Source organism: Somniosus microcephalus, chromosome 17, assembly GCF_052327205.1.
Source record: "Somniosus microcephalus isolate GS21.2 chromosome 17, FLI_Smic_1.0, whole genome shotgun sequence".
NCBI classification, from domain to species: Eukaryota; Metazoa; Chordata; class Chondrichthyes; order Squaliformes; family Somniosidae; genus Somniosus; species Somniosus microcephalus.
The window spans coordinates 76,877,532-77,454,247 of NC_141003.1; the positions used below are offsets into that span (position 1 = coordinate 76,877,532).

General features: G+C 45.1%; 2 protein-coding genes across 25 annotated transcripts in view; one reads left to right on the forward strand and one right to left on the reverse strand.

The window, feature by feature from the left end:
• The first annotated feature begins 16,544 nt into the window (after positions 1–16,544).
• Positions 16,545–274,704, forward strand: usp6nl (USP6 N-terminal like). 2 transcript variants are annotated; one of them, XM_086010705.1, is made up of 15 exons: positions 16,545–16,733; positions 20,163–20,243; positions 138,099–138,172; positions 164,143–164,225; positions 167,458–167,497; positions 172,867–172,947; positions 193,347–193,454; positions 196,731–196,840; positions 216,012–216,060; positions 219,319–219,439; positions 229,809–229,903; positions 234,355–234,420; positions 248,855–248,954; positions 257,121–257,273; positions 271,322–274,704. In XM_086010705.1, the coding sequence occupies exons 2-15, from the start codon at positions 20,240–20,242 to the stop codon at positions 272,830–272,832; spliced, it is 2,595 nt and encodes an 864-aa protein (XP_085866831.1). In that variant the 5' UTR covers positions 16,545–16,733; positions 20,163–20,239; the 3' UTR covers positions 272,833–274,704. The 2 variants fall into 2 exon arrangements, with proteins under 2 accessions (XP_085866831.1, XP_085866830.1); XM_086010704.1 differs by lacking the exon at positions 16,545–16,733 and adding an exon at positions 16,777–17,081.
• Positions 274,705–347,488: 72,784 nt separating this feature from the next.
• celf2 (cugbp, Elav-like family member 2) overlaps positions 347,489–576,716 on the reverse strand; it is an 897,865-nt gene continuing 668,637 nt past the window's right edge. For 8 of the 23 annotated variants that reach the window (XM_086010717.1, XM_086010706.1, XM_086010708.1 and 5 more), the window contains 16 exons: positions 546,067–546,263; positions 489,998–490,080; positions 432,318–432,366; positions 417,630–417,764; positions 410,010–410,089; positions 399,099–399,335; positions 393,179–393,242; positions 378,857–378,988; positions 365,733–365,768; positions 362,716–362,799; positions 361,656–361,772; positions 359,940–360,119; positions 358,273–358,344; positions 354,088–354,231; positions 351,664–351,834; positions 347,489–350,288 (listed from right to left, as the gene is read on the reverse strand). In XM_086010717.1, coding sequence (XP_085866843.1) covers positions 351,707–351,834; positions 354,088–354,231; positions 358,273–358,344; positions 359,940–360,119; positions 361,656–361,772; positions 362,716–362,799; positions 365,733–365,768; positions 378,857–378,988; positions 393,179–393,242; positions 399,099–399,335; positions 410,010–410,089; positions 417,630–417,764; positions 432,318–432,366; positions 489,998–490,080; positions 546,067–546,244 — 1,719 coding nt within the window. In that variant the 5' untranslated portion in view covers positions 546,245–546,263 and the 3' untranslated portion in view covers positions 347,489–350,288; positions 351,664–351,706. The remainder of the gene's footprint in view (positions 350,289–351,663; positions 351,835–354,087; positions 354,232–358,272; positions 358,345–359,939; positions 360,120–361,655; positions 361,773–362,715; positions 362,800–365,732; positions 365,769–378,856; positions 378,989–393,178; positions 393,243–399,098; positions 399,336–410,009; positions 410,090–417,629; positions 417,765–432,317; positions 432,367–489,997; positions 490,081–546,066; positions 546,264–576,716) is intronic. The other 15 variants (XM_086010712.1, XM_086010730.1, XM_086010707.1 and 12 more) reach the window with 14 other exon arrangements.

The window sequence follows — 576,716 nt, forward strand, 5'->3', positions numbered from 1 at the left end:
GCGGTGAATTGAAATGACAGGCGACCGGAAGCTCGGGGTCACCCTTACGGACTGAACGGAGGTGTTCCGCAAAGCGGTCACCCAATCTGCGTTTGGTCTCCCCAATGTAGAGGAGACCGCATCGTGAGCAGCGAATACAGTATACTAGATTGCGAGAAGTACAAGTAAATCGCTGTTTCACCTGGAAGGGGTGTTTGGGGCCCTGGACAGTGGGGAGGGGGGAGGTATAGGGGCAGGTGTTACATCTCCTCCGCTTGCACGGGAAGGTGCCAGGCGAAGGGGAAGGGCTGTTTGGGGTGATAGAGGAGTGGACTAGGGTGTCTCGGAGAGAGCGGTCCCTGCGGAATGCTGAAAGGGGAGGGGAGGGGAAGATACGTTTGGTGGTGGGATCACTTTGGAGGTAGCGGAAATGCCGGAGGATGATCCGTTGAATGTGGAGGCTGGTGGGGTGAAAGGTGAGGACAAGGGGAACCCTATCGTGGTTCCGGGAGGGAGGGGCAGGGGTGAGGGCAGAGGTGCGGGAGATAGAACTGACACGGTCGAGGGCAGTGTCAACCACGGTAGAGGGGAATCCTCGGTTGCGGAAAAAGGAAGACATGTCTGAAGCACTGGTGTGGAAGGTGGCATCGTCGGAGCAGATACGGCGGAGGCGGAGAAACTGGGAGAATGGAATAGAGTCCTTACAGGAAGCGGGGTGGGAGGAAGTGTAGTCCAGGTAGCTGTGGGAGTCAGTGGGCTTGTAGTAAATATTGGTCGATAACCTATCCCCAGAGATGGAGACGGAGAAGTCGAGGAAGGGAAGGGAAGAGTCAGAGATGGACCATGTGAAGGTGAGGGAAGGGTGGAAATTGGAGGCAAAGTGAATGAAATTGTCAAGTTCGGGGCGAGAGCAGGAAACGGCACCGATACAGTCATCAATGTATCGGAAAAAGAGGTGAGGGAGGGGACCCGAGTAGGACTGGAACAAAGATTGTTCCACATAGCCCACAAAAAGGCAGGCATAGCTAGGACCCATGCGGGTACCCATGGCAACACCTTTGATTTGGAGGAAATGAGTGGAGTTAAAGGAGAAGTTGTTCAATGTGAGAACAAGTTCAGCCAGGCGGAGGAGGGTCGTGGTGGATGGGGACTGGTCGGGCCTCTGTTCGAGGAAGAAGCGGAGCGCCCTCAGGCCATCCGGGTGGGGGATGGAGGTGTAGAGGGATTGTACGTCCATGGTGAAAAGGAAGCGGTTGGGGCCAGGAAACTGGAAACTGTTAAAGTGGCGGAGGGCGTCCGAAGAGTCGCGGATGTAGGTGGGAAGAGACTGGACAAGGGGAGAAAAGATAGAGTCAAGATAGGAAGAGATAAGTTCCGTAGGGCAAGAACAGGCTGAAACGATGGGTCTACCAGGGCAGTCCTGTTTGTGGATCTTGGGAAGGAGGTAGAAGCGGGCTGTGCGGGGTTGGGGAACTATGAGGTTGGTGGCACCGGGGGGAAGATCTCCAGAGGAGATGAGGTCAGTGACAGTCTTGGAAACGGTGGTTTGATGTTCGGTAGTGGGGTCATGGTCCAGGTGGAGGTAGGAGCAGGTGTCGGAGAGTTGGCGTTCAGCTTCCGCTAGGTAGCGGTCAGTACGCCAAACAACAACAGCACCACCCTTGTCAGCGGGTTTAATGACAATGTCAGGGTTGGATCTAAGAGAATGGAGTGCTGCAAGTTCAGAGGGAGGTAGGTTGGAGTGAGTGAGGGGAGCAGAGAAATGGAGACGGCCGATGTCACGGCAGCAGTTAGCGATGAAAAGATCTAGAGAGGGTAAGAGGCCAGGGGGAGGGGTCCAGGTAGAATGGGAATTCTGCAAGCGGGAGAAAGGGTCAGTTGTGCGGGGGGAGGACTCCTGGCCAAAGAAGTGGGCACGGAGACGAAGGCGGCGGAAAAAGAGCTCAGCATCGTGCCGAGCTTGAAATTCATTGAGGTGGGGGCGTAAGGGGATGAAGCTCAGGCCTTTGCTGAGGACTGATCGTTCAGGGTCAGAGAGTGGAAGGTCAGAGGGGATAGTGAACACACGGCAGGGGGTGAGGTTGGGAGAAGGGGGGTCAGAGGAAAGTGAAGGGGAAGAAGGTTCTGGAGGGGCGTTGGTGTCCAAGAGTTGATGAAGCTTGCGATCCTTGACATCGGAAAGGAAGAAGAAAAGTTTTTTGTTGAAGCGTCGGATGAGTCGAAGGATGAAGTGGAACCGAGGACCCGGACAGCTTTGAGATAGAGTGCGCCGGTGTTGCTGAAGAGAGAAGTCGAGTGTGTTAACTGAAGTATCTACTGGAAGTCAGCACCAGTGTTTCACAAACCATGAGTCATTTTCAATCTAGCAAGTGTAAACAAGTCAAGCACAACCATTAACTTGTAAAAGGAAGGCACTGCGCTCACAGCAGCTGGAGAGGAACTTGGTAAGGGAGGGGGTAAATCCAGTTGTCGTGGTCCATGTTGGAACAAACGACAGAGGTAGGAACAGGGAGGAGATCCTGCTGAAAGAGTATCAGGAGTTAGGATCTAAATTTAAAAGCAGGACCTTGAGGGTAATAATCTCTGGATTATTGCCCGAGCCATGTGCAAATTGGCATAGAAGCAGACAGATCAGGAGAATTAACATGTGGCTAAAGGGCTCGTGTGGGAAAGGGGTTCCTTTTCATGGGACACTGGCACCAATTCTGGGACAGGAAGGAGCTGTATCGATGGGACAGGTTCCACCTGAACTGGGATGGGACCCGTGTCCTAGCGGAAAGGGTAAATGGGGAGGTGGCAAAGGCTTTAATCTAGTAAGATGGGGGGAGGGATCTGATGTGCCTCAATAATTCCGAGACTCGAAGTTAGCAGAACAAAAACAAGGCTTTTATTAACTTAGAAAGTAACATGTAAGAGAGAGAGATGTCTTCCTTCTGGAGACTGAGGCCAGACTGAAGCTAGCTTACAAACGGGGCCAGGTATGGGCGGAGCCCTACACACAGCACATTCCAGTATACAATACAGCACATTCCAGTACACAATACAATGAGGTCTGGGGGAAGGGAAATGACACTGAAACCGATCTCAGTCACAGGCAGTGGTGAATGGAATATTTCATCACATTCACCCCTTCTATAGATTTAGTCTGTTCGGGGGTTTGATAGTCCTCTGCGACCGACGTGGCTGTTGCGGTGCCGCGGGTGTCGGCTGGGTGTCCCCGGTAGCCTCCTGGGTCTCTGCCAGGGGTGCCGCCAGGGTTGTTGGAGGGGGTGCTGTTGGTCGGTGTTCTTCCGGGGGTGATGAAAGAGTAGTGGGTGGGTAAGAGTTGCTGTGATCGTCGTTGCCGCTATTGCCGTGGTTGTTGTCGATGCCGGCTGGGGCGACGTCTTTTATGGACATGGTGTCCTCCCTTCCGTCGGCGTGCCGGACATATGCGTATTGGGGGTTGGCGTGGAGTAGGTGTACTGGCTCCACGAGAGGGTCCGTCTTGTGGCCCCTCACATGCCTTCGCACGAGTAACGGACCTGGGGTGGAGAGCCATGACGGCATGGATACGCCCGAGGTGGATTTCCGGGGAAAGACAAACATTCGTTCATGAGGCGTGGTATTGGTGGCCGTACACAATAGCGACCGTATCGAATGAAGCACATCCGAGAGGACTTCCTGCCAGCGGGAGATAGGGAGGCCCTTGGTCCTTAGAGCTAGAGTGACTGCTTTCCATACTGTCCCGTTCTCTCGCTCCACTTGGCCGTTACCCCGGGGGTTGTAGCTGGTGGTACGGCTCGTGGCGATCCCCTTGGACAGCATGTACTGGCGTAGCTCTTCACTCATGAAGGACGCCCCCCTATCCGTATGGATGTAGCTCGGCATACCGGAACAGGCAGTTGAGGCATTTAATGACCGTGGCGCTGGTCATGTCTGGGCAGGGGAAAGCGAATGGGAACCGGGAGTATTCGTCCACAATGTTCAGGAAGTAAACATTGCGGTCGACGGACGGGAGGGGGCCCTTGAAATCTAAGCTGAGCCGCTCAAAGGGCCGTGTAGCTTTGATTAAGTGGGCTCTATCTGGGCGGTAGAACCGAGGCTTGCACTCGGCGCAAGTGCGGTAGTTCCTGGTCAGGGACCGAACTTCCTCAATCGAGTAGGGTAAGTTACGGGACTTTATGAAGTGGAACAGCCGCGTGACCCCTGGGTGGCAGAGGTCGTTGTGGAGGGTCTGTAGCCGATCCCCGGTGGCGCTGGCACACATCCCTCGTGAGAGGGCGTCAGGGGATTCGTTAAGGGCCCCTGGCCGGTAAATGATGTCGTACTCGAAGGTGGAGAGCTCGATCCGCCACCTAAGAATCTTATCATTTTTAATCTTCCCCCTCTGTTTATTATTGAACATAAACGCTACCGACCGCTGGTCGGTAAGTAGGGTGAAGCGTTTGCCGGCTAGGTAGTGGCGCCAGTGGCGCACTGCCTCCACGATGGCTTGGGCCTCCTTTTCCACGGAGGTGTGTCTGATCTCGGGCCCTTGGAGGGTCCTCGAGAAGAAAGCTACGGGCCGCCCCGCCTGGTTGAGGGTGGCCAAGGCGAAGTCAGACGCATCACTTTCCACTTGAAATGGAGTGTTCTCGTCCACTGCCTGTAGCGTGGCCCGCTCAATATCCTGCTTAATGCTTTTGAAGGCGGCGTGGGCCTCAGCAGAGAGCGGGAAAGAGGATGCTTTCAAGAGGGGGCGGGCTTTGTCGGAGTAGTTGGGGACCCATTGGGAATAATAAGAAAATAACCCCAGGCACCTTTTCAGGGCTTTGGGAGTGTTGGGCAGGGGCAGCTCCCGTAGGGGGCGCAATCGGTCGGGGTCTGGCCCGATTTCCCCATTCTCCACCACGCTGCCTAGTATGCAGAGGCGCGTGGTGTTGTAAACGCACTTGTCCTCGTTGTAGGTGAGGTTGAGTTTTTGTGCAGTTTTCAGGAACCTCTCGAGGTTCGAGTCGTGATCCTGCTGGTTGTGACCGCAGATGGTGACGTTGTCGAGGTAGGGGAAGGTTGCCTGCAAGCGGTGGTCATCGACCATGCGGTCCATCTCCCTCTGGAAGACCGAGACCCCATTCGTCACCCCAAAGGGGACTCTGAAGAATTGGTAGAGGCGTCCGTTCGCCTCGAAGGCGGTGTACGGGCGGTCCTCTGGTCTGATAGGGAGCTGGTGGTACGCTGACTTGAGGTCGATGGTGGAGAACACCCGGTATTGGGCGATTTGGTTCACCATTTCTGATATGCGGGGTAGCGGGTAGGCGTCTAGTAGGGTGTACCTGTTGATCGTTTGACTATAGTCGATCACCATCCATTTCTTCTCGCTACCCCTTACCACTACCACTTGGGCGCGCCACGGGCTGTTGCTGCGTTCAATAATGCGCTCTTTCAGGAGCCTGTCTACCTCGGTCGCGATAAACCGCCTGTCCTCCCAGCTGTACCTCCTGCTTTTGGTCGCTATTGGCCGGCAGTTAGGGGTAAGGTTCGCGAATAGCGAAGGCGGCTTTACCTTCAGGGTAGCCAGACCGCACACTGTGAGGGGCGGCTGGGACCCACCATACTTGAGCGTGATGCTTTGGTGGTTGCACTGGAAATCCAGGCCCAAGATCACGCTCGCACATAGGTTCTTCATGATTAATACTTTAAAATTATCATATACAGTTCCGTTAACGCACAATTGTACCGTGCAGTAACCCAGAATGGTCGATGTCTGGGTTTTATCAGCCATAGAGATGGTACCCTGAGTAGGGACCACCTTTAGGGAGAGTTGTTGTGCTAGTTCTGGGTGGATAAAGCTCTCCGTGCTTCCACTGTCAATTAAGCATTTAACCCGGCACCCGTTTACCTCGATGTCCACCATTGATCTGGATAGCGGGTGCGGCCTGGTCTGGTCCACTGTGACCGATGCCACTGTAGGGCCCTGATCGATACAAGATGGCGTCCACGCTGTCTGCTCACAAGATGGCGGACCCCACGAGGTCGGGCAAGATGGCGTCCAAGATGGCCGCTCCCACGGCGCACACGCGGCGGTGGCGGGTTTTCCGGCGCTTGGTTTTCCGGCGGGGTTCCCTCTGCACACCTTCCCAAAGTGCCCCTTCTTACTGCACTTAAAGCAGGTGGTGCCTTTCGCCCGGCACAGGTTTCTGGTGTGCTTTGGCTGCCCGCAGAAGTAGCAGTTGGGTCCCTGACGCGTCGCGGCTGTCGTAGGGCTTCTGGGGGGAGAGCGGGGCCCAGCCGGTGTCGGGCGGGGAAGATGCCTTCCAAGATGGCGGCGCCCTCGGTGCACACGTGGCGGCGTGGGCTGAAGAGTAGGCGTCCGAGTTTCTCTGGGCCACATCCAGGGATCGCGCGGTGTCCGCAGCCTGTTTCAGGTCCAACCCCGTTTTTTCCAAGCAGTCTTTGCCGGATGTAAGTGGAGCTGAGGCCTGTGATGAAGGCATCGTGAACAAGCTCGTCAGTGTACACTGCGGCTTTTACATCTCGGCACTTGCAGTCTTTGCCAAGCATTTTCAGGGTGCTTAGGAACTCCTCCACCGATTCCCCAGGTCGCTGTGCGCGGGTAGCGAGCAGGTGCCTAGCATACACCTCATTCGTAGGCTGCTGGTAATGCGCCTTTAAGATGTCGCAGGCGGCCAGGTACGTCTCGGCGTCTTGGATGAGGGGGTAAACCCGGTGGCTTACCCAATTCCGCAGAATTCCGAGTCTCATCCTCGCAGCGTCCGTAGCGTCTTTGACGGCTGTGGAATTGTCCAGGAAGAATTCCATACACTCAAACCAGTGTCCGAAGCGTGCTGATGCGTCTGGAGCATGTTGATCCAAATCCAAACGTTCGGGTTTCAGGAGTTGATCCATAGTGTTGAAAAATAAGTTAATAAAATTGATGTGCCTCAATAATTCCGAGACTCGAAGTTAGCAGAACAAAAACAAGGCTTTTATTAACTTAGAAAGTAACATGTAAGAGAGAGAGATGTCTTCCTTCTGGAGACTGAGGCCAGACTGAAGCTAGCTTACAAACGGGGCCAGGTATGGGCGGAGCCCTACACACAGCACATTCCAGCACATTCCAGTATACAATACAGCACATTCCAGTACACAATACAATGAGGTCTGGGGGAAGGGAAATGACACTGAAACCGATCTCAGTCACAGGCAGTGGTGAATGGAATATTTCATCACAGGATCCACAAGAAACGTAACCAGCCTAAATATAAACAAAACAGGAAAAGAGAGCATAGGAAAGAATAAAGTAAGGGAGGACATTGATGGCAAGGCAATAAATAGAATTATAAACAGGAAGACTAAAAAGATGGTTAAACATAAAAAGTGAGAGGAAATCCTATTAAACAAGAGTGAAACTGTACAGCAATGCACAGTGTCAGTCATAAAACAGGGGAGCTGGAGGCAATTATGCGTTGTGAGGAGCCATACATAGTAAGGATTACTGAGACATGGGTACAGAAAAATCAGGACTGGGAATTAAACATTGCAGGGTATAACCTATTTTCAAAAGATAGGGAGGAAAAAAGGGGAGGTGGAGTAACTGTACTTATTAGGGATAACATAATGGCAGCAGAAAAAAGTGACGCAGATATCAGCAAGACAAAAATAGAATCCATATGGAAAGAGATAAAAGATAATAAAGGATCAATCACACTAATAGGCATAGTCTACAGACCACCTGATAGTAGAAGGGAGGTGGAGGAAGAAATATGCAGACAAATTAGGGAAATGAGTAAAAAATAGAATAATAATCAACTACCCTAATATTAATTGGACAGAAGAGGTAGGTAAAGGGGATAAGGGAATGGAGTTCCTCCAATGCGTACAGGACTCCTTTCTAACCCAATATGCAAAAAGCCCAATAAGGGAAGATTCGCTGTTGGATCTAGTAATAATGGGGAATAAACCAGAGTAGATAAGAGAAGTAAAAGTAGGGGAACATATAGGCAATAGTGACCATCATATAATACACTTTAAGATGATAATTGAGAAGGACATAAATATGATAAAAAACCAGGTTAATAGATTGGCGAAAAGCTGATTTTGAGGGGCTGAGAATAGAACTTGGGGGGAAAAAATGGGCAACAATATTGGCAAACAACTGTTGGTAGAACAGCAATGGGCAACATTTAAAATGGTGTTCAACAGAGTGCAGGAATAATATATTCCGCTAAAAAGGAAAGAACAAACTAAACAATAATGAGACTCTATGGATGAATAAAGCCATAAAGGAACAATTGAGGGTTAGGAAAGAGGCATACATTAAGTACATGGACAGCAGGGGAGTGCATGATAAGGGAGAATATGAAAAGATTAGGAGAGAAGTCAAAAAAACAATTTGGGAGGCAAAGAAGAACTATGAAATTAAATTATCAAGGAACATAAAACAAAATAGTAAAATATTTTATAGGCACACACATGAAAAAAGGCTGGGATGGTAATAGGGCCATTAAGGGATAGACAGATTAATACCACAGGTAACGATAGAGAGATGGCAGAAATATTAAATAATTCTTTTGCTTCAGTATTTACCAGGGAGATAGAACAGGTGGACATGACATTGGATGATGAGATTAGTAATCAGATAAGTGCATTTAAAATAAAAAAGGAGCTATATTAAATAAACTAATCAAACTCAAAGAGGATAAACACCTTGGTCCGGATGGATTGCATCCATGCATTTTAAAAGAATCTAGGGAAGAGATAGCAGTGGCATTACTACACATTATTAATAATTTATTAGAAAAAGGTGTAGTGCCAGAGGACTGGCGGATAACTAACGTAATACCTATATTTAAGAAGGGGGACAGAACATGTCCAGGGAATTATAGACCAGTCAGCTTAACATCGGTGGCAGGAAAAATAATGGAATCCCTACTACAAGAGAAAATAGAAGAACATCTAAAAACCAAAAGTATAATAATGAATAGTCAGCATGGATTTCAAAAGCGAAAGTCTTGATTGACCAACCTTATTGACTTTTTTGAAGAGGCAACAGAGAGAATAGACAATGTTAATGCAGTAGATGTAATTTATCTAGATTTTCAAAAGGCCTTCAATAAGATACCTCATAATAGACTGATGAACAAGGTCAGAGAATGCAGAGTCAGGGGACAAGTAGCAGAATGGATTGTTAGCTGGCTTCAAGACAGAAAGCAGAGAGTAGGAGTAAAGGGTAGCTATTCACAGTGGCAGAAGGTGGGTAGTGGTGTTCCACAAGGATCAGTGTTGGGACCACTGTTGTTCACAATTTACATTAACGATTTAGACTTTGGAATCAAAAACAATTTCTAAATTTGTAGATGACACCAAATTTGCGGGGGGGGGGGCGGGTAGAGTCAATACTGAGGAGGACTGCAACAAATTACAGGAGGACATTAATAAACTAGCAGAATGGGCATATAATTGACAAATGAATTTCAACACAGATAAATGTGAGGTATTACATTTTGGTGGGCAGAATCGGGAGGTCATTTATTACTTGGAGGGTGCAAGTCTAGGTGGGGTAGAGGAGCAAAGGGATCTCAGAGTACAAATACACAAATCACAAGTTACGACACAGGTTTGCAAGGCCATAAAAAAGCAAACCAAGCATTAGGGTTTATTTCTAGAGGTATAGAATTGAAAAGTAGGGAAGTTATGCTAAACCTGTATCGAACCTTGGTTAGACCACACTTGGAGTATTGCGTACAGTTCTGGTCGCCATATTATAAAAAGGATATAGATGCACTGGAGAGGGTGCAGAGAAGATTTACAAGGATGATACCAGAAATGTGAGGGTATACCTATCAGGAAAAGATGAACAGGCTGGGTCTCTTTTCTCTTGAAAAAGGGCTGAGGGGTGACCTAATAGAGGTCTTTAAAATTATGAAAGGTTTTGATAGAGTGGATACAGAAAGAATGTTTCCACTTGTGGGGAAGAGCATAACTAGAGGCCATCAATATAAGATAGCCACCAAGAAATCAAATCGGGAATTCAGAAGAAACTTCTTTACCCAGAGAGTGGTGAGAATGTGGAACTCGCTACCGCAGGGAGTGGTTGAAGCGAATAGTATAGAAGCATTTAAGGGGAGGCTAGATAAGCATATGAGGGAGCAGTGAATAGAGGGTTATGTTGATAGATTTAGATGAGGAAAGACGGGAGGAGGCTCGAGTGGAGCATAAACGCCGGCATGGACTGGTTGGGCCGAATGGCCTGTTTCTGTGCCGTATATCCCATGTAATCCATTCACATTTAAAACGGCCCAGAATATCATGGTGGTAATTTTTTTGTCAGAGGCAATTTGAATCTTAACAGTTATTTATAATAACCAATTAAAGCAATTATTTAGTTCTGCTAACATCCCATTATCCTTACCAACCTAACTGCTGTTTGTAGCTTGAAATTACTTTGTGACCTCCTGAACTATGTGCTATTGACAATCAAATGGTGAAGTTTCAGCTTGGCTCCATTTGCAGCATTCTTGCTTCTGAATCAGAAGGTTGTCACCCCAATGCAGGACTTGAAACATGTGATTTGGGCTGATAGTTCAGTTCTGTTATGTCCGTGTATCTTAATGTTGTGTCCTTCAATAATCAGACAACAGACTGCAGGGAACGATTCAACAGGTGTTTACTGAATGAGGGTTACTCTAGAACTAACTGTACAGATCACTACTCAGGGTTTATATACAGGTGTGGTCACTGCCGGCACTACAGTATACAGGAGCTGTAAAATGTAGTTCTCTCCCTTAAGGTATATATACACATTACATACATTACAATTCCTCCCCTTTTAGATTAACAGTACCATAATACTCATTTAACAATTAACATTTTTAATATACAATGTTATATGAAAATAGTCCATTCGTATATTCAGTCTCTGGGGAGGCTTCCGGATTCTTTCTGGATAACACCTTTCCCGAGTGTCTCGCTCTTGGTGCGGAGGCGATTCTAGCACCCGGTCGTCAGTTGATTCATCAGCTTCCAATGCTATTGTTTCTGAGGTAGTTGCGACCTGTACGTCGGGTTCCTCACCAGGTACGTATGGCCGAGACATGGGGTTGACTCGTTCCTGTGACTCTAGGATCTGGTCAGCATGGTGTCTCACAATGTTCTCCCCAACATCCACTGTGTACATTAGTGGCCCCTGCCGTGTGCATATCGTTCCTGGTTGCCATTTCTCTGTTCGGTAGTCGCGGGCCAAGACTGGTTGCCCTACATTAATGAGAAGCCGACAAGGAGCTTCAATGTGCTGGAATTGCTTACTCTCAACATCTCTTCGTACATTTGGTGTGAGCAAATCCAGACGAGATCTCAACCTTCGGTTAAAGAACATCATGGCCGGGGCCTGGTTGGTGACTGCATGTGTCGCATTTCTGTAGGCTAACAGGAAATTGTCCACCTTATGCTGCAGTGGAATGTCGTCATCGCACATGGCCTTGACTGCTTTTTTAAAGGTTTGTACGAACCTCTCAGCCAATCCATTTGTGGCTGGATGATACGGGGCGGATGTGTAATGCCTTACCCCATTCCTTTTCATAAATCTTCGAAACTCTTCGGACACAAACTGTGGTCCGTTATCAGAGCAAATCTGCTCTGGCAAGCCGTTCCTGGCAAAAATGGTCTGTAGGACTGCAATAGTTTTCTCCGTGGTGGTGGAGGACATTTTGATCACCTCAGGCCATTTCGAGTGCGCATCCACGGCTATTAAAAACTTTGAGTCCATGAATGGACCAGCAAAATCAATATGCACCCGTTGCCATGGAGATGAGGGCCACTCCCATGGGTGTAGAGGGGCATGTGGTGGTGCATTTTGGACCTTCTGGCATCCTGAGCAGCTCTTTGTCAGGTCCTCGATTTGCTGATCGATCCCCGGCCACCACACATAAGCCCTAGCAAGGCTTTTCATTTTCACCCCTCCCAGATGACCTTCGTGAAGCTCATTGAGCACTCTCTCCCTTAACTTGATGTGTGGATCCCGAGTGGTAATTCCACCCAAGGTCCCCTGGCATACTGACAGCTGTTCTCTTCTGGATGAGAATGCTGGCAACAGTGAGTCGCCATGTGCTGGCCATCCCTTCACCGTCAAATCATATACCCGAGACAGTGTCGGGTCATTTTGGGTCTCCTTCTCTATACCAGCGTTAGTTACTGGCAACTGGCAAGCATTCAATTATAGTCGATTGAAATATTTCGACAGGATCCACTGCTGGCGCTTCCTCCGCAGTAGGCAGTGGCAGGCGCGATAGCCCATCAGTGTTTCCATGCTGTTTCGTGCCCTTATACTCGATATCATATTGGTGCGCCCCTAGAAAAAGGGACCATCTTTGTAGCCGTTGCGCAGTCACCACCAGAACGCCCTTCTTTGGATTAAAGATGGAGACAAGTGGTTGGTGGTCAGTCAGCAAGGTGAACTTCTGCCCGTGCAGATAGTGATTGAACTTTTTCACTCCCCACACTAGGCTGAGGGCCTCCCTGTCAATCTGGGCATAGTTACGCTCGGCTGAGGTTAGTGATCGTGACGCAAAGGTTATTGGCCTCTCTGAGCCATCAGAGAATTTGTGCGACAGCGCCGCTCCAATGCCGTAGGGTGACGCATCACATGCCAACCGAATTGGTAATGCCGGGTTGTAATGGGCCAATACCTCTTTCGATGTGATTAGTGTTTTGCTCTTCTGGAAAGCTCGTCTACATTCGTCACTCCACTTCCATGGCACCCCAGTTTGCAGTAGGGTGTTCAGTGGGTGTAGTATTGTAGACAAATTTGGCAAGAACTTATGGTAGTAGTTTACCAGCCCGAGGAACGACCTCAGTTGTGACACATTTTCCGGTGCTGGAGCCTTGACTACTGCCTCAATCTTCTCTGGGGACTTATGTAACCCCTCTTTATCGATAACGTGGCCACAATAAGAGATCTGTTTTCTAAAAAACTCGCATTTGGGGCGGTTAGCTCGGAGCCCATATTCCTGCAATCTAGTGAGCACCTGCTCCAGGTTGGCAAGGTGATCACTGTCATTTTCGCCCGTGACCAGGATGTCGTCCAAATAACACTGGGTCCCTGGGATCCCTTGCAGGACTTGTTCCATTGCCCTCTGCCAAATAGCCGGAGCCGATGCTACCCCGAATACCAGCCGGTTGTATTGGTAGAGACCTTTATGGGTGTTGATTGAGGTATTTTTTTGATGCTTCTTCTACCTCCATTTGCAGATACGCCTGGGCCAGATCAATCTTAGTGAAGCGTTTCCCTCCAGATAGCGAGGCGAAAATATCTTCAATCTGCGGAAGTGGATATTGTACGGTGTGAAGGACCGGGTTCACTGTTACCTTAAAGTCCCCACAGATGCGAACCTTCCTTGGTTCCCCAGGCATGCTGCTCAACGGCTTTTTCATCACAGGGACGATGGGTGTAGCCCACTCGCTCCAGTCTACCTTGGACAGTACACCTGAACGTTCCAGACTCTCCAGCGCTGCTTCGACGGCTGGGCGGATCGCATAAGGTACCGGTCTGGCCTTAAAAAATTTTGGGCTTGCATTTTCTTCAATTTTAATCATCGCTGTCATGCCTTTTAGTGTTCCGAGTCCTTGCTGGAACACTTCTTTCGCGTCAGTTAGGATCTTTGACAGTCGCCCAGGTGTGACGTCGTCATCCTTTTTGTCAGCCACAGTCAGTGCCTGTATGGAATGCCAATCTAGCTGTATCTTCCGGATCCATTCACGTCCTAGTAGTGGTGGTCCTCCATCTGGCAATACATATAGGTCCATTTTTGGTGTTTCCATATATATATATATATATATATATACATACACACACACACACACACGTTCACCCTTATTTTTCCTTTGGGGTAGACATTTTGCCCTGTGTACGTCTTCAAGACAATCTTTGTATCTCTCAAGGGTATATGTGAGAATAGCCGCTTGTAGTCCCTAACGGTCATAAACCGAAGGGCTGATCCTGTGTCCAATTCCATTTTCACTTGGACTCCTGCTATCTTGAGCGTGACCCAGATAGTTTGGTGATCCTCCATTTTGATCACATTATGTAGTTTCAGACAACCCAGCTCCTTGCTTCCGGAGTCTGTATCACTCTTCTGTTCGTCTGAACTACTCTCCGTCACCTTATGTACCTTCTTGTACTTCTCCTGTGGAGATTTCTTGCTGCTGGTTTTCTTTCCCGACCTGCAGACTCTTGCTATGTGTCCTACTTTTCCACACTGTCTGCACACTTTGTCCTTGAACCAGCAATCATTATGGTCATGTGTTGTTCTGCCGCAGCGATAGCACTTCACTGTTCCGTATGACATTTCATTTGTGCCATATTCTTGCGGTCTCCGTTGTATCTCTGCAGCGTCCCGTGCTGCTGCTTCGTGTGATACTGCAATGCTGAAAGCCTTGTCCAGCGTAAGATCCTTTTCTGATAGAAGCCGTTTCTGGGTTCCTTCACTTTGAAGCTCACACACAAACTTGTCCCTTAAAGTATCTGCTAGTCCCGTTCCAAACTGGCAGTGTTTCGATAGCTTGCGCAGTTCCGTTAAATACTCAGCCTTACTTTCATCTTTATGCTGGTTCTTTTTGTGAAATGTAAATCTTTCTGCTATCAGCAGCGGTGTGGGGTTTAAGTGGTCCTGTAGGATTGACACTATGTTTTCAAAATCCTTTTCTACTGGCTTCTCTGGGGTTACTAGGTTTCGTAGTAAGCCATACGTTTTTGCACCCATTGAATTCAACAATACCAGCGCTTTCTTGTCATCTGGCACTTCATTCGCCTTGCAGTATACTTCTATGCGTTCGACATATGTCGTCCAATCTTCGACTTCATTGTCGAACGCTGTGATACTGCCACTCTTCGGCATTTTTGGGTGTGGTTAGACTGGCTTAAAATGGCGTCTCCTGGGAGGTGATGCAGAGTTGCAGGTAGGTTTGAATCTGCGTCATCGCCAATGTTGTGTCCTTCAATAATCAGACAACAGACTGCAGGGAACGATTCAACAGGTGTTTACTGAATGAGGGTTACTCTAGAACTAAATGTACAGATCACTACTCAGGGTTTATATACAGGTGTGGTCACTGCCGGTACTACAGTATACAGGAGCTGTAAAAAGTAGTTCTCTCCCTTAAGGTATATATACACATTACAAGTTCAGTGCAGTATTGTCTGATTCACATCTACCTGAAAGTAGACAGTGTAAGTTCCATCAGAAAAAGTCCCAACCACCAACACTAAGAGCAACTGAATATTCATCTGATTAACTATTGGTGGGATTTTGCAGTGTGTCAACTAGTTGCCAGATTAAGCAATTCAAAAGTAATTTATTGTATGTGAAACTGCTTGGGCTGCCCTGTGAAGATAATGAGGTGTTATGTAAATGCAATGTGTGTGTGCAATTGATCAGGAATTGAAAACAATAAATCAGTGCAATAAACAATGTGGCGGGAGGAGTATTTAAAAAAAAATAACTACCCCATCCAAGTTGTTTTATCCTGTCTCTTGCAACCACCTCAATTTGCTTCATACAATTATATAAGTTATGGGAATGAGGAAGGTGCCAACCCTTCATTCCTAGACTTTAAGGGGAAGCTACAGAGAAGCACATAAAGGAGAAAAGGATGGGGAGAGATGAAGAGGAAATAAAAACAGAAAGTGCTGGGAAATACTCAGCAGGTCAGGCAGCATCTGTGGAGCAAGAAAGAGAGTAAAGGTTTAACCCTCTTTCTCCATAGATGCTGCCTGACCGGCTGGGTATTTCCACCACTTTCTCTTTTTACTTAAGATTTCCAGCAGTAGCAAGTATTTCGGCTTTTGTGTACTCTTTTCAGCAACCCATCAACAAATAAACTGTAACTTAAGAAAAAATACATTTTAAATGAAACTTAACAAAATCAACTTAAAATTTGGTTGGCCGGGGTGATGATGCACTCCAGTCCCCGTGGTGCCCACTCGGCTTTTTGTGGGGAGATGAAGAGGTGTGGGGTATTAAGGGGCTGGCACGGAGTAGTTGGGCCGAATGGCAGTAATGACATATGAGGAGAGATTGGGTCGATTGGGCTTATACTCGCTGGAGTTTAGAAGAATGAGAGGGGATCTCATTGAAACTTATAAAATTCTAATAGGTCTAGACAGATTAGATGCAGGAAGGATGTTCCCAATGGTCGGGGAGTCCAGAACCAGGGTTCACAGTCTAAGGATAAGGGGACAGAAATGAGGAGGAATTTCTTCACCCAGAGAGTGGTGAACCTGTGGAATTCTCTACCACAGAAGGCAGTTGAGGCCAGTTCATTAAATATATTCAAGAAGGAGTTAGATATATTTCTTCAGGTTAAAGGGATCAAGGGATATGGGGAGAAAGCAGGGACAGGGTACTGAATTTGGATGATCAGCCATGATCGCATTGAATGGCGGAGCGGGCTCGAGGGGCTGAATGTCCTACTCCTATCTCCTGTGTCTGTGAATGGCCAGCAGCAGCACCAGTCCAGGTGTTGTCCGTCAGTGTCCCAGGTGGGGATGTGGCAGTGCCCAGTGGACCGGAAGTGATTCCCGGGCCGGCGCAGCGCGAGCGAGCGCCGTTTCCATAGTTCCCGCTGTTTGAAAAGCCGGCCTGGCGCTTGCTGCGGCCGCACCCCGTCAAAATCGAGCGCGGGCCGGGCCGAACCGAACCGAACCGAGCAGGAGGGAGGACGACCGAGAAAAAAAAACCCACCAGAATTAACATGAGGAAAAAAATGTAGCGTCGAATGTATGAGGGGGGAAAAATTAGGTAATTCAATGTGGGGGGAAAAGGTTTTGTTTTCTTTCCGATTGTTAAAATAACTTATTTCGCGGTGCTATTTTTTGTTTACAATGAGCGAGCGATAGTTGTATTTTGTGCGCGGCCTCTCGCTGCCGCGGGAGTGCGGATTTAACCCAGAGCACCGCAACCTACCGTGCTGCTGTTCCGCCTCACCTCCCATCCACCATTAGCTGTCAGTCTGCGTCCCGCTCTTCCGATTGGTTGCTGGCTCACGTCAATCAGCGCGGGTCGCCGCTTCCGTTCTCGCCCTCCTGCCTGCCTGCAACAAAGCTTGGTTGGCTGGCGGCATTAATGCCAGTGAAAGAGAGACAATTGGTTAGTGAGAGCTGCGTCTGATTTATTTACTGATTGTTTGTTTGTGTTGCGAGGATTTAAACTGACAGTGATTTTTCTTCCACTTTTTTTTTGGTCGGGGTGGGTAACAGTTTCGCGTGTTTTAAGGGACGAGCACAGTGGTATTTTGCTTCAAATATTTGGTATTTTTGCTTCAGGAGTTGTGCAAACGATGCTTTCTTTTTATTTGTGTTCTCCTTCCCACTCCCGATTAATTCACGCCAGTATAGAAATTTAGCTTCTAAAGAAACTTGTGGGAAGGTAGAAGTGGTTGTTGAAACGATAGGTTTTTCCTGCTTCGCTGGTCCCACAATATATATTTTTTGTAATTTCACCCCCCCCCCCCCCCGAAAGTTGAGCTGCTCTGCTGGGAGTTTTCCATCTCTCGCACTGCAGGGAACGGTGAGGCTGAGGCACTGATCTTTTGCCACTCCTGCCCGGGTAAACCTGCTTTGTGAGACTTCTGAAGAAACCAGGAAGAAACAAAACACGAGTCTCTTTAAACGCCTTGTTTCTGTCTGGGTTAAAAATGGTCGCAAACCTTTTGAAGACTCTTGCGCAAATTTGAGAACTTAACATGTGGGATCAAGGAATTTTAGTGGCTTCATCGACAATTGAATTAACAAACACAAAAGTATTTGGTAGCAGAAGGTACATAACCATAAAACGTAAGGTTATTTTGGCATTAAATGGAAGTATGTTTGCCTCAAATATTTTGGATAATGGGTGAAATTTGTGTGTGACCACACTTTATTTGATTTATATATAAGAAATCAATTGGTTAACTTTGATTAAGCATCAGCAAAAACCAAGAAAATTATATTTATGAACTTTGTTTTGAACATTTTTTCTGACATATTTTGCAAAATCAGAATTTAAGTGTTTAGAAGATTTAATTTATGACCTAGGACATTCAATCCCAAATGCTTGACAAAAGTAATTTATAGTGAGTCGTCGTCTTAGGCAGTCCCTCGGGGTACGCCAGTGTAGAAATTTAGCTTCGAAAGAAACTTGTGGGAAGGTAGAAGGAGTACTGGAGTAGCATTAAGAAAATCAAAATTATTCTTTACATTGTTAACGTAAACATCAAAGAACAATCTTTAGAAGTAATGTTAATTGAATTTCTGTAAAATAAATCAATTGCCACCTGTGTCGTCTTTTTAAAAAAAAAACTTGCATTTATATAGCACCTTTTGATGTACTGAACGTCCCAAGATGTTTCACAGGAGTGTTATAAAATAAAATTTGACAGAGCCAGGAAAGGAGATTTTTCAGGAGTGTCTTAATAGAGAAGAGAGCGGTAGAAATGCGGAGAGGTTTAGGGAAGGAGAGGCCAGAATTGGAGGAGCGTAGAGATCCCGGCGGGTTGTAGGGCTGGAGGAGGTTACAGAGATAGGGAGGGGCGAGGCCATGGAGGAATTTGTAAACGAGGATGAATATTTAAAAATCGAAGCGTTGCTGGATCGAGAGCCAGTGTAGGTCAGCGAGCACAGCGGTGATGGGTGAACAGGACTTGGCGCAAGTTAGGATGCGGGCAGCAGAGTTTTGGATGGGTGCAAGGTGGGAGGCCGATCTGGAAAGCATTGAAATAGTCAAGTGTAGAGGCAACAAAGGCATGGATGAGGGTTTCAGCAGCAGATGAGCTGAGGTAGGGACAGAGACGGATGATACGGAGGTGGGAGTAGGCAGCCATAGTGTTGGGAGGAGGTACGTAATTGGAAGCTCAGCTCAGTCAAATAGGACGCCAAGGTTGCAAACAGTCTGGTTCACAAATATAAATTAAAATTGCATTTTTCGAACAAAATACTTTCAGATGCTATCACCAGTTTGATCATTTTACTAGCCTGTTGTCAAGAATTTACTTGATTTTAAAACCGTATTGAAGTCCAGTCGTAGTTATTGTAAGCTAAAGTACTTCAATTATTCTAAACCTATTGATGAGTTTGGAGCAGGAGCATGGTTTCTAATATTTGACATGTATGCTTCATCTTAGTTGAGTTAACAAAGTTGCTTCTGACTGTCCCACATCTGTGCTCGGTTCCATCTGTCATAAGCACGATCACCGGTTTCCATCAAGCTTTGAATGCGAAGAAAAAATATTAAAAAAAACAAAAGTTGCATTTTGAACTGTTCAAATATTTCTTCAGTGTGTGTGGTGGATTTCTGTAGCTGTGTGTGATGGAGCAGCAGATACACTAATTTTGGAAATGCTGGTGTCCTTACATTGGGGTCAGGGCATGCAGCACTTGAGCCAAGGAAATAAAATTAAGTTCAATTTAAAATAAGTTTCAGTATCTTAAGAGTTCTACTTACCAATCCCTGAGGATGATGGAGCAGTTTAAGGGGCTGAATTTAGGTCGACCAAGATTGCAAAAACTGAATAAAATGTTGAAACTTAATCAAGACAACTCTTTAATCGGATGTGTGAGGCTACAAAGACCAGAGGAATGGATTGGGGAGGTGGATTTTGAATGAGAAATTACTAGAAATACAAGTAAAGGTAAATAAAATATGCAGTGTTCAATTTAAAACAAAAATTGGTCATGTTAGGAAAATCCCACCGTTTCTGAATTGCAGAAAAAGGTTGACCTAGATTGCTCACCAGTATTGAGATGGCTTGTGACCTTTTGGCAGAGTTGGCAAAGCTATAAGCACCTAATTGGAGGAATTGGTAAGATGGCTATCAGCAACCAATCTGGTTTGATAGACAATGGTGGCTCTCCGATAGCTCAGCCATTCTATTCATGTGAGCCAAACCCATTCTAATCGTGTGAGTCAAAAGCTATTTAAATATGGGTGGTATGACGGTCAAACCCAATCCTGTTCTTGTTCTACGTTTCAGCAGGAGAACGAGCTAGCAACCAGGGGTGGGTACCCTGGCTGATTTCCTCCCCCACCCCCGCCCCCCTGCCTCTTATCCTGAGCCCAGAGACAGTAAGGCCAGTCATGGGGTTCTTGCCCTGCAGAATATATTTCTACAAGTGCAAATTGAATTAGAGACACAGATGTTAAATATATTTGCATAAATACAATCATCTCTATGAACCTTATATTTTAATATAGGGCATGAGCTCCACTCACAAGATAAATAATTGCAGATCAGGACCATATCTCGATCACATGCAGAGGAACACACCATTATGAGTGAGTAAATGTTTTTATGCTTGAAAGTGAGTTGATATTGTGGTATGTAAAGTTAGTTATTTCAGAGCTATTTGAATCGCAACCTATGTAGAATGTGGAAACATCGCAAATTTAACGTATATCAACTTGAATTACTGAAGTAAAATGCATTATAATAAAACCAGTTAGTGTTTAAAATTACAATATTACTGAAGGATGAAAGAAATATATGTTTTCCTTTTTAGTTCAAGTGATTTGGGTTTTGTTAAAATGACTTGTTTACTGACATTACAGTCCAACATCTGAATAGGTCCAATTATTTTGCGATCTGCGTTTGGTTAATATTGAATGTTAATTGATCTGGAACTGACCAGTCGATGATTGACGAGATGGAACAGATTTGAAGTACAATTTGTTTGTGACCACACTGTACATTTAGTATTTGTAGTGGCATAGTGTGAAATGAGGACAGTGCAAATATTTCTGCAGGACCATGTCTAAGTTATTAATTTCAGATTGACACGTGGCTGTTTTCAAGGACGTGGCAAAGCTGCTTTTTAAATTAAATGTGATCAAAGGAGATTATTACTTTCAGCATTCACTTTCTTGTTCTGTATACGTTTTAAGGTGTGGCATTTGGGAATTTCGTCCGTTCCCCAGCCACTGACTCCATCCCACTCTGGCAACTGTCTGAGGCTGAATCAGACCGTTCGCAACCTTGGTGTCGTCCCGAGATGAACTTCCGACCATATATCCACTCCATCACTAAGACCGCCTACTTCCACCTCGGTAACATCACCCTACTCCGCCCCTGCCTCAGCTCATCTGCTTCTGAAACCATCATCCCTGCCTTTGTTAATTCTCGACCTGACGATTCCATCCTCTGCTGGCCGCCTCCCATCTTCCACCCTCCATAAACGTGAGCTCATCTAAAACTCTGCTGCCTGTGTCGTACCTCGCACCAAATCCCATTCCCCCATCACCCCTGTGCTCGCTGACCTGCATTGGCTCCTGGTCTGGCAGCGCCTCAGTTTTAAAATTCCCATTTTTTATTTGATTCCCTCCATGGCCTCGCCCCACCTTATCTCTGTAGCCTTCTCCAGCCCTACAAGCCTTTGTGATCTACGCGCTCTTCCAATTCTGGCCTCTTGTGCATCCTTGGTTTTAATAGCTCCACCATTGGTGGCCGTGCCTTCAGCTTCCTAAACCCTAAGCTCTGGAATTCCCTCCCTAAACCTCTCCGCCTCTCTCTTCTTTAAGACGCTGCTTAAAACTTACCTCTTTGTCCAAGCTTTTGGTCACCTGCCCTGATATCGCCTCATGTGGCTGGGTGTTTGATAACGCTCCTGTGAAGTGCCTTGGGGTGTTTTACTACATTAAAGGCGCTATATAAATGCAAGTTGTTATTGTATTACTACTACTAAAATTAGTGAAGATATTCTGGACTCTGTTTCCCAAGGCTGATATTTATCACTCTGTATTCAATAGATAGTTTCAATTTTAAATATATAATATATTCAACTTTTGCCAGTTTAACATTCTCGCTGTACTGGTTGCCAACCTACTCGCATTACTGTTCCACTGGCAGGTCGGAAAAATGTAGGGCAGACTTCCCCCACTCCCCACAATTGTTTTCACTCTATACTTGGCCAATAGGCCAGCTTATTGCAGGGAAAGATGGACAAAGAGCCTATTTCTTCCCTATGTAGTAGTGAGCTCCACTTATGTGGTACATCTTATTTAGCAAATGTCAGAGACCAACAAACCTCCTTCATGTTTGTGTTTGGCAAATTGGAGTATTAATCATTGCTGGGACTTGAGCTTCCAACCGTCACAACTAGACTACTCCTGTGCATTCAAAATCATATTTTGTGCTTAAAGAATTCAAATCATACAAACCATAGTCATTTGAATTAATTGATAAAACAGTAGAGGAAGATTTTTGTGCACAAAATAAATTGAATGCAGTGACTTTGGATTAATTGTAGACTGTACACTGCTGAAAGACAGATATAGTAGGACTATTGTCATTATGATTACCCTGGCTGTTACAACCCATTAAATTGAGTTGGAAGATTTGATTTATACCTTAAAACAAAAAAGCTAAATTAACTGGTCACAGAATGTCATTTTGATTCACTTGTATGAGGTGAATTTGAAATAGAAAATAAATAATTAACTTGCATTTATATAGCATCTTTCACAACCTCAGGATGTCCAAAGCACTTCATAACCAATGATGTACTTCTGTAGTACAGTCACTGTTGTAATGTAGGCAAATAGAGCATGACGTGTGATTTCAGCAATAATGTTTTATCTTGATGCAAACACCCTGTGTTTGTTTTTATATTTTAGCTGTCAGATTTTAGGGACCTGCAACACTTAATCCTTTGTGTAGTTTTATCTTGTTATCTTCAGTGAACCTTCAAACATAGATTCCGATTCTGTGCAATCTCTAATAATCTTTAAGTGTAAAAGGCTAAATTTACTGCTTCAGTTTTAGTTTGGATTTAGTGAAAGAAAAATATTATTGAAAAATACTGGAGTAATTAAAAGTTTTTAATCACATCTCTTGCTTAGGAGCTGTGGTGATGTTTTTGATATCACCATCTGAGTTTGTAATTACAACAGTTAATTGTTTTGTTGTAAACATTCACTTCAAAGCAGGAACAGAAGAAATTGGTTCAGAACTCCAGGTTAAAAAAATGGGAGTATTGTAGAGATTAAGCTTCAGAGTAAAAGGAAAATGACTTTGAATGTGGATATTAAAAAAGTAATTTAATTGTCATTTGTATTAGAACTCCAATCCTTTTGAATTCCACCACCCCCCCTGTTTTCCTGTGAATCAAATTTGAGATGGTTTTGTAGGGAACAGATTGTTCCTCTCCCTGAGTTTGTGTTCTATTGTAATTAGAAAAAAAATTTGAGCCGGTGTCTGTGAAACTTGGAGGATTGCAGTACTGTTCAGAGGAGGTAGCAAATCGAAACCAAGTGCATTCTTGATGCGCGATGAAGAAAATGCTAATGTGCATGGATACATTTTAAGATTTGGTGCTTAAGCGATACTGCAAAGTGTGTTTTTACAGACAGCTTTATACCAGCTGATGATTTTCCAAGGTCATGGGTTCAAGCCCCACTTTCGAGACTTGAGCATGCAATCTAGGCTGATGAACAGTGGAACTGGGGAAATAATGATTTTTGGTTATGCTGTCTTTTGGATGAGATGTTAAATGTCTCCCTGTTCAGGTGGACGTAAAGGATCCCATGGCACTGTTGATGAACAGCAAGGTAGTTCTCCCGGTGTCCTGACCAACATTTATCCCTCAACTAACACCACCAAAACAGATTAACTGGCCATTTATCTCACTTCTGTTCGTAATGACAACAGGTGAGCATAGCTGCCCTTGACGTCAAGGAAGCCATCGACCTTATATATGGTATAAAGGAGACCTAGCGAAATTGGGATCAAATGGAAAACCCTTCAAGGGCTGGTGTCATACATGGCACAAAGGAAGATGGTTGTGATTGCTGGATCAATTGTATCCCAGGACAGGCAAGAATTCCTCAGTGCAGTATTCTCAACCCAGCCATCTTAAGCTGCTTCGTCAATGACACCCCTCCTTCATGAGATCATAAGTGAGGTTATTTGCTGATCATTCCACAGTGTTCAATGCCAACACCATCAAAATCTTAGGGTTCACCATTGACCAGAAGCTGAACAAGAACAGCCGTATCAACACCGTGACGACTAGACTAGAGTAGGGCAGAGGCAGGGTACTCTGACAAGTGGCTTACCTCGTGACCCCTCAAAGCCTCCATTATCTACAAGGCTTGTCAGGAACCTGATACTCGTTGCAACAACACTGAAGTAACTCGGCACCATCCAGGAAAGAGCAGACTGTTTGATCGGTGCTCCTGCCACTGAACTCATTATTCACCCACTCGACCGTTACACTGTTGTGCAATATATACTATCTCCATGATCCACTACAGCAACTCACCACGCTTACTTGGAAAGCACCTCTCACTCCTATGACTCCTACCAGTAAGGACAAGAGCAGCAAGGTCGTGGGAACACCCATCACTTTGAAATTTCCCTTCAAGTGACGCAGCACCCTTACTTGAACGTATATTGCAGTTTCTTCATTGACACTGGGTCAGGATCCTGAAACTTCCTACCTAAGACCATTTTAGGAGCATTATCATCACATGGACTGCAGCAGTTCCAGGAGAAGGACCTGCACCATCTTGACTGCTGGGGATGGGCAAAATTCTTTTGCCTTGCCTGTGTCATCGCATCCCGAGGACAAAGAAAGTGCTTAAGGTGTGGGGTTTGAAGCTAAGCTATGGGTCAACAGGGCACAAAGATTCTGCACAGTCGGTGTCGGCCTGAATGAGCAGCTGGGGAAGGGCATTATTGATCGACTCGGTGGAATATAATTTCCCGATTCGTGTGTTTTATTTTCTTGAATATTGGTGTAAGATATCTTGCATTTGTGGAACTCCTAAAAGCATTACCCAAAGCTGCTCTTGAGTTTGATTTTTTTCCCCCCTTAAAGATTCTGCTTCTAGTGATTTCATTCTGCGGTGAGTCTGCTGCTGCTCAGGAATTCAATCCAGACATAAATTTAAGAGCACCAATGGCACCACAAATAACTGTGCCCACGCAAGATTGTATGTGTGCAGCGGTTCAAAACATTATAGATGTGTTTCTGGCCATACACCTTTCTCAATGTCAGGAGCAGATCCTCCCATAGAGGCCAAATATATTATTAAAGCAACGTTGAGCATAAAGGTCCGCCTGCTTGCAGCCAACACAAACTTGGCCAGGAGCCGCTTGCACTGCCACAGGTGCCCATTTCAATTTGTATTTGGGGCATTGGAAGTTTGTCATCCTATTGCCCGAGGCAGTAAGGTGCCTCTCGTGGCTGAGCTGTAATTTTAAATACAACATCTGATGTGTCTTATCTTATTAAAAGTACTGCCCGAAAGGAAACTGAGCCTTCGGACCAAGAAGGTCCCAGCTTTTCTGCAGTTAGCTGCAGCACCCCTGGATTTACAAAAGATAAATCGTGCTTGACTAATCTACTGGAATTTTTTGAGGATGTAACTGGTAAAATAGATAAGGGAGAACCAGTGGATGTGGTGTATTTGGACTTTCAGAAGACTTTCGATAAGGTCCCGCATAAGAGATTAGCGTGTAAAGTTAAGGCGCATGGGATTGGGGGCAAGGTATTGACTTGGATAGAGAACTGGTTGGCAGACAGAAAGCAAAGAGTTAGAATAAACGGGTCTTTTTCCCGAGTGGTAGGCAGTGACTCGTGGGGTACCGCAGGGATTGGTCCTTGGACCCCAGCTATTCACAATATCTATTAATGATCTAGACAAGGGAACTAGATGTAATATCTCCAAATTTGCAGACGACACAAAGCTGGGTGGGCGTGTGTGCTGTGAGGAGGATGCCGAGAAACTACAGGATGATTTGGACAGGTTGGGTGATTGGGCAGAAGCATGGCAGATGCAAAATAACGTGGATAAATGTGAGGTTATCCACTTTGGTGGTAAAAACAGGAAGGCAGATTATTATCTGAATGGCAATAGATTGGGAAAAGGGGAAGTGCAACGAGACCTGGGTGTCCTTGTGCACCAGTCGCTGAAGGTAAGCATGCAGGTGCAGCAGGCGGTTAAGAAGGCAAATGGCATATTGGCTTTTGTAGCGAGAGGATTTGAGTACAGGAACAAGGATGTCTTGCTGCAGTTGTACAGGGCCTTGGTGAGACCACACCTTGAGTATTGTGTGCAGTTTTGGTCGCCTTATCTGAGGAAGGACGTTCTTGCCATGGAAGGAGTTCAGCGAAGATTCACCAGGCTGATACCTGGGATGGCAGGAATGACGTATGAGGAGAGATTGGGACCGATGGGCTTGTACTTGCTGGAGTTTAGAAGAATGAGAGGGGATATCATTGAAACTTTTAAAATTCTGACAGGACTGGACAGACTAGATGCAGGAAGGATGTTCCCGATGGTCGGGGAGTCCAGAACCAGGGGTCACAGTCTAAGGATAAGGGGTAGGCCATTTAGGACAGAAATGAGGAGGAATTTCTTCACCCAGAGAGTGGTGAACCTGTGGAATTCTCTACCACAGAAGGCAGTTGAGGCCAATTCATTAAATATATTCAAGAAAGAGTTGGATATATTTCTTAAGGCTAAAGGGATCAATGGGCATGGGGAGAAAGCAGGGACCGGGTACTGAATTTGGATGATCAGCCATGATCGCATTGAATGGCGGAGCAGGCTTGAGGGGCCGAATGGCCTACTCCTGCTCCTGTATTCTATGTTTCTATCACAGAAATCAGCCAGGATTCCTATGCCTGCTTGTTGCTCAGTAACTCTGTTGGAAATGTGTATATTTGGATGCCTCATGATAGTATTGGGGTTGGCTGTAATCTTGTCCATACTGGCACTTGTTGTTCAGTTTCATGTGAATAATGGTCAATTGAGTGAGGTACAGGAAGGATGCCGACTGCTCAGGAACTTTACTCCCGCTTGAGTCAGCACTTGGTGCTTCCACAATGCTGTCAGATGGGGAAGGGGAGCATGTTTAAAATGTGGTCCACATGCCCTTAAGACATTTAATGCATTTTTTCCCCTTCGTTATACCTGATGCAATGTATTATTTATAGGGAGAAAGAAAGACTTGCATTTATATAGCGCCTTTCACGACCACTGGACGTCTGAAAGCGCTTTACAGCCAATAAAGTACTTTTGAAGTAACAACAGAAAATGCTGGAAAAGCTCAGCAGGTCACGCAACATCCGTGGAGAGAAATTTGAGTTGACGTTTCGGGTCGAACCCTTCAAAACTGGAAAGAAAAGAAAATAGATCGAAGGCAGGGCTGCGATCGGACAAAAGAAGTGAAAGAGACAAAAGAAGTAGAAGAAACAATAAAAGGTGTTCGAAGCCAGACGAGATGGTAATAGGCTGAGATTAGGTGTGAAGTGTACTGGCAGGGCAAGAGATAGCTGCCAGGTGGGAGAGTGAAACAAAAGGAAAGGGAGGGTGGGGGGGGGGGGGGGGGGAAAGGAGTGGAAAAATTACAGGTAAAAAATTAATGGGGGCCGAGGTTATGATCTGAAATTGTTCAACTCGATATTGAGTCCGGAAGGCTGCAGAGTGCCTAATCGGAAGATGAGGTGCTGTTCCTCGAGTTTACGTTCAGCTTCCGTGGAACAATACAAGAGGCCAAGGACGGTGAGGTCCGAGTGGGAATGGAGCGGTGAATTAAAATGACAGGCGACCGGAAGCTCAGGGTCACCCTTACGGACTGAACGGAGGTGTTCCGCAAAGCGGTCACCCAATCTTCGTTTGGTCTCCCCAATGTAGAGACCGCATCGTGAGCAGCGAATACAGTATACTAGGTTGCGAGAAGTACAAGTAAATCGCTGTTTCACCTGGAAGGGGTGTTTGGGGCCCTGGACAGTGGGAAGGGGGGAGGTATGGGGCAGGTGTTACATCTCCTCCGCTTGCACGGGAAGGTGCCAGGCGAAGGGGACGGGCTGTTTGGGGTGATAGAGGAGTGGACTAGGGTGTCATTTTGTACTTTTGAAGTGTAGTCACTGTTGTAATGTAGGAAACGCGGCAGCCAACTTGTGCTCAGCAAGCTCCCACAAACAGCAATGTGATAATGACCAGATAATCTGTTTTAGTGATGTTGATTGAGGGATAAATATTGGCCAGGACACTGGGGATAACTCCCCTGCTCCTCTTCGAAATAGTGCCGTGGGATCTTTTACGTCCACCTGAGAGAGCAGACGGGGCCTCGGTTTAACGTCTCATCCGAAAGAGGGAGAAGGTACAGTAAATATAATCCAGCGTCCCAGTTTATTGTATGTGTAACTTAATGTAATGGAAATTCTTGTAAGATGACGTCCCACCACAGAGCATATTGCAGCGTATCAGTTTCAGTAATACATTTAAATTTAGAAAGGTTTTGTTAAATTGACAAATGTATCAAGTATATCCTTTTTGGGTTTTAGAAAGGCCATTATGTTTGAGCCTTGTGACCAGGAACTTTTTCCAAGAACCAGCTTCTTTGAGCTTCTGTTTCAATAACAGTAGTAATTTGTAACCAATTTTAGTGTTGTACAAAATCTCCTTATAACAGAATATATAATTAAATTGAATTGTTTCGGGGTATTTGTATTATTGTCTCCAGTGAAAGAGTGAAATAATATTGGATATCCCCAACTAGTTCATGTGCAAATTGGTTGCTGCATTTCCTATATTACAACAGTGACTACACTTCAAAAGTACTTAATTGGTTGTAAAGCACTTTGGGACGTCCTGAGGCCGAGAAAGGCACGATATAAATGCAAGTCTTTCTTTCTTTACCCCCATGCACTTGCTTCATCGTCTCTCACCTGACTTGGAAATATTTCACCGTTCCTTCATCACTGCTGGGTGAGCTCCCTACCTAACAGCACTGTGGGGGTCCTTTCACTTGCCAGCGATGCCCACATCCCATGATTGAATAAAAAAATTATCTCACCGACTTCTACCATATCTATCACGAGTAATGCTGCAGAAGATCCACTTTTTTTTTTCCAGATGCCAAGACCTTTTTCGATACTGAGTGACTTAATGTATATTGCAGCATTTTCTGCTGTTGTGGAAATAATCTGTAGTTTGAGTTGGAAGTGTTATAAGTGAATTTATTTTCGCTGAAGATAAAATTGGGAAATAAAAGATTAGTGTTTCAGAATGGTGAAAGGCTGGTTAATATAGATCTAAACAGTAATGTACCTTGGATTGAAACTGAGGACACCATTCAAATTTAAGAGGCCTCAAGCCATACTGAATATTGCAAGAAACCTTTCCACTTGTCACAGAGCAGTCGATTTGTGGATTTCCAGAACTCCCAGCATTTGCAGTTAATGTAGTAATTTAACTCCCTTGAAGAGCTGGATGGTTTTCTGGTTACCAAGAGAATTGAAGATTTATGTACGATAGCAAAATACTGCAGATGTTGGAAATCCGAAATAACAACAGAAAATGCTGGAAAAACTCAGCAAGTCAGGCAACATCCGTGGAGAGAAATTTGAGTTGACGTTTCGGGTTTGACCCTTCTTCAAAACTGGAGAGAAAAGGAACTAGATCGAAGGCAGGGCTGCGATCGGACAAAAGAATAAAAGAACCAAAAGAAGTAAAAGAGATTAGAAGCTAGACGAGATGGTAATAGGCTGTGATTAGGTGTAAAGTGTACTGGCAGGGCAAAAGACAGCTGCCAGGTGTGAGAGAGAAACAAAAGGAAAAAAAAACAAAAACAAAACAGCACCTCATCTTCCGATTAGGTAGTCTGCAGCCTTCCGGTCTCAATATCGAGTTCAACAATTTCAGATCATAACCTCGGCCCCTATTTCATTTTCACTTATATTTTTCCACTCCTTTCCTTTCCCCCCCCCCCCCCCCCTTTCCTTTTGTTTCTCTCTCACACCTGGCAGCTATCTTTTGCCCTGCCAGTACACTTTACACCTAATCACAGCCTATTACCATCTCGTCTAGCTTCTAATCTCTTTTACTTCTTTTGGTTCTTTTGTTCTTTTGTCCGATCGCAGCCCTGCCTTCGATCTAGTTCCTTTTCTCTCCAGTTTTGAAGAAGGGTCAAACCCGAAACGTCAACTCAAATTTCTCTCCACGGATGTTGCCTGACTTGCTGAGTTTTTCCAGCATTTTCTGTTGTTATATTGAAGATTTATGTAGACTTGGATAGATGATCATATACTTCATGGAACACTGTGGTTATTGTGCTGTTGGGACCATAGAAAAGTCATTTGTGGAATGCACTTGTTCATTGTTGAACACTGTAGATCGTAATGTTACAGCGTGTTTGTACTGCAACACTGCTTCAGTCAGCAGTTCTATTTTTTCTGAAGCTCTTTGTCCTTTGGAAACTGCGGTATTTATGTTAAACTGGTCCACAGAACTGAAACAATATTAAACTACGACGCATGTGCAAAATTGTGCATGCACAATTTTAAAATCATTTGGTCATAATTCAGTTTCAGGCTGCTGTACTCTACCCTGTGGGCGAGAAAGCTCTGTACAGGCCATTGAGAAAATAAACACATTACAGACCTATATGGATGTACTGATCCACTTAGCTTGTGTATAACTGAGGAAAAAAAGTAACCTCTGCCACCAGTGGCAATACCTATATTGGTGCCAGAACGATACTGCCTCTGGAGCCCTAGCAAGAAATAAAACCTTGTATTTATATAGGTCCTTTTGACTTTTCTCAAATGTGTTGAAGTGCTTCACACACAGTGAGTTACTTTGAAGTACAGGTAGACTACCCTTTATCCGAACTTCCGAAAACCGAAACCCTCTAAAAACCGAAGGTTTTTTCGTTCAGCGTAAGTCGTGCGCACGACCCCCCGCCGACCCCGACCCCCGCCGACTTACGCTGAGCGTCAGCGTAAGTCGTGCGCGCGGAGCCCCGACCCCCGCCGACCCCGACTGTAAGTCGGCGGGGGGGGTGGTCGGGGCTGGCGGGGGTCCGCGGGGGGGGGGGGGTCGGGGGTCCGCGGGGGGGTCGGGGCCGGCGGGGGGTTGTGCGCACGACCCGCGGACCCCCGCCGACCCACCTTCCGAAATCCGAAATTCTCCGAAAACCGAAACACGGCTGGTCCCGAGGTTTTCGGATAAAGGATAATCTACCTGTATGGTGATTATGTAGACAAATATAGTAGCCTTTTTGTGCACAAGTTCCCCAAAAAAGCAGAGGTGAATGACTGAAATAAAAACAGAAAACGCTGGAAATACTCAGCAGGTCAGGCAGCATCTGTGGAGAGAGAAACCGAGTTAACGTTTCAGGTCGATGACCCTTCATCAGAACTGGTGAAGGGTCATCGACCTGAAACGTTAACTCTGTTTTTCTCTTCGCAGATGCTGCCCGACCTGCTGAGTATTTCCAGCGTTTTCTGTTTTTATTTCAGATTTCCAGCATCCGCAGTATTTTGCTTTTGTTGTAGAGGTGAATGACAGACTAGTTCATTTGTTTTTGTGGTGATAGTTGAGGGAATGTTTGTCATAACGTTAGCTCGATCATCACCACCAATGTTCCCGTTAAGCTGCACGGCCACACAGTGGTCTGGAGGTCTCACGAAAGCCGCGCAACAGCTTTTAAATGGAAAAAACCACACATGCATGGAGATTTGATTGGGCTGCGCAGCCAGTTAAAGGGGCCGCATGCCCCCCCCCCCCCCCCCCCCCCAAAAACAATTTTTTTTTTTTAGACGGCACATTGATCACCACTTTTTGCTTTTCAAAACCGATCTTTTCAAGAGACCCTTTGAAGAGAGATTATATGCAGTTACTTTTCTGTGTCTCGCTTGTTGTCGATGCCACTTCACTTCTGTGTTGCAGTAATGCTGCTACTTTCACTGATGTTCCCACTCTTATAACATTCCCAACAAAGGACCACCCCAGAATCTTGATGAGACTCATGTTTTGTTGTTTCAAATTGAGATCATCTCCCATTTTTAATTGAAAGTTATCGGTCAAATTTATAGATGTAGTGACAGTGCTGCAGTGGTAAAGGTATTGAAATGAAATATTGAAATGGAGTAAATGGAAAGGCTATGAATTAGAAAAGTGAAGTAAATAACTGTCGGGAAAAAAACCCAAAGAGGCCAATATTTTTTGCTGTAGACTGAATAATTTAGCAGTTTCTGGTGCTGTTATTTTATTTCAAGCTGTTGATGTTGTTCCACCTAATATACTTAAAACACTGGAGTGATAAAACATGAATTGATGATGCTGTTTGCTTCTGAGATATTGATTGCTCTGATCCAATGCCAACAATTCAAAAAAAAAAATCTGCAAACTAAAACCAGTTCAAACAAAATTTGGTTCTATAAATGGAATACTTCTTGTTGCAGTGCTCTTCTCACCAATGGACTCTGGTAGAATTCATTTACTGCTGTCATTTGTGAGTTGTGTGGTCAGCCTTGCCTGTGGAACAAAATTGCATCAAACTGTTCAGCATGAAGTATATGCTGCAATTACATGATTTATCATGGTTCAAGACAACTGCTGGCACCACTTTGGCAGATGGCCCTTCAACTATTAAAATTTACTCTTGGGAGATTTTGTAACTGACGTAATAAAACTCACTACGCACTTGGTTCGAGTATAAAGCAAGGCTTTAATCAACTTGTTTCAGAACATGGAGGTCTAGTTGTACTTCACTAGTTCCTGTCTTACAAAATGTCCCTGGGCAATTTGGGCCCACGCCCGAGTATTTACAGGAAACTTTTTTTATCCGGCACCGACGGGACCAGCGTGGTGCCGGTTTATCAAAAAGTCCGGGTTACAGAGAGTTATAATTAAAAAGTACGAGAGCTCCATACACAGCAACAAATCCAAGCTTCCCTGTTGCTTAGCAACAGCTGCAAGAAGCCCGACCACAGACCAAGCTTCTCTGTTGCTTAGCAACAAGTGCAGGAACCCCCGATTACACAGCCAAGAATCAAGAAACGGCCACTAATATGAAGAAAAACTTAACTGAACCTACTCCTGAATTTTGCCGGTTAACCGAGATTTCCGGTTGTTTGGGTGCCGGTAAATCGAGAGTTTCCTGTATACTCCTTTGACGGTGCCACCAGCTGGCTGTCCAGTGTTATTTCATGAGTAGTTTCTCTCTGATATTTATAACAGTAACGAGAGCTTCTGGCACTCTGTCCGAGTCTGTGAACGGTTTGTCATCGGGCTGTGAAAACTTTGAGAAACTTTAATTTGTTCTTGAGAATTTGGGCAAAAACTCTTCAGTTTCTGTGATTTTTCTTTTAGATGGCCAGAACTACTTATGAAATGTTGCTAGAATAACACACACCATCTTGAAATCAAACTGATATACATTCACGCCTCTGGAGTTTAGTCCTCAAGACGTGAGAAACTTTTTTCAGACATTTTTTGTGCATACAGAATGTCTTGTATTCTGCTGATATTTTAGCTGCTGTTCGCACTTGGATTTATTTTCAGAAGACTTGAGCTTTAATGACTTGGGTGCAAATCTGCACAAAACAGCAGGGTACCAGTTGATTTTTCAACAACAAACTTGCATTTATATAGCCCTTTTAACGTAGAAGAACATTTCAAGGATGATATTAAAACTGAGAGGTTATACTTATCAGGAAATGCTGAACAGGCTGGGGCTCTTTTTACTAGACAAGAGAAGGCTGAAGGGTGACCTAATAGAGGTCTTCAAAATTATGAAGGAGTTTGACAGGGTAGATGTAGAAAAGACATGTCCACTTGTGGGGAGACCAAAACTAAGGGACATAATTATAAATCCAATAGGGAATTCAGGAGAAACTACTTTACCTCGAGTGATAAGAATGTGAAACTTGTTACCACAAGGAGATGTTGAGGCAAATAGCATAAATGCATTTAAGGGCAAGACTTGAGCACATTATTTAGATTCATACTTGATTGCAGTAACGAGAGAGTGCTGCACTGTCAGAGACTGTCTTTTGGATGACACCATAAACCAAGGCCCCTCGGGTGGAAGTAAAATTCCATGACACAATTCAAAGAAGAACAGGGGAGTTCACCTAGTTGAACATTTATCCCACAACCAACGCCAGTAAAATAGATTATCTGGTCATTTATCTCATTGCTATGTGTGCAAATTGGCTGTTGTATTTGTCTACATTACGACAGTGACTACACTTCAAAAGCACTTATTGTCTGCAAGGTGTTTTGGGATGTCTGAGGTTGTGAAAGGTGCTATGCAAATCCAGGTGTCGTGTCCGTGTGTAGATAAAGACACTGAAGACAGGAGTTGGTTCATAGGTATTTACTAAGCAAGTCTGGGGGGGTGGGGGGGGGTTTCTAAAGGATATACACAATACACAGGCTTATATAGCCCAAGTGGCAATTACCGGCATTACGCACACCTGGGGCTCTTAAAGGCACATACACCATAATTGCTCTTAAAGGCACATACACCACAATTCCTCCCCTTCTAGCTAACTAGTACATCATATTTTAAGTAATTATTAATTACATGTTATATGCAAAATAATATACATTGCTGTATTAATTAATTATAAGTTAGCCTCTCAGGAGGCTTCCTGACTCGGTCCGGATAACGCCTCGGGGGTGTAGTAGTTTCTGGTGGTGTAGTAGGTTCTTCTGGCAAGGCTGATTCGGCTTGGAGGCCAGTGTCGGGTTCATCGGGCTCCAGTATCACCGGATCGGAGGTAGATATGGGTATCTCTACTTCATCGTTAGATGTATAGAGTGGTGGTGTAGGTTGTCCCTTTTCGGATGACTTGATGATTTGGTCAGCATGGCGCCTTATTATGCTGTCTCCGATGTCCACGGTATACGTCAGTGGTCCTAATCGTGTGCAGATAGTTCCAGGCTGCCATTTCTCGGTACGGTAGTCCCGGGCCAAAACCGGTTGGCCTATCTGGAAGGCCCTAGTTGGCCTTTCATTCATGCCCTGAAACTGCCGGTTCTCCACGTCCCTTCGGATGTTGGGCTTGACCAAATCCAGCCGGCATCTTAGGTTTCTATTATAGAACATCATGGCGGGAGTTTGGTTAGTAACCATATGCGTTGCATTCCTATATGCAAATAAGAAGTTATCCACCTTGTGCTGAAGTTTTATGTCTTCATTACCCATGGCCTTGATGGCCTTCTTGAAGGTCTGGACAAACCTTTCAGCCAATCCATTGGTGGCGGGATGGTATGGGGCGGACGTGTAGTGCTTTACCCCATTGTTCTTTAAGAACTTTCTGAATTCTTCGGACACAAATTGCGGTCCATTATCAGAACATATCTGCTCCGGCAGCCCATTCCTGGCAAATATGGTCCTTAATACTGTGATGGTTTTTTCCGTGGTGGTGGAGGACATCTTTATTACCTCCGGCCACTTGGAGTGTGCATCAACTGCGATTAAGAACATTGAGTCCATAAATGGACCAGCAAAGTCGATGTGCACCCTTTGCCAGGGAGATGAGGGCCACTCCCATGGATGTAGAGGGGCCTGTGGCGGAGCATTTTGGACCTTCTGGCATCCTAGGCAGCTCTTGGTCATGTCTTCGATGTCTCCATCGATACCTGGCCACCATACAAACGCCCTAGCTAGGTTCTTCATTTTCACTCCACCCAGATGCCCCTCGTGAAGCTCCTTTAGCACTTTATCCTGGAGTTTGGGTGGAATCACCACTCTGGATCCACACATCAAGGTTCCTCGGCACACTGACAGCTGTTCTCTTCTTTGCGAGAATGCTGGCAACAGTGGTTCGCCATGTGCTGGCCATCCCTTCACTGTTAAATCGTAGACCCGTGAGAGAGTATGGTCATTTCTTGTCTCCCTTTCAATGGCAGAATTTGTCACCGGTAGACATTCCACTATGGTAGAGTGGAATATCTCTACTGGGTCTACTGTAGGTGCCTCTTCTATTGTTGGCAACGGTAGGCGTGATAAACCGTCAGCATTCCCATGCTGTTTTGACCCTTTGTATTCAATGTTGTATTGGTGTGCCCCTAGAAAAGGGGACCACCTCTGTAGTCTTTGTGCCGTCATAATGGGGACACCTTTTTTAGCGTTGAATATGGAGATGAGGGGTTGATGGTCAGTCAGCAAGGTAAATTTTTGTCCGTGTAGGTAATGGTTGAATTTCTTCACTCCCCATACCAGGCTGAGTGCTTCCCTGTCTATCTGGGCATAGTTACGCTCAGCTGAGTTCAATGAGCGTGACGCAAAAGCTATCGGCCGTTCCGAGCCATCAGGGAATCTATGGGACAATACCGCTCCTATGCCGTAAGGGGATGCATCGCACGCCAGTCTGATTGGTAGTGATGGGTTGTAATGAGCCAAAATTTTCTCGGATGTGATTAAGTCTTTACATTTATGGAAGGCACGTTTACAGTCTTCGTTCCATTTCCAAATCACTCCTGTGTGTAGAAGATCATTAAGAGGGTGTAGAATAGTTGATAAGTTCGGTAAAAATTTATGATAGTAATTTATTAATCCCAGGAATGACCTTAATTGTGAAACATTTTCAGGTGCTGGGGCTTTTATAACTGCTTCAATTTTTTCAGGTGACTTATGCAACCCTTCCTTATTAATTATGTGGCCACAATATGATATCTGATTTTGGAAAAATTCGCACTTGGGGCGATTTGCTCGTAGGCCCCGTTCTTTCAGCCTAGTGAGCACCTGCTCCAAATTGGCAAGGTGCTCGTTGTCGTTTTCTCCTGTTATAAGGATGTCGTCTAGGTAGCATTGAGTCCCCGGAATCCCTTGCAGGACTTGCTCCATAGCTCTTTGCCAGATAGCTGGAGCTGATGCTATTCCAAAAACCAGTCGATTGTACTGGTACAGGCCTTTGTGTGTGTTTATTGTGAGATACTTTTTAGAGGTCTCCTCAACCTCCATCTGTAGATATGCCTGTGCCAAGTCAATTTTTGTGAAACGTTTCCCTCCGGATAGTGAGGCGAAAATATCTTCTATCCTCGGAAGAGGATACTGTACCGTGTGAAGGACCGGGTTTACAGTCACCTTAAAGTCCCCACAGATGCGAATTTTTTTCTGTTCCTCAGAGTTATTTTTCAATGTTTTTTTCATGACTGGAACGATGGGTGTTGCCCATTTGCTCCAATCTATTTTGGATAATACGCCTGCCTTTTCCAAATTCTTCAGCTCTGCCTCGACTGCCGGACGTATTGTGTATGGCACCGGTCTTGCCTTAAAAAATTTTGGAATTGCTGTATCTTCCACTTTTATTGAGGCGGTGATGCCTTTCAAGGTTCCTAGTTTCTCTTGAAACACTTCTTTGGCGTTGGCCAAGATGTCTTTTAATCGTTCAGGTATGATGTCATCATTGTTTTTTTCCTTACTGGTCACCGTCAGTGCCTGAATGGAGTGCCAGTCTAAACGTATCTTCCTTATCCATTCACGTCCCAACAACGGTGGACCACCATCTTGTAGAATGTATAAATACAACTTTTGTATTTCTTTGCCGTTGTATACCACAGGCACCCTTATTTTTCCTTTGGGGTAGACTTTCTGCCCCGTATATGTTTTTAAGATAATGAATGTGTCTTTTAGAGGTATATGCGAAAATAGCCTCTCGTAATCTCGTCGATTTATTACGGTTAGAGCTGATCCTGTATCTAGCTCCATTTTAACTGGGGACCCTGCTATTGTGAGGGTAACCCAAATGGTTTGGTAATCCTCTTTGGCAAGTACATTATGTAATTTGAGACAGCTTAGTCTCTTGTTTCCGGAGTCGCTATCGCTATTCTGGTCTTCGGAGCTATTGTCCGTCATCATTTGTACCTTCCTGTACTTTTCTTTATTGATTTTTTGTTTTCTGTCAGTGGATTTATTTTGTCCAGATTGGCATACCCGTGCAATGTGTCCAATCTTACCACATTGCCTGCATGCTTTGCCCTTGAACCAGCAGTCTCTCTGGTTATGGGTGGATCTGCCGCAGCGATAACATCTTCCGAACTCCTGTGTCATTTTATGGGTGCCGAAGTCCTGTGTCTCTTGTTGTATCTCTGCAGCTCCTTTTGCTGCTGCTTCGTATGATACAGCCATACTGAAAGCTTTGTCCAATGTTAAATCTTTTTCAGAAAGCAGTCTTTTTTGTGTTCCTTCACTTCAGAGACCGCAAACAAATTTGTCTCGAAGATAATCCGATAGTCCTGCTCCGAATTGGCAGTACTTTGATAGCTTTCTTAATTCGGTTAGGTAATCAGCGTTACTTTCATTCTTGTGTTGATTTCTCTTGAAGAACTTGAATCGTTCCGCTATCCGCAGCGGTGTTGGGTTTAAATGCTCCTGCAGGGTATCAACAATTTCTTTAAAAGTCTTGTCCTTTGGTTTGGCTGGAGTGATTAAATTTCGTAACAGCCCGTATGTCTTTGCGCCCATTAAGTTCAGAAGTACTGAAGCTTTTTTTTCATCTGTTATTCCATTTGCAGTGCAATAAACCTCTACTCTTTCCACGTATGTGGTCCAATCTTCTATTTCGCCATCAAAAGCCTCAATATTACCAGATTTAGGCATTTAGAAAAGATATGGCGCTTCCCGCGCTTTTTTTTTTCTCTCTGTTGCAACGATATGGCGCTTCCCGCGCTTTCCCGCCGCTGCTACCGATAACAACGCTGTTTTACTGTGGTTTCCATTTATTCACTGTTGGAGACTCGTTCCCGACGGAGGTCTAAACGCTGACCTGCTTGCCGCGCCGGCCGTCTCTCGAGTGCACCCTCCCAGTCCGTTATTGCTTGCCTCTGATTTCGCTGCCTGTCTCAGCTGTAGAGCCCGCCGCTGGAGCTCCAGCCTGACGTCCAGGAAGGATTAGCGCAGTACCTGTCACCAGCTTGGCCAGCTGGTGAAACCACAGTTTCTCTTACTTCCTTGAGTCTTCTGGACGCTGGAGGAATCGATGTGCTTGAGGTGCTGCCGAATTGCAGGTAAGTCCGTTTCCACCTCGTCGCCACTGTAGTGTCCGTGTGTAGATAAAGACACTGAAGACAGGAGTTGGTTCATAGGTATTTACTAAGCAAGTCGGGGGGGGGGGGGGTTTCTAAAGGATATACACAATACACAGGCTTATATAGCCCAAGTGGCAATTACCGGCATTACGCACACCTGGGGCTCTTAAAGGCACATACACCATAATTGCTCTTAAAGGCACATACACCACACCAGGGTTGTTTCTTTTTTCATTTATTCTAATATTTTCAGTTTTAAGTTTGCAGTAATTTTTGACTTCCTTTTATAGGGGGCTGAGTTGGGTTTTCTTTGTGAATATCCAAGAAACTCAGCAAAACCTTTTGAACACCAAGTATCTGCCCCCCTTCTTTGAACAGAGGCCCAACCAGTCCCCATCCAGCACCCTTCGCCTGGCTGAACTTGTTCTCACATTGAGCAACTTCTCCTTTGACTCCACTCACTTCCTTCAAATTAAAGGTGTTACTGTGGAAACACACATGGGTCCTAGCTATGCCTGCCATTTTGTGGGATATGTGGAACATTCTTTGTTCCAGTCCTACTCAAGTTCCCTTCCTCATCTCTTTTTTCTGGTACATTGATGACTGGCATCGGTGTCGTTTCCTGCTCTTGCTTGGAACTAGAACATTTCATTCACCGCTTCCAATTTCTACCCTTCCCTCACCTTCACATGGTCCATCTCTGACCCGTCCCTTCCTCGACTTCTCCGTCTCCATCTCTGGGGATAGGCTATTGACAAACATTCACTATAAGCCCACTGACTCCCACAGCTATCTGGACTACACTTCCTCCCACCACGCTTCCAGTAAGGACTCTATTCCATTCTCCCAGTTTCTCCCTCTCCGCCTCATCTGCTCTGACGATGCCACCTTCCATACTAGTGCTTCCAACATGTCGTCTTTTTTCCTCAGCCGAAGATTCCCCTCTACCGTGGTTGACACGGCCCTTGACCGTGTCCGTCCAATTTACCGCACTTCTGCTCTCACCCCTTCCCTCCCTCCCGGAACCATGATAGGGTTCCCCTTTCACCCCACCAGCCTCCACATTCAACGGATCATCCTCCGCCATTTCCGCCACCTCCAGCGTGATCCCAGCACCAAACACCTCTTTCCCTCACCTCCCCTTTTAGCATTCCGAAGGGACTGCTCCCTCCGCAACACCCTGGTCCACTCCTCTATCACCCCCAATACCCCTTCCCCTTCACCCGGCACCTTCCTGTGCAAGCGCAGTAGATGCAACACCTGCCCTTTTACCTCCTCCCTTCCCACTGTCCAGGGCTCCAAACACTCCTTCCAGGTGAAACAGCGATTTACTTGTACTTCTTGCAATTTAGTATACTGTATTCGCTGCTCACGATGTGGTCTCCTCTACATTGGGGAGACCAAACGCAGATTGGGTGACCGCTTTGCGGAACACCTCCGTTCAGTCCGTAAGGGTGACCCTGAGCTTCCAGTCGCTTGTCACTTCAATTCTCCGTTCTGCTCCACTCCCACTCTGACCTCTCCGTCGTCGGCCTCTTACACTGTTCCAGTGAAGCTCAACGTAAGCCCGAGGAACAGCACCTCCTCTTTCGATTAGGCACTTCACAGCCTTCTGGACTCAACATCGAGTTCAACAATTTCAGACCATAACCTCTGCTTATCTTTTTTTCTTTCTCTCTCTCACACGGCAGCTGTTGATCATCCTGCCAGCGCCAGTTACACTTCATCTAGACTCATGTTTTGTTTCTTAACTTGTCCCATTATCATCTCCTTTCACCTCGCACCATCATCCCTTTTGTCTCTTAATCTCTCCTGCCTTCCATCCTATCACAGACCTTCCCTCCCCCCCGCCACCCCTACACTTGCTTAAAAACCTGTTCCTTCTCCAACTTTTTCCAGTTCTGACGATGGGTCATCGACCTGAAACGTTAACTCTGTTTCTCTCTCCACAGATGCTGCCTGACCTGCTGAGTATTTCCAGCATTTTCTGTTTTTATTTCTGCCCTCCTTTACTGGACAAAATTAAAACTGCTTAACCAATATTTTTTACTGGGTGAATGGATCACTCTTAAACATTTTACTTGTAATAAACATCCTCAAATGATGAACTGGACAGATTGTCATACATGCAGCAGAGAAGTCTAGATTGGAAAATTAAATTTTCACCACCTGTTTGACTTGACTTCTTGTCGAGTCGACAGGAGGCGAGAGAAAAAGCTACTAACCATTTCCGACATCTCTCGCTGCAGCTGGTAAAGGAGCTGTCACAATTTTTGCTGTTCTATTTTAATCTGTTCATACATATAAAAATCTTGCATTTCATTTCCATCTTTCACACCAGTCATCTCTCTGCCTTTTTGTGTGAGATTGTCAGTTGATGAATTCGGGGCAGTTATGTGTTGTGGGTTTATGGTTAGAAGGAACTTGTTTAAGCTTGTTTTACATGAGGACCGAGAGTCTGGCAGAGAGGTGAGACCAGCATTCCATCAGTTCAGGCTGGATGCTAATCCAGGACCTGATGGTGGGAGGACAGTGAGCTATCTCGCTATGGTACCCAGCCCCAACCTGCCAATTTGACCCACCGTTTCCATTGAATTTTAAAAAAAAAAAATTTTTATTACCTCCTCTCCCCTTCCAATATGCACATCAAATCTCCATTGCTGCCGTACCATCTCATCCTTTTAGTTTGGCTAAACATTTTGGGCTGGGATGGGTCAGAGAGTTCCAGATTTCCGCTACCCTTCGTGTGAAAAAGTTCCCTCCTGATTGCATTCCTAAATGACCCAGCTTGAATCTTCAGATTATTCCCCCTTGTTTCCCCACCAGAGGAAAGAGTTTCTCTCGATCTACTTTGTTAAATTCATTAGCATTTCAAAGACCTTGATTAGATCACTCCTCAAACTTCAGGACTCAAGGGAATACAAACCAAATTTATGCAATCAGCCCTCAGAATTTACTTCAAAAGTCGCAGTATCATTCTGGCGTACCTGCGCTTTACAACAATGTCCCATAAACAGCATTAAGGTACATGACCAGAGGATCTGGTTTAGTGATGTTGAGAGTTAAATATTGGCCAAGCCTTTGGGACAGCCTTGCTCCTCTGCAAACAGTGCCATGGATCTTTTGTGTCCACCTGAAAGTTAACTTGTGTACTTGCAGCAGAGTAGGAAGCAATTTTTATTTATACATTTTTTTGAAATTTTCTTAAAATCTGGATTCAATAAAATCTTGTCAAAACAAATGTTTAGATAACCTACCAATGGCTCAATTGGATAATTGCATAGTAGCCATTCCGGAGAGGAACTGTCAGGCTGCTGGACTCCGGTGCCGCAGCTCAGCATCAATTGCTACCTGCAGGAGGAGGCTGGTAAGTAACTATTTGTCATGTGAGCCAAGAAAGTGAATGATGGGAGGCAATTTGACAGGACTTTGGGAGACAGGAGGAGGCATCACAGTCCTGATGTTGCCAGATGCCCACACATACATAGGGTCTGTTGATGACAGGGCAATGTAATTTGTATTTGTGATTTAAAGGGGTTCTTTCAAAGACTGTTGAAGGCTGGAATTGAATGTGTGGAGAAAGAAATTTTATGCAGCCAAGAAATTTGAAGCAGAAACTGACACTGGATTGGAAAAAGCGAATTCTGATCTGTTTAATCCATATCTACGGCTAATGAGACTTTTTAAATCTTAATGACGAAGTCCACGAGGTCATGGAACTTGTTGGGTGGAGGGGGCAGGAGAGAGGGGTCTGATGGCAGTAGAGAAAAGAAGCTGGGAATCCTCTTTACTTTCCAGGGGTGGAAGAGAGCGATAGTTATAATGGGGACAGTGGCATGAAAGGTGGTGAGGGAGTGGTTGAGCAGATTGACCGCTGCAGAAGTATTGTGGCGAATGGAGGGCCAAAGGCTAGGTAGTTTGGTGTTTGTAAGTGACTCGGGGAGAGTTTTTTTTGTGGGGCTTGGGGATAGTGGAGAACAAGGATTTCAAAGGAGTAGTGAGAAGGGTGGAACAAGGTAAGATGCATCATGTGACTGATCATCAGTTATGATAATTTGCAGTTGTACTTTTAAAATGCTTCAGGAGAATATTGGTACTTGTCGTGTATTGATTGCGAGTTTGACACCAGTCAATATGGTAATGTAATGTGCATTGCATTATGGGAATTACCCGGGAAAACAGCAGTCGGCCATTTTACACAATAAAGTGAAGATGATCACAGTTATAAGCCTCTCTGTCTGATTCTATGCTTTAATGCGTTCATACAACAGTACTGTTCTAATTTTTTTTCTGGAAGTGCTTGAAAATTGCATGATTAAACTGAACAGAATGGAAATTTGTGTTTGAAATTCATGAGCTTGGAGTTGACTTTTTTAATGTAACCCTTTTGTTCAGTGTTTATCTTCTCCCAGTTCTTCCTTTCTCATGAAGGCACCAACTTCAGCAAGGGTCCCGGGTCCTGTCTGATCTCCAGTACTTTGCTCAAGTAGCCAATCTTCATTTGCGAGATGGTGAATGGAAAGTGCTTGCAGGCTGTTAAACTGTTGGCGGTAGCACTCCAACGCTACACTAACTCCGTGCATACAGGGGTTCAAACTTGGCCTCTGCTGGCTGGTATAGCCCTCGTTCTGTTCTGAAAGTTGCATTTTACAGTTACAATTTACTAGTCTTTAGTACCTTATTTATTTGCTGGTAGAATTGTTGCAATTCTGTTGCCATAGATGCATTATTCAGTTCAACTATGCTTATTGTGCACCAATTATAAAATAATGGATACCTGGGAGAAATTGGAAAGCAGTGAACTGAATGGTTTAGATAATTCTAACCAAATTTAAATTGGGAGCAACAGTTCATCTTTGTGTGGACAGGTATAGGTGCACTAGTGGTGTTGATGCCCCCAGACACATTGTGATGATTTGCATTGCTTGTATCACAATTGAAAGGTAACTACTTTTTTAAACAAGAATCTGATTCACAAATGGACACACAAAATTGTACCTTTTTAAAAAAAATCTAATCTGAAATAATTTCTCTCAGTTTTAAAATGTGCATATGTAGGAACGGAGGTTCCTAACTAAATAATTCAGCTCAACTCGATGGATTAAAAGACTGGAATTTAATAACAACGAAGTTTGCTGGATGTTACAAGGAGGAAATCAAAACACGTTCGTTCAAGGTGCCAGGTAGTCGAAGACTGCTGGAAAGTTCTCTAAGCTAACGTCATGGCGTCCCCACGTTCTCCGCACCACTGGCGGTCACGTGATCGGCGTCATGACATCACCACGCAGGATAAAGGCAAACACACACTGTAAAGGTAACAATCAGTTTAAAGGTGCAGTCCCCGGCTGCACCATAATACAATTAAGGGGATTATACTAAAAGTACACTGAGTCTCTTGTGGCTCCTCCACACATAAATATAATATCTAGTAATTTGTACAATGCACCATTGAACTTGTCATTTTTAGTCTCCTTAAAAGTGATAGTCAGTGCATTGGCTAGTCTGGTTTAGTTGAAGAACCAAACCTAAACATAGAATAATATCATTGATTCAAAAAGTTAGGTAAGCACTTCTGACTGACCTATTCATGCTATCTGAAACAATTCTTTATTTCAGTTTGCATTCTGGAATGTGTTACAGGATTTCCTGTGAGTTGCTTAGCAGCCACCATTAACTCAATATTTTTGTAGACCTAATAATGTAGATCATTGCTTTGATCAGAAGGAAAACTTGCCCACTTTGTCACTGCCATATGTTTTCATTACCGAAACGTGTGCTAACAAAACCAGATTTTTTTAAACATTCCATTCACTTATTTTTAAAAAAAGTTTCTGTTAGTTAGAAAATGCTATATTGTTCTTTCTGAGAGGCATTTCTTCTCGGCCTATATTAACTTTCACCTGCATATATCATTGTTGTGACAATAGAGCTTTAATGAGGATTTGTTTTGCTTGGTGTTTTAAAGGCAGAATAGGAGTGTCAATGCAGTGATTTCTTACTGTTCATTGACGCCTATTAGCAAAAGCTTGACATTTATTCATTTGTTTGAGTTTCATTAGGTGCTGTGAGCTACTGATGATTTCATTAAGAACAGATGCATTCATCAAGGCACCCCTTGTTATATCCATAAGTGTTTCTTTCATAATGCATGTCAAATTCCATCTTGACCCGTTAAAGTTTGTTAAAGGGGTACTGGCATCAGGAATTTGCACCAGGTGAGCCACAAATTGATGACAATCAGGACTGAAGTGAACTGCCACTCTGCAATCTTCAACAAAGCTGTTTCTGAAGAACTGGAATTGTTCATATATAATGTTCTACTGCATGAAACATGAGACTGTTTTAAGAGATTTGCGGCAAGCTGAGCCAGAGATTGCGGGCTTGCCACATGTTAAAAGTTTGATCTCGACAGTGCAACTGTGGGGAAACGCTGAGTGGAAGTCAGCTGCTTCTCATGGAAGGGAGAAGATTGAGGGGGCTGCATTCCAAAACTCCTTTGCTATTACTCGAGTGCACAGTAACATGTGCTCGTTCCTGTTGTGCTGAATCTACCTAATTTGTTCAACGGGGTGGAGCTGACAACAGTGGGGAGCTGGGCATGCAGTTTCTCCTTAGTTACTGATGTGACCCAACACTACTGCACATGTGTAATCGTGAAAGGCAGCCCAAAACAGTGCAGGCAATGTGTGTGCTTCTGGTGTTTGGTGTATATATTTGTCAGAGGCAGCCGCATACAAACCCTGTTGCTGGAGCTTGTATTTGGCTCTGAAGGCAAGACTGTCAGGCCACTTGTACTTGAGGGTTGCAACAGATAACGTTCTTGCCATCAGAAGTAGCCTAGTAATAGAAAAGGGCCTTTGGGAACAATGATGAGAGGCCTGGTTGTACATCTCCAGCTCTGTCACTACAGATGGGAAATATTTGGGAGATGAAGTTGTGGGGTGGAGGAAGGAAAGCGAAATAAACTAATTTCCAAAAATTAATTGAAAATTGTTTGAATGAAGGGAGATTATTATTGTTCAAAGTTGCTGTCACTTTCATCCCCCATTCCATCAAAATTAAAATGATTGGGTTTATATTTTTCACAGGGTTTTTAGAATAAGTGCAAAGTACTGTAATAAAGGATGTGATAACAGGACACTTAGAAAATATCAATGGGATTAGACAAAGTCTACATGAATTTATGAAAGGGAAATCGTGTTTGACAAACCTACTGGAGTTTTTTGAGGATGTAATTGGTAGAATAGATAAGGGAGAACCAGTGGATGTGGTGTATTTGGATTTTTAGAAGGCCGTTGAAAAGTCCTACATAAGAGGTTAGTGTGCAAAATTGAAGCACACGGGATTGGGGGTAATATACTGGCATGGATTGAAAATTGGTTAACAGACAGAAAACAGAGTAGGAATAAATGGGTCTTTTTCGGGGTGACAGGCAGTGACTAGTGGGGTACCGCAGGGATCAGTGCTTGGGCCCCAGCTATTCACAATATATATCAATGATTTGGATGAGGGAACCAAATGTAATATTTCCAAGTTTGCTGACGACACGAAACTAGGTGGGATTGTGAGCTGTGAGGAGGATGCAAAGAGGCTTCAAGGTGATTTAGACAAGTTGAGTGAGTGGGCAAATACATGGCAGATGCAGTATAACGTGGATAAATGTGAAGGTATCCACTTTGGTAGGAAAAACAGAAAGGTAGAGTATTATTTAAATGGAGATAGATTGGGAAATGTTGCTGTAAAAAGGGACCTGGGTGGCCTTGTACACCAGTCACTGAAAGCAAACATACAGGTGCAGCAAGCAGTTAGGAAGGCAAATGGTATGTTGGCCTTCATTGCAACAGGATTTGAGTACAGGAGCAAGGATGTCTTACGACAGTTATACAGGGCCTTGGTGAGATCACACCTGGAGTAATGTGTGCAGTTTTGGTCTCCTTACCTAAGAAAGGATATACTTGCCATAGAGGGAGTGCAGCGAAGGTTCACCAGACTGATTCCTGGGATGGCAGGACTGTCGTATGAGGAGAGATTGGGTTGACTAGGCCTGTATTCACTAGAGTTTAGAAGAATGAGAGGGGATCTCATTGAAACGTATAAAATTCTGACTGGGCTAAACAGACTGGATGCAGGGAGGATGTTTCCCCTGGCTGGGGGGGTCTAGAACGAGGGGTCACAGTCTCAGGATACGGGGTAGGACATTTAGGACTGAGCTGAGGAGAAATTTCTTCACTCGGGGGTGGTGAACCTGTGGAATTCTCTACCACAGAAGGCTGTGGAGGCCAAGTCACTGAATATATTTAAGAAGGCAATAGATCGATTTCTAGACACAAGGCCTCTAGGGGTATGGGGAGAGAGCGGGAATATGGTATTGAGATAGAGGATCAGCCATGATCATATTGAATGACAGAGCAGGCTCGAAGGGCTGAATGGCCTACTCCTGCTCCTATTTTTCTATGTTCTATAATTGCAGCAAATTGTGCACAGCAAGCATTATAATGAATGAAAAGCATGATCATCAGACAGATATTCAGATCATCATGTAAAATTGCTTGCTTTTTTTTAAGAATAGGAACACGTTCCACAAGCAGCTGTGTTTCATTTTTCCTTTTACAGTGGACATGAGCTTACATTTATTCAGATCAAAATTCATTAGTTGCTTCTTAACTCATCTACTAAATTTGACGAAATGCCGTTGAATTTTATCAGTCTCTCGTTTTATCAGTCACTTAGGCAAAATCATATACCACGACTCTTCTGTGGGCATACTGTGTTTCAAACCTTGAGTTGTGCTTTTTAAGTAACATGATTTTAAAATTGTTAAATGTAATGTAGTTTGTGGTCTTATACAAGGGCCCGGAATTTGCAGTCAGCGGCGAAGCAAAGGCACTCTCTGCTGGCCCCAAAAAAAGCTGCCAACAGAGATCTCGCAATCTCTGTGGTGAGAAGTTTGCCTTTTTTGACGTTAAGTGATCTCCGTGCTCTGTAGTGGGAATCAATGGGGGTGCGTTGGGGGCGGGACTGCTGGTTGTCAGGTTTCAGTCCCGCCCCCAACGATGTCTGGCCAACCCACGCTATTTTCCCTTGACTGACCTAAGCCGGTGACAGAGGACATCAGCGTATGACGTTTCGTCTGTCAAATTTTTGACAAATGAATTGTCAGCGTTTGATGGCTTTGAGAAGCTGTCAAACACTGACCATCTCTGTTCTAAGGTGAGCCCTTGCACTGAGGGCTCACCAAACCTCTTTCCTCAGCAGAAATCAGATGGCTGCTTCATCTGAGAATGCCGCGGCCATTCTGTCATCTCTGCCGTTGAGATGAGGCACCTCCGGGTTCCCAAGGGTTGAAGCCTGCAGGAAGAAGCAAAAGTAATTAAACTTTTTCTAACACTACACTCACCTCATCCTTGCCTCTCCACACTTAGACCCATAGCGGACTTTTTGACCCCTCTCACCCCCACTGCTCGCCTCGCTGACCCAGGCGAGGTTCGCAGTCGTCTGGAAGCCTGCACTTGCAGGGGTAAAATAGGGATAAGCCTTTTAACTGCCTGTTAACTACCTGTTAACGGGCAGTTAATTGGCTGTAATCCCCTTCCCGCCTCGAGGAGACGGGTCCCTGCGCGAGTCGGGGACCTGCCTCCCGGGAAAATTGCACGGAGGCTGGTTGGGAGCGGGGTCGGTACCCGCTCCCAGTTTCTGCCATTTTCCTGGCAGTCCTGCCTCCATACCCGCCTCCCCAGGGCTGGCAAAACTCCCCCTAATATTCCCGAGAAAATTTGAATGGGCCATTTAAAGGGACCGCGCATGAAAAAAAAATTAAAGGGTCCATTGGTGGGAATCCTGAGTGCAATGCTTCTGTGACAGCTTAAGCTGTCTAAGCAGCCAGTCACATTGCAGAATTCTCAGACAGGAAACCAGGAAATGAGAATCTGCTTTTACCCGAACGTTTTAAAAATGTTAGAGCGAATCAAACATTGGGACTCTCGCAGGAGGATAAGGTCGAACCTGAAAAATCACAAACTAACTTTAAAAAAAAAAGCTTTTAAAAAATTGTACTTTTTATCATAATAGAGAAATTTGACACCCCACAAATATAAAAGTAATTTTTTCAGGGCCATAATGTTGTTTAGCAGTCAATACACTGTTAAAACCCCAGTTACACCTATTCCAACAAGGCTTAACATTTAATGGGGAATATAAAAGTGATATTACAGGTACTGTGGAAAAGCCATGGGTGCCAGCAGGCCAGGCAGCATCTGTGGAGTGAGAAACAAAGTTAATGTTTCAGGTCGATGACATGTCGTCAGAACCATGTCCGGTTTAGTTATGGGCCAGTTACAAGGTAATTATCCCCATAACTCTCTCTATTAACAACACTCATTTCCTTCGAGCAGAGAATTTTGCTGCACCTGAATGAGTTGTTTGCATTTTTCACACCAGCAATCTTTATGGCCTCTAAATATAAGTGCTCGTTTAATTCTGAATTGTTGGCCAGCTTTGTGTTGTAGGGTTGTGACCACGGGGAACTGGATTGAGAGTACCCAAGTTCATTTTATGTAGGACTTCTGAAGCAGAGATGGACTTCATGCCATCAGCTAGGACAGGGTTTGGCCTTGGATATAGTGCTAATGCACAACACCACTCGGTATTATACAACATCATACTTTTCATGGGCTGATTGTAACTTTACAACAGTCTTGATTGAGGCAGGAAAAAGTTCCAGTTAATGTTTTTTTGCCAGTTATATTCCCTTTTCTCCTGAAGGTTTTGACCTCATTCTGATTGCACGCCATTTCCTTGCCTAAGTGACCGTTCTTTATGTTGGAACCTAGGATAGTGTCAGGAGGGTGTTGCTGTTGCTGTGAGGGTGTGGCTCTCGCACATCATGTGAACTTTCTACAGATGTCACTGGATCATGATCAGGAGTGGGAGACGGTTGGCATGTTACACTACTTTTGCTATACATTGAGAAATAATACAATTGTAGCTCAGTAACAACAGTGATTAATCAATTAAGTACGTTTTTTTAAAAGAGAAATTATTGCAGGAAGGGGAGAATTCGCAAGCTTCTGCAGCAAAATAACGTGCATGAGCTATTTTAGTGTTAAGATTTATATAGGTTCACTGTTGAAGTACTCCATTCCCCATTTGTTGGGAAAACAGTTACAAATAAGTATGCTATTTAGATCCACAGGGAGGAACTGTAAGATCATATTCACATCCATCTGGCCAATAATATTTCAGTGAAACAATTAGTATTCACTTATCGTCTCCTAGCAAACCTGCTGTTCTGTGAATAGATTCGAGTTTAGGGGGCAAAGGCTCAGGAACAGAATGTTCTGTTTTTGTCCCTTGGTGTTGAATGTCCTGAGAAGTTGGGCCAAACAACCTGTGGTAATTTCACAGAATCACAGAAACCTCACAGTGCAGATAGAGGCCATTTCGGCCCATCGAGCCTGCACCGACACATATCCCACCCGATCCCCGTAACCCCTACCCCACCCTATCCCCGTAACCCCACGTATTTAATCCCCCTAACACTAAGGGTCAATTTTATCATAGCCAATCAACCTAACCCGCACATCTTTGGACTGTGGGAGGAAACCGGAGCACCCGGAGGAAACCCACGCAAACACGGGGAGAATGTGCAAACTCCACACAGACAGTCACCCGAGGCCGGATTCGAACCCGGGTTCCTGGCGCTGTGAGGCAACAGTGCTAACCACTATGCCACCGTGCTGCCCAGAATTTATATAAAAAGTCTCAGTTGTTTTGTTAGTCGAGTGCTTAATGATGCATCTGTGGGTGATTGCAGTGTCTTGTGCTGCACTACTACACCGAACAGATCAGGAAGGTTCCCAGGTCGAATTAGGTCATGGGACAGCGATACAGGCAGTGCAGTCAGTCCCTGTTTTTGGGGTTTAGGGAGGAGCAAATTCAGCAGATTTCTCATCCCGGATTATTATCCTGTGATGCCTATTGGACAGTGCAGGCATGTGCATTTTGGCTGAGATACCAGCAAACACATGTTTGTGATGTATGTAATATTTTGTTTAGCATGTGGTGCCTCAATTGAAAATATTACACATGCAGAGTATTTGTGTTAGTTGTACCTGATTGGCAGGCTCTCTACATGTTCTGTTAATGATATTTGAGCCAATGAGCAAGTAGTAAGCAGGTACGAAAGCTATCCACCAAGAATCTAAAACCAGCAAGCAACTGCCAATAAAACAGTTAGCCATAAGGAAAAGGAGAACCAGTGAAATGAGTTACTTTTTAGAAAATCTTATTGGCTGCCATATCGTTTCCTCAACCAGCTGACTACACAGGTAAAAAATACACCCTTTGCCAGAATAGAATCTGCCCACAAAACTGGCCACGCCCCCAGGTTGGGAAGGAGAGATTCCGCTAATTTTGCACATTTGGGGTGTTTATCGCATTGCGCCCAGATCCTTAAGTGCACAGGCACCGTGGCCACGTTAATCCATCGTCAATGACCTGCAACTGCAGTGACGAGCAGTCAATTGAAGCCTCACTTGGGTTTGTTTATCATACTGTTGCGACAATTACTTTAAAAAACTTCACATTCAGTCAGTTGATCTGCCTTTGGTTCATAGGACCGGTGACCAGCAGTCAAGTGAAACCACTGATTTTCCTGTTCAGCTGCAGCAATTACTTGAACAAATTTGCAGCTTAAATTTAGTCATCTTGAGGCCCCATTGGCCATGTTCCAGGAAATAATCGATTCCGACCAAGAATGCTGCTTGATTGCACTGATTGATGGGCGATTTTACATTCGGGCATGAGCTAATAAGTTTGAGCAGAAACTTGGGCATAATTCCGCCTCGGCAAAGCCGGCGCAGTATCCAAAGTATTTTGGGCGCATTTTACTGATTTGCCCCCCCCCCCCCCCCCCCCAGCGGAAACTCCAGGCCACAATTTTTAACAAGTATATAAAAACTTAAATGATTTGTCAATTATGAGCCTATTCTCGTATATGTTTTAATCGCTAGACCCCTCACCATTCTAGTAGCTGTACTTCGTGATTTTTCCCAGCTTATCTATGACCTTGCTGGAATATTGGTTCCAGGCCTGCACACAATATTCCACATGCAGCCTCTGCTCTATATGGCAACAGGATAACCTTCAGTTGACACTTTTCTTTTTTATACAAATTAATACATCATTTGCTTTTGTGTTATTCGCTTGATGTTTTGAGAGATATGTACTATGACTCCCAGATCCCTTTCCTGATTGTCTTTCAGTATTTTCCCATTCACCTTTAATTTCCTTCTACATCCAATTGTTGCTGAATACTGCTGCTCTTATACTGAAATACAAAATATTCCCTGAGATTAGTTGTTGGGTGTTTAACCGCTGGTGATATCCCTGAACTGATTAGTTAAATCACAAGTAATAGTGTGTTCAGAGGTCCCATGTTTCACTTGTGGATAATGACGATTGTCGGTGACCTTTTAGTGAGCAGATGTGTAACCGCCTCTTATTGGTTAGATTAAAAGTCGACACACAGATGTCTCACTTAGGACAATATCAAAAGCTTCTTACAACAATACATAGTGACGGGGATTTGTGTTCTGAGCTGCAAATTACCAATTGAGACGTGCCTGTAAGGTAGTACTGCTGTGCAGATCTCATACACTAGACTTTTTAAATATATTTTAAACTTACTTGTATTATTAACTTTTGAGAAGTTGTTGAATTATGAAGTATATGTAGGAATTATAGCCTGAATACCTTCCTAATGGACAAACTGTAAAAATTGCTTAAAATTCATAACAATGTACAGGAAACTCTTTTTTGATCCGGCACCGACGGGACTGGCGTGGTGCCAGTTTATCAAAGTCGGGATTACAGAGAGGTATAGTTAAAAGGTACGAGAGCTCCGTACACAGCAACAAATCCAGGCTTCCCTGTTGCTTAGTAACAGGTGCAGGAACCCCGGCCACAGACCAAGCATCCCTGTTGCTTAGCAACAGGTGCAGTAACCCCGTTACACGGCCACAGATCCAGGAACGGCCACTAATATGAAGTAAAACTTACATGAACCTACTCCTGAATTTTGCCGGTTAAGAGATTTCCGGTTTTTTGGTGATATTTAGAAATCTTTTGCACAAGCTTTCTTTCAAATGTTTCCCACACACCCAAAGACACTTAAAGATGCTGTAAACTGAATAGTAATAAAAATGAGAAACCGTATTAACATTTTCCTTAAATGAATGATTAAATAACTTTAGTACTCAGCTGCTCTTGTATTCTCTGTCACTGTCTCTCTCTTTTTCTGCCGCCAATTTTCTCTGACGTATGGTTAAATGGAGGTTGGCAACCCTTCAGCACTTGCACTGCATTTGGCAGTGCCTCAGTGAGTAAAGTCAATAAGATGGCAAAATTACTCGGGTCATTTTATTTAACCCATGCACACATTGAGCATTAATGTGAAGTAATTTTATCCTGTTTGTACCAAATGAAGCTTTCGTTTGATTCCAGCACTACCCTTACAATTCCTCGCTTGAGTAAGTTAGTATAACTAACAATAATGTGGAAGTAGTAGGTAGCTCAGGGGATTAGAGGGCTATCCCGTTTGGGGATTTCTAGTTCACCGTAGAAGGATCTTGTTCGGATCTGTTAAAAAGTTGGTATTAAGTTAAACTTTGCTCTTGCTGGGTTAAATGCTCTGAAGAACAGCTGTGTTTTTGAAGCCAGATAAATCTATCTAGATTAATTCAACAACAACAACTTGCATTTATATAGCACCTTTAACATAGTAAAGCGTCCCAAGGCACTTCACAGGAGCGTCATCAAACAAAATTTGACACCGAGCCACAAGAGGAGATATTAGGGCAGATGGTCAAAGAGGTAGGTTTTAAGGCACAGCTGCCAATGGTGGAGCGATTCAAATCGGAGATGCTCGAGGCCAGAATTGGAGGAGTGCAGATATCTCAGTTGGGAGGGTGGGGTGGTTGTGGAGGCAGAGGAGATTACAGAGTTAGGGAGGAGCGATGCCATGGAGGGATTTGAAAACAAGGACGAGAATTTTAAAATCAAGGCATTGCTTAACTGGGAACCAATGGCGTGAGTTAGGATACGGGCAGCATAATTTTGGATGAAGGAAATTAATTTAACAACTGGGATGGCCCTGTTCATTTGAGCTCATAAGGGGTTAGTTGCCAGCGAACGTCGATCTCTGGAAGATAGTAACCAATTTAATTGGCAGCTCAAGCAGCAGTCCCTAGAAAGGGACAGAGTCAGCGGTCAAATTCCTGACTTCTGTCAAGCTAGAGGACAGTGGACAGAGATAGAAACATAGAAACTAGGAGCAGGAGTAGGCCATTCGGCCCTTCGAGCCTGCTCCGCCATTCAACGAGATCATGGCTGATCATCCAAACCCTCAGCACCCGGTCCCTACACCGACAGCCATCCCACCCAAGCCCTATCCCCGTAACCCCGTGGTCATTGGGAGCATCTACTGAGAGAGGCAGGCAAAGACCAAGGCTGCATTGAGATAGAATTAGTCAGGTTCAGAATAGGCTGCCGAGACAAAATGAGTATTTAGCCTGCTGGCAGGGACACGGTGGTGTATTTTATGGTTTTCTTTCATACAAGGAGTGATCCCAAATTAAGTTGGTGCAACGGAAGTTACTGCAAATGTTTTTGTTTGTTCATTTAACTGTTTGAATGCAAATCAGATTGCTGATTTGCATTCAGCCTCAATTTAATAAATAACAACTTGAATTTATAGCACCGTTAGCGTGGAAAAGTGTCCCAAGGTGTTCCACAGAAGTGCAGTTGCCAAAAATCAATGCAAGCCCAAGAGGGAAATATTATGAGGTGTGACCAAAAACTTGGTCAAAGAGATGGGTTTTAAGGGGCTTCCTTTGAGGCGAAGGAGGTGGAAAGGCAGAGGGATTTCGGGAATTTTGCAGTGCAAGACGTAGACAGCTGACGGTACTGATACTGATGGTGAGAACAAGGGAGGGAAGATGCACCAGAGGTCAGACAGAGGAATGGAGAGTTTTGTGGAGTTTGTAGGGCTAGAGGAGGTTACAGAGATGGGGAGGGCCAAGGCCATGAATGGAATTAAACACGAGGATGAGAATTTTAAATTCCCTCCCCCATCTCGCACTTAATCTCACATTATACCTTTATGTCCTACTATACCTTTATGTCCTACCAAACCCCATGTTCCTTCTGCAGCATTTGCTACTCTCGGAACCACCCCGAATACTACCCAAGCAGAAACCCCCACACAAGCGCTGTTAAACCACGCTGTCCACTACTGCTCAACTGGTTATATCTTATCGCCAGTCTGTTTGGTTACCGCCATCATCTTGTGTATTTTCAGGTTAAAAAAAGTAAGTGCGTAAGTAAAGGCACGCATCATTTTAAAAGCCATTAATTTACAGTTTTCACACAAAAAGGGCCACTTTATTTTGGCCTTGGAATGTGGACAACGCTGGTACACCACATTTATTTCCCATCTGTAGTTGGCCTTAACAGATGGTGGGCTGCTTTCTTGAACCGCTGCACCCCTTGTAAGGGTCATGGTGTTAGGTAATTTCAGGCCATTGATGGCCAGTTCAGAGAGCTTTAAGAGTGAACCACACAGTGTGGAGTAGTCTCGTTTATGCCAGACTGGATAAAGTTGGCAGTTTTTCTTTCCCTGACGAGCATTTATGACAATCTGGCAGCTTCCATGGTTACTTTTCCTGGCCCCAGCCTACAAATTACTCGCTTTATTGAACAACTTGCCATGCTAGGCTTTGAACACCTCTGTATTGTAACTCCAGTACAATAACCATTACAGGATTATACCCAATGATAAGTTGCTGTATTTCATCCCAAAGCATTGGTAAAAATTCCAGAATGCCATGAATCCTTTCAGGTGCCATCTTGAATTCACTAGCTGAGAAACAAGTAATTGAAATAATGGCAAAAATGATGAAACATAGCTGTACAGCAGCATTTTGTGTGTTTAAACTTCCAAACAATCTGTTCTATTGAAGGCTTGTACCTCTCTGAGAAGAGATCTGCTTGAATTCACAGAGCCTCTCCGCCATCACTCTGACATTGATGTGTACTTGCAGAAAGGTTGACAGCTAAGACTGGCCATTCACAAGAGTGTGCTAGTGATTGACCTGAGGATGTTGAGGCATTTGTGGCATTAGAGATTCACCAAGTTGCACTTAGTAGCAAAATAATATCTGGTGCAAACGTGGCTTGCTCCTGTCCTTACTACAAAGCATGTCCCCCAACCTACCATTAACAACACCATGGGACATCTGCCAGCTAGTGTATTAAAATTGAGTGGTTAGTATTCTGAAGTGAATGAGGTCGAAAGTATCATTGGGGTAGAAGTCACAACTCATTTTATAAAGGCTTCCTGTTTTTTGAAATATTAAATCTTTCAGGTAGACGACCAAAACTAACACAACGTGGGAAGTGACCAAAGAAGAGTTTTATTCCAATGATAATTTCCTTCAAGATATATTAGTACAGAGCCATTTATTGCAGTAAAATATTTCTGTAACAGGAACTGCTAGTTGCACTGCTTTTTAAATTGCAGAGCTGGTTCTACTCTAAGCTTTTCTACCAAATGCTCGTGCTCCTGGTCCTTTGTCATTTGCATTATTTGTGGGATGGATTCCACAGCACAGGCAGTAACAGGATAAAAAAGTTGGTCAGCCGCAATCTTCTGTAATAACAAAACTTCGAATTTGCTTGTAAGTTTCGTTATTACTGGGAAGTTTTTCAAATGCTTACCACTTCATGCGAGAAGTTTTTACTGCAGCTTTGTGTTTAAATTGCCCACATGAAGTGCAAATGTTTTTTTTTAACTTGTTCAAATCATGAGATTTGCAAGCACTTTTTTTGAGTATTGGCACTGCTGCTCAAAGTAGTTGATGGAAGTTGGAATGAAGAATTTTATTTTCTGGCTGTGGACCTTTGTCATGGGGCAGGCGGTGAGGTGGTAAGAGGAGCAAGACCCATACAGACCAACAATGTAAAAACAGCAAAATAACAACCGAAAACGCTGGAAAAACTCAGCAGACCAGGCAACATCCGTGGAGAGAGAAATAGTCAACGTTTCAGGTCGATGACCCTTCATCAGAACTGAGAAAAAAAGGCAGGAAATGAAACCGATTAAAAGGCCAGTTTGGGGGCTGGGAAATGGGGATGAGAGAACAAAAGAGAAGTGAAGAGACATTAAGAGGTATTCAAAACCAGACGAGATGGTAATAGGACAAGTAAAGAGACAAAGGACGGCTCTAGATGAAGTGTGAAATGCACTGGCAGAATGAGAGACAGCTGCCATGTGGGAGAGGAAAAAAAGGGAAAAGGCACAAACCAAAAGTGTGGATAAAAAATATATAAAAATATAATAGGGGCCGAGGTTATGATCTGAAATTGTTGAACTCTATGTTGAGTCCAGAAGGCTGTAAAGTGCCTAATCGGAAGATGAGGTGCTGTTCCTCGAGCTTATGCTGAGCTTCCGTGGAACAATGCAAGAGGCCGAGGACAGTGAGGTCTGATTGGGAGTGGGGCGGTGAATTAAAATGACAGGCGACCGGAAGCTCGGGGTCCCCCTTACGGACTGAACGGAGGTGTTCCGCAAAGCGGTCACCCAATCTGCGTTTGGTCTCCCCAATGTAGAGGAGACCACATCGTGAGCAGCGAATACAGTATACTAGATTGCAAGAAGTACAAGTAAATCGCTGTTTCACCTGGAAGGGGTGTTTGGGGCCCTGGACAGTGGGAAGGGGGGAGGTATAAGGGCAGGTGTTGCATCTCCTGCGCTTGCATGGGAAGGTGCTAGGGGAAGGGGTGCTGGAGGTGATAGAGGAGTGGACTAGGTTGTCTCTGAGGGAGCGGTCCCTACGGAATGCTGAAAGGGGAGGGGAAGATGCGTTTGGTGGTGGGATCACGTTGGAAATGGCAGAGGATAATCCGTTGAGTGTGGAGGCTGGTGGGGTGAAAGGTGAGGACAAGGGGAACCCTATCGTGGTTCTGGGAAGGAGGGGCAGGGGTGAGGGCAGAAGTGCGGCAGATAGAATGGACGCGGTCGAGGGCTGTGTCAACCACGGTAGAGGGGAATCCTCGGTTGAGGAAAAAGGAAGACATGTCGGAAGCACTGGTGTGGAAGGTGGCATCGTCGGAGGAGATGTGGCAGAGACGGAGAAACTGGGAGAATGGAATAGAGTTCTTACAGAAGGCGGAGTGGGAGGAAGTGTAGTCCAGGTAGCTGTGGGAGTCAGTGGGCTTGTAGTGAATGTTGGTCAATAACCTATCCCCAGAGATGGAGATGGAGAAGTCGAGGAAGGGACGAGTTGGAGATGGACCATGTGAAGGTGAGGGAAGGGTGGAAATTGGAAGCAAAGTGCATGAACTTATCTAGTTCTGGGCAAGAGCAGGAAACTGCACAGATACAGCCATCAATGTACCGGAAAAAGAGGTGAGGGAGGGGACCTGAGTAGGACTGGAACAAAGAGTGTTCCACATATCCCACGAAAAGGCAGGCATAGCTAGGACCCATGCGGGTACCCATAGCAACACCTTTAATTTGGAGGAAATGAGTGGAGTTAAAGGAGAAGTTGTTCAATGTGAGAACAAGTTCAGCCAGGCGGAGGAGGGTGGTGGTGGATGGGGACTGGTTGGGCCTCTGTTCAAGGAAGAAGCGGAGCGCCCTCAGGCCATCCTGGTGGGGGATGGAGGTGTCGAGGGATTGTACGTCCATGGTGAAAAGGAGGCGGTTGGGGCCAGGAAACTGGAAACTGTTAAAGTGGCGGAGGGCGTCGGAAGAGTCGCGGATGTAGCTGGGAAGAGACTGGACAAGGGGAGCAAAGATAGAGTCGAGATAGGAAGAGATAAGTTCCGTGGGGCAAGAACAGGCTGAAACGATGGGTCGACCAGGGCAGTCCTGTTTGTGGATCTTGGGAAGGAGGTAGAAGCGGGCTGTGCGGGGTTGGGGAACTATGAGGTTGGTGGTCGTGGGGGGAAGATCTCCAGAGGAGATGAGGTCAGTGACAGTCTTGGAAACGGTGGTTTGATGTTCGGTAGTTGGGTCATGGTCCAGGTGGAGGTAGGAGGAGGTGTCGGAGAGTTGGCGTTCAGCTTCCGTTAGGTAGAGGTCGGTTCGCCAAACAACAACAGCACCACCCTTGTCAGCAGGTTTAATGACAATGTCGGGGTTGGATCTGCGGGAGGTAAAAACAGCATAGCATTTAGTCAATGTATGAGCTCTCCGTTGGATGTCTTGATTGTGCTGCTACAGCCCTGCAGCATTTTGATTTACTGACTCTTCCAGAGTCTAGTCATATTCCATTGCAGCACTAGCTTTTAGGATTTACTTTAATGTCGCTCAGGTGCTCATTAGTAGGCTTTCTGCTTTAGAGCCAGCAAAATTCAAGTATAGAAGTACATGGGTGGCAATGTTTCCATGGCAATAAGATTTCTGTTGCAGTAAGCTAGTGTGCAGGTCTCGATTGGCCTGTAGGGAAGAGTGAATCCTTTTAACTGCACTAACATTAAAAAAAAATGTAGATTCATCTACATAAAAGATGATTTGTAGAAAATGACTACAAAAAGACATTAAATCTACTGAACAGGGATGTAAAGACTAACAGAATGCAGTGATTAAGGAACTTGCCATCACTGTTTTTTACGATCAGCTGTCTGTTAAACCATTCACCCCTGCAACCTTTTGCCTCCCTCCAAAAAGTACAAGGAGCTAGTGGATGGCTCGGTCATTAAGATTGAGATCATCTGATCAGCAGCTTCCTCCACTTCCCCTTACTGGCCAAGCCAAGCCAGCTCCCCTTGCCCTAGCCCTGAACTTCTGTCTTTAGTTTCGCTCCTATCTCCCCTCATACCCTCTCTGTGCTCAGCTTGTTCAAGCGATCCACCTCCTGCTCCCTTGACCCCATTCTCACTAAGTTGGCCTCCCAACTTCCCTGTGTCAGCTGTGGCTCAGTGGGTAGCACGCTTGCCTCTGAGTCAGAAGGCCCTGTCTGCGCTCTCAGCCGGACGTAAAAGATCCCACGGCACTATTTCGACGAAGAGCAGGGGCGTTCTCCCCGGTGTCCTGGCCAATATTTATCCCTCAATCGACACCACAAAAAAAACATTATCTGGTCATTACCACATTGCTGTTTGTGGGAGCTTGCTGTGCACAAATTGGCTGCCGTGTTTCCCACATAACAACAGTGACAACACTCCAAAAATACTTAATTGGCTGTAAAGCGCTTTGAGACGTCCGGTGGTCGTGAAAGGTGCTATATAAATGCATGTCTTTCTTGCCCCATGCTGGCTGACATTGTAAATGGTTCTCTCTCATTAAGTACGGTCCCCCATCATTTCAAAATGGCCATCACCCTGTGACAAATCCACTCTCAGCTCCTTTGCTTCACCTCAGAAAACCCACCCTCGGTTCCTCTGTCCTAGCAAACTACTGTCCCATTTCCAATCTCCCTTTCCTCTCTCGTTGTGGAACTCCAAATTTCTGCCCATCTTTCCTGCAACTCCACGTTTGAACTTCTCTAATCGGGTTTCCGCCATGCAGCAACTCCGAAATGGCCCTAATTAAAGTTACAAATGTGTGAGTGTGGCGGTGGTGCCTTATTCCTCCCCATCCCGCTTCCACCTTTCTGTAGCCTTGGTCACAACATCCTCCTCTAGCGATTCTCCTCTGTTGCCCCATTCAGTGGGATTGCGCTTGCTTGGTCCCACTCAGCTATCTAATCATAGTCAGAGTATCTCCAGCAATGGCTTCTCTTTCTATCCCTGTACCATTTTATCTGGAGTCCTCCAAGGATCTATCCTTGGCCCCCTTCTTTTCCTTATCTACATCCTGCCCCTTGGTAACATAATTTGCAAAAATGGGGTATGTTTCCATATGTACGCTGACCTCTGCGCTCTACCCTTCTTTCAACGCCTCTGCTGCCTCTGTGTTGTCAGACTGCTTGTTTGACATCCGGTCTTGGATGGCCCACGTAGACTTTAGCGCAACCCCCTGCCTCAAATTCCATATCCTTACCATTGATTGCATCCCCTTCCCTGGCTGCTGTTTCAGGCTGAAGCAGACGGTTTACATCCTTGATGTCCTATTTGACCCCGAGCTGAGCTCCTGACCAAATAGCCTTTCATCACAGCGTCCCTACTGTAAACTCCGCTGCCCATATCCTATTCTGTACCAAGTTTTATTTGCTCAGCACCCCATTCTCGCTGACCTACATTGGCTTCCAATCCCCTAAGTTCCTCATGTTTAAATCCCTTCCTGGCCTTGCTCCTCCCTGTACCTTCTCCAACCCTACAACCACCCATAGATCTCTAACTCAGACGCTGTCCTTGGGTGTCTTTAGATTCCTAGGCTCTACAATTATCTCCCTAATCTCTGCCTTCACCTCTCTCTCCTCCTATACCCCCACCTCTTTGACAATGCTTTTGGCCATGCCCCCTAATTTGTCCTTTGGCTTGGTGTCCATTTTTTTGGTAACTCCTCTGTGAAGTGTATTAGGACATTTTTTTTAAACTACAGCTGCCAAATAAGTGCAAGCTATCCCTGTTTAAGAGAAACAAAATAAAATATTGGCCTGCATTTTGGGGTCGACAGCGCTCGCCATTGATCATGCTTAGAGTTGCCCACAGACTTTTTGCAGGCTTTTGAGCGGTAACTTACTGTTCCAAGACATCATTTCCATCGCGGCACCCTCTACAGGGGACCTGTGGTGTGTGTGAGCAGTACAAGCGACAGCGTGGCTCTTCAACCAATCGGATTGAAGAATCCTCAGTCGAAATTAGAAAAATAAATGAATTGTAAAATCATTTACAGAAAGCAAAATAGAGGGAAAGAAAGATGGGTTTGACAGAAAGAAAAAGTAAAAACCAAATTTTTTATTTTAATTTTTTAAAAATCTCCAACAATAAAAAGAATGAGACTCCACACTTGTAAAATTTAATTTTCAGTGCCAGAGAGGTTATTTGGCAGTAACTAAGACTTCGCACACTGTTTAAAAAAAAATTTACTTACATCCGAATGCACCAGCCCTAACTTTTTTTCTGGCGTGTTTAATGGATAACTAGTGGGTAAGTATAGCAGTTTCACGCATGTATTTCAATGCCGTATCTGTCGGCGAGGTACCGGTGTAGCGAAGCTTGTGGAGGAGCAGAATTTCTATAGCCACCTCTTTCAAAACCCTAGGATGTAGGCCATCAGGTCCAGGGGATTTATCGGCTTTCAGTCCAGTACTATTTTTTTTGCTAATACTAATTTATTTCAGTTCCTCATTCTCGCTAGAAGACAGACACAAAGTATTTGTTTAATTTCTCTGCCATTTCCTTATTCCCCATTATAATTTCTCCTGCCTCAGCCTGTGAGGAACCCACATTTACTTTTGCTAATCTTTTCCTTTTTACATACCTATCGAAGCTTTTACAGTCTGTTTTTATGTCTCTCGCTAGTTTACTCATTCTGTTTTCCCTTTCTTTATCAATTTCTTGGTCCTCCTTTGCTGAATTCTAAATTCCTCCCAATCCTCGAGCTTACTATTTTTGGCAACATTATAAGCCTCTTCCTTTGATCTAATATCATCTTTAACTTCTCTTGTTAGCCACGGTTGGACCACTTTTTCTGTGGGATTGTTGTGCCTTAAAGGAATGTATATTTGTTGTAAATGATGTATCAATTAATTAAATGCTAGCCATTGCTTGTCTACTGTCATACCTTTTTAAGGTAGTTTCCCAATCTACCGTAGCCAACTCGCCCCTCATACCTACGTAGTTTGCTTTGTTAGATTTAAGACCCTAGTTTTAGATTTAACTAAATCACTTTCAAACTCAACATAAAATTCTATCATATTATGGTCACTCTTCCCTAAGTGCCCCTTTACTACAAGGTTATTAATTAACCCTTTCTTATTGCACAATACTAGATCAAAAATAGCCTGTTACCTAGTTGGTTCCTCAACATACTGATCTAGAAAACTATCTTGCGTACATGCCATGAATTTATCCTCCACACTATTACTGCAAATTTGGTTTGCCCAGGTCTATATGTAGATTAAAGTACCCCATGACCACTGTAATACCCTTGTTACATGCGCCTCTAATTTCTTGATTTATACTCTGCCCTACATTACAACTGCTGTTTGGGGGCCTATAAACAACTCCCACCAATGTTTTCTGCCACGTGCTGTTTCTTAGCTCGACCCAAACTGATTCTACTAATTGATTTTCGGAGCTAAGATCCTTTCTCTCTGCTGTCTTTATCCCATCCTTTATTATCAGGACTACCCCTTCTCCTTTTCCATTTTGCCTATCTCTTATAAAGGTTATGTATCCAGCAATATTTAGTTCCCAACCGTGGGCACTTTGCAACCATGTCCCCGTTATGGCTACTAGATCAAACTTGTTAATTTCTATCTGCGCAATTAATTCATCTATTTTGTTGTGAATGCTTCATGCATTCAGGTATAGTGCCTTTAGCTTTGACTTATTTCTATTTTTTCCCTGATATCACCTTAGCCACTGATGCCTTATTACATTTGTTACTCTCTCTGTCCCTTCCTGACCCACTCTGCTTATTTTTACCCAAAACTCTACTCTGCTCTAGAGTTTCTCTCACATCTCCCCTCCCCAAGCTCATCTCGTCCATGAAACCTACCTCCTGCGCCCTCAACCCGTTCCCACTAAAACCGTCGCTTTTCTAGCCCGCATGCTACTTTTTTATTGTCAATATTTCCCTCTCCTCAGTCATACCTCTTCCCTCTTAAAACTGTCATCATCCCTCTTCAAACAAAACCCCTCAAATCTTTTGTCCTCCTTACCTATTGTCCCATCTCCAACCTCCCTTTTCTCTCCTAAGTGCTTGAAAGTATCGTCGCCTCTACACCCATCTCTCCTGCAGCTTCCTGTTTGAATCCCTCCAATTAAATTTCCACCCCTCCCACACCATCGAAACAGCCCCAGCCAAAGTATTGCAAGATGTAAATTGTGTAATATTAAAAAATAAATTAAATCCAATTTCTAGCTGCATTAAACTAGCAATTTCAATGGAATTTTCAAAGCTACTTGGGCAGATTTGGAGTGAGATCCAAATAACTTGGGCTTTGAGATTGTGCCTGACAGATGATGGAGAGCGCATCTCACAGAAAATCCAGTTGGTAAGCACTGTGGGTGAGGGGGGATTAACACAATTAATTGCAGAGACTTTTGTTGCAACAGTAACAAACCCAACTTTTCCTTATAAATGCTTTTGAGCTTCTTCCCTTTCAGAAGGTTATAATGCTTTCACCCATTGGTTAAATAGGAAACCCAATGTTAGCTCAGCTTGCCATGCATTTCAGACTGGGTTATGAAAATTCCTTATTGTACTTCAAATCTTTCCTCCTAAGGACAGCTAATTTTCTAAATATTTGTAATCAGTGTAATACTGTTCTGTCTATTTATATTCACTTACATTACTCTGGTTAACAGCACACTGTTGTTTTTGTTGCATGATCTCCTACTCCCCATTTACCTTCTCAGTGAAGGCGTGATGGGCAAGGGGGACTTAGTGCGAGATGGGATTTGAGCAGCACAGTTTTGGAGTTTATGAATAGAGGAGGCTGAGTGAAGAGCTGAAATGACAGGTCTCCATCGAAGGGAAGTTATTCACTTGATTTTAAAAATCTCAATTGGAGCAAAAGTGGTTGGACATTTTGTGTTTAAGTAGCAATTCTAACACACTGATGGTTTGGCAGGTAACAACTTGGCCTGGTGTAACAATAAGCCACACAGACTAGAAACTTCCAAATTCATTTTATGATTTGTGCTATGAAGTTTGATGTCTGCTGGGATAGCAGTTGGGGGTGCTGCAATTGATCTCTGTTTACTTAAGCTGGTGGTGATTTGCGACAGTGGAGAGAAGGGAAATAGGTCAGCCTTCTTATTCCTAAGTACTGTCTGTTAAAATGGGAAAAGTGATCCAACCGTGGCTAACTAAAGAAGTTAAGGATACCATTAGATTGAAAGAAGAAGCTTATAATGTTGCAAAGAATAATAGTAAACCGGAGGATTGGGAGAGTTTCAGAAACCAGCAAAGGATGACCAAAAAATTGATGAAAAGGGAATAAATAGAATATGGGAGAAAACTAGCAAGAAATATAAGAACAGATTGTAAGAGCTTCTCCAAGTATGTAAAAAGGAAGAGAGTAGTAAAAGTAAACGTTGGTCCCTCAGAGGCTGAGACAGGAGCAATTATTATGGGGAATAAGGAAATGGCAGAAACGTTAAACAAATATTTTGTATCTGTCTTCACAGTAGAAGACACAAAAAGCATACCAAAAATGGTGGGGAACCAAGGGTCTAATGAGGGTGAGGAATTTAACGTAATTGATATAAGTAGAGAAAAAGTACTAGAGAAACGAATGGGACTAAAAGCCAACAAACCCCCTGAACCTGACGGCCTACATCCTAGGGTTCTAATAGAGGGTGGCTGCAGAGATAGTGGATGCATTGGTTTTGATCTTCGAAAATTCCCTAGATTCTAGAACAGTCCCAGCAGATTGGAAGGCTGCAAATGTAACACCACTATTCAAGAAAGGAGGGAGAGAAAAAACAGGGAACTGCAGGCCAATTAGCCTCACATCAGTCGTCGGGGAAAATGCCGGAATCAATTGTTAAGGAAATGGCATCAGGGCACTTAGAAAATCATAACATGACTAGGCAGAGTCAACATGGTTTTATGAAAGGGAAATCCTGTTTGACAAATTTGAGTTTTTTGTGGATGTAACTAGCAGGATAGATAAAGGGGAACCAGTGGTTGTAGTATATTTGGACTTCCAAAAGACATTTGATGAGGTGCCACATAAAAGGTTATTACACAAGATAAGGGCTCATGGGGTTGGGGGTAATATAGTTGCACGGATAGAGGATTGGTTAACGGACAGAAAACAGAGGGTAAGGATAAACGGATCTTTTTCAGTTTGGCGGGCTGTAATTAGTTGGGTGCTGCAAGGATCAGCATTGTGGCCTCAGCTATTTACAATCTATATTAATGACCTAGATGAAGGGACCAAGTATAATGTATCCAAATTTGCTGCTGATACAAAGCTAGATGGGATGGTAAGCTGTGAGGAGAACACAGAGTCTGCAAAGGGATATAGATAGACTAAGTGAGTGGGCAGTAAGGTGGCAGATGGAGTATAATTTTTTTTAAATTCGTTTATGGGATGTAGGTGTTGCCGGTGGTGGAGGGAGTGGATGTTTAAGGTGGTTGGTGGGGTGCCAATCAAGCAGGCTGCTTTGTCCTGGATGGTGTCGAGCTTCTTGAGTGTTGTTGGAGCTGCACTCACCCAGGCAAGTGGAGAGTATTCCATCACACTCCTTACTTGTGATTTGTAGATGGTGGAAAGGCTTTGGGGAGTCAGGAGGCGAGACACTCGCCGCAGAATACCTAGCCTCTGACCTCTTGTTGCCACAGTATTTATGTGGCTGGTCCAGTTAAGTTTCTGGTCAGTGGTGACCCCCCTGGATGTTGACGACGGGGGTTTCGGTGATGGTAATGCCGTTGAATGTCAAGGGGAGGTAGTTAGACTCTCGCTTGTTGGAGATAGCCATTGCCTGGCACTTGTGTGGCGCGAATGTTACCTGCCACTTATCAGCCCAAGCCTGAATGTCGTCCAGGTCTTGTTGCATGCGGATATGGACTGCTTCATTATCTGAGGAGTTGTGAATGGCGCTGAACACTGTGCAGTCATCAGCGAACATCCCCATGTCTGACCTTATGTTGGAGGGAAGGTCATTGATGAAGCAGCTGAAGATGGTTGGGCCTCGGACATAATGTAGGGAAATGTGAGGTTATTCACTTTGGTAGGAAGAATACAAAAACAGGATATTTTTTAAATGGTGAGAAACTTTCAAATGTTGGTGTTCAGAGAGATTTGGGTGTCCTTGTTCAAGAAACTTAGAAAGCTAGCATGCAGATACAGCAAGCAATAAGGAAGGTAAATGGCATGTTGGCCTTTATTGCAAGGGGGTTGGAGTATAAGAGTGAGGAAGTCTTACTGCAATTGTACAGGGCCTTGGTGAGACCACACCTGGAGTACTGTGCACAGTTTTGGTCTCCTTATCTAAGGAAGGATATACTTGCCTTGGAGGCGGTGCAATGAAGGTTCACTAGATTGATTCCTGGGATGAGAGGGCTGTCCTATGAGGAGAGATTGTGTAGAATGGGCCTATACTCTCTGGAGTTTAGAAGAATGAGAGGTGATCTCATTGAAACATACAAGATTCTGAAGGGGATTGACCGGGTAGATGCTGTTTCCCCTGGCTGGAGTGTCTAGAACTAGGGGGCATAGTCTCAGGATAAGGGTTGACCATTTAAGACTGAGATGAGGAGAAATTTCCTGAGGGTTGTGAATCTTTGGAATTCTCTGCCCCAGAGGGCTGTGAATGCTGAGTCGTTGCGGATATTCAAGGCTGAGATCGATAGATTTTTGGATTCTAGGGGAATCAAGTGATATGGAGATCAGGCAGGAAAGTGGAGTTGAGGTCGATGATCAGCCATGATCTTATTGAATGGCGGAGCAGACTAGAGGGGCCATGTGGCCTGCTCCTATTCCTTATGTTCTTACAACAACAACTTGCATTTATATAGTGCCTTTTAATGTAGTAGAACTCTTCACGGGCATTATCAAACAAAATTTGAAACCGAGCCACGTAGGGGATATTTAGGACAGGTGACTAAAAGCATGGTCAAAGAGGTAGGTTTTAAGGAGGAGGAGAGAGAGGTAGAGAGGCTTAGGGAGGGAATTCCAGAGCTTAGGATCAAGCAGCTGAAGGCGTGGCCGCCAATGGTGCAGTGATTAAAATCGGGGATGCAGAAGAGGCCAAAATTAGAGGAGTCCAGAGGGTTGTAGGGCTGGAGGAGGTTACAGAGATGGGGAGCGGCGAGGCCATGGAGGGATTTGAAAACCAGGATGAGAATTTAAAAATCGAGGTGTTGCCGGACTGGGAGCCAATGTCGGTCAACGAGTGCAGGAGTAATGGCTGAACGGGACTTGGTGCGAGTTAGGGTACGGGTTGCCGAGATGTGGATGAGTTCAAGTTTATGGAGGGTGGAAGATGGGAGGCCAGGAGAGCATTAGAAAGGCATGGCTGAGGGTTTCAGCAACAGATGGGCTGAGGGTTTCAGCAACAGATGGGCTGAGGCAGTGGCAGAGACGGGTGAGTTACGGAGATGAAGTAGGCAGCCTTGACGATGGAGTGAATATGTGGCCGGAACTCATCTCTGAGTCAAATAGGATGGCAAGGTTGCAAACGGTCTGGTCCGGCTTCTGCAGTGACCAAGGAGAGAGGGATGGAGCCGGTGTCTAGGGAGTTTGTGGCGGGGACCGAAGACAGTGGCTTTGGCCTTCCGAATATTTAGTTGGAGGAAACTTGTTGGACAAGCAGCGTGACAAATCGGAGACTGGAGGGGTCAACAGAAGTGGTGGTGAAGCAGAGCTGGGTGTCATCAGCACATAGAAACATAGAAACCTAGAAGATGGGAGCAGGAGTAGGCCATTCGGCCCTTCGAGCCTGCTCTGCCATTCAATGAGATCATGGCTGATCATCCAAATTCAGTACCTGGTCCCTGCCTTCTCCCCATATCCCTTTAGCCTTAAGAAATATATCCAACTATTTCTTCAATATATTTAATGAACTGGCCTCCACCGCCCTCTGTGGCAGAGAATTCCACAGGTTCACCACTCTCTGGGTGAAGAAATTCCTCCTCATTTCAGTCCTAAATGGCTTACCCCTTATCCACACATGTGGAACCTGACGTGTTTTTGAATGATGTTACTGAGGGACAGCACATAGATGAGAAATAAGAGGGGCCAAGGATAGATCCTTGGGGGACTCCAGAAGTAACAGTGACCCCTGTCGATAAGTCGGTGTATATGGATATCGGTCGAGGACAGGGTAAAGCTCTGCCGTGATGCACCCTGATTGTTTAATAGACTGCAGACGTTCAACCATCTAAACTCATTCGTGCAGAGTGGCCACTTGCGTGGGATACCAGAGGGTGGCTAGGAACCTAGGAGGAACAACTGAGGGATAAAGTTGCATGGTGTGGAAGGTGAATACAAATTCTGGAAGAGGAGTTAATACAAAATGATTTAGTCTGTCGTCAAGATATTTAAGTTTTTTTATGTTGTCATCTTCAATGCAGTGATCAAACTGCCTTCAAGCAGGTGTTAATTTTGCAATTCATTAAGAATGGATGGAGCTGTGAAATTGTAGCACAGCACTCTAAGAATGTTTTAACATGTTTGAACCCTGAGCTTGTTTAATATTTACATAACCATGTGATGTATTAGCTTTTACTATTCTTCTGCTTAATTGTTTCAAGTCTAAAATAATTGTGTGGTATAATTGACTTCAGTTTTGGTGGCCCGTTTCTTTCTGCTGCAGTCAGCTATTTTAAGGTGACCCTTTTGTCACTGATTGTAATGTTCACCGAGACAAATTGTGTTGCTGCAAGAAGCGAATTGATCCGGCACTGTTGAACAGTTCTCATCAATTAATTTCCAATCTCATGCTTGTGCTGTTCATTGGGCTTGAGCACACCTATTGGATATGCTGTATTGCTTCTATTAACAAGTTGTTGACCTTTTGGACTTGTGCAGAATTGGAGCGTAATTTTCAGTTGACTGGCATTACTTGCATTGAACAATTGACTCTTGTGAAACTTTCACTTTTTTAGGAGTTTCCTTATGATGACAGTTTTGGGCTCTCTTGATTTTTCTGGCTTGGTACATCAATTCTTCCTTTGTTGTATCCATAATTAAACTCTCATTCTAGCAAACTTTAATGCGTTATCTGCTCATGTACAGTGTAACGCCTTCCTGACTGTCTGTCTTTTTCTTCCAATTATTGAGCCACTATCCTGCAAAGCAATTATTCAGTAGAGACTTGGGCTGGAACCCGACCTGGATTATTCCCAGTTCAGTAGCATGCCATGCAATGCAGTTACCCATTGATGGTGGGTCTACACTGGAAATGGTAACTTCTTTTGCATGTTCCCAGCTTTTTCTGTTTTCTTTCCATCGCCCCCCCCCACCCAGTATTTTCAGTTCCTATTTTGATTCATCGAGCTCTGTGTTTTAAAAAATTTGTGCTCCGTATGTGGGTGATGTTGGCAAGCCCACAGAAACAAATTTTTTGCAAGAAAATGATCTTGTGTGTTAATTGCTAGAGTCCAATAACTAAAGAAAAATGTGAATATTTTCTTAGCGTTTGAGTTGTTGGATGGACAGTGAATAATCTATTTTAGAATTGATGTATATAATAGAATATTGTTACAAGCGATGCAAGGGAAGTATTGGCTAAGCATATGGTCGGTGCTATGAGATGGAGAGAGTGCAAAATTTAGAAAATATGAAAGGGAAAGAAAAACTGAGCCTTGCATGTTCATAAGTGTGTCAACACCCAACCAAAGGTGTCTGAAATATTGAAATGTGTATTGCTGCACAAACTTCAGTATATTTATTAAAGCACCTCAATTAGTCATATTTGCATTTGAAATAATTCGCAAAGTTTATTCAAAGTTGTTAGAGATCAACATCTTGAGCCTCGTGTTTTATTAAACCCACACATGCTCACAGTGAGTCACTGCTCGTTCAGAACAGTACAGTGTTACGCCTTGTAACTAACAAGTGCATTATCTGGGCCACTGCTTTATGGTAACTAAGAAAGCCACATTTTCTTTTTTGGCATTGCTACGGGTGTTTTGGGTTTGAATTCTGCAACTGTCCATCATTCTGTGAATTCCATAAATGAGTGGCTTTCATTGCGTTTGTATGTTCCTTTATTTGTGCGTTCATTTGTTTTGTTTTTTAAAGCCCAGAATACCTGGGAAGGTGCCAGACAATAAGCTGTACACTGGACGTCGTTATGTTGGATTTGAGAGTAGTTGGAAGAATGTGGTTGTGAGAATATGGACCAAGGACATGGTAGCATTGGGGGAGGGGGAAATCCTTGGGTCTTGGAGCACTGGAGTAGTGGCCTGGGATTGAGGAGCGCTGGTGGGTGGGGATTGGAGAGAACGAACCTGGAAGCACTGAGGGGTGGAGGAGGAGGATTGTCAGGACTTATCGCCAGTATGTTCTCTGCTGTTAGGCGCCCTGCCAGCCGGTTCCTGGCCTTAACCCAGTTTTCATTTGCTGTGTCCGATACTGTATTCGTGGATAGCTGACAATTATAGTAGCAGTGCATATAGTACCGAAAACTGACTTTTTGTGTGTTGAAGGGGTTGGCAGACTGGGAATCCATGAAGAAGGGAATGCCTGCTGGCTGGAAACAAGCTGCGTACAGTTCCGAGGTGGGGCAAGTTAGAGTAGCCTGGGAGAATCATGGGGCAGCAAAAGGTGTATGAATGGGTCAGGGCTGGTAGGTGGGTGCCAGAAACATGTTGCAGCAGGTTGAGGCAGGCCATGCAGGCTGGAACTTGGTGTGGAAATGGGCTTTCTCATGGCATAGATCAAGTTCGTACCAGCAGCTCAGACACTGGCCGTGGAGCCAAAACTGAGCCCCAAGCTCTTGTGAGACATATGGCAACGACGACGTCTTAAGACGCATTTGTGACGGGAGTTGACTGGGTAAATCAAAACATTTGTTCAGAACTTTTTACACTTGTTATCTCTGAATTTGTACTTTTATAACTTGTGTGTCATCAGAAAACATGGGCTATTAATTATTCAAGAAATATTTTGAGTGATCGGATTTTGCTACCTCCTTGCTAAAAATAAATTACAAATGAGTTAAATGACAATAAATAAACTTATAATATAGCTAGATGAGCGATGGAACTCTGAATGGCTTTTCTCATGGTGAGTAGAGGGTTATATTGGGCCGGATATTCCGATCCCTACGGGTGGGTACGCGCTGCGTACTCACCCGTAGGGACATTGGAAATGCTGGTTTCAGGCATGCACAGCGCATAAGCTGGAAACCGGCATTTCCGATCTGTCAAGAATGGTCTTGACAGATCCTCCGACTGCCCTGGAGAAGGACCTCTGTGGGCGGATAGTTCCGCTTTTTGGAGACCCTCCGCCCGCAGAAAACCCTTACAATTCTTACGCCTGGTAAAAGCAGGCGTGGATAAGAGTTGAAAAAAGGAAAACAAAAAATTTTGTTTCACTGATATATCATTTAAAAATACTTTTTAAAAAAAAAGGTAAATTTACTTTTAGCCCCGTAAAAAAAACTTTATTTTTTCAAAAGTTTAAATTTTGTTTAAAATAGTTAATTTATTGTAGTTTCAAGTCATTTTAAAAATGTGATTTTTTTAAAATTTATTTAAATTTACTATGTTTTGGGGGTGATCTCCATTCATATATTTGACAGATCTTCCTGTCAAATGTATGAAGGGAGATTCCCTTCTGTGATTGGCTCACGTGATCCCAGGGACGCTGCGAACTACCTGCGCCTCTGGGATACGTGGGCCCTGCGCACCGGCAGTTTGGAGAGGCCCAGCACCGTAATTGTGCGCGTCCCGGGAGTCCTCGGGTAAGAGCGCAGATTTTTCCAGACCGAGTCCTCCGCCCGCGGGAGGCCTGCGATCGGAATATCTGGGCCATTGTTGGAAGAGATGGGTGTTGGGGATGGGTGCATATCCCTCCCTTAGGGAGTTATGATGATCAGGAATGCACTGCCTAAAAGGGTGTTTGAAGCAGATTCAGTAGCAACTTTCAAAAGGGAATTGTATCTCTACACTAAAAAAGGAAGCATTTGCAGGGCTATGGGGGGAGAGCAGGAGAGTGGACTAATTGGATAGATCTTTCAAAGACCTTTTATGGGTGCAATGGGCTGACGAGTGGCCTCCTTTTGTGCTGTATGATACTATGAACTTTCCCAGATGTGATGTAATGAAGTTGAGCTCCAGTGATGTGAATGAGAATGATGGGTTACTGGCAGATGTTTTGTTTAGAACGCCATCTTGACCAACAACGTAAAGGAAATTGCATTTTGCAAGGGGTGACAGAAACAAAGGTACTCCTTTTGGTGTGGAATGCTTGCTGAGCACCAACATGCATGCTGGGTCACTAGAGATGTTGAAAGATGGAATATAATTTAATAAAAAGAAGTTGAATATGTATTATGTCATCCCAGACCTCTTGCTAAGTTACATGGCAGTGATTGCATCAAGCAGTTTCCTTTATTTACGGAATACATAGTCTGTGCTGCTCTGACAGTGTGCTGAAATAATGATGCTGCTGAGCTTTTAGATGTGTAGTATTGCACATTCAACCTGCTTATATAAATTACATAACATGTCATCTGTTAAAATTGTGACTTTTGTAGTCTGAATATGGAACAATACCGATTCACTTGCACTTAGACGAGAGTCCTACATTTAATCCAGTGCTACTGTTGAAATATAGGTTTTACAGTTTAAGCCTCTAACACTCGCACACCATTTAAATTCGCTGTATAGCAGCTCTTAAAATGTTGATAACGAACTACTTCATTATCTACAGCTGACAAATGTAACACCTTTTCTGTGTCTACCAATGATGTCAGTGAACGGTGTTCTCAACAGCTGGTGTATAATGTCTATGTGTAATAAACATGTTCTATGGAGAGGCAACATTTGCCTCTTTCACCCACCACCGCACCCCCACCCCCCCGCCCTTCTCTATATGCTTATAGCTGAGTTCACTAAGAATTCTTCTCGTGTTACGGAATGAGGGAAGGCACCGTAAGCTTCAGTTGGTACTGTAGTATGGTCTGAGCTGATTGTGCTTTATCTCGAAGTTGTATTCAGCATTGGGAGCAGGATTTTACCAAATGCTGGTCTGGTTAGACGTGCTTTTCTTTGTGATTCTTTCTGAGGCTGTATCTCGGCCAAACATTGTGCCCTGTGCAGAGTTCAGTACAATCCGGCTACCTGCTGTGTTTGCCTTTCGTGTCGTCGGCACAGCGATCAAAATGTTGCTGTCAGGCTGCTCAGTCTGGGATTTTGATTTCCATTTCAGAATTGTATCTTTTATTGAGAGGCTTGATGAGCACTTATGATGAAAATTGGCAGAGTTTGCTTGTTCTGTGCTGTGTCCTTGGTGTATTCGACGTTACAAAGCATTGGCGAAGAATATTCTGAAGTGTTTTAGAGATGAGACCTGTTGGAATTCGAAGAGGAAGGCTGACACCCGCTGCCCTGGCAATCAGCCATGATGCAAATTTTACAGATTATGAAGGAACTGGTGTCACCTTCAAAAAGAAGTGTTGAAAAGAAAGGTACGAATACAGCTCCATAAAATAGTAAAACATAATCACATTCTGTGCCTGTGTTGAGTAGTATTCAACCTGTGAAGTCTCATTCAAATTCACTGTTCTGTTGCATTTAGTTATGATGGTGTGTTTGGAGTTTTTAACTGTTCATGACTAGAATTGATGAGGGTCTTTTAATGGTTACAACAGAAAAGCAATATAAAAGCCTCCCGACTAAACATATCGTATTATTTTCAAGGAGCGTTCTGTGCTTGTTATTTAAATCTAGATGTTACTACTGTAAGTTTACATTTGAATTTTGCTGTATGAGCAAATATTATTCGTCAAGATATCTCTGTCACTTACAACTTTCCCTACTAACTGGCAGAAGGCTGCCGAGCCAGCCTGTTACCTGGGGACATAAATTCAGGGAGGTCTAAAGAGTGGAAAAAAATCAAATCAAATTGGTGTTCAGTTTTGCAATCATCATTTGGTATATAATGAGCTTCTGAAAGGTTACATTTTGATTAAGGTGTATTTATTTGATACGATAAAAGTAATTTCTACATTCTTTTTCTTGAACCTCCACGTCGACAAGCTGGAGACTTGCTCCCGAGCCTCCCCGTATGCTGCAGAGCTTCCTGGCAGGAGGTGCACAAGACTGATTCCCTTTCCTAAAGGAAAGCTCCTGACCTTTGGTGGTTATGTTAAAATGGCACAGATTGAGAGCTCAGCATGGGCTCAGCTCACTGTGACACAGAAAGCTGGAGGCCAAACGCACACGGTTCCTTGGAGGCAAACGTGCACTTTTGAAATGACCAGAATCAAAGTGAAACTACTAACTCATCCGATCAAATTCCTGGTGGGATGGAGTGCAGGCGAGTTCAATTCCCCCCCCCCCCCCCCTAATTTGCATAGCTTTTATTTTTAAAAGGAATCTGATTGTGTTTATAAAACCTTTTTGTCCAGAGGGGATGTTGATACTGACCCTGATCTTTGGCTTTATTCCAGGGAATTTTGAAGAAGGTATTAAATTGTAAGAATAATGACCGGTGTTTAGGAAATCACAGTATAAGAAATCATTCTGTAATTACAGAAGATTTGCTTTAGTAGTTTTTGTGGGAAAAGCAATTATTTCTTGCCAGACCGCATCTTTATTGTTGAAAATGTCTGTGAATGTAAGGTAAATGTTTGTAATCTGATTAGATTAGTATAATTGCTGTAAATTTATATGGAGAAAACAGACAGATTTTTCAATCCTGAAAATTGGTACTCTGCTACTAATCATTTCAAAATCTGAGTATTTGCTGCCCTTATCTGTTCATGTATATACTGGCTGTTGTGCAGAGCAGACTGATTCATCCTCTTAGACAGTGATGAACTACTCTGTTTTGTGATGGGAAGAATTTTATCTTCACAATATTGAAGGTCAGTGTTTGTCTTGTGTGAAAAAGAATCCTTTTATTGTACAATTTCAAATAACAGTGAATACAGGCAGTTGAGGAATCTTTAACTTTACATCATTTTTGACCTTACATCATTGTCTTGACTTGAGTGGTTGTGAATCAGTTTGGGTTACTATTGTGGTTTATAGTAACTTCTTCCCTGACTGGTTCATTGTCATATTGCGAATAAATGATTCGTTTTCTAAAAGCAGAATACTAATCAACAATATAGTGACATGATAAACTTGTTGGCTCTCCTGATGATTCACTAAGTTCATGTGATGAATTCCTGAGCCATGCATATTTGAGCACTGCTCATGGTGATCTCTGCCAGGCCAGTGATCGGGGTCTCCTCGCACTTGCGTTCGTCAAGGAAAAATTGATCAGTGTCCTTGCTCCTGATTGCTGACCAGAGACCCTTGCTGCAATTGTGCACGTGAACAGGATTTGGGTCAGTTATGGTGCTCTCTACAATTAGATCGATTTCTGACCCTCATTGCCAAGGCTCAGATGCGAATAGTCAGCACTTGGAAGAGATACTGGAGAGTGCTTGATGTCCGTGAAATTGTATTCCAGCCAGGTTCAAACTCTTCACAGGAGAGGAAAGACAAATTTACATGCTAAAATTGCATATCGAGGTGACTACTTACTTTCTGGAAAAAAGCAATAAAAAATGACATTTAAGCCAATGGTTAAGTTTTGGGATTTTTATGCTAAATATTTTCTCCGATTCAACCTTACCAGCCAGCGCTATAAACAAACGTCATGTCCTCTGTGATCTTTTTCTGTCCACTGTCTAAAAACAGTAGTGAGATCCAAGGACCGTAACAGGGATCCCTTGCTCTACATTGGCGACTGGAATGTATCAAGCAGTGGCATGTCTTGTTGTCAAAAGCTGACTAAATATTAACCAGACCGAGGCTCAGGCTCTGAACCAACAGGTAGGTTTATTTACGCAGGACAGATGAATAAACCGTAAACAACAGTGTAAAAGCCATCTTTCTGTCCTTGATAAATAACAACTTGCATTTATATCGTGCCTGTAACATGGATTAACGTCCCAAGGTGCTTCGCAGATGCGTGATCAGACAAAAATGTACACTAAGACAAAGGAGGAGATGTGAGAATGGCTAGCCGAAAGCTTGGTCCAAGAGGTGGATTTTAAGGAAGGTCTGAAAAGGAGGAGAGAGAGGTGGAGGAGCAGAGGGGTTTACAAAGGGAATTCCAGAGCATAGACAAAGGGAGGGGAGAGGATGAGCAGAAGGCCAGAGTCTGAGGAAGGGAGAATTCAGAGGTGGAAGTGGGGGGCGTTGTAGGGCGGGAGGAAGTTACAGAGACACGGATGGGTGACCATGACGCGCTTTAAACATGAGGATGAGGATTTTAAATTGTGGACTTCAGGCAACCGCAATACAACATAGGGCACCGAAGACCTGGATGATGGGTGAACTGGCCTTGGTGCGGGATAGGATACGGGAAGCAGAGTTTGGATAAGTTAAAGTTTAGAGAGTCGAGCATGGGAATTTATAGAAGTACAGTCTGCTTCACTTCTCCTAAATGCAATTATACAAGATAATTGTGTACCCTTGCTAAGATTGTGGAGACCCAAGCCATGGAAAGAGTTCATTGGTAAATCTGTTGCTTATAATGAGCATTTAATGCCGTTGTAATGAATTTGATTTACTATGAAACTCCACACTGGGATTCACAGTTTAATTTAGAATTATACTTGTGTGCTGGGATCAGCTGTTGCATGCCTGGAAGATCAGCTATAGACCACTGTGGCTATGCTTGATGCAGCACATCCGACAGTTTATCCCAGGAAGCAAGCATACAAGTACCTGTACTTGGAATAGTAACGTCCTGAATGAATACATCAAAGAGCCACTTATAACAAACACAATTCCACTGGGCCAACCGATCCTCACTAAACAGCTCGTGCTGGAATTTTGTTTAACCTAAATAATTTAATTTCAACTCCTTTTTAATATTTTTTATACAATGCATTGAAGTGGCCTCTGACTATTGATACAATCAAAAGAATTTTAACATTTGAATTGCCAAGGAGCAGTGATGGATTGTTTATAAAAATAGCCACAATTTATTCAAGAAAGCTAATTTTTTAATAAACTCTATCTGGATATTTGGTATTGTAATGCATTTCATTTTGTATAAATGTAAAAATGAGTCTGCAAATTTCATAATGGAGTGTTGGGCAAAATTTATGCTGATGGAGCAGCAGCAAGCTGCTTTGGTCGGATTCCTTGAAAATACTGTTAATTCATTAAAGGAGTATTGATGTTTGGGAACCAACATCCTTAGTAGTGCTGCATTGTGTCAAAAACTTAAAATTTCAAATGACAAGTAGAAATATATTTTAGAAGTTATGTTTGTGGCTCTGTCGTGATCCAAATAAACTAGAGGTCTTCCTTTTCAGTAATGTGGTTGTTTCCAAAGCAGTGAACAATCAATCATGTCTGACTTTGGACAACAGCCAAAAAGGTGAAAAACCTTCATGAAAAATGTAACCAAGATTGAGCTTAATATCTTTAGTTAGTGCTCATCTTGTCCTTGAAAGATGTTACATAAGCATTTTTAAAAAATAAACTTGAAATCATGAAATGCTTAGGTTAGCTTTGCACCAAAAAAATCCTTTTTTCTAAATCGGTTGTGCAAGATGCTGTTTTTCCATAGTTTTATTTACAGACTGTATTTCAAAACAAAAAGGGACAATAGTAACTGTATCTACTGCAGTGACGTAAGCCGTGTCTGATGTGACTACGTAGGTTAGTTGCAATATTATGCGATAAAATACCCAGCTAAGTTGATGAAATGCAATTTCATGGAATAAGCCCACTTTGAAGCAGTGGACCCGCCCCATAGCAACTGGTTATTGAATTGACTTCGGGCAAAACTCTTTTTTGGTTCAAATGGAACCAAATGTACATGTTCTTCAAGTGTTAAAGTAAGCAGAATATTTCTCCCGCTGCACAAAACTCACTAAAAAGAATCCCCTGTCCCCATAACTCGTCACTGAGAGGTGTTGCTAGTGTTTAGCTTTGTAAATTGAACTTTTATCGTTAAATGCCATTTATAAATTGTATACTTTTTTCTGAATGTTTATTAACTCACCAGTACAAACATGTATGTAGGAATGAAACGATGGACCAAATGGTCTCAATTTCTATGGTCTAACATTGCACTGTAAAGTAGATTTAGTCTTTCCAGAGCTGAGATGGGCCATGGTTCAGCAATTCAGTAAAACCAACCATTTCTATCCTGGACTCTGCTTAGCATTTGATTTGCATTAAGATTATGATTGTTTGTTTATATCTCTCAATTGATTTGTGCCAAGTACCAAAGGTGCCTTCTTTCTTGAGGTTACCAGATCAAGGCTTGTTTGGACAGACAATGGACATTCTCAGTACATGGCCATAGAAATGGCAATAATAGACTATCATCTTTATTATTGATATAGTCGTCTACTTCGTGCTTTCTCTTGAGTCATTCTTTGTTGTAATTGGATCTTCAAAATTCTTGTATAATTGCTTTTGAACCTCTTGGAATTTCATCCAAACTCCTTTCCGACATGCACACTGCACCATGCTGAAGAATATTAATCACAGTGCAGTTGAAGATTCTGAACTTTGTCTTAACTGTCAACCCTTCAGAACTGCATTTCTTGCTGAGCTTCTTTGTCGTTTGGTCCTTTTTGCAGGTGAGACCGGACCTCATTACTTACATCTCTTTCAGTTGTATTTTATTTCCCTGAAAGGTTAAACTAGCTGCATCTTATAATTTTAAATTTGTGTTGGTGTCTTCTTTGGCATTTTGTTTCATAACTATAGTCCCTCTATGAAAATTCAATTTTTTTTCCCCACCCTATTTAAAAAATCAGTTCTTGTGGTTCTACTACATCCTCCAGTAAAGAGGCAGAGATGGTTTGTGTAGTAAATAAGCCCTCTGCATTTATGTTGGTACTTATTCTGGTCAATAACAAAATTGAATAAGATGGAGGGAAAGTACATTTTCTTGATGTATCACACTTGTAGTTGGGAAGTAGTCTGTAAGCTCGCCATTGACCTTCACGCAGCTCGCTACCATTATAGCGCATTCTTAGAGTTGATTCTCTTCATAAGATTTTTAGACCAAATGTTATGATTTCCCAAAGTGAGGAGCTGTATATTGAGAGTCAAAGGCTTTTCAAAGTCAATACATTTAGGAAAGCTGGCTTCTGTTATTTATTGCACTATGGAGTGCCATTTTGGAGAATGGAATTGGTGTATTCTATGCCAAGAATTTGCTTGTTCCTCTTGCAGTCCATCACTCAAGTGTTTTGTCTCTCTGCCGAGGTAATCACTGACTTCTTTTGTAGGGGGCGAAAGGTAACATTTTTCTCCAGTTTTAGTTTTCACACCTGCTCGATTTTCCTTTTGAATCGTGATTACACATTCTTAGCCTACAAGTGGAAAAACATTGCTTTATTTTTATATTGTTACACAATGTAGTGATATATGTTTGTTCTCGTCCCACTCGAGCTTCTGTATAAATTGTGATTTTCAGTGGTACTGTACTAATTATTGTTTACTCATGGTAAATTACCTATGCAAACCAGGGTAATTCAATGGGTTACATTGCTCTGGTTTGTATAGATAATTCACTAGTATAATTGCATAGAATTAGATCGAATCTATATATATAAAGCGATGCTTCTGTCTGTCTGTCCTTCTGTCTGTCTATCCTCGCGTGTGCGTCTGGGCGGCTATGCGCTCGAAAGTTATAGGGCGTACCTACGCGTGCGTTACGTCGAAAGAAAGCTTACCTTTCCAAAACGGTCTTAAGCGTATTTACGTTTCGGCCGGGCTAAAATCGCGCCCGCGGTATCCGAAAAACCTTCAAAATTCCGCTCATTACCATCTCATTATCCGCTCATAGCGACAGAGTGACCTCGAGGTCGACCAATCGTACGCCGGCTTGCTGCCGCGTGCGGCCGGGCCCTCCTACAGTCGAGTGACGGGACGATTGACCAATCCTACGCTTTGGTCACCTGACGGCCGACCAATCGGTGCGTGTGTGGGCGGGCCTTATCGTTCTGAACCGAGGTGAGTAGCCGCCATCTTGCTTCCATTCTTTTTCCTGCTTTCTGCGTCTTTCTTTTCAAATATACATTTCCAGCAAAATAAAATTGAATTTATTAAATTGTTTTAAAAAAAATCACTCATTTGTAAATATTTTCTCTAACCTGAAGATTCTTTTTCCTACCTTTCCCCGTTTTTTTCTTAGGCCTGAAAGCCTGGGCCTTTCTTGCCCAGCCAGGCCCGAGCTAGGTAATTGGGCTTCTGCTAAGCTCCTCACCTCCCCCCCACCCCCCCCCCCCCCACCCCCTCCCCACGGTGTCACTTTACCCGGGGCAACGGCGTCAGCCACGAGGGTCAGGGTGCGCGCGCAGCAGGAGCAGGTGAGACGCGGCGTCTCTCTCTGTTCCGCGCTTGGCTCGGGCGGGCTGGGGACGGGGCTCTCGAGAGTGCGGATCTCGGCCTTGGTGAGCGGGAAGGGTTACCCCGGCAACCGGGCCCGCCGGCCATCTCTCAGAGCCGCAATCGGCGGACTTCAAGCCGGTTCGGCCGGGGGGGGCGGGGCTCGGAGAGCGGGGCTCTCGGGAGTGCGGGGCGGCTGGGGCTTGGAGAGCGGGGCTCTCGGGAGTGCGGGGCGGGCTCGGAGAGCGGGGCTCTCGGGAGTGCGGGGTGGGGCGGCTGGAGCTTCGAGAGCGGGGCTCTCGGGAGTGCGGGGCTCAGAGCGGGGCTCTCGGGAGGGTGGGGCGGCGCGGCAGGGTTACCCCGGCAACCGGGCGTGGCCGTCTCTCAGCCTCAAGCCCTCCCTTCCTCCCCCCCCCGCCCTCCTTCCCTTCCCCCCCGCCCCTCCCTTCCCGCCCCCCCGCCCCTCCTATCCATTTTTTCTCGCTATTGCTTGATGATTGGGCAGCACCAGTATATGTGAACTATAATCCCCTGACATTTCAAAAAGTTTCTCAAAAATGTTGGTCGGGCTGCTGGGTTCCAGGCGTGAAATTAAACAACCCAAGCACCCCACCCACCCGCCCCTTCAACCACCGTCTGCCCCACCTGTGACAGAGACTGTAGGTCCCGCATTGGACTAATCAGTCACCTGCGAACTCATTTTTAATGTGGAAGCAAGTCATCCTTGGTTCCGAGGGACTGCCTAAGAAGATTCTGTTCAGAAAATTTTGCAGACCATTTAGTTAACAGATGGTAAAACTTGTTTTCTTTTATAGTATGCGTAGGACATGTGTTGCATCTCTGCAGTTGCGCCCATTAATAAACCATGGACATTGTTTGTAATGCACTAGCCCATCTCTGCTGGGGTGGCAGGTGGGGTACTACAATTGGGTTCAATATTCATTGCTTCAGCAGGGTCACCAGCTTGATGGCCACTGGAGAGATACGTGTGTGGATATTGAGCGAGGATAGAATTGTGAGGCCCATGTGGTTGAACAGCCTGCTGATAGTTGAGGCTCTCAATACCTGGGTGAGGAGCTGTAGGGGAGGCTGAGGTGTTGCAGGGTACCCTTGGAATCCTATCTCGGTAAGGTACGCCTTCAGGAGAGGAGGTTCAGATACTTCTCGTATGGAGCTGCCAACTGATGCTGAGCTCTGGCAATTTATTTTCCCCTGAAGGCAGTGACTTGTTTGAATATGATTCTGCCGTATCGCAGCAATTATTCCTTCACACCTTGCCTAAGTGCAGTTTCCTTCAGAGGTTGCTGGATTGCAATCCGGAGCAGGAAACTGGCTCTTTTTTTCCCCTCCCACTCCCCACCCCTTTTCATGGCCCAGGCCAGTTGTGGTGTCCCCAATCCTGCTGTGGTAGAGGTCATCTAAGTCAGCTCAAACTAGGGATTGGACTTTGGTTTTTATGCTTCATTATGTTTCCTAGTTTGAGTATTGGTGTTAACTTATGTGTTATGCTCCAGAGACCCAGAATTGTAAGCCGAGTATCAGCTGGCTGCTTTGTACGACAGTACACAGATTGATGCCCAAGAATGCAAGTTCGCAAGTGTTTGACCGGCTATGCAGGAGATTATTTTTCCAATTTATACTGGGGATGGCAAGGTGTACATCAGATTGAAAAATGCTCTCTTCCCTAACGGCAGTTTCTGTAGCTAAAGGGCAATCAAGATCATGAAATAGACAAAAGAAATGTTTTCTGGCACTTTATCGTGATAGTGATGTTTCACCAGGTTTTATTGGGTGACTAAAGCAAAACTCTTTTGAACTCAAAGCAATTGCATTGTTGTAAATGCAGGTGTCTTGTGGCAGGTAAGCGTAAAATAGTATGTGTAAGAATTCCTATTTTTTTAACCAGAAGACATTGGGCCAGAAATTCCAGAACGGGGCTTGCAGCGCGTGCAAGCCCCGTATTTGCACTTACCCCGCGCTCCTGCCGATCAGCTTCTGGGACGCCTGAACTTGGAGAAATTGAAAGCACATTCCCGGGCAGCGTATGACGTCACGCCGCCCAGGAGTGCAGCCAGCGCGGACCCAGGAGCGTGCAGTGTAAGTGAGACACGCCCCTTGAGGTCTCAGTTTCACTGGACACGCCCCCAATGTTTCTGTCAAGCTGCTTTGCTTTTTTACATGCAAAGCAGCAGTTTAAATAGGTTTTTGGAAGTTTTTTGAAGATTTTGGTAACTTTTATAAACTTTTTAAAATGTTTACATTATTTTGAGTAATCTGAAGTAGTTTTAAAGAGAATTAAAGCAATTTAAAGACTTTTAAAAGCCCTTTAATTCCATTTACTTATTTAGCAATGTCGTCGTCATACGTGTCTTCACACTGTTCCCTTTGGGGAACTGTATGAAGTGGTGGAAGGATTTATGGCCGTGATTAACGCTCATTCCGTGACCGTAACCATCTTTGAACCAGCCATTAGGGCGGTTAGTCCTATGGCGGGAGGGTTTTACGGGCTCCCACAAGCTATACAAGGAGGGGGGGCCACCCACACCCACGGACGCAAATATCCCACTGGATGTCAACCCAGAATTTAGAGCTGGAGCTCCGACTCCACTTGCCGGGACTGTCTGGAGCGGGATTCGAAACCCTACCCTGATCTGGCCCAGCGGCGGGGATCCTACCGCTATGACAAACGCCCAATCCGATTAGCTACGTGAAATGGCAGCATAGGGCTCCAGTCACGGGGAGGGAAAAGGCGCAGGAAACGTATGGGTGTCACCTTTTGTGCGGAGTGGGCCTTTTGCGTAGCAGTAAGCATCCCCGCCGCTGGGCCAGAAGGAGTAGGGTTTTGAACCCCACTCCAGACAGTCCCGGCAAGTGGAGTCGGAGCTCCAACTTTAAATTCTGGGTGGATATCCAGCGGGATACTTGCGTCCGTGGGTGTTGGTGGCCCCCCCCCCCCCTCAGATGGGTTGTGGGAGCCCGTAAAACCCTCCCGCCATAGGACTAACCACCCTAATGGCTGGTTCAAAGATGGTTACGGTCACGGAATGAGCGTTAATCACGGCCATAAATCCTTCCACCACTTCATACAGTTCCCCAAAGGGAACAGCGTGAGGATACGTGCGATGATGACCTCTTGCGCAATGCACCTCCTTGGACCCTCAGTCGCAGATGCGAGGGGGCAAGTCGTGCAAGTGTTAAATTTTTTATTTTATTGACATGTAAAATGTTGGCCCAATAATTCCCTTCCAAATGCGCTAGTATGGTCGGGGTACTTACGCATCTGGCCGGATGAAATGCCGGTTTTCAGCATGCACAGTGCATGTGGGGAAAACCGGCATTTCCTGTCCTCTGAACGAAGGGGTTCAGAGGCAGAACGCGTGCGACTGCACAGGCAGCACGTGCGCAGTATAATTCGCCGCTTTCATTAATGATTTCAGTGAGGTCCAGTCATTACAACTTACACATGAAAAAAGCATGGGTACAGTTGCTACAGAGGCTGCGGAGGAAGATATTTCTTATCGTGGAGCTTCTGAAAGTATGTATGTCTGTATATATTCCTTTGCGTGTTATGTATATATTCCTTTACTTATGTGTATGAATGTATTATTTAATTAGGACTTTCAGAGAAAGTAACTTATTGGAAAATCATAATTAAAAACATACATTCATAGTAAAGGAATATAAAACATACATACATATACGTAAAGGAATATATGTGGACATACATACATACATAACTCATTCTCACATTCCATTCACACAGCCACAATTGCTCCTTCTACCTACCGTTCTGAAAACCCTTTTTAAAAAAAAAAAAAAAAAAAAATTTTAACTTTAAAACTTACTTAAAATTTCTTAAAATATCTTCCCTCCCTTTCCCAAACAAAAATATTGCATTTCAAAAGCTCCACGATAAAATATATCTTCCTCCGCAGCCAATGAACCACTTTACATTTGCTTTTTTTCAGTGTAACTTCTAAGGACTTAACCTCACGGATTTCATGAATGAAATCCACGAAGTTCACTGCGCAAGCGCTGCCTGTGCAGTCGCACGCGCTCGAGGTCTGGAAATGCCGGCGTTCCCCGCATGCGCTGTTCATGCTGAACGCCGGCATTTCCAACGGCCAGAAGCGTGAGTAAGCCGACCGCACTCACGCTTCTGGCCTGGAATTTCTGGCCCATTAGTTATAACTACTTCATTATAAATGCATTGGTACAAATACTTCAACCTGTGTGTCATTTTCTTCCTTTTATGTTACAACATGTTTACTTATATTTTTCCCTATTCTTTCCTTCTGTTGACAAATAGACTGCTACTGTTAACTCTGAAGCTGACAGTAGAATGAAAACTGAGTGCAAATGGGCTGAACATTGTAATAAGGTTGTAGATTACTGCAGGATATGAAGATGAGCAAGCATGGTGTGCTAAAACAAAAAAGGGTAATACTGAAGAACTGGGCTTTTTTATTTCCTGATGCGCATTATCTTGTGAATAAAATAATTGCTATGTTAGTTCTGCATAGGCTTGTATTTAATTATTTTGTGTCTTACTGTTGGCTGCTTTGTGGGAGTGTCTGCTGATCTTTGACATTTGCATACCAATCCTGTTTACTATGTGGGAGGACACTGGGTCAGCAATTCAAGTTGTTTAACCACAGCCGTCTGCTCTAAACGTACATGTTGTCTGTCCCTTCCACACATCAGCTCCCTCAGCTGAAAGCAGCATTATGGAATCCTATGACCAAGGAGTAATGAAGGGATTCAGAAGGAAATGCCAACTTGATTTTTGACTAGCACCAGCTGTTGTTCTTGTGCAATGGTAGATGGTAACAGTGAACAGGATAATGTAAGCTCATCGCTGATGGTGAAGGAACAATCTGGGATTTGTACTGCAAATAAATTGATCTAAAGTTCATAATACAATGTAGAGATGGAAGAAAAATATGTTTCTCATTTAAAATCAGAAAAATCATTGGATCTGTATCGCATGGTAGAACTTCATATTATCCTAGTTGATGTGATGCTTTGTGTGTACAGTATTCCAAGCAAAAATTTCTTCACTGTGTTCTTCATAGTTTCAGCATATTGTGTACTGATGTGCTTTGCATGTATGGTAATGATACTGAACCCTTTGATGGTGTTTAATCCCAAAATTTGCAATAACAAGATAATCTGTAAAGAAACCACCAGTACTGCGCTATTCAGCTATATCATACATGCAAAGCATATCAGTACACACAATATGTTGAAACTATGAAGAACAGCTTCGTGAAGACATTTTTGCTTGTAATACTGTACACACATTCAGCTACACTCATTTAAAATAAAGGGAATTGATAGTATAACTGTTAATTGAAATACTCCTCTGGTTCCAGGAAGTCTCCTTGCTTTGAATAGTTCGAAGTAGAGAATTTACAGGACCATGTACATGAGATGTGCAAGCCATTATACTTCAAGTTCTTCTTTGATTGCCCTCACCCCCCCTGCCCAACCAACTGGATGATTTTTATTTTTGTTGTTGCACTCTCTTAAATTTTAAGACACAGGATGGTCTACTAAGTTGGAATATATTTGATGGTATAATGGCATTTGTAAAAAAAAATAAAAAAATTCTATCCATCTTTTGAGACCCGAATCCTAGCTCATCAGATGTTAGAATACGGGGAAGGACTTGCCAGGCAATTGTACAACAGCAACAACTTGTATTTATATAGTGCCTTTAACGTCATAAAACGTCCCAAGGTGCTGCACAGGAGTATTTTAAGACAAAAAATTTGACACCGATCCACATAAGGATAAATTAGGGCAGGTGAGCAAAAGCTTGGTCAAAGAGGTAGGTTTTAAGGAGCGTCTTAAAGGAGGAAAGAGAGGTAGCGAGGTGGAGAGGTTTAGGGAGGGAATTCCAGAGCTTAGGGCCCAGGCAACAGAAGGCACGGCCACCAATAGTGGAGCGATTATAATCAGAGATGCTCGACGGCAGAATTAGAGGAGCGCAGATTTCTCGGGGGTGGGGTGAGGTTGTGGGGCTGAAGGAGATTAGAGATAGGAATGGGCCAATGGGACTTGGCGCGGATTAGGACATGGGAAGCTGAGTTTTGGATGACCTCAAGTTTACGTAGGGTGGAATGTGGGAGGCCGGCCAGGAGTGCGTTTGAGTAGTCAAGTCTAGAGGATCACAGATAAACTTTGAGTAAACATTGGGATATTTATGTCCAGTCAGTACCTTAGTGCAAAGACTCTGAGCAACACTCCAACGTTAGCTTGCATAAAATGAGGAACAAGGACAGAGTAAAGAGCTGTTTTGTTTTGAGGCTTCCTCTAAATGTCAAGAACCAGTTACTAAAATAGGGAAACTAAACCAGACCAAATAGTGACAAATTGAAACTGAGGACATTCACAGCATTGAATGCTCCTTAAAGGACCAACACACAATTTTCTTATTTGATCGATTCTTGTCACCATAAAAAAAGGTCAAGGATGTCACTGAGCAGCTGCAAAACATTGGCCCAGAACTTGGTGTCGGGGGCTTGCCGCGCGTGCAAGCCCCCGATGTGCACTTACCGGCGCGCCGACATCTGAAACCTGGCCCGCAGTGGATTTTCTGTCAGTGGCCCGGTTCTGATGTCGGCGCACTGTGCTAACCTGACCCAGCGGCGTAGTTAGTGCGATGTGCCGGCTGGGATCAGGTGAGCACTGTTCAGCCAATCGGGGGAGGGGAAACTTCATTCATAAATTTGAGAGTAAGAACTGTCAAACTCATGAAAAGTACTGCACCCCAAAACACTACTTAAACTTTAAATAACATTTTAAAAAAATCCCAATCGTTAAATTATTTTTTAAAACTTATTTATACTTAATTTAAGCAATTTTTTTTTTTGAAAAAAATTAATTTTTAATAAAAAGTGTCTGAAACTAAACGTACCTTATTGTAGATTCTTTAAAATAATAAACCTGTGGGGGAAAAAAAATTCTAAATTGCACTAAAACACCACTTACCTGTAAAAATAAATACTTGTGTGCTTTTTACAAGCGTAAAGACCGGAGGCCTTTACACATGCGCAAATCCCCCAAAACAGAGGAAATCCAAGACGCACGCGCTGCCCCCTACAGCGCACGCGCTAGCCTCTTCACCTCTTGGGTTAGAGGAGAGGAAATGCCGGTTTTCAGCGCATGCGCTGTGCATGCTGAAAACCGGCATTTCCTCCGGCCAGACGCGTGAGTACCCCTTCCGTACTCACGCGCTTGGGGAGGAATTACTGCCCTACTGAGGCGTGATGGTGAACAGCCAGAGGTCGTGGTCCATATCAGTACCAACGACATGGGTAGAAAGAGGGATGCGGTCCTGCAGGCAGATTTCAGGGAGTTAGGAAAGAGATTAAGAAGCAGGGCCTCCAAGGTAGTAATCTCCGGATTAAACCCGGTGCCATGCGCTCGTGAGTATAGAAATAGGAGGATAGCACAGATGAATGAGTGGTTGGAGAGCTGGTGCAGGAGGGAGAGCTTTAGATTTCTGGGATATTGGGGCCAGTTCTGGGAGAGGTGGAACCTGTACAGGCCAGACAGGTTGCTGGATGACAAGAGATAGAGAATATGATAAAGTAGAAAAAGAGCGCGTATGACAGATAGCAGTTTGCAAATTCATCTCAGAATCAGGCTATATATGGAAAGGTCAGAGGAGAAGTGAAAAAGTAAGAGGGGCAAAGAGAGTGGGAGAAGGGGAAGTACAACGAGACCGGGATGTCCTTGTGCACCAGTCGCTGAAGGTAAGCATGCAGGTGCAGCAGGCGGTTAAGAAGACAAATGGTATGTTGGCCTTCGTAGCGAGAGGATTCGAGTACAAGAGCAAGGATGCCTTGCTGCAGTTGTACAGGGCCTTGGTGAGACCACACCTTGAGCATTGTGTGCAGTTTTGGTCGCCTTATCTGAGGAAGGATGTTCTTGCCATGGAGGGAGTGCAGCGAAGATTCACCAGGCTGATACCTGGGATGGCAGGAATGATGTATGAGGAGAGATTGGGTCGATTGGGCTTATACTCGCTGGAGTTTAGAAGAATGAGAGGGGATCTCATTGAAACTTATAAAATTCTAACAGGACTGGACAGACTTGATGCAAGAAGGATGTTCCTGATGGCAGGGGAGCCCAGAACCAGGGTCACAGTCTAAGGATAAGGGGCAACCCATTTAGGATAGAGATGAGGAGGAATTTCTTCACCCAGAGAGTGGTGAACCTGTGGAATTCTCCACCACAGAAGGCAGTTGAGGCCAATTCATTAAATATATTCAAGGAGTTAGATATATTTCTTAAGGCTAAAGGAATCAAGGGATATGGAGAGAAGGCAGGGACAGGGTACTGAATTTGGATGATCAGCCATGATCTCATTAAATGGCAGAACAGGCTCGAGGGGCCGAATGGCCTGCTCCTATCTTCTATGTTTCTATGTATGAGAATAGAATGGCAGCCAACATAAAAGGTAATCCAAAAGTCTCCTTTCGGCATATAAATAGCAAAAGGTTAGTGGAGAAGGGGGTGGGGCGGTTTGGGGACCAAAAAGGAGACCGATGCATGGAGGCAGAGGGTATGGTTGAGGTATAAAACGAGGACTTTGCATCTGTCTTCACCAAGGAAGAAGACGCTGCCATAGACATAGTAAAGGAGGAGGTAATGGAGATACTTGATGGGATAAAAATTGATAGAGGAGGTATTAGAAAGGCTGGCTGTATTTAAAGTAAATAAATCACCAGGAGCGGATGGAATGTATCCTAGGATGCTGAGGGAATTGAGGGTGGAAATCGTGGAGGTACTGGTCATAATATTCCAATCCTCCTTTGACTAATCTAATTGAATTTTTTGATGAAGTAACAGGGAGGATTGATGAAGGGAATGCAATGGATGTTGTCTACATGGATTTTAGGAAGCCGTTTGACAAAGTACCACATAGAAGGCTGGTTAACAAAATTGAGGCTCATGGAATAGATGGGCCAGTGGCAGCTTGGATAAGGAGTTGACTTAAGGACAGAAAACAGCGAGTTGTGGTAAATGGCTGTTTTTCAGACTGGGGGATGGTAGACAGTGGTGTTCCCCAAGGGTCAATGCTGGGGCCACTGCTTTTTTTGATATATATATAAATGACCTGGATATTGGAATACAGAGTAAAATTTCTAAATTTGCCGATGACACCAAACTTGGGGGTAGGGCAAACAGTGAGGATGATACCAATCGACTGCAACTGGACAGAGAAAGGCTAGCAGAATGGGCAGACAAGTGGCAGATGGAACTTAATACAGAGAAGTGTGAGGTGATTCATTTTGGCAGAAGGAACAGGGAGAGGCAATATACACTTAATGGCACAGTTTTAAAGAGTGTGCAGGGACAGAGGGACCTGGAAGTTAATCTGCATAGGTCCCTGAAGGTGGCAGGACATATTGAGAGAGTGGTTAGCAAAGCATATGGGATCTTGGGCTTCATAAATAGAGGTATTGAGTACAAAAGTAGAGAAGTTATGCTGAACCTTTATAAAGCGCTGGTTAGGCCACAACTGGAGTATTGCGTCCAGTTCTGGTCACCACACTTTAGGAAGGATGTGAAGGCCCTTGAGAGGGTGCAGAGGAGATTTACCAGAATGATTCCGGGGATGGGGGATCTTGGCTACAAGGACAGGTTGGAGAAGCTGGATTTGTTTTCATTAGAGCAAAGGAGGTTGAGGGATGATTTGAAAGAGGTGTACAAGATTATGACGGGTTTGGATAGGCTAGACGGGGAAAGGCTGTTCCCACTAGTTGATGGTACAAGGACTAGGGGACACAGATTTAAGGTTTTGGGCAAGAGATACAGGGGGGATGTGAGAGAACTTTTACGCAACGAGTGGTGAGGACCTGGAACTCCGAGCCGACAGAAGTGGTGGAAGCGGAGACACTCAATGTTTTCAAGGCACTTGAGGGAAATAAACTTGCAGGGTTACGTGGATAGAGCGGGGGAATGGGACTGACTGGATTGCTCGACAGAGCCGGCACGGACTAGATGGGCCGACTGGCGGCCTCCTGTGCTGTTATGACTCTATGACTCCATAGATACAGGGGTGGTGCCAGAGGACTGAAGAATTGCAAACGTTACACCATTGTTCAAAAAAGGGTGTAAAGATAAACCCAGCAACGACAGACCAATCAGTTTGACCTTGGTAGTGGGGAAGCTATTAGAAACAGTAATCAGGGATAAAATTAACAGTAACTTGGACAAGTGTGGATTAATTAAGGAAAGCCAGCACGGATTTGTTAAAGACAAATCATGTTTAACTAACTTTATTGAGTTCTTTGATGAGGTAACAGAGGGTTGATGAGGGCAATGCAGTTGATGTAGTGTACATAGATTTCCAAAAGGCGTTTGACAAAGTACCACATATGTAGGGGGTGGCGCGTGCGCCCAGTCAGTTATGCCCCTGACTGCCTGTGAGCGGTTCGAATCGCTCCCACGCCCCTGGGTTCTGGACACCGGACTTGGGTACAGGCAGCGATACAGAAAAACGCGAGTAGACAGGTGGTTTGGTGTAAGAAAAACCAAGATTTTATTAAAACAGAAACGAAAACACAGTCTTATGAGAAATTACTGGTAGAAAATTTACAGGCATATAACAATGATTACACTTATACAGGGAATGGGGAACACACGGCACATCGAGGGAAAAACAACTACTTTAACAATCCCCTTATCCTTATCCCACCCCTATACCTAACTAGATTAAGCTATGAGGGACCAGGAATTCATGCTCACCAATCCAAAGCAAAGCCTGTTGTTTTAGCAATTGCGAGTTTTGAGGTCTGGTCTCCTGTCCTTTGGGATACTCCGTCGCCACGTGGTCTCAGGGCGCGGTGCTGGAGCTGTTGCTGCGACACACATTTCTTCTCAGCTACCGTTGTCGTCTCGTCGCAATGGGTTCTCCTCTTCTTCCCCCTCGGGCGGTCGTCGGCGGTAATGTTGCGTCAGCGAGATGGTTGGCAGTCTTCACTGTTTAGATTTTACTACCCAAGCATCAAACGCCGGTATATTTGTTATGGCGTGGACACCTGCGTTTAACGCCAGCTCATTCGCAGTGTTTAACTAGCCAACTTAGTCTCACTGTCCATATATTTTCTTCCCCCAAGTGCCAGCTTATAACTAGGCGCTTGGTCTTAATGCGTCTTCTGCTGCCCTTCTCTGCTCTTGTCGGGTCTTTACCTTCTTCGTCTCGTCCCATTTCGTCTGCCCCTTTTGGTGGCCCGTGTATCCTGTATAACTTTGGACTCGGGTCTCGTTCCCCTCTCCGTGCTTGGTATGGATGTCCTTGGTTGCAACTTAATACGGGGAGCGAGAAGAGAACCCGCCACGAGGCCAGGGCACGAGTACGAGCAGCAGCAGCCCAAGAGGCCGGAGCCACGAGAGCAGAGCAGGAGTAAGGGGCAAGAGAGAGATTGCTACTGAGGGCCTATAATTATACCCGTTCCTTCATCTCCTATCTGCGCGCCAAATCAGGTCAGTCCATTGTTTAACTTTTGGCGGGCTGTGTTAAATGATTGTATCAATCTAAACTAACTAGTTTTAGATGGCCGTTTATCGCACCTAATGGCCTGATGTCCGGGCTGTTTTGTCATTAATGCATTTTAATCGGCCTGTCCAGCCTTGATGGCTTCCTTAAGCTGTTTCCGATTAGTTATGCGGACAAACTAATGGCCTCATGGTTAGGCCTAACTGGGTTGATCTGTTCCAATTTGGCGAAATGCACATTCAATGTTTGCTTAGCTGTCTGGCCCTTCAAACACAAAAGTCCTTTTTACAGACATGCATTTTAAGTTTCGATTTCCCAAAGCTGCTTGTTCTCTGCTGCAGAGTCCAAGCTTGTAAAATCTTACAGGCTTTTGGTCACGAGGTGCGGACGCCATCTTTGGGTACCCTTTTTAAATTGTCCATGGGGTCCCTTTTATTAATAACCTTGGGGGAATGTGGAAATTTTGCGAATCCTACACATAATAGGCTTGCCAGCAAAGTTGAAGCCCATGGAAGAAAAGGGACAGTGGCAGCATGGATACGGAATTGGCTAAGTGATAGGAAACGGGGAGTAGTGGTGAACGGTTGTTTTTCGGACTGGAGTAAGGTATACAGTGTGTTCCCCCAGGGGTTGGTTCTAGGACCACTGCTTTTCTTGATGTATATTAATGACTTGGATGTGGGTAAACAGGGCACAGTTCCAAAATTTGCAGATGACACAAAACTTTAAAGTATAGTGAACAGTGAGGAGGAGAGTGATAGACTTCAGTAAGACATAGACAGGCTGGTGAAATGGACGGACTTGTGGCAGATAAAATTTAATGCCGAAAAGTGTGAAGTGATACATTTTGGCCGAAAGAATTTGGCGAGGACTTATAAACTAAATGGTACAATCCTGAAGTGGATGCACGAACAGAGAGACCTTGGGGTATGTGTGCACAAATCGTTGAAGGTGGCAGGGTAGTTTGAGAAAGCAGTTTAAAAGCCTTAAGGGATCCTGGGCTTCATAAATAGAGGTAAATAGTACAAAAGTGTGGAAATTATGATGAATCTGTATAAAACATTGGTTCGGCCCCAACTGGAGTATTGTGTCCAATTCTGGGCACCGCACTTTAGGAAGGATGTGAAGACCTTCCAGAGGGTGCACAGAAGATTTATGAGAGTAATTCCAGGAATGAGAGACTTCAGTTGCATGGAGAAGTTGGAGTTGTTCTCCTTGGAGCAGAGAAGATTGAGAGGAGATTTGATAAAGGACTTCAAAATCATGAGGGGTCTAGACAGAGTAGATCGTGAGACACTATTCCCATTGGCAGAAGGGTCGAGAACCAGAGGTCACTGATTTTAAGGTGATTGGCAAAAGAACCAAAGGCGACGTAAGAAAAAACTTTTTTGCACAGCGGGTGGTTAAGATCTGGAATGCACTGCCTGAAAGGTTGGTGGAGGGAGATTCAATCACGCCTTTCAAAAGAGAGTTGGATAAGTATCTGAAGGAAAGAAATTTGCAGGGCTACGGGGAAAGGGCGGGGGAGTGGGACGAGTTGAAGTGCTCTTGCAGAGAGCCGGCACGGGCTCGATGGGCCGAATGGCCTCCTTCTGTGCTTTAACCAATCTATGATTGTATGAAACCTTTCATTTATCGTTCACTTTTTTTCTATATTTATTTAAATGACAGTTTAAAGACTAAGTGCTGATGATGGTGGGGTGGTGTGGCGAGGTTGGGTGGCTCTTGAGTGACCAAACTTTGGTTGGGAGGTGAATCCACATTACATGATTAAAGTGAAATGTTTGGTTAAAGAGCCATAATTTATGATGTTCACTGACATAGCATACTCCGTAATTCCAACTTGCTAAACCATGTATTAGAATTCACTGATTTTAAACAGAATTGTAAAGTTGAACTTGCTCCTTGCCTGTTTCAATTCAGCATGTTTGCTAAAACTTAATTAACGTTGGAAGAGCTTGGAGTGGGGTACAGGAAGCCCGAAGTCAGTTTTACAGAAGGTAGCAGTGATTTTTATCAGTTGACCATAAGAAATTGTATTTGGTTTGTATTATTGCAACATAATTGATTCACCATTTATGAAAACCATTAGTCATTGCAGGAAGGAGTGAATAACTGTCCATATATAATAATTATAGAGGAAACCTACAGAAGTTAAGGCTTTACAATGCGCTGATCAGGCCGCCTTATAGTTGCTACTGTATAAAATGTTAAACTTTATAGATAAGCTAAGTATTAAAGATAAGCCAATTTAAGTACAGCAAGAAAGTCGGACCAAAAGACATGAATAGAAATTAGTGGATAAGTACATTTAGTATTGAAATGGGGAGAAAAGTATTATGTTCAGATTAATGTAAATGTTTTGAATAATCTGCCAAGCAAGCTAGTCGAGCCAAGTTGTCCAATTTTTCATGGGTCACTTGGTGAGTACTATGGAGTCTTTGGGCCACCGACAAAGTTTAAATCAATGTTTCTACTAATTTGCATAAATTTCAAGGTGCTGATACTAACCGATGTTAATGTTCTAATGTTAGATTTGTCCACTAATGAGGAAAATCCTATCTAAACCTCCAGGTCCATGAAATTCAAACAAGTAGTTGGTGAGAAATATAAGTGGAACGGAATTGCCTGGTCTTCAACGGTCATATCGCTAGAGCACGGGGCCACACGTGGTCTGTGGACTGTAATTTGGACACCCTTTAACAGAGGCAAAACTATTGGGATTATTCATGAATTTAGATGCTGTAAAGAGAAAGCTGATGCACTAGTGGAATGAGCTTTGATGGGACAAATGGCATTTCTTATCTTTGACTTACTTGGGTTCTATTTCATATTTCGTATTCCAGGGGAGAGGCGAGTGTGGCTGCCCTCAACATCAAAGCAGCATCCAACTGAGCATGACCCCAAGAACCATTAACAAAACTGAAGTCAATGGAGGTTAAAGGGAAAACCCTCCCTCCGATGGCTGGAGTCATACCTGGCACAAATGATGATGGCTGTGGCTGTTGGAGGCCTCTCATCCCAGCCCCAGGGCATTACTGCACAAGTTCTTCAAGAAAGCGGCCTTGGCCCAACCATCTTCACATGCTTAAGCAATGACCTTCGATAACGAAGCAGTCCCTGCCAGTTTACAATAAGATTTGAATATAATCCAGACTTTGGCTGACAAATGGAAGTTTACATTTGTGCTCCATTTATTGAGGTCAAGAGAAAAACTGTCCAGTGTCTGGAGTCTTAACTGATGCAAACAAAGATGACCACAGTTGTTTGGATGCCAATCATCACAGCTGTAGGACATTTTTGTAGGAGTCTCTCTAGCCAGCGACCTCGACTTGACCAACTTCAGCTGCTTCATCGGTGACCTCCCCTCTAACAAGGTCAGGAGTGAGAGTGTTCAGTTTCATTCATAATTCCTCAATTAATGAGACAGCCCATGCTAGCCTACAGCAGGACTGGTTAACATCAAAACTTGGGCTGACAAGTGGTCGGTATCTCAAATAAGAGAAAGCCCAGCCCGCCTCCCTTTGACCTTTGGTGACCACCATCGCCGAGTCCCCCATCATCAACATCCTGGGGGGGTTACAATTGACTGATGGCATAACTGGGCCACCTGTATTAACACCATGGCTGCAAGAGCAGGACAGAGGCTGGGTATCTGTGAGGAGTGGCTCACCTGCTGAGCCTTCAGAGCCTCGCTACCATCTTAGCAAATTCAAGTCAGGCGTGTGATGAAACTCACTGCTCATCTGTGTACAATCGCAACAAAACTGGAAGTTTGAAACCGTCCAGGAGAGAACAGTTTTGTTGATTGGCGCCCCCACCACTCTACCACCGGCGCACTGCAACTACAGTATGTTCAATCTACAGGATGCACTGTCAACTCACGAGAGTTACTTCGATAATACTTCCGGCCCCTGTGACATCTACCACCAAGAGTAACGATCAGCAATGTTGTGGGAACACTACCACCTCCAAGTCACACATACGTTGCTGGATTAAAATCATGGAATTCTCTACCTGACACCATTGTGGGAGTATTATTACCACAAGGACTGTAGCAGTTGAAGGAGAAGGCCCACCACTACTATCCCAGGGCAACGAGGATGGGCAATAAATGTATCCCTGCTTGCATCTCCCATATCCCAAGAACAAATATAAAAAAAATTGAAGTCTTAACCACAATAGTACATTTACATATTTTTTCCAGTCAGAAATATTGTTGAGGAATAAAAGAATTTGATCTTTATGCATCATATTATTTTGAAAATCAATAAACTTAATTCCTCATTCTTCAACTCTTCCTAAATTCTAACCTATATAACTTTTATGCCTTAAAGTAACTTATAATGGACATTTCCAACAAAACCTGTCTTGCACATATATCATTCTTTTCATTTTACTTCTAAAATTATTCTTGTATTTAGGCGTTTGGAAGGAGGGGCTTTTCTTTGTACATGCAAATAGCAATTTGCATTACAATTCCAGCCCACTGAAAGAGCTCTTTGGATTGAATATTTGCACTTTTTTCAAATCAAACGCCAAATCAGTTTATCTATCTATCTGTCTGTCTGTCATTCCGCCTGTCTGTCATTCCGCCTGTCTGTCATTCCGCCTGTCTGTCATTCCGCCTGTCTGTCATTCCGCCTGTCTGTCATTCCGCCTGTCTGTCATTCCGCCTGTCTTGAATTAACTCGAAAGTTATAGAGCGTACCTACACGTGCGTTACATCGAAAGAAAGCTGACGATTCCAGAACCGTCCTAAGCGTATTTACGTTTCGGCCGGACAAAAATTGTTCGCGCGTTATGCAAAAAACCCTCAAAATTAAACTCATTATCTGCTAAGTAGCATTGATTGACTGACGTCAAGGTCGACCAATCCTGTGCTGGCACGATTGACCAATCCTACAGTTCAGTCGCCTGATGGTTGGCCAATCGCTGCGTCTGTGGGCGGGACTAATGCTTTTCAACTCCGGCATCGGGCAGCCATTGCTTCACTACTTCCAGCTCAAACTCTGCTAATCCAGCTTCGAAAAAGTTAGTATCTCTTTTAAAAATTACATAACATTTACCAAAAACGTTTTATAAGTACTTTCACTTTCATCTTTGAAGCTATTAAAAGGTAGCAATGTTGCCCGGCAGCAGATTCACACAGGGACAGACAGACAGGCCCCAAAGCCTGGGACTCGATTTAAACCGCCCGGCCCAAAACAGCCCTGGCAAAGCCGGGCTCCCCCAGCTAGTATATAAATATATAAGTTGTGAAATGAAGATATGGCTTGCAGATGTAAACATTTTTGTTTTAGATTTAAGACAGCCAAGACATAGGTTACCAATTGAGACAGAAATCCGAGGGTAGAATATTGAAACAATTTTATTTAATGGAAGCATGAATTTTCCCTCCACTTCCTTTGCTGGTCCTTCCAGTTATTAAACCCCATAGATCCAGTATGGTAGAGTAACCAGCTTTCTTCCAGGGTACTGTTAATTCTTCTCTTGGACGGCTGTCTGGAGAGTTTTGTTTGCTTGGTGTCTTAACATATTGGAGTCCATTACCATCTCCTTACGGGTTTTGAAAACAAGCCAGTTAACCCAAGTCCCTAAAGTTTAGTTGCAGGTTGGCAAGAGCCAAGATGAGGGATCCACAAGTGCCTTACAAAAGTGAAACTCTACTTTAAAAAGAGAAATGCTGGAAATCTACAGCCAGCTTTTTCTGAATGTCTTCCTTTGGTTGATGTAATTGGTATTCTGTGCCCATTTTGCCATGAATAGGAGCGAGATATGAGCTGTCTTAAAAATGCTTTTTGAGCTGCAGCTTGCACGAAGCGGGTTGCTTCATGCTTGGTTGGCAATTCCTATGAATACAAGAGGTGATTTAAATGCGGGTGGGTAGTTGTTTTGCACAGACCCCAAACAGAATTTGTTGGCAGTGTCTGGCCACTCAAACACAGCTAGCACCTTGATGTTGACAAATGTTTGATCTCTTGGAGAGAAGCTTTCTGGGAATCAATACAGTCATCAGCAGTTAGTCAAGAAAGCAGCAGAAAGGCTGCGAAAGGAGCGAAGGCAGTCAGTGGCTGTGAAGGAGAATAAGCTCTGTACTCGGCAGAACAGACAGCAGAGCGATTATATCTTTCTACGTTGAGGAAGAATCCCCCCCCCCGCCACCACTTAAACTGGGATAGTGTACATGTGTTCTTTTTGTATAGTACGCAAAAAGAAATTTAACTGAAGTGACATTCAGAATACGCAGTTTACTAGCTGTTTTGTCTTCCGCAGCTTACAAACCAAGCCAAACAATGCCTCATCTTGTGTTAACTTGGCCAAGCAAGCTCCAAGAAACCCTGGTTATCCGTGATGCATCGCTAGACATATTTAACTAAACTCCCCAATGTATTTGAATCTCCTTTGGAAGATAGGGCTGTACAGGGTCAGAAAAAGCCATTTCTGTCCATTTTGTCTAAAGGTCACAGACTTCTTACCAACTTTATCTCTTGTCCATGTCTGGCAACATTTATAACCTCCACTGCCTCCCTCCTGCCCTGTGCCTTTCTATTGCGGTTGAGGCCTGTACTTCCTCCATTATCCTCCTGTCCCCTTTTATCAATTGTTATCATATTCACCTTTTAGCAGAACTCTTATTCAGCAATTCGTTTAAAATACTTGCCAACGTGTGACCATTTTAATTTGCCGCCTCCATTAATACCTGAATATGAAGCCCTTTAGGGCCAAGTACCTTGCTTTCTTTTGGTGTCCATCATCTTTGGCCCTTTTGTCTGTCTGTCCCCTCTTTTTAGGTAATTTCTACATCAGTTTTTCTTGCATTTGCACTTCAAAGCATTGGGATGACGGTTGTAAACACCGATCAAATGGAAGGCAGCAGGTCTTTGTTTTATTTTCTTCCAATTTTGAGGGTAATACTTTTGTTCACTGCCTTTTGTCAGCCTTCCAAACTCTGCACCAACTGTTGCTGAGGGTGGGCAACCTGTTCTCAGGCTACCACTGATGCCACTTGAAACTGGTTGTTTGAAAGTGTGCGAGAACAGTCTGTTGATGACACTCCCACCTATGTTTCCTCCTTCCCTCCGTGGATATCACCCTTTGACTTCTTTATAGTGCCACACTGAGATTGGGAGCTCAGTGGTGTAGGATATGGTGGAATTGAATCTGTGTCCTATGACTCTGGTACTGATATTAAAACTTCAGGGTGCAGTGGTACCAGCTGCCAAAAATGACCATCGTTTGAACTGTTCCATTTTGGAGGAGAGCTCATCGATGTGACTGTGATGTCTCTACTTTTGTGCTGTATTCCTGTTTGCAATCTGGCTGTTTTAGTTTCATATTGGGAGTCACTTGTTGCTTTATTTCCTGGACGAGAGCTGATCTTTCATGTTAGATGGGGAGTCTTTTGTATCAAGTAAAAATTACTTAATCAAGGCACAACTTTGAGCAGTAAAACTCTTACTGGTATTTTATTCTCCGGTAGCACACATTCATCTAGAATGTTGACAATTGTGTAGTGAGCCGAGCGACTTGATTCATCTTGTATTTTGTTACATGCTGGTTTAATCTCTAGGTTTATATATGTATTACGGTGTGTGTATTTCCAGCATGTGTCTAAACAAAAATGTCTGAAGTGTATTTTTCTTTAAAAAGAATGCTGTTTCTTCTGACCTTGATACCTTCCACAAGGGTAGAAGCTATGAATTTACAAGGAGCTGCAAATCTACCAAAGCTTCCCTCAGCAATTTTCCTGAGTATATAGTAATTTTAACATGGAAAATTCATCTTGAATCTTTGTCATGTGGTTCAACAAGTTGCATTTTTATAATGCCTTTAATGTAGAATAGAAGTCCCAAGGAGGGTCTTGAAGGAGGAGTGGGAGGTGGAGAGGTTTAGAGGGGGAATTCCAGAAGGTAGGGCTGAGGTGACTGAAGGCACAGCCAACATTGGTGGGGGGCCAAGGGAGGGAGTGATACATGAGGCCAAATTGGGAGGAATAGAACATTTTGGTTGAGTTGTCGGGCCGGAGGAGATTTTACATATATAGATGGAATATAGGTGACGCTATGACTGGTCACAAGGTCGAGAATTTTAACGTGAAGGCAGTGGGGAACTGGGAACCAATGTCGGTCAGCAAGGACAGGTGATAGGTGAGCGGGACAGTGCAAGATAGGATACAGACAGCAGAGTTTTGGATGAGCTGTGGCTCAGTGTGTAGCACTCTTGCCTCTAAATCAGAAGGTTGCGGCTCAAGCCCTACTCCAGAGACTTGAGCACTTTAGTGCAGTGCTGCACTGTCAAAATTGCTTTATTTCGGATGAGACGTTAAACCAAGGCCGCATCTGCACTCTCAGGTGGACAAAAATGACCCCATGGCACTATTTGAAGAGGAGCAGGAGAGTTCTCACTAGTGTCCTGGCCAATATCTATCCCTAAATCAATACCTGATCTGGTCATTATCACATTGCTGTTTGTGGGAGCTTGCTGTGCGCAAATTGGCTACCACATTTCCTTGCAACAGTGACTACACTGCAGAAGTACTTAATTGGCTGTAAAGCGCTTTGGGACATCCTGAGGTTGTGAAAGGTGCTGTGTGGCACTACCACCATGCTAAATGGGATAGATTCAGAACAGATCGAGCAGCTCAAAACTGCCCATCCATGAGGCGCTGTGGGCCATCAGCAGCAGAATTGTATTCCACCACAATCTGTAACCTCATGGCCTGGCATATCCCTCACTCTACCATTACCATCAACCCAGGGGACCAAACCTGGTTCAATGAAGAGTGCAGAAGAGTATGCCAGGAGCAGCACCAAGTGTACCTAAAAATGAGGTGCCAACCTGGGGAAGCTGCAACACAGGACGACATGCATGCTAAAAAGCGGAAGCAGCATGCTATAGATAGGGCTAAGCGTTGCCACAATCAACGGATCAGATCAAAGCTCTCCGTCCTGCCACATCCAGTCGTGAATGGTGGTGGACCATTAAACAACTAACTGAAGGAGGAGGCTCCATGAATATCCCCATCCTCAATGATGATGGAGCTTAGCATGTGAGTGCAAAAGACCAGACTGAAGAATTTGCAACCATCTTCAGTCAGAAGTGCTGAGTGGATGATCCATATTGGCCTCCTCCTAAGGTCCCCACAATCACAGAAGCCAGTCTTCAGCCAATTCGATTCACTCCACGTGATATCGAGCAACGGATGAGCGTATTGGATACAGCAAAGGCTATGGGCCCTGACAACATCCCGGCTATTGTGCTGAAGATTTGTGCTCCAGAACTTGCCGCACCTCTAGCCAAGCTGTTCCAGTACAGCTACAGCACTGGCATCTATCCGATAATGTGGAAAATTGCCCAGGTATGTCCTGTCCACAAAACGCAGGACAAATCCAATCCGACTAATTACCGCCCCATCGGACTACTCTCAATCATCAGCAGAGTGATGGAAGGTGTCATCGACAGTGCTATCAAGCAACACTTACTCACCAATAACCTGCTCACTGATGCCCAGCTTGGGTTCCGCCAAGACCATTCGGCTCCTGACCTCATTACAGCCTTGGTCCAAACATGGACAAAGGAGCTGAATTCCAGAGGAGAAGCAAGAGTGACTGCCCTTGACATCAAGGCAGCATTTGACCGAGTGTGGCATGAAGGAACCCTATAAAACTGAAGTCAATGGGAATCGGGGGGGGGGGGGGGGGGGGGGGAACTTCCACTGGCTGGAGTCATACCTAGCACAAAGGAAGATGGTTGTGGTGGTTGAAGGTCAGTCATCACGGCCCCAGGACATCGCTGCAGGAGTTCCTCAGGGCAGTGTCCTATGCCCAACCATCTTCAGCTGCTTCATCAATGACCTTCCTTCCAGCATGAGGTCAGAAATGGGGATGTTCACTGATGACTGCGCAGTGTTAATTGCCATTCGCAACTCCTCAGATAATGAAGCAGTCCATGCCTGCATGCAACAACACCTGAACAACGTTTAGGCTTGGGCCGATAAGTGGCAGGTAACATTTGTGCCACAGAAGTGCCAGGCAATGACTATCTCCAACAAGCGAGAGTCTAACCACTGCCCCTTGACTTTCAACGGCATTACCATCGCCGAATCCACCACCATCAACATCCTGGGAGTCACCAATGACCAGAAACTTAACTGGACCAGCCACATAAATACTATGGCAACAAGAGCAGGTCAGAGGCTAGCTATTCTGCAGCGGGTGTCACACCTCCTGACTCCCCAAAGCCTTTCTACCATCTACAAGGCACAAGTAAGGAGTGTGATGAAATACTCTCACTTGCCTGGATGAGTGCAGCTCCAACAACATTCAAGAAGCTCAACACCATTCAGGACAAAGCAGCCCGCTTGATTGGCACCCCATCCACCACCTTAAACATTCACTCCCTCCACCACCGGCGCACCGTGGCTGCAGTGTGTGCCATCTACAAGATGCACTGCAGCAACTCACCAAGACTTCTTCGGCAGCACCTCCCAAACCCGCGACCTCTACCACCTAGAAGGACAAGGGCAGCAGGCGCATGGGAACACCACCACCTCCAAGTTCCCCTCCAAGTCACACACCATCCTGACTTAAAAGCATATCGCCGACCCTTCATCGTCGCTGGGTCAAAATCCTGGAACTCCCTCCCTAACAGCACTGTGGGAGCACCTTCACCACACGGACTGCAGCGGTTCAAGAAGGTGGCTCACCACCACCTCGAGGGCAATTAGGGATGGGCAATAAATGCTGACCTTGCCAGCGACGCCCACATCCCAGAAATGAATTTTTAAAAAAGTTCAAATACAAGTCTGTTTCTGTCTTTTGTTCTGTCTGTCTTTTGTTGTGTATGTGCCTTTCTATATATATTTTTCTTGCGGAGGATGGGAAGGCTGCCTATTATAGAGCTATTAAATAGTCGATTCTCGAGGTGACATACATGGATGAGGGTTTCAGCGGCAAGTGGGCTGCGGTTGGGGCAGAGATGGGTGATATTTTTGAAGTGGAAGTCTTTTATAATGAAGAGGATATGGGGTTGGAAACTCAGCTTTGTGTGGAATAGGCCACTGAGGTTTTGAATCGTCTGGTTCAGCCCGAGACAGCGGCTGAGGAGGGGCATGGAATTGGTGGCAAGGGTATAGAAATATGACCCAATCAAAAATTAATTGAACACTTAACTGTCCCAAGCCTATACTTCTCAAAATTCTTTGCAATTACAAGCTCAGCTTGCAATTAGGCGTGCGTGTGTGTGTCTTTCGCTTTAACATCTTGCATGCCACTGAGCAATATCATGGGAGAGTATATTGTAATAGATTCAATCGTTGGCATGTGCAACGGTTTTTAATTTCTGTAATGATGAAAAGTTACGAAATAAGATTCTAATTATACTTTAAAACCTTACAATATAATTAAGAATTTTTTATACCTGAATCTGATCAGTACTTTAAACAACAGGTTGTAAAGGGTATTTGCAACCAGTATGGCAGTGATGATGTCAGAGTTTTGTCAACGAAACCTGGAAGTTCTCTTGAGGTTCTGTGCTGCTTAAAACCTTTTCAATGTGAGTTTAATACTTGAGTGTTGAATGACCGGAAAAGCAATGCGAAGAAAACCAGGCAGGAAATGGCTGTATGGGAGTTTTAAAAGGCCGATGGAAAGTAATTAGAACTGAAGTGAAAAAGGAACTGACTGGATGGCTAAGTAACCTGTTCGGTGGTGTGACTTGGTGACTGTATGGCTGTGAGAAGACAGTGGTTCGTTCACAAGATGGGGGACTGCAGTGAGGGTCCAAGGTTTGTATTTGATTCTTTCTGTGATGAACTGTTCATTTCACTTTCACTGGTCGGCTACAAAACAGCTGGCCACTAGTTGGATGTGCACTTGAAGAGCCGTAACCTCTAGGGTAACGGACCTAGTGCTGGAAGTTGGGATTAGGCTGGGTAGCTCTTTACTGACCAGCACGGATACGATGGACCAAATGGCCTCCTTCTGTGTCGTAATTTTTCTATGGTTAGTGTTGCATTGGTTCAGTCAGTTTGAAGGATTTTTTTCAGTTGGAGAAAATTGATTTTTTTCCTTTTGTACATAATTTTATCAGCTACAAGTATTGGTATGATTTTTAATGTATGTTGAAAATGTGCCAATATAAAACTTCCGTAATATTTCCATACCTTGAATGGTATGGTAGGCAACACTTTTGCACTTAAATTCAATGTGAAATATTTATTTGCTCCTTCCCCTATCTCCTGAAGATACTGACGGCCCTCCAGTACCTTGCCCAAGCGGTCATTCTTCATGCATGTCCTTAAACTGTGACTGCCGATCATGAGGAGCTGTACTTCTTGATACACAGAAGGTTGAAGGCCCTAAGTCTGCTGGTGCTGTAACATTTTTTTTTTTTTTTTTACAACTTTGGAGTTACAAATACCTAATTTTTAATTGGTTTTGAAAATGGGAAGTCGGCAGATAATATGGAATAGTTCAGAATGCGAGATTTAGTTGATTTGAAGTGAAAGCTAGCTGTGCAGCGATGCTGGACTGTATGCAGTGATTATTGCATTTTAAATGGAATCGAAGAGCTGAATGTTGTGCACATACACGGAGCATTAAAGATGGCAGTGCAAGCAAAAAAGACGACGAATCCTTGGTTTTCTATCTGGAGGTGATGTTGAACTTGTGCACAACCTTAGGCTGTATTTTGAGCTTTGGGTGTCCCATTCCGAGAAGGACAAAAAAGCAATGGAAAAGGTGCAGGATAGATTGACTTGGATGAGGGGAAAATTGACCGACTCCTGCTCCTAGTTCTTATGATGAGAAATGGAAGAAGTTTGAGATTTTTTTCAACAGAGCTGAGCAAGTTAAGAGGTGATCTGATCGAAGTCCTGAAAATGACTAAAGGTTATGATGAGATTGTAATGATATCAGCAAATAGTGATGGTATTTGCCTGTTTGATTATGATGCCTTACCAGCATAGTTGCCTGATTGATTACTTATGCCTGACCAGCAGAGGGCATGTGACAGAGACAAGCAGTTTAGTTTGAGTTTTGCTTTTAGATGGATCCTTAGCATGGTGTCTCCTGTTAATGCTGTTAAAAAGAGTTGAACAGACTTTAGATTAAAAGACATTCTCTTTCATAAATGTCTCGTCATTGAACCCACATACAAATCAATACATGGTGTCAGAAGTGATTGAAAGAGATGAAGAGGAAAAATCTGAAGTTAAATCAGCTCTCCACATCTTAGCAAGCCAAAAGAGAACATCGTTATTTACCATTGGAGAATAGCTAACGAAGAGAAAAAATAGAAGGTTTACACCCACCGGCGAAGCTTCAGTTGACAGGTAATGTGGCTGAAAATTGGAGGAGGTTCAAACAACGTGTGGGGTTGTATTTAGCGGCAATCGGAGCTGATGAGAAAAGTGATAAAATGAAAGCGTCAGTGTTCTTACATGTCGTGGGTGATGAAGCGCTGGAGGTGTATAATAACTTCACATTCGCTGCTGATGGAGACAAAATGAAGCTAGATAAAATAATGGAACAGTTTGAGGCCTACTGCATACCTAAACGTAACGTGACGTTTGAGAGGCACAGATTTTTAACGTGTACAGAAAACGGGTGAGACTATTGATCAGTATGTGACTGAACTGAGAAACCGAAGCAAAACATGTGAATTTGGGGGACTGACAGACTCACTGATAAAAGACAGACTGGTGTGTGATATTTCAGATAATGGTCTAAGGGAAAGACTGCTAAGAGAGCAAGATCTAGACCTGGGAAAAGCCACAGCACTGTGTAGGGCTACAGAGACTGTGAAGTCGCAGGCAAAGGAGCTGTTCAGTGATAATAGCTGCAACGTGGATGCAGTGAGAAAGAACGGATACAAACCGTTTAACAAAGAGCGCCAATGTGAAAAAAGAGGCGTGGCCAGCGAACGAAAATGAAAGGGACAATCGAAAGTCATGTAGTCGATGCGGTACACAGCATCCACCAAGAAAGTGTCCAGCATATGGTAAAACATGCAATAGTTGCAACAAAAACAACCATTATGCCCGTTGCTGCAAGAACCAAGCGCAACAAAGCAAGGTCCATGCAGTGGATGAAAGCGAGATAGAGGAGTTCAATGTAGATGTTGTGTCTGAAAACAAAAAAGAAGAAAGAGACTGGATGTTGACACTAAAAGTGAATGACATACATATTCCATTTAAATTGGATACTGGAGCACAAGTTAATGTGATATCAGAGACTGATTTTAAGAAAATTAGGCCCAGACCAAAGATACATGGAATAAAAGTGAAAGTGACAGGATACTCCGGTACTGATATACCGGTGAAAGGAAGATGCATTGTCAAAGTAACACACAAGGACAGAGAGCACACGCTAGCATTAATCGTGGTGCCAAAGGATGTGCAGGCCATATTAGGTTTAAAAGCCTGTGAGAGACTGAACCTGGTAAAGAGAGTCCTCGTTGTGGAAAGCGAAGGAGAGACAGTCTATGATGAACTCATGAAAGAGTACAAAGACCTATTTCAGGGTCTAGGCTGCCTTCCAGGAGAACACACGATCAGAGTAGATAAAAGTATGCCAACGGTCATACATCCATGCAGAAAAGTTCCGTTTGCTCTTCAAAAGCAACTGAAGGCGGAGTTGGACAGGATGGAAAGCCTGAACGTGATTCAAAAGATAGATGAGCCAACTGAGTGGGTGAGTTCCCTCGTCGTTGTGGACAAAAAGAATGGAAAGCTCAGAATTTGTCTGGATCCAAGAGATCTAAACAGAGCAATAAAGAGAGAGCACTTCAAGCTTCCTACACGTGAGGAAATCATGGCACAGTTTGCAAATGCAAAGTATTTCAGCAAGTTAGATGCATCATCAGGATTTTGGCAGATGAAGCTGGACGAGGCAAGTTCAAGACTGTGCACGTTCAACAGTCCATTTGGCAGATACAGATTCCTAAGGTTACCATTTGGCATTGCCTCAGCTCCTGAAGTGTATCACAAAACTATCCATATGATCTATGAGCACCTGGAGGGAGTTGATACATCAATGGATGACATCATAGTATGGGGAACCACGAGAACTGAGCATGACGAGAGACTGAAAAAAGTGCTAAAAGCAACAAGGAAAACAAACCTGAAGCTGAATAGAGAGAAATGCCAGCTCGGGGTGACAGAACTGACATTCGTGGGAGATATCCTTAGCAGTGAGGGCATCAGACCAGATCCCAGAAAGGTGTCCGCCATTGAGAATATGCCAAGGCCACAATGCAAAAAGGACGTGCAGAGGTTTAATGGAATGATCAACTACAGCGCGGTGGCATAGTGGTTAGCACTGTTGCCTCACAGCGCCAGGGACCCGGGTTTGAATCCGGCCTGGGTTACTGTCTGTGTGGAGTTTGCACATTCTCCCCGTGTTTGCGTGGGTTTCCTCCGGGTGCTCCGGTTTCCTCCCACAGTCCAAAGATGTGCGGGTTAGGAAAATTGGCTATGATAAATTGACCCTTAGTGTTAGTGGGATTAAATACGTGGGGTTACGGGGATCGGGTGGGATATGTGTCAGTGCAGGCTCGATGGGCCGAAATGGCCTCTATCTGCACTGTGGGGTTTCTGTGATTTCTGTGATGGGTAAATTCATATCCAACCTCTCAGGAAAAAATGGCGCCACTGAGAAGACTAACTGAAAAGAACATAGAATGGGAATGGAATCATGAGCATGAGTAGTCATGGAGCGATCTAAAGAAACTGCTCACAGAGGAACCAGCTCTGAGGTTTTATGACCCAGCGAGACCCATCAAGATATCATCAGATGCATCACAGAGTGGGCTCGGTGCCGTTCTTCTGCAACAATATGACTACTGGCAACCTATTGCATATGCATCGCGCTCAATGACAGACGCGGAGACACGATATGCTCAAATAGAAAAGGAGCTGCTCAGCATCACATACGCCTGTGAAAGATTTCACCAGTTTGTGGCAGGACAAGCAATCAGTGTAGAGACTGACCATAAGCCCTTGATTGCATTGTTCCAAAAGCCACGAAATAGCTGTCCGCTTAGAATACAAAGAATGATGATCAGGCTGCAACGCTATACACTGAATGTTGCGTACACACCGGGTAAGCTGATGTATACAGCAGACACGTTGTCCAGAGCTGTTGACCCAAGTGAGCCCGCAAACACCAAAATGGATGAAAAAGTAAACGCCTACGTGGACATGATCACAAGTGCACTGCCCATAGCAGATGCAAAAATGGAGCTCATAAAGACTGAGACAAACAAAGATGAAACAATGAGACGACTGAGGAAAAGCACCTTGGATGGATGGCTCAACATGAAGCAAGACTGCTCACCTGACATGGCAGAGTACTGGAACTGCAGGGCGGAACTATCAGTGGTCGAAGACATCATCTACAAAGGAAGTAAAATAGTAACCCCAAAGAGCCTGAGAAAAGAGATGCTAAAAAGGATCCATGGAGGACATCTGGGAATCGAAAAGTGTAAGAAAAGAGCATGAGAGGTGATGTACTGGCCACGAATCAACCAAGATGTGACAAATGAGGTGTCAAACTGCACAATATGCCTGAAATATCGAGCAAGCAATCCGGTAGAACCACTAAAGCCACACCCAGCACCAGACAGACCTTACCAGAAGGTAGGCGCTGACCTATTCGTATGTCAAGGGAAGGACTATCTTGTAGTCACAGACTATTACTCCCTGTATCCAGAGGTTTGTAGACTGTACACCACCACTGCAGATGCTGTGATAACATGTATGGAAAGCCATATTCTCCAGACATGGCGTGGCAAGCGAGGTCTTCACAGACAACGGACCCCAGTTTTACAATGCAAGTTTCCGACACTTTGCCAAAGAGTGGGACTTTGTCCACACAACGTCAAGTCCTCACTTTCCACAGTCCAATGGACTAGTGGAAAAATCGGTCCAGACAGTGAAAAGACTGATGTACAAGGCAAAAGACAGTGGAACTGACTTCTACCAGAGCATGCTTGTATACCGCACAACGCCGCTCGAGTGTGGTATGTCACCAGCCCAACTCCTTATGGGACGTCTGCTAAGGTCAAACCTACCCATCCCGGAGAACCTCCTGAAAACAAAAGAGGGGGAGAAAGTGAGAAAGAAAAGCAAAAGTACTACTATGACAGAGGAACACAAAACCTACCTGAACTCCACACTGGTGACCAAGTAAGGTTCAAAGACAAAACAAACACATGGACTCAGAAGGGAACTGTCCTGAGTGAAGTTCAACCAAGATCATACACCATACAGACAGATGAGGGTGCTGTTCTGAGAAGAAATCGTCGAGATCTTCTCATGGGACCAGCCACAGCAGGTCAAGAGACCGATACTGTTGAACAACCTGATCACACAGCTGAGAACCAATCAGAAAATCCTCAAGACATGTGAAGCCTCCTGAGAGACTCATTGAGCAAATTTAAGGACTATTGCTATAGAAGGAAGTAATGTTATCTTATTCTTTCTTCAAGTTCTAGTGTATTGACATATTTCATGTGAACACACAAAGCAAGGTTAAAAAACCTTGATCATGATAATGATAATGTAAGTTCATTAAGTGTTACAGTTAAAATGCAGATTAATACAAAGAAAACATGTTGTTAGTTAAAAATAAAATACTTTTGTTTTAAGAAAGGGAGATGTAATGATATCAGCAAATAGTGATGGTATTTGCCTGTTTGATTATGATGCCTTACCAGCATAGTTGCCTGATTGATTACTTATGCCTGACCAGCAGAGGGCATGTGACAGAGACAAGCAGTTTAGTTTGAGTTTCGCTTTTAGATGGATCCCTAGCATGGTGTCTCCTGTAATGCTGTTAAAAAGAGTTGAACAGACTTTAGATTAAAAGACATTCTCTTTCATAAATGTCTCGTCATTGAACCCACATACAAATCAATACAGAGATAAATAGTGAAAAGTGGATTATTTCCATTTTCTGGGTAGATGGTGATGAGCGGGCACAGATTTAAGATCGCAAACAATTGAGTGGTTCGATGCAGTTTCTTTGCATTATACGATGTAAAATTCTTTGCCACAAGTTTGTTGAAGCAAAGACCATCAATTTTTCACTGAAAAAGAATACTAAAGGCTATGGGAAGCAAACAGGAACGTGATAATAGACTGGGTGATATATACATGGTGAAAGACACCTGCACAGACTTGATGGGCCACATAGCTCATTTCTGTGCTGGAACATTCAGTGAACAGGCAGAGCATACTACAATAGCAAAATACTGCTGATGCTGGCAATCTGAAATAACAACAGAAAATGCTGGAAATACTCAGCAGGCCAGGCAGCATCTGTAGAGAGAGAAACCGAGTTAACGTTTCAGGTCTGGGACCCTTCATCAGAACATTAGGCAGAGCATACTGCTTTAGTCGGCCAATAGGAAATTTGTTCGCATTCAGTTTTCAGTTGTGATCTTGCTAAACTAAATCAGGTGGCACAGTGACTGCATTTTTGTTTAAAATAATCGCACACTGTCCACATTGTTTTTTACCAAGTCCCCCATCGAGTATAAATAATTAACTATATTTTGATTTGATCTCTGCAAGCTGTATAATTTAATTAGCTCTAAAAAGGACCTTTTTATGCTGTGGAAAGCAATGTGTATGCTTGAAATTGGCTTATGTGTTCTACAAAGGAACTTCTGTGCTCCACTGGTTTTTTTGTGCTTGCGAAGTGTCTTGAGTGATATCGATTGACTTAAATATGTTATTACTGTACCTCCCTTGCATTTTTTTTGTTGGTAAAGCATCTGCCTAATTTTGTTCTGATGGCAAAACAAAATGGTCATTTTTGTTGAAATGCTTAATTTCTGTTGCAAGATACTGCTTGTGAGTAATATTATTGATGTGATCCAAAAACTGGTATTGAAATATTATAGGGGAACTCAGCTACTGACTGGAGCACAGGTGCAGCAACTCCACCTGGTAAAAGCTTTCATAACCTCTCGCCCACTCAGCTTTCCATTTCATGGATGGATAGTTCTATACCAGTCTTGCTGCAGGAAATTTGTACTCAAACCAGCATCGGCGGCCCTTTATTTGTGACATCCAACTCAACTGCTGCTCATGTTAGTTGCCTTTGGCTCAATCTTTCAGTTGTTGTAGTCATTTTCAGACACCTTCTAACCTCAGGAAAAAGTTGAGGGTGAGGCATTTATTGGCGCGCAGTGTAACCAAATGGCTGGGGGTTTGATGAACACTTCAGGTGGCTGAAAGCTTGGTGGTTCCACAAAAGTGTCTCTGATCTATTATACATTTATGTAAAAGTAGGAACAAAACTGATGCAAAAAGAGGAGTCAGGCATGCAATTTCTAAAGATTTAAATATTTAACTATTTAACTGTTTCGTGAAGTTGGTAGCATTTTTGTTTGACGTGTTACAAGATTGGTTGTAAGATTAATAAGAGCAGCAGACATCAGTGATTTGCATCAATTTGAAGTAGAGGTAGTAATTTGCAATCTTTGAAATCAAATGCATTGCATTTTCTATGTTATTACAGAAATGCTCACTAAGTATTTCAACCGAAGCTGGATTATTTATTAAAAACAAAAGTTGGAAACTAACATGAAGCGAGAGCAGAGTGAAATGGGGTAAAACGCTAGACTGCTTGGTACTGCTTCTAAAAAAAATGAAGCTGGAATGGAGCCAGGGCAAAACGATATCTGTAACTGTATCTAAACACAATAAAAGTTAAGGAGAGTGGAGCCAGAGCTGAAGAATGCAAAACACGCTCTGGGGAATAGCCTTTGACCAAAAAGGTGGGGCAGTATTCAGTTAGTGCACAAAGTTACAAATAAAGAAATAATAACATAGTTTAAAAGCTGAATTAAAGGAGGCCAGGAGCTGAATAAAGAAAAAACAAACTATTAGATTACTCCGTGTACAATCTCTGAAAGAACAACTTGTGGTATGATAGCGCCCTTAATATAGAAAAATATCCCAAGGCTGTTCGCATTCATTTATTCTTGATGTTTTCTTGGATTCAGTGTCAATTGCTACTCCTGTAAGTATACCTCCCATCCCCAATGATCCAGCGCATGCCTGTGCAATATCCAGGTAAATGATAGTGAGACCCAGGGATTGAAACAGGCAACTCTTACTCTGTACACCGATGTTACAGGTGTTGCAGGTCTGCTGTAGATATTCTCCTGGGTCTAGTGGTGCTAATCACCTCTAAGTATTCTAAGCATTTTGCATTCAGAAGCGTGCCTGCACTGCTCAACACCAGCGTTGCCTGGAGGTGTAACAGTATAACCCCTTGTGATCTGAACTGAATGTCAAGTCTTTCACATGTGGCCTCACGTGTGTTCTCCAATTCAGAGGTGGACTGAAAAATGCTTTACTAAGATGAGGCCTGATGCAAATTTTTAAGCTACTGAATTTTATAAACAACAATAAGCATGCAGAGCAACAGTTGTGAACAAACCTCACTTATGTCGCTCAAATTTCAATTCTCTGCTCAAAAACAAGTAAAAATAATGAACCACACATCCTGTCTCTTTTGGGCTGACTTGTTTTGACATTACCTTTCTTTCCACAAAATTTCTAACCGCAAAAATTGGCTTCCAGCTTCAAACTCAGGCATGCACCTTGCAGTCCCCTGTTTTCATAGAAACACAGAAGATAGGAGCAGGAGTAGGCCATTTGGCCCCTCAAGCCTGTTCCGCCATTTAATGAGATCATGGCTGATCATCCAAATTCAGTACCCTGTCCCTGCCTTCTTCCCATATCCCTTGATCCCTTTAGCCTTAAGAAATATGTCTAACTCCTTCTTGAATATATTTAATGAATTGGCCTCAACTGCCTTCTGTGGTAGAGAATTCCACAGGTTCACCACTCTCTGGGTGAAGAAATTCCTCCTTATCTCTGTCCTAAATGGCTTACCCCTTATCCTTAGACTGCGACCCCTGGTTCTGGACTCCCCGACCATCAGGAACATCCTTCCTGCCTCTAGTCTGTCTAGTCCTGTTAGAATTTTATACTGACTGCCTTTCTGTCTCTTTTTCTCCTTGTGGGCTCAAGCCCCACTCCAGGGACTCGAGTACAAAGACCTAGGCTGACACTCCACTGGAGTACTGAGGGAGTGCCGCACTGTCGGAGGTGCCGTTTTTTGGATGAGACGTTAAACCGAAGCCCTGTCGACCCTCTCCGGTGGATGTAAAAGATCCATGGCACTATTTTGAAGAGCAGGGGAGTTATCCCCGGTGTCCTGGCCAATATTTATCCCTCAATCAACATCACAAAAGCAGACTAACTGATCACATTGCTGTTTGTGGGAGCTTGCTGTGCGCAAATTGGCTGTCGCGTTTCCAACATGGCAAAAGTGACTCCACTTCAAAAAATATTTCATTGGCTGTAAAGCGCTTTGGGACGTCCTGAGGTCATGAAAGGCACTATATAAATGCAAGTCTTTTTTTCCTATTATCTGTACTCCCAGGAAGTCCCTTTGGCGGTGCCCCTCCAATTTATTTCCCGTTCAGTGATTCACCACTGGGTCTTGAAATAAAATAAGTCTGTCTCCCCCAGACCAAGAGTGGATCCTCAGCAGAAATTTCTAGGTCCACAGTAAGGTTTTAAACAAAAAATATCAAAGAATTACACATTTCATAACATTATTTAAATGTATCCGCTGCATTGTCTTTTATGTCTTTTAATGCCTTCATTAAAGTTTTTACTTGAAGGCTTCAGCTTCTTTCCAAAAGTCTGAGCTTGGACTTGATATATTTGCCCAAGCTGAATTAGGTCTTAGCATGCCGTGTCGCTAATTTCCTGGCTGCATCGGTGCTGTTCAGTCAGTTGTTCTCATGAAATATTTTTCTTTCGCTTGAACTTTCTATTCAAATTTTGAAAAATTTATAGACAAATGTCAAGAACTTTGAGGTAATATTTCTATTGATGTCATTTTTAAACAAGGGGATGTGTGTGTTTTGTTGATAATTATAAAAGTTAATTGCTAATTATTGATTACACCTGTGAGAGTGAGATAGAAATACATAGACAAACTGGGATGAGAGAGGGTGAGCGTATGAATGAGCATATCTTTATTTATGCAGTGTTATTTCAAATTTAAAAAAAGACGCCATTTGAATTTTTAAACCAATGTATTACATCACCTGTGTTTTAGTTAGAAAAGGTCAATACTAATGGCTTACACCTGTGAGACAAAGAGCGAGAGATGGAAGAGGACCTAAACGGAGGGAATATAGGGACATGGTAACATAGGAACAGGAGTAAGCCATTCAACCCCTCAAGCCTGCTGACATTCACTTAGATCATGGCTACTCTGCACCTCAACTTTGCTCCATATTCTGTGATAACCTTGCCTAACAAGAAAGGCAGATGGGCAGTTTCTTTCCTCATCCTAGTTTGATTATTATTCTAAAGTCTCTTTGAAGGGAAACAGATAAGGGAAGGTAAGAGGGGCATATGAGGGGAGTCTTTTTCTTCTTTCGTAGGGTAAATCAAATGTCAATATCTAAGTCAAATTTGAGGGGAGTAGGAAAAGTGGATGAGGGTTTAGGGGCATCTGACCTCTTAGCAGAGTGGCAATCGGGGGTGAGGGGGCGCAGAGTAGATGGATGGATGGTTAAGGTTGAGGTGAGTGACGGTGCAAGGGAAGGATATAGGGGTTGAGTCACTATTTCAAAGGGGAAGAGGGGTAGTTAGGAGATGGTAGGAAGGGGAATAGGTAGTGCCCTTGCTTTTCATGGTAATATATCTGTCAGGTTTCCACTACTTATAGCTGTTGAGTAGTTTCCTTCTGGAAGTGTGTGTTGGTTGACAATAGGCTTGGCTGTATGTTCTCCTGTTGCTGATGCTAGCATATGAAGAATGGCTGTGTGGGTCACACTGGCCATTAAATCATACTTCAGTTTGAGGTGCATGGGAGAAGAGCAAGAAAAGAAAATCAAAAGGAAAATAAAATTGGAATGAATGATGCATTCGGGAGTGAATACAGGATGCAGTGATACAGCCAGCATCATGCTATTCATCAGGTATCCTGTGTCACATGCAGAACTTTATCCAGTCATAAAGGAGGTAACTTGAGTTAGAATGTTTTTGTAAAAGTTGGTGAGAAATTAATTTAGTATGTGGTATGATTAGTCTGAAATGAAGAATACATTGTTGTTTTCTCATCAGATGAGTTGGGTTGAGAATTGAAATCGGAAAGCCAGCAACATTTGGTGACCAGGTTTTGTAGGTAGAGATTGAGCAGCTCAAAGTTGGATGTAGCATGCTTTCTAGACTTGTACATACCTCTACTTTTCCCCAGGGTTTCTTTCATGGCACCCCACTTGAAAAGAGCTCGCAGTAGAGCAGTTGAAGGACCGCCTACAACAGTGCAGTTACCAGCAGAATAATGCCGCTGCTTATCCACAGTTTCCTCCATATTCCCTTGCTAATATTTATCAGACGGTCAGGCAACCACCAAACTCATCCCACAGGAGAAGCAAAGTGCAGAGGGAAGGGGTGGTGTAATGGAGGCGAATGTAAGTTACAAAGTTGTAGGTTCCAGAGTGGTTTCACTCCTGCTGAGCTCTGTCTCCATGAGTATAAAACCTGTTTCTTTATTATCATGTAGCAATGGGAGAAAGATTGTAGCCCAGTGCAATGTGATAAGAAAGGAAAATATTCCATTTGTACAGCGCCTTTCACAACCCCAGGACGTCCCAAAGCACTTTACAGCCAGTGAATTACTGTTGGAGTGTAGTCACTGATATAATGTAGGAAACGCAGCAGCCAATTTCTGCACAGCAAGGTCCCGCAAACAGCCATGTGTTGATGAGTAAAACGAAGTTGTTTAATCACCAGTTTCAGCCGTGGCTTAGTTGGTAGCAGTCTCCTCCTGAGTCAGAAGGTTGTGGGTCCCACTCCAGAGACTTGAGCTCAAAAGTCTAGGCTGACACTCGAGTGCAGTACAGAGGGAGTGCAGCACTGTCAGAGATGCTGTCTTTCAGATGAAACGTTTAATCCGAGGCCCCACCCGTGCGCTTAGGTGAAGGTGAAGGATCCAATGGCACTACTTTGAAGAGGAGCTGGGGAATTCTCTCCGGTGTCCTGGCCAATATTTATCCCTTGATCAACATCAAAAAAACAGATGATCTGGTCACTATCACATTGCTGTTTGTCGGAGCTTGATGTGTTTCCTACATTACAACAATGATTACACTTCAAAAGTGCTTCATTGGCTGTAAAGTGCTTTGGCATGTCCTGAGGTCGTGAAAGGCACTTTATAGATGCAATTTCTTTTCCCAAAGCCCATTCATCAGACTTTTGCACCACGTGGAATCTCTTCGGTGCTTTTTCTGAAACTGTTTACCCTTCATGATGGATTCCATTTCCACTATAGCTATGCACTGTCTCCACACTTCAAAAAGTTGGTGTTACAGCAATATAATAATGGTTTGTCAGAATGCCTACTTGTTTTGAAATTCTAATGGCATTGCAGGCTGCCTTTCAATTTCTTTGAATCAAGAAGAGCTGACTGTGTTGTCAGTTTTCATTTGATTGCCTAAGAGGCACCAACTGCCAGGGAGAGGTAATGTTCTGTACATATGCTTGTGCATATTTTTCTGCAGCTTTTCTCTTCAACTGATGGCTAGCAGTGTTACTATGGTATTGCGCCATAAACCCTACTGCATTAGTAGGTATTCTGCAGAAATAGTGCACAAATAAAGCTACAGTAAAGCATTATATGCATTACATTATCCAACAAAATGAGAGTACTGAAAAATAAGGGTGTGGGAAGACAGCCATCAGATGTAAACAGCATATGATCTATTACTATAACTAGTACTGTAATAACCTACCTGTTTATACTTTGATCCATTAAGGGAGCCCGAGCGCACACGTCTACCACCTGCATGGATGTGGCACGGGGTGGCTCAGTAATACTGTGGCTGACAACACAGGCTGCTTAGTTGGAAGAGGCCATGGCCTCAAACTGAATAATGCTGATGAACGTTTCAGTGTGTGTTTCATGCATAATTTCTTCCTTTAAAAACACACATTTGGGAAACTATATATTCCATTTATATGCAAGCATAGTCTCAGCAAAAGTCACATTTTCAGTTTTATCATTCTGGCTGTTGACCTTCCCAAATCTTCAGAAAGGGTCAACAATGTCAGACCCAGCGGCCAACAGTGCTGGTTTTGTTCCCAGCCTCTGGCGGCACCACTGTAATGAAGATCGAATATTTGGAAACCAAAGCCATATGTACAAGAACAACAACTTCTATTTATATACCAACCTTGAAAACTAGCAAAAGCTGAACAACCGCACTCCCTCCGTACTGCACTGGAGTGTCAGCCGAGATTTTTGTGCTCAAGTCCTGAAGTGGGACTTGAACCCACAACCGTCTGACTCAGAGGCGAGGGCGCTACCCACTGAGCCACGGCTGACACATGGTGCTAGGTTGTAATATGAACTGCTGTGCTATTGAACAATAATCTGTAGAAAGGTACAGATGTTAAGCCTAGGGGGCAAGCATTTGGATGAAGTGGGCGCATTGGAAATTCTTTGTAGATTTTACATATACATGTTAGTGTTGGTTTCTACATAGTTGTGCTGTATACATTTCAAAGGGTGGGTACAGTAGTATTGTGGTTGCGTTACTGGACTAGTAATCCAGAAAGGGTTCCCCTTGTCCTCACCTTTCACCCCACCAGCCTCCACATTCAACGGATCATTTTCCGCCACCTCCAAAGTGATCCCACCACCAAACGCATCTTCCCCTCACCTCCCCTTTCAACATTCCGTAGGGACCGCTCCCTCTGCAACATCCTGGTCCACTCCTCTATCACCCCCAGCACCCCTTCCCCTTCGCCTGGCACCTTCCCGTGCAAGCGCAGGAGATGCAACACCTGCCCTTATACCTCCCCCCTTCCCACTGTCCAGGGCCCCAAACACCCCTTCCAGGTGAAACAGCGATTTACTTGTACTTCTTGCAATCTAGTATACTGTATTCGCTGCTCACGATGTGGTCTCCTCCACATTGGGGAGACCAAACGCAGATTGGGTGACCGCTTTGCGGAACACCTCCGTTCAGTCCGTAAGGGTGACCCCGAGCTTCCGGTCGCCTGTCATTTTAATTCACCGCCCCATTCCCACTCGGACCTCACCGCCCTCAGCCTCTTGCATTGTTTCATGGAAGCTCACCGTAAACTCGAGGAACAGCACCTCATCATCCGATTTAGGCACTTTACAGCCTTCCGGACTCTTATCGAGTTCAATAATTTCAGATCATAACCTCGGCCCCTATTACATTTTTACTTATATTTTTTATCCACACCTTTGTTTTGGCCCTTCCCCCTTTTCCTTTTTCTCTCTCCCACATGGCAGCTGTCTCTCATTCTGCCAGCGCATTTCACACCTAATCTGAGCCATCTTTTGTCTCCACCAGTCCTATCACCATCTCGTCTCGTTTTGAATACCTCTTAATGTCTCTTCACTTCTCTTTTTTGTTCTCTCCCAGCCTGGCCTTCAGTCTTGACAAAGGGTTTGATCCAAAACGTTGACTCTATTTTCTCTCCACGGATGTTGCCTGGCCTGCTGAGTTTTTCCAGCATTTTCTGTTATTTAGTAATCCAGAGGCTTGGACAAACGAGCTGGAGACGTGTGTTCAAATCCCACCTTGGCAGTTAGTGAATTTGAATTTAGTTCATTAAAGAAATAAATCGGATTGTCATAAAAATCCAACTGGTTCACTAATGTCCTTTACCGGTCTGGCCTACATGTGTCTCCAGACCCACAACAATGTGGTTGACTCTTAACTACCCTCTGAAATGGCCTAGCTAGCCACTCAGTTGTATCAAACCGCTACAAAAAAATAAAGAATAAAACCGGACAGACCACTGGCATCGACCTAGGCATTGGATTCGGACTCGACAAAGGCACACCCAGCCCAGTAATCCAGCAAACTCCTCCTCACTAACATCTGGGGACTTCTGCCAAAATTGGGAGAGCTGTCCCACAGACATCATCATACGAACTGTAGTGTATGTGCCTTTAAGAGCCCCCTGTGTACTGTAATGCCGGTAATGGCCACTCGGCTATATAAGCCTGTATATTGTGTTGTATCAGTTAGTTCCCCTCCAGACTTTGTTCAGTAAACACCTGTGAAACCAACTCCTGTCTTCAGTGTCTCTATTAACACACGGACACAACACGAACAGCTCCCAATTCCCCCATTTTACTGGTGCCGTCTCCCCCAATTCCCCCAGTTACTGGTGCTCTTCCCCAATTCCCCCATTTACTGGTGCCGTCTCCCCCAATTCCCCCAGTTACTGGTGCTCTTCCCCCAATTCCCTCATTTACTGGTGCCGTCTCCCCCAATTCCCCCATTTACTGGTGCTCTTCCCTCAATTCCCCCATTTACTGGTGCTCTTCCCTCAATTCCCCCATTTACTGGTGCCGTCTCCCCCAATTCCCCCAGTTACTGGTGCTCTTCCCCCAATTCCCCCATTTACTGGTGCTCTTCCCTCAATTCCCCCATTTACTGGTGCCGTCTCCCCCAATTCCTCCATTTACTGGTGCTCTTCCCTCAATTCCCCCATTTACTGGTGCCGTCTCCCCCAATTCCCCCATTTACTGGTGCCGTCTCCCCAATTCCCCCATTTACTGGTGCCTTCTCCCCCAATTCCCCCATTTAAAAAGAAAAAAAAAGAAAGAACTTGCATTCCCACAGCACGCTTTACGTCCTCGGAATGTCCCATAGTGCTCCACAGCCAACGAAGCACTCCCGATGGTAGGAAAAACAGCAGCCAACTCTCTGCGGGTGAGTGTGGGGATCAGAGCGCTGGGTGGGCGGGGATGGTGCGGGTGAGTGGGGATCAGAGCGCCGGGCGGGCGGAGATTGTGCGGGTGAGTGTGGGGATCAGAGCGCTGGGCGGGCGAGTGGGGATGGTGCGGGTGAGTGTGGGGATCAGAGCGCTGGGCGGGCGAGTGGGGATGGTGCGGGTGAGTGTGGGGATCAGAGCGCTGGGCAGGCAGGCGGGGATGGTGCGGGTGAGTGTGGGGATCAGAGCGCTGGGTGAGCGTGTGGGGATGGTGCGGGTGAGTGGGGATCAGCGCGCCGGGCGGGCGGAGATGGTGCGGGTGAGTGTGGGGATCAGAGCGCTGGGCGGGCGGAGATGGTGCGGGTGAGTGTGGGGATCAGAGCGCTGGGTGGGGATGGTGCGGGTGAGTGTAGGGATCCGAGCGCTGGGCAGGCAGGCGGGGATGGTGCGGGTGAGTGTGGGGATCAGAGCGCTGGGCGGGCGAGTGGGGATGGTGCGGGTGAGTGTGGGGATCAGAGCGCTGGGCGGGCGAGTGGGGATGGTGTGGGTGAGTGTGGGGATCAGAGCGCTGGGCGGGCGGGGATGGTGCGGGTGAGTGTGGGGATCAGAGCGCCGGGTGGGGATGGTGCGGGTGAGTGTAGGGATCCGAGCGCTGGGCAGGCAGGCGGGGATGGTGCGGGTGAGTGTGGGGATCAGAGCGCTGGGCAGGCGGGGATGGTGCGGGTGAGTGTGGGGATCAGAGCGCTGGGTGGGGTCCTGCATTAGACTCATCAGTCACCTGCGAACTCATTTTTAATGTGGAAGCAAGTCATCCTTGGTTCCGAGGGACTGCCTAAGAAGAAGAGTAGATGTAATTTATCCAGATTTTCAAAAGGCCTTCGATAAAGTACCTCATAATAGACTGATGAACAAGGTCAGAGAATGCGGAGTCGGGGGACAAGTAGCAGAATGTATATTTAGCTGGCTTCAAAACAGAAGGCAGAGAGTAGGGTAAAAGGTACTTATTCACGGTGGCAGAAGGTGGGTAGTGGTGTTCCACAAGGATCAGTGCTGGGACCACTGTTGTTAACAAATTATAAATGATTTAGACTTGGGAATCAAAAACACAATTGCTAAATTTGCAGATGACGCCAAATTGGGAGGGATAGCCAATACTGAGGAGGACTGCAACTAATTACAGGAGGACATCAATAAACTAGCAGAATAGTCATATAATTGGCAAATGAAGTTCAACAAAGATAAGTGTGAAATATTACATTTTGGTAGGAAGAATAGGGAGGGCACTTATTACTTGGAGGGTGCTCGGTTAGGTGGGGTAGAGGAGCAAAGGGATCTCAGAGTACAAATACACAAATCACAAAGTTACGACACAGGTTAGCAAGGCCATAAAAAAGCAAACCAAGCACTATGGTTTATTTCTAGAGGTATAGAATTGAAAAGTAGGGAAGTTATGCTAAACCTTGGAGTACTGCGTACAGTTCTGGCCACCATATTATAAAAAGGATATAGAGGTACTGGAGAGGATGTAGAGAAGATTTACAAGGATGATACCAGAAATGCGAGGGTATACATATCATAGAAACATAGAAGATAGGAGCAGGAGTAGGCCATTCGGCCCCTCGAACCTGCTCCGCCATTCAGTGAGATCGTGGCTGATCATCCAATTTCAGTACCCTGTCCCTGCTTACTCCCCATATCCCTTGATCCCTTTAGCCTTAAGAAATATATCTAACTCCTTCTTGAATATATTTAATGAATTGGCCTCGACTGCCTTCTGTGGTAGAGAATTCCACAGGTTCACCACTCTCTGGGTGAAGAAATTCCTCCTCATCTCTGTCCTAAATGGCTTACCCCTTATCTTTAGACTGTGACCCCTGGTTCTGGACTCCCCCTGCCATCGGGAACATCCCTCCTGCATCTAGTCTGTCTAGTCCTGTTAGAATTTTATAAGTTTCAATGAGATCCCCTCCCATTCTTCTAAACTCCAGCGAGTATAAGCCCAATCGACCCAATCTCTCCTCATACATCATTCCTGCCATCCCAGTTATCAGTGAATCTTCGCTGCACTCACTCCATGGCAAGAACATCCTTTCTCAAATAGGGCGACCAAAACTGCACACAATACTGAAGGTGTGGTCTCACCAATGCCCTGTGCAACTGCAGCAAGACATCCTTGTTCCTGTACTCGAATCCTCTCGCTACGAAGGCCAACATACCATTTGCCTTCTTAACTGCCTGCTGCACCTGCATGCTTACCTTCAGCGACTGGTGCACAAGGACACCCAGGTCTCGTTGCACTTCCCCTTCTCCCAATCTATTGCCGTTCAGATAATCTGCCTTCCTGTTTTTGCCACCAAAGTGGATAACTTCGCATTTATCCACATATGGCAGATGCAGTATAATCACCCAACCTGTCCAAATCGTACTGCAGTTTCTCGGCATCCTCCTCACAGCACACACGCCCACCCAGCTTTGTGTCGTCTGCAAACTTGGAGATATTACATCTAGTTCCCTCGTCTAAATCATTAATATATATATTGTGAATAGCTGGGGTCCAAGCACCGATCCCTGCGGTACCCCACTAGTCACTGCCTGCCACTCGGAAAAAGACCCGTTTATTCCAACTCTTTGCTTCAGGAAAGGATGAACAGGCTGGGTCTCTTTTCTCTTGAAAAAAGAAGGCTGAGGGGTGACCTAATAGAGGTCTTTAACATTGTGAAAGGTTTTGATAGAATGGATACAGAAAGAATGTTTCCACTTGTGGGGAAGAACGTAACTAGAGGCCATCAATATAAGATAGTGACCAAGAAATCCAATGAGGAATTTAGAAGAAACTTGTTTACCAAAAGAGTAGTGAGAATGTGGAACTTGCTACCACAGGGAGTGGCTGATGTAAAAAGTTATAGATGCATTTAAAGGGAGGCTAGACAAGCACATGAGGGAGAAGGTAATAGAGGGTTATGCTGATAGATTTCGATGAGGAAAGACTGGAGGAGACGCGAGGGGAGCATAAACGCCGGCATGGACTGGTTGGACCGAATGGCCTGTTTCTATGTGCCGTATGTGCTATGTAATGTAATCTTATGAATCATGCCTATCAGCCAAAGTCGTAGACTCTTCCATCACCATCCTTGGGAATGTGCTGTCCCACCACAAGGCAGACCCACCAGAGGTGGCGGCACAGTGGTTTACAGTCGGGAGGGTCTGGCTTTGGGGGTCGTCAACATTGACTGCGGATTCTGTGAAATTTCATGGCATCCGGTCAAACATGGGCATGGAAACCTCCTGCTGATTACCACTTACCGCCCTCCCTCAGCTGATGTATCAGTACTCCTCCATGTTGAACACCACTTGGAAGAACCACTGAGGTTACAAGGGCAGAAAATTTACTCTGGGTGGGGGACTTCACTGTCCATCACCTAGAGTGGCTCGATCGTACCACTACTGACCGAGCCGGCTGAGTCCTGAAGGACATAGTTGCCAGATTAGGCTTGTGGCAGGTGGCGAAAGAACCAACACAAGGGAAAACTACCTCGTCCTTGCCAATCTACCTGTCGCAGGCGCATCTGTCCATGACCGTATTGGTAGGAGTGACCACCGCACAGTCCTTGTGGAGGCGAAGTCCCGTCTTCACACTGAGGCCACCCTCCATCGTTTGTGGCACTACCACCGTGCCAAATGGGATAGATTAATAACAGATCTAGCAGTTCAAAATTGGGCATCCATTGTATACCATTACAATCTGTAACCTCATGGTCCGGCATATCCCTCACTCTGCCATTGCCATCAAGGCTAACCCTGGTTCAATGAGGAGTGCAGAGGAATATGCCAGGAGCAGCACCAGGCGTACCTGAAAATGAAGTGCCATCCTGATGAAGCTACAACACAGGAATACGTGCATGCGAAACAGAGCTAAGCAATCCCACAACCAACAGGTCAGATCAGAGCTGTGCAGTCCTGCCACATCCAGTTGTGAATGATGGTGGACAATTAAACAATTAACTGGAGAAGGTTCCATGAGCATCCCCATCCTCAACGAGGGCGGAGACCAGCACTTGTGTGCAAAAGACAAGGCTGAAGTGTTCGCAACCATCTTGAGCCAGAAGTGCCGAATGGGTGATCCATCTGTGCCTCCTCCTGAGGTCACCTCAGCCAATTTGATTCACTCCACATGTTATGAAGAAACAACGGAGCGCACTGGATACAGCGAAGGGGCTAAGATGCACCGACCACATCCCTGCCACAGTGCTGAAGACTTGTGCTCCAGAACGAGCCGTGCCTCTAGCCAAGCTGTTCCAGTACAGCTACAACACTCTCATCTACCTGACAAAGTTGAAAATTTTCCAGGTATGTCCTGTCCACGAAAGCAGGACAAATCCAATCGGACTAATTACTGCACCATCAGCCTACAGTCAATCCTCAGCAAAGAGATGGAAGGTGTCATTGATGGTGCTATCAAGCAGCACTTACTTAGCAATAATCTGCTCACTGATGTTCAGTTTGGGTTCTGCCAGGACCACTCGGCTCCAGACCTCATTACAGCCTTGGTCCAAACATGGACAAAAGAGCTCAACTCCCGAGGTGAGGTGAGAGTGACTGCCCTTGACCTCAAGGCAGTATTTGACCGAGTGTGGCACCAAGGAGCCCTAGTAAAATTGAAGTCAATGGCGATCAGGGGGAAATCTCTCCACTGGCTGGAGTCATACCAAGCAAAAAGACAGATGGTTGTGGTAGATGCAGGCCAATCATCTCAGCCCCTGGACAGCACTGCAGGAGTTCTTCAGGGCAGTGTCCTAGGCCCAATCATCTTCAGCTGCTTCATCAATGACCTTCCCACCTTCAGAAGTGGGGATGTTTGCTTATGATCACACACCTCTCTTGACCCCTGCACTGTTTCTAAATTGTCAGACTACTTGTCCAACATCCAGCACTGGATGAGTAGAAATTTCCTCCGACTAAATATTAAGACGACCAAAGCCATTGTCTTCTGTCCCCACCACAAACTCTGTTCCCTAGCCACCGATTTGATCCCTCTACCTGGCAACTGTTTGAGGCTGAACAGACGATTTGCAATCTTGGTGACAGACTGGACCACGAGGTGAGCTTCCAACCACATATCCGCACAATCACTAAGACCTCCTATTTCCACCTCGGTAGCGTTGCCCGACTCCGCCCCTGCCTCAGTTCATCTGCTCCTGAAACCCTCATCTGTGCCTTTGTTAACTCTAGACTTGACTGTTCCAACGGACTTCTGGCTGGCCTCCCATGTTCTACCCTCCATAAACAAGGTCATCTGAAACTTTGCTGCCCGTATCCTAACTTGCACCAAGTCCTGTTCACCCATCCTCACTGACCTACATTGGCTCTCTAAATTTCTGTTCAACCTCCATCGCCTCCAGTCCAGATCCAAGGTCGTCCCATCCTCTGTCGTCGAATTACAGTATGCAGACGGCGCTTGCGTCTGCGCTCACTCGGAGGTTGAACTCCAAACCATCGTCAACACCTTCACCGAAGCGTACGAGAGCATAGGCCTTACATTAAACATTCCTAAGACAAAGGTCCTCTACCAACCTGCCCCCGCCACACAGTACTGCCCCCCAATTATCAAAATCCACGACAAGGCCTTGGACAACGTGGACCACTTTCCATACCTCGGGAACCTACAGTCAACAAGGGTAGACGTTGATGACGAAGTCCAACTGCGCCTTCAGTGTGCCAGTGCAGCCTTCGGTTGCCTGAGGAAGAGAGTGTTTGAAGACCAGGACCTCAAACCCGACGCTAAGCTCATGGTCTACAGAGCAGCAGTGATACCCACCCTGCTGTATGCCTCAGAGACATGGACCATGTACAGCAGGCACCTCAAAGCACTGGAGAGGTACCACCAACGCTGCCTCCGCAAGATCCTGCAAATCCATTGGCAGGATAGGCGCACCGTCGGTGTTCTCGCTCAGGCTAACATCCCCAGCATCGAAGCTTTGACCACGCTCGATCAGCTCCGATGGACGGGTCACATTGTCCGCATGCCCGATACGAGACTCCCAAAACTAGCACTCTACTCGGAGCTCCGGCATGGCCAGAGAGCCCCAGGTGGGCAGAGGAAACGCTTCAAGGACACCCTCTCAAAGTCGCCTTGGAAAAAGTGTAACATCCCCACCGACACCTGGGAATCCCTGGCCCAAGACCGCACAAACTGGTTGGAGAAGCATCCGGGAAGGTGCTGAACACCTAGAGTCTCTTCGCCCGGAGCAAGCGGAAGCCAAGCGCAGGCAGCGCAAGGAGCGCACGTCAACCCAAGCACCCCACCCACCCGCCCCTTCAACCACCATCTGCCCCACCTGTGACAGAGACTGTAGGTCCCGCATTGGACTCATCAGTCACCTGAGAACTCATTTTTAATGTGGAAGCAAGTCATCCTTGGTTCCGAGGGACTGCCTAAGAAGACGTCATTGGCTCTCGGTTAAGCAACACCTCGATTTTTTTAAAGTCTAATCCTTGTTTTCAGATCCCTACATAGCCTCGAACCACCCTGTCTCTGTCACTTCCTGCAGCCCTACAACCTTCCGAGGTATCTGCTCCTCCAATTCTGGCCTCTTGCCTTAATCGCTCCACCATTGGCGGCTGTGCCTTAAACTGTTGAGGCCCTAAGCTCTGGAATTCCCTCCCTAAACATCTCCGCCTCTCTACTTCTCTTTTCTCCTTTTTAGAAGCTCCTTAAAACCTACCTATTTCTGTCCTAATATCTCCTTTATGTGGCTAGGTGTCAAACTTTGTTTGATAACACTCCTCTGAAGGGGCATGAGACGTTTTACTACGTTAAAGGCGCTATTTAAATACAAGTTATTATTCTTTGTCAGACTTAAGCTACTTTTATATACCGACCAAAACAAACTAGGGGAGTAAAGAACAAATCAAATATGCCAAACCGGTGTACAAAGCATATTACTGTGCCTCATGTTGCAGTACAAGAGCACATGCACACTAATGTGTAAGTAAAAGAAACAAGTTCTCAAGGCGAGATTACAAGAGTTGACGATTTCGAGCATTTGCTCACTAACCTTTGACGAGGATTACAATTCCAAACAGCGAGTGGCACAAGATTTACTTTTGCAAGACCTTCCTTCATCAAACTCATCCATTCACTGTTTTCCTTCCCCCTTCTTCATCCAAACGTCACCACACACTTGATTTTAAAAACTGCCACTTTATCTTAACGAGTAAGAATCATTTAATTAGGGTAGTAGTTACATGATGAAGACTTTGCTTTCCCTTAGGAGACATGACCAAGCTGCTGCTCCAACCCACAATCTAGTTTCTTGGGATAAAGGGATATGGGAAGAGGATGAGCACATGGGATTATGATTTGTTCACGTGGAGGATAAACATCAACACGGACTGGTTGGGCTGATGGGCCTGTTTACACGTTGTAATTTCTATGTAATTCCATTCCAGTGTGAACCACAGACAAATATAATGGGATCCAGAAACACTTTCCACCTTATGAGACAGAATCAGGTAGTAAATCAGGCAGTAAAATATTATAATGAGGTGCTGACAGTTCCTTGGGCTAAATTTAGCTCCTATAAATCCCACACACTGTCGGCCAAGGAAAGATTAAGTGTTTAGTGATCATGGAAGCTGCTAAGAACTGCTCAAAGAGCACATTGACATGCTGGTTATGTTGAGTGTCGTGTCTACTAAGACTCCTCAGTCTCTTTGAAATTAATCTGTGGCTATTTCAACATCAATCATGAAGTATGCATGTTGCCCATTTTTAATTCCGATGTGCAATATTTTAAACATGTTTGCATTAAATTTCATCTGCCATTGTTCGGTCCATTCACACACATTTGTTTAGCTACCTCAGTCTGTAGTTTCTGGCATGCCTTCTTTGATTCCACTGCCTCTCGCAGCTTAGTATCTACAGGAAACTTTGTGATATACGGGACCGGCGTGTTGCCGATCTATCAAAACTGCCGGACATACAAAGTTAATGTTGAAGCATATGGAGGTTTTCATCTCCGTATCTGACAACAAACACTGTTGCTTAGCAACAGCTTCTAAAGAGTCGGCTGCAGCTGCAAGCTGAAGCTGTTGCTATAGCTACAGACCTTGCAGTGCCTGACTGGGGGAAAAGAAAAAGAACGCGATCTAAAAAAAACTTACAGAAAACGGCTCCTGATTTTTGCCGTTAGATCGAGTATTCCGGACATACAACCTCCGGATAAACCAAAGTTTTCCTGTACTGTGAATGTAACCAAATTGCATTGAGTTTCAGAACCCAAGTCAGTGATCTCAATTAGAAACACTGGTCATGGCCCCAAGACTGGTTCTTTGGACATTCACGACCACCGGACGTCTCAAAGCACTTTACAGCCAATGAAACTTTTTGAATTGGAGCCACTGTTGTAATGTGGGAAACGCGGCAGCCAATTTGTACACAGCAAGCTGATAATGACCAGATAATCTGTTTTTATTATGTTGGTTGAGGAATAACTATTGGCCAGGACACCGGGGATGACTCCCCTGCTTTTCTTTGAAATAGTGCCATAGGATCTTTTACGTCCACCTGAGAGAGCAGACGGGGCCTCGGTTTAACGTCTCATCCGAAAGACGTCACTGCACTGGAGTGTCAGCCCAGCTTTATGTGCTCAGGTCCCTGGAGTGGGACTTGAACCCACAACCTTCTGACTCGGAGGCGAGTGTGCTACCAACTGAGCCATGGCCGACACCATGTTCCTCAAAGATATCAAGCAAGTTGGTCAGGCAGGACCTACCCTTCCTGAAGCTGAGTTGACTGTTGTTTACCAAGTTAGAAACATAGAAAAATAGGAGCATTGGCCATTCAAATAGGAGTGGACCATTGGCCATTCAATATGATCATGGCTGATCCTGGATCCCCATACCCCTTGATGCCTTTTGTGTCTAGAAATCTTATCTACTTAAATATATTCAGTGACTTGGCCTCCACAGCCTTCTGTGGTAGAGAATTCCACAGGTTCACCACCCCCGAGTGAAGAAATTTCTCCTCATCTTAGTCCTAAATATCCTACCCCGTATCCTGAGACACTGACCCCTCGTTCTAGACCCCCCAGCCAGGGGAAACATCCTCCCTGCATCCAGTCTGTCTAGCCCTGTCAGAATTTTATACGTTTCAATGAGATCCCCTCTCATTCTTCTAAACTCTAGTGAATACAGGCCTAGTCGACCTAATCTCTCCTCATAAGAAAGTCCTGCCATCCCAGGAATCAGTCTGGTGAACCTTCGCTGCACTCCCTCTATGGCAAGTATATCCTTTCTTAGGTTCTGAGGTAAGGAGACCAAAACTGCACACACTACTCCAGGTGTGGTCTCACCAAGGCCTTGTACAACTGCAATAAGACATCTTTGCTCCTGTACTCAAATCCTCTTGCAATGAAGGCCAAGTTGTAGTATAGATAATTGTCAATTTTTTCCTAATAGTTGATTCCGTTATTTTACATTTAAATTGAAGTAAGACTAATGGGCCTGTCGTTCCCTGTGTGTTTTGTATATGGGTACCACGTTGCCTGTTTCCAATCTGCTGGTACCTCTCCACAGTCCATTGACTCCCTCCTAATGATTGTCAGTCACTCGCAAATCTTCTCTCGTCTTTGTCAGCACTCTCGGGGTAAATATATTTAACTCCAGGGATCTATTAGTTTTAATCCCTATCAGGTTGACTAGGATTCCAATCTAATTTATATTGAAGTCGTGAATTATACCATGGTATGTTTTTGCGGGGGAGGCCATGTCCTTCCCATGTGAATAGTTTGAGGAAGTAATCATTGAGAATGCTTTACACTCGTGCTCATTGTCAGTTTCAAGCCTATTTGAATCATCCTGCCTTGTACACTTGAATTTATAACGGTAAAGTGACAGACATTTCCTCAATCAGTAAAGGAACATGTGTGAGAGTCACAGAGAAAACTTGGAGAGAGATTCCAACATCACAATGAGAAAATTGAGAGCTACTGACAAAAGGGAAAAAAAGACTAAAACCTACAGAAATGTGAAAAGTGACACACCGATTACTAACTGATCATTTTCAAAAAGCTACATGCACATATATTCATACATCACCATTGACTGTGCAATGCTAAGCCTAGTTTCAGTATGAATATAACATTCACACAAATCTAATCTGAACTGAAACTTCTGTCTACCTGAAGTGAAATCTTCAGTATTAAAACATCAACCATATAGGAAGTAGTGGCTAGAAACTAGAGAAGAACAGCCAATCCTAGATGAATCAGACAATATTGTAGATTTACAAATCCATGCACAGTTCTCATTTTATATCTCCCACAATATTCCATCCACTAAGTGTTGCATGTATTTTTTTTAATGAAATCAGTAAGTGCAACCTGGCCCCAAGATTGGTGTACAGGTAAATGAGATATTAATTGAAACATTAGATGATACATAGAAACATAGAAGATAGGAGCAGGAGTAGGCCATTCGGCCCCTCGAGCCTGCTCCGCCATTTAATGAGATCATGGCTGATCATCCAAACTCATTACTGTACCCTGTCCCTGCTTTCTCCCCATATCTCTTGATCCATTTAGCCTTAAGAAATATATCTAACTCCTTCTTGAATATGTTTAATGAATTGACCTCAACTGCCTTCTGTGGTAGAGAATTCCACAGGTTCACCACTCTCTGGGTGAAGAAATCCCTCCTCATCTCTGTCCTAAATGGCTTACCCTTATCTTTAGGCTGTGACCCCTGGTTCTGGACTCCCCTGCCACCGGGAACATCCTTCCTGCATCTAGCCTGTCTAGTCCTGTTAGAATTTTATAAGCTTCAATGAGATCCCCTCTCATTCATCTAAACTCCAGCGAATATAAGCCCAGTCGACCCAATCTCTCCTCATATGTCATTCCTGTCATTCCAGGTCTGGTGAATCTTCGCTGCACTCCCTCCATGGCAAGAACATCCTTCCTCAGATAAGGCGACCAAAACTGCACACAATACTCAAGGTCTAACCAAGGCCCTGTACAACTGCAGCAAGATATCCTTGCTCCTGTACACGAATCCTCTCGCTGCGAAGGCCAACATACCATTTGCCGCCTTAACCGCTGTAAGGGATATGTGTGTTTGGGCATCTCTGAAAGAAATGCAATGGTCAATTTTGTGCAAGATATATGTTGACTCACCTGCGGATCTAATAGATTTCTGTGGCTTGGTTGGAGATTTTCAAACAGTGATGGGGGTTTGCATGCCAGCCACCTGGTTGGGGAAAAAAAAAATGAAATTCACGTGGCTGACTCCACAGTTGCTAACAAAAATGAGGAATGTTGACTTTTTAAACTGATGCCCATGAAATAGTGAATGTGCAGAATATTTTTGAGCTGAGTCACAGACATTTCAATACCTCTTAATCTTTGGTTGCAGAAGTTTTAATTTTGTTATCTTTGCTTGAAGCTTCCATTTTCTGTGAATAAGGAAACTTCAGTTAGTCTCTTGGAAATTGAATGGGAGGGACAGGGCTTGGCATCTTCTGTGAATGGCCAGTCTTGCTCCCAATCTCAAACAATTCCAGAATTTATTTTAGGATAGATTATTTGCTTGAGTTGAGAGTCCAGAATTTTGTTGATTTCAAAACCTGATGACATAATTGATCAGGTTATTTTTCCACAAAAATAAACTACCATGCATGCTTCTCGGCTTTTCCATTCAACATAAAAATAACTTTTATTTCCCTTACCCACTGCAGCTGGATAAATTATTTTTATTTAAACAGTGGTTTGTTTCAGATTTACAATTCCAAACTATAGAGAGGACAGGTATTTGGTGTTTATCTCTTTTAAACATGAGCTTAAACCTTAAATTCAGCGTTCAGATTCTATCTAAAACATTAAAAAAAAAAATAACAAACTGGAATAATGCTTACCCAGTTAAGACACGTCTTGACTTGTCACTGAAAAAAAATGTTTTGAAATTAAAAGGTAAACTCAAGCATGGATGTCTGATCAATGCTCTGTTATATCTCAAGCGATCTCTAGCGGTGTCTCTCTCACTCACTTACAGTAGTTAAAGCTGAATAAAGTTCCTGAATTTTGTCATCTTTGTCTAATAATTGTCCAACAGCCAAACAGATACCAAAAGAGGGAAAAGATAAACCTCCTTCGAGTTGGGTTCACAATATCCCTCTTGTATCCTGGGAAACTGAAGACGTTGCACACTGACGGCAGAATCTGCCTTCAGACAATAGAATTGTAGCTCGGGGCAAAGGCCTGATGGCTAGTTTCAGGCTTTTGAGTGCCCGAGACCTTCAGGTCAATATGAATGAAAATATTCAAAAGGCCCAAGATAATTTAATGGTTAGATTTAATCATGTTATTCTGATTTTTTTTTTTTTTTTAATGTTTCTATTATGTTACACACCTAATTTTAAGTCAAATTAGTTGGCTGAAGTCATGTTCACCCATCACCCTTGTGTTTGCTGACCTACATTGGCTCCTGGTCCGGCAGCGCCTCAATTTTAATTTTTTTTTCTTGTTTTCAAATCCCTGCATGGCCTCGCCTCTCCCTATCTCTGCAATTTCCTCCAGCCCAACAAGCCTTTGAGATCTCTGCGCTCCTCCAATTCTGGCATCTTACGCATCCCTGATTTTAATTGCTCCACCATTGGCGGCCATGTTTGATGTGCCTATACCCCAAACTCTGGAATTCCCTCACTAAACCTCTCCGCCTTTCTACTTCTCTCTCCTCCATTAAGTTGCTCCTTAAAACCTACCTTTTTGACCAAGCTTTTGGTCATCTGTCCTGATATTTCATTCTTTGGCTTGGTGTCAAATTTTGATTGGTATTGCTTTTATGCAGTGCCTTGGGACATTTTGTTACGTTAAAGGTGCTATATAAATATCAGCTGTTGTTGGTTGAGAGGGAAAATTACAGTACAAATTCTCAGTATTTGGAGCAAGTTGCTTTGCCTTCTCTTTTCTAAGAAAGTTGCATATGACTGGTTTGTTTACAATTAAAACCAGCTGGAATAAATTTGCATTGAGCTTGAATAAATTAGCTGCAAGAATGTGAATAATTGAAATGCATTTGCATACACGTAAAATTAGTGTTAGAGGAAGGATGACACAGGAAGTGTGACAAAATCGAGTGCTACATGTACTCTTTTAATAATAGCTGATCTGTTCTGTTGATGCTCCCAGTGGGTGAGAGAATATGTAGTTTCCTAAGAACAGGAATGTTGTACTGGAGTGTCTGTGGCGGGGTGGCAGTACTGGGATGAAGGCCCAGGATCTGATTGCAGTTAGAGTGGATCCTGGGGTCAAGGAAACGGATGATGAGTCCTCTATTTAACATTTCATCTAAGGATGGCACCCCCATTAATGCAGCCATGTCGGCCTAAATTGTGAGCTGAGGTCCTGGGGTAGGGTTTAATGCCACAATGTAGGCTTGAATATGACACTAAATAAATACACAACTGCACAGACTGCAGTCTATATGGCAGTTTCAAAAATAAATACCTGCACTCACCCACTCCCTCCAAATATTTATCCAGTTCTCCATTTAATATTTTTCAAAACTATCTGATTCCACCACTTCCCTGGGTAGTCTGTTCACCAGCCTATGCATAAAGCACTCAAATCTAAACTCTCTGTGCACGTACCCTCTTCAGCCTGAACCTGTGTCTCCTGGTTTTAGAGTTAGTGGCAATCTCATACATATTGGGGTTTAATTTATTCCATGCAGAATTGTGAATACTTGAATAATAACTCACCTGATTCCTTTTCACCCAAGTAAACAATCTAAGGCTTGTCAACCTGCTCCATTACCTCTGGAGTCTCCCAAGAATCTGTCAGTGACCCCATCCTATTTCTCATCAGTGTGCGGCGTCAACGTGCGAAGACATGGCATCAGGTTCCACATGCCAAAGAGAGACAGCTCTACCTTACCACCACATCATTAAAACCCTCCACTGTGTCTAAGTTCTGGAAAAACAGAAATTTGCTCCAATTAAACAGTGGGAAGACCAAAGCCATTGACTTCGGTCCCTACCACAAACTCCAGCGACCAGTTCCATCCTCCTCCCAGTCCACTGTCTCAAGCTGAACCAGACTGTCTACTTCCAGCGACATAATATCACCCATCTCTGTCCCTGCCTCCGCCCATCTACTGCTGAAACCCTCATGTATGCTTTTGTTACTTCCAATGCTCGCCTGGCCAGCCTCTCGCCTTCCACCCTCCATAAAATTGAGCTCATCAAAACTCTGCTGCCCATATCATAACTCGCACCAAATCCTGTTCATCCATCACCCCTGTGCTCGTTGACCGACATTGGCTCCCAGTCCACTAACACCTCCATTTTAAAATTTTCATCCTCGTGCTCAAATCTCTCTATGGCCTCGCCCCTCCCTATCTCTGTCAACTCCTCCAGCCCTATAACTCTCGGAGAACTCTGTTGCTTGAAGTCTGGCCTTTATTTTAATCCCCCACTTCCTTCGCCCCACTATTGGCGGCCATGTAGGCCCTACGCTCTGGCATTCCCTCCCTAAACCTCTCGACCGCTCCTTTAAAACAATCCTTAAAACCTACCACCTCAACCAAGCTTTTAGTCATCTGTCCTAATATCTCCTCCTTTGGCTCGATGTCAGTTGCGCTCCTTTGGACTGCCTTGGGATGTTTTACTATGTTAAAGGCACTATATAAATGCAAGTTGTTACCCATATAGCCCAGATGCTTGAAGTGTGGGCATCCATTTGATTGCCATTTACTGCACTGCTATCAATGGTGACATCTCCTTGCTGTATTCCAGCAATCAGAATTCTGTGCAGTACTCTCGCTGTCGCAGTACTGATGACTCCTGTAGACTTGTAATCGCCTCCTAGGAATTGTGCTGTACATCTCTAGCAGTACATCCCAAAAGCAGGTTAGCTTCCTGTGCTGCTGCCACACACTGCCCTCTTGCTTTCATTGTGCTATCCACCATTGCCCCCAGATCCCCACCCTTTGTTGTGTTGTGTCTTGCAGTGTCGAACTATATTCACACTGTTCCTTTCCTTTCTCTTCCCTAGTCTCTCATTACTTTATTAAATGTCATAATTTATCAGGTCGCTATCTCAACCTCGCCAGATTTTAAAAATATAATTAGTGTGACAACAACTTATTGCGTGACCCCATTCCCCCCTATCCATTTGATGTCATCTGCAAACTTACGTAGCTTTGATTTTCTTTCCAGCTTCAAATTGTTTTTATACACTAAGCAGTAATAGTCCCAATGTTGATCCCTGCGATACCTGCTAGTGACTCAAGCCATCTCCGTGTAGCTCCATTCACATTTTCCCTTTGCTTTCTATGGGTTACCTAAAAACCAGCCCACTTCAGAAGCTTGCCTCATGCTCCATGCCTTCCTACCTTGTGGGCTAATTGCTTGTGTGACATGGATTGAAAAGGATTGCCAAAATCTAAATATATTCACATTCAAAGAAGTTCCATTGTTAACCAGGCCTGTTATTTCCTAAAAAAAAAACTGTAGTGAACTTGTAAGTCAAGACCTATAGTACTGTACATCTATCTAGGTATTTCAGGATGCCTTCTATCCATATTAAATGTTAGTTCACTGGTCTATAGTCTCCTACAGGAGCTTCGTTTGATTTTTGGATTAATTCAAGTAATTGTTGGGAAGAGATGAATAACATGCCCTTCCTAAGTAGCGATAACCCAAATAGAATTAATGACTGATGTAATTAAGATAGACATCCCAGACAGGCTAAAAGGGTTCAAGACGAATGAATTCCCAAGAATAGGTGGTATTTAACCCTAAGTACCACGGAGGAGAGTTATGAGGCATCGAATATCATTAAGAAGTCATCAGGCATGCGAAGCTCAACAGTAGTTAAGTTACCATGGTGCTCATCTTCAAAAAGGGTGAGAAGCAGATACAGGCCGCTACAAATCCAGTAGCCTTTATTCAGTACAGTGTAAAATAATGGAGTAATTTTATCAGGAGTACATTTGAGGATTATAAATGCAATAATAATCTAATCAATAGCATTCCACATAAAATAGATTTAGAGCAGGAAAGTTGTGCCTGACCAACTTCCTCAGCTTGTATTTTGAGGTAGTCACAACCCATGTGTGGAGTGGAAAGCCCAACAACATGGTGTGCCTAGACTTCTAAAATGGATTTAACACCACTCCATGTGCAAGATTATTAGTTAAGTTCAAACTCGTCAACGGTAAATGTAAGACTGACATGAAGTTCTTTGTACAAAGAATGATCAATACATGAATGGACCCTGAGATAGAGTTGCTCCTGTTAAATGATTTGGAGCAGTGTTGATATGCACTACGAAAATGGTGCAGATGATCTTTCCTTCAATTTGAACAATTTAATCCAAAAGATAATATTGCAACAGATTTTATCTTTCACTTTTTAAAATTTCGACATTGATATTTACAAATGTCCAGTGGACAATATTGCTCGTTGAAACCAGGGCTGACACCATTTGCATTTCGGATGAGACGTGAAACCGAGGCCCCGCCTGGTCTCTCAGGCGGACATAAAAGATCCCATGGCACTATTTCAAAGAAAAGCAGGGGAGTTCTCCCCGGTGTCCTGGCCAATATTTATCCCTCAACCAACATTACAAAAACAGATTATCTGGTTATTATCACATTGCTGTTTGGGAACTTGCTGTGCGCAAATTGGCTGCCGCATTTCCCACATTACAACAGTGATTACACTCCAAAAAGTACTTCATTGGTAGTAAAGTGCTTTGAGACGTCCGGTGGTCGTGAAAGGCGCTACATAAATGCAAGTCTTTTTTGATGAAGCATTTCTTTTGTTCAGACAGTGAATACCCTTGCGCTGCCATGCCAATTGATGCCATTTCTCAAAACTTGCCTCCAGTAGTAATTGACATTCCTGCTTTGTGTTTTAGCTTCTTGCGTTAATGTGAATGTACAATGTGATGTGATATAGAGCATTTGATCTATATTAATATTAAATTGAATACACATACCATAAAAAATGAACAAAAAGTGGTAGCTGAGTCTGCAGTGAGAGTTCAAATGTGCTGCATGTTGGAATGATTGAAATTAGTTTTGTGCCTACAGAGTGAAGTAACAACCAGAGATATACAGTAACTTGGCAAAAACTTCCTAATTGTAACACCCATGTGTTGAGGAAAATTTCCCTCTTCTATCATTATTGTAAGCAAACTGCAGAATGCTGTTTCAGAAAATGATTTCTTTTAAATTGTTTAATTTTGAAAGGATATGGGTTAACTGGCTGATACTGAAGTATTAAATCCCCTGTTTAATCAATAAAATACCTTGATGTATAATCTCATTCAGTTCAAAATTAACTACACTCATTATATTTTAGTGTTTTGGTGTGTTATTATTTGCATAGACCTTTGCTTAGTCTCGAGCAAATGTGACGGGGAATGTTTTGATATGGCACGTAACAAAAGGGCTTTTATATTCGTTTCTTGCATGTTGGTGTGACCTCCTCCGATTGCACAGGTCTCGTGCAACCTACAGTAATCCCAAAGTTAATGTGCTGCACTCTGAGGCCTGCTGCCAAGAAGATGCAGTTAAATAAGTGGTGGGTAGCCTTAAGAAATCCAGGAAGTTTATTTTGGAGTTACCTTCGGTTACACGCCACCAACTTGTCAGGAGCTGGTGGTACAAGCGTGGCATAAAATTAATATTCGAGAGCTTTAGTTAGTCTGCAATAGATGTGACTCAGGGTCTGCTGCACCCAGTTTCATTATGTCATGCTATCGGAGAGGAAGCAGCTATTTTAAAATCATTTTATTTAATAGTTTCATTACACCCGAGGAAAAGTTGTAATGCTGGCCCATTTCTTTTCTGGCTTGCCTGCAGATCCAGATGCAGAACAGGATGCGGCTGCGAAACTTGCCCAGGAACGAGCTGAGATAGTATCGAAGTATGACAAGGTGAAGTATTTTCAACCTGTACTGTATGTGAGACACTATTTTCTCTCTTTTTAAAGCACTGTTGATTGTCTTGGAGTCGATGACTTTTTCAGACCTTCTGTCGCATTAGATTGCTAAGGAATGCAGGCTAAAGGAATAAATACTTCCTTTTAAACTATGCCAATCCAATACAAAACTAGATGGTCATTTCCTCTTCGTTAAGCCTTGCTTTTATACAATTTTCTTTTGGAAGCTTTCAATCAAATGTCAAAACAATTTAATTAATCAGTGATGTTACAACAAAATCAACAATTTGCATTTATATAGCGCCTTTAACGTAGTAACACGTCCCAAAGCACTTCACAGGAGCGTTATCAAACAAAATTTGACACCGAGCCACATGAGATATTATGGCAGGTGACCAAAAGCTTGGTTAAAGAGGTAGGTTTTAAGCAGTGTCTTAAAGGAGGAAAGAGAGGTAGAGAGGCGGAGAGGTTTAGGGAGGGAATTCCAGAGTTTAGGGTCTTGGCAGCTGAAGGAATGTCCGCCAATGGTGGAGCGATTAAAATCAGGGATGCTCAAGAGGCCAGAATTGGAGGAGCGCAGAGATCTCGGAGGGTTGTAGGACTGGAGGAGATTACAGAGATAGAGAGGGACGAGGCCATGGAGGGATTTGAAAACGAGGATAATAATTTTAAAATCAAGGCGTTGCTTATCCGGAAGCCAGTGTAGGTCAGTGAGCACAGGGGTGATGGGTGAACGGGACTTGGTGCGAGTTAGTACACAGTCAGCAGAGGTTTGGATGACCTCAAGTTAACTGAGGGTAGAACATGGGAGGCTGGCCAGAGGTGCATTGAAATAGTCAAGTCAAGGAGTAACAAAGACATGGATGAGGGTTTCAGCAGCAGATGAGCTGAGGCAGGGGCGGAGTCGTGCGATGTTAGAGGTTGAAATAGGCGATCTTCGTGATGGTGTGGATATGTAGTCACAAGCTCACCTCGGGGTCAAATAATGACACCAAGGTTACGAACAGTCTGGGTCAGCCTCAGACAGTTACCAGGGAGAGGGATTTAATTATTACATTTAATTATTAGATAGCATGGACCATTAATGAAGAATATGGCACACCTTACCCAGCATCTTGCAAGTTTTTCCACCTTTATTCCTTATCAGATTATCCCAGACAATGACCATCTTTTTAGAGACAGTAATGTCTAAAATAAAATGTGCAAGTGTGCATGTAGTGTTGTATTCTACTTTTCCTGCTCTTGTGTACATGTGAAACACAAGTAGCAACTGCCAAGAGAAGCTGAGTACTTCAGCAGTCTAACATATTGGAACTCGGTGCCTTTAATATTAGAAGTGGTGAGCAGGTTGGATAAAGGAAACAGTCTTATTGAACAAGTACATACAGGTGGGTATTTCATTGCATTAGTAAGCATTACTATTTAAACATCTATTTCCATTCATAAAGCATCCTTTAACTATTGGTCAATTAAATTCATTTATTGATCATTAAAGGAATGAGTTGTTTATAAATGAAGTTATTGGAACTTTGTAAAAACTATTTAGCTATAGTTAAGTCTTGCTCTTGTCCAACAGGTTCAAGGCTCTTACGTCCTGTGGGGACGGGAACGGGGACTGCAGGGAGGATGAGCAACCTGGCCACAGCACCGTGGAACGAGGGGCCATTCAAGTGGGGGGAGTAACAAGAAATGTTGTAGTGGTAGGGGATAGTATCATAAGGGGGATAGATAGGGTTCTTTGCAGCCGAGAGCGAGAGTCCCGAAGGTTGTGTTGCCTGCCCGGTGCCAGGGTTAAGGACACCTCCTCTGGGCTGGAGAGAAACTTGGAGTGGGAGGGGGAGGATCCAGTTGTCGTGGTCCATGTTGGTGCCAACGACATAGATAGGACAAGGAAAGAGGTTCTGCTGAGGGAGTATGAGCAGCTAGGGGCCAAATTAAAAAGCAGAACCACAAGGGTAATAATCTCTGGATTACTACCTGAGCCACGAGCAAATTTGGCTAGGGTAAATAAAATCAGAGAGTTAAATGCGTGGCTCAAAGACTGGTGTGAGAGAAATGGGTTTTGCTTCTTGGGACACTGGCACCAGTACTGGGACAGGAGAGAGCTGTTCCATTGGGACGGACTTCACTTGGCCAGTGCTGGGACTAGAATCCTGGCGAATCGAATAACTAGGGCTGTAGAGAGGGCTTTAAACTAATTAGTAGGGGGGAGGTTTCAAGAGAGCAAAAAATAAAAATGTCAGCGGAGAAGGCAATAGAGCAAGGTAGCAGTGGGGGAATTAAAAACCAGAGCGTGTCAGGAAGGGACAGAATGTATAAAGGTAAAGTAGTAAAGGGGGTAAAAGCAGGAATAAATTGTCACAAAACATTTAAAAGTTCTTTATCTGAATGCACGCAGCATTCGTAACAAAATAGACGAGTTGACGGTACAAATAACTACACAGGAGTATGATCTGGTGGCCATTACAGAAACATGACTGCAAGGTGACCATGACTGGGAACTAAACATCCAGGGGTATTTGACAATTAGGAAGGACAGACAGGAAGGAAAGGGAGGTGGGGTGGCTATGTTAATAAAGGATGGAATCACTGCAATAGTGAGAAATGATATTGGGCCAAAGGATCAGGATAGTGAAACAGTTTGGGTGGAGATAAGGAATAATAAGGGGAAAAAGTCACTAGTGGGCGTAGTCTATAGGCCTCCTAACAGTTGCAACCCTGTTGGTTGGAGTATAAATCAGGAAATAGTTGGGGCTTGTAATAAGGGAACAGCTATAATCATGGGGGATTTTAACTTTCATATTGACTGGACGAATCAAATTGGGCAGGGCAGCCTTGAGGAAGAGTTCATAGAGTGCATTAGGGAAGGGTTCCTTGAGCAGTATGTTACTGAACCAACCCGGGGGCAGGCAATCTTAGATCTGGTCCTGTGTAATGAGACAGGATTAATAAAAAATGTCCTAATAAAGGATCCCCTTGGAATGAGTGACCATAACATGGTTGAATTCCAAATTCAGTTGGAGGGTGAGAGAGTTGGATCTCAAACCAGCGTACTTAGCTTAAATAAAGGAGACTATGAAGGTATGAGAGCAGAGTTGACTAAAGTGGACTGGGAAAATAGATTAAAGTGTAAGACGGGACATGAGCAGTGGTGTGCATTCAAGGAGATATTTCACAAGTTTCGAGAAAAATATATTCCACTGAGTAAAAAGGGGCGTAAAAGAAAAGACAGCCATCCGTGGCTAAGTAAAGTAATAAAGGATAGTATCCGACTGAAAACAAGGGCATATAAAGTAGCCAAATCTAGTGGGAGGATAGAAGATTGGGAAGCATTTAAAAGCCAGCAAAGAATAACTAAAAGATTAATTAAGAAAGGGAAGATAGATTATGAAAGTAAACTAGCAAAAAATATAAAAACAGATAGCAAGAGTTTCTACAGTTATATAAAAAGAAAAAGGGTGGCTAAAGTGAATGTTGGTCCCTTAGAGGACGAGACCGGGAAATTAGTGCTGGGGAACATGGAGATGGCAAAAACGCTGAACAAACATTTTGTATCAGTCTTTACAGTAGAGGACACTAATAATATCCCAACACTGGACAAACAGCGGGCTATAGGGGGGGAGGAGCTAAACACTATTAAAATCACTAAGGAGGTGGTACTCGGTAAGATAATGGGACTAAAGGCGGATAAATCCCCTGGACCTGATGGCTTACATCCTAGGGTCTTGAGCGAAGTAGCAGTAGGGATTGTGGATGCATTAGTGGTCATTTTCCAAAACTCCCTGGATTCAGGAAAGGTCCCAGCGGATTGGAAAACTGCTAATGTAACGCCCTTATTTAAAAAGGGAAGTAGACAAAAGGCTGGAAACTATAGACCAGTTAGCTTAACATCTGTGGTTGGTAAAATGTTGGAGTCCATTATTAAGGAAGCAGTAACAGGACATTTGGATAAGCATAATTTAATCGGACAGAGTCAGCATGGTTTTATGAAGGGGAAGTCATGTTTGACAAATTTGCTCGAATTCTTTGAGGACGTAACAAACAGGGTGGATAAAGGGGAACCAGTAGATGTGGTGTATTTGGACTTCCAAAAGGCATTTGACAAGGTGCCACACAAGATTACTGCACAAGATTAAAAAATCACGGGATAGGGGGTAATATACTGGCATGGGTGGAAGATTGGCTATCTAACAGAGAGTTGGGATAAATGGTTCATTCTCGGGTTGGCAATCAGTGACTAGTGGTGTTCCGTAGGGGTCAGTGCTGGGACCCCAACTCTTTACAATCTATATTGAACGATTTGGAGGAAGGGACAGAATGCAACGTATCCAAGTTTGCCGACGATACAAAGATGGGAGGGAAAGCAGTGAGTGAGGGGGACATAAAAAAAACCCTGCAAAAGGACATAGACAGGCTAAGTGAGTGGGCAGAAATTTGGCAGATGGAATATAATGTTGGAAAGTGTGAGGTTATGCACTTGGGCAGAATAAAATCAAAGAGCAGGTTATAATCTAAAATGGCGCAAAACTGCAAAGTGCTACAGTACAAAGGGATCTGGGGGTCCTGGTGCATGAAACACAGAAGGTTAGTATGCAGGTACAGCAGGTGATCAGGAAGGCCAATGGAATCTTGGCTTTTATTGCAAGGGGGATGGAGTATTAAAGCAGGGAAGTCTTGCTTCAGTTATACAGGGTACTGGTGAGGCCACACCTGGAATACTGCGTACAGTTTTGGTTTCCATATTTAAGAAAAGATATACTTGCTCTCGAGGCAGTTCAGAGAAGGTTCACTCGGTTGATTCCGGAGATGAGGGGGTTGACTTCTGAGGAAAGGTTGAGTAGGTTGGGCCTCTACTCATTGGAATTCAGAAGAATGAGAGGCGATCTTATCGAAACATATAAGATTGTGAGGGGGCTTGATCGGGTGGATGCGATGAGGATGTTTCCACTGATGGGTGAGACTAGAACTAGGGGGCATAATCTTAGAATAAGGGGCTGCCCTTTCAAAACTGAGATGAGGAGAAACTTCTTCACTCAGGGTAGTAAATCTATGGAATTTGCTACCCCAGAGAGCTGTGGAAGCTGCAACATTAAATAAATTTAAAACGGAGATAGACAGTTTCCTAGCTGATAAGGAAATTGGGGGTTACGGGGAGAGGGCAGGGAAGTGGAGGTGAATCTAGGTTCGGATCAGCCATGATCCTATTGAATGGCGGAGCAGGCCCGAGGGGCCGTATGGCCTACTCCTGCTCCAATTCTTATGTTCTTATATTTGTTACAAAATCAAAAAAAAAACAGGTAATGTTTTCAGCTACATTACATTTTCATAAAAAGGCACCTGAAATTATTTTTTAACCATCACTTATTTGTAATTTTACATGGTCTACTTTAGATGTTGGGGGCAAGTAAATTATGACTGGATATCAATGACTGTACTTGTACAATTTATAATGGCCCAGCAAGCCACTTCATTGTACCAAACCGCTGCAAAGAAGTATAATGAAAATAAAACCGGACAGACCACTCAGCTTTGGCCCAGGCATCGGATTCGGACACGACAAAGGCACACCCAGTCGACCATGCAAAGTCCTTCTCACTAACATCTGGGGGCTTGCCAAAGTTGGGAGAACTGTCCCACAGACTAGTCAAGCAACAGCCTGCACTAGCCACACTCTCAGAATCATACCTTTCAGCCACTGTCCCAGGTTTCTCCATCACCATCCCTGGGTATATCCTGTCCCACCGGTAGGACAGACCCACCAGAGGTGCCGGCACGGTGGTATACAGTCTGGAGGGAGTGGCCTTGTGAGACCTCAACATTGACTCTGGACCCTATGAAGTCTCATGGCATCAGGTCAAACACGGGCAAGGAAACCTCCTGCTGATTACCACCTACCACTTTCCCTCCGCTATTGAATCAGTACCCCTCCATGTGGAACACCATTTGGAAGAAGCACTGAGGATAGCAAGGGCACAGAATTTACTCTGGGTGAGGAACTTCAATGTCCATTCCAGAGTGGCTCAGTAGTACCACCACTGACCGAGCTGGCTGAGTCCTGAAGGACATAGCTGCCAGAATGGGCTTGCGGCAGGTGGTGAGAGAACCAACATGATGGGAAAACCTACTTAACCTCGTCCTCACCAATCTACCTGTCGCAGATGCACCTGTCCATAACCGTATTGATAGGAGTGACCACCGCATAGTCCTTGTGGAGATGAAGTCCCGTCTTCACACTGAGGACTCCCTCCATTGTGTTGTGCGGCACTACTTTCATGCTAAATGAAATAGATTAATAACAGATCTAGCAGCTGATAACTGGGCATCCCCCATGAGGCACCATGACCACCAGCAGCTGCAGAATTGTATTCCACCGCAATCTGTAGCCTCATGGCCTGGCATATCCCTCATTCTCCCATTACCATCAAGGCAGGCGACCAACCCTAATTGAATGAGGAGTGTAGAAGAGCATGCTAGGAGCAGCACCAGGTGTAGCTGAAAGAGGTGCCAACCTGGTGAAGCTACAACACAGGACTACATGCATGCTAATCCGTGTACGCAGCATGCTAAGTTATCCCACAACCAACAGATACGATCAAAGCTCTGCTGTCCTGCCACATCCAGTCGTGAATGGTGGTAGACAATTAAACAATTAATGGGAGGAGGAGGCTCCATGAACATCCCGTTCTCACGATTGTGGAGCCCAGAACATGTGTGCAAAAGACAAGGCTGAAATGTTCGCAACCATCTTTACCTAGAAGTGCTGAGTGGTTGATCCACTTCTGTGTCCTCCTGAGGTCCCCACGATCACAGATGCCCGTCTTCAGCCAATTTGATTCACTCCACATGATAGGAAGAAACGTCTGAGCGCACTGGATAAAAGAAAGGCTATGGGCCCCGACAACATCCCGACTAGTGCTAAAGACGCGTTCCCCCAAAACTAGCCACGCCTCTAGCCAAGCTATTCCAGTACAGCTACAACACTGGCATCTACCCGACAAAGTGGAAAATTGCCCAGCTATGTCATGTCCACAAAAAGCAGCACAAATCCAATCCGGCCAGTTATCACCCCATCAGCCTTCACTCATCTTCCAGCACTTTGCTGATGACTATCATTGACAAGTGCAAGCAGCACTTGCTCGCCAATAACCTGCTCACCGACACTCAGTTTGGGTTCCCCCAGGACCACTTGGCTCCAGATCTCATTACAACCTTGGTCCACACATGAACAAACGAGCTGAATTCCAGAGGTGAGGCGAGAGGGACTGCCCTTGCCACACTTGGTCAAATGTCACCTTGATGTCATCAAGGAGTCGCAGTAAAACTGCAGTCAGTGGGAATCGGGGCGGGGGTGAGGTGGGGCGAGTGTGGTTATTGGAGGCTAATCATCTCCGTCCCTGGACATTGCTGCAGGAGTTCCTCGGGGCAGTGTCATAGGCCCAAACATCTTCAGCTGCTTCATCAATGACCTTCCCTCCATCATAAGGTCAGAAGTGGGGATGTTCGCTGATGATTGCGCAGTGTTCAGTTCCATTTGCAATTCCTCAGATAACGTAGCAATCCGTGCCCGCATGCAAGAAGATTGGACAACATACAGGCTTGGGCTGATGAGCGGCAAGTAACATTCAAGCCACCCAAGTGCCTGGCAATAACTACCTCCAACAAGAGAGAGTATAACCACCTCCCCTTGACGTACAGTCGCATTACCATCGTCAAATCCCCCACCATCAACTTCGTCGGGGTCTCCAATGACCAGAACCTAACTGGACCGGCCACATAAATATTGTGGCTACAAGAACAAGTCAAAGGCTGGATATTCTGTGGTGAGTGACTCCCCAAAGCCTTTCCACCACCTGCAAGGCACAAGTCAGGAGTGCAATGGAATACTCTCCACTTGAATGGATGAGTGCAGCTCCAGAGAAGCTCAGTAATCCATCCACCTCCTTAAACATTCACTCCCTGCACCACCGGCGCACCATGGCTGCAGTGTGCGCCATCTGCAAGATGCACTGCAGCAACTCACCAAGGCTTCTTCGGCAGCACCTCCCAAAGCTGTGACCTCTACCACCCAGAAGGACAAAGGCAGCAGGTGCATGGGAACAGCAGCACCTCCAAGTTCCCCTCCAAATCACACACCATCCAGACTTGGACATATATCGCCGTTCCTTCTTCGCCGCTGGGTTTTTGTTAGGTTACGGGTTGTGGGCATCGCTGGCAAGGCCATCACTTATTGCCCATCCCTAATTGCCCTTGAGAAGGTGGTGGTGAGCCGCCGCCTTGAACCACTGCAGTCAGTGTGGTGAAGGTGCTCCCACAGTGCTGTTAGGTAGGGAGTTCCAGGATTTTGACCCAGCAACGATGAAGGATCGGCGATATACTTGTACATCAGGATGGCGTGTGACTTGGAGGGGAACTTGGAGGTGGTGGTGTTCCCATGCGCTTGCTGCCCTTCTCCTTCTAGGTGGAAGAGGTCGCGGGTTTGGGATGTGCTGCCAAAGAAGCCTCAGCGAGTTGCTGCAGTGCATCTTGTAGATGGTACTAACTGCAACCACAGTATGCCAGTGGTGGAGGGAGTGAATGTTTAATGTGGTGGATGGGGTGCCAATCAAGCGGGCTGCTTTGTCCTGGATCGTGTCAAGCTTCTTGAGTGTTGTTGGAGCTGCACTCATCCAGGCAAGTGGAGAGTATTCCATCACACTCCTTTCTTGTGCCTTGTAGATAGTGGAAAGGCGTCAGGAGGTGAGACACTCGCCGCAGAATAGCTAGCCTCTGACCTGCTCTTGTTGCCACAGTATTTATGTGGCTGGTCCAGTTAAGTTTCTGGTCAATGGTGACCCCCAGGATGTTGATGGTGGGGGATTCGGTGAGGGTTATGATGTTGAATGTCATGGGGAGGTGGTTAGACTCTCGCTTGTTGGAGATAGTCATTGCCTGGCACTTCGGTGGCGCGAATGTTACCAGCCACTTATCAGCCCAAGCCTGAACGTCATCCAGGTCTTGTTGCATGCGGACATGAACTGCTTCATTATCTGAGGAGTTGTGAATGGCAATGAATACTGTGCAGTCATCAGCGAACATCCTCATTTCTGACCTTAAGTTGGAGGGAAGGTCATTGATGAAGCAGCTGGAGATGGTTGGGCCTAGGACACTGCCCTGAGGAACTCCTGCAGCAATGTCTTGGGGCCGTGATGATTGACCTTCAACCACCACAACCATCTTCCTTTGTGCTTGGTATGACTCCAGCCAGTGGAGTGTTTTCCCCCCGATTCCCATTGACTTCAGCTTTACTAGGGTTCCTTGATGACACACTTGGTCAAATGCTGCCTTGATGTCAAGGGCAGTCACTCTCACCTCAGCTGGAATTGAGTTCCTTTGTCCATGTTTGGACCAAGGCTGTAATGAGGTCGGGAGCCGAGTGGTCTTGGCGGAACCCAAACTGGGCATCAGTGAGCAGGTTATTGGTGAGTAAGTGCCGCTTGATAGCACTGTCGATGACACCTTCCATCACTTTGCTGATGATTGAGAGCAGACTGATGGGGCGGTAATTGGCCGGATTGGATATGTCCTGCTTTTTGTGGACAGGACATGGCAGTTTTCCACATTGTCTGATAGATACCAGTGTTGTAGCTGTACTGGAACAGCTTAGCTAGAGACACGGCTAGTTCTGGAGCACAAGTCGACAGCACGATAGCCGGGATGTTGTCAGGGCCCATTGCCTTTGCTGTAGCCAGTGCGCTCAGCCGTTTCCTGATATCACGTGGAGTGAATTGAATTGGCTGAAGACTGGCTTCTGTGATGGTGGGGTCCTCGGGAGTCAGCTGATATGTATCAATTCACTGCACTTCTGGCTGAAGATGGTTGCAAACGCTTCAGCCTTGCTTTTGCACTAACATGCTGGGCTCCACCATCATTGAGGATGGGGATATTCATGGAGCCTCCTCCTCCCGTTAGTTGTTTAATGACACACCACCATTCACGACTGGATGTGGCAGGACTGCAGAGATTTGATCTGATCAGTTGATTGTGGGATCGCTTAGCCCTGTCTATAGCATGCTGCTTCCGGTTTTTAGCATGCATGTAATCCTGCGTTGCAGCTTCCTCAGGTTGGCACTGCATTTTTAGGTACGCCTGGTGCTGCTCCTGGCATGCTCTTCTACACTCCTTATTGAACCAGGGTTGGTGATAATGGTAGAGGGAGGGATATGCCGGGCCATGAGGTTACAGATTGTGGTGGAATACAATTCTGCTGCTGCTGATGGCCCACAGCGCCTCATGGATGCCCAGTTTTGAGTTGCTAGATCTGTTCTGAATCTATCCCTTTTAGCACGGTGGTCACTGCTACCAATACTGTCATGGACAGCTGCATCTGCGACAGGTAGATTGGGGAGGACAAGGTCAAGTAGGCTTTTCCCTCGTGTTGGTTTTCTCACCAGCTATCGCAGGCCTAGACTGCAGTTAATTCCTTCAGGACTCAGCCAGCTCGGTCAGTAGTGGTGCTACCGAACCGCTCTTGGTGATGGACATTGAAGTCCCCCACCCAGAGTACATTCTGTGCCCTTGCTACCCTGTGCTTCTTCCAAGTGGTGTTCAAGATGGAGGAGTACTGATTCATCAGCTGAGGGAGGGCAGTAGGTGGTAATCAGCAGGAGGTTTCCTTGGCCATGCTTGACCTGAAGACATGAGACTTCATGGTGTCCGGAGTCAATGTTGAGGACTCCCAGGGCCACTCCTTCCCGACTATGCCACTGTGTCGCCACCCCTGGTGGGTCTGCTCTGCTGGTGGGACAGAACATACCCAGGGATGGTGATGGAGGAGTTTGGGACATTGGCTGAAAGGTATGATTCTGTGTGTATGACTATGGCAGACTGTTGCTTGACTAGTCTGTGGGACAGCTCTCCCAATTTTGGCACGAGTGCAAGTACCTTCACCACACCACTGTAGGTGGCTCGCCACTCCTTTAAAATCAACAGGGATGGGCAATAAATGCTGGCCTTGGCAGAGATGCCCACATTCCATGAATGAATAAATAAAAATAAATTTGGAAAAGTGTTTGGCCTTTGTGTGGATGGTGTTGCTTTTGTGTGTTTGGGGGGTCTCTCTTGTGTACGGGTGTGTCTCGAATTTTGTGTGCATGGGAGATCTTGATTGTTGTGTGAATCTATATATAAGGATCGTGCTGTCTGTTTGTGTGTATGTTATGTCTGGGCATCACTCAAAAGTTATAGAGCGTACCTACACATATGTTATATCAAAAGAAAGCTTATGATTAGGGGAGTGTCATAGGCGTATTTACTTTTTGGTCAGACAAAAATTGTTCGGACAGTATACAAAAAACGGACAAAATCCGCTCATTAGTGGTTGACCAATCATACCGCTCATTAGCGTTGAGTGACGTGATGGTTGACCAATCCTACGGGGGGTTGTTTCATGGCATTTGTGGGCGGGGCCTAATCCTTCAAACTGCCGTTAGTGCGGGAGCTGAGCTGAGGTGAGTGGCGGCCATTAAAGACCGGCTGGGCCTGAAGCTAAAAAAAATGGTAATGGAGGTGAGGAAATTGTTGATTCATTAGTATTGATTCAGGAATTTCTCTCTCTCTCTCTCCCCTTCCCCCTCTCTCTCTCCTTCCCCCACACAGACAGATGGACAGACTCATTGATATATATAGATAAAAATTATTTTTTTCTTTTTTCATAACAGCATGCCCTCAAGAAAACGGGTTCTTGAGTTCCCTCGGCACCGCCAGGCACTGCAGCTAGTGCTTTAATGTACGGGTAGTTTTTTGTCGGCGGGAGGAGGGCATCTCAACTTTTGTGCACGGGCATTTGAAATTTTGTGCGTGGGATGTTTCAATCTTCTTTGTATCTCTGCTTGCATTTTTGCAAAATCATGCAGCCCAGTCACCGGTTTTGATACCTGTATCCCAGCGCCCAGCTCCAAAAAGTTGGACTTCCTCGCTCTATGGCTCCAAAAGCCAAGTCGTTCTTAAAAATTTGATACCAGCAAAATCCCATAGTTGGGCAATCTGTGAATGGGGACACAGAAGGGCATAGGTCTGTTGAGGCCACATTAATATGAATAGTTGTGGTAGCCAGTCTCAAATTGCAATACAATTGCTGCAATACCAGGTCAAAAGGTAGGAGCGAGCAAAGGAGAATTAGAGATGGCTGCTGATTCTAATTGGTAAAGTGCTAAATATAATGGTGAGGTTTTTATCAGTAGGGAATTGGGTTACATTCCATCTTGAAGGCCTTTACAGTACCAGATGGTAGAGTTGGAGTCCAAGTGCTTTATTGCCATCCTGACAGTTCTTCTGAAGTATAAAAGTTCACCAGTGCTAAATTTTGCAGTTGATCTTCAGAAATGGTTGATGCCTTTTTATCTCAAGATTTGAATTTGCCTTAGTTGTCGAGATTTGAGCGGAGAGCGGCAGAGTTTACATCTAACCTGTCCAGCTTACATCGTGCCTCAACTGCTTTCAGATTAAATTCTGTGGGCATTTGTTTTCCTTTTTTACGATTGTTTCCTCATACCTTTCTCTCTGTTTGTTCCCTGTGGTGAAATATGTAAGCTGAAGCAGTCCAAGCTTGAGAATGCAATCAGTCGATGGTGCTCGCAGTCTATTCCAAAGTTGCAATTTTTTATTTTTAATTGGTTAGAATATCAGATATAATGGTGAAAGATTACAAAACAGTGATAGTCTGTAAAAGTGACCTTGCGAATAGAAATAAAGGCAACTCCACAACAGAAGCATGATGTGAATGCATTGCATCACTACTTCATTATAGCACTCACCTTTACCCTGACCTTCGAAGCACACGTTGTTCTTTCAGGGAAGATGTCAAAAAATATCTCAAACACTGTCAGTTGTGTGACTGTCAGTAAATTGTGTTTTTTGTTGTTTACCCAACCAGTGTAATATGTTCTGACTGCTGTGTGCTTGGTTCTTAGAGTGGAAGTTTTGCTATCAGGCAAGTAAATAGAAATCCTCACGGAGATAATTTGTCGCAGCCAGCATTTCAGGGTTGAACAAGACGTTTGTCTACCAAATTATGCACCGTGTAGCTTTGTTTTGTCGGCTTTGGAGAAAGTTGTTTTTCTATGTGAAGGTGTTATATACATGTGTTGACGGTGAAGGCCAGATGAAAGGAACTCACTGGCCAAATCTGACCCGTGGGCTGCCTGTGGACATTGCCACCATATAGTGCTGTGGCCTGGAACACATTGCCTTGTATGCAGTTCAAAAGTGGAGTTAACTGTCATTTGCTTACTTTGGGTTAACGGATCATCCATTCGGCTATAAGAAACGTCTGACTGGATTGTTGGCCTCCCAGTACAATTTCTCCCAGCAATAATATGGCTTGATCTGGTGCAATGTGTTGAGCAATGCAGTCTTTAAAAACCTGGAACCCCTGAAGTGGGCTACTATTCATGGCACACAGCTATTTTGTATTCCTTTTTAATCTGAGTGCTGGAAGGGTTGATGTCTGGTGGGGCTACTACTGCTAATGATTTAAATAGTTCTGCATCCTGTTCCAGAGTCCTTAAATCAATTCTTTATTTGATTTGTTTTGAGATTAGATGCTGTTGGAATTTCCTGTTGATGGTGTTTATGGGAGCAGACTTGTGTTATTTGTCATATTCTAATCAGATAATGTCGCTCTGGTTCAGCGGTTCAGCTTAAATTTTTCTTGAACTTTCTTCTCTTCCCCCACCACCCCCCCAAAAAAAAGTGTCATTATGATAGTAGTTCTCTTCCATATTTGTACTCTGCCCTGGGGCTGGATCTGGAAGAACAAAACATTTTGGATCGGGTTCCTCAGTTTTCATTGGGCACAATTATTTCAGTATTGACTTATTCTGAAAGTTCAATTTCATTGTCTCAGTGTAACATTTGTTCTTTTATAATTAAGTGGTTTGATCATTCGTGTTGAGGATATACAGCTGGAGTGTTCTTTTAAACAGGAAAGCTAGCTCAAGTGGCACTGGTCTTTATAATGGATGGTATGAGTGCAATGTTTAATCGTGAGAGGTTTCCCAGGATAAATAGCCTCGTGACTGAGCTTGTAGGGCAGCTGTTCTGTTTGTATCCTGCGCTTGGATTTGGGTGTGTTTGTCAAACTGTAACTCAAAAACCGCAACTCGGACTGGAGCTCCCCCTGTCCCCAGCCCAGCCTTCCTTCTTGCAGCACAATACTTGGAGGTAAACAATGTGGACTAACCCAACTTTGACTTCTCCAAATGGAGTTAGACAACCATACTGTCTTGCAGTACAGGGTGTTTGACACCAAGCCACGTAAGTGTCTCATGGTGGCAATTGGAGGCTTAGGGGATAAGTTAGTGCAGTGGCTACGTTAGTCGTCAAGCAACCCAAAGGTTCAGGGTTCAAATCGCACCATGGTAAGTTGTGCAATGGAATTCAATAAATCTGGTCATTGATGGGTGGGCATCAGAACTGCCATATTATTGTAAAAACCCAACTGGTACATTAATGCCCAGCCTTCATTTGACTCAGTCCCGCACTGAGGTTGACTCATAATTCCCTTAGGGCAACTAGGGTTGAGCAGTAAATGCTGCCTCGTCCGCATTGCCCACATCCCAAGAACAAATGTAACTGGTCTAAGTTGCAATCTCCATTCTCTTGTGGGGGGGCAGTGGATTGCTTGGATCAAAATTACTGATTTTTAAAATTCATTTTGTTAGCATGTCTTACTCGCCACTGCTGCATCAAAAGTCCAGATTGTGCAGGTACCACATTTTGAGAAACAAGCCTAACATTTGAGATATTTGCTAATGGTATCCTTGAAAATCCTAACCATCTCCCTCTAACCTTGAATGGTACCATTGCCAAGTACCCCACCATGAATCGTGGGGATCACCATTGATCAGGAGCTTAATTGAATCAGAAAGAGCATGGGACAGAGGCTGGATACTCTGGGATGAGGCTCACCTGATCTCTCCCATCATCGGCAAGGCTCAAGTCTGGAGTGTGGTGGAATACTTGCTACTCGCCTGGATGGAAGCAGCCGCAACAACACAAGAAGCTTGACACTGTGCTGGACAGAGCCGTCACTTCGTCGATGCCCTACACTGGACTTGATATGTACCCACTCCACCACTGTGGTTGCAATATGTACTATCTACAGGATGCCCTACAGCAACTCAAAATGTATTATCCCATAGCACCTCCCAACCCTACAACCGTAAGCACTGAAAGGGACAAGAGCTGTAGGATCATAGGAACACCATCAAGTCAGATTTTGCTTTCAAAATAATGGTGAGGCTAATGGTGCTCGTTATTAATGCACAAATGGCACAGTGACTTAAGGCGAGGGGCAGATGCACGGTTAAACATGGATATCCAAAAGTCTGAATTGTGCCACTCCACTGATAGCTTTGCAAAAATGGCATCTCGCTGTCTGTTTCACCATTGATAGGCATTGAATGGCGGGAAGTTGCTGTATTTGTGAGGTAGATACGAACTAAACTCGCCACAGAAAGTTAAGTCATTTCAAGTCTAAGTAAACTTTTAATAATATGATGTGTGTTCATTACTGCCAATCAACCTTGCTGGCACTGAAAATTATCTATTATAAGTGTGGAGTCTCATTCCTTCGGCTTTTAATTGTTGGAGATTTAAAAAATGTAAAATTTTTAAGTGTTTTAATTTTTAAAAAGTTCTATTCTGTCCCTTTTTTCACCTCTTAATCCAATCTTTGTTTCCCTCTATTTCTCTTTCAGTGCATGATTTGACATTGAATTTACCCCCTCTAATTTACACTTCCCCATCCTTGCGCTGTTTATTTCACAATCCTTCAGTCTGATTGGTTAAAGAGTTACACAGTCACTTTCCCTGTTCACTCAGGTCCCAGATGCCCTGTTTTCCTTGCTGCGATGTCATCAGCTCGCACTTTCAGCAACTTACCATGCAAAAAATTAAAAGACCTAAACCTGTAAGAGCAAGTCTAGTTCATGACACGCCATTAGGTGCCCTGTTAAAGCAAAATTTGGCCCATTACCTCTCCATTCCTCTCCCAAGTCACATATCATTCTGTCTTCGACAGATGTCTCTGTCATTCCTTCACTGGCATTGGGTTAAATTTCTGCATTTCCCTACCTAACACCATTGTGGGAGTGCCATCAACACAAGGACTGCAGCAGTTCAAGAAGAAAGCCCACCATCATTTTTTCAGAATAACTAGTGATGGATAATAAATGTGGCCTTGCCAGCACCACCCACATTGAGGGCCAATTAAAAAGAATGTGTTCTCACCGCATAGACTACAGATGAATATGCGAATAGACAGTGAAATAGGATTCATAATTACATCATTGCTGGCACTGCAACCATCCGCAGCATTTCAAAGAAGGTATGGTTAAGCATTTTAACAATTGTGCCTTTCCTTCCCCCTCCAGTAGTATCCTCCATCCACTAGGGAGAAGCCTCGTGATGCATGTTCTTCAAATTTTCCCTTCCTTCCCATGGGGAGGTACTTTGCTTTATTGCATCACTAAGTGAGATAAAAACATTTAATAAATATACAGCACGCCTTGCATAAAAGAATGTCTGAATGCCTTACAAAGAGGAGAGATGGACACTGAGTAAGAAATACCAAGGAGGAGCCTCAACTTCAAAAGTAATTAATTGGCTGAGAAGCAATTTGAGATATTTATCAAATGGTGAAGGCACTATATAAATGCAATTTGTTTCCATTCATTGTCTAGCATGTTTTTTGTAGGGATCCATTATTACATTATATATAGTTGTCTTGTTCTGGAGCACACTGCTCTGTTTTCAGCCCATGGCAGGAGATTTCATAGTGTGGGAAGGGAGGGAGCGTGATGTGGATGTCATCCTAATGTCAAAAATATCTCTGGGAATTTTTGGTTTTCAAGATTTTGCTGTATATTGATGGTGCTTTATTCAACAAATGAGGCGAAATCTGTAAGAGTGCCTCTTGAGTGAGCACAATGAGCTTTAGAAGGACTTTGATATTCATTGGTGTCCTGCATGACTCAGCAGGTGCTAGCATTGTATGGCTTAAAGACCACTGATCAGGATTGTGAAGCATAACTGCTATTCCAACAGCAGCTAACTTCCTCAGTAATGAGATCAACTCTATTCTTTTTGTAATCTTACACGGAACAAATTGTTATCCTCCTAATGTTTGAAAGAAAACCTGATGGTGTTTCACTGCAAAGGCATGTTGCAAGTTAATGTGACCTCATCTGATTCATAAGAGGCCATTAATAGCAGTCCTATGAAAATGGCTCTAATGCAGGAAATATCTTTGTTTACAATCTAAATGCTGAAGTGCTACATGCACCAGTACAAAAGGTCTCTTGCCAAACTGTGGAAGGAGGCTTCTGAATTACGTGCTTCTAATGTAGGATTTGAAAAAGCGTACTTAAATATTTGACCATTGATAGGATTACTAAAATCAAAACAGAAAATGCTGGAAACACTCAGCAGGTCAGGCAGCATCTGTGGCGAGAGAAACAGAGTCAACGTTTCAGGTCGATGACCTTTCGTCAGAACTGAGTTCTGACGAAGGGGCATCGACCTGAAACGTTAACTCTTTCTCTCTCTCTCCACAGATGCTGCCTGACCTGCTGAGTATTTACAGCATTTTCTGTTTTTATTTCAGATTTCCAGCATCCGCAGTATTTTGCTTTTACAAAAATTACTAGTGACTCTCCTGTTGTGTTTGTGGGGCTTTCTTGCTGCAGTTATACAGGGTACTGGTGAGGCCACACCTGGAATACTGCGTGCAGTTTTGGTTTCCATATTTAAGAAAAGATATACTTGCTCTCGAGGCAGTACGGAGAAGGTTCACTCGGTTGATTCCGGAGATGAGGGGCTTGACGTATGAGGAAAGGTTGAGTAGGTTGGGCCTCTACTCATTGGAATTCAGAAGAATGAGAGGCGATCTTATTGAAACATATAAGATTGTGAGGGGGCTTGATCGGGTGGATGCGGTAAGGATGTTTCCACTGATGGGTGAGACTAGAACTAGGGGGCATAATCTTAGAATAAGGGGCTGCCCTTTCAAAACTGAGATGAGGAGAAACTTCTTCACTCAGGGTAGTAAATCTATGGAATTTGCTACCCCAGAGAGCTGTGGAAGCTGCAACATTAAATAAATTTAAAATGGAGATGGACAGTTTCCTAGCAGATAAGGGAATTAGGGGTTACGGGGAGAGGGCAGGGAAGTGGACGTGAGTCTAGATTCGGATCAGCCATGATCCTATTGAATGGCGGAGCAGGCCCGAGGGGCCGTATGGCCTACTCCTGCTCCTACTTATGTTCTTAATACACTGCTTACTCCTGACTCACCACACTTCAATCTGGTGCCGGAGTGGCCATGCCTGAGTTCCAGAGTATTGAAGGTGGCCTGCCTCAGCAGGCAAAGCGGGAGACCAGTGCTCAGAGTCACTCTGAGAAAGCTGGCTGGGCTGAGAGGGTGCCAGTTGGGAACAAAGGCAGGCCATGTTACTGCTTATTGACGGCTCGCATTGGGTAGCTAAATACTAAATAGCGGGCAGTGAGACAGGGGTGGTCCAAGGAGCCAAGAAACACATCAGATACCAGTGGCCTATGCCAGGGAGACTGAACAGGTGTCATTCGTGAAAAAAAGAACAAGAATCCAGCAGGTCCTTGCACATGCAGGTTCTCAAATACCAATCAAAATGCAACAGTGATTCAGTGGACAATCAGGTGGGCAGAAGAGGACTCCAACATTTTTTAATAAGATCGATAGATAAATAGAACCAGTCAGTCTGACTCTGAGCTGTGGTATACTTTAAGGCCACACTACTGTTATTTCAGGTTAAACCACTACTGGAATAAGGCCATCTGCCTTTGAGATTTTTATTTTCATTTCTTAAAAGACCCAGTAATGTATTTAATTATTTTTACATTAGGCAACAACTAATGTATTTGATTAAAAGTAGCCAATATGTACAGGGCATAATTTCAAAGTTCACAGATGAAACAAAACATGGAAATGTAGTAAACAGTGTGGAGGAGAGTAGGAGGACATAGACAGACTGGTGAAATGGGCAGATACATGGCAGATGAAATTTAAAGTAGAGAAGTGTGAAATGATCTATTTTAGTAGGAAGAATGATTGGCAATAAATGGTACAATTTGAAAGGGGGTGCAAGGACAGAGACCTGGGGGTGTACCGACACAAATCTTTGGTGGCAGGTCAAGCTGGAAGGCTGTTCTAAAAACATAAGGGTCTTTGTTTTTATTAATAGAGGTATAGAGTACAAAAGGAAGGTATGCTAAACCTTTATAAAACACTGGCTAGACCTCCGCTGGAATATTGTGTTCAGTTCTGGGCACCATACTTTAGGAAGGAAGTCAAGATCTTGGAGAGGGTGCAGAGGAGATTTACTAGAATGGTACCAGGGATGAGGGACTTCAGTTATGTGGTGAGACTAGAGAAGCTGGGGTCATTCTCCTTGGAGCAAAGAGGTGAAGAGGAGATTTGATAAAGGTGTTCAAAATCATGAAAGGTTTTGAGTAAATAAGGAGAAACTGTTTCCAGTGGCAGAATCTGAAACAATCAGATCTGTGTACAATTTGTGAAGATGTTTCATGGGAAGTTAAATTACACTTTATAGCAGTTTAGTCGCTAATGGGTTGTCATAGTTCCCATCTAAGCGAACGTGTGACTGCAACATGTTGTGTCACTGACAAGAAATTAATCTCAAACTGTGATTGGATTCTCTTGAGTAAGTATGAACTTAAAGGGTATTAAAAGAAGATAGATTGACTCATGGGTGAGACTGCAATCTTGTGAATCTTGAAGTGAAATAACTGTTGGCTCATAAAAATGATTACATTGATCTCTTGAAATAACCCAGTTTATTTTAACTACAAATTTGTGAAATTGTATGGATCTAAATTTGTCGATGGTTTTTGTCAGACTAAATTGACACTGTATCTGCTACACCCTCCTCCTTTGTAACCACAGGTATCTTTGAAATACAGTTGAGAGATATACCAGATTAATAATGAGTAGAAGGAAAGCGTATGTGCGACCTTATTTTGCAGCGCAATAAGTTGAAACAATGTCTGATTCATATAAGCATCTGTTGCTGCTTTCCGTCGCATTTCTAAGAATTTTTTTTTACCTCCAAATTTGTTTTGGTTTTCTTCCCTTACACTTGCCTTGTCTTGGGATGCAGTTCCATGGCTCCCAGCAGTCACCTATTTTTCACGCTTTGTCTGTGCCTCGACTGGGAGTCCAGAAAGGGTGGAGGAACTTCTGGAAAAGGAAGGAGAGCCCCCAAAGCTCATCACCCCTGTTGAAATCATTGACACAGATAGAAGTATCTTTTAATTATTGCAGAGGGAGTTTAAGGAACTAGGCACTAAACAAGGGTGGTAATCTCCAAATTGCTTCCTGTGGCCATGTGCTGGACAGGTCAAGGGAAAGGAGGTTAGGGAGGCCAAGGCATTGCTGCAGAGCTGGTACAGGAGGGTAGGGTTCACATTCTTAGGGCATTGGAGAGTTTTCTGGATGTGGGACAACACTTAACCTGAACCAAAACAGCACCACTGTCCTTGTGGAGGAGGATTTAAATGAACATGACAGGGGTTGGGGAAAGTGTAGGTTTGAGACTAGAGATGGAGAACAGGGTTAATAAAGTATTAGAATAGGAGCAGAAGGCTAAGATTAAATGAATATTGAGGAAATACTGCCTGAGAAGAAAGGAAAGTAAAAGGCTGAGATAGTGAACAATAAAAACACTATTATAGAAAGGGCAAAGGACGTCAAAAAATTTAATGAAAAAAACAGGAAAAAGAATTAGGCTCCATGTTGCAAAAATTGGAATCGGGATTGATTGGTTATGTTCTTTTGTCCTTAGACAGGCAAAATATCTAATTTTCTGCATTGAGTTTTTTGGTGACTCATGAGACAGTGTTTTGCTAGGAATGAGCGCCCACAGATGCCTTGATGGAGAAGTGAAATCCCTGTTCTATGCGGACGACCTGGTTCTGCTGTCTCCCACAGAACAGGGATTACAGCAACAACTAGACCTACTCGACAAATACTGCCAAAATTGGGCTCTAACAGTAAATCTAAAGAAAACCAACATCATGATTTTTCAAAAAAGGCCCAGATGTCAGGAAAACAAATGCCAGTTTACCCTCAGTGATACCACTATAGGACACACTATGAGCTACACCTACCTTGGTCTAACTATTACAGCATCAGGGAGCTTCAGCATAGCAGTGAATGCACTAAAAGAAAAAGCCCGAAGAGCCCTATATGCAATAAAAAGAAAATTCTACAACATCCAAATCCCAATCAAAATCTGGCTCAAAATATTTGACAGCATAATCCTGCCCATTGCACTGTACGGTAGTGAAGTATGGGGCCCGCTAAATCACCAAAGCTACACTAAATGGGAAAAACACACAATAGAAGCCCTACATGCAGAATTCTGCCGAAGCATCCTTCGCACCCAAAGAAAAACACCAACAAATGCATGCAGAGCCGAACTAGGCAGATACCCACTAATAATAAACATCCAAAAACGAGCACTAAACTTCCTAAATCACCTCAAATCTAGCTCCCCAGACACCCTTCATTTCAAAGCCTTTCAGACCCAAGAGCTAAACCCAGAAAAGAGTCCCCTGAGTCAGCTGCTACTGAAACTAAGTACTCAGCCGGACCCTGACCAGCCCCAGACCAACACAGCCGTCCAAACACCAATCCGAGTGAACCAAATCATTAAACAATGCAAAGAAACCTACCTGGAACATTGGAACAAAATAACCGAAAGCCAAAGCAGATTAGAATGTTACCGGGCCCTAAAAAGAGAATATAAACTGGCAGACTACCTCACGACCATCAGAGACACAAAACAGAGACAGACCCTCACCAGGTACAGACTAAGCGACCACCAACTGGAAATTGAAAAAGGCAGATACAAGAAATCCTGGCAGCCTAGAGAGAATAGAATATGCGATCAATGTCTGGCCGGCGAGGTTGAAACAGAAATGCATTTTCTCCTAAAATGCGAAAAATTCAACACATCAAGAAACGTATTATTCAACAAGCTAAGCCAAACAACCCCAGATTTCAAGGAATTGGATGACCTGTCAAAATTGAGATTAGTCCTGGGAGAAGGAGACAGACCATACCTTGGGGCCAAATATGTAACAACATGTCACAACCTGAGGACAGTTTAAAAGTAAGACTGTTTAAAATTAATATTGAATGTACCAAATGAAGTAGAAAGGCTGTTTAAAATTAATATTGTTTAAAAGTAATATTGTATGTACCCAACAAATGTCAAATCGATTGACACCTACAGAATGTTGGAAAACTGTACCTTTTTGCTATGTAAGCTTTGGCAATATGGTTCTCTGTAAACTTTCATGCCAATAAAGCATTTGAATTGGAATTGGAATTGGAATTGTGAACGGATCCTGGATACACCAGGTTGGGAATCTTGATTTTTTTCAGGCATAACTTCCTCAGCTGGAGTTTGCATTTAACATCATCAATCCGACAGACCTCATGGTAATTTCCAATGCAGTGTTTGCCAATGATGCCCTGCCAGGTTTGATGGTCTGACCAGGCAGACTGTTTGAAGTCACCCAGGACGATGAGTTTGTCATTCTTGTGTACCTGAGAGATAGCGTGATCGAGATCTTCATAGAACTTGTTCTTGATCTCGTCTGGGTTGGTCATGGTGCATAGACGCTGATGATGGTGGCATGACGTTTCCCAGTGGGTGACAATCTTAGTATCATGTGGTCATTGGTACCTTTGCCGAAGTTCTCAAGTTTGTTTGCAATACTGGACTTGATAACAAAGCCAACATCGGCCTCACAACTTTCCTCTTTGGGATGGCCACTCCAGAAGAAGGTAAAGCCAGCACCACTTTCCTTAAGTTGGCCAACTTTGGCGAGACAAATTTCACTTGGTGCTTAACTGTCTCTATTTTATGTGTGTAGTTCTCTGGCAATCAGCACAGTTCTGCATTCAGGTCTGTCAGTGGAATCACCATTCATGAGTGTTCTAACATTTCAGGCAGCAATACCGAGAGGGAAAGATTTAGTTTTTGATTTTTGATATTTCCGACCTCAAAAATGGGTTGCCTAGCAGCTGCAGCATGCTGACCAGAGATTAGAGAAGCGGGCAATTTCTGGGCACCTTCTGCATGCCATGGAGGTGAGCGACAGCTGCTCAGTTGCCCAGGGGGCTCATGAACGCCACTGTCGCTTCATTCAGTGAGGAGAAAACCCTGTGCTTTAACTTCCTGTCCGCAAGACTGAAACTACAGATTCCATTGTTACCTCGCCTGCTGCTTCGCTGCTTGCCCATCACTGCAGGGCTTGTGGAATGAAGATATTGAAGGCAATGATACAAAGAAGAGCTATGAGATGTGCATGAGATTGATTTAAGTGAGGAAAATTTGCAGTTTGCCACACTTTCGGCCGCCTCCCCTGCCAACGCCTGAATCCATGGTAGGGCTTTGCAGGAACAACAAGGCAATATCAAAATACTGCAGATGCTGGAAATCTGAAATAACAACAGAAAATGCTGGAAACACTCAGCAGGCCAGGCAGCATCCATGGAGAGAGAAACAGAGTTAACGTTTCAAGTCTGGGACCCTTCATCAGAACTGGGAAAAAGCTGGAAATTTAACATATTAAGCAGGTGCAGAGACGGGGGCGGGGGTGGGGGGTGGCATTTAGGATGGGAGGAAGGAATTGAAAGAACTTACTGTGAAAATGTTGCAAATGGGAATGGCGAAATCATACAGCATGAAAAATGGGGGCTGGGATTCTTATCTGAAATTGTTGAACTCGATATTGAGTCCGGCAGGCTGTAAAGTGCCTAATCGAAAGATGAGGTGCTGTTCCTCGAGCTTACGTTGAGCTTCATTGGAACAATGTAACAGGCCGAGGACAGAGAGATCAGAGTGGGAGTGAAGCGGAGAATTAAAGTGACAGGCGACCGGAAGCTCAGGGTCACCCGTACGGACTGAACGGAGGTGTTCTGCAAAGCGATCACCCAATCTGCATTGGGTCTCCCCAGTGTAGAGGAGACCGCATCGTGAGCAGCGAATACAGTATACTAAATTGCAAGAAGTACAAGTAAATCGCTGCTTCACCTGGAAGGGGTGTTTGGGGCCCTGGACAGTGGGCAGGGAGGAGGTAAAAGGGCATGTGTTGCATCTCCTGCGCTTGCACGGGAAGGTGCCAGGTGAAGGAGAAAGGCTGTTAGGGGTGATTGAGGAGTGGACCAGAGTGTCGCGGAGGGAGCGGTCCCTTCGGAATGCTGAAAGGGGAGGTGAGGGGAAGATGTGTTTGGTGTTGGGATCACGTTGGAGGTGGCGGAAATGGCGGAGGATGATCCGTTGAATGTGGAGGCTGGTGGGGTGAAAGGTGAGGACAAGGGGAACCCTATCGTGGTTCTGGGAGGGAGAGGAAGGGGTGAGAGCAGAAGTGCGGGAAATGGAACGGACACGGTCAAGGGCCGTGTCAACCACAGTCGAGGGAATCCTCAGTTGAGGAGAAAGGAAGATATGTCGGAAGCACTGGTATGGAAGGTGGCATCGTCAGAACAGGCGCGACGGAGACAGAGAAACTGGGAGAATGGAATAGAGTCCTTACAGGAAGCGGGGTGGGGAGGAAGTGTAGTCCAAGTAGCTGTGGGAGTCGGTGGGCTTGTAGTGGATGTTTGTTGAAAGCCGATCGCCTGAAATGGAGATGGAGAAGTCAAGGAAGAGTCGGAGATGGACCATGTGAAGGTGAGGGAAGGGTGGAAATTGGAAGTAAAGTGAATGAACTTATCTAGTTCAGGGCGAGGGCAGGAAACGGCACCGATACAGTTATCGATGTACTGGAAAAAGAGGTGAGGGAGGGGACCTAAGTAGGACTGGAACAAAGAGAGTTCCACATATCCCATGAACAGGCAGGCATAGCAAGGGCCCATGCGGGTTCCCATAGCAACACCTTTAATTTGGAGGAAGTGAATGGAGTCAAAGGAGAAGTTGTTCAATGTGAGAACAAGTTCAGCCAGGCGGAGGAGGGTGGTGGTGGATGGGGACTGGTTGGGCCTCTGTTCAAGGAAGAAACGGAACGCCCTCAGGCCATCCTGGTGGGGGATGGAGGTCTAGAGGGATTGGACGTCCGTCGTGAAAATGAGACGGCTGGGGCCAGGAAACTGGAAACTGTTAGTGACTGAGGGCGTCGGAAGAGTCGCGCATGTAGGTGGGAAGAGACTGGACAAGGAGAAAAAATAGAGTTGAGATAGGAAGAGATAAGTTCCGTGGGGCAAGAACAGGCTGAAACGATGGGTCTACCAGGGCAGTCCTGTTTGTGGATCTTGGGAAGGAGGTAGAAGCGGGGTTGGGTGACTGAGGTTGGCGGCCATGGAGGGAAGATCTCCAGAGGAGATGAGGTCAGCGACAGTCTTGGAAACAATGGCTTGATGTTTGCTAGTGGGGTCATGGTCCAGGCGGGGGTAGGAGGAGTTGTTGGAGAGCAAAAAAAAGGGCGCAGATACAATGAGCTGAATGGCCCCTTGTGCTCTAAAGTTCTGTAGTTCTATGATACTGAGCATTGTAATGCTATTTGACCATAGCTGCCATCTTTGTGTCAACACATGCATACTTCTGGCAGAGGTCACTGACCCACAATTGGGAATGGGAAGCCTGGAAAATGTTACTTGGCATGAGAGCCTTCATATACAAAATGGTCAAAACTGGAACATTTCTGGTCTGTGTGGCTCATTTTACCTTCTGGACCATGAGGGAGCTTGAAGATGTAAAATACATTACTGTTTTTCTTCCCATATTTTTGGCACTAAATGGTATTTGGAATAAATTAATAGATAAATTTGAAGTAGCAGCTGGCTTTATTATCAACTTAAAATTGAATGCATCAAAACTAGACCGCTTTATTGATGGCCATGTCTGTTGTTTATTTCAGGGACGGGAAGGAGCAAAGATTGATCCGTGGGAAGATGCAGACTTCCATATTTATAAAATCACTGATCGATTTGGTTTTCTACAGTAAGGCTCGGTATTTCTTTTTAAACCTGTGTTTTCAAGTTGGTGATAGTTCTGTACTAATCTGTGTTATAGAAAAAAGGAATACATTGCCAAAGAAATTATTTGATTGTTTTAAGAGCTGAACGTGGTTTAGTTCAGTATATTGCTCACTAAAAATGCTGGTTTATTTGCAGATGAGGTCAATCATGTAGCATGAATTCTCGGTCAAATCATTGATTTATTTTCAAAAAAAATTAATTTTACAAAACTTCACGGCCCAGAAATTAGGTTCGGGGGCTTGCTGCGCGTGCAAGCCCCTGATGAGCACTTATCCGGCGCGCCTGCCGTTCGGCTTCCGGGACGCTCGCAATTCCTGTTTTCAGTTGATTACTCCCGGGCAGCGTCTGACGTCACGCCGTCCAGGAGTGCAGCCAGCGCGAAGCCTCGAGCGCGGAGTCTAAGTTAGACACGCCCCTTGAGGTCTCCTTAACATAGGCCACGCCCCCAATTTTTAACACAAGCTGCAAAGCAATTCTACGTGCAGAGCAGCATTTTAAAGACTTTTTGTATTTTTATTAATCTTTAGGTAACTTTTATAAAGTTTTAAACACTTTTAAATTATTTTGAAGAATGTAAAGTAGTTTTAAACAGAATTAAAGCGTCGTTATTTTGATGAGCCGGCTGGGATCACGTGGGCACTGGGCAACCAATGGGAGGCTGCAAAAGTTCATTCATGAGTTTGATAGTAAGAACTGTCAAACTCATGAAAACTCAGGGTGCCCAAAACAGCACTTAAACTACAAATAAAAGTTTTTAAAAAACACCCCACTAAATAAATGAACTATGAATAACTGTAAAAAAAAAAAAAACTATTTTAAACAATTAATCAAATATTAAAAAAAATAAAAAAAATTTTTAACAAATAGGGTCTAAAAATACACTTGCCTTACTGTAAATTCTTTAAAAATAATAAACCTGTGGAAAAAATTTCTAAATTGTATTAATAGACCACTTACCTGTAAAACTAAGTACTTACGTCTGGTATTGTCAAGCATAAAAACCGGAGGCCTTTACGCACGGGCAACTCTTTACAAAAAAAGGAAATTCAGCGCGCACGCGCTGCCTGATACGTCGTACGCGTTCCGCCTCTTAACCCCTTGGTTCAGAGGACAGGAAATGCCGGTTTTCAGCGCATGCGCTGTGCATCCTGAAAACCGGCACTTCCATCGGGCCCACGCGTGAGTACACCGTCCGTACTCACGCATTGGGACCGGAATTACTGGCCCCATGTTTCCAGTTGAGCAGGTTTTCTATTCCAATTAACCATTGTCGAAACTTCCAGATTTAATTGCATTAATGTGCTTCATTCATTTCCGTCAACACCTGGGCCAGCTTCAACAAATCTTAAAGGGGTAGGTAGGTCTGTCTAGTGAACAATATGCCTCCCCAAGTCCCACCCAACCCCCCTCCCCCCACCCTCTCAAATGTCCTCCATTTATTTTTACTGAAAGGTGGAATGCTCACAAAGTCCCATTTCACATTCTTTTTCTTTTAAAGTACGTTTTCTGAGCTGCTGGGTTGTGCATGACATAGGGCCTCATTCCTACAAGCTACACTATGACCGCACCGATTCAAACCATCCTTTTGTCACCTGGAGCAGCGACATTGGAACCAGTGAAATACATGGCAGCAGATGAGCTTGAATGGGAGTTGGATGACGGTGGAAATCCACACTGACCAGCAAGGGATGCCGAGTATCATACTAGTAGCATGGCTTTTCAGGAGATTGGGCACCTCTGGTCGTCTTTCAGACTGCCCTGCAGTACCGCCTCCTGTGTTTTACAGTGAATTTCTGTAAATGATGTAGTTTTGAGTGTAAACTGGGGTAGTATTTGAATAAAACAGAATCTGCTTGATTTACCTTACTCTTTAATGAAGAAATAGGGACTTAATTATTTTCTGATGACAATTAATTAATTGAAGGGTTTCTAATCCATATAGAATTAGACACATGTTTTACATATGCTGGAATTGATGTCTGTTTCTTTACCGGTGAAATGAAAACTAATTTTTTTTCTGAGGAAGATGGAAAAAAAATCTTTAAAACCCAGTAATTTATCATTTTAAATATATTGAAAAGAACTGGAATGACACACCGTCATCTCTCAAATGTGAGTCTTTCACTTCCTTGCTCTCAAACCTATTTTCCCACAAGTTTTCTGCTGCTGCTCCCCTCTCTTACCTCTGGCACCTTCTGAATATGGCTACAGAATGGGCAAAAAAAATCCTGTGCAGAAAGCAGTGAATAACAAGCTGTAGCTATGAAAAAAACCACATGCGCAATGCCATACAGTGGGGGGAAAAAAAAATCTTCATCTGTTCTGATGAAATCGTGTATTTCACAGCAAAAGTGTGGTACTCAACCACCAAATCTGACAGCTATAACACTTGTGAAAATGGAACAGCCACTATATAAGTTGAGCAGAGGATGGGCTGTGTTCTGAGGCAGCAACACATTTCAGGGTGAGATGAGGTCGATGTGTTACTTCCTTGTCAATGTGGTGTTTAGATATGCCTTTATATGTATTGTGGTTTAAATCTGTTCTCTTGTTATGTTATCAAAAATAAAAATGGAATAAAGGTAACTTGCTATCTCTGAAAACCAGACACAGATCAAAAAATGCTGAATTCACCTACTGTGTAAGATGTTGACCTTGACTTTTACTAGGAATATTTTAACTCCTCGTTTCCAAATGTTTTCCATTTGAAACTTTGCCATACATAACTGGTTTCTATCTCTTCATTTTCCGAAGTGTTACTGATGGACCAGATTTAGTGAATAGAAGTGTGAATTGTACAGATTTTGATGCTTGGACCATTTCTATATGTTAACTTAATAAATTAATTTTAATTCAAGGTGTGGAAGTCTTGCATTTGGGTTGAATTGTCATATATTTGAAAAGTGATTAGATAGCTCAACTTTGCCTTGTAACCTTATTCCTAGCATTCAATCGTTGAGGTGACACAACAAAATAAAATGACAGTAATACATTTTGTGCGCTGCATAGGATGCTTGAGATGCATCTTCACAGCTCAGTGAGCCTTCAATAATTGTGCTTGATTTCTGAAAGTAAAGATTCAGATTTTTTTTGAAGCATTAGTGCAGTGAAAACTGTGCAGATGATTTTGTTCACTGTAATGAAACATGTATTGCGGACATGATTATTGAAGCCTGTTTTGCTTTTGTAAATAGTGCGAAGGAACTACCAATGCCTGATGCTCTAGAAGAAAGAGTAAGTAAAAATTAAATCTAATTGCTGTCTGAATTTCCTTTCTTGAAAAGCTGTCACCCCATTTATCTGACCGAGTACAGTAACAATTTTGCTGTTGTAACAGTTTTTTAAATCCGTTAAATAATGAAGTGGCCGAGGGTAGTTTACACTATTTAGTTGGCAAAATCTGAAAATGATCAGCAAATTCCAAACACTAATCCATAATGGTTGTTCAGAATTCTGAACAGTAAATGGCTCCTAAGAACATAAGAAGTAGGAGCAGGAGCAGGCCATACGGCCCCTCGGGCCTGCTCCGCCATTCAATAGGATCATGGCTGATCCGAACTTAGACTCACGTCCACTTCCCTGCCCTCTCCCCGTAACCCCTTATTCCCTTATCAGCTAGGAAACTGTCTATCTCCGTTTTAAATTTATTTAATGTCGCAGCTTCCACAGCTCTCTGAGGTAGCAAATTCCATAGATTTACTACCCTGTGAGTGAAGAAGTTTCTGCTCATCTCAGTTTTGAAAGGGCAGCCCCTTATTCTAAGATTATGCCCCCTAGTTCTAGCCTCACCCATCAGTGGAAACATCCTCACCGCATCCACCCGATCAAGCCCCCTCACAATCTTATATGTTTCGATAAGATCGCCTCTCATTCTTCTGAATTCTAATGAGTAGAGGCCCAACCTACTCAACCTTTCCTCATAAGTCAACCCCCTCATCTCCGGAATCAACCGAGTGAACCTTCTCTGAACTGCCTCGAGAGCAAGTATATCTTTTCATAAATATGGAAACCAAAACTGTACACAGTATTCCAGATGTGGCCTCACCAGTACCCTGTATAACTGCAGCAAGACTTCCCTGCTTTTATACTCCATTAAAAGCCAAGATTCCATTGGCCTTCCTGATCACCTACTGTACCTGCATACTAACCTTCTGTGTTTCATGCACCAGGACCCCCAGATCCCTTTGTACTGTAGCACTTTGCAGTTTCTCTCCATTTAGATAATAACTTGCTCTTTGATTTTTTTCTGCCAAAGTGCATAACCTCACACTTTCCAACATTATATTCCATCTGCCAAATTTCTGCCCACTCACTAAGCCTGTCTATGTCCTTTTGCAGGTTTTTTATGTCCTCCTCACTCGCTGCTTTCCCTCCCATCTTTGTATCGTCGGCAAACTTGGATACGTTGCACTTGGTCCCCTCCTCCAAATCGTTAATATAGATTGTAAAGAGTTGGGGTCCCAGCACTGACCCCTGCGGAACACCACCAGTTACTGATTGCCAACCCGAGAATGAACCATTTATCCCAACTCTCTGTTTTCTGTTAGATAGCCAATCTTCCACCCATGCCAGTATATTGCCCCCAATCCTGTGATTTTTTATCTTGTGCAGTAATCTTTTGTGTGACACCTTGTCAAATGCCTTTTGGAAGTCCAAATACACCACATCCATTGGTTCCCCTTTATCCACCCTGTTTGTTACGTCCTCAAAGAATTCGAGCAAATTTGTCAAACATGACTTACCCTTCGTAAAACCATGCTGATTCTGTCCGATTAAATTATGCTTATCCAAATGTCCTGTTACTGCTTCCTTAATAATGGACTCCAACATTTTACCAACCACAGATGTTAGGCTAACTGGTCTATAGTTTCCAGCTTTTTGTCTGTCTCCCTTTTTAAATAAGGGCGTTACATTAGCCGTTTTCCAATCTGCTGGGACCTTTCCTGAATCCAGGGAGTTTTGGAAAATTGCCACCAATGCATCCACAATCCCTACCGCTACTTCTCTCAAGACCCTAGGATGTAAGCCATCAGGTCCAGGGGATTTTTCCGCCTTTAGTCCCATTATCTTACTGAGTACCACCTCCTTAGTGATTTTAATCGTGTTTAGCTCCTCCCCCCCCCCCCCCCCCCCCCATAACCCCCTGTTTGTCCAGTGTTGGGATATTTTTAGTGTCCTCTACTGTAAAGACTGATACAAAATATTTGTTCAGCGTTTTTGCCATCTCCATGTTGCCCACCACTAATTTCCCGGTCTCGTCCTCTAAGGGACCAACATTCACTTTAGCCACCCTTTTTCTTTTTATATAACTGTAGAAACTCTTGCTATCTGTTTTTATATTTTTTGCTAGTTTACTTTCATAATCTATCTTCACTTTCTTAATTAATCTTTTAGTTTTTCTTTGCTGGCTTTTAAATGCTTCCCAATCTTCTATCCTCCCACTAGATTTGGCTACTTTATATGCCCTTGTTTTCAGTCGGATACTATCCTTTATTACTTTACTTAGCCACGGATGGCTGTCTTTTCTTTTACGCCCCTTTTTCCTCACTGGAATATATTTTTCTTGAAAGTTGTGAAATATCTCCTTGAATTTACACCAGTGCTCATGTCCCGTCTTACACTTTAATCTATTTTCCCAGTCCACTTTAGTCAACTCTGCTCTCATACCTTCATAGTCTCCTTTATTTAAGCTTAGTACGCTGGTTTGAGATCCAACTCTCTCACCCTCCAACTGAATTTGGAATTCAACCATGTTATGGTCACTCATTCCAAGGGGATCCTTTACTGGGACATTTTTTATTAATCCTGTCTCATTACACAGGACCAGATCTAAGATTGTCTGCCCCCTGGTTGGTTCAGTTACATACTGCTCAAGGAACTCGTCCCTAATGCACTCTATGAACTCTTCCTCAATGCTGCCATGCCCAATTTGATTACTCCAGTCAATATGAAAGTTAAAATCCCCCATGATTATAGCTGTTCCCTTATTACAAGCCCCAACTATTTCCTGATTTATACTCCGACCAACAGAGTTGCAACTGTTAGGAGGCCTATAGACTACGCCCACTCGTGACTTTTTCCCCCTTATTATTCCTTATTTCCACCCAAACTGTTTCACTATCCTGCTCCTTTGACCCATTATCATTTCTCACTATTGCAGTGATTCCATCCTTTATTAACACAGCCACCCCACCTCCCTTTCCTTCCTGTCTGTCCTTCCTAATTGTCAAATACCCCTGGATGTTTAGTTCCCAGTCATGGTCACCTTGCAGTCATGTTTCTGTAATGGCCACCAGATCATACTCCTGTGTAGTTATTTGTACCGTCAACTCGTCTATTTTGTTACGAATGCTGCGTGCATTCAGATAAAGAACTTTTAAATGTTTTGTGACAATTTATTCCTGCTTTTACCCCCTTTACTACTCTACCTATATCTTTATACATTCTGTCCCTTCCTGACACGCTCTGGTTTTTAATTCCCCCACTGCTACCTTGCTCTATTGCCTTCTCCGCTGACATTTTTATTTTTCGCTCTCTTGAAACCTCCCCCCCACTAATTAGTTTAAAGCCCTCTCGACAGCCCTAGTTATTCGATTCGCCAGGATTCTAGTCCCAGCACTGGCCAAGTGAAGTCCGTCCCAACGGAACAGCTCTCTCCCGTCCCAGTACTGATGCCAGTGTCCCAAGAAGCAAAACCCATTTCTCCCACCAGTTTTTGAGCCACGCATTTAACTCTGATTTTATTTACCCTAGCCAAATTTGCTCGTGGTTCAGGTAGTAATCCAGAGATTATTACCCTTGTGGTTCTGCTTTTTAATTTGGCCCCTGGCTGCTCATACTCCCTCAGCAGAACCTCTTTCCTAGGGCTCTTTATTGATTGATTGTATTGTTGACAGAACAGTCACTAGACAAATCATATTTTGTTTGCAGATACTTGTGCTGTCTGGAATTCTGTTTATGCCACATGTTAAATCTGACGAGCTTATCATTAAGTTGTTTTGATATTAAAATAGTTGACAAAATGTCAGTAGAGCAAAATTGGCTTAATTAGATTCCGACTAGTTGGCAAAAAATGTTGAGAGGAATTCCTGCATTTAGTATTTTCCTTTTTCATTCATAGGTTTCTCACAGTTGCACAAATTCTTTGGTTGTGCAGGCTTAAATTCAGGTTAGGAAGTTCGGGGGCTCTCTTGTAATCTGAAGATTTCATTTTTTTACCAGTGATGTGGAATCTTAAAAACACTAAATCTTTTTGTGATTTTAAAAAAATGATCAGCAGCCACCCCCACCCCCTCCCACAGTGGCTCAGTGCACTTATCCAGTGAGTAGCTGGACCGTATAGGCCAAGAAGGTCCCGTGCTGTTTTTTGATCTCAGCAGGGGTGCTGTGGTGCTACCGTTGGCCACATCATTCTTGAGTTATGAAGGAGAAAAATGGCCAGGTTTTCCAGTCCTGATCATTAACCACTGGACGCTGCACCAAAGAAGGTGGTATTGGGGGAGGTAACCACAACCTTGGTCAAAGAGGTGGGTTTTGAAGAAGATCTTAAAGGAGAGGAGGTGGAGAGGTAAAGTAGTTTAGGGAGAGCATTCCAGAACATCGGGCTTAGGTGGCTAAAGGTGCAGCTGTCAAAGGTGGGGCACAGGGAGGTGGGGCTACGTAGAAGACAAGAGTCAGAAAAACAGAGGGCATTTTAGGGTTGAAGAAAGTTGGAGATTAGGAGGGGCGAGGCCATGAAGGAACTTGAACACAAGGATGAGACTGCAAGCCAAGGTAGGTCAGCAAAGGGGTGATAGGTGAGTGGGAATTGATGTGGGATAGGATAAGGGCAGCAAAGTTTTGGATGAGCCGGCCAGGACAACATAGGTGTAGTCACATCTAGAGTTGAAAAGACATGGCTGAGGGGTTTCAGTGGCAGATGGGCTGAGGCAGGAGTGGAGTTGTGAAGTTATCGAAGCGATTGTTGATATGCTAGCAGATTCTAGGGGGAGGCCGGCGGGGGACACTGGTGGATGGGGTGAGCAGGACGGGAAGAGGTTAGCCCCAAACCTGCGTGCTGGGTGGGAAGGTTGTACTAGTCTTACATAGGCAAACAGTATAAAACCATGGTGATTTTAAGAAAATTCGCTGTCGGTAATAGTCTATTGTAACCTAGGATTGTGAAACTAGAGGTTAGAATTTACAAGGTTCTGCACCTTCCGTTGAGATTTGCTGGTAGTTGTTCAAAGTAGGAAATTGCAGGCAATTTGCTTCTGATTTTCCCCTCCATTGATTTTCATTTCAATTTCCCCTGATATGAATTCAGACTCCTGTGCCCAATTTTTAGCAATCCAGTATTCAATACAGAAAATCAAAGGGTTGAAGAACTTGTGAAAAATTACCTCAATTTTATTTAGCATGTTTGAAAGACTTTTTAATAGACTTTCAGCAGTTGCATTGGAAATCACCTTTTTAAGAAATGTATTAAGCAACTAGATGAATGTTGATGTGGTGTTGTCTGTATCATTTTGGCAGCATGCAACTTGTGTTTAATTCGAAGCAATTATGCCTTGACATCCACTTTTAAATATGCTTAGTAACGAATTGTTGACTTGCGTTTACAGCTAAAACAAATTGAGATTGAAAGAACAGGAAAATGGCTAAAAATGTTGAAAAGCTGGGACAAATACAAGAACAGTGAAAAGGTAAATCTTCTTTGTGAATTAGTTTTACATGTTTGTAACCCTTGTATAGAAATTAAATTTTCACATTTATGCTGAATACATAATTGGACATTTTAATAGTAAACAATATGCACATGCAGTTAATATTTGGAAAGGTGCATCTGCACTATTAAGTTACTAATTGATCCTAGAAGGTTCGACTCCATATTCACATTTCTTTGTTCTTATTTCTCAAAATGCTGCAGTGTTTTCCTTTGACAGTACATCTCGTAGTACTTTTACGATTGCATTTTACTTGGGTGGCATGGTAGTACTGCATATTGGAACATGTATGTGCAGAAGTCTCAGGCTTAAGCCCTGACTACAGAATTCCCAATCTCAGCCATGATGTAGTGAGAGGGGCTGGAAGAAGCTGGGTACTTCCCTGACTGGCAGTGGGAAGATTCAAATGGCTGCCTTGGTCAGACCCCACCTGGAGTACTGCGATCGGTTATGGACACCGATACTGCTTCTATGGGGCTGCTATTGTGCACAGTAATTGGGACCAGCCCGAGATTGCAGGATGTGCGGTCTAAGGGGGAGAACGTTTTGGAATAGAGAATAAGAGGTTGTATGTCCTTCAGGGAAGGTAACAAAAAATAAAATCCAAAGGCAAGTTTGTACAAGAAGCTCACTCGACTTGCTTCCTCTTTTTTTCCCATTGATAAAGCGGTTAGTTTTTAAGATTTCCTGTTTTGTCTCAATTATAAGACATTTTTCTGTGATTATCTTCCTGTTGTTGTTGCATGTTATTTTTGTAGTGGATGCATTGAGCAGGATGTTTCACCAACAAATGACTAGTTTGAATGGGTCTACTCCAGTATGTATTGTGAATTCAACTTCTCTGTGTGATCTTTAAACTTGAGTACTTGGTTTTTGATACGTGTTTAGTGCAATTTATTTCAGAACAAAATCACCTCCCAGTGTAACAGAAGGGTTGAGGTTGGGTTTTTTTGAAGTGAGGGGTTATGATGATGCCAGTTGTGAAAGGTAGGGGTGCAGTGCTTGAGGAGCAGGAACTATTTACTGTCTCCGTTAAAATGGGGGTCAGGAAGCGAAGTTGGTTTATCAAGATTTTAATGGTATGGAGGGAGCGGGAGGTAGGTCTTATGACTGAGATGAGCTTGGAGAGGGTAAAGGGGTGATGGAAGAGTAACTGGATACAGATGCGGGTTTCGGGTAGGGTGGGGACAGGATTGGGGGTATGTTTGGCTTCGTGGGCAAAGGGAAAAGTAGCAGAGGCCATTGAATGGATGGTCTCTCTATTGGAGATGAAGACATTCATGAGCTCCTTGCACAATGGTCGTGGTGAGGGAGGCAGAGGAGAGGGGTTCAAGGAGGTTCGTAGTAAAGAAAAGGAACCTGGGGCTACTTTTGCCTTCCAGGAATAACCTAGAATAGTGAGCAGTTCTAACAGAGACCCAGCCAAGCCTGATCTGTTTATGGATATTTTAGCCATTGATGGCAGAAACGCTCAATTTGTACCCTTCGGATTTGAGGGAGTGAAGATGATGATCCTTTCGGGGAAACAATCAGCATAGGCGATGGTGGAGGTTTTGTTGAGGACCAAGGCAGCAAAGGTGGAGGTAAGGAAGTGTTTGAGCAAATCAACAGGTGCCAGAGGAGTAGGGAGAAATAGTCAAGTATGACTTGCTGCTGGGAGTTATGATGGTTCTGCAGAAATTTTAGGCAAATGGAGAGGCTATGATAACAGTGTCACCATTAGTAAGCCAAGTTTCAGTCAAAGCTAGGTTGTCAATACAATCATTCACACTGAGGCCTCGGATGGCAAGGTCCTTGCACAGAAGTGAGCGGACCTTCTGGAGGGAAGTGCGATGTTGGTTGATCCTCCAGCAGAGCTGAGGTGAGCAGAACGGAAAGCAGGTTGGTGAGCCTAGCCCTAACAGTTCTGATGGGTGGGAAAGTCAAGAGAGGAGGATGGGGCTCTTGGGCTTAGGCCGTGACTGGTTCCACGATGGGCCCGTTGGAAAATACTGAATGACGCGCTAAGGGTTTCTTCAACAGTGATTCAAATTTGGGGCAGTACCAGGAGAGAAGGAAGGCTGAGGCTTGGTGATGGGTTGGGGTTGGGATCGGGGTGGGGGAAGGGTGTGAAATACCTGCGAGGTAAGTTTGTAAGGTGACATATTCAGCTCTGGGGAAAGGAGGGAGACAGGGGCCGGGGGGTGTGGCAAATATAAATAAGAGAGATGGACGTAATGGGCTCAAGCAGCACAGTGATCTCACATGTTGCAACTCCAGTGCCGTGTGCCACAGAGTTGTCAAGTGTCAGTTTTTGTGTGCAGTTCATCACTCGAGAAGCTTCAATCTCCTCGAGGATAAAATTAAAAAGGCACTGATTGAAGTCAAGCAGTTCTCCAGATAGGGAAAAAAATCTGACTGCAAATCACTGAGTTGCCTCGCGTTGACCAGTTTGGGGAGCAGCATTTGTATGTGTCTCACAGCAGGTCACCGTCTGTGCCTTGGTGCTCAGTGAAGAGAGGATTTTGCAAAATGTTCTGTAAAAACTGTCTGGAAAAGGACCGCTAGTCAGTGGCAGTGTAAGAACAGATGTTTTGTGCAGAGTTCTGCCTGCAGTGATAGTGCAAGGTTTGGATTCGGTGGTGACGTAAACTTCATCATATCACTGCCAGGGAAGTTTTACATAAAATGTTGGTTATCCATGTACAGTCAGGAAATATTTGTGGTAATTCAGATTGGGAAGAGGTGGAAACTGAATTTTTTCATTCGAAATGTTAAAGGTTCATATTTTAGGCTTTGTTTTTGAATTCAAGGTCATTTAAACCTTGGTCCATCCACCAAAGGCATGATTCTGCCAATGACAACAGAATATAAATTTCCAGCTCGACAATGAAAGAATTGCATTGACCTGGATCGCATGATGTATGCTGCAGCCATTGACTTCAGTCTAAAGGTATGCTGCATTGCATCATCTTGTCCTGTCATGAGACCTTTCACGGTGAAGGTTTCACAGTAGACAACATCGTGCTTATGCTGTATAAGCACTTCGAATTGTCTAATCATGAAATTTTGGCAGCTTGATCTGAAGCACAAACTTTCTTGTTCTGACATGACTGTAGCTGATTTGTTTTGCCTAAGTGAGGGCTTTAAGTTTAATCAAATAGCAATGATCTTGAATCTCATTATGCATCTTTGCTTTGTGTGGGATCATTTTTCCAGTAAAATGTACTGTAAATATGATTAATGTTGAAGTAGAATGAAAACATAGTAATGAAGATGCAAAAGCACAATTTTAATATGTTCAGTTCTTCATGCTTGATATTCGGTGTTAAGCATTTATTTATCCCTGTGGCTTGCCTTCAGTACTGTATAAACTGAGGCAAAAGGCAAGTTTGTTCCTGGACAGGTATACGTGCCGTCCTGATCAAAGATAATCATGTGTTTTTCTTCACAATGGGCATTCTGCAAGAATCATCGGTGCAAATTGTGTGTAAACACTTGCACTCAAAATGCAAACTGTAATTTATAATTGTCATGCCAATTGTTTTTTAATCCAACTTGGAGACAGTAACAAAGTCTGCAGACAGTCACTATTGGGTGAGAGGGTAACCACCCCAACAAAAGTTAATTCACCCATGAACAGTGACGTGCATTTACTAAGGTAAAGCCCTATTGGATAAGCCCCGCCTTAGCTCCATATCCCTTGATCCCCGTACCTAATAATATCAATCCAATTGTACCAGCACCCACAGCCTTTTGGGGGAAAGAATTCCAGATTTCTACCACCCTTTGTGTGGGGAAATATGTTTCTTGTTTTCCATTCTAAATGGCCTCGCTCTAATTTTAAGATCATGTCCCTTCATTCTTGATTCCCCACCAGAGGAAATAGTTTCTCTGTATCTACCCTATCGGATCTTTTTTAAAAATTTTAAACACCTCGATCATATCGTCCTTCAATCTTCTATACTCAAGGGAACATAAGCCAAGTTTATGCAACCTGTCCTCATAATTTAACCCTCTAAGCCATGCTATCATTCTAATGACTCTGCGTTGCACCCCGCCCAAGGCCAAGATAGCATTCCTGAAGCGGTGCCCAAAACTGAACGCAATACTCCAGATGGGGTCTGACCGAGGTTTATTACTTAACCTGTTGTATTACATAATTAGCTTCCCAAATTCTATAAAACTCAATGTGTAAATAAACTTGGGAAATTCCCTTCGTGCCAAGTGTATGGCAATCAAAAACCATATTTTTAAAATTGATTTATGATTTAATTACACATGCGGCACAGACAAATCACTCCCTTGGATCTCCAGGGTTCATGAAAACCATTAACTTGGTCATAGTGTGCAGTTATAGAAATACCATAAGCTTTTTATGCTCACATTAAAAAATTCAAATATGAACCTTTTTTAGATTACGGTATAATTTATATGCTTACGCACTTTAAATGGCATGTGTATAAATTACATATCATCTGCATCAGCATGTCGTACAGGCCATTGCTCATTTTTTATTTAAGAAATTATATATGGAGGAAAATGTGTCATTTCAAACAACACCTAAGGGGTTAACTTAGTACTTTGAGCTTGATTTTTTTTTGTAATCAGTGCTGGAATATGTTCTGGAGGATGACAATTATTGAGGGTATGATTTTTGCCAGTAAGCTCTATCAGTTGACTTAAGCATTCATTGCCTAAAGCTTCTAGAGGATCATATTGAGCTGTTTTCTTCCATTTTTTATTAATTTAATCTCCTTTACCTTTTTCATTCATGAACTTTCTTGTTGCAATTCTGAAAATCCTTGCTCCACAAGAGGTTGCTTGTGGCTGTTCAGCTGTTTCACCATTTACGGCCCAGCTTTCTTCTCATGTGGCCTTAGTGCTGCGACATCTGTTCCTCCTCGCCCAAGTCAAAAGTACTTGCCAATATACAGAAATGTGACAATTGACAGTGCTGAGGCCTTGTGGAAGAGCTGGCTTTGCGTTGCTAGCACTTCCGCATCAGCTGCTGCAGCTAGTACAGTTTGCTTCATAAACTTCAAAACAAATATAACCTGAAGATGCCTGTCGTACACATAATCAATTCCTAATGGTTAAAAGGAGTTGGGGAGGAGCATCGAGAATGGCAGGGCCCACAACGTGAAATTGTTCACGATACTAAAATTGGAAATTTGACTCGCTCTCCAGCGCACACTATGGACAAGTGCCAAACAAAAGGCAAATCGGTCCAGACTTAGCCTGGTTTCAGAGTAACTTTGGGATCAGGTATGCTGCCTCTACTCTATTACAAGCTATGTGGAGACTAAGTCTGGTCCTAATTGCCTTTTGTTTGCCACTTCTCCATAGCAACTGCTGGAACATTGGAGTAAATTTTGTGCTGTGGGCCCATGGACACGAGGAACTGAGAGACTTAATTCACACAGGACATTTACAGCCAGCAGACAGGATATTTTCATCCCCTAAGTCTGGGCTGGAGTTGAACTCCGGACCCAAAAGTGAAAGGCAAATGTGCTATAACCACTATGTCGTCCAGCCATTCGCGATAAAATATACCTATAGTTAATCTATATTATGGAAGTAATTTTCATTAAGATCAGGTTTATAATTGATGGAACAATAATGAGAATAAATGCACTGTAGTTGCATACTCTATGCAATATACAGGAAACTTTGTGCTATCCGGCACCGACGGGACCGAGCTGTTGCCGTTCCCTTAAAACTGCTGGACACACCAGCGTTAATGTTGAAGCATACGGAGCTTTTCATCTCCGTATCTGACAACAAACACTGTTGCTTAGCAACAGCTTCTAAACAGTCGGCCCATACCTTGGAAGCGTCTCTCTGAAGCTGTTGCTAAGCTACAGAGACTTTGCAGAGCCTGACTGTTGGGGGGAAAAAAAGCCACGAGAAGAAAAAAAACCTAACAAAACGGCTCCTGATTTTTGCCGGTGGCTCGAGCTTGCCGGACATTTAGCCTCCGGATAACACAAAGTTTCCTGTATACAGATTCCTTAATTATGCATTAATGTAATGGATCCTTTGATGGCCTGGTAGGTGCAGACAATGGCAGATGTACTAAGCCATACAGACTGGTAAGTCCAAGGTTGAATTCCTGATGGGTGCTGACTTAGCTGATCTCGGCCAAGGCAGCAGCTGGAATGCTGCAGTTGCCTTCAGCCCCAGACTAAGCAGGGGGTGCAAATCAGTCAAGAGTTCCTGCTCCTTTATAACTATCCAGCGATTCCTGATGAAAATAGTTCATGTATGGACTTTGATAATCGGGCCTGCTGGCATCCATAGGCCTGTATCGAGCAAGAGTTTCTGCTTTTAGTGGTGGGAGGAGAAAATTGGCCAAGAAAGAAAACTTTACAACATGAAATAGAGATGCCCATTCATTCAAACCAGCTTCACTTATCATTTTGGTCCGACTGGATCCGCATCGCCCTTCTATCTTTTGAATCTTTTCGTTCATGTTGCCGTTTCGGACTCTGGCTGTCTGTGAAAACCATGAATTCCAACAGTTGTACCAGATACGAGAAATAAAATTATACTGCTTTGTTGCTATAAGCCTTCCCTATAGTTTAAATCATGTCTTCGTCAGCTAAATATTAAACTGTATTGCAAAATTGATATTAAACTTAGTATTCATTGAATATTAAATATGAAAAAAATAGTTGCGTTTAATGCGGCACTCAGTTTTTTTAAACCTAGCATTATAACTATTGACAGCTGGAATCTGATGAATGGGATTTTAAAAAGCCGTGCAATTTGAAAATTTTGAGAGTACAGGTACATGGCAACATTTACATGTAGTTTCCATTTAATTTTTGAAAAATTGAACATGAGCTTTAACAACCAAATATGTACATTGTCAGCTGTTCTGGAGTTTCTAATCACTTGATATGCTTCTTTACTGAAGTGAAAACCTGTTGCAATGTGGATGGGGGTCAGTAACAAGTTTCATGTACACTTTAAAAAAAATAAAAATACTGAAACTGTGAAGTTTTTACTTCGATTAAAATTGCTTTTTTCTGGCAAAGGTCACTGGCTAGCTTTGCCCTCTTTGCATTCTTGGTAGTAGAGAGTTGCTTTGTTTAAATGTTTGCATTTTCAATATTATCATCTCTAATTGACACTTTGTTGCAGATCATACAATTAATAGATTTCAGTGACTTAAATTTCAGTAGTTTCTGGTGTCCACCCAGAATGCAGGATCTATCAGAAGTTGTCGTTATTCTGCCAAATTAGAATAGCAGTATATCTGTAAGAAACTTAAAAAATTCAGTTCCGGAAACCAGACTGGAATTTTTGATCACAAATTAGCCTAAACGACAAACTTTTTTTCTTTACGGAAAATATTTTATCACGTGAATTTCATCATTTATGTATATATAATTACATTTGAAATATTATGGAAATATTTTTCACAGGTTTAACAGCAGACTGCTTGTTCATTCAATGTGCCGGCACCAGGCAGCTATTTCTGTAAAATCTAAATCACTATCAAAGATGAAACAAATTGTATATGATTTGTCAATGCATTGTTTAAAATGATTGCATTGTCAGTTTTCACCAGTAAAAACATAATATCTGAACTTTATGAAACTTTAGAAAATTTAAAAAAATCTTCAAGGATTTTTTGTTCCTTCAAACCAATTAGTGGGTATGTTGTTGCATCGTGGGTGAGACTGGTAACTTCCTGCGTAGTTTGTAATGATTGTAAACAACAAACTCGTGTATCTGTGGAGTACCATCTGCAAGATGTTTCCTTGGGGAAGTTGGGCCATGGAGTCACCCATCAACAGAGTATAAACACAGGCTCCGAATGCAGCCAATCTCGCCAAAATCAGATCGGTGAGGCTGAACTGTTGCCGGGAGGCGAGGTGACAATAAGGTGTCAGAAAGGGGATGAAGTTCCTAAAATTTTCTGAACCAGAAATAGTAGGTCGATGAGCTGGAACCTGTGGGGAGGTCACAGGCTGTGTTTTTTTGTGCTCAGTGTTCGGCATCAGGAGATAAATCAAGTTGACCCATTTCAAAATGAAGGGGATCTCGGCAGACTCCCAAGAGGCCGAGAAGTTGATTGAAATAGATGCTGGTTGAGAATTTAATCCTCACAACCTCCCACTATGGTCAGGCCAGGGTACAGATCCTGAAAACAACAGAGGCTTCTTGTTCCCGTGCAGTTGCTCCAACATCAGTAAGTTCCACAATGTGTCTCAAATATCGTGGCCCCACGATCTTAGCTCAATAAAATTAAATAAGAACTATGAAATAGGAGCAGGAGTAAGCCATTTGGCCCTTTGAGCCTGCTCCGCCATTCATGGTTGATCTTCTACCTCCACTCCACCTCCTTGCACTATCCCCATATCCCTTGGTTCCCTTAGTGTTCAACTGAAAATTGAAGGTAAATCAGAATGAAACTGAGAAACTAACTTTTTTTTTCCTGATTCAAGTCCTCCAATGTCTTGGTGTGTATTAGTACAGCAACATCAGACAGGATATTAGTCATTTGCATATATCTGAAGAAATCACTGCCATATGGTGCAATGCATTGTTGCAGCAAACAAAAGACCAAACTGCTTTCTCTTTAAGAAGCTGTGCAAGGTGCCGCAGCTCTTTAATAACAGTACCAGAATGTATAATTTTGCCTCCCCCGCCCCCCACAATGTATGTTTGCTTCAAATGGTGAATTAGGACATTATTTCACAGACTATGTTAAGCAACAAATGTCTCGCCAAACCCATAAATTTCCTTTGCAGCTTTTAATTATATTTGTGCTCAAGTCTGCATTCAATAGGTTATTTGGCATATCTTGGTTCTGGGGTCATGTGGTTGCAAGATTTTGGCTGTTCTGTCATCTCTGATACTGTTTCTGGTAATTAATTCAAGTGTGTGAGTTGTCAAAAAGAGTAATGGAGTGGTTCTAAAGTATAATCAACCTGGTTTGCCTCACTTAAAATAGTTTTTGCTGGTGATAAAATGCAAAAGCCAATTGCTCTGAAAGAGCCATTGATCCTCTTATAATTAATTTCCAGGGGCTCAAGATGCCTTCTTCCTCCTCCTGTTAGATAACAAAATAACAAATCCGATTGATGCTTACACGATGATTACAAACCGTGTGTAAAGACCAAAATATGCGTATATCTAACTAGATCACATAGATATGTTTGTATTAATCATTGGTTATCTACAAAAAGCAATTCAATTATATTGCTGTTGTATGGTTCCTGGATATTTTTCTTTTGGTTGAAACATTTCAGTTTCTTGGGGTGGGGGATGGATGAATAATTAAGCAGCAGCGTCACTGCCAATTTGATGTCATGCAACCTCCTGTTCCCTGTACTGAAAATAGTAGATCTGGCATTCAAGTAGCTGAAAGGAAAAACACAGACACATTGAACAGCATTGCTATAAAATCTAGAAATGCTGCAAATACATAACCGCTCCGTCCAGAAAAGTTAATTTGCGTGAATCGAGTAGTTGACTTTGGTAGTCTATCATATCCCAAAATCCGTATGCCAGAAGTACTAGCTGTAGGTGTTGGAAAGACCCTAACATGCAACGTACAGGTGCTGTACATGGAAGGACTTGGCAGGTTTGTCTTCTGCTGAAGAAGGTGGTGCTGAGCAAAAGAGGTGCTAGGAAGTGCACACTGCAGCCTAATGGACAACCATGAGAAGCTGGAGACACAATGTAGGAATGGATGGGTAGGAGAGAATAGTTTATACCAGTAATAGTTCCTGCAGTGCCTCAATTATGAGTTGACAGTGCGGTCCCCAAGCTTGCCATGCCTGATGTGGGCATTGAATATTTTACAGCACTGCACCCACATCCTCTGAACAGTGTTGCTGGGATTGGCCAAGCTCATGTTTGCTGACCCATTGGCCACCTTGGGCAAACGGGATCTTTCTCTTGAACTGCACTTGATTCAGTAAAATTTCTACTGCTTCTTCAGCAAAGCTGCCTGCCCTGCTCTTTTCAAGACAGCTCAGCCTCTTTCTGCAGCCATCAGTCAAAAAAGTGATTTACCCTTTATGGCTTAGAGCAGTACACAAATTCCTTCCTGCTATTGGACCAACACTGATTCGGAGGCGCAAGTTCTGCTCTGTGCTTGTACTGCATATTACAATTAACTGAACCTAAAAACAAGGACAGATTCACTGATGTTCATGTCCGTTGCATGGAGAGAATTCCAGCTACATGTAAAAACAGTTTAATAGAGGTGTGAAAAATCATCGTGTGGATTGCTGATCATTTATTTTATATCATCTGCAAACTTGGGAGATCTCACTTGTTGTACCCTTGCTCCAAGTCATTAATTTATACATAAAGAATAGCAGGGCACTTAAGACCCAATTACGTAAGATTACACAGGATATACGGCACAGAGACAGGCCATTCGGCCCAACCAGTCCATGCCGGCGTTTATGCTCCACTCGAGCCTCCTCCCGTCTTTCCTCATCTAACTCTATCAGCATTACCCTCTATTCCCTTCCCCCTCATACCTTATACCTTCTATTTGAAATCACACTTATTGATCTCCCTTTGACCTTTCGCTGACCCTTAATTTTAATTTTTAGAAAAATAGATGAATGAGACACTCCACAAAATTAACATTAGTTATTCAGGGCCATAACGGTTGTTTAGCAGTCAATAGGCTGTTAAAACCCCAGTTACACCTAATCCAAAAGGGTCTGACTTTTAATGGGGTATTTAACAGCAATATTGCCGCGGAAGAGCCACAGTTTTCGCCCGTTTCCATGATTTGACAGATTACACTGATTGCCGGGGATGGGGGGAGGGCACAGCTCAGCCAGTGTCAGAGCAGTGAATGACTGACCGCAATTTCAGGATTTCCGCGTTCGGATGCGCTGCACAACATCCTGAGGTTACAATCAGTTTCAAAGGGGTAATAACGGTGCGTTGGCTGTTATTACCCACTGCAAATTCCGGGCCATTAGCATTGATTGTTTTTCTGCTTTTGATCAAATTCAAGACAAAAACTTTGTAGCAATATGATGACCATTAAATAGGGGCATCATTTAAATAATGCAATGCCATGCATGTGTGATGGTTAGAGGGTCAGCGAAAAGTCAAAGGGAGATCAATAAGTGTGATTTCAAATAGAAGGTATAAAAAAAAAAGCTGGGAGGGTTAAATTTGTGAGAAGCCAGCTGTTTTAAAGTGACATTTACTCCTAAAGAACTGGTTCATTTGAGACATACAAACACACAACACAATGGCCAGAATTTGCTGGGAAAATAATGGCAAGTTAAATGCATACGCCGTTATTAGTGTGCATTAACAAAGCTAAACCAAGACTGGTTCGATGAGAACGACCGGGAGTTCCAGGAGCTAATAAGCCGCAAGCACAAGGCATTCCTGATATGGAAACGGCAACAGAACTCGAGAGCAAGAAAGCAGCTCTACAGAGGCCTGAAGGCCGAGGTCCAACAAAAAACTCGCGACCTAAAGAACAGATGGTCCAGTCCAGATCCAAGGTCGTCCCATCCTCTGTCGTCGAGTTACAGTATGTAGTTGACGCTTGCATCTGTGCACACTCGGAGGTCAAACTCCAAACCATCGGCAACACCTTCACCGAAGCGTATGAGAGCACGGGCCTTACATTAAACATCCGTAAGACAAAGATCCTCTACCAACCTGCCCCTGCCACACAGTACTGCCCCCCGATTATCAAAATCCACGACAAGAACTTGGACAACGTGGACCACTTTCCATACCTCGGGAGCCTACTGTCAACAAGGGCAGACGTCGATGACTAAGTCCAACACCGCCTTCAGTGTGCCAGTGCAGCCTTCGGTCGCCTGAGGAAGAGAGTGTTTGAAGACCAGGACCTCAAACCCAGCACCAAGCTCATGGTCTACAGAGCAGTAGTGATACCCGCCCTCCTGTATGCCTCCGAGACATGGGCCATGTACAGCAGGCACCTCAAAGCACTGAAGAGGTACCACCAACGTTGCCTCCGCTAGATCCTGCAAATCCATTGGCAGGATAGGCGCACCAACGTCGGTGTTCTCGCTCAGGCCAACATCCCCAGCATCGAAGCTTTGACCATGCTCGATCAGCTGTGATGGATGGGTCACATCATCCGCATGCCCGATACGAGAGTCCCAAAACGAGCGCTCTACTCGGAGCTCCGGCACGGCAAGAGAGCCCCAGGTGGGCAGAGGAAACACTTCACGGACACCTTCAAAGCCTCCTTGAAAAAATGTAACATCCCCACCGACACCTGGGAATCCCTGGCCCAAAACCGCACAAAGTGGAGGAGAAGCCCGCATTGTAGGTCCTGCATTGGACTCATCAGTCACCTGAGAACTCATTTTTAATGCAGAAGCAAGTCATCCTCGGTTCCGAGGGACTGCCTAAGATGATTTGTGGGCAGGAAGAGAAATGCTGCGAATTGCCACAAATTGCTCGATGAGGCAGTTCGACTTGGAGAAAAAAATCAGAACTTGTCGTCAACCTCTCCGGGAGTTTCAAGAAATTGCCGGATTTGTGCTGTTAAAGCAAATTAAAGTTGCTGCAGAAAGTAAGGACTGGTATTTAACAATGCAAGGACCCTTTTAATGACCAGGTTTATATTCCTGCACTGCCACTCAATCTCGGAGGCCCAGAAAGGGAACAATTGAAACTGGAATCTCACTCCTGCAGGTTGTAAATTGTCACTAGAGGTTTTTAAATGTAATTTTTTTTTCTTGTTTTGCCTTTCTGTCTCTTTTCTCTCTCTCTCTCTCTCTCTCTTAATCCAATCTTTCTTTCACTCTCTATTTCTCTTTCTGTATCTATTTTGACTCTAATTCGCCCTATTTCCTTCTCCCTTGCATCTTCAACAGTGTCATGAGCTCTTTTTATATCCCCCTGAGCTGGCAGATATGGCCATTGTTTAATACCTCTTCTGAAAGACAGTATCTGTGACCATGCTTTAGTGCTGCACATAGTTGTTCGCCTAGATTAAGTCCATAAGGTGAGGAGACGAAATTTATTTCCATGGCAGCTTCAGTAAACACTGGAAAGGTGGCGATATTAGCTGCTACTTAGAGAGTTTTATTTCTATTTTTAAATTTTGCATAGGATCCATACAGTTTGCGGAGAGAGGGAACTATTGGGTCTTCAATCTGGGCCACATCCTTTTTTGGATTCCCCCCCGCCGCCACACCCCTTCTCCAAATTGAAGTTGCGATTCATATTTGGTGTGGTTCCATAGGCATCATCACGTCTTTGGTACCTTGTCCACACAGCTATGCTTCATGTATCAGTTTCACTAGTAAGTATTCAATCGTGGAGGAGGCATCAGAGCCAAGCCCAATGCTGTTCCCTTCTGACATTGGACATTCAACACGCAAGCACTTTTTCAGCAGGAGCAGGAACTTTTGCTGCTGGTTTATTTTTCTAGCCTGGACCAATTGCAGTGTCTTCTGTTGAGGTCGGCTGACTCGCTGTAAACCAGGGATTGAACCTGCAATGCAGTAATTATTGCCATATCGCATTGGCTGAAGAGATGGGAAGGGAGTAACCACTACAGATATTGTTAACCCTACAGATAGTGTTAGACTATTGTAAAGAAACTGAATTGACTTTTTCATAAAGTTAAAAATACAGGTATAGGTTCTGTCCTGACTTTGTACAAATAAGATTGGAATTTTATAATCAGTGGTAATAAGGTCTGTCCCTGAATAAAGTAAAACACAGAAGTCCATGTAATGGAGAAAAGGCTGTTTGGCTCATTAATGTTAGCTGGTTCAGTAGGTTTGTGTTGCAATCACCAACCATGGTTATCCTTACTTATTTTTTTGCTCATCCATCATCGACTTTATTGCAGTTCTTTCTGCACTCCTGCAGCAGAATTAAATCGAGTTCCCATTTAGAAAAATAATATCTCAAGCTCTGTGTTGAAGAGGTGTTGGTTTATTCCAAATGTTAACAACCCCATTTTGCCAACAGTTAATCCTAAAATTTGCTTAGGTTTTTTTACATGTTCCCAATTCTGATAATGCACTGCCTTATTTTACATTCCGTGTTTTAATAATGTTTTATTTTTCATTTCAAAAACCATGCTCATTTTCATTTTATTTACTGTGATTCTTTTTAAAAGCCTAATTTCTTTCCATTCGCGCAATCTTGGCTTTTTTGACTTTTTTTGCAGCACACTCAAATCAGGAATTAATTGCCATTGTTCTTGACGATGTTGCCTTCGTATCCTGAATATACATTTTCATTTGTAACACAACAAATATCGAACTGTTTTTCATTTTTACATTGTTGCTGTTCTCTATAGTCCGTTTGTGCTTGACTATAAAAACTGGACATTAGACAAATGCTTACTCCTTGAATCATTAAGGGAAAAATTATGATTTAATATTACCATTAAGTCTTGGAGGGAGTCTCCGCATCAGGACTCTTTATAAAGCTCTCAGTTGCCCTTCCCTCAGTGGTTTATTGAATAAATACATCATGCAGTGTGTCACTGAACCATTCAAACCAAGTAGATCCCAGATTTGGTCCCTGATCTATACTGAGTTCGGTGATCTCAGCATATGGTTGGGGTGCTACAATTGGCCTCTGGATCATTGGGCTATGAAGGAACATAGGGTTCTTTCTGGTCTGTATACGGCATCTGGCAATAAGGTCCAGGATATTCTGGTCTGTATATTGGCCTAGGCAATTGGGAAAGCTGTACTTTAGATACTTAACCAAAGTAATGCTCATCGATCTGAAACGTTAACTCTGTTTCTCGCTCCACAGATGCTGCCTGACTGGCTGAGCATTTCCAGCATTTTCTGTTTTTATTTCAGACTTCCAGCATCCGCAGTATTTTGCTTTTGTCTCAACACTTTCTCTATTCACGGAGTACAGAGCATCCTTCCACGAGCTGCTTTCTTGCACTTCATGTAATTTTTGAGTCCTTTCACGCTTTTGGTCAGGATATAGAAATAAGTTAATGAATATAGTTCATTAATTTTATTTGCAGAGAACAGTGGTTTTTAAAAGAAGCCATATGATACAAGTATGGTCTGACTCAGGCCTTTGTTATTTTTGAGGAATTTGAACCCGTAGCCTTTTCCAACAGCTAAATTTGTGAGTTAAAGGTCACTTAGATTTTCCAGCCATGATCAGTGGGCAGAAAATCTAGCTGTTGTGTGTAAGAATAGTTCAGTACAGCGCTACAACAAAGTGCATGGTGAAATAGTATAGTTTCTTAAAATCCTGGTTCCAAAATGGTCGTCATGGAAAAGTTAGGCAGATATCAGGTCAACAAGTCACTTATTTGTGTTCAAACAGTGCGTGTACAAGTGATTTTAATTGTGCCATATATCTACAGCAACCACTTACCTTTAAATAATGTTTTTCAGGTAGCACAAAGCACTTTACAGCGAAATGATGGACATTGCTTTTAAATGTTGCATGACGGTATAGTCCAGTACATTTGAGCTCCCATGGGCTTTCACCCCTGTTTGGTTGGGGATCATTCAGTACACAGAGGACTTGATCTGAATTTCATAGCCATGGGAGAGACCAAGCCAAGGCTAGGCTCAGAATGGAAAATTGAAGAGCTATTCATCCTAAGCTGCTCTTGCAGACATCTTTGCAGGTGGCTGTGAATTGGCAAACACAGGATGTCAGCTTACATCTCCAGTTGGAAAAATTATTTGGAATTGATCGACTTCATAGAGTCATAGGGCTGGATTTTCATTCAGCAGTCGGGAAGGAGGCTGGACTACAACTTTGGGGTTTTAGTCGCGCCTCCATCAACGTCCGGCCAATCCACGCGATTTTTCCTTGATTGACCTTGTTGAGCCCGCCCAGTGGGCTCAGCAGGCCAATTAAGGGCCACCCGGCAACAGGTGACGTCACAGACTGAAATTTCATCTGTCAAGACGTGTTGACAGATGAAATATCAGCGTTTCACAGCTGTTTGAAGCTGTCAAACACTGACAGTCTGACTTCTAACCTGAGTCCTTCTACGCAGACTCAGTTAGAACTCTCACCGGCGCTGAAGGCTGTCACTTTTGACAGTTCGCAGCCATTCAGCTTTCAGTGCCGGCTGAGTGATGGACGCCCGACGCCTAGAGGAAGTAAGGCTGTTATGGTAAGTACAGGTAATTTAAACTTCTTTACACACACCAAACACACTTACCTTTGCACTCATGCACCCATCACTCACCTGAACACCGACATCGCGACCCCTCCAAGTCCTTCAACCTGACGGCCCGCCTGCTCTAACCTGGCGTGGTTTGGAGCCATCGGGAATCCCACACGACACCCGTCAAAATAGGGATTAGGCTAAAAACTACCTGTTAACAGGCAGTTAATTGGCACTAATCCCTTCACTCCTCGGGTCGTCGGGTCCCAGTGCGGGACAGGTACCCGCCTCCTTTGAAACACACGGAGGCGGGTTTTGGGCGGGATGGTGTCAGGACCCCCGAATTCGGGATTTTAGCCCCCCCCCCCCCCCCCCCCGCACGCCTAAAAGCCCGCCTCACAACACACTGAAAATCTAGGCCATAGAGTTATACAACACAGAAAGAGGCCCTTCGGCCATCGTATCCACGCCGGCCATCAAGCCCTGTCTATTCTAATCCCATTTTCCAGCACTTGGTCCGTAGCCTTGTTTGCTATGGCGTTTCAAGTGCTCATCTAAATGCTTCTTGAATGTTGAGGGTTCCTGCCTCTACCACCCTTTCAGGCAGTGAGTTCCAGATTCCAACCACCCTCTGGGTGAAAAAGTTTTTCCTCAAATCCCCTCTAAACCTCCTGCCCCTTACCGTGAAACTATGCCCCCTGGTTATTGACTCCTCTACTAAGGTGAAAAATTCCTTTCTATCTACCCTATCTATGCCCCTCATAATTTTGTACACCTCAATCAGGTCCCCCCTCAGCCTTCTCTGCTCTAAGGAAAACAACCCCAGCCTGTCCAATCTCTTCATCGCTGAAGCGCTCCAGCCCAGGTAACACCCTGGTGAATCTCCTCTGCACCCTCTCCAATGCAATCACATCCCTCCTATAGTGTGGCGACCAGAACTGCACACAGTGTTCCAGCTGTGGCCTAACTAATGTTTTGTACAGCTCCATCATAACCTCCCTGCTCTTGCCTTCATTAGCCGAGGCATAGAAAATAAGTATCCCATATGCCTTTTTAACCACCTTATCTACCTGTCCTGCTGCCTTCAGGGATCTATGTACATGCACACCAAGGTTCCTCTGTCCTTCCTAGGATCCTACCATTCATTGTGTATTCCCTTGCCTTGTTTGTCCTCCCAAAATGCATCACCTCACTCTTTTCAGGATTAAATTCCATTTGCCACTGTTCTGCCCATCTAACCATCCCGTCTATATCGTCCTGTAGCCTGAGGCTTCCCTCCTCACTATTTACCACTCCACCAATTTTCATGTCATCTGCGAACTTACTGATCATACCTCCTACATTCATATCTAAATCATTCATGTACACTACAAACAGCAAAGGACCCAGCACCGATCCCTGCAGTACACCACTGGACGCCGGCTTCCAGTCACACAAACAACCTTCGACCATCACCCTCTGCCTCCTGCCACTAAGCCAATTTTGGATCCAATGTGCCAAATTGCCCTGGATCCCATGGGCTCTTACCTTCTTGACCAGTCTCCCATGTGGGACTTTGTTAAAAGCCTTACTGAAGTCCATGTAGACTACATCAACTGCACTAACCTCACCCACACACCTAGTCACCCCCTCGAAAAATTCAATCAAATTGTTCAGACATGATCTCCCCCTGACAAAGCCGCACTGACTATCCTTGATTAATCCCTGCCTCTCCAAGTGGAGACTAATTCTGTCCCTCAGAATTTTTTACAATAATTTCCCTACCACTGATGTTAGGCTCACTGGCCTGTAATTCCCTGGTTTATCCCTACTACCCTTCTTGAATAATGGTACTACGTTAGCTGTTCTCTAGTCCTCTGGCACCTCCCCTGTGGCCAGAGAGGTTCTGAAAAATTGTGTCGGAGCCCCTGCAATCTCCTCCCTTGCCTCACACAGCAGCTTGGGATACATCTCGTCTCGGCCTGGGGATTTATCCACTTGTAAGCCTGCTAAAACCACTAGTACCTCCTCCCCCTCAATACTAATTTGTTCAAGTATATCACCCTGCTTGATTTCTATGCCTACATCACCCTTCTCCATAGTGAACACAGATGCGAAATATTCATTTAAAACCTCACCTACATCTTCCGGCTCTACACACAGATTGCCACTTTGGTCCCTAATGGGCCCTACTCTTTCCCTGGTTATCCTCTTGCCCTTAATATACTTATAAAACACCGTGGGATTTTCCTTTATTTTGCCCGCCAGTGTTTTTTCGTGCCCCCTCTTCGCTCTCCTAATTTCTTTTTTAAGTACCCCCCTGCCCTTTCTATACTCCTCTCGGGCTTCCACTGTTTTTAGTCCTTTGTATCTGCCAAAAGCCTCCCTTTTTTCGTAATCCATTCTTGTATATCCCTTGACATCCAGTGTTCCCTGGGCTTGTTGGTCCCACCCTTGATCTTTACGGGAACATGTTGGCGTTGTACTCTCTCTCTTTCCTTTCTAAAAGACTCCCATTGCTCTGATGTGGATTTTCCTACAAGTAGCTGATCCCAGTCCATTTTGGCCAGATCCTGCCTTATATTAAAATCGACCTTCCCCCCAATTTAGAACCTTTATTTCCAGTCCATCTTCAGAAGTGGAAAAAAAATGATGAAATTATTCATGAGGTTCATACTAATAAAAGGTGGTTCATATTGCAGCATTACAAGATAGGAAGGAGCAGTATTGTAGCAATATTTTTTGAGGCAAGTTATCTCAGTATTGTAAAGTTGAGATTAATATTTTCTAAGATGCTGTTATTGGGTCAGTGGGGCCTCTGCTATTTAACATTACATAGGATTACATAGGATATACGGCACAGAAACAGGCCATTCGGCCCAACCAGTCCATGCCGGCGTTTATGCTCCACTCGAGCCTCCTCCTGTTTTTCCTCATCTAAATCTATCAGCCTAACCCTCTATTCCCCTCTCCCTCATATGCTTGTCTAGCCTCTCCATAAATGCATCTATACCATTCGCTTCAACCACTCCCTGTGGTAGTGAGTTCCACATTCTCACCACTCTTTGTGTAAAGAAGTTTGTTCTGAATTCCCTATTGCATTTCTTGGTGACTATCTTATATTTATGACCTCTAGTTTTGCTCTTCTCCACAAGTGGAAACATTCTCTCTGTATCCACTCTATCAAAACCTTTCATAATTTTAAAGACCTCTATTAGGTCACCCCTCAGTCTTCTTTTCTCAAGAGAAAAGAGACTCAGCCTGTTCATCCTTTCCTAATATGTATACCCTCGCATTTCTGGTATCATCCTTGTAAATTTTCTCTGCACTCTCTCCAGTGCCTCTATATCCTTTTCATAACATGGCGAACAGAACTGTACGCAGTACTCCAAGTGTGGTCTAACCAAGGTTCGATACAGGTTCAGCATAACTTCCCTACTTTTCAATTCTATACCTCTAGAAATAAACCTCAGTGCTTGGTTTGCTTTTTTATGGCCTTGCTAACCTGTGTCGCAACTTTGTAATTTGTGTATTGGTACTCCGAGATCCCTTTGCTCCTCTACCCCATCGAGACTCGCACCCTCCAAGTAATAAGTAACCTCCCTATTCTTCCTACCAAAATGTAATACCCCACATTTATTTGTGTTGAACTTCATTTGCCAATTATATGCCCATTCTGCAAGTTTATTAATGTCCTCCTGTAATTTGTTGCAGTCCTCCTCAGTATTGACTCCCCCCTAATTTGGAGTCATCCGCAAATTTAGAATGTGTGTTTTTGATTCCAAAGTCTCAATTGTTAATGTAAATTTTGAACAACAGTGGTCCCGGCACTGATCATTATGGAACACCACTACCCACCTTCTGCCACTGTGAATAACTACCCTTTAACCCTACTCTCTGCTTTCTGTCTTGAAGCCAGCTAGCGATTCATTCTGCTACTTGTCCCCTGACTCTGCATTCTCTGACCTTGTTCGTCAGTCTATTATGGGGTACCTTTATTGAAGGCCTTTTGAAAATCTAGATACCTGTAAATTACAGCTACTGCATTACCATTGTCTACGCTCTGTTAACTATTCAAAAAAATTCAATGAGTTTGGTCAAGCAAGACTTTCCCTTTTGAAATCCATGCTGACTAATCCTTATTATATTTTTGGTTTCTAGATGTGGCTCCACTGATCAATTTAGCTAGTTCCCAAATAGCATATGCATCTGTTGCAGTTTTGACCATTTTGACCTTGCATCGTTGTAGATTTTAGTAACTTACTGTACAATGTAGCTAAGGAAAACGATTATTTTTCACTTTGATCCTAAGGTGGTGCGGAGAATTTATAAGGGAATCCCACTGCAGCTGAGAGGAGAGGTCTGGTCTCTGCTTCTGGAAATACAAAAAGTAAAGTTGGAGAAAAAAGACTTGTATGATGTAAGTTTTTTGCTATTTCTGATACTTTTAATTTAACTTTAACTAGGGCCATACTTGCATGATTTTTAGTTTACCCACATTATTGAAAACACAGGGAGGAGCAAAATGATGTTCATGTGCAATGCATTTATGTACCTGTAAATATAAGCACATTGATAACCAGTCTTAATTGGTAAATTTAAAATGTAGCTTTGGAATTTTGCCAAACTTGATTCTACCAGACCGCATATTTTTTTTAAAACAAAAATAATGCATAGTTCGATTTGTGTTTAAACACTTGACATCCCAGCATTGTCAAACAATCTACCAGCAGACTCTTGTTCCTTGCTGCAATACATTCCGGGTAAATGTACATCATTGTGAACTGCTTATGATTGGCAGCTATACTGTTTTACTTTTCATGGTATTTTTGCTCAAATTGAAGAGTAGGTTCTGTGTACAAATTGTTCCCTGTAGCATTATTTCCCTAATTTAAATAGTTCTTTGTGTGTAAGGTAAAATCACTGTTGGCAGTGGAATACTTACCATATGGATATCCAGTATCAGCCATCATGTATATTTACCTGAGGCTTAGCACATCGTTACATTTAGCTCCATCATGTCTTAACCCCAGGCATAGAAGAGCAACTCCACTACATCAGTGTGACTTCTTTCATTTACAATGTCATTCATCCTTGTGGTGTTGGTGAAGGCAATGGCTGTCTGTGCTGAATTGTGGGGCAGTATTGTGCTTTGGGCCTGCATCCACTGGGAACTGTCTTGTACTGCTCAAACACAATTCAGTCGACATATGAGACTTGAGTTGATCTCGAGTGAACCCAGTTCCCAGAGATTAAAGGATAGTGTATTAAAACACTGCACTATCCAATCCCCTATAAAAATAGGCAATTCTTTCAGACAAAATTGTGATTGGTGACATTGAAAAAATATTTATATTTGCAGCATGTTTTCTTCCAAGTCTATGCCCATGCTGTTCTTAAACGGGTTAAAGCAGATGCTGAAGAGCGGCCCTGCCCTCTGAGCTTTGCCTTTTTCACTACTTGTGGGAAGTACCTAGTCTCTCCTTGGTGATTGTTTCTGACAAGCCTGGTTGAGCTCAGACTCTTGTAGGGTGACCGGATCAGGTGAGCAAGTCCCTGTCCTAAATGTTTTTATTAATAAACCAAAATGCTATGGAAAGTTACTTATCATCGAATAGTACAGCACAGAAGGAGGCCTTTCGGCCCATCGAGTCTGTGCTGGCTCTTTCAAAGAGCAATCCAGTTAGTCCCACTCCCTGGCTCTTTCCCCATATCCCTGCAATTTTTTCTCCTTCAAGTATTTATCCAATTCCCTTTCAAAGGCTGCTATTGAATCTGCATCCACCACCCTATCGGGCTGTGCTTTCCAAATCCAACTAATTTGCATTAAAAGTTTTCCCTCCTGCTACCTCTGGTTCTTTTGTCAATCTCCTGAAATCTGTGCCCTCTGGTTATCGACCCTTCAGCCATTGGGAACAGTTTCTCTTTATTTACTCTATCTAAACCCTTCATGATTTTAAACACCTCTATCAAATCTCCTCTCGGCCTTCTGTGCTCCAAGGAGAACATTCCAGCTTCTCTAGTCTATCCACATAACTAATCCCTCATCCCATTCTAGTAAATCTCTTCTGTACACACTCCAAAGCCTTCACGTCCTTCCTAAGACGTGGTGCCCAGAATTAGACACAATACTCCAGCTGGGGCCAAACTAGTGTTTTCTATAGGTTTAGCATGACTTCCTGGCTTTTGTACTCTGCCTCTATTTATAAAGCCCAGGAATCCCATATGCTTTATTAGCTGCTTTGTTAACCTGTCTGGCCACCTTCAAAGATTTGTGCACTTGCACCCCCCTTTAAAACTGTACCATTTAGATGATCAAAAGTACTAATTTTTTTGTCAACAATTAGAACTGATGGCCTCCCTCCAAACAACATCAAATATTTGGAGATTTTTGTTATCTCATCATATATTTACGTTTCCCCAAGACTTATGAGGTAGGAATGAGAAAAGTATTCAACCCTCTTATTCATGCATTTAGGACCATGCACTGGACATGAGAGGATTTTCATCTCTGCCCTGCTTGGTGTTGAGCATGTATCCCTGTACAGTCTGCTCACTTGTAATGTTGTTTTACATCTGTCCTCCTGAAGATGCTTTTTTCGGCTTGGCTATAATTGCTGTAGGTTCCTAATTCCTGCCACTGGCGGGCATTGTAATGGCAGTCTATATTGAAATGCTGCATTGTGCTTCATTCCCCCTACTTGGTGCTTTTGTACAAATATGCTTTTACAATTCAGCATAATATGATCAAGTGGCTAAAATTTGGTACTGTTCAAGACAATTTATTTCAACTAGAAGTTCATTACAGTGCCATCCAGTTGCAAGATTGAAGTACTACAGCAATAAGAAATCCTGTGTTATAAGAAGGATTTTCTGTCCATGTGGGCCACCAGTCCCAGACTTTGGGAAGAATTATTTTTGACCAAGGTACCTGATTGATATTGAAATAACATCTGTTGTTTGATTGTGAGGTAATCTGATACTTTCGCGTGCAGAATCACTCAAAGAGCAAACGAACAACATGGTGTGATACTAGGCAATACAGACCATGAACGCCAGGTTTGACCCCTGACCCATTTAGCTCACCTCAACCAGGACCATGTTTAGGCCTGTACTGTTTGGTTTAGTATTCCCCCCCTTCCCTGGGCTGGGAAATCAACCAGAGCTCATGCTTCTGATTTCTGTCAAATGACCCATGTTGATAAGTGCATATTTGTGGACGTTGAATGAAGACCAGTTTTGGTTGCACTTCCCTTCTTTTCTCTCTCTCGTTCCCATCTCCCACCCACTACCCCCTTGCCCAAACATACATTCTGCCAGCAATTGCTGGCTCGTGAGGAAAGGGATGGGATACTGATGCTCACGGACCTGTAACCAAGCGTCAGTCACTGCTGGGAAGAAAATTGGGTCAAGAATGCCAATTGGTTTGGATAAAAATTGCATTTTGATTCTGCCATATCTTTCCATAAAATGTGAATGCTTCAACGCTGAAAAAATAGGCCTGAACTGTAGGTGAGCATTGTATGAAAGTGTGTTAGATGCAAAATGTTTTGCAGACGCTGGCAAAATGTGAATTTAAATTTTTTTTTAACAATTGAGTATTTAAGCATTATGTTTATTTTTGATTTGAGAATATTGCTGACAATCCCCAAATGTCTTATTTTCTTGTCTCTTTTGCATTTAAAAAAATGTTAAGAAACTTAAAAACAGAGCACGAACAATATCTCCAGACATCAGGCAGATTGACCTCGATGTGAACCGTACTTACAGGGACCATATCATGTTCAGGGAAAGATATGGAGTCAAGTAAGTACATTTTTGCTTACCTCTGAAATGTTTCTACATACTACTTGAATTTGCTTGGCACAGTCAGTGTAATCCTTTTGTAAGTTCCCACCTCTTTATATTTCACCTATAGAGTTTTCCCACAACTCTGCCCTACTCTTCTAATACCAAGCGGTGCTTAAGATTGGCCTATAGTGACTGACATTATATTTCTCCTCCTCCGTGTGGAACTGACTAGCTATGCAGCTCTTCACAGCCTTATAGCTGAAGTCGGACATCCTGATCCTACAGGGAATTGTGTCTTGCTGCTCTGCAGAGTGGTGCCTCGAAATTCGAATGCGCTGCCCTTTCTGTCATTTCAATTTCTTAAAAATCAAATGATTACATAGAATGGGGTGTTGAAGTTAACAGTAATTCAATTTCAAAAAGAAAATACTGCAGATGCTGGAAATCTTCTATTTATTCTTTTCCATGTTTAATTTTGTGTGTTTTTGAAATATTTTTGTTTGAACAGTGATTACCAATGACCTCATGGTGGGGTGGGGTAGTCTATCTCTGCAAGGAAGCTGAATTAACATCAGCAAGTGCACTCATGAACCCTGGTGTGCGTTTGCTTCGACTATGCTTAATTTAGTTCCCCCTCCATGTTGGGCTCAGTGCTTCCAAGCGTATAACCATGATGTTGTCAACACCCAGCATCTAAATTATTTAAAATTAACAAAGAAAGACTAAACAGATTTTAATGACAATTCTTTGTGATGGTACTTTTTTTTTTAAAGTATGAATGATGATACAGTAATAGCTCTTTAAATATCATGGATATGCATCTTGGTTGAAGGTTGCACCTGTAAGAATTAATATGCAGTTAATTGGAATTACAATCTGACTAGGAGGTGGTATGGCAGTATTGATTAAGGATAATGTTAGTGCTGGAGAGAGAGGATGTCCTGGATGGGTCACGGACAGAATCTATATGGCTAGAGTTAAGAAAAAATAGAGCTGCCATTACAATAGTAGGTGTATTCTATAGACCACCAACTAGTGGGGAAAATATGGAGGAGCAAATTTGCTGAGAAATTAGAGAGATGCAAGAACTATAGAGTAGTGATAATGGGAGACTTCAACTATCCTAATATAGACTGGGAGAGTAATAGTGTAAAGGGCAGAGAGGGGGAAGAACTTCTGAAGTGTGTTCAGGAGAACTTTCTTGATCAGTATGTGTCCGGCCCAGCGAGGAAGGAGGCAATGCTGGATCTGGTTCTACGGAAAGAGGTAGGTCAAGTGGAGAAAGTGTCAGTAGGTGAACATTTAGGGAACAGTGATCAGAGTATCATTAGGTTTAGACTAGCTATGAAAAAGGACAGGGAACAATCTAGAGTAAAAATACTTAATTGGAGGAAGGTCAATTTCAGTGGAATGGTAATGGATCTGGCCCGGGTAAATTGGAATAAAGATTGGTAGGCAAAACTGTAATGGAACAATGGGCTGCCTTTTAAAGAGGAAATAGTTTGCGTACAGCTGAGGTACATTCTCACTAGGGGGAAAGGTAGGGCAACTAAAGTCAGAGCTCCCTGGATGACGAAAGAGATAGAGAGTAAGCCGAAGCAGAAAAAGAGCACATGACAGACGTCAGGTCGAGAATACATCTGAGAATCAGGCTAAATATAGAAAGTTCAGAGGAGAAGTGAAAAAGAAAATAAGAGGGGCAAAGAGAGGGTATGAGAATAGAATGGCAGCCAACATAAAAGGTAATCCAAAAGTCTTCTATAGGCATATAAATAGTAAACGGGTAGTAAGAGGAGGGGTGGGGCCTATTCGGGACCAAAAGAAGACCTACGCATGGAGGCAGAGGGTATGGCTGAGATGCTAAATGAGTACTTTGACTCTGTCTTCACCAAGAAAGAAAATGCTGCTGTAGACTTAGTGAAGGAGGAGGTTGAGGAGATACTGGATGGGATCAAAATTGATATAGACGAGGTACTAGAAAGGCTGGCTGTACTTAAAGTAGATAAGTCACCAGGACCAGATGGAATGCATCCTAGGATGCTGAGGGAAGTGAAGGAAGGAATCGCAGAGGTACTGGCCATAATCTTCCAATCCTCCTTAGAAACGGGGGTGGTGCCAGAGGACTGGAGAACTGCAAATGACACACCCTTGTTCAAAAAAGGGTGTAAAGATAAACCTAGCAACTACAAGCCAGTCAGTTTAACCTCAGCAGTGGGAAAGCTTTTAGAAACAATAATTAGGGACAAAATTAACAGTCACTTGGACAAGTGTGGATTAATTAAGGAAAGCCAGCACAGAATTGTTAAAGGCAAATCATGTTTAACCAACTTGATAGCCTTTTTTGATGAGGTAACGGAGAGGGTTGATGAGGGCCATGTGGTTGACGTGGTGTACATGGATTTCCAAAAGGCGTTCAACAAAGTGCCACATAATAATAGGCTTGCCAGAAAAATTGAATCCCATGGAATAAAAGGGATAGTGGCAGCATGGATACAGAATTGGCTAAGTGACAGGAAACAGAGAGTAGTGGTGAACGGTTGTTTTTCGGACTGGAGGAAGGTATACAGTGGTGTTCCACAGGGGTTGGTTCTGGGACCACTGCTTTTCTTGATATATATTAATGACTTGGATGTGAGTGTACAGGGCACAATTTCAAAATTTGCAGATGACACAAAACTTGGAAGTATAGTGAACAGCCCCAGGATATCTCTGCAGGAGTTTCTCAGAGCAGTGTCCTAGGCCCAACCAACTTCAGCTGCTTCTTCAATAACCTTCCCTCCAACATAAGGTCAGAAATGGGTATGTTCGCTGATGACGGCAGTGTTCAGTGCCATTCGCGATGACTCAGATAATGAAGCAGTCCATGCCCGCATACAACAAGACCTGGATGACATTCAGGCTTGGGCTGATAATCGGCAGGTAACATTCACGCCACATAAGTGCCAGGCAATGACTATCTCCAACAAGCGAGAGTCCAACCACCTCTGCTTGATATTCAACGGCATTACCATCGTCGAATCCCCCACCATCAACATCCTGGGGGTCACCATTGATCAGAAACTTAACTGGACCAGCCACACACATACTGTGGCAACAAGAGCAGGTCAGAAGCTAGGTATTCTGCGGCGAGTGTCTCGCCTCCTAACTCCCCAAAGCCTTTCCACCATCTACAAGCCACAAGTAAGGAGTGTGATGGAGTACTCTCCACTTGCCTGGATGAGTGCAGCTCCAACAACACTCAAGAAGCTCGACACCATCCAGGACAGCAGCCCGCTTAATTGGCACCCCATCCACCACCTTAAACATTTACTCCCTCCACCACCAGCGTACCGTGGCTGCAGTGTGTACCATCTGCAAGATGCACTGCAGCAACTCGCCAAGGCTTCTTCGGCAGCACCTCCCAAACCCGTGACCTCGACCACCTAGAAGGACAAGGGCAGCAGGCACATGGGAACACCACCACCTCCAGGCTCCCCATCAAGTCACACACTTTCCTGACTTGGAAATATATTATGTTCTTATGTCATTCCTTCATCGTCGCTGGGTCAAAATCCTGGAAAAACTCTCCCTAACAGCACTGTGGGAGTACCTTCACCACATGGACTGCAGTGGTTCAAGAAGGTGGCTCACCACCACCTTTTCAAGGGCAATTAGGGATGGGCAATAAATGCTGGCCTTGCCAGCGATGCCCAGATCCCATGAACGAATAATTTTTTTTAAATTTTTTTTTTTAAGAAGAGGATAGTGATGGACTTCAAGAGGACAGAGACAGGCTGGTGGAATGGGCGGACCTGTGGCAGATTAAATTTAACCAAGAAAAGTGCAATGTGAAACATTTTGGTAGAAAGCATGAAGAGAGGAAATATAAACTAAAGGGTACAATCCTAAAGGGGGTGCATGAACAGAAAGACCTTTCGGGTATATGTGCACAAATCATTGAAGGTGGCAGGGCAGGTTGAGAAAGCAGTTAAAAAAGCTGATGGGATCCTGGGCTTCATGTACAGAGGTATAGAGTATAAAAGTGTGGAAATTATGATGAACCTGTATAAAACACTGGTTCGGTCTCAACTGGAGTATTGTGTCCAATTCTAGGCACCGCACTTTCGGAAGGATGTGAGGGTGCAGAAAAGATTTTCGAGAATGATTCCAGGGATGAGGGACTTCAATAACATGGATAGACTGGAGAAGGTTGTTCTCCTTTGAGCAGAGAAGATTGAGAGGTGTTCTAAAGCATGAGGGATCTGGACAGAGTAGATAACGAAACTGTTCCCATTGGCAGAAGGCTCAAGAACCAGAGAACACAGATTTAAGGTGACTGGCAGAAGAATCAAAGGCGACATGAGGAAAAACTTTTTTCGCAGCGAGTGGTTAGGATCGGGAATGCACTGCCTGAAAGGGTGGTGGAGGCAGATTCAATCGGGGCTTTCAAAAGGGAATTGGATAAGTACCTGAAGGAAAAAAAATTGCAGGGCTACGGGGAAAGGGCGAGGGAGTGGAACTAGCTGAAGTACTCTTGTAGAGAGCTGGCACAGGCTCGACGGGCCAAATGGCCTTCCGTGCTGGTAACCATTCCATGATTCTGTTTGAACTTTTGTATTTTTTTTTGGTATTGCTTTGCCTGTAATAATAAACACAACCCACTTCATCTTCAGTATTGCAATTAATTACTTTCATGCTGTGCATGCATTTTCTCTCTGCTGAAAAATAGACTTCAATTTATTTTAAATTTTCATGAAATTGCCATGGTTTGATTGATTACCGGTATTGAAAAGGGTGTCAGTAAGTTGGATATAATTGGGGTTAGCTTCTTTTGACTTTTACTACAATAGGAACATAAAATTATGATGGTTGACGGTAAAAACCATTAATTTAAATTTTTGATGCTTGTCAGAGTTGAGCATAGCCACGTTGAAGAATGAATTTGTTTTTCATCATGTAATTATATTGAAGTCCGTGGCAGAAAAGGTGCCTGCAAGCATTGTTTTAACAATGCAACTTCAACACCAAACTTCGGAGAAAAACTATATAGATTGCTGCATAATATGTTATGTTGTGTTCACCCCACACATATCCCTGCCACCTTGAGCTGTGCAAATTAGTTAATATAAGCCAGTCACAGTCAAATATTAGGACTGCCAGTGAGAACATGACGCTTAAGGTCATTCCTTATGTTGTGTGCAAACTTGAGTTACACAATAATAAATGTGATGAGCAATGCCCTGCTGCAGGGTAATTACCCCTTCAAACACCTCCTGAAATCCTGAGCAGCATTTTTGCAAATAACTTGGTAACTAGTTGAGCAAATTCTGTCTTACTTCAGCCTCTCGTAATCCCTTGTGGCATTAGTGTTGATTGGGAGATCAGTCATGATGTGCACAATGCCAACTCTTGCATCGTGGAGCATTTCCTTCTGAAATAGTCTCAGAATTTTCTTAAAAGTTAACTGAAATGCTGAAGTAAATGATCAGTTTTTAACCTAATATTTACAGAAAAGATGTGATGGAGTACAGAGAACCATTTGACTTAAAGCAATGGGGAATATCCCTCTAAATATTACACTTGATGAAGTTAAATATAATAGCCTGGAATTTGTAGCCAGCAGTGAAGCGAACGTTGACTCTATTTCTCTCTCCATGGATGTTGCCTGGCCTGCTGAGTTTTTCCAGCATTCGCTGCTGGCCCTGAATTACACTTCGCACAAGGATCTTGCGATCCCTGTGTTTTCCGACCTTCAGTTCAAATCAATGGAAATTAAACGGGATTCCCTTGTGCAAACTTCTGTGATGTCAACAGGCTGTCTAAGCAGCCAATCAATTGAAGGCAGAATTCTCACAGACAGCGAACAAGGAAGTGAGTAAGCTCTTAATTTTAACTTTTTAAAGTAGTTAGAGAGAGCAAAAGAAAGATTGTGGCTTTCACATGGGGGAAAAGGCAAAACTGGAATAAAAATGGACAAACTTAAATGTTGACTTTTTTTAAAGTTTCTTTAAAATGTTATTTTTTATTAAAATGGACAAATTTCTCACTGCACAAAATTAAAATTCATTTTCCAGACCCTTAACATTTGTTTAGCAGTAATAACGCTGTTAAAACCCCAGTTGCACCTAATCCCTTTGGGTCTAATTTTTAGTGGGGAATTTAACAGCTTACTGCGGAAGAGCTGAAATTTTCGTCCGTTTCAATGATTTGGCGGATTACACAGATTTCCGGTTCTGTGGGGGTGCGGGTGGTGTGAGAGAGGGCACAGCGCAGCCTGTTTCAGAGCTGTCAATGACTGACCGCAACTTCGGGAATTCTGCATATGCCAAATCCTGAAGTTGCGATCAGTTTCAAAGGCGGAATGGCGGCGAATGCTGCCATCCCAACTGCAAATTCCGGGCCTAGAGGCGAATATCAAAAAGCAAGAACATATGTTTAGTAGCCCACTCGGACAATATTTCTAGACACATACATTTATCAGCCACTTGTCACAGTAGATGCATTATGGTCAGTAAACAGTTCTTTTGAATTCCTGAAACTTATGTTCTTATAGGTACAAGATACTGGTTCTGAATTGTGAAAGGCAAGTTTTGACAGAGGCCATGAAGTATTTTACACAAAATTATCAACAGCTACAACAAGTCAACAGGAATGGCTGAAGCTAATACACTATTTAACAAACAGCTAGATTCTATAATGGGAAGGCAGTAAGACTGGTGCTCTGAAAAGATGAGATCAAATGGGCCTTCATTAAGTGTCAGCTTGGCTCAGTTGGTAGTGTTATAGCCTCTTATTCAGAAGGTTGTGGATTCAAACCCCACTAGGATTTCAGTGCATAATCTAGGGTGGTTGATATTTCAGTGCAGTAATGAGACTGTGTTACATTGTTGGGAGTGTCAACTTTCAGATGAAATGTTCAAATAAGGCGCTGTTTGCCGAAACCAGTGGTTCATTTGGCCTTAAGTTCCTATGGCACTATTCGAAGAAGAGAAGGAAGTTCTCTCTTTTTAAGGGTGTCAACCAACACCATAAAGACAGATAACTGATAATTTGTCATACTTCTGTTTGTGGGATCTTGCTGTATCGAAATTAGCTGGTGTTTGTACTTAGAGAGCTTTTCTTGTGATTTAGAATTTCAAACTATTTGATTTAAACAGGAGATCAAAGAAAGTCCCCTTTGGTTTCCCAGCTCTGCTAAAATGTTGGAGTTGGAACTATGACGACACATATTTTACTCATTTGTTACAGTTGCCTTATTCTTCACACACACACACAGCTGTAGAACTACAAAGCAGTTTCAAAAAGCACACCAGAGATCTTTGATATTGAAAGAACATAAGAAATAGGAGCAGGAATAGGCCACTTGGCCCCTCGAGCCTGCTCCGCCATTCAATAAGGTCATGGCTGATCTTGGGCTCAAAGCCACTTCACTCCCTTATCTTGCAAAAATTTGTCTCTCTTCACCTTAAATGTATTTAATGACCCAGCCTGCACAGCTCTCTGGGGCAGAGAATTCCACATATTTATGACCCTCAGAGAAGAAATTCCTCTTCATCTCAGTTCTAAAAGGGCGACCCTTTATTCTGAGACTGTGCCCCCGAGTTCTAGGTTCCCCCACGAGGGGAAACATCCTCTCTGCATCTACCCTGTCGAGCCCCCTCAGTATCGTATATGTTTCAATAAGATTACCTCTCATTCTTTTAAATTCAAATGAGTATAGGCCCAACCTGCTCAACCTTTCTTCATAAGTCAAACCCCTCATCTCTGGAATTAACCTAGTGAATCGTCTCTGAACTGCCTCTAATGCAAGTATATCCTTCCTTAAATAAGGAGACCAAAACTGTATGCAGTACTCCAGGTGTGATCTCACCAATACCTTGTACAGTTGTAGCAGGACTTCCCTGCTTTTATACTCCAACCCCTTTGAAATAAAGGCCAACATTCCATTTGCCTTTTTGATTACTTGCTGTATCTGCATGTTAACTTTTTGTGTTAAATACACAAAGACCCCCAGGTCCCTCAGAACTGTAGCATTTTGTAATCTCTTTCCGTTTAAATAATTTGCTTTTTTATTTTTCCTGCCAAAGTGTATAACCTCGCACTTTCCCATATTATACTCCATCTGCCAAATGTTTGCCCACTCACTTAGCCTGTCTATATCCCTTTGCAGGTTCTTTGAGTCCTCTGCACAACTTGCTTTCCCACCCATCTTGGTATCATCTGCAAACCTGGCTACATTACACTCGGTCCCTTCATCCAAGTCATTAATGTAGATTGTAAATAATTGAGGCCCCAGCACTGATCCCTGTGGCACCCTACTAGTTACCGTTTGCCAACCGGAAAATGACCCATTTGTCCCGACCTCTGCTTTCTGTTAGTTAGCCAATTCTCTATCTGTGCTAATATATTACAATTTCCTGAGCTCTTATTTTATGTGGTAACCTTTATGTGGCACCTTATCGAATGCCTTCTGGAAATCCAAATACACCACATCCACTGGTTCACCTTTGTCCACCCTGCTCGTTACCTCCTCAAAGAACTCCAGCAAGTTTGTTAAACATGATTTCCCTTTCATAAAACCATGCTGACTCTGCCTGACTGCATTCTGATTTTCCAAATGCCCTGCTACTGCTTCATAAATGAAGGACTCCAGCATTTTCCCAACGACAGATGTTCGGCTAACTGGTCTATAGTTTCCTGCTTTCTGTCTCCCTCCTTTCTTAAATAGGGGCGTTACATTTGCGGTTTTCCAATCCGCTGAGACCGCTCCAGAGTCCAGGGAATTTTGGTATATTGCAACCAATGCATCCATTATCTCTGCAGCCACTTCTTTTAAGACCCTGGGATGCAGGCCATCTGGTCCAGGGGACTTGTCATCTTTTAGTCCCATTATTTTACTAAGTACTATTTCCTTAGTGATAGTGATTGTCTTTGGTTCCCCCCCTCCCTGTGGCCTCTTGATTATCCATTATTGGAATGTTGTTAGTGTCTTCTACTGTGAAGACAGATACAAAATGTTTGTTCAGAGTCTCTGCCATTTCCCCATTCCCCATTATTAACTCCCTAGTCTCATCCTCTAAGGGAGCAATGTTTACTTTAGCTACCCTCTTCCTTTTTATGTACCTGTAGAAGCTCTTACTATCTGTTTTAATGCTTCTTGCCAGTTTACTCTCATAATTCATCTCTTTTTTTAGACATCCTTTGCTGGTTTTTAAAAATTTCCCAATCGTCTGGTCTCCCACCAATCTTGGTGACATTGTATGCCTTCGTTTTCAATTTGATACCATCCTTTACTTCCTTAGTTAGCCACGGATGGTGTTCCCTTCTCTTAAAATCGTTCTTTCTCACTGGAATATATTTTTGTTGAGAGTTATGGATTATCTCCTTTAAATGTCCGCCACTGCATTTCAACTGTCTTACCCTTTAATTTATTTTTCCACTCCACTTTAGCCAGTTCTGCCCTCATGCCACTGTGATTGCCTTTGGTTAAGATCAGGACACTGGTTTGAGATACAACTTTCTCACGCTCCAACTGAATTTGAAATTCAACCATGCGATGATCACTCTTTCCTAGAGGATCCTTTACTATGAGATCATTTATTAATTCTGTCTCATTACATAGTACAAGATCCAAGATAGCCTGCTTCCTGCTTGGTTCCATTACATACTGTTCTGGGAAACCATCCCGGATGCACTCTATGAACTCCTCCTCAAGGCTACCATGGCCAATTTGATTTGTCCAATCAATATGGAGACTAAAATCACCCATTATTATTACCGTATCTTTTTTACAGGCCTCCATTATTTGTTGATTTATACTCTGTCCAACAGTATTGCTACTGTTCAGGGGCATGTAGACTACGCCCTCCAGAGACTTTTTCCCTTTATTATTTTTTATCTCCACCCAAACCGATTCTACATCTTGATCTTCTGAGCCAATATCACTTCTCACCACTGCACTGATCCCATCCTTTACCAACAAATCCACCCCACCTCCTTTTCTTTTCTGGCTATCCTTCCGAATTGTCAAATACCCTGGAATATTCAGTTCCCAGCCATGATCACCTTGCAACCACGTCTCTCTAATGGCGATCAGATCATACCCATTTGTATCTATTTGTGCCGTCAACTCATCTTTCTTGTTACGAATGCTGCGTGCATTCAGATATAGAGCTTTTAACTTTGTCTTTTTACCATTCTTCCTTGTTTTGGCCCCATTTTCTGTTGCACTCTTATTTTTAAATGTTCTGTCCCTTCCTGTCACACTCTGGTTATTATTTCCCCCATCTCTATCCTGCTCTATTGCTTTCTCATTTCTCATTGACTTTTTATTTTCCCGCTCACCTGGATCCTCCCCCCCACTATTTAGTTTAAAGCCCTCTCTACAGCCCTAGTTATTCAATTTGCCAGGACTCAAGCCCCAGCATGGTTCAAGTGAAGCCCGCCCAAACAGAACAGCTCCCTCTTATCCCAATACTGGCGCCAGTGCCCCCCAAATCGAAACCCATTTCTCCCACACCAGTCTTTGAGCCACTCGTTCATTTCTCTGATCTTTTTTTTCCCCTATGCAAATTCGCTCGTGGCTCAGGTAGTAATCCAGAGATTATTACCTTTGTGGTTCTGCTTTTTAATTTAGCCCCTAGCTGCTCATACTCTCTCAGCAGAACCTCTTTCTTTGTCCTACCTATGTCATTGGTGCCTACGTGGACCATGGCAACTAGATCCGCCCCCTCCCACTCCAAGTTTCTCTCCAGCCCAGAGGAGATGCCCTTAACCCTGGCACCTGGCAGTCAATACAGCCTTCGGGACTCACGCTCTCGGTTGCAGAGAACAGTATCTATCCCTCAGAGCTCAAAACTTTCAATAAAGCTCAAAACCTAAGTTGTAAGGACATCTTCCTGTAAGCCTTCCTTCTATGGGGCATTGCGCACAATAACCGAGAGCAGGACAGAACTGGCATGGACCAGTTGGGCAGAATGTCCTGTTTCTGTGCTATAAACACTTTGTAAGAACTTCCCTCTAAATGTAAGATGGCTTCATATCACTATCTACTCTTAGGGCCACACCGTGACCAGATAATGTTTTGTTTCTTTGTTATATAGTTTGTTTTAGAGATGTTAAGTTCTGTGAAGGGAATGACGTGGAAGTGCTAAATTCATTCTTTGCATTCAAGAGGAGTTCAGCTTGTTCCAGTTACTTCACAGAAAAGAGGTTCTCTTCTCGTCAGGTCAACTCCAATAAAAAGATCAGTGGGATTTCAGTCCATTCTGAACAAATTTATCTGAAGGAAGCTTTCATTATAGTGCCTCTGATTGTCCTTTAGCCAATGATACTAGGTGATTGATGTGAATCCATATTTTAAAGGTTGTGAATTTACATATTTTGAAATTTTCTTCTGACTTTGCAATTGGCAATAAGCAATCCCAAAAAAGCCTTTTCTACAGCTTAGTAATTATATTTGGTGACAACCTGACTCTGGTTCCAAGAAATTTGTATCTGACACTATTTTGATAATTGGTTACTCCAAGTAAACTTGACAAATAACTCAGCAAGTAAAATATTGATGTCACTTCCCAACAAATTGGGTATATAGTTTTTCAAAGCTTCCTCCAAATCTTTCCAAGCAATTCATTTATATTGTGTGCAGATGTGAGATAAATGGCGTTAGGTTATAGATCGAGGTAAAGGTAATTTATTCTGACACAATTCTCTTCTAGGCTAGAGCCTTATTAGAAACTCAGGTGGAACAGGGGAGTTCGTTTGGCTGTTTGTGCAGTCTTTTCAGGTATTTCATCCAGAGCTGCTGTTTGGCTTCTGACGAAGGGTCATCGACCTAAAACGTTAACTCTGTTTCTCTACAGATGCTGCCTGACCTGCTGAGTATTTCCAGCATTTTCTGATTTTATTTCTGTTGATTGGCTCGTTGGCCACAAAATCTTATTGATATAAAAAGATGAATGTCACACTATAAATCTTTTCTCCTGAAATATTAATCTTGCCCAGCCACTATATTAAACCTTTGCAAGCTACTCTTATCTTTTTACATCTTCCTGATGAGAAGATGCATCAGTCTAGACTGTTGACATCTCTCATGATTGGCATCTCAAAAGGCACCATTCAAGTGAAATAAGCAGTGCCGTGTCCATTATGTCTCCTGAAGTGGTGATTTGCTACATCTCCTATATGGATTTTCACTTATCAGCTTGATTTTGAACTACTGAAATATGTATGACAGAGGAAGAAGGCAGCACTTAGGATCAAGCACAATACAGTACATTGTTTTGAACCAATTAATAGAGCTATTCATCTGAACACAGTTGTAATTTTTTTGGCAAAAACACATCCTGGAGTGGTGAGTCTAGGCATTATTCTCTAATACCCATTTACTATACAGGGTTGGTTCTGTCAAGTAGGGTGCCATTGGGGACAATCCTATCGGAAGCAGCAAGCCTTCCCTTACAAGGACATTTTTCTAGTAGTTCTTCCAACTGCTGGGAGCTGGCAGCGGCATTTAGGTCACTTCACCATTCCCTGTTGTTGGCCTGCATCAGGAAGATTCCAGCTGGGCTGCCATTGTCACAAATGTGACCACACCAACTCACACATAAACAGCCATCCATTGTTGCCAGATCCAACCTGCAGAATAAGCTGGGCAGATGTGTCAGCAAGAGGGCCAGGTTACATTCTGTTGAAGTGATTGTGTAATTTTAAGGTGACTTTTGGCTGACGTGATGCATGCCTCCTGAAAAACATTTCCGAAATTCACTGATACTTATGTGATTTAGGGTGCCTTTACAACCTTAGCATCAGTGTGAAGTGGTTTCACTTTGCTTTGATGCTAAGAAGAAGCAGTAGTACAAATCTGGAGTCACTGAAGCTCTGACTTTGGATTTATATGACAGCTTTAGCATCGATGCAAAGTATAATTGCAGATTTAGCAACTTTGAAACCAGAAACAACTGCATGATCTGTTACTCTGAATCACTGGTAATATTTATTTTTTTCATTGCCTGAGAGGGATACAATTTTTCAATATAGACATTAAAATGGTCCCTACAAAAGATTGTCGCAAACTAACCCAAACTATTTTGCATGAGCTAGGAAACTTGCACTTACTTGTCAAATGGAAGTCAACAGAGTCGTTGAATTTTCTTGTAACTTTCCATTGAGTCTGAGTGGTGTCTGTGTTGAGGTTTCTTACTCGTCCAAACAGAAGAATAGGAGTTCCCTAGTTAGTTTTTCTCCTTTTAGCTAGGATATAAATATGATATCCCTATGTTATGATTTATTTTATATATATATATATATTTTATATATATATATATATATATATATATATATATGCGAATGCTATTTCTAAGTATTTTACTATTTAATTTATAATCGGCAGGTGCAAAGATATCGTCAAAGTCCTTTAAGCTGCATCAGTAAAAACTTAATAAATTAGAATCATTAAATTATTCCATTTAAGTGTAGACTAAGAGAGAAATTAATTAGGTATTAAATCCAACATCCAAAGTTTAAGTGAAGGGAGAGAAAACATCAGCTTGCGTTAAAATAACTCCTTTAACATAGTAAAATGTCCCAAGGCGCTTCACAGGAGCGCGAAGAAACAAAATTTGACACTGGGCCACATACGGAGATATTAAGGTAGATGACCAAAAGCTTGGTCAAAGAAGTCGGTTTTAAGGAGTGTCTTAAAGGAGGAGTGGTAGAGAGGCGGAGAAGTTGAGGGAGGGAATTCCAGAGGTTAGGGCCTAGCAGCTGAAGGCACGGCCGCCCATGGTGGAGCAATTAAAATTGTGGATGCGCAAGAGGCCAGAATTGGAGAAGTGCAGAGATCTTGGAGAGGGTTGTACGGCTGGCGAGGCCATGGAAGAATTTGAAAACCAGGATGAGAATTTTAAAATCGAACCATTGCTTAACCGAGAGCCAGTGTAGGTCAGTGAGCACAGGGGTGCTGGGTGAAAGGGACTTGGTGCGAGTTAGGATACGAGCAGCAAAGTTTTGGATGAGCTCAAGTTTACGCAGGGTGGAATGTGGGAGGCTAGCCAGGAGAGCATTGGAATAGTCGAGTCTAGAGGTAACAAAGGCATGGCTGAGGGTTTCAGAAACCGGTGAGCTGAGCCAAGGGCGGAGTCAGGCGATGTTATAAGAGGTGGAAGTAGGCGGTCTTGGTGATGGAGAGGATATATGGTTGGATGCTCATCTTGGGGTCAAATACAACACCAAGGTTGTGAACAGTCTGGTTCAGCCTTAGACAGTTGCCAGGAAGATGGATGGAGTTGGTGTCTAGGGAAGGTAGTTTGAGGCGGGGACTGAAGACTATGGTCCAGATATTCCAATCCCTACGGCTGGGTACGCGCTGTGTACCCAACCGTAGGGACATCGGAAATGCCGGTTTCAGGCATGTGCTGAAAACCGGCATTTCCAATCTGTCAAGAATGGCCTTGACAGATCCTCCGGCTGCCCTGGAGAAGGGCCTCTGCAGGCGGATAGTTCTGCTTTTTGGAGACCCTCCGCCCGCAGAAAACCCTTACAATTCTTACGCCTGGTAAAAGCAGGTGTACGGCCTGCTTTTACCAGGATAAGAGTGGAAAAAAGTAAAACAAATTTTAAAAATTTTCACTGATTTATCAAAGGTAAGTTTATTTTTAGCCCTGTAAAAAAACTTCAATTTTTTTCAAAAAATTAGATTTTTGTTTAAAATAATTAATTTATTGTAATTCCAAGTCATTTAAAAAAATGTGATTTTTAAAAAATTTATTTAAAGTTTTACTGTTTTTGGAGTGACCTCCATTCATATATTTGACAGGTCTTCCTGTCAAGTGTATGAAGGGAGATTCCCTTCTTTGATATGGCCCATGTGAACCCAGGGACGCTGTGAACTGCCTGCACCTCTGGGATACGTGGGCCCTGCACATTTGGAGTTTGGAGAGGCCCAGGAGCAGAAGCGTGTGCGTCCTGGGTGCCCTCAGGTGAGGGCGTAGATTTTTCCAGATCGCAGGCCTCCGTCCGCAGGGGGCCTGCGATCAGAAAATACGGGCCAATGGCTTCGGTGTTCTCAATATTTAGTTGGAGGAAATTTCTGCTCATCCAGTACTGGAGGTCGGACAAGCAGCTTGACAAATTAGAGGCCAGTGGAGGGGTCGAGAGAGGTGGTGGTGAGGTCAAGCTGAGTGTTGTCGGCATACATGTGGAATCTGATATGTTTTCGGATTATGTTGCCACGGGGCAGCATGTAGATGAGAAATAGGAGGCGGCCAAGGATAGATCCTTGTGGGACTCTAGAGGTAACAGTGCTGGAGCAGGAGGAGAAGCCATAGCAGGTGATTCTGTGGCTACCACTTGATAGTTAAGAATGGAATCAGACGAGGGCAGTCCCACCCAAATGAACGACGGAGGAGAGGTGTTGGAAGAGAATGGTGTGGTCAGTCATGTTAATTGGTGCAGACAGGTTGAGAAGGATGCATGGATATGCTGCAATTTGTCCTCAGAAATTATTTCTTTAAAACTATTCCATTCCAAGAATTGTGTATGTCTAATTAAAGTGAATGCACTTCACTAACCGTCTATGCCTGTTCATATGCTATGGCTGAATGGGTTTTGTGAAACGTGTGCTTCATTCAGATTTTGGACTCTTTAAAATCTTCATTTGTTGAATCCATCAATTTTTATTAAAATTTAACTGTTTCTGGACAAAATAACTTTAACTTTAAAAAGTAATTTTAAATTACGTTGCCACTTTAAAAAAAACTGGCCTTTGTTTTTAATGAAAAGATTGACATTTAGCTTTTGCAGCTCATACAGATTTGTTCCATTGTTAAAATGCTGATAGGAAAATTGGAACTAGTTACACTATCACTTTTGTAATTTGGCAAATGCTGAATATAATAACATTTTGTCTTGAACCTAGATAAGGGTTGACTCATTTAACTCGATAAACTTTGGGGCTGGCATTTGAAGAACTTGGTTTTAGATTAAAGTGACATTATAGATTTGTGCTTTGTTGTAAAGCAATAGATTTGCAAAGTTGTAATTGTATTTTTAAACTGTTTCTTACAATTGAATTTGAATTTAGAAAATGTTACTCCGTGTATTTCTTGAAGATGCTACCTAAAAAGTTAAATTTTTTATTTTAGTTACTATGTTAGGAAATAAAATTGAGGTTTTTTTTAATGACATCGTGTTCTATTTAATTTCTTTTCTTCAGTACTTAAGTCTTGATACAATGACTTTGTTAATTTTTAACGTCATTGATGCACTTCATGATTTTGCCTGTGAAAAATGTATTTAAATTTGGTATTTTTTATTTTATTTTGATTGTTTTACTTCTTAATAAATGGTTTATATTAAGTTTTATTTCTTAATAAATGGTTTATATGAAGTAAATTAAAGGCATTGATATGGAGAATAGAAACTATAATGACAATAAACTTCCTTTAGTTGAAATCTTTACAATAGCTGTCAATTTGAAGGCTAGAAATAGCACTAATCCAATAAAACTTTTATTTAAGATCATATTGTTTAAAGACTTCAAATCTAAGCCTCTTGAGATTAAAGCAGTCTAGTCCACCATTGTGAATAAAGGCATCTGCAGTTGATTGCAGTCTGGAGCTGTGTGGATTTTTGTTTATTCGTTCATGGGATGTGGGCGTTGCTGGCAAGGCCAGCATTTATTGCCCATCCCTAATTGCCCTTGAGAGGGTGGTGGTGAGCCACCTTATACAACTGAGTGGCTTGCTAGGCCATTTCAGAGGGCAGTTAAGAGTCAACCGCATTGCTGTGGGTCTGGAGTCACATATAGGCCAGACCGCATAAGGGCGGCAGATTATTTGTAATTGTGTTTTTCTCTCAAATTATAGCATTGGTAAAAAGTCTGCTCATTGAACAGTGCTTCAGCAGCATTAAAAAGAAAAACTGTTCATCCTGCAGCATTTGGGGGGAGGGGCATGGAAGAGGTGGGGATCATATCTCAACACAAGCTGCAGCTCAAGTCTGTAATTATTATTAAATGCAATTGGCAAATGACTTCGACTTGTCTAAATGCAGTGACTTTTAAACTAGTGTCTAATTATCTTTTTTTACCTTTCATGATTCTAAGGCTATGTTTTATTCTGACCTCAATATTTACAAAGTGATGCTTCAGTACTTTACATAGTCAAGTGCATGAAATTTATTTTAACTATTTAACCTGTTAAGATTTTCTGTGCAATTCACTGTCCTCCCACAAAGCAATTGTAGACTATGTGCGCTGATCTTTCATATTGCTCCCCTATGTAATGTCTTATTGTCCTTTCTAATGTGTTCCTGGCTTGACACTACAGATGTTCACAAGCACTTATAACTTGGAAAGGTTACTTTCAAGTGTCCCTGTGGAGGTACTATCAGTCATTTGGGAATACTTTGCTTGTAAGTTCAATGGAGATGTTGCTAATGATGACGCATTCAAAGTTTGGGAAATAGTAATAGAATGCATTAACATTTCTGAAATTTAAGTTTCTAGTATTGAGGTTCAATAAGTTTTCAAAATAGATTGTTTTCAAAGGCAAAATGCAGCAATTAAATGATGCAAATTTACTTTGATTAATGGTACCTGAGTAAAATCTCAGTAATAACCATAAAAATGGCTAAAAAGTGCAACGTATTCAGAACAACTGATTGATTTTGGCTTCTTCTGTGCCCATATCATTAGGTGGATTGTTTTTTTTTAAAAGATATTTATTCTCTGGATACGGGCATTGCTAGCAAGGCCAAGGCCAGCATTTATTGCCCATCCCAAGTTACTCTTGAGAAGGTGGTGGTGGACCTTCTTCTTGAACTACTTATGATTTAATACTTTTGTGGACAGAGATGTATAGTGCAGATGTAACACACATTGAGCTGAGGATGGATTAATACAATCCAAGAGTATTATGGCTATGAAATAGTGTGGTATTTTTCAGTAAAACTTTCTATTCCACTCAGTCGATATTCCCTTTCCTCCTTCCCCCTTTTTCCAAATTACATTGTTGGCCTCATGTAAAAATTTATGAAACAAGAGGCTAAATGAGGCTTTAATGGCAAGATTAATCTTGGATGGAAAGTTCCAAAAAGGTTGAGCATGTGTACGTTCTGTAAAACAAAACTGATCTTAGTACTGTATTCAAAGCTGCTGCGTTCTCTTGTGATGCTAGTTGTTGTGCTGAATCAGCGTTGTTCTTGCTGTTGCTCATGAGTGTGTTGCAACTTAGTGACTCACTTGGAGTTATTGGTTTTCTTTACAAATGTACTGTGTATGAAGTACCCCCTGAAAGTTTTCTTCCTGAAGTAAATATGTCCTGAAATGTTTTGAGTACACTGCCCTAAGCAACTTTTTTTTTGCTTCACTGAGACACTAGAGTGGCGATCTACACGAATCTGACTGAAGTCCGAGTAAAACACAAATATTCCAATTGAAATTTGATACGCTAAATATATTGTCTACCAAATAAACTATCTGCTATTCTATAGTGGTTGCATACATGAATTCAGATGCTCGGAGTTTGTTTAATATGTCAGGTAGGTGGTTAATATTGTTATACTCCAAATCAGTGATTTTCTGGAATCTCTGCACAATTGGGGATCTGCAAGGGGTTACCAGGGGTCTGTGCTGTAATAATCACTTCCTGAATATGGGAGTGAAGCTGAGTGGTAGTAGACCCAAAGATGGAGCAGTATGGCAAGGAGCTAATGAGAGCCATACCTTTAAATATGTTGTCCAAGACTGAACTGAGGAATGAGAAGGATGATTTGGTAGGTGAGACGCCATGAAGCTGGCGATGAAGTTTAAGAAATGTCTGCAAGACTTTCTTCAGTGTTGACTGTTTGTCCTTTACAATGCATATCCATGGCTTAGGTTCAGGGAACAGGCCTCTCTCAGGACAGGAGCCTTCAGTTGCGAGACACAATCCTCCCTTTGTGATCCCCGTGTTAGATACAGTTCAGATGGCAAAATTTGCTTGTTCTTTAGGAACCATCCATAAATGTCTCATTTTGCAAGTGTCCATTTTGCTTAACTTTTCAGCCACTGCCACATGTGTACAAATGGAGCATTTACACACCTGAAAACACCCTGAATTCTAGGTGATGCCTTCAGACTTAAGTAATGTGTCCTGAATCAGTATGTATGTATTCAATATGGCGCAGGACGAAATTGATAAATAATTTCTTTCCATCTCTCCTACAGGCAGCAAGCTTTGTTCCATGTTTTAGCTGCTTATTCCATGTATAACACGGTATGTCTTTTGTATTCAATATTGTAGACATCGTTTTCAAAACTGGTCATTATCTTTCTGGTTCACATTGCCTTTAAGATTACTGATAGCTTTCATTTTGAAAACTTTTCCTATTATTTAGCCTTGATTTCACAGTGCACAATTCTAGCAGTCACACTTTTTCTGTAAAATGATTGTTGAAACTCTTGATTTTGGAAGGCAGGGTGGTGGCAGGAAGGGGACAATTCAATGCAGAGGATACTTGAAGGAAAATCTAGGGGAATTTTTTTTTTGCTTGGTGTTTCCCATTTTTTGAAAAATATAATACTGGCAGAAGAATATTAATTGTGTGACTAAAATTCATGAATTGCACTGCAGAAACCATACCTTAAAGCATGTCAATGTTAATAATTAGATCTTTGCTTTGTGGAGTGAAGATGAGATGGAATCTTTTGGAGTTTGATCTACCTCGCCCAATAACTTCGCTGAAGTTCACTTGCTAAGTATTTATAGCACAGAAACAAGCCATTCAGCCCTACAGGTCCATGCCGTTGTTGATGCTGCACACAAGCCTCCTCCTGCCCCTCCTCATCTAATCCCACCCCATCAACATATCCTTCTGTTCCTTTCTCCCTCACTTGTTTATCTAGCTTCCTCTTCAGTGCATCTGTGATATTTGCCTCAACTACTCTGTTGGGGGGGGGGGGGTGGTGGTTCACATTCTAACCTTTCTGAGTAAAGCAGTTTCTCCTGAATTTCCTATTGAATTTATTAGTGACTATTTTATAATCATGGCCCAAGTTCTGGTCTTGCCTGCAAGTGGAAACATTTTCTCTAGGTCTACCTTATCAAACCCTTTAATAATCTTAAATACCTCTATCAGGTCACCCCTCGGTCTTTTTTATAGAGAAAAGGGCCCCAACCAGTCAATCTTTCCTGATGGGTATAGCCTCTCAGCTCTGGTATCATTGAAGTAAATCTTTTTTGTACCATCTCCACTGCCTCTATATCCTTTTTATAATATGGAGACCAGAACTGTTCACAGTACTCCAAGTGTGATCCAACCAAGGTTCTATTTAAGTTTAACATTACTTCTCTGCTTTTCAATTCTGCCCCTCTAGAAATGAACCCTCGTGCTTTGTTTGCTTTTTTTATGGCCTTATTACCCTACAGGAAACTTTGTGATATCCGGCACCGACAGGACCGAGCTGTTGCCGTCACATCAAAACCGCCGGACAAACCAGCGCTAATGTTAAAACATACGGAAGCTTTTGAGCTCCGTATCTAGCAACAAACCCTGTTGCTTCTAAACAGTCGGCCGTAGCTTGCAAGCATCTCTGTAGCTAAGCAACAGCTTTAGCTAGACCTTGCAGAGCCTGACTGGTGGAAAAAAAAGCAACGAAAAGAAAAAAAACTTAGTGAACCGACTCCTGAATTTTGCCGGTAGGAAACCAAAGTTTCCTGTACGTTGCTACTTTTAGTGATTTGTGTATCTGTACCCCCAGATCCCCCTCTTCCTCTACCCCATTTAGACACTTCTTTTCCAAGGAGTATGTGGTCTCCTTATATTTCCTACCAAAATGTTTTACCTCTCACTTATTTATATTGAAGTACATTTGCAAATTATACAGCCATTCTGCAAGTTTATTCATGGCTTCCTGTTTTTTGTCGCAGTCCTCCTCTGTATTAACTACACCCCCAAATTTGGTGTCATCTGCAAATTTTGAGATTGTGCTTCTGATTGCCAAGTCCAAGTCGTTTATGTAAATGGTGAACAACAGTGGTCCCAGCACCGATCCCTGTGGCGCACCATTTGCCAATTTGACCTTTAACCCCTATTGTGTTTTATGGCCAGCTTGCTAGCCATTCTGCTACTTGTTCCTTGACTCCACATATTCAGATCTTAGTCATGAGTCTGTTATGCAGTACCTTATCGAAGGCTTTTTAGAAATCCAAATATATTATGTCTACTACAATACCCATATCTATCAATTCTGTCACTTCAAAGAATTCAATAAGGTTGGTTATTCATGACCTTCCCTTTTGGAATCTGTGCTGACTACTCTTCATTATATTTTCAGTTTCTAGATGTTTTTCTATTACATCTTTGATTAAGGATTCCATTACCTTTCCTACCACCGATGTTAAACTAATTGGTCTATAGTTCCCTAGACTTGTTCTATCTCCATTTTTATATATTGGAATCACATTAGCTGTCCGCTAGTCATCTGGCACTATTCCCTTTTCTAATGAATTTTTATATATATGTAATAGTGCCTCTGCTATCTCTTCCCTAACTGCTTTTAATATGTGCGGATGCAATCCATCCGAACCCGGGATTTTATCCTCTCTCAATTTGATTTTTTAAATTATTCGTTCCTGGGCGCCTCTGGCAAGGCCAGCATTTATTGCCCATCCCTAGTTGCCCTTGTGAAGATGGTGGTGAGCTGCCGTCTTGAACCGCTAGTCTGTGTGGTGAAGGTACTCCCACAGCGCTGTTAGGAAGGGAGTTTCAGGATTTTGACCCCTTTTTCTATCTTAAATGTCTTTATATCCTTTTTGATCTCTTCCTCTAATGTCATGTCCACCATGTTTCCCTGGTAAATACTGAGGCAAAGTAATTATTTCATATTTCTGCCATTTCGCTGTCATTTCCTGTGAGTTTATCGTGTGTATCCCTTAGTGGCCATATCCTGATTTTTCTTTTGCTGTTTGTGACTGTAGAATGCTTTACTATTGCTTTTTATATTCCTTGATTTTGTAGTTTCTCATTACCTTCCTAATTATTTTTTTGACTTGTGGTAGCAATTTGATATCTCAATAGTTGAAATATCACACTGTTTGTAAATTAAGTGCTAGGGAAAAGTGCATCAATTTCATTCGACAATACATGTCCAACTGTGCTTTTCATGTTTGTTGCAAAATGCATGTATTTGCACCGCTACCTTTTTACAGATCTTCACATTTTGACAGCCAGTAACACTTCTGGTACTATTGTTATGTTGACTGCAGAAACAGGTTCCGCAAACTGCTGCATTTTCTGAAGCTCTGCGATTTCAGTATACTGTATATTAGATTTGGAAAGGAAATTGACAATAACTGGTCTTTTTACATTGGTTCCTTTTCCAAATGTTTATATTTCATAAATCATTGATAAGAATTATTTAATTATAAATAAAATTGTATGAATTAAATACCGTAACTTCATTCATTTCTGTAAAGGGAAATTAATAAATTTCCTCTAAACGACTGTTGTAACTTCATTTTGTTCAATTGCAGGAAGTAGGTTACTGCCAGGGAATGAGTCAGATCACTGCACTGCTTCTTATGTATCTAAATGAGGAGGATGCCTTCTGGGCACTCGTTAGACTACTGTCTGGCCCAAAACATAGCATGCATGGTAAGATATTTCCAGACATTTTCATTTTTTTTTAAAAACCAAAATGAAATCTGTTGACTGCCATTGGGAAAAAAAAGAATGACCCGATTGAGTCAATTTTGAGATCCTTGTTTGCATCAGTTATGGTCAGTCCCACCCCATGACTGTACATGGATAGCTGACTAAGCACCAAAACACCAAGTTACAGGTTTTTGCTTGTCTGTGATTGACGGGGCCTTTCAGTGTCTTCGCCTCACCTCCAACGCTCCTCTCTCAACAATAGGGGTGCTGTTGTGCTCAGTTTCCAGCTCATTAACCTCCCCATCTGCTAGATCATCATCTCCAATTTCTACCACTTACAATGCGATCTCATCACCAAGTACACCTTCCTGTGCCCTCTCTGCTTTTCAGAGACACCCACTTCTCAATGCCCTTCTCTTGGCAATTTCCTATTCAACTAGGCCATTCTTTCCCCCACCATTGTTGAGGACTCCATTCTTTAGATGCAAGAAAGTAATGTGCTTCCTCCAGTCTTTCCACTTTCTGTGCTACTCACACATGTTTCTTTATTTATTTACTTAATTTATACCTTTTACTATTTAAAAGCCATGGGACTGCAGCACAATAGTAGTTAACTTGCTTAAGTTGGGTACTGGTACTGCATGATGAGCGGCAAAAGCCAGCAGAGGAGACATTGTCCAGCAGGTTTATAAACAGCAGGTGTACAAACTTATAAATAGAGAACTGGGAACCCAAAGATTGGGCTGAGAGAGAGCAGTCTCTCAATTTGAGTGGGGAGGGATTTGTGGGCATGATGAGCTTCCTGATGCTGTTAAAATAGATTGGGGCCCGCTTTGTGTTGCAATAGATTCAGGAGCTGCTGTAACATGCACAAGTGAGAGGGAAACTGCGGGGCTTGAAGCTGGAAGGAAAAAGAGGTTCCATTTGGAAGGGGCTTTGGTTCAGTTAAGGCCAGATTGGCTCCAGAACTGGAGTACTCCTGGCACACCTCACTGGGACACAGCAGAGCTGGAGCACGTGGGTGGAATGGTAGGAGTGAAGCCTGAGCTGAAGTGCTTTGGGAAGACCTGTAAGCATAACAGAGGCCAGAGATGGAGAAATAATGGGATTGGGAAAGAAGGCAGCATAAGGAATTAAAATGGCAACAGAAAACTAGTTAATCTTTCTACAAAATATCTGGTCCCTGCTAAGCACATGACATGGCAGGCCACTCAGCCGTGTTAAATATTCATATTAAAGCACATAAAATAAAACTGGTAGATTTCCCACCATTTTACTTGATTCCCAGAATCCGTACTGACCAGTCAGAAAAATATCCTCCAGGATTTTGGGGGTGAGAGAGAACTCGAGGAAATTTGACACAATTGGTTTTGATTCAGGAGACATTAATTAATTTCTCAAGTGTCAGTCTTTCACACTGTCACTGCTTCAAAAGTTTGAATGTAAATGCTACAATACTCCTCACATAAAGGCAAAAGCAATACATGTTACTTTGTGTACCTTTTATTGCATAAAGCCATTACCTGAATGTTATATAATAGTTTGTTTTTTAACTATTGACTAAATTATTTCTTGATACATCTGGGATATTTCAGTCATTGCCCTTCAGTAAAGACATTGCCAAATTCAACAGATTGAATCATCCTGGCAGTTCGTGTCTGCAGTGAAACCTGCCTCCAGCAAGAACAGTACTATGGTATATAATTTAAAAATCAGTATCTAGGAATAGTCTTATGCTAGGTTTCTGGTGATGGTTAATGAATCTCTCTAGATTCACTCCTGTGATGTATGATGTAATCTGAATCCCTGGATGAATTTACTGAGCTCAAAAACAATCCTGTGCATCAATTATTCACCAGATAGTTACAACTGCCAACTTTTAGAAGTTAAGTGAATGAAGAGTTGGCCATTGTTGAATGGATCTATATTGCATATGGATGAGTTGAAAAAGTTAATGAGAATTGCAGCTACATATTCCTGTCAAATGTGATCTGAAACAATTTCTCAGGTAGTAAGTTGTACTGTGACAGATGCAGTAGACTCACGTTTACTGAAGTCAAAATGAAACTGACCTGATTAGGGAATTTGTTACCTCCATAATATAATTATAAAAACACTTTCTCTTTTTACAAAACTACAAAAGTTACACCATGATTCCTTGCACAGCAGATTCCCAGTTTCTGCTATGCTGTGAATAGTAGGCACATAGTTGGAGACCTGTGGCTCTCCCCAGAGTTTGATGGCAGGGAGGATGTTGAACTAATGGAAAACCATCTGGTGCCATTGGTAAGTTTTCTCATAATCTTGTTTCACCATTGTGACAAAGGAATACTCCAATCAGAAAGAAGGGAAGATAAGGCCATAGAATGCAATGCTTTATAAGTTTTAGATTATTTTTATAGTGTTTGATCAAAATCTGTAAGGAAAGCATTTCATTAAAAGTAAAGTAATAGATCGCATAAATCTCTCAATTTTCTGAAATGTCTTCATAATGGTTTAATTGGAAATGTTTAAAGCTTTAGCATTATCTGGGCAGCAATAACCAAAGTGATCATTTTAGTTGCCACACAAGATGAAGTTCAAATGTGCTGTGAATCTCAAAGCTGTGGCACTTGGAACGTTTCCAGTGTGAACTAAAATAATCCAAGATAGACCATTTGATTTGCCAGCCAATTCTGAAGTCTGAGCCAGCTATCCAGTTCTTTTTTGCACTTGTCCCAAGTTGCTGTCATTTTTCCCTCTCTGACAGCTGGTCACCCCGCAGCTAGAGAGAGATGAGAAGGAGTGGGTGACCACCAGGCAGACTAGGAGGAATAGGCAGGCAATGCAGGAAACCCCAGGGAGTGTGGCATTCTCAAACCGGTATTCAGAGTTGAATACCAGAGAGAGTGATGACACCTTGGGAGTGCAGTCAGAAGCAAATCCAAGGCACCATGGGAGGCTCGGCTGCACAGCGGGGGTATAAGAAAGTGTAGAAATGCAGTTGTTATTGAGGATTTGATAGTCAGGGGGATAGACTGGCATTTCTGCAACCGCAGACCTGAGTCCCGAATAGTATGTTGCCTTCCTGGTGCCAGGCTCAAGGCTAGCACTGAACGGGTGTAGGCCATTCAGCAAGCGGAACAGCAAGAAGTTGTGGTCCATGTTGGAACCAGTGACACAGGGAGGAAAAGGGTTGAGGTCTTTCAGGCAGAGTTTCAGGAGCTAGGGAAAAGAATAAAGAAAAGGACCTCAAAGGTGGTAATCTCTGGATTACTTCATGTGCCACAAGTGAGTGAGTATGTTAACAGGACTCTCGTGCAGGTGAATGTGTGGCAGGAGGATTGGTGCAGGAGGAAGGGCTTCAGATTCTTGGGTATTGGAACCAGTTCTGGGGCAGGAGGGACCTGTACAAGCCGGATGGGTTGCACCTGAACAGGGTTGGGACCAATGTATTGCGGGGTGGTTAACTGGTGCTGTGGTGGGGGTTAAACTAATTAAACAGTGGGAGGGGAACCAGGATGTAGCAGAAGAGAGCAGAGACATGGTGCATATAAAACTAGGAGGGACAAACAGCAACAGAATAAAGAAAAGTGTAGAAAGAGCAGGAATTAGATAGAGGAACAAAGCAAAGCTGACTAGCATGGTGTTTAAATGCATATGTGATAATGCGAGGAGTGTTACAAATAAGGTTGATGAGCTGCAGGTACAAGTTGCCCCATGGGGTAATGATTATAGTGGCTATAAGGGAGACCTGCCTTAAACATGGGTAGGAATGGGAACTAAATATTCCTGGCTACAATGTATTCAGGAGGGATAGATAGGGAAGGGGAGTGGCAGTATTGATCAAGGAGAATATAGTCCCACAGAGGGATGGTATACTATAGGGTTCGAAGACTGAATCTATTTGGTTAGAGTTAAGGAACAGAAAACGAGCTTTTACATTGCTGGGTGCTTACTACAGACTCCCAAATAGTGAGAAGGAGAAAATCTAAGAAAATTTCAAAGAAATGTAAAAATAATGAAGCAATAATAGTAGGGGACTCAACTACCCTAATACAGACTGGGGGGGAAAACAGTGTGTAAAGGGCAAGGAAGGGGTAGAATTCCAAAGAAGAAAGGGATCCAGGAGAAATTTCTTAATAATCAGTATGTTTCTAGCCCAACGAGGAAGGAAGCAGTGCTGGATCTAGTTCTAGGGAATGAAGTAGGGCAAGTGGAGTATGTTTCAGTGGGAGAACATCTGGGTAATAGTGATAGTGTAATTAGGTTTAAAGTAATTATGGAAAGGGACATCGAAAAATCAACAGTGAAAATATCCAACTGGCAGAAAGCCAATTTCAGTAATTTGAGAAGGGATCTCGCACAGGTAGACTGCAATCAAAGATTGGCCAAAAAACAGTAAATGAGCAACGCCAGGCATCAAGGCAGAGATAGTTCCGGTACAAACCAAGCATATTCCCATAAGGAGGAAAGATGGGGCATCCAAAGCTCGAGCTCCCTGGAGGGTAAAATAAAACAGAAAAAGGAGGTTCATGACAAATGTCAAGGACAGAATACAGTCAAAAACCTGGCTGATTAGAGTCCTGGGGGATATTGAAAAAAGGATACAAGAAGGTCAAGGAGAGAGTATGAAAAAAGATTAGCGGGTAACATAAAATTGAACCCATAAATCTGGCCAAAGTGGATTGGGATAAGCTACTTGTAGGAAAATCCACATCAGAGCAGTGGGAGTCTTTCAGAAATGAAATAGAGAGAGTACAATGCCAGCATGTTCCCGTAAAGGTCAAGGGTGGGACCAACAAGCCCAGGGAACCCTGGATGTCAAGGGATATACAAGAATAGATTAGGAAAAAAAGGGATGCTTTTGGCAGATACAAAGGACTAAAAACAGTGGAAGCCCTAGAGGAGTATAGAAAGTGCAGGGGGGTACTTAAAAAAGAAATGAGGAGAGCAAAGAGGGGGCATGAAAAAACACTGGCGGGCAAAACAAAGGAAAATCCCAAGGTGTTTTATAAGTATATTAAGGGCAAGATGATAACCAGGGCAAGAGGATAGCCAGGGAAAGAGTAGGGCCCATTAGGGACCAAAGTGGCAATCTGTGCAGAGCCGGAAGATGTGGGTGAAGTTTTAAATGAATATTTTGCATTTGTGCTCTCTATGGAGAAGGACGATATAGGCATAGAAATCAGGCAGGGGGATTGTGATATACTTGAATGAATTAGTATTGAGAGGGAGGAGGTACTAGCAGTTTTAGCGGGCTTAAAAGTGGATAAATCCCCAGGCCCAGACGAGATGTATCCCAAGCTGCTGTGTGAGGCAAGGGAGGAGATTGCATGGGCTCTGACACAAATTTTCAGAACCTCTCTGGCCACAGGGGAGTTGCCAGAGGACTGGAGGACAGCTAACGTAGTACCATTATTCAAGAAGGGTAGTAGGGATAAACCAGGGAATTACAGGCCAGTGAGCCTAACATCAGTGGTAGGGCAATTATTGGAAAAAATTCTGAGGGACAGAATTAGTCTCCACTTGGAGAGGCAAGGATTAATCAAGGATAGTCAGTATGGCTTTGTCAGGGGGAGGTCATGTCTAACCAATTTGATTGAATTTTTTGAGGGGGTGACTAGGTGTGTGGATGAGGGTAGTGCAGTTGATGTAGTCTACATGGACTTCAGTAAGGCTTTTGACAAGGTCCCGCATGGGAGACTGGTCAAGAAGGTAAGAGCCCATGGGATCCAGGGCAATTTGGCACATTGGATCCAAAATTGGCTTAATGGCAGGAGGCAGAGGGTGATGGTCGAAGGTTGTTTTTGTCACTGGAAGCCTGTGTCCAGTGGTGTACCGCAGAGATCGGTGCTGGGTCCTTTGCTGTTAGTAGTGTACATTAATGATTTAGATATGAATGTAGGAGGTATGATCAGTAAGTTCGCAGATGACACGAAAATTGGTGGAGTGGTAAATAGTGAGGAGGGAAGCCTCGGGCTACAGGACGATATAGACAGGTTGGTCAGCTGGGCAGAACAGTGGCAAATGGAATTTAACCCTGAAAAGTGAGGGGTGATGCATTTTGGGAGGACTAACAAGGCAAGGGAATACACAATGAATGGTAGGATCCTAGGAAGGACAGAGGATCAGAGGGACCGTGGTGTGCATGTACATAGATCCCTGAAGGCAGCAGGACAGGTGGTTAAAAAGGCATATGGAATACTTGCCTTCATTAGCCGAGGCATAGAATATAAGAGCAGGAAGGTTATGATGGAGCTGTGCAAAACGCTAGTTAGACCACAGCTGGAATACTGTGTGCAGTTCTGGTCGCCACACTATAGGAAGGATGTGATTGCATTGGAGAGGGTGCAGAGGAGATTCACCAGGATGTTACCTGGGCTGGAGCGCTTCAGCTATGAAGAGAGACTGGACAGGCTGGGGTTGTTTTCCTCAGAGCAGACGGCTGAGGGGGGACCTGATTTGAGGTGCACAAATTTATGAGGGGCATAGATAGGGTAGATAGAAAGGAACTTTTCCCCTCAGTACAGGGGTCATAGTTTCAAGGTAAGGGGCAGGAGGTTTAGAGGGGATTTGAGGAAAAACTTTTTCACCCAGAGGGTGGTTGGAATCTGGAACTCACTGCCTGAAAGGGTGGTAGAGGCAGGAACCCTCAACATTCAAGAAGCATTTAGATGAGCACTTGAAACGCCATAGCATACAAGGCTATGGACCAAGTGCTAGATAATGGGATTAGAATAGATAGGGCTTGATGGCTGGCGTGGACACGATGGTCCGAAGGGCCTCTTTCTGTGCTGTATAAATCTATGACTCTAGTACTTTGCATCTGTTCACAAAAGATGAGGATGAAGTTTATGTCACAGTAGAGGAAGAGGGAGTAGAGATATTGTATAGGATAAAAATAGATAGAAAGGAGGTGTTAAAATGGACTTTAAAAAGGCATTTTATCAAGTACCACATAACCGACTTACTTGGAAAATAGAACCACGTGCTATTAAATGGACGGAGGTAACATGGGTATGTAATTAGCTAAGGGATAGAAGGCAGAGAGAAGTAGTGAACGCAAGTTTTTCTGATTGGAGCGAAGTATGCAGTGGGGTCCCCCAGGGGGTTAGGATTAGAAACATTGCTTTTCTTGTTATATATAAATGACCTGGAGGTGGGTATAGGGAGTACAATTTCAAAGTTTTCAGATGATGCTAAACTTAGTAAGTAGTGAGCAGGATAGCACATAGACTGGTGAAATGGGCAAACACATGGCGGATGCAGTTTAATGTCGATAGATGTGAAGTGATGCACGTTGAGAGGAACAACATGGAGAATGGTACTGTTTTGAGGGGGGTCCAAGAGCCGAGGGACCTGGGGCTGCATATTCACAAATCTTTGAAGGTGGCAGGGCAAGTTGCTATGGTGGTTAAGAAAGCGTATGGGATACTTGGATATGTAAATAGGGGAATTGAATACAGAAACTAGGAATTCATGCTAAATCTTTACAAATCACTGCTAGGTCTCAGCTGGAGTGTACAATTCTGGCCACCACACTTTAAGAAGGATTTTAGGCCTTGGAGAGGGTACAGAAGAGCTTTACCAGGAAGATACTAGGGATGAGAGACTTCCGTTATGTAGAGAGATTGGAGAAGTTGGAATTGTTCTCGTTCAAGCTAATGAATCTAATCGGTAAATCAGGAGAAACTTTTTTACCCAGTGAGTAGTTAGAATGTGGAACTCGCTACCACAAGGAGTAGTTGAGGCAAATAGCATAGATGCATTTAAGAGGAAGCTAGATAGGCACATGAGGGAGATGGGAATAGTATATTTTGATGGGGTTAGATGAAGTAGGCTGGGAGGAGACGCGTCTGGAGTGTAAACCTGTTGGGCCGAATGGCCTGTTTCTGTGCTGTAAATACTTTGTAATACTTTTTGTAATAAAGCAGAGACGGTTAAGAGCAGGCCTAATAGAGGTATTCAAAATTATGAGAGGTTTTGATGGAGCAAGTAGGGAGCACCTGTTTCCTCTGGCAAGTGGGTCGGTAACCAGAGGTCACCGGTATAAAATAATTGTTAAAAGAACGAGAAGGGAAATTAGAATTTTTTTGTGATGGGTTTGTTAAGATCTGGAATGCACTACCTGACAGTGGTGGGAGTAGATTCAGTAGAAACTGTCAAAAGGCAATTGGACATGTACTTGCTGGGGTGTGGGACGAATTGGACAGCTCTTTCAAAGAGCCAGCACAGGCATGACAGGCCGAATGGTCTACTTCTGTGCTGTAAGATTCTATGTAGCTTGTCAAAAAACAATTTCATGATTTTAAATTAATTTTATTTTGAATGTTTTATTTGCATGTATTTTATGGTCACTGCCATTTAACACAGTACTGTACATGGGGTTTATTTATGATTCCATGAAGAGTGTAATACTTTTAAGCAGTGTTTAATATATTTCAAGTGTGTAACAAAGTTGGAGATTATTGAATGGCTGTTGTGAGAATAATTTTCAATTGAGGAAAATTCATATTTTCTTGTAGTTTGAACTTCTTGAAATATAATTTACAATTTTCGTGTATCATTAGATTGCTAAAATTGACACATCTGCATCTCAGCGCACACCATAATCTTTCACAGACTAAGATTTCTCTGTACATATGGTGTGGTTTAGTAAAGTTTGTCAGTGTTGAAATTATAATTATCCAATGCTTTCAAAGATGCTGTGTAAATGCTTTTGGGGCTGCTTTTTGATAGTTTTCAAATATCCAGCTGTGTTCACCCAATGTCTCATTTATTGCAACTTCAACAATTTAATTTAAACAAAACTTCCAAATAGAAGTCCAACAGCTATCCATAAATATAATTGTTTTTTTATTAAACTACAGGGAACTTACTAATGGATTCTTTTTCAGGAGTGAATCTGGCAATTTCTGTAAATTCAGTAATGGTTTGTATTGTGCTCAAGGGCAGCTTTTTATTTTAAAATGATGAGCCCAGTGAGATGTTGAGCACCTTTCTGCATGAAGCTGCACCCACTTCCTGTCAACGTTACTCATCACTGGGGTTGGTGGGCATTTATTTACGAGCATCCAAGCCAGAGATCACTCGGTATTGTGTTTGAGACATTGCATCTTGTGTGATTTACAACACGATCATAAAGGAACTATGATCCTAAGATTGTGCGTTTTTTTAGCAGGGAGTGGTGAGTGAATTTGCTAGGATCCCAAAATTGTTTCATACTGGTGATTCTTGCTGCGAGGTCTCTATCGGACATCAGCACAGACAGTTGTGACCTAGATATTGCCTCCAGTTGTGTTTGCCCACTCTTGCTCACTGCCCTTAAGTGTACACAAAGTATGGGCTCTTGTCTAGATGGGATTTTATGGGTGAAGTATTCAGCATTTTAAACACATTGGGGGAAAAATTCAGTTGGTAGCGCCACCTGTTAGCGCGCTAAGTGGGGCGCAAACTAACTAGCGCCTGGGCGCGGCACTGCCCACTCCTCCCGCAAAATTCAGCGGGAGGTTAGTGGTGGCGCTAACCGGTAGCGCTGTGCCGCTGGCGATGATGTCATTGGTGTGTGCAGCACCCAGCTCACACCCCGGCCGCGATCTTCGGGAGCGCCCCCTGATTTACCGCCGGACGCTATGTCTGACAGGGTCGGGGGCGTACCTGCGGCCGGGGAGGCGCAATTTAAAGGCGAGGTGCGGGGCGGCCATTTTTGTTGCTGGCTGCCTGCCAGCACCTGCCTGCGCTCCCGTCCCCAGCCTCCCCAACCCCCCGTGGAGTGCCGGCTGCGCTCCAAGAGCCCGGCACTCCTCTTGGGGGCTGGGCTCTTTTGCCTGCACTCCCGATCCCCGGGGGCCCAGCTGGGCCCCAGATCGCGCTGCACAAGGCCCCTCCCCTTTAAGAAGGGGAGGAAGGCCTGCAATACCGCAGCGTGACGTGCCGCAGCATGTGGCGCTGCGGCACGTAGCGCCACGATATTCACTTGCAGCGCCCCAAGAGGGATGCGGGATGCTTCCAGTAGCGCCCCGCTTCCCTCTTGGGGCGCAACCGCTCAATTTCCGGTGCATTCTTTTTAAAAAGGAGAAACATATTATGCGAGTTCTAATGAAAGGTAATTGACCTGAAACGTTACCTTTGTTTCTCTCTCCACAGATGCAGCCTGACTTGCTGAGAGTTTCCAGCCTTTTCTGTTTTTATTTCAGATTTCCAGCATCCGCAGTATTTTGCTTTAGTATGCACGTCTGTCTTGCGTTTTCACAATACATTTATTTTAAAATAAGTCAGACTAAGATGTATACTGAAAGTTATGCAAAACTGTTAGCTGGTTTTGTTGACCGAGAATTAAATTTGTGGTGAACATGTATTTATGTTTTGCAATGTTATTTTCCTTTAGGATTCTTCGTTCCTGGTTTCCCAAAACTGTTGCGGTTTCAAGAACACCATGACCGGATTTTGAAGAAGTTCATGCCCAAACTTAAACAGCATTTAGTGAGTATCTACAGTCTGTTGATGAACTTAGTAATCAGCACTTGTAAAGATCACATTACTTTGCATCTTCAACTTTAACATAACCACGTAGTGTGCTTTGGCTCAGTGCCTCTGTCTGCCCTCTTAGATGGATCAAAAGATCCCATTGTACTATTCACAGAAGAGCAGGTACCCTGGCCAATACTTATCCCTCCATCAACATCACTTCAAAAAAAAAAAAAATTATCTGGCCATTTATCATGCTCTTTGTGGTACTATGCTGTGCACAAAATTGGTTGCCGCATTTCCCTACGTTACGACAGAAGCGCTGTGGGACATCCTGAGGCCGTCAAAGGCACTATATGAATGAAAGTTCCTTCTTTAACATGGGAAGTAAACTTATGCAGTGTAAATCTGATCTGACTCCAGAATGAAGCAGAATGACGCCACTCACCAGAAAGTCGCACTCCACTGTGCTGCAGTGTTAGGGCCGGGCTGTGACAGATGTTATAAATGCACCCTAATGTTTAACAAAATGCTGGAAAGATAATTGAAGTGTTCCTAAACAGCCAAAGGAAGATTAGTTTAACTTTAGAAAATGTGGAAAAATGTTCACCTACCTGTTTAGCTAATAAGTTGCTGAGCTTTTGGACGCAAGAAAGAACTTGCATTTATTTAGCACCCTCGGGGTCTCCCAAAGTACATCACAACCAATTAATTACTTTTGAAGTGGAGTCACTGTTATGTAGTTAAACGTGGCAGCTAAATTGCACACAGGAAGGTCCCATAAATGGCAAACGATGTAAATGGATCAATTAATTTTTTTTTTTGGTGGTATTGTTTGAGGTGGTTGACCTCAACATTGGGAGAATTTTGTGCTCTTTTAAATAGCTTCATGGAATCTTTTATGTCCACCTGAGTAGGCAGACTGGACCTCAGTTTGTCATCTCACCCGAAGACAGCACCTCCATCAATGCAACACTTCTTCAGAACTATGTGTTCAAGTTCTGGAATGAAGCTTAAATCCACAACCTCTGACCTCACAGGAGAGTGCTAGGAAGTGAGCTAAGCTGATATTAGAATTAGCTCAGCAAATTGTGGCATCTTAATGTTTGGTAAACAATGTTGAACTGGACTGAAATGTTGAAGCTTAAAATCAAATAGAAATTTGAAAATTTGTTGTGTTACCTCACTACCTTTGAGGATAGATAGGTACTTCTTTGGGATCTTAATTGTTGCTAACTTGACAGGCATTGCCTATAAAAGTGGGATCCTTTGTAAGTGTCACCCTTGGCTTAGTGGTAGCACTTTCACCTCAAAAGGGGCTTGAACCCAGTCAGAAGGTACTGGGTTCAAGCCCCATTCCAGAGACTTGAGCACAAAATCTAGGCTGGCACCACAGTACAGTACTTGAAGGTGAGACATTAAACCAAGGCACTTCTTGAAGAAGAGCAGGGGAGTTCTCCTGGTGTCCTGGCCAACATTTATTCCTCAACCAACTTCACTAAAAACAGATTATCTGGTCATTTATTTCATTGTTGTTTGTGAGACCTTGTACAAATTGGCTGCCGCGTTTCCTGCATTACAACAGTGACTACACTTCAAAGATACCTTTGGGGTGTCCTGAGATCGTGAAAGGCGTGATATAAATCCAAGTCTTTTAATTGTACGGTATTTTTTCTAAACTGTTCTGTCATACAGTACTTTTTTTTTAAATGTTACCGGTACCCTGAATGGGATTGTTACAAAGCAGTACTTTGTACACGTTTACAGAAAGTGACTTATTTTGGTTTGGATTGCTGCATCTTGATATGAATGGGAAAAATAGCATACAGGAAACTTTTTTTTATCCGGCACGGACGGGACTGACGTGTTGCCGGTTCATCAAAAATTCCGGATAATTGAACGCTATAGTGGAAAGATACGGAGCTGAGAGCTCCGTATAAAGCAACAAACCTGTTAGCTTCAGAACAATGGCCACAAGTTGCAAGCGTCTCTGTAGCTTAGCAACAGCTGCAGCCACACCCTTGCACAGTAACAAATGGAGGAAGGCAAGTAATAAAAGTTACCTGAACCTACTCCTGAATTTTGCCGGTTAACTGAGATTTCCGGTTATTTAGGTGCCGGTAAATTGAAAGTTTCCTGTAATTTCTGTAAATTTGTGATTTTCCATTTCCCAATAAAATAGTAGTGCACACTTTTTTAACTTACTCAGTAACTTTAGGTTCTGTTCTGTCTTAATTTACCCCAGACTAAAAGGCAATATAATTATGTTCCAGCACTTTTTCTTCTGATTTAGAAATATTTTCTTTCAATAGCCATGGATGATACCTGGGAAGAACCACATTACAGAACATACTTTTCTGTTGCTTTCTTACCTCTTCTAAGACTTGTGCTCTATTCCAGCCAGGCACTACCGTGCTGCTTGACTCCAGCTGCTACCCTCCTGCCCAGGAGAAAGTTCTACATATGTGAACTCCTCTCCCGACAGCTAAATTTTAAAGTTAAGAGTGTGCCCACCCACATTCTCTAAACATTTCAATTAACTCTAGCTAGGCTTAGAAAGTGCTCGGGGTTGAGCCCAACCCCAGAGTTAAAGTGCAGCTTCAACATTGCTACAAAGCAGAAATCACTTCGCAGTGACGCTGCAGTTGTCTTATAAATATAATCATGGTTATTGCCAACTCTTCTTCTTAGGCAGTCCCTCAGAACCGAGGATGACTTGCTTCCACATTAAAAACGAGTTTTCAGGTGACTGATGAGTCCAATGCGGGACCTACAGTTTCTGCCACAGGTGGGGCAGACGGTGGTTGAAGGGGCGGGTGGGTGGGGTGCTTGGGTTGACGTGCGCTGCCTGCGCTTGGCTTCTGCTTGCTCCTGGCGAAGAGACTCGAGGTGTTCGGCGCCTTCCCGGATGCTTCTCCTCCAGTTTGCGCGGTCTTGGGCCAGGGATTCCCAGGTGTCGGTGGGGATGTAACACTTTTTTCAAGGAGGCTTTGAGGGTGTCCTTGAAGTGTTTCCTCTGCCCACCTGGGGCTCCCTTGCCGTGCCGGAGCTCAGAGTAGAGCGCTTGTTTTGGGAGTCTCGCATCGGGCATGCGGGCAATGTGACCCGTCCATCGGAACTAACTTTTCAATGACTCATAGTTCTCGCAGAACACTTTGTGGCTCTGTACATAATTTACTTGGATATTCATTGTGAGACATTTACACAACACAAGTTAAGGCCTGGCTGGGTATCTAGTCATGGAGCAAGCTCTCTAGTATTAGCAGATTATGAAGTGGATTGATGGCAATTAAAGGGCAGTCTGCAGCCTAGAAAATGAGGGACGAGCATCTCCCATTGGAAGAAAATAAGGATGCGGAAACAGCTATGGAATTTCTCCATTTTTTTCCCTTGTTTTCCAAATAATTTCTCATTGTAACTAACAAGTAAAAGGATTCTGGAAATAGAGCTTGGATACAATTTTAAATGGACACTTTGTTAGCTTACTTAGAATGGTGTCAAAAATTATGCTGCTTAATCATAAGCAACTCCGTTCTTTACACTAGTAATTGAGTGGGATAATGAAATGGATTCCAATGATTCACAGGATTTTTTTTAAATGACAACATTTTATTGAAGCATTCAAACAATGGCCCGGAATTTGCAGTCCTGATTACGACGAACTGGCAGCGTTCGCTATCATTCCGTCTTTGAAACTGACCGCAACGTCAGGCTTTCGCACATGCGCAGCCTAATGCAGAAATCCTCAAGTTGTGGCCTGTCATTCACTGCTTCTCCGCAGGCTGCGCTGTGCACCCCAACCGCCCCCACAGATCCTGAAATCTCTCAAATCATGGAAACTGGTGACAACTTCGGCTCTTCCTCAGTAAGTACGCTGTTAAACACCCCATTAAAAGTTAGACCCAAAGGGATTAGGTGTAACTGGGGTTTTAACAGCCTACTGGCTGCTAAACAAAGGTTATGGCCCTGAAAAACTCATTTTAATTTTGTGCAGTGTCATATTTATCCATTTAGATATAAATTTACCTTTTTAAGAAACTTTTTTTTTGTAATTTTTTTTTAAGTTTGTTATCTTTATTTCAGGTTTGCCTTTTCCCCATGTGAGTGCCCCAATCTTTGTTTAGGTTTCTCTTAACATTTTTAAAAAGTTAGAATTTGAAGAGCTTACCCACTTCCTTGTTCACTGTCTGAGATTTCTGCATTTTGATTGGCTGCTTAGACATCTTGTTGACGTCACAGCAGCTCGAACTGTAGGATTCCCACTATGCTACGTTGATTTGAATTGTGCGTCGAAAAAAAAACTTCTCGACACAGATTGCGAGATCTGTGTGTGAAGCTTACTTTCAGGGCCAGCGGCCAATGTCTTTGCTTCGCCACCTACCGTAAATTCCGGGCCAATGTCATTCTTGTTTGTAAAACATTTCCAATAATGTAAGATGATTTAATATTCTCTTTTTTTTAAACAGGATTCCCAGGATGTGTTTACAACTTTGTATACCATGAAGTGGTTCTTTCAGTGTTTTCTGGACCGAGTAAGTCTGAGAAGGGCCTTTTTTTGCTGTGGTATATACAGTAATTTTTTTAATTGGAATTACATTGCAGTCAATACACGGTGTACAGGATTGTGGTGTGCGAATCTCACTTTACTCTGTGGTACCAGTGATTGTGTTGAAAATTAAGCTGTTGGCATTTGCAGATCTGTCTCTGCTTTGCATGACATACTGTCTGCTTTTGAATGATATTCACAACTTTCCCGAACTACGTTCTATTTTTGTAAATGCGGCTCACACTTGTTATATGCTAGATGCAAACCTACAATGGGTTTTTTGATAGATTAGTCAATAATTTCAGCATTACATGAGATTAGAAGTTTTTCTTAATTAAAAAAAAAAAGAATTTTGAGCTTTAGGAACTTACAGACTGCTTCAATGAACAAAAAGAATTAGCTCCCTGATGGCTATGGAGTAATGCACCATGTAGTATTGCACGGAGTCATACTGCCCTCTTCTAAGATTGCCAGGTTTTGAAAACACTAGCAGTGCTTTTTGGCTAGAGTGGGGACAATTGGCCAGGATTGCCACATCTGCTTGTTATTGAGTGGTGTGTGTGTGTGTGGACATTGACTGAGGATAGATTTAACTCTGGTGATTTCTCATTAGAACACCTGCCTAGATTCTCAAATTGAAGAATGGCCACTGGGTAATGAACTGAGGGGCTACTGCTGTCCATATAGCATGAGTCGGTACCTGTGAGATAAAATGGAGGAGGAAGGAAGGAATTTGACTTTTTAAAACAAATTGTTACTAGACACTACTTAGTTGACTTTATCAGTAACATAACTGTGCATTATGTTTGTTGTGTATATATACTGTACCCAGAGCCTGCTTCTAGAAGCAGTAACTGAGATTTGATCACTAAGCTGTTTTTATAAGGAAATAGCATTTTCTACTTGTGTTGTGCTTGTTAGATTTGTGATATGAGATCGAGTAGACACTTTGTCATTTGTTAGCTATGTCATCACTTTTTTTGTGGTTAGATCACACAGCACGGCTTCCAGTGTGGTTTCTAGGTTTTTCTCTTGACAAATGTCACTTCAAATCACTTTAGCACAGTATCCCATGGTTTTTCACCTGCCACCTCAATCCCCCAACACTCCAGTTTTCTCCTTCCTCAAGGCATTGACTTATGCTGAGTTGTATTTTATCAGCACTGGCTGCCTTCTGGTACCTTGTCCAGATGGATATATTTTGTGTGTTCCAAAACCATGAGTGTCAAAAGGCTATTTAACCAAACATGCCTCATCCAGCAGCCACGCACATGTACTTTCCAATAGAGGTTTATGGATGGCAATCAGGAGTGGAAATCCTGGCCAATTTATTTTTTTAATAAAAATTTAAAGTTGTGTAATATGTGGCATAGCTAGTTTAACCACCATATATTAATGGCCAGAAAGCATCATTCATGATTTGTATTTTGTGCCTCAATTGCATCTCTACCTGTGCTTTGGAACCTTGCTGTACCGTAGTACCTTGGATTCTCAGTTTGAAGATCCAACTCCGTATCTTCACAGCTTCAATTTGACTGTTTCCCGCAGGCGTCTTTTCCCATCCTGATAGCTTAGACTTGGGCTGCGATCCAGCACGAAGACACTGTCAGATTGCAGTTTCAGTTAGTAGAATTCAACACTCCTCGAAGATTTTACTTTGAGATAATAGTCATGGTTTTGAAGGTTAGTAAATCATCTTTGTAGAGCAAATAAATGAGGGATAGTGTAAGAGGAAAATTAAGAAAAGGGTGAAGATTTGATGAACAGGAATAATATCAAGTAAAATTAAGGAAAAGATAAGAGCCAAAATAAGATAACCAAAGTCAATTTTAAGTAAGTTAATGACATGAAGAAACCGCAGAATGAAGGCGAGAACAATTGTGTGTAAGATGGAAAACAAAGGGAAGAATAAATTGAAAATAAGGTGAAAGGTAATCGAAAAAGAAAGAAACTAAAGGGAAAAATACAAGCTTAATTGAAGGTAAGGGTAGAGAAATGAACAATAAGTGGAAGATTCTAGATAAACTGATGGTGGTTTGTGGTTGGTATTTTTGCCATGCACAAGGAAGTATCAACATGGACCATTAACTGTACAAGCATGTCATTGGCGTAAGGTGAGTATTAATTTTAAAACCAGTGATCATGCATACAAAAAAGTGTGTGCACATCATGAAACCATTGGGAGTGTTGAGAAGTGCCAGGAGAGTGTAAATTGATATCGAGTTCAATTTAATTCCAAAGTAAATTTGACCACTAATTAAATCCATGACAATTAAAAATTTACAATCAGGATTTTTTACCTTGTGTTTTAGTGCTTCCCTACTGCCAAATGAAATGTTCCACTAAACTGGTAACCCATAACCTTGGTTAATTATAATTCATTAAATAATTGACCACAAATCAAGTTGAAATATCAGGGGTAGGCGAATGCATCTTACCCTAACTACAGTCTGGCATTCTGCAGACAATCAACCTTTCATTTAAAATGTCAAAGCTATTTAGTTAGAATACATTTTATTTGATATTTTGCGTAGAAGCATTTCTTGGCATTTTAAGAGTTCTGTGTCTTGCACTGACTCATTTTGAAGAATGTTTCTACTTGTGGCGTGCTACTTTTTGGATGTGAACCAGTGTTTCAGATAACACTCTTCTGCCTTGTTTAAACAGCCCAGTTTGTGTCTGAATGAGTCTGATATGCAATCACCTCTGATATGGTTGCCATGCTGAGCAGTATTAACCTCCTTCTTTCCCTCCACCTCCAAGTATGCTGATAGATAAAATAGCACGATTTAATTTATTGATATGCTGGCACTGATGTAGTGACAGAGCTATTGGCTTACTAAACTGGAATATATTCTCCCTGCATAAATAATTGTAGCTTTTAAAAGTCTGAAGATGGTTGTGTTGGCAATCTCCTGGAAGGTCCGAATGCGCAGTAGCTTGGTGGGGCACGGATTCATAATCTACAACACATTTGGCAATCTCAGCCATGTTCCTTTGGTAATTGTTGGGTACCTAATGTGCTTTTTCCACAGGAAAAATCAGAATAAGAGTCATCCCAGAGCGAGTCTCGCACATTTCCCCCCTTGTAGTAAATTCAGATCAGCATTGGCTGAGTCCAGGAAGCATGTTGCTAGAGTTGCTGAGTGGCATTGTGTAGACAATGGAATGAGTCTTACCTTCAAATGATTAGGGTATATCTATTAACATGCACTCTTCAGATCAACAACTAAAACAACTTGTATTTATACAGCGCCTTAACATAGTAAAACGTCCCAAGGCGCTTCACAGGAACGTTATCATTTGATACCGAGCCACATAAGCAGATATTAGGGCAGGTGACCAAAAGCTTGGCCAAAGAGCTAGGTTTTAAGGAGCGTCTTAAAGAAAGAGAGCGGTAGGGAGACGGAGAGGTTTAGGGAGGGAATTCCAGAGATTAGGGTCTTGGCAGCTGAATGCACGGCCACCAATGGTGGAGCAATTAAAATCGGGGGACGCTCAAGAGGCCAGAATTGGAGGAGTGCAGGATAGTCGGAGGGTTGTAGGGCTGGAGGAGGTTACAGAGATGGGGAGGGGCGAGGCCATGGATGGATTTGAAAACGAAAATTATAATTTTTAAAACGAGGCGTTTCTTAACCGGGCGCCAGTGTAGGTCAGGGAGTACTTGGTGCGAGTTAGGGGACATGTATCTAAAATGTAGTTTAGACTAGTGTTTCAGTTGGATATTCAGGGATAATGAAATGCCAGTTTCAGATGGAATTATGAGGCAGATTTCTTGATCTAGAATGCTTAAGCAATAAGTATCAACCCACCCATTAGGGATGTTTATCGATTGAACTGTCTCAGCTTCCCAGTCAATCAGAGAAAGCAAGGGATGAGAGAGCTGGGAATGGGGATGTTAAGTTTTCTATGCCAGAATGAGAAAAACTTGGTCAGCACATGCTGCAGAGACCTAGGCTGGTATTCAAATAGAATAAGCTGTAACAAAACCTCAGCTACCAGTGTATAAGTGGGGTTATACCAGAAACTACAAGGTATATAAAGCAGTGCAGATACCACAATTACAGGCTCCAGATTGCCTGTGGTCAGTGGTGTGGGTGATCTAGTTTACATACAGCTGAAAACTAACTCTTGCGTTCGATTTGTAGTTAATTCAGAAAAGAAATCCTTAGTGTAAATAATATATTCTCCAGTGTTGGTACAAATTTCTAATCCTGTCGATACTATTTTGAAGTGAGCTGTAAAATAGAAGTCTTGTCTGAAATAAGATGTATGTAAACACCTAATGTATATCAGCTAAGTGTAACTGCTGTTAACTGGAACGAGAACAGAGTACATTTTAGTTACAATATTATTACAAACTGAACACCAGCTTATTTAAATGTAGCTTTTAATTACCTTCTTTATAGTAATCTGTTTAATTTGTAATATAATTCATCAGAAAGCCAGTGGCACATTATTTCAGAGGAAGGAAGTAACATACACTTTGACAGTCAAGCTTGCATTTTATATTCAGAACTTCTGAATAGTACGATTGTAACAAGGGACCCATTGTCAGAATCTTTAAAAGACTGCCTTTAAGTCATGTGCTGTGTGGCTTCATGAGTGCGGGTGAAAGAAGGAACATGCAATGCTACAGTTACATAGCTGCAAACAGGTCGCGATAAACTACAGTAACTAAATCACTTTGATACTCTTTTTGGTTTTCAGCAGAAAGTCATGCGATGTGCATTTACGTTTCCATTTACTTAAGTATTTATTTCCTTTTGTAGCTGAAGACAAATCATTTACCAAGTGACTCCTCCTGTTAGTGTTAGATACCAAAACGAGAGACCGCACAGATCTGCTCTTCAGGTTTAAATTGGGTGCCCTATTTTCCTTTGTGAGTTTTTCTAGTAATTTTTTAAGTTTTACAGAAATGAACTGCAGTTTAGACTTTCTAAGCCAAATACTTGACAAAAGAATGTTTTAGTACAGGGCCACTGAAGCATGTAAAAACTCTTAATAGGTAGTTTAAGATGATATTTGAATGGTTTTGAAATGAGACCTAATATGTATATAAATAGTGTCAATAGATATTTGAACATTCTCCTTGAGGTTGAATTTTCTGCATTGTATGAACATTGGGATCAGTGTCTGGACAAGAATTATCACCATGGACACCAGATGAATCCTTAATCCCCTTCGCCTTAACTCCTTGTCAAGGTACTCTGTGGGGTTTATCACCCAGTGTATGCTTGGGGCTGAATAATTCCTAAATTTAGCTTTAACCATTTTAACCATTTCGGATTATGGTAGCATTTACACTACCAACCTCCCATCAGGATCTCCCACAAGCTACTAAATGAATGAATTCACCTTTTCTTGCTAATTATCAACAAAGTCAGACAACAAAGTCCTGCACCATCAATTGTTTATTAACATTCGAATCCTAGTTTGCAGCACTTAAACTTTGTAGATAGGGTTAATTGACAAAATAGATAAGAGGTTACAATGGCATTTCAGTTACAGGAAACTTTCTGGTATCCGGCACGGACAGGACCGACCTGGTGCCGGTCCATCAACAATGCCGGATAACCGAACGCTATAGTAAAAGATACGGAGCTCAGAGCTCCATATAAAGCAACAAACGCTTCAAAACAATCGGCACAAGTTGCAAGCATCTCTGTAGCTTAGCAACAGCTTCAGCTGCACGCTTGCACAGCCACAAATGGAGTAAAAAAAGTAACTAAAAGTAAAAAAAAAAAAGTTGTCTGAACCGACTCCTGAATTTTGCTGGTGGGGAGAGCGTTCTGGTTACTTAGTGGCCGGTTAATCGAAAGTTTCCTGTATATTACAGTAATTCAGCCCTCATGGCTTGCTGGTTATAAATTTACAGTTGAGATCAGTGTCTGAGATTGTATAGCCGACAAGCTAACAGTATTAGATAGGCAGACTATTGAATAGATTCAATTCTATCTACTTATAGTTACCAATGTTTCCAGAACTTAAACAGTCTTATGCTATGAGCTGGCGTAGATGAACTGGTGTCGCCTTCCTCTGGGAGGGTGGCGTTGGCCTTCTGATACGTCAGTGATGAACCTCCATCTGTAGAGATCCTATCCATTCAGCCTGGATCCTTTGCCCCGAGGTAACTTTACCTTCTGCATTGGTAGTTGTATCTGGATTTTCTGGCTTAAATCTCCCCTCCTTTGATCTCAGGGAAACTTGCACATCTAAGTGACACACTTCTATCTGGCTGGTTTAACCATACAATCTTAACTTTTATAATTATTCTCTTCGCCAAAATTCACACAAAGCATCATAAAAGTTGTTGAGTTATCACAATGGGCAACAACTTATTTATCTGATCATCAATTTGACTGACTTGAGAGCAAATTAGCCAGCTAGTGACGCACTCATTCTCGTGGTCCAGAAATTCGATCCAAAATGCATTAGTGCTTGACATTTGCAGTGCAATCTACACTGTGAATCCTTCGGGGGACACAAACACCATCGTTTATGATATATGGGTGGGTATTTGTTTGTTGCAAACCTATATCGAGTAAACATAAGCATGGTTGGCCCACTCTTTTCTTGAGAAATCTCCTGGATATCCCCTTTTACTGATCATACAACCCATTAACTTCAATTTAAAACAAAAGCAATGAAACACTTCATTCAAGTGTGGATGAAATTGGACACTGGAGAAAGGGTATTCCTTTCAGCACTTGGACTGCTAAATGAATAACTCTGGGAAAGTTTATACCATTGTATAAGGGTACCAAGCTTGCTTTTGTTAAATTCAGCACTTTGGCTTGCTTACACTCAAGCTGAGCTGGAGCAGCGAAGTAATGAATGTGGTTAGACAAGCTAGTAGAGTGGAATTATCAGGAAAATTTATCCCTGCCTGTCATAATCAGCAATTTTGTTCTACAAAGTCTGCCTGATGGGCTGTTGTAGTCTTATTTAGCAGGCTACTGATTAAAATTCGGGTCTTGCTCATAGACTCAGTATAGTTTGAGTCATGAAAAATGTCTGAACCCGAGTGGCTGGCCTGTTGCCTGAGAACATTGTGTTAGCATTACAAGAATGTTTGTACTTCAGATTAACATTCAGTTTTAGGTTAGGATTATATGGTCTGATGCTGCTGTACTTCAAGATTAGCTTTTGATTGCAAAGTTCAACAAAGAATACTTGTGCTGAATCTTTACACAAAGTTTCTTCTGCCTGTGGAATTCACTCATCTGAACTAATATCCCTTGTGTACAGAGGTTTTTATGCACTACTTGTTGATCCAGGCCTGTTGAGAATGCACTGGATCGTGAGTAAGCTCTGGTTTGCTCGTTGATCCCTTGGTCTTGATGACAGCAATAGGAAAGGTCAATTTTGTGATAAGTCTAAACTTGTTACGGTTGTCTCTGATTGTATTCAGTTGGTAATTCATACATCTTTCCACCTCCTCCAACTTCTTTACAAGAGAAAGACTGTGACCCTGACTTGGACAATGTCTACAAAGGCCCTGTGTAGGGATTTCATTCTAATGCTTCACTCATTAGCACTTTGTGTTTGTTTTGAAAGCAGTTTGGGGCAAATGTTTAATTCTTCTGCTAAACAGAGCCAGACGTGTATGCATCATAAAGTGTCTTAAAGCTGAATTTTTTATGTTGGAATATTATCCCTCAAACAATACTGTAGGATATTTTGCAAGGAGATTATGTTAACTGCCATGGTACAAAAAAGATCACTAGCAAAACTAATGGCATGGAGGGTAATGACGGCGAACTGTCACTGTTCGCTGTGATTGCCCCTCTGAAACTGACCGCAACTTCAGGATTTAGCGCACGCACATCTAAACTCAGAAATCACGCAGTTTCGGTCATGCATTCACTGCTCCGACACATGCTGCGCTGTGGAACTCCCCCATAGCCAGCAATCAGTGAAACTGACCAAAACTTGGCCTTTTCTGTGCTAATATTGCTGTTAAATACCCCATTAAATGTTGAGCCTTGTTGGAATAGGTGTAACTGGGGTTTTAACAGTGTATTGACTGCTAAACAAATGTTATGGCCCTGTAAAACTGATGGATTTTTATATTTGTGAGTGTTGAATTTCTCCACTTTATCCCCATCTGAAAATCCCAATCTTTATTTCACTCTCTAACATTTTTTAAAAGTCCAGATAAAAGCAGCTTTTCCTTTCCTGGTTTGCTGTCTGTGAGAATTCTTAAGTGTGATTGGTTGCTTAGACAGCTTGTTGACGTCACTACAGCTCTGCGCCGGGGATGCGCTACAATGAATTGCGTGTCGAGAAAGGCAAACTTCTCACTACAGAGATTGCGAGATCTCTGGGCAGCTTTCTTTGCAGCGAGTACTTTTGCTTCGCCGCTGACCGCAAATTACAGGCAAATATTTTTATTGAAGACCAGGATTGTAAAAAAGGCACTAGCATGGCAAAGAAAAATTTTGAGTTGAATATGGCAAGAGAAGTGTAGGATAATTTTTTGATTACATTAAGAGAAAAATAATGAGAGATGAAGTGAAGCCACTGAACATGAGATCCAGTGATGACATGACAAATGATGCAGCACAGGTTACAGAAGTGTTAAGTAGGTTTTTTTATCTCATTTTGTTTTACTAAGGAGGAGACAAGTAACTTATTTGATCTGAAGAGAGAACTCTAGGGTTTGCAGAGGCAAGTTGTGACACTATTCACATTACAATCCTGCTTGGGGGTGGGGGAAGGCCGTCAGATCATGGAGCTTGGGGGGCCGGAAGGAAGCACTCCTGCTTCTCCTGGCTCACAAGGAATGCTCCCTGAGGCTGTCCTCGCCTCACTGCAGCTACCGGGTTTCCCGAGGCCCGGCCGGCCACAGTCGTCGTCTTCGGCAATCCCTCGGAATCGAGGATGACTTGCTTCCACATTAAAAATGATTTTTCCGGTGGCTGATGAGTCCAATGCGGGACCTGCAGTCTCTCACAGGTGGGGCAGACGGTGTTTTAAGGGGCGGGTGGGTCGGGTGCTTGGGTTGATGTGCGCTCCTTCCGCTTGGCTTCAGCTTGCTTCTGGCGAAGAGACTCGAGGTGTTCGGCGCTTTCCCGGATGCTTCTCCTCCACTTTGTGCAGTCTTGGACCAGGGATTCCCAGGTATCAGTGGGGATGTTGCACTTTTTCAAGGAGGCTTTGAGGGTGTCCTTGAAGCGTTTCCTCTGCTCACTTGTGGCTCTCTTGCCGTGTCGGAGCTCCGAGTAGAGCGCTTGTTTTGGGAGTATCGTATCGGGCATGCGGACGATGTGACCCGTCCATCGGAGCTGATTGAGCATGTTCAAAGCTTCGATGCTGGGGATGTTGGCTTGAGTGAGAATACTGATGTTGGTGCGCCTATCCTGCCAATGGATTTGCAGGATCTTGAGGAGGCAGCATTGGTGATATCTCTCCAGTGCTTTGAGGTGCCTGCTGTACGTGGTCCATGTCTCTGAAGCATACAGGAGGGTGGGTATCGCTACTGCTCTGTAGACCATGAGCTTGGTGCCAGGTTTGTGGTCCTGTTCTTCAAACACTCTCCTCTTCAGGCGACCGAAGGCTGCACTGGCACACTGAAGGCGGTGTTGGACTTCGTCGTCGACGTCTGCCCTTGTTGACAGTAGGCTCCCGAGGTATGGAAAGTGGTCCATGTTGTCCAAGGCCTTGTCGTGGATTTTGATAATCGGGGGGCAGTACTGTGTGGCGGGAGCAGGTTGGTAGAGGACCTTTGTCTTACAGATGTTTCGTGTAAGGCCCATGCTCTCGTACGCTTAGGTGAAGGTGTTGATGATGGTTTGGAATTCGACCGCCGAGTGAGCGCAGACGCAAGCGTCGTCTGCATACTGTATTTTGCTGACAGAGGATGGGACGACCTTGGATCTGGACTGCAGGCGACGGAGGTTGAGTAGTTTCCCGTTTGTTCTGTAACTTAGCTCCACTCCAGCGGGGAGCTTACTGAGGGTGAGATAGAACATTGCAGCAAGGAAGATCAAGAAGAGCGTTGGAGTGATGACACAGCCTTGCTTGACCCCGGTTCGTACGTGAATTGGGTCTGTGGTGGAACCGTTGGTCAGGATCATGGCTTGCATGTCGTCATGAAGCAGGCGGAGGATGGTGACAAACTTTTGAGGGCAGCCGAATTTGAGGGGGACACTCCATAATCCCTCACGGTTGACAGTGTCGAAGGCCTTTATGAGATCAAAGAAGGCCAGCGGTTGGTGCTGTTCCCTGCATTTCTCTTGTAATTGACATGCGGTGAAGATCATGTCCATTGTGCCCCTTAGTGGGTGGAATCCGCATTGCGACTCTGGGAGGAGCTCTTCAGCCATTGGGAGGAGGCGATTGAGGAGGATTCTTGCGATGACTTTCCCTGTGGCAGACAGCAGGGAAACTCCTCTAATTACCGCAATCGTACTTGTCACCTTTCTTGAAGATGGTCACGATTACAGTGTCTCTGAGATCCCCTGGCATGCTCTCCTCCTTCCAGATAAGAGAAATGAGTTCATGAATTCGTGCCAGTAGTGCTTCTCCGCCATGCTTTAGTGCCTCGGCAGGGATTCCATCTGCTCCTGAGGCCGCCTTGTTCTTCAGTTGTCGGATGGCCTTTTCAACCTCATGCCGGGCTGGGGTTGTGCTGAGATGGTGGCGGGTAGCATGCTGCGGGATGGAGTTGAGGACACTCGCGTCGAAGACAGAGTCTCGGTTAAGGAGATCTTCGAAGCGCTCCTTCCAGCAGGCACTGACTGCCTCGCTGCCCTTGATGAGTACCTCTCCGTTCTTGGCCCGCAGTTGGGTAGGACCTTGGGTGCTTGGGCCATAGATGGTCTTGACTGCGCTAAAAAAATCCACGCACGTCGTGATTGTCGGCTAGCTGCTGGACCTCCTGCACTTTCTCCACCCACCATCTGTTCTTTAGGTCGCGAGTTTTTTGTTGGACCTCGGCCTTCAGACATCTGTAGAGCTGCTTTCTTGCTCTCGAGTTCTGTTGCTGTTTCCAGATCAGGAATGCCTTGTGCTTGCAGCTTATTAGCTCCTGGATCTCCTGGTCGTTCTCATCGAACCGGTCTTGGTGTTTCCTGGTCGAGTGACCGAGCGTCTCTTCACAGGTGCTGATTATGGAGGCCTTGAGTGCAGACCAGGCGCTGTGGACACTCTTTGTCTCTGCATCACTGGGAGTCGTCAGGTTGTTTGTGAGGCGCAGGCTGAATAGGGCTTTCTTTGCAGGGTCTTTGAGCGCTCCAGCGTTGATTTTCCTGCGGCATTGCTTCTGTTGCCGCCGCTGTTTTGGGGCTACATTGATGGAGATGACAGAGCAGATTAGGCGGTGGTCTGTCCAGCAGTCGTCGGCTCCTGTCATGGCGCGGGTGATGCGGACGTCCTTGCAGTCCCTCGCTCGAACGATGACATCGTCCAGCAGATGCCAGTGCTTGGAGCGAGGGTGTTGCCATGAAGCCTTGTACTTGTCTCTCTGACGGAACAAGGTGTTGGTTATGACAAGGCCATGTTCTAAGCATTTCGACAGGAGGAGGGTACCATTGGAGTTGGCTTTCCCCACCCACTCTCTGCCGATCACACCTCCCCAGAGGTCTGTGTCCTTTCCAGCTCTGGTGTTAAAAGTCACCAAGGAGGATCAGCTTGTCGCTCGTTGGGACTCGAGACTGGGATTGTTCGAGGCTGGAGTAGAATTCCTCTTTGGTCTCGCCTGTGGCTTCCAGTACTGATGACCGTAGCGCACTGGTTCTGGGCTAGGGTGAGCACAAGTCATGAGGCGCTCGTTTGTACCACTAGGATGGTCTCTGAGACGCCTAACTCGTTCATTTTTTATGGCGAAGTCTACTCAATGGAGGCGGCATTCTTCTTCAGGTTTGCCTTTCCAGAAGAAGGTGTAGCCACTGCCTTGCTCCTTGAGCTGGCCTTCCCCTGCCCGCCGGGTCTCACTTAGGGCGGCGATGTCAATGTCGAAACTTCTGAGCTCCCAGGCAACGATAGCAGTACGGCGTTCTGGTCTGTCACTGTTGGGATTGTCCATGAGGGTCCTGACGTTCCAGGTCCCGAACTTCATTTTAAAGGGTGGAAGATGCCTGTACATGAATTTTTCTAACGTGGGGTGGCCGTTGCACAGCAGCTACCACACGGGCTTGACCGAGCAAGGTCTTGGCCCAATGGCAAGGGGATCCAAGGCGATTGGAGACCAGGCTCTGCTACAACAGCCACAGTAAAACCTTTATTTCCCAAGGCCCGGCCGGCCACAGTAAAACCTGCAAAGCAGGTTAAACCTGAGGCTTCCAGCTTCATTAACATATTTAAAATGCCAACCCTCCTCCTGGAAGCGGGTTGGCTACCCACCCCTTGTCCCGCCTCAGTAAAACCCAGAAGTCAGCGGGTTGGAGCTGGTTTCCCGACACGCTTGCAATGTTTGGGTATTTAACCCCCCCCATCAGCACCCACTCTCACCCATGTTAAAATTCCCCCCTTTGTGTTTTCAAATATCTTGCAGTATTAAATCCATGTACCTTGCTAGAGCAGAGAAACCACAGGTAAGTGCTTTTTTTTTGCTGCTGTCTGCAAGCAAAGACGAGGAGCATCCATTGCAAATATTTTACCCCCTTTAAACCCTGTACTTCAGGGCTTTGTCTTTGTTGGGAAACCTTTCCAGATTAAAATGTTTTTGTTTCATTTGTGCATATACTCATTCCTAATTCGTAGGTGGATCCTAATAACTGCACCATCTAGAATATGCTAACTTGATTTAGATTTGGTCATGACTCTGGCCTTGGTCATAACCAGGATGGTTGAACCAGATGCGATATGGTTCATTGCTTTTTTCATAGAAAACCGGTTGTATATAAAATAATGGTATTTAAGTCTGAAATATTGTTTGAACCATCAAATTAAATGGGCAGGTTGGTGCGCTTCAGGCTAATCATTGGATTCCCATTTACGTTAATACATTAATCAGCTGAATAACAAATTTATCCCAAGGGAGTCTTTTACTTCCACCTAATTCTACCCATAATTTCAGAGTTGCTCTCCGCTAATGAGCAACGCAGCAGATATCTGGAGAGTCGGTAATTTTGTACATTAAACCTTTCATAGTCTTCCATCCAAATTTAAAACCGATAATGCTGAAGTGTTGCACATTGGTTGGAAATATTTGTCTTAAGTTTGCAATGAATGAAATTGATTTGGCAGAGGTAGACTTAAAAAAGGAATTTGCAGTGATAATCGACTTACTGCTTTCAATTTCTTGTTAATGTTATAAAGCAATTAAAAATACAAATAGAATGATAGCTTCCATAGTCAGAACAGTAGTTTACCGCTCTCCAGAGGTTTGACTAAGATTTTATAATGACCTGATAATACCCCACTTCTAGTGCTGTGTTCAGTTCTGGTTACCACACCACAAAGTCATATACAGAAATTAGAATAAATGCAAAGACCAAAATTGATCCCAAGTGTAAAGAGGATGAACATATTGGTAAAACTCTAGCTGTACAGTCTCAAAAGTACAGTTATGGGAGAACCTCTGCAAAGTATATAAACTATATTAAACTATTAAAAGCTGCAGTATTGTTTCCCCAGAATACAACTTCCAAGTAAGCCAGGAGAATAGGATCAGAGAACCTTAGTGAAAAATTAGTTTCAATTAGTGATAAAGAAATGTATAATTGATATGAGTTCTTTACTCAGTAATAACGTTGTGAATGATCTGTCTGGCTGGGTAGTGGAAACAAGAGAACTTCCAAGTGCCGGTGTATTGTGTGATGAGAGTTTAGATACTGGAGGGGTGAATTTCAGTGATAAAACTCGACCTTTCTTGCCCTTAAATGTTCTTATGTACTTGTCTCTATCATTCATCAGGACAGTAAAGTTGGTCACTCCACCACTAAACAGTTGCTCTGTAAATGGATGTATGTTGCCTTTTTGTATTCTCTGGCTAGTAAATGTGCACTATCCGGTTTTAGGGATCGTTCCACCAAATTGGAAAAAAATTGCTTGTTTTTGCTTTCTCAGAGATGTGTGCAGACAAGTGGTCTATCTGACATGGATCCTTTCAACATTATATAGCTTTAGTCTTAGTGGTTGGGTCAACTTTTTTTTTAGAAGTCATAGTAGATGCAGCTGTCTAAATACTTCTATCACGCCATAACATCTCGATCATTACAGGGTATTCCTCTCTCTACCTTTGGATTTCCAATTACTTGCGTTTATTTGCTTGTTACCAGGATTTTGGTACGTCCTACCTATAATTACAGGTGGAAAGAATGTAGTTAACTGAAGCAGGTCCCTCTAACCATTATTAGATACAAAGGAAATGATACTAAAAAATATATGTAAGATTTTTTTTAATTGTCTAAAACTTGAACCGTTTCCAAGCATATTTATATACCTAATGTTTTTGATTTACCTTGTCGCAGACTCCCTTCACCCTAACGTTGAGGCTATGGGATATCTACATGCTAGAAGGAGACCGGATTCTCACAGCAATGTCGTACACTATTCTTAAACTCCACAAAAGTAAGATCACTTCATTGACAACTCAAATTCTGTTTTGTTTTTCCCCTTTGCAGCTTGGAATGAACCATTTCTACTACATAAACCTAAGCACTTAAATATTGTGCTTTTCCAGACTGATCATGTTGGGTTTAGATCAAATCAAATCAACTTTTATTGTCATTGTTAGTGCACAAGTGCAGTACAACGAAATGTAGGCTTGCGGCTCCCGAGAGTGTACATTTGGATTAAGACATTTAAACATTCAACATACATTTGGCTTGTAGTATATTAACATAACATAACCATAATAAAGTGCTTTGGCAGATGTGCAGGCTTTAGAGTTTATTTGTGGAGTTCAGTAGGATGACGGCCCTGGGAAAGAAGCTGTTCCTAAATCTGGTCGTACGGGTGCGAATGCATCTGTAGCGTCTCCCAGATGGCAGGAGGGCGAACAGACTGTGGCTGGGGTGGGTAGGGTCTTTGATGATGGACCGTGACCTCCGTAGACAGCGTTTCTGGTATATGTGCTCTATGGTCAGTAGCCGGGTGCCGGTAATGCGTTGGGCAGTTTTGACTACCCGCTGCAGGGCTTTCCGGTCATAGTAGCTACAGCTGCCATACCATACTGTGATACAGTTTGTCAGGATGCTCTCTATAGTGCAGCGGTAAAAGTTAGAGAGAATCAGGGGTGACAGGTTACATCCCTTCAGCCTCCTTAGGAAATATAGGCGCTGCTGGGCCTTCTTCACCAGAGAGGAGGTATTGAGGGACCAGGAGAGGTCTTCCGTGATGTGGACTCCGAGGAACTTAAAGCTGTCCACCCTTTCCACCACAGCCCCATTGATGTGGATGGGGGTGTGACTTCCGCCTTTCGACTTCCTGAAGTCCACAATGATTTCTTTGGTTTTCTTGATGTTAAGGGCCAGGTTGTTATCGGCGCACCACTTCAAATCTAATGACTACTTAAAAAAAATTTTTTTAAGGTTTTGGGGGCTTACAGTGTTGGAATTTTATTATTAAGCAAGAGAAAGGTAAAACTAAGCACCCCCACCCGCCCCACAAATCACATCAGTGTAAGATTACGTCAGCCCAGCTATACTTGACTGAGGCTGGCAATTAGTGGCAAATAGGACGCATTTATTTTTGTTGTGGGCTCACATCCATGAAATGCTTCGCTGAAACTAACATAGTTCCATTTCAGCTGGGACGCTTGCATCGATTTCATTCAGAATGGGCTGGGCTCAGACTGAGATCCCAGAGATGAAAGTACAGTGTTCTTCAACTGTTTTCCTATGAAAGGCCTCCCTTTATTCTCCACTCCTATCCTGAAACCTCCGATACAATCTAATGGGTACCACAGCCCTCCATTACCTCATTCAAGCAGGCATTCTTCATGTGTAAGCCTAAATAGTGAATATCACCAGGCCATTTGACTATGGAGAGCATCTCAGCAGAGATAGTTTTATCAGACATCTACATATGCACTTTAGAAACAGTGATTGGTGCATAGCAAGATTCTTTACTGTGTTTTGCAAACGCCCTCCCTAGTCAAGGACTAATGAAACCAATTATAATGCCCCATGTGAATATGGACTTGGCTAACTCAGCAATGACCAGGGACCTTCATTGCTGCAATAAGTACATTCACCCTCTGAAGCCTTAGGGGGTGGGGCTACTTTTTAAAAAATATTTAACTCTTTATTTTTATCTAAATTGGACTAAACCAATTAATTGGTTATTTAAGCTTTCATGACATTCTGGCCACTAAACCGGGAGGTTAGGTTACCTGCTCAGATTCCTTTGTAGCTTTCGGCACCTATACCGTTCCTTGCTTGTCCAGCAGGAAGAGAAGTTCAGTTGTTTTCAGTAAAGCAGAATGGATTATTTGCAAATCATCCCAGCTGAGAAACTGGCTAAACTCATTTTGTTTCTTTAAATAGTGAATATGGATAAAATCTCTGGAGGAAATTGTAGTTGGGACAGTGTCTCAGCCTGGACAAAGTAACATCACTAAATACATTATTAGCTCGTGATCCTTGAGTGACCTTGTGATTTTAATTCAGAATCATGACACTTGGGTTTAGTACTGCATCCCAGATGGTTCCCCTTCAATTTACCTGATGCCATCAGCATGTTATGTTGAATCAAGCCTATTTAAATCAAACAGATCTCGAGGAGAGGGGGGGTGGGTGTGGGTGTGGGCGGGCAGGAAGAAAATCATAATTGTTGATTTTTTTTCAGTGAGAAGTACAAATTGTGTGACTCAGTGTATGTATTTTTCAGAGAGGATTTTGCTAATGCTGGGACAAAAGTAATAGGTGCTAAACAAAACAATGTGCTACTGTTTGGAGCGGTTAGATAAGTACAGTGCCAAGCACTGTAATTTGTTAGAATTTACGTCAGTAATCTGCCTTTGAGAGCAGAAATTAATTAACAGTAAAAGCCAGCCTCTCCTCATAGAATGAGCTCAACAGCTGAGAAGCAAAACCACGTAAGTTATTAAGCTGGCACTATTAGCTTGCATTCCCATTGTTCTATCTACTAATGGTTACAATGAATGTACATTCCATGGTGTGTTATGTTGAAACAGGCTTGATTCAAGTAGTCTGCTCTATGTTGTGTTCCAGTTGGCTGTCTCACCTATTCCTGTGTGTTTTATGCCATTACAGCTATTGTATTTTTAAATGGCTAATATATCACTGAATATTCTATCTCTTTCTCCCTCTCCCCACAATGTTCTCCCTTTTTCCATAGGGCATTGAACTACTTTTGTGTACTGCCTCACAGGCACTAGTAGTCCTCAGTATTTTCCCCAAATTCGCATTCTTCATGACCGAGCCTAGACCGTGACCGCCAGCAGGGTATTTAACTATGGGGGTGGGGGGGACATTGCAACTGAGGCCGATCTTATCTTTGCCTCAGACCTGTACGCACACTGCCCAATAGGGTCACTGGAGAATGACCAGAAGCAGGAACCTAAGCCAAATGTTCACTCTGTAGCTTGGGGTTGCTGATCGGAATTACAGTGGCTCATCATTATCGTGACTAAAATCAGCTAACTCAGCTTGCACCAAAGATCAAATCTATGAATTTCTTGGCCTATGAATCTGTCATGCATTTAAAAAAAGGAAATGTTGCAGTTTAGCTCTTAAATACTGACATTCAAAACTGTGACATATTTAATAGCTTGATTTGAGGTAAATGCCTCAGTGAGAAAATGCACCATGTGATGTGTAAGCTGTATAGACCAGGAAGGTCCAAGCTTCAATCCCTGGTCTGTGTTGAATTACCTGATTTCAGCCAGCCCAGCAGTAGAAGCACTAAAATTTGGCTCGGGAGTCCTTGGTCAGATGAGGAGAAGTCATAGTCATAACGGCACAGAAGGGGGCCATTTGGCCCATCGAGTCCGTGCCAGCTTTCTGCAGAGCAATAGCAAAATACTGCCGATGCTGTGCGGGTTAGGTTGATTGGCCATGATAAAAAAAATTGACCCTTAGTGTTAGGGGGGATTAAATACGTGGGGTTATGGGGATAGGGCTTGGGTGGGATGGCTGTCGGTGTAGGGACCGGGTGCTAGGGTTTGGATGATCAGCCATGATCTCGTTGAATGGCGGAGCAGGCTCGAAGGGCCGAATGGCCTACTCCTGCTCCTATCTTCTATGTTTCTATGAAATCTGAAATAACAACAGAAAATGCTGGAAATACCCAGCAGGTCAGGCAGCATCCGTGGAGAGAGAAACAGAGTTAACGTTTCAGGTCTGGGACCCTTCGTTAGAACTGGAAAAAGTTAGAGATGTAACAGGTTTTAAGCAGGTGCAGAGGCAGGGAAAGAGGGGAGGGGAGGAAAGAACAAAAGGGTCTTCGATTAGGCACTGTGCAGCCTTCGGGACTCAACATTGAGTTCAACAATTTCAGACTATAACCCCTGCCCCAATTTTTTCACATGGCAGCTGTTGATGATTCTGCCATCCCTATTTGCAACATTTAATCTCTCCTGCCTTCCACCGTAGCACAGACCGTCCTTTTTGCGCCTATCAAGTGCCTATCCAGTCTCCGCTTCCACCACTTCCGTCAGCAGCGAGTTCCAGGTCCTCGCCACTCGCTGCGTAAAAAAGTGTTTCCTCACGTCCCCCCCTGTATCTCTTGCCCAAAACCTTAAATCTGTGTCCCCTGGTCCTTGTACCATCAACTAGTGGGAACAGCCTTTCCTCGTCTAGCCTATCCAAACCCGTCCTAATCTTGTACACCTCTATCAAATCGCCCCTCAACCTCCTTTGCGCTAATGAAAACAAATCCAGCTTCTCCAACCTGTCCTTGTAGCTAAGATCCCCCATCCCTGGAACCATTCTGCTAAATCTCCTCTGCACCCTCTCAAGGGCCCTCACATCCTTCCTGAAGTATGATGACCAGAACTGGACGCAATACTCCAGTTGTGGCCTAACCAGTGCTTTATAAAGGTTCAGCATAACTTCTCTACTTTTGTACTCAATACCTCTATTTATGAAGCCCAAGATCCCATATGCTTTGCTAACCACTCTCTCAATATGTCCTGCCACCTTCAGGGACCTATGCACATTAACTCCCAGGTCCCTCTGTCCCTGCACACTCTTTAAAACTGTGCCATTAAGTGTGTATTGCCTCTCCCTGTTTCTTCTGCCAAAATGCATAACCTCACACTTCTCTGTATTAAGTTCCATCTGCCACTTGTCTGCCCATTCTGCTAGCCCTTTTATGTCCTGTTGCAGTCGATTGGTATCATCCTCACTGTTTGCCTTACCCCCAAGTTTGGTGTCATCGGCAAATGTAGAAATTCGACTCTGTATTCTAATATCCAGGTCATATATCGAAAAAAGCAGTGGCCCCAGCATTGACCCTTGGGGAACACTACTGTCTACTATCGTCCAGTCTGAAAAACAGCTATATACCACAACACACTGTTTTCTATCCTTAAGCCATTTCCTTATCCAAGCTGCCACTGACCCACCTATTCCATGAGCTTCAATTTTGTTAACCAGCCTTCTATGTGGTACTTTGTCAAACGCCTTCCTAAAATCCATGTAGACAACATCCATTGCATTCCCTTCATCAATCCTCCCTGTTACTTCATCAAAAAATTCAATTAGATTAGTCAAACACGATCTGCCTTTTACAAATCCATGTTGGCTCTCCCTAATTAGCTTAAACCTCTCCAAGTGCCTGTTAATTTTTTCCTTGATTATTGTTCCTAAAACTTTACCCACCACTAATGTTAAACTGACCGGCCTGTAGTTACTAGGTTTGTCCTTGCACCCTTTCTTGAACAATGGTGTCACATTTGCCACTTTCCAATCCTCAGGCGCCTCCCCTGCATCTAGGGAAGATTGGAAAATTATGGCAAGCCATTCCGCTATCTCCTCCCCCAATTCCCTTAGCAACCTGGGATGCAAGCCATCTGGACCAGGCGACTTGTCCACTCTAAGCATACCCAGCCTTCCTAGTAAATCCTGTCTATCAATTTTCACCCCTTCCATTGCTTCTACCTTTTCCACTTCTACCGATATTTTGTCAGCATCCACCTCAAACACCTATACAAAGTACTCATTGAGTATTCTAGTCTTGCCCTGCGCCTCTAAGCATATATCACCTTCTTTGTCTCTAATAAGCCCTACCCCGCCTCTTACTACCCACTTACTGTTTACATACCGGTAGAAGATTTTTGGGTTCACTTTTATGTTAACCACCATTCTACTCTCATATTCTCTCTTTGCCAGTCTTATTTTCATCTTCACTTCCCCTCTCAGCTTATTGTACTTGGCCTGGTTCTCCCTTGAGGAATTCAGCTGACACGCGTCATACACCCTTTTTTTTTGTTTCATCATCTTCTCAATCTCCCTCATCATCCAAGGAGCCCTTGCTTTGATTCCCTTACCCTTCCCTCTTGTTGGAATGTACCTAGCCTGTACTTGGAACATCTCCTCCTTAATGATCACCCATTGTTCCATTACAGTTTTTCCTGTCAGTCTTTGGTTCCATTTTACCCTGGCTAGATCCTTTTGCATCCTATTGAAGTTAGCCCTATTCCAGTGTAGAAGTTCCACTCTAGATTGTTCCTTGCTCATCTCCATTGCTAATCTAAGTCTTATGATACGATGATCACTCATACAGACACTTGGTCGACCTGGCCCACCTCATTCCCCAGCACCAGATCCAGCAGTGCCTCCTTCCTAGTTCGGCGAAGAACATACTGGTCAAGGAAATTCTCCTGAATACATTTCAGAAATTCCTCCCCCCTCCTTTTCCTTTACCCTAGCATTACCCAATCGATATTTGGGTAATTGAAGTCCTCCAGTATAACCACTCTATAGCTCTTGCATATCTCTGCGATTTCCCCCAATAGCGTGATCATACCCTTTTTGCTCCTCAACTCTAACCAAATGGATTCTGTCCTTGTCCCCTCAAGAACATCCTCCCTTTCCAACACTACAATGTCTTCCTTAATCAGCACTGCCACCTCACTTCCCTTTTTTCCTTCCCTATCTTTTCTGAACACCTTGTACCCTTGAATATTAAGTGCCCAGTCCTCACTGTTTTTAAGCCACATTTCTGTTATTATCACAACATCATGTTGCCACACGGCTAATTGTGCTTGTAGCTCACCAACCTTATTCGCCACACTTTGTGCATTTACGTACATGCATTCTGAACCTATTTTTGAATTTTTCGTAGTCTTTCTTAGTCTGCTCCTATCTAATTCCACCTCTAGTACTACTTTCTTCTCCTAATACTATGCAACACACTCACTCTTTTATGCACCTTATTCCTCTTTTCTACTCCTATATGCTGGTGCCCATCCCCCTGCCAAGCTAGTTTAAACCCTCCCCAACAGCACTAGCAAACCTCTCTGCGAGAATATTGGTCCCGGCTCTATTGAGGTGTAACCCGTCCGGCTTGTACAGGTCCCACCTTCCCCAGAAACTGTCCCAATGCCTCAGGAATCTGAAGTCCTCCCTCCTGCACCATCTGTCCAGCCATGCATTCATCTGTTCTATCCTCCTATTCCTGTACTCACTCACTGTGGCACTGGGAGTAATCCGGAGATTACTACCTTTTTGAGGTCCTGCTTTTTAATTTCTTTCCTAGCTCCCTATAGTCTGCCTGCAGGACCTCCTCCTCTTTCTACCTATGTAGTTGGTACCGATATGAACAACGACCTCTGGCTGTTCACCCCCCCCCCCCCCCCCCCCCGTGTCCTGCAGCCGCTCAGTGACATCCTTGACCCTGGCACCAGGGAGGCAGCATACCATCCTGGAGTCACGCCTGCGTCCACAGAATTGCCCATCTGTTCCCCTAACTAATGAATCCCCTGTCATATTGCTTTTCCAGTCTTCTTCCTCCGCCCCTGTGCAGCTGAGCCACCCGTGGTGCCGTGGCCTTTGGATCTGGCTGCTCTCCCCAGAGGAAACATCACCCCCACCAGTTTCCTAAATGTTAACCGGTTAGCGAGCGAGATGCACTCTGGGGATTCCTGCCCTACCTGCCTCGTCCTCCTCCTTTGTCTGATGGTCACCCATTCCCTCTCTGCCTGCACATTCTGAGGCTGCAGGGTGACCACTTCTAGAAACGTGCTTTCCAAGTATTTCTCAGCCTCGCGGATGCACTGTAGTGACTCCAGCTGCCGCTCAAGCTCTGAAACCCAGAGCTCGAGTTGCTGCAGTTGGCGTCACTTCATGCACACAGTCGTCCAAGGTTCCTGCTCCATATTGCTATGCATTGACCCTTCCTTGCAAAGGCTGTCTCCCGTGCATCCACTGCTCAGCATTAATCTTTCCACCTCCGATAAGGGTGGGAGAAGGTGGGCTGGGGGAGAGGAGGAGGAATGTATGTTGACCAGAGAAACATTTAAGTACATTGCTGCAGAACCCTGTGACAGAGTGGTAGGATGTATGTTTGTGATGGTGATTTTCCCATGTGATGAGATCTTGATTTCTGCAGTGTGGCTAAGAAGAGCTACTAAGCAAAAGCTAGGCACTTTACCACAGGAAGGGTAAAGTTGGGGAGCAGATCACACCAGGATGCTCCTGCCTGTAGGAGTACATAGCTTCCTCACTGTTGGGCAGAAAATGGTGAGTAGCTCAGAGAAACCCAAAGAGAAGGGAGGAAAATCCCTTCCCCTCCAAAATGGTAACAAAAGTCTGTTTCTTTTTCCAGAGCATATGATGAAGTTATCAATGGAAGACTTGATCGAGTTTCTGCAGGAGTCTTTGGCCAAGGACTTTTTCTTTGATGACGACTTTGTTGTAGATCAGCTGCAAAACTCAATGTCTGAGCTGAAACGTAGTAAACTGGACTTGCCACCACCAGGTGAGATTTCCAGTATAACCCTTAGTATTAAAAATAAGTTGCACTTTTTTATATTTCTTGTAAATAAAGGACTAAACCGTCAGTAATGATTTTTGGGCAACATTGTTTGCTTTGTGATATCCGACCCATCAGTTTTTCGGGTCTAGGCCATACCTTTGGGAGAGGCTGAACATTAAACAAGGTACTTGTATCCATAAAGAAGGACCATTTGACCAAAGTCAGTCTGTGTAGTGTTCTTGCACTTTATTGAGCTGCGCGTTTAGCAAGCAGGTCAGAAGCAGCTTTGATCAAATCCAGGGAGTGGATTGTCTTTCCATCCTCCTGTCGAAGGAATGATGCATAGAGAAGCAAAATTAAATTATGGGGGAATATTACTAGAAAATTGAAATAATAGTTCACTGTTTATGCTACCACCAGATTATTTTGCAAGTTAGCCAAACGCTTCCAGTTTGGTGGGAATCGGGCTCTTCCTTTGTGTGTTTACATATTGTGCGGCAGGGTTTTTCAGTATTAGCTGGCGAACCAACTATTGGGATTTCTAGCTCTTGTACTTTGTATCATGCTACTTGTTCTAGCTTATCTGAAATCCTTTCACACTGCCCTCAGAAAATTGCAGAATTACTTACTGCGGTCTGCTGACATATTAAATCTTACTGCGTTTGTTTATTTCATGTAATGGCAGCAGCAAACAGTTTTCCAACTCTCTTTTTTAAATACTCGCTCAACTTGCTGGATCTCCCTCCTGATGGTGCCTTTTGAAAGCAGATCTAAATAACTGGCCACTTTTCTTTCTTCTGAATTAACATAAATATAATCATCACCCGTCATTAAATTTATAGCAATAAAATGTTACTCGGCACGATAAAAGCTTGGCTTGTTTTTTTATAAATTTGCTCAGTCAGCAGCTGAGCTGCCTGCGTGCTGAACTCGAATGAATTAGTGACTTCGCACAGCAGCCAAGAAGCTTCAATAATGGTAGAGCTTTAAAAGTGGCATTTTATTGGTGTATATATTTTTAGTGATTACGTTTTTTTTATCATTTTCTATACGTTTCTATCTTTGTAAATGTAATTATAATTACAAAAATATGGTAATAGTTAAACACAAAGCATTTGTCGATTTGTAAACCTTTACCTAAACTGATCTTGGACTTTAAGAATTGAATGGTTAATTGGTTACTCAATAGTTAGAAGTAGTGACTGATTACAGAACTTTTGTGAACTTGACAGTCCCAATGCATGCAGAAGGCAGGTTATCAATATAAAACTATATTTTGACTCCAAATTACCTTCATGAAGCTGAATTTCTGTACAGGTAAATAAAGAATGTATCATTTTATGCTTGCTAGATTCCCTCCATTTCCTCTTCTCTCATCACAGCCCGTGTTCTTTTGACATAATAATAATAATCAACTTTATTGTCATTGTTAGTGCACAAGTGCAGTACAACGAAATGTAAGCTTGCGGCTCCCGAGAGTGTACATTTTGATTAAGACATTTAATATTCAACATTCATTTGGCTTGTAATACATAAACATAATAAAGTGCATTGGCAGATGTGCAGGCTTTAGAGTTTATTTGTGGAGTTCAGTAGGATGACAGCCCTGGGAAAGAAGCTGTTCCTAAATCTGGCCGTACGGGTGCGAATGCATCTGTAGCGCCTCCCAGATGGCAGGAGGGCGAACAAACTGTGGCTGGGGTGGGTAGGGTCTTTGATGATGGACCGTGACCTCCGTAAACAGCGTTTCTGGTAGATGTTCTCAATGGTCGGTAGCCGGGTGCCGGTAATGCATTGGGCAGTTTTGACTACCTGCTGCAGGGCTTTCCGGTCATAGTAGCTACAGCTGCCATACCATACTGTGATACAGTTCGTCAGGATGCTCTCTATTGTGCAGCGGTAAAAGTTAGAGACCATTGGACTCAGTTCGGAGATCCAAGTTCAAATTCCAGTCTCTACTGACATGAATTTAATTAATATTAGCTAGGATTGAGGAAAGATTGGCAGGGATGGGGTCCATTTCTGCACTGCGTTCAGATGTGCCCCCTCAAACTCAAAGAAGGGGAACATTGACCATAGTACTATAGATATAATGAAAAGGCACAAATGGTTGTGATGGAGAGACAAGCTGGTGGTGAGAGAGGGATTGGCTATTGAGGTTTTTCTTGTATCCCATCCAGAACTCTGAAGAAGTTGTCACCCCCCCCCCCCCCCCCCCCCCCCAATTTGTGAGCAACATTGAAGTGTTGGATACATTTTGCAGATTTAAACCCTTTTGAGGGGAAAAGAAGTATTTGGCATGAAACAGCAAACCAAGTTTTTTGGAGACAAATTTATTAGTGAATGTGAGAGTTGCATTTGAGATCAGAGGAGACAGAGGCCAAGTCACCAAGATAACTAGAAATAAGGGAAGCCATTTGGGCCCAACTAGCTCAATCTTCCAAAGAAATCTGTGGTCCATCATCACAGCATCCAAATGCCTCTTCAGTGATTCTAGAGTTTTTGCCTCCACTGCCCACCCAAATGACCATTCCAGAATTAATCATTCTTTGTGTGAAGTGGTGCTTCCTGTCCTCAGTCAAGTACTTGCCCTTTACTTGTTTATTTCCCTGTGTCTTCTTGTGCTTTAACTGGAAATAGTGCTTTGGATGAACCTTTCTATTCCGTTTAGTATCTCATAAACATCTATAAGAGCCCTTCTCCTGCATCTCCTTTCAGACTGAAAGGTCTGATTTTTCTCATTTGTCCTGATAACTCCTGTCCTCCCTGACACTAGGCATCAACTTTATGGCCATTCTCTGCCTGGCCTGGATGTTTTCTTGTGAGCAATATTCTGTGATCAGAACTAAATGAAGTGTGTAGGGTCCAACTTAACTAGAGCTGTAAACAACTTCAGCATAACAGCCTCAAATTTATATTCGACTGGTTTCGCAGCATAGCTCAGCTTTCTTCACCTAATCTCAGCCTATTACCATCTCATCTAGCTTCTAATACCTTTTATTGTCTCTTTTACTTCTTTTGTTTCTTTCACTTCTTTTGTCCGATCGCAGCCCTGCCTTCGATCTATTTTCTTTTCTTTCCAGTTTTGAAGAAGGGTTCGACCCGAAACGTCAACTCAAATTTCTCTCCACGGATGTTGCCTGACCTGAGTTTTTCCAGCATTTTCTGTTGTTATTTCTTTTTGCTTTGTTGTTTGCCCCTCTCCGATGGATGCAGTCAGTGTTCTATCACTCCTAGATCTCTCTTAGAATTAAGGATATTGGGGAGAGGCTAATAGATGGAGGATTAACAGTGGGGTATCAGTGGCAAGGGGCAGTAACTATGTTAAATTTATGGCGAACATGAAAAGCTGTGTCTGAAGAGCAGTTGCCTCTAAACCAACACCTGGAAATTTGCCTAATTCTTCATTCTCCAAATGTGAGCAATCTCCATGGACAGCACACACCCAACCTGTTCGTTTTGACCCTTTCAGAAAACAGCATCTATTAGTGCATCATATGCAAGCCATTTCTTCCTTTCTCTTGGGAAAAGAACTGACTGCTGCTAGGGTTGTTGGTGCCTTTGATGCACAGTATGTGAGGAAACGGTCACAAAGTTGATATCTCAATATCATAACATATTCTGCTCCAGGGAACATCTTACTGATGGCATCCTCCTGATTTTTCCCCACTGGCGTATTGTGATGGTACATGAACTTTATTACTTTAATGAAGATGACACTCCAAATTGACTCTCTGTTTTAATATAATCTGATTTTTAACCCATTAAACAGAATGTGGGGAAGCCAAATTTTGTAAGTGAGCTGGCAAAAGATCGTGACATGAAGGACATGGTAAGGTCCAGGGAAAGTTGATAGTCTAGCATTCCAGTGAGATGCAGAGAGGACTGCAACAGTTTCAGAAGTTATGAATGTACACCTGTTCTGGAATAGCGACAGACTTACAATGGGCAATGAATATAATCCCAAATAAGGAATAAATCATTGCTCCTGACACCATACAGTGTGTAAATGATGGCATACAGTATGTTCCTTCCTTAGTTTTGTTTTGAACATTTGAGATTAAAAAGATGTAACTTAGTTGCATTACCCTGAGATATGGTATAACTGTTAGTTTAATACATTCACCTACTAACAAGTGCTCATGGTCGAGGATATGTAGGACAAATAACTGGGCACTTAGTTTCTGAGTGCCCAGTTATTAGTTTCTAATAGTAAAATTGGGCAGAATCAACATGGATTTATGAAAGGGAAATCTTGTTTGACAAACCTATTGGAGTTCTTTGAGGATGTAACTAGTGGAGTAGACAAAGGGGAACCGGTGGATGTGGTGTATTTGGATTTTCAGAAGGCCTTCGATAAAGGCCCACACAAGAGGTTGGTGAACAAAATTTGGGCACATGGAATTGGGTATAATATACTAGCATGGATTGAAAATTGGCTAACAGACAGAAAACAAAGAGTAGGGATAAACAGGTCTTTTTGAGGATGGCAGGCTGTGACTAGTGGGATACCACAAGGATTGGTGCTTGGGCCCCAGCTATTCACAATCTATATCAATGATTTGGATGAAGGGACTAAGTGTAACATTTCCAAATTTGCTGATGATACAAAGCTAGGTGGCAGTGTCAGATGTGAAGAGGCTTCAAGGGGATCTCGATAGGCTCAGTGAGTGGGCGAGAACATGGCAGATGGAATATAATGTGGATAAATGTGAAGTTATCCACTTTGGTAGAAAAAAACAAAGGCAGAGTATTTCCTAAATGGTGAAAGATTGGGGAATGCAGATGCTCAAAGGGACCCGAGTGTCCTCGTACATGAGTCACTGAATGTGCAGGTGCAGCAAGCCATTAGGAAGGCAAATGGTATGCCGGCCTTCATTACAAGAGGATTTGAGTACAGGAGTAAAGAAGTCTTACTCCAATTATATAGGGCCTTGGTGAGACCACACCTGGAGTACTGTGTACAATTTTGGTCTCTTTACTAAGGAAGGATATACTTGCCATAGAGGGAGCGCAACTGGGATGGCGGGACTGTCGTACGAGAAGAGATTGAGTAAACTAGGCCTGTATTCTCTTGAATTCAGAAGAATGAGGGGGGATCTCATTGAAGCATACAAAATTATTACAGGGCTTGATAGGGTGGATGTTGGGAGAATGTTTCCCTTGGCTGGAGAGTCTAGAACCAGGGGCCACAGCCTCAGGCTAAAGGGTAGGCCATTCAGGACTGAGATGAGAAGAAATTTCTTCACACACAGGGTGGTGAATCTTTGGCATTCTGTACCCCAGAGGGCTGTGGCGGCTCAGTCATTGGGTATATTCAAAACAGAAGTCGATAGATTTCTGACTAGTAAGGGCATCAAGGGATATGGCGATAGGGCTGGTGAATGGAGTTGAGGCAGAAGATCAGCCATGATCTCATTGAATGGCGGAGCAGGCTCGAAGGGCCGAATGGCCTACTCCTGCTCCCATTTCTTATGTTCTTATAAGTTTCTAAATTATTACAATACAGGGTTTTCTTATACAAAGTTCCAGAGAACTTTATCATTACTGAGATAAAGTCATGATAACTCCTTACAGGCTCCAGTTCTGGGTGGAATTAGTATTTCAACCCCTTATCCTAAAACTAATGCACGCACGACCCCTCCCTTCGTTCCTTAACAATTTGTATTCTGTTGGGAATTCTAATGGGTTAATATGGCTTTACAAACACGATACCCTTCTGAAATGATTGAGATTTTAATCTTTTAATAATTTTAAGTGTGTGGAGAGTACTGTGCAGAGGATAAGAATGTTGTGTAGGCTTCCTTTATTTATCGTATAAGTGTGACTTGTGTAATTTATATACACACTGAGCTGTGTCTTGGAATACAATTGAGTTATGATCATTGTAGTTCAGCCCTTTTCCAGTAGATGGCAGGAAAGTTTGTGCATCAGAGTTTTATCAAAAAAGCGAATGACAAAAATGTTCATCGAGTGCTTTATCTGTACTATCATACTCGAATTATTAAAACAATTACAAATTATACTAATTTGACTTGGAGTAATATCCAGTTTCATTACATATTACAGGGAAATAGCAAATTTTGTATGCAATTACATGTACTATATTGCATAACAATACTTATGAGTACCAAGATTGGTGACTGCTGTGGCCTTTTTAATTTTCAATCTTGGCCATTCCATCAGTGTGAGATGGTGAACAGATGCCAGGAAACAAGACCTCCTTGTATAGAATTATCTTCAATCAAAAAGGTTCCAAACATTCCAGTGTTTTTGTAGTCGATGTCCGTGTTAGTAAAAGTGGGTATGGGGGGGGGGGGCGCCACTGGCCCTGGGGAATCCTCCTTCTAGTTCCCCTTTTACCTTTGGTGGCTTGTCTCCAAAAATGTGGGTACAGGTATTACAATATCCTAGTGCACATCTCCTAGATTTATATACGTCATTTGGCACTGCTTTTCCGAGGCAGGTTAGGGGTCACTGCAGAAATTAGAGTGGCATTTTCCGTGTATGTACATGCACAGAACTGGCTTTGCACATTTAGTGGGATAGCACAGCATCTAATCAATGAGCAGCTCATAGGACCCACAAAGAAGTTGATCTCTGATGCCATCATACCTCCAGAGGCCACACCATTTACCTTTGAGAGTGCAGTTGATGGTGCGCAGTCGGAAGTACTCCATCAAGGTAAAAAGGGAGATTGTGTCAAGTACAGTATTGTTTTATCCTAATAGCTTAACGGTTTGTAGTTAAGTTTATCTGTTAAAGACACCACAAGTAATACTGGTATTGATCTTATGACTGAAGTGTAAGACTACTTTGTGATTCCTCTATGACTGAAAGCTATGTTGTCATTTGGATAATTCATTGAGTACTTCAATTTCTCATTATGACTGATCAAAACCAGTACTATGCCAGAAAACGTCAGTGCATAGATTTTGACAAGTGGCTGTTGCTGATCAAGGAGCCACCAGAAAGTGAAATATTTGTTGCAGCTTAATTTTAGAACTATTAATTCATGAATTTCATAATACTTTGCAATTCTCTGAAATGGCTAGTACTTGCATTTGTAAACAAAACATGTACTTTGCTGCGGAAAATTTAAAACAAATGTTTGCAGATGAAGCCTAGATTGAAGTACTGTATATTTTAAATATTTGTTGAAGAAATCCCACTTCAGGCAGTTGGTGGTAACCCTCGATTGGTGTAGAATACCACATCAGCTTCAAATCTGAGATAAATTTCAAAGTTACAAAACCTCCTTTGGTTAAGTTTTTATAAACACTCGCTTTGATGACGGGACTTTGAGTGATTGTTTCTGCATCGTAACTGATCTCTTGCTTCCTTTCCACATCAGTTCTATTGTTTTTTTTTCTTCCCTCCGCATTGGCAGATACCAAACGTCTCACTCTGCCCGGGGGCCACTTTCATCTCTACAACAGCAGTTGGTGGGGCAATGGATCACAATTGTTTTCTGTTTCTTTGTGTTTTGCTGGAAGCTGGTTTGGCAAAAATTGGGTTGTAATTTTCCCACATCTATGAAATCCTGAATGTGCAAACCCAATGCTAGCAGCATTTGTGTCTGCCGGTGAGGGTTTTGTCAAAACAGTGTAGCTAATGTTTATATGTAAATTGTATCTGATAAATCATGGTAAGGAGCTACTGAACTCTTGTCTGCAGATTACTTGCAATTTCTAAATCTCTGGATTGAATGATTTTCAGTGCTGAAATTAATGCCCTTTTGAGGTTTTCAAAATACACAGGTGATGTTTGTCTCAGAGATAATTAAAATCTTTTGCATCTATTTTAATGCCAAATATTCTAAGTCAGAATTTCACTATAGAATAGAAGAATCCTTTAGTATTTTTAACTGACCGTGTTGCTGGTTAATTCCATGGGTATTGTGAAGGGAGCTAAATCAAGCTCAAGGTTGCCCCATGGGACACCTTCTGGGGAGGTAAAGGTTGCTTTAAAAATATTCCAGGCCCTTCAGGATAAACTATTGTCTAAATAAGAGTTAGAAATGTATTGTATTGCGTGAAGACCATCATAGAAACATAGAAGATAGGAGCAGGAGTAGGCCATTCGGCCCCTCGAGCCTGCTCCGTCATTCAATGCGATCATGGCTGATCATCCAAATTCAGTACCCTGTCCCTGCTTTCTCCCCATACCCCTTGATCCCTTTAGCCTTAAGAAATATATTCAACTCCTTCTTGAATATATTTAATGAATTGGCCTCTACTGCCTTCTGTGGTAGAGAATTCCACAGGTTCACCACTCTCTGGGTGAAGAAATTCCTCCTCATCTCTGTCCTAAATGGCCCACCCCTTATCCTTAGACTGTGTCCCCTGGTTCTGGACTCCCCGACCATCGGCAACATCCTTCCTGCATCTAGTCTGTCCAGTCCTGTCAGAATTTTATAAGTTTCAATGAGATCCCCTCTCATTCTTCTAAACTCCAGCGAGAACAGGTACAACTCCGGTAATCCGGCACCCTCGGGATCAGGCCGGTGCCGAACCACTGAAGGTGTCGAAAGTCACCACAAACACCGCCACCACCTGCTCCTCCTCTTCCTGCTGCTGCCCTCCCAGAGCCGCCGCCGACCCCACCACTCACGGGCTGCTTGGGCTCCGCCGAGTCGTCGGTGATGCTGCGCGATCCAGGCGCTGATCCTGACCCGGCAGCGGTCCCGGGACCCGAGCCGGTCCCACCCCAGGGGGGGGAATGTGATAGCCGGACCTTCCTCGTGCCGGACCACTGAAGGTGCCGGACCGTCGGGTGCCGGATTACCGGTGCACTACCTGTATAAGCCCAATCAACCCAATCTCTCATACGTCATTCCTGCCATCCCAGGTATCAGCCTGGTGAATCCTCGCTGAACGCCTTCCATGGCAAGAGCATCCTTCCTCAGATAAGGTGACCAAAACTGCGCACAATACTCAAGATGTGGTCTCACCAAGGCCCTGTACAACTGTAGCAAGACATCCTTGTTCCTGTACTCAAACCCTCTCGCTACGAAGGCCAACACACCATTTGCCACCTTAACCGCGTGCTGCACCTGCATGCTTACCTTCAGCGACTGGTGCACAAGGACACCCAGGTCTCGTTGCACTTCCCCTTCTCCCAACCTATTGCCATTCAGATAATCTGCCTTCCTGTTTTTGACACCAAAGTGGATAACCTCACATTTATCCATGTTATATTGCTTCTGCCCAATCACCCAACCTGTCCAAATCATCCTGGAGTTTCTCGGCATCCTCCTCACAGCACACACGTCCACCCAGCTTTGTGTCGTCTGCAAACTTGGAGACATTACATCTAGTTCCCTTATCTAGATCATTAATATATATCGTGAATAGCTGGGGTCCCAGGACCGATCTTTGCGGTACCCCACTAGTCACTGCCTGCCACTTGGAAAAAGACCCGTTTATTGCAACTCTTTGCTTTCTGTCTGCCAACCAGTTCTCTATCCAAGTCAATACCTTGCCCCCAACCCCATGTGCCTTAACTTTACACGCTAATCTCTTATGCGGGACCTTATCGAAAGCCTTCTGAAAGTCCATCATATAGCACTGGATAATAAAATTTTCAGCTTCTTCCAAACAAACTCCAAACTCAGGTATACATAGAATAAAATGAATTGAATAAATAGGAATTGTGATACAGGTCAGCTATACAGCCTCTCTCTCTCTCTCTCTCTCTGTCTTGTTCCCTCTCTCTCTCTCTCTCTCGTTCTCTCTCTCTCTCTCTCGTTCTCGTTCTCTCTCTCCTTTTTCTTTTTTTTTCTTTCTCGCTCTTGCTCTCGTTCTCTTTCGCTTTCTTTCTCATTCTTTTTCCTCTCAATAGAAGTTGGAGTATAAGCCTAACTCTGTGGGGAAAGAGTTTTAATGTTGAACATTGACACACACTGCCATAGAGTAGGATGTTCCTCCCTACCAATTCCCAGCTGTACTGAGCAGGAAAAACCGGAGGAGAAAGTCGCACCAAAAACTTTTGTTCTAATGTTTCACATCAGGCAGATACAGAAAATTAATTTTGTACAATAAATCTTTACAGCTAGTATTTTGAAATCCTCAAAGGGCACATAATGCTCAGCTAATTACAGTTTTCAGAGTAGTGACCCATTAGCACTAATCTTCCCACTCCATGCTTGCTTGTATTCAAGGGCAAGGGTGATTAGGCTGGATCAGTTTGGTTCTTAATCTCACAAAGCAGTTGTGTTTCAAGATATTCCTGGAAATTCAAATCTGTTTCATATATTTGTGGGCTTTGACGCAAGCTTTCATTAATGTGGGAAAAAGGTATCTGAAATCATGCATGGCCACATTAAACTGGACATGGCTTTTTCCCCATTCTGGATGCTGCTACCTCATGTTATTACATACATGAAAAATTCTCTGGCTTCAGGAATTAATGCCTTGCTGTCATTAGCTTCTCTTCCAACTCTTCATTGCATATCTTTTGTGTGTTTTTTCTGTCAAGTTCATTGATTACTCAGGAAAAAAAATGGAAAGAATTTGTTTGGCAGTAGTCGCTCTATTGAAAATGTCACCAATCCAAGTAATGATTGACAGATTTGACTTTGTGGCTTATGTGAATGTCTGGCTTTTAGCCTCGGGTGTTGCTATCACTTATAGCCTGTAATTACCAATGCCTCCGGGTGACACCCGTAGGGACCTCGAAAGTGCCGGTTTCAGGCATGCGATGCACACGCGCTGAAAACCGGCACTTCCGATCTGTCAAGAATCCTCTTGACAGATCGGACGCCTGCCCTGGAGAAGGGCCTCCGCGGGGGGAGAGTTCCGCTTTCTGGAGAACCTCCGCCCGCTGAAAACCTTTAAAAAGCATACGGCCTGCTTTTACCAGCATAAGACTTTAAACAGTTTAAAAAAAATTTAAAAAATTACACTCATTTATAATTTAAAAATACTTTTAAAAAAGGTGAGTTTATTTTTTGCCCCGTAAAAAACTTCAATTTTTTTCAAGAAATAAAATTTTTGATTAAAATATTTAATTTAATGTAATTTTAACTCATTTTAAAAATGTGATTTTTAAAAATTTTATTTAATGTAGTGTCTTTTTTCAGTGATCCCCATTCATACTTTTGACAGGTCTACCTGTCAAAGGTATGAAGGGAGATTCCCTTCTCCCATTGGCTCGCCTGGCCCACGTGATCCCAGGGATGCTTGCGAACCGCCTGCGCCTCTGGGATACCTGGGCCTTTGTGCGTGCGCACCAGGAGAGGCCCAGGAGCGGTAGAGTCCAGACCTTGGGAGAGCCCTTGGGTAAGGCGTAGATCTTTTCCCGATAGGAGGTATCTGCACGCAGGATGCCGCCTATCAGAAATTACGGGCCATGGTGTTTTTGTCAATTTAAAGGTGTGTGGTTATGAATTTCATAGAACATATTACAAGACAACTAATTATAAATATAAAATATGTAACCTGACACAGCATCTTTCCTAATCCCCCTTTATTATTAAAAATATTTTCTTATGCATGCTTTTGAATTTGACAGCTTTTTCATCGCAAAGGTCATAAATGTCCATTTTGTGTCTGACCCCTCCAGGGACAACTTATTTACTAAAACATTTTAAGAAATGCATTCAAAAATGTGTTTAACTAAAATGTGCTTTCCTCATTCAACCTTTCCTGAAGAGGAATTGCTGTCATCCCACTGGGATGATGCCCAGTGATGCAAATTTTCTCAAAACAACTCGCACTTACACTTTTATAATAGTAAAACAGCCCAAGGAGCTTCACGGTATGAAATCCGACCCGAGCAGGAGCAGGAGGAAGCTGGAGGAGTTGGCCAAAGCCACTCTTGATTAGTTAGGGTTAGAAGAATCTTTCAGGTAGAGAGGGATGTAGCAAGACAAAGGGGTTTGGGGGAGGGAGTTCCGAAGCAGGGGGTAAGATAGCTGAAGGTTCTCCCTTTCTACTGTTGGTGGGGTTGGGTGGGCGTGAGCAGAATGCACTGCTTCAAAAAGATCATTTCTCCAACCTCCTTAAAGTGATGCATTGCAGCTCCTCTGTCACCATCACTCGGAGAGAGGTGTTTGAGAGCAACACAGATGGTTTCATTTTTCTTTTTGCTATCTCAGATTGGTGCCTCTCCAGGTAGTCTGGCTGAGATGAGATCTTGCTGTGGAGGGAAAAATTAATATTCTGCCTTAAACAAGAGGAGCCATTCAGCGCACTGATGCACTTTGCTCCTCAACTGCCTAAATCTCTCGTTTAATATTTTAATAAAATGTTGGTAGTGCGTCTCCAGCTTATCTGATTTTATATTACCTTTAGATAACCTTGTGTCAGGCAAAGCAACAGGTACAGTAACAAAATTGTTGTTCTGGTATTTCATACCATTCTAAAAATTGTCAGACTTTTGGGGGTTTGAGTGCGCAGCCACTAGCAATCCACTGAAACATTGTTACAGAACAGGCGTTAAGACAGCAAGTCTAATAATGATTTATTAAATATATAACTTGTATCGAAAATGTCTGAAGTTTTTCAGAAAATGAATTACTTTGAAGTGCAGTGACTGCTATGTAGGCAAGCACAGCAGCCATTCTGCACTGAGTTGAATGAGCAGTTTATCTGGGGGTGCAGTGGTTGAATGTTGGCTAGGACCCCAGGGAACTGCAAGCTCTTCCTTGAATAATGCCGTGGGATCTCGCATGACCACCTGAACCACCCGGTCAGGCAGATGGGAAATCAGAGTAACGTTTTGCATCTTCAACAGTGCAGCGCTCCCTCAGTATGTCACTGCAGCATCAGCCTTGATTGTGAACTTCAATCCCAATGGGGTCTCGAACACATAGCCTTCTGCCACAGAAATGAATGTGCGACCAACTGATGCAAGCATCCTTGCTGTCTGGTAGACTTGAACGTCGTTGCTCCTTTAGACTTTATTACTTTGTTTTCTAGAGACACATTTTATCTGATTTTTGTCATCAAATTCAGTGAATCAATACTTTAAAATAAGGGATTGCTACCATGCACAGGGCACTTTTTATGGTTTTGCTTCCCTCTTATCTCATGTAACTGGCCTTTGTCAGTGAGTGTTAATGGGCTTTTCAGTCATGGAGGGTATCACAGCAGAGTTCAATCGTATCCTTGTCCTAGGTCCATACTCCCACACTTTGCACTAGGAACCAATGGGTAAAGTTCAGGGATGGGACCCCCCCAGCTGAATTGATTTATTTTTGTATTCTGGAGTTCCATTTTAGCACTCCTACTGTTAAGAGCAACTAAATCAGCACAGACAAGGGATCACAACTTATATCATCTTGGTTTATAATGCTCAGCACCACACTGCAATGTATTTACTCACTAAGCCACAGAGTGAGCTTGAAGCATGATATTTCTCCATAATGTAATAAATCTCAAAGTTACTACCAAATCATGATGTACAGCATCAGTTTTGGTCAAGTACAGTAATGTGATTTTTGTCCTGGGGGGGTCTGCTGCCCATTGTTGCCTGCTATGAGTTGTGTGCCAACAAAGCAAACTAGCCTAAAGCCAAATAGAACTGCCCCCATAAACTACATTTCTGTATTTTAAGGAACACATTTTGGGATGCATTTCAAGGCAGTTGTACATCTGAGGATTGAGAGACTCTGATGAAACTTTGCTTTCAAGCTTTATAACTTCTCAACCCCTCAATGTATAATACACTATTGTGTGTAATATGAAGCAGTTGTAGCAATAAGGATATGATTAAAACATTTAGGATTACAAAAGCAAACCGTCTATGTAACTGTGCATGTTCGAAACACTGGAGTATTTTCTAAACTACTTAAAGTGTATCTTGCTTCATTCTCCCCTGCCAGAACGATTTCAGTTGAGCTTGAAGGTTCATTATTGGGAAGATCACTACAAATTGTAAAATGTTTGATGTTGTATGTGCTTTCCTTGTTAACTGTTTTAGATATTTGCCATCTGTACTGTCTGCATGAAAAGAAATGATGTCCATCCCCATTGTAATCAAAAATATGAACTTGAAAATGGAATATCTAATGTTTTCTCAATACTGTACTTCACTGTTAATTTCAGGTAAACCTGAAGAATTTCCACAGAAATCACTTGGCCAGGTGCCCCAAGATCACCACGAACCACCTGCTCTCAATCACATGATCAATGGTCAGAACAACACAGCTAAAGTCATTCCTCCAACTTCAAGGAGGAAAGATAAAAAGACATCACCAGAGAAAGTGCAGGAGAAACAACCTGACAACAGGCCCAGAAAGAGCTCGTCGGAAAAGCCAACTATTAAATCACAATGGGTGGGCTTTGTGGAAAATCAGGGAGGCAAAGTGAAAGTTCTGCCGGATCTTGATGTGAAAAAACAGCATGGGCTCCCACCACAGCATGCGTTGAAGCACGGCAATCCTAAACAGCTCAACAATGCTACTGCTAACCAGAACTCGAATGCTAACCCAAGTGTTAAGGAATTTGCACCAAAGTGGAACAAACCTTCAGGCTTGAAAGTTTCAGAAGCAACTTCGAAACATTCTGCAGATGGCAAGGGCAGAACTGGAAGCTACAATGCACCAAGCTCCCCATCCAGTCCAGAGGAGCCACGTCTGTTCACAGGTAGAACAAAGGCAATGATTATTGAGGTTGATGAAACAAAGAGAGACTCAAATGCTTCAGAATATGACAATGTTCCCGGGGTGGATCATGAATATGAGAATCGTGCTGAGGAGATGGTGGAAAAGAGAGAGCCTGGTATCGTGCAAAATAATACTCTCTCACGAGAAGCCATATTGAAAAATACTAGTCCCTCGAGGCTGTTGCCGGCACCATTATCAAGCAATACAACCAGCGTCGGTGCAACTTCTCAACCAAGACCTCCACGGACTCATTCTGTATCAGGAAGTTCCAACCAAAGATCTTTAGTAAAGCGCCAACCCTCTTTGCCACCATCCTACAGTAGCCCTCCTGGGTACCACGGTAGCCTCCCACAGTATTCGCCCACCAGGGCTAAAGACATGCCTGTCTTGCCACAGTACAGTTACAATATGTCTGGAGGTCGAGCAAATCATGACAATAGGTCATACGGTACGAAGCTAGCACATATGCCAGACTATCAAGAGACTAGCATGAACTCCTTCACTATTAGCCGCCAATTTTCTAACTCTTCACAGACATTCAGAATTGCAGCGCAGCCTTTAGACCACAGTGGACGATATGATTCAGTGAACACAGCCAATTATGTAAGGCATCCAGTTCCATATGAAGGTACACAACAGCATTCACCAGAATACCAACTAGATTACAAAAGAAGGCAGGAGCAATATGAACGGCACTGGAACCAGGAAACTGACCTAAGGTACAGAGGAAATATGCAGAGATCACCCAGTTTTTGGAATGCACAGCAGACTCCTGTCCCAGAGTTTAGCTACCAAGGTGTGCCTGTAGCTGGCAGCAATATCTATAGAACTTCACCATATCCTGATCCACATGCACAAACAAGATATCCACATTCAAGTCAGTTTGGTCCCCAACATTATGGAAAGCCTCAGACGGATAGAAGAGCCATCCCAGAATCAGTATTGCTTTAAGACACTGGCTGCCCCCTTTTTAAAAGTGATGTGAAGAGCAGTGTTGGAGTAGAAAATCTCTGACATTTAAAATGATGCATCTGTATAAAAAAAATCATACAGAAGGAAAGATGTTTGTAGCATAGTCTAAAACTATGGGTGAGGGTTATAACTTTGAAAATTTCCTAACCAAGTACAAGTGGTATTTCTCCAGTACATCTGGTTACCAGAATTTACAAAATATGTAGAAGAAAACCACCGCTCAAAACTGAGCACCAGCCCTTTTTAGAGTTCGTTGAACATGTATTGTGTGTATTCTGGTGCCAACAAGCAGTGAGATTTGAACCCATGTCTGCAGCAGATTGAAGCAAGCATCTTAAGTGATGCACTACAAGGTTCCTGATTTGTAAGTTTTTTGATGGATTGGTTTGCAGTCTGTCTCCGTCTCTCACTATCCAGGTCGGTCCTGGAATTGTTGGTATGCAACCCTGACGTGCATTTTGATATAAAAAATAGGTTTATTCAGCAACATTTGTTGCAGTTTTTTGGTCTGAAGTCCCACAGTATGCTATGAATTTCCCCCAAGTCACTTTTGTGATTTTGTATTTAGTAATTTCCAAAAAAGTACCTGGGCTGCACTTCCCTTGAGCTGTTTTAATGCCAGTAACAAACTTAATCATGTATTTTCCAGCTATACTTGCACAGAAATGTTGAAGACTACATCGAGACCAGTGCTATCACACTTGAGCTAAATTAATAGGGGAACAAAATACTATAGTTGAAATACAACAGAAACAAAACCACAAAATGTTTTGTAATGTTAGTGCACATTGGTTTTCACATCACTTTTAATTGTGGCCAGGTGCTTCCTCACAGATGATTTGTACAAAAAAATGTTTTATTGTAAAATAACAAATTAATGTTTTACCCTTTACTTTGAATGTAAATTTCACACATTTGCATCTGAACACATTAACAGGAATTATTTTCCCTCCAGTTCTTTAAAACATTATTAAATGGCAGAAACCGTCCTGCTATCTCAAACCGTATGATTAACACATTCTCTTGTTTTGGTTGGAAGCTAAAATGGTGTCAATGGGTGTTTGAGCTGGGATTAGGCGGGTTTTTGGACCAGTTTGCTTTGCATTTATGTCGACAGGTTTTTGTTTCAATTTCTAATGATATGGCCCAGCTTATTTCCAGGTAGCTAGATGTATCCCATTATGAAAATGTCATATTGACTTTTTTTTTTAAATGGTTTTAACTAGAAAGGAGCAGAGAACATATGCTGCAGATTGTGCCTAAGTTTGCAGTCGGATTGGTTTAGGGTTTAAAAACTTTCAGCAGAGTAGGAAAACACTGGCAAGAACATTTAAATGAACTAAAAACACTGATTCAAACACATGATTATCAACTGACTGACTATATGTACGTAAAACAACACTACTGTGTGTATATGTGTGTATGAATATGTGTGTATGTATATTAATATATATATACACAAATCAAATGTGCAAATTAAATTATCAATATATCACTTAGAGACGTTCTGATCTGAATAAATAAATTGACTGTTCATTTCCTGCTCAACTTTTCGCTTGATAAAACAATTGCAGAAAAACCCAAGTAATATTGTTGAAATATGTAATTATTTGTAATAATCCTTTAAGTCTTAATCATGAGTCTTTAATATGGACACTTGCTGCATAGTATACTTTAAATGAGATGGCGGAGCTGAAACCTGCTATCTGAAATATATGTATCAGCAGTGGTAAATACTGTAGAATTTATATATTCACTATTTTCTTAAGTCATCTGCAGCAGTTTTATAGCTGTGTATTCTATTTTGATGTGACTGTACTTTTTTAACGTTACAAAAAATAATTTGAACAAGTTTGGTTTCCTGTGTTTTACTATTCTTAATGGAGTGGTTTTTTCCTTTGACATCCATGGTAGCAGATTTATATTTTTTGCTTTTCACAGGGGAAAGAATGAGTGTTTCCAGGTAGCTTGTTTAATATTACAAGTTATATGATCAAATGTTTTAGTATTATGTTTCCGATTGCCACATACAATAGAGTTTATATCAGCAAGCCATGTGACCTTCATTTCTTTAATTACCTTCATGCTTAACTTAATTGAAGTTTTCGGAATTACAAAATGGATTGACTAATCTAGTTGAATTTTTTGGAGGTCACTAACATGGTGGATAGGGGAGTGTCTATGGATGTTGTCTATACAGACTTCCAGAGGTTGTACACCAGTGATTATTAGCAAAAGTGGGAGCATGTGGGATTGCAGGTAACTTTGTGACATCGGTTGGTAATTGGTTATGAAACAGAGTGGGGATGAAGGGTTAATTCTCTAATTAGCGGGATGTGACAAGTGATTCCCCAGGGATCTGCACTGGGGCCTCAGCTTATCACCATATATATTAATGACTTGGATGAAAGAATCGATAGATGTATGACCAGAACCAGAGAGCATAATGTTAGAATTAGAACTAGGTCATTTAGGGGTGAAACCAGGAAGCACCTCTTCAGGCAGAGGGTAGTGGAAACCTGGAATTTGCTCTCCCGAAAGGCAGTGATTGCTCGATCACCGAGCATACCGTGGCTACAGTATATGCTATCCACAGGATCCATTGCAGCAACTCGCCAAGACTTCTTCAACAGCACTTCCCAATAATGCAACCTCCACCACTTAGAAGGACGAAGGCAGCAGGTGCATGGGAACACCATCACCTCCAAGTCACACACCATCATGACTTGGAGATATATCGCTGTTCCTTCATGGTCACTGGATCAAAATCTTGGAACTCCCTACCTAATAGAACTTTGGGAGTGCCTTTATCACATGGATGGCAGCGGTTCAAGAAGGTGGCTCACCACCAGCACCTCGAGGGTAATTAAGCATTGGAAATAAATGCTGGCCTTGCTAGCAATACCCATGTCCCCAGAATCAATTGTTAAAAATGGCCTACTCCTTTTCTTATGTGTAAAATATCATCTCTAAGAACATATGTTTTCTTTTGCAGGATTAACTGTTGCTGTTGTACGCATATCATTGATTGCAATCTTCCTGAAACTTTTGGCCAGTATGCAATGGCACGTCTCCAATTAACTTCTCTCATTTAAGCAGGTGGTTACTGTTATGTTCATTAATAACTAGACTTTCTTATTATGAACAGCTAGCTTCTAGCTAGTCATTTATTCAGTACACGTTCTCTAGGTACAGCATCTGTAGAGATCCAGCATGTGTACCTGTGTGTGCAGGCAGCCATCTTGACTACTGCCTTGTGGGTAGCCTTGTGCATCATGGGTAGTGTAGTCTTAATCACATACAACGAAATATACAGCTCTACGGCTCCATCTAGTGTACCACTCTAGAATGACGTGTTATTGATCATTACATCCCCCTTTGAGGTTAACAAAATCAATATCAACTTTCAAGAAAAACGATAAAGACGATATCAGTAACACTTTTGTTAGTGCTCTATAAACATAAACATTTTCACAACAGTCAATACATTTTCAATATAGTTTTTCTTTGTACTCAAAGATTAAGTCTATCAGGCTTTTTTACTACACGTGTGGGTCTTCTCAGCACGGGTAAGTCTGATGTGTTTTCATGAGATTGTTCTGGTAGTGAATGACAAGATTCAGTTGTGGCATTGTCATCAATCTGCTGTTGGACAGTTTCTTGTGTTTTTAGGAGGGAACGGCGGTTCCTCCTGAGAATCTGTCCTTTCTCAGTTCTAACAGTGTATGACCTTGGTCGTACTTCCTCAAGAACTGTAGCTTTCCTGTTCCATGCATCTGGATCCTCAATCCTGACAACATCATCCCTTGTCAATGGTTTTAGAGTTTTGGATGACTTGTCATGGTATGATTTATGTTTCAGCTTTAACAGTTGAAGTCTCTGTCTCAGTTCCTTACTTTGCTGTTCTTTTGCACAGCAGGGTAGCGTGGTGCGCAACTTACGACCCATTAGTAGTTCAGCAGGTGAAGAACCACAGTCTAAAGGTGAGGCTCGGTAGCTCAGCAGGGCGAGATAAGGATCAGACTTGCTTTCTGTCGCTTTCTTCAGTAGCTGCTTGAGAACTTGAACACCTTTCTCTGCCTTACCATTTGACTGAGCATACAAAAGACTGGATGTGATGTGCTGAAAGCCATACTGTGCTGCAAACTGTTGCCATTCCTTACAGTTGAAGCACGGACCATTGTCGCTAACGGCAATCCTGGGAATTCCATGTCTGGCGAAGATGGATTTCACATGCATTATGACACTGCTTGCTGTGGTGCTTGAGAGCAACGCCATCTCAGGATAGTTAGAATAGTAGTCAATCACTATTAGATATTCTTTACCATTTAAATGAAAAAGGTCCATACCAACCTTTTGCCATGGTGCTGTTGGTAAGTCAGCTACTATCATTGGTTCCTTTGTTTGTTTTGGTGTTTCTGACATGTCTCACATTTGCCTATCATGTTCTCAATGTCCTTATTTATGCCAGGCCAATAAACAGTGTCTCTTGCTCTCCTTTTGCATTTTTCAATTCCGAGGTGTCCCTCATGAATCCTGTTGAGCATGTCTTGACGTAGAGCCTGTGGAATTACTATTCTGTTCTGTTTTAGCAATAGTCCACTTGCGACACTCAATTCTGACCTTATGTGAAAGTATTTTGGACAGGAACCTTTTGGCCAACCATGATGAATGTTTTCTATGACTAACACTGTATCTTTTACTGTTTCTTCTGCTATTTGCTTTGATTTTGTGTCTGACACGGGCAGCGCAGTAGTGACCATACTCACATGAACATCCACATCTTCTTCAGTAGAGCTCACTTGACTCATTGTGGGTGCTCGGGATAGTGCATCTGCTAACACTATGTATTTGCCTGGTGTGTAGATCAGTTCAAAGTCATATCTTTGTAGCTTCATCATGAGTCGTTGAATCCTTGGAGACATCTCATTCAGATTTTTTTTTATGATGGCAACCAGTGGGCTGTGGTCTGTCTCAACTGTGAAGGTGGGAAGTCCATATATGTAGCCATGAAACTTTTCTAATCCAACTACCAAGCCTAGACATTCCTTTTCAATCTGGGCGTATTGACACTCAGTATCAGTCATAGACCTGGAGGCATAGGCAACAGGCTTCCAATCTTCACCCTCTGCTTGTAGCAAGACAGTGCCTAGGCCATCTTTTGATGCATCCGTTGACACTTTGATTCTCTTTGTTGGGTCAAAGAAAGTGAGTACAGGTGTGGTTGTCAGCACTGTTTTGAGATTCATCCACTCTTGTTCATGTCTTTCCATGCGAACTCATTTGTTTTATGTAGCAGGTCTCGCAGACAGGTCATCTTGGCTGACAAGTTAGGAATGAACTTTCCAATGAAGTTTATCAACCCCATGATGTGTAGCACTCCTTTTTTGTCAGTGGGTCGGGGCATGTTGATTATGGCGTTTACTTTTTTCCATATCTGGCTCTATTCCTTTACCAGATAGATTGTCTCCTAGGAAAGTGACTTCCTGGATGCCAAACTGACACTTGGCTTTGTTGAGCTTCAGTCCATTCCGGTGTATGCTCTGTAGCACTTTAGTCAGTCTCTCATTGTGTTCTTTCAGTGTGGAGCCCCAGATGATGATGTCATCAACATAGACCCGAACTCCTTCCAGACCTTCAATTATGTGTTCCATCGCTCTATGAAAGATTTCAGATGCAGATATTATCCCGAAAGGCATTCTGAGGAAACAATACCTGTCAAATGGTGTGTTGAAGGTACAGTATTGGTGCTCTCTTCATCCAGTTTTAGTTGCCAAAATCCTTGAGGCATCGAGCTTTGTAAAGTATCTGGCACCTGACATTTCACTGGTGATTTCTTCTCGCTTGGGAATCTGGTAGTGTTCACGTTTTATGTTTGCATTTAAGTCCTTTGGATCCATGCATATTCTTAGATAATTGTTCTTTTTCTTTACACATACCATGGAGTTAACCCAGTCTGTTGGCTCTTCGACTTTCCTGATGACTCCTAGTGTGGTCATTCTGTCCAGTTCATTCTTGAGCCGGTCACGCAGGGGTGCTGGAACTCTTCGTGGAGCATGTACCACTGGCTGAGCATCCTCCTTTAGCTGGATCTTGTAAGTGAATGGTAGAACTCCAAATCCTTTGAACACATCCTGGAAATTATTTAATACAGAATCCACCGAGTCATCTGGTCTGTTTATGGCACAGTTAAAATGGTATACTCTCTTGACCAGTTCTAAGTCCTCACAAGCTTTGTCACCCAGTAGTGAATCAAGTCCTTCAGCCACAACAGAAAACATAAGATGATGCACTTTGTCTTTGACTGTCACTTTAAGTCTGCATACACCTAAGCTATCTATTTTCTGTCCATTATAGTCCTTCAGTAGTACTGACTTTTTCTGTATTTTGGGCTTTTCTTTCATATTTTTAATGTCACTCATATTGATTAAGTTTGCTTTTGCCCCAGTGTCTAGTTTCAATGTAACTAATGCTCCATTTACCTGCAGTGGGATCATCCATTTGTCCTCTTACTGCATTAATTTTATGTTCAGCATTGTTGTGGTAAACCACTGTTATACCTGCCTGTGTGTGTGTTTGTATTCCACTGTGTACATGTCTGTACATGCCTCGGCTGACTCCTCCCACGAGTCCAGGTATAAAGGTGACTGCTCCACAGTCCCTCTGTATTCTGGACTGGTCGACCACTCGAGGCACACCTTCATTCTCTTGTTAATAAAAGCCTGTTAGTTACTCGCTTAACCTCAGTCTTTTGAGTAATTGATAGCGCATCAATTTTATTAACAAGATTTTTTATAATGGAGAAGATCCTCACACCAGCATGCCTGGACTTAGACCATCGGGAGGCGGACGCATCCACCAAGTTTGCTCACTGGCTTAAGTGCTTTGAAAGATTCCTGATCGCCTCCGCTGCAACGGCCAAATCGGATGAGGACAAACTGGATGTCCTGACCTCCAAAGTGAACCACCGAGCGTACTCGGTCATCCAGGACGCGACCTCGTACACGGCTGCTCTCAAGCTCCTCAAGGACCAGTACACGCGCCCAGTGAACGAGGTGTACGCCAGGCACCTCCTGGGGAGTCGTAAACAACAACCGGGGGAATCGACCGAGGAATACCTTCAGGCACTGTCTGTGCTTGGCCGGGCCTGTGGTTGTAAGGATGTAAAGGCCGCCGCGTACACAGAGGAACTTATCCGGGACGCTTTTGTAGCGGGCCACAGGTCCAATTACACCCGACAGCGACTGTTGGAGCAGAGTGACCTCGACCTCAACAAGGCCTCTGAATTCGCACTATCATTGGACACAGCCTACCGGGGCATGGATGCCTACTCCTCTGCACCGTGGACGCCGCGGGGAACGACAGCCTGGGACACGGTAGGACCGTCTCATAGCGCCGTGCCACCCCAGCAACGGCCCAACTACCGCAGCAGTGTCCCAAGGCCAGAAATGCTACTTCTGTGGCCAGGCCAAACACCCCAGAGCGCGCTGCCCGGCGAATAATGCGATCTGCTCGGGCTGCGGGAAGAAGGAACACTACGCCAGCGTCTGCAGGGCCAAAGCCACCCCGAACCCCAGCAGCGCCGCATGTGGGCCGCCATCTTGGGCCTCCCCAGCCATGTGCGAACCACCGGAACAGCAGCCATTTTGGACGCCTCCAGCCACATGGGGATCATGGATGCCGCCATCTTCGACGCCAGCCGGGACGCAGCAGGCCCCCAACACCGCCTCATCTGATACCCGCAGCGACACACCGACCCCTACGCTGGCCTCCGTTATGCTGGACCAAGCGAGACCGCAGCAACTGGCCCGGTCCACAATGGACATTAAGGTAAATGATCACGAAACAACCTGCCTTTTTGACTCTGGGAGCACGGAGAGTTTCATCCACCCCGACACGGTGCGGCGTTGCTCTCTCCCAGTCCTGCCTGCGCACCAGCGGATTTCTATGGCCTCCGAGTCCCAGTCGGCGGACATTGGCGGCTACTGCGCGGTGACACTCTTAGTAGACGGGACTGTGTACGATAATTTTAAACTGGTCCTGCCCCACCTCTGCGCTGCCGTTCTACTGGGGTTAGATTTTCAGTGCCACCTTAAAAGTGTTACGATGGCGTACGGTGGACCCCTCCCCCCACTCACAGTCCGCAGCCAGCAGCTTCCAAATTGCCCGCCGCGCACCAGGTGCAACCTCTCCACACTCAGAGTCACCCCCCCCCCCCCCCCCACTGTTTGCTAACCTCACCCCCGACTGTAAGCCCATCGCCACAAAGAGCAGGCGATACAGTGCCGGGGACAGGGTTTTCATTAAAACCGAAGTGGAGCGGCTCCTGAAGGAGGGGATTATTGAGGGCAGCACCAGCCCCTGGCGAGCCCAGGTTGTGGTCGTTAAGACCGGCGAGAAGCAGCGCCTGGTCATCGACTACAGCCAGACAATAAATCGCTACACCCTGCTGGACGCTTACCCACTCCCCCGCATAGCTGATATGGTCAACCAGATCGCGCAGTACCGCGTCTTCTCGACCATTGACCTGAAATCAGCGTACCACCAGCTCCCTATCCGCCCTGAGGACCGCCAGTATACTGCCTTTGAGGCAAACGGCCGCCTCTATCACTTCCTTAGGGTTCCCTTTGGCATCACCAACGGGGTCTCCATCTTCCAAAGGGAGATGGACCGGATGGTCGATCAAAATGCGTTGCAGGCCACTTTCCCATATCTGGACAATATGACCATCTGCGGCCATGACTTGCAGGACCATGACGCAAACCTCAAAATTCCTCTGCACCGCCCAACTCCTGAACCTGACGTATAACAAGAAGTGCATATTCCGCACAAGCCGCCTCACCATCCTTGGCTGTGTTGTGGAACACGGAGTCATCGGTCCCGACCCTGACCGGATGCGTCCCCTTATGGAACTCCCACTGCCCCACTGCCTCAAGGCCCTGAAGAGGTGCCTAGGGTTTTTCTCCTATTACGCCCAGTGGGTCCCCTACTATGCGGACAAGGCCCGTCCGCTGATCAAGTCCACCTCTTTTCCCTTGACGGCAGAGGCCCGCTTAGCCTTCCACCGTATCAAGGAAGACATTGCCAAAGCCACCATGCACGCAGTGGACAAATCCATCCCCTTCCAGGTGGAAAGCGACGCGTCCGACTTTGCCCTGGCCGCTACCCTTAATCAGGCGGGGAGACCGTGGCCTTTTCACGAACCCTCCAGGGCCCGGAGACCAGACACTCCGCTGTTGAGAAGGAGGCCCAGGCTATTGTGGAGGCTGTGCGTCATTGGAGGCACTACCTGGCCGGAAAACGATTTACCCTGCTCACTGACCAGCGTTCAGTTGCTTTTATGTTTAACAACAAGCAGAGGGGCAAAATCAAAAACGACAAGATCTTGAGATGGAGAATCGAACTTTCCACCTACAATTACGAGATCTTGTACCGGCCCGGGAAGCTCAATGAACCCCCGGATGCTCTATCGTGTGGCACCTGCGCCAGCGCGCAGATCGATAGACTGCGGGCCCTCCACAATGACCTCTGCCACCCGGGGGGTCACCAGGTTCTTCCACTTCATCAAGGCCCGCAACCTGCCTTACTCCATTGAGGAGGTCAGGACCATGACCAGGAACTGCCAAGTCTGCGCTGAGTGCAAACCGCACTTTTATAGACCAGACAGGGTTCACCTGATAAAAGTCACTCGCCCCTTCGAGCACCTGAGCGTTGATTTTAAAGGGCCTCTCCCCTCCTCCGACCGCTATGTGTACTTCCTCAACATTATTGATGAGTATTCCCGTTTGCCATCCCCTGCCCGGACATGACCAGTGCCACGGTCATTAAATGTCTGAACGACCTCTTCACCCTGTTCGGTTTCCCCAGCTATATCCATAGCGACCGGGGCTCATCGTTTATGAGCGACGAACTCCGTCAGTACCTGCTCGCTAGGGGTATTGCCACAAGCAGGACCACCAGTTACAACCCCCGGGGGAACGGACAGGTGGAAAGAGAGAATGTGACAGTTTGGAAGGCCACCCTGCTAGCCTTAAAGTCTAGGGGCCTTCCGACCTCCCGCTGGCAGGATGTGCTCCCCGATGCGCTCCACTCTATTCGGTCACTGCTCTGCACTGCCACTAACGCCACCCCTCATGAGAAAATGTTTGTCTTCCCAAGGAAGTCCACATCGGGGACATCGCTACCGCCATGGCTGACGTCCCCAGGGCCGGTCCTACTGAGAAGACACGTGAGGACCCATAAAACGGACCCCCTGGTCGAGAGGGTCAACCTCCTCCACGCCAACCCCCAGTATGCTTACATTGCGTACCCGGACGGGCGGGAGGACACAGTCTCCATACGAGACCTCGCACCCTCGGGGGCCCCAGTAACCCACTACCCACTACCACCCCCCCCCCCCAACGATCCAATATCCAACCCCAGCAGACGGCACGCCTGGGCCCCGCGACCCGCTCGACACCCACGAGGACTACACGCCAGTGCCCCAGCCTACGCGGGACTCGACGCCGGAAGCTTCACTACCCCTGCCGTCGCCATGTCGATCACAGCAGCAGACAAGACCTCCGGAGAGACTCCAATACACAAACTTTTAATACACTTCACCCCGCCGGACTCATTTTTAAACAAGGGGTGAATGTGGTAAACCACTGTTATACCTGCCTGTGTGGGTGTTTGTATTCCACTGTGTACATGTCTGTACATGCCTCGGCTGACTCCTCCCACGAGTCCAGGTATAAAGGTGACTGCTCCACAGTCCCTCTGTATTCTGGACTGGTCGACCACTCGAGGCACACCTTCATTCTCTTGTTAATAAAAGTCTGTTAGTTACTCGCTTAACCTCAGTCTTTTGAGTAATTGATAGCGCATCAATTGTCCATTCTGAGGGCTGCACATTTTCTGTATCATTTTTGACATTGTCACATGACACCATTCGTACAAAAATTGTCTCACTTAAATCAGTGTCATACTGACTTGTTGCCCTTTCTTTGTTTTTACTTTTGAAAAGCATTGTTTGGCAAAGTGATTCTTTCCATGACATTTTGTGCATATTTTTCCAAACGCTGGGCATTGTTTTAACTGGTGTTTTTAACCACAGCGTTTACAATTAAAAATTCCTTCCTCCGATTGCTTTTCATTTCTGTTCTGCTCATGTTTCTTCCCTTTGTAGGACACGGCACCGACAGCAGCACTTGCTACAATCGCATCATTATTGATTTCACTGAAAGTCTTCGCGTGCTGTCGAGCTAGCTCACTGGCTTGGCATATTTTCACAGCATTTTCCAATGTCAGTTCGGTTTCTCTCAACAGATGTTCCCTGACCTTTTTATCCTGGATACCAAATACAATCTGGTCACGAATCATGGATGCTTTTAGTTCAGAGAAATTACATGTCTGTGCTTTCAGTTTCAGGTCAGTCACAAAGCTATCAAAAGTCTCATTTTGCTGCTGTGTCCTTGAACAGAACACATACCTCTCATAGGTTTCATTCTTTTTGGGAGAACAATGTGTATCAAATTTCTTTAGCACATCATCTAATTTGTTTCTGTTCTCCTCTGGATTAAATACAAATGTATTAAATACCTCTATCGCCTGTGGGCCTGCAACCGTGAGCAGCAACGCTATTTTCCTTGTGTCTGGCTTCGTACCGAACCCGATGGCAGCAATGTAGAGTTCGAATTGTTGTTTGAAAGTCCGCCAATTGTAGTCGACATTTCCCGTGAGATTCAAAAACTCCGATGGCTTCAAATTCTCCATGTTGAGTTTCACAATTTTGAGCAGATCTTTGCCAATCCTGGTACCATGTTATGTTCATCAATAACTAGACATTCTTATTATGAATAGCTAGCTTCCAGCTAGTCATTTATTCAGTACACGTTCTCTAGGTACAGCATCTGTAGAGATCCAGCATATGTACCTCTGTGTGCAGGCAGCCATCTTGACTACTGCCTTGTGGGTAGCCTAGTGCATGTGTCTTAAACACATACAACTAAATATACAGCTCTACGGCTCCATCTAGTGTACCACTCTAGAATTACATGTTATTGATCATTACAGTTACTTCATATTAAAACCTACCACTGCTGTAAGTTTCAATTCAAATGTTCAGTGATCGCCATCTTTGTAGATTTATAACTATTTTACGATATTAAAATTTAAGAATCATACTTTTGATGGAGTCAGAAGGTTGTGGGTTCAAATCCCACTCCAGAGACTTGAGCACATAATCTATGCTGACGCTTCAGTGCAGTACTGAGGGAGTGCTGGCACTGTCTGAGGTGCTGTCTTCCGGATGAGATGTTAAATTGAGGCACCATTTGCCCCCTCGGGTGGATTTAAAAGATCCCATAGCACTATTCAAAAAAAAAAAAAAGCAGAGGAGCTCTCCAGGTGTCCTGGCCAACATTTTTTCCTCAACCAACACCTAAGGACAGATAATGTGGTCATTTATTTCATTGTTGTTTGTGGGAGCTTGTTGTGTGCAAATTGGCTGCCACGTTTCCCACATTACAACAGTTTTTACATTTCAAAAGTACTTCGTTGATTATAAAGCACTTTGGGACATCCTGAGACCGTATAAGATGCTATATAAATGCAAGTCTTTCTAAAGACTAAAAGCTAACATTATTACAATTTAAGGACAAATCAATTGCAATATTGCATTAGCACACTTCAAATCAGATTAACCCTTTCCTTACCCCACTACAACTCTATCCAGGAGTCCATACCAAATCTTGATCACTATGCGAAACTGTTTCTTGATATCTGTCCTAAATTTCTCTCTTACTTGTCCTACTCTCAATTTAATTTAAAATATTCCAAATTTCCCTTTTTCATTCCTTTTAACTTTCTTAGGCCACTATTATATTCACCTTACTGATAAGTTCTTTTGAGCCTACATTTTTCCATTCTTTTCTCAATACAGTTGTCCAACACTAGGGATCAGCCGCCTGGCTCTTCTCTACACTGCAATCAGCTCATGAAGTCTCCTTTCTTTCTTGTTGACCAGAACTGGGCTCTATACTTGATGTGTGGTCTGACTCGAGCATTTCACAGTTTGATCATAATTTCCTGTGACTTATATTCTACTGTTTTGGCTATGTAATTAAGAATTCTGTTGAAGATGTTGATTATTGCTCTGCATTCGTTGGACAAATTGAGTGTCAAATCTGCTAAGACTTAAATGAGGATGGCCATTTGGTCTATTTCGGTTCATCCGTCATGGGAAGTCTTGCCGTTACAGCATCCAATTATCTCTTAAATGATCCCAGAAGAGTTTTTACTTCCACTACTCTGTGAAGATCTTCATAATATCAGGCTTAAATTTTTATTTTACTAGTTTGAACTTGTCACAGAAGAGATCCATGTGTTAGGGGATAAATCTCTGAAAGCACAGCACTTCTGGCAGTAAAAATAGTAAAATAATGGATTGCATTAGCAGAGCAATAAAGAATGAATTAAGAAACTGCTGTCACTGTTTCAGGTATTGGTCAGGTCTCCTACACATTACGTTGCAAAGTTCTGGCAACCAAACAAGAATATTATTGCTCGAGTTGGACAAGAAGCAAAGAAGTGGGGTTTGGTTTTCTTTGGGGAGGAAAAAGGGAAATTTTGAGATCTAGGTAAAGTTTGTAAGATTTTGATGGGAATAGACAAAATTGATCCAAGCAAATTGCTCACTATGGCAAAAGGTTTAAATACTCGGGCACAGGCTTCCCCAGTCACTCAGTGAACAGCTAATGCCAACAACAACTTGCATTTATATGGTGCCTTTAACATAGTAAAATATCCCAGATCCCAGCTGGAGCCTCTGATCTATGCTCTCAGCTGGGCAGTGAAATTGACATTAAAATGTGCCCTTGGATTAGGGAGGGGGTATTTTCTGGGATTCTTGTTTGCAATCCGTATCCAGCAACCTCTGCTGGAAGTATGTGTGTATGGCCATTATAGGAGGACAGGGCACCTGTGACGCCCCTACTGTTGAATAAACTGTCAACACTTGCAGCTCTCGGATGAATAATGAATGCTTGGGAAAGATACTATAGAGTACAACCGGTGCCAAGAAGGTATCGCCCCGCCAGCTGTCAATACCTCTGGGAGAGGGGTGAAGAGAATTTTTTTTTTTTTTTTTTTTTTTTTTTTTATAAAAAGAGGACGCAAGTTAATAATTAGGAAATCCAGAGTAAAATGGAAAATCAAGTGGAACCATTTTGCCCAAATGGGCAAGGAAGAATATAGTTGTGCAATAGTTACCATTGAGGCAAATGGTGCTGTATTTCTGAAGAGAGAATTGTGTTACATTGTTGGGTTTATTTACCTGCCCTCATTGTAACAGTGATATACCCCACACCCCGCACTGTAACACTAATATACCCCACACACCTTAGTGTAACCGTGATATACCCCACACCCCGCACTGTAACACTGATATACCCCACACTGCTATACCCCACACCCCGCAATGTAACACTGATATACCCCGCACTGTAACACTGATATACTCCACAACCTCCACTGTAACACTGATATACTCCACACCCCTCGCTGTAACACTGATATACCCCGCACTGTAACAGTGATATACCCCACAGCCCTCACTGTAACACTGATATACCCCACAGCCCTCACTGTAACACTGATATACCTCACACCCGCACTGTAACCCTCTGATACACCCTCTCTGTTGCACCATTTTGAATAAAGCTTGCACCCACCTGGACACTGAGGGCAGCAGTCTCCTGGTAGGAGGAACAGGTCATTGCATGACTGAGGGGGACACCTCCTCGATAAACATTGTACGTTTCCAGTCTACAAGGAGACAACATGTTGTACAGGAAAAGCAGAAAGTGAAAAATAGCAGTTACACTGAGGTGTGTGGGGTACATCAGTGTTACAGTGCGGGGTGTGGGGTATATCACTGTTACACTGAGGGGTGTGGGGTATATCAGTGTTACAGTGTGGGGCTTAGGGTATATCACTGTTAGTGAGGGCTGTGGTGTATATCACTGTTACAGTGAGGGCTGTGGGTTATATCACTGTTACAGTGAGGGCTGTGGGGTACATCACAGTGAGGGCTGTGGGGTATATCTCTGTTACAGTGCTGAGTATGGGGTATATCAATGTTACAGTGGAGGGTGTGGAATATATCACTCTTACAGTGCACGGTTTATCAGAGTTACGCTGAGGGGTGGGGTATATCACTGTTACAGTGAGGGTTGTGGGGTATATCACTTACGGTGCTGGGTGTGGGGTATATCACTGTTACAATGAGGGGTGTGGGGTATATCACTGTTATGGTGCGGGGTGTGGGGTATATCACTGTTACGGTGAGGGGTGTGGAGTGTATCACTGTTACGGTGCGGGGTGTTGGGTATATCACCGTTACGGTACGGGCTGTGGGGTATATCACTGTTACGGTGCAGGGTGTGGGGTATATCACTGTTACGGTGCGGGGTGTGGTTATATGTCCAAGACCGGGACCCAGGAGCGAGTACGAGCCCAGCAGCAAGGTCAAGGCCCAGGAGTGGCGCAACATTGACCAGCAGCGGGGTCGGTGCCCAGGGAAGGTGCGGCATGGGCCAACAGCGAGGTCAGGAGGACCACAATGCATCCTACGAAACCCAGGCACAGAGGACCTGCGGGAAGGAGGGAGGAGGACAGTAGGAGTATGTTTGTGTGTGTGTGCTAGGCCGATGTAGCAGAGCCTGGTCTCCAATCGTCTTGTATCCCCTTGCCACTGGACCAAGACCGTGTGGTAGCTGGTGTGCAACGGCCACCCCACGTTAAAAGAATTCACGCACAGGCATCTTTCACCCTTTAAAATGAAGTTCGGGACCTGGAACGTCAGGACCCTCATGGACAACCCTAACAGTGACTGACCGGAACGCCGTACTGCTGTCATTGCCTGGGAGCTCAGACGTTTCAACCACCGTCTGCCCCACCTGTGACAGAGACTAGGTCCCGCATTGGACTCATCAGTCACCTGAGAACTCATTTTTAATGTGGAAGCAAGTCATCCTCAGTTCCGAGGGACTGCCTAAGAAGGAGAAGAAGATTTACCTGCCCAATATCTAGGCAATTTGTTGTGAACCCAAGGATTGATCGGAAAAGTTTTGTCATGGTATATTGGCTTACTGGCTATATCACATGCCGCATGTGCTCTTACACAACATTGGAAGGTAGTAAAATAAAAACACTATTAAAACTTGGCTTCGGCTATAAACTGCTAAGCAGATTTATTAAGCGGTAAATGGATAAGTGAGCCATAGCACTGACACATTATAGATTTACTATAGTTACAAGCTTAACTTTTTCCTCCTTTTGAAGATTGAGGATAATAGCCATGTCTGCTGTGCTAAACTTTAATGTGAACTGGATTTGGCTCAAGATCTCTGCCTATGAACCTTATATGGTGCTGATCTTCCACAGAGTTTCTTTCTGGCCTGTGAGCATCTTTCTGATAGCTTCAGGCAGACGACTCTGTTGGAACAAGACCAACTGAGACATACTTTCAAAATCTGATTGAAGCAAAGGAAAATTAAAAATGTATCTCTTAGATTCAAATAGAGCTTCTAATCCAACTTATTTTCAAACAAAACTCAGGGTGCTTTTATTTGAATTGCATGTTTTAACCCTTCCCTCAGATACCTGGTGCAGATATAACATTTGTTCTCAGGCTACTGTTTATCAAAACAAGTTGGAGTGTTTTCTTTGAGTTTGGCTTTAATCCCCGATAGTAAGAAGCCAAAAACATGAAGAATCGCAGACAGAAATGCCTCATCTTTTTGTCACAAAGGGATTGCCATATATTGAGTTGGTGGGTTGAAAAAGGGACAAGTTTATTTCAGCTCACTAGCTTTTCCTCTTAATAATGTGCTGCTTTATTTTTATCTCCTTTTTTTGCAACTTCACCTTTATTTTTCAGATTGAAAAGAAGGTTGCCTTCAGGTGCAGCCTGTGGCCATTCAGCAGAGGCGACGTCTCTCGTGAACTTTGTTTCAGTCAGCCCACATTGAACACATTTGTAAAGTTTCATTGTGAAATAACATACTAGAATTGAACTCCAAGGACTGGGATGAAACCCTGAGAATCTACAGGGTTCTTAATCATTTGAATCTAGGCTGACACTTCAGTACAGCACTGAGGAGCTGCTGCATTGTCAGAAATGCCATCTTTTGGATGAGACATTAAATTGTGGCCTTTCATGTGTGAATGTCAAAGATCCCAGGGCACCATTCGAAGAGCAGTAGCAGAGTTCTCCTGGTGCCTTGGCAACGTTTATCCTTTCAACTAACACTAGCAAAACAGATCAACTGCTGATATATCCATTTTCTGTTTGTAGAAACTTGCTGCCCATAAATTACCTGCTGCTTTTGCCAACTGTGACTCTAAATGACTGAAGTGCTTTGGAATGTCCTGAGGACATGAAAAGCACCATATAACTGGAAGTTCTTAACTTACCATACCCGTAAAGTAATTTAAATACTAATCAGAGAAGACCACTGCCAGTACAGTACGGTCATTTCTGTGTAATTCTATGTATGTACTTGCATTGAGGGATGACCTAACGAGGTTGGTTGAATGTACTGAAGAGAACTTGGAAGTGGCCTTGTGGATCAACGTCGCCCCGGAAGGGGGAGGGAGGTGCAATTGTAGATCATATCCAAGATTAAAATGTAGACAAAGTGACTACATTAGCTCAGTTTTCTCCCACACAGAAACTGCAAACTAATATATTGCAAGGTTTCACTCATCATTCTTGGGCAAACCAGACTCTGCAAGGCAGTTTGTACACAAGGTCAACACAGACACTTCAAATCCAGTGCAGCAATGGGCATTCCCTGTGCTGCACATTCTAAGGGAGCACATTGCGAGGAAAATACAGGAGATGCTGGATCAGGGAGTAATACAGTCGTCCCATAGCCTCTGGTCATGGCTCTTGTTGGTCTCCCAACAGCGCCAAAATCAGAGTTCTGATTGGATTATCGTAACCTAAATGTCTTGAAAGGCTGATGCCTTCTCAATGCCCAACTCAGGAGAAGTTAAGGGGTGACTTGACTGTAAACTTTATTGGCAGGTGCCACTTAACACAGGGGTCCTTTTGTGCTCCACATCAGTTGCAGAATCAAGGATGCATGGTTTACAGACATTCCTTTTGGACAGAAGAATGCGTTCATCATTAGAACAACTGGTGGATTCAGTTCTGACAAGGGCTAGGAATTAGTACGTTAATGATATAGCCATTCTTAGTTGGATGTGGGAGTAACATCGCCCACGTCGCTGACTTAGTAACCTGGTTAAGCCAAGCAGGGTTGATATTCAAGGTCAAAAAAATGTAAGATCAGCAATGCTTAAGTATTGTGCTTAATTCACTGCATGGGTGGCAGGAACCACAAGTATTTGAGTTCAAAATAGTAATGTAACAAATAAGAAATATTGTTAAGTTTTGGCTTGGTGGCTGTCCCTTTAAATCTAATCATACAAAACGGCCGGGATTTTGCGGCGCTAATGACGGCAAAACTGTCAGCGTTCGCCATCATTAGCGCATGCACAGATAAACACAAAAATCCTGATGTTGCGGTCAGTCTTTCCCTGCTCTGCCACAGGCTGCGCTGTACGACTCGCCAGAGCCAGCGATCACTGAAATCACTTGAACTGATGAAAATTTCCCCTTTTCCATAAGAACATGAAATAGGAGCAGGAGGCGGCCATTTGGCCCTTCGAAGCTGCTCCACCATTCAATAAGATCATGGCTGATCTTCTACCTCAGGTTGGGTGATTGGGCAAAAGCACGGCAGATGCAGTATAATGTGGATAAATGTGAGGTTATCCACTTTGGTGGCAAAAACAGGAAGGCAGATTATTATTTGAATGGCAATAGATTGGGAGAAGGGGAAGTGCAACGAGACCTGGGTGTCCTTGTGCACCAGTCGCTGAAGGTAAGCATGCAGGTGCAGCAGGCGGTTAAGAAGGCAAATGGTATGTTTGAGAGGGTTTGAGTACAGGAACAAGGATGTCTTGCTGCAGTTGTACAGGGCCTTGGTGAGACCGCACCTTGAGTATTGTGTGCAGTTTTGGTCGCCTTATCTGAGGAAGGATGTTCTTGCCATGGAAGGAGTTCAGCGAAGATTCACCAGGCTGATACCTGGGATGGCAGGAATGACATATGAGGAGAGATTGGGTCGATTAGGCTTGTACTCGCTGGAGTTTAGAAGAATGAGAGGGGATCTCATTGAAACTTATAAAATTCTAACTGGACTAGACAGACTAGATGCAGGAAGGATGTTCCCGATGCTCGGGGAGTCCAGAACCAGGGGTCACAGTCTAAGGATAAGGGGTAAGCCATTTAGGACTGAGATGAGGAGGAATTTCTTCACCCAGAGAGTGGTGAACCTGTGGAATTCTCGACCACAGAAGGCAGTAGAGGCCAATTCATTAAATATATTCAAGAAGGAGTTGGATATATTTCTTAAGGCTAAAGGGATCAAGGGGTATGGGGAGAAAGCAGGGACCGGGTACTGAATTTGGATGATCAGCCATGATCGCATTGAATGGTGGAGCAGGCTCGAGGGGCCGAATGGCCTACTCCTGCTCCTATCTTCTATGTTTCGATTGCCACCTTCCCGCACTATCCCCATATCCCTTGATTCCCTTAATATTCAAAAATCTATCGCTCTCTGTCTTGAATATACTCAACGACTGAGCCTCCACAGCCCTCTGGGGTAGAGAATTCCAAAGATTCACCACCCTCTGAGTGAAGAAATTTCTCCTCATCTCAGTCCTAAATGGCCGAGCCCTTATTCCGAGACTGTGACCCCTGGTTCTAGACTCCCCAGCCAGGGGAAACATCCTCCCTGCATCTACCCTGTCAAGCCCTGTAAGAATTTTGTATATTTCAATGAGATCACCTCTCATTCTTCTAAACTCTAGAGAATATAGGCCTAGTCTACTCAATCTCTCCTCATAGGATAATCCCCCCATCCCAGGAACCAGTCTGGTGAACCTTCGTTACACTCCCTCTATAGCAAGTGTATTTTTCCTTGGGTAAGGAGACCAAAACTGTACACAATACTCCAGGTGTGGTCTCACCAGGGCCCTGTATAACTGCAGTAAGACGTCTTTACTCTTGTACAAAGATAGGTGGGAAAGCAAATTGTGTGGAGGACACAAAGAATCTCCAAAGGGATATAGATAGGCTAAGTGAATGGGCAGGAATCTGGCAGATGGAGTATAATGTGGGAAAATGCAAGGTTATCCACTTTGGTAGGAAAAATAAAAACAAATTATTATTTAAATAGGGAGAGATTACAAATTGCTGAGGTACAGAGGGATTTGGGGGGGTCCTTGTACATGAATCACAAAAAGTTAGCATGCAGGTACAGCAAGTAATTAGGAAGGCAAATGGAGTGTTGGCCTTTATTGCAAAGGGAATGGAGTATAAAAGTAGGGAAGTCCTGTTACAACTGTACAGGGTGTTGGTGAGACCGCACCTGGAGTACTGCATACAGTTTTGGTCTCCTTATTTAAGGAAGGATATACTTGCATTGGAGGCAGTTCAGAGAAGGTTCATGAGGTTGATTCCGGAGATGAAGGGGTTGTCTTATGAAGAAAGGTTGAGCAGGTTGGGCCTATACTCATTGGAGTTTAGAAGAATGAGAGGGGATCTTATTGAAACATAAGATTCTGAAGGGGTTTGACAGGGTAGATGTAGAGAGGATGTTTCCCCTCGTGGGGGAATCTAGAGCTAGGGGGCATAATTTCAGAATAAGGGGATACCCTTTTAAAACGGAAATGAGGAATTTCTTCTCAGGGTCGTTAATCTTTGGAATTCTCTTCCCCAGAGAGCAGTGGAAGCTGGGTCATTGAATATATTTAAGGTGGAGATAGACAGATTTTTGAATGGTAAAGGAGTCGAGGGTTATGGGGAGCGGGCAGGGAAGTAGAGTTGAGGCCAAGGTCAGATCAGCCATGATCTTATTGAATGGCGGAGCAGGCTCAAGGGGCCAAATGACCTACTCCTGCTCCTACGTCTTATGTTCTTATACTCAAATCCTCTTGTAATAAAGGCTAACATACCATTTGCTTTCCTAATTGCTTGCTGTACCTGCATGTTAACTTTCAGTGATTCGTGTACAAGGACACCCAGATCCCTCTGAACACCAACATTTCCCAATCTCTCTCCATTTAAAAAATACTCTGCTTTTCTATATTTCCTACCAAAGTGGATAACTTCACATTTCTCCACATTATATTCCATTTGCCATGTTCTTGCCCACTCACTTAGCCAGGTTCGAAGGGCCAAATGGCCTACTGCTGCTCCTATGTTTTCTATGTTTCTATATCCCCTTGAAGCCTCCTTGTATCCTCCTCAACTTACATTCCCACCCAGCTTTGTATCATCAGCAAACTTGGATATATTACATTTGGTCACCTCATCCAAATCATTGAGATAGATTGTGAATAGCTGAGGTCCAAGCACTGATCCTTGCTGTACCCCACTAGTTACAGCCTACCAACCCAAAAATGACCTGTTTATTCCTACTCTTTTTGTTTCCTGTCCATTAACCAATCCTCAATCCATGTTAGTATGTTACCCCACAATCCCATGAGCCCTAATTTTGTTTAATAACCTCATGTGTGGCACCTTATCGACTGCCTTCTGAAAATCCAAATACACCACATCCACTGATTTCCCCCTTATCCTGCTAGTTACAACCTCAAAAAAACTCGAACAGATTTGTCAAATCCTTGTTGACTCTGCCCAATCCTATTATATTTTAAGTTCCGCTTTAATGCTACTGTTAAAAGCGCCATAAAAAGTTGGGCCTTGTTCAATAAGGTGTAACTGGGTTTTTAACAGTGTTATGAGTAATAACTACTGCTGAATAACTGTTCTGGCCCTGAAAAACTAATTTTATATTTGTGGAATGTCAAATTACTCCATTATGATAAAATTTACTAGATTTTTTAAAATAATTTTTTTTAAATTTAAAGTTTGTTAATGCTATTTCAGCTTCTACCTTAACCCCATGTGTATATCCCAATTTTTATTTTGCGCGCTCAAATTTTTGAAAAGTGAATGATAAAAGCTGCTTTTTATTTCCTGGTTTGCTGTCTGAGAATTCTTTGATGTGATGGGCTGCCTAGCCAGCTTGATGATATTACTGCTGCTGGACGTTGGAGATCCCCTTCAGACAGCACTACAATCCAATTAACGTGGAGAAAGCTAATGTTTTACGCCGTAGAGATCGCGAGATTTGTGTGGGTGGCTTTCTTTTCGAGGTCGGCGACGATCACCGGTGCTTCGCTGTTGACCGCAAATTTCGGGCCGAGAAGTTTAAATTCTGTGATCAAACGTAGATCAATTAAAAAAAAAAAAAAGGGTTGTGAATACACTTGAACTGGTGTTCGGGGGAGGAGCCAAGGCATTTCCAAAACAAACATGCAGTGATTTGTTCAGTTATGTGCACTGCAGCTAGTTACTTGGAATTTTCAGCTATTCAAGTTCACAACTATTGGAAGAATATGTCTATACTTGAGCTGAGTGGAATTCATTTGAAAGAATCTGCTTGGAACTTGCAAGAGGTAAGTCGGACTAATTCAGCTTTCACTGTGGAGAGAAATATAACCATCAATCTGTAGATACTTCAAAGCAATAGGAATTTAGTACAGTGATTGTGACCTTTTTATTATTTTCATTTTGAGCTCGATAGAGTAACCTCTGCTGTAGACAGGTGTATTAATTAATTTTTTTGCTTGTTTGTCTTTTTGATCAATAAATCCACTTGATATTTGAAATCTAAAGTGAGGTCTGATGTGATACTTTGCCATTTCTCGAAGGTAGAAGAATCCTGTGGAGGCACAGGTTAATTTCAGCAGGAAAAATAACTATTGGAAAGATTTTTCTGTTTGTCATCCTGGGCATGTTACTGAAAGCTTATCCAGAGATCAAGGCCTGGTGAGAAATCATAAGGGATTGAGTCTCACCTATGAGTTTAATCTAAAACACGATGTCCAAAAATTTCTCATAAGGGTAGAAAAGGCCTAAAAAAAAAAAAAATCACTACTCATAAACCAATAACCTTTGGCTTTCTTGGTATCCTATAAGTTAGATATTGGCTACACAATTCTGCTATTCATTATTGGTCCTTCCTAGAGCTCAGATCAAAAAATTGTCCATCACTATTGTGTCAAAGTGCAAACTAAACATTGATAAACTTGTTTTTTAATGGGTATTATCTTAAAAGTGGAGTAAAGAAGGAAAGGTAACTTATCAAAGTTAGTTTGAATCTTTTTTGAATAAAATCCCTTCAATGCTTATCTCTGACTTGTCTTGAAAGTTAAAGATAATTTAAAAATCCTAGTCAAAGTAGGACTACTATGGTGCAGCATCACAAACAAAGGCATAACGCGTGGGCAGAGGGCTGGAGGATATAAGGGGATATGGAGCCAAGGTGGGTGGATGGAGTTAGGATACAGATCAGCCATGATCGCATTGAATGGCACAACAGGCTCAAGGGGCTGAATGGCTTACAACTGTTTCTATGTCCCTAGCTTGTCCCTGTGGTATGTTGAGGATAGGCAGTGTAAGAATCCTACCATTATCAATCACTGTATGATATTGTGCTATAGGTTTAAGTAATTTGTATTTCTCTTGAATACAAAGCTCTTGAATGGGGAAAAATGTCACTAAGTATTGTCACATGAGTAATGAGATCAATATACCCTCATTCTATAAATGTGATTATCTCAATCCCATCTTCTATCATCTATATTATATTTTTGCTCTCCATTTCTCACATTTATTTTATTCATTGTTTGATGTTTGTAATATACTTCAATGGATGTCTTGTTATAATGGCTACCCACTCCTCAGATTGGAAGTGAAATTTCAAAACATCTCTTCTCCATCAAATAAAATATGTTTAGACATCTACAAACCTTGGGCCCATTTTATATAACATCCTTCGTTCTAAGGATAAATGTACAGCTCTCTGGAACATAAAACACTAATGTTTGGGGGGCAAAACTAGTCTCGTTAGGATTGCATTCTTATTTGTGACAGAGAAGAGTTTGTCAATGATGCCCAGTGTAATGGATAAATCATGTTATCCATTTTTTTAAAAATCAGTTACCTTCTCATTGTTTTGCTGCACATGCAGTTCATTGGAATTCAAACTATTTCCCATTTTTAGATTTTTTTTATATGGCAATCAGAATATTTTCCCTGTGGTGCTTAATTTTAGGTAAATTATTTAATAAAATTCTAATTGGAAACACCTGCGTTGGATAATTGGTGCCAGGCAGCATGTGGCCGCTCGTTCCACAGTCGTGAGAGAAAATGCATGAAGCTGATGTGGATTTCTGCAATAAATAAAAAATGAATGTGCTCTTCCGAAATCACATTGTTGTAATACTCAATTAAATAGATTTTAGAGAATTCTTCCCCTCCAAAAACTGTTTTACTGCATTCGCCGAGATCCTTAATAGGAATTCTGGAGTTAATACATCCAATCTCGGATGGGAAGTGACATCTTTGTCAGGTTGAGACAAAGAGTTGATTGCTGCCAGGTAAGGGTGACGGGCATAGTAGTGGGGCTAATACAAGGACTACAATGAAACTGCGAGAAACAGATTGAGCCTCTTGGGTCTGAAGCTAAAATGTCAGGTTTTGGAGCTCCTATTCAGCAGATATACTTCCCTGTGCCTCTCGAGACTTGGTAAGTCTGATTTGTGCCAGCCAGAATTTTGAATGGGGCTGTATTTCAGTTCTTCCCATCCCACCTGGCCACAAAATGGCGAACAAAGCTTCAAAGGTTTGGTTGAACGGTTGTTCAAAAAGCCTTAACTCATAAAATCTGGGTAGTCGTGAATGCTGAAGTATTCTCCACGTGATAATGACCAGATAACCTGTTTTTACTGATTTTGATTGAGGGATAAATATTGGCCAGGACACCGGGGATAACTCCCCTGCTTTTCTTCAAAGTAGTGCCCTGGGATTTTTTACATCCACCTGACAAGGCCTCCAATTTAACATCTCATCTAAGAGACGGCACCTCTGATAGTGCAGTACTGAGGGAGTGCTGCACTGTCAGCCTAGAATTTTGTGTTCAAGTCTCTGGAGTGGGACCTGAACCCACAACCTTCTGACTCCGAGGCGAGGGTGCTGCCCACTGAGCCACGGCCGACACTAAGCAGGAGAAGGTCCTGCTGATGCTGGAGTATTTTTTTTATTTGTTTATGGGATGTGGGCGTCGCTGGCAAAGCCAGCATTTATTGCCCATCCCTAATTGCCCTTGAGAAGGTGGTGGTGAGCCACCTTCTTGAACCGCTGCAGTCCGTGTCGTGAAGGTACTCCCACTGTGCTGTTCGGGAGTTCCAGGATTTTGACCCAGCGACGATGAAGGATCGGCGAGATACGTCGAAGTCAGGATGATGTGTGACTTAGAGGGGAACTTGGAGGTGGTGGTGTTTCCATGTGCCTGCTGCCGATGAAGCCTTGGCGAGTTGCTGCAGTGCATCTTGTAGATGGTACACACTGCAGCCGCGGTACGCCAGTGGTGGAGGGAGTGAATGTTTAAGGTGGTGGATGGGGTGCCAATCAAGCGGGCAGCTTTGTCCTGGATGGTGTCGAGCTTCTTGAGTGTTGTTGGAGCTGCACTCATCCAGGCAAGTGGAGAGTACTCCATCACACTCCTGACTTGTGCCTTGTAGATGGTAGAAAGACTTTGGGGAGTTAGGAGGTGAGACACTCGCGGCAGAATACCCAGCCTCTGACCTGCTCTTGTTGCCACAGTATTTATCTATGTGGAAGGTTAAATAAAACCAGGGAATCCTGGTTGAACAGTAACTTGTACTTTGAGGCCAAAGGACGCACCGGTGGAGATCCAAAACAACCCATCATCTCCGCATCAAGCCAGGGTCCAGGTGGATTGATAAATTACTGGGTTAGTTTACTGTAGGGAAAAATACATTTGAAAACATCAATTAACTGATACTTCACACACATGAAAAGAGCAATATGAATGCATCAGTGTGGTGGTATATAGGGTGTTGATTATGAAGTAAGGTAGCAATCCTTTTAAAGTGCTCGACTGAAGAGTATGCTCAAACACAGAAGTTGAAAGTAAATCGCACTCCAGGAAGACAAGTGGAAGCAACTTGATGAAAATTTGTAAATGTTGCTGATGTGTATTATTTACAGGCTACTTCAAAACTTTGGAGAAGGGCGAGAGCAGCCAGTGTGTCACTTGCCATGTTTCTGTGTAAGAATGCTGGTGTTTGTGCAATCATAGAAATTTACAGCACAGAAGGAGGCCATTCGGCCCATCCTGTCCGTGCCGGCCGAAAAAGAGCCATCCAGCCTCATCCCACTTTCCAGCCTTGTCGGTTACAGCACTTCAAGTGCATATCCAAGTACTTTTTAAATACGGTGAGGGTTTCTGCCTCTACCACCCTTTCAGGCAGTGAGTTCCAGACCCCCACCACCCTCTGGGTGAAAGAATTTCTCCTCAACTCCCCTCTAATCCTTCTACCAATTACTTTCCATTTACTCCAGGTATGTTTGGTCCCAGACCAAGAGTGGATGCAGTTTCATACCAATTTGGCTGGTTTAGTTTACAAAGCATATGTTGGACTTGGCCTGTATTATGATTCCAAGGAGATTTTCCTTTTATCCTCACTCACAAAAAGTAAGACCAAAGGAAAGTGGGAAATGAGCTGTTCGTGCGAGGCTTGCTCATCATCAATTTGGGTGTCAGCCATGGCTTAGTGGTAGCAGAAGGTTGTGGGTTCAAACGCCACTCCAGAGACTTGAACGCAAAACCTAGACTGACACTCCAGCGCAGTGCTGAGGGAGTGCTGCACTGTTGGAAGTGCCGTCTTTCGGATGGGACATTAAACCAAGGACCCATCTGCCCCCTCAGGTGGACGTAGAAGAAGCACCATTTCACAGAAGAACTGGGGGTTTTTCCCCATTGTCCTGGCCAGTATTCATCCCTCAACCAGCATCACTACCAAAACAAATTATCCGGTTATTATCACATTGCTGTTTGTGGGAGCTTGCTGTGCGCAAATTGGTTGTCGCGTTTCCTACACTATAAATGTACTTAATTGGCTGTAAAGTGCTTTGGGATGTCTTGAAGTCATGACTAGGTGTGTGGATGAGGGTACTGCAGTTGATGTCGTCTACATGGACTTCAGTAGGCTTTTGACAAAGTCCCACATGGGAGACTGGTCAAGAAGGTAAGATAGAGCCCATGGGATCCAGGACAATTTGGCACATTGGATCCAAAATTGGCTTAGTGGCAGGAGGCAGAGGGTGATGGTTGAAGGTTGTTTTTGTCACTGGAAGCCTGTGTCCAGTGGTGTACCGCAGGGATCGGTGCTGGGTCCCTCGCTGTTTGTAGTGTACACTAATGATTTAGGTATGAATGTAGGAGGTATGATCAGTAAGTTCGCAGAGACACAAAAATTGGTGGAGTGGTAAATAGCGAGGAGGGAAGCCTCAGGCTACAGGACGATATAGACGGGTTGGTTAGATGGGCAGAACAGTGGCAAATGGAATTTAACCCTGCAAAGTGTGAGGTGATGCATTTTGGGAGGACTAACAAGGCAAGGGAATACACAATGAATGGTTGGACCCTAGGAAGGACAGATGATCAGAGGGACCTTGGTGTGCATGTACATAGATCTCTGAAGGCAGCAGGACAGGTAGATAAGGTGGTTAAGAAGGCATATGGGATATTTGCCTTCATTAGCCGAGGCATAGAATATAAGAGCAGGGAGGTTATGATGGAGCTGTACAAAACGCTAGTTAGGCCACAGCTGGAATACTGTGTGCAGTTCTGGTCACCACACCATAGGAGGGATGTGATTGCATTGGAGAGGGTGCAGAGGAGATTCACCAGGATGTTACCTGGGCTGGAGCGTTTCAGCTATGAAGAGAGATTGGACAGGCTGGTGGTGTTTTCCTTAGAGCAGAGGAGGCTGAGGGGGGACCTGATTGAAGTGTACAAAATTATGAGGGGCATAGATAGGGTAGATAGAAAGGAACTTTTCCCCTTCGTAGAGGGGTCAATAACCAGGGGGCATAGTTTCAAGGTAAGGGGCAGGAGGTTTAGAGGGGATTTGAGGAAAAACTTTTTCACCCAGAGAGTGGTTGGAATCTGGAACTCACTGCCTGAAAGGGTGGTAGAGGCAGGAACCCTCAAAACACTTGAGAAGCACTTAGATGAGCACTTGAAACGCCATAGCATACAAGGCTACGGACCAAGTGCTGGAAAATGGGATTAGAATAGACAGAGCTTGATGGCCGGCGCGGACACGATGGGCCTAAGGGGCTTCTTTCTGTGCTGTATGACTAAGGTGATATATAAAGGCAAATCTTATTTCAACTGCTTAATCTAGGTTCTCATGTGAGGGGCTTTGGCAAAGAATCATGCCCACCATTCCATTCCATTCAATTCAATTCAATTTTATTTGTCATATATGCAGCAACGTGTGTACTGCACAATGAAATGTTGATTTTTACGAGTCCTCCCAACATTGGAATAAATATGGCATAACAATGATAAAATACTAATAGAAATACAGTAATAATAAATAAAACAACAGTAATAAATAATAAATTATACGTTCATGAGTCTTATGGCCTGGGGTAGAAGCTGTTTCGAAACCTGGTACGAGACCGTATGCTTCGGTATCTCTTACCGGACGGGAGCAGGGCGAAGAGGTTGTGGCTGGGGTGGCTCGTGTCTTTAATGATTCTCAGGGCCTTCCCCCGGCACCTCTCTGGGTAGATATCCTGGACAACAGGTAGTTTAATCACCATGATCCTGATTCCCCGCTCAGGTACTCAGTGATTGGTCAGTGTTGGCTGGGACCACCTTTCCCTGCAGCTGCTTTCCCATTTTTCCACAAAACCACCTCACAGCTTTGACTTGGATCTCTCGCGTGGGCCAGAGGAGATCCACGGCTTGCCTAGCAGTTCTGAACTATGAAGGAGAATTGTTTGGGCACATTTTATACGACACAAGCTTTAACCACCATTCAGATTTTGCTGTCGGTGAAGAAAGATGTGAAAGACCAAAATGCCCCTCGCTCCCTCTTCAGCACAGTCCCAACGGACTGTGTCTTGGCTGAAGCTGGCATCCAATGGTTCAACAAATTGGGACAGATACCTCTTGTATCTTTCAATACTTCTGAGATCCTCACTTGAGCACACCCACCACCATATCCCACTGGCTAGACCATTGTTAAAGATGGTGCGACGAGCACACTAGGTCCTTGGGTGAATACAGCAGTAACGTGGAAATCCTGAACATTCGGGCATTCTGTGATCTTTTATGAAACTGCAACGTATACTACGCAATCCTCATGAGAGCAAAACTCTAGCATTCCTTTCTGATTGTTCCACATTCTCCAGAACATTTGATACATGTGCCATGACAACTTAAAACACCCTGATATCAGCAAGGTTCCTTGGTAGTCTTTAGACACAGTATGATCCATCTTCTTATGCATAGAGGCCACAACTCCCCTCTGGAACACCAAGGGGTTGTGTACCTCGGACAGAGTCCGACTCATCAGGCTCCAAAAGGGCAATGCCAAGGCAAATTGGTATTCCCTGGCATTGCTCTCCATTTCCCCCCTCACCGAGGGCAGCTTTTAGATCATTGAGAGTAATCCGAAAACCCAGGTAAGTATCACTCAGCGACACTCTCCACCAGATTCAAACACTATCGGCTGCAGTAATCAATGTTATGCAAATTCATGTGCTCAATCCACTTCGCGGTTAGTACTTTATATAGAACATTCTGGATGCATTGCCGCAATTGAGAGAAGAAGGGGAATTAAAGCAAGTTATGAGGCAGAAGTCCCATTGCATTGTGATTCCAAGGATGTTTTCTTTTTATCCTCACTCCCAAAAGGTAAGACCAAAGGTAAGTGGGAAATGAGCTGTTACCGTCTGTGCAAGAAGTTCTGTCACTTCCCTGAGTGGCTACTAGATGGCGCTGTTGATTCTCTTTTGAAATAATGTGAAATGGGGAAACTTTCAAAAACTTTTGAAACTTTTTTTTTCCAGTTTCATTTTAGGCATAAAACTGCTTTACAATTTAATAATCTGTTCCAAATGAGATGTATAAACCCTTACCCAGCAAGGGAACTGTTGCAGAAAAAATACAAAATTACTCACATTGGAAATGCACTTAAATATAATTGAAAGCACAGCAAGACCACCAGATTGGGAAAAGAGGTTAATGATGCTTGTATAGCTCCTTTCACGACCTCAGGACATCACAAAGCGCTTTACAGCCAATGAAATACTTTGTGAAGCGTAGTCACTTGTAATGCAAGAAACGAGGCAGTCGATTTGCACACAGCAAGATCCCACAAACAGCAATTAAATAAATAAATGACCAGAATTAGGTGTTGATTGAGGGATAAATGTTGGCCAAAACACCGGGGGGGAGAACTCCTGCTCTTCTTCGAAATAGTGCCGCGGGATCTTGTACGTCCACCTGAGCGGGTAGATGGGGCCTCGGTTTAAAGTCTCATCTGGAAGGGCACCTCCAACATTGCAGCACTCCCTCAGTACTGCACTGAAATAGTAGACATTTCAATGTCTCCTTGTATTACAGGATTGCCTCTCAAGACAAGAGTGCCAATGGAGACAACTGAGGAGGCAACTTCTTTGGATGCCTTCCAGGGCAAGGTTAACGGGCATCTCGGCTTTGCCCACAGGTCAGTTGATTTCTTGGTATTGTGTAAGGGAACATGAGGTGTAAAAAGGTCCACGCATTGGCTGCAAAGAGAGGAACTGATGACCCCCTATCCCCAATCTGGACGTATTGCCAATTGTTTTTGCCACTGCTTGCCTGTACAAACCTTCGCAGTGTAGATAAAAGGGAGAACCTCATTGAGGTATATAGGGCGAAAAATTCAGTATCGTCCCGTTTGGGACGCCATTATCGACCGTGCGCAAAGTTTAGCGCCTGGCGCTAATTATCGCCTCCGACAGCAAACTTGGCTTTTATCGCCCCTAGAGGTGATTGGAGCGCTAAATCAGGCGCTTCACACCTGTCTTAAGGCGCAAAGGCCGAGGAGCGAGGCGCTACCTCAGAGCGCTGGCGAAGCAAGGAAGGGCAAATTAAAATAAACCTGCGAAGTGCTGCTCAGTACTCAAAACTCCTTCACACAGCATTGAATCTCTCCAGAAGTCTCTCTCTCTCTCTCTCTCTCTCTCTCTCTCTCTTTTTCTCTCTCTCTCTCTCTCTCTCTCTCTCTCTCTCTCTCTCTCTCAGAATGCGTGGTGCAAAAATGTCACCAGCAACAAAAGGCAGTAAGCGGCCGCCTTTAAATAGCGCTCCCCCAGTCCCTTCCTGACTGCAAAATGCTCCCCTCAACCTGTTGTTGCTAGCAGCAGGCGGTAAGGCAGGGGGCGCCACTCAATGTCCGGTCCGGGGCGCTACCGGAGCGTTGCGCACTCGACTGACGTCACGATCTGCCAGCACAGGAGATCGTGGCGGTCGTGTTTAGCGCCGCCGCAAAATGTCTAGTTAATTTCGCGAGCGGCACAAACATCGCCGCGCCCGGGTGCTAGTTGCTTTGTGCCCCATTAGCGCCCTCTTAAGGCGCTAACGGGAGGCGCAAACCAACTGAATTTTTCCCCCATAGCATATTAAATGGTATTGGGAAGTTAAACCCAGAATGGTATTGGGAAGTTAAACCCAGAATGGTATTGGGAAGTTAAACCCAGAATGGTATTGGGAAGTTAAACCCAGAATGGTATTGGGAAGTTAAACCCAGAATGGTATTGGGAAGTTAAACCCAGAATGGTATTGGGAAGTTAAACCCAGAATGGTATTGGGAAGTTAAACCCAGAATGGTATTGGGAAGTTAAACCCAGAATGGTATTGGGAAGTTAAACCCAGAATAGTATTGGGAAGTTAAACCCAGAATGGTATTGGGAAGTTAAACCCAGAATGGTATTGGGAAGTTAAACCCAGAATGGTATTGGGAAGTTAAACCCAGAATGGTATTGGGAAGTTAAACCCAGAATGGTATTGGGAAGTTAAACCCAGAATGCTACTGGGAAGTTAAACCCAGAATGCTACTTCTAAGTAAGCCAAGAAAGAGAGGCTCAGAAGATGAAGAAAAGGAAGACAGACTTGCATTAAAAAGCACCTTTCATGACCACCAGACGTCACATAAGCGCTTTACAACCAATGAAGTACTTTTTTGAAGTGTAGTCACTGTTGTAATGTGGGAAACGTGGCAGCCAATTTGCACACAGCAAGCTCCCACAAACAGCAATGTGATAATGACCAGATACAGTAGTCTGTTTTTGTTATGTTGATTGAGGAATAAATATTGGCCAGGACACTGGGGGATAACTCCCTTGCTCCTTTACGAAATAGTGCTATGGGATATTTTATGTCCACTTGAGAGAGCAGATGGGGCCTTGATTTAACATCTCATCTGAAAGACGGTACCTCTGACAGTGCAGCACTCCCTCGGCACTGCACTGGAGTGTCAGCCTGGATTTCTGTGCTCAAGTCTCTGGAGTGGGGCTTAGAACCCACAACCTTCTGGATTCAGAGGGGAGAGAGTGCTACCCACTGAGCCACAGCTGGATACCACAAACTGAGATAGAAAGTAAATTAGTGAAAAGCCTTTTTAAAATAGATATTAGGAAAAACTTCTTTACTCAGAGTGACAGTTGTTTGACGTGAGGTATCAGCGAAACACGAGCAATAGTTTTTTTTTCCACGCATCACTGCAGACCTGATGAGAGATAATAACAGAGTAATAGTGGGAGAAATCATTTCTGTAATGTGGTTTATTTAAAATATTATTTTATCTTGTGATTTTATCATTCATTTTCCATAAAATAGAAATATAGAAACATAGAAGATAGGAGCAGGAGCAGGCCATTCAGCCCCTTGAGCCTGCTCCGCCATTCAATGCTGATCATCCAAATTCAGTACCCTGTCTCTGCTTTCTCCCCATATCCCTTGATCCCCTTAGCCTTAAGAAATATATCTAACTCCTTCTTGAATATATTTAATGAATTGGCCTCCACTCCCTTCTGTGGTAGAGAATTCCACAGGTTCACCACTCTCTGGGTGAAGAAATTCCTCCTCATCTTTGTCCTAAATGGCTTACCCCTTATCCTTAGACTGTGATCCCTGGTTCCGGACTCCCCTGCCATCGGGAACAGCCTTCCTGCATCTAGTCTGTCTAGTCCTGTTAGAATTTTATAAGTTTCAATGAGATCCCCTCTCATTCTTCTAAACTCTAGCGAATATAAGCCTAATTGATCCAATCTCTCTTCATACATAATTCCTGCCATCCCAGGTATCAGTCTGGTGAATCTTCGCTGCACTCCCTCCATGGCAAGAACATCCTTCCTCAGATAAGGCGACCAAAACTGCACACAATACTCAAGGTGTGGTCTCACCAAGGCCCTGTACAACTGCAGCAAAAGACATCCTTGCTCCTGTACTCGAATCCTCTCGCTACGAAGGCCAACATACCATTTGCCTTCTTAACCGCCTGCTGCACCTGCATACTTACCTTCAGCGACTGGTGCACAAGGACACCCAGGTCTCGTTGCACTTCCCCTTCTCCCAATCTATTGCCATTCAGATAATCTGCCTTCCTGTTTTTGCCACCAAAGTGGATAACCTCGCATTTATCCACGTTATATTGCATCTGCCCAATCGCCCAACCTGTCCAAATCATCCTGGAGTTTCTCTGCATCCTCCTCACAGCACACACGCCCACCCAGCTTTGTGTCATCTGCAAACTTGGAGATATTACATCTAGTTCCCTCGTCGAGATCATTAATATATATTGTGAATAACTGGGGTCCTAGCACCGATCCCTGCGGTACCCCACTATTGAACAAAGTGACAATTTGTTGTTTGCCAAACAGAAGTAACCACAGCTTCGAGCGGTGCAGTGATTAGTTCCTTCTGCTCACATGTATGGATCTATTGTGATCTAATGAGCATGGCGGTGTAGAAGGCACAAGAGGGGAAAGTTCAGAGAAGCACTGGCCATAATAGTGCCAATAAATAGAGGCAGGCAAGGTAGGTTGCAAAGGAAGAGAATTTGGAGGCTGGAGGTGAGAGAAGGATCACCTATTGGATGACCAATTTTTCCTGAATTTTGTCCAGGTGTGTGCAAGGGGTGATATGGGAGCAGTGTTCAGGTGTTGAAGAGACTTGGGCTTTATAAAGAAAAGATAAAGAAAGACTTGCATTTATATAGCACCTTTCATGACCACCGGACGTCCCAAAGCGCTTTGCAGGCCAATGAAGTACTTTTTGAAGCGCAGTCACTGTTGTAATGTGGGAAACGCGGCAGCCAATTTGCGCACAGCAAGCTCCCACAAACAGCAATGTGATAATGACCAAAGATCATATAGAGCAAAGAATTGTTGAGGGAAACAAATGATTGCATGAGAAAGGGAAACTGAGCTTGGAGACAGGTTTAGCAAGGCAGGGCGTAGTATTTGTTGTTATGATCAGGTGGTAAAAAAACAGACAAGATTTCAGAGCTTTAATTCATGTTGTTTACTGATCAGGCATTTTTACTAAATGTGAGAAGTTGTCAACCATGCACAGGTCAGAGGGAACAGTTGGAGAACATCCTTTACTTGACTACCGATACAAAATTACACCAATATCAATATGGAGGAAATGAGGGTGATCCAAAAGCTCGGAGGGAATAGCGAGACCAAGAATGTGAACAGGTGTAAGGATGGATCAAAGCTAAGAGATGGTAGGTCATAGAATCATGGAAATTACAGTAGCAGGAGGCCATTCGGCCCATTGCGCTTGTCCTGGTGCTAGCTCAACTGGGGCGATCTTCCCTGATCTTTCCCCGCATTCTTTAATAAATGTTGTGAGCAATGTGGGGAAGCTGGGGTTCACTGCTCTTCCTAGGAGAGAGTACAGTAGTGTAGTGGTTATGTTACTGGACTAATAATCCGGAGACTAGTACCACACCGAAGTGGTTGACTCTTAACTACACTCTGAAGTGGCCTAGCAAGCCTGAAATCTGTTGTACCATAACGATGGACAAAGTCAACGTGAATTTATGAAAGGGAAATCGTGTTTGACAAACCTCCTGGAGTTTTTTGAGGATGTAACTGGTAGAATAGATAAGGGAGAACCAGTGGATGTGGTGTATTTGGATTTTCAGAAGGCCTTTGATAAAGTTCCACATAGGTTAGTGTGCAAAATTAAAGCACATGGGATTGGGGGTAATATACTGGCATGGATTGAAAATTGGTTAGCAGACAGGAAACAGAGAGTAGGAATAAATGGGTCTTTTTTGGGGTGGCAGGCGGTGACTAGTGGAGTACCGCAGGGATCAGTGCTTGGGCCCCAGCTATTCACTATATATATCAATGATTTGGATGAGGGAACCAAATGTATTATTTCTAAGTTTGCTGACGACACAAAACTAGGTGGGATTGTGAGTTGTGAGGCGGATGCAAAGAGGCTTCAAGGCGATTTAGACAAGTTGAGTGAGTGGGCAAATACATGGCAGATGCAGTATAACGTGGATAAATGTGAAGTTATCCACTTCGGTAGGAAAAACAGAAAAGGAGAGTATTATTTAAATGGTGATAGATTGGGAAATGCTGACGTACAAAGGGACCTGGGTGTCCTTGTACACCAGTCACTGAAAGCAGACATGCAGGTGCAGCAAGCAGTTAGGAAGGCAAATGGTATGTTGACCTTCATTGCAAGAGGATTTGAGTACAGGAGCAAGGATGTCTTACTACAGTTATACAGGGCCTTGGTGAGACCACACCTGGAGTACTGTGTGCAGTTTTGGTCTCCTTACCTAAGAAAGGATATACTTGCCATAGAGGGAGTGCAGCGAAGGTTCACCAGACTGATTCCTGGGATGGCAGGACTGTCGTATGAGGAGAGATTGGGTCGACTAGGCCTGTATTCACTAGAGTTTAGAAGAATGCGAGGGGATCTCATTGAAACGTATAAAATTCTGACAGGGCTAGACAGACTGGATGCTGGGAGGATGTTTCCCCTGGCTGGGGGGTCTAGAACGAGGTGACACACTCTCAGGATAAGGGGTAGGACATTTAGGACTGAGATGAGGAGACATTTCTTCACTCAGAGGGTGGTGAACCTGTGGAATTCTCTACCACAGAAGGCTGTGGTGGCCAAGTCACTGAATATATTTAAGAAGGAGATAGATAGATTTCTAGACACAAAAGGCATCAAGGGGTATGGGGAGAGAGCGGGAATAGAGATAGAGGATCAGCCATGATATTGAATGGTGGAGCAGGCTCGAATGGCCTACTCCTACTCCTATTTTTCTGTGTGTATTAAATGCCAGGCTTGCCAGTGATGCCCACATCCTGAGAATGAATGAATAATTTTTTTTAAATGATCAGCGTTGCTCCTATATACTCTGCATCAACTGGCGATGCAATAAGACTGGGAATAAACTCACCAGCTACCCTGTTTTCTGAAGGCGTGTAGTTGAAAATACACTTAAAATGAAACTCTGATGTTGAAAGATGACAGAAAGTACAAAGGATTACTTTCTCCGTGGGGTACATTAAAGATTGGAAGCACAACCGTGTTATCCTTGCAATCAATTTACCCATGGTAACGGTAGCAATTATCCACAATTTAAAATACAGTGAATGAGTTGTTTATCATCGACAGGGAGGAAAGCTACAGGAGCGCTTAACTTCAAATACCCAGCCGCGATTTTGGCTTCACAACATATCATTAATCTTTCCCTGGTGTATCTAAATGTTTTCTTTTATCTGCCTTTGTGTTGGAACTAGGTCCAGTATATTTAAGATCCCTTACGCACGTTTGGCTCTCTTTGATTCATTCCTTATTTCTTTCTTGTCAACAGCCTACCTTTTTTTGTTTTAGCCTCAATTTGCGATCCTGTTTTCTTCTTCCTTGCTTCGGGTTTTATTCTCCATTAATTTCAATTATTTTACTGTAATTTCAACTGATGACGCTCAGAACAGTCTGTCTCACTGATGCAGCAATCCAACCAACTACTCCTGTTATTCACTGTGCATTCCCATCTGGCTTACTAAAGTACGGCATTCATTAAAAGAAAGCCGCGTATTAATGGAATACTTTATCATTATCTGTCAGAAATCTCAGTATTTCACACATTGGTACCCTGTCCTCTCCCTTTCAGAACTGCCATCTTCACCCCGCTCCTCAACAAACCCAGCCTCGACCCCTCTGTTCTTGAAAACTACTGCCCCATTTCTAACCTCCCTTTCCTCTCGAGTTCTTGAAGGTGTTGTTACCTCCCAATTTCCTGCCTATTTCTCTCGCCTCCATGTCAGAATCTCTCCAATGAGGTTTCCACCCCTCCCACAGCACCAAAATGGCCCTAACCAAAGTCACACATGATATTCTCTGTGAATGTGGTCGGGGTGCATTACACCTCCTCATCCTCTCTGCACCCTTTGACATGGTTGCCCCTTGACATTGTTGGCATCCTCCTCCAATGCCTATTTTCCAGCTCGGTGGCAATGCCCTCGCTTTATTCCAATCTGACCGCAATGGGAGCAACTTCAATCCGCACACAATCACCTCCACTGCCCCTTCCTTTTGCTCATTTACACGCTGCCCCTTGGTGATATTATTCACAGAGATGGGGGTCAGCTTCCATATGTATGCTGATGATACCCAGCTCAACCTTTTCTATACCTTTCCTGAGCCAGCATGTAGAAAGTCCTACAAGAGAGGGGCAGTACTGGACCTAATTCTAGGGAATGTAGCCGGGCAAGTGGTAGAAGTGTCAGTAGGAGAGCATTTTGGTGACAGTGACCATAATTCAGTGAGATTTAAGGTAGTCATGGAAAAGGACAGAGATGGACCTGAAATAAAGGTTTTAAATTGGGGGAAGGCCGATTTTTTAATATGATAAGGCAGGATCTGCCCAAAGTGGACTGGGATCAGCTACTTGTAGGAAAATCCACATCAGAGCAGTGGGAGTCATTCAGAAAGGAAATGGAGAGAGTACAACGCCAACATGTTCCCGTAAAGGTCAAGGGTGGGACCAACATGCTCAGGGAACCCTGGATGTCAAGGGATATACAAGAATGTATTAGGAAAAAAAGGGAGGCTTTTGGCAGATACAAAGGACTAAAATCAGTGGAAGCCCTAGAGGAGTATAAAAAGTGCAGGGGGGTACTTAAAAAAAGAAATTAGGAGAGCGAAGAGGGGGCATGAAAAGACACTGGCAGGCAAAATAAAGGAAAATTTTCAGAACCTCTCTGGCCACAGGGGAGGTGCCAGAGGACTGGAGAACAGCTAATGTAGTACCATTATTCAAGAAGGGTAGTAGGGATAAAACAGGGAATTACAGGGCCAGAGAGCCTAACGTGGTAGGGAAATTATTGGAAAAAATTCTGAGGGACAGAATTAGTCTCCACTTGGAGAGGCAGGGGTTAATCAAGGATAGTCAGTGTGGCTTTGTCAGGGGGAGATCATGTCTGAACAATTTGAGTGAATTTTTCGAGGGGGTGACTAGGTGTGTGGATGAGGGTAGTGCAGTTGATGTAGTCTACATGGACTTCAATAGGGCTTTTGACAAAGTCCCGCATGGGAGACTGGTCAAGAAGGTAAGAGCCCATGGGATCCAGGGCAATTTGGCACATTGGATCCAAAATTGGCTTAGTGGCAGGAGGCAGAGGGTAATGGTTGAAGGTTGTTTTTGTGACTGGAAGCCTGTGTCTAGTGGTGTACCGCAGGGATCGGTGCTGGGTCCCCTGCTGTTTGTAGTGTACATTAATGATTTAGATATGAATGTAGGAGGTATGATCAGTAAGTTCGCAGATGACACGAAAATTGGTGGAGTGGTAAATAGCGAGGAGGGAAGCCTCAGGCTACAGGATGATATGGACGGGTTGGTCAGATGGGCAGAACAGTGGCAAATGGAATTTAACCCTGAAAAGTGTGAGGTGATGCATTTTGGGAGGACTAACAAGGCAATACACAATGAATGGTAGGATCCTAGGAAGGACAGAGGATCAGAGGGACCTTGGTGTGCATGTACATAGATCTCTGAAGGCAGCAGGACAGGTAGATAAGGTGGTTAAAAAGGCATATGGAATACTTGCCTTCATTAGCCGAGGCATAGAATATAAGAGCAGGGAGGTTATGATGGAGCTTTATAAAAAGCTAGTTAGGCCACAGCTGGAATACTGTGTGCAGTTCTGGTCGCCACACTATAGGAAGGATGTGATTGCATTGGAGAGGGTGCAGAGGAGATTCACCAGGATGTTACCTGGGCTGGAGCATTTCAGTTATGAAGAGAGATTGGACAGGCTGGGGTTGTTTTCCTTAGAGCAGAGAAGGCTGAGGGGGGACCTGATTGAGGTGTACAAAATTATGAGGGGCCATAGATAGGGTAGATAGAAAGGAACGTTTCCCCTTAGTACAGGGGTCAATAACCAGGGGGCATAGTTTCAAGGTAAGGGGCAGGAGGTTTAGAGGGGATTTGAGGAAAAACTTTTTCACCTAGAGGGTGGTTGGAATCTGGAACTCACTGCCTGAAAGGGTGGTAGAGGCAGGAACCCTCAACATTCAAGAAGCATTTAGATGAGCACTTGAAATGCCATAGCATACAAGGCTATGGACCAAGTGCTGGAAAATGGGATTAGAATAGACCGGGCTTGATGGCTGGTGTGGACATGATGGGCCGAAGGGCCTCTTTCTGTGCTGTACAACTCTGACTTGTATTGACCCCTCCCCTGCCTCTGTGATGTCAGATCCAGTCTTGGATGAGCTGAAATTTTTTTTCAGCTAAACAATATTGACTGTAGCTTTCTGACAAAGGGTCATCAACCTGAAATGTTAACTCTGTTTCTCGCTCCACAGATGCTGCCTGACCTGCAGAGTATTTCCAGCATTTTCTGTTTTTATTTCAGATTTCCAGCATCCGCAGTATTTTTCTTTTGCCTGAAGCTTTGTCTTTGGTCCCCACCACCACCAGCACAAACTCCATTCCCCTCCATAGCCACTGTCTCAGGCTGAACCAGACTGATTACAACCTCTGTCCTATTTGAGCCCAAGCTGAGGGTCTGACCCTGCATCTCTACATCACAACGACTGCCTGTTTCCACCTTGGTAAAATCGACCACGATCTCCGTCCATTTGCCTCTGAAACACTGATCCATATCTTTGTCACCTCCAGACTCATCAATTCCAATACTCTCCTAGCCAGCCTCCAATCCTCCTCCTCCTCCTGTGAACTGCAGCTTATCCAAAACCCTGCTGGTCGAATCCTTCTCTGACCAAGTTCCACTCACTTAATAGCCCTGTCCTCACTGTCCTACACTGGCTCCTGGTCCCCGTGCCCCTCAAATTTAAAATTCCTTCATGGCTCATCCCTTCCTATCTCTGTAACCTCCTCTGGCTCTACAACCCCATGCTCCTGAGTGCTCTATCCCTCTGACTCTCCGCTCTTGTGCCCCACTATTAGTGACCGTGCCATCAGCTGCCTAGGTCCCATGTTCTGGAAATCCCTTCTTGAACTCCTTTGCCTCTTCACCACCCTTTCCTCCTTTTATGATCTTCCCTAGAACCGTCCTGTTTGGTCACACATCCTAGTACCTTCTTCTTTAGCTTGCCATCCATTTTCTTTTATTTACTCTTCCGGGAAGCAATTTGGGATGTTTCTCTGTGTTAAAGGCTCGATATAAATGCAAGTTGTTGTTGTTGAAGTGCAGTGACTGGTTTTGTACACAAACACGGCAGGTGTGTCCTGCACCCTCGAACCTCACAAACATCATGGACATGAATCTTTTGATTTTTGGTGGTATTTGTTGAGGGAGGAATGTTGTCGGGAATGTCAGAAACACTCTCTGTTCTTCCAATAGTGTAATGGGAACATTCCCCTAAGCCATGGTAATAGGCAAATGCATCTTAGTTTTATGTCTGATTCGAAGGGCAGTACCTCTGCCAGTGCAGCCCACCTTTGGCACAGCGTTGGCTCATCAGCCTATTTTATGCACTCGAGTCCTGGTGTGGGGCTTGAATCCACAGTGATCTGACTCCGATGCAAGACTATTGCCAACTTAGCCAAGCTGACGCACAGTATCAAAAATTGTACCATTACTGGTTGGAAGTTGATCTCTAGATCTATCGTTGCCAATCTAGGCCTCATCATTAATTGCTTTAATTTGGTTACTCTTGGATTGATTTTTTTTCCTCCTTGGCGACTTTAACGCCAGAGTTGGAAAGGACACAGACCTCTGGGGATGTGTGATTGGCAGAGAAGGGGTAGAGAAAGCCTGGGGCCTCACACTCCAGCTGAGGGTATAATGGGTTAGACAGCTTTACTCCTCTCCAGCTTTGTTTCTTTAGGCGGCAGGAGGTATCATAACGCAGCCAAATATTTAAAAATGGGCCCTATTTATAGGTATGGCACTCAGAACACAGCTCCATTTGTCTTGAATGGTTTTGCAAGCCATCATGTCACTCCCAATGTCGCTCTAGCATTGAAGTGTGACGAGGTGAAACCTCTGTAAACATTGGCTCAGGTGCAAAATGTATTTGAATAAATACTTGTAGTAGATTGGAACTCGCAACAGATAGTGTATGGCCAAATGGGATAGTTCTGTGTTATATTTTCATATGCCCTTACAAAAGTAGAGTAAATATGATTTAAAAATTGGTTTCAGCTACTTGTATCTCTGGGCAACGCCCAACATGTTTGTGCTTGTGCCAACATAAGCACATAAGAAATAGGAGCAGGAGTAGGCCATTCGGGCCCTTGAGCCTGCTCCGCCATTCAATGAGATCATGGCTGATCTTCTGCCTCAACTCCATTCACCGGTCCTATCGCCATATCCCTTGATGCCCTTACTAGTCAGAAATCTATCGACTTCTGTTTTGAATATACCCAATGACTGAGCCTCCGCAGCCCTTTGGGGTAGAGAATTCCAAAGATTCACCACCCTCTGTGCGAAGAAATTTCTCATCTCGGACCTGAATGGCCTACCCTTTATCCTGAGGCTGTGGCCCCTGGTTCTAGACTCCCCAGCCAAGGGAAACATTCTCCCAGCATCCACCCTATCAAGCCCTGTAATAATTATGTATGCTTCAATGAGATCCCCTCTCATTCCTCTGAATTCAAGAGAATACAGGCCTAGTTTACTCAATCTCTTCTCATACGACAGTCCGCCATCCCAAGACTCAATCTCGTGAACCTTCATTGCACTCCCTCTATGGCAAGTATATCCTTCCTTAGGTAAGGAGACCAAAATTGTACACAGTACTCCAGGTGTGGTCTCACCAAGGTCCTATATAATTTACAGAACAAACGGGAAACTGTTCAACCTCCGTCGCCTCCAGTCCAGATCCAAGGTCGTCCCACCCTCTGTCGTCGAATTACAGTATGCAGACGACGCTTGCGTCTGCACTCACTCGGAGGTCGAACTCCAAACCATCATCAACACCTTCACTGAAGCGTACGAGAGCATGGGCCTTACACTAAACATCCACAAGACAAAGGTCCCCTACCAATCTGCCCCCGCCACACACTACTGGCCCCCGATTATCAAAATCCACGACAAGGCCTTGGGCAACGTGGACCACTTTCCATACCTTGGGAGCCTACTGTCAACAAGGGCAGACGTCGACGACGAAGTTCAACACTGCCTTCAGTGTGCCAGTGCAGCCTTCGGTCACCTGAGGAAGAGAGTGTTTGAAGACCAGGACCTCAAACCTGGCACTAAGCTCATGGTCTACAGAGCAGTAGTGATACCCGCCCTCCTGTATGCCTCAGAGACATGGACCATGTACAGCAGGCACCTCAAAGCACTGGAGAGGTACCACCAACGCTGCCTCCGCAAGATCCTGCAAATCCATTGGCAGGATAGGCGCACCAACATCCATGTTCTTGCTCAGGCCAACATCCCCAGCAGCGAAGCTCTGACCACGCTCGATCAGCTCCGATGGACGGGTCACATCATCCGCATGCCCGATACGAGACTCCCAAAACAAGCGCTCTACTCGGGGCGCCGGCACAGCAAGAGAGCCCCAGGTGGGCAGAGGAAACACTTCAAGGACACCCTCAAAGCCTCCTTGAAAAAGTGCAACATCCCCATCGATACCTGGGAATCCCTGGCCCAAGACCGCACAAAGTGGAGGAGAAGCATCTGGGAAGGCACCAAACACCTTGAGTCTCTTCGCCGGGAGCAAGTGGAAGCCAAGCGCAAGGAGCGCACATTAACCCAAGCACCCCACCCACTGTCTGCCCCACCTGTGACCGAGACTATAGGTCCCGCATTGGACTCATCCGTCACCTGAGAACTCATTTTTAATGTGGAAGCAAGTCATCCTCGGTTCCGAGGGACTGCCCAAGAAGAAGAAGATATAATTGGACTAAGCCTTCTTTACTCCTGTACTCAAATCCTCTTGTAATGAAGGCCAGCATACCATTTGCCTTCCTAATGGCTTGCTGCACCTGCACATTCACTTTCAGTGACTCATGTACAAGGATACCCAGGTCCCTTTGAGCATCTGCATTCCCCAATCTTTTCCATTTCCATTTTGGAAATACTCTGCCTTTCTGTTTTTTCTGCCAAAGTGGATAACTTCACGTTTATCCACATTATATTCCATCTGCCATGTTTTTGCCCACTCACTGAGCCTATAGTGTACTGGGAGTGCCAGCCTGAATTGTGTGCTCAAGTCCCTGGAGTGGAATTTGAACCCACAACCTTCTGACTCAGAGGCGAGCGTGCTGCCCACTGAGCCACGGCTGACACTATAATACACTGATATTCACTACGTCAGCTCACATGTAAAGAAATGCCACTTAGGTGCAGTACTGGAGTATGACTAATGGTTGCAAAACTTCCCAGGCTCAAGTCTGGTGAGGGGGTGGAGATGGGATTTTTTTTAATTTCAGGAAAAAAAATCAAATCTTAATTAGTATTTATCACAAAAGCTCCACAGTTGTTGGGAAACAAGATGCAATTGAAGCTCTGATCATTGCTTGCGCCTTCAATTTACTTACATCTGCTAATCTACTTGTGGATCAGTTGCAGCACTGGCTTAAAGTCATGCTTAGAAAGCAATGGCAAGAGCCTAAATTGTTCCTTTAAACCAGCAGTTCTTTCCATTAAAATACTGTTTCGATTAACTGCCATGTCGCACATCATTCAAGTTTTATCTGTCCCATTGGAAGTCCCTATCTTTGACATTATAGGGTAGTCATACAGATCTGAAGTGCACGTTGCGGGGTGAAAGAGGAGATGACACCAGGTTGGAGAGAAGAACCTCCAATGAGATGTATGAATTCCTTGTGGAAACTATTTTAAATGATTTATGAAGTCCGGGACTGCAGCATGATCGTAATGAAACAGTAAAACTGAGTGACTGAGAAGTCATTCCTAACTGGTTAAAATGATTTATATGAAACTAAAAGGTACTGTAAGTATATACAGACCCTTAATTTTTAATTTTGGTATATATTAAAATGCTTTGCCAGGCCAAAAGGTTTTTTCCGAAGTGAAATAAAGTTGGTGAATGAACAGAATGTCTTTCACTGGTAAGTGCACGTGGAATGTGCTTTGATGTGCTTTACTAAAAGGCAGCAAACATGGCTGACACTGCAGGGGGTAGTCATAGACAACAGAGATAAACAAACCCCCTTAGATTTGCAGACTTCGGGCTCGATTTTCCAAGCCCCTTGGAGGCGGGAGTGGTGGGACAATTACAGAATCGGGGGGGCAGGAACCCATCCCGCCCCCACCCGCCTCCGTGCCAATGTCCCAGGAGGCGGGTACCCGACCTGTGCTGGGAGCCGCCTCCCCGAGGCGGGAAGGGGATTAGTGCCAATTAACTGCCTGTTAACAGGTAGTTAATGGGCAGTTTTTTGCCTAATCCCTATTTTTAGCCCTGATGTGTGGGCTGTCCGACGGCTCCGAACCACGCCATGTTAGCGAGGCGGACCGTCGGTCTGCAGGGGTTGGAGGGGTCGAGATGCCCGTTGTGCAGGTGAGTGATGGGTGCATGTGTGCAGAGGTAAGTGTGTGAAGTAAGTGTAAAGTGTTTTAATAAGTTTTACTTACCTTTTACTTTCTCCTGCAGGCTTCCTTCCTTCAGTTCTCGGGAGTCCCTCAGCTCACCGGCACAGAAAGCAGAATGGCCGCTGAACTGTCAAAAGCTGCAGCCTCTGCTTTCTGCTCAGGAGAGCTCTCTAACTGAGTCTGTCCAACGCTGGTTTTTCATCTGTCAAAAGCTCTTGTCAGCGATTGACATTTCATCTGTCATCACCAGTAACCAGGTGTCCCTTAATTGGCCTGCTGGGCGAGCTGAACAAAGGTCAATCAAGGGAAAATAGCGTGGGTTGGCCACAAGTCGATGGAGGCGGTACTACAACACAAAAAGTGGGAGTCCCGCCTCCAAAAGCTCCCCATTGACAAAATCGAGCCCTTCGTATTTGCAACAAAACAGGCCACAAAGTTGTAGAACAACTTTTGGTGGCTAAAGGGGAGGAGACAAACCTTTGAAGTTCTGAAATACAGGATGCAACGTAACACGTGAAATGTGACCAAGTGGTTTACTGCCACTTTTGTAAACTTTTATGAGTGAATGAACAATTTTGGGCTTTGATAAAGGTAACTAATGGATAGCCACACAGGATGTGTGAATGTGAAAGTTTGACAGCTCAAACAACTTAGGTCAAACGTTAAAGGAACATCTCACAATCTATGAATGATTGATTTGCTGAAAAAGGCAAGGAAAACTGTATTTAAAAACAAGTGACTCAAAGTATCGGTACTGCAGTCGAAAGGCAAAGAGCTGCAGTCGAAAGGAAGTGGCCTACAATCAGCGCTGGACTGATCATCTGCGGGTGGTTGTATGATTTCCTGTGACATTATTGGTGAACTGCTCGAACAGTGGGTGGGGTTTTGAATCTGTCTTAGGAACAAAAAAAGGTTAAAGGCAGAACCCGTGTGTCTGGTGTAATGTCTCAAGTCCGAACTCTCTACCTGTTGGACGGGGCGAGGGGTAATTCCACACGCCCTACAGTACACAAAATAAACTCGAAAGATTAAGAAGCATGTCTCATATTTTTGCATAAACTGAATAAAAAGAACAATGAATTGCAATACCTCAATCCTTTTTTATTATCTTTTAACAAGTTTCTCTGGCAGCAGGTCCCGGTTGATGTATGTTGAGGAAAAGGCTGTTAACATTTGTAGAGATTTGGTCAGTTTTCTTGCTTATGAAAATGAGCTTTGTTTTGACAAAGTGTTGCAGATATTTAGCGGGGGAGGGGGAGTCACCCAGTTGGATGCGGGATCCTTGTTTTCACATGGAGAGACCCTTAAGTCTTCGTGTACACAAGGCCACCAGGTTCATGTGGTGAGATGTCAAAGGGCAATATATTGGGCACTAATTTTATTGGAAGAGAGTAGAGAGAGAGAGGAAATATCAGATATTAATTGTTTGCAACATTCCATCCCAAGCAGAGAGTTACTGCTCCAAACATATCCAGTGCAGTACTGGGAGAGTGCTGCACTGTCAGAGGTGCTGTCTTTCAGATGAGACGTTAAACCGAGGCCCTGTCTGCTCTCTCAGTTGGACATAAGAGATCCCATGGCACTATTTCAAAGAAGAGCAGTGGAGTTCTCCCCAGTGTCCTGGCCAATATTTCTTCTCTTCTTAGGCAGACCCTCGGAACCGAGGATGACTTGCTTCCACACTAAAAATGAGTTCTCAGGTGACTGATGAGTCCAATGCGGGACCTACAGTCTCTGTCACAGGCGGGGCAGACGGTGGTTGAAGGGGCGGGTGGGTGGGGTGCTTGGGTTGACGTGCGCTCCTTGTGCTGCCTGTGCTTGGCTTCTGCTTGCTCCCGGCGAAGAGACTTGAGGGGTTCGGCGCCTTCCCGGATGCTTTTCCTCCACTTTGTGCGGTCTTGGGCCAGGGATTCCCAGATGTCAGTGGGGACGTTACACTTTTTCAAGGAGGCTTTGAGGATGTCCTTGAAGCGTTTCCTCTGCCCATCAGGGGCTCTCTTACCATGCCGGAGCTCCGAGTAGAGCGCTTGTTTTGGGAGTTTCGTATCGGGCATGCGGACAATGTGACCCGTATTTATATTTATCCCTCAATCAACATCAATAAAACAGATTATCTGGTCATTATCTCTCATTGCTGTTTGTGGGAGCTTGCTGTGTGCAAATTGGCTGCTACATATCCTATGTTACAACAGTGACTACACTTCAAAATGTACTTCATTGGTTGTAAAGCGCTTTTCTTTTGTGCCTGGTCACCACACAACCCAAGTGCCAATGATCTCCTCCAAGCCCTTCCTCTGTCGATGCTGCTTTGATCCAAACATTTGGGCCATAGAGACCACTTTTGAGATGTGTTCACCTTCACCCCACCTGGCCAGGCCAGGCCAGGCATCTCTAGAACTCAAAGACGGACGTCAGTCACTGCACGTGCTGCTGCCGACCTTCTAGACAACTTGGCACCAAATGAGTGATTGTGACACTTGGTACACTGTAACAGTATCAACTGTTACTCTTGCTTCTTCCAGAGTGGTGCTGTAACCTCGCTCAGCCTGTCCACACCAACACGGCTAAAAGTCAGATCACTTCTGACTAAACATGAACAACAACACGGTAAATTAACAAGCAAAAGAGAATAAATAAACACAGAAAATGTCAGAAATACATTAGCAAGACAGTTCCTCATCGCTGTGGGGAAGTGACGAGAGGAGACAATGTTTCTTCTGCAGGGAAAGAGGAAAAACTGAAGGGTGGGTTGACCCTGGGCTGTTCTTGCATGTCGTTTAATGGCAGAAGAGGAAGGGGCAGCACAATTACTTCCCTTTCACTTCTGCGTGGCTTCAGCAGCAGAAATCTCGTGCTCAAGTGACCGGTCTTCATGTGTCAACCTAAATGCTGAGTGTTGGACAACTTATTCAAACACTAGGCCTCACGTGATGGCCACACGTGCACTTTCCTGGAAGCTCACTGGATACTGATCAGGAGTGAGCACACTGGCTGCTTTTGTTTTCATAACTCTAGGGTGCTGAGGCCAATCATAGCACCACTATTGCTCTCCCAGCACAATCCAGAGATGAACCCTTGGGTTGTCCCATGGCTCAGTACCCCATGGGATGGCCTATTTAGCCACTCCACCATCGGGGAAGCTGTTTTACAGAAGTTCTAATGAGCTTATCTCAATAAGATCTGCCCTGCACCTCCTCATGAGGGTGTGATGAGTTGATTACAACCATGGCCTTGTATTTACATTGATAATGTCTCACATGACACTACAGGGTCACTATATATGGAATAGCTGAAATAATGCTAGCATTTCAGAGAGTGCAATGTGAATTATGAGTTGATGTGCAGGGGCTGCATCAAGCTGGATTCATCTGAGACACTTTGTGTGAGGCGCTGTAATGTTGGCTCTGTGCCGAGTTTAATTTTAAAAGCACTGAATCTGTTCCAGTCTATGAAGTTGCTTGTGTTTCATGGCACCCGCAGTCGGTCTCACTGTACGATTGACATCCATTATAGTGTTGTTATTGTCTGTGAAATATGCCATTTCAGGCTCTGCTTCAACCTCGACTTGTCTTTATTATTTATTGAGAGGAGCGTTCCCACATCAAGGAGAGGTCTTAGAGTTACTGAGATCATTGATCTGCCAAACCTGGTGTTGAGACTGTGTATATATTTGGGCGACTCCTGTGATTCTATGACTCCTGCTCTATGTTCAAAAAAAAATATTTTTTTTAGATGACAGGGAAGTGTGCTGCGTTAGTGTACAACGTCCTTGTTTAAAGCCTTCCAGGTCAAAGAAACGGTTATTTTATGAAAGGGAAGCATGTTGATAACGATGTAGATCAGAAAAGTAGGTCGACTGGCGCTGCACATTTTGCAGCCACAAAGTGGTCCCTCAGGTGCGGCGCTTTCCATGTGAAAATTCCAACAGTTCACTTAAGAGACTCGTTACATCGTGCACATCTTTAAGCAGGGATTGAAGGAATGGCTGGGAGTCATTTTACTTTACTTTTGAGGGTTGGTCTGCAACAAAGTGTTTCATTGCGACCTCCCTGTGTTTTGACTTGCACGGGCTGCCTCAAGTAGCGCAATCCCACTTAACATTAATTTAAATATATTCAAAATAAATATGTATTGACGTTACAGAATTATTTTTTGTTGTCGCGCCGTGCAACGAGATGCAGGATGGACTGGCGGCCTATGCTGAATGAACTGATCGTAGCCAGGGGCAGCAGTGAGGATGTTGCACTTAACCTCAGTACCCATGGCATAGGGAGAGGAAAATCAGCCAGGCCCGAATGGCCTACTTCTGTGCTGTTAGAGTCTATGTAGCCAGGGCCCCCGGCCCTAATAATTATATCGATATCTTGCTTGAAAATGCACAGATACGGGCATCAGATGAGGACAGAATTGGGTTTAACCTTCCCTGCCTTTCTCCCCAGGCTCAAGAAACCCAACAGTCCAGGCGCAGACGTGAAGGATGAGTGTCTACGGGACTGTGCTCCAGCATCAAGCAGCAGAAAATTTAAGAGGAGGGGGAAGAAATAATGAACAGCTTTAAAGTACAGTATTTATTAGAATCATAGGCCCAGAAATTCGGGCGCTCCCACTTTTGGGGCACGTGGAGGAGGGGGGCACAAGGTACAAGGGGGGCGCGCAGGGTACAATTGCTGCTCCTGAATGGTTCGGGCCTCATTTCCATGGAGCCTTCCTGCCAGTCAGCGCCACGTGTGCAAGACGTGTAGGACCCTAATTTAAAGAAATTATTCGCCACTTTAAATGTTCCCGACGTGCACTCCTGCCGCCAGTGCATCTACCTTATCCAATATGGCGGAGGGCGCACTTCCGGACGGAAATGCGGGCGTTTCCTGCCCGCCTTCTGGGAGCTTAGTAGACTGTGCAGCCGAGTTTCTAGACCATAGAATTTTACAACACAGATGGAGGCCATTCAGCCCATCGCGCCTGTGCTAACTGAGTTACCCACTTAGCTCCATTTCCTTACCCTTATTCTTTATTATTTATCCATTTCCCTTTTAAAAGCGATAATGGATTGTGCTTCCACCACTGTTTCGGGAAGGGCATTCCATGTCTTAACCCTCTGTGTAAAAAAAATAATTCTCCTAACCTCTCCCTTTGCTCTTTTGGTGAAGATCCTAAACTTGTTCCCTTTAGTTACCAACTCACTGACCAGCGGAAATTATTTTTCACAATTTACTTTGCCACAACCTCTTATAATTTTGTGCACTCGATTGAAAACAGCCCCAGTTTCCCTCGTCTCTCCTCATAACTAAAGACTCTCGGGCCGGAATTTGTGGTCGGCAGCGAACCTCTGGAGTACATCTCTGACCCGAACGTTAAATCCGAGCCTACCTGCCCGCTCCCGGGCTTTGGAGGCTTCGGGTCCTGGGCTTGCTGGCCTATGCCTGCATAAAGGCCCACCGATCCCAGGGACGCAGGCGGTTCGTGAGCATCCCCTGGGATTATGTGGGCCAGGCCCTCCAATCAGAGAGGAGGATTCCTCGTATGCTTTTTGGGTTTCCATTTACGAACGGAATCCCCAGAAGCATACGAGAAATCCCCAAATAATTAAATAATTTATACAACTGGAATAAAAATAAATGTTCCCATTTTCAAATTTAATTGAAAGTACCTTCAATAAAGCATATACAATAAGAATGTAATTTTTTGAAAAATAATTTTAAACATTTTAATCCGGGCCAAAATTTACATAAACTAATTTAAAATGTTTGTGCATGATTTTTTATTTTAAATTTAAAATTTATATTAACCCTTTATGCTGGTGAAAGAAGGCCCTATGCCTGCTTTTACCAGGCGTAAGCGTTTCGTGGGCAGTAATTTTTTTTTATTCGTTCCTGGGACGTGGGTGTCGCTGGCAAGGCCAGCACTTATTGCCCATCCCTAGTTGCCCTCGAGAAGGTGGTGGTGAGCCGCCTTCTTGAACCGCTGCAGTCCGTGTGGTGAAGGTACTCCCACAGTGCTGTTAGGGAGGGAGTTCCAGGATTTTCACCCAGCGACGATGAAGGAACGGTGATATATGTCCAAGTCAGGATGGTGTGTGACTTGTGCCTGCTGCCCTTGTCCTTCTAGGTGGAAGAGGTCGTGGGTTTGGGAGGTGCTACCGAAGAAACCTTGGCGAGTTGCTGCAGTGCACCTTGTAGCTTGTACACACTGCAGCCACGGTATGCCGGTGGTGGAGGGAGTGAATGTTTAAGGTGGTGGCCAATCAAGCGGGCTGCTTTTTTTTGGATGGTGTCTAGCTTCTTGAGTGTTGTTGGAACTGCACTCATCCAGGCAAGTGGAGAGTATTCCATCACACTCCTGACTTGTGCCTTGTAGATGGTGGAAAGGCTTTGGGGAGTCAGGAGGTGAGATACTCGCCACAGAATACCTAGCTTCTGACCTGCTCTTGTTGCCACAGTATTTATGTGGCTGGTCCAATTAAGTTTCTGGTCAATGGTGACCCCCAGGATGTTGATGGTGGGGGATTCAGCGATGGTAATGCCATTGAATGTCAAGGGGCGGTGGTTAGACTCTTGCTTGTTGGAGATGGTCATTGCCTGGCACTTGTGTGGTGCAAATGTCAAATAGCCCAACTCTGCGCCAACGATTGTGATTTTTTGAGTTGGCGCAGATGATCTGTCAAGACGTACCCTGACAGACCGCAGGTTCCGGGTTTTCGCGCATGTGCAGTGCGTGCGGTAACCCGGAACTTGCAGGACCTTTCTGAAGGCTTCCGACGGCGTACGCACAAGCTCAAAATCCGGGCCCTCATCTCTTTTGGGTCTTATTCTTCACACTACATCTGTACTTGCCAGGTTTTGAACACTCAATCAACCCGATCTCTCTATACACTGATCAATGGCTTGCTGTTGAAAAGATCGTCTTAATAAGATTAAACTGCATTTCGAAAGAGAAACAGAAAAGGCCCTAGAAAAAGCCCTTTTGAAGGATTAACTACTTTAGATTTCTGCCGTCTCCTGCCACAGATACTGGATGCTCTATTAAAATACTGAAAGAGGTGACCGTTTGAATATAATTTTGACAGTTATTTTAATAAGTCCTAGCGGGACCATACATATCCTATTTGAATCTCCATGGAGTGCTCAGGCACGCTAGATGTGATATATAGATCAGCAGTTTTGCCCTTGACCCACAACAATCCGACATCACATTTTTACCCTGGCTTGTTCCATGTTGCTGTGACCAGTCGTCCCTCTTTTTGAAGCCTGCTGCTTCTACTGCCTTCGGCAACTCGCCTGCAAGGTTATGTGGCACAAGCTATTGTGCTTCTACTTTCACAGTGGCATCGGAGGGACAGTTAACGTGTGTCTGAATATCGAATTCAGTCAAAGAATCAAACCCACTAATGTGCCACAGAGAGTGCAAAAGACCCTGAACGCTCTTGAATGTTTCCCTTCACTGACAGACATTTAAAAAAAAACAAGGCTATCCGTATCCGGTATCCGCAGGGTATCTGGTGACTCTGTGCGTTGGTTTTGTCATTTCATCACTGGTGCGTTCCTGATTTGGGAGCCCATTCTCATTCCATTTTATATTATTAATAATAATGTGTGCATTTATGTAGCATCGTATTGTGTTGAAACATCTCCATGCATTCAACAACTAGCATTTATATAGTGCCTTTAATGTAGTAAAACATCCCAAGGTGCTTCACAGGAACGTAATCGGACAAAATTGGACACCGAGCCATATAAGGAGGTATTAGGGCAGGTCAATAGGTAGGTTTTAAGGACTACCTTATCGGAGGAGAGGTAGTGAGGCGGAGAGGTTTAGGGAGGGAATACCAGAGCTTAGGGCCTCTTCACACAATGAATAACTCTTAGACTGTTGATATGTAGACAAACGTAGCAGTCATTTTACCCAAGATCCCATAAACAGCAATCAGATGACTGGCCAGTGGATCTGGGGGTTTATTTTGTTGTTTTTTGTTGTGGGAAGAATGATGGCCAGGACACAAGGAAAACTCTCTTCAGTACCCTATGTTTTGACAAATGCTTGGCAACAGGCTAGCTGCCCACCATCTTGAGTTGGGAACAGTGCATAACACACACACACAATAAAATGGGGTGGAGAGAGGATAAAAGTCACATCTTGAGTGAACTATTCAGCATTGTGTATCCACAGTATAATTAATAAATTACACAAATATCACTTAATATAAAAAAAGGGAAGGGTCAGCAATGTACAACAGGTCAGTCAGTATCTACATAGGATTACACAGGATATACGGCACAGAAACAGGCCATTCGGCCCAACCTGTCCATGCCGGCGTTTATGCTCCACTCGAGCCTCCTCCCGTCTTTCCTCATCTAAATCTATCAGCATAACCCTCTATTCCCTTCTCCCTCATATGCTTATCTAGCCTCCGCTTAAATGGATCTCTACTATTCGCTTCAACCACTCCCTGTGGTAGTGAGTTCCACATTCTCACCACTCTCTGGGTAAAGAAGTTTCTTCTGAATTCCCTATTGGATTTCTTGGTGACTATCTTATATTGATGGCCTCTAGTTTTGCTCTTCCCCACAAGTGGAAACATTCTGTCTGAATCCACTCTTCAAAATTTTTCATAATTTTAAAGACCTCTATTAGGTCACCCCTCAGCCTTCGTTTTTCAAGAGAAAAGAGACTCAGCCTGTTCATCCTTTCTTGATATGTATACCCTCGCATTTCTGGTATCATCCTTGTAAATCTTCTCTGCACCCTCTCCAGTGCCTCTAGATCCTTTTTATAATGTGGCGACCAGAAATGCACGCAGTACTCCAAGTGTGGTCTAACCAAGGTTCGATACAGGTTTAGCATAAAGAGGAAAGTTAGGCTAATTTGGGCCTAGCATGGTGGCATAGTGGTTAGCACTGTTGTCTCACAGCGCCAGGGACTCGGGTTCGAATCCGGCCTCGGGCGACTGTGTGGAGTTTGCACATTCTCCCCGTGTTTGCGTGGGTTTTCTCCGGGTGCTCCGGTTTCCTCCCACAGTCCAAAGATGTGCGGGTTAGGTTGATTGGCTATGATAAATTGACCCTTAGTGTTAGGGGGATTAAATACGTGGGGTTACGGGGATAGGGTGGGATATTTGTTGGTGTAGGGGTTACGGGGATTGGGTGGGATATGTGTCGGTGCAGGCTCGATGGGCCAAAATGGCCTCTATCTGCACTGTGGGGTTTCTGTGTGATTCTGTGATTATCCCCCATGTAACTCACTGGCATTTGTTGTAATAAAGGCCTATACCTGAAACTTTAACTTATCTTTTTCCTGATGCAAACCGTCCTGCTAATGTATTCCTGACATTTTCTGTGTTTATTTCAACATTTCTAGCACTTGCTCATTTTTTTCATTTTTGCTGGTGAATTGACCATGTTGTTGCTCCTGTTTAGTCAGTAGTGGTCTGTCTTTTAGCTGTGTTGGTGTGGACAGGCTGAGCAAGGTTACAGCACCACTCTGGAACAAGCAAGAAGAGCCAGTGCGACTGTTGCAGTGTACCCAAGTGTCAAGGATTTTAATATGTTCCAGATGGTCATTTGGTAATACTGACCTTACGCCCGAGTGACATTGCTTTTGCTGTTTTAAACAGTTATTAATTGGCATCATGCTCATTTTCACCTTGCATTATTATTTTGAGCTGCAATGTAATCGAGGGAATGAATTGCAGCCACTAATGATAGCTGGAGGGTTTGAGTACAGGAACAAGGATGTCTTGCTGCAGTTGTACAGGGCCTTGGTGAGACCACACCTTGAGTATTGTGTGCAGTTTTGGTCGCCTTATCTGAGGAAGGATGTTCTTGCCATGGAAGGAGTGCAGCGAAGATTCACCAGACTGATACCTGGGATGGCAGGAATGACGTATGAGGAGAGATTGGGTCGATTGGGCTTATACTCGCCGGAGTTTAGAAGAATGAGAGGGGATCTCATTGAAACTTATAAAATTTTAACAGGACTAGACAGACTAGATGCAGGATGTTCCCGATGGCGGGGGAGTCCAGAACCAGGGGTCACAGTCTAAGGATAAGGGGTAAGCCATTTAGGACAGAGATGAGGAGGAATTTCTTCACCCAGAGAGTGGTGAACCTCTGGAATTCTCTACCACAGAAGGCAGTTGAGGCCAATTCATTGAATATATTCAAGAGGGAGTTAGATATATTTCTTAAGGCTAAAGGGATATGGGGAGAAGGCAGGGACAGGGTACTGAGTTTGGATGATCAGCCATGATCTCATTGAATGGCGGAGCAGGTTCGAGGGGCTGAATGGCCTACTCCTGCTCCTATCTTCTATGTTTCTGGAGCAGTTCCTGAAGACGTGCTGTTGACTTGTGGCACCGACAGACCACGTGTGGCATTATTAGAATCATGGGGAGAATACACGTCATGGAGAAGAAAAGTAAAGCCAAATAAAATGTTGAAAATTCACTTCTCCGTAGTCAGACATAAAATCCTTGCTGAATTATCATTCCATATGAAGCCTAAAATCAATGCTGGTTTGGGGATGGCTACAATCGTTAAAGGAGATAATCAATGCTGGTTTGGGGAAGTCCACAGTCTTTGGCAGGGTAATCAATGCTGGTTTGGGGAAGTCCACAGTCTTTGGCAGGGTAATCAATGCTGGTTTGGGGAGGTCCACAGTCTTTGGCAAGGTAATCAATGCTGGTTTGGGGAGGTCCACAGTCTTTGGCAGGGTAATCAATGCTGGTTTGGGGAAGTCCACAGTCTTTGGCAGGGTAATCAATGCTGGTTTGGGGAAGTCCACAGTCTTTGGCAGGGTAATCAATGCTGGTTTGGGGCGGTCCACAGTCATTGGCAGGGTAATCAATGCTGGTTTGGGGCGGTCCACAGTCATTGGCAGGGTAATCAATGCTGGTTTGGGGAGGTCCACAGTCTTTGGCAGGGTAATCAATGCTGGTTTGGGGAAGTCCACAGTCTTTGGCAGGGTAATCAATGCTGGTTTGGGGAAGTCCACAGTCTTTGGCAGGGTAATCAATGCTGGTTTGGGGCGGTCCACAGTCATTGGCAGGGTAATCAATGCTGGTTTGGGGCGGTCCACAGTCATTGGCAGGGTAATCAATGCTGGTTTGGGGAGGTCCACAGTCATTGGCAGGGTAATCAATGCTGGTTTGGGGCGGTCCACAGTCTTTGGCAGGGTAATCAATGCTGGTTTGGGGAGGTTCACAGTCATTGGCAGGGTAATCAATGCTGGTTTGGGGAGGTCCACAGTCTTTGGCAGGGTAATCAATGCTGGTTTGGGGAGGAAATGTCTGAAAAGCTGCTGGTGACGATAATAGAAAAAGACACCAATTACAGTTTGTGATGCAAATGACTGTTATTGATGATAACCAAAACTATGCTCTAATAATTTTATTGGGCTGGTAATGCCAAGTTTTACAACACCATAGCTAGTGAATGTAAACCAATGTCTTGTCCTAAGTTAATGGAACCCCAGTCTCACAGCAGACGCAAACAAGGATTGATGTGTGGTAAGGTATATATTATGGATAGATATGTGAAAATTCAGGTACTTGTAGAATTAGGCGATTGGAAATGAGTTCCATTGTGAACAACATTAGTTTCTGTCCTGATTAAGAGACTAATCTTTGTTTTTCAGTTGTACCTTGCACCGCACTTGATTTATTGAGGGGAAAGAAAAAACAATTCCTTCCTTCTGGAGCAGTCTGCCATCTCGTGCGGCGGACCCTGATTCGCTGAATTCCTTCAAGCGAGAGTGGGACCTGTTTCTGGCTGGGGCGCAGATCACCTCTTCTAGAAGGTAGGTACTGCAGGGGAACGATCTGGGCCGGAGCGATCTCCTGGATCGTCGAAGGGAGTCGGAGAGGAATTTCCCAAATTTCCCCCCCAAATTGGCCTGTGTTTTTAATCTGTTTGTTCACCACTCCCAGGGGAGCACATGGTTTTGGGTTGGGTGAGGAGGGTATATATTGTAATACACAAGGTAACACAAACTGTGTGAGCCAGGCTGGATAGGCCAGAGGGTCTTTTCCTGTCTATCATTGTTCATTTGCTAGATGAAAAAAAAAGTCAAGATCCATCTAGTTCGCCTTCTACCATCCTGGTCACACACGATACAATGATAATGGAGTTGTTGACTAATCACGGCAATCAATCTCTATCAATTAGTCTACAGCAGACCCAGACACGAGGCGAGGAAAACCCCAGTGGTGGAGAGCTTTGGGAAGCTTCAATAATTTGACACAGTAATGTCTGTGCAGTTATTACAGTTTTATGCAAATTCAAGAAAGATTGCTCCAGGTATTAAACTGCATCGTTTAAAAGTAAGGAGGTTTGATGGTGGCAGACATTTAAATTCATGCTGGAATTTTTTTCATGAGGTTTTTTTTTTCCCTTTAATCAATATGAAGCCAATAAACAAACATGTTAACGTTACAGAGTAACATCTGTTCAAGTCTGCCAGACTGTTCGTGTTCCTGAGGTGAATCTAAAAAACTAGTGTGGTGTTGGCAGCTGTATTGAATTTCATGGAAGTGACAACTTTGGGATATGAAGGATTACAGGGGCATTGAGGAGAAGTGCCGGAACTATGGACTATGCTGGAAAGTGGGATTAGGCTGGATAGCGCTTTTTCGGCCGGCACACACACGATGGGTCGAATGGCCTCCTCCTGTATTCTATGATTCTATAAGTTTGACACAAATCTGTCAAAGATTCCTTAACTCATTGGGGTTGCCTTAGATGTCAAAGAGAGGGTGGCCATTTTAATGTTACCACAGCAACTCTATTTCTCAAAGGAGCTGCGTCAACAGTGAGAAGTCTTGCACGTAGCTAATTCAACAAAAGACTTTTTGCTTCCCTAATGGTCCAAGATTAAATGCATCGCTGGATGTGGTGCTCAATTAGACACAATCCCAGATCTGATCTGTGCTGAGTTAATTGTTCTTCGTGTGAGCTCCTGTCAGAGTGAGACTGATGTGACAAAAATGAAGCATTTTTGCCGTTGTTAACATTTTCAGCTTCTTCCTCGCAGGTCATGCCATCCATGTTTTTGCAAGTTGCAGGAATATATGTTATGGTCTGGCAAACCACACCATTAATACGCATTTAAGGCTCGTTTCCTGTGAAACAAAAGGGAGTTCAATATACGAATGTCAATTGAATGCAGGGCCATTGGTGTCAATCCATTGAATAGTGTCCTTGATAGATAACTGAAGATCACGTTAAATTACCAGCCATCACATATCAACGAGAGTGGATTGGGACAAGTATCCTGGGCTAGTGCCTTGACTGACAACTGAATGGAAGGGGGCAGAGCCAATGATTCTTTGTAGTCCATTGAGTGGCCAGGAGCCTCTGACTTTTTTTTTAGTTTCATGATTTTATTGAGTCAATTGAAACCCAGCAGATAGACTGAACTAAATCTAGCTCCATGGCAGCACTTCGCCTCATAAGAAATGAGTGAGGTTCAATTATTTATTAGGAGATAGTCTTTATTGTTTTGACATTTTGAGATTAGTAAAGTTTGTAAGTAACGTTAAATATGCAGTGTGCACAGAGTGCTGTTCATTTACTTGTTTAATGTCTGTTGGTTTACAGTCTGTTCGTGTCTAGTCATCCACCTACCACAGATGAGGAGGGTCCATGTGACCCAAATACATTGGCAAGGGGGTTCTGTGTCCGATCCCTTATCTTGTTACATTCACCAAGATACTGTGCAGTTAAAGACAGACTATGGCTCATAAGGGATCAAGGTCTGCTTACAGGAGTGGTCACTAACACTGAACTCAAGTCGTACAGCTAGTGTAAAACCCTATGTAACAACTTTCCTGGTTGAGGAGGGGGGGGGTGGTGGTGATTCTTGAAATATATCATGATTCCACTACCAAAAAAACCAGATTATTTTTAATCGTTACATATTTTTTATTTGATCATCTGTTTTTCTCCCCTCTCGAAGGCTCTGTGCTGAGGTATGGTCCCGCAAACATCAGTCACCTTGCAGTAGATCATCCAAGTGGCCTTTCTTCATATGTGAGCTTAAAGGTGTCAGTGGGTTATCCAGGCATGGGAGGCATCACAACTGAGCAAGTTCCTGTCCTCTTGCGACATCCACCTCCAGTAGAAGTCACTCGATAGTCAGCGGGAGTAGGGACCCTGGGCAATTCCCCCCCTCCTCTCCACACCCCCCCCCCTCTTTAACCCAGAGCCACGAAGGCCAATTGTCAAACCTCGACTGCAACCCCCAGTTGAGGTTAACTAATTTAGCACAGACCAGGGATGGAAGCACGGACCTTTCTGCTCTGTGTGGTTCAACTACAATGTTTATACTTTGGGGCCTGTTCTTTCTTTTCTTCCCCATGTTTTTGTCCTCCTATCTGTAGCCTGGGTTACAGGAAGCCACGCTGATCCCGTTTAACTCCTGCCTATCAGAATAGCTGGTTGTGTTTTTTTTAAATGTATCTCATGTTCACCCCTTAAATTTCCTTTCCCCGTGCTGTACACCTACCCCAGGCTGTGATTCGGACCCACGGTCTCAAACTGTTGGGTGAACCTGTTGGAACTGTCGGGTCTCTTCACAGCAGCACCGTTCAGACGAGGGCCTTGCCACATTGGTAATCATGGACCGAACCTATTTAAGAATACTTGGAACCCTGAGCACCAAGAACATTGGGGCCCCTCCCGAGCACCAAGAACATTGGGGCCCCTCCCCCCGAGCACCAAGAACATTGGGGCCCCTCCCCCCGAGCACCAAGAACATTGGGGCCCCTCCCCCCGAGCACCAAGAACATTGGGGCCCCTCCCCCCGAGCACCAAGAACATTGGGGCCCCTCCCCCCGAGCACCAAGAACATTGGGGCCCCTCCCCCCGAGCACCAAGAACATTGGGGCCCCTCCCCCCGAGCACCAAGAACATTGGGGCCCCTCCCCCCGAGCACCAAGAACATTGGGGCCCCTCCCGAGCACCAAGAACATTGGGGCCCCTCCCCCCGAGCACCAAGAACATTGGGGCCCCTCCCCCCCCTTCATCCATTAATACCGAAAAAACGCCCATTGCTGCTTTCTGGTGCTGGGACTCGCAAAGGTTGATGGGCAGCTCCTTGTTCCAATGGGATAGGGGAGCCTGAGCTCCCTCGGGTTGTAACAGGCGGGGCTTTCTATTGGGATGTGGCCCACCGCCCCTGGGGAGGGAGCCCAACTCTGGCAGGGGTCTCTAGGCATGAGCCCGTGTGTTTAACATGCCTCTGATCATGTGTGTCTTGCTGCTGCACAGGACATTGCATGGTAGGAGTGTCCGCCAACAAGAACTGCCTTGTAAAGAAAGACTTGCATTTATATAGTGTCTTTAATGATCTCAGGATGTCCCAAAACGCTTTACAGCCAATGAAGTTCTTTTTGAAGTGTAGTCACTGTTGTCATGTAGGAAACGCGATAGCCAATTTACGTACAGCAAGCTCCCACACACAGCAATGTGGTAATGACCAGATAGGTTATTCTGGGGCTAAGTATTGCACTATACGTTTGTTTGAATTATTGGGGAGAAAAGACCTTTTAAGGGTTTCTCTGTTGGCAATCCATGCACTATGGGACAATGGGAATCAAGTATCTGCCAGTGATGTCAACCAGTGGGATCGCCTCGCATATTAGTTCATAGTGGCTGTGCTGCAGCAGCCACATTTTGGGCAAGATTTTCCAATGGGACAGCTTGTGACCAGTCCGGAAACAGCAACCTCATAATAGTGGAAGCGAATGGAGCGATGCAGAAACCTCTGGAGTCTCCTTCGATAAACAGGCTCAGTGCGGTAGGTAAAGTGTGATTTGGTCATAAGAAATAGTTTAAAATCCCCCTGTGTTTCAATAATGGGCCAGAAGACGGCAGAAAAGAGTGTGCTATTTGAATTAATTTATTTAGAAACAATTCCACAGAGGATTTATGTGAAATTTTTGTGCAGCCTGACATTTTTATGACTTTCTAAATAAAGCCAGAGAGTTTGGAAAAAAGAATACTCTTCACCCGTGAAGAAGGGATTGACATTTTTCCCACAATGTTAACTCCTCCGCTCCTGAGCTTTACCTTATCTGAAGGGAGCTAACAGCAGCCTGGTACAGTACCTTGAACCCGTCTCCATTCCTTACGTGTGAGACGGGCACAGAGCGTCACAACATTATTATACAGGAAACTCTCTTTTAACCGGCACCTAAATGCAGGAGTAGGTTCAGGTAAGTTTTACTGTATATTAGTGGCCGTGTAACCGGGGTTCCTGGATCTGTGGCCGTGTAACCGGGGTTCCTGGATCTGTGGCCGTGTAACCGGGGTTCCTGGATCTGTGGCCGTGTGACCGGGGTTCCTGGATCTGTGGCCGTGTAACCGGGGTTCCTGGATCTGTGGCCGTGTGACCGGGGTTCCTGGATCTGTGGCCGTGTAACCGGGGTTCCTGCACCTGTGGCCGTGTAACCGGGGTTCCTGGATCTGTGGCCGTGTAACCGGGGTTCCTGCACCTGTGGCCGTGTAACCGGGGTTCCTGCACCTGTGGCCGTGTAACCGGGGTTCCTGCACCTGTGGCCGTGTAACCGGGGTTCCTGGATCTGTGGCCGTGTAACCGGGGTTCCTGGATCTGTGGCCGTGTAACCGGGGTTCCTGCACCTGTGGCCGTGTAACCGGGGTTCCTGGATCTGTGGCCGTGTAACCGGGGTTCCTGCACCTGTGGCCATGTAGGGGTTCCTGCACCTGTGGCCGTGTAACCGGGGTTCCTGGATCTGTGGCCGTGTAACCGGGGTTCCTGCACCTGTGGCCGTGTAACCGGGGTTCCTGCACCTGTGGCCGTGTAACCGGGGTTCCTGCACCTGTGGCCGTGTAACCGGGGTTCCTGCACCTGTGGCCGTGTAACCGGGGTTCCTGCACCTGTGGCCGTGTAACCGGGGTTCCTGGATCTGTGGCCGTGTAACCGGGGCTCCTGCACCTGTGGCCGTGTAACCGGGGTTCCTGCACCTGTGGCCGTGTAACCGGGGTTCATGCACCTGTGGCCGTGTAACCGGGGTTCCTGCACCTGTGGCCGTGTAACCGGGGTTCCTGGATCTGTGGCCGTGTAACCGGGGTTCCTGCACCTGTGGCCGTGTAACCGGGGTTCCTGGATCTGTGGCCGTGTAACCGGGGTTCCTGCACCTGTGGCCGTGTAACCGGGGTTCCTGCACCTGTGGCCGTGTAACCGGGGTTCCTGCACCTGTGGCCGTGTAACCGGGGTTCCTGGATCTGTGGCCGTGTAACCGGGGTTCCTGGATCTGTGGCCGTGTAACCGGGGTTCCTGCACCTGTGGCCGTGTAACCGGGGTTCCTGGATCTGTGGCCGTGTAACCGGGGTTCCTGCACCTGTGGCCATGTAGGGGTTCCTGCACCTGTGGCCGTGTAACCGGGGTTCCTGGATCTGTGGCCGTGTAACCGGGGTTCCTGCACCTGTGGCCATGTAGGGGTTCCTGCACCTGTGGCCGTGTAACCGGGGTTCCTGCACCTGTGGCCGTGTAACCGGGGTTCCTGCACCTGTGGCCGTGTAACCGGGGTTCCTGCACCTGTGGCCGTGTAACCGGGGTTCCTGCACCTGTGGCCGTGTAACCGGGGTTCCTGCACCTGTGGCCGTGTAACCGGGGTTCCTGGATCTGTAACCGGGGTTCCTGGATCTGTGGCCGTGTAACCGGGGTTCCTGGATCTGTGGCCGTGTAACCGGGGCTCCTGCACCTGTGGCCGTGAACGGGGCTCTCGTACCTTTTACTATACCTCTCTGTAATCCGGACTTTTTGATCAACCGACGCCACGCCGGTCCCATCGGTGCCGGATAAAAAAAGTGTTTCCTGTACCATGGAGTGTGGGGGGACGGACGGTGGTGAGCACCAGAGCTGAGCACCGTCCTGTTCTCTCCCAAAGTCCATGCACCTGCCCTTTGCAGTAATGTCGGGGGGGTGGGGTGCTCTGAGGCGCTATCATGAGCGGAAAGCTTGGCTGAATTTGCCCTCCTTATCCCAGGATTGCTGAAGCCAATTATAGCACCTCGATTGAGATCAACCAATTCCAGCACAAACTCAAACCCGTGTCCTTCCTGAGCTCTACGACATATATATTAAATTGGATCAAATTATTTTTATGTGACAACCAATTCACTCTTTTTCTCTTCACCACAGTCCCCCCCTACCCCCAAGGGAAAAAAGGAATCTGGGGCGGCTTTTTATAACAGCTCCAAAAGCCCACGCACAGCTTTTTTGGGTTTGTGTATATTTTAATAAGACTCGTTAATGGTCTCTTGAATATTTATCCTCAGTTGTTTTTTTTTCCGGCACGAAGAACATTATAAATAATGATTTCTGTTTGTTGTTTCAGGGGCTGTGATGCTGCACTACTGCATGATGGATCTTTCGGGACCTGATTTCAAAACGACAGCATTATTTTACTTTAATGTACGTTTTTTTTTAAATTTGATTTTACATAGAAATACGTAGCAGTTACAACATGGAATCAGGCCATTCGGCCCAACCAGCCCATGTTGGCATTTACCCTCCACCCAAGCAAATACTGTATTTCTAATCAGGTTTACCCCACCCATTCCCACATCCACCTAGCCAATCTGATCTTGAATGCTTATAGTTTCTGTGTCAGCCCACGAACCCTGGAAGTGAATTCCCCAGCCTCACAACTCTCTGTGTGAACAAGTTTCTCCTGCCCTCTGTCCTAAATCTCTTGCCTTTAATCTCGTGTCTCCAGACCCTTGTTCCAGACCCCTCAGCTACTGGAAATCGACCTGAAATGCTAACTCTGTTTCTCTCTTCTCTCTAGCCTGCCCCTAGCCTGCCCTAATTTTAAACACTCCTATCATCTCACCACGTAATACGTAGGCTCTGAAGATCAAAGTTTCAGTGATGTTCGGTTGTGGCATTTAGCTCCATTAAGTCATTAACTGTGCCTCGCACTGGCAGAAACTTCTTCAAAAATACAGACAGTTGGAGTAGCGTCAGATTGCTTCACTCCTGCCCTCCACCCAATCGCAGACCTCTCCCTTTTGATCTTTTCCTTCCCCCCCTTTTCCCTGGCGCTGTGTTTGCTTAAAAGCTGTTCATTTCCAACGATGAAGGGTCATCGACCTGAACCGTTAACTCTTGTTTCTCTCTCCACAGATGCTGCCTGACCTGCTGAGTATTTCCAGCGTTTTCTGTTTATACTGCGAACGCTTCCTTTCTGCCTCTTAGTCTCCTTCTCTACTCTGTTATCACTGGACCGACTACACATCATCTGTGGCAGACAACCTGTCCATACACCCTGTAAAGGTCACCAGAAGGGTGCATGAGAGTGGCTTGAGGCGTACTTTGCTTCTAACCTCGAGGTGCTCAGCCCTTCCTTCGAGTAGCCCAATAGATTGCACCACCGTGGATTGCTGGGCTCCGCACTTTGTGCAGTATTTCCCTACAAGGATTACCAGTTGTCATTATTAAATCCCAGCTAAAAATTTCAATTGTGAAGTGAAGGAACAGTCAATTATGCTAAACTGTCCAGCTAATTAGTGTCAAATTCCATTATTACAGGGGCCCTACAGAAACCCAAACCACTTTTGACTCATTCCAATTGCATTAAATCTTCTTTAAAGTATCTCCGCTTAATTGTGCGGCTCCTCAAACGTCTTGTCCGCCCACACTACAAGTAATTATGTTCAAAGATCACTTGGACCTTTTACATTTCCCGTCTTCAATGCCTGTTCCGTGTTTCGCTGTTAATGAATTGAAAGCTTTTACAAAACACGCCAGCAGTACATTTCAATGCTGCGGCGTGCAAGCTATTTGCTTTCAAAAGAATTAGCTATTTTTCTTGGAACACTCGTCCTTGGGAGCCAGAGTGTTTTGTCTGTTTATTATGAAAATGGGCACAAATTTCTGCGATTGAATCAAAGCTCAGGTGCAAATTTGGGGTCAAAGTTCAAGCCGATGGCTTCAGCCTTACAAACGTTCACAAGTGGCGATGGGGGAAAACAGAACTCCAGCCAGTATTTCGTTAAGTAAAACTTGTGGATTGTTTTAAAGTGGAATGCAGTTTTTACTGAATTGTTACATTATTCTTAAAATGTGACAACTGTGCACTTGAGTCTAGTTTTAAATGCTGATGGATGCAGAACCTCATCATCTGACGTGACCACCTGGCTCATGTGATAGAAACTTCAGTTCCCCCCCTCAGCAACCAAAAAAAAAACTTGCATTTATATAGCACCTTATGCGTCCTCGGGGTGCCCTTAAGTGCTTCCACTTGCCAATGAATTACTTAAGTGTAAACAGAGATAATAAGAGCGTACAAAGGAGATGTGGGGCTGGGGGAAACGCGGGTTCCCTAAAGCAGTGGATTTGCAGATTCTGTTTGGGGGGGGGGGTCCATGATAGAATTAATCATAAAAGCAAAAACCTGCAGATGCTGAAAATCTGAACTAAAACAGAAAACACTGTACCCGCTCAGCAGGTCAGGTAGCAGTTGTGGTGAGAGGAACAAACCTGCTGACTGAATAATCATACACGGACTCTGGATGTGGTAGGATTGATAGGCCCAATGACCCTTTTTTATTTCAGATTTTCTCAAGTTCTTGCAGGAATCTTATACTGTTGACAACAACATTCTATTAGACTTTGTCTTCTGAAAATGCCTCCAAATTAAAGACATTTATAGCAAATCTTTGTTTTGTTATATTTCCAAACATGGCTTCTTTCTGAAGACACTTACACTGGCTTATAAAATGGCTGACTGTAGAAACTGGCTTATAAAATGGCTGACTGTAGAAACCAGCTTTCTGTGTCGCAAGTGAGCATAGCCCTAAGTTTACACCCAAACTCCACAGAACTACCTCAGCGCCCCCCCCCCCCCCCCCCCACACACACACACTAGAATGTCCAATAACAGGGAAAAGGGAATTATTTTGAAATAATTTCATAGTAATTACTTTGGGCAGCCAATTTCTCTCGTGGCCCTCAACTAACTGTATTTGGATCTGAGTTCACAGCCTGCAGAATTTCTAATCAGTGAAATATATTGTATTAAAAACCTTAACCAGATTGAATTTTAATCCAATCATTACTCCCATATCTAGTGCTCCATCTTCCTATATCCACACTTGTATTTAGATCTTTAACCAAAACGCTGAACTTGAACTTCTAATTTAAATTAATATTAATAATTAGAAAACTGTATAACACAGATCTACAAAGGCATTGCACGGTGGTTATTGGAGATCAGTGTTTCTGGCCTGAAGGTGGTAACTCATGCAGGTGATATAGTTCCACGGCCACTGGCAGCCCCTCTTATCTCGCCCACATTGCTAATCTATGATGGTGAGTGGTGCTGGGCCATTCGACTGTGGAATGCATCACAATTCACCCCAATCCCGTCCTTGCCCAAAATCACAAGCACACTTTCCAGCGGTGATCAAGAGTGAGATCCTGGCTGACAGCATCAGACACTAACAAACAAAGCTGAAATTCAAACTGATCGGACAGGGAGCTAAAGTTACCGTCTAATCAAGGCTTTTATACAATAAAAAAGGTCAACACTGTCACACTCCCCTCCTCTATGTATGAAAGGGAACAATGCTCAGCTACTGGGGTGATATCCCAAGGGCTCATCTTGCAAATAGTAATGGCAGGTTTCTGAAGGGAAACATCATCAGGACCACTGTCTCTCCCCCCCCCCCCCCGCCCAAAGTCTGGTATTTAAACTGGCACAATTTGTGATCTAGCACTGTTTGCAGCCATGTTTCACAGCGTCCAGCACACAAACCTTTTGATCACGTTACAATGCAATGACTCCATAAATAACTGTTCTATCAAAGTATCTAAGAGACGATCTACACGAGATGCTCATTTGGAAAATCAGCCCTAAACTCACGTTGAGTCTTTCCTACATTGCAACAGTGCCTATGCTTCAGAAGTACAAAAGTACTTCATTGGCTGTAAAGCATATTTGGGATGTCCTGAGGTTGTGAAAGGCAATATTGAAATAAAAGTTTTTCTCTTTAGCACTTGTCTTTTTTGTTAATGAAAGTGTGATTCCAATTCTTTATTTTAAGGGATTTTCTTCCCACTCCCTTCCTCGACTCTCCCTGTGCTGCACAATCATTACCAAGCAAGAGGAGTAGGCAAGTGCTCCTGGGCCCTGACTAATGAAATTGGGTGCCAGGGGGTGTTTGAGAGAATGGCTAGAGATGACAATCAGCAACAATCTACTAGCTTTTACTCACCTTCTCTCCTACACTTTTGAACTTTGCCGGTGGTGTTCAGCACTGGACATTCACCTCGAGAAGTTTTTGATCAGATCCGTTTTAAATTGCCTTTTCACCAGTTTAAATTTTGTCGTGTTGTCTTACTGGCCTTTGTAGCGAGAGGGTTTGAGTACAGGAACAAGGATGTCTTGCTGCAGTTGTACAGGGCCTTGGTGAGACCACACCTTGAGTATTGTGTGCAGTTTTGGTCGCCTTATCTGAGGAAGGATGTTCTGGCCATGGAGGGAGTGCAGCGAAGATTTACCAGACTGATAACTGGGATGGCAGGAATTACGTATGAGGCGAGATTGGGTCAATTGGGCTTATATTCGCTGGGATTTAGAAGAATGAGAGGGGATCTCATTGAAACTTATAAAATTTTAACAGGACTAGACAGACTAGATGCAGGAAGGATGTTCCCGATGGCGGGGGAGTCCAGAACCAGGATAAGGGGTAAGCCATTTAGGACAGAGATGAGGAGGAATTTCTTCACCCAGAGAGTGGTGAACCTGTGGAATTCTCTACCACAGAAGGCAGTAGAGGCCAATTAAATATATTCAAGAAGGAGTTAGATATATTTCTTAACGCTAAAGGGATCAAGGGATATGGAGAGAAGGCAGGGACAGGGTACTGAATTTGGATGATCAGCCATGATCTCATTGAATGGCGGAGCAGGCTCGAGGGGCCGAATGGCCTACTCCTGCTCCTATCTTCTATGTTTCTATAGCACAGATGCATTTAAGGGGAAGCTAGATAAGTACATGAGGCAGAAAGGAATAGAATTATATGCTGATAGGGTGAGATGAAGTAGGGTGCGAGGAGGCGGCTCGTGTGGAGTATAAACACCAGAATAGACTAGTTGGCCCGAATGGCCTGTGTTTGTGTTGTACATTCGATGTAATTCTATGTAACAGTGACTGCACTTCTAAAGGTACTTCATTGGCTGCAAAGTGCTTTGGGACGTCATGAGGTTGTGAAAGGCGCTATAGCAATGCAAATTATTTCTTTATACATCACATTGCAGTTTCCCCCTTAAACCTTTCTTCCAGACTGTGGAGGTTAAACCTTTGTTTAAGAGTTACAGAAGCAGGGCATACCATAATAGCAGGACCCACTTTAGACACTAACTCTTGAGTCACTGCTGCTTTGGGAACTGATAGCGTGTCACAATCAAGAGCACAAAGTGAAACAATCCCTTTTAATTCCCCTGTGAGGTAATTCCCTTTCCCATACACCGTACAGCAGAACCTCCAACTCTACCCAGCATGCTGAGCTAACCACTTCTCCACATCCTGACGTGAAAATGGCTGTCAGGTGCACCAAGTCAGTTCCCCCATTCCAGGAAGTCCAGGTCCCAAGTCACCCTGTTAACCTCGATCACTTGCTAAAACTTGCCTTGATCTCTTCCGGGTGAAACTTGCGCTCTTTGAATAGGTGTTGTATTATCTCTGAATCGAGCGCTAGCTTCGCACTGCTGATGGACCAGCCAGGACCACAGGTCACTTACAGCTGAGCTCAGCCCAGCTTTTAAATTTCAGACGGAAAAGTAAAGGGCGTGAAAATTCGGTAACGCTCCTTTGGGGGCAGTGGCTGAGTTAAAGCTGGACATTTTGCGCCTGGCACGGAAAAACCGCCCCGGCCGCTAAATTCGGCTTACCGTCCCGCACAGGAAATGGAGCGCAATCTCGGGCGGTAAATGAGGCGATGTCGGGGTGCGATTGACAGTGCTCCGTGGAGGCTCTGCAGAATGCTACTGCGTTTCAATGCCCCCCCCCTTCACTAGGCCACCAGAACGGCACGGTGCTGCGGCCACAGCCCAACGCCATGACGCGGTGCTGGACTGGGCTCTGGCGGTCAGGACCATACCATGGCCCACCGAGGCGGGCTGACCTGGAGGTCGGCCAAAAAAGAAAATGGCGGCGAGGGTCGCGGCCGCTGACACCGCTCGCGGGGTGCAGCCGAATTTCTGCTGCGGGGCGGTAAGGGGCCACGGCGCAGTGATAACGTCATCATCGGCGCCTCAGCATTGCCCCGCCAAATTTCTCAGGAGGTGCTTTTTTCGCCCACCCCCCGCCACCCACGAGCATAAGTCCTTTTGCCCGTTAGCACCCCCCAGAGGCGCTGACGGCAGGTACAGAGGAGCTGAATTTCTCGCCCAAAGTGCCTTCGTAGTAATTTTATGATTTTTAAAGTTTTCTTTAAAACTATGTTATTCATAGTTTCAGGGTTATCATTACTATACATCTTGAACACAATGCAGGTCTTGGAAATTTTCTATTCGTTACCCTAAGTCGTTCTACCTGTTAAATCGAGCACTTTGCACCAGTCCCGGGGGAATTGATTGAGGGTTTACTGCATTTTAAGTATACCACTTTTACACTGGTGCTCCTTCAGTTTGTGATTCCGGGAGACCAACACCAACAATAACTTGCATTTATACAGTGCCTTTAATGTAGTAATACGGCCCAAGGCGTGTCACAGGAGCGTTAACGAGCAGAATTTGACACCAAGCCACATAAGGAGATATTAGGGCAGGTGACCAAAAGCTTGGTCAAAAAGGTAGGTTTTAAGGAGCGTCTTAAAGGAGGAAGGAGAGGCAGAGGTAATTCCATAGCGAGGGAATTCCAGAGATTAGGGCCCAGGCAACTGACGGCACGGCCGCCGGTGGTGGTGGTGGAGCGATGAAAATCGGGGATGCGCAAGTGGCCAGAATTGGAGGAGCACAGAGATCGCGGAGGGTTGTCAGAGCTGGAAGAGGTTAGAGAGATAGGGAAGGGCTGGGCTGTATAAATGCTGGTTGTTCTTTTTAAAAGGGCCCTGTTGCATAACTTGGGTATTTATGGGCTGGCCCGATTACCACCTTTCTGAGATTAAGGTTTGGAATCTCGCTTGAACGTATCTCCATCCACAGAACTGGCCCTGACCCCCCAGCTTACAATGCGAGTATCGTGGAATTGCGTTGATTCAGTGGCCCCACGTCAAATTGCCTCTAGATTTTCAGCCGCAAGTTTCAGGAACGAGTGTCATTCTCCTGCTGTTCTCATTGCAATTTTTTGTGTGTTTAAAAAAAAAATTACCCTAACTGAGACCTCTGTATTTTCTGTCCCTTTTGAATGGATTTTTATGGCATAAAAATAAATCAAATTGAAAATGGAAAAAACTGCCCCGCTTGCAAGTTCTTAAAAACGAACGATGGTTAAATGTGTTGAAACTTAAATTTTCATACTTAAAGAAGAAATATATGGTGTTGAGTTTGGCACGTTCCTTGGGCCCCCCGACAGTTTACGCTAATTTACGCCCATTTTACCTTTAGGTGTATTCTCATGAGATTAGCAGGAAATCAGGGCATAACGTGACATCAGCAGAATGGATTGGGGGCATTTTCGGGTCTAACTTTCGGGTTGTGTCCACCGAGGAAATTCCAGTCCTAACAGTCTAAGGGCGAAGGTCCCAGTCCGGAACGATTAGCAGCTACTGGGGGTGTGATTCTCCAAAAGTATCCAACGTATGATCGGAGAGCCCGCTTTAACGTCACAGCAAGGATAAAGGTGTTTAATTGGCTAGCCTCTTGCCTTAACGACGTCTGGAGGAGTAGTGCCACTAGATGTCACGAGCACATTTAGTACGCGGGCGGTCACATTTACAAAGCGTCCTCTCAGCTCCGCCTCGGTGCATCAGCCCCAGAAAGAGATTCCCCTCCCCACTCGCACACTCAAAGGGGTTTCTTAAATCATTCCAGTGATTTTACCTATACCCAGAAATGCAGTTCGGACATTTGTCACGTTTTGTGTGAAGCACCGCCTGAAATTGGTCCTAAAGTTACATTTGAGCCTGTGCCCCCCGCCACCCCCCTGGCCTCCAATTTACCATTCTATACCATTAACTATCTTGTATATTCGATCAGGTCCCCTCTCAGTTGCTGTGGTTCAGTTAATCCAGACCTCCCTCATAATTAGGGTCGCTGGAAAATTGTAGGCAAGAAATTGCAGGGGTTTACCGTCCTTGCTTGTGAAGAAGCTGTGGGCTATTGTAAACGTGTATTATACTTGCTTTGGTCGAGTCTGATTGTTAAATTGTTTTTAAAGTTGTTTGCTAATCACCTTCACTTCCCAGTTAATGCAGCCCCATTTCCCCCGCTCCCAGTTCTCCCTCCCACTTCATCTCCTTCCTCTTTCCCTCGCCGCTTCACGGAGCCAGTACCCCTCCCAATCCTTCCCTCCCCCCCCCATTCACAGAGCCAGTGTCGCTCCCAATCTCCCCCCCCCACCCCCGTGCACGGAGCCAGTGCCCCTCCCAATCCCTGCCCCCCCCCCCCCATTCACGGAGCCAGTGCCCCTCCCAATCCCTGCCACCCCCATTCACGGAGCCAGTGCCCCTCCCAATCCCTACCCCCCCTCGTTCACGGAGCCAGTGCCCCTCCCCCAACTCCTGATTCGGACCCGGTGCCCCTCCCATTCCCCCCCCCGGTTCGCGGTGCCAGTGTTCCTCACTCTCACCTCCGTTTCAGAGCCAGTGCTCTTCCCATCTCTCCCCGACCCCACCACACCACTAGTTCAATGAAACCAAGTGCCGTTATAGAAACCACCCGATTCTGATGTCCATTGCAATCGACGGAAGTGAAAATCTGGCCGTTTCTATAGCGGGCGGCTGATCGGCAACACCAGCTTCATGCCCGGGCGGCACCTTGTAAAATCTCCCCCATCGAATCCACACGCGCGTTAGAGAGGATTTTGATTGGACGCCTGCTTTCAGAGTTCGAGTCGCAATGGCGATTCCAAGCTTAAAAATAGTCGCCACCCCCCCCCCCCCCCGTGATTTTAATCAGCGACGATAAAAGACCCCACTAATAGTGACGCCCACACGGTACCGGCCGGACGTCTTGTGAATGGCGACCGCAAGGAATGGCGGTGAAGATTTTAGCACAGGTTCAGATACTTGCTTTGGCCCCACTGCGGCACCAGGTTCATGACTCACGCTAAGCTGCGCGTGTGCTGAGTTACATCAGTTCTCGGGCTGGGCGGGCCGCCGCTCGGAAGCACAGTCTCCCACTCTAGAGAGGAAAGAAAAAACTGAAACACGGTTTGGTTTGACAACACAGAGCAGCACCAGAAATGACACTTGATAATGGAGCCCGGCATCCATTCCGCACCTTCCCAGGCCATAAACACCATCCCAGAGTTGGGAAAACTGAGGTGCTCTGTGGGGGGGGGGGGGGGCGGTGGAAATAAAAGCGCCCAAAGATTATTAGTGCAGCAACCCCTAGTCATAACACACTTTCATAGCCATTGATTTCAATGCTCTTCTCTGTAACACAGCTAGTGAGCTACGAAATGGAGGGAACTATTACACAGGATATATGGCACAGAAACAGGCCATTCGGCCCAACCAGTCCATGCCGGCGTTTATGTTCCATCGAGCCTCCTCCCGTCTTTCCTCATCTAACTCTATCAGCGTAACCCTCTATTCCCTTCTCCCTCATATGCTTATCTAACCGCCCCTTAAATGCATCGATACACTATTTGCCTCAACTACTCCCTGTGGTAGCGAGTTCCACATTCTCACCGCTCTCTGTGGTAAAGAAGTTTCTTCTGAATTCCCTATTGGATTTCTTGGTGACTATCTTGTATTGATGGCCTCTAGTTATGCTCTTCCCCACAAGTGGAAACACTCTCTCTGTATCCACTCTATCAAAACCTTTCATAATTTTAAAGACCTCTATTAGGTCACCCCTCAGCCTTCGCTTTTCAAGAGAAAAGAGACCCAGCCTGTTCATCCTTTCCGGATAGGTATACCCTCACATTTCTGGTATCATCCTTCTAAATCTTCTCTGCACCCTCTCCAGTGCTTCTATATTCTTTTTATAATATGGCGACCAGAATTGTACGCAGTACTCCAAATGTGGGCCAACTAGAGTTCGATACAGGTTTAGCATAACTTCCCTACTTTTCAATTCTATCCCTCTACTATAATCACCAATCGCCTGAGGCGGGGGGTGGGGGTTAAAGAGGAATTTTCCAGAGTATTTTTTTCTTTTATTGGCCCTGGGATTTTGGCTCTCAGGAGATTACATGGCTGTGGTGGGGGGAAGAGGGGGACAGAGTGTCTAGCCATAATGGTCCAACCATCATGATTGTGGGGCAGGCTTGATGGAGCAGCAGGTCTTTTCCTGCCTGTCATTTTTGTATGATAGTGCTTGCATCCATTGGGAAAGTTCTATTTAGAAAGACTGAGTTTTCTGTCTCCTCCCCATCTCCTGATGTTGTCTCAGGGCACTGGCTACGCTAGGGTACCTTGGCCAGGTAGCCATTCTTCATATTTTAGCCTAATTGATTTGGGGCAGTTGAATCTGGGGCAGGTAGTGATTGATGGGGGATGGGGGTGGAGAGGAGATACCGCTGCAGCCAATCCAATCGTGCTCGAACCCGACATCTAAACGCACGCACTTCCCAGCAGGGGTCAGTCACTGTGTGGGGATCAGGGGCCTAATTCATTGCTTCCCCCCTCCCCTCCATACCCTAGCCCAGGGTTGTTGAGGTTAATAGCATTGCTGAGGCTATCCTGGCTGAGATCAGCTAACTTAGCACAGAGCAGAAACACAACTGGGAACTTCCCGGCCTGAATGGCACTGAGCCAATCAATTCAGCCACCGGGGGGTGGGGGCGGGGGCGGGGAAGTCTGTTCTCAGCTCTTGAGGGCAAGTCTAATCCAAAGTGGTGTCTTCTATAAAAGGCAGTGTGTATTTGCAACACCAAAGTTCTGATTGGTCCCCTTGGATGACAACCGTTGGGTACTGCACATGCGCGACCGGATCGAGTGCGCATGTGCAGAGAGAGTCAAAAAAAGCGGTGCAAAGAATCACTCCATATATAAAAGGCTCATTTTATCCTTTAGGCTTGCATTTGACTTAACCCTTCAATGCATCAGAATAATAACCATCAATAAAGCAACATGCATTTTACGAGCCTACTTCTTGTTTGTTTGTTTGTTTATTAGTTCACCTCTGTGCCTAGTACCGACATGCTGTGCCTTTCAATCGCAGCATTTTAGTTTTTTTTTTGGGGGGGACACAAAAAAAGGCATCGGAAAACAGTATAAATAGCTGTATTTGTCCAAAAAAAAGAGAAAGGAAAAAAAACGAAAACAGTTAAATACTGAACTGAAAGAGGGATGAGGAACAGAAGTAGCTGGTAAGATCGGCAGTGTCTCTCTACACAACAAAGAATAAACAAAAAAGGACGTGGAACAGTGAGGTTTGCAGAATGCCAAACAACAGTGAACGCCACTAACAGTACACAAAGAGAGACGAGTATTAGGAAAAATGGTTTAATATTTGAGACAGAAGCAAAAACTGCATCACACAATAACATACGTTACAAAAATAAGTCCGACTGTTCCACAGTTATGTTCACAATGAAGACAGAGAATCAGGAAAAAACTTGGATTTCAACAGCAAAAAGCAAACCCCTAATTTTTTTTTAAACTAATACAGTTATCCCACTGTAGGTGGTTGAATACTGCTAGTCCTAATACCTTATGTAACTGCACAATACATAATTGAAGAGAAACTTACCCATTTTTTTGACAAAAATTCTTGACATTTAAGCATATGCAAAGAAATGAGGAAAGCAAGCCAAAGTTCTCTTTTTTTTGTGTTTTTTTTTTTGCAAATTCTTAAAACGAAATAATCGCCACTTTCTCTGCACCGACCAGAAATCAAACTCAAAATCAGTCATGACTGGGCCCACACACAGGTAAGGCGCAGAAATATCGATTTTTTAATTTCCAGTATAAAAAAATTCCACTGGTACAAAATGCATAATTACAATCAAGTTGTAGAAATACGAAAGCCCACATTTTTTTTGAGCGTGTTGTGTTGTGTTGACATTTTTTTTTCTCAAAAAAAACTTCCATCACATACAGAGTCAAATGCACCAAAAAAGATTTACAGCACTCACATGGGCTTGCGGTTCCCCCAGTCATTTTGCATTAACTTTGGCTTTTCTCAAACAAATACTTCAAACTATATATTTTTTTTCCTTTAAATCTTAATCCTAAATGATAATAATAGTCTACAAACACCAGATCTCACATCACAGGAGCACAAACACTTGTCTTGTGTGACATTTTCCAAAAAACGCAATGAAGCTACGACTTTTTTTTTATTGTTTTTTTTTTACTTAAGATTTTTTAAAAACAGAAACAATGTGTTGGGGGGGGGGGGGGGGCGGGGGGTGGGGTCGGGTGGTGGGGGAAATGAATTCAGAACAGAGTAGGCCAGAAGTCAATCCCCAAGGCCGTGGAAGCTGAACTGATTCAATCTGCTCCCAGCCCTCACTGCAGAGAAATATTGGCCCGTTAACAGTTAACGCTTTATTACACACCGCGTGCATGCACAGAGGAATGACAAATGGTTTTTGCAATGGTTAGAAAGTCATATCAAGCAGCCAAGACTGCTTATTTATTATTAATTCATGATTATTATTTTTTTTAAAACCAGTTCTAAACATTCCTGCCTTGGGGGGAGGGGGTTGGTTTTTTTTGTGTGTTTTTTTTAATATATATATATATATTTTATTCTTTAAATTTCACAACTATAAGAAAAAAAGCTTTGTGAGGTTTGCTTTCACAGCGACTCAATGAACGCAAGGTTGGGAAACATGGGCACTTTTACAAAGAGAAAGAACAATCTCAGGCAACAAGACCACGGCGTTAGCATTTAACAAACTTTTGCTTTCTCTCCGGTTTTTTAAACTATTTTTTTTTTCCTTTAATTTTTTTCAAACATGAGAGAAATTATTACAAAAAAAACACTTAAGTAACAAAATACCCATGTTATCAAATTACTTCTCACAAATAACACAATTAAGCGCTAGGCAGGAATTACCTTTAGAGTTGTTTGGAATTTGGCACTGATTCCACTGATTTTAAATTGCTGTTTTTTCTTCTTTTTCCAAAAGAAAAAAAAAGCCAATCTCACATTTTGCTGAACAAAGAGTACGTCAAACTGTTAATCCCACAATGAAAAAAAAAGAAACAAAATCGGACGTCAAAACGCTTCACACGCAAAGCACAAGATTTTTTTGTCCTGGAATTGTATTAATAATTTTTTTTTCTTTTCACCTGACAAGTTAAGATATTTTTGGCCGCCAAAAAAAATCTTATGCCAGGTGAACCAAAAAAACTCCATCGTCTTGACGAAACACTTAATTATAGAACCTTAAAAATCGCGATGACACCAAAACGTAACCCACATAGTTACCAACGTGACGAAGTTTACACTGACTGCTTTGTTTCATCTTCTCCGATACACTTAAACAGTATAAAATATAGGTCATTTAATGTGCATTTACCACAGATTGTCTAGGTGTGAATCAGTTCAGCAAAAGGTGACACAAATAGGTAGTCTTTCCCCAAACATGGGTCATCTTTTTTTTTTGTAATTATTATCTTAAACTAGTCTACAAAAAAAGTGGTTTTTCTTCTTTTCTATATATATCGATGAGAAAGTGAGCCACTTAAATGGCTTTATCAAAACTTTACACTGCCTGAAAAATGTAAAAACTATTACAGAGCTCTTGATAATATCTGATCAGTTTCTCCAACTGTTCAGAAGTAGTCTGCTTCATTGAGAAACCAACATTCTGCACCCTGGCCACATATTGCTATCGCTATTCCAAGTGACCAGACAGACAGAACGCCAATCCCTGTATAATACTTTCAAGTTTGTTTCATGAAAAAAAAAGAAACATTTTCGACACAGGTTTTTCTTCTTCCTTCCCTCTCTTATATAATTTTTTCTTTTCTCGCTTTACTTTCTTAAAATAATTTTTTTTCTTTTTCAGTCTTAACACGAATGCAGCTAGGCTTTTTTTTTCACATTGATCTCTTTAGAATTCAGAGCTACATGAGGACACATGCAAAAAATCTCGAAAAGTCAAACTAGGTCAAGGGGGTCAAGTAGGAGGACCAAGTGTGATGTGAGGTCAGAAAGACATCAGAAACAATGACGGGACGATGAGCTTTTTTTTTTTTTGAAATTTTTTTTTTTTTTTTTTTTGACGCCACAGGGACATGCTAGGCAAACGATGAACTAACGAGCATGAAGATGTCTAGGGGAAAAAAAACAAGGAAGAGTCAAGAGTTACACAGAGTCTATGCAGTAGGAACAAAATCATTCTCATGGTTTGCAGAAAACAATGCAAATCTCAGTTATTAGAATCTATGAGCCATTCACATAAATTTGCATTTTTTTTTAATAACACTTGTAAAAAAAAAAGCAACAGCAACAGATATAAAAACACCCAAAAGAATCCATCCGTACTTTAAAAAGGGAACTAAAAGAGATGGATTGATTTTGGGACAGAAATACAGATTTTTTTAAAAATTAAACAAATAGATAAACGAGGAGGAAAAAGAAAAGTCACAAGATTAAAAAACAAAACTTGAGTTCGACTAGATAATGGAAGCTACAAGTAATGAGATACCACACAAGTAAAGGGTACAAAAAACAGGAGAAGCGTGATTGTTGCAGGTTGTGTTTTGTGTGTGCTCCAACTGCAAGGGTAGGCTCGTTCCCACTTAGCACGTCTTAAGACTACTTCACGAGGCTGGCTCTAACTATTATAGAGGATTTGTTATCTCAGTTATCCAATAAATTAACTATAGGTAATTAATAAATAACTTCCATCTTTCTGAGGCAGTAAAAATTTGTATAAAAATAGAGCTGCTTTTTTTACAAATAAAATGTACAGGCCTGTGGCTTTTCTTCTTTTCCTATTTGATTCAACTTTCAGCAAATCTTACCATTTAACCTTCTCTTTTATTTTACCCCTTGCCCCCCTACCAAAAAAAAAAGAGCCCCATCTGGCGGTGGAAACAGATCTCAAAGGCTTTCGTTTGCAAACAAAAAAAAAGAAAAGGCCGATGCGATCTGATCGCACGAAGCTTATCGTCTAACTCGTGATCGCGTCCTAATAGATACATTCTCATTGGAGTGAGAAAGAGAGAGAGAGAGAGAGAGAGAGAGAAAGAGTGAGAAATAAAATTTAAAAAAAAGATAATGTTAGTGCTTCACTTGGCATCACTTTCAGACTAGGCCACCGCGTCATTAACCCGTAAACTGCTGGTGCCTTTCTAATCTACGTTAACTGGGTTCGTTAAGCTAATAAAGCACCTGGTGCCTCACAATCATGTGGGCCCGTTTGGCACCAGTGGCTGCGGAGTTAAATTGCACATTTCGGTTATTTTTTAAAATCCTTTTAAGACATTTGTTTTTTGCAAAAAAATTTGTTTTTTTTAACGGAACAAAGCAAAAAAATTAAATACTGTAAATACAATAAGATTTAAAGATACTAAACGTAACGGGAATGGGAGGAAAACAGGTGTGGGGAGGGCTGGGGAAATGGAAGTGTAATGTTAAAGACTGTCTCTCGATGAATGCTGGCAATGATCCTCCTCAGCCACGGGCTGGTTCATGGGACTTACCCTAACAAAGCTAAGGTAACAGCATTAACCTCCCACACTAGATTCAGTACGGTTTGCTGTCGTTCTTGGATCGCTTCAGCTGAACCTTCAAGCGCTTCATTCCGATCTGGAAACCATTCATGGCCTGGATGGCGGCCTGTGCAGAGACCGGATTGTCGTAGCTTACAAAACCTGCGAGGGCGAGAGGAAAAGGAAAAAAAAGACAGGAAACAATCTCACTACAAGCCGGTGAACGAAAAGACTTGCGCACTTTATGAAGCGGCCTATCGCATCTTGGAAACGTGCCAAAAAGCACTTCAAATACAGTTCGTTACTGTGAAGGTGCACCGAGTATCGACATATAGACGAGGGCTGCCAACTCTGGGTGGACATATTCTTGGAGGTGTCATCACATGACCTCTTGCCTCCAACTGTCCCGCCATTGGTCGCCCGACATGCCCATCTCACGGTGCCCCGCCTTCCCACGGCCAATCGGAAAGCAAACAGACTCTTCATTACCCGATTGTGTGACGCTTGACTATCAGTCAAACAGTCCTTTTTTCCCACTCATCTCCAATATTTTTATAACTATAAACAGGTGTTCAAAGAAAATGAGAAAACACAATTTTTTTTAAATGCCCTGTGCTTTTTCTCCAGGCAGGAGTGCTGGCACCAGTGTCCTGGAGACTCTAGGCCAATACTGGAGGGTTGGCAACCCTACATCTAGGCCAAGATCCAGAAATCTTGAATTCAGGCTGCTGATTTAGGTCAGGGTTTAACTTATCAGTAAAATACCACCCACAGCTTTTCCTTAATCACACTTTCCTAATCGCACGATCCAAGTTTCAGAGAGCACTCATTTTTCCTCTTGCTACTCTTTCTTTAAGGGCTAGGAATTAGGCCAGAATATAACCTGCCATTAGAAAACTACTTGAGCTAAGGGACTTCACCTGCTTCACGTGTCACTGCCATGTTAGAATCCAGCTACAAATATTTTAGTGCACCGTAACTCTGGGTATTTTATACTGCATTTATCTAAAAGGCCACATTTGGATACAGTATCGAAAAAAATAATTTGCATTTATCTAGAGCCTTTCATGATCTCAGGATTGCCAAAGTGCTTTACAATCAATGAAGTAGGAATGACGTATGAGGAGAGATTGGGTCGATTGGGCTTATATTCGCTAGAGTTTAGAAGAATGAGAGGGGATCTCATTGAAACTCGTAAAATTCTAACAGGACTAGACAGACTAGATGCAGGAAGGATGTTCCCGATGGCAGGGGAGTCCAGAACCAGGGGGTCACAGTCTAAGGATAAGGGGTAAGCCATTTAGGACTGAGATGAGGAGGAATTTCTTCACCCAGAGAGTGGTGAACCTGTGGAATTCTCTGCCACAGAAGACAGTAGAGGCCAATTCATTAAATATATTCAAGAAGGAGTTGGATATATTTCTTGAGGCTAAAGGGATCAAGGGATATGGGGAGAAAGCAGGGACAGGGTACTGAATTTGGATGATCAGCCATGATCTCGTTAAATGGCAGAGCCGGCTCGAGGGGCCGAATGGCCTACTCCTGCTCCTATCTTCTATGTTACTTTTGAAATGTCGTCACTGTTGTAATGCAGGAAACGTGGCAGCCAATTTGCGCACAGCAAGCTCCCACAAACAGCAATGAGGTAATGATCAGATAATCTGTTTCAGGTATTGGTTGAGGGATAAATATTGGCCAGGACACCAAGGATAACTCCCCTGCTCTTCTTCGAATTGTGCCGTGGGATCTTTTATGTCCACCTGAGAGGGCAGACGGGGGCCTCGGTTTAACGTCTATTCTGAAAGACGGCACCTCCGACAGTGCAGCACTCCCTCAGCACTGCACTGGAGCGTCAGCCTGGATTATGTCCTGAAGTCTCTGGAGTGGGGCTTGAACCCCTGACCTTCTGACTCAGAGGCGAGAGTGCTGCCCACTGAGCCATGGTTGACACAGAGAGGGCAACTTTGACCCTCTGTTACCTTGTCCAAGTGCCTGTTCTACATGAGCCGGGAGTCGGGAAGCTACTTGAATGTGGGTGGCATAACAGCCGAGCCCGGTCCTGTCGTCATCGATAGAGGTGGCTGTCTCACGATGGGGAGCATGAGCTGATATTCCCTCCCTAACGGAGGGGCCCTCAATCCAATGGCAGCAGCCTATCATTGTCTAGTGGAGAATGACTAACTCGGAACACAACAGGATTCAATCCTCTGGCCTCCTAGTGTGTCTGACTGAGTTTAACACTGTCTACGACATTTACCAACTGAACCATTAGGAGAACCAATTCAGCTCGCTTTCCAATCGTTGGATACATTTTAGGGGCTAACACAGTCTGCACACGCACTATCAATCAGAACATCAGACACCAATTCAGACCTTGATTCTGGGATTATGTGAAATCCATTCACACATACGTACCAAAGCACTTGCTAAGATTGGTCTGTTTATCAATGAAGACTTTAGCAGACACAACGTTTCCAAATGGCATAAACATCTGTAGGATGTCCTGATCTCCAAACTCTTGGGGAAGATGGTAAATAAACAGGTTTGCACCTTCTGGCCCTGAGGAAGAGATTTAACAATACTTAAGTCACACACACACACACACAAAAAAGAGAAGTTCTACGTATATTTAAATTGACATCTGTGCTTTGTTTTATTTCTGAAGCTGCAAGCATCTTTATTTCAGCCAACGCCTTTGAAGCTATGGTAAACAAGGTTCTGAAAATGCAAGCGAGCAATGGCCACAATGGCCTTCGGATAAGAACCTGTAGGCTCAGGTCCCAGTCCTGCCTTCACATGACTGGACATCTCAGATGGGAAAGTTTTGCCATTTCTCATCTGTAAGACTGAATGCAAGCAGGCAGCAGGAGACTAGTGGCGGACATCTTGTGCATTAACCTGCTTGGTCTTGATCTCCCTGACGAGAGACTATCTTGAAGCATTTCCAAGTTTCCCCCACCACCCCCAGAAGGAAGAGAATTCACTGTTGAAAAAATTAGGAGAATTAAGCAACTCTGCTAAATACCCTAATACAGAACCCATTATGACAGGCCAGGTACCATACAGGTGACAGTTCTGACAGGACCTATTCTCATGAGCAACACGGATACACATGAGCGGAACCATGTCAGTAAGACATTGTTAATGAGCCATAGTCTCTACAGGCCATGGGGCGAGGGGGGGGAGGGAGATTCATTTTACGTTATACACAAGCATTCCAAGATGTGGCAGGAGCGTTAGACCGTCAGGTAATAATTCATGCAAGTGAATTATTGTTTTTAATTAGGTGATGAATTTGGCAGACCCAAGTATACAAGGCAGTACCATCTCCCACACACTGATTAAAGCGCCTCAGCATTTAGCCAGCACACACAACCCATTTATTCCTATGTCGCTCGGGGGTCAATAAAGCGTGCGCTGTATTACATTAAAAGTTTATTAAAGGGGTAATGAGTCTTGCTTGGTTTTAAAGTGGCAACAGAAATATAAAGGAAACAGGAGACATTTTAAAAAAGAGCTGACAGAACCCAGCTAAATTGGCATCGTATAATATTGATAACCTTCATTATCAACTACCAAAAGTGACCATTACCGATTTAACCCCAATAACTTTCATCACCAATAGCTATTCTTAAATTAGCACTAATTGCTTTCACCAACAATCTAATGCCAGCTATGTCATTACTACCCCGATATCACTATCATTATCACTCGTTACCCAATCACCAATCGTACTCTCCACCAATTTAACTCCAGTAGTTTGATCCCTCTATGTCCCAGCTGCCTCCAGGTTCTGTGGTGATAAGCTGAGTTAACAATAGGGCAAGTCAATAAGATGCCTTTGACTCCAATGACAGAGACATGGGACTGCCACACAGGTAGTTGTCACTTTCTGGTTCGATCATTAGCAGCGTCCACTTCCTCATGGGCATAGGCCTAGAATACAAAGCTGCCCGCGGACACTCAACCGCCATACTTATCGACAGAGCCACAGGAAGGCTGGGTGGAAACTAGGAAGTAACGTTACTCTAACACGGTTGGTTTTCTTGCGAGGTTGGGGCAGAGGCACTTTGGTAGGGGAGGCTAGAGGAAGCTGTAATCTGCAACAAACTGCAGTACACCTGACCTGGGTACTTAATGCTGGGGCGGGATGCCTAAAGCAGAAGGCGTTCCATTTCCCTCACACTGATGAGCACCAAATTCACCAAAAAAGAAGCTTGCTTTCTTCAGCTGGTGCATTCAGTCTGTTACTTGCGGTCAGGTGCTGGACATAGTGGTTAGCACGGTGGCATAGTGGTTAGCACTGTTGCCTCACAGCGCCAAGGACCCGGGTTCAAATCCGGCCTCGGGTGACTGTCTGTGTGGAGTTTGCACATTCTCCCCGTGTATGCGTGGGTTTCGGCCCTTAGTGTTAGGGGAGATTAAATACGTGGGGTTACGGGGGTAGGGCTTGGGTGGGATGGCTGTTGGTGTAGGGACCGGGTGCTAGGGTTTGGATGATCAGCCATGATCTCGTTGAATGGCGGAGCAGGCTCGAAGGGCCGAATGGCCTACTCCTGCTCCTATCTTCTATGTTTCTATGTCCTGCTGCTTCCTGTTGGAATGCCTTTACATTCTTTTGCTTCCGAAATGTCCTTGGCTTTCAGCACTGCACAAAGTGTGCAAAATGTTGGCTATAACCAGTCTTTCTTCAAAGGATGATCCGAAACTCCAGCTGCCTGGGTCTCTCTGTCTGCATCCCCATGGTGCCGGCTAGTTTGCGAATGAATCCAGAGAAGTTTGGGAAGATTTGTTACTGTTGGCACCTTTGGGACAGGGATCCTTACTGAAAATTATTGCAAAGATACTTAAGTTAAGGATGAGTTGCATTTTAGTAAATTTATTTGGCGGGCATTTGTTCGTATAAGTTAGAGATTCTCTCCTCTTGACGACTAAGTAGCCAGTTCCCTGTATCATGTGGAAGATCCTACAGTGAAGACAACAACTCTGATTGTGTATCTTGTCGGGTTTACTTCATTCTTCAAAAGGGAGCAACCTCTGTGCCAAGTTCTCAACAAGCCAACCATCCAGTCCCTCTCCGAGGGTGTGCACTGTAAATAGCTCATTCTTCTCGTCACTCTTCTGTTTCCAATTGTGAAAGAACCTACATGTCAAGTTCCATTATGCATGGGGTGGGAAGAGGACATTACACAGGGAACATTCCCAGCATCATGGATTTCAAAACATCTTACAAGGGCTATGCCTTCAGCGATTTTCCCTCTTGTCAACTTGAGCTTACTGTGTAGCATCCAACCAAAGCGTCAAAAAGACCATCACCAATTGAATAACAATTCTGAACCCCTCTTCTCTAGCAAGAAAACCCATCGCCATTGACTTTCGTCCACTGCACCTTCGATCCTCACTTCAGATAGCAAGTGCGAGGAGCATTTTACATATCCAAAATCAAGTCCATTCGCTCATCTACCTCCGCCGTCTCCAACTCCTCCCCACCCCCTTGGGTTTTAGCATTCCTCCTGCCCTCTCAAAGATCACCCTCCCCCCACAATCCATCTTCTCAAGCTCTTTAGTTTCTCTCCCATCTGCTCCCTACCCCTTGTTAAACACATTTGGCTCTTGAAGCACTCAATCTCTTCTTGTTCCACTTCCTGACCACTTAACCTCCCAATCCCAGCCATGCTCGCGGACATCATTACACTATTTTCTATTCTGCGCCAGTCTCTTTCCAAATTTTATTACCACCCCCTCCTTCTCAACAAATCCACTCTTGACTACTCCATTCTTTCCAATTACTGACCTATCTCCAACCATCTCTTTCCCTCTGGAATGTATCATTGCCTTGCAACTAACCTCCCACCTCTGGCTATTTGAGACCCTACAATCCAATTTCCACTAAAATCCACAATGCTGAGATTGAGCTGGTCAAATCCACAAATGACATATTGTGTGACTGATTGTTGTTCACTATCTCATTTCATCCTCCTCCACCACTACACTGCCTTGGACGCCATGGGCCATCCTCTTCCCTCCTCTCCAGTCCACCTCTGTGGCACTATCCTGTCTTGGTTCTACTCATACTTTTGACAAGTAGACACTACAGGGCTAACTATACAAATGTGTGCTCCCAGTAGGGAGCCACAGCTGTCAGGAGTGTATATCAGATCATCCGTGTGTGCACCCCATGATTTTCCCTCCGGCAACTTTCATCAATGGATAACTGTGGGGAAGCATGCCCCAAGATTTCCTGGTCAGTGTTCCCAGTGGGAGCGCTCGCTCATAAAATCAGCCGTCACACATCCTCCGATGGCTTACGCTCCCATGGCTGCATGATTCCCCATACTGTTGCAGAAACTCTGATTCGTGTCTTGATTTCTCCAATGCTGATATGGTCAGATGCCCCACCTCCACCTCCGCCCCGGACAAGCTATAACTCATTCAGAATGCTGTATCCCATGTCTTCACTGGCACAAAGCCCCGCTCTCCTAACACCATGCCAAATTCCACTCGTGCCCCGTTCCCCCTCCACCTCGCTACCCCGCCCCCTTCCTGTGTTTCAAAGGCCTCCGACAAACTCTTCTCTGACACTGTGCCGTTACCCCCTACCTGTGCTTCCTTTTCCTCCAGCCTGCTGCCCATTGTTAGGCTCTGCTCTGCAGAGTGCTGTGAGCCATCTTTCTGTACGTGAGAGGAGCACAACAGAAATGGACGCAGCCGTTGAATACTAATATCGACCATTAACACTAGTAAGTTGACACCAATAGCTTTATGTACCAATTTACTACCAAAAATGTGCATTACCAATTTAACATCAGTAACATTCATTATTAATTTAATACCAATACCCTTCAGTAATACCAGTAGCTTTAATTGGCAATTTAACACTTGCGCTGTTTACAATGAATCACCAATTGTGCTCATTAATATTGCTCATTAGCAATAACTTCTGTTCACGTTTTATTACCAATTTAATATTCATTACCAATATCTTTCAATGCTGATTTATCAATAGCATTCGAGACCAATACATCAATACTGGCAGCAACGCAATCCATTGCAAGCTGCGCTCATTCCCAATTTGTACCCGTAAGCAGCGTGTACGGCAAGGCAACTTAACGTTTGTGAGAAAAAGCTATTTAGCTATGGAGGTGAATTGAGCGAATCAGTTCCAATCGGGTAGGGCTGGTATTCTGAACCTTAATGTCATCATCAAGGGAACGATCAGGCAAGGCCACCAGCCATAGAAGGAGCGGATAGAACAGCTGACAATGGAGGTGACTGAGGTATGACCGTCGGCAGATCAGCAATCCCATCAGCTGCTCCTACAAGCGGTGACCTTGCTTGGCGATTCACCCGCTATTGCAATGTTAAAATATAGCTTGTGTAAATATATTCATTACCAACTCAACACCAATTACCTTTCATTACCAAGTTACAACCATGAACGGCCATCGGCAATTTATTTGTTAGCATCATTCATCGGCAATTCTACACCCAATGTTTTAATTGCCAATTTAACATCGGCAGGGGTGCAGGACAGTTGGATCAGCCGCCTGTGTATACACCCCGTCCGATTTTCCTTTTCAGGAAAGTCAATGAAACGGGAAACCGGGCGGGGCATATAACGGGCGATCAAACCCCTACAGCCTCTTTTGCCTCCCGAATGCTGAATTGTGACCCCGGTATATTTGATCAAATTAGCACCAATGTCCTACGCCAGCAATTTAATGGTGGTTTAATACCGACAGTAGCAGATTTCATTATCCATTTGACACCAAAAAAAAACAATGAATATCGATAGATCACCAAAGGGGTTGAGATTGTCATCAATCAACAGAGTGTATTACTCATTGGCTGCTGCCACAACCACCTCATTGGCTGACTGGGCAACTTGCACTCTCTTATCGATACTCATATAATGGATGGCACTGGGTTTAAATTGTATCTGACAGTAATGAGGCTTCAGACCAGGAGTTTATCGAATCAGAGTATCACACAGCACAGAAGGAGGCCATTCGGCCCATCGTGCCTGTGCCGGCTCTTTGAAAGAGCTCTCCAATTAGTCCCGCTCCCCTGCCTTTTCCCCACAGCCCTGCAAATCTTTCCCCTTCCAGCGTTATTCTAATTAATGGGGCCTCCTGAACCCTCCAATGTCTTGGGATCATCTCTTGGTTTTTCCCTGGATGTTTCTTGTCAGATTATGCAAACCCTGCAATCAGAGTGCCAACTAACTAGGAGAGAGAGTCGGGGGGCGGGGGGATACGAGCACTCACCCTCTTTCTGACTGCCTGCAGCACTCTGCTGCTGAAGGAGGCTCTGACTGTACAGTGTGGGCAATGCAGCCGCTGCGTACTGCTGGATTCCTGAGTAGGCCTGAGTCAGGGCGTCCATGGTGCCACCCGATCCATTCGTCAAGCCGGTCGCTCCGAGTCCGCCATTAAGCGCCGCCATACCTGAGAGCATTTGAGCAACTTTACATCAAACCAACAATAAAGAGAAAAAATTGCACTCATTCAATAGTTCCTTACAGAAAGGGCTACCCGCTCACATTCCCAAATAAGGCTTTCACTGTTTAACTCTAAGTCATGCAACATGCAGGCAACATGCAACTGAGCTGGGATTCTCATGGACTTGAGTGGCTGTGGTGGATGGATGATGCTCACAATGTGTCTGTCACCAATTGCATTCCGTATTTATTTAATTGTCTCGATCACAATTAAGCGTAATTTAAAACAAGAGACTGAGCTTAGACAGGACAGGAACAAAATATATTTGTACTGTACTGAATTCATTAAACAAAAGCTCATCAGTCTAACTGACGAGTAAATCTAAAGCAACAGTACTTTGACAAAGACGAGTTTGTCAGCCATTTTCCATTAAGATAACATTTCCTCCAGTTTGGAGCTCTGGGATGCATCAACTGACAATCTGAATTTATTGTGCAGATCGGCTGGAGTCAATCCAGATCCCGGAGCAGCCCCTCCTCCAAACAAACTGGAATTTCTTAAATTGGAATGGTTTCACATTAAGTTGATGTTCTATGCTAAGGAAGAACCAAGTGGGCCAGTATGTCCCAATATGGGAGTATAGGTGGATCTGGCCATCTGACAATGGAAGCTAACATTGAAATATTGAAACATATAAGATCCCTGAGGGGTCTGGACAGGGTGGATGTGGAGAGGATGTTTCCTCTTATGGGAGAATCTAGAACTAGGGGGTCACTGTTTAAAAATAAGGAGTCGCCCATTTAAGACAGAGATGAGGAGAATTTTTTTCTCAGAGGGTCGTGAGTCTTTGGAACTCTCTTCCTCAGAGGGCAGTGGAAGCAGAGTCTTTGATTATTTTTAAGGCAGAGGTAGGTAGATTCTTGATAAGCAAAGGGGTGAAGGGTTATCGGGGGTAGGCGGGAATGTGGAGTAATCGGATCAGCCATGATCTTATTGAATGGCCGACTCCTGCTCCTAATTTGTATGGTTATTTTCCATCCTAGCTTGTAGATCATCTTCCCCACCATGCGGGGGGCACCTTACTTTGAACAAGGCAGCCTCTTACCTAGGCCTCTATAGTTTGATGCCAATTTGATGCTCAGGGGATTGGGCTCGTGTGACGTCCACACCCCCCCACAAATGATTTTCCTCCCTTCCCACGGGGGGGGGGGGGGTGGGTGGGAGTGCTTAGTCTTCACTTGGTGTTTTTTGCATTTATTTAATGCGCTTTACGAGTGAACTGACAGCAGTTTCCCAGTGACAAAGAGGTAGATGTCATCTGTGCCACGAATGACAGTAAGGCAGGCCTTTAGATTTAAAAAGTAATAGCCCGTCACATAATACGTTATTAAGGTGCCCCTTTAAAAATGAGAATGCTTGAAAGACATCGAGGTGAGTTTCTGAAATGGGTCTCCCTGACCAGTAGATGGCGGGTTGCACTACATAAAACCACATTTTCCCTTGCCCCCACCCCCATTGCCCCCACCCAATGCTGTACTGTACCTGCCAGTGCATTAATGTTATTTAACCCAACAGTGGCTCCGGCCAGCCCCTGAAGCGTTCCCAGGGAGGTCAAGGAATTCATGGCGGCCCCAGCGCCGGAATTTGTTGTTCCTGCTACTGAAGACGCACAGGAGAAAGGAGGAAAGAAGACGTTACGACTGCATTGAGGGAGAGGAATTAAAAATAAAACAATCAGAACTCCGCCCCTTCCCTGAGCTGGCCGCAGGCAGACCAGACTGTGACAGGAGCTGGCACGGGGAGATTGCTAAGGCGCGGGGAAATTGCTACGGCGCGGGGAGATCGGTACGGCGCGGGGAGATCGGTAAGGCGCGGGGAGATCGGTAAGGCGCGGGGAGATCGGTACGGCGCGGGGAGATCGGTACGGCGCGGGGAGATCGGGAAGGCGCGGGGAGATCGGGAAGGCGCGGGGAGATCGGGAAGGCGCGGGGAGATCGGTAAGGCGCGGGGAGATCGGGAAGGCGCGGAGAGATCGGTAAGGCGCGGAGAGATCGGTAAGGCGCGGAGAGATCGGTAAGGTGCGGAGAGATCGGTAAGGCGCGGAGAGATCGGTAAGGCGCGGAGAGATCGGTAAGGCGCGGAGAGATCGGTAGGGCGCGGAGAGATCGGTAGGGCGCGGAGAGATCGGTACGGCACGGGGAGATCGCCAGGTGCGCACACTCATTCCATTTTCAGATGCCAGCTTTAGAGTTCTCTAAACAAACAAGCCAACTTTGCCGGAAGCGAGGAAATTTCCTCTGCTGCGTTGTTGTTTACGATTTCCCGTGACAAACAGCAAACAGAGGAAATATCGCTCTCCCTGCCACCCCTCCTTTCCTGAGTTAAGATTTCTCCCTAAAATTAACATAAAACTTTAATTCGCGCCTTCATCACAATAACAACTTGCATTTATACAGCACCTTTAATGTAGTAGAGCATGGGCCTTACACTAAACATCCGTAAGACAAAGGTCCTCTACCAACCTGCCCCCGCCACACAGTGCTGCCCCCCGATTATCAAAATCCATGACAAGGCCTTGGACAACGTGGACCACTTTCCATACCTCGGGAGCCTACTGTCAACAAGGGCAGACGTCGACGACGAAGTCCAACACCGCCTTCAGTGTGCCAGTGCAGCCTTTGGTCGCCTGAGGAAGAGAGTGTTTGAAGACCAGGACCTCAAACCCGGCACTAAGCTCATGGTCTACAGGGCAGCAGTGATACCTGCCCTGCTGTATGCCTCAGAGACATGGACCATGTACAGCAGGCACCTCAAAGCACTTGAGAGGTACCACCAACGCTGCCTCCGCAAGATCCTGCAAATCCATTGGCAGGATAGGCGCACCAACGTCAGTGTTCTCGCTCAGGCCAACATCCCCAGCATCGAAGCTTTGACCATGCTCGATCAGCTCCGATGGACAGGTCACATTGTCCGCATGCCCGATACGAGACTCCCAAAACAAACGCTCTACTCGGAGCTCCGACACGGCAAGAGAGCCCCAGGTGGGCAGAGGAAACGCTTCAAGGACACCCTCAAAGCCTCCTTGAAAAAGTGTAACATCCCCACCGACACCTGGGAATCCCTGGCCCAAGACCGCACAAAGTGGAGGAGAAGCATCCGGGAAGGCGCCGAACACCTCGAGTCTCTTCGCCGGGAGCAAGCGGAAGCCAAGCGCAAGGAGCGCACATCAACCCAAGCACCCCACCCACCCGCCCCTTCAACCACCGTCTGCCCCACCTGTGACAGGGACTGTAGGTCCCGCATTGGACTCATCAGTCACCCGAGAACTCATTTTTAATGTGGAAGCAAGTCATCCTCAGTTCCGAGGGACTGCCTAAGAAGAAGAATGTAGTAAAACATCCCAAGGCGCCTCACGGGAGTGAAATCGGACAAAATTTGACACCGAGCCACATATTAGGACAGGTGATCAACAACTTGGTCGAAGAGGTAGGTTTTGAGGAGTGTCCACCCCATGTCGTGTTCTCTCCCCCGCCTTCTCTCCTTATCCCCCAGCTTGTCTCACAATACTACCCTACAGCACTGACATTGCTGAAAATTGATTAAAATCAAAGTATGTTACTAGATCTCCCATTCTGTCGCATACAAGGAATCAGGAGAGAGAGGCAGATAGGTTTATTGGAGGGAATTCCAGAGCTTAGGAACAAGGCAGCCGACGGCACGGCCGCCAGTGGTGGAGCGATTAAAATCGGGGATACCCAATTGCTTGGCTAGCTCTAACAAAGCCAGACTAATACCCTTCATCCACCCCAGCAAAGTCTCAGCTGGAGTCTTGTGGATAATTCTGGTCACTACAGGAAAGACGTAAAGGCCTTAGAAAGGGTACAGCGGAGGTTTAAAGAAAGAACGAAAGACTTGCATTTCTATAGCGCCTTTCACGACCACTGGACGTCTCAAAGCGCTTCACAGCCAATGAAGCACTATTTGAAGTGGAGTCACTGTTATAATGTGGGAAACCAGGATGTTACCAGGGATGAGGGACTTCAGTTATGAGGAGAGGTTGGAAAAGTTGGGACTGTTCTCCTTGGAACAGAGAAGGTTAAGAGGTGACCTGATCGAGGTTTTCAAGATGATGAGAGCTTTGGATCGAGTAAATAGGGAAAAAAATAGTCCCCCTGGTGAGTGGGTCAATAACTAGAGGTCAAAGATTCAAAATCATTGGAAAAAGATCTAGAGGGGAGAGGAGGAGAAATTTTTCACTCAGAGGGTTGTGGGGATCGGGAACGCTCGACCTGAAAAGGTGGCGGAAGCTGATTCCGTCAATAATTTTAAAAGGGAGTTGGACGGGTCCTGGAGGATGAGGAACTCACAGGGTCACGGACAAAAAGCGGGAGAGTGGGACTGAGCACGGCGGCTCTTTCAAAGAGCCAGCACAGGCACGACGGGCCGAATGGCCACCTTCTGTGCTGTAAGATTCTATGAATCTATCAATAATCTAATCTATGAATCTAATACCATTTCATCCACCCCATGTAGTGTTCTCTTCCCCCGCCTTCTCTCATCTTATCCCCCAGCTTGCCTCGCAATACTACCCTACTACCCTAAAATCAAAATATACTAGTCGATCTCCCGTGGTGTTGCAGACAGGGAATCAAGAGCAACAGGTGAAATGGGGTTAGAGGGCAGGCGTCAATTAGATCAAGTCACCCAAATCATTTTAAATTCGTACATTCTGTCCTTTTTATATGTCAGTGTAATTTCTTATGTCACCATTTATAATGAAAGACAGGAGGTGTAAACTTGTTATGTTGTAATTAGACCGTTTTGCAAGTGGTGGCGCTACATCACCTCCAGTGGTGGGAGGGTGCAATTACAGCGTGACAAGTTCACCATAGGCAGTTCCCATTATAAATGTGGGCACAGGACTTGAGAGTGGCAAAAATTCAGGCAAGTGTGCACACAGCAGAGGTCCGTGGCTCCGACCTCCCTCGAAGACAGTGGACGGCGGTCAACCGAATCCGCAGAGGGAACGGACGATGCGGCCGCCTGCTCCGCAAATGGAAAATGGGGGACGACCCGAAGTGCGACTGTGGCCATGAGTCCCAGACCATGGAACACATCACATCAACCTGCCCACTGAGATCTGTTGCGGGAGACACCTCATTTCTCCACTCGGCATCTCAGGAGGCCATTGAATGGTTAGCCAAACTAGACATCCCGTTATAAGCTTTCCCTGTCATACAAAACAATAACTGGTAAGTTTGTAAATATATTTCAGTCGATCTCCTATGGCATTGCACATGGGGAGTCGAGACCAAGTGTAGTCTTCAGCTGAAGTGGGTTGTAGGGTGAGGACCAAGTGTGCAAACATAATTTGAAAGTCGGACAAACTGTCCTCATTTCCATTATAAATTCCAAAGTTCACATTTAGAATGGAAATTGCCTATGTAAACGTGTCACACTGTAATTACACCCTCCCACCAGTGGCGGTGTGACACGTTCACATTGCCAGCTCCCATTATAAATGCCGACCGTGGAACGCATGCAGACGCAGGATATTTAATATACGCTAGATTATATACACAGTCACAAAAATCAACAAGTAATTTATAAAGTACATACCAGGCATCGACTGCTGATTGCTGTTGCCCCATTGCACTGCGGAAACAAATGTAAAAACATTTACACACATGCGCAGTCTACCGCTACCGTTTCTACTAATTTATACTTATTTTTAAATAATAGAATATCTTGTTTGTCAGAATACCGGCCCCGTGGACTATCAGTTCAGAGGTCATCATTGCTGAACAGCCTCAGGAGACACGTCTGGTGCTTTCCAGCCACATTGCTCCACAGTAACTTCCCCAATAAGCTGTCTGCTGCTTGTGTTACTCAAGTGCTGGTTTAACTGTCCCCCTTTTCGGAACAAATACACCTCCTGGATAACATAAACCGTGCGCTTGTGTCCGAGGTGCTGCCTTTCCTGTACTCCATACAATAGGCTAAGAACTCGCCCTCACTCAATGTCCACGCACGCACGCTCTCAAAGACGGGACAGTGATTGGGAGCGGTAACCCTGCCTGATTGTACTGAGTCAGACTAATGTGGGTTCGAGCCCCGTCCTAGACTTGGGCACACAATCTAGGTGATACTTCAGTACAGGATTGAAGGGCTGCTACATTGTTGTAGCTGCTGTCCTTTGGATGAGTTGTTAACTCGGGCCTGGTGGATGTTAAAGATCCTGTGGTACTTTTTGAAGAAGAGCAGGGTGTTCTCCCAGTGTCCTGGCCAACATTCAAAAACAGGTAACCCATTTCTTTGCTGTTTGCAGGAACTTTCTGTGTGCAAAATGGCTGCCGTATTTGCATTGATAACAGAGTGACTGCACTTTAGGGCATCATAGAGACACGATAATACTCTAAACAAATGCAAGCTCTTTTCCTTCTTCCTTAATCTCCCATTCCGTAGCCACTGGGCACTGAGCCCAATGTCTCTGAGATCAGCTATTTCAGTATAAGACTGTGGATCTAACCTGGGGCCTTCCTGACCTGTACGGCTCAGTAGCACATCGTGCAATTTCACCTTGACCACTGGGGCAATTTCACCTTGACCACTGGGGCAATTTCACCTTGACCACTGGGGCAATTTCACCTTGACCATTGGTGCAATTTCACCTTGACCTTTGGTGCAATTTCACCTTGACCATTGGTGCAATTGCACCTTGACCATTGGTGCAATTTCACCTTGACCATTGGTGCAATTTCACCTTGACCACTGGGGCAATTTCACCTTGACCATGAGAGCAATTTCACCTTGACCACTGGGGCAATTTCACCTTGACCATTGGGGCAATTTCACCTTGATCAATGGGGCAATTTCACCTTGACCACTGGGACACTACTGAGCCAGAAAAGTGGCACGTTCAATCCGTGAGCTGATCACAGTCAGGTCAGCAATAACGGCATTAGCTGGCCTCCAGCCTCAGTCCACAGACTATAAGGGGAGAAGTCAGCCAAGGCTCCTGCTGCTGATTGTTTCCCGGTGACTCACGCTGGAAAATGCATACATGTGCGGGGATGTTGGCTGTAGACAGAAATGGCCTCAACTATGGCCTCCAACTCTCCCATTGGAACACCGTGTTGCTAGGCAGGTGTGCAACCTGTACCTGTGGATCAGAGCCCCAGCAGATGTCAATGGGCCTCAGGAGGGACGGTGGGGGTGGAGGGGGAAGAAGTGGAAAAACAAAGAAAAACTCCCATCAATCAAATCACTGTGTGAACTCGTCAGACCTGTTGTCATGCTAATCTGTTCAGTGGTCGGACTGTCAAAGCAACATACTGTCCCCTAAATACAACATCTTGCATTTATGTAGTGCTTTCAACATAGTAAAATGTCCCAAGGTGCTTCACAGGAGCGATTATCAAACAAAATTTGACACAAAGCCACATACGGAGATATTAGGACAGGTGACCAAAAGCTTGGTTTAAGCAGTGTCTTAAAAGAGAGAGAGGCGGAGAGGTTTAGGGAGGGCATTCCAGAGCGTAGGGCCCAGGCAGCTGAAGGCACGGCCGCCAATGGTGGGGCGAAGGAAATTGGGGATGCGCAAGGGGCCAGAGTCCAAGGAATGCAGAGTTCTTGGAGGGTTGTAGGGCTGGAGATTACAGACATAGGGAGGTACGAGCAACAAAGCTTTAGTGTGTTCAGGAGGGGTGAAACAGGGTGATGCATTACACCATCAGACAGCTGATCTGACTGAGAGCCTGAGGTAAATCTGTGCCACATCCAGCATACTGAGCGCTGCCTTCTGTTCTTGTATGACAGCAGACCGCTTACTGATCAATAATACTGAATGGAGCCAGAGTCGTTAGCTGTGCAACACGCTAAAATCTGTTGACAGCGCGACAATGAAAGGATGATTTGCTGAAGGGCACTGTCTTCACAGACAATAAGCCTAATTCGGAGATGTCAGATCAGACTCTGGTCCTGTACTTCCAAGACTCGTGTCTTAAAAAGGCCCCCAGTGAGAGATTCTCACTGAACATTGTCTGAGCTTATGTTCCGAAATGAACACTCCATGCCCAATATGTACAGTCAGTAAAGGCCTTCATAACACCTGTGCATTAACTATGACCATATCATTCTGACCCGTCTTTCTCTTTCAGATCCTGGCAAATCTCCTGTGTATTGCTCGTACTTTCTGTTTTTATTTCAAATTTTCAAGGGTTTTCCACTTCTCTCTAACCTGATTGTTAAAGTTGTGCAATGTCTTTCGGAAGGGACGATAAACCGAAGACCCCGTCTGCTCTCTCAGGTGGACGTAAAAGATCCCATGGCACTATTTCGAAGAAGAGCAGGGGAGTTATCCCCGGTGTCCAGGCCAATATTTATCCCTCACTCAGCATCACTAAAAACAGATTATCTGGTCATTATCACATTGCTGTTTGTGGGAGCTTGCTGTGCGCAAATTGTCTGCTGCGTTTCCTACATTACAACAGCGACTCCACTTCCAATGTACACCATTGGCTGTAAAGCACTTTGGGATGTCCAGTGGTCTTGAAAGATGCTATAGAAATGCAAGTCTTCCTTTTTTGATTTCCTTTCTTAGAAACGTTCATAGCGTTATAAATGCTTTATTTTATTATTATCTCTATCACTATGAATCCACTTTTTCCTCATCCTTTCAATATTCATGATTCAAATCTTCGCCATTTAGATTATAAGAGTCTGGAGCTCAGCTCATCAAACCTCCAGCATCCAGAGTATGACCAGTCTATCATAGAAATCCTTCACACCACTCCCCGCTCATCTCAGATTTTAAGGAACACTAGGTTCCTTCCCGACCTCCTCTAACAAAATGAAGCAGTGTTGTTACTGTCTCCAAGTGCCTCCATCCCTACCTGCTTTGTGCTTATATTTTTGAAGCACTGAGAAACAGTGTCAACGTTAACCAATTTCCAAACCTCCTGTTCCACCTCAGCTCAGAGGTAGAGTAGGGTGCCGTCCATCGGCCCACTGTCACATTGAGCAGGAAGCCGCCTACAAACTTTTCTGGGGGAAAAAATATTTGAAAGACTTGCATTTCTATAGCGCCTTTCACAACCTCAAGACTAACCAACGAGCCTTACAGCCAATGAAGTACTTTTTGAAGTGAAGTGTAGTCACTGTTGTAATGTGGGAAATGTGTCAGCCAATTTGCACACAGCAAGCTCCCACAAACAGCAATGTGATAATGACCAGATAATCTGTTTTAGTGATGTTGATTGAGGGATAAATATTGGCTGGGACACTGGGGAGAACTCCCCTGCTCTTCTTCGAAATAGTGCCATGGGATCTTTTACATCCACCTGAGGGGGCCTCGGTTTAATGCCTCATCCGAAAGACGGCACCTCCGACAGCGCGGCACTCCCTCAGTACTGCACTGGGAGTGTCAGCCTTGATTTTTGTGCTCAAGGTGGGAAGAGTGTAGGAGAAAGAGACAAATGAGAGAGGGAGCGCTAAAAGGAGCCTGAGCCACTCAGGCAGCTGGTTCTAGACTGGCTTTGGCAAGGGGTCATCGAGCCACCTCCTCTGAAACGGGGAATCATGGGCGCCATGTTGGAATCTAAAGAGGAAGAGAAAGCAGATGTGGGGGTGTGAGCACGATACACAGATAGAGCTCGTAAAACAAAATATGGAATTGACAACGAAAAATGTTACGGTTTATAGTGTATTATTATGCTGTAAAGGGAATGACCCAGGAGATAAAATCTAATTTCTTTGGAAAGAACCATGGGCAACTTTCAATCAAACTTCTTCAATTTGTAATTCCCTCTTCATTTTAACCAAAGCCTTTGGGAGCAAAGGATTAATGCAATTATCAGATTCTGCAGAATGATCTCATTTATAATCTCGTGATATGGAAAATCTGTATTTTTTTTTTATTCGTTCATGGGATGTGGGCGCCGCTGGCAAGGCCAGCATTTATTGCCTGATGTGCCTCAATAAATCCGAGACTCGATGTTAGCGAAACAAAACAAGCCTTTTATTGACTTAGAAGGTAACACACAGAGGAGAATGTATCTTCCATCCAGAGGTCTGCCGTACTGGGTGTGCTGCAGGCTGGGCCAGCTTACATAGGAGCCAGGTATGGGCGGAGCCCTACACACAGTACAATACAATGGAAATGAAACTGAAACCAACCACAGTCACAGGCAGAGAAATACTGATGAGTGATGAATGGAATATTTCATCACATTGCCCATCCCTAGTTGCCCTTGAGAAGGTGGGGATGAGCCGCCTTCTTGAACCGCTGCAGTCCGTGTGGTGAGGGTACTCCCACAGTGCTGTTAGGGACGGAGTTCCAGGATTTTGACCCAGTGACGATGAAGGATCGGCGATATACTTCCAAGTCAGGATGGTGTGTGACTTGGAGGGGAACTTGGAGGTGGTGGTGTTCCCATGCGCCTGCTGCCCTTGTCCTTCTAGGTGGTAGAGGTTGCGGGCTTGGGAGGTGCTGCTGAAGGAGCCTTGGCGAGTTGCTGCAGTGCATCTTGTAGATGGTACACACTGCAGCTATGGTGCGCCGGTGGTGGAGGGAGTGAATGTTTAAGGTGGTGGATGGGGTGCCAATCAAGCGGGCTGCTGTGTCTTGGATGGTGTCAAGCTTCTTGAGTATTGTTGGAGCTGCACTCATCCAGGCAAGTGGAGAGTATTCCATCACACTCCTGACTTGTGCCTTGTAGATGGTGGAAAGGCTTTGGGGAGTCAGGAGGTGAGACACTCGCCGCAGAATACCTAGCCTCTGACCTGCTCTTGTTGCCACAGTATTTATGTGGCTGGTCCAGTTAAGTTTCTGGTCAATGGTGACCCCCAGGATATCGATGGTGGGGGATTCGGCGATGGTAATGCTATTGAATGTCAAGGGGCGGTGGTTAGACTCTCGCTTGTTGGAGATGGTCATTGCCTGGCACTTGTGTGGCGTGAATGTTACTTGCCACTTATCAGCCCAAGCCTGAATGTCGTCCAGGTCTTTCTGCATGTGGGCATGGACTGCTTCATTATCGGAGGAGTTGCGAATGGCACCGAACACTGTGCAGTCATCAGCGAACATTCCCCACTTCTGACCTTATGTTGGAGGGAAGGTCATTGATGAAGCAGCTGAAGACGGTTGGACCTAAGACACTGCCCTGAGGAACTCCTGCAGTGATGTCCTGGGGCTGTGATGATTATATGTAGGTTTCCTATGGCGCTGCTTATAGTGAATCGGAGGGTAGGGGTGTTGCATAATAATAGGGGTGTTTGTCAACAATCTGTGATTGGGGGCAAGTGTTCCAGGACGCTAGTGTGACGCTCGCAGGAAGCAGATACAATGAAAATCGGGCGGGTTGTGTGATGGGCGAGTGATTCATTCCCTGTCGGTGTTGAACTAGCTGATCTCGGTATTCCTGGACTCGGAGAGGAAAAGGAAAACCAGCCAGAGGGCAATGCTTCTGATAACTTTCCAACTGAAAAGCGTCCCACGTGTGAACACCGGGGTCAGAGCAGGATCAGGCTCGAATCAGGATCTGCTGACACTTACAGTCCAGGATCACTAGGGCAAGGTAGCGGAGGGCAAGGGGGCCACGCTCCCCCTAAGGTGCGCAGCTGGGCATCAATCGGGATTTCCCACTCAGGCCGCCTGCCAGCTGTTGCCCCCCTGGAAAAGGTACTGCGCTCGCACGGCCGCCAATGTTTCCGTTAAACTGCGCGGCCCCATCTGCAGGTCCCGCCCAGGCCGCTTGCCAGCTTCTCACTCGCGTAAATTTGAACGGGTCCGCAACCCCCTAAAGAGACCACACAAGAAATGAAATAGTGGGAACACTGACAAGGGGCACTCAAGAAACGGTACTCCAGTGCACTTCCCTGCTTTTGGAGGGGAGAAAATAAAGGCGTGTATGGGGGGGGGGGGGGGGGCGGAGGAAGGAATGGTGAAGGAAATGGGAGGAAGGAAAAGGGAATCAAAAGCGTCAAATGTTAATCATGATTCTTTTTAATAATTTTTAAGGCTCCCTGTTTAATTGTGATCTATCCCGGACAACTGACCTATGAGCAACTAGAACGAGCTCTGTGTCCTGCTCAGTTGGCTAACAGTGCGCTTGCCATTGATGTGTCTAAAACCAGGTACAGGGCCAGAGGGTTACATTGTCGGACAGATTATGATTGCTCCGTAGCTGAAAAAACCTTAGAAGCAACTGTAAAATTTCCCCATTAAAAAAAAACCCAATAACTGAGAAAGCGTTCCGTCTTATCTGGCACTGAGTGCGGACTCTGCACCACAGTAATATCTGCTGAGCTGACACTAAGCGGTTTCAGTGCCACTGTATGAAATACTGTCATTTGTAAGCATTAATTTTTGATGCTGGCAATGGTTAGGGGTGGGGTGGGGGGGATGTTGGGGGTTGGGTTCTTATCGAGCACAGCCTCCGTGGGGTGGGGAGGAGATTAATTGGCCGGTTGTCAAGACTGCCGAGTATCACTGGGATAATTTTAAAAGGATATCCTATAATTTAATAGAAAAGGGAGTCTTTGTGCGGCATAGTGCTGCACCAGCAAACAAGAGAGTGTGTGCCCGCGGATGCTCATTTTGAGGCCACGGACAATTCGACTCTCCTGTAAGCCGCTCCTTTGATGAATCTACGGCATAACCCTCTTGATTTTCAGCTCTTCGTCCATTTCATCGGCTGGAATAACGTTACTTGGAGCCAGTGTCCAGTCAATTATGATCTGGAATGCGCGGCCTGAAGGGGCGGAGGAAGCAGATTCAATTGTAACTTTCAAAAAAGGAATTGGATAAATACTTTAAATGGGAAAAAGTTTCAGAACTATGGGGAAAGAGCAGGGGGTGAGTGGAACTAATTGGAGAGCTCTTTCAAAGAGCCGGCACAGGCACGATGGGCCGAATGGCCTTCTTCTGTGCTGCAGGATTCCAGAATTAAATGAGAACTGCTTTAAACAAAACGCTCATCTCAGCTCCGAAACGGATGCTGGGAGGCAAAAGAACAAGTAACGATGGCAACTTACACTGGTAAGTAAAAGATTTTTAATTGCGAGCAAAATTTAAAAGAGAGACCAATATTTTTATAGCCCCATATCACATCTCTCAGAAACGTTGCAAAGCGCTCCACCCACGATGAATTACTTTGACGTGCAGTGGATGTTGTTTTGCAGGCAAACAATTTGTAAACATCAAGACCCCACAAAACAGCAATGAGGTGAACGGCCAGGTAATATATCCTGGTAGTGTTGGTTGTGGGAGGAATGTTGGTCAGGACACTAAGGGAATGCTCTTCCTTCAAATAGCGCAGATAAATCGTCAGTTTAACGATTCATCTGAAGGATGGCACCTCCAACAATGTAGCACTCTATCAAGTACGGCACTGGAGTGTCGACCTAGATATTAATGGCCCAGAAATTCCGATCGCAGGCCTCCCGCGGGCGGAGGGCTGCGATCTGGAAAAATCTGCGCTCTTACCTGAGGGCTCTCGGGAGGCGCAGAGTTCCGCTGCTGGGCCTCTCCAAACTGCCGGTGCGCAGGGCCCACGTATCCCAGAGGCGCAGGCGGTTCGCAGCATCCCTGGGATCACGTGGGCCACGGGGAGCCAATCAGAGAAGGGAATCTCCCTTCATACATTTGACAGGAAGATCTGTCAAATATATGAATGGAAATCACCCCCAAAACATAGTAAAACTTTAAATAAATTTAAAAAAAAATCATATTTTTAAAATGACTTTAAATTACATAAATTAAGTATTTTAAACAAAAAATTTACTTAAAAAAAAGTTTTTAACAGGGCTAAAATTAAACTTACCTTTTTTTAAAGTATTTTTAAATGATAAATCAGTGGCAATTTAATTTTTTTTTTTAAAAAACCTTTTCCAACTCTTATCCTGGTACAGGAATTGTAAGTGTTTTCTGCGGGCGAAGGGTCTCCAAAAAACGGATCTCTCCACCGGCAGAGGCCCTGCTCCAGGGCAGGCGGAGGATCTGTCAAGACCATTCTTGACAGATCGGAAATGCCGGTTTCCAGCGCATGTGCAGTGCATGCCTAAAACCGGCATTTCCGAAGGCCCTACGGGTGAGTACACAGCACCTACACACCCGTAGGGAACGGAATTTCTGCCTCTATGTCCCAGAGTGAGGCGCGAACTTACGACCTTCTGACTCAAATAAGAAAGTGCTCACGATTATGCCGAGCTGATACGTCTAGGAAACAACATAGGCGAGCGCAGGCAAAATGCTCATTGTTATTTAAACTTAATGTAAAGTCGTGTTTTGAAGAGCGAATATTACAGTAATAAGCTATTCCCGATTGTTTTGAGTAGCTGTATCACTGGGATGTTAGGGTCTATTGCCGAGCTGCAGTGTATGAGCTGAAAATAAAACTGGACGACCTGGGGAAACACAGCAACATAGAAAAATAGGAGCAGGAGTCGGCCATTCGGCCCTTCGAGCCTGCTCCGTCATTCAATATGATCATGGCTGATCCTCTATCTCAATACCATATTCCCACTCTCTCCCCATACCCCTTGATGCCTTTTGCGTCCAGAAATCTATCTATCTCCTTCTTAAATATATTCAGTGACTTGGCCGCCACAGCCTTCTGTGGTAGAGAATTCCACAGGTTCATCACCCTCCGAGTGAAGAAATTTCTCCTCATCTCAGTCCTAAATGTCCTACCCCATATCTTGAGTGTGTCACCTCATTTTAGACCCCCCAGCCAGGGGCAACATCCTCCCTGCATCCAGTCTGTCTAGCCCTGTCAGGATTTTATATGCTTCAATGAGATCCCCTCACATTCTTCTAAACTCTAGTGAATACAGGCCTAGTCGACCCAATCTCTCCTCATACGACAGTCCTGCCATCCCAGAAATCAGTCTGGTGAACCTTCGCTGCACTCCCTCTATGGCAAGTATATCCTTTCTTAGGTAAGGAGACCAAAACTGCACACAGTACTCCAGGTGAAGGCAGGAGTTTCCCTGAAATTGCCATCAGTCCCAGGGCTTCGAAGCACGGAGGGATGGGACCAGATGGTCCAATCTCACCGCACCCAAACTGGGAAACGGCAAGAGAAACAGGCCGCAAGTTACCTTCTACACAATTATTAAAATATTCATACAAGGCACGAATGAGCATCAAATCCAAGATTACCTCCTTGCGTTGAACACTTTGTGTAGTAGCAGCACAGAGGCTAGTGTAAAATTGGGCCCATAGTTATCCCATTTTAAATGCACAGTACATGCCCGGTATCCTTTGTTAAAGTCGCATTCAAATCTTTTATCTGAAATGATCTTCTTAAAAACAGGCTGAGTGTTACACTGACTTATCTACAATTGCCTTCTTTAGATTAGCTTGGGATCCCAACACTGATAACCACAAAAGTATTATCACCAGCCGACAGTGTAGGTCTCTTCGGTTTAAGCAGGCTTGAGGACTGATAGTACAGGATTGCATCAGCACAAGACTCCAGTACACGGCCTGCACGGGAAGCTCCTATGTGCTGGAGGGTTTAGCGTTCCTTGTACATTAACACTGGTAACGTTGTCATAAATAGATAAATAACAAGTATTAACAACCCATTGGCTCCCTGATGGTTCAAGTGACTACTCGGTGTCGAGCTGAACTACACAGAACAGGATGGCTCCAGGTTCGACGACGTGCTAATTGTTCCCAACTTGGGTGGTGGTAGGGGGCACAAGTTGGCCTCAGTACCCTGAACGCGAGAAAAAACAAACCAGCCAGATTTCCCTGCACTGCCCACCTCATGTGATTGAAAACCCAGGCGGGTTTTGTCTCTGCGTTGCTCTTCTGGGTTGACATGACTAACCCTCTGGTCTTTTATCATTCACAAGTTCATGTGCTGACAATGAAGATTCAAATTGAGCAGTAGGAGGGGGAAGTGCTAGCAACACAGAAGGTAAGTTGGAAATACAGGAAACTCTTTTAACCGGCACCTAAATATCCAGAAATCTCTCTTAACCGGCAAAATTCAGGAGTAGGTTCAGGTTAAGTTTTACTGTATATTAGTGGCCGTTTAACCGGGGTTCCTGGATCTGTGGCCGTGTAACTGGGGTTCCTGCACTTGTGGCCGTGCAACAGGGACTCCTGGATCTGTGGCCGTGTAACCGGGACTCCTGCACAAGTGCAGGTTAACCGGGGCTCCTGCACCTGTGGCCGTGTACGGGGCTCTCGTACCTTAGTAAGTATACCTCTCTGTAATCCAGACTTTTTGCTCAATCGGCACCACGCCGGTCCCGTCGGTGCCGGATAAAAAAAAGAGTTTCCTGTACAAGATCTTATGGTTTGATAGAAGTACAGGGACAGAGCAGGGAAACGGGATTGAGCAGATAGCTCGGAGGTGGAGCTAGAGCCGGCACAGGCACAGGCACAAGGCTTGCATTTATATAGCGCCTTCCGCGACCTCAGGAGGTCCCAATGCTCTTTACAGCCAATGAAGTAATTCTGAAGTGTAGTCACTGTTATAATGTAGGAAACACGGCGACCAGTTTGCACACAGCAAGCTCCCACAAACAGCAATGTGATATTGACCAGATAAAAAAAAATTTTTTTAAGTGATGTTAGTTGAGGGATTAATATCGGCCAGCACACTGGGGATAATTCCCCCTGCTCTTCTTTGAAATAGTGGATCTTTTACATCCAGCCGAGAGAGCAGACGAGGCCTCGGTTTAACGTCTCATCCGAAATCAGCACACCTGACAGTGCGGCACTCCCTCAGCACAGCACCGGAGTGTCAGCCTAGATCTTTGTGCTCGGGTCTCTGGAGTGGGACCTGAACCCATAACCTTCTGACTCAGAGGAGAGAGTGCTGCCCACTGAGTCACGGCCTTCTTCTGTACTGAAGTTTCTATGATAAGAACCAGATGACTAACTTTCTGTTTTGGCCTTTACACACTTACTACTGGGTTTGGTACAGAACAGAAAACCACTCCGCACCTATAATGCCAAGGATAGGCTGCAAAGAGGAACAATGCTATAGAGCAGTCAGACTCGACAAGGGTTAGTACAAACATCCACCTATGAGTGGAACTTTTTTTGTTCACCCCAATGGCATTTTGGATGAGACTTTCCATCAGTCTAGCTCATCTGGTCACTGAGGTCATTAAAAAAGCCCCTACCATATTCTGCTTGGAAAATTCAGAGGGTCTGGCCAGGATTAAATGAAATCTGCCAGTGCCCTGTGCACTGGCTGTTATTTCGCATACGTGAAACACGACGAGCTAATTTATCAAATCGGGCCCAAAGAACCATCAAATGATGCCACTGGCCAGCGATCTGATCACTTGCGCAGTGAGATTTAAAATAGTAATTCAGTACAGGCAGTTATCACTTCGCAGAATACTTGCTAATTCATTAAATTCATTAAATAGTCATTTTATAATTAAAAAGAAAATCATTAAAAACATTCTGAGCAAATTCATTTTTTCCCCTGCAGCTTGACTCTATGATGGGCACCATTCCATTTCAGGAACACTATCTCCTGCATTGAGCTTGTGGTAGGACAAAGCACTTTGACTGGGTGAAAATAGGGCTTTAGGTGGGGCTCAGCCTGGATTCTGATGAACCGAACCCCTTCTTTGGCTCAAAGACCGCTTCCTCAGCTGTCGTCCCAGCAACGTAACAACCCAGAGCCACAATACATGCTATCCGAGTTTGTGCTCTGGAGCTAAAATGTTTGGCTTTGATGTTCAGCTCTGGGCCAGATCCAACAGAAATAGCAGAAAACATGGGAAAGTACACATGCCAGAAAAAAAGGGAGACCATCAGTTGTGTTACAATCCTGAATCATCAGGAAACAGGTGTGTGCTGCCAGAGGTGTTTTTTTTTTTTTTTTTGAGTTGACACTTTGCCCAGTGGATACTCGTCCACCTAAATTAAGCTACTCTACCATAAAACGTGATCAGATCGCGGCCTGGGTCCGGTAAACATTTCAGTGAATTTACCACAACTTGAATCAACTAAACCACACAGGCTCATATGTGCCCGCATTACTAAGTGTTTATTTTTTTTAAAACAATCTGGGAGTTTTACCAAAAATAATGACTCAAACTGAGGTAAGAATGACATTATATACAATAACAGAAGTCTGTTCCACCAGGTACTTATCCAATTCCCCTTTGAAAGCCACGATTGAATCCGTCACACTTTGAATGTGTCCGCTGCATAAAGGAGGTAATTTAATTTTGAGTTTGGGCGATATTGGACCAACCGCCCCGATATACATCTCTTCCGATTTTCGTTACCATTGCGAGAATGAAAACCGGGAGGGATGTATAACGGGCAGCTGATCCGATATCAAAGGGAATATGGGGATAGCGCGGGAAGGTGGGGTTGAGGTAGATCAGCCATGATCTTACTGAATGGCGGAGCAGGCTCGAGGGGCCGAATGGCCGACTCCTGCTCCTATTTCTTACGTTATGATATCTCCCATGTTTACACTATCGCCCAAAGTCAAAATTTCCCCCAAGAAGTCCGTCACAATTTTCTGATTGGCTCAAATTGCCCACGAGCCAATCAGAAAACTTATTGCGTCTCTTGAGCATGTCCCTTACAAAACTCTTGCTAAATCCTGGGCCTGCCTGCCATTTTCAATCCCTCGCCATTTTTATGTACAACACATAACGCACTTGCAACAATGAGCAACGTCACAGGAGATCAACTATCTATATATATATTTTTTTTCTTTAAAGTGTGAGTGTGAAAATTGGGTTACCTGGACTTGTCAGTGCGCCGAGTGCTCCCGTGGCCGCGGTGAGAGGGTTGGCGTTCGTGGTTGCAGTGTTCTGAGCTGCTGCTGCCGCTGCCGCCAGCGTCGCTAGGTTTTGTAACTGCAAAGCGTTCATTCCTGAGGGGAACACAGACAACCCCAGGCCATGTTTAGCGGGATCCAATTACTAATGGAAAACACTCTTCTGTTTTTTTTTTGCAAGTCGCTGGACCTCCTTCAACTGGGATAATAGAACAATATTATCCTAACCTTCTCTCGGCCATAAATCAGCCAGTTGCCAGTGCCGAGCGCAGCCTCCTTTTAACAAGTCAAAACACTGCGTGAGTGATGTTTCTGAGGAGGCACGCAAACGTTAGCATCTGATTGACGGCCCTCAATTAAAAGCAGAAAGCGGCGGAAACCTGTAATGGAAACACAAAATGCTGGAAACACACAAGAGCAGGACAGTCAGCAGCTGAAAGAGAATAGTTAGCATTTCGGGTATAGACCCTTCATCAGAACCCTGACGTAGGTTCTATAATCAAAAGGTTAACTTGGTTTTTTTTGTCAGATGCTGATGGCTCTCCTGTGTGTTTTCAGTATTTTTTGTTTTACTTCCAGGTTTCCAGCATCTGACAGTTTTTTTAAAATCTCGAATATATAGTTCTGAACATTGGCCAATGTAAAGGCTGAAAGGAAAATGAGCCACTTTAACAGGCCAGTGGGAGAATTTTTCCTTTATTCTATAGGGTTTAAAAAAAAATCAGGGGAAACTACTGAGTCACAAATATATCACTGGAATGTGGATCAGTTTTTAAAAAAAAACATGCAACCTACATCACACCCTTGAAGCTGTTCACAAAACACCATTGCCTTAAAAACAGCAGTGGGCTCCCAGGCAGCAACGGGTCCCCGTGCTCTTCCGATGAAGGGTCCCATTTGAACTGCCAACTCATTTATCGCTTTCCGATGCTGATTGGCCTACTGTTTATTTCGAGCACTTTCTCTTTTTAATACAGAACTGTCACCATTCTGGACTCCCCCTGCTCCTTTTGCAAGTCCTGAAGTCTTATAAGACTTGATTCTGCACAGCTGCTGGGTTCCAGTAATATATGAGTGTGTGTGTGTGTGTGTGTGTGTGTGATATCTATATATATATATAATATATATATATACACACACACCACGTGTGAAGTACTCAGCTTGTTCCCCTTTTACCTTTTCATTGTTCTGCATTTTTATCTTTTTCTTATTTCTCTTTTCTCTCTCTTCCCCCATCACTACAGAGTGAGAGAGTCAATATTGTACGAATGGAGGCAGAGTTTACCCATACTGCTTACGGAGAGTGTAAGTGCTCCATAGCCTGCAGTGATTACGGAGGGGGTTTCATTCTTGCTGAGGGTACTGTACTCCTAATCTCTATCAGAATGAAGCTGACTCTTTATCAAGCTGCGGCAGTAACAGGCCTACTCCGTCATTGTCCAAGTTGAGTGAGGTACTGCAGCAGAGTTGGCCGGTCTTATGGAACTGCACACCAGCATTAATCAGCACGTTCAGGAGAGGAGGGGAGATAACTGAAAATAAAAGGGGACGGAAGGTGGAAACTATGCTCAATGCTCTCTCCCGGAGACCTCATTGTGCAAAATGAACATACAAAATTGATGGGCAGGAAAAGACCAGCTGGTCCATCAAGCCTGCCCCACGCTCATGATGGCCAGAGTCATGACTAGACACTTCTGCCCTCCCTACCCCCGCGCTCCATCTCCCCCCCAGCACCCATGTAATAGCTAGGAACACAAGACTATGGGGCAGAAATTGGACCTTGTGCCCGTTTTAAGAACATAAAACCGGTGCAACACAGCCCAATTTTGAGGACCAACGCCCTGCGCCACAAGAAAACGCCCAATCTGAAATGGGATCAGGCCATTTTTCAGGTCATCATTTGTTCTCAATCAGGAATGCGACTATTGTCCCTGGCAGACTCTGCCAGCAATTGATTATGTCCTTAAACTCGACTGTCTGCAGGAAGCAACGACTATCTGCTCCTTGTTCTAACAAACATGTAGTTGCCCATGAAATTCCTGTCATTTTCTCTCTAAGGCTGATTTATTCACTTATAAACTTTAATTTTGTATGGCTAATATTGCGAGACATTAAGCTGAGGTATCGTTTGCCTGTTCCAGTGGCTCAGGTGGGTGTTAAAGATCCCATGGCACTATTTTGAAAAAGTTCTACTGGTGCCTGGCCAACATCCCACCTTCAATCAAAATTAAACAATTACTCATCTCACTGCTGTTTATGGGATGTTGTTGGTGCAGAACAGCTGCCACACTGCCTGCTAACAACAGCCACTGCACTCCAAAAAGTAACGGTTGTTTGGGAAGTGCTTTGAAATGTTTTGACGATACGATAAGGCGCTTTATAAATGCCAGTGATTCTATTTTTATTTTCTTTCTCTTCCAGTATAGGAAGGACATATTGGCCTTGGAGGGAGTGCAGCGTAGGTTTACCAGAATTATACCTGGACTCCAAGGGTTAAATTATGAGGATGTTTTGATTGAAATTTTCAAGATATTAAGGGGCTCAGATAGGGTAGATAGAGAGAAACTATTTCCGCTGGTTGGGGAGTCTCGGACTAGGGAGCACGGTTTAAAAATTAGAACCAGACCTCTCAGAAGTGAAATTAAGAAACACTTCTACACACAAAGGGGGAGAAATTCAGTATCGCCACATTTGGGGCGTTATACTCGAGCGGGCGCGAAATTTAGCGCCCGGCACAAATTATCGCCACCTACTGCTAAATTGACCTGCTTCGCCCCAGGAGGTGCTTAGAGCGCTAAAACAGGCGCTGCACGACTGTCCTAAGGCGCTAAGCCGGAGAAGTGAGGTGCTACCACCGAGGGCGGGCGCAGCGCAGGTGCAGCCAGTTAGCGATTGCACGCAGACGTGCTGGCGCCGGTCAGCTCTTAAAGGGGAGGGTCGATCTTGGATTGCAGCCACACCCTGCACATCGGAGCCCTGATTCTCGGCCTGGACAGACCTGCTGCCACATTCTAACGCCTAGGACCATGGAGAGGGCCAGGGAGCGAGCGCAGCGGTTCAGTGAGAGGGCCCTGCAGGTTCTGGTTGGCGCGGTGGAGCGCAGGTGATCTATCCTGTTTCCGGACAGTGGCAGGAGGCCGCTGCCACCCGACTATCGCAAAGTTTGGAGGGAGGTGGCTCACAGAGTGACCTCCAGCAGCATGGTGCCTAGGACCCCTGTGCAATGCAGGAAGAAGTTCAACGACCTCACTCGGGTCGTCAGGGTGAGTGCCCTTTTCAGTATTCTCTTCAACCCTGCATGTGCACCTCACTTTATGGACAAAGGATCCTGAAAGCCCCAATGCCCAGCCCTCATCCAACACCTATGGGCCTTTCATGAAACTCTCACGCACATTCAGCACTTTACACACTGTAAGGGCTATTCGACCATGGGCGGCAGTGCAGCCAAGATCAGGGCTTCACACTGTAAGGGCTATTCGACCATGGGAGGCAGTGCTGCCAAGATCAGGGCTTCACACTGTAAGGGCTATTCCACCATGGGAGGCAGTGCAGCCAAGATCAGGGCTTCATACTGTACTCAGAGCCCGTCCTTTCTCTTGCAGGGCAAGCTGGCCCACAATAGGAGGCAGCAGCAGCGGACCGGGGGAGGCCGGCCTCACCATCAAGATCTCAGCGATCTGGAGCAGCGAGTCCAGCGGATTATGGCAGGCCGGATGATTGGCCCCGTCGCCACTGGAAGTGCCGACCCCGTTCTGGACAGCAATGGTAAGGTCATCACCTTTTTGACCTCTCTCCTTCCACTTGTGCCTCACACCAGCATCCTTTGCCACTATTGAACCAATACAGTGCATTGCAGCACTCATGCCTCCCTCGCTGCCGCCCTGTCCTCACGCTAAAGCAACTCTTGTACCTCCCTGCTTTCAGATGCTGATTCACCAGGTGAGGAGGCGGCCCCTCAAGCTGCCACTGTCAGTGATTCTGAAGGCGAGGAGGAAGAGGAAGCCGGACCATCAGTGCCACCCTCAGCCGAGGCAGCCCATGGCCATAATGGGGACACGTCTTCCCTGGAGGGGAGCAGGGGGAAGGGTCCGACGAGGGTGAAGCTCCGGGGTCCAGCGGGCTGCAGCAACGCGGGGGGGTGGGGGGTAGGGAAGCTCGGCGGCCTTCTCCCCGGAGGGAGAGTCTGGCCTCCAGTCCTGCTACAGTGAGCGCAGAAGAGGTGCGGTTCCTCGCTGAAATGGGCGCCCAGGCGGAGCAGAGGCACACTGAGCTCAGGACTGCAGTGGCAAGGATGCCCGACTCCACTGAGTCACTGGCAAGGAGTGTCCAGGACTTCAGTGCAGCACAGGTAAGGAGTCTGCAGGACTTCGGTGCAGCACAGGCAGCTTCCATGCAAGTGCTTAGTGGTGCAACGCAGTCAGTGGCTGGTCTGATGCAGACGCAGATTGAGGCCACACGAGCACTGACTGCTGTCACCCTCGCTGGATCGGGTACGAATAGCCGGGGCCCTCACCACGCCACAGCAGGCCAGCAGTCTGTGCTTCAGCAGATTGCTCCGCATGCTGCAGTGCTGCCCCGTGGGAGTGCCAGTATGTCGTCCGACCAGGGAGTGCCTGTCCTCTGTCAGGATGGCAGCATTCCTGCTGCCAACACTGTCACTTCTCCACTGCAGCTGCCACCACCTGTAAGACAGACTGCTGCCGCACATGCAGAGTTGGAGCAGTCAGCAGCCGGGCCCTCCAGGCCCAGAGCTGGTCCAGGCCGTCCCTCAAGGGCATCTTCCGACTCAGTTTCTGACACTCAGCAGCCTTCCCCCAGCCTTGCTGCAGCCACTGGGGTCCCATTGCGGAGGAGCTGCAGGGTGGGAAGGGGCCAATCTCGCAGGCGAAGCAGGTCACCCTCGAAGGGCAAAAAGTAGCAGGTGTGGCAAAATGCTGTTAATTTTATTTAGTGAAGGCCGAGGATCGTGGTCATTTTTTGTTTACTGTTTTGTTCATTGTCTCCAGGTTGTGAGAGCCAGTTATGTGTCTGACTGCTTTTTTTGGGGTTTCTCTCTATTACTTTGTCATGCGGGAAGGGCACACAGTTTGTTAAATAAAGAAGTGTCTTTATTTAGATTGTGCATGTTTGCTCTTTGAACTATTTGTTGCCTTGACCGGCTCAGGGGTTGCGGAACGGTTCGATTCATGTTCTTTCAATGGCACAAGCCATTCCCTCAGAGGGGGCCTAGAACCGACTTGCAATAAGCTGCTGACGAACGGCCCTTGCACTTTGTGCCTCCCTCCCGTCTTGGTGCTCCTCCTCCTCCTCCTCCGCTGGTGCTCCAATGTCTGGTGGCAGTGGCTGAGTCCTGAGGATTGCCAGGTTATGCAGCATGCAGCACACTACAATGAAATGGGAGACTTGCTCAGGTGAGTACTGAAGGGCTCCCCCGGAATGATCCAGACAGCGGAACCGTTGCTTTAGCACGCCGATTGTGTGCTCAATGATGTTCCTGGTTGCTTGATGGCTCTCATTGTATCGTTCTTCAGCAGGGGTGCTGGGCGCACGGAGTGGGGTCATCAGCCAGGTGCACAGAGGATAGCCCTGGTCCCCGAGAAGCCAGCCTCCTGGGTGAGCCGGGGCTTCGAAAAGATCTGCCACAGAAGTCTGGCGCAGGATGAAGGCGTCGTGGCTGCTGCCTGGAAAGCGGGCATTGACAGCTAATATCAGCTGTCTGTGGTCACACACCAACTGGATGTTCAACGAATGGAACCCCTTCCGGTTGCGGTAATCCGCGGCATTTTCTTGCGGCGCCCGCAAAGCCACATGCGTGCAGTCAATGGCGCCCTGGACCATGGGGAAGCCCGCTATTCTTGCAAATCCCATTGCGCGCTCTTGCTGCTTGTCCAGGGTCATGGGGAAGGAAATGTACTGACGTCTCCTTTTAAAGAGGGCATTCGTGACTTGGCGGATGCAGCAATGCACCGCGAACTGGGAGACATTGGCAACGTCCCCAGTAGCGGATTGGAAGGAGCCGGTGGCATAGAAGTTGAGAGCCACTGTCACCTTCACTGCCACCGACAGAGACGTCCTGCTCCTCAGTTGAGGCTGCAGATCTGGCTGAAGCAGGTGGCAGAGCTCAGTGACCACCTCCCTGCTGAATTGAAGCCTCCGCAAACACTGCTCCTCAGACATGTTGAGGTATGAGAACTGTTGGCGGAATACCCTGGGAGGGTAAGGCCTCCTGTGCCGACGCCTGTTGGCCCTCCTCCGTCTGGCCATGATTGGCACTCTCTCTTGGCATCTCTGAGCCCTCTCAATGCAATGGAGAAACCCAACGTTTCCACCCATTGCAGCCCCCATAGTATGCGGCCACTCAAGGTTATGCCAGTGCAAAATCAAACCAACTACAAAGTTCTGGGCCGAAGCCAGAAGTACCTCAGCGAGCGCTGACTCAATGCAGAAAGCTCTCTCCCTTTGTCTCTCTGCAAATCTCTCTCTCTCACAGAAGGAGTGGTCCAAAAATGGCTACCACAAAGAAGCCAGGAAGAGCCCCCTTTAAAAAGCGCACCCCCAGCCCCACAGCGACTGGGAACCGTTCCAGTCAACCAGTCGCTGGGAGCGCCAGGCGGAAAGGAGGGGGGCGCCACTGAAGTTCCGGTTCGGGGCGCCCCCAAGGGCGTTGCACCATGAAATGACGTCAGGATCTGCGCGCGCAGCTGAGCGGGCGTTGCGGTTTTGCACCGATGCTAAATGTCTGCTCAATTTCGCCAGAGGCGCAGGTCTTGCCATGCCCGGGCGCTAGCCGCATTGCGCCCCACTTATCGCCCTCTTAAGGCGCTAACGGGTGGCGCTAACAACTGAAATTCTCCCCCAAAGGGTGGTAGAAGTTTGGAACTCTCTTCCTCAAATTGCAATTGATGCTAAATCAATTGTTAATTTTAAATCTGAGATTGATAGATTTTTGTTAATCAAAGTTATATTAAGGGATATGGGCCAAAGGCGGGTTTCTGGAATTAGGTGGCAGATCAGCCATAATCTCATTGAATGGAGGAACAGGCTCAAGGGGGTAAATGGCCTCCTCCTGTTCCTATGTTCCTATCCTTGGATTAAGTGTTGGCTGAGAGGGAATGGGACAATCTCATTCTGCTGGCACCAGATAGTTATCAATGACATTTTCTATATAATGTGGCGGAAGCATTCGAATATATAAAACACGAGTAAGAGAAGGTCCATCTAGTCCATCCACAACAGCAACAACTTGCATTTGTGTGGCGCCTTTAATGTAGCAAAACATCCCAAAGCGCTTCACAGGCGAACTTAAGGAGCATCTTAAAGCAGGAAAGGGAATTAGAGAGGATTAGAAAGGAAATTTCAGCGCTTAGGGCCGAGGCAACTGGAGGTACGGCCGTCAAGGGTGGCGCGAAGAAAATCGGGGATGCGCAAGAGGCCAGAATTGGATGAGTGCAGAGATCTCGGAGGGTTGCAGGACTGGAGGAGGTTACAGAGATGGGGAGCGGTGAGGTCATGGATAGATTTGAAAACAAGGATGAGAATCTTAAAATCGAGGCACTGTCAGACCAAGAGCTAATGTAGGTCGGCGAGCACAGGGATGATGGGTGAACGGGACTTGGTGCGAGTTCGGTTATCGACAGCAGAGTTTTTTTTTTTCTATTTTGGGGTACCCAGAACTGCAGTCAATGCTCCAGCGGTGACCGAACCAATGTCTTGTACAAACTCCACATCCTTGCATAAACTCTCCCTTTTTTTAAAACGTGAAGGACCAGAGTCCAGATTGGAGGTTAATAAAAACAAAGAAACATAGAAGATAGGAGCAGGAGTAGGCCATTCGGCCCCTCGAGCCTGCTCCGCCATTCAATGCGATCATGGCTGATCATCCAAATTCAGTACCCTGTCCCTGCTTTCTCCCCATATCCTTAAGAAATATATCTAACTCCTTCTTGAATATATTTAATTGGCCTCAACTGCCTTCTGTGGTAGAGAATTTCACAGGTTCACCACTCTCTGGGTGAAGAAATTCCTCCTCATCTCAGTCCTAAATGGTTTACCCCTTATCCTTAGACTGTGACCCCTGGTTCTGGACTCCCCAGCCATCGGGAACATCCTTCCTGCATCTAGTCTGTCTAGTCCTGTTAGAATTTTATAAGTTTTAATGAGATCCCCTCTCATTCTTGTAAACTCTAGCGAATATAAGCCTAATCGGCCCAATCTCTCTTCATACGTCATTCCTGCCATCCCAGGTATCAGTCTGGTGAATCTTTGCTGCACTCTCTCCATGGCAAGCACCCAGGGTTGTGAAGAGCACGAGAGAGAACAAAACAAACCATGAAATAGTGGGTGGGTGGTGACAAAGCTTGGGTTTGACAGGGCATGGAGGAAGAAGGGAAGTGTAAAGGAGGTAAGGAGTTCCGCGGTTTCTTGGCCTCGGCAAAGAATGGGTAGGAGATGATACAATAAGCCTTCATTGTAAAACAATGGGGATACATGCGTCAGAAAACAATGTGTAATACAACGTACTGGAGTTTAAGAGCACCAAGAGAAGAGTAATGATGACAGGTTAGGCAAACATTAACCATCCAGCCTCATGCCTCCACCACCTGCGGGAAGGAAACTCCCAGGAGACCTGCTCCATCTCTTCTCCAAGCTCAACGTGAAAATCCCGCAAAGCCGAATATTCTTACCTGAAACTTTTTTGATTTTATTTACAATGATAAGGCCATGTAAATTTAATTTAATGTTCACCTTAGATAATTTCTCCTCTTACTGCGCGTGGTGATTATCATAAATCTGCATATCAATAAGTGGGAACAGATGTCAGATGCTAGAAGTGGCTGCCAATCACGAACAGTTAAAGAGTGACAGATGGATGAGTCTGGATGATTCTCACAGGGCCTATTACAGCGTCCACGCCGGAGATTCGCGATGCGTCTCGGGCCTCAGCTGTGCCAGGACGAGAATCCGCGCCTCACAATTAGACACCCGGCCAACATGACAAAAAAAGCGAGATTTCTGTTTTCCGTCATCTGGATTACTAAAATCCCCACACCGTCTCTCTAAAAAATACCGTACAGCCCAGAACAAGGGGGCACAACCTTAAAATTAGAGCTAGGCCGCCCAGGGGTGATGTCAGCAAGCACTTCTTCACACAAAGGGTTGTGGAAATCTGGAACTCCATCCCCCACAAAAATGTTGAGGTTGGGGTCAATTGAAAAATTCATAACCGAGATCGATAGATTTTTGTTAGGCAAGGGTATTAAGGGTTATGGAACCAAGGCGGCTAGATGGAGTTAAGATACAGATCAGCCATGATGATCTAACTGAATGGCGGAACAGGCTCGAGGGGCTGAATGGCCTCCCCCTGTTCCTATGCTCCTAAACAGTGGGTTATTCAACCATGACAGAGGGGCAATAATCATATGAGATAACCCACTATCTCCATCTAACAGGGAGGAGGCACCCAAGATTTTTTTTAAAGCCGTAAATCCATCCCAGTTCTCCTCATAATGTGGGAGATGCTCTTTTTGTTTGTAAATGCTCTCAGGTGAAAAGTTAGCTAATAGTCTTGGTTAAGGCAGATCTAAGGCAATTAAGTTTGTTCAGTAGCTTTAATTTACACAGCAAAAGACTGCCGCAACGGTTTAATGTCTGTGTGTGTCACGCCACATTTCTCAGGCTTTTGTTTCCATGCTTGGAATTCAACGGCTTAAATTGGAGTTAGATTCAGTAATATGTTCTGATGCGCCTGCTAATTTGGGAATGCCACTGACTAGAAGCGCAGTGAGCAGACATACCCGTCGAGGGCCGCGAAGAGGCATCACGGTAATTATCAGCACGGTGGCATAGTGGTTAGCACTGTTGCCTCACAGCGCCAGGGACCCGGGTTCAAATCCGGCCTCGGGTGACTGTCTGTGTGGAGTTTGCACATTCTCCCCGTGTTTGCGTGGGTTTCCTCCGGGTGCTCCGGTTTCCTCCCACAGTCCAAAGATGTGCGGGTTAGGTTGATTGGCTATGATAAATTGACCTAGTGTTAGGGGGATTAAATACGTGGGGTTACGGGGATAGGGTGGGATATGTGTTGATGTAGAGGTTACGGGGATCGGGTGGGATATGTGTCGGTGCAGGCTCGATGGGCCGAAATGGCCTCTATCTGCACTGTGGGGTTTCTGTGATTCTGTGATTACGCGGCGCTGCGTCTGAAAAGGACCAGGCTTTAGTCGCGCGCCCTCCCAACTACACTGGTTCATCAATAACTGCAACTGATGATGTCTTCAGGAGGAGCAGCGAGCAGTGAAGGCGCAGCAACGGCGGTGCGAGGCACGGCAATTAGGTTCGGCCCTCAAACTGGAGCAGGCCTCACGCGGCATTGTGGGGATCTGGTTGGCCGGCCGATAGCTAAAATCTAAACCTCCCCCCGCCACCACCATATCCATATCAACAAGCATTTTGTGTGCAAAACTCCACTGGGAAAACCAGAGAGAATTCTGAGGTTAGCCTTTATTACAAGGAGGTTGGAATACAAGAGCAAGGAAGTCATGCTGCAATTATATAGGGCTTTGGTGAGACCACACCTGGAGTATTGTGTACAGTTTTGTTCTCCTTACCTAAGGAAGGATATATTTGCCTTAGAGGAGGTGCAACAAAGGTTCACTAGATTGATTCCTTGATGAGAGGGTTGTCCTATGAGGAGACATTGAGTAGAAGGGGTCTATATTCTCTGGAGTTTAGAAGAATGTGTGGTTGAAATGTATAAAATTCTTAAGAGGGCTCGACAGGGTAGATGCTGAGAGGCTGTTTCCCCTGGCTGGAGAGTCTAGAACTAGGGGACCTGGGGGGCTAAATTTGGTTGATTTGTGCCTCCCGTTAGTGTCCTCTTAGGGTGCTAACGGGGTGCAAATCAACTAGCGCCTGGGCGCAGCGCCGCTAATGCCTCCCGCGAAATTCAGCCGGAGGTTAGCGGCAGCGCTAACCATCAGCACCGCGCGGCGATGACGTCATCACCGTGCGCAGCGCCCCGGCTGTAATATTGGGTGGCGCCCCCTGAGTTACTGCCCGACGCTATGTCCGTCGGGGTCAGGGGGGCCTACCTGCAGCCGGGGCAGCGCTAGTTAAAGGGGAGGTGGCGGGCTGCCATTTTTGTTGCTGGCCGCCTGCCAGTACCTGCCCCCGTTGCCGCCCCGGTGAAGCCCCCCGCCGCGGGGTGCAGGCTGCTCTCCGTGAGCCCGGCACTCCTGATTACTGGTGGCCCAGCTGGGCACCGGGACGCGCTGCGCCAGGCCCCTCCCCTTTAATAAGGGGAGGAAGGCCTGTAGTACTGCGGCACGTAGCACCGTGGTTTTGGCTCGCAGCACCCCAAGAGGGACGCGGGGCGCTTCCAGTATCACCCCTCCTCCCTCTCGGGGCGCTGCCTGGGAAAATCAGCTGCTGGGGTGCTACTCAATTTTTACCCCCTAGTCTCAGGATAAGGAGTCGGCCATTTAGGACGGAGATGAGGAGAAATTTCTTCAGAGAGGGTTGTGAATCTTTGGAATTCACTACCCCAGAGCGCTGTGGATGCTGAGTCGTTGCATATATTCAAGACAGAGATCAATAGATTTATGGACACTTAGGGAATCAAGGGATATGGAGATCGGGAGGGAAAGTGGAGTTGAGGTAGAAGATCAGCCATGATCTTATTGAATGGCGGAGCAGGCGCGAGGGGTCGTAAGGCCCACTCCTGCTCCTATTTCTTATATTCTTATGTTGAGCTGCCCTAAATGGTGATATAATCACAAGCAGATAGAAACATAGAAGATAGGAGCAGGAGTAGGCCATTTGGCCCCTCGAGCCTGTTCCGCCATTTAATGCGATCATGGCTGATCATCCAAATTCAGTACCCGGTCCCCGCTTTCTCCCCATATCCCTTGATCCCTTTAGCCTTAAGAAATATATCTAACTCCTTCTTGAATATATTTAATGAATTGGCCTCAACTGCCTTCTGTGGTGGAGAATTCCACAGGTTCACCACTCTCTGGGTGAAGAAATTCCTCCTCATCTCTGTCCTAAATGGCTTACCCCTTATCCTTAGACTGTGACCCCCTGGTTCTGGACTCCCCCGCCATCGGGAACATCCTTCCTGCATCTAGTCTGTCTAGTCCTGTTAGAATTTTATAAGTTTCAATGAGATCCCCTCTCATTCTTCTAAACTCTAGCGAATATAAGCCTAATCGACCCAATCTCTCTTCATACGTCATTCCTGCCGTCCCAGGCATCAGTCTGGTGAATCTTCGCTGCACTCCCTCCATGGCAAGAACATCCTTTCGAACAAAACGGCACACAATACTCAAGGTGTGGTCTCACCAAGGCCCCGTACAACTGCAGCAAGACATCCTTGCTGCTGTACTCGAATCCTCTCGCAATGAAGGCCAACAGCACACACGCCCAACCAGCTTCGTGTCGTCTGCAAACTTGGAGATATTACATCTAGTTCCCTCGTCTAGATCATTAATATATATTGTGAATAGCTGGGGTCCTAGCACCGATCCCTGCGGTACCCCACTAGTCACTGCCTGCCACTCGGAAAAAGACCCGTTTATTCCAACTCTTTGCTTCCTGTCTGCCAACCAGTTCTCTATCCAAGTCAGTACCTTACCCCCAATCCCATGTGCTTTAACTTTGCACGCTAATCTCTTATGTGGGGCCTTATCGAAAGCCCAAATACACCACATCCACTGGTTCTCCGTTATCTATTCTACCAGTTACATCCTCAAAAAATTCCAGTAGATTAGTCAAGCATGATTTACCTTTTGTAAATCCATGTTGACTTTGTCCGATCTTGTCGATGTTTTCAAAGTGCTCTGCTATTACATCTTTTATAATGGACTCTCGCATTTTCCCCACTACCGATGTCAGTCTAGAATTCCCTGTTTTCTCTCTACCTCCTTTTTTAAATAGTGGGGTTACATTAGCCACCCTCCAATCCATGGGAACTGTGCCAGAGTCTATAGAATTTTGGAAGATGACCAGCAATGCATCTACTATTTCTAGGGCCACGGCATGGCAACAACAGCCAATGAATGTGTGTCTGGGAGCGCATTTTGCGGCGGCGCTAAACACTACCGCCACGATCTCCTGTGCCGGCAGATCGCGACATCAGTTGAGTGTACAACGCCCCGTTAGCGCCCCGGACCAGATATTGAGTGGCGCCCCCTGCCTTACCGCCTGCCGCTAGCAACGACAGGTTGAGGGGAGCGTTTTAGTCAGGAAGGGACTGGGGGAGCGCTATTTAAAGGCAACCACTTCCTGCCTTTTTTTGTTGGTGACATTTTTGCACCATGCATTCTGAGAGAGAGAGAGAGAGAGAGAGACTTCTGGAGAGATTCAACGCTGTGTGAAGGAGTTTTGGGTACTGAGCAGCACTTTGCAGGTTCATTTTGATTTGCCCTTGTATCGATTTAGAAGAGACTGTGGGGGCTGCACTCTGAGCTCTTTCCCTGGGTCTCTCCATTGTTCTTTCCAGCAGAATTGATGTACAGGTCTCTCCAGGCTGAGATTCAAGGCTGCAATGAGCAGGATGTGGATGGAGAGCAAGATCAACCCTCCCCTTTAAGAACTGGCCGACGCCAGTGTGTCTGTGTTCCATTGCTGACTGACATCACATGAGCTCCGCCAGCGCTCCGAGGTAGCGCATCGCTCCTCGGCCTTTGCGCCTTAAGACAGGTGTGTAGCGCCTGATTTAGCGCTCCAAACAACTCCGGGGGCGATAGAAGCCAAGTTTGCAGTCGGAGGCGATAATTAGCGCCGGGCGCTAAACTTTGCGCACGGCCGATAATCGTGCCCCAAACGGGGCGATACTGAAATTTTCCCCCCATAGAGTTATACAGCACAGAAAGAGGCCCTTCGGCCCATCGTGTCTGCGCCGGCCATCAAGCCCTGTCTATTCTAATCCCATTTTCCAGCACTTGGTCCGTAGCCTTGTATGCTATGGCGTTTCAAGTGCTCATCTAAATGCTTCTTGAATGTTGTGAGGGTTCCTGTTCTTGCCTCTACCACCCTTTCAGGCAGTGAGTTCCAGATTCCAACCACCCTCTGGGTGAAAAAGCTTTTCCTCAAATCCCCTCTCAACCTCCTGCCCCCTTACCGTGAAACTATGCCCGAAGACGCTACAATAGCAGCAGCCTCGCGTATTGTGAAACTGCGCCCAATGGGTTCGATTCAACAACATCAACGCTGACCTATGAAAGTGTGCATCTGGTGGAACGGCCACTTCCTACAGAACAAAAGGCGGGCAGAATTGCTTCTACTCACCCGCCATCTGTTGAATGCCACTGAAAGCGCCCAGGTTACTTGTAGAGGTGGCTTGCTGCAAGAGCTGTGAATAAATAAAATAATCACACTGTAATATGAAAATTTAAGCTCTTGATTTTTTTTAAATTCTGTTCAGAAGCTCAATCTCCAGTCTCTCGCTGATATACTGAGCATTCCTGCTAGTGTTGAGCATAAATCCATATTAATGTCTAATCCTTACCGAGGCCAGGCAAGATAAAGATTCAAGAATGTTGTTGTGCTAAAAACAATTAATCAGTTTAACACCTCAAAAAACATCATCCATTTCGAGCAACATAGCATGACTAATTATAACTCTCCATAATCAAGTGGGTACATTCAACCAGACTGTGTCAATCAAAGCCAATTTGTACATCGCATGTTAAACCCGCTTCCATTTTTTGATGAGGTCGGAGTGGATCTCAAGCCGTTTAGAGAGGGCTACAGTTTTTCACAACAGTTAACTTGGAAATAGCACAGACCCGGGGTCAAGAGCGCTGTAAACACTGAAAAAGAATAAGCGATTCTGAAGAGGCAGTTTGTTCCCTACGGTGGCGTGCTGGCCCACAGGGCAGTGGGGTAGGGGGACCGGCACCTGCGATTGTTTTCTCGTCTCCCTGCACAAAACAAGATGCCAGTCTTGACCGAGTTGGCCGTGACAAGGCGGTTCCTCACAGAGACGGCCAACCTCACTCCACTTCAGCAACCAAATTTCAGAGTATAATCGGGCAAGGGGTGTAAAACGGGCGGTTGGTCTGATCCTGTCGGTTTCTTGCTGTGCGGGTTAGACTGAGCAGCCGAATATCGTGTTACTTTAAACCTGAAAGAAGTTATTCCCTTGGATTACAAAGACCGAGTTCACACGGGGACATTAGTGGATTTTTTTTCATTATGGGCACGGGGGGGCGGGGGTGGCAAGAGGTTGCATAGAGAAATTCCTATTAAAAAATGAGCGTAGTGAGTACTTACATGTATCGTATGTACATATTTAAACATTCGGCATGTGTTGAGATGTGGAAAATGTTACACAAACACATTATATATATATATATATATATATACACACATACATACACACACACGCACGCAGACATACATACCAATATACAGACACAGAGACACACAAAAACACTCACACACACACCCCTCTTCACTCACACACACACCCCTCTTCACTCACACACACCCCTCTTCACTCACACACACCCCTCTTCACTCACACACACACCCCTCTTCACTCACACACACACCCCTCTTCACTCACACACACACCCCTCTTCACTCACACACACCCCTCTTCACTCACACACACACCCCTCTTCACTCACACACACCCCTCTTCACTCACACACACACCCCTCTTCACTCACACACACACCCCTCTTCACTCACACACACCCCTCTTCACTCACACACACCCCTCTTCACTCACACACACACCCCTCTTCACTCACACACACACCCCTCTTCACTCACTCACACACCCCTCTTCACTCACACACACACCCCTCTTCACTCACACACACACCCCTCTTCACTCACACACACCCCTCTTCACTCACACACACACCCCTCTTCACTCACACACACACCCCTCTTCACTCACACACACACCCCTCTTCACTCACACACACACCCCTCTTCACTCACACACACCCCTCTTCACTCACACACACACCCCTCTTCACTCACACACACACACCTCTTCACTCACACACACACCCCTCTTCACTCACACACACACCCCTCTTCACTCACACACACCCCTCTTCACTCACACACACACCCCTCTTCACTCACACACACACCCCTCTTCACACTCACCCCTCTTCACACTCACCCCCACACACTTTCACACACACGCTCACAGACACACACCCCTCTTCACTCACACACACACCCCTCTTCACACTCACCCCTCTTCACACTCACCCCTCTTCACACACACCTTCACACACTTTCACACACGCTCAGACACACACCCCTCTTCACTCACACACACCCCTCTTCACACACACCCTTCACACACACACACCCCTCTTCACACACACCTTCACACACTTTCACACACACACCTTCGCACACTCACACACACACACCTTCACTCACTCGCACACACAAAAACACACACACAGACGTGTGTCTGCAATGAGGCAGCACAAAAATAAATGCTGTGGTTGAAAGCCTGAGCTTTGTTCGAAGTGATTTCCACCTCGGAAAAGCGGGCTCGACACCGAGTCCTCCTTTAAATCCCACAGTGAGCCTTGCAGCTGTGTAAACATAGCACAATGAACAACTTGCCATGAGCTGAAGCAAAATGGCGTCATGCGGAGTGACTCCATTTTGTTATTGGACTAAGCTGTGGGGTGCTGGTGGTGTCAGGACATTTCCAGCGTGTTGCCATGACATTGGGGGATACTGCCAGGCAGCAGATGTTGCTGCAGTACTGCCGGCAGGGAGCGAAGGCTTATTTCGCCACAGATTTCGACGGAACAGACGGGATTGTCACTGGAATTATTATGTCAGAAGCAGCTCGGGCTGCAGCTTCAGAATCAGACACCTGCCATCGAGGCTGTTAAGGCGCGTGGCTACGCGAGTCGAGCTCGTGATCCAATCTGTGGGCTGTCGGGAGAGGAGGAAGACAAAATATGGGGGTGACCGTGGGGTGGGCTGTGGGGGAGGAGGAGGGGGAAAGGGAAAAGGATCCCTTCAGTTGCTGCTCAAGCTTGTCTGAGGAGCGTGACCAAGAATGACCTGGACACCACACTCACCCAGGATGACAGGGTGGGTGTGATACTCTGGCGTCTAACCTGAGGGAGGCAAAGGATCCATTTTTAAAACATTATCAAGACCCAGGATATACGTGATACCGCTGACAACAGTAGAACACAACAGTTAAGATTTTCTCCAGTTACATTCTGCTGCATCCAGTCCAAGATCGGTGCGCACCACACTTCCCAGAGACAAGGCTTAAAATCAGCATCACCAATAGCGCAAACTCACAGTACTCGCAGCCGGGCGGGTATATTTTCATCCTGTTGCTTAACGTGAGTGCAAGTAAACCATTCCCGGTAGACGCTGGGGGCACTGGCTGTATCCTCGTTCATTCACGTTAGCAGACAGAGGAAAATATACCAGCATGTCCACCTGAAATGTGAAAGAGTTACAGACATGGCCAAACCAATTAACAAAAGGTTTCTTGTCCCTGGATCAGGCGGAAGTGAAAAATCTTATAATTTTTTAAACACGTCTAAACAGTAGTAGCAGTTTAAATTTGATCAGCAGGACACACAGGTCATTTGAAGAAACAGTATAAGGTGTCTTTCGTTATTTTAAACACATTTTCCATTAGTGTGATGCTCTTTGACCCCAACCCCCCCCACCCCCACAACGTGCCCTTAATAAAACACAGTGGCTTCCAATACATACAACAAGTTCCCACTGTCTTTAGGTCTTGTTCCCCTCAAAGGGCAATTCCTCCCATATATTCTCTGTACAGTTGTGAAACACTGAACACGTTTTACTTTCACAACTCGGTGCAAGGACAGACACATTCTCGGTCATTTGTCAAAAAGAAAAAGGAGTTGTATTTATACAGCGCCTTTCACAAACTTAAGATGCCCCAAAGCACTATACAGCCAATGAAGTACTTTTGAAGTGAACTTTTGGGTTCAGCTAGCTCCGCACCAACCCAGATGGCGGACGGAACCACCGTTGAATCTACTGTTCATGAGAGGGGATCTCATTGAAACGTATAAAATTCTGACGACTAGACAGACTGGAGGCAGGGAGGATGTTTCCCCTGGCTGGGAGTCACAGTCTCAGGATACAGGGTAGGATATTTAGGACTGAGAGGAGGAGAAATTTCTTCACTCAGAGGGTGGTGAACCTGTGGAATTCTCTACATAGAAACACAGAAGATAGGAGCAGGAGTAGGCCATTTGGCCCCTCGAGCCTGTTCTGCCATTTAATGAGATCATGGCTGATCATCCAAATTCAGTACCCTGTCCCTGCTTTCTCCCCATATCCCTTGATCCCTTTAGCCTCAAGAAATATATCTAACTCCTTCTTGAATATATTTAATGAATTGGCCTCGACTGCCTTCTGTGGTAGAGAATTCCACAGGTTCACCACTCTCTGGGTGAAGAAATTCCTCCTCATCTCAGTCCTAAATGGCTTACCCCTTATCCTTAGACTGTGACCCCTGGTTCTGGACTCCCCCGCCATCAGGAACATCCTTCCTGCATCTAGTCTGTTTAGTCCTGTTAGAATTTTATAAGTTTCAATGAGATCCCCTCTCATTCTTCTAAACTCCAGCGAATATAAGCCCAATCGACCCAATCTCTCCTCATACGTCATTCCTGCCATCCCACGTATCACAGAAGGCTGTGGAGGACAAGTCACTGAATATATCTAAGAAGGAGATAGATCGATTTCTAGACACAAAAGGCATCAAGGGGTATGGGGCGAGAGCAGGAATATGGTATTGAGATAGAGGATCAGCCATGATCATCTTGAATGGCGGAGCAGGCTCGAAGGGCCGAATGGCCTACCCCTGCTCCTATTTTTCTATGTTAAGTGGCAGGTTGGTACATTTACCCACTGAGCCATCCGAGAGGCGATGGGGATGTTTTAATTGGGACCTGTTCTTGCCTGGCACTGTACTGCAGGTTCTGCGTCTATTGCCTTCAAGGTGCAGTCACCGGCTGTGCCACGCCAAGAGAGACAGAAACCTTCCTTTGGCCTTCTCAAACATTAATAATGTGGAATTCAGGTTTTATACACTGAAACTGTTGTTTCCGCACAAGAGTAAGTATAAATGACAGGCAATGTTTCCCTAATGCTGTTACAGTCCGATCCACTTACGTCCAAATCTGATATATAGATTAACACCAGCAGCCGATGGGACACACCAGATTCCAGTGCAGCACAAAGAGAGGCAGCTCCAGCAATCACGTCGTACGCAAGTGAAGAGGACCGCGTGCTTCTTAAGGCTGAACAGTTAAGCGGAGAACAAGAGCTGGGGCTCTTTTCTGTACAAAAGAAAAGCCTGAGGGGGGGTGACCTTATAGAGGTCTTTAAGATCACGAAGGGGTTTGGTAGGGTAGACCGCAGAGATGATGTTTCCACTTGGTGGGGGGGGGGGGGAGACCAAAACTAGGCCGTGGGTTCAAGCCCCACTCCAAAGGCTTGAGCGCATAATCTAGGCTGACACCTCAGTGCAGTACTGAGGGAGTTCTGCACTGTCGGAGATCAGCTTTCAGACGAGGCCCCGTCTGCTCTCTCGGGTGGGCGTAAAAGATCCCACGGCACTATTTTGAAGAAGAGCAGGCCAGTTCTCCTCAGTGTCCTGGCCAATATTTATCTCTTAAAAAACTGATTATCTGGTCATTATCACATTGCTGTTTGTGGGACCTTGCTGTGTGCAAATGACAAAAGTGACTACACTTCAAATAACGTACTTCATTGGCTGTAAAGCACTTTGGGACGTCCTGAGTTTATGAAACACGCTATATAAATGCAGATCTATCTTTTTCCCCCTTAGTGAAGCAGGAAGCGTTGCGGGGAACTTCCTACCACTTTATGTACGTGGATTGGACTGTATCTTGGAGCTGCTGCTGGGAGCCAGAATAACAGGGATTACTGGGAATACAAGCTACAGAGTAGAAACCAAACAGTGAAGGAGGGGAGAAGACTAGAACTGTGTGGTGCTTGTAAAGTTCAACGGTGCTCAACGTAAACCACAAAGCAAAATGCGAGGCTCGCTGATAATATTCATCATTTTCCCAACTGTACAGAGGGTATTACTGTCCTCCGCCCCTCCCCGAAGGAAATAAAATCACTTGACATCCAATTCATTTATGTTGCATCAAGAAAGAAAGAAATAAAAAAAAAGACTGACTGTATGCATGTTTTGGGGTACGAAAACTTCTTTTGCTCCAATTTCGCCACTGTTCTTGGATCCCCAATGACCACTTACAGCCAGGTACTGTGGTCCCAGGGCACCCAGGCCGGTGAGGTTCCCCCAGGTCGCGGTATTCAGCTGTTGCATCTGCTGGGCCAGCTGCTGTTGCAGGCGCCGCTGCTCCTTGTCCTTTTGAGTGTCAGCAAACTTGACCACAATTGGTGACGAACAGCCCTGTCGCAGACAGAGGCACATGATTAGGATTGACTTCCGGGTCAAAAGGTCAAGTCTGAACGCACTGCTCATTCCCAATGTGGGTGTGTTTTTTTTTACCCCTTCTGACTTGCTTTCCCCCAAGTTTTTCTGTTTTCATGCGAGAGGTTAGGCAATGAGTGTCGGCAGGCTTTTCGACCGTGAGCGCCATCACCCGACGCCCAATCATCAGCACGATCCAACAGGAGTCAACGGATCGCAATCAGGAGCAGGAACCCTGGCCGATTCCACCCCTCCCACCCCCCCACCACACACACACTCACTGCCCCCCTCACCCCTATCCAGTCCGTTATTAAAACTGTTTCAATATAGAAAATCTACTAAACATTACACGGCACAAAGAGGTTTAATTTTCTCCCCCCCCTCAGGCCCTGTTGCATGAAACAACTTCTTATTAACAAGACATATTCGACTCTCAGATCAGACTAGAAACATAATGAGTAAGAATTCTAATACATACCCTCTAAGAGAGATGAAGGATGCCAACTAAATCTTGCAAATGGTTTAAAGCAGGCTCCCTGCTTTTTAGTTTAAAAGTCTGTACATTTAATGCTTTTTTTTTAATGCTGCCCTGCTCAGAACCTTTGCATCTCCACCTTTCAACAGAGCTTACTGCAACATCTAGCTGATACTGTCAATCACAGAATTACCCCCCCACCCCCACCCTGAAAAATATTGGATCGAGGGGCTTGAGGTGAATCACACATTCAACCCACTTCACCAGTGGAAGAAGTCTCCCTCGAACCCTTCTCCTCTCACTGTGTGAAAGCACAGGCTCTGGATCCTAGCAAATCTATTAATCATTTAAAAAAAATAGCCATTACCCATTTACAATGTCATTTATTTTAGATAATCCTACATTTTTCCTAGTGTCCTATCCTGAAAGTGTTTAACTGCACTGAGTTACGACTCCCTCAAGACCCCGTTCCTTTACTACGCTCAAGTGGCCATCGTTGCGAGTACGATCCCAGTTGCGCAATGGCATGCTATTCGATCATGGGGATCATCCCGGTGTACGTACACCTATCTTTAACAGCAGGGATCAAAGGATAATCATCAGCTCACGGCGCTGAGGCTAACTGCAACAGCCCATCAGCCGAAACGCAACCCCCCGCCTCAACAAAAGTTGGACCTTGCTACTTGCACGTCTAAAGGAGCTCTTAGATCTGAGGAGTGTAGCTGACCCCAGACCTGGGGTCTCCAGCTGTTGGTTGCTCGCCCAAGTGTAAAGGGGTCGACACGCGGTGAATGGGCAACATTGCAGGCCCACCAAAATGTACGGTAGTGAACGTCCCGCTGGGGTAAGACCTCCTGTTGCTGTAAGCTAAGTGTCTGGAGCCTGCCTCGAATGTTGGCAATCCCCAGCAATCGAATCTCTGTACTCTGCAGCAGACTGGCAGCCGACAATGTGCAAAAAAGGCGAGAGCAGTGACTGCACATTGAGAGGACACTTTCCCAAAACGGGAACCATTTCCTCAGGTAATGTGCAAGATCCTTAACAAGACAAGCCAACACGGGGTAGAAATCAATCCCCGTTGTGCCCACTTTCCGGGTCCCGATCAGCGCCCGCGTTACAAACGCGGCAATCGGCGGCTTTCGGGCATTCCGGGCGGCCGGCTAGAACAGGCATTAGCCAACCTGTAGATGTATGTTAGGGGGGCATAACGCCTATCGGAGGGCCCCTCAGTGAAGGGCCGCAACCCGACATTCGGCTTTTGCGACGCGCGAGCAGCCCGCGCAGGCTTGCCAGGCAGCTCGTGCACAGAATATTTATCAGGCCCAATTTCAGGCCGGCCGAGGGCCTTATCGGTTGGGGCGAGCGTTTCCCGCGCAGACGAATTTCTACCCGCGAGTTAATTCCTTAAAAGGCGTGTCACTAAGCTCAGGGCTTCTCTTACTCTGATGATTTTTCTTCTAATTACGTAAAACAGGCTTCATATTTAAAAAAAATAACATACAAAAACAAGGGCAAAGAAAAAGCACCATCAAGAAGCCATTTAAACTAGAAGAAAGCTTTTTAGCACCTCAGCATCTAGATCATAATTATCATTATGGAAACAGGTGGTGCTGACATTCATGCTTTCCAAAACAGAGCATTTTCAAAAACTTCCTCGAAATAAATACTTTTTATTTGCTTATTGTTGGAGCCAGTGAGAAACTCTCACATGAGAGGCCCCTGAACTGACTGGCGAGGAGGTCACTGGGTTAATGAGCGAAGTCACAACGTGAAGTGTGCGGACTGTTCCAAAGGTTCTGAGCAGCTAATTAAATACAAACTGAAGCTTGAAGAGGCTGCACTAAAGACGGAAGACCTCTTAAAAACAAAACAGCTTAAAAAGTGGCTGAGAACAATTTGCATAAAATGCATTAAAATGTTTGCGGATATATTGAATACAAGCAGGAGAAAATGGGGACTAATGCCTCTTGATAAACATAGTGGCGCTGTTTTCAGAAACAACTGGCCTTCAGTGCAGACTTAGTAAAATAGACCAGCGATCAACAAATCCCACGCTTCAGAAAATAATCCTGCTTCATTACACACAAGTCAAGCTGGAGCTTAAATGGTCAGCGGTGATTTGCATTGCAGGGTTGGGGTTTAATTCCCTCTGTGCAATATTTTTAAAAAAAACAAATGGGTTAATGAGCTCCATTTAAATATCACTAGCAGCAATTTGCCACCAAGGTCTTAACCTTTGACACATATAACCCTTCGGCGGGGGATTGACAGGGTAGATGCTGAGAGGTTGTTTCCCCCTGGCTGGAGAGTCTGGAACTAGGGGGCCACAGTCTCAGGATAAGGGGTCGGCCATTTAAGACTGAGATGAGGAGGAATTTCTTCACTCAGAGGGCGGTGAATCTTTGGAATTCTCTGCCCCAAAGTGCTGTGGATGCTCAGTCGTTTAGTATATTCAAGGATGAGATGGATAGATTCTTGGACTCCAGAGGAATTAAGGGATATGGGCAATAAATGCTGGCCTTGCCAGCGACGTCCACATCCCATGAACGGAAAAAAAAAAATATGGAGATCGGTCGGGAAAGTGGAGTTGAGGTGGAAGATCAGCCATGATCTCATTGAATGGCGGAGCAGGCTCGAGGGGCCGTGTGGCTGACTCCTGCTCCCCATTCTTATGGCACAAAGATGGCGCCTAGAGGAAGTTAACCCTTGCACCCGGGATCCAACTCTGCCGCCGTAACAATGGTGGAGTGGGGACCTTGGGTACGCGCGGCACAGTTATGAGCAACGTCCCCCGTAAGCTGCACTACCTCCTGCGCGGCCTGCCCCCCCCCCCAACAATGCGCGGCCCATTCAAATTCTTGCGCATGCGCGGTACCTACACTGTAAAAGCCGGTGAGCGGCCTGCGCGGGACCTTGCAGACGACCGCGTGCCCGCAGCTTAGCGGGAGCACTGGTTATGAGCGGCCACGCAGCGGTCTGGAGGTCCCGCGCAGGCCGCACATCGGCTTTTAAATGGAAGAAACCACGCACGCGCAAAAATGTGAATGGGCCGCTGATGTGCCTTCAATAACCACAAAACTAGAAGTTATAGACTTTAACAAGTTGGCTTTTAATCACTAAGATCAGAGCTAACATCTCAACACACTGACTGGCTCGCAGGAATGAGTCATACAGATCCTGGGATCTTTATGTAAGAGAAGTCAGGGGCGGAGCCAAGAGCCAAGACCTGGAACATTCCAGGTTAGTCAGGAAAGAGGAAGTGAAACTATACACCGTGTGGGGGAGGGTAATATACATGAGTGCAAAATGAATACAAGCACGACAAACACATTTCATTACATTCGCGCAGCCAATTAAAGGGACCACGCATGAAAAAAAACAATTTCGGTTATGAGCCTGATCCTGTCAAGAGTTCCTGGGGTCTGGCCAGCTACATGAAATGGGTGGGCCCCTGCGTCAGTATCGGCGTTGCTGGGGCGCAAGAGGCAACTTTTATTAGGATTATAGCGCCCACTAGGGGCAGGGGCTGGAGATAGCGCTATTAGACAGCTGTTAAAACAAGTGGCAGCAGGTTGGAGCAGAAGATGGACGAGTGCAACACTGATGGACCCCCCCTTCTCTCAGTCTGTGCTTTACGGCCGGCTGCTGTAAGCAAACCAGGGCCTTTCCCACTTTGGTGGGCCCCACATCCACTGGCTCGGAGTGCCATATGCCTGTTTCTTGTAGCTACCAGAGGTGGGACTGGGGGGGAATTCCGGTGGGTGACATTATCCTGCCAGACCCGCCTCTATACTTTGCATCAGCTGGAAAGGGGGCAGATGCAAGAAGTGCTGGGCTCTTTTAGCTAAAGAGACCCCCAGCTCAGGATTAATGGGTCAGAGACCCCCAGCTCAGGATTAATGGGGCACAGACTCCCAGCTCAGGATTAATGGGGCAGAGACCCCCAGCTCAGGATTAATGGGTCGGAGACCCCCCCCAGCTCAGGATTAATGGGGCACAGACCCCCAGCTCAGGATTAATGGGTCGGAAACCCCCAGCTCAGGATTAATGGGGCAGAGACCCCCAGCACAGGATTAATGGGGCAGAGACCCCCAGCACAGGATTAATGGGGCAGAGACCCCCAGCTCAGGATTAATGGGTCGGAGACCCCCCCCAGCTCAGGATTAATGGGTCGGAAACCCCCAGCTCAGGATTAATGGATCGGAGACCCCCAGCTCAGGATTAATGGGTCGGAAACCCCCAGCTCAGGATTAATGGGGCAGAGACCCCCAGCTCAGGATTAATGGGGCAGAGATCCTCAGCATAACCGGGTCCTGCCGAATTTATGCTTCTGGCTGCCATGATCGTGCCCCAGATACCCCTAGAACATCGCTGATGATCAAGGCCTTGGTGTTTGCACAAGTAATCTATGAAGGTCGCTGAAATTGGAAAATGGAGCCTCCTCAATCCTCCTCTTCCGATCCAGTGATGCCCGCTCTCTTAACTTTTTTCTTCCTCTGTGGTTCCTCTAATGCACCAAGGTAGTCCTCCTGTTGACCAGGGTAGGGGACTAATTCCCAAGACTCTGCCGATATTTTGTCCCCTCAGCTCTTCCAGGCAGGCGCAGTTTGAATCGTGGCAACTTCTCTTCCATCTTAGTGAGTCTTGCGAGCGGCTGCCAGGTTTGCAGTTAGAACTGAAGGCACGGAGCCAGATCCCCTCAACATTGAGAATCGCAGGCCTTGATTAGGAGCAGCGACAGGAAGAAAAATAAAGGGGGGGCGGGGAGGTTACAGGGAAGTGGCCGCTGTTTATTTGAGTGTTACTCCCCAGATACAGGGTACCACACTACTCATCTACGCTCATTCCTTTCATTACATTGCATAGAATGGTACAGCACAGAAGGAGGCCATTCGGCCCATCGTGACTGTTTCCTTTGTCCTTTTACAGGCCTTTCTCGCTATGACGTTTCATTTCGCTTCCTCGTTGATTTCTTATTTTATTCTCTTGTTAGCAGATCCCTCGCGGCGTTGCTCACACGTAGCCTGAGTTCTGGCGCACTGTGGTCAATGGACCAAACCCTGCTGACCTAAAAACTGTTGGGGCCAATTTCCAGGCTCCGGATCAATGACTGGCTTTCTCTTTATTCAAGATTGTTTTGCATTTGTGACAGAGTGTGACATCTGGCGTGACAGATACCCAAGACTTTTATATGTAGACAAAGCTGACAGATACATGTTACTGAGCCACCTCCCTTAGTAATTGCGCCAGTTTCTGTTACACAAAATCTGCCCTGTTTATATTGCAGGGTGGACCTGACAGCAAAGGGGGAACCGAGCGTGTGCGAAATTTAGATACTTAATTTCTTCAGACCATCACGACTTTGCCAGTACAGCTGAGGACCTTCCCTGATGTCGGGAGAAGGCGTGTGGAGATCAGAACTACTGTAAGCACATCAGCCCAAAGGACAGTCCCGACCTATTTGCTGCCAGAATTGGAAGGTAGCCTGGGGCAGATGACCTCACCATCTGAACAATTTCTTCCCACACTTTTCTTTTCAGGAATTTCCCTGTTGTTCCAAAGCCTTCTATGTTCCACCGCGTTTTTGTTTCTTCTCGCCAACCTTGCAGCCACTTGCTCCTGCCACCATCATGCAGTTAGTTCTAAGAGGACCATCTGGCAGCTTGGCAAAATCCACCAAGTACTCCTGCTCTCTCCACCAGTCCTCAGCCTCTCATTGGGTTGTCCTCCTGGGCCAGTTTCTCCCAGGGTTCCAGCGCTTTTACACTTGGTGTGCACTTTTTCTTCCACCACTACTGTGCTGGGATCTGGACACCGACCTCAGCTCCCAGTGTTTCTCCTTGAACCAGGCTCCTTCAGGGCAATGTCATCCCGACTTGGCAGGCGAGTGGACAACAGTGGTATGTCTCTCTTACCTGTTGCGTGCATGAGTGGGAACTGTTCAGTTTGTATATGTTCCCGAGGAATGAAGATCGGTGCGATATGATGCTGTAGATTTTTCTGTTGTTACCCATATACATCTACAAATTTTTTTTACTAATAGATGAAAATCAGCAAACATAATATTGAGTTATTGGTACCGAGTGGATAGCATGCTCGATTATTCTCTACAGTTGGGAATTCCAACCCAGAGGCACTTCTAGTCCCAACCGGCAAGGAACTTTGCTCATGCCCATGGGAGCAGTTTTCCTCCTTCTTTCCTTCTCCCCATGCCCCTCCATACCCCACCACTACCATTCCCCCCTTCTCTCCTGAAGGCACATACTCCCCCCTGTCTATCCTCCAACCCCCTTCTCTCCTGAAGGCACTGATTCCATGGGTACTTGCAGCTTTTCAATACCTCACCCCAAGTGACCTTCCTTTATGTACGAGACCAGAGAGTGAGAGCCAAGCGTCTATTCAACCATGTGAGGTAGCACATCGGAGACTGATCTCCCTTATCGGACGTGCACTTTCTAGCAGGGAATCACTGGACAGATCAAGAATGGGAACCGTGGGCGATTTTTCCCCATCCCATCCCTAGCCTGGGGACGAGATCAACCAACATGACACAGACAACGGGTCGCCCCAGGATACCCTCTGACCCCCATGGCTCAGTTAAATATCACAGGCGAATGGAATTCGAACTGAGGTCCCTCTAGTTCAAGCCCAAAACATTCCACCATTGCAGCTAGTGGTTTTTTGGGGTCTTTTGCTCTTTACAGTACAGAAAGCATTTCCAGATCGACGGGGCAACATTACTTTGTGACAAGAGAATTTTGTTAAAGAAAGATTTTCAGTGGAAGACACTTGACAGAAGTGGTTACTTCATTTCACTTATTAAGAAGCGTGGCTGTGGGGAGAGGATTGACAGAGGGTTTCAATTTCTGTTACATTTTGGGACACAAATAATGGACATCTTCTCCAAAGGAAAAAAACATACACATACACACACACACACAATATATTAATGAATGACTATGCAAATCAGCACAGAAACACAGGCTGCAGCTTGTGGAGGCATCCTTTAGCATTGCTGGGATCTCAATGAAGAACATTCACTCCTGGTTCTTTTATTTACATTTGGAAATTCAGGGGCACTGTTCGTATTTGCTTATTAAACCTCTCCCCAAATTAATGTATTAGTAACAATTGTTTATGTAACAGCGTCAGATTGTGTTTTATTAGTTTAACAAATGAGTTGACGGGTTTTAATGGTGGCCGTGATTTCCAGATGTGTGACCTTATTTATTTTGAATTTCTGGTTAATTTATTTATTTATCCACTCTCATCCAAGCCTTTATTACCTCTAGACTTGACGCACTCATGGCCGACCTCCCACGTTCCACCCTCCGTAAACTTGAGGTCATCCAAAACTCGGCTGCCCGTGTCCTAACTCGCGCCAAGTCCCGTTCACCCATCACCCCTGTGCTCGCTGACCTACACTGGCTCCCGGTCTGGCAAGGCCTCGATTTTAAGAGTCTCATCCTTGTTTTCAAATCCTTCCAATGGCTTCGCCCCTCTCTATCTCTGTAATCTCCTCCAGCCCCTACAACCCTCCGAGATATCTGCGCTCCTCTAATTCTGCCCTCTTGAGCACCCTCTTGATTTTAATCGCTCCACCATTGGTGGCCGTGCCTTCAGCTGCCAAGGCCCTAAACTCTGGAATTCCCTCCCTAAACCTCTCCGTCTCCCTACCACTCTTTCCTCCTTTAAGGCGCTCCCTTAAAACCTACCTCTTTGACTAAGCTTTTGGTCATCTGCCCTAATATCTCCTTATGTGGCTCGGTGTCAAATTTTGTCTTATAACACTCCTGTGAAGCGCCTTGGGACGTTTTACTACATTAAAGGCGCTATATAAATACAAGTTGATGTACCACATGCTTCTCCCACGCAGGAGGATTGGTGTGGGGGCAGTAACCAAGTGCCAAGCCTCTGTTAGTGTTATCCTATAGCTTGCCACGAACAGGTACGTGGGCAGGTGTCGGGCCTTGTATCTTTGGGCTTGGATGACGTGAGGAGAGGCCCTTGATCCCAGGGCTCGGGTTGCTGGCAAGGAGAGTCCCTGATCTCAGCTCTTCAGTTGCAGAGGAGGCCCAAGGCAGGTAAAGTGGAATTTTGCTTTTAAAGGTTTCCTTGTGGGCCAGGAGGAGCACCCTACCCTCCCCCCCCCCCCCACACACCCGCTCCACCCCCCCACCCACCTCCCTTAAAACTGGGGCCGCAGAGTTTAGGGACATTCACAACACTGCTGGATGCGAGGCTGGGATGGGTAGAACACTGTCAGGTCGAGCCTTGGTAGGACAAGCGGCTTCTTGATATTTGTGACTTTTTTAATGTTAAAATAAAGATGGTTGCTATGGCGATTAACCCAGCACACGTGCACCGTGATAACTCAGTGGGCTGTCATCAGATGCCTCAACAACCATTACAGGAAGGGGGAAAAAAAGAACAGTCTTTATTGTTAATATTGCAATATACAGGAAAGAAGGGAAGAGGGGTGGGGGAAGGAGAAAAACAAGGACAGAAAAACACAACCACTACAAAGATTAAACAATCGTACACAACACACGAATGAGAAAGAAATTAAATTAGCTTTTGATGCCAATTCCCTGTTCAAGGAGGTTTGGTCAAAAAAAATAACACAGCAAAAACAAATTAAAACACGTTTAACCTTTGGTCTCTTAGCAGGACATTGCTGACTTCAACATCTGCTTTGCGATTAAGTTAAGTACCACAGCCATCATGGAGCAATTAGGGAGGTTAATCTTATTTTTAAATGAGTGTACAAGTTGTTAGTTGATCATTTTTACGCACTAACTTCTTTAAGACCTGCGGTTAAACAGTGTTTGAAGACATATGCAGATTGTTATAAAGCTGTAATTTCCAGGAAGTTACCTTCTCCCAACACATTCCACCCTGTTTAAAGCTGCAGTATATTTTTGCGAGCCCCATTCTATTGTGGGCAATATGTTTGGCTTTCGAAAAATGGCAAAACAAATTCAATCAACATTGTTTGGGTTCTGCATTGCACAAATCACTTCCAATTTCCGTCAAGTATTTTTTCCCCCCCGGTCCCTTCCTGAGGTGCTGACCCCTACTGGCGACAATGAGCAACCCAAGCTGCCGCTCGACTTGTGCGAGCAACAGCGGCAAGTGCTGGCAGGCTATGGGACTGCGAGGGCATCGTAGCCGAGGCTTATCATGCCTTCACTCGACATACTTTACAGCAAACTAGCAACAATGTAAAAAAAAAATGTAAATGGCCTTTTAACACAGCTTCTATGCTCTTTGTTCAACGCTCACAGGTTCCACCCCTCTGAAGGCGTTTGATGTGCTGTGATATGGTTGCAGGGCTGCTGGCTGCCCTCTCTTGTCCAAGTGGCTTTGACGGTGGGTGTCAGCCGGCTCTTTGACTGTGAGGGCCGAAGGTGGGCTCCATAGTCAAGCTTGATCCTGAGCTCACCCAACCCTCGCTCACCCGTATTTTCTAGCGGGGATCACGGCTATCAATCAGAGGGTGGGTCCCTGGTCAACCTATTTTCCCCTCCCTAACCCAGATCTACTGCTCCGACTGAGATCAGCCAGCTCAGCATAGACCAGGGATCAAATCATAGACTCAGGCGGCACAGAAGGAGGCCATTCGGTCCACCGTGTCTGTGCTGGCTCTTTGGAAGAGCTCCCCAATTAGTCCCACTCCTCCCCCCCCCCCACCCGCCCCCTGCTCTTTCCCCATAACCGTGCAAATTTCTCCTTGGGAAAACCGTGAGACTTTTCTGTGCGGTATGGCTGAATTCTTGCACTGGGAAGCGGATCAACTGAGCTCCTTCAGCAACCTTCTATTTTAAGGGAAAAAAACATTTGATTTTCCCCCCAAAAATGAGGCCATCTCTTTGCAGGGTTACAAAGTGGGAGAAGGTGTTAAAAAAAAAGACCCACGATCAGCTTTGGTACCTGGTGGGAATTCGGGAGGTGCTTTTGAGGAAATTAGGAAGAATTCTGATTTAAATGCAGAAAATTAACCCCTTTGCAATATTATAGCATCTTCAAATCATAGATAACGTACACACACAGCAAAACTTGGGAAAATACTACATGGTTGTGAGTGAGAGACGACGTTTAACTGGGATATATACTGCAGCTTTCCCACATTCCACAATATTCACAAAGAAACGAGTAAAGGGCAGACGATACAGTACCTCCATGGTCTGAGACTGGTGCATAGCTTTGATTGCATTCTGTGCCATTGCCCTTGTGGAAAACGTGACAAATGCACAGCCTGTGGGGACAAGGGGGACAGGGGAGCAGGAGAGACAAAAAAAAACAACAAGACAAGAGGATTGGACGCTTGTTAAACCAACACAACTCTACGAGAACGGCCACAAGACGACACTGTTCTCAGTAGTACATGAAAATACAACAGCTTTTTAACATTTTCATTTTCACTGGCATTCTTTTTTTTTTTTGCCAAGAGCAGTCAGAGCAAGCCATGCCTTCCCTCCCCTCGCTGCTGGCCCCCCTAAAGCCCTAAAGCATCTCGGTTAATGCGCTCACGAGAAAAAGGAAAGTAGGTCAACACACCATCTCACAGACACAGCTGCCGCACTGAAAAGACCACATAAAACTCACTGTGCCACACAGCTTTAGTGCACATGGATCCCAGTTATACGGCGAGCTACTGCTCCATCTGCCGTAGTCTGAACACACACAGTTGTTCTTCCATCGAGAGTCTCAAACCACACTGCTGTGCGGAGTAGGGTTAAGGCGAGGAGGAATAGGCTAGTCGTTTATATATTTTGTTTCATGGGCAAAACTAAAAATATGTTTTTCTTCCTCGAATTAATAATTCAAAATACGTTGGGAGTTGCGTTAATAAATTCAGCGCCTATTTCCTTCCGTTCATATTAAATTAACATGTTTGCACACGGTAATGTTTCTGACGGTGCGCTCTGTCAGGGGTGCGAGATAAGTGGCTGCTGGGTTCTGACCATGGTGGAGATGCCCAAAGTCAGCGGGTACCAGAACTGAGCAGGAGTGACGTTCTCTTTCAAAAAATATATATCTGACTCTGTCTCACTGGGCAATTCAAATAACAGGGTGGCGGGGGGGTGGGGGTGGATGGGAGGCCCCTTGGATTACAGGAGGCTCTGAGATTTCTTTTGACATCATAGCGCAATTCAGAAAAAGCTTTGGGGAAACTAGTGAGGCCATTAACTGTATCATAATCTTTTCAAATGTATACCGTATGGACGATAACATAGTTATAAAATCATCTCAATCAGTGGCCCGTTTGGAAGATATCCTGTGGCAGCTTTATTTTATTGCCTGGCTTTATAGAAATTATTTTAAGTTTCCCTTTTGTTTCATCTTCCTAAATTGGGTAGTTGTCACCTATTCTATCCAATCTACCCTAACTATCAAAGAAAGATGTTAAACCCTTTGTAATCATCCCAGTGCTCGCGGGCCTACATTGGCTCCCGGTCTGACAACGCCTCGATTTTAAAATTCTCGTCCCCGTTTTCAAATCCCTCCATGACCTCGCCCCCTCCCGATCTGTGTAACCTCCTCCAGCCCTACAACCCTCCGAGTTCCCTGCGCTTCTCCAATTCTGTCCTCTTGAGCATCTGCCGATTTTAATCGCTCCACCTTTGGTGGCCGTGCCTTCAGCTGCCTGGGCCCCTGAGCTCTGGAATTCACCTCCCTACACCTCTCCACCTCGCTCTCCTCCTTTAAGACGCTCCTTAAAACCTACCTTTTCCTGTCCTAATATCTCTTTATGTGGCTCGGTGTCAAATTTTGATTGATAACGTTCCTGTGAAGCTCCTTGGGACGTTTTACTACGTTGAAGGTGATATATAAATGCAAGTTATTGTTGTTGTAATATTACTGCCTGGTGGTTGTACTTTGGCTGATTGGCCAGACTGTGGGAGGGGAGGACTACAATATCCAATGTGGGTTTCAGGTTTATTTTAAATCTATATATCTAGGCCGGGAGGCCTCTCTACTGGATGACTGCAGGCCAGTCAGCAGCTGAAAGAGAAAAGACAGGTTAATATCCCGGATACGACCCTTGGTAGAACTGTTCTGACAAAGGCTCTCCTCTGGAAAAAAAAACTGGCCTCCTTTTTCCTCTTTCAGTTGCTCACCTCTCTGCCGTGCATTTCCAGTTTTTTATTTCCCGATTTGCCAACATTCGGGCTTTTATTTCTTGGCCCGGAATTTGCGAGTCAGCGGCGAAGCAAAGTTCGCTGCCGGCCCTGAAGTACGCTTCCGCACAAGGATCTCCGTCTAGATCTTCGGCTTTTCCGACCTTCAGTTCAATTCAACGGACTGCAGTGGGGATCCCCTTGCGCGAGCTGCTGTGATGTCAGCAGGCCGGTCTAGGCAGCCAATCAAAAGGCAGAATCCTCACAGACAGCGAACAAGGAAGTGGGTAAGTTCTTAAAATTCCAACTTTTAAAAAAAATTGCTAGAAAAGCAAAATAAAGATTAGGGCTGTCACATGGGGAAAAAAAGGCAAAGCGGAAATAAAGTAAAAAATGTTTTAAAAAAATTTGAAAAGCTTTTTAAATTAAAATGTTTATTAAAATGGACAAATTTGACACTGTACAAAATTTAAATTCGTTTTCCAGGCCCTTAGCATTTGTTTAGCAGTAATAACCAGTTACACCTAATCCCTCTGGGCCTGACTTTTAGTGGGGAATTTAACAGCGTTATTACTGCGGAAGAGCTGAAGTTTGTGTCAGTTTTGCCTGATTTGGTTGATTACATGGATTGCCAGCTCTGTGGGGGTGGGGGGCGGGGGTGAGCGGGGGCACAGCGCTGCCTGTTTCGGAGCCGTCAGTGACTGACCGCAACGTCGGGATTGCGCCTGCGCCAAATCCCGAAGTTGCCGTCAGTTTGAAAGGCGGAATGACGGCTGAATGCTCCCAAGTTCCCTGTCATCCTGACCGGGCCCCTTATCTGTTACTTTGCTGGCTTGGTAGAGTGAGGCACGTTAGACAGCAGCTTCACACCTTTGTGGTCACTCATTCACCAGGAGCTTACTGTCCGTGCAGGCTCATCCCACGATGGGAAAGGGTGGGGAAGAGAATGAAATTCCTGACAACCCAGCTTATCTCATCTCCTGGTCCATTGTGCCTGGAATTGGAAGCTGCACAACACTCCATAGCTAAAGAGGAATGGGGGACGGAGAATAAATTTAAGCAATTCTGAGACACAAAACGCAAGTTCTTTTGCCTCATATTTTAAATGTCTGTTCAAGAGACATACAAAAGGAAATTTCATATGAAGCTGTCAAGCGTTTGTCTGAAAGGCCACGATGCTTTACAAAATATAACCAAAGACCGCGTGGTGAAAATGTTCCCACCTTTATCTCTGGCGGCTGTCACCGCACTTCCCTTCCAAGAGCTTTGGGGAGTCTGGGCTCGGGGAGACATGGAGAGAAAGGCCGAGAAGAGGGAGAGGGACGGAGGACTTAACTGATGGAGGTGAGAGAGTCAGTGTCAATGTAGACTTGGAAACAGATGCACAGTTCCCAGCTGGCTTTGTTTCTGAAGCAACCCAGAGAACCAATTATGAAACCTGGTGACTACCCAAATGAAAAGTTCAAGCCTCGGGCACGGTTGGTTGGTATTGACAGACGAGCTGCTGAATGCACAGAAAGCCCTGGGCAGTGCCATTATATTTTTTGGCGGGGGGGGGGGGGGCGGTGGGTGGGGGTGCTGAAGGTGGGAGGTGGAGGAAAGACAGAAGAATTCTGTGAGAGGAAGCTCGTTTGCAGGCGAAGCTTTAAAAGGGACGAGAAGGTGTTGCTCACACTCACACAGGTGAGTGGGCCAAGCCCATAACTCCTTGGGGCAAGATCCACGGTCAGTGGATGTCACCTGGACCTCACTTTAGATATTTCAATGGGGAAAACCAATGAAAATCTTTATTCAGTTTGATTTTACTTCAGCGTTAAAAAACAACCTCCATTTTTTTTGAGAAATGACAAGTCAATGTTCATGCATGGGAGGACAGCCTGACAACACCGTCAACATAAATCCCCTGTTTCTCACAGCACAGTTTTGGACGAGGAGGAGAAGGCGGCCTCCTTAAAGGCTTCTAGTCGATGCTATCCAGGCTGCTTGCAAAAGTTATCGCTGGGCTTAAATTCCACTTTAATTTTTTTTTTCCCTTCACCCTACCAGGTTCAAATTTTCCTGAAAATTAATCTCGCCCGATTACCTCAGTTTTTGTAAAATAAAAATACTATAGGACTGGTTTTTTTTGTGTGTGAGACAAAATGACATTTCGATAAGCTTCACAGTACCTGTGAGGGATTGACAACAAAGTTACAATTGTCGGTTTTATCTTTTTCTTGAGCTCTCTCTGTGTTGCCCTAGACAACCGATAAAGCGGCCTTGCCGAGAAATGGAATTGTACACGGACGGGGCTAATGTCGAGTCTGCCTTGTTAAATATTCAGTGTTGGTTATCTTCAGGCTGGCAAGAGAGAAGGCTAATGGAAAGAGCAGTCTTCACTTAAATGTTTTTTCTTTAATTTTGCAATCTTGCATTAGTTCCTGCATTTCCTCCGACCTAATAAATACTATCTGTGCCCGCTGTAAGGTTTCTGAAAGTAATTTCCGTCTGTCTGACACGATCAGAAGAAAACCACTTCCCCCGCTGTCAAAGAGCACACTTTCTAACACATACTATTACCTGTCATCTAGATCGGAAGAAGTCTATCTTTCACTCGAGTGTTAAACTACCTCCATCTTTTGAGAGGGGGGTTTCTTAGAAACAAAATAAAGAGATAACATTGCACCGTTAAACCCTATAAAATTTCAGGGAAAAGGATAGAATCCTTACGGAATGGGTTTTGCTTTAGTAGGGTGCGGTTGCTTGGTAATGCAAAGGTTTAACTTGCTAAGCTCCATTTACCAGGAGAGGTAACTGGTCTGTCACTTTTAATCATGGGTAAGTTAGTGATTAAATGGGTTCAGTCTCCTCTCTCTCGGTAATTCTGGTCAAGACACAAGAGCCCATGTTTAAACAATGCTTACTCTAAGCCCCCAATCAACTGTGTTATTATTTTTGATTTCATATTATCCTTATTTATTTCGCTCCTACCATCGACCCCTCAGATGCCAAGAGTCGTCGGCGGAGACGGACTCTAAGCGCTCGAGTAAGCGAGGTGGAGATATAGGGAAACAAAAACAGAAAATGCTGCAAATGCACAGCGGGGTCAGTCAGCATCTGAAAGAGGGGAGACGGGCTGTAACATTTCAGGGAGCGGGGCCCTGCAGTAGTTGCGATGGACTGAAACATTCTTTTCCTCTCTCAGGCACTGGCTCTTTTTTCATCGATAACTGACGGGAGTTATGGGCTTGCTGATTGATACAACTGGGAGCACAAGCACAAATGTAAGTTTACTGGTGGAACCCGGAACCCAGTATAGCATTAATCATCAATAATATCACAGGTCCAACCTTGTCCACTCCCCCACTCCCCCCCCACCCCATCTCTCCCTCTTCTGCAACTCAACTGGATCGTAAACCCCGATGCAAATTGCTCGCAAGTTGTGTGCTGTGCTAAACCAAGCTTGCCATTGCAACATCCGACATCAGAAAAATGAATTCATTAACACTACAGAGATGGGTGGAAGTGGGGCGGGCTGGGGTGGGGTGGGGTGGAGGATGGGTGTGCACATTCAACACCCTTTAGTGGTCATTTTGCAAGGGGGTCACGGTGGGGGGGTTAGACGGAGAGAGGCTACCAAAGAAATGCGCCCAATGCCCCATAAGTTTTATTTTGCCCTCCCAAAAACAACAACTACTTTCATAGAGAGATGGTCCCAATGTGACGGGGGGGGGGGGGGGGGGGGGAAGAATCCTCAATTTTAAGCAAAAGTCCTATATCCTACAGTGGTTCCCAAGTTAAGCAATGCCTTGATTTTAAAATTGCTATCCTTGTTTTTAAATCCGTCCATGGCCTCGCCTCTCCCATCTCTGTAACCTCTTCCAGCCCTACAACCCTCTGGGATCTCTGCACTCCTCCAATTCTGGTCTCTTGTGCATCCCTGATTTTAATCGCTCCACCGCTGGCCTTCAGCTGCCGAGGCCCTAAGCTCCGGAATTCCCTCCGCCTCTCTATCTCTCTCTCCTCCTTTAAAACGCTCCTTAAAACATACCTCTTTGACCAAGCTTTTGGTCATCTGTCCTAATACAGGAAACTCTCGATTTAACGGCACCTAAAATAACCGGAAATCTCTGTTAATCGGCAAAATTCAGGAGTAGGTTCAGGTAAGTTTTACTTCATATTAGTGGCAGTTCCTGGATCTGTGGCTGTGTAACTGGGGTTCCTACACTTGTTGCTAAGCAACAGGGACGCTTGGTCTGTGGCCGGAGTTCCTGCACATGTTGCTAAGCAACAGGGAAGCCTGGATTTGTTGCTGTGTACGGGGCTCTCGTACCTTTTAAACTATACCTCTCTGTAATCCGGACTTCTTGATAAACCGGCACCACGCCGGTCCCGTTGGTGCCGGATAATAAAGAGTTTCCTGTATCTCCTTATGTGGCTCGGTGTCAAATTTTGTCTGATAATCGCTCCTGTGAAGCGCCTTGGGACATTTTACTACGTTAAAGGTGCTATATAAATGCAAGTTGTTGTTGTTATATGCATTTTTATATGATAACGATAGATATTTCTTAAAATGTCTGTCTAATTTTCATACAGTAACCTACTGTCTACCTCTCGATCCCTGCTTGCTCTGCCTGGCCCGTACACAGGTCCTTTGCTCAGCTATCAACTGAGGGTGAGTCAGTCCTTTAAAGCCCCTTGCCGCTGCTCAGCGGAGTCCCGCTTTATCATGACTACAGGTACGATGGGCGAGTAGCTAAAATTTTATTTCGTGAAGAATGTTAGTTAATTGGGCAGCAAGGAGCTGAGCCAGTGATTAAAAGGACGAGGCCTTTTGTGGAAAATGGTCTAGCAGACCTTTTTTTTCCCTCTTGGTTACAAGCACATGATGCGGCGGGGTAAATTTTATTCAAACCCCATCATTTGCGTGCGATCCTCATGGCGGAACCTTTGGCTGCTTCCCCTCCGCAAATTATAAAGCGGTTCGCAAAGCACCTTTTGTGGAGTCAGTGCCACTCCAGGACATGTAGTGTCCCCCTGTGCCTTCTCAGTAGCAGCAACATCCTTCCCTATGATTAGTTGACTGTAGCTAGCCCGGTTTCCACTAGGTGTGAGGGAGTTAAAATCGGGGCCATTATCTCAAAGTCAGAGCAATACTGGTTTCCTTAAATTAATAGAAATTTTTACACCTTTATATCTCTCATAATAATTGCTACTGCAAATCTCAGATGGTTAAAATGGGCCCCCTGTGTCTTACCTAAAGAGAAGGCTTTGAAACATTTGAAAACTTAAATTAAATAACTACTGGCGAGAAGACTGAAGGTTATTAACCTCGTCACAATTGAGAAACTTTAATAGGACTAAAACCATTTGGTAATAAGGAGTAAAAAATTAAGATTTACTTCTCGGTTGTCTTTTGAAACTGGCCTGATGAAGCTGCCAGGATGAGAGCCAAGGTTTAATGAAATACTGTCCGAAGAGAATGGCAGAAGACAGAATCCAGTAATTAATGTTCTAGCATCATGGACTTAAAATACCTCACTGGAGGAGCTTAGAGAGTTAACGCCATGCTGGAGGAGACATATTGATATGTAACATTTTGAATGGAAGATGCAACGTTCTACTTCACTGGCTGTGACATATAGTTCCAATTAGCACTGGGAAAAAAACAGGCAGGATGGATTGCACACTTGCCTCGACTCAACCCATCGGGTCCCCGTAGAATTCTGCATTCCTCTATCTGCCCGAAGGTCGAGAACATCACCCTGATGTCGTTCTCGTTGCACTTTTTCGAAACCATCCCTATGAATAACTTTCGGTCTTCCACAGCTAGAAGGGACAAGAGAAACAGAAAAAGGAAAAGACAGGTGGCCATTAGTGCTCATGTTTGATCACCTTTCACCGACGTCAACATTTCACTGACACAACGGGCAACGAGGTGAGACGGTGCTGATATCAGTTACAGCCCCTGAAGCGAGAAGATTAAAAAAAAAAAAAATCCCTTCCAAATAAGCTAGCGGCTGAGCGTTAGTCTGAATAACAAATTGAATGCTGCAAAAGTACGCGTTGCCATCACCCCCCCATGGACGTCAGCCCTCGGCACCAGCCCCAACAACAGGCAATTAGAAGGGATGTGAATAATGTCCTTCCATGCGACAGCCTGAATCAGCTTTACAATAAATGGAAGAATTTATGAATTAATATATTTACAGGCACACAGGGCCGATTTATACCACGCCATGTTCCAAAAGCTTAAGTGTTTAATAAAGTGCATGTGGATTGTTGTATTTTACAGCCTCAAACACTCAACAAAATGGAAATCAAATTTACTGTAAATTAGACAACTTAAAGGCATAGGTTGTGAGCTTGAGAGAGAGAGAGAGACGTTTTCTGAAGGAAATCTGAACAGCAGTTGATTTCTTCAATTTTGTTGGTACACGACATCAAAGGAAGTTCCCTAGAGTTTTAATAAACAGAGCCTTCCCTGGAAAGTTAGGATCAAGCCTGCTTTGCCGTGGATCTGTGTCAGTTTCAAACAACACAAACTAAATTGGCACCACCTCAGGGTTCCAATGACAGTGGCTATCTGGCCAAAACATCTAGACACATATATACAAACAGCACACATATCCAGCCGGGTTCAGTGCAGTCAACGACAGAATTAAAATGATATAGTCAGCCTCAAGCTCACGGTTCTATTTCCAGAACGGATGGAATCGTCATCTAATCAACAGGTTTTTGTTTTTTTAAACACCAAGAACTTGATGTTTTTGTGAAAGTTAAGAACACAAATAAGAAACACTGACATTTGTCCGAGAGATGGATGTTTGCTGCTTTTGTATTTTGGGTTTAGTTAAAAATAACGTTTTTCTGATGGCCATATTAAATGCTGTCATTAATCGTCAGCTTCTTGCTGTCCTGTATGTTAACGTATATATTGAGGTATTGTCCCACTCCACTTCTTCGCACCAGGGCAACATGAAATGGCCAATTACCCGAGGTTGTTTTGAGCATAAACCAGCCGCATTAGAATAAAACGCTCAATAACAATTTAAAATAAAAGCTTGACGTGGATATTCTACAGGTCTACCATAAAAGAACTCTTAGATCGCGGAGGGCAGCGGGGAGAAGTGCCAAAATGTTACAGATTGGTATTGGAGTTTTGGGGAGGTGGTGAAGGACGAGCGTGTTAACCTGCTGAGTGCTGAACTGTTCTGCAGATTCTGAATGTGCACACTTTCTGTTGTGCAACTCCTGTAACTAGGACGGATTCCAGGCTCCCAGTAATTAACAGCATAGGGAGCAGGAGGAGGCCATTCAGCCCCTCGAGGCTGTTCCACCATTCAATTAGATCATGGCTGATCTGTACCATAACTCCATCCACCTGCCTTGGTTCTGTAACCCTTAATACCCACTGCCTAACAAATATCTATCAAACCAAAACTGTCTGTGGCGGCCATGCGCTCCCTGCCAGCTCCAGTGATAACAGCTTGCGATCGGCCCTCATGTCTAAGTCTCTGTGCTTCAAGAGGGGAGCAAAGTACTGAAAGCGGGGATTAAAAATGTCAAGCTGAAGGAAAGGCCATGGGGTGGGACACCAGAGAGCTGCTGGCACCTGTAGATAACACCAACACCAGTCAGTGTCTTTAGGAGAGGCGGGGAGAAGGAGAGGAACAAACCAACAACAACTACTTGCATTTATATAGAGCATTTAACATAGTAAAACGTCCCAAGGAACGTTACCAAACAACATTTGGCACTGAGCCACATAAGGAGCTATTAGGACAGGTGTCCAAAAGCTTGGTCAAAGTGGTAGGTTTTAAGAAGCGTCTTAAAGGAGGGACAACCAGCATGGAAACTTTACATCACAAACCAGAATGCTTTTAGGTTTCCAGTTTCCTGGCCCCAACCGCTTCCTTTTCACCATGGACGTACAATCCCTCTACACCTCCATCCCCCACCCGGATGGTCTGAGGGCGCTCCGCTTCTTCCTTGAACAGAGGCCCGACCGGTCCCCATCCACCACCACCCTCCTCCGCCTGGCTGAACTTGTTCTCACATTGAACAACTTCTCCTTTAACTCCACTCATTTCCTCCAAATCAAAGGTGTTGCCATGGGTACCCGCATGGGTCCTAGCTATGCCTGCCTTTTCGTGGGCTATGTGGAACAATCTTTGTTCCAGTCCTACTCGGGTCCCCTCCCTCACCTCTTTTTCCGATACATTGATGACTGTATCGGTGCCGTTTCCTGCTCTCGCCCCGAACTTGACAATTTCATTCACTTTGCCTCCAATTTCCACCCTTCCCTCACCTTCACATGGTCCATCTCGGACTCTTCCCTTCCCTTCCTCGACTTCTCCGTCTCCATCTCTGGGGATAGGTTATCGACCAATATTTACTACAAGCCCACTGACTCCCACAGCTACCTGGACTACACTTCCTCCCACCCCGCTTCCTGTAAGGACTCTATTCCATTCTCCCAGTTTCTCCGCCTCCGCCGTATCTGCTCCGACGACACCACCTTCCACACCAGTGCTTCAGACATGTCTTCCTTTTTCCGCAACCGAGGATTCCCCTCTACTGTGGTTGACACTGCCCTCGACCATGTCAGTTCTATCTCCCGCACTTCTGCCCCTCCCTCCCGGAACCACGATAGGGTTCCCCTTGTCCTCACCTTTCACCCCACCAGCCTCCACATTCAACGGATCATCCTCCGGCATTTCCGCTACCTCCAAAGTGATCCCACCACCAAACGTATCTTCCCCTCCCCTCCCCTTTCAGCATTCCGCAGGGACCGCTCCCTCCGAGACACCCTAGTCCACTCCTCTATCACCCCAAACAGCCCTTCCTCTTCACCTGGCACCTTCCCGTGCAAGCGGAGGAGATGTAACACCTGCCCCTATACCTCCCCCCTTCCCACTGTCCAGGGCCCCAAACACCCCTTCCAGGTGAAACAGCGATTTACTTGTACTTCTCGCAATCTAGTAGACTGTATTCGCTGCTCACGATGCGGTCTCCTCTACATTGGGGAGACCAAACGCAGATTGGGTGACCGCTTTACGGAACACCTCCGTTCAGTCCATAAGGGTGACCCCGAGCTTCCGGTCGCCTGTCAATTTAATTCACCGCTCCATTCCCACTCGGACCTCACTGTCCTTGGCCTCTTGGATTGTTCCACGGAAGCTCAACGTAAACTCGAGGAACAGCACCTCATCTTCCGATTAGGCAGTCTGCAGCCTTCCGGACTCAATACCGAGTTCAACAATTTCAGATCATAAGCTCGGCCCCCATTTCATTTTCTCTTGTAATTGTTCCACTCCTTCCCCCCCCCCTTTTCCTTTTGTTTCTCTCTCACACCTGGCAGCTATCTTTTGCCCTGCCAGTACACTTTACACCTAATCCCAGCCTATTACTATCTCGTCTAGCTTCTAATCTCTTTTACTTCTTTTGTTTCTTTTATTCTTTTGTCCGATCGCAGCCCTGCCTCCGATCTAGTTTCTTTTCTTTCCAGTTCTGAAGAAGGGTCCAACCCGAAACGTCAACTCAAATTTCTCTCCACGGATGTTGCCTGACCTGCTGAGTTTTTCCAGCATTTTCTGTTGTTATTTCGGATTTCCAACATCTGCAGTATTTTGCTATCATGCTTTTAGGTTGCTGTGTGCTGGTAAAATTTGATCACAAGATTGGTAGTGAGTTGAGAGGGCTTGCAGGAGACACCAACGATCTAAGCACACAAATGAAAGAGGCAGAGGACACCCCTCTCCTTCAGCCCTCTTTATAGTTTAACACTGAGAAGATAGAAACATAGAAGATAGGAGCAGGAGTAGGCCATTCGGCCCCTCGAGCCTGCTCCGCCATTCAATGAGATCATGGCTGATCGTCCAAATTCAGTACCCTGTCCCTGCTTTCTCCCCATATCCCTTGATCCCTTTAGCCTTAAGAAATATATCCAACTCCTTCTTGAATATGTTTAATGAATTGGCCTCTACTGCCTTCTGTGGTAGAGAATTCCACAGGTTCACCACTCTCTGGGTGAAGAAATTCCTCCTCATCTCAAATCAAATCAACTTTTATTGTCATTGTTAGTGCACAAGTGCAGTACAACGAAATGTAGGCTTGCGGCTCCCGAGAGTGTACATTTAGATTAAGACATTTAAACATTCAACATACATTTGGCTTGCAATACATTAACATAAACATAACCATAATAAAGTGCATTGGCAGATGTGCAGGCTTTAGAGTTTATTTGTGGAGTTCAGTAGGATGACAGCCCTGGGAAAGAAGCTGTTCCTAAATCTGGTCGTACGGGTGCGAATGCATCTGTAGCATCTCCCAGATGGCAGGAGGGCGAACAGACTGTGGCTGGGGTGGGTAGGGTCTTTGATGGCTGTCCTAAATGGCTTACCCCTAAAGATCATGTCCATTTCAGGACATCCTGACCTGAACCTGTAGGATTCACCAGGGTTGGTACAGATTGCTGCAAACACTTTACTTACATCTGAATTCTGCCAGTGATTTATATCTACTGTTAATGGTAATTGTCGTAGCTGGATTGAGGAGATGCTGAATTGTTGGAGGTGTCATCATTCGCAGGAGACTTTAAACTAAACTCCTTTCTGCCTCTTCAAGTGCATGTTAATGGGAAAACAGTACAGCTAAGTATTCTGGAAAGATGCCATGTTTAAATTATTTGTTCTCGAGATGTGGGCATGGCCACTGACATGAATCAGTCATTCATGAAAGAAAGACTTATGAAATAATACTGAGCGGCCTGCGGGTGGCGCAGTCCAGGGAGAGTATAAATACTCCTCAGGCACGGGCCCAGCTTGCGCAGGACATTCTTAGCAGGAACTAGTGAAGGACACAACTAGACCTCCATGTTGTAAAACAGTTGATTAAAGCTTTGTTTAACGCTTAGACCAAGTGCCTAGTAGTTTTCTTATGTCAGCCACATTTATTGCCCATCGCCAGATGACCTGAAGAGGTGCTGATGGGTCTTCACCATGAACTGCGGCAGTGCTTGCACTGATGGTGTTAGGTAGGGAATTCCAGGATTTTGACCCAGCGACGATGAAGGAATGGCCAAGTCAGTATGGCATATGACTTGGAGACAAACCTGGAGCATGACATTGCTGCTCTTGTTCTTCTTAATGATAGAGGTTATGGAACAGAGAGGTGTTGACGAAGTAAGCTTGATGTGTTGTTAAAGTGCATCCTGTAGATAGTGCATAATGCAGCCACAGTGTACTGGGACAACAACAACTTGCATTTATATAGCGCCTTTGATGTGGTAAAACATCCCAAGGCGTTTCACAGGAGCGATTATCAAACAAAATAATATACAGAGTGGAGGAGGTGGATTTTGTTTCCAGTAGCAGGGCTGCCAATCAAGTGGACTGAATAGTTCTTCATCCAAACTTATTTTGTGATTTTGGACCAGTTACTTTGATTATCCTGTTAAAGTAATATTCGCACCACACAAGTGCCAGGCAATGACCATCTCCAATAAGCGAGACTCTAACTATCTCCCCATGACATTCAATGGCATTACCATCGCTGAATCCCCCACTATCAACATCCTGGGGGTTACCATTGATCAGAAACTGAACTGGACCAGCCATATAAATACTGTGGCTACAAGAGCCGGCCAGAGGCTGGGAATTCTGCGGCGAGTGTCTCACCTCCTGACTCCCCAAAGCCTTTCCACCATCTACAAGGCACAAGTCTGGAGTGTGATGGAATACTCTCCACTTGCCTGGATGAGTGCAGCTCCAACAACACTCAAGAAGCTCAACACCATTCAGGATAAAGCAGCCCGCTTGATTGGCACTCCATCCACCACCTTCGACATTCACTCCCTCCACCACCGGCGCACTGTGGCTGCAGTGTGTACCATCTACAAGATGCACTGCAGCAACTCGCCAAAGCTCCTTCAACAGCACCTTCCAAACCCGCGACCTCTACCACTTAGAAGGACAAGGGCAGCAGACGCATGGGAACATCACCACCTACAAGTTCCCCTCCAAGCCACACACCATCCTGACTTGGACCTGTATCGCCGTTCCTTCACTGTCGCGGAGCCAAAATCCTGGAACTCCCTTCCTAACAGCATTGTGGGTGTACCTACACCATATGGACTGCAGCGGTTCAAGGCGGCGGCTCACCACCATCTTCTCAAGGGCAATTAGGGATGGGCACTAAATGCAGGCCTAGCCAGCGACGCCCACATCCCATCAATGAGTTAAAAAAAACTCAAAGGCCAGCCACATCAGTACAGGTAGACTATCCTTTATCTGAAAACCTTGGGACCAGCTGTGTTTCGGTTTTCGGAATTTTTCGGATTTCAGAAGGTTTTGACAACAAACACTGTTGCTTAGCAACAGCTTGTAAACACTCGGGCCCTGCCTTGGAAGCGTCTCTGAAGCTGTTGCTAAGCTACAGAGACTCTTTCCACAGCCTGACTGTTTAAAAAAATGCTAGGGGAAGAAAAAAAACCTAACAAAACGGCTGCTGATTTCTGCCGTTAGATCGAGGTTTCTGGCTCCCCCTGCTCCGTATCTGAATTCCTTGACTTAGCGGGGGTCTGGGGCTCGACTGCCGCCGCCAGTTGTGGGAAAGCCGGATATCGGCTGACTCCTACACTAAGCTGGCCCGCAAATCAGGTCGGGGGAGTGGGGAAGAAAAGACTATCGGACGGGCCGCTGCAGCTATCGGACAGGCCGCTGTATTGTTGGGTTCACTCTCATAGAAACATAGAAGATAGGAGCAGGAGTAGGCCATTCGGCCCTTCGAGCCTGCTCCGCCATTCAATGAGATCATGGCTGATCATCCAAACCCTAGCACCCGGTCCCTACACCGACAGCCATCCCACACAAGCCCTATCCCCGTAACCCCATGTATTTAATCCCCCCTAACACTAAGGGCCAATTTTTTTATCATGGCCAATCAACCTAACCCGCACATCTTTGGACTGTGGGAGGAAACCGGAGCACCCGGAGGAAACCCACGCAAACACGGGGAGAATGTGCAAACTCCACACAGACAGTCACCCGAGGCCGGATTTGAACCCGGGTCTCTGGCGCTGTGAGGCAACAGTGCTAACCACTATGCCACCGTGCTGCCGGTACCTCCTTCACACTGCCCGGCTCGGCCTGCAATCTCCTACCCAGGAGGGAACTCTCTGACCCTCTGCCCTGCTCACAGGGAAAGGCAGAGCTCCCGGACCACTCCTGTCATGTTTGGCGCCACTCGGGTCATGTCGTGCGCACGACTTACGCTCCACGAAAAAACTTTCGGTTTTTAGAGGTTTTCGGAAGTGCGGATAAAGGATAGTCTACCTGTATAGAACCTGGAAATTTCAGCATTAACTGTGAGATACTCGTCTGCCATAGATCTTCAGCCCAAGCTTGGCTTTTATCCGGGATTATGCACTCTAGTTCTGGTGTGGGGCATGAACCCAGAACCGTCTGACCAGAGGTAAGGGTGCTACCAATGAGCCATCTTGACTTAGCAAATCCAGTCAAGTCCCAGAGTAAAATCTCCTGACCCTTCCCCTGCCCTTCAAGGTTACTGTTATAAATCTCATCATGATCAAGAAACTACTCATGAAATAACGCTGGACGGCCAGCTGGTGGCGCCGTCTAAGGAGTATAAATAATCGGGCGTGGGCCCAGCTTCCCAGGGACATTTTGTAAGACAAGGAACTAGTGAAGTACAACTAGACCTCCATGTTCTGAAACAAGTTGATTAAAGCCTTGCATTATACTCAAACCAAGTGTGTAGTGAGTTTTATTACGCCAGTTACCTTGTGTAAATTGTCAACAGCCATCATCCATCATTGGACTGGATATTGACTCAAATATTCTCACTCATATTTAGATTTGTTGAAATTCGCTTCTGTTTTCATAGCTCCACACATCTACGTATAAAACATCACGATCATAAGCCGTGGAATACAGCCACCTTCTGAAGCTTGTGACATTGAACCCTTGCTTATTGATTGCACCAAACTTCCCGAGTGCAACAATTACATACAAGACCATTGTAGCACGAATCGAGAATGGCGTCTGTTTAATTATTGAGAAACCAAGGTGAAAGGGCACTGCCCATATTGCAAGACACCACCATAGTTGAAATGAGAAGAGGAGAAGATAAGGTAAACCAGGAAGTAGTGGTTCGATGATGCCAAGCCTGTTATGAAAGCGATAGAGGTCAGGGATGGACAAAGCAATCAATCCATTCTCTCCACAAAGAGCCTGCAAAAAAGAGTCACTCGGAAATTGGGAATAGATTACAGGAAGCTGGAGAAAAGCATTCAAGGAAGATTGCTATCCTTTGACTAGGAATTGAGCGCTGCGATACAGAAATATTGCTTACAGGTTTCAGGTCTCCATACAGATTGAAGGGCATTGCCATGTAACAACCTATAAATGGGTTAAATCCCTCTCAGTTACAAACCAATCCTTTTGTAAGAAGGCAAAGTGATCAGCGAACAAGAACCCATTCCCTAATATGACACACTGCTCTAAAACTATCCTAAATATAGTCCCACAGGCTCCTAAGCTACACTTTTGTACAGTAATAACACTGCATTTATATAGTGCCTCTGACATTGAAACAACTCAAAGGCCTTCATGCACTTCATGCAATGAATTGCTTTTTGAAATGAATCCTAGGCAAACGACTAACACCAGAGAATCACAAAATTACATCCTCGGGACATATATATCATCTTAAAGGCAATGTGCCGTGCTAAATGTAACCATTTATCCAACTGACTGTTGACAATCCAAATACATCCCGTCAACAGGATTAGAAGTGTCCAAGTCTGATAGTCCTTCAGTGTAAGAACAGTTAGTGGGAAATTGATGTTCTGCCACTTATCCTCAACTATGTTGACTCAACACTTGTTGCACTGTCTCCTACTTTCATTCAGCATTTCTCAGGACTTCAAAACTGTGGACTGTGGACCTCCTTCAGGCGTTGGTGAGACCACACCTGGAGTACTGTGCGCAGCTTTGGTCTCCTTATTTAAGGAGGGATATACTTGCATTGGAAGCAGTTCAGAGAAGGTTCACGAGGTTAATTCCGGAGATGAAGGGGTTGTCTTATGAGGAAAGGTTGAGCAGGTTGGGCCTATACTCATTGGAGTTTAGAAGAATGAGAGGTGATCTTATTGAAACATATAAGGTTCTGAGGGGGCTCGACAAGGTAGATGCAGGGAGGATGTTTCACCTCGTGGGGGAATAGAAACATAGAAAAATAATAGGAGCAGTAGGCCATTCGGCCCTTCGAGCCTGCTCCCCCATTCAATATGATCAAGTGTGATCCTCTATCTAAATACCATATTCACACTCTCTCCCCATACCCCTTGATGCCTTTTGTGTCTAGAAATCTATCCCTCTCCTTCTTAAATATATTCAGTGACTTGGCCTCCACAGCCTTCTGTGGTTGAGAATTCCACAGGTTCAGCACCCTCTGAGTGAAGAAATTTCTCCACATTTCAGTCCTAAATGTCCTACCCCGTTTCCTGAGACTGTGACCTCTCGTTCTAGACCCCCCCAGCCAGGGGAAACATCCTCCCTGCATCCAGTCTGTCTAGCCCTCTCAGAATTTTATACATTTCAATGAGGTCCCCTCGAGTGAATACAGGCCTAGTCGACCCAATCTCTCCTCATACGACAGTCCTGCCATCCCAGGAATCATCTGGTGAACCTTCGCTGCACTCCCTCTACGGCAAGTATATCCTTTCTTAGGTAAGGAGACTAAAACTGCACACAGTACTCCAGGTGTGGTCTCACCAAGGCCCTGTACAACTATAGTAAGACATCCTTGCTCCTGTACTCAAATCCTCTTGCAATGAAGGTCAACATACCATTTGCCTTCCTAACTGCTTGCTGCACCTGCATGTTTGCTTTCAGTGACTGGTGTACAAGGACACCCAGGTCCCTTTGTACATCAACATTTCCCAATCTATCACCATTTAAATAATACTCTACCTTTCTGTTTTTCCTACCGAAGTGGATAACTTCACATTTATCCACGTTATACTGCACCTGCCATGTATTTGCCCACTCACTCAACTTGTCTAAATCACCTTGAAGCCTCTTTGCATCCTCCTCGCAACTCACAATCCCACCTAGTTTCGAGTCGTCAGCAAACTTGGAAATATTACATTTGGTTCCCTCATCCAAATCATTGATATATATTATGAATAGCTGGGGCCCAAGCACTGATCCCTGCGGTACCCCACTAGTCATCGCCTGCCACCCCGAAAAAGACCAATTTATTCCTACTCTCTGTTTTCTGTCTGTTAACCAATTTTCAATCCATGCCAGCATATTACCCCCAATCCCATTTGCTTTAATTTTGCACACTAACCTGTTGTGTGGAACTTTATCAAACGCCTTCTGAAAATCCAAATACACCACATCCACTTGTTCTCCCTTATCTATTCTACCAGTTACATCCTCAAAAAACTCCAGTAGGTTTGTCAAATATGATTTCCCTTTCATAAACCCATGTTGACTTTGTCTAATCCCATTGATATTTTCTAAGTGTCCTGTTATCACATCCTTTATAATAGACTCTAGCATTTTCCCTACTACTGATGTTAGGCTAACCACTACTGATGTTAGGCTAATCTAGAACTAGGGGGCATAGTTTCAGAATAAGGGGTCGCCCATTTAAGACGGAGATGAGGAGGAATTTCTTCTCTCAGAGGGTCGTGAATCTTTGGAATTCTCTACCCGAGAGAGCTGTGGAGACGGAGTCAGTGAATATATTCAAGGCGGAGTAGACATATATTTGAGCTACAAGGGAGTTAAAGGTTATGGGGAGCGGGCGGGGAAGTGGAGCTGAGGCCAAGATCAGATCAGCCATGATCTTATTGAATGGCGGAGTAGGCTCGAGGGGCCGAATGGCCGACTCCTGCTCCTATTTCTTATGTCCTTATGTTCTCTTAGAATCTTCAGGCTTTTAAAATCCAAGCTTGGCATCACCCCGTCAGACGCAGGATCCCTGGCTGATTATTCTCCTCCTTAATCCCGGGGCGCTTGATAGATGTAATGCCTTGTATTGTTACTTTGGTTAGATCAGCTAACTCAACATAGGCCGGGGATTGAACTTGTCGCCCTCCTGATCTACATGGCTCAGTTCCATACTTGGCATTGCACTCGCCAACTGAGTCATGGCGACGTGCTCTGCCAACTATAAAGTGGTTGGCAAAGTTTTTGTCCTCTCTTTGTCGACACATGAAGTGATGGATGCTGTTCTGCATTGCTTGCAAATGATGGAATGGTGAAAATGGCAATCACCTCTTCTACACTGTTTCCTTCTCCTACAACCCTCTGATAAAAAGACTGGTATGACTCCAGCGAGTAATCAGTCATTGTAGAAACAGCCTCCAAAGTGTCTCATTTAATTAACCAGCTTCCTGTTTGTTAATGTCAGCATATGGCATTTAATTACAGTCTGAAAATTCATAAGCATACTCATTATGAATTTTTATGACAACTTAATCCATAATTACTATTACCCGAAAACAGCACTTTTTTTTGTTGCATGGCATTTGTTGTAGAATCTGCAATATTATTTATCAAACATTTTAAAATGTATTGTTTTGAAGACCACAATGTTCATTCTGAAACAGATTCAAGATAAATGAGAGCGTCCACAGGAACCAAGGCGCTTGCTCTCACACTGTTCCACTTTCAATTTTGGGTCTCAATGGCAGACAACTTTTGAATCCAGTAGCCAAAGGTGAGAGAGAAAGATTCATCAGTTCCATGCAAAGAGCACTAGGTCAATGCAACACAATTACATTCCAGAGGAATCAATTAGACTCAGTTAAGACTCTACTGCCCTTCTTCATTATAACATGGCTGCATCTGTCGAGGAGTTCCACAAACACATCGCAAGGCTCAGTCGAGAGATGAAAACCTATTTGAAGGCAAATTTCATACTGTTTCCATGGGTGATGCACTATCAACAACACCAAAGACTACGAGTTGAACTTATACGAAGTAGGCTTTTATTGACTAAGAACTGGAGCATGCCTCTGCTAGTGGATCCATCCTAAGAGCTCCCGGGGGAAGGGTGGCAAGTCACCTTTATACCCGGGCTTAGGGGTGGAGCCAGGGGCGGAGAGATGCCCGGACCTGTACAGAGTTAACAGTGGTTTACCACAATGGGCATGAAAACTTGACCAAATGTGTGAAAATAGGGTGGTCGAAGGTTTGTATGCAGAGGTTTGTACACATTTCTGAGTGAGCTTCCCCAGTGAGACCACATTAGGGTCAGTTTTGTCCTCTGGGTCCATGCGACCAGGGCCTGGGTTGCGACTGACTAAACTTATTCCGTGTAGGACCAAAATACCTCGTCAGATACTTTCAAAGTGCTAGAGGCCCGAATGTGGATCCAGGTAGATCATTGTGCGCCCATGCACTCAATGGTAGGGCGGCATTGGGTGCCATCTTGGGCAGAAAGAGACATTGCATCCAGCTTATGAATTGTGACACATCTTGGCTAATTAATGAGACACAACAGTAATGTCAAGAGCTGCAATAGAATGTTTTCACCTGCATTTCAACATCAAGTGGATACCTCAAAAGATGAGGAAAGAAGCGTAAAAGCATTTTTAGGAACAGGGCAAGGCCATTAGGCCTTAGAAAACCATCTTTAAAAAAAAGACTAGCATTTATATAGCACATTTCACGACCACTGGACATCTCAAAGTGCTTCACAGTCAATGAAGTACAGTCACTGTTGTAATGTAGGAAACGTGGCAGCCAATCTGCGCACAGCAAACTCCCACAAACAGCAATGTGATAATGACCAGATATTCTGTTTTTGTTATGTTGGTTGAGGGATAAATATTGGCCAGGACACTGGGGAGAACTCCCCTGCTCTTCTTCGAAATAGTGCTATGGGATCTTTTACATCCACCTGAGAAAGCAGACGGGGCCTCGGTTTAACGTCTCATCTGAAAGACGGCACCTCTGACAGTGCAGCAGTCCCTCACCACTGCACTGGAGTGTCAGCCTAGCTTTATGTGCTCAAGTCCCGGGAGTGGGACTTGAACCCACAACCTTCTGACTCAGAGGCGAGTGTACTACCAACTGAGCCACAGCTGACACATCTACATAAATCAACCCCACCATATCCTTCAATACTCTCTCCACAAACCCATTTAATTGTCCCGAGCCCAGTTATACTGCCTGTTTCAGGGGCCATCCCACAGTCTATTTCAAATTTGCATTGCCTGATAATGAGAATGAGGAAGGTTCGGCCAACTCATCCCACTGCTCAGGACACACACTGGTCACTTTTTATTTATGTTCTACCGTTGTGCTAAGCCTGTATCCTACTTCAGCTGCCAAGGCCCTAAGCTCTGGAATTCCCTCCCTAAACCTCTCCGCCTCTCTACCAATGTTCCCCATAATTTTTGGGGGGCCGCGTGGGCCCTTTAACGGGCTGCGTGGCCCATGCAAAAGTCCGCGTATGCGCGTTTTTTTCAAATTAAAAGCCGGATCATCAGCTGCGTGGGACCCCTGGAGCGCTGCGCAGCCACGCAACTTAAAGGGAACATTGTTCTCTACCTCTCTTTCCTCCTTTAAGACGCTCCTTAAAACCTACTGTCATGAATCTTATCATTCATGAAGAAATGACTCATGAAATAACACTGGGCGGCCAGCTGGTGGCGCCGTCCAAGGAGTATAAATACTCGGGCGTGGGCCCAGCTTGCCCAGGACGTTTTTGGAACCAGGAACTAGTGATGTAACTAGAATCTCATGGTTGTGAAACAGTTTTTAAAGCCTTGTTTTATACTCAACCAAGTGCTTAGTGAGTTTTCTTATGTCACCTACCTCTTTGACCAAGCTTTTGGTCACCTGCCCTAATTTCTCCTTATGTAGCTCGGTGTCAAATTTTGTTTGAGAATCGCTCCTGTGCAGCGCCTTGGGACGTTTTACTATGTTAAAGGCGTTATTTAAATATAAGTTTGTTGCTGTTGTTCTGAATTATTGGGTGGGGAGCACAACGCTGCCTTTAGCCTCGGCACCTCTGGGCTAGGTTAAAGGGGGAAAGAAAACGAGCAAGGGTTCCATTCCTGATCGCTACCCAGTGTCTCCTCATGCATGTATGTGGGTATCCAGTGAGCCCAGGACTGGGTTTGACTGCGATTCCCTGCACAGTTGAAAGTCCACAGGCACTCATTGGTTACTTTGGCGAGGTGCCATTGGGCTGCCAAAACCCATGGAACTGCACCCACCCACAGCCAGTGCCTTCAGGAGAAAAGGGAAAACGTTTGGAAGGGGGCAGGAAAACAAACTCAACGTGCAAGAAATCCCATCTCCCATTAGTCAGTGCAAATGCTTTGCTTACCATTTGATTTTTCACTATCAGCGGGCTTCATCTGAATAGGATGATGCATCTGAAATGAAAGAGGGAACTCGAATTATTCGCCGAAACACAGTAAGCAAAAGGAGTGCTCCACACTGACACAATTTTGAATATTCCCAGCTGAGCACTGCTGCAAAATAGCATCAATTCTTTTTCCATTATTTAAAATCACAACACCATGAATGGTTCAAAGAAACATGAATGCATTATTTATTTTACATGCATATCCCCATCATAGTAAGGTCCTTATCTGCACGTATCCTCATTTATCTGTAAGGGTTTGTGTAGAATTACTTCCAGACACCAGCGTTGCTCCTTGGTTTGGCCCATTTACAGGATGCCTATTGTCTAGATGACACTTTACTTTGTGCGAGAGTGTAAAATCAGGCGAGAGTGAGTCGGCAGCCCATTTTACATCGCTTCCGATTTTGAAAGCCATTGGCTTCAACTCCCTGTCCCGCAACACATTCAATTCAAAATCCTTGTCCTCGCTTATTCCTCTGGTTATGGCCTTGCCCCACTCTATCTTTGTAAATTTCCTTCAACGTGATATCCTCTCTCGTTCCTCTGACTCCCGTCCTCCTATCCGTTCCCTTCACCCAAGCATTGGCGGCATAGTCCTCAGTGCTGCTCTTCGGAGCCTCCTCCCTAAACCGCTCGGTCTCTGCACCACCTTTAATGGAAATTAAAATCGGGCGGTTTCTACATTGGGCGGCCGAGCTTCGACGCCGGTTTTACACCTGCGTGGCAAATTGAAAAATCCAACCCCCTTTCTCTTGTACAGACGCTGGCAGACTTGAGCATTTTCTGTTTTGATTTCGCGTTTTCCAGCATCTGAATCTATGTATCTTTTCATCTATTGTTAATACAACGAACTGTGTTGCTTTCCCCGAGCTGTCCGAGTCAGAGCAAGGTTGCAGTCAGAAAGGATATAAAACACTTGAGTACTGCTTTTTTTTGGTTGCAAAACATAACATTTCTATTTGATTCAATACTGACCTGTAACTATTCTGCACCTCATACCCATTTCCCTCACTGTAGCAAATAATGGGCAATAAATCGGAGCAGGAAACTGTTTGAACCCTCAACCTCTATAAATTATGGTTTAAAAAAAAACAGAAAATCAATATTTCAGTGCAGACGATAGACGCTCGTCACTTTGTCACAAGTGAATAAAGTTAATGGCAGGCAGCCCACAGAGGAGTCAAAAGTAGAAAGTAATGCTCTATTAACAGGACATTAATATTTGATGGTGATCAGCCATGCATTGCCCAGACTACTAAACCGTTTCAACTTTAAAATAGGCGGTGCGAACACTTTCCCTTAATACAGCTCATTTCTCCCAGGAGATCTGCTTTTGTTGCTCCCTCGGTCTTGCAAAGGAAATGCTGCCTTCGTGTGGATAAAAAAAGATAAGACTCAACTGTGACGGAAAAGGTCACGCAACGTCGGTAAGAAAGGTCCAGGCACACTGTAGGTATCCTGTGTGAGGTTGCCCCGGTGATGGGCTGTACTGAGTGATTTACTTCACGACAGAAAGTGGTGCTGATTAAAATACTTGACCGGGGGGGGGGGGGGGAAACTAAGGGTCACAAGTGCCGCCAATCTAATTCCCTTATAATTCTGTTTCTAAACTCTGTCTTGATTGTACCCTCCTGTGAATCACTCAGCAGTGTTGTTCTACACTGATGGCACCACAAGAGTTTTTTTTTTAAATGTTGCATTCAGTGTGATTTCATGGATGATTTTAATTGTCATCATTTTAATTGGATTAAAGGTTCTGTTAAAATAGAACAATCGTAAAAATACAGGGCATGTTTGTCGGCTAATATCATTAACAAGTATCTCCTGGGCTAAATTATTTGTTAAAAAGGCAGCAAGGTTGCGGAGACGGTGTGTAATTGCAATTTAACTCTCCTGGGGGGAAACATTCGGTTTCTTCACGCCTCCCGTTGGCGCCATAAGAGGGCGCTAATGGGGCACAAAGCAACGAGTGCCGGGGCGCGGCAATGTTTGCGCCGCTCCTGAAATTGACCAGACATTTTGCAGCGGCACTAAAAACTACTGCCACGATCTCCTGTGCCCGCAGATTGTGACGTCAGTCAAGCGTGCAACGCCCCGGACCAGATATTGAGTGGTGCCCCCTGCCTTACCGCCTGCCGCTAGCAACGACAGGTTGAGGGGAGCGTTTTGCAGTCGGGAAGGACCTGGGGGAGCGCTATTTAAAGGCGGCCGCTTTCTGACATTTTTGCACCACGCATTCTGAGAGACACTTTGCAGATTCATTTTGATTTGACCTTCCTTGCATCGATTTAGAAGAGACTATGGGGGCTGCACTCTGACCTCTTTCCCTGGGCCTCTCCATTGTTCTTTCCAGCAGATTTGATGTACAGGTCTCTCCAGGCCGAGATTCAAGGCTGCAATGAGCAGGGTGTGGATGGAGAGCAAGATCGACCCTCCCCTTTAAGAACTGGCCGACTCTGTTCCATTGCTGACTGACATCACATGAGCTTCACCAGCGCTCTGAGTTAGCGCCTCGCTCCTCTGTGTTAAAGCGCCTTAAGAGAGGTGTGAAGCGCCTGATTTAGCGCTCCAATCACCTCCAGGGGTGATAGAAACCAAGTTTGCAGTCAGAGGCGATGATTAGCGCCAGGCGCTAAACTTTGCGCCCGGCCGATAATTGCGCCCCAAACGGGGCGATAGCGAATTTCTCCCCCCTGGTGTCTTAGTCGTCTGCAAGTGCATCATTCCATGGCATCTTGCCTTCGCAAGAACAGGCACCTTCAGGAGAGAAGAGAATTGGAAGGAGGAATTGATGATACAAAACAAAAGGTTTAACAACATTCTGCATGTGACGTCATAATACAACGTCCGAATGGACAAACTCACCAGCACCAGCGACACAGAATCACATCGCTTCTTATCGAGGAGAGGGACAAAGAGAAAATTCCAGGGAGGGGCTGCCATGATATATCACCTCCAGCCGCCTTTTAAATGGGCCGCATTACTTTAAATGTAGGTGGTAAGTTTATACTTGTGTAGCACCAGAAACTTGGAATTGAGTAGACTAGGCCTATACTCTCTAGAGTTTAGAAGAATGAGAGGTGATCTCATTGAAACTTACTAAATTCTTACAGGGCTTGACAGGGTAGATGCAGGGAGGATGTTTCCCCTGGCTGGGGAGTCTAGAACCAGGGGTCACAGTCTCGGAATAAGGAGTCGGCCATTTAGGACGGAGATGAGGAGAAATTTCTTCATTCAGAGGGTGGTGAACCTTTGGAATTCTCTACCCCAGAGGACTGTGGAGGCTCAGTCATTGAGTATATTCTGAGGAAGAGAGTGTTTGAAGACCAGGACCTCAAACATAGAAACATAGGAGCAGGAGTAGGCCATTCGGCCCCTCAAGCCTGCTCTGCCATTCAATGTGATCATGGCTGATCATCCAAATTCAGTACCCTGTCCCTGCCTTCTCCCCATATCCCTTGATCCCTTCAGCCTTAAGAAATATATCTAATTCCTTCTTGAATACATTTAATGAATTGGCCTCAACTGCCTTTTGTGGTGGAGAATTCCACAGGTTCACCACTCTCTGGGTGAAGAAATTCCTCCTCATCTCTGTCCTAAATGGTTTACCCCTTATCTTTAGACTGTGGCCCCTGGTTCTGGACACCCCCGCCATCGGAAACATCCTTCCTGCATCTAGTCCTGTTAGAAATTTATAAGTTTCAATGAGATCCCCTCTCATTCTTCTAAACTCCAGCGAATATAAGCCCAATCGACCCAATCTCTCCTCATACGTCATTCCTGCCATCCCAGGTATCAGTCTGGTGAATCTTCGCTGCACTCCCTCCATGGCAAGAACATCCTTCCTCAGATAAGGCGACCAAAACTGCACACAATACTCAAGGTGTGGTCTCACCAAGGCCCTGTACAACTGCAGCAAGACATCCTTGCTCCTGTACTCGAATCCTCTCGCTATGAAGGCCAACATACCATTTGCCTTCTCAACTGTCTGCTGTACCCGGCACCAAGCTCATGGTCTACAGAGCAGTAGTGATACCCACCCTCCTGTATGCCTCAGAGACATGGACCATGTACAGCAGGCACCTCAAAGCACTGGAGAGGTACCACCAACGCTGCTCCGCAAGATCCTGCAAATCCATTGGCAGGATAGGCGCACCAACGTCAGTGTTCTCGCTCAGGCCAACATCCCCAGCAGCGAAGCTTTGACCACGCTCGATCAGCTCCGATGGACGGGTCACATCGTTCGCATGCCCGATACGAGACTCCCCAAACAAGCGCTCTTCTCGAAGCTCCGACATGGCAAGAGAGCCCCAGGTGGGCAGAGGAAACACTTCAAGGACACCCTCAAAGCCTCCTTGAAAAAGTGCAACATCCCCACCGACACCTGGGAATCCCTGGCCCAAGACCGTACAAAGTGGAGAAGAAGCATCCGGGAAGGTGCCGAATACCTCAAATCTCTTCGCCGGGAGCAAGCGGAAGCCAAGTGCAAGCAGCGGAAGGAGCGCATGTCAACCCAAGCACCCCACCCACCTGCCCCTTCAACCACCGTCTGCCCCACCTGTGACAGAGACTGTGGGTCCCGCATTGGACTCATCAGTCACCTGAGAACTCATTTTTAATGTGGAAGCAAGTCATCCTCGGTTCCCGAGGGACTGCCTAAGAAGAGGAAGAAGATATTCAAGACAGAAATTGATAGACTTTTGAATATTAAGGGAATCAAGGGATATGGGGATAGTGCAGGAAAGTGGAGTTGAGGTAGAAGATCAGCCATGATCTTATTGAATGGCGGAGCAGGCTCGAGGGGCCAAATGGCCGACTCCTGCTCCTATTTCTTATGTTCTAATGTAATTTCATCAAGACCACTCAGTTTTGTCCTGGGGTCGATAACAAGGGCCCGGATTTTGCGGGGCACTTACGACAGCGTACACACGTGTGAAAACCCGGAACTTGCAATCTGTCAAATTTCAGCTCGATCCTCCGCGTGCACAGGAAATGGACATTCGCTGGCGCAGAGTGGGGCTATTTGCCCAACTACCGCCCAGCGATTGCCCACCAAACCCTTACACCCGGTAAAAGCAGGGTAAGGGTGAAAATAAATACTAAAATAATAATGTTTAAATCATTTAAACATTCAAAAACCATTAAAATTAGTTTAGGTTATTTCTGGCGCCTTTAAATTTATTTTTCAAAAAATTACACTGTTGTTTTAAATGTGTGGTGATTTATTTACATTAGGTTGTCTCTTTTTATGCGGGTGCTATTCATGCTCATGGCGACTCCGTACGTAAATGGAATCCCCATATGCATAATGGGAATCTCCCTTTTTGATTGGTTGGGCCGGCCCACGGGATCCTAGGGATGCTTGAGAACCGCCTGCGCACCCCGGGATACGCGGGCCTTTACGCAGGCCCGCGCCCGCAGGCCCAGGAGCGCGAGAGTCAGAAGATACGGAGGCACCAGGTAGGCGCGTACCTTTCTTGCGGATCGGAGGCATTCGCCCGCGGGACGCCTCCGATCGCAATTTCAGGTCGAAGGTCTTGCACTTGTCTCGTTCCTTTAACATAGCAGAAAGTCTCAATACGCCATAGGGAGTGAGCGGTGAAAGGCTTAGGGAAGGCAGTGGAAAGGAATGTCAAAGAGGGTATGTTTTCCGGAAACCTTTTGACGGTGGGGGACTGATGAAACAAGGCGGAGGAGTTAAGGGAAAGCATCCGAGAGCGTAGCCACATCACGGCTGAAGGCTTTGCCAACAGTGGTGGAAGGGGAGATGCTTGGTTGGAAGAGGGGCGGTTGCCGTGGGGCTGGAGGAGGTTGCAGGGGTGGATAAGGCCACAGAGGGCTTTACAGACAAAAGATAAACATTTTGAAATTGATGCATTGTGGATGGAGGGCCAGTGGAGGTAGGTGAAGGACAGGAGATATTAGATGATACACAAGAGCATTTGGGTGGTGGAGTTCTGCATGAATGATATATTTTTTGAAGGGTAGTTCTGCAGATGTAACTGAAACTCTTCTTTCACTGTAAAGTACACCCTTATTTTGTTCATTCTTAGAATGACATTCCCTTGAAGTAATATTTTTTTCCTACAACTTAAGATGTTATTCAGTAAAAACGCAAAAAAAAGTTTATTCTTGAAAATGGGACTAGGATAAGAAGCAATATTCAGTCATGTGAATCTTTGTGGATTGTCAGTCATGGCCAATTCTAAGAATTGAAACCATGAAGGAAAACTTTTCACGTTTCTCCATTTTACTGAGCTCGTGGCAATTAAATAAAAATCATGGTGCAATTATATTGCTCACCACAGGTCAATCAATAGCCTACACTTGAATCAATAAATCATCTTGTCTGTAGCCTTTAAGAGTTATACAGTCACCCTTGTGCATCTCATTAACAGCACCCAATGATGACCTCTTGAGACAAGAATGCGTGATGGTCCATTTTAATGAAGCTGGTGCCCATAAAACATTTAGCATCTGACAAACGAATGTCTATTGGGAGCGTGCGCTGAATAGGAAACTAAAATGCACAAAGGAACTCATTCTCCACTTTTACTGAGAGGAAAAGGATTAGAAATTAAGAAAGGTTTTAGATATATATTATCAACTCAATCGCAAACGATGTTTCAGTGAAAGTATCTAAAAATGAGTACAGAACTTCGAAAAGAGAAGGAATGAAGTCTCCCTCGGTCACTATTTCTCTAACTCTTGTTTTGCTCTCTCTCTTTCTATTTCTGTCCTTTACTTCTAAATTGCTGTTTCTCTTTCACTTGCATCTTTTTCTCATTTTTTTACATTCCATTTTTCTCCTTCCCTTTCTTATTCTTTCTTATGTTTTACTTCTCTCCTGCTCATCTTGCCAATTGGGTAAACACAGAATGGCAGTGCCACCAGGACTGAGGCAGGCAGGTGGGGAGCAGCAGAGCATTGGGGTGTAGGAAAGGGTCAGGCAGAGGCGCCTCTATTGAGACTCAGATGGTGCAAGGTTGGTAGAGGGATCTGAATTGGTGGGGGGAGGGGAGAGAGAGAGAGACTGCAGCACTGGGATTCAGAGGACAGCAAGAACCAAAGTATTGGGACAGGCAGGGCATGGAGAATCAGGCCGGTGAGGGAAGGCAGGACATTGGGACTTGAGAGAGCTGGGAGAGACACCAGCATTGGGACTGGGGGAGCAGAGCATCGGCGCTCAGGATGACAGGGTAACGCAGAGCATTGGGATTCAGGAGGACAAATGCAGGACAGGTAGCAACACTGAGATTCAGGGAGGGGGCGGTAGGGAGAGGGAGCATCATTGGGACCCCTTCTGTTGAGGAGAGCTCGACACAGACTCCAGCCAACTGAGAGAAATCACTGCAGTGTTACTGCATTCCATGACTTTTACATTTAGATCACAGGGCCAGAGACACCAGCTATGTGTATTTATGCGTGAGCTTCAGCAAGCTGCTCGACTGTGGGGGCATCGCAGCCACGCCTCACCCTAGCCTCACCCAACATCCAAACACTGCGTTTTACAGCAGGGCTGGCGTTGCATGGAGCTGGAGTGGTAACCCCGGTGATGTCCCCCTCACCCGACCCCAGGAGCACGGAGGCGGAGATCAGTGCCTTTACTGTTAACCAGGCGCGATCAGCTCACTCACCGCAGGCTGGGGAGTAAAGCTGGGCCCTCCTGCTGTGCGTGGCTCACTGCATCAACTCACGAGCCAGGACTCGGGCGTTATTTTTTTTTACATAAAGATTGTTAGAACTGAAACATTAAGAAAGCACAACAAAGTGAGGAATGAGAATAGATCATTCAGCCTGTCTGGCCCATTCTGCTGTAATCCTGATTCATGGATTAACATTCTAGATAGTCAATTCTTTTCTATCCCTGTCACAATGGAAACCATTGTATTTCCAAGCCCCTTTTAATTGAACCCTTCATCTGGCTCTCGTTATCTTACCCAGGTATATGTCTGCATCCCTCTGTAATTCAAATATAGGTCACGCAAAAGGTACGTTATTAACCAATGAAGTAGCCACAGTGGGGGGTTTTACCGAGAGATGAAACCGCTCTGTGTTGTTTCCCCTCAGTTGAGTTCAGACAATTATTAACACAGCCGCACATTATTCTTTTGTTGCTTTTCACTGCAGGAGTGACATTTCCCTTTCGTCTTGAGGCTTCAACGTGCAGTTAAGTGTCGCACAGATTACACTACAGCTGCGGCTTGAGACCGGAACCTTCTGTCAGCGACGCTGGTCCTGCAACAACTGGGCTGCCCCAGTGTTCCGGACAGGCAACGCCAGAGCCTCGCTCACTGGCATCCGAGCACTGCTCACATCGTAACGTTAGCAGAATTCTCTGCTCAACAGCCGCAGTTCTATTGCAGCGGGTGTTGAGCAGAAGCTGCCTCTGGGGGCTCACCCCGCGCTGGTTTGAGTGATGCTCGACGTCAATCTGAAGCTGGAACCACTTCGCAGAAATCTAGCTTGACCATCTGAAACTTAAAGACAACTCGGACAAGGCAACTGATGGATAATTGAAGATAATCCGTCACATCTAGTTGGGGTACCACTGACTTCAGTGGGGATTCATTCACTCATACTTTGCAAGAGGCGCAGAAACTCTGGAAAAATGGTGCCAATGGGACCCATGCACAAGGTGGAAATTTTATAGTTCGTCTTCAGCTATGGCAGAACCTCACTCTACTGAACTCCAGCCTCCCTAATTTAACTCTGTATTTTGTGAAGGGCCCCCAGCCCAGTGACTTGCCCTGCTGCAGGCAATATAACTATACATTTATCACTCAGGCAATGACGCTGGATTTGGCTGTTGGAATGTAACGATTTTGATGGGTCTGTTCTCTATGCTGCTCCCTTAACAGCGGATTTGGACTTGGTCCAGGAACGAGGAGAAACCGGCAGGCCCACAAAATTCAAGCAGTGCTCAACGTTACGCTGCATGGCGCAGTTCTCACTGGGCCACTGGAAGTTGAGTTTTAACTGGTATACCCTCCTTCCTGTTGACAATGGAGGTCCCCATCAGTTAAGGACAGAAAGGGTTGGGTGAATTTCAACACAGATAAGTGAGAGATATTGCATTTTGGTGAGAAAAAATAAGGAGGTCACATATTACTTGGAAAATAAGAATCTAAATGGGGCAGAGGAGCGAAGGGTGCTGGGAGTACAAATACACAAATCACTAAAAGTAGCGATGCGGGTTAAGAAGGCCATAAGAAAAGCAAACCAAACCCTAGGGTTCATTTCTAGAGGGACAGAATTGAAAAGTCGAGACATTATGCTAAACTTGCGTCGAACCTTGGTTAAACCACACTTGAAGTACTGTGTACAGTTCTGGTCGCCATATTATACAAAGATACAGAGGCACTGGAGAGGGTGCAAAAATGAGTTATAAGGATGATACCAGAACTGCGAGGTTATACCTATCAGGAAAGGATGAACAGGCTGGGTCTCTTTTCTCCTGAAAAGAGAAGGCTGCGGGGTGGCCTAATAGAAGTCTTTGAAATTATGAAAGGCTTTGACAGAGTAGATAGAGAGAGAGAGAGGGCTAGAAATTCGTTATGGCCAAGGAATGGGCGGTGTTTAGACTAAAAATGGTTAAGTAGCGCCAGTTGAAAATTGTCTAGGCCGCAAACAAAATTCATCCTCACTCCTCGTTAAAATGGTTGCAGTCATGATTCTCGTCTAAAAATCCAAGCTCATTGGCATTACACTGAAAAGATGAACCAATATCAGTTGTAGTCTAAACGCAAGTAATGGTTGCCACAGGCTTTTTTCACTACTTCAAGGGTAAGTCCTTGATGCTGTAACACCTCAGTCTCAGCATTGTTGGCTGTGCAGCTGCCTCAACAACCATAAGAAGGAGGAAAAAGGAGCACTTATTTACAAATGCTGATGGAAGATCGCCGCCCAGGGAGAGAGCCCGTAGGTTTTCCGAGGAAGTTTTGGAAGCATTGGTTTTAGTGGTGAAGAGAAGGCGGGCAATCCTGTACCAACTGGCAGGAGGCCCTCGCCACAAGTTTGCCGGACTATGTGGAGGGCGGTGGCACACCACGTCATGGGCAGCACTGTTGTCCCCAGGTGCCACACCCAGTGTAGAAGGAAGTTTAATGAGCTTACATGGGTGGTCAGGGTGAGTGAAGGCTTCAACAAATGCTACATACCACCATCTGTACCACAAACTTCACACACTGCTCAATGTACCACACCCCCAGCACTCACCCACCAACAATCTCTACCTACCAACACTCACATCTCACACTTGCATACAATGACAGCTATTCAACGGCAGGCATAAGGGTCATTAGTTATTAGAATTCATGTGATATGTGTAATATGTTTATAGATACATTTATTAATGGTGTTTTAAATATGTTGTGGTCTCTCTCATTTCACCTTTGCGCCCAGGGGGACGCTGTGATATGGCATGAGACAAGGATGGTATGATGGGGATGTAGTGAGCAAGAGATCTGGGGTTTCATTCATTCAAATCGCAGTCTGATGAGCTGGTCACAGAGAGCCCATCCGGAAGGCCGATTGTCTCACTGCCTCCTCGCTCCCTCCTGTTCCTCCTCCTCCTCCTCATCTTCATCCTCCTCTGCCTTGTTCTCCTCTTGAGGCGGTCCCGCAATCCCTGCTGGCAAGGGCTGCGCCCTCTTGATGGCCAAGTTGTGCAGCATGCAGCAGACCACCACGAAATGGGACACTCACTCTGGCGTGTACTAGAAGGCTCCTCCTGAGCGGTCAAGGCAGCGGAACCATTGCTTGAGCACCCCGATTGTCTGCTCGATGATGTTTCTGGTGGCGGCATGGCTCTCATTGTATGAGTGCTGGGCATGAGTGTTGGGGTTACGGAGGGGGGTCCTGAGCCAGGTGGAGAGTGGATAGCCCTCGCGTCCGAGCAGCCACCCTCGAGCTTGACGTGGTGACTGGAAGAGTGCTGGCACACCGGTCTGGCGCAGGATGAAGGCATCGTGGCTGCTGCCAGGATAGCGGGCATAGACATTGAGGATTCGCTGTCTGTGGTCACACACCAACTGCACATTAATTGAGTGGTAGCCTTCGCGGTTATGGAAGATCTCAGGATTGTTATGCGATGACCTCAAAGCCACGTGGGTGCAGTCAATGGCGCCCTGCACCATGGGGAAGCCCACTATCCTGGCAAAGCCACATGCACGCTCATCCTGCTTCTCTCTGGTGATCAGGAAGCCAATGTAGTCCCTTCTCCTGCTGTAGAGAGCCTCAGTGACCTCCCGGATACAGTGATGGATGGCAAACTGTAAGATGTTAGCTATGTCTGCTGTTACAGACTGGAAGGATCCGCTGGCGAAGAAATTGAGGGCCATGGTGACCTTGACTGCCACTGGGAGAGCCATGGTCGCCCTGGTCTGAGGCTGGAGGTCTGGTTGCAGGAGGTGGCAGAGTTCTGTGACTTCCTCCTTGCTGAGGTGAAGCCTCCTAATACACTGCTCCTCGCTTAATTGAAGGTAGGAGAAGTGATGTCGGAAGACCCTGGGCAGGTAAGGCCTCCTGTTGAGACCCCTGATGGCCCTCTTCCTCCCTCTGCGCACATGTTCCCGTCTTTCTCGCTGCCTTTGTTCCCTCCGCCGTAGATCCTGGAGGGCGAGGTCGACTGCCAGTACATCCCCCAAGATTTTTAGCAAGTGTTGTACTTTGAAGCCTTTCAAAAATAATGAGGGCGTTTTGTACTTGCCAGAACACCCCCTGATACCAAAGAATCTTGAAATGACTAGCAGTAGCAGGAAGTAGCACAGAGCCACTCAAACTGCATAACCCTGACAGTTGCGGTTGGTGAGGATCCCTTTAAATAGCATTGCTGCAGCCAGCTGCATGCCACCTCTACCTGTCGCTGCTTTCTCCAGCTGGTAAGTACATTGGCTAAAACGAAGTTGGGAGAGCGGGCGTCCAGTGAGCGCTGCACACTCACTGACGTCACAATCTCCATCATGGCGAGTTCCCTGGTGATCGAGGTTACCGGCAGCGCTACCGGCAACACCGACAGGGCGTGCGGCGCTGGACCCGGCATCAGCTGTCAACGGCATTTTAGTGTCATCTCCTAGCGCTAATGTGCGGTGCATGCCACATGAATTTCTCCCCCAGAGTGTTTCCACTTGTGGGGTAGAGCAAAACTAGAGGCCATCAATATAAGAGAGCCACCAAGAAATCAAATAGGGAATTCAGAAGACACGTCTTTACCCAGAGAGTGGTGAGAATGTGGAACTCGCTACCACAGGGAGTGGATGAGGCGAATAGTAGATGCATTTAAGAGGAAACTAGATAAGCATATGAGGGAGAAGGGAATAGAGGGTTACGCTGACAGAGTTAGATGAGGAAGGGTGGGAGGATTCTCGAGTGGAGCATAAATGCCAGCAGGGACTGGTTGGGCCGAATGGCCTGTTTCGGTGCTGTACATTCTAGGCAGGGTTGGGTGACGTGTAGGCAGGGTTGGATGAAGTAGGGTGGGAGGAGGCTGGTGTGGAGAATAAACACCAGCACAGGCCAGTTGGGCCGAATGGCCTGTTTTTTTGTCAAATTGTTTGTCTTATAAAACTCCTGTGAAGCACCTTGGGATGTTTTACTACGTTAAAGGCACTATATAAATACAAGTTGTTGTTGTTGCTGTGCTGTAAATTCTATGCAGTTGATCAAAGTGGTATCGCCAGAGTAACAAACATTTTGGCAAATACACAGTGTTGCCTGTCTAGGCTTACACAAAGAGTTGATATTTGGGCAAGGTATGAGGGACCAGAATGGGTCTTTCAGAGGAGGTTAAAAAAAATTAGTGAATCTTCAAAATAACAACAGAAAATGCTGGAAAAACTCAGCAGGTCAGGCAACATCCGTGGAGAGAAATTTGAGTTGACGTTTCGGGTCGAACCCTTCTTCAGCCTTTTTCTAACGAGATTGTCTAAGTAGAATAAATATACAGAACATAACAGGAATACAATACTTGTCAGTCTGTAAATCCTAGCAAAGAGAAAACACAAATAATCAATAAGAAGATAAGGAAGATTTACAGACACACTGTCCTTTATTGAAGCCATCAGTAGATGGGATTCATGTTACAGTGAAGTAAGAATCAGTTAACACGTACCGAGTACAGGAAACTCTCGTTTAAACGGCACCTAAATATCCAGAATTCTCTATTAACCAGCAAAATTCAGGAGTAAGTTCAGGTAAGTTTTACTGTATATTAGTGGCCGTGTAACCGAGGTTCCTGGATCTGTGGCCGTGTAACCAGGACTCCTGGATCTGTGGCCGTGTAACCGGGGCTCCTGCACAAGTGGCCGTGTAACGGGGCTCTCGTACCTTGGTAGGTATACATCTCCGTTATCTGGGATTTTTAATCAACCGGCACCATCCCGGTTCCGTAGGTGCCGGATTCCAATGAGTTTCCTGTATCTGTTATTTTTTTCTGGTGCCCATCCTCATAGACACTGATATCAATCAACCTTGACAGGCAGCATGAAGGTGAAACATAGACTGTGGCCCAATAAAAGAATAAGTATCCTCTCTGTTGAAAAAGATGTGTGCGATTTATTTTAAGATAACCTTTGTTAACCATACAAAATGTGTGCATGTAAGAGTTAGTGGGACTTATAGACGTGGCGAATTATCCTCTCTCCCCATCTCACTTGCAGGTGGTGACTTAACCAGAGTCAGCTCCACAGGTGCTGGTAGCCCTCACTTATCTTTTGGAAGCGGTCTTGCGTGTTTACGTGTGAGCTGGACGGTGAAAGTAGGCAGGCTGGCTATTCGACCTTGTCCGTACCTGATGTCGGCATGCGTACACTTTCCCACTGTGCTAACTAGAAACCCATCAGTTGCTGGGTGGGATCTCTGTTGACTCTCAGGACGGAGGGCACTATTGCAAGATGAAAAACGTGTGAAAGCAAATCGGTCGGCCGTTTTACACACTCCACCCGATTCACAGCCCCCTCGCCCGATTCACAGCCCCCCCCGCTCGATTCACAGCCCCCTCGCCCGATTCACAGCCCCCCGCCCGATTCACACACCCCCTCGCCCGATTCACACACCCCCTCGCCCGATTCACAGCCCCCTCGCCCGATTCACAGCCCCCCCGCCCGATTCACAGCCCCCTCGCCCGATTCACAGCCCCCCTCGCCCGATTCACAGCCCCCCCGCCCGATTCACAGCCCCCCCGCCCGATTCACGCCCCCCTCGCCCGATTCACGCCCCCTCGCCCGATTCACGCCCCCCTCGCCCGATTCACGCACCCCTCGCCCGATTCACGCACCCCTCGCCCGATTCACGCACCCCTCGCCCGATTCACACCCCCCTCGCCCGATTCACACCCCCCTCGCCCGATTCACAGCCCCCCGCCCGATTCACACACCCCCTCGCCCGATTCACACACCCCCTCGCCCGATTCACAGCCCCCCGCCCGATTCACACACCCCCTCGCCCGATTCACACACCCCCTCGCCCGATTCACACCCCCCTCGCCCGATTCACAGCCCCCTCGCCCGTTTCACAGCCCCCCCGCCCGATTCACAGCCCCCCGCCCGATTCACAGCCCCCCTCGCCCGATTCACGCCCCCCGCCCGATTCACGCCCCCCTCGCCCGATTCACGCCCCCTCGCCCGATTCACGCCCCCTCGCCCGATTCACGCCCCCTCGCCCGATTCACGCACCCCTCGCCCGATTCACGCACCCCTCGCCCGATTCACGCACCCCTCGCCCGATTCACGCACCCCTCGCCCGATTCACACCCCCCTCGCCCGATTCACACACCCCCTCGCCCGATTCACACACCCCCTCGCCCGATTCACAGCCCCCTCGCCCGATTCACAGCCCCCCCGCCCGATTCACAGCCCCCCGCCCGATTCACAGCCCCCCTCGCCCGATTCACAGCCCCCCCGCCCGATTCACAGCCCCCCCCGCCCGATTCACGCCCCCCTCGCCCGATTCACAGCCCCCTCGCCCGATTCACAGCCCCCTCGCCCGATTCACAGCCCCCTCGCCCGATTCACAGCCCCCTCGCCCGATTCACAGCCCCCTCGCCCGATTCACAGCCCCCTCGCCCGATTCACGCCCCTCTCGCCCGATTCACGCCCCCCTCGCCCGATTCACGCCCCCCTCGCCCGATTCACGCCCCCCTCGCCCGATTCACGCACCCCTCGCCCGATTCACAGCCCCCTCGCCCGATTCACAGCCCCCTCGCCCGATTCACAGCCCCCTCGCCCGATTCACGCCCCCCTCGCCCGATTCACGCACCCCTCGCCCGATTCACGCACCCCTCGCCCGATTCACAGCCCCCTCGCCCGATTCACGCCCCCTCGCCCGATTCACAGCCCCCTCGCCCGATTCACAGCCCCCTCGCCCGATTCACAGCCCCCTCGACCGATTCACACCCCCCTCGCCCGATTCACACCCCCCTCGCCCGATTCACGCACCCCTCGCCCGATTCACACACCCCTCGCCCCATTCACAGCCCCCTCGCCCGATTCACGCCCCCTCGCCCGATTCACAGCCCCCTCGCCCGATTCACGCCCCCTCGCCCGATTCACAGCCCCCTCGCCCGATTCACAGCCCCCTCGCCCGATTCACACCCCCCTCGCCCGATTCACGCACCCCTCGCCCGATTCACACCCCCCTCGCCCGATTCACGCACCCCTCGCCCGATTCACGCCCCCTCGCCCGATTCACAGCCCCCTCGCCCGATTCACAGCCCCCTCGCCCGATTCACAGCCCCCTCGACCGATTCACACCCTCCTCGCCCGATTCACACCCTCCTCGCCCGATTCACAGCCCCCTCGCCCGATTCACAGCCCCCCCTGCCCGATTCACAGCCCCCCTTGCCCGATTCACAGCCCCCCCTCGCCCGATTCACAGCCCCCCCTCGCCCGATTCACAGCCCCCCTCGCCCGATTCACAGCTATTTTCTTCGACTTCGATAAAAGTTCAAATGAACTCACAAGAAGTGAATTGATCCCTCTCCTTAATCTTAAGAAATTCATGTCCCTTGGTTAATATGCAAATACTGAAGTCTGATCTGTTCTTTTCAGGGGCCAATCGCTGAGACACTAGCAGCCTTCCAACAACTTCTTGCACTTTTTACAAGGCTTACTGATGGACTGTACAGGACTGTCAGCTATTTCAGTGCTCGTATATCAGAGAGGGTGCTTCTTACCCAGTGGCTCAAATGTGGGGGTTACAGGGGCAGCTGCCAAATGGTATCTGACAGGCACTTAGTATAACCTGATGGAAATGACGATTTAATCTGCAAGGCTGTTATAAATTCCCAGGTAGAATTCTACCTGGGTTAACCTAATTTGGTTGGAATACTTGTGCCAGATCTAGATTGTTGTGCATTGTGTTTCTGAGCATTTGAGCAGCATGTGAATAGACAAACTGATATTGTAAGGAAGGAGCATGGCACTCTGAATATGTTTAGAGGTCCGTCAGTTTTCATTTTTCAAACAGGCTCAGTGGGTAAATGAAGTGACTAGTGTGGTTCTCAGCCATAAAGCGTGGGAAGGTCTCAGTTTCTGTGCTCAGCGTGACCTTAATGTCCCCATTCTAACGGCCAGGGGGGTAAAAAATCAGCCACGGTTCGTGCTCCTAATTACTAACATCACCAAAACAAATTATCTGGTCATTATCACATTTGTGGGAGCTTGCTGTGCACAAAATTGCCATCTGCGTTTCTTACATCACAACAGTGACTACACTTCAAAAGTACTTCATTGACTGTAAAGCGCTTTGGGGTGTCCTGAGGTCATGAAAGGCAGCCACATAAATGCAATGTCTTTCTTTTTTTTACGAGCCAAAGATTACTGAGACAGTGAACGTTCAAGCATTGGAAACGGGGCAGAGAAGAGCCACAAGACTGATTCCCTACAGTCAAAGAACGGAATTAAGGGGAAAGACTGGAGAAACACAGCCTCCTCGGTATACAATGACCGCCTGCTGCTAGTGAGATCACCAGTCTAAAACATATAAACCCAGTTTGAAACACTTTTTGTAGGGAGTCATGGGGATGCTACCAGCCAGTCAAACAATTCCACTTGAATTGCAATCACGGCAGTCAGAATCAAGATGACCCATGTTCTGTGGGTTTATAACCTTAATAGTTTTAGAGGACAGAAGTCATTTTTTTCTGTCAAATCCTATTAGATCTCTAAAGTCCCTGAAGAGTTTGACTTCTTTATAAAAAAAAATCTTCTAGTTTAAAAGAGAAACTTTCCTCAATTTACGATTCAGTCGATGCTCTGCCAGCACCAGAGTCACTAAGTCTTAATTGGTTTAATTGATTTACTGACTTTACCAAATCAAGTTACCATTTAAATCTGATCGTTAAGTCACTGTTAGTTTGTTGGCGGACATGTCAAGTCCAGCGCTGTGCAGAGCATTTTACAATTTACAGTTTATGATAGCGCGTCTAATGACTTTAGCTTCCAGCAGCTCCATTTTTTAATGTGATCTTAAAAATATTGCTGCTTATAAGTTCAATGAAAGCCAGCCTTCCTTCTCCAGAGTAGTCTTATTGGACCTTTGACGCCAACATCATTAATTCCTACCGGGGGGGGGGGGTGCTGCCAATTGTCCGCCATTGACGCCGTTTCTCCGGGGTTTCCACGGATATCCTGCTGAAGTTATGGCGGACAATCTATCGCCAAAATTCAACCCCAAGTGTATTTCCACTTAAATAACATTTTTTTTTTTACATTAAACACACGCGGGTAGATTTTGACTTTGCACGATTGTGTAATGGCGAAGTGGCAGCCCATTCTACATCGCTCCCCATTTACATTTCTACTGACTTCAATGGAACTAAAAGAAAGAGAGACTTGCATTACTATAGCACCTTTCATGACCTCAGGATGTCTCAAAGCGCTTTACAGCCAGTGAAGTACTTTTGAAGTGTAGTCACTGTTGTAATGTAGGAAACGCAGCAGCCAATTTGCACACAGCAAGCTCCCCCGAACAGCAATGTGATAATGACAAGATAATCTGCTTTAATGATGTTGGTTGAGGAATAAATATTGGCCAGGACACCGGGGATAACTCATAGAAACATAGAAGATAGGAGCAGGAGTAGGCCATTGGGCCCCTCGAGCCTGCTCCGCCATTCAATGCGATCATGGCTGATCATCCAAACTCAGCACCCTGTCCCTGCCTTCTCCCCATAGCCCTTGATCCCTTTAGCCTTAAGAAATATATCTAACTCCTTCTTGAATATATTTAATGAATTGGCCTTCTGCGGTAGAGAATTCCACAGGTTCACCACTCTCTGGGTGGAGAAATTCCTCCTCATCTCTGTCCTAAATGGTTTACCCCTTATCTTTAGACTGTGACCCCTGGTTCTGGACTCCCCCGCCATCGGGAATATCCTTCCTGCATCTAGTCTGTCTAGTCCTGTTAGAATTTTATAAGTTTCAATGAGATCCCCTCTCATTCTTCTAAACTCCAGCGAGTATAAGCCCAATCGACCCAATCTCTCCTCATACGTCATTCCTGCCATCCCAGGTATCAGTCTGGCGAATCTTCACTGCACTCCCTCCATGGCAAGAACATCCTTCCTCAGATAAGGCGACCAAAACTGCACACAATACTCAAGATGTGGTCTCACCAAGGCCCTGTACAACTGCAGCAAGACATCCTTGTTCCTGTACTCGAATCCTCTCGCTATGAAGGCCAACATACCAGCGACTGGTGCACAAGGACACCCAGGTCTCGTTGCACTTCCCCGTCTCCCAATCTATTGCCGTTCAGATAATAATCTGCCTTCCTGTTTTTGCCACCGAAGTGGATAACCTCGCATTTATCCACATTATACTGCATTTGCCATACATCTGCCCAATCACCCAACCTGTCCAAATCATACTGGAGTTTCTCGGCATCCTCCTCACAGCGCACACACCCACCCAGCTTTGTGTCATCTGCAAACTTGGAGATATTACATCTAGTTCCCTCGTCCAGATCATTAATATATATTATGAATAGCTGGGGTCCTAGCACCGATCCCTGTGGTACCCCACTAGTTACTGCCTGCCACTCGGAAAAAGACCCGTTTATTCCAACTCTTTGCTTCCTGTCTGCCAGCCAGTTCTCTATCCAAGTCAGTACCTTGTCCCCAATCCCTAGTGCTTTAACTTTACACGCTAATCTCTTATGCGGGACCTTATCGAAAGCCTTCTGAAAGTCCAAATACACCACATCCACTGGTTCTCCCTTATCTATTTTACCAGTTACATCCTCAAAAAATTCCAGTAGATTAGTCAAGCATGATTTACCTTTTGTAAATCCATGTTGACTTTGTCCGATCCTGTCACTGTTTCCCAAGTGCTCTGCTATTACATCTTATATAATGGACTCTAGCATTTTCCCCACTGCCGATGTCAGGCTTACCGGTCTATAATTCCCCGTTTTCTCTCTACCACCTTTTTTGAATAGTGGGGTAACATCAGCTACCCTCCAATCCATGGGAACTGTTCCAGAGTCTATAGAATTTTGGAAGATGACCAGTAATGCACCTACTATTTCTAGGGCCACTTCCTTAAGTACCCTAGGATGTAGATTATCAGGTCCTGGGGATTTATCGGCCTTCAATCCCGTCAACTTCCTTAACACCATTTCCCTACAAATACTGATTTCATTCAGTTCCTCCCTCTCATTAGACCCTATGTTCCCCGACATCTCTGGGAGGTAATTTGCGTCCTCCTTTGTGAAGACAGAACCAAAGTATGTATTTAATTGGTCAGCCATTTCTTTGTTCCCCATTATAAATTCCCCTGATTCTGACTGCAAGGAACCTACACTTGACTTCACCAATCTTTTTCTCTTCACACTCTCCTGCTCTTCTTCGAAATAATGCCATGGGAGAGCAGATGGGGCCTCCGTTTACCGTCTCATCTGAAGATGGCACCTCCGACAGCACTGCACTGGAGAGTGTCAGCCTAGATTTTTGTGCTCAAGTCTTTGGCGTGGACTTGAATCCACAATCTTCTGACTCAGAGACAAGAGTGCTACCCAACTGAGCCGCTGGATGACAATGGGGAGAGATGTAGAATGGGCTGCCGATTTGCTAGCACCTGTTTTACAATATTGCATAAAGTCAAAATTTACCCCATGCACTGTGGTATTCCAGCTGTGATACAACTCAGGAAATTAGGTTTTTAGAAATCTGGGAGGTTACATGACCTGAGCTCCAAGAATGTTTCATTCTATTACATTAATAGAGTTAAATCTATTTATACATAGACGCCCATCAAAAGAACTAGGTCAATGAATTTCTTAAAATAAGCTCTCAATAGGTATTTGCATATGAGGGGGGTTGACGTTTATAGAGATCAATGGGTAAAAGCTCCAAAGTACAAAGTGGCACAAGTTCTGAGGGGAGTCTGGAAGGCCAACTGCAAAATGCATATGGTCTGGGTTAAGTATTGTGCATTATATGCCTTTGGATTGGAAAATTGCAAATGTCACTCCATTATTAAGAAGGAAGGGAGGGAGAAACCAGGGAACTACAGACTCATCAGTTTAACATTAGTTGTGGGGAAGTTACTGGAATCTGCCACCAGGAACAGAGTGACATGAACATGTGGACAAGTAGGAGCTGATCAGAGAGAGTCAGCGTGGATTTGTAAATTCAGGGATCAGTACTGCGGTCTCAGCTTTTTCACCATATACAGGAAACTTTCGGTTTACCAGCACCTAAATAACCGGAAATCTCGGTTAACCGGCAAAATTCAGGAGTAGGATCAGGTAAGTTTTACTTCATGTTACTTGCCTTCCTCGATCTGTTGCTGTGCAATTGGGTGTGGCTGCAGCTGTTGCTAAGCTACAGAGACGCTTGGAACTTGTCAGGGTTTGTTGCTTTATATGGAGCTCTCAGCTCTCCGTATCTTTTACTATAGCTCTTGGTTATCCAGAATTTTTGATGAACCGGCACCACGTCGGTCCCGGATAAAAAAAAGTTTCCTGTATATCAATGTCTTGGATGAAGGAATAAAGAGTTGTATATAGAAACATAGAAGATAGGAGCAGGAGTAGGCCATTCGGCCCTTCGAGCCTGCTCCGCCATTCAATGAGATCACGGCTGATCATCCAAATTCAGTACCCTGTCCCTGCCTTCTCCCCATATCCCTTGATCCCTTTAGCCTTAAGAAATATATCCAACTCCGTCTTGAATATATTTAATGAACTGGCCCCCACCGCCCTCTGTGGCAGAGAATTCCACAGGTTCACCACTCTCTGGGTGAAGAAATTCCTCCTCATTTCAGTCCTAAATGGCTTACCCCTTATCCTTAGACTATGACCCCTGGTTCTGGACTACCCGGCCATCAGAAACATCTGCCCTGCATCTAGTCTGTCCAGGCCTGACAGAATTTTATAGGTTTCGATGAGATCCCCTCTCAATCTTCTAAACTCCAGTGAGTATAAGCCCAATCGACACAATCTCTCCTCATATGTCATTCCTGCCATCCCAGGTATCAGCCTGGTGAACCTTCGCTGCACTCCTTCCATGGCAAGAACATCCTTCCTCAGGTAAGGCGACCAAAACTGCACACAATACTCAAGGTGCGGTCTCACCAAGGCCCTGTACAACTGTAGCAAGACATCCTTGTTCCTGTACTCGAACCCTCTTGCTACGAAGGCCAACATACCATTTGCCTTCTTAACCGCCTGCTGCACCTGCATGCTTACCTTCAGCGACTGGTGTACAAGAACACCCAGGTCTCTTTGCACTTCCCCCTCTCCCAATCTATTGCCATTCAAATAATAATCTGCCTTCCTGTTTTTGCCACCAAAGTGGATAACCTCACATTTATCCACATTATAGTGCATTTGCCATGTTTCTGCCCAATCACCCAACCTGTCCAAATTGTACTGGAGTTTCACGACATCCTCCTCACAGCATACCCTCCCACCCAGCTTTGTGTCGTCTGCAAATTTGGAGATATTACATCCAATTCCCTCGTCCAGATCATTAATATATATTGTGAACAGCTGGGGTCCTAGGACTGATCCTTGCGGTACGCCACTAGTCACTGCCTGCCACTCGGAAAACGACCCGTTTATTCCAACTCTTTGCTTTCTGTCTGCCAACCAGTTCTCTATCCAAGTCAATACCTTGCCCCCAATCCCATGTGCCTTAATTTTGCACGCTAATCTCTTATGTGGGACCTTATCGAAAGCCTTCTGAAAGTCCAAATACACCACATCCACTGGTTCTCCCCTATTTATTTTACCAGTTACATCCTCAAAAAATTCCAGTAGATTAGTTAAGCATGATTTACCTTTTGTAAATCCATGTTGACTTTGTCCGATCCTGTCACTGCTTTCCAAGTGCTCTGCTATTACATCTTTTATAATGGACTCTAGCATTTTCCCCACTACCGATGTCAGGCTTACCGGTCTATAATTCCCCGCTTTTTCTCTACCACCTTTTTTGAATAGTGGGCTAACATTAGCTACCCTCCGATCCATGGCTGCAGATGACACCGTGTTAGGAGGCACAGTAAGTTGAGCAGATGGGAGCAGGAAGTTACAAAGGGGTACAGCTTAAATTGGCAAATGGAGTTCAATGTGGGAGAGCGTGAGGTCATCCACTTTGGATCTGAGAAAGACCAATCGAAATGCTTTCTTATTGGTGAGAAACTAGGAACTGTGGAGGAGCAGGGAGATTTGGATGTTCAGGTACACGAATCACACAAAGCTCGTGGACAGGTATAAAAATGACTCAAAAAGGCTAATGGAATCTTGGTCTTTATCTCAAAGGGACTGAAATACAAAGGGTAGGAAGATATGGTTAAGTTGTACAGAGCCTTGGTCAGACCCCATCTGCAGTACTGAGTTCAGTTCGAGGCACCGTACCTCAGGAAGGATATATTGGCCTTAGAAGGGGGACAGTGAAAATTCACCAGAATGACACTGGGGCTTAAAGGGTTAAATTATGAGGACAGGTTATAAAAACTTGGTTTGTACTCCCTCGAGTTTAGAAAAATGACAAAATGATTCGATAGGGTAGATACAGAGGAACTATCTCCTCTGGCGGGGGAATCCAGAACAAGGGGGGCGCAATCTTAAAATTAGAACTTCATCGTTCAAGAGTGTCATCAGGAAGAGCCCCTTCAAACAAAGGGTAGTGGAAATCTGGAACCCTCTCTCCCCCAAAAGGCCATGAATGCTGGGTCAATTGAAATGTTCAAGTCTAAGACTGATAGATTTTGTGTTAGGTGAGGGTATCAAGGGACAATGGATCAAAAGCAGGCAAGTGGAGTGGAGGGAGCAGATCAGCCAGGATCTAACTGAAATGGCAAAACAGGCTTGAGGTGCTGAATGGCCTCGTCCTGTTCCTATGAAACAGTGACAACAACTTGCATTTATATAGCGCCTTTGTGCACTAAAACGTCCCAAGGCGCTTCTCAGGAGCGTTTTCAGACAAAATTTGACAACGAGCCACATAAGGAGATAGTAGGACAGGTGACCGATAGCTTGGTCAAAGAGGTAGGTTTTAAGGAGCGTCTTAAAGGATCCAACCAGAGTTGGCAACTCGAATGGCAGCAGCCCTACAGGTACTGGTGCTACACTAGAAGAGCTGCATTAGAGGCCGGCACTATAACTGCATGTTGATTGATGTGATTATCTGTGTAAGCTTTCAAACCTTGATTTAAATCATAGTGTTAATCAAGTGTAACCGCAATAGAACTGGTATGTAAATTACATTCTTCATTCATCAGTTGCAGGAGAGTTCACAATTACTGGAGACAGGCCAGCTATTGACACTGGTCTCTGGGGCTCTTGTGAATGTCTGATGGTTTGCAGTAAATCAATACAAAGCGGCTGTTAGCAAGCCGTTTCTCCCAGGCCCATGAAAGCACAGTGGATTGAGAACAGTTGCTGCTAGTTCGTTTCTATTGATATATCCCTTTCCAATTTTGCACAGTGAAAAAAAAAATCCAGCCACATAAATACTGTGGCAACAAGAGCAGGTCAGAGGCTAGGTATTCTGCAGCGAGTGTCTCACCTCCTGACTCCCCAAAGCCTTTCCACCATCTACAAGGCACAAGTAAGGAGTGTGATGGAATATTCTCCACTTGCCTGGATGAGTGCAGCTCCAACAACACTCAAGAAGCTCAACACCATCCAGGACAAAGCAGCCCGCTTGATTGGCACCCCATCCACCACCTTAAACATTCACTCCCTCCACCACCGGCGTACCGTGGCTGCAGTGTGTACCATCTACAAGATGCACTGCAGCAACTCGCCAAGGCTTCTTCGGCAGCAACTCCCAAACCCGCGACCTATACCACCTAGGAGGACAAGCGCAGCAGGTGCATGGGAACACCACCACCTCCAAGTTCCCCTCCAAGCCACACACCATCCTGACTTGGAAGTATATCGCCGCTCCTTCATCGTCGCTGGGTCAAAATCCTGGAACTCCCTCCCTAACAGCGCTGTGAGAGTACCTTCACCACACGGACTGCAGCGGTTCAAGAAGGCGTCTCACCACCACCTTCTCAAGGGCAACTAGGGATGGGCAATAAATGCTGGCTTTGCCAGCGATGCCCACATCCCAGGAACGAATAAAAAATATATAATTTTTTTTAAATCATGTATTTTGCCATTTCCCCCCCCCACCTCTGGTTATCTGCATATGTCACACAACTTCCCCGGCTGAGAGAGTGGATTTGGAGAAGCTCTAGAACAGCCTGGGGGTAACTCTTACCCTCCCCGTGAGCAGGTACCCAATTCCTACCCGACACCTTCCTGCGCTAGCTCAGTGCGAGGCGGCAACCCTTCATCCTAATACTGGGAGGCACAATCATTGTTATTTAAATAAAAACTCAAAAATAACGGAACTTAAGAACTGTACGATGCCTTTACTATAATAGTGGGGAATAACGCTGCCAGTATTGTTGGAAGCTGCTGAATTATTTAGTGCTGTTTTAGGAGGAGAGGGTCCAGAATGTGCTGATGGGAACAGAACAATTCTACAGACACTATTCAATTCAGTGGCTACTTTAAAATCAACCACAATACAAAATATTTTACCTTAGTGTACATTTATACTACAGCTCCGTCGTTATATTATAATATAGTCAGCACTGTATTACAAACAGACAGGACTGCATTACAAATGGATGACACCAGTACCTCTGGAGGCAGCACTGTGTTACAAACAGGTAGCAACCAGTGCCTTGGGAAACATCAAGACCCATCTGGCAGTGTCGATGGTCAAGAATCACGACTGAAGATAAATATAAACTGGTGCAATACTGGAGACCACAGGCTGCCATCTCATTAGAATTTTCTGGTGGATCATTTTGAGTTTAAAGATTTAGCAAATAGAAAGCCTTGTATTTATATAGGGGGAGAAATTCAGTATCGCCCCGTTTGGGGCGCCATTATCGGCCGTGCGCAAAGTTTAGCGCCTGGTGCTAATTATCGCCTCCAACGGCAAACTTGGCTTTTATTGCCCCTGGAGGTGATTGGAGTGCTAAATCAGGCGCTACACACCTGTCTTAAGGCGCAAAGGCCGAGGAGCGAGGTGCTACCTCAGAGCGCTGGCGAAGCAAGGAAGGGCAAATTAAAATAAACCTGCAAAGTGCTGCTCAGTACCCAAAACTCCTTCACACAGCGCTGAATCTCTCCAGAAGTCTCTCTCTCTCTCAGAATGCGTGGTGCAAAAATGTCACCAACAAAAAAAGGCAGGAAGCGGTCGCCTTTAATTAGCGCTCCCCCAGTCCCTTTCTGACTGCAAAACGCTCCCCTCAACCTGTCATTGCTAGCGGCAGGCGGTAAGACAGGGGGCGCCACTCAATATCTGGTCCGGGGCGCTACCGGGGCGTTGCGCACTCGACTGATGTCACGATCTGCCGGCGCAGGAGATCGTGGCGGTAGTGTTTAGCGCCGCCGCAAAATGTCTAGTTAATTTTCACGAGCGGCGCAAACATCGCCGCGCCCGGGCGCTAGTTGCTTTGCGCCCCATTATCGCCCTCTTAAGGCGCTAATGGGAGGCGCAAACAACTGAATTTTTCCCCCATAGTGCCTTATCACAGAGGTACATATACACCCCCCTAAATGCCTCCACTGCACTTGGTTAATGACTAAAGCTGCCAACATAAGAAATGAGGCAGCTCTCCCATATGAATGCAGTTTGACACCTCAAATGACTCCTCTGTATTTTCCTTGGCAAGACCCCAAGATATATTTCCCCCACCCCCCCACTTTCTCTTCTCTCTTGGTGATGGATCGTGGCAAGGTACAGTTACACGGGCACCAGCAAACCCACCCACCCCCAGCCCCCACCCCAGTACCTGGCCCAAGAGTCCATCTTTTTCACATGCATACCCAAGTGGCGAGTCGGGGGCAATTCAACCGTAGGGGGCATCGCAGTCAAGTCCGATCCCGTTCTCAGTCAGCGTCCACACTGGCTGCTCACGTACTTGCCTTAAACTCATTCTAAAATAAAGCCAGTGTCTACTAGCATGCAAATCACTTTTCATCTCCATTTAAAAAAAACACACATAAATCTCCATAGAGTGGTACTGACTACAAAAGACCATGTTCATCTTTTAACAAGGCTGATTGAGGTCCAAATAAATCCTGAATTCAAATAGAGAGAGGAAAACGCTCTGCCTTATTTTAATTAGACTATTAACTCAGCATATCTCAAAGTTCAAACAAGCATCGGCCCAAGAGGAGACACTGTGGGCATTAATGAAGGTTTGCAAAGCTGTTAAAGGCACAGCTGACAATAAAGGGCCGTGTGGAAATGCTCAATTAATATTTAATATTTAATATGGCCTAATAAATAGGCTTTAAACCTATCAATCTACTTTTTTGTTGAAAGAACAGAGTTAAATTTTTAAAGAGGATCGACAATAGTAGCTTCGGCTCATTTTTGTAATTACACAGTTAATTAAATTGATTCTGCTAACAACTGGGCTAATGACACTGCAACAGCATTTGCTGAGTAAAGATTCAATAAGATAACTCTTATCTTGACAATATTTACTGCTGGCTAAAATTAGCAGCCACATTTCTCACTGTGCTCTTCCTTCGAAGCCCTGAGGAATTCACCCAGACAAGCCGTGCTGCAGAAAAAATCTATTTCATTTTATATGAAGAATGCCAATTATGGGGCTCAGGCTGCAGTCCGTTCATTGGCGAGCACGGACTGCCACTTGCACCTCCAGTATCAAATTATAAAGGGCTTTCTTCATTTCAGCATTTAAGGCAAATATCTGGCCAATTTCCCACTTCCTGATAAACCAATAAACATAAATTACAACGCCTGCTGGGCTTAATTATTTTAACCACTTAAAATCAACCCAATTTAAAAAATATATCGACCTTCAAACTATGCTGCGAGAATATTATCGCACAAATGATTAACCTGTGCAAATGCAATTTTTTTCCTCCACTATTTCAAGCGGTGGTAACCCAGGTTAGCACCTCAATAAAACAGAGGATAAAGGAATTGCACCCAAACACTTGCATTCCAAGGCTATGACCCAACTTTCCCCAGGCAGGCTGAGAGAAATTCGGAATACAATGGCCTGAATATGCTGGAGCCGGGATTGTCTGGTGGCGTGCTCTGTTAGTTCGACTTTTTCCCCTCAGCTGGAAAAAAAATTGCGCTGGAAGGGCGCGCTGATAACGAGGGCAACAGGACATCCGAGACCTTAGTGAACAGCGGGACCAACAGTCAGTCTCCTCAACCAATGAGATTTAAGGACTGAGAAAGAAACAGAGGAATGATGAGTGATGGGAGAAGAAAACATAGAAACATAGAAGATCGGAGCAGGAGTAGGCCATTCGGCCCCTCGAGCCTGTTCCGCCATTTAATGAGATCATGGCTGATCATCCAAACTCAGTACCCTGTCCCTGCTTTCTCCCCATATCCCTTGATCCCCTTAGCCTTAAGAAATATATCTAACTCCTTCTTGAATATATTTAATGAATTGGCCTCAACTGTCTTCTGTGGTAGAGAATTCCACAGGTTCACCACTCTCTGGGTGAAGAAATTCCTCCTCATCTCAGTCCTAAATGGCTTACCCCTTATCCTTAGACTGTGACCCCTGGTTCTGGACTCCCCAGCGATCGGGAACATCCTTCCTGCATCTAGTCTGTCTAGTCCTGTTAGAATTTTAAAAGTTTCAATGAGATCCCCTCTCATTCTTCTAAACTCCAGTGAATATAAGCCTAATCAACCCAATCTCTCTTCATACGTCATTCCTGCCATCCCAGGTATCAGTCTGGTGAATCTTCGCTGCACTCCCTCCATGGCAAGAACATCCTTCCTCAGATAAGGGTGAATTAGAATCAAATCAGGTACAGAAAGAAAAATAAGGTGGGAAAGAAAGATTGAATTAAAAGAGAGAAATGAAAATTAAGAAAATAATGTGAATTAAATTTTTTTTAAAGATATCCAACAACTATTTACTACCTGTAGGAATGAGATGCCACAGTTTAAATTCTTCCCTTTCTGGTCTGGAGAAGGTGAATAGCAGTGCAGGAACATAAATCTTATTAAAAAGGTACTTACACTGTTAAGGACAAGCCCTAACTTTCTGCGGCGAGTTTAATTCGCAATTAATGTGCAAATGCCACAGTTTCTTGAAACGCACGGGGAGGTTAAGGGCGAGCTGAAGTTTTTGCCAGGCCAACGGCGGAGTGGCGCAAATCGTCCAGCAACTTGTGGTGATTCGCAACTCACGGGATATCCCTTGCCACAAGTAGTTGGGCATTTTACACATTAATAATGGCGTGCGCATTCATGCTCAGTGTAAGCTGCGTGGTATTTTGAAGGGGCCGCGTGGCGCCAAAAAAAATTACAGGGAACATTGGTGCACATTAAACTCGCTGTTATTTTGGCAGCAAATTCTGGCCCAATATGTGGGGTGTTAAGGGCATGGGAGTAGGCAAAATCCATGACCTAGTTTTTCTCTGGTATAGTACACACTAAAGGCCTGTGCCACAGGAGACATCTCTGGGGAGTTAATGTATCTGGACTACCATGAACCAAAGCCACAAATGCTCTGCTTTCAAAGGCAACATAATCTCATAACCAAGATGGTGCAACAGCCTTTTTTGTGTCATTACCGAACATTCTTTGAGATGGTAAAGGTCCCCTGCTGCTATTGAAAGAAGAGCAGGGAATTCTCTCAGTGTCCTGGCTAACATGCGTTCCCTCAATCAATGCCACTAAAGACGGATTCATTTGCCATTCATCTCACTGCTGTTTGTGGGACATTGTGAGGGAAAACTGGCCATCGTGTTTGCCCACATGACAAACTACTTCATTGCATTTGAAGCACTTTAGGGATGTTAATGAGAAACGTGATATGGTCTTGCATAAATACAAGTATTATTATGATAATGAATTTCAGCAAGTCTTCCAGCTTATAAGCAAATATATAAATATAGTGCAACAAAGACTTGGACAAAAAAATTCAAATACAATTTGAAGTGCAGCCTCAGAGCAGGCAGGATGGGGTGGTCCTCCAGGTGAAGAGGTAGGAAGTGAGGTCAAATGATTGACAGTGAGCTTGAACTCATACGGGATTAACCCTGAAACAAGATGGCGACCGAGACGGTCCGGTGCTAGCACACTCTCCCTGCTTCGGGCGGCCCGCTCTCGCCGCTCGCTCCCGCAACCGGAACGAGGTGTTCAGCGAGTCGGGCAGAGGCAGCGCAGCGCATCGAGCAGCAGCCACGTCGACCCGCTAGAGCTCGTCAGCCGGCAGCTCCTCAGCAGGAAGGCATTCCGACTGGGAGGAGGGGAGCCGAGCATGGCGGCCAGAGGCCGGACCGGAAGCGGGAGAAGCAGGCCCTGGGCCGTCGGACTGTGGAGCCGGCGACGGTGAGGTGGAGGCCGCGGCGACCGGAGGATGTGTTCGGCGAGTCGGGCGGAGGCAGCGCAGCGCATCGAGCAGCAGCCACGACTACTCGCAGTCCGACTGAGAGGAGGGGAGCCGGGAATGGTGGCCAGAAGGTGAGCGGGAGAAGCAGGCCACCACACGTGGAGCCGAGCCGGCAACAGTGAGGAGGAGGCCACGGTGGCGAGGAGGACAGAGTGGCTGAGGGACATCGTGCTCCCACTGCCACTGGATGCCAAAGAATTGACTTTCTGAACACGCTGCTGTAAGAATAGCTGACGTGTCCCTACGGGGAGTAAGCATTCCATTGTACTAGTTACATATGGCAAATAAAATTGAATTGAATTGAATTGATTATCACCTGTTTGAGGCCTCTTTGTAGATCGCTGGATTCCACACCTACATAGAATTAGCAGCATATTTTGACATTATATTTTGATGTGGCTTTAAAGGGGATTTAAGTGCAGCTGCAGGAGACACTCTCATATGCCCCACCCCCCACATTGTCATGCCAACCAGGACTACCAAGTGGGCTTCTGTCAAAATGCTCCTGAGTCAACTTTAAACATCTCCCTGTGCAGTGCCCAAAATTAACTAACTTAAGAGAGTCTAGGAACAACAAGAAGTGCCATTTACATAAAGATAGAAAGGATGTCCTACAGCACGTTACAGCCAATGAAGTAATTTTGAAGTGTAGTCACTGTTGTAACATAGGAAATGCAGCAGCCAATTTGCACACAGCAAGCTCCCACAAATAGAAAGACTTGCAGGAACTTTCGATTTACCGGCACCTAAATAACCGGAAATCTCGGTTAACCGGCAAAATTCAGGAGTAGGTTCAGGTTACTTTTATTACTTGCCTTCCTCCATGTGTTGCTGTGCAAGGGTGTGGCTGCAGCTGTTGCTAAGCTACAGAGACGCTTGCAACTTGTGGCCATTGTTCTGAAGCTGTTGCTGAGCAACAGGGTTTGTTGCTTTATACGGAGCTCTTAGCGCCGTATCTTTTACTATCGCGTTCGGTTATCCAGAATTTTTGATGAACCGGCACCACGTCGGTCCCGTCCGTGCCGGATAAAAAAAGGTTTCCTGTAGCGCCTTTCATGACCACCGGGCGTCTCAAAACAATGAAGTACATTGGAAGTGGAGTCACTGTTGTAATGTGGGAAACATGGCAGCCAATTTGCACACAGCAAGCTCCCACAAACAGCAATGTGATAATGATCAGATAATCTGTTTTTGTTACGTTGGTTGCGGGATAAATATTGGCCCAGGACACCGGGGAGAACTCCCCTACTCATCTTTGTATAGTGCCGCGGGATCTTTTAAGTCCACCTGAGGGGGCTGACAAGGCCTCGGTTTAACATCTCATCCGAAAGACGGCACCTCTGACAGTGCAGCGCTCCCTCAGCACTGCACTGGAGTGTCAGCCTAGCTTTAGTGCTCAAACCTCTGGAGTGGGACTTGAACCCACGACCTTCTGACTCAGGGTGCAGAGCCTTTTAATGTGGCAAAACATCCCGCTGCATGACAAAAGCACGGCTAAATTTGCTAAATAATGAATAGGTACTTTTTGTTTCATATCCTGTTACTATTCACAGGTCTGACTACTGGCTTTGCCCTGCATCATGCTCCAAAATGTTTCTGTACTATATATCTTTTCATTTAAGTTGTAGCTGGGCCAGGACGCTAGGATTTTAAAAATCTTTGTACTTTAGTGGGTGGAGCCAATACACAATGCTGTCTGGAGACACTATGCATTAATAGCACAGAAACTGTCTGTGGGGTGAATGATATTTAGTGGATGCTGACACCTGCTTCACAAAGGGATGGCACGCAGGGTGTTAAATTCCAATTAGTTCTGTCTGAAATTTGATGTATTAAACATTTCCCCAGATGACGGGGGGGGGGGAAAATTACTTTCTTCATTGCCCGTTTCCCCAGGATGATAGAAATAATCATTATTGATTACCAATCCGTTAAGAAAGAATCTGAGATTTCGTATTATGAAAAATCTGCTTTGATTTGGCTTGATTGACAGCTGTGTTCAGAGGCCTCTCAATCTGGAATAAATATGGCTAATTTTGCCATATCTTTAGTTTACTTGTTTCAACTATTTAATGCTATGGTGTAGGGGTGAGATGGAACCGAAGCAAGCATGTACATCCACGATTCAGTTAAAGGACACTGGAAAATGTTTCTAAGAATTTCACAATGCTTTGTTACTTGGTTTCGGAAAAAGGTTTAAAGTATTGGTACTTTTTTAAATATTTGTTTTGATGGGATGTGGGCGTCGCTGGCAAGGCCAGCATTTATTGCCCATCTCTAATTACCCTCGAGAAGGTGGTGGTGAGCCGCCTTCTTGAACCGCTGCAGTCCGTGTGGTGAAGGTACTCCCACAGTGCTGTTAGGTAGGGAGTTCCAGGATTTTGACCCAGCGACGATGAAGGATCGGCGATATACTTCTAAGTCAGGCTGGTGTGTGACTTGGAGGGGAACTTGGGAGGTGGTGGTGTTCCCATGCGCCTGCTGCCCTTGTCCTTCTAGGTGGAAGAGGTCACAGGTTTGGGAAGTGCTGCCGAAAAAGCCATGGCGAGTTGCTGCAGTGCATCTTGTAGATGGTACACACTGCAGCCACGGTATGCGGGTGGTGGAGGGAGTGAATGTTAAGGTGGTAGATGGGGTGCCAATCAAGTGGGCTGCTTTGTCCTGTATGGTGTCAAGCTTCTTGAGTGTTGTTAAATACAGCGTTGCTGTTTTATTTCACCTATGTATAAATTTATGACTTACAATAAATATGATCTGCAGCTTAGCCTGAAATATGCAATATGTTGGTGTGGTGTTTATGCACCCAATGGGAGGTCTGGAATATACAGCGAATATTCTTAACTACGACTGGTCTATACCCTTCAGTTTCAGTAGAGTATTAGCCATAAGGCACGCTACCCCAGTCACTTCCCACACAAGGTCAAGCTTTGGTTTGTAGAAAGAAAAAAAGATTTGCATTTATATAGCGCCTTTCACGACTTCAGGACATCCCAAAGCGCTTTATAGCCAGTGATGAAGTACTTTTGAAGTGTAGTCACTGTTGTAATGTAGGAAACATGGCAGTCAATTTGCGCACAGCAAGTTCCCACAAACAGCAATGTGATAATGACCAGATAATCAGTTTTTGTTATGTAGATTGAGGGATAAATATTGGCCCGGACACTGGGGATAACTCCCCTGCTCTTCTTCAAAGTAGAGCTATGGGATCATTTACATCCACCTCGTCCGAAAGACGGCACCTCCGACAGTGCAGCACCCCCTCAGTACTGCATTGGAGTGTCAGCCTAGAATTTTGCAGGAGGCACAGGAAGCTGCCCTTTGCAGTGAGCATGAATTATAAGAACAAGTAGTCAGAAAGAAACCACCTTGTGGATCCCATTGATCCCAAATTGAAGTGGTCACAACCACCAAGGCAGGATTGGTGGTTTTCTCTCCGTCAACAGAAACTCTCGTGGTATCTGGGAGCATTGTGTGAGCTGCCACTCGCCCCCTTGCAGCTGTGACTGATAAAAATCCTGATAAGAAGGGATTGAGCGGTATTGAATTCAGTGGAGCAGCTCAGCACCAAATATTACTTCTTTCACCTGTGAGCCAGGCAGCCTGTAAGACATTTAACTCAGGAATCTACATGAAACTTGCTTTTATGCCATCAAATCTAGGCCAAATCACAACTGTTTCTACTCCCCCCTCCCCCAACCACCCCCACCCTCCCCCCCACCCCACCACCCAATTCAATTCAAATCGCTTTATTGGCATGACAAGGTACATCTTATGTTGCCAAAGCATCGAAAAACATTCATGATTGTACACAAAAATACAGATCTATCCATACAGTGTATAAACAAATATATCCCTGAGTGTATAAATATACATTCATATAATTTGTATATACTCTTTTCTTATATTTAGTGGTTGTCCCTCTGTTTATGGCAAGCTGTAACATAGTGTGCCGCTAAGGTTACACAATTTCTCTCTTCCCCTAGTAGGTATGGGAGTTTTTGGTCGTCATTCAAATTTCTGAATTCCGGGCATATTTTTGTGAATTTTGGGTAGAAATTCTCCCTTATGCCCTGATATTTTCTACAAGCTGTGAGGAAGTGCATCTCTGTCTCCACCACTCCCTGACTGCAGTGAGAGCATATCCTGTCCTCTCTTGGTAGCCGGGTCTGCCTGTGTCTACCTTTTTCGATCGCCAGGCTATGTTCACTAAGTCTGTACATTGTCAAGGTTTTTCTCAGTTTGCTATCCTTTACCCACCACCCCCTCACACACCCCATCACCCCCTCCCCCCCACCCACCCAACTACCCCCTCCACCCTACCACCCCCTCCCCCCCACCCACCCAACTACCCCCCCCACCCCCACCCACCCAACTACCCCCCCCACCCCCACCCACCCAACTACCCCCCTCCACCCTCCAGTTACCCCACCACCCCCCTCCAGTTTTCTCTCCTCCTTTCCCGAAGGTGCTGACACAAGCTGGGGCAGATCTCCACAGCCCATACTCATCTCATCCACATGCTCACACAACTGAAGGATCAGTCAACAATCATCATCTCGCCCGGTGTTGTCCAATACTCGCCACATGTTGCCAACTGGGGAATCCAGATGTGGCTAATTGCATTTATGATTAGTAAAAAAAATAATAGGCATGTGATCTCAATGCTCATATTCGCATGGCGTGTGCATGTGCACTTTAACCTTTTGCTGCGTTTGCTGGTAAAATAGTAAGCAGAGTGTGTGTGTTCTTAGTAGGAGTGCTTTGCTTCCTTTGTTACTGAATGGTGGCAGATGTTTAAACCTACACATGAAATACATTTAGCCTGTATTGTGGGCCAACACCCCGCACCCAAAGATGCTCGAGAGGCATCCAATGCGATAGTGGGTCGGACTTACGTAGTGTCCTTCTGAGATTGAGTTTGGGGCTGAGGCACATTACTGGGGCAGAGTAGGTTCACTGCGCCCTGCACCTACCCATGCGATATTTGGCCTGGAGGTGCATGGTGCCAAGTCTAGAGCCTAGATCGGTGTTAGTTTGGTGCAGGGTACCTCCCGCATTAACCTAACGCCGATCGGGAAAGCTCGGAATTGGTCTCCCAAATTGGAAGATGTTCCATTCTCCGGCCCCGAACAGCCCTCGTCTTGATGAGCACAGAATTCACCAAGAGAAGGAAAAGTGTCATTCTGCTGCCAAAGTATCCCTCGTGGGTGGTGTTGTCGTCAGGAAACAGTGCAGAACCGTCTCGATATACTCTGTCCCTCCCCACCCCAATGAAAACAGTCGCCGTTTCAAGCAGGGCTTCTGCAACACACCAGCCAAGGCTGTGTAGCTGCGAGCGATAAAGAACACATTTCCACAAGCAATTAAAAACAGTTTTAGCAACAAATTTTTTCATCGGTGGGCAACATGTACACTGGTCAGAGATGATCAATCCATCACATTCAGATGATTAATGCAATTCCTTTGCAAGCGACATAGGCAGGAATCCTGCTGTTTGATTAGCACCGGCATTATTCAAAGCTCCTTGAATTCTAAGCTAATATACACCTGACTCACACTGTGATACCAAGACAGTGCTTCATTTAGCTGGAGCCATGTTGTGTTAATTTGAACTGCAAACACGAAGCTCGATTCCTCGTTTAAAGCTCGTTTCTCTTTGGTGGCTGCTTTTCCTGGACCAGATTTCAAACGATTAAATAAATCTTCCCAGCGCTCTCGTTGAAATGCGCTGCGTCCTCGTTAAGTCATTTTACTTCACATTTTTAAGCAAATTAAATTTTGGTCATGAGGCCGGAATTATCAGTGAGCGAGTTCTCATCTCTCCAGCTCTGAGGCAGAAGCCTGCTTAACTCGCTCTGTAGCCAAGTCTCGAGTGTTTTTAAAAAAAATGCTACTAGTCTTTGATATGAGTGAATGAGTGCCTGGAACCTGCAGTCACTGGTGAGCTCTTCGGTTTGTTTTGGCTATTGGCAGAACCTTGTGAGCATCCTGCCAACGGAAACAGAGCAGGAGAAAGAGAAAAGAGAGAGACTGAATGATGAGAGAGAGACAGAGCGAGAGAGCGATCGGCAGAATAACAACAGAAAGGCAAAGGATGCAGAAAGGGAAAAGATAAAGCGACAGAAGGGAGGCGGGGTCAGAACTGCAGGCGGAGAACAAGAAATTGAGAGCAGAGTGAGAGAAACTAACAGAGAGAGAGGGACAGATAGACAAAAGGGGAAAAAAAGATAGAGAGAGGTGAAAAGAGAGAGGCAACCAGACAGACACCCAGCCATAAATAGGCAGGGGGAGATCAGAACAAAGGAAATTGATTATTTTGTGGATTAACCAAGAGCCTGGAACCCTCAGAAACCCATCATCGTGCGAAACATTCTCCAAATCAAGTGACTGAGAAATCCACACAGGTAGCACATACGTTTACCCAACAGGGAGAGCACTTCCTCCCAGTAGGGACACGCCCCACGAGGTTGAGCGAGCGCAGATGCAAGTTAACAAGTGCCAAGGGGGGAGAAATTCGGTTGGTTAGCGCCTCCGGTGTGGGGGGGGGGGCGCTAACAGGGCGCTAGGATCTTGACACACGGGCGCGCTGATTTTAGCGCTGCTTGCGAAATTGACCAGTCGTTTTGCGGCGGCGCTAAACACTACCGCCATGATCTCCTGCACCCGCAGATCGTGACGTCAGTCAAGTGTGCAATGCCCCGGTCGTGCCCCAGACCGGGTATTCATAGAATCATAGAAAGTTACAGCACGGAAGGCGGCCATTTTGGCCCCTCATGTCTACGCCGGCCAACAAAGAGCTATCCAGCCTAATCCCACTTCCCAGCTCTTGGTCCGTAGTCCTGCAGGTTACAGCATCCCAAGTGCACATCCAAGTACTTTTTAAATGTGGTTAGGGTTCCTGCCTCTACCACCCTTTCAGGCAGTGAGTTCCAGACCCCCACAACCCTCTGGGTGAAGAAATTTCCCCTCAAATCCCCTCTAAACCTTCCCCCAATTACTTTAAATCTGTGCCCCCTGGTTTTTGACCCCTCTGCTAAGGGAAATAGGTCCTTTCTATCCACTTTATCTAGGCCCCTCATAATTTTATAACACCTCAATAAGGTCTCTCCCTGTTCCAAGGAAAACAGACCCAGCCTATCCAGTCTTTCCTCATAGCTAAGATTCTCTACTCCTGGCAGCATCCTTGTAAATCTCCTCTGTACCCTCTCTAGTGCAATCACATCTTTCCTGTAATGTGGTGACCAGAACTGCACGCAGTACTCTAGCTGAGGCCTAACTAGTGTTTTATACAGTTGAAGCATTACCGCCGCCCCCCCCCCCCCCCCCGGCTCTTGTATTCTATGCCATGGCTAATAAAGGTAAGCATTCCGTATGCCTTCTTAACCACCTTATCTACCTGGCCTGCTACATTCAGAGATCTGTGGACATGCACTCCAAGGACCCTTTGTTCCTCTATGCTACTCAGTGTCCTACCATTTATTGTGTATTCCCTTTCCTTGTTAGCCCTCCCCAAATGCATTACCTCACACTTCTCCAGACTGAATTCCATTTGCCACTGTTCTGCCCACCTGACCAATTTATTGATATCTTCCTGCAGTCTACAGCTTCCTTCTTCAGTATCAATCACACAGCTGATTTTGGTATCATCTGCAAACTTCTTAATCATACCCCCTATATTCAAGTCAAGATCGCTGATATATACCACAAAAAGCAAGGGACCTAGTACTGAGCCCTGCGGAACCGCACTGGAAACAGCCTTCCAGTCACAAAAACAGCCATCAACCATTACCCTCTGCTTCCTGTCTCCGAGCCAGTTTTGAATCCAACTTGACACTTTGCCCTGGATTCCATGGGCTTTTAACTTCGTGACCAGTCTGCCATGTGGAACCTTATCAAAAGCCTTGCTAAAGTCCATATACACTACATCAAACGCGCCCCCTGCCTTAGTGCCTGCCGTTAGGAACGACAGGTAATGGGGAACATTTTCAAGTCGGGAAGGGGCTGGGGGAGCGCTATTTAAAGGCGGGTGCTTCCTTCCTTTTCTTGTCAGCAAAAGTTTTGGTTTTAACGCTGTCCTAAGGAGTTTTGGCCCTCAGCACCACTTTTGAGGTTCCTAAGCGCTGAGCTCTTTCCCTGGGCCTATCCCTTAGTGCTTCCAACACAATTGTTTTTGAGGTCTCTCCAGGCCGAGATTCAAGGCTGCAATGAACAGGGAGTGGCTGGCCGGCAAGATGGCCCCTCCCCTTTAAGAACTGGACGGCGCCAGTCTGTCTGGCTTCCATGGTAACTGACACCGCCTGAGCTTCGGTAGCGTTCTGAGGTAGCGCTTCGCTTCCTGACATTTGCACCTTAAGAGAGGTGTGTAGCGCCTGATTTAGCGCTCAAATCACCTCCAGGGGCGATAGAGGCAAATTTTGCAGTTGGAGGCGATAATTAGCGCCGAGCGCTAAGCTTTGCGCCTGGCCGATAGTAGCGCCCCAAAATGGGCGATACTGAATTTTTCCCCCAAAGACTCTGGGACCACTAAATTTGCAGTTTGTCTCTAAAAAGACCTGGGTCGTTCTTACTTACAGCAATTAACCTTTGCGTCCCTAAAACGATAGACCAGCTTAAATACAGCTCCGACTTAGCAGCAGAATAATACATCGTGCCTTACATGGTCTGGAGTTGCACCGGAAAAAACCCATGTAGCCTATCATTGTGACAAAAATGGGGTATTTCCGTCTGTAGCTTAGGCATTTCTTCTTTGCACCGTGGTTCTTAGGTTAAAACCAGGTTCAGTTAAGAAAGATACTGCCCTCAGAGTGGCTTCTGAATCCGCGTGCTGGCAGCTTGGCGTTCAGCTTCTTGGCTCTGCATGAAAGGAGGCAGCCAAGTCACTGCCGTTGATTACTAACAGTAACAATTTGCTTGCTGATTTCCTGTGGCATGGCAAACAGGGAGTTAAGACCAAATGTAGTCTTTAGATGAAGGGAGTTTAGATGCCAGAGGAGAATTGGATCAGGGAGCACAAATGTAATTTAGTTCCCTATGTTTGACTTGGAAAGATATACAAAAGGGATGCATATTGACACCACTATTCCGGGCCAAAATGGAGATAATTGGGTAATTCCCCCATCAATCACACACTGTTGTAAGTGACTGGGATTGATTTTACGCACAACATTTGTATTATGTAACTATCCGCCACTCACTGCATTTTGCTGGAGAAATAATCCTGCTTTTATCAGGAGACTTTGCTGTAGTTTCAGTCACGAGTTCTCTTTGCTGTAGTTCGTACAAACACTGTTTAAATAGACTCTGTTTGCTGCAAGTGCCACTCCGCCTCGCCTCCAACTCATTGGCTGACACAGTGATGTCAAGACTCATTCCGATTCAAAATACGTGGGCAACATTCAGTTCATCTGCACACGTGGGAGCTGCTGGCTTTAAGAAGAAAGACATGCGTCTTTCAGGACCCCCCAGGGCCCCCCAGAGCGCTTTCAATTATCGGCAGGGACACAAAACGGTGGCATAGTGGTTAGCACTGTTGCCTCACAGCGCCAGGGACCCGGGTTCGAATCCGGCCTCGGGTGACTGTCTGTGTGGAGTTTGCACATTCTCCCCGTGTTTGCGTGGGTTTCCTCTGGGTGCTCCGGTTTCCTCCCACAGTCCAAAGATGTGCGGGTTAGGTTGATTGGCTATGATAAATTGACCCTTAGTGTTAGGGGGATTAAATACGTGGGGTTACGGGGATAGGGTGGGATATGTGTTGGTGTAGGGGTTACGGGGATCGGGTGGGATATGTGTCGGTGCAGGCTCGATGGGCCGAAATGGCCTCTATCTGCACTGTGGGGTTTCTGTGATTCTGTGAAAACGGGCAGCGGTGGACTGGCCGCCTGCTACACACGCCGCCCGGTTTCCTTTCTGTTTAACACCAGTGTATAACAGGTGGCCAATCCATTATCACCCATTTTGTGCACCCCCACCAAAGTCAAATTTTACCCCCATAGTGCCCGCGTTTTCCAGGAGGGCATCACTGGATCGCGCTCAGCATCACGAACTCTGGCTGATTTGCTAATCCCCAACACAGGGGCGCTGAAACCATCTGTAGAGGCCTTTATTGGCTGAGAGCAGCTAACTTGACACGACCGAGGACTGAACTTGGCGCCGTCCTGGTCTGTGTGGCTCAGCTACTCATTGCAGGGGGTTGTTTAGATTTCACTCACATATAAATATCAAGTTCCTGTGACTCAGTGGGACTACGCGTCTCCTGCTGCAGTACTAAGCCATGAACACCAAGAAGGCCCAAGGTTCAGTGCCCAGCCTGTGCTGTGTTAAGCGATGTCAGCTGCTTAGAGAGAGAGAAGAAATCGGCCAGTTTTCCCACCGCTGATTGTTATCCAGTGACCCCCAATTGGAAAATCCTTGCAAGTCAAGTGAGGACAGGACCAGGCAAGGCTGTTTGCACTGCTCCACGATGGATTAGCCTGCAGACACTCGCCATTAAGACTCCCATGAGGAAGAGTTGCTTGACCGGGGTACCAGAGGGGGAATCGCCACCTGTGTCACCGTGTCCCAGCGTGAGCAAGTGTCTGCGGGACAGGAGAATAGAAAACTGGGGGAGGAAAAGAAAAATAACAAAATATCCTTACCACAAAGCACTAGGTTGGAAAATTCTGTGACCTCAAAGATTTAATCAACTCCACATGATTAGCTCTAATGTTTAACTTGTTTCAATGCATAATTTAGAAAATAAACCTCAAGCATGCATTATGTACCCACTGGGCATTTCTGTTCAATTATACACAATTTAAAAGAACACAGAAAACTCTTTGAACACTCTCCAAGGTTCTGGATTCAACTTGGCCTCCACAAAAACAACTCAACTGTTCCAGAATTATATATTAACTGAACCCACAAGAAACAGCACACCGATTGAATCCTTCGGAGCAAGGCTTAGGAAGGGGGTGGAAATGAAAACGCTGCTTCATTCTCTGTGTAAAGAATTGTTTGATTGTGTTTTTTTGGACTGCTATTTTGGGGTAAGGCATAGCTGTCACCAAGAAAGGATATACTTGCATTGGAGGCAGTTCAGAGACGGTTCACTCAGTTGATTCCTGAGATGAGGAGGTTGACTTATGAAGAAAGGTTGAACAGGTTGGGCCGATATTCATTGGAATTTAGAAGAATGAGAGGTGATCTTATTGAAGCATAGAAGATACTGAGGGGGCTCGACAAGGTAGATGCAGAGAGGATGTTTCCCCTCGTGGGGAAATCTAGAACTCGGGGGCATAGTTTCAGAATAAAGGGTGGCCCTTTTAGAACTGAGATGAGGAGGAATTTCTTCTCTCAGAGGGTCGTAAATCTGTGGAATTCTCTGCCCCAGAGAGCCGTGGAGGCTGGGTCATTAAATACATGAAAGGCGGAGAAAGACAGATATAAACATAGAAGATAGGAGCAGGAGTAGACCATTCGGCCCCTCGAGCCTGCGCCATCATTCAATGCGATCATGGCTGATCATCCAAATTCAGTACCCTGTCCCTGCTTTCTCCCCATATCCCTTGATCCCTTTAGCCTTAAGAAATATATCCAACTCCTTCTTGAATATATTTAATGAATTGGCCTCTACTGCCTTCTGTGGTAGAGAATTCCACAGGTTCACCACTCTCTGGGTGAAGAAATTCCTCCTCATTTCTGTCCTAAATAGCTTACCCCTTATCCTTAGACTGTGACCCCTGGTTCTGGACTCCCCGACCATCGGGAACATCCTTCCTGCATCCAGTCTGTCCAGTCCTGTCAAAATTTTATAAGTTTCAATGAGATCCCCTCTCATTCTTCTAAACTCCAGCGAGTACAAGCCCAATCGATCCAATCTCTCCTCATACGTCATTCCTGCCATCCCAGGTATCAGCCTGGTGAATCTTCGCTGAACTCCTTCCATGGCAAGAACATCCTTCCTCAGATAAGGCGACCAAAACTGCACACAATACTCAAGATGTGGTCTCACCAAGGGCCCTGTACAACTGCAGCAAGACATCTTTGTTCCTGTACTCAAACCCTCTCGCTACGAAGGCCAAGATAAGTGAGCGAAGGGTTATGGGGCGTGGGCAGGGAAGTGGCTTTGAGCCCAAGATCAGCCACGATCTTATTGAATGGCGGAGCAGGTTCGAGGGGCCAAGTGGCCTATTCCTGCTCCTATTTCTTATGTTTATGTTTAAGACTCACTCAGCTCCTTGGGCCTGATGTCCCATCATGAATACGGCAATGATACAAGTTTGACCAACTGCTCAGTTTGAATCACAGTGCCATTTTGAAAACTGGCATGGTAAGAGTTCTTTTTTTGGAAGCTCCTGTTTTAAATATTGTTCAATGCAAACACTAGTTATGTCAGGCCGTGGCTCCACGTGTGTGTGAACAAGTCCACCCAAAGCCCAGCACCCTTTCCGACGTTGGACTGGGCAAAAGGCGGCAGCTCCAATTAAACAAGGCCCAATATTGTTCAACAAAAGCAAAATACTGTGGATGCTGGAAATCTGAAATAAAATCAGAAAATGCTGGAAATACTCAACTACATAATGGGAAACAAAGAAATGGCAGACCAACTAAATACATACTTTGGTTCTGTCTTCACAAAGGAGGACACAAATAACCTCCCAGAGATGCCGGGGAACATAGGGTCTGATGAAAGGGTGGAACTGAAAGAAATCAGTATTTGTAGGGAAATGGGGTTAGGAAAATTGATGGGACTGAAGGCCGATAAATCCCCAGGGCCTGATGGTCTACATCCCAGGGTACTTAAGGAAGTGGCCCTAGAAATAGTAGATGCATTGCTGATCATCTTCCAGAACTCGATAGACTCTGGAACAGTACCCATGGATTGGAGGGTAGCTAATGATACCCCACGATTCAAAAAAGGTGGTACAGAAAAAGCGGGGAATTATAGACCGGTAAGCCTGACATTGGTAGTGGGGAAAATGCTAGAGTCTATTATAAAAGATGTAATAGCAGAGCACTTGGAAAGCAGTGACAGGATCGGACAAAGTCAACATGGATTTACAAAAGGTAAATCATGCTTGACTAATCTACTGGAATTTTTTGAGGATGTAACTGGTAAAATAGATAAGGGAGAACCAGTGGATGTGGTGTATTTGGACTTTCAGAAGGCTTTCGATAAGGTCCCACATAAGAGATTAGCGTGCAAAATTAAGGCACATGGGATTGGGGGCAAGGTACTAACTTGGATGGAGAACTGGTTGGCGGACAGAAAGCAAAGAGTTGGAATAAACGGGTCGTTTTCCGAGTGGCAGGCAGTGACTAGTGGAGTACCGCAAGGATTGGTCCTAGGACCCCAGCTGTTCACAATATATATTAATGATCTGGACGAGGGAATTGGATGTAATACCTCCAAATTTGCAGATGACACAAAGCTGGGTGGGAGGGTAAGCTGTGAGGAGGATGTCGTGAAACTCCAGTACGATTTGGACAGGTTGGGTGATTGGGCAGAAACATGGCAAATGCACTATAATGTGGATAAATGTGAGGTTATCCACTTTGGTGGCAAAAACAGGAAGGCAGATTATTTGAATGGCAATAGATTGGGAGAGGGGGAAGTGCAAAGAGACCTGGGTGTTCTTGTGCACCAGTCGCTGAATGTAAGCATGCAGGTGCAGCAGGCGGTTAAGAAGGCAAATGGTATGTTGGCCTTCGTAGCAAGAGGGTTCGAGTACAGGAACAAGGATTTCTTGCTACAGTTGTACAGGGCCTTGGTGAGACCGCACCTTGAGTACTGTGTGCAGTTTTGGTCGCCTTATCTGAGGAAGGACGTTCTTGCCATGGAAGGAGTGCAGCGAAGATTCACCAGGCTGATACCTGGGATGGCAGGAATGATGTATGAGGAGAGATTGTGTCGATTGGGCTTATACTCACTGGAGTTTAGAAGATTGAGAGGAGATCTCATCGAAACCTATAAAATTGTCAGGCCTGGACAGACTAGATGCAGGAAGGATGTTTCTGATGGCCGGGGAGTCCAGAACCAGGGGTCATAGTCTAAGGATAAGGGGTAAGCCATTTAGGACTGAAATGAGGAGGAATTTCTTCACCCAGAGAGTGGTGAACCTGTGGAATTCTCTGCCGCAGAGGGCGGTGAAGGCCAGTTCATTAAGTATATTCAAGAAAGAGTTGGATATATTTCTTAAGGCTAAAGGGATCAAGGGATATGGGGAGAAGGCAGGGACCGGGTACTGAATTTGGATGATCAGCCATGATCTCATTGAATGGCGGAGCAGGCTCGAAGGGCCGAATGGCCTACTCCTGCTCCTATCTTCTATGTTTCTATGTCAGGCAGCATCTGTAGAGGGAGAAACAATTTCAGACCATAACCTCTGCCCCTATCACTTTTTTTTCTCTTTCTCACTTGGCAGCTGTCGATCATCCTGTTGCATTTGCAAACATAATCCAGAGACCGTCAGCAGAGTTCAGTTCATGGTGCTTTTATAATGGCTGCCACACACACACACTCCGGCACAAGCAATCGAATACCTATACACAATACAATGATAACAGCACTATCAAACTCCATGTGCTCAGGCCAAGGCAATCGAGTACCTATCACCAATGTCAGACAGAACACATCCTGCCATCGCCATTTACACTTCATCTAGGGTCATCTTTTGTTTCTTAACTTGTCCCATTACCATCTCCTTTTGCCTCACACCATCATCCCTTTTGTCTCTTAATCTCTCCTGCCTTCCACCCTATCACAGACCTTTCCTTTTGTTCTTTCCTCCCCTCCTCCCTCTCCCTGCCCCTACACTTGCTTAAAAACCTGTTACATCTCCAACTTTTTCCAGTTCTGACGAAGGGTCATCGACCTAAAACGCTAACTCTGTTTCGCTCTTCACAGCTGCTGCCTGACCTGCTGAATATTTCCTAGCATTTTCTGTTTTTATTTCCAATATGGTTCAACACTGGTATTATACTCCTGCTATCACAATAGTATCAGTTTCATGTCAACAAAGACAGAGCTTAGCCACACTCATTCAAAAAAATGAACCTGCGCTATATCTACCATGCCTTATGGGTGGGGAGGGAGAGGAGCAAACAAAATAACTACTCTATATATTGGATGGCGTCACTCAATATAATGGATTGGCAAAATCACAGAATGTTACAACATGGAAGGAGGCCAATCGACCCATCAAATCTGTGCCAGTGTTTTTCACCACATGAGCCCCTCTCCGGTTCAATCCTCATTCCCTTTGTGCTACAGAATTCCACATTCTGTCCACCCTTTGTGTAACGATTGTTTTTCTAACCTCCCCATTAATTCCTTTAGTGATCATCTTAAAGTTGTGCCATCTCACCAACCCATGGAAACAATTTATCACTGTTACCTCATCACAGAAATCACAGAAACCCCACAGTGCAGATAGAGGCCATTTCGGCCCATCGAGCCTGCACCGACACATATCCCACCCGATCCCCGTAACCCCACGTATTTAATCCCCCTAACACTAAGGGTCAATTTATCATAGCCAATCAACCTAACCCACACATCTTTGGACTGTGGGAGGAAACCGGAGCACCCGGAGAAAACCCACGCAAACACGGGGAGAATGTGCAAACTCCACACAGACAGTCGCCCGAGGCCGGATTCGAACCCGGGTCTCTGGTGCTGTGAGGCAACAGTGCTAACCACTATGCCACCGTGCTGCCATCATACTCCATCAATGAGCTTAAAGGCCTCTTTCAGGTCAACCCTTAACGGCACGAGCAAAAAATATCCTAATTTCTCAAGTCTCCCTCCAGTATTGTATTCCATCCACATCCCTGGCAACATTCTACTGAATATACGCTGCATTTTCCTATTACCTTTATATGCTTCCTAGAATGGGGTGCCCTAAATTGCATACGATATTCCAACCACAGCCTGTCGAAGTTTAGCATTACCTTCTTGCTCTTGTATTCAATGGCTCTGGATACAAAAACAAGGAATCCATTTTGTCTTTTTTATGGCCTTATGATGCCACCTTTAATAATGGTGCATCTACACACTAAAGTTCATCTGTTCCTCTACACCACTCAAAATCCAGCCATTAAAGTTGCATGTCCTTTCCCTAGTCTTACTTCCTAAAGGTATTACTTGAGATCCCAGGGGCAATCCCTTAAGATATACCACAAAATGAACATAACCCACTGGCACGTCACCTTAAAAGCAAACATAGATGGAAAAAAGACTAAAGATTTGTTCGGCTGTGTAATTACATCAGTGGAGATCGATAATACCGCCAGCAACGAGATTAGGACAGTAATTGATTCACTGCTCAGTCCAGTTTTACGCACACTGATTTATCCCAATGCAGTCCAAATCACACAGCAAAGGCTATGGAGCTGGTGATAGTAGCATGTGAAAGAGGCAGTGCATGCGAGCTGCTATTTGCTTGCTTTAAAAAGACAGTGTGCGGTGCCAGGTCCAACCACCAGTCCCTTTTGATCTCGCCTGGGGGCAGCAGTTGGCATTCGATCAGCTCCGATGGACGGGCCACATCGTCTGCATGCCCGATACGAGACTCCCAAAACAAGCGCTCTACTCGGAGCTCCGACACGGCAAGAGAGCCCCAGGTGGGCAGAGGAAACGCTTCAAGGACACCCTCAAAGCCTCCGTGAAAAAGTGCAACATCCCCACCGACACCTGGGAATCCCTGGCCCAAGACCGCACAAAGTGCAGGAGAAGCATCCGGGAAGGCGCCGAACACCTCGAGTCTCTTCGCCGGGAGCAAGCGGAAGCCAAGCGCAAACAGCAGAAGGAACGCACGTCAATCCAAGCACCCCACCCACCCGCCCCTTCAACCACCGTCTGCCCCACCTGCGACAGAGACTGTAGGTCCCGCACTGGACTCATCAGTCACCTGAGAACTCATTTTTAGTGTGGAAGCAAGTCATCCTCGGTTCCCGAGGGACTGCCTAAGAGAGAGAGAAGACAACTGAACTCAGTGCCCCGTTCTGTCTGTTACCCAGAGTCCCTGCTGAAAAAAGGTGTGTGTGTGGATGTTGGTTGAGCGCAGGGTTGGGCTGGGTCAGGTGACATTTTCCTGTTGCCTGTTATATTCTGTTCTTATCATTATTTCTGTGGACATTTTCTTTATCTGCAGGTGTTGGTGCCATCTTGTAGGTGGTGTTCTTCTGAGACTGCACTGTTGGACAGTGTAGAGGGGACTTCACTCCCCAGCTATCTGTGCTGTACCTGACCTGGCATGCGTTTTATATTGACAATGGACGCAACAAGTGGAAATTCAGCGCACTCCTCGGGATTGCTAACCCATAGGTCAATGAACACAAAAATACACCAAGAATTATAAATTGAAAATTAGTGCAAATCTTAAGATTCAGAGGACAGTGTGTGGCTTGGAATCATTCTTGGTGATCCATTATTTTCTGTAATAAAGAGGCGGCTGATCTTTTGATTAGACGGTAACTGGAGCTCACTCCTGGCTATCCATTAATCTAAACCTGCTGCACTTTTATTTGCGATTAATTGATTACTGTGTTCATATGAAATTCTTTTATTTGCCATTTTGACAAAGTTGCTAACCCATTTAAAATAAGAAGAACATCAATCCCTGTTTTAACTGGGGTACAAAGTGTGCCACTGGGTCAGCACTGCAATTGTAAATGGCAACACAGCTGAAATTACAGTGCACACTGAGAGAGGTTCATTTAAAAAATATATCTCTGACATTTTTACCTCCTCCTGCTGTGGGAATGCCAGTTCAAATTAAACTATGACAGCGGGACAAGGGGAAAAGGTTCAGACCAACAAAGCTAAATTCAAGATTGAAGCCAGAAAGTTCTTCACACAGACTGACCTTGGAGAGATAACCTTGGAGAGGGCACAGGGGAGATTTACCAGAATGGTACCAGGGATGAGGGGCTTCAGTTATGTGGAGTGTCTAGAGAAGCTGGGATTGCTCTCCTTCGAGCAGAGAAGTTAAGGGGAGAGTTAATAGGTGTTCAAAATTATAAAAGGATTTTGATAGTATAAATAAGGAAAAACTGTTTCCACTGGCAAGAGGGTCGGTAACCAGAGGACACAGATTTAAGGCAACTGGCAAAAGAACCAGGGGGAAGAGGAGGAGATTTTTTTTTTTTACACATTGAGTTATGATGAGCTGGAACGCGCTGCCTGAAAGGGCAGTGGAAGCAGATTCAATAGTAGCTTTCAAATGGTGAATTGGATAAATACTTGAAAAGGAAAAACCTGCAGGGTTATGGGGGAAGAGTGGGGTGGGGGGGGTGGGTGGGGCTAATTGGACAGCTGTTTCAAAGAGCCGGCACAGGCACGATGGGTCGAACGGCCTCCTTCTGAGGCCAATTCATTAAATATATTCAAGAAGGAGTTGGATATATTTCTTAAGGCTAAAGGGATCAAGGGATATGGGGAGAAAGCAGGGACAGGGTACTGAATTTGGATGATCAGCCATGATCGCATTAAATGGCCGCTTAATCTATTTCATTCCCTGTGCCTCTTTAGTCTCGACAAAGGGCTTTGACCCGAAACGTTGACTCTAATTTCTCTCCACGGATGTTGGCTGGCCTGCTGAGTTTTTCCAGCATTTTCTGTTGTTATTTCTATGTCTGATTCTATGATTTTATGAACACGTGGAGTGGCCTTCCAGTAGGGTTACGGAGGGAAAACCCTGGCATCACTGAAAAAGTAGTTGGGTGCTGGGATGGGGAGGAATGGGCCTTCTGTGCATCTACCTTGTGACAGTGGGTGGATTTAGCGAGAGGTCCCACTAGTCAGCAATCTGCAGCCACTGTCAGTGCTTTCTGATTAGCTATCAGCAGAGGACATTTGGCCAATTAAAATCCCATCTAAATTCTGTGCCCTGTGTTTTACTTTATCAGAAGTGAGCTTTACAACACAGAACCATTAACCATGGTGCTTGTATTTCAAGCCTCTGCATTTGCTCTTGCCTTGTTGCATAAAGGCTTTCACTCAAGCACCCAATTAAGATAATGTTTTACAACAGAGGGAACAATGTGCACTGCTTTCCATTTTTTTCTGCAAATGCAGGAGCTTTGCAGTGAGACACACAATTATTTCCTCAAAAAAATAAAGATAAAGACCCATTAAATTGCCAGTTATTTGGAAATCTGTACTGAATATCTAATTGCGATTGCAAGCTAAGAGAGTGCAGCACTGGCAAACAAATAGCTTTGACTCTGTTGCATAAAATTGGGTTTAAACAATCATCTGGATCAATTCTCAAAATGTTACATTTTCAAATTAAAATTAAGTCTGGAAAGCGAGACCCATTTTTTGTCAGGAAGCTGTGCTTTCGCCCGATTAGGATCAATGATTGCACGCATCAGAAACAAGGGACTCCGTGTGTGAAAGTGAATGGACTCCTGAAAGAAGCAGAATATTTATAAGAAGTTGTTGTTCTGCCAAGCATTTTTATTGAACCCCCCCCCCCAAACAAGTTCATGCCTGAAAAGTGGCCACTTGTGCGGGGTTGCTGCAGGGCTATTGATGCTCATGGAACCAATACCCCAGCAAGAGTGAGCGCCGCCAGGGGAGGAGGGCAGGAGTTTGGAATGCCCCAATATTGCATCACGCCAAATAGGACTCGGATTGAAGCAAGTTTTTGCAACCTTCGGACCTCCTCTGATAAAACTGTTAACCTTTGCTTCTCTTGCGCTTTTGTACTTAAGTGTGGGTCTTTCTATACATTCAAATTTCCCACCTGAGCAATGCTCCCTCTAAATTGTCTTGGAAATAAACAGGTTGCGCACGACAATGTGCTGTCCCTTTAAATTTCTGCGCGGGCGCGGTACCTTGAAGATTACTGTGCGGCTGCTTAGAGGGAACATTGCACCTGAGGTGTGAGCATTACAAAGACCTGCAAATCGCGAGTAAAACTGCGAGCGTCGGCGAGGCTGCTCCTCGCTGATTTTAATGCAGTTAATTCCCAACAGCAGTTTCCCTCCGCATTGACCTCTGGGTACAGCGTACAGGCCCAGGGAATCTCTCGGGTGGGATGGGGAATGTTTGGAAACATGGGGAGGTAGAACGCAAGCACTGCTCACTGCCTACGTCCAGTTCCTCCTGAAGCCAAGTTTCCCAGAGGAAGCTTCAATTCTTTGTCCCCTTGGTATTTTTAAACTATACACCAAGGAAGAGGCTTCTTCTACTAACTCACAAATACAAATATAAAGAACACGTTTATGACTTTGCTACAAATAGTAAACCAGAGAAATCTTAAAGTATTTTTTTTTTAAAGAGCTGGGCAGCACAATGGTTCAGTACACTCTGGGGGAAAAATTCAGTTGTGTGCGCCTCCCGTTAGTGCCTTAAGAGGGCGCTAATGGGGCGCAAAGCAACTAGCGCCTGGGCGCGGCGATGTTTGCGCCGCTCACAAAATTAACTAGACATTTTGCGGCGGCGCTAAACACTACCGCCACGATCTCCTGCGCCGGCAGATCGTGACATCAGTCGAGTGCGCAACACCCCGGACTGAATATTGAGTGGCGCCCCCTGACGCTAGCAATGATAGGTTGAGGGGAGCGTTTTGCAGTCAGAAAGGGACTAGGGGAGCGCTATTTAAAGGCGACCGCTTCCTGCCTTTTTTTTTTTCGGTGACATTTTTGCACCACGCATTCTGAGAGAGAGAGAGACTTCTGGAGAGATTCAACGCTGTGTGAAGGAGTTTTGAGTACTGAGCAGCACTTTGCAGGTTCATTTTGATTTGCCCTTCCTTGCTTCGCCAGCGCTCTGAGGTAGCGCCTCGCTCCTCGGCCTTTGCGCCTTTAGTCAGGTGTGAAGCGCCTGATTTAGTGCTCCAATCACCTCCAGGGGGGCGATAAAAGCCAAGTTTGCCGTCGGGAGGCGATAATTAGCACCAGGCGCTAAACTTTGCGCACGGCCGATAATGGCGCCCCAAACGGGGCGATACTGAATTTTTCCCCCTATACTTTCACCTACGAGACCAGGTCTGAATCCAGCCCGGGATAATGGGATTACACTCTCCAGATGGCCCGTTTTAGCCTATCTATCTAGAATTGAGGAAAGCTTATATTTCCCCCCATCATGTTATCTAACTGTATCCTGAATGAGGCTGAGGATTTCACAGCCTCTACCCTGCCCTATCCATTCCAAGAGTTGATCACTCTTTGCATGAAGGAGTTCTTCTTGATGTCTAACCATTCACCAATTTTAGCCTATGCCCCATGTTCTAGTATCCTGGCATACCGTGAAGTCATGCACTAGATTAACCTTCTCTATGCCGTTTATTTTTTTGTATACTTCTATAAGGACTCCCCTCAGTTAATGCTATCAAGACTACTAAGGATGAAAGTCTCCTAGGGGGAAAAATTCGGTTGAATTGCACCTCCCATTAGCCTCCCTAAGAGGTCGCTAAAGGGGCGCAAAGCAACTGGCGCCTGGGCGCGGCGCCGCTAACGCCTCCTGCGAAATTCAGCGGGAGGTTAGCGGTGGCGGTAACCGTTAGCGCCCCACAGCACTGCGCCTCTGGCGATGATGTCATCGCCGTGCGCAGCGCCCCGGTCGTGATCTTCGGTAGCACACCCTGACTTACCGCCGGACGCTCAGTCCAACGGGGTCAGGGCAGCGCTAATTAAAGGGGAGGTGCCGGACGGCCATTTTTGTTGCTGGCCGCCTACCAGCACCTGCCCCCGTTGTTGTCCCCGGCCTTCTGTGGAGCCCCCCACCCCCCCCCCCCGCGGGGTGCTGGCTGCACTCCGTGAGCCCGGCACTCCTCATGAGGAGTGCGGGCTCTTTTGCCGTCACTCCGATCTCTGGTAGCCCAGCTGGGTCCCGGGTCACGTAGCACTAGGCCCCTCCTCTTTAATAAGGGGAGGAAGGCCTGCAGTACTGCGGTGCGACGTACTACTCACAGCGCCCCAAGAGGGAGGCGGGGTGCTTCCAGTAGCGCCCCGCCTCCCACTCGGGGCACTAGCAGTGACTTTCAGGCGCGGGGGTGCTAAAGTTAGCGCCCCAAAGGGGGCGTGATCCAATTTTGCCCCCCCCTAGTGTCTTACGTGAAATTAATTTGGGCAGTTCCAGACTATTTCCTTGATGGCACAGCACTGCACTATGAACAGGGTTAAGACATGAGATTACCTCAATGATGTCCCCACATCCCGATTTCAGCCAGAGGTATTTTACCACATAGAGTCTTTCTAGTCCCACGAGGAACTGTTAAACACCTTTTAAAAATCCAATTAAAACTACATATACTGGATTACCCTGGTTCACTAACTTCATTACCCCCTCAATGAATGCCAGGTTTGCACAGTATGATCTATTACTTCTTTGAAAGCTGTATTCTTTAAATACTCATACCTAGCATTGTTTGCTGCCTTTGAATATTTTACCCATTATGGATATTAGGCTAACTGGCCTGTAATTACCAGGTTTGTGCCTTTCTCCCTTTTTGAACAAAGAATTGCATTTACATTTGGTATCCTCCAGTTCTCAAACACTTCTCTAATATTTATGGAGCTCTGAAAAATATTAACCAAAGCATATTAATCTCCTCCTTTCATTCCTCAAGGAGTTTAGGATGCATCCCATCTGGTCTTGGAGCCTTGTGGATATTTAATCCTTCTAGTTTCTGCATTATTTGTTAACCTCTAGAAGAGCCATGAATCATAGTAACATAGGAATTGCTAGACAAAAAAAAAGCAAGGTCCATGCAGTTCGCCTTCTACCATCCTGGTAGTCGCACGATACCACAAAAATGGCGTTTTTGACTAATTATGGCAATCAATATGAATTAGTCTACAATAGACTCAGGCATGAGGTGAGGAAAACCTCTAGTGGCGGAGACCTTTGGAAACCATAGGTCCAAGGTCACCTGTTCCTCGCAAGCATGCTACGCTCACCGCATGTCGTGTCTCAAATTACTCAAATACTGTATCCCAAAATACTACTTTTTGAGAGAAGTCTATCTAATTTGCATTTGAATGAATCAACACTCTCTGCTTTCACCGTCTCTAGGGAGACTTTTCCATAGATTTACCACTCATTCACTGAAATAATGTTTCCGTACATTGGTTTTGAATTTACCCCCCCCCCCCCGCTTCAGGCGCAGGCCGGGCCCTCTGGTACTGCCGTTCTGGACAAGGTGAAACGGCTCGTCATGGTCAACATTATCTGGCATCTTTAGAATCCAATAAATGGCAATTATATCGCCTCTCAACCTTCTCTTTCCCAGTGAGAACATGCCCAATTTACGTAATTGCTCCTCATCACCCAATCCTTCAATCATTCTGGATTCCTTCTTCTGTAGCCTTTTCGTATTGTGACGACCAGAGCTGTACACAGTATTCTCAGCGCGGTAACACCAACGATTTATAAAGTGGCAGGATTACCTCACTACTTCGGTTCAGCATTGACCTTTTAATACATCCCAACATCTGACTTGCTTTACTCACTGCCACTGAGGATTGTTATGATAGCTTCAATTTATTGCCAATCAGGACCTCCAGATCTCTTTCATTTTCCATACACATTATTTAGTGTTATTTCTGTCTACTATTAGTTGAATTTGTCTACAGTCCTCTGTGAAAACTGATGTGAGGAATCCACTTAATATAACTGCCATATTCTGAGCAACTGCAATAGTTTAATCCAATTGATCTTTTAACAACCCCTCATTCAAATGGAACAATTCTGATTCCATCTCAACCCAAATCCCAGTGGCTGAGAGTCCACAGCACAGAACTAACTCCATTAACACAGGGAGGAAGGCCGTGCCCGACTTCAATCAGTCAACTCACTGATTTCTTTTGGCTGCCCTCAACTGACCAAAAAAAACTTCATGCAATGTAAACAGAATAAAGAGTTTACAAGAATCCTGGGGCCCATCGCCAGGCACTAATCTCCAGACTGGGGTGCTAAATCTGAAAAGAAACAAACAAATTTGGGGCACGATGTACAGATGGGTCCGCTCAGAATTTCATGCTCAATAGTGTCAGGCCTGAATGAAGCACCAACAGAAATGCGCTGTGCTGCAGAGGGGTTGGATACAGGTCAAAGCTCACACGTCTCTACAGATTCAGCCTGGGGAGTGGAGGTGCGGAGTGCGGCACTGGAATGTAATGGGCACTAACCCACTGGGACGGAGGATGAAACCGATGGGCGAGTCACTCCAGGCAACTCCTGCATACTTCCGACGAGGTTGTTACAGAGTGACGCTGGTGGTGGTCTGGGTACCAGCTGATTGGCCTGCCCTGTCTACTGGGGTATAGCCATGCAGCAGAGGGGAAAGCGTGAATAAAGAGATCAGGGCATCATCATGACAGTGATCTCATTGAGAGGTTCAGGTATCGTTGTAGTCACGAGTGAAGCTTGATGGATCGATCATCTTCATTTGAAATCTAACGAGATTACTACTGTTCTCATTAGCCTCATTAAACTATGAGTTATACCTATCAGGACTTGCAAATATAGCGCTGTTCCTTCATCGCTGGAACTCCCTCCCTAACAGCACTGTGGGAGTACCTTCGCCACACGGACTGCAGCGGTTCAAGGCTGCTCACCACCACCTTCCCAAGGGCAATTAAGGATGGGCGGCGCCCACATCCCATGTATGAATAAAAAAAAGGAAAGACTGAGCAGGCTGGTGCTCTTTTTTCTCGAAATGAGAAAGCTGAGAGGTGACCTAATAGAGGTCTTTAAAGTTATGAAGGAGTGTGATAGGGTAGACGTAGAGAAGCTGTTTCCACTTGAGGAGGGGGGGGGGGGGGGGGGTCCAAAACTAGGGGCCTTAACTATAAGATAGTCACTAATAAATCCAATGAAGAATTCAGGAGAAGTTGCTTTTCCCCAGAGTGGTGAGAATGTGAAAATTGCTGCCATAAATAGTAATTGAGGAGAATAGCGTAGATGCCTTTAAGAGGCAGCTTGATAAGTACATGCAGTCTTTCAAATGAGATGTTTAGCTGAGGCCCCATCTGCTTGTTGAAGGCGAATACAAAAGATTGCATAGAGAAGGGCAACACTCCTGGTGTCCTCGGCAACATGCCTCCTTCAACCAACCCCACCAAAATAGATTATCTGGTCAATCAGTCACTTGCTATTTATGGGACCTTGTTACGTGCAAATTTGTCTGCGGCATTTCAACCGCATGACAACCATGACAGCTCTTCAAAAAATAACCCATTTGTTGCAAAGGGTTTTGGGTCATCCTGAGGATGTGATGAGGCAGAGAATTTACAGCACAGAAACGGGCCAATCGGCGTAACTGGCCTATGCCAGCGTTCAGGCTCCACACGAGCCTCCTCTTCATCTATCCCGATCAGCGTACCCTTCTATCCCTTTCTCCCTCGTGTTTATAAGGCATGGTATAAATGCAAGGCCTGCTTACAGTGATTAAGTTAGCAAAGTTATAGTGGCTTCTCCCTTGCTGAGCAGTTTAGACGAGATCCGACACAAAATTGACTCTCAAAACTGTAGCTTTAACAAGAGAAAGAGTGACAGAAACAAGTAAAATAAGGAAAAACAACATAATCAATAAATAAATGAGGTACGGTCTGTGGATGTCAAACCATGATTTATGTCATTACATTTTACTGAAATCCAAGGCACAATCCTGCCTACAGCCCTGAAATCAATCCCCTGGATTTGCCTGTTTATTGTAACATACTCCATGGAGTTCCGAGTGGGTGGCTTTAGTGCATTTTCATCTCCTTTTGAACCAGTGGCAAACCTCTGTGTGGAAACAAACAAGTACACTTCCTAGTTGAGATCCACATGAGGTATTAATCGAGAGGATTCTTAGGAACAGAAAAAGGCCACTAAATACACTAAGCCCTGATCATAATACAATCATTACAAGATATCAGGCAAGACAGTTCTTTACTGGAAATAATGCAATCTTTCCCTCTCTCTATAGATACACACACACCATGCATACGTTACACATATAGAATTAAATCAAAATCTTATCTCTAGCACATATCCGTCACACCCCAGGCATTGCACTTTGTTACAAAGGCAAACCAATCTTTAAAACAAGAGAAAGGAAGCCAGGCATTTTATCCTGGGCTCTTCTGACCTGGAGCCTGAAATTTACGAGCAATTTACCTGTAATTGACCTCTAATTCGCAAGCAGCTGCAACTGCGTGGATTCCCACCCGGAGTAACTGAGCTGCGGCCTTAAAGAGGCTCACGGGGTTAGCAGCTAAACTCCTCAATCCTGCTCAAGATCTCGGGCACCCGGGAGCAATGCCACGGGAGATCCGCCAATCCGTTCCAAATACAAATTGGGTGCAGTTCTTTACTGTCTTTCTTGAATACATCTATATAGTGTAATATGCCTCACGCACGGGTCCATTTAAACAGCGGTAATCAAAGCAGAGATTTCAGCCTCAAAAGGTATCCTTAATAAAAATCAAATTCTGCAAGACATATTTGCACAAAATTGTAATCTACTCCTGTGTCAACTGTTACGGGTTCACTGGTGCCCACTAAACAGATGTTCATTTAACTTGTTTCTATTGAATATTTTTCCAGTGTACTGATATAATTAAATTAAAGCATTCTAATTTCAGCTTTTAAAACCACTACAGAATATGGGCAATGTGACCTGCATTTCTTTTTGAGGATTGAAAGGTTTTTTCTCTCTCTCTGGACAGCTTGCTAAACAGTGGGAGGAGCAGAGCTCCAGATTAGACCAGTTCTAAGCACCGATTCCATGTCTATGTGAAAAACACGAGTGTGGTTTTAAGACTAGATTGAGGGAACTAGTGCTAATGGTAGCTCATTCAGAGAACGGCCGTAAGAATAGGCAGGAAGAGGCCATTATGTCGCACATCTTTTTGATTGGCCATCTCTACCCGTCACTTTTTGACCATCCTAGCGAATTCCCTTCTTTCCAATATTTACCAAAGATGTAGTTTCGAGTACAAAACAGCACTTCCCGATAGGCACGCGTAACAACTCTTCTACATAGAATATACAGCACAGAAACAGGCCATTACCATCTCCTTTCACCTTGCACCATCATCCCTTTTGTCTCTTAATCTCTCCTGCCTTCTATCCTATCACAGACCTTCCCCTTTGTTCTTTCCTCCCCTCCCCCCTCTCCCTGCCCCTACACTTGCTTAAAAACCTGTTCCATCTCCAGCTTTTTCCAGTTCTGACGAAGGGTCATCGACCTGAAACATTAAACTCTGTTTCTCTCTGCACAGAAACAGGCCATTCGGCCCAACCAGTCTGTGCTGGTATTTAAACTCCACACGAATCTTCTCCCATTCCATCTACCTCACCTCAGCCTTTCAGCACATCTTTCTATTCCCTTTTCTCTCATGTACTCGTCTAGTTTCCTTTTGAAAACGTCGAAGCTTTTGGTAAAATTGACAGTGAATTTCACCCTCGATCCCTTCAGCCTGCACAAATGCTTCTAATTTGCTTCTCACCCAATTTATACTTCACTGACCTTTCCCTGTGACTTACTCCACGTGCCTATTACTCTTTGGGTGAAAACATTTCCATCCTACTCCTCGTTCTTCCTTTTTAACTTCCGTCCCTCGGCATTTGCAACCGGTTGCCACGGTGAGCAATTTGCCTGGAGCAACTTTTGTTCGTCAGTCCCCCGCCGCCAGCATCACAACCTTGAAACTTTGATCAAATCCAAAGAAGACGGGCCCAAGAAGGAAGACAAGCCTCGACCTTCTGTCACCGTTTGAAATAAGATCATTGGTACTCACCGCGGGTAAAGTTTTTATATTGTGCAGGGCATTCTGTGCCTCCAGTGCAGCTTTTCTCGTGTAAAATGTAACAAAACAACACCCTGTGTGGAAAAAAAAAAAATAATGCAAGAATTTAAAAAGATAGGAAATTAAAATTAAATTTAAAAAAGACAATAAATACACAAAACTCATTAGGCTAGCAGACATCATTTTGTGCAATGTAATTTAAATGATTTAATTCTCTCCCCCCCCCCACCTTTCAAAACCCAGACTCCATTTGAAGTAATGCCAGTGTGTGCTGGGAGCAATTAGGTTTAGATGATTCATCCATTATGTCTTATTTAAATGATTAAAGACTAAGTGTGATTAGGTGGATTTAATATCCGGCAGCTCTGAATATTCTAGATACTTGCTGTAACAAGCATATCCATGTTCCCAAGCAATAATCATTCCACAGTATTATATTCTCCGAAGCAGGGTTACAAATGAAAATAGTACATTCCTCAAAACAGAAAATATAACGAGCATAAAAATATAATATAAAAACCAGACGATGCTGGAATGACACAGCATTGCTCATCGTCCTTATGGACGCACTGCGTGTTCCCAATCGTTCCTGCAATCGTATTTTTCAGGTTTCTGATATTAAGAGGGTTTTCTTTTAACGCCCAGTTTCCTCGTCTCCACATCTCCTGATGGCACCAACTTGTGGTTTCCTGGCCCCCCGTTTCCCTGAGCCTCCTCAGCAGAGTGGACATCCCTCACGCGTTAAAAAGAAAAAAAAGACTTGCATTTATATGGAACCTTTCGCGACCACTGGACGTCCCAAAGCGCTTTACAGCCAATTACAGGAAACTTTTTTTTATCCGGCACGGACGGGACCGACGTGGTGCCGGTTCATCAAAAATCCCGGATAACCGAACGCTATAGTAAAAGATACGGAGCTGAGAGCTCCGTATAAAGCAACAAACCCACAGCTTCAGAACAATGGGCACAAGTTGCAAGCGTCTCTGTAGCTTAGCAACAGCTGCAGCCACACCCTTGCACAGCAACAAATGGAGTAAAAAAAGTAATAAAAGTTACCTGAACCTACTCCTGAATTTTGCCGGTTAACCGAGCTTTCCGGTTATTTAGGTGCCGGTAAATCGAAAGTTTCCTGTAAGTAAACGCGGCAGCCAATTTGCGCACAGCAAGCTCCCAGAAACAGCAATGTGATAACGACTGGATCATCGGTTGTTGATTGAGGGATAAATATTGGCCAGGACACCGGGGAGAACTCCCCTGCTCTTCTTCGAAATAGCACCATAGGATCTTTTATGGCCACCTGAGAGAGCAGACGGGGCCTCGGTTTAACGTCTAATCCAAAAGACGGCACCTCCGATGGTGCAGCACTCCCTCAGTGCAGCACTCCCTCAGCGCAGCACTGGGAGTGTCAGCCTAGATTTCTGTGCTCAAGTCTTTGGAGTGGGACTATGAACCTACAATCTTCTAACTCAGAGGCGAGAGTGCTACCCACTGAGCCACGGCTGGCACTCTGTTAGCTTGGATAGTGAGTGTGAGCAGGGCATGAGACAGGGGAGACAGTGGTTGGGGGGGTGGAGCTATCATAGCTGAGCTCGTTCCTGTCCTCACTGGATGCCCACATACACGCACACACACCTTCTAACAAGCTGGCTGATCTTTGCTCTTCTCAGCCCAAAACAATGAGGCCAATTGTAGTCTTCCTACCACCATCCTGACAGAACTCAGCGCAGACGATTATAATATATTCAGAATAAACAGGAAAATGTAAACACGTACAACAGAATAGCATCTCTCCTGAGAGGAGTTGGGAATAGGCCGCAGACAATTGATAACAGATTTGACAAACGCAACAGGAGGTCTCTGATACTTAGAATGTTTTGCAATAATGTGCTAGGCCATTTGAGAATCAGGACTATTGCAGAACAAATTAAAAAGCAAAGAACGATAATAATACCAGACAAAATTACTGCTGTGTTTCTGGGCATTATACTCGCATTGATGTTGTGTTTTGCTTTCATCAAACACTTAACTCCTCTCCCTCGAGTGCAGCTTCACTGGTCATGTGAAACACTGCACAATCAATAGGACCTCGATTTAATAGAAAAACACACACACAGGCAGTCGCTGAGCTGCTGGCACTTCATCTCTACAGTCCTGAAACTCCGGTGTCCTTATATCCTAGGACTTATCAAAAGATTTCCCAATAAACGCACATTCGCCTGCTGAAACTGAAAGCGTTTGATCTCCGTTCAGCAACATTGCCAGCTCGCGATGATCTGTCCCCTTTTGAGGGGGCAACGGGGAGGGGTCCTACATATAAAAGTAGGTAGCTGTTGGGTTTGCCTGTACTACATCAGTGGAATGATACAGCGTGGGGTCTCTATTGACAAATAGAGAAAGACTTGCATTTATACAGCACCTTTCATGACTTCAGGACTTCACAGCCAATGAAGTACTTTTGAAGTGTAGTCACTGTTGTAATGTAGGGAACACAGCAGCCAATTTGAGCACAGCAAGCTCCCACAAGCAGCAATGTGATAATGACCACATAATCTGTTTTTCGTTATGTTGGTTGAGGGACAAATATTGGCCAGGATATGGCATAGGAATGAAGTTTGTTTTGAGGCAGCAATGTATGAAGCAAGTGATGTACAGGAAACTTTTTTTTATCCGGCACCGACGGGACCGACGTGGTGCCGGTTCATCAAAAATTCCGGATAACCGAAAGCTATAGTAAAAGATACGGAGCTGAGAGCTCCGTATAAAGCAACAAACCCTGTTGCTTAGCAACAGGTTCAGAACAATGGCCACAAGTTGCAAGCATCTCTGTAGCTTAGCAACAGCTGCAGCCACACCCTTGCACAGCAACAGATGGAGGAAGGCAAGTACAATATGAAGTAAAACTTACCGGAACCTACTCCTGAATTTTGCCGGTTAACCGAGATTTCGGGTTATTTAGGTGCCGGTAAATCAAAAGTTTCCTGTACTACAATACATGGAAAAGATGGTGCTTCCTTGCATCTCCGAGTACAGTCAGTCCCAATACCAGGCCCCCCTGCACGGATTTCAAAGTAGCTCAGGCAGATCTCCCCTGGAGCAGGTCAAATCACTTGTCTAAGGAGATTGAACTAGGGAGATAACAGATGCTACCAAGCCAAAATTATGAATTCAGATGAAAGCAATAACAACAACCACCTGTTTTTATATAGCACCTTTAACGTAGTAAAACGTCCCAAGGCGCTGCACAGGAGTATTTTAAGACAATTAGGGCAGGTGACCAAAAGCTTGGTCAAAGAGGTAGGTTTTAAGGAGCGACTTAAAGGAGGAAAGAGAGGTAGCGAGGCGGAGAAGGTTAGGCAGGGAATTCCAGAGCTTAAGGCCGAGGCAACAGAAGGCACGGCCACCGATGGTTGAGCGATTATAATCAAGGATGCTCAAGAGGGCAGAATTAGAGGAGCGTGGGGGGGGGGGGGGGCGGGGGGCGGTTGTGGGGTTGAAGGAGATTACAGAGATAGGGAGGGGGCGAGGCCATGGAGGGATTTGAAAACAAGGATGAGAAGCATGCAACAACATGCTTTTTATTACTACTTTAAGTCTCTATCCCGTCTTACATTCGATGTGATGCTATTTTAATTTGCGACTCGTTGTTCAGCCCCAATGAATACCATCTGGATACTGAGCAACCGTCACTAATCACAGCTGTTAAGGATGCTGACAACATTTTCACCAGAAAAAAAATCACTGCCGAATATTACATGATATTCCAATTAGTATGTTTTTTAAGACAGAGACTATTTACATAAGGGCTTTCAGCAGCTGGTAAGGAGGAAACATCTGGGGGGGGTGGGAGAGAATGCATTCTCCTGTGCATTCTACACTGCTAAAGCTTTGTTACTGATATTCTATTAAATAGAACTCAATGCCTCGCTGTGGACTGCCTACTTGCACCACTACTGTCGAGCTGCCAGCTCCCGATCAGCGATCATTGGATGTAGCCCTCCAGTCGCACAAGTTAATGGCTGCACTGACCGGTGTGGAGCTAGGTCGCGCATAGCAGGAGGTTCTCAGCATCGGGTCCGAGCCTGTGCTGAATTGCCTGGTTTCAACTTTGGCAGTGGTGGCGCGCCGCAGTGGGGCCCAGCAGCATCTCTGACGAGGCAGAGGGAGGACGGGGGAAGGAATCTCAGTCAGGAGGGGGGGCGCCTGGTCTCCCAATCGGGATTCAGTGATCCCCGCCCTCCCTGTTGGAGCATGCACATGTGTAGACATCAGGGGAAGAAAGGACGGGGGCTGGGAACTCCACAGTGATACAGCCGGCTGAAACCTGCCGTCTAGGCTCTCGCACGCGGTTGGGATGGGATCATGGCTCGAGGTCCAAAAAAAGAAACTCATCGAGATCCCCACTGGCCCACATGACATGTCACAGAAATAAGTAGGAAGAAATAAGAAAAAGAAAAAGTAACTTACATTTATATAGCGCCTTTCACGACCCCAGGAGTCCCAAATCGCTTTACAACCAATGAAGCACTTTTTGAAGGGTAGCCTCTGTTGTAATGTAAGAAATGCGGCAGCTAATTTGCACAGCAAGGTCCCACAAAAAGCAAAGAGATAATGACCAGGTAATCTGTTTTAGTGATGTTGATTGAGGGATAAATATTGGCCAGGACACCGGGGAGAACTCCCCTGCTGTTTTTCGAATAGTGCCACGGGATCTTTTATGTCCACCTGAGGGGGCAGACGGGGCCTGGGTTTAACGTCTCATCCGAAAGACGGTGCCTCCGACAGTGCAGCACCCCCTCCCTCTCTGGCGTGTCGGCCTGGATTTAGCACTCAAGTCTCTGGGGTAAGACTTGAACCCACAACCAAGGCTTCCCTATTTTCAAAAAAAACTTCTGATACCTTTTTAGAAATTTCACGATCATATAATCTGGTACAAAACCAGACAGGTTCTAACTCTGCTCGCTTTACAACCAGCGAGATTCACATGGTTGCCACGGCAAATTCTACTTATAGCAAGTTCCATCAAACAAAAGATGAGTTTAAACAAATCTTCCTTTTATGAAATCTGCAGCTCAGATAAAATCAGTGGAGGTTGAATTGTTGCCCCTTCCTTGCTGATATTTTATTTTCACTGCTGTGTCCCACAAGAAGAACATAAGAAATAGGAGCAGGAGTAGGCCATTCGGCCCCTCGAGCCTGCTCTGCCATTTAATGAGATCATGGCTGATCTGATCTTGGGCTCAGCTCCATTTCCCTGCCCGCTCCCCATAGTCCATAAGTTCAAAAATCTGTCTATCTCCACCTTAAATATATTCAATGACCCAGCCTCCACAGCTCCCTGGGGCAGAGAATTCCACAGATTTACGACCCTCTCAGACAAGAAATTCCTCATCTCAGTTTTAAATAGGCGACCCCTTATTCTAAAACTATGCCCCCTAGTTCTAGATTCCCCCACGAGGGGAAACATCTTCTCTGCATCTACCTTGTCGAACCCCCTCAGTATCTTATATGTTTCAATAAGATCACCTCTCATTCTTCTAAACTCCAATGAGTATAGGCCCAGCCTGCTCAACCTTTCTTCATAAGTCAACCCCTTCATCTCAGGAATCAACCTCGTGAACCTTCTCTGAACTGCCTTTAATGCAAGTATATCCTTCCTTAAATAAGGAGACCAAAGCTGTACGCAGTACTCCAGGTGTGGTCTCACCAATACCCTGTACAGTTGTAACAGGACTTCCCTGCTTTTATACTCCAATTCTCTTGCAATAAAGGCCAACATTCCATTTGCCTTCCTAATTACTTGCTCTACCTGCATGCTAACTTTTTGTGTTTCATGTCCCCAGTGAGCTTTATAAATTACAGCAAAACTTCACAATTTTCAGACGCAATACTGTAATTATTCTTCACTGAAATACTCTTCCACTAAGTCAACAACGGCAAATGAAAACTTAAATGATATAAGCGAGCTTACAAATCGCTCATCTGAGTAAAGATTCTGGTCCTGATCTAGTGTAGGCACCTCCAACAGGTGCCTCAGGATCTCTTGAAAACCAGCTTGCTATGTTGGCTTGTGCTGACTGTTGCCGCAGAGTGTGTTTAGTTTTCATTACCTCCCCTCTTCTCCTGCAGGTGCTGGCTCATCCGAGGTTCCAGATTCCCGAGGGCGGGTGGCCCTCTGGGGCCCTTGCCCCAAAGCGATGTGCCAGTGGGTGGTTGTGTGCAGTGACAAGCCCTTTCAAGCTTCGGTAAAAGCAAGTTCTGGTGGCAAGAAAATCTAAAAGCTACTGTAAATGCTCAGCTCTGCATATTATAGTCTCTGGGTTCAATCAGTAGCAATCAGAAGCACTCTCTTTCAGATCATTCCAAGCACTGATTACAATTGGGGCTACCATCTACACCCCTCAGTGTGAGACACTTTCAATGATAAAATTTTAATCGATTTCGCCTTACCAAAGTAAACCAGACCACGATCCATTCAGTACAGCAGAAGATTGTGAACACATCGGGCTAGATTTTCGTTTTTCGCGGAGCCGTCAGGCGGGGTTTCAGGCGTGTGGGGGGGGGAGGGAAATCCCAAATTTGGGGGTCCCGACACTATCCCGCCCAAAACCCCGCCCCACGTAAGTTTCAGGGGCGGCGGGTACCCGCCCCGCACTGGGATCCACTGAAACCAGGCGGGAAGGGATTAGTGCCAATTAACTGCCTGTTAACAGGCAGTTTTTAGCCTAATCCCTATTTTGAGGGGTTTCGTGTGGGATTCCAGACGGCTCCAAACCACGCCAGGTAGAACAGTTGGGCCGTCGGGTTGAAGGAGTTGGAGGGGTCGCGATATTGGCGCTCAGGTGAGTGATGGGTGCATGAGTGTAAAGGTAAGTGTGTTTGGTGTGTCTAAAGTGTGTAAAGAACTTTTACTTACCTGTACTTACCTTAAGAGCCTTTCTTCCTGTAGCCGTCGGGAGCGTATCACTCAGCCGGAACTGAAAGCTGAATGGCTGCGATCTGTCAAAAGTGACAGCCTTCAGCTTTGAGTGCCGGTGTGAGTTCTAACTGAGTCTGTGCAGAATGACTCATGTTAGAACTCAGAGTGTCAGTGTTTCACAGCTTCAAACAGCTGTAAAACACTGATATTTCATCTGTCAAGAACTCTTGACAGATGAAATTGCAGTCTGTGTCGTCACCTGTTGCCGGGTGGCCCTTAATTGGCCTGCTGAGCCCGCTGGGCGGGCTCAACAAGGTCAATCAAGGGAAATTCGCGCGGATTGGCCAGACGTCGAAGTAGGCGGGTCAAAAACCCGAAAGGGGAAGTCCCGCCTTCTTCCTGACAGGTTCGGCAAAATCTACCCCATCCATTTATTTAGTGGCTCCCCATGTCCATTTGTCTCAAAGGGGGCAAAATTCGGTTGCCTTGCGCCTCCCGTTAGCACCCCAAGGCGCAAAGCAACTAGCGCCCGGGCGCAGAGCCGCTAATGCCTCCCGCAAAATTCAGCAGGAGGCTAGCGGCGGCGGTCGCCGGTAGTGCCCCACGGCGTGCGCCTCTGGCGATGCCGTCATTGCTGTGCGCAGGGCCCCGCTCGCAATCTTGGGTCGTGTTCCCTGGCGTGCTGCCGGACGCTACGTCAGACAGGATCAGGAGGGGCGTTCTTGCGGTCAGGGCGGCAAATTTAAAGGGGAGCTGCCGGGCGACCATTTTTTTTTGTGGGCCGCCCGCCAGCGCCTGCTCCCTCCGGCTGCGATCCGTCAAGAGGAGAGCCGGGCTCTTTTGCCGGCACCCCGCTCCCCGGTGGTCCAGCAGGGCCCTTGTGCGCGCTGCGCTAAGCCCCTCCCCTTTAATCAGGGGAGGGAGGCCTGCAGTACCGCGGCGCTATGTGCTGGCGCGCGTGGGGCGCTGCGACACGTAGCACCGCAGTATTGAACTGGAGCGGCCCAAGAGGGAGGGGGAGAGCTTCCAGTAGCGCCCTGCCTCCTGCTTGGGGCACTACCAATTCAATTTCGGGCACGGAGGGCGCTAACTTTTTGGGGGCGTTGGAGTAGCACCCCGGCGAAGTTAGCGCCCCGCGAGCCAATTTTCACCCCCCAAGTGCTTCACACAATTAATTACTTTTTGAAGTGGCCCCGATTGTTGGAATGTCAGCAAAGGCAGCAACTGATCGGTGCCAGAAACGCCCCGTAAACAGCAACGAGGCACAGGGACCATTTGTTGAAGGGGGGAACGTTGGTGAGGGCGACAGTGGAGCTGCCACCTCTTCGAGTCGTGCCGCGGAATCTTTAATGTTCAGCTGAACCTCCAGAACAGTCAGACGGGGGAACCTCGGGGGGAGTCCAGAACCAGGGGTCACAGTCTAAGGATAAGGGGTAAGCCATTTAGGACTGAGATGAGGAGGAATTTCTTCACCCAGAGAGTGGTGAACCTGTGGAATTCTCTACCACAGAAGGCAGTTGAGGCCAATTCATTAAATATATTCAAGGAGGAGTTGGATATATTTCTTAAGGCTAAAGGGATCAAGGGATATGGGGAGAAAGCAGGGACAGGGTACTGAATTTGGATGATCAGCCATGATCGCATTGAATGGCGGAGCAGGCTCGAGGGGCCGAATGGCCTACTCCTGCTCCTATCGTCTATGTTTCTATGTTAACATCTGATCTGAAGGTCAGCACCTCCGACAGTGCAGCACTCCCTCAGTAGTGCACTTGAGCCTCAGTCTAGATTGTACTGGAGTCTGAGTCCGGTGTAAGTAAGCCTTGAATGCACAACCTTCTGATTTGGAGGTGAGAGAGCTACAGGCGGAGCGCCAAGGCAGCAACACAGCTCTTTTAAACGTGTGGTTTTTGTTTTTAATTACTTTTTGTGCATTGTTCTTTTCGTTACTTTATTTGTTCTTTTATTGTTTCACAAACTTACAATAACTTAGCGACAAGAACGACGCTTGGAAAACTGTGTACTGATGCCCAATTTAGTACTGCCGTGTCAATGATGTGAAGGGTCTCCTCTGCCATAGTGTTGTCCACGGCAAATATTCACACCAGAGGGTTACATTTTGTACATGACTTTCCGTACACACGGCAAGCTCATTGTTGAACTGGATTTGGGCCGGACGTGTAGCGGTGACTGATGTGGCACAAATTAGACAAAAGGAGGACTTTTGTCTCTCATTGTCAGAAATTTTGGAACATGGGATACCTCTATCGACACCAACATGCACCTTGTTAGTTTTAATTAACTGCAGATGGGAGACTTTACTAATGACCTGCTGATCCTTCGGAGATTGAATCATAGAATCGGGCAGCACAGAAGGAGGCCACTCAGCCCATCATGCCCGTGTCAGCTCCTTGGGAGAGCTACCCAATTACAGGAAACTCTTTTTTATCCGGCACCGACGGGACCGACATGGTGCCGGTTTATCAAAAAGTCCGGATTACAGAGAGGTATAGTAAAAGGTACAAGAGCCCCGTACACGGCCACAGATCCAGGCGTCCCTGTTGCATGGCAACAGGTGCAGGAACCCCGGCCACAGATCCAGGCGTCCCTGTTGCATAGCAACAGGTGCAGGAACCCCGGTTACACGGCCACAGATCCAGGAACGGCCACTAATGTGAAGTAAAACTTACCTGAACCTACTCCTGAATTTTGCCGGTTAACAGAGATTTCCGGTTATTTAGGTGCCGGTAAATCGAGAGTTTCCTGTAGTCCCACTGCCTGCTCTTTCCCCGTAGTCCTGCAAATTTTTCCATTTCAAGTATATGTCCAATTCCCTTATGACACTCGTAGATAAAGGATCGTCTGTTGATGCTCTCATTAATGAGCGGTAAATACCTGGGTATGTCGGCCCAACATGAAGAATAACGTGTGCCTTTACAACTTTGAACTAAGGACAGGCAGTGTTTGCACAGTTTTAATCAGAACCCTAAACTTTGTGGAGATTGGTGGGTTGGCCAGGCTGCCTGACGCACTGGCCCAGATTTTCCTGCAACGGTGAAATCGGCGATTTACACAGTAAAATTCGCCGTCTAGCGTGCTGGTCTCCCCGTTGCAAACTTGTTCCCAAATTTTGGTGGTTTTCCAACTAGAATACCTCTAGAAATACGGTCTGCCCCACCGGTGACAGAGGCTGTAGGTCCCGCATTGGACTCATCAGTCACCTGAGAACTCATTTTTAATGTGGAAGCAAGTCATCCTCGGTTCCGAGGGACTGCCTAAGAAGAAGAAGAAGAAACGCCGCAATCAGGCACTCGGCGGCGATCGAAGAGCTGGAGTGACTGCACATTGGCCAGCCGAAGCTGCGAGAGGGATCGAGTGAACAGGGGTGCAATTTCTTAAATAAACGCGAATCTACAATCGAGCTTTGTATTGAACACTGATGTCCTGCTGAAGTACTCATGTGCCCATGACAGAAAAATTTAGATAATTGACTTGGCTAAGTAAACGAATGAGTCGAAACTACCTTGGTTCCTTTGTGATTTGAGGCAGGTGTAATGTTGCCAGGATAGCCACCGTCACAATATTATAGCAACAAACTTCCGAGTAAATGATAAATAATACTGTGGAATGCAACTGATTTTGGCTCTCCGTTTTCCACACTGATCCTGGAGCAATAAATCACGCTGCCGCCAGGTCTCCAGTGCCATTATCTTTAAGTCTAAGTGACCGCAGCGCGAAAACTGGTTTAAGTGCAAGAAAAATAGGGATCGCCATTGATTTTGATGGGGATTGTTGGGGGGGGGGGGGGGCGGGCGTTGCGGAGCTGTGATAATTAACTTCTCACTGATACTAGGGTTAATGTGGAGCAGCGCAAAAATCCCAGGAAAATAATGTACTGTAGTGGCATAATTAATGGTCTAAGTCACTTACTCCATATCTGGGGCCAGTGCCTTAATTTGGGCAAGAAGAAGCACTTCAAAAGGAAAGTTTTTCGATCGATTGAGGAAGTCCAGAACAGGAGAAGAATGGTATTAGAAACAGATCAGATTGTTTTGAGAAGTTTGAGAAAGTGGTTTGAACAGAGCTAGAAGTTAGAAGATTTTTTGGAGAAGTGCATGGCGAATTGTTTTTAATACAGTACTGTAACTAAACTGGCAGCGGTTCAGTGAAGTCCTTTGTCTTTATATCCACCTAGTCCTGGGAGTTAATGGGCATAGGTCCCTGAAGGTGGCAGGACATATCGAGAAAGTGGTTAACAAAGCATATGGGATCTTGGGCTTCATAAATAGAGGTATTGAGTACAAAAGTAGAGAAGTTATGCTGAAACTTTATAAAGCGCTGGTTAGGCCACAACTGGAGTATTGCGTCCAGTTCTGGTCACCACACTTTAGAAAGGATGTGAAGGCCCTTGAGAGGGTGCAGAAGAGATTTACCAGGATGGTTCCGGGGATGGGGGATCTTAGCTACAAGGACAGGTTGGAGAAGCTGGATTGGTTTTCATTAGAGCAAAGGAGGTTGAGAGGTGATTTGATAGAGGTGTACAAGATTATGATGGGTTTGGATAGGCTAGACGGGGAAAGGCTGTTCCCACTAGTTGATGGTACAAGGACTAGGGGACACAGATTTAAGGTTTTGGGCAAGAGATACAGGGGGGATGTGAGGAAAAACTTTTTTACACAGCGAGTGGTGACGACGTGGAATTCGCTGCCGACGGATGTGGTGGAAGCGGAGAAGCTCAATGTTTTCAAGGGGAGACTGGATAGGCACTTGAGGGAAATAAACTTGCAGGGCTACGGGGATAGAGCGGGGGAATGGGACTGACTAGATTGCTCTACAGAGAGCCGGCACGGACTCGATGGGCCGAATGGCCTCCTTCTGCGCCATTATGACCCTATGACTAGTCCAAAAGGTTTAAGAGGGCAATCTTTCACTGACGTTTGTTCGTCAGTCTGTAAGTTGAAAGAGATTGTGAAAGATTCTGTGAACAGAGTGACACTATGTTAAACTGAACCCAGCTAATCCGGAGAGCAAGTACTAGACTGTTGGTCATGATTACTTTGACAATTGTATTGCTGCCTGCTCAGAACTAGTGAAACAAGGCGGTTGTTAGTAATACATCCGTCTCTGCTGTCACTCCTCTGATGTGAGTTAAGGAGTTAAATGATGGACAGTCTGGTGCTGCTTTCCCACTGATGGCCAAACAGTGGCTTAATTAATTTTTTTATTGAACTGGTTTATTGGACAACTCCAGAGCCAAAGGTTAGGCATCGTGTGTTAAGCCTAAGACAAACAACAAAACTTGATCTCATTTTCCTAGGTTCGTGATAAGAATGATTCTGCCGGGAAGTTTCTGCTGCTACCACTGGCACTTCCGATGCGATAAAAACCGATAAGGAAACCAATCTGTGAGCAGCCTGACGTTGAGCCAAGTGTTAGACTGAGCCTTGTAATTAATGGCAAAGGAATTGAGGGTCAGATTCCTGAAAACTCGTAGGCTTGACAGCTTTCCAAAAGCGGTAATAATGGTGGGACTGCGAGACGTTCCTTATTGCACGGCTGAATCAGCGCGCGCAGCCAGCGTTCACACTTTAAAAAAAAAAAATTCAGCCAATTCTCCCTCGTCCCTATGGCAACGCTTTTGGCCTCCAGTTGTCACTTCCCACTGCTCCATGGCTGAAATCAGGAACTCAGTGGAGCAAGGCATCAGACTCTCATTCTATCACTGCATGGCACTACAAGTTGGTGCTTCAGTGCACCATATCAATGCTGGCAGTTTCAATCAATGCTAAAGGGCCTTGCTCCCCTGAAAATTCATGTACTTGCTGGTTAATGTAGTGAATGCATGAGCTGTACAGATCAGGCCTGTTCCCTGGTTTGTTCTGAGTTAGCTGACCGCATCTACGGCAGCGGTTGGGCTGCTACTTTTTTTCTACAAAGTCCTGCATTTACATGGCGCCTTTCACGACCACCGGACATCCCAACGCGCTTTACAGCCAATGAAGCACTTTTGAAGTGTAGTCACTGTTGTAATGTAGGAAATGCGGCAGCCAATTTGCGCACAGCAAGCTCCCACAAACAGCAATGTGATAATGACCGGATAATCTGTTTTTGTTACATTGATTGAGGGATAAATATTGGCCCAGGACACTGGGGATAACTCCCCCTGCTCTTCTTCGAAATAGTGCCGTGGGATCTTTTACGCCCACCTGAGAGAGCAGACGGGGCCTCGGTTCAATGTCTCATCCGAAAGGCAGCGCCTTCAACAGTGCAGCACTCCCTCAGTACTGCACTGGAGCGTCAGCCTAGATTTTTGTGCTCAAGTCTCTGGAGTGGGACTTGAACCCACAACCTTCTGACTCAAGAGGCAAGAGCGCAAACTCACTGAGCCCCAGCTGACAGGTACTACGGTATATAAATGGAAGTTGTCGATGTTGCTGCAACTGGCCTCAATGATCCCGGGCCGGGAGGCAAGTTTCCCACACCTGAATGATATAGAGTGTGCGCCTCTGGACATTGAGTAAGCATGGAGTGTGAGCTTGGCGGTCATAGCTTCCGCGGTTGAATAGCCTGTTTAGGTTTGAACATGAAGAGTGGCCATTTGGATGAGGTGATGATGTGCGGGCTGCATCATTAGTCAGCAGCTTTCAGAAAACAAGGAGGGAGGAACGGGTTCACGTGCCCACACAATATGGAGTATCCTCCACACTAATACAGACGCATTAGAGATTGCTGGTACCATCCTGTCAGGATAGTGAAACTAAACTTCTCACCATTTACAATGGAAACGTCTAAAGCTACCTTGGCTTCTGTCGTATCACGCAGCTCTACTTAATGCTGAAGTTAACATAATTGAATCTCTATGTGCCCCATTGTACATTAAGCATAGAAATTCTGGGTTCCTGTAAAAGTAATGGAAAGAAAATGATGTTTCTCGTAAGTGTCAGTTCACTAGGTACTAGTCAATAAAAGGCAACCTTCTAATGCACATTTTTATCTCAGCAATAGCACTTAGTGTAGGAGTAAAACACTTGATTCATTTACCTCCAGAGAGGCTGTCAGTTCCTAGTTAACATTTTACAGTGGAGGAGAGTGCTGATTTCTGAGTGATAGTCAAGTGAAATCATTCACATCCCTACCTTATGGTCATGGGTTCAAGTCCCAGGTTGTCGGGTTAACTGAATCCACCGACTGCTGTGAGGATGAGCTTTGTCAGTTCTAGGTTGGGCTAAAGGGTGTTATGTATCATTGGAAGTGAAGGTTTATGTTGGGGTGGGGTGGGGGGTAAGAGAATATTGGCACTGTCTACTTTTTGGTTCATCATGAAGTGAGATTTGACTGGAAAACATTGTGGAGATGCCGGTGATGTGGACTGGTTTATTCTCCATGCTGAAGGAGCCTGCATCATGCCAACAGGTCAGGTACGTCTTCTAACAGTGAGCTGCAATGGTTTGCAGAGCCTAATATTGGGCTCCCTTGATGTCTCAATGTGAATTATCTGGTGTAGAATGGAGATCAGGAAGGTCCTGGATTTGATCCCTGGCCTTTACCGAGTAAGCTCATATGATTTGGGCTGGCAGTAAAGGTGCTACAATTGGCTTTAGGGTGGCTCAGTTAGGCAGAGAAAAAAATAAATCTAAAGGTCTCCACTCCTGGTTGCTAAATCTATTATCCCCAATGCAAAACGTACAAGGCGTCAGGTGAAAGTATAAGATAGGAGATAGGCTGTGCTTCCCCCATGATAGAAAAGCCTGATGACACTCAGTGTTGACACTTATACAAGAGGAGAGTAAGAGAAATGGCTAGGTAATCTGTTTTTGGTGGTGCTTGAGGGAGCAATGTTGGTCAAGACACCTGGTAAACTACCTACTCTTCAAATTGTGCCACATTTCCTACATTACAACAGTAATGACTCTGTAATTTCCTCCAGCCCCACAAACCCCCGCCCCCCCCCCCCCACCCCCAGCCGAGATATCTGCGCTCCTCTAATTCTGACCTCTTGAGCATCCCTGATTATAATCGCTCGATCACTGGTGGCCGTGCCTTCAGCTGCCGAGGCCATAAGCCCTGGAATTCCCTCCCTAAACCTCTCCGCCTCGCTACCTCTCTTTCCTCCTTTAAGGCTCTACTTAAAACCTACCTCTTTCACCAAGCTTATGGTCACCTGTCCCAATCTCTCCTCGTGTGGCTCGGTGTCAAATTCTGCTTGATAACACTCCTGTGAAGCGCCTTGGAACGCTTTACTACAGTAAAGGCGCTATATAAATACAAGTTGTTGTTGTGACTACACATCAGAAGTACTTCATTGGCTATAGAACGCCTTGGGACGTCGTGGGATCGTGAAAAGCGCTATATAAATACAAGTTGTTGTTGTGACTACACATCAGAAGTACTTCATTGGCTATAGAACGCCTTGGGACGTCGTGGGATCGTGAAAAGCGCTATATAAATGCAAGTTCTTTGTTTCTTTATGGAATCTACACTGTCCACCTGCACCACCGGAACGGGCAGACAAGAGTTCGGTTCAACCTTCCATCTTTGGAGCGCTCCCTCAGAACTGCCCTGGGGTGTCAGTCTAGATTATGCACCCACATTCTGGAGTGGGAGTTTGAATCCACAAGCTTCCAAACCTGAGCACGTTCAGGAGGGGTAGAGAATTATAGAGGGGTGGTAAGAGAAATGAACAACATGTTTGGGAGCAGAACCTCTCGATGCTCCAGCAGTTAGTGAAGATTAATGATAGTCGTGTTTACCTTGGGATAGGGCGGGCTCATTGTCAGCTTTTGGAAAGAAAATAAGGAGCTTTAGAAAGTAAAGCGTTAGCGCTTAAGGAACTCTGGTTTCAGCAGGAATCTGTGCAGCAGTGGGAAAATCGTGTCCCCATAGATTTACAGGGGGGAAAACAGCGAACCGTGTTAAACATACTGATGTTTTTCCGCTCACTTTCAGTCACCAGATGATGGAGCATTTTAAAATCTTGGAGAAAATGGATGATTTGACAACTGCAATTTCCGTACTGCCTCGGGGAACATTTCTTGGTGATATTTTTGCGTTTTATCAGGTTTCTCCCCTTCTCTCAGGAAGGTGCTGACTCCTGTCATAGTTCCATAGGCACGACTGACCCTCTGGTACCTTGCCCAAGTGACCATTCTTTATGTGTGAGGCTGGACAGTGATTGTCAGCAGCCTATTATTCACTAATTAACATTGCCTTGCTTTGCTCCTTATCTAATATATACTCTTGTGCTAATGATTACACTTATTATCTTGCTAGCTCTTACCTCTATGTCACACATTTCCTTGTGCTAGTTATTACTATCTATGCAAGACACTCTTGCTAGCTATTCCACCCCGCTAGCTATTACTCTGTGTAAGACACCGTCTAGCTAGTTATTTCTATGCAAGATACTCCCTTGCTAGCTATTATCTTTGTACTGTAACACTCTCTTGCTTGCTATTACTCTCTGTATAACATCCAGTCATCATTAGGCACATTTATGTTCAGGAAGTTTTTGTCCCTGTTTGGGGAGAGTGACCTCTATGTGCCAGTCTCGTCCTTTAAAACTTGGTGGTGAGCTGTAGTCCCTGCAGGTGTACTGGGTTCCATTGTGTGTATCCCGAAAAAGCTGTACACTTTGGGGGTGATTTTTCCAGCCCTGGGGAGGGGGGCTGCCGGGAAAATGGCAGAATTTGGAGGCGGGTACCCATCCTGTCCCCAACCCGCCTCCGTGCCATTTTCCCAGGAGGCGGGTACCCGACCCGCGCTGGGAGCCGCCTCCACGAGGCGGGAAGGGGATTAGTGCCAATTAACTGGCTGTTAACAGGTAGTTAACAGGCAGTGTTTTTGGAGAAACCCTATTTTCAGCCCTGTTGTGTGGGCCTCCCGACAGCTCCAAACCTCGCCAGGGTCAGCGAGGCGGGCCGTCGGTCTGCGGGGGCCTAAGGGCTGAGATGTCCGGTGTGCAGGTGAGTGATGGGTGCAAGTGTGGTCAGGTTAAGTGTGTGAGGTGTGTGTAAAGTGTTTTAATAAGTTTTACTTACCTTTACTTCTTCCTGCAGGCTTCCTTCCTTCAGGTCTCGGGGATCCCTCAGCTCACCGGCACAGAAAGCAGAATGGCCGCTGAACTGTCAAAAGCTGCAGCCTTCTGCTTTCTGGTCAGGAAGGCTTTCTAATTGAGTCTTGAGTAAAGACTCAACTTAGAAGACAGATTGTCAGTGTTTGACAGCTTCACGTTCCATCTGTCAAAAGCTCTTGACAGATGAAACGTCACTCGCTGACGTTCTATGTAACTGGCTTCCCCTTAATTGGCCTGCGAAGCCCGCTGGGCGGGCTTAACAAGGTCAATCAAGGGAACATAGTGTGGGTTGGCCACAAGTCGACGGAGGCGGGACTAAAGCCCGACAAGTGTGAGTCCCGCCTCCAAAAGCTCCCCATTGAGAAAATCCAGCCCTTTGTCCTTCTCCAAGTGCTTCTTCAGTGGACCTCTGGAACAGAGGCTCCACACCCATTTTCCTCACTGGAGGACCCAGAGAAACCGTTTTCTGCTTTGGCATTTTGAAAATATAAGAACACAAGAATTAGGGGCAGGAGTAAGAATTAGGGGCAGGAGTAAGAATTAGGGGCAGGAGTAAGAATTAGGGGCAGGAGTAAGAATTAGGGGCAGGAGTAAGAATTAGGGGCAGGAGTAAGAATTAGGGGCAGGAGTAAGAATTAGGGGCAGGAGTAAGAATTAGGGGCAGGAGTCGGCCATATGGCCCCTCGAGCCTGCTCCGCCATTCAATAAGATCATGGCTGATCTTCGACATCAATTCCCACTTTCCCGCCCTATCCCCATATCCCTTGCTTCCCTTAGTGTTCAAAAATCTATCAATCTCAGTCTTGAATATACTCATGAGCATCCACAGCTCTCCAAAGATTCACCATCCTCTGAGTGAAGAAATTCCTCCTCATCTCAGTCCTAAATGGCCGCCCCCTATCCTAAGGCTGTAACCTCTAGTTCTAGGCTCTCCAACCAGGGCAAACAACCTCTCAGCATCTACCCTTTCAAGCCCTCAATGAATTTTTATGCGTTTCAATGGGATCGCCTCTCATTCTTCTAAACCCCAGAGGATACCGGTCCATTCTGCTCAATCTCTCCTCATAGGACAGCCCTCTCATCCCAGGAATCAATCTAGTGAACCTTTGTCGCACTCCCGCTATTGTATTATTTTAGTAAAGAAAGAGGAGGCCAAAATAACAAGTGGAGAATCTGCTGCTAAATCCCACCACGATTAACAGATCAACAAAGCAGGTGCGTAAGTGCCTTTTGGTATTATCACAGTCTGATCATTCACAAGGGCAAACGCAGGGAGACGGGCTCCCCACATTTACTCTGCTGGAACAGGTGGCCTTAACCTGATGGCAGATTAATGGACCTCATTTCTTCACTGATGTCAGTTGCCGACAGCTCCCACTGTTTAATACAGACTTGCATTTATCTAGCACCTTACCATGTCACTCAGAAATGTTTCGCGCTGCTTCACATTACAAATGAATTACTCTCTACTGCAGTCACTGCAGGCAAATGCAGCCGCCTATTCTGCCCACAGCTCCAACAGCAGTGAGATGAATTGGCAGTTTTTTGGTGGTGTTTGGTTGGACTATACTTGAGAGTGCAGCTCACAGTGGGAAACCCACACCTCTGCAGTCGGCCGCACTCCTGCAAATGCCTCTTATCAGCGTAACACAGCAAATACCTAGAGTCAGTCTGTCTGAATAACAAGGATATCAAAATTACTTCTAGTTTCACTCAGTTGGTAGCACACTCGCCTCTGAGTCAGAAGGTCATGGGTTCAAGTCCCACTCCAGAGACTTGAGCATGCAAGCTAGGCTGACGCTCCAGTGTAGTGCTGTGGGAGCGCTGCACTGTCGGAGGTGCCGTCTTTCGGATGAGATGTTAAACCGAGGCACCGTCTGCTCTCTCAGGTGGACGTAAAAGATCCCATGGCCACTATTCCGAAGAAGAGCAGGAGGGGGGGGGGGGGGGGGGGGGGGAAGTTATCCCCAGTGTCCTGGACCAATATTTATCTCTCAATCAACATAACAAAAACAGATTATCTGGTCATTATCACATTGCTGTTTGTGGGAGCTTTGAGTGCAAATTGGCTGCCGCGTTTCCCACTTTACAACAGTGGTTCCACTTCAAAAGCTGTAAAGCGTTTTGCGACGCCCGGTGGTTGTGAAAGGCGCTATAGAAATGCAAGTCTTTCTTTTCTTTCTATCGGGTGTCATAAAAAGACGTTTAACATTGATGCCGTTAAAAAAAAAACATTGCAACATAAATGCTGCTGACCATTTCCAAGAAGCTTTTCCAGACTTTTTTCCCCAGGCATCTAAGCATGAACACTTCAGCAATTCCATGAAAGGAGATTTCTAAAAAGTCCGTTGATTATATTGTAGCACAAAGCCATCGGCAAGGTTTTTATTTTTCTAGAAAGCATGGGGGAAGGGGGAGGTGTGCGGGATTGAGTCTGACAGGAATTTCAATCATTATCTTGACTGTAACTGGTCATTTTTTGTCACTGCTGTGGGATAGACTTCCATTTGAGGCTGAGTGTGAGCGAGACTATAGTACTGACAGGCAGTCAACATTTACAATGTAAAGAAGCCTGATTCTGCACAGTGTATTTTGTTTCAATATCTGATTTCCATCAATGATTTATCTAACTTCAGTTTTAATCGGATTTTGTTTGGTAAACCTTTCACATGCAGACTTAAAAGAATAACCAGAAATATGTATTTTGGGCCATTTATTCAGATACTACAGGAAACTTTTTATCCGGCACCGACGGGACCGATGTGGTGCCGGTTCATCAAAAATTCCAGATAACCGAGAGCTATAGTAAAAGATACGGAGAGCTGAGAGCTCCGTATAAAGCAACAAACCCTGTTGCTTAGCAACAGGTGCAGAACAATGGCCACAAGTTCCAAGCGTCTCTGTAGCTTAGCAACAGCTGCAGCCACACCCAATTACACAGCAACAGATCGAGGAAGGCAAGTAACATGAAGTAAAACTTACCTGAACCTACTCCTGAATTTTGCCGGTTAACCGAGATTTCCGGTTATTTAGGTGCCGGTAAATCGAAAGTTTCCTGTAAAAATAACAATGAAAAGAAACCATTCCGTGCCTCTTATTTAATCTTAGTTAGGGTAAGGTAATCCTTACAATTTGTTGAGCTAGTTGGTGTCAGCTGTGGCTCAGTGGGTAGCACTCTTGCCTCTGAGTCATGAAGGTTGTGGGTTCAAGTCCCACTCCAGAGACTTGAGCACGTCCAGTGCAATACTAAGGGAGTGCTGCACTGTCGGAGGTGCCGCCTTTCAGGTGAGATGTTAAACCGAGGCCCAGTTTGCCCTCTCGTGTGGGCGTAGAAGATCCCATGGCATTATTTAGAAGAGCAGGGGGAGTTCTCTGTCCTGGGGCCAATGTTTATCCCTCAACCAACATCACTAAAACAGCTGATCTAGTTATTATCACATTGCTGTTTGTGGGAGCTTGCTGTGCGCACATTGGCTGCCACGTTTCCTACATTATAACAGTGACTGTACTTCATTGGTTGTAATGCGCTTTGGAACATCCTGACATAGTGAAAGGCACGATAGAAACGCAAATTCTTTCTTGGCTGGAGCAATGGCAGGTGTGCCGAAGTCTCCCTGGGCTAAGCCAGGAGAAAGTCAGCCAGCGTTCTTGCTCCTGATTGCTGGTCAAGGGCCCCCTGCTGGAAAGAGTGAATGTGTGGCCACCGGCTGAGGGCAGGATCAACCCCAGCCGTGACATTCCCCCAATCACCATGGAAAACGCTTGTCCCAACACAAACTCTCTCGGCTCACACACGGGCGGCATGGCCACCTTGGTGAGGTGCTGATGTCCGCAGAACCATACTGCAACATGGATTATTTTTTTAAAATGTAACGTGCTGGAAATCTGAAATTAAAAAAGAGGTAAAATAAACTGGACACACACAGGTCAGTCAACATCTCCTGTTCAGAAGAAGGGATGAGGGACTTCAGTTACGTGGAGAAACTAGAGAAGCTGGGATTGTTCTCCTTAGAGCAGGGAAAGTTAAGGGGAGATTTGATAGAGCTGTTCAAACTCATGACGGAGAAACTGTTTCCAGTGGCTGGAGGTTTGGTAACCAGAGGTTAAGGATTTAAAATAATTGGCAAAACTACTAGAGGGGATATGAGGAGAATCTATTTAACACTGCGTTGTTACGATCTGGATCTGGATTGCACTGTCTGAAAGCATGGTGAAAACAGATTCCATAATAACTTTCAAAAGTGAATTGGATATTTACTGGAAAAGGCAAAATTGGTAAGGCTATGGGGGGAAAGAGCGGGGGAGTGGGACGAATTGGATGGCTCTTTCAAAGAGCCGGCACAGGCACGATGAACCGAATGGCCTCTTTCTGTGCAGTAAGATTCTATGAAGGGTACAAACCCAAATTGCTAACAGTCTGTTCTCTCCACAGATAGTTACTCCATTACTGTCTTGTATGAAATTTCCCCCCTCCTCTACCTTCCCCCCCAGCCACCCCCAGGAGGGAAGATCTGCAGCCAGGAACTAAAAATTGCAATTGTGACTTCGGAGTATCAATGCCTCCACAGCCCTACACCCCTGCAGCTGTTGCCGTGTGACAACCAACGCTCTTGACTTCTACCCTACAATCTGAATGGGGTGAATGTCAGGGCGCTGGAAACAGAAAAACATCAGCCTCCTGCAATATAAATGAGATGTTATCATATCCATTACAAGTAGGTGGTCGGCATTTCTGGAGGCTTTCATTGTGTTCCCACACCTCACTAATTGGCAATTAATGGTGCTGACAAAAGCACAAAGGAACCCAATGTTACTTTAGATCACTAGGGTGTACTACAGGTGAAGAACAAAATACAAAATACAACGGCACTGGCTTAACCCAGCAGCATGATACCAAGGACAGTGAGGAAAAACATGTAACCACTGTCATTATTTTTCATTCAAATGAAAAACATTTTTCAGCTTTTTCTCTGCGTGCGTTTCCTTGAAGCCTTGATCGGAGCTGATTTGGGCTCAAAAAGGCCACCAGATTTATTTTAATTGTATATTATAAATTCCTCTCAATAAAGGCTGCTTTGGAAATCCAAGGACTGATGGATCAAGGCACGTTGGCCTGAATGCAGCAACATGCGCAGACTTGGCCTTGGTTCTTTCTTACTGAATAGCTATCTCTCCTGGTTTTTTTTTGTTCATATTTTTCTAAGTGGAGGATGTAGCTGTTGTCAGAATGTCGACTGTCAAATTGGCTCCAACGGCAGAATTGTGGCCATTCCAGCACAATTGGGTTTACGCTGTGGGACTGTAATGCTCTTCAATTCTTTCAGATCTAGATTTTCTGTCAACACTAATCCTCTTCCTAGTGCACATAAATCCACCAGGGTACAGGGGAGTGGGGAGAGCAAATCCCTCAAACCTGGCATTAGTTCTTCAATCTCACCACTGATAACCCAAGCACAGGTTGTGTGGAGGAGGCTTTAATGTCTACTTTGGTGGCTGTTTTGGGTTTCTGCATCACATCGCGAACGTTATCAAGACAGCGTCGGAAAAGCCCGGGGGGGGGGGCTTTGTTCCAAACAGCTCCTCGTCGCACTTAATTGCCTTAAAGTTGATGCGTTGTGCTTGAGTTTCAATGGATCGGTGGGACAGTCGAGTGCTGATCCGAATCAAGATCCCACTTCGGCCGATAATTGCTAATGCCTGTCACATGCCACCTAAAAATGCTTCTCACTGCCAAAGTCAACAATGCTCCAAAAATATGCTCCTTACCATCAGATAATTATGATTTTGACTTGCTGTGTATTTTAGCAACAGCTACAACAACAACAACTTGTATTTATATAAGTCACACAACACCAGGTTATAGTCCAACGGCTTTATTTGAAATCACAAGCTTTCGGAGCGCTGCTCCTTCGTCAGGTGACGAAGGAGCAGCGCTCCGAAAGCTTGTGATTTCAAATAAAGCTGTTGGACTATAACCTGGTGTTGTGTGACTTCTTACATTTGTCCACCCCAGTCCAACTCCGGCATCTCCACACCATGGCTTGTATTTATATAGCACCTTTATATAGTAAAGCATCCCAAGGCGCTGCACAGGAGTGTTATAAAATAAAATTTGACACCGAGCCACATAAGGAGATATTAGGGCAGATGATGAGGTAGGCTTTAAGGAGTGTCTTAAAGGAGGAAAGAGAGGTAGAGAGGTTTAGGGAGGCAGTTCCAGGGAAGGAAATGATGGAGCGATTAAAATCGAGGGATGCTCAAGAGGCCAGAATTTGATGAGCGCAGATATCTCAGGGGGTTGTAGGGCTGGAGGGGATTACAGAGATAGGGAGGGGTGAAGCCATGGAGGGATTTGAAAAGGGGGAGAATTTTAAAATCGAGGCGTTGCTTAACCGGGAGCCAATGTTGGTCAGCGAGCACAGGGGTGATGGGTGATCGGGACTCGGTGTGAGTTAGGACACGGGCAGTTGAGTTTTGGATTATCTCAAGTTTACGGAGGGTAGAGCATGAGAGGCCGGCCAGAAGTGCGTTGGAATAGTCAAGTCTAGAGAGATTAGGACAGGTGACCAAAAGCTTGGTCAAAGAGGTAGGTTTTAAGGAGTGTCTTAAAGGAGGAGAGAGAGGTAGGGATGGGGAGAGGTTTAGGGAGGGAATTCCAGAGCTTAGAGCCCAGGCAGCTGAAGGCACGGCCGCCAGTGGTGGAGCGATGAAAATCGGGGATGGGATGTAGCTTTGAATGACTAACTCAAGATCGACACAACTTTGGGAGCAGGTTTCAGCCTTCTCGGCTTAGGAATGGTATGTGGTGGGGGAAGGAGGGGAGAGGGTAAAGTGGGGAGCAAAATGGAAACTTAAAAAAGGATCAGGAAGAAAAAATGCAGAATACCATCCAAGAGGAACAGAGCACATTTTGTACAGTTACATAACAAACGTGCCACCCTGTTGTCAAAAAACACAAAAATGTAGCTCAACCACACCTCCAATCTCCTTCTCTAAACTCACTCAGCATCAATTTCTTCCCCCTTAGCGTGCTCGGAGATATTTATCTACATGTGGCGTGTTATATAAATGCAATGTGCTGTTTTTTTTTACATTTTTGCTGGAGATGTCAACACTTTCATGTCGGCTATTATCCTTATTCTCTGGAATGTTCCACGTCTACCTGTGTACTTCGACTAGTAAGAAAAGTATTTCTGAAGCGGTCACCAGATCCAAAAAGCAGTGTTGTCAATCAGTACTGGGGGCGGGGGGGGGGGGGGGAAATAGTATATGGGCTCTTCTGTGCATTTGGCACATTTTTGTCATTGAAAAGCATAACCATTCCAAATAACTTTGTCTCCAGTAATTTATAGCCTGCAGAACAATGAATAATAAACAAACTCATTGGGCAACACTGGAGCAGCGATCATGCAGCTGTTGTGTGTTAACTGACTTTAGTGTTAGCGCCATGCTAAGACTCATAAAAGAACATTGCAGCCCATTATTGATGTGCCTTCTGTAACTTTATAGCTTATTACCTCGCCATGGTGAATTTGAAAGCCATCTAAGTGTAAAAATCAATTGGTTCCTAACCTCCTTATATTACAGTAATTCTCCCCAGAGCGCTTAAACTCCGCACATGTTCATTCAATTGGAAGAAACTTAACCCCACCCCCCCCTCCGAATTCACGTGCTCCACTGCAGCGCTGCTAAAAGATTCTTTAAAACTTACAGAAAGCCATAAATATTTAGTGCTACCAGCCCTTTATGGATATATAACTTAATATGGAGTCATCAATCATTCAAACTGAATTACTGTCTCATCTGAGCATTTGCCAGAATTGTGAAAACAGCAAGCTCTAATAACGGCTAGCCAATTACTGGTTATAGTTATTATAGACAGGCGTGGCGTTTTTACGTTTTAACTCCTTCACTGCCGCAAATCTACAAATATATATTACAAGCAATTGAGAAACCAACAGGAAGGGTGAAGGACCAAAGGGCGGGATATCATCAAGGCTGAAAAGAGTGGGAGATAAGTTAGAAATTTTATTTTACTTTCTTTTCTCACCGATTTTATCCAACAATATTTCCCTTCCCTCTCCTGAAGACTCCTTGCTCCACAGGCACCGGTCACCCTACAGTAATTTGCCGAGGTGGCCGTCATTTTTTACGTGAGTCTTGAGTGTTAACAGGCTAATTTACTTCGGAAGGCAGCACAGCCAATCACGATGCTGTCCTCACTCGATCTCTACGTTCGGGCACTTCCAGCCTTGGTGATCATGAGTGGGAACCCTACCAGTTTTGCCCTCTGGCTGACAGACACCAAGGAGGTGATTTTGCCAGCCCTGGGGAGGTGGGTAGGGAGGCGGGACTGCCGGGAAAATGGCAGAATTTGGGGACGGGTGCCCAACCTGCCGCCATGCCATTTTCCTAGGAGGCGGGTAGCCGTCCCGCGCCGGGCCCTATCTCCTTGGAGGCGGGAAGGGATTAAAGCCCATTAACTGCCTGTTAACAGGTAGAAAATAGGATTATCCCCTTTTTGCCCTCACAAGTGCGGGTTTCCCGAAGGATCCAAAACCCGCCAGGTTGGCGAGGCGAGTAGTGGGTCTGCGGGGGTTGGGGGGGGGGTGCAGAAGTGTGCTGTGAAGGTAAGTGATGGGTGCAAGAGTGGAGAGGTGAGTGAGGTAAGTGCAAAGTGTTAGTAAAAGTGTACTTACCTTTGTTTCTCCCTGCAGGCTTCAGTTGGTGGGTATGCGGAGAGTCTCGGACCTCCGTGTTGCAGATGACAGATGGCCGCTGCATTCTCAGATGCAACAACCAGAACTCATCAAACTACAGAGAATGTCAGTGTTTGACAGCTTCATAGAGCTGTCAAACGATGACAATTCATCTGTCAAAAATTTTTGACAGATGAAATGTCATACGTTGACGTTCTCTGCAACCGGCTTTCCCTTAATTGGCCCGCTGGGCGGGCTTAACAAAGTCAATATAGGGAAAATAGCGTGGGTTGGCCACGGGCATGGTCTTTAAAAGTCTTTGTACTGCAAGAAGAAAGGAAAACTGAGATGGAGGCAAGCAGCTCCTGGGAAAGAATGAGTTAATGATGACAAAAAGAAAAGGTGCAAGGATTCAGCCCAGTGAGGACCCAGGGAAGTGGAAGAGTACACTGGGCAGGGTATGTCAGGTTGAGGAGAACCAAGAGAGGACCACGGTGTTAGCCAGCGAGAGAGATTGAAGTTTGATTCCACGACGGAAGTCGATCACAAAACTTTGGGTGACAGTATCACGAGTGAACAATGCAGATCTGCCTCATCAATGAAATACGCATTTTGTTCGACAAATTCCCATTTCAGCTCCATCCCATTTTGTTCAAAAAAAAAATTAAAATAGAAGGGGAACCTTGGATAGGTCAGTTGGTAAATTTATTGGCCAATACTGAACTGAGCCACATATATCAGGAAGGCGCCAGCTTCAGTCCCTGATCTCTGTTGAGCTGGGTGACCTCAGCTGAGGTGAAAGTAGGGCTGCTACAATTGGGCTCAGCTCCCCTAGGATAGAAAGGGGCAAAAAAAGAGAAATTGTCTGCATTCCTGCTCCTGGCTGCGGATAATGTGAATAAATGCGAGGTTATCCACTTTGGTGGCAAAAACAGGAAGGCAGATTATCATCTGAACGGCAATAGATTGGGAAAAGGGGAAGTGCAACGAGAGCTGGGTGTCCTTGTGCACCAGTCGCTGAAGGTAAGCATGCAGGTGCAGCAGGCGGTTAAGAAGGCAAATGGTATGTTGGCCTTCATAGCGAGAGGGTTTGAGTACAGGAACAAGGATGTCTTGCTACAGTTGTACAGGGCCTTGGTGAGACCACACCTTGAGTATTGTGTGCAGTTTTGGTCGCCTTATCTGAGGAAGGATGTTCTTGCCATGGAGGGAGTGCAGCGAAGATTCACCAGACTGATACCTGGGATGGCAGGAATGACATATGAGGAGAGATTGGATCGATTGGGCTTATATTCGCTAGAATTTAGAAGAATGAGAGGGGATCTCATTGAAACTTATAAAATTCTAACAGGACTAGATGCAGGAAGGATGTTCCCGATGGCGGGGAAGTCCAGAGCTGAGGTCACAGTCTAAGGATAAGGGGTAAGCCATTTAGGACTGAGATGAGGAGGAATTTCTTCACCCAGAGTGTGGTGAACCTGTGGAATTCTCTACCACAGAAGGCAGTTGAGGCCAATTCATTAAATATATTCAAGAAGGAGTTAGATATATTTCTTAAGGCTAAAGGAATCAAGTGATATGGGGAGAAAGCAGGGACAGGGTACTGAATTTGGATGATCAGCCATGATCTCATTAAATGGTGGAGCAGGCTCGAGGGGCCAAATGGCCTACTCCTGCTCCTATCTTCTATGTTGGTGGAAAGTGAGCTTGGGTGGATGTGAGGTGAGGATAGGATCAGGCCCAGCTGGATGGCAAACCCTTTGTTGCATAACCTGTTAACACTCACAGTCTAGGCTCATGCATAAAGAATGGACATGTCACTGAGATTAAGAGAAGGAATTGTACCATCGGTATCTTCAGGAGAGGAGTGAGAAAGCTGAAGGGAAAAGAAAAGATGGTAGGTGCAAAAGCAGCTGGATATTGGAGCCTTGGACTGCAAATGTGAGTGTAGATGTCTTGGGTGTAATTTTGACTTTGTGCAATTGTGTAAAACGGGGGATAAATCGGCAGCCCGTTGGACATCTCTCCCTTTTTGATTTTCATTGAAGCCGGTGGTAATAAAAATCAGGAGCGATGTAAAGTGGGTTGCCGATTCGCTATCACCCATTTTATACTGTAGCACAAAGTCAAAATTACCCTTCTTGTGTGCAGATGCTTGTGGGTGTCCGACTAGGATTCCAGATATCACAGGGATCTTTTTGTGCACCAGAAAAAGACAGTGTAAAAATTTGCTCCATGTATCGACCTTCTCCCACAGTCTAACGACTTGGACATATATTTGGGTGACTTGGAAATATATCGGCCGTTCCTTCATCGTCGCTGGGTCAAAATCCTGGAACTCCCTCCCAAACAGCACTGCGGGAGCACCTTCTTCTCTTCTTCTTAGGCAGTCCCTCGGAACTGAGGATGACTTGCTTCCACACTAAAAAATGAGTTCTCAGGTGACTGATGAGTCCAATGCGGGACCTACAGTCTCTGTCACAGGTGGGGCAGATGGTGGTTGAAGGGGCGGGTGGGTGGGGTGCTTGGGTTGACGTGCGCTCCTTCCGCTGCCTGCGCTTGGCTTCCACGTGCTCCCGGCAAAGAGACTCGAGGTGTTCGGCGCCTTCCCGGATGCTTCCCCTCCACTGTGTGCGGTCTTGGGCCAGGGATTCCCAGGTGTCGGTGGGGATGTTGCACTTTTTCCAAGGAGGCTTTGAGGGTGTCCTTGAAGCGTTTCCTCTGCCCACCTGGGGCTCTCTTGCCGTGTTGGAGCTCCTTCACCACACCGACTGCAGCGGTTCAAGTAGGCAGCTCACCCCCACCTTCTCAAGGGCAACTAGGGATGGGCAATAAAAATGCTGGCCTTGCCAGTGACGCCCACATCCCAAGAATGCATTTTTTTAAAAAGTTGCCAGCACCTATGGTAGCGTATCCCTGCTTTCGGAAGAGAAAACTAGGGGAAAAGGGAGATCTGCTGTGTGTCTGCATCTTCGTGGGAAACGGTTGGTACGACTTATGGAATTCACAGGAAAATGACCCGTTTACAGATACTGCAGGGAAAGTAAAGAAAGACTGTGCTCTATGGGGAAATAAGAGAGAGGGCACGAGATCTTTACTATTAATAGCCCATTTGCAGGCCGTAGTAATTTCAAAAACTGGGACATTGCAGTGCATTTGACACAGCGCAGGCAGGATATACGTGTCCTTAATGGGGGAATTTAACCAGCCATCAGCAAATAAGACTGCATGAGGCCTTCTGTGGGTTCATGAGATACACCTGCCTCAGCCATATGTAACTGCTGTATTATCTTACTACAGGAAACTCTCTTTTAACTGGCACCTAAATCTCTCTTAACCGGCAAAATTCAAGAGTAGGTTCAGGTAAGTTTTACTTTATATTAGTGGCCGTGTAACCGGGGTTCCTGCATCTGTTGCCGTGCAACAGGGACTCCTGGATCTGTGGCCGTGCAACAGGGACTCCTGGATCTGTGGCCGTGTAACCGGGACTCCTGCACAAGTGCCGTGTAACCGGGGCTCCTGCACCTGTGGCCGTGTACGGGGCTCTCGTACCTTGCTAAGTATACCTCTCTGTAATCCGGACTTTTTGATCAACCGGCGCCACGCCGGTCCCGTCGGTGCTGGATAAAAAAAAGTTTCCTGTATTTGGTAAAATATTGGAAAGTCAATCTCATTCTTCCCCCACATTCCTCAGTGAAATTCCATTCTTTCGTGCAAATAATGAAAAAAAAATGCAGGAAAATATGAAGGAGACACAATGGGAGAAAGAGAGACACAATCAGCCAGATACTTCTGACCGTGATCTGGGATCACTGCTTGTTGGGCCTCTTTATGTGGGCCACCAACTGTGAAGTGCCAGCCCCTTAGCTCAGCTCTCTCTATATTTGACCGCACAATTCTCAGCGTCTGAAATCAAACTACAGTTGCCTTTCTGGAATTCCATCGGATGAGTGGACGACTTCATTCTTTTTCCTCTTGTGAATAGAAAACTTTCAACAAAAACGCCCTGAGCCAGGAAGAGAGGCTGTTTTTGACCTAAATCGCACCATTTCAAGCCCTTCTGGGAAAGCGGAGGGGCCTGATGCATGTCCAGTGTGACACACTCACAATCCATTAACATGTACCTTCTGCCTAAACTGCGAGACTGCTACAAAAAAAAACCGAGGTATTTAATATAAAAACATGCGCTTCCATTAAAGCAGCTGAAAAATTCATATGCCTATCCTAACGTCTCAAAATGCATTAAGGTAAATTTTGAACATGGAAAATGTTAAGTACTGTATGTCAATCTCGCATACTTTCAACAGCTCATTGAACTTTGTGCTGTTCTATACATTATTTATTACTCGTTTTCGGATTCATTTACAGCTGCGGCTCATTGATTTGCATGGAACAACCTGCATCTAGCCACGGTCCGTGCATGCTTGTTTTTTTTTTTTTTTAAATGCTTCGTGGTTACGGCTCTGCCACTGGACTTTGGCGGCCTCGCTGTAAGCGAAACAAGGCGGCATTTGGCCCATTGAGGTGCCAAAGCCCGACGTGTTTCCACTGCTACGCTCAAATACGGCAGTGTAATGTAAATGTTGCCTCTGAGGGGCTGTTGGAGATCGCCCACTTGCCGGCCCACTCACAAGCCGAGTGCTCTGCCCACCCATGCAGTTTGAATACAGTCCAGTATCTGCTGGCCCGTCCCCAGCTAAAGAAAGACAGACTTGCATTTATCTAGCACTTTTCACGACCTCAGGACGTCCCAAAGCGCTTTACAGCCAATGAAGTGTAGTCACTGTTGTAATGTGGGAAACGTGGAAGCCAATTTGCACACAGCAAGCTCCCACAAACAGCAATGTGATAATGACCAGATCATCTGTTTTTATGCTGATTGAGGGATAAATATTGGCCAGGACACCGGGGATAACTCCTCTGCACTTCTTCGAAATAGTGCCGTGGGATCTTTCACGGCCACCTGAGAGAGCAGATGGGACCTCGGTTTAACGCCTCATCCGAAAGACGGCACCTCTGACAGTGCAGCACTCCCTCAGTACCGCACTGGAGTGTTGGCATATATTTTTGTGCTCAAGTCTCTGGAGTGGGACTTGAACCCACAACCTTCTGACTCAGAGGCGAGAGAGAGTGCTAGCAACTGAGCCACAGCGGACACCAACAAATAGAAAATAAAGTCCCACACTGCGACTTTCAAGCAATCTTGCGCATGTCTCTCGTGGTGCTGTGGCATGTGTCAGACGCTACAAATGGGGTAGATTTCCCATTACCGGCAGACTCAAGACTGCTTGAAGAAGTGGTTCTAGAAGATAAGCTGCTTTTATACTGGGCTTACTGGGGTACCAATGCCACCAGCTCCTGAAGGATGAGTCTTATCCTGGAGCAAAGTTGGTGGACTCGCTAAGGTTAGTTGTTGGGGAAAATTCCGATCCTAACCGACTAGCCCCAGCGAATCCAGCAGGTTTACACGGGACTCAGTGGATCTGACACCACATTAAGGAGGTCATATTTAGTATCACTGTTCAATAAAATTTGGTGGCCCCAAAACCGAACCTTTGCTCGGAACCCCCTGCAAGCCCCTGGCTGAAGGTCCTGGTGATGGGTCTACACCCAAAACATTAACCCATCTTTTCTCCTTTCAGGTGCTGATGGACTAGTTGGGTATTGCCAGCATTTTCTCTTTCTCTTTCAGAATTCCAGCACTTTCAACCCCAACGTCGCTTCAATTCATATTCCACATACAATAACACCTCAGTTCAAATCATGAAACTCGAGCACGGGATGGTGGGGGCGGGGGGGGGGGGGGGGCGGTGGCGGGAGTTAAACAAAAGCGCCTCGTAGTTCAGGTGATGTTTATAATCCACTCAAGTTGTCATCTCTACCCCTCAGAGTATTAATGCCTTGCAACACACTCCAGCCTCCAGACTGATTTCTGGGATGGCGGGACTGTCGTATGAGGAGAGATTGGGTCGACTAGGCCTGTATTCAGTAGAGTTTAGAAGAATGAGAGGGGATCTCATTGAAAAGTATAAAATTCTGACAGGGCTAGACAGACTGGATGCAGGGAGGATGTTTCCCCTGGCTGGGGGGTCTAGAACGAGGGATCACAGTCTCAGGATACGGGGTAGGACATTTAGGACTGAGATGAGGAGAAGTTTCTTCACTCAGAGGGTGGTGAACCTGTAGAATTCTCTACCCCAGAAGGCTGTGGAGGCCAAGTCACCGAATATATTTAAGAAGTAGATAGATTTCTAGACACAAAAGGCATCAAGGGGTATGGGGAGAGAGCGGGAATATGGTATTGAGAAAGAGGATCAGCCATGATCATATTGAATGGCAGAGCAGGCTCGAAGGGCCGAATGGCCTACTCATGCTCCTATTTTTTTTTCTATGTTTCTATGTCTAGCTGCAAACCCTGCACAGTCTTCCTCTTCCTAGACCCTCCCAGTGTTGAAGTCAGAATGTGTTGCACCATCCCCTAGGATCATCGGATGTTACAGCACGGAAAGAGGCCATTTGACCCAACAGGTCTGTTTTCATCCACATGGACCCACTCTCCCGCTCATTTCCCATAGCCTTTAATGTTCCTTTTTCGAACTAATATCTGATTCCATTATAAGAGTTTTTGAACTCTACATTTTCTTGCATAGAATTCCTACTCTGCTTCATTCCCAGAACCTTGAAATCATAGAATCATAGACTCATAGGATAGTACAGCACAGAAGGAGGCCATTCACTGGCTCTCTCTCTCTCTCGAAGAGCAATCCAGTTAGTCCCACTCCCCCGCTCTTTCCCCATATCTCTGCAATTTTTTCTCCTTCAAGTATTTATCCAATTCCCTTTTGAAGGCGACTATTGAATCTGTATCCACCGCCCTATCGGGCAGTGCGTTCCAAATTCTAACCACTCGTTGCGTAAAAGAGCTTTTCCTCATGTCGCCTCTGGTCCTTTTGCCAATCACCTTAAATCTGTGCCCTCTGGTTATCGACCCTTCAGCCATTGGAAACAGTTTCCCTTTATTTACTCTTATCTAAATTCTTCATTATTTTGAACATCTCTATCAAATCTCCACTTAACCTTCTCTGCTCCAAGGAGAACAACCCCAGCTTCTCTAGTCTACCTACGCAACTGTAATCCTGTAATCCCTCATCCCTGGAACCATTCTAGTAAATCTCTTCTGTATCCTTACCTTGAACAAGCGATATTTCCTTTCCTTCCCTCCCTCAGTCCTCTCTTACCCCTACAATCTGTAGACTTTTAAACAACCTAACCTCGAATCCTTGATTCATCTCGTTTCTGTCCTGCACTACTTGTCTTGTTTCAAACAAAAAACTCCTCTCTGTTCGTTCACATACAGTGTATCTCACTTTCAGGGGCCAAGGCTTGTTCAATTGGGTAAAATGGACAAACATGTTTTCCTCAACTTAAAAGTAATGCTTGTTTGCTGTAGTGGACGGGAATATGGATTTGTCCGAACATGCCTTCACTTAAACTGACAGTAGTTGCAGGAAATGTAGGTAAAGTGACCACAACGTCACTGTGTCTGGAATAGGGGTTGCCAATCCCCCCCAGGATTGCCCAGGAATTAAAGATTAATCTCCTGGACACTGCTGCGAGCAACCCGGGAGAAAAATCATTGGGGCATTGTGTGTTTTTTTCCCATTTCCTTTGAACACTTTTGGTTATTAGTTACAAAAATATTGGAGATGGGGGGGAAAAGCTTGTTTGACCAGGCGGGGCAGTTGGAGGAGGGAGGTCATATAATGAATCCTCCAGGAAGATGTCCAACCAGACTTGGCAACCTTCGCCTTCAATCATTTTGCTCTCCCTGGTATAACGAAATGATGCACGTGTTACTCATTTAAGCTCTTAGTCCGAATCTGTAGCCAGCAATGTGAAGTTTACTTGCACACAGTTCAGTGGCTCAGTGGATAGCACTCTCTCGCCTCTGCAGTCCGAAGGTTGTGGGTTCAAGTCCCACTCCAGATACTTGAGCACAAAAAATCTAGGCTGACACTGCAGTGCGGTACTGAGGGAGTGCTGCACTGTCGGAGGTGCCGCCTTTCAGATGAGACATTAAAACGAGGCCCCCGTCTGCTCTCTCAGGTGGGTGCAAAAGATCCCATGGCACGATCCCATTCGAAGAAGAGCAGGGGAGCTGTCTCCAGGTGTCCTGGGGCGATATTTCTTATTGAAACATATAAGATTGTGAAGGGGTTGGATCGGGTGGATGCGGGGAGGATGTTCCCGATGATGGGTGAAACTAGAACTAGGGGGCATAGTCTTAGAATAAGGGGCTGCTCTTTCAAAACTGAGATGAGGAGGAACTACTTCACTCAGAGGGTGGTAGGTCCATGGAATATGCTGTCCCAAAAAGCTGTAGAAGCTACATCATTACATAAATTTAAAACAGAAATAGACAGTTTTCCTAGAAGTAAAGGGAATTAAGGGTTACGGGGAGCGGGCAGGAATATGGACATGAGTCTAGGTTCGGATCGGACATGGCCCTGTGGGTAGCGGAGCGGGCCCAGGGGCCGTGTAGCCTGATCCTGCTCCTATTTCGTGTGTCTAACTCTGTTAGATTCAGGAGATGGTTCTGTGATAGTAGATTGGCGGTTAGGATCAGATCAGCCATGATCTTATTGAATGGCGGAGCAGGCTCGAGGGGCCAATTGGCCTACTCCTGCTCCTATTTCTTATGTTCTTATGTTCTTATTTATCCCTCAGTCAACATAACAAAAACAGATTATCTGGTCATTATCACATTGCTGTTTGTGGGAGCTTGCTGTGCACAAATTGGCTGCTGTGTTTCCTACATTACAACAGTGACTACACTTCAAAAAGTACTCAATTGGCTGTAAAGCACTTTGGGATGTTGAGACGTGGTGAAAGGCGCTATATAAATGCAAGTCGTTCTTTTTTTATAAACTTAATATCCTACATTGATACAGTGAGCTGTTCAACTCACTGACAAGCAGCCACATTGAATGTATTTTAAAGACATTGTTGGAGATAGCGAACAGTTGCCCCTTGGCAGTCCTCAACAATTCCCTAGTTATGAGGGACACAGGTTAAAGTGGACAAATCAGGTCAGCACACAGCAGCCTGGCTTGCGCTGACAATGTCATATAGTGACACCACTGGTCAGTGGGAGAACTGCAGCAGTATTGGAGCTTGCAGCTCTCAGGCTGACCAGGAGCGTCGCTAAAGAGTAGCTTTGGCCCGAACACAATGTCCAACTAACAAAGCAGTTTGAACAAAAGGGCCTTTCCGCCCACCCCTGCATTACAGAAAATACAAATAATCTAATCACACTAAATTGAGCCAAAGATTAAATGATTTCTCTGGTCATAACTGAAACCCATAAGGTAGGTGAACGTTATGAAGATGTGACAAGGGAGAACGAGTCATTCATAATTAACCTCCCCTGTGGGAAATTAAACGCTAACCACCACATATGTTTCTGTTTTTAATGCCCTCAGAGGTAAGTAAAAAATAGATCTTGTGTTATTATTTTCTACAATATACAGAAATGCCACTACTTAGCTGATGCCAGCTGGGGTGCGCGCATTGATTCTCGGTGATTCCGAGCTGGGGGGTGGGGGGGGGGGGGGGAGATCCGCGGTTCCTGATCATCGTCAGCCGTGGCTCAGTCGGAAGACTTGCATTTCTATAGCACCTTTCACGACCACTGGACGTCCCAACGCGTCACAGCCAATGGAGTACTTTTTGAAGTGTGGTCACTGTTGTAGTGTAGGAAACGCGGCAGCCAATTTGCGCACAGCAAGCTCCCAGACACAGCAATGTGATAATGACCGGATAATCTGTTTTAGTGGGTCAGAGGTTTGTGGGTTCACAGTCCCACTCCAGAGGCCCGAGCACAAAAATCTGGGCCGACACTCCAGTGTGGTGCTGAGGGAGTGCTGCACTGTCGGAGGTGCCGCCTTTCGGATGAGACGTTAAACCGAGGTCCCGTCTGCTCTCACAGGTGGACGTAAAAGATCCCATGGCACTATTTCGAAGAAGAGCAGGGGAGTTATTCCCGGTGCCCTGGCCAATATTTATCCCTCAATCAACATAAAAACAGATGATCTGGTCATTATCACATTGCTGTTTGTGGGAGCTTGCTGTGCGCAAATTGGCTGCTGCGTTTCCTACATTACAACAGTGACTACACTCCAAAAAGTACTTCATTGGTTGTAAAGCACTTTGGGACGTCTGGTGGTCGTGAAAGGCGCTATTTAAATGCAAATCTTTCTTTCTTATCCTGTGTCTCCTGCTGGGAAATGCATGGGGGTGGGGGCGGGGGGTACAGAATTGGGCTGGACTATGGTGCTGCTCCCCATGATGGAATAGCCCGCTGACGCTGTGTGACCTTTGGGAAGGTCCCAGAAGGTGAGTTTGGTAGCTGTGGCACCGCATCCAGACATGAGCCGAGAGAATAGGGAGAGAAAAAGGTTTTGAAATAAGGTCACTCCAGCGCAATGGAACCGAAGGACACCTCTGGGGCCCACAAAAATAATCTTGACTGCTGCCGCCCTGGGACCCCCAACCTCTGCAACCTACTTGCTGGCAGCCGCCCTGGCCCGATCTTGAGGCCTGTTTGGCTCGCCTGCCAAATTTATATGAGGCCAGGACCTCAAAACTGCAGAGGACTCTTAGATGCCAGAATGGACGGCCGGCCAGTGAACTCCGCGGATCACAGGAACAGGAGGAGGCCATTCAGCCCCTCGAACCTGTTACGCCATTCAATGAGACCATGGCTGATCTGTATCCTAACTCCATTTACCCGCTTTGGCTCCATAGCCCTTAATACCCTAAGCTAGCAAAAAAATCGATCAATCTCAGAAACGAACATTATTAATTGAGCTGGCATCTGCTGCTTTTTGTGGGAGATAGTGCCACATTTCTACCACCATCTGTATGAAAAAGTGTTTCCTAACTTCTCTCCTGAATGGCCTGGTTCTGATTTTAAATTTATGTTCCCTTGTCCTAGACTCCCCCACTAGCGGGAAAGGTTTCTCTTGATCTACCCTATCAACTCCTTTCAAAATCCTAAAAACCTCAATCAAATCACCCCTTAACCTTCTAAATTCCAGGGGATACAAACCTAGTTTATGTAATCTCTCCTCATAATCTAATCCTTGGAGCCCTGGTAACATTCTGGTGAATCTGCACTGCCCTCCTGCTCAGCCTAATATATCCTTTCTAAGGTGCATTGCCCAGAACTGTACACACTACTGCAGACGTGGTCTAACCAGGGATTTGTATAGCTGTAGCAAAACTTCCTCCCTTTATATTCTAGCCCTCTAGTTACAAAGGCTAACATTCCGTTAGCCTTTTTGATTATTTTTTTGTATCTGACCAACTACTACATTTTAGTGATCTGTGTACATGGACCTCTAAAAGTCTTTGGACCTCCGCTGTTCCTACGTTTAAATAACACTCGGATTTGTCCCTTTTTGGTACAAAATGGATGTCCTCACACTTACCTGCGTTGAAACCCATCCGCCACAGCTTTGCCCACTCTCTTAATCTAGCAATGTCTCTTTGTAATTATATGCTCCCGTCTACACTACTAACTATGCCACCAATCTTTGGGTCATCGGGAAAGTTGGATTTACGGCTCTCTTTCTCTCGTTATTTGCCCCAAAGTCAAAATTGACCCCCTTGGTCTTGATCAGTTGAATCCTGCTGGAAGGTGAGCTTTGGGTGAAGATCACAGCCGAGCTCAAAGTTAACGCCTGCCAACACTCACTGTCTGGGGCTCACACGTGGAGAATGGCCACTTGGGGAGCATTCTACACCCGCAGAAGCGGACCACAGTCTTAGAAGAGGGGGGGGGAAACTGAAGGGGCGGGGGGGGGGGCTAAAAAAAAATACATGATGTAAATGCAGGTTACCTGGTCTCAGGATAGAGATTTTAAAACAACGGCCTCCTCCAAACTCCTAGGTGACACCTAGAATCCATTAGCAATAATGCAGCCAACTAAAAGGGCAATTGCACTGCATCGCAAGAAAAATCTATCCAGGTGCTGTTGCCAGAGGCATATGATGCGAAAGCTGCATCAAATATTTTGCCCGTCTCCCAGCACCCCCAGCTGCTGCGGCCTCTTTGTTAAAAAGGAACGAATGGATTAGTGCACCGCCAGTTGTTAGGATTTACAGGAGCAGACACCTTCTTCACACTCCAGCCTTAATTGGGCTGGAGAATGTCGGCTGTGCCAGAAGAGCCCTCTGCTTGGATGCGGCCTTAAACAAGGGAAAAAAAGTATTACTGTTAAAACGCAATGAATCAAGGGCCAATCTACATTGAACAGACCATTGTAATTTACTCTTGGGGGTGTTTATTATCGTGACGAGGCAGAGCTACACAAGATAAAGCCATTCAGAATGACTGATTTCTGAGCACACTTGCTTTATCCTACGTCAAGGGCTCGGAGATTGCTAAAATGAGGGACTCAATTTCACTGTACTTTCAGAAGAGCTTTTTAGAGGGAGACTGGCTGCATTTCAGAATGAAGACATTCAAAATGCTATTACGTTACCAATTTTGGGTTAATAATGAGCCGAGTTTTTTTTTCTCTCTCTACATTTCTTGGCAGGAGGACAATACCCATGGTCTCTAGTGGCTGCTTGAAGGCAATGTGTGCTAAGGATGTGAGAGATAAATGTTTCTGTACAGTGCGTAGAAACCAATTCACATAAAATGTAAGATGAATGGGAAATATGAATACTGTTTACTCGCTGGAGTGAACTTACAACAACCATTTGTTAAAAAAAAAATGATTTGCGAATTTCAAGCAATTGAAATTGTAAATGCTTTTCACTCCCAATTCCTCACGTTCAAGCAGATGCCATGAGGCCACATTGACTCAAAAGATATTTATTTCTCACTGAGAAGAATATATCAACACTGTGTTGCTATTTGTTGTGAGTAACAATGTGGGGAAAAAGAAGCATTGATAGAGCGTCAAAGGGCAACCATAACCCAATGAAGAAATAGATTGCATTAAAGATAGTTTTCGATTTCACTCTCACCAATTTTCTCCTCTCCCCGCACCCCCGACCCTCCTCAGCTGAATTTTTTAAAAACCATCTTGCTGGGGTTTGTCTCTCTGGGAATCAGGAGGATTCTCCAATAACTTCCCAAAATGGTTAATTTTCATGATTGAGCTTTGTCAGTGAGCATCACATGGGGGGGGGGCGGGGGTTTCAACCATATGGGGAGGGGCCCGCAGTCAAGCCTGATCCTGAAACCTCACTCGACGTCCACACAAGTAGACAGAGAGAGAGTGTTTCCATTAGTGGGGAAGAGCCAAACTAGAGGCCATCAATATAAGATAGTCACCAAGAAATCCAATAGGGAATCCAGAAGAAACTTCTTTACCCAGAGAGTGGTGCGAATGTGGAACTCGCTACCACCCGGAAGTGAATAGTATAGGTGCATTTAAGGGGAGGCTAGATAAGCATGAGGGAGAAGGGAATAGAGGGTTTTACTGATAGAGTTAGATGAGGAAGGATGGGAGGAGGCTCGAGTGGAGCATAAACACCAACATGGACTGGTTGGGCCGAATGGCCTGTTTCTGTGCCGTATATCCGATGTAAGTGCAATGTAACTGGGGCTGAGTGTTGTGATCGGGGGGCGGGGAAGGGGGTGGGGGGTTGGAACCCCAGCTGACTGCTCCTCCCCTAACGCAAGGGCACTTCGGCCAACTGTAGCACCCATACTGCCAGCCGGACCGAGATCAGCTAGGTGCAAAGTTTGGCAGAAAACTTGCGTGTGTAATTGTCTCGGATAATGAAGGACTTTAAGGCTGGCAGAGTACGGACCATGCAGTGTGCTGGCAATATAGACCGTGAACCATGGAGGTGCTCACAGCTATTCACTGAGGAGGAGTACATGCAGCTTCCCCTTGTAGGTTGGTGTGTCAACCTCTCAAGATTGTAATGCCATCCCATAACAGATGGTTGAAAATTGAGGAACTCTTACATGATACATGAAATGCATCTCCTCCATTAGTAAAACCGTCTCCAACAGGTACAGCTTCCTCTTTCATGCCAAATGATCCCTTTTCCCTCAACAACCCTTAAAAATCCTCCCTGCAAAGCCCAATACTGCTCACATATCTGGGGGCCCGATATTCTAGCCTGGGTGGGATACTAGAAAAAGGCTGTCGCCTGGAATCTCTGCAGGCGTTTTCTCAAGCTCCTCCAGGAGATTGGCGGAAACCCTGCAGACACGTTGCAGAATATTGGGCGGTCCCCCCCACAGAGATTCTACCCCAATCGCCAGATCAGCAATTTTTCTCTCACCGCGAGCCTGCAACCTCTCTCTCTCTGTAACCTTTCTATATTGTGTCGCTTACTACTGTGGCCTTTGCTTCTCCGAACCTTCCTCTCTTGTTCCTTCAGAGCTGCAAATGCCATCATGCCTGCACCACCTTCTCCCTGCACTTCCAATGCATTGTTGAAATTAATTTATCGGGCACGGTAACATAGTGGTAATGTTACTGGGCTAGTAATCCAGAGGCCTGGACTAATGATCTGCAGACGTGAGTTCAAATCCCACCACGGCAGCTGGGGAATTTGAATTCAGTTAATTAAATAAATCTGGAATAAAAAGCTAGTATTCAATAACGGTGACCATGAGTGTCGTAAAAATTCATCTGGTTCACTAATGTCCTTTAGGGAAGGGAATCTGCCGTCCTTACCCGATCTGGCCTATATGTGACTCCAGACCCACAGCAATGTGGTTGACTCTTAGCTGCCCTCTGAAATGGTGGCTCTCGAGGGCAATTAGGGATGGGCAATAAATGCTGGCCTTGCCAGCGACACCCATATCCTGTGAATGAATATTTTAAAAAAATTAAGCCTCATCACTATCTCTTGACAAATTCTTTCCCAGGACTTCAAAACGGTAGAACGCTTTAGTGTCCCCTTCCACCCACCATCTGCAGACTTTTAAAACTCACACACAGTGTCACATAACCACTACATCCTGATAAAATCTCATCTCCACTCTTGCATTTCTTTTTAACCTTGGCAGTGTGGTTTACATTTGAGCCGTGGCCCTTCGCCTAGACTTGTAGTAAAGGATTTTACAACATGTTCCACTTTGTTAGTCCCCGACAATTTCTGCATTGTAACGGCTCAAATATAACTCGAGCTTTAGCAGCGAAGAAATATTCTTATGTTGAAAGCCAATCTGACATCACAGTCTAAGGATAAGGGGTAAGCCATTTAGGACTGAGATGAGGAGGAATTTCTTCACCCAGAGAGTGGTGAACCTGTGGAATTCTCTACCACACAAGGCAGTTGAGGCCAACTTATTAAATATATTCAAGAAGGAGTTAGATATATTTCTTAAGGCTAAAGGGATCAAGGGGTATGGGGAGAAAGCAGGGACCGGGTACTGAATTTGGATGATCAGCCATGATCTCATTAAATGGCGGAGCAGGCTCGAGGGGCCAAATGGCCTACTCCTGCTCCTATCTTCTATGTTTCTATGTTTACAGATGTTTATCTTTGAAAGGTTCTATGAGAACAGTACGGTATTAATGAATCATCATTGTATACCTGAACTTGTCATTATTTTGCTTCAGAAAAGCAAAGCAAAAAAAAAAATTAAAACATGAAGCACAATGGCCAAAAAACATGGAAGCCCCCCCAAGTCTCATCCGCACAACTGCTCCTTGTGCAGCAGCACCTCAACTGTCATCAGAGGCCTAGGATCAATTGTCACAAGATAGATATGGGAAGGTCATCCATCCATCCAAGTACAGACAGTTCCCCCCTCCCGCGCCCCCCAATCACAGTATCCAACTGTTTGCAGGGCTTTTCGCCTCCGCTATTCGACATGGAACCCGGTTCAAAAACACAGCTTTATTTGTAGGAAGGTGAACTTCGGGATCATCAGTTCGGAAACTTGCCTTTCTCCAGTTTGAACCCAGCTCTCTGTCTGTCTGATTCTGCTCCTTGTGGCCCCCAGTTGGCAATGCTTGCGGCCTGGCCTGTGTGTAAGCGCACAAAGTCAGGCACAGCCCCACATGGCCATGCCCACTGCTGCCATCCAGAACATTTCAAATGTTGTTTTATTTGTCTCAACAAAAAAAACACGCCGGACCAATTGACCAGCAGTTGGCAACTGTCCAGCGTTGGAACAGGAAAAGAAACAAAAGCGTTTAATCTCCAATTACAATGTTTGTTTTTTTGTGTAGCAGAGATAATGCCGGGCTGGTGCAAAAATAGCAAAATCCCCCGGCCTCCAGTCAGGACAAGATATGCCACTCACTTCGACAGTGAATGCCGTCACCTCAGAGACGTACTAAGACACACGAGGGCTGATTCGACAATCCCGCATTCCCCGTAGGGCCCCTTGCAGCCTGTGCCTCTATTAAAATTATTGTATGGCGAATGTTAAGGTGTGCGCCCATGATGCGCTTCTTGTGAGCAAGCCCTCCCCATCCCCCTCCTCCGCGAGGAACGTGGGTCCATGGAATTGACCTCATTGTATTTCTCTGCCCGCTCACCCCCCCTCCTTTTTCTCCTTTTATGTTTCTTGTTTGCCATTTCCATTCCTTTCACTTTAAGCCTGCATCGAAGCTTAGGTTTTCAGACTCGTGTTCCCAGACACTGGAGGGTCTGTGAGGTCATCTGATTTCTGTCTGTCTGACATGAGTAGCCTCTTAAGAATTCCACATTCTAGATTTGTTGCTGGATTTCTGTACTTGTTAGCATATTATTTCTGTGGCTGCAATGGTAGCATTGTTTTTCTTCCGTTAGCTGACACTGTCTTTTGTAAGTTAGAACAGAGGATCCCCAGTGTATGCCAATGTTTGCAGGAGTCAGTGGGGTTGAGGTGGTGGTGGGGGCTGGGGAGGTCACTTTGAGGTCAGCCAATTTTGTACGTCATGACTTGGCCAAAATTGACTGAAAATAATTTACTCATTCTCTTAACTTTTAAGTCCCCGATCACATTCTGGTTTTCAGTCTGACATGAATGACACCGCAGCTTTGGATGATGCCGTCGTGGCTGTGTTGTGTCGTTGCCACAATCTAGACTTTGACTCCCCCACCCTTCGACCTCACAGGCGGTCCCCAGGTCTGTGCCAATATTTGCAGGGGTCTCCAGGACTGTGCCAATATTTGCAGGGGTCTCCAGGACTGTGCCAATATTTGCGGGGGGTCGCCAGGACTGTGCCAATATGTGCAAGGGTCATCAGGCCTGTGCCAATATTTGCAGGGGTCTCCAAGCCTGTGCCAATATTTGCAGGGTTCTCCAGGGCTCTGCCAATTTCAGGGGTCTATCGGACTGCGCCAGTACTTGCAGGGTGTCACCCACACAGGAACGTCTGAAAGCCATTGATCGGCATAAGAGCAGAATAGAAAGTAAAATGTTGGGAAGATACGTCAGCTTGGAGGTAGGTAGTTGGGGTTTGGTAGTACTTGAGGGGAGGGTTGTGGGGGTCAGTAGAACTGCTCCCAGACTTATCGAGGGGTACTCTACTCTTCATGGTGGAGTTGTGGGGGGATGGGATGGGATGGGATATTAGTCAATTAACTATAAGAAATTTTCTTTGCTTTGAATAAACGTGTCTATGTGCCACTGTAATGGAAGTTGTGTGACACAAGAGGGGTGATGAAAACACATGCTAGATATATCCTTTTCATTATATTAAAAGACAGATTGAGAAGCTCATTGAACTTATTAAAGAAAAGTACAGGAAAAGAAAAGACTCTATCTGGCTGGTTCCAAAAACTACTACCTCTCAATCACTCAAATAACTATCCAAATCTCTCTAAAAGACACCTTTTGCATCTAGAAATCTATCTATCTCCTTCTTAAATATATTCAGTGACTTGGCCTCCACAGCCTTCTGTGGTAGAGAATTCCACAGGTTCACCACTCTCTGGGTGAAGAAATTCCTCCTCATCTCAGTCCTAAATGTTCTACCCCGTATCCTGAGACTGTGACCCCTCGTTCTACAGCCCCCAGCCAGGGGAAACATCCTCCCTGCATCCAGTCTGTCTAGCCCTGTCAGAATTTTATACGTTTCAATGAGATAGAAACATAGAAGATAGGAGGAGTAGGCCATTCGGCCCTTCGAGCCTGCTCCGCCATTCAATGAGATCATGGCTGATCATCCAAATTCAGTACCCTGTCCCTGCCTTCTCCCCATATCCCTTGATCCCTTTAGCCTTAAGAAATATATCCAACTCTTTTTTGAATATATTTAATGAACTGGCCTCCACCGCCCTCTGTGGCAGAGAATTCCACAGGTTCACCACTCTCTGGGTGAAGAAATTCCTCCTCATTTCAGTCCTAAATGGCTTACCCCTTATCCTTAGACTATGACCCCTGGTTCTGGACTCCCCGGCCATCATAAACATCCTTCCTGCATCTAGTCTGTCCAGGCCTGACAGAATTTTATAAGTTTCGATGAGATCCCCTCTCAATCTTCTAAACTCCAGTGAGTATAAGCCCAATCGACACAATCTCTCCTCATACGTCATTCCTGCCATCCCAGGCATCAGCCTGGTGAATCTTCGCTGCACTCCTTCCATGGCAAGAACGTCCTTCCTCAGGTAAGGCGACCAAAACTGCACACAATACTCAAGGTGCGGTCTCACCAAGGCCCTGTACAACTGTAGCAAGACATCCTTGTTCCTGTACTCGAACCCTCTTGCTACGAAGGCCAACATACCATTTGCCTTCTTAACCGCCTGCTGCACCTGCATGCTTACCTTCAGCGACTGGTGCACAAGGACACCCAGGTCTCTTTGCATTTCCCCTTCTCCCAATCTATTGCCATTCAAATAATAATCCCCTCTCATTCTTCTAAACTCTACTGAATACAGGCCTAGTCGACCCAATCTCTCCTCAAACGACAGTCCTACCATCCTAGGAATCAGTCTGGTGAACCTTCGCTGCATTCCCTCTATGGCAAGTACTGTATATCCTTTCTTAGGTAAGGAGGCCAAAACTGCACACATTACTCTAGGTGTGGTCTCACCAAGGCCCTGTATAACAGTAGTAAGACATCCTTGCTCCTCTACTCCTGTTATCAAACAAAATGAGAACTCCACCAATGGAAGATCTTCTGTTAGTGAGCAAGGTATTTGCTTGTACTGTACTACAGAGTGGCTGTTTCACATCTGGATTCAAATTAGGAATAGGAGTAGGCCATTCAGTCCCTCGAGCCTGTTCCATCATTCATTGAAATCACGGCTGGTCTGTATTTTAACTCCATCTACCCGCCTTTGTTCCATATCCCTTAATACCCTTACCTAACAAAAATCTGTTGATCTCAGTTTTGAAATTTTCAATTGACTCCCCCTAGCCACAAAATCTTTTGACAGTTCCAGCTTTCCACTACCAGACATCGCCCCTGAACGGCCAGCTCTAATTTTAAGGTTACGCCCCCCTTGTTCTGGACTTCCCCCAAATTCCATGGGCACAGAGGAAAGGGAGGTAGTAATTTGGTCAATTTATGCCAGAATAATGTCGAAATCCAGGTTGAGGCCAATCTAATAATAAGAATTAAAAGAAGATCTCAATTATTCTTGGAGAACTGATTGCAAAGACTGCCTGCTTTCAGTCCCTTCAATCCCAGCTCAGACCTCCCAGCGCTACTGTGTGTGCTTAATGCTGAAATCTGGACCCCATCCCAGATGTGGAGGAGGAGAGTGCAGTGTTATCTAAAGATTGGGGAATTATGGGTCACAACAAAGGTCAGCTGAATACTTTGTCATCAGGATCTGGGGAGTCTGGAGATGGGATTTCTATTCTAAAGTGATATTTATACCGTTAAATTCGGAGAGGGCTCCAGGAGGTATATGATTTGGCAAAATGCCTGATGAGTAATTTTACAATTCTGTGACAACCCATTTAGCTCCAAGTTTGATTATTTCAATTTTTTTTTGTGTGTTCAGGCTGAATCAACTTTATTTCTGTGACAACTTCCAAAGGACTAAACATCTTGTGTGACTTCTCTCCATGCTCCAATCGGGTGACCTGGTTATGGCTCTTGATTGAAAGGCACGTTTTGCCATATGTATTCAGCTTATCATTGGAAATTGCAACTCTTTCAGCGGCAACCTTGCACTTCTCCCACACTGTACATTTTTCTTTTCCTTTTTTTGCAGCTCTCATAGTGCCAGGAACTGACAGTAATAATAAACCAGCTTCAAACCCTCTTACGAGTAAGTAACAATAGAGTATTGTCCAGCTCAAGATATTTTCCGTCGTCTTCTCCCAAGTCTCTTTGCCGTTACTGTTGCTGCTTTAGAAAAAAAAACATGATTTCAGCACAACCGTAATTATTGCTGAAGTTTGAGATGATGTTCTGGTGTTCTTTGAGTGACCAGAGAACACAGGCCTGATTAGAGCACGAAGTACTGAGTGCCTGCAGCTCCAGTGCAAAAACCTGCAGATTGATTCATTTTCAAACTCATTTATGGAACGCTGCAGCCTATGGAATCCTTGAGAATTCTCTCACGCATTTTTTTTTGTAATTCCCTGCACTTGCTTGAGGAAGGCAAGCTTTTAACGTACATTAACATCTACTCCAATGACCAACTGGGTCACTTGTCCCCATGAATCTATTTTACCCAGTTCCCCCGACTCCTGCTCCTCCTCTCCTTCCTTCCTTTCCTCTTCTGCAGACTCATCTGGGTATGGCAGCAAGTTAGGGGTTGGACATATTCCTGGAGGTGTCGTCACATAACCCGCTGCCTCCAACCGCCAATATCCCCTCTAAGCTGTGCGGCCGCGGAGCTCTCTGCCGGTCCTACGCAGCTCGAGACCAGCTTTTCCCCAAATGGTAAATTTTGTGCATGTGCAAAACTGTGAATGGGCCGCACACCCAAAAAAAAATGTCTGGGGTGGGGGGGGGGGGGCATTGCCAGCCATCCCACCCAAAACAGTCGTTTGCCCCTCATCTCCAATATTTTTCTTATAATTAATAAATAAGTGTTTAAAAAAAAAACACAATTTTTTTAATGTCCCTATGATTTTTCTCCTGGGTTGCTCGCAGTCAATTGGTCTTTAATTCCAGGAGACTCCAGGACACTGCTGGAGGGTTGGCAGCCCTGCAGCAAGTAGGCCCCCCATTTACAGTGTATCTACCAATCAGCATACTAACAAGGTCTGTTTTCATTGAATGGAGTCCAGATGTTGCTTTATTAACATGGGGAGGCTTAAGGGTGCATTTTATCTTCCTCAGTATACACTGTCCAGGCTCAGGGAGCTGTGCCCATGGTGATCTACAATCAAGCAAAAGGAGATGTCTGACAGGGTTTCACATTGACTCATCCTCTTGATTGTTCCCTCCTCTTTGTGATAATGCATCCTTTGTTCTGTTTTTATCCCTTCCAACGTAGCCTAGAACACATTTGGAATCATGGCCATGAATTTGCATCCTATCATTCCAGAGCATTTAGTGTTGCTACCACAGTGCTGTGCAACAAGACTCTGCTTTAGAAGGTATTTCTGCCTCAGTCTGGGTTCAGACTTCTCCTTCAGTTCCATCAACTGACTCAATGTACATTTAAACCTAGAATACTAACAAGAAATAGGCCACTTGGCCCCTCGAGCCTGCTCCGCCATTCAATAAGATCGTGGCTGATCTTGGGCTCAAAGCCACTTCTCAGCCCGCTCCCCATAACCCTTCACTCCCTTATCTTGCAAAAATTTGTCTAGCTCCACTTTAACTGTATTTAATGACCCAGCCTCCACGGCTCTCTGGGGCAGAGAATTCCACAGATTTACGACCCTCAGAGAATATATTCCTCCTCATCTCAGTTCTAAAAGGGCGACCCTTTATTCTGAAACTATGCCCCCGAGTTCTAGATTTTCCCACGAGGGGAAACATCTTCTCTGCATCTACCTTGTCGAGCCCCCTCAGTATCTTATATGTTTCAGTAAGATCACCTCTCATTCTTCTAAATTCCAATGAGTATAGGCCCAACCTGCTCAACCCTTTCTTCATAAATCAACCCCCTCATCTCAGGAATTAACCTAATATTTCTTTCTTTCCTTTTCAAGTTTTCTTCCAGCTCTCCTAAAGCTGCCGATAGCTGGGGTGGAGTTCTACAAGTAGCAGGATTTCACTGGTAGATTGTCATCTTATGCCATACCAGTGTAACCAAGCTATTCAGTCATGGGGACATCACAGCCAAGTCTGTAACTGACTGACGGTCACTCATACAAACACACACACACACTCTCTCAGATCACTGGACAATGACTGGGAACAGGAACAATGGCTGATTTTTCGTCTTACCTCTGCAGCCTGGGGACAATGAGGTCAATTGTAACCAACCAGGCTGAGATCAACAACCACAGCACAGCCCAAAGATGGAACCAGGGGTTTAGCTGATCTGTATGGCTCGTGCTGGTACCCCATGGTCAAACACCATTGGCAGAGCTAAGCATAATGCTTTTAATGATGATGATTGCATCTTCAATCTGCAGTTTTGAAGACTACAAGAAGTGAACCAGCAGCAGCATGCTATATAACACTTAATTTTTAAGTAAACAGATGTGTCCAACACTGGCCTATCCCTAGTTTCCCAGCAGCGGGGTCAGGAGGACCACACTGCAACCTATGAAACCCAGGCAGAGAGGACCTGCAGGAAGGAGGGAGGACAGTAGGAGTATGTGTGTGTGTGTGTGCTAGGCCGATGTAGCAGAGCCTGGTCTCCAATCGCCTTGGATCCCCTTGCCATTGGACCAAGACCTCGCTCTGTCAAGCCCGTGTGGTAGCTGGTGTGCAACAGCCACCCCACGTCAGAAGAATTCACGCACAGGCATCTTCCACCCTTTAAAATGAAGTTCGGGACCTGGAACGCCAGGGCCCTCATGGACAACCCCAACAGCGACAGACCGGAACGCCGTACTGCTCAACCACCGTCTGCCCCACCTGTGACAGAGACTGTAGGTCCCGCATTGGACTCATCAGTCGCCTGAGAACTCATTTTTAGTGTGGAAGCAAGTCATCCTCGGTTCCGAGGGACTGCCTAAGAGAGAAGAGAGAGTTCAACCAATGAGGAAAGAGGCCATGGCTGAGCTTCCTGGACTATTAGGCGTTGTCTGATGTATAAGCTACATTGTCTGATGTGTAAGCTACAATGTCGGGTTCATTCGCGCAGGGCAGCACGATATCAAACCAAGGCAATCCATTCAGCTCCGCCAACCCAGAATGAACCCCTCTCAGTATCTACTGCTGCGCAAAAGCTGCAATCTGTTGGAACGATGAACTCTTAGTCTTAAACGAAATGAGGCCCTGCCATCCGAAAATCCATGACAAACGCACACCTAACTCTCCATTATATTTCCCGTCAACGCATTAAGAATCATTCTTTATGATGGTGAAGTAGAAACCCTTTTTGTCTTTGGGAGACAAAAGAACCTTTGAAGGAAGATTCAACCTTTTGGAAGGAAATCCGAGGACCCTGCGGAAGTGAAGTATCTCAGGCCATGTAATAAATCCAGTGGCTCTGGTGATACAGACTTACACATCAACTCCAGGGGGGGCCTCTGCTAACAGCATGCTACGTCACTCAAATTTAAATCTGGAAGCTCCCCGATCGTTTAATTGGATGACTCTGTGCAGAACTAAGCCATGCAGGAAGGGGCGGGCTTTGATTACTGGCCTGTGCGGAGATAGTTAATTGCATTCAGTGAGGTAATAGGAGCTGGTTTCCCTGCTACTGGCTATGATCCAGCGACACTCACTGGACCACACGTTTTCTTACGTGCGCGCGTAAAAAAAATAAATGTGATGATGATGTTTTTGATTCTGGGTCCAAATCAGGTATTGACTTGTCAGTCACACTCCGGCATGGCTGCTAATTGAAGCCTGCCCTCCCAGTGTTATTTTTGCCTCACCTGTTCCCGGGGCCTGATTCAGTACTGTGCAGATGACAAAAGTGAGACTTGCTGTTATCAGATCTGCTGCACTGACCAGGTGAATACAAATCAAACCGTGTGAGGGACTGGATGGCAGCCCACAGCTTTGTCGGGGTATGGTGTAAAATAACTCACTCAGCCCTTCCAGCTATCTGAGTGGCTTTCATCAGGATTTAACTGGAGGTGCTCAAAGAGAGTCTGTTGAACACATGGAATGCACAGATTTGAGCATTATTTTCCCACGTTTAGACAGATGTCGTATTGTTTGTTTCTTTGTATTAAGCTAGGAATGACGACCCCCCTGTAGACTTGGGCTGTAATTAAGATTTCAGGATATATCCGACTGCACACCTGTTGAATCATATTAAAATATATATATATTTTTTAAAACAAGAAATATAATGAAAATAAGTGATGTGTGTCTTCTCTCCTCCTGCCCCCCGAGAGTTGTAACTCAAGCTGGTGCACGGTTCCAGTGGTGTCTGACCAATGTTCCCTTGCAGCTCCCGCACAGCCGGCTCACTGGCTTTTAAAAATCGGAAAAACCGCGTATGCGCAGTATTCTGAATGGGCCGTTCAGCCCCTTAAAGGGGCCGCGCACCCCCCCCCAAAAAAATTAAAGGGAACATTATGTCCGACGGCCTCTGGTACCTCAGCCAGTGGGTCATTGTTCAAATGGAGTCGGGAGAGTGAGCGTCAGCGGCAATACTACCTGGCGAAGCATCATCGCCAAGCCCCATCCCGTTTTTCAGTTGATGTCCACGCAAGTGTGCTCTCCAGCCGGAATCACTGGTTCCTAATCATGAGCAGGAATCCAGGGTGATTTTATTCCCCCACCGCCCCCTAGCCCCGGCTAACTCAGCACAGACTCGCAATCAAACATGGCAACTTTTGGTTTGTGTGGATTTGTCCCGCACCAGCTGGTGCCTTTCGCAACCGATACAAAACATTTAAAAAAATGAAAGAATCTGCAGCATTACTGCCGATTATGGAGGGTCCTGAATCAGTGGACTGGGTAGTAATTCAATGTGATCCCACTCGAAGCCATGAGAGTGAAGCTTTAGCAGCTTAGGAGAATCAGCTCTATAAGACTGCCTTGCACACACAACTGCTAGGCAATTTATTTTCCTGTTATGAGCCAGGTTGCTGAGGACTTTTGGCTGTGTTGTAGCTGAAAGGGTCACAGAATGGCGATACATGTCCTGAAGGTACATGGCACCTTCCAATGAACACCAGATTTGATTCCAGCAGCAGAGTATATGATGCGAGTATATATTAATAGCAACTTGCATTTATATAGCGCCTTGAGCACATAAAGCTAGGCTGACACTCCAGTGCAGTGCTGAGGGAGTGCCGCACTGTCGGAGGTGCCCACTTTCGGATGAGACGTTAAACCGAGGCCACGTTTGCTCTCTCAGGTGGATGTAAAAGATCCCATGGCACTATTTCGAAGAGGAGCAGGGGAGTTATCCACGGTGTCCTGGCCAATATTTATCCCTCAACCAACATCACTAAAACAGATTATCTGGTCATTATCACATTGCTGTTTGTGGGAGCTTGCTGTGCACAAATTGGCTGCTGCGTTTCCCAAATTGCAACAGTGACTACACTTCAAAAAAAAAAGCTGTAAAGCGCTTCGAGACATCCGGTGGTCGGGAAAGTCGCTGTATAAATGCAAGTCTTTCTTTCGCTCTTTCTTTCAAGTCTTTCTTTAACCTAGTAAAACGTCCCAAGGTGCTTCTCAGGAGCGTTAGGAGATATTAGGAGGGGTGACCGAAAAAGCTTGGACAAAGAGGGAGGCTTTGAGGAGCGTGCTTGAGGAGAGAGGTAGAGAGGCGGAGAGGTTTGTGGAGGGAATTCCACAGCAGCTGAAGGCACGGCCGCCAATGGTGGAGCGATTAAAACTGATTATAGCAAAGCGCTATAATATACGCTACACATCCCACCAGATATTCAATATACTGTGCAACGTATTATACAGTATACATTGTACATCCCATAATGCATTAAATATTCTACAGAATATATTTTACTTTAATGTATAAAATATAATGTACCATGTATAAGATATTATTTTACGTAATATATCCTTTGCCTACATACATAATAAAAATCCCAGTCTATAAACCCACTCCCAACCTAGCTAAGCATGGGAACCCATGAGTGGGGAAACAGCAGGTTCAGACACGAGTTCCCACTCCATGGGACAGTCTGTCAGCTGTCTGCTGGCAACACTTACAGCTAAAAAAAAAACAAAAGGGCAATCGTCAATTTTCCACTATCACAAAACCTATATTTAGGCTGTCATGTGAAATTTTCTTGATTGAACAAGTGTAATGAGATGGAAATGTAATCTAATTCAGTCGATTTACCTCAATGCAAAGTACAAAGACAAATTTTTTTATTACAAAATTACAGACTGGCTGGTTGTAAAAATATAATAAGTACAATGTAATCCTTAGCTATGCATTAAAGGGAAAGGTATCTCTGGGGTAAGTACCACTCCTGATACGCACTTACCCTCTGGAGACCTTGCCTGGCCTTCAACAATTCTTTTCCTGCTTTAGTTGTATTTTTCTCACTCGTTCAACTGAATAAGTGCTAGGTCTTGGATCACCTGAGGTAGTGCCAGGACCATGTCTCAGACACATGTTCCAGTGTCCTGGGGTGATTCCCAAACCAAAAACCTCTCTCCCTCTCCCTCGTATCTACCCTCCGTGCTGCATTCGAATAATTACTCACCCCAATCCCCATAGAATTACATAGAATGTACAGCACAGGAACAGGCCATTCGGCCCAACTGGTCTCATGCTGGTGTTTATGCTCCACACGAGCCTCCTCCCACCCCTCTTCATTTAACCCCATCAGCATTTCTTTCTACTCCTTTCTCCCTCGTGTGTTCATCTGGCTTCCCCTTGAATGCTATTCACCTCAACTACTCCTTGTGGTAGCGAGTTCCACATTCACACCACTCTCAGGCAAGTGTGAAAGAAATCTGCATTTCTGGCCTGTCTGAGCAGGCCGCTGGCTGCTAGAAGAACAGCAGCCTCTGAAGGCACCAGGGCAAGACCCAGCTCTCTAGATGGGTTCCAGTACCTCCAGAGGCAGCACTGATGCCTCAGTTAGTACTAAATTCAGGGCTTCAACACCGTTCCTCCCTTAAATGCTTCGCGACAATCCTTAAACGGCACAATCTGGCTATCAGCTGATCACTCAAGTTCCTAAGTTTTCGAGGTCTCCGCGCTTCTCCAATTCTGGCCTCTTGCACATCCCCGATTTTCATCGCTCCACCACTGGCGGCCGTGCTTTCAGCTGCCTGGGCCCCAAGCTCTGGAATTCCCTCCCTAAACCTCTCCGCCTCTCCCTCCTCCTTTGAAATGCTCCTTAAATTCTTCCTCTTTGACCAAGCTTTTGGTCACCTGTCCTAATATTTCCTTATGTGGCTCGGTGTCAAATTTTGTTTGATAATCGCTCCTGTGAGGCGCCGTGGGATGTTTCACTACGTTAAAGGCGCTATATAAATACAAGTTGTTGTTGTTAGTTTAAAGAGCTACACAGTCACTGACGTAAGAAAACTACTCGGCACTTGGTCTAAGCGTTAAACAAAGCTTTAATCAACTGTTTTACAACATGGAGGTCTAGTTGTGTCCTTCACTAGTTCCTGTTAAGAATGTCCTGCGCAAGCTGGGCCGGTGCCCGAATATTTATACTCTCCCTGGACAGCGCCACCCGTAGGCCGCTCAGTATTATTTCATAAGTCTTTCTTTCATGAATGACTGATTCATGTCAAGTCACCTTATCTATGTAGTGTCAGTTTAGATCAGTTGACAGTACTCGCAGCTACACGTTCAGAAGATGGGGAGTGGGTTGAAGCCGCAGTGTGGCTCAGGGCATATAATCTAGGCTGCCACTTCAGTACGGTATTCAGAGAGCGCTGCATTATTGGAGATGATGAATTTCCAATGTGGCGGTAAACAGAGGCCCTGTCTAAGTGGACATAAAGGATTCCCATAGCCCACTCTGAGGGAAGTGGCCTGGACATCATTCATTCCCTCAACCCATACCACCAAACCCCCCCCCCAGCTGATCTAATCATTCATCCCTTTGCTGTTTGTGCGACCTTGCTATCTGCCAATTGGCTGCTGCTTTTGACTGCACAACAACGGTGGCTTTCATTTTTATGAAAAGAGTAACTTAGTTGCAAAGCGCTGTGGAACATCCGGAGGATGTGGTGAGGTGCTATATAAACACAACTTCTTTTTACTACAATCTAACAAAGTTGTCCTGCAATGACATGCCACTAACAGAGGAATGCAATACCCAAAGGGGTTAATGTAGGGTGTGTGATGGGTGCAGGAGGCACATGGTGATGTACCAGCAGGCACCCGTCCAGGGGAACATTCCCGAAACCTACAATCCTACTGCCAGATATGGAGGCTGTCTGGGCTCTTGCTGTCCACTGCACTCATCCATTGCACCCGCAGGGGAGGTTTGGGACCAGCTCCTGCTGTCTGCCAATGATACTGCAAAAACCGACAGCTCGAGTAACACAACAAGATCAAGTACCAGCGTAATTATACGCTGGGTCACTTGCTATGACGGCAAGTAACTGGAATCTTGCTCTTGGATGAAAGCCAGAAATTCCACTTTTATTTTAAGCTCTGACTAATGCTTTAATGGGACACGTTCTCGACATTTCAGCATTAAACTCGCTCTGTAAGGGGCTTAAATGAAGCGACACAGGATGATTGGATAGCTGCAGCATTAAGACTGTCAGCACTCTCGACGAGATGAACGTACCATTTGTCTGTTATACGCCAGCTGATGTTGGGTTAGTCTTCCCTGGGAAGTAAACTGCTTTGGAGAGTGAGGGTCGGAGTTGGAAGTTTGTTCCCTATAATACTCTTGGGCGATTCAGTAAGGGGGACCCCAAGACTTGGCAGCTTGGTGATGATTCCAAGTAAAAAGACTTTGTCTCCGAGGCATAGAAAATAGCATGGGTGCAAAGAGTGAAAATAAAAGGTCGGGGGGTGGGGGAGGTTTAACAACAAAACAAATTAAGATGTAATTGTTTGCTTTAACTTATGCAGTACTAGTTTCTATTTTAATGATCCTACAGGTGTCAGCCGTGGCTCAGTGGGCAGCACCCTCGCCTCTGAGTCAGAAGGTTGTGGGTTCAAGTCCCCACTCCAGAGACTTGAGTTCTTAATCTAGGCTGACAACTACAGTTGTACAGGGCCTTGGTGAGACCGCACCTTGAGTATTGTGTGCAGTTTTGGTCACCTTACCTGAGGAAGGACGTTCTTGCCATGGAGGGAGTGCAGCGAAGATTCACCAGGCTGATACCTAGGGTGGCAGGAATGGCGTATGAGGAGAGATTGGGCTTATACTCACTGGAGTTTAGAAGATTGAGAGGGGATCTCATCGAAACCTATAACATTCTGTCAGGTCTGGACAGACTAGATGCAGGAAGGATGTTTCTGATGGCCGGGGAGTCCAGAACCAGGGGTCATAGTCTAAGGATAAGGGGTAGGCCATTTAGGACTGAAATGAGGAGGAATTTCTTCACCCAGAGAGTGGTGAACCTGTGGAATTCTCTGCCACAGAGGGCGGTGGAGGCTAGTTCATTAAATATATTCAAGAAAGAGTTGGATATATTTCTTGAGGCTAAAGGGATCAAGGGATATGGGGAAAAGGCAGGGACAGGGTACTGAATTTGGATGATCAGCCATGATCACATTGAATGGCGGAGCAGGCTTGAAGGGCCGAATGGCCTACTCCTGCTCCTATCTTCTATGTTTCTATGCTGCACTGTCGGAGGTGCCGTCTTTCGGATGAGACGTTAAACTGCGTGTCCCTTCTGCCCTCTCAGTTAGACGTTAAGATCCCAACGCACTAGTAAAGAACAACAGGGGTGTTCTGGCCAACATTTATTCCTCAACCAACACCTAAAACAGATTACTTGGTCATTTATTTAATTGTTGTTTGTGGGAGCTTGCTGTGCGCAATTTGGATGCTCTGTTTGCTATATTACAACAGTGACTGCACTTCAAAAGTACTTAATTGGCTGTAAAGCACATTGGAACAGCCTGAGGTTATGAAAAGGTGCAGCCTGACCCCAGTACAGTGTCACCACCCCTTTAATATAATGCATTGACTCCCCAGTAGTGACCCAGCCCTTTAACATAACCCAGTACTGTTCCACATGTTGCAGAGTGGGAGATTCTAAAATTTCCACGAATCCCATGTGCCGGAGCTGCATTTTCTTGTCAGATGCTTTGCGAATCACATCAAACACACACTGATCTCACAACTTAACCCATTCCGAGTCACTTTACATGGATCTGCAGAATGTCTAGGATTTCAAAGGCCAAGGAATTATGGAAAAATCACTCCCCGCATCTCTACAGTGCTTCTCCCAGTAGAGAGTGCGACTGTACAATTTAAAAAAGAACTCGGTACCTTTGCTTTGCGGAGGGTTCTGGCTGCGATCTCGGAGAACGTTGATCTGGTAGACTGTTCCGTACGGCTCAAACAGCTCCTTCAGTTCTTTTTCCGACCAGGATCGCGGTATCTGGCCAACAAACATCTTAATGGCATCTGGATCTGGCTGATCCGAGTGATCTATTGCACCATTCATCTTGCTATTTGTACCGTTACTGTTTAAAAAAAAACACAAACAAAACCGTCAGGTTAGGCATGTCTCGAGGTGGCAACCCACTGGTCGCTTTATGAAATTAATCACAAAAAGTTCCTGCTTTTTCTGACCAAATCTCATCTCAGGAACTGAGTTGTGGGTCCTAGTAGCTCCAAGCATTGAAGCTTTGACCACGCTCAATCAGCTCCGATGGACGGGTCACATTGTCCGCATGCCCGATACGAGACTCCCAAAACAAGCGCTCTACTCGGAGCTCCGACACGGCAAGAGAGCCCCAGGTGGGCAGAGGAAACGCTTCAAGGACACCCTCAAAGCCTCCTTGGAAAAAGTGCAACATCCCCACCGACACCTGGGAATCCCTGGCCCAAGACCGCACAAACTGGAGGAGGAGCATCCGGGAAGACATCGAACACCTCGAGTCTCTTCGCTGGGAGCAAACGGAAGCCAAGCGCAAGGAGCGGAAGGAGCGCACGTCAACCCAAGCACCCCACCCACCCGCCCCTTCAACCACCGTCTGCCCCACCTGTGACAGAGACTGTAGGTCCTGCATTGGACTCAAAAGTCACTTGAGAACTCATTTTTAATGTGGAAGCAAGTCATCCTCGGTTCCCGAGGGACTGCCCAAGAAGAAGTAGCTCCCCATCACAGTGACACCGTCTCATTAATATATAGGGTGACTCTCCAGGACAGATACACTGACTGTCTGGGCTCATACACAGGACAGTCACCGCTTGTGCCAGGCAGCAGAGAGCGGGTGGACCTCATGCGGAGGGAGTGGAGCAGATCAGCTGCTCATGAGCGACGGCACAAACGGATGCGCTGACTGCGGTGGATTCACAACTTTTGCCCACGCGGCACTGGCTTCCAACAGCAATTCACCACGTGGCGCACCAAGACATTTTGATGCGATAAGAGGTCACGTAAATGCAATTATTACTTATATTACGTAGCTTAATGAGGAAAAGCACAATACAAATTACAAATTCACAACTTGTGTTTTCGTCAGCTGTAAGGTGAGGGTCACTGTCGCTGGAGTTAAAAATAAAACAAAGCTTGATTCATGCAGATCACATGACAGGAAGTGTTCAGAACACCTATCGAATGACTCACTCAAGATAAATATGCAAATTATTTTTTCAGAGTTCATTTACATGTGGACATAAGATCAGCAAAAGCAGTCCCACTGTCTGATCTTACATCTATAAAATTCTACGTGCAATGACTGGAACTATTTAAGGACGATTGCAATTTCACCCCTCGCTTTTTGATGAGGGTTTAACTTGGCTCTTTCTTTCGTGAGCTATTTTCTTTCGTTCCACAACTGCGTCTCCCTGCGTCTTGCACCCTGTTCAACCACAAGGCCTCGTGGTTGAACCACTGCACTTATTTCAACAATAAGGCTGCTCTTAAAAACCAGCCATGGAAAGGTGAATTGTGGCCTCGGCATGGCTCTGCTTTCAATCGAAATAAAGATTCCCTTTAACTTCCTTTCCTTCTCTCTTGAAGGTGATCACATGCCTGCCTTCCAGAACCTTATCCAACTGGCCAGTTTTCATCTATGTATATAGACAGTAATATTCATGCCACACAAGTGCCAGGCAATGACCATCTCCAACAAGCGAGAGTCTAACCACCATCCCTTGACATTCAATGGCATTACCATCACTGAATACCCCACCATCAACATCCTGGGGTCACCATTGACCAGAAACTTAACTGGACCAGCCGCATAAATACTGTGGCAACAAGAGCAGGTCAGAGGCTAGTATTCTGCAGCGAGTGTCTCACCTCCTGACTCCCCAAAGCCTTTCCACCATCTACAAGGCACAAGTCAGGAGTGTGACAGAATACTCTCCACTTGCCTGGATGAGTGCAGCTCCAACAACACTCAAGAAGCTCGACACCATCCAGGACAAAGCAGCCCGCTTGATTGGCACCCCATCCACCACCTTAAACATTCACTCCTTCCACCACCGACGTACCGTGGCTACAGTGTGTACCATCTACAAGATGCACTGCAGCAACTTGCCAAGGCTTCTTCGGCAGCACCTCCCAAACCCGCGACCTCTACTATCTAGAAGGACAAGGGCAGCAGGCGCATGGGAACACCACCACCTCCAAGTTCCCCTCCAAGTCACACACCATCCTGACTTAGAAGTATATCGCCGTTCCTTCATCGTCGCTGGGTCAAAATCCTGGAACTCCCTCCCTAACAGCACTGTGGGAGTACCTTCACCACACGGGCTGCAGCAGTTCAAGAAGGTGGCTCACCACCACCTTCTCAAGGGCAATTACAGATGGGCAATAAATGCTGGCCTTGCCAGCGACGCCCACATCCGAGGAATGAATAACAAAAAAGTCAGTGTATATTTGCAGTCTGTTCAACAGCAGGGCTGCGATATTACAGCTGGACCCGGTCCTGTCCTCACACGAAGCTTACACATGTAAACTTCCCTGCAGGAAGGTCTTGGCTAGCAGTCGATCAGGAGGGGAGAAAGCTGGCCGATTCTGCCATCTCCTTAGGCCGGAAAACTGAAGCCAAACGTAGCATTCTAATATAAAAACAGAAAATGCTGGAGATGCTCAGCAGGTCAGGCAGCGTCTGTGAAGAGAGAGATAGAGTTAACGTTACAGGTCGATGACCTTGCGTCAGAACTGAAACGTTAACTCTGTTTCTCTCTCCACAGATGCTGTCTGACCTGCTGAGTATCTCCAGCATTTTCTGTTTTTATTTCAGATTTCCAGCATCTGCAGTATTTTCTTTTTGTCGTAGCATTCTAATCATTGCTGCAGCTGAGGTCAAGAAACAGGACAGAGATTGAATCTGCAACCTTCCTCGTCTGCACGGCTCGGTCTCACAGTTTACTCATTCACCCTCCGGGGCGCTATGATTCTGCTTCTGATTTTCCCTCGTTTTACATAGAATTTACAGCACAGAAACAGGCCATTCGGCCCAACGCTAGACACAAAAGGCATCAAGGGGTATGGGGAGATAGCGGGAACATGGTATTGAGATAGAGGATCAGCCATGATCATATTGAATGGCTCGAAGGGCCAAATGGCCGACTCCTGCTCCTATTTTTCTACGTTTTTTATGTTTCAACTGGTCTGTGCTGTGTTTATGCTCAATCGAGCCAGCTCCCGCCCCTCTTCATCGCACCCAATCAACATAACCTTCTATTCATTTCTCCCTCATGTGTTTATCTAGATTCCCCTTAAATGCATCTATGCTGTTCGCCTTAACCACTCCCTGTGGTAGCGAGTTCCACATTCTAACCACTTCTCCCGAATTCCCTATTGGGTTGATTTGTGACTTTCTTATATTTATTATGCCTAGTTTTGGACTCTTCCACTCATACGGGGGTACTTTTCACCTTCACCGCTTGGGTGATGAACTGATGGAGCGGGAATCAAAATCAGGCTGGTTTTTTTTTTAAACGGGCGGACGATACACTCCGCCAGTGCAGGACCCAAGCGACAAAGGGGGGGAAAAACTAAGCCCCCAGTGACGCTCCCCTGGTGAATTCAGCAGCAGAACCCTGCGGCTCAGTGGGGTGGGGCAATCGAGTGTACAAAGCCCCATCCGTCCACCGTGCATTGAGGTTCCGCCGTGCTGCGCGGTCAGGCTGGCCTTCTGTTGCCAATTATTAGTGAGAGCTGTGAGTGCTATAACCGGCGACACTCATTTTACAGAGGCTTTCAAATACGCTTTGCAGACAACCAATTAAAAAGTAAACTACAAATTGCAACATTTTCAGATGATTCAAGCTCACTGAAAAGGGCCAGTGATGTACATCTGATAGACAGTCTTGTCCTTGTTAGACTGACAAAAACAATGCTGCTTGCTCCTCATTAACCAATTCGTTCAAATCTTTGAAGCTGCTGGTTGAAATCTCGTTATGCCTTGTGAAACCAATGTTCCTAACAATTTCACAAACCAACCAACCAAAAATGACTGGCGGTCGATAGCGAATTCAACAAGATGACCTTGTTGGGAAGGCCTTTGTTGGAAGCGGTTCTTCACTTCGACCAGCAACATTTGGCCCTCTGAATTCCCGGTAGAATTTTTCCCTCCATTTTTTTCTGCCCTGCCCTCTCTCCTCCTGAAGGTGCTGACTGGGGCTCAGCTGTACTTCTAGGGGCGCTGGATCTCGCGACCAAATGGTTCTTCTGCATGTGCAAGCTTAAACCGCGGCAGACTATTCAACCATGGTGGGCATTACAGCAGGGCCGGATCCTGTCCTTTCCAGATGGCTATATGTGTGCATATATCCACCTGGAACTACTGGGAGGTTTTGATCTCCTTCTCGAAGGAGATATACTTGCCTTAGAGGCGGTACGGCGAGGGTTCACTAGATTGATTCCTGGGATGATAGGGTTGTCATACGGGGAGAGATTGAGCCTATACTCTCTGGAGTTTAGAAGAATGAGAGGTGATCTCATTGAAACATATAAGATTCTGAGGGGGATTGACAGGGTAGATGCGGAGAGGTTGTTTCCCCTGGCTGGAGTGCCTAGAACTAGGGGGAATAGTCTCAGAATAAGGGATTGGCCTTTTGAGACTGAGATGAGGAGGAATTTCTTCACTCAGAGGGTTGTGAATCTTTGGAATTCTCTGCCCCAGAGGGCTGTGGATGCTCAGTCATTGAGCATATTCAAGGCTGAGAGCGATAGACCTTTGGACATTTGGGGGTCGGGCGGGAAAGTGGAGTTGAGGTCAAAGATCAGCCATTATCTTATTGAATGGCTATGACCTACTCCTGCTCCTAATTCTTATCAGGAATGGGAAACTGTCCACGGAGGTTCTGAAACCAATGACAGAACTCCAACTGCTACCCTGGCTGAAAGCAGCTAACCCAGCGCAGGGGGACTTGGAATCAGGAACCTATCGTTCTGTATAATTTTGTGGAACAGGGGGTGTCGTTGCCAAACGTCATAATCCAGTCGCTCAAAAAGTAATATTTCATATCAGGCTGGTTAGAGGGACTCTTCAGCTTAGTGTTAGCTTTCCTACCTCGGAGTCACGAGGGGCAGACGCCCCCCCGCCCCCCCGCTCCGAATTCTGGGTTAACATCCAGCGGGATACTCGCGTCTGGTGGGCGTGGGTGTCTCCACCCCACCCCCCCTCATTGTACGGGTTGTGGAGACCATAAAACCATCCCGCTGTAGAGGACGAACCGCTCTACCGCCTGGTATAAAGATGTTTTCGGAGCGCTGCTCCTTCGTCACTTCACCTGACGAAGGAGCAGCGCTCCGAAATCTTGTGATTTCAAATCAAGCTGTTGGACTATAACCTGGTGTTGTGTGACTTCCCACATTTGTCCACCCCAGTCCAACACCAGCATCTCCACATCATGGTATAAAGATGATTACGGCCACAAAAGCAGCGTTCATGTTGCGGCCTGTTAGACTGTTAAATCAGCCTGCAAATCCTCCCACTACGTACATCACATTATTTATTATATAGATTATTTATTCTATCCGTCTTTCGGATGAGACGTTAAACCGATGCTCCGTCTGCTCTCTCAGGTGTATGTAAATGATCCCAAGGCACTATTTCGAAGAAGAGCAGGGGAGTTCTCCCTGGTGCCCTGGGGCCAATATTTATCCCTCAACTAAACACCACTAAAACAGATTATCTGGTCATTATCTCATTGCTGTTTGTGGGAGCTTGCTGTACACAAATTGGCTGCTGCGTTTCCCACATTACAACAGTGACTCCACTTCATTGGTTGTACAGCGTGTTGGGATGCCCTGAGGTAGTGCTATATAAATCAAGTTCTTTCTTTGCTTTTTATTCTCCAAGGGGAGATTGTGAAGATACAAAAACAACTCGGTTTTCTTGCAACAGGGCGAGAAATTGAAACTAACCCTGCCTTCAAAAGGAACTAATTTATGGAAAGCTGAAGTATTAAATGTCCAGAGGGCAATTTGCACAAGGCAACACTGATGGACATGTGAGAGAAGCGAGGCAATGAATCAAGTGACTTTAATTCCTGCTGCCAGGCACAAAGGGGATGGATCTGGAAGAATGGGAAGAATTGTAACCTTCTTTCAACTCTTAACCCTTACTCTGCTGGAAGATAAAAAGTCAAAAAACAAACACAAGATACTGCACAAGTTGTCACAACCGCTTTGTGGCTCATATAGGAGAAAGATTTCTCGTCGACCTTGGTCCCACAGAACATCGGGGTTTTGTCAAGGAAGGCAATCGGTCTGTGATGTATAATGCGGGATGGAAACACACCAGATTGTTTGAACGTCCTGAAGTGCGACTTGCGCCCAAGAACAAGGGGCAGCAATCGTGACCAACAGTGTTTGGGAGGAGCCCCGAGAAACCCGTCTCTTTCAGTATAACCATCACGGCGGTCATTCGACAGCGAGTTGGTAAAACAATTCCTATGGCTATTATCCGGCCTGTTTCACCTCCCAGACCTCCGCCGGTAATCATACGGCATGTTAACACAGTCAGTGACAAGGTGCCACTGTATACTCTGAATATCACAGGGATCTAGTGAGTGGCAGAAGATCACAAGCACCGATATCCAACTGGTGCCAATTTTCCCTGGTAATCACTTAACTACAGGACCATCACTCACAACCCTGGGCTCATCCACTACTATCACATTACATGAAGATTGGTGGTACATCCCCACTTGTCAGTTTAACAGCTCGATCCATCGTCAGCTTGGCCAACATGCAGTTTTTTTTTAATATCCTGTTTACCATTTCTGTAGAACTACTGCGCTTGTGTGCATTTAATCATCTGCCTCGGCAATAAAACACACTTCTTAAAAGCCTTTAGCAGATATTCATTTGGATTTAATTGCACCATTATTAATTTGATTACACCCAACACCGTCTCGCATTGTGTTGAGGTTGACAGCTGTGCGAAAATACCACCGATCGTTCACAATTCCAGGCACGTCTGTCAGCTGCTCACTTGCTGGCATCTCAGGCGAGTCTCTCCCCATGCACCGTACTCATACCAGCTGAAGTTTAAACAAAGGTGCGATAGGCCCCCACCAGCTGCACAGGCAGAAGACCGGGGTCCCGGTTCACGGCTATCATCTTCCCAATGCCACGTTCTGATATCCCCGTTACTTTCCAGAATTCCGTATTCAATGGGATCAGTACAGAGACACAACTGTGTTAGGAAGAAACATAGAAGATAGGAGCAGGAGTAGGCCATTCGGCCCCTCGAGCCCGCTCCGCCATTCAATGAGATCATGGCTGATCATCCAAACTCAGTACCCTGTCCCTGCTTTCTCCCCATATCCCTTGATCCCTTTAGCCTTAAGAAATATATCCAACTCCTTCTTGAATATATTTAATGAATTGGCCTCAACTGCCTTCTGTGGTAGAGAATTCCACAGGTTCACCACTCTCTGGGTGAAGAAATTGGTGAAGAGTTGGGGGTGGGCTGGTGGGAGGGGGCGTGGACATTAGGTGCAATGCTGGTATTTGGAGTGCAGAGGTAGAAAGGGGACAGAACCACTGGCAAGTAAAAATAAGTTTGGAGGACATCATCCCTCGTAACTGCACCTACGCTGAAATCCAGCCTTCAGAAGTGACTCCTCCCTTTGCAGGCAGCCCAGAAGGTTAATCCGGAATTTCGGAGGGCTGGAGTTTGGCACAGTGAGCATTCTACCGTGTATCTGTGGAGCGACTTAAGTTTCAACCCGACCATGAGGGTCCTAGTCCTGATTACCTGGTGGGATAAGGTTCTGCTACTTGAAGCAGCTCTATAGTCGGCTATGGATTTTACTCTGGGAAAAAAAATCCTGGGAAAAGAAAGGAGGCTCATACAAAAAAAAACACTTAAGTCTCCCCGTGGTCTGACGCTCGCTGAATGCAGAGTTGAGGTTCTTTGATGCACTTGTTGAGACAGGACTTTTCCCGTGTTTAAGTAGGTCTTCAAAGTGAATAATCCCTATTTTCTTTAATGCTAGGCTGTTACAATGTTCACTTTTAAATTTGAATTTCACAAGAAACAAAGTATATACACAAGAATCATGCAGCATAATACATAAATAAAATAAATCAGAAAAACTCTGGGTCAGTATGAGGGGTTTTTAATCATTTTGATCACTGATCATCAATATTATATTTCTGCAACCTACTTTTTCCAAGTGCTTTTATTTCATGTTCATTTTAATATCCTTTAGTTCCCAATTGTGTCAGTCAAGTTGCCAAGTGTAGAAGTAGCCTAATCAAGATAACATCTGCAGTTAATCGTCCTGCACCACAGCATAACTCACAGGCTAATGATAAAAACCCCGAATGGTACAGCAGTGTAGTGGTTATGGTCCTAGACAAAAGCCCAGTAGTCACAAGATCAAATCGCCCCTCTGGCAAGATAGGAAATTTGTGGCTCATCACCAGAATAAATTATTTTCCAAGCTACTGTATGGTTGTAAAATCCCAACTGGCTCATTAATGACGCCTAGAAGGACGAGGGCAGCAGGCACACGCCACCACCTGCAAGTTCCCCTCGAAGTCACACACTATCCCGACTTAGAAGTATGTCGCCGTTCCTTCATCGTCGCTGGGTCAAAATCCTGGAACTCCCTCCCCAACAGCACCGTGGGAGTACCTTCACCTCACGGACTGCAGCGGTTCAAGGCGGCAGCTCACCACCACCTTCTCAAGGGCAACTAGGGATGGGCAATAAATGCTGGCCTTGCCATCGACGCCCACATCCCGTGAATTAATATAAATAAAAAACCTGCCACCGCTCTCTGCTCTGGCCTCACCCTACATGGCTGACTCATTTTAAGCAGCACTGATGGGATTGGACTTGCCACCCGATTTTACAGCCCACCCCGTTTAACTTTCTATTGACCTCAATGTAAAATCAGGTGGCCACTGTGGTCCCGTCAGTGTTCCTGTTGGAATAGTTAGGCTACAATACCCCTATTAATGTCCTCAGAAGGGTCCTACCTAAGCACTCACCTATAACTCGAGAAGCAAGCCCACCACCGGTATCACCTTCTATAAATGTGACCTTGCCAGCAATGCCTGCAAACAAATGGCTGTTGGTGACATTAGCGCATGACACTAAACACGTTCCTGTGAACTTTTATCTGCTATTTTAATGGCAGCATTTCCCCATTTAAAATAAGTGGATAATGATACCCACTTCTGACACCATGTATCGATTTGTATGTGGGTTCAATGACGAGACATTTATGAAAGAGATGTCTTTTTATCTAAAGTATGTTCAACTCAGTTAAACAGCATTACAGGAGACATCATGCTAGTGATCCATCTAAAAGCGAAACTAAAACTAAACTGCTTGTCTCTGTCACATGCCCTCTGCTGGTCAGGCACAAGCAATCTATCAGGCAAACATGCTGGTAAGGCATCATAATCAAACAGGCAAATACCATCACTATTTGCTGATATCATTACAGATAACACTTGGAGTTGAGACAGCAGACAAAGCAATGCCAAGTGTCCCTCTGCTAATATCGCAAAACAGCCACTTCTTACCTGCACACTTTTTTTTTTTGCAGGTGCAGCTTTGGAGGATGGATGGGGACTTCATTTTCTACTGCTAAATTATAATACACTGCATTTAATCTCAATAGTGGTTTCGAGACACTCTCCCGTGCTGCAGTGAGTAGTTCGACAAAATTATTATTTGTTCAAGTACAAGGCAGCACTTGAGAGCAGAGCTTTCCCCGTGGGTTAGACCAGTGGGCAGATTCTAAATTAGTGTCTACACTTGCACAAATCAGCAACATGGAGACACTGCAAAACACCGTCAAATCTTCATACCCGAAGCAGCACCTCCGTCACTTTTCCAGTTACTTCAATATTAAGAAAACTGTACTTTTGGCTTAAGTTTTGCTTATTTGCAAATGATCTCCTCTTTTCCTGACACATCAATCCACGTGCTTCAAACAAGCCTGGTCAATGAATGCTAAAATGGGATAAAGGGCCAGGCCACTGGGGATAACTTCCCCTGCTCTTCTTCGAAACAGTGCCGTGGGACCTTAGAGAGCAGACGTGGCCTCGGTTTAATGTCTCATCCGAAAGACGGCACCGCCGACAGTGCAGCACTCCCTCAGCACCGCGCTGGAGTGTCAGCCTGGGTTATTGTGCTCAAGTCTCTGGAGTGGGACTTGAACCCACAACCTTCTGACTCAGAGGGCAGGGGTGAGCGAGAATCAGTACAGGGCAGGATGCGGGCAGCAATGGCCCGGGACTTGTGTCGGGTGGAGCTCGGCAAGAGGGCAAGTTAGCGCTTCCAGGAGACAATAAAAAAAACCAGCTGATTATAAGAGGCTGCAATTGGCAGTTGTGTTGGAAATTGCAGCTGGAGAGAGGGGGAAATGGATCTTAATGGTGGAAAGTGCTCCTGAAAATGACTGCAGAGTAAAACTCTTTCACGCCACACACTGGAGTTAAAAGCCCATTAAATTAATTCTGACCGCGTTGCAGGTCTGCAATAATCCTTAACATCAATCCGTCAGCACGGCTAATTTGTCGCCAGGGTAACATTTTAACAAGACTTTCAGGTGGGCTTTTTACCTCAATAAAACGCATTGACTTGGTAACAAGCTGTGATGCAGAGCTGCCTCGCACATTTGTAGCTTTACGATTTTGGAGCAAATCCCACCCGCCCCACCCCGCCGAGACTGCCAGCACGTTAATTACGCGAGACATAACGATAATATTTAAAAAGGTCGGAACAAAAGCGAGCGTCACAGCTCAAAACAAAAATCATAGCATCATAGAAACTTACGGCACAGAAGGAGGCCATTCGGCCCATCGTGTCCGTGCCGGCCGGCCGAAAAAGAGCGAGCCAGCCTCATCCCACTTTCCAGCTCTTGGTCCGTAGCCTTGTAGGTCACGGCACTTCCAAGTGCATAGCCAAGTAATTTTTAAATGCGACGAGGGTTTCTGCCTCTACCACCCTTTCAGGCAGTGAGTTCCAAACCCCCACCACCCTCTGGGTGAAAAAGATTCTCCTCAACTCTCCTCTAACCCTCCGACCAATTACTTTCAATCTATGCCCCCTGGTTGTTGACCTCCCTGCTACAGGAAATAGGTCCTTCCTCCCCACTCTATCTAGTATTTGCTTAGATTTGAAAGGGAACGAATAGGATCCGTATTTAGATCATGCGGCGCTCTTGATGGCACTGCCATTTCTTGACACATGGGTCTGGTGCAGCTGACTGCAACTCAAAGGCCACTGCTGACATAATAATGGGTCATCCTGCCCCGAGGTTATTGAATTCCCGAGACCCCCAGGTGTGGGCAACTGGTTATCCCGCGTGGTCTAAAAGCAACTCATATTCAATGGGCAGTAAAATAGAAAGTTTTATTTGTAACACTGTTATTCCCATCCCCACACCATCTTCTCCCCTTCTTTGCTGAACGCACTGCCTTTTGTTGGGCTACGGTTCCGGGAGCACTGGACCCCCTTGCAATATCTCCCCCCCACATCCCCAAATGATTAATCTTCCACTGTCGGCTGTGGCAGCGGGGTAGAAATCAGTCTTGTGTGGCATCGCTAAACGACCGGCATTATGTTGCCCGTGTATTATTCGCCCAGCTTGATATTCAGTTCGACTGCAGTCACTTTTTACCCCAGTGAGTCTCATCACAATATGTCTGAGCTCCATTCTGTCCTCACCCGACGTCCACACACAACAGGAGTTCCCACAGAGCAATCAGGGAGCAGCAAATGTGTCCCTCCCGCCACCACGCCCACTGGGCGCCGAGATCACCAAGTTCAGCAAAGTTCAGGTATTACAGAATTGAAAAGTAGTGAAGTTAGGCTAAACTTGTAGCGAACCTTGGTTAGACCACACTTGGGGGTACTGTGTACAATTCTGGTCGCCATTTTATAAAAAGGATATAGAGGCACTGGAGAGGGTGCAATAAAGATTTACAAGGATGACACCAGAAATGCGAGGGTATACATATCAGGAAAGGATGAACAGGCTGGGTCTCTTTTCTCTTGAAAAGAGAAGGCTGAGGGGTGACCTAATAGAGGTCTTTAAAATTATGAAAGGTTTTTGTTGTGTTTGTACCGCTATACACAACTACATAAAATAATAAAGCAGCAGAGACTGAGAGTAACTTCAAGTGATCTTTACTGGGTAACTGGAACTTCGGCACTGGCTGTACAAATCGATACGTGTCTGTTATATACGCTCGCAACTAAGGATATACATCCGCAAAACAAAGTAGTCCCTTCAATGTTGTATATATTACACTTCCTCCCCCTTTAGTTTAATAGTATATTAACGCAAAATTTCTATAATTAACATACAGAGCCTGTCTTTACAGTAACTGAAGCTTCTTGTTGGCTTAGCATTCAAATGTTTGAACTGTTTGTTCTCTACATCACGACGTACATTCGGTTTAAGAAGGTCCATGCGAGATCTCAGGTTCCTGTTCAGAAACATCATCGCTGGAGTCTGATTAGTGGCTGCGTGTACTGCGTTCCGATAAGCAAAGAGGAAATTGTCTATCTTGTGTTGCAGTGGTAGACTCTCGCTGTACATTGCTTTGATGGCCTTCTTGAAAGTCTGTACGAATCTTTCTGCCAAGCCATTTGTAGCTGGATGGTACGGGGCAGATGTGTAGTGCTTGATTCCATTTTTCCTCATGAAACCTTGGAATTCGTCAGAGACAAATTGTCGTCCATTGTCTGTGCAGATTTGTTCTGGTAGGCCATTTCTAGCGAACATGGTCCTCAGAACTGAAATGGTCTTTTCAGATGTGGTTAATTTCATTTTAATGACCTCGGGCTATTTGGAATGTGCATCGACTGCAATCAAGAACATGGAGTCCATGAACGGTCCAGCAAAGTCGATGTGCACACGTTGCCATGGTGATGAGGGCCATTCCCATGGATGGAGAGGGGCTTGTGGTGGTGCGTTCTGGACCTTTTGACATCCTGAGCAGCTCTTCGTCAGGTCCTCGATCGGTTTGTCAATTCCCGGCCACCACACGTATCCACGGACAAGGCTTTTCATCTTTACTGTACCCAAGTAGCCTTCATGCAGTTCATCTAGCACTCGGTTACGAAGCTTGGGAGGAATCACAACTCGTGAGCCGCACATCAGTGTTCCCCAACACACTGATAACTGCTCCCTCCTGGCTGAGGATGCTGGAAACAATGAATCGCCATGCGCTGGCCATCCCTTCATAGTGATGTCATAACTTTTGACAATTTGGGTCATTGCGTGTTTCTCTTTCAATGAGGGAGTTTGTCACTGGTAGCTGCTCAACTATTGTTGTGTGAAATACCTCTACTCTGAGGTCGGCAGTGGTAAACGTGACAAACCATCGGCGTTGCCATGTTGCTTGGTCCCCTTGTATTCAATGTCATACAGGTGAGCCCCTAGGAAGAGTGACCATCGCTGCAGCCGTTGTGCCGTCATCACTGGAACGCCCTTCCTTGGGTTGAAGATTGAAACGAGAGGCTGGTGATCAGTTAACAGTGTAAACTGTTGACCATACAAGTAGTGGTTGAATTTCTTGACTCCCCACACAAGGCTGAGGGCTTCTCGGTCAATCTGTGCATAATTGTGTTCAGCTGTAGTCAATGATCTTGAGGCAAAGGCTGTTGGTCTTTCTGAGCCGTCTGGGAACTTATGTGACAACACGGCACCAATGCCATGGGGTGAAGCATCACATGCCAGTCGAATAGGTAAGGATGGGTCAAAGTGAGCTAGCACCTCTTCTGAAGTAATGAGTCTTTTACTCTCTTGAAAAGCTTGTTCACAGCTGTCACTCCACTTCCATTGTAACCCTGTCTGTAGCAGTGCATTTAGTGGATGTAACACTGTGGATAGGTTGGGCAAGAACTTGTGATAGTAGTTCACCAGTCCAAGATATGATCTCAACTGAGACACATTTTCAGGTGTTGGTGCATTAATCACAGCTTCAATCTTGTCTGGAGACTTGTGTAAACCGTCCTTGTCAATCACATGTCCACAGTATGAGATTTCCTTTTTGAAAAACTTACACTTGTCTCAGTTCGCTCGGAGCCCATACTCCCGTAACCTGATGAGCACCTTTTCGAGGTTGGAAAGGTGGTCGTTGTCATTCTTGCCAGTAATGATGATGTCATCAAGATAACACTGAGTACCTGGGATCCCCTGCAGGACTTGGTCCATTGCCCTTTGCCAGATTGCAGGAGCTGATGCTATTCCGAATACCAGCCGATTGTACTGGTAAAGGCCTTTGTGCGTATTTATTGTCAGGTACTTCTTTGATGCATCATCAATTTCCATTTGGAGATAGGCCTGGGCCAAGTCAATCTTTGTGAAGCATTCCCCTCTTGACAGGGAAGCAAAGATGTCCTCAATGTGAGGCAATGGGTACTGTACTGTGTGGAGGACTGGGTTAACAGTCACTTTAAAGTCTCCACAGATGCGCACTTTTCTTGGCTTTCCTGGTTTTGTGCTGGAGGTTTTCTTCATCACTGGAACTATAGGTGTGGCCCATTCACTCCAATCCACCTTTGACAGGACCCCTAACTGCTCCAAGTTCTCCAGCTCTGCTTCTACTGAAGGGCGAATTGCATAAGGCACTGGTCTGGCCTTATGGAACTTTGGATTTGCGTTCTCCTCAATCTTAATTTTTGCTTTCATGCCCTTAAGTGTTCCTATTCCCTTCTTGAACGCTTCCTGAGAGTCAGAGAGTATTTGTGACAGTCTCTCAGGAGTGGCGTTGCTGTCCTCCTTTGCTGACACAAACAGTGCTTGGATGGTGTGCCAATCCAACTGTATTTTCCTGAGCCATTTGCGTCCCAGCAATGGTGGTCCTCCATTTTCCACTACATAGAGGTTCAATCGCGGTATTTTTTTTTCTTTGTATGTCACGGTCACTTTTATTTTACCTTTGGGGCACACTCTTTGTCCTGTGTATGTCTTTAATAGTACTTTAGTTGGCCTTAGCGGTATGTGTGAAAACAGTCATTTGTAGTCATGTACAGAGATCACTGTTAAAGCTGAGCCTGTGTCCAACTCCATTTTCAGCCTAACTCCTGCCACTTCTGGAGTAACCCATATTATTCTGTGATCCCCTGTCTCTTTCACACTGTGTAGTTTTAGACAAGCCAGATCCTTGTCCTCTGAGTCTGTGTCACTTTTTTCTTTATCTGAACTGTCTCCAGTCACGTGGTGTACCTTCTTGTATCTATCTTTGAAAGGTTTCTTGTTTTCAGTCACTTGATATATCTTTTTGTTACCCTGTATTGTATCAGTTTTCTGCTTCTTATTTGCTTTGCAGACCCTTTCAATGTGCCCTCGTCTGCCACATTGTCTGCAATCTTTGTCTTTAAACCAACAGTCATTGTGGTCATGTGACATTTTGCCACAGCGATAGCACTTCTTTTTTTGTTTCAGTGAAATTTTATTAGTTGAATATTCCAGGGATTTTTGTTGAATTTCTAAAGTGCCACGTGCTGCTGCTTCCATTGATATTGCGATACTCAGAGCCTTCTCCAATGTGAGGTCTTTTTCAGACAGGAGCTTCTTTTGTGTGCTTTCACTTTGCATGCCACACACAAATCTGTCCCTCAATGCGTCTGATAAGCCCACTCCAAATTGGCAATGTTCTGATAATTTGCACAACTTTGCCAAATATTCAGAAATGCTTTCATTTTTGCTCTGGTTCCGTTTATGGAATTTAAATCTTTCAGCTATGAGCAGTGGTTTGGGGCTTAAATGGTACATAGATACATAGAAGATAGGAGCAGGAGTAGGCCATTCGGCCCTTCGTGCCTGCTCCGCCATTCGATGAGATCATGGCTGATCCTTTAATTCAGTATCCCGTCCCCGCCTTCTCTCCGTAACCCTTAACCCCTTTTGCCCGTAGAAATATATCTAATTCCCTCTTAAATATATTTAATGAGCTGGCGTACACTGCCCTCTGTGGCAATGAGTTCCACAGGTTCACCACTCTCTGAGTGAAGAAATTCCCCCTCATCTCTGTCCTAAATGGTTTAGCCCTTATCCTTAAATTATGTCCTCTAGTTCTGTTCTCACCCGCCAAGGGAAACATTCCTTCTGCATCCAGTCTGTCTAGACCTGTCAGAATTTTATACACTTCTATGAGGTCCCCTCTCAATCTTCTAAACTCCAGTGTGTACATCCCTAAACTACATAGTCTCTCCTCATAGGTCATTCCCGCCATTCCTGGTATCAGCCTGGTGAATCGCCGCTGCACCCCCTCCATGGCAAGAACATCCTTCCTCAGATGAGGCGACCAAAACTGTACACAGTACTCGAGGTGTGGTCTCACCAGTGCCCTGTACAGCTGCAGCAAGGTATCCCTGTTCCTGTATTCTAACCCTTTTGCTATGAAGGCCAGCATACCGTTTGCCTTCTTGACTGCCTGTTGCACCTGCATGCTCGCCTTCAGTGACTGGTGTACAAGAACACCCAGGTCTCTCTGTACTTCCCCCTCTCCCAATCTATTGCCATTTAAATAATAATTTGCCCTCCCGTTCCTGCACCCAAGGTGGATAACTTCGCACTTGTCCACATTATAGTGCATCTGCCATTTATCCGCCCAATCGCCCAGTCTGTCCAAATCGCTCTGGAGCTTCCTGGTCTCTTCCTCTGAGCCCACTCCCCCTCCTAGTTTAGTGTCGTCTGCAAATTTGGAAATGCTGCATCCGACTCCCTGATCCAGGTCATTAATGTAAATTGTGAACAGCTGGGGGCCCAGGACAGATCCCTGTGGTACCCCACTTGTTACTGCCTGCCATTCAGAAAATGAGCCGTTTATTCCAACTCTCTGTTTTCTATCTGACAGCCAGTTCCCTATCCACGCCAAAACTTTCCCCTTTATCCCATGAGCCTCAATTTTCCATGCTAATCTTTTATGTGGGACCTTATCGAAGGCCTTTTGGAAGTCCAGGTACACCACATCTACTGGCTCTCCCCCATCTATTCTACCAGTTACTCCCTCAAAAAATTCCAATAGATTAGTCAAGCACGATTTACCCTTTGTAAATCCATGTTGACTCTGTCCTATCCTGTCCCCATTTGCTAAGTGCTCCGCTATTTCATCCTTAATGATGGACTCCAGCATTTTGCCCACAACTGATGTAAGGCTTACAGGTCTGTAATTACCTGCTTTTTCCCTACCCCCCTTTTTGAATAGTGGGGTAACGTTAGCTACCCTCCAATCCATCGGCACTGTTCCCGAGTCTAATGAATTCTGAAAAATCATCCTTAGTGCATCCGCTATCTCTAGGGCCACCTCCTTCAGTACCCTAGGATGCATGTTATCAGGCCCTGGGGATTTGTCCACCTTCAATCCCTTTAGCTTCCTTAACACCATATCCTTAGAGATATTGATTTGCGTCAGTTCCTCCTTTGCCAATGTCCCTATTTTTCCCGATATCCCAGGGAGGTTTTTTGTGTCTTCCTTCGTAAAGACTGACCCAAAGTATGCATTTAGTTGATCTGCCATTTCCTTATTTCCCATTATATATTCCCCCGTATCTGACTGCAATGGACCAACTTTGGTTTTCACCAGTCTTTTCCTTTTGATATATTTATAAAAGCTTTTGGAGTTAGTTTTTATATTTTCCGCCAGCTTGTTTTCGTAAGCTATTTTGCCCCTCTTGATCATGCCCTTTGCCCTCCTTTGCTCTATCTTAAACTGTTCCCAATCTTCCGCTCTGGCGCTTTTTTTGGCTATTTTATACGCCCTATCTTTGGATTTTATGCTGTCTCTAATTTCCCCTGTTATCCACGGTTGAGTCACCTTTTTAGATTTCCTTTTATGCCAGATTGGTATAAACAATTTTTGCAATTTTGTCATTCTATCTTTAAATGTTTGCCATTGTTTATCTACCTCCAGTCCTCCCAGGAACGTTGTCCAATCAGACCTACTCAGTTCCCGTCTCATGGCATCATAATTCCCCTTGTTTAAATTCAGGACCTTAGTCTCTGAGTCAATTTCTTCGCTCTCCATTTCGAGTGAGAAATCGATCATGTTATGATCGCTCTGACCCAAGGGTCCCCGTACAACAAGATTACTGATTAGTCCCTTCTCATTGCACAGTACCCAGTCCAATATAGCCTGTTCCCGAGTTGGTTCCTCGACATATTGATCCAGATAACCATCCCTTAAACACTCAAGGAATTCCTCCTCCTCATTATTTTTACTGATTAGGCTAGTCCAATCTATATGTAAGTTAAAGTCACCTATGATGACAGCTGTGCTCTTATTGCACGCTTCTCTAATTTCCCTCGTGATGCCCTCCCTAACCTCTATTTTACTATTTGGAGGCCTATATACCACTCCTATTAATGTTTTTCGCCCCTCGCTATTTCTTAGCTCCACCCATATAGATTCTGTATTAACTGAGTTAATATCCTTGGAGTGTGTCCACTATTTGTTTGAATGTTTTGTTTACTGGCTTTTCAGGGGTTAATAAACTATGTAGCAGCCCGTATGTCTTTACACCCATAACACAGCAAAACAGTGGCTTTCTTTTCTACCTCCACTCCGTTAGCCTCACAGTACAACTCCACTCTTTCAATGTAAGTTGCCCAGTCTTCAATGCTGCTATCAAATGCTGCAATCGTGCCAATCATCGCCATTTATTTTTCCAAACCCGTTTTTCTTTCTTTACTAGTTAGCTAGCGTCATGCAAGTCCTGTGCACTTTTCACTTGACTTACATATCCCCTGCCTAGCTTAGCAAGCGTGCTCCGTTTTCTCTACCTTCTCGCTTTCTTCCAAATTTCGGTGTCCTCTGGATGCGATGCCAGAATAGGAAGACGTAGGTTCATAATTCTCGTCGCCAATTTGTTGTGTTTGTACCGCTATACACAACTATGTCCAAAGATGTGCGGGTTAGGTTGATTGGCCATGATAAAAAATTGGCCCTTAGTGTTAGGGGGGGATTAAATATGTGGGGTTACGGGGATAGGGCTTGGGTGGGATGGCTGTCGGTGTAGGGACCGGGTGCTAGGGTTTGGATGATCAGTCATGATCTCGTTGAATGGCGGAGCAGGCTCGAAGGGCCGAATGGCCTACTCCTGCTCCTAGTTTCTATGTTTCTATAAAATAATAAAGTAGCAGAGACTGAGAGTAACTTCACGTGATCTTTACTGGGTAACTGGAACTTCAGCACTGACTGTACAAATCGATACGCGTCTGTTATATACGCTCGCAACTAAGGATGTACATCCGCAAAACAAAGTAGTCCCTTCAATGTTGTATACATTACACTTTTGATAGAGTGGATAGAGAGAGAATGTTTCCACTTGTGGGGAAGAGCAAAACTAGAGGCCATCAATATAAGACAGTCACCAAGAAATCCAATAGGGAATTCAGAAGAAACTTCTTTACCCAGAGAGTGGTGAGAATGTGGAACTCGCTACCACGGGGAGTGGTTGAAGTGAATAGTATCGATGCATTTAAGGGGAGGCTAGATAAACATATGAGGGAGAAGGGAATAGAGGGTTATGCTGATAAGAGTTAGATGAGGAAAGACGGGAGGAGGCTCGAGTGGAGCACAGACACCGGCATGGACTGGTTGGGCCGAATGGCCTGTTTCTGTGCCGTATATCTGATGTAATCCAATGTATAAACACAAGATCCTCCTGGGTGTAAATGGCTCAGTTCCATGCTGTACGCTGCATTTACTAACTGCGCCAGCAGGGGGAGCTGTAATGAGAGGTTGAGAAGATTGAGGCATTGGTGACTCTCAAGCGGACGAGGATTTAAAGCTTCCAGCAACTTACCAGAAGACTCCATTGTGCAAGTTGACTCCTCACCCGACCAGTACAGCAACTCGGGCAGGCGAAAAATCAAAACCCCATTAAACAAGCAGAGAACGAGAAAGACCATTCTGCCAACAAGAGCACTTCTCTCACAGACCATGTACAATCTGCTCCACCACAGATTCTATACCACTGTCTCATCTCCAGAGAGAAATTCTGCCACATTTCTGCTCGTCTCCTCAATCACTCCCCACACCAGACCTATTCAAGCAAAACAATATGCTTCTATGCTCAAACTATTCAAGCCTGGCTAGTTGCCTTGACAGCTCCACGATTCCAGCCAGAGCTGTTCCATTTATTACCAATGCTGCTGTTTACTATCAAGCCTCGGATACTCGTAATCTAAAAAGGTGGAGGTCAACGGTGACACAGGATAGAGGGCAGTAATAAGTTCAAAGTACCTCATCACTTGATTGGTGAGATCTTCAACAAAATTGTTTGCCAAAAAAGTACCTTGGTGTTAAAAAGGGGAAATCAACCCTACAGCAGAATAATGGTGTTGAATCTGCCTAGCTGGTGGGGCTGGGAAGAGGGCAGGAGGCCATTAGATGTAGGATCAAAGCAGAGAAAGATGCAATGAAGGAATAAAGAGTGATACTGCTGCACTCACAAGCTGGAACATTTAGATCTTTCTTCTTAAGTAATTGTCTCTGGCTAATTGCCGAGTGCAGTTTCCAGGCTCACTACAGGAGTGTTCTGGAGTGTTCCACAACACATGTCAAGGAGGGCTATACTTCACCATCACTGTCAGTCAGTCAATCAACTCACCGCCTGGCTGCTTATTTTACAATCTTGCTGGAATACAACACAATGTGAAATGTTTGACCCATAGAAAACAGCCAAAACAAAATATTTCTCCATTGTTTCCAGCATATCGGAAAAGAAGGTGCTAAATGCAGAGCGAGGCCCAAAAGTGGGTGCACATCTGTCTAATGATGTTTCACAATATCAAAACAACCTAATCCCTGGCAGAAATAGTTATTTTTCTCTTTTTCTTCCCCCCCCACTCCCAGTTATTTCTTGCAATGTTGACACTCCATCTGGCTTGGGGAGTGCATCATGAGTCAATCGCACTTCATCACAAAGTCTTGAGCCTCCTTTAACACAGACAGATGGAGCCATTCAGAATCAAATTAATTTCAGATTAATGCAGTCTGGACTCCCTCCAGTCTCACAACACAGCAGAGTCTGAGGCCCCGAGTGGGAGCTGAGCATTAAACTCCTCAGCGCATTGCGTTGTCCACACCTGTAACATGTGCTGAGAATAGCAATCCCCTCCGTCCTGTTGGCTTGCTAAACCCTTCAAGAAAAACCATGTGTGTTCCTCCAGTCACTGGGTGTGGTTGGACGTGTATGCTAATCTGTCAGCTACTCTGTTACAAAACAGACAGGATCACCTGCCTTCATGTGCGCCAATCGTGTTGGCAAATGCTTCATCAAAACACAAGTGTTCTAAAAATCTCAACAGTACAACATACATGGAAAATGGAAGGCTCGTACCAAACTACAGGGTAACTACACTTTTTAGATTTTTGGCTGCCACCGTACGATTTTAGGGATGTTGTGCTGAATTTAATTATTTCCTTGCTATGCGGAATGGATTGCTGGCTACTCTTGGGAGCTCACCCCAAGTGGCCGCTCTTTGTGAGTAAGCCCATGTACGATGAGTATCTTTTTTTTTATTTGTTCATGGGATGTGGGTGTCGCTGGCAAGGCCCAGCATTTATTGCCCATCCCTAATTGCCCTCGAGAAGGTGGTGGTGAGCCTCCTTCTTGAATCGCTGCAGTCCGTGTGGTGAAGGTGCTCCAGAAGTGCTGTTAGGGAGGGAGCTCCAGGATGATGACCCAGCGACGATGAAGGAACGGCCGATATATATTCCCAAGTCAGGATGGTGTTTGACTTGGAGGGGAACTTGCAGGTGGTGGTGTTCCCGTGCGCCTGCTGCCCTTGTCCTTCTAGGTGGTAGAGGTCGCGAGTTTGGCAGGTGCTGCCGAAGAAGGTTTTCGATCAAAGGCAGGGTATCACAGCGGGATCGGGACAGCGGGTGGTTCTCCCCCACCCCACATAGGTCAGACGACTGAGCCAAGAGCAAAGAATGGGACACATGGGCTTTTCAGCCTTAAGGGGAGTTGACAGATACACAAGATCATAAATGGTAACTTTTTTTTTTAAAAAGGAACATCTGAAACACTATTTCAAATTAAATCTCAACAGCAAGACAAAGTGGCACGGCAAAAGGCTAATTCAGGACTCGTTGCAAAGTTGACACACAGAATGATCAACACACGGAATGGATTTCAGAGTAGGATAGTGGGGGCAAAAAAACCTGGAATCATTTAAGGAATGGATGGGAGACATCTTTCAGGCTGGTTGAGCTAAGATGGGCTGAATGATGTTCCTCATCAGTATCGACCTGGTGATCTCAAGGAGTGGGATTAAGATCAACCTGCAGAATGAGAGGAGGAGAGGGAAGCGAAGCACCACAGTGTCAGAAATTCTTCTCTCCAGTAAAACCAATGGAAGTGTCACGGACAAACACAAGGACTTCAACCTGAGCTATTCAGACTGTTCAGATATGCATACTGTTCTATAAATAGATTCCAATGTCGAGCAAAAACGTCTGTCGTTATCCTAACCAATCACTCTTTCTTTCCTCAATCAATTGAATCACTAAGGGGGAGATGGCGGCGACTGCAAACTTACTGTAGCTGGCCATCGTGGTAAACAGGCGACCCGAATATCTGAATTTTGAGTGCCTTTAGCAGTTGAATCAAGGAGTACCCACCAGGGGGATCTCAACCTCAAAGTGACGTGTGGCCTGGAAGAATAAATAACTTTTCCAAAAAAAAAAAATGTTTTTTAAAGACCATTTAATTTGGCAATGTCCTGGATACCTTGAGACAAACCAGCTTCAGTGGCTGTGTATGAGTGGAGAGAGTAGGGAAAACAGGCCTCTGAATGTAAAGCCTGGAGATATTCTTCCAAAATGGCCTTCTCTATGACCTGTGCTTGATTGCTCATAACTTATTAAAGACGCTCCAGGGGTATTTTTGGTCGACTTTTGAGTTCTGGTGCCAGGAGCAGCCTGATGTATCTTGGCCCAGCCCAGCCTACTTGGGAACACTTCCCTTCCTGTGTGGTTGGTGCTTGGGGATGTTCTGTAATCACAGCTGCAACCATGTCGGAATTGTTGACATGTTGTGAATTTCCCGTTATTATTCTGCTTTTGCAGGGTCTCAATTGTTACTCTTATGAAAATGTTTAAACAAGAATTGTTTTCAAAGCAACTAATCAAGCACTGGAATCCCGCCGAGCTGACTGCAGCCCCCGTTGGTTTACTTCAAAAAAATGTCCAGGTCTGCAGGGACAACTCTTTGATCAGGTGAGGTCTTTAGGGCAATCCAGGTCAGTACAATAGCCTCTTGGCCACCCCAAGTCCACCCTTTGATCAGTGCATATCTATAGGATGACCCCAGGTCCGTCTGACTGAAGACAGCACGGCCCCATGTCCCTCTGACTGAAGACAGCACGGCCCCATGTCCGCCTGACTGAAGACAGCACGGCCCCAGGTCCGTCTGACTGAAGACAGCACGGCCCCATGTCCGTCTGACTGAAGCTAGCACGGCCCCATGTCCGTCTGACTGAAGACAGCACAGCCCCATGTCCGCCTGACTGAAGACAGCACGGCCCCATGTCCGCCTGACTGAAGACAGCACGGCCCCAGGTCCGCCTGACTGAAGACAGCACGGCCCCAGGTCCGCCTGACTGAAGACAGCACGGCCCCATGTCCGTCTGACTGAAGATAGCACGGCCCCATGTCCGTCTGACTGAAGACAGCACGGCCCCATGTCCGTCTGACTGAAGACAGCACGGCCCCATGTCCGTCTGACTGAAGACAGCACGGCCCCATGTCCGTCTGACTGAAGACAGCACGGCCCCATGTCCGTCTGACTGAAGACAGCATGGCCCCATGTCCGTCTGACTGAAGACAGCACGGCCCCATGTCCGTCTGACTGAAGATAGCACGGCCCCAGGTCCGTCTGACTGAAGACAGCACGGCCCCAGGTCCGTCTGACTGAAGACAGCACGGCCCCATGTCCGCCTGACTGAAGACAGCACGGCCCCAGGTCCGTCTGACTGAAGACAGCACGGCCCCATGTCCGTCTGACTGAAGACAGCACGGCCCCATGTCCGTCTGACTGAAGATAGCACGGCCCCATGTCCGTCTGACTGAAGACAGCCACGTGGCAACTGTCTGAGGCTGAACCAGACTGTTCCTAACCTTGGTGCCATATTTGACCCCGAGATGAGCTTCCGACCACAAATCTGCACCATCACTAACCGCCTACTTCCACCTCTGTAACGTCGCCCAACTCCGCCCTTGCCTCAGCTCATCTGCTGCTGAAACCCTCATCCATGCCTTTGTTACCTCTAGACTTGACTATTCCAACGCACTCCTGGCTGGCCTCCCACTTTCTACCCTCCGTAAACTTGAGGTCACCCAAAACTCGGCTGCCCGTGTCTTAACTCGCACCAAGTCCTGTTCACCCATCACCAACGTTCCCGCTAAGCTGCGCAGTTGCGTAGCTGTTGCCGGTCCCGGGCAGCCCAGGACTGGCTTTTAAATGGAAAAATTTTGAATGGGCTGTGCAACCCGTTAAAGACACTGCACACCGAAAAAAACAATCAGGGGGAACATTGCCCATCACCCGTGACCTACATTGGCTCCCAGTTAAGCAATGCCTCAATTTTAAAATTCTCATCCTGATTTTCAAATCCCTCCATGGCCTCTCCTCATCTCTGTGATCTCCGTCAGCCATAAAACCAATGTTCCCTCTAATTTTTTTTTCCTTTAAATTTGCTGCGCATGTGCGGTATCGCTTCCAGCGGCAGTAGCTGGTGAGTGGCCTGCGCGAGACCTCGTGATTGATGCGCAGGCCACATTGCTTACAACCCTCAGAGACATCAGCACTCCTCCAATTCTGGCCTCCTGGGCATCCTCGATTTTAATCGTTCCACCACTGGCGGCCGTGCCTTCTTTCTGTTGCCCTGGGCCCTAAGCTCTGGAGTTCCCTCCCTAAACCTCTCCGCCTCTCTACCCTCCTTTAAGACATGCCTTAAAACCTAGCTCTTTGACCAAGCTTTTGGTCATCTGCCCTAATATTTGCTTATGTGGCTCGGTGTCAAATTTTGTTTGGGAACACTCCCGTGAAGCACCTTGGGACTTTTTATTATGTTAAAGGCGCTGTATACATGCAGGTTGTTGGTGTGTCGTTCCTTTGGGATGCTGAGGGAGCAGCACTCTCCAGGTGCCCAACCGGCCATGGGCACCACACTCCCAATTTTTCATCACATTGTGCCACCACCTCTGGGCCGATGGAGGCTTCGGATGATGAAGACCTATGTGTTGCACCGACAGATATCAGGTCCTACAAAAACGCCGTAGGTCTAGGGAGCTAGACAAGGTGTGGATTTGATGCCCCGTTACACTGTAGAGTACCGGGAGCTGGTGGGAGTACTCTGCGGGCACCGTTGATGGCATGTTACACAAGTTAAACCAACTAACTTAACTACAACCAGGATAAATGCAGCTGGGTTTTTAAGCCCAGAAGCCCTGCGATTTCTGGAAAACCACTTTCTATTATCCCATTTTGTGTGATTACAGTTTCCAAGGAAACATGATCGTTAATTTTGATGGGAGAAAAAAAAAGATAAATGTCAGGCCAGGAAGCAGTGTTAATGAACCTTCATTGACGAGCAGCTCAAATAATGAGCTTACTCATTAACATAGCCCTCCCATCCAGCGTACATCAGTGCGAGTAATGAAATGAATGTCAAAATCCGGCCATTCTAAACACAAATCCTAGCATGTCAATTAAAAAGCAGTTGTGACAAAAACAACAATGATCAGATTACCACATACAGCTAGGCAGAGAGAACAAAATACGGATTTGACAAAACTATTGTAGAGGTGTGATATTTTGCTCATCGGCTCCTTTTTGTTCCCCCATGACATATTTGCTTCAGCTGCAAAATTGCATTCTCGATGATCTACCACAACATTCAATTCAGACGACCTTCAAATGATTCCCAAATCAATCAACACCAATCTCTCTTTGGTTCAAGCTAGTTATAGGATCGATAGATTTACTGTTGGAAATTTAAATAAGTCTAGCAGACAACCGCACAACAACATGTAGTAATGTAGGATTACGCGTCAAAAGTTAACTATGAAGCATTTTGGGATGTCCTGTGGATGTGATTAGGGGCGACAGAAATACAAGTTTATTTTACTTTAGCAAAGCACAGCCTGGCATGCACAATCCTTGCGGGATAGTTTGGTGACACAGGCCAACGGTGTATCGATGTAGCTTACATGGTTAGGTCAGTGGTTCAGCATGAATATCTGAGCTTGGCCATTGAGGGGTGGGGGTGCGGGGAAGGGTTACAACAGTGATTACACTTCAAAAAAGTACTTCATTGGCTGTAAAGCGCCAGTGGTCGTGAAAGGCGCTACATAAACAACACAACTGGGGTTACGTCACCAGGGGGATTTAGGGCACAGTGATGCTCCATATGTTAACAACATCTTCTTAATTCTGAGTCAAAGGCCCATTAAATAGCGAACTGGAACTAGATTTTCTCTTAGGTTTCCAACAGGCGGGTAGGGTTAAAATCGCCCCCTCAGTGCTGCAGCTTTCTTGGGCAACATACTTCAGGGCAACTGGTGTCTGTGGATCTGGAACCCTGCAAGAAGTCAGCATCATCAGGAGAGGGGAGAAGATTGGCGTGGAAAAGATAAAACTAGATTGAGAGGGTGCGCCTGAAAATGTTCATGCTTCCCTTAAAGCCCCACGGATCCATTGCTTGTACCCTTCCCCGCACCCCCACCCCTCAATGGCCAAGCTCAGATATTCATGCTGAACCACTGACCTAACCATGTAAGCTACATCGATACACCGTTGGCCTGTGTCACCAAACTATCCCGCAAGGATTGTGCATGCCAGGCCGTGCTTTGCTAAAGTAAAATAAACTTGTATTTCTGTCGCACCTAATCACATCCACAGGACATCCCAAAGTGCTTCACAGTTAACTTTTGAAGTGTAATCCTACATTACTACATTTTCCGACATTACAACAGTGACTACACTTCAAAAAAGTACTTCATTGGCTGTAAAGCGCCAGTGGTCGTGAAAGGCGCTATATAAATGCAAGTCTTTCTTTTTCTTTCTTAATCATTGTTGTTATGTGGGCAGCATAGCAACCAAGGTCCCAAAACACAGCAAAGGAGATAAGTCACCAGTTAATCTGTTTTTGATTGAAAGATGGATGTTTTCCAAAATACCAGAATTGCCTGTTCTTCCTGGAATAGTGCAATGGGATCTTTGTCATCCACCTTAAATCGGCAGACTGGGCGTCAGCTTAATGGCTCATCAGACAGACGGCAGCCTAAAATTGGATCGTGCTTGAATTTGGGGTGCGATTGCTGCACACGCCCAACGAGGCCCGTCCGTTCGGGCCGCGCAAAATTGGTCCGCCTGCCTCATTTGTTCATTACTGCGGGCACCAGTCGCGGCAGCTTGCGGTCCCGGGCAGAAGTTAGATTGGCCGGGGCAGGAAATCAGCAACGGGGGGCTGGCAAGGGCGCGCCAATTCAATGAGTGCTCCTGCTCCTCAATAAGGCAAGTAAAAAAAATTTTTTTTTAATTACCTTTCAGGAGGCCGTCTCCAGCGGTCTCTTTACAGACCATTGGTTTTGGCTGCCAGCCACCTGAGAACACTGACCATGCACGCCGCATGTTGCCAGGGGCCGTGTAGCCTGATCCTGCTCCTATTTCGTGTGTCTAATTCTGTTAGATTCAGGAGATGGTTCTGTGATAGTGGATTGGCGGTTAGGATCAGATCAGCCATGATCTTATTGAATGGCGGAGCAGGCTCGAGGGGCCGATTGGCCTACTCCTGCTCCTATTTCTTATGTTCTTATGTTGCCATCAGTCACAGACGAACTTCGTAAAGGGGTCATGAAACAGGCATCAGACCATCTATTTGAATAGGCAAAGGGCCACGATGGCGGTTTCAGGCGCATGACCTGGACGCCTATACAGGGGACTTTACCAATGTGGCAGGCGCCGTGCTTCTGGCGCAGAATAAGCGCGCATACGTCCCCCGTCATATTGGATGCTTAGGCACCTGTAAAACCGGTGCGATGCCAACAATGCAACAGTCCCTCACTCAAGTGTCATCTTAGATTATGTGCCCAGGTCCTGCACTTGGATTGAAGCCACAATCTTCCGAGAGAAGGGTGCGACCAGCTGACATCGAAACATAGAAGATAGGAGCAGGAGTAGGCCATTCAGCCCCTCGAGCCTGCTCCACCATTCAATGAGATCATGGCTGATCATCCAAATTCAGTACCCTGTCCCTGCCTTCTCTCCATATCCCTTGATCCCTTTAGCCTTAAGAAATATATCTAACTCCTTCTTGAATATATTTAATGAATTGGCCTCAACTGCCTTCTGTGGTAGAGAATGTCACAGGTTCACCACTCTCTGGGTGAAGAAATTCCTCCTCATCTCAGTCCTAAATGGCTTACCCCTTATCCTTAGACTGTGACCTCTGGTTCTGGACTCCCCCGCCATCAGGAACATCTTTCCTGCATCTAGTCTGTCTAGTCCTGTTAGAATTTTATATGTTTCAATGAGATTCCCTCTCATTCTTCTAAACTCTAGCGAATATAAGATGGAAACTGACATTAATTAACAGCCGTTTTTACCAATTTCTTTTAAAATGTTTGTCTTTGTAAGGATCTTTGGCTAGGCGGGGGAGACATCATCTTGTTTATTAATGACAAACCTCCTAAAACCGCAATACTTTCTTGAATTTCTGCTAATGAAAAACAGCGGTGGATTAGAAATGGAAAGTTTAGACTCGACTAATTTAAAATTAAAAACACATCTTAAAACATCCCGCGTACTCAAGCACTCGCATCATTTGGCAACAATTTCGGAAAGTACTCGTGCATGAAAGGAGACATCTATATCATGTTTTGAGTTACCATGGCAGTTTGGAAAAATATGACATTGCCTTAGTGTGAAAATATTATCTGCACAATTCGGTTTAGAATTTTTTGCCAAGTACTGTAATATTAAAAAAAGGAAATCTGGTTGTAAAAATTTTGGACAAGGGGATGGTAATTTGCAGCAAAGAAGAAAAGGGTTTTGATGGACGAGGGTCACTTCCTTATTACATATTTGGAGAAGACTTATCATCTTGGATTACTAGTGTCGGTGCTGCTTCCATTGCAAGTGATAATTCCTTGTGGAGACTGGTATTTTGCCCCTGGAGATAGCAAGAGCACATGTCTGAGAAATGGTGTTTTGGGGGGGGGGGGGGGGGGTGCGCAGAGAAAGAGTCAGGGGGCACAGTGATGCTCCCTCTCTAGATAACAAACACGCACCAAGAAAGAACTGACAACCTGTCCTTTCACACACATTTTAAAACTGTCTTTATCTGGCATTTAATCCAGGTGTTGGCACTGAATGGACACGGTTAGATGATCTCGAACCTAACCCCAAGTTATTTTTAGATTTATATTTTTCAGATCAGAACCATTTCTAAATGATTTTCCTATTCAATTTTGCGTTCATCAAGCTGAGGGAGGTCAGCCCTGTTGAATGGCATATCTGTCCCACTCCTCCACCCACTGTCCACACCAAGGGTCCCACGAACATGAATACTAAAGCAAAATACTGCGGATGCAGGAAATCTGAAATACAAACAGAAAATGCTGGAAACACTCAGCGGGTCAGGCAGCATCTGTGGAGAGAGAGAAACAGAGTTCCAACGCTTCAGGTCCATGACCTTCTCCAGTTCTGACGAAGGGTCATCGACCTGAAACGTTGACTCGGTTTCTCTCTGCACAGATGCTGCCTGACCTGCTGAGTATTTTCCAGCGTTTTCTGTATTTAACCCACGAACACGAACTGCCCATAATGCTGGGTTTTTTGAACAGTGACTGGGCTGACGTAAGCACAAGCTATGCAACAAAATATGAATGGATCCTTCAGATTGGCATGATTTGAGAGGGATAGGCTCCCCTGGCAATTAAAAGCTCGCCAGCTGCCTCATCCAGTCCATGCACTTGGAGGTGTTAAATTATCAATGAGGAAGAAGCAGCAACAATTTTCCTTCCACATCAGAAAGCAACGAAGATCTGCACCAGGTCTCTTACATGATTCCGAGTGAGTCTTCTGATGTGCAATGGGGCCAAGAGGAAGGAGGGGTTTTATTATTCATCATCAATGCTCAAAGCGAAGGTCAGAAAAATAACTCGGCTCTGTTTATGGTTAGAAACCCAACGGCAAATTGGCTGAAAATCTGCCATTACAGCACAAACAACATTCCCAGAAAATGTTGGCATAAACAAAGCTTTGCTTGTATATAGCACCTCATCACATCTCAGTAATGTCTCGAAATGCTTTACCTACAGTGGCTTACTTTGAAGTGTACTCAACTGTTGTGAACTAGGCAAGCACAGTAGCAATTTTCTGCACAAGATCCCGCACACAGCAATGAAATGAATAATCAAGTAAGCTGGGGCGGGAGGTTTTTTTTGGTAGTATTGGCCGAGAGAGGGATGGTGGACAAGACCCTTGGTAAGCTCCTTGCTCTTC

What these genes read in the sequence shown, in the direction of transcription:
- usp6nl (XM_086010705.1), top strand. An exon ending in CCAAACTTAAACAGCATTTA is followed by an intron (nt 229,904 to 234,354) that starts GTGAGTATCTAC and finishes TTTTTTAAACAG; the next exon opens with GATTCCCAGGATGTGTTTAC. An exon ending in ACTGGACTTGCCACCACCAG is followed by an intron (nt 257,274 to 271,321) that starts GTGAGATTTCCA and finishes TGTTAATTTCAG; the next exon opens with GTAAACCTGAAGAATTTCCA.